Source organism: Tursiops truncatus, chromosome 14 (genome assembly GCF_011762595.2).
Source record: "Tursiops truncatus isolate mTurTru1 chromosome 14, mTurTru1.mat.Y, whole genome shotgun sequence".
Lineage (NCBI taxonomy): Eukaryota > Metazoa > Chordata > Mammalia > Artiodactyla > Delphinidae > Tursiops > Tursiops truncatus.
Window position 1 is genome coordinate 35,363,805 of NC_047047.1, and position 463,643 is coordinate 35,827,447.

At 38.1% G+C, this 463,643-nt stretch overlaps 4 protein-coding genes, 2 long non-coding RNA genes and 1 pseudogene across 24 annotated transcripts; 5 read left to right on the forward strand and 2 right to left on the reverse strand.

Annotated features, from left to right (window-relative positions):
* Positions 1-484: 484 nt before the first annotated feature.
* Positions 485-138,479, forward strand: PELI1 (pellino E3 ubiquitin protein ligase 1). 4 transcript variants are annotated; one of them, XM_073791312.1, is made up of 9 exons: positions 485-654; positions 33,450-33,582; positions 66,028-66,107; positions 126,078-126,217; positions 128,970-129,099; positions 132,679-132,780; positions 135,009-135,206; positions 135,297-135,485; positions 136,063-138,479. In XM_073791312.1, exons 4-9 carry the CDS (start codon positions 126,147-126,149, stop codon positions 136,627-136,629), a joined length of 1,257 nt encoding a protein of 418 aa, XP_073647413.1. In that variant the 5' UTR covers positions 485-654; positions 33,450-33,582; positions 66,028-66,107; positions 126,078-126,146; the 3' UTR covers positions 136,630-138,479. The 4 variants fall into 4 exon arrangements, with proteins under 4 accessions (XP_073647413.1, XP_019798688.1, XP_019798687.1 ...); XM_019943129.3 differs by lacking the exons at positions 485-654; positions 33,450-33,582; positions 66,028-66,107 and adding exons at positions 89,897-90,225; positions 110,007-110,102; XM_019943128.3 differs by lacking the exons at positions 485-654; positions 33,450-33,582; positions 66,028-66,107 and adding exons at positions 89,897-90,225; positions 119,693-119,747.
* Positions 8,404-30,523, reverse strand: LOC117307879 (uncharacterized). The gene is made up of 4 exons (XR_004521779.2): positions 30,445-30,523; positions 21,162-21,297; positions 17,651-17,688; positions 8,404-9,199 (listed from the first exon to the last, which is right to left on the reverse strand). It is a non-coding gene; the product is annotated as an uncharacterized lncRNA (long non-coding RNA).
* Positions 138,480-157,582: 19,103 nt separating the features above from the next.
* Positions 157,583-295,011, forward strand: VPS54 (VPS54 subunit of GARP complex). 11 transcript variants are annotated; one of them, XM_033838452.2, is made up of 26 exons: positions 157,583-157,691; positions 161,118-161,381; positions 188,834-188,945; positions 213,995-214,150; positions 215,505-215,746; positions 224,514-224,592; positions 226,984-227,018; positions 229,079-229,210; positions 232,368-232,753; positions 240,758-240,884; positions 241,862-241,969; positions 244,510-244,565; positions 247,805-247,901; positions 254,208-254,548; positions 260,298-260,427; positions 261,252-261,433; positions 262,031-262,143; positions 264,869-264,932; positions 267,410-267,515; positions 268,416-268,503; positions 269,086-269,207; positions 269,319-269,399; positions 276,212-276,319; positions 278,240-278,334; positions 282,273-282,374; positions 283,714-285,599. In XM_033838452.2, the coding sequence occupies exons 4-26, from the start codon at positions 214,015-214,017 to the stop codon at positions 283,787-283,789; spliced, it is 3,006 nt and encodes a 1,001-aa protein (XP_033694343.1). In that variant the 5' UTR covers positions 157,583-157,691; positions 161,118-161,381; positions 188,834-188,945; positions 213,995-214,014; the 3' UTR covers positions 283,790-285,599. The 11 variants fall into 11 exon arrangements, 9 of the variants coding, with proteins under 9 accessions (XP_033694343.1, XP_073647408.1, XP_019798226.1 ...); XR_004521782.2 differs by lacking the exons at positions 157,583-157,691; positions 161,118-161,381; positions 188,834-188,945 and adding exons at positions 190,749-190,888; positions 293,808-295,011 and having other exon boundaries at positions 283,714-283,892; XM_073791307.1 differs by lacking the exons at positions 157,583-157,691; positions 161,118-161,381; positions 188,834-188,945; positions 283,714-285,599 and adding exons at positions 190,749-190,888; positions 293,808-295,010.
* Positions 284,283-339,392, reverse strand: UGP2 (UDP-glucose pyrophosphorylase 2). Of its 5 annotated transcripts, none has more exons than XM_019942672.3 (10): positions 339,267-339,392; positions 323,656-323,783; positions 322,707-322,814; positions 293,475-293,660; positions 292,033-292,166; positions 291,025-291,322; positions 289,695-289,892; positions 288,905-289,147; positions 285,859-285,963; positions 284,283-284,738 (listed from the first exon to the last, which is right to left on the reverse strand). In XM_019942672.3, exons 1-10 carry the CDS (start codon positions 339,367-339,369, stop codon positions 284,631-284,633), a joined length of 1,611 nt encoding a protein of 536 aa, XP_019798231.3. In that variant the 5' UTR covers positions 339,370-339,392; the 3' UTR covers positions 284,283-284,630. The 5 variants fall into 5 exon arrangements, with proteins under 5 accessions (XP_019798231.3, XP_073647411.1, XP_019798232.1 ...); XM_073791310.1 differs by having other exon boundaries at positions 339,253-339,273; XM_019942673.2 differs by lacking the exon at positions 339,267-339,392 and adding an exon at positions 339,121-339,259.
* On the forward strand, positions 338,379-455,021 carry LOC109551134 (uncharacterized). Of its 2 annotated transcripts, XR_002177828.3 has the most exons (6): positions 338,379-338,489; positions 340,084-340,364; positions 358,036-358,343; positions 361,614-361,684; positions 377,495-377,688; positions 453,538-455,021. It is a non-coding gene; the product is annotated as an uncharacterized lncRNA (long non-coding RNA). The 2 variants fall into 2 exon arrangements; XR_012325682.1 differs by lacking the exon at positions 358,036-358,343.
* LOC101334025 (14 kDa phosphohistidine phosphatase) lies at positions 386,967-387,585 on the forward strand. Its single transcript, XM_019942587.3, is given in 3 exon segments — positions 386,967-387,234; positions 387,236-387,352; positions 387,355-387,585. Coding segments are annotated over 3 exon segments (420 nt in total). The 5' UTR covers positions 386,967-387,018; the 3' UTR covers positions 387,442-387,585.
* On the forward strand, positions 446,033-452,448 carry LOC101326500 (nucleoplasmin-2 pseudogene; annotated as a pseudogene).
* Positions 455,022-463,643: the final 8,622 nt, after the last annotated feature.

A 463,643-nucleotide genomic window follows, 5' to 3' on the forward strand; every position in this document is an offset into this window, starting at 1 on the left:
GAGAGCAGAACTGTATCAGTCTTATTTATCACTGGTTAGCCATTTCAAGGTAGTTGTTCAATAAGGATTTGAATGGATAAATCAATGCATGTGAGTGAAAATAACAGTATCATTTGTATGTTTGTTTACTACTTGTCAGGCTTTCTGCTGAGTATTTCACATGTGAGAATGAATGAGTGAAAGACCTTCAAAAACGAGCACTAAGAACATTAACATCATCTGAATGAATAGTAGATCTCCTCTTAAACAAGTTATGCATGAAATTTTTTGTTTATATAAAATTTAGGGGAAAGTTTCAAAGTCAGTATTACATGATTTACCTAACTTACAAACCAAGGAGAAACTCAAGTTTTATGGGTAAACTGCTAAGAGCAAAGCTTGGGAAATACCATCCAGGATAATGTACTTTTTTTTTTTTTTTTTTTTTGAGGTACGTGGGCCTCTCACTGTTGTGGCCTCTCCCATTGCGGGGCACAGGCTCCGGACGCGCAGGCTCAGCGGCCATGGCTCACGGGCCCAGCCGCTCCGCGGCATGTGGGATCCTCCCAAACCGGGGCACAAACCCGTGTCCCCTGCATCGGCAGGCGGACTCTCAACCACTGCGCCACCAGGGAAGCCCAGAGTAATGTACATTTTACTCAGACATTCAAAGAGGTATGTGGACCCCAAAAGAGTTAAAAATGAATGCTGTGTATACTATTTTGTGAACTGCATTTTTCACTCAGTACATCTTGATCATCTTATTACATCATCAAACTTTCCTCTGCAACATCTTTTCAAGTGGCTATAAGAATTCCATTGCATGCATGTGCCATTGTTTATTTAACTCTTCCTCTAAGATAGGGCAACCTAAATGTTAGGTTACCTCCAATTTTTTGCTATTATCAACTCGTAGCTAAATCTTTGCATATGTCCTTAATTATTTGCTTGGAGTAAATTTAATATTTTGAAGGGATCAAATTATAGGGGCCAATATTTCCGATTGTATTTGAGAAGAACATGGATTCACACATATTTTACCCAGGCCTGAGATCATACCCTTCCTTTAATTCACAGAGCACAAACCTAACAACTTCAAAACATTTAACAGCATTAACAACACTTAGCATTTTAATTTACATTCATTGAGTTGCTTTATTATTTCTTCATCTAGCCTCAATCAAAGCAGCAAAATGTTAGCAATGTTTAATTAAAAGAAATTCTAAAGGAGCCATCTGGGAATGGCAGGACCTTGGCCTATGGTACATTCCTGACAGTGAATATTTAAAATACTTGTCATGATATTTCTTCTAATTCTGGAGAGTTTTTAAATGTATGCAATTGATAATCTTACAAAGCAATCATGAACCCCTCCACTATGTTTCCAAGAAAAATCTCTAGTTTTCTAGACTACTAAGTATTTTAAAAGGTCAAAACTGAATACTTTTGATTTCTTACCTCCTAAAAGGCAAACCAGGCTATTTGATGGCATGTGTGGTCCAAAGAGAAAAGAGCTTCTAAAATTAGTATGAAGCCCATCCTACTGTGACATAATAATGAATAGAATCACTGATTTCATAACTAATACGACTCGGGGTCTATGGGAAAGTCAGCTTGGCTGACATTCCTAGAGGAGTGAAAGTTCCTCCAAAGTTAATGGTAGAAACAAAAGATTAGGAGCCACGATGTTCCCACCTAGAGGAAACCTTATTGTACAGGATGCCTTTCAGCAGTGGCCGTTCTTGAAGGGCAATGCATCTCAGATATTGAAATGCTATGGGATGCAGTAAAAAACAGTACAGCTAATGAACTTCACTGAACAACTTCATCTGTGATAGCTATTTGCGACGTCGCACATTCTGGCATGTCAGTCATTACCTTGAAAAGCTTTTTAAAAAAAGTGATCCCAATCTCAGAAAACACAAATAGATCCCCAATCTGTAAAACCCTCCCTGCTATCTTTAATCTTTCAAACCTACATGTTGTCAGGTAAATTTAATGGGTAAGACAAAGCTCTTAAGATGTATTTGGATCCCCTACAATTGAGATCTGATAATCAAGGGACTGGGAAGAAAAGACCCAACAGACAAGAAATTGTTTCAAAAGTTTTATCCTATTTTCATATTTCTAATAAAATTTGGTTTCCAGAGATGATACCAGAAGAAGTAGAAGAGTGGCTTTAACAGTATTCCTGTGGGTTTAGGGTTTTTTGTTTGCTCGTTTTTGTTGTTGTTGCTTTGAGTTTGGGGTGTTTTGTTTTGTTTTGCTTTGCTTTGCAAGTTTAGGTGTTTAACTGTTGTTATTCTTCCAAAGTAGTAGTTCTTCTCCCTTTAGTCCACTGCTTCAAGTCACTGTACATCATGTTTTGAACAACACCTACCACAAACCAAAAGCTTTATGAAATGGACACTGCTCAAACTTGAGGAAATGGAGCATTAAGACCCACTAGGGAGCTAATGATCCTCCACCAATGCTTTTCAGCAGTTTTGCTCTTGGTCCACAGGGCTGCTCATTCTTCTTAGGATATACTCTTTACATATCTTTGATTATGGTACAGATTCTTTGAAGACCTTCCCCTGGTATTCCTAAGACAACTAAGTTTCTGAGACATTTGCTACATTAATGAATGCCACTCAAACAGTAGAGATTAAATCATCCCAGGCTTCCAGCCAAATGGAGACTCTTCCCTCTGCTAGGTCACCAAAAAAGGAACAGAAGCAAATGTACACACATGTAAAAATACCCATCAATTCCAGAACTGCTCACAACACAGTCCCAGAAGGCTATCTTGTTACTAAAAGATCCCAAATGAAAATATAAGAAAACAGGTTCCCCCCCAAAATAGGGTAAAGTTTCAACCTTTGGAGAGCCGGCTCCAGACAGGGTAAACACGATATTGTATGTGTTCACAGCATGCTGTTATCTCATGGGCTGGCACAGAGACCAAGGAAGATCTGGCTTGGGAATCTCAGGAATGCTGTGTCTCAGGCTCATGGATGCACTTGACAGAGAGCCCAAACACATGAAAGTTCTATTGTCACGATCGTGATCTCACTGTGGGAAGACTCAGTGTTAGGTCAGGTGCCACATTTGAAATAAAAAAAAAGTATGCGTCTCTGAGCTAACAGTGTAGACCTGTATGGACCATGCCACGCTCCAACCCAGAGAATCGAGACCAGTTTAGTAGAGCAGGAAGAGGTCATTTTCCAAACTGGTTGAATTCTAACAGAATTTCCTGAAGGACAAGAAGGAACTATGCTACGTTTCCCTGCAAACAAAGTAGAGTGAGCAAGGATGAAGAAGCACTCAAGAGTGAGTCTTAGCACACAAATTAAAGAAACTTGTAGGTGGAGATAAAGGCATTCTTAGAGGTGGCATGAAGCCTCAAAGGGGTGCAGATGAAGGAAATGTTTAGAATAGCGCATCCACAGGCCAGGCACATCGTGCCTCTACCTACTCTGCAACTCAATAAATGTTTATTGAATTGAATTAATATGATTCTTAGCTCTACAATGTAATCCAGGGCCTAATTAGCTAGTCCATGCAAGCCTTCAGGAAAGATCATTCTTAATATGCCTCCATTTTATATTTGGAGAACCAGAGACATGAAATGGTTAAGTGACATCCTCAGGTCACCCTGTGAGTTAGAGGCAGAGCCAAGACGAGAACCAGATACACAAACACCCACCGGCCACCACTGAGCTGGTCAGCCACTCATGAGGCCACTTGCTGAGGAGGGAGGAATCCAAGATAAATGGAATTTGAGGTCTACACTCAGAGATTTTTCAGTTCCCTCAACAGATGAAGAAACTTGCATTAACTCATCAAACTCTCCCAGGGGCTGGCTCAGGAAATTGGAACTTCCAAGGTCAAGTGATAAGCTATGGAGGAAAAGCTCTAAGATGGCACAAGGAAGACTAACTGAGGAGTGGCAAGGTCCCACAGAAAGGGCATGCGCTCTGGAGGCTCTGAATCCAACTCTACCACTCACCAGCTGTGACCCGAAGCAATTTACTAACCTCGCCAAGACTCAGTTTCCTCATCTATACAAGGAAAATTGTAATGGCCATCTTGTAGAGCTGATGTGGATACTGAAGATGTTATATAAACCCCTAACATAAGGACTAGTCCATAATAGGCACTCAGAGACAAACAAAATGCTAGTTACAGCCATGATTCCACAAAGAACAACAGAGCTACATACATTTAGAGGACGTGAATGTTTCCGCCGACTTGATGAAAGGAAATGTAAAACCATTAATAAACACATGGACAAGACATTCAATCTGCAGATCACAAGGATAATTTTTTCAATGTGGGAGAAATGCTGTCCAGCAGCTTATGAGCAGATGTCACTCTGGAGTGGTGCCCTTGACACAGGGCAGGATGCCTTTCACTGTCTGTTCCCCTCCCCCTCACTCTCTGTTATGGCTTTTAATGTATGATGTTCATCAAATACACCACATACTGCATGGTGGTGTATCCATATACCAAACAGACTGCATTTTTACTACAGACTCCCAAGATTGAGGGCAGATGTAATAGGCACTTAAATTTGCCCAAAGACTTAAGAAAGGGTTAAATTACTTAATGCTGCATCTAATGGTAGGATTTGTGACAAAATTGGCTACTGAAAATGCATTTGGGGGTTCTCACCTTCCAAACCCAAACTGCATTAAACCAGCATGTTGAGCTGCATTTGGAATTTTATTTGACAATATAATGGTTGATATTATCTATACCTCTGTATCAAACAGAAACCACCCCCTTTTCACATGGAACTGATTTCAAAGGGAGTTACACTTCTGAGGGAGAGATACTCCAGAAATCTGGGCCCGGGAGCCTCTGAAACTGCAGATGTTAAATAGCATCTGTGTTGAAAGAACCTCAGTGGTCTGCTGATAGCCTTGATATATGCACCGGTTACACCTCTCTTGACCCATGAAGGTAGTCCAGGTGCCATTTAAAGATCTGCAGTAGGGGCTTCCCTGGTGGCGCAGTGGTTGAGAGTCTGCCTGCCGATGCGGGGGACACGGGTTCGTGCCCCGGTCCGGGAAGATCCCACATGCCGCGGAGTGGCTGGGCCCGTGAGCCATGGCCGCTGAGCCTGCGCGTCCGGAGCCTGTTGCTCCACAACGGGAGAGGCCACAACAGTGAGAGGCCCGTGTACCACACACACACAAAAAAAGGATCTGCAGTAATAGGGTGACCACTTAGAATAATTTTAGAATTATCTGCAATGAGCAATCACATGAAGAAAAACAAAACAAAACAGAGGATAGTGAAAACAATCGACTCCTATAAGCAAGTTTAAAATCTTCGCAACCTTCTCACTCCTTTAGGTTGATCTAAGCCAGAAGACTTCAGGTTGAGGAAAGCCAGGAATATAAAAGCCAGGGTAGGATTTAAATTAAATTTACCAATTTATGGTTTCCTTTAACATGATCAAAGCTAAACTTTCCAAGGGAAGTTTTCTCAGTAATAAAGGCAAAGCCATTCCACCTTCAAAGACTTTTTCATGTCTATCCAACAGCTTTGATTGCACAGTACCCTGTTTTCTTCAGAAATTAAATTTCACATTTGTAAATTTTGATCGACAAACTTGTGCTAGTTGCCCAGATTCATGCTCAACCCTGAATGGCCTAGGGGAACACTGTGAAGTTAGGGAAGTTTGTAAGGGCTCTGCCTTCTCTGCCTTCCCCTAAATGTTGGGGTTTCACTCAGCTCCATCTTCCCATCTTCCACCCTCTTCTTATCTTACTTTTCATATATCCAAATACCTACTGGACATCTCTGCCTGGATATCCTATTCTCAAATTCATCATGCATATTAGGGAGCTCTTCGTCTCTACCAAATGTATTCCTCTTCCTCCTTTTCATTTTCTTTTACTGGTGCCAAGATTCATCCAATCACTCAGGCCAGAAACCTAAGCACAACATAAGAGCACAGAGGAGACTCCAAAGATAATAGCACTTTACTGCAGGGTAGGAAATCAGGGAGGTGTTTCAAGGGGCATAATGTTATTAGAGACACACCAAAATGAGAAAGAGCATAGCATGGGTATGATTTGTCAGGATAGGATGGGATCTGCTGAGATCATAAACTCCATAATCTCAATGGCTTTTCTTCTCATTAAAAAAAATAATCCAATTCCAGTTGGTCCGCGTTCCTGCAACAGAAACTCGGGATCCAGTCTGCTTCCATCTTGCAAACCACTGTCTTAGATTCCTGCACTTCCTGAATTATAGACAAGAGAGGATGACCTCAGATCCCCTCTTACCTTCCTTGAACCAGAAGTGTCATATCCCTCTGCCCACTTTTCTGTTGTTAAGAATTTGCTCATTGTCCTAACCTAACTGGGAAATATCTTCTTAGCTGCCCAGGAAAATGAAATGAAGTAGTGAACACAGCACTGTTTCCAAAACCACATGTTTAGGAAACCATAGGAAGACTGGAATACCTGGAAATCAATGGGGGGTGGTGGGGGTAATACGTCTTGTGGGGAAATAAAAGGGTGGGTGGACAATGTCAGAAGAGATAGGAAGGTAGGTAAAGTCAAAGCCAGCATAACTAGAAGGACTGGGTGGGGTTCAGAGCCTGAGTGCTGTGCTGTGGATAATGGGATTTTAAAGATGAGAATAGTGCAAAGACAGGAAGATGGGGTGGATGGAGAATCCTAGAGCAAAAGCTTCTCAAACTGAGACACCCCAAGGAAAGCGCCAGCTCCTGCTCCTAGGGCCTGCCTGAGGTTCCTGTTGCTTTAAGAGTCAGTGGAGTGCAGACTAGGGTCTGGGACTCAGCCTAAAATCAAACAAAGGAAAGAGCGAGTTGCGGTACTGTGATCATTATTGCTGCACACTGTGCTTCCTCAAGGGGATTGGTTCCCACACTTCCCCACTGGCACCCCCCTTCTCAGCTGCATCCCAGCTCCCACTGCAGGCTGACCTCTCTGTTCCTCCCTGTTCCCTCTGGGTTCAGCCTGACTTTCTTCTTGCCTTGGGTGGATGTGGTTTCTTGCCTCCTTTGCTTCTCATGGAAGTCCGCCTCCAGCAACATGTACTCTAGCTGACTTCCACTGTTTTACACTCAGCTGTCTTCTGCCAGTCCTGTCCAGTCAAAAGACAAAGGAACAACAACAATAACTAACACTTACTGAGTGTTTAATACATGCCTGGAATTGTACAAGCATTTTATATTTATGATCATATATAGTAGATAATGTATGCAACCACTGTACATTAATATATAAGTATATATTATACCCGATTAATATTAGACTATTTTATATTACAGTATCATATTTTATGTATATACATAAATAAATCCAAAAATGAAATTTCATCCTCAGACCGCCATGATGTAGGTGGTATTATTACCTCCTGTTATGATACAGTTGAAGAAACTGAAGCAAAAGCAGTTAACTTGCCACATTCATACAGATTGTAAGTGGTCAAACTGGAATTTTAATTCAGGATGTCTGTTTTTTAACCCCTACTGCTATACTACTACTAAATAAAGATGATGGAGAGGAGGGGAGACAGACAAGATGGCTTGATAATCTTAAAAACAAACACAAAACCAAAACAAAACTGCTGTGAGGAACAGTTGTGATTAGTCCTGAGAAGGCAGAAGAGTCTCCATCAGAGAGAATTGCAAAGGAGGAGGTGCCACCAAAGGATAAAAGCCTCCAGTTATTCACACAAGGGATATTTGTTTTCTTAAAAAGTGACAGACTCCTGGAGAGGATAATGCCTGAATTTTTGTCAATGGAATTTCACAGGCCCTGGCAGGTGGGTGGCAGGGAGATTTGAGCCCCTCCAATGACAGCTCCTAGGCCCTGCCTCAGAGAAGTCCATTCGTCTTGGCAAAGCCCCTCCCACGCACGCACAATGTGCGGTCTCGAGCCGGCGTGAGGCTGGACATCTTGTCAGCCCCCCACACAAAATGAGAACTGTTGCCCCGGCACGCAGCTGGCGCGCCCATTCGGCAGATCCCAGCTGCTTGGAGTCGAGCACGCTGCGGGGCCACGCCCCTAGATGAATATTCATGACCGCCTGCGCTCAGAGACCCGGATTTCAAAGCCTCTAAAGGGATTAGAAGGACGGTGGGGGCTTCCAGATAAGGAGTCAGAAGGAAGGAGGGAGCTGGGCTTAGTCAGGGCTTGCCTTTGAGGACTACAAAGAGGAGAGAGCACATGGAAACTGAAGTCCACGGTTGCTAATCTAGGCGAGGTAAGATTTATAAAGGGAGCTCGCTGCTCCTTGTAGTTTATCGTTTTTCAATGTCCCTCCACACCAACAATGTGCAATTACTAGTGTTTCACAGACAAGCTCTCTTTGTAGCACTGGGAAGCATGAAAACAACCGAGAGTAAGCTTTTATTAAGTGCTTGCGTCCTAACTCTTATCCAGGAAACAGCTCTGTGTTAACACCGGACCCCTCTCACACAGGGTCCTGGCAGGTGTGTTAATTTGCACGGTCTACTGATCTTTTGACGGTTATATGGGTGTCAGGCTATGTCATAGGCTAGAAACTTTAAACTTTCAACATACATATACTCTTAGATCTAGTTGGGACGTAATCAGGGAATTAACCACACCTGTTAATGGAACCAGGTTCGGCTGCCCACTGCTCTTAATATAAGCCACTAATTCAAGAGGCAGGTGTCAATAGAAAGGAAACGTGCTTTAATCAGAAAAGTTGGCAATCTGGGGAGATGGTGGCATGGTGTCCAGAGACCAACTCCGAAGATTCTGCTCAACCATGACAGTTTTTTGTGGTTGTTGTTGTTTTGCGGTACGTGGGCCTCTCACTGTTGTGGCCTCTCCCGTTGCGGAGCACAGGCTCCGGACGCGCAGGCTCAGCGGCCATGGCTCACGGGCCCAGCCGCTCCACGGCATGTGGGATCTTCCCGGACCGGCGTCCCCTGCGTCGGCAGGCGGACTCTCAACCACTGCGCCACCAGGGAAGCCCCATGACAGTTTTTAAAGGGAAAAATGGGGGTGGTGGTGAAGAATCTCAGTGAATCGTCGAGGCAGGAGGTTCCGTTCATTAAACGCAGCATCTTTCTCCCTTTAATGCAGACTGGCTGACTCTCTCTCCAGATGTTATCTTGCCTGAGTGATCTGCCCGCAGGATTGTTTTAGGGGCACTGTTGGGGTAGAAACCTAGTCATTTTTTTTTAAAACTGCTTAATTCTTCATTCGTACTTCTTTTTAATCTGGGAAAAGAATCAATAGGTTAGGCAAGGCATGGTGTGCATTCAGGAGAGCATGGTCAGGAGTTAGGTTAAATTGCCTAGTGATCTCATGCCTATAATTAGGTTCTTTTAAGGTTAGAGGGGTACAGAAATGGGCAAGCAGGAAAGGGGCAAAAGAGCTGCTTTCAATTCCCTACTATCAAACATCATTTCATTTCTGTGGGTTTAGGGCCAAAGATGCATCTTCTGTAACTTCTTCGTGCAGACATAGGGCGCCGTATTCTCAGAGTGGAAGATGTCAACATGGGTCTGTAGCATCTCTTTGCTGACTATTTTAGTTGCCTCCTTACATAGATGGGCAGAGCAAGCTGCAATTATTTTGATGCCCATAAAGATATAGATTACTATAAGCAATAATGTTAATCCTATTCTCTGAAGGCCAGCTCTTGGAATTGTGCTAGCCATAGGTTCAGTACTGCTTAAGTTGGAGCAGCTTATGTCATGGCTTCAGTCTGGTCATCATGCAGTTATCAGCAGTTTTTTTTTTTTTCTTTTTTTGTCCTCTCGTGGCAGTTACAGTATCTGTAAAATGACTCAGGAATGTGCATCAGACACCAAGTCTGTGACTCTGTTGTCTTAATCATCAACTGCTCGGTTTTGTACTTGGGGAGGGCCCTGCAGGGTTCTGCTGGGTTCCTTATCTATTAATACTCATATTTGGCTCTATTATTTTTACTGACGGAGAAGTTTCCCAGCACAGATCATCTGAAAGAGTAGATAGTACCCAAATGCATTTCACTGACTTGTAATACAAGTTGGGCTTTCGGGAAAGTGCACTCACTGTCTTTTGTTATTGTTGGGGCCATAAGAGTTCACTTTAGAATTCACTTAACAGAAATTGCTGGAAACTTTGTTGAGTGCATCTATTCCATTAATCCCTCCATTAAGAGAGAGGCTCTGCTTTTTACCTACAAAGTGGAAGTGGAAAAAATAACAGTATGGAGAAGAAATTTTAAAAAGACAAGGGAATATGGTGTGAAAGTACTTAGCTACTTTAAAGGAGGGCAACCCCCCAACCCCCAACCCCACTTCCATCCCAGAGAACTGGACACATATGCAGATGTAAGGGTAGAATCACTGTGAGCAGCTGTGAGATCTTATGGGAAGTAGGACAGGGACCAGACCAAGGACACAGACAAATGTCCCAGTAATCATGGATTCTGGAAATTATAGACTGATAAACTTGCCATTAATCCCCAGCAAAGTTCCAGACTGGATAGTTAAGCAGGCATCTCATGAACACTTTAAAACAGATGACCACTAGGAACCAACAAGAGTTCACCAGGAACTGGTCAGGAAAAGTTTATTTCCTTTTTATTTATGTATTTAAATGAAGTGCTTGACTGGTATATCAGAATGCCAAAAATAAAGAACATCTTGACAAAAGGACAGCCTATTTATCTCCTCCCACCTTTATTTTTTTTTTTTTCTGTGATGGATTCAGGTTTCAAAATTATCAAATTGAGCATTTGGCAGCCAAAAGAGAATAGACTCTAGAGATAGAAAGAACTGAATTTGAGTGCAGGCTCTGCAACTTACTAGATCTGTAACACTGGGCATCTCTGAGTCTCAGTTTTCACAACTGCTAAATTGGAATGAATATCTACTTCTAGATATGAAAGAAAACACAAATAGAGCATGCAGCACGGTACTCAAGAAAGGGCAGTTATTATTAAGATACAATTTAAAAGGTAAACATTCAAATATGAACTCAGGAAAGAGAAGAACTGAGTGAAGTAATTTATATAAAAATAATTTTTTTTTATATTGACTGTAAGCTCAGTGTGAAATAGCCAAGTAACATGTTTCAGGTGCAAACTAAAGCTTATTAATATAAGGAAGTGTAAGTCAATAAGAGAGTCCCAATTAATTCCAGTTGGTCAGATCCTACCTGGAAGGTAGGACAAAATTCTTTGTCCCTTTCTGATTAGCAAACTTGAAAGGTAGCAAGGAAAAATTAAACAACATCCAGGATGGTGGAGACCCAGAAACCACAATATCTGAAAAATAACTGAAAGAAATGGTGTTTATCTAGGAGAAGAGATCATATAATAGCTATCTTCTCATATTTGAAGAGCTATGATGGGGAATAGGGTATTAATTTGGTCTGTACAGGTCCAAGTAGTAGAATTGGGACAAATGATCGGAAGTTGCAATGATAGAATTTGGACTCAACATGTAAACTGTTCAACAATGCAGTAAGCATTCTTGAAAAATAGCAAGCTCACAGTTACTGAAGATATTCCTGTAATAGACAGAAGCCAGCATTCAAAGATAGTGTAGAAGAGATTATTACACTGGAAAACAGAGTGGCCTAGTCTTAGATCAGAGTTAGTAATATGCCACCACCCCGAACCGTGGCAGGCATGACTAATCAATGAAAGTTGTTTTTCCCCACTGAGCTAAACTCAGCCTGGCAATCCTTTTCAATGCAGTGCTCCAAAACCATCACCACCATTTCATCAGAGTTGACAGCCCACCTAACCCAGATGAATCCTTATAGTCTCTAAAATCCGATAACTTAGAAATTTCCCCTATAGTATAACTACAAAATATGTCTGTAAATTAACTGGAAGGGGAGCCACAGTTAAGTGCAAAAATATTTCCGGATATCTGTGTATGTGTGTGCGTTGATGTCTGTATGTGTACCTTTGTGTGTGGGATATATGTGGGATAGAACATAGATGCTTTGGTCCTACCCTAAAACAGAAATCACATGAGGGAAATAACTCATTATGCACAAGAGCCCTTTAATAGTGAATCCCAGTTGGGACATGCCAGCAGTTAATGACACTGCTTTATGAATACCCACCCCTTTCTTCTGTACAAAATTCAAAACTTTTCTTACCCTTTCCTACCCCTTAAAAAATTTCAAATTCACTTTGTATGTTGTAACTTTTGGGACATCAAGGGCAAGTTGATATTAAAAAAAAAAAAGAGAGAATTTGGAGGGTTGGCAGAGTTAGGGCTGGAGTACCTAGTAAACCCTTAAGAAAAGGGAGAGTTATATTATTAAGCAGAAGTAACCAAAGAGAGGTCAATAAGAGACTAAATTACAATGTCCAAAGATATAGCAAACATAGAGTCCAGGCTAATGAATGGGCAGCAGGAACCTCCTAGAAGGGGCAACAGTTGAAGCCAGGTGGGTGGTAGCTCAAATTTTGGCTCCCAAGCTGGAAATCAAGAGGAACAAAGAACCCAGCCTAACTCCCAAGGAGAGGAATAAAGATGCAAAGACAATCATTTGGTGAAAAGATAATCTTTTCAATAAATCGTGCTGCAATAATTGGTTGTCTGTATGCAAAAAATAAAATCCCTCAATCCATACCTCTGACCATATTTCAAAAATTAACTCAAAATAAATCATAGACCTAAATATAAAACTTAAAACTATAAACCTCCTTGACAAAGTTTTCTCTCTCAAAAAGATTAAGCTATTTAAATTTTAAAAGTGAGTCTGTTTAAAATATATATATAAGTAAATAAGAGTATATATAAGTAAATAAGAATATATACAAGTGGGATGCAAATATGCAAAAATGATGAAGGTGGCATCCACCACTGCCCTTTGTCACACCTCCTCCAAGGGGTGAGGAGGGTAGCCTAGCCCCATCCAGGCAGGGTGGTGGTTAGTGCAGAATTCTAGTCTCAGGAGGAAAGTCGACGTGCAAACTAGGAAACTCTACTGGAACCCTGTCATGTGGGTGTGGGAAATTTTGTTGGAAGAGAGTGAGAGGAAGCTGCTGTCTGCAGCCTAGAACTTCCCAGCTCCCAGGATCTCGAGTCCAGGAGATAGGAACACGAATCCTAAGATGCCACTAGTCAGTGCTCCTGTGGTTACTTTTAAGCAGCCTGGCCTGACAAATTGGGCTCAGCTGGGCAGGCCAGAACCTGAGAAGTAAAGCTATCAATACCTGCAGCTAAGTGAGCTGAGGAAGGCAGGAACTGAGGAAGGTGTGCGCTGCTCATCTCACATCTTAAATTCCTGGACATTAGATTATGACACCAGTTACAACATCTTCCTTTATCAGGATCAAACTCCAATATGTCAAGAATTATAAAACAGGTATGTAACAAATATTGTAAGGGACCTCCCTACCTCACCAATTGATTTTCTAAGAAAGTGACAAAATATTCCTTCTTTACCCATACAATTCTTATAAAGGCAACATGTTGTAAAGCTTAAAAGCATTAGCTGTGGTGTCAAGTTGCCTGGGTTTGAATCCCAGCTCTGTCTCCAATTAGATGTGTAAGCTTGGCCTGGTTTCTTAAACTCTCCAAACCTTAGTTTCTTTTGCAAAATGTAGATTTAAAAAAAAAAAAAAAAACCCTCCCAGAGATAGATGATGGTGCTTCTGAAGGTGTTTGTTTTATGGTGCATTTAACACAGAGTAAGCACTCAGAGTTACAGAGCTGGGAGGGGACTTAAAGATCATCGAAAACCTCTTATCTGCTGCACTCAAAGAGCGAGGCCCAGAGACACTGGTGACCTGCCCAAAATCCCATAGCTAAATTAGGGTGCAGACCTGCTTTTCAAAAATTGAAGTACTGTCATTTTTCATTTCAGTTTCCTTTCCTCCCTTGGTGGTTAGGATCATTTTCCTGGTACCTCCTCTTCTTATGCCAGGCTGAGAACAACTTGCACCATATTTTACTCTGATTTTCCATGCCTTCACTGTGACCCTACATTCTTTTAGCACTCCTACATTGTGAAAACCGAACACCATCTGTCATTTGATCAGTGCACAACAGTCCCTTCAGAACTTAGTAAATGCTTTTTCTATGAAGCATCCTTTCCTTTTAAGCATAATGCAATGTTATAATTTAACTTTCAAGACCCACTCAGGAGAGAAGGGATGATAAAACAGGTCCATACATAAACAGTCTCCCCCTGGGCAGCATGACTATAAATATACCAGGATGTGCCCTTCCTGAGCTAACAACAAATTACCTAATGATCTTCCACTTCCAGGCTTTTAAGAGCCCTTCTCTCAGAAAGAAAAGATGGTGTGTTGGTTTCTACATCATCTCTTCATATAATGGGCATAAGCTGTTATTCCATAAAGATCATCTAGTCACACAAATGAATCCAGTTGGAAACCTCCTTTTCCTTCGATTTTCGCAGTGTCTATAGGGTAGAGTCATAAACTACAGCAGGTTTTACTAATAACAGCTCACCAGAAGGACACGCTATTTGGAAATTAGGTCACATCTTAGGGCTTTCTGCCAGACTCACACACAGGAATAGTAACATCATTGCCAGAAGTATCTTTGAACACAAAGCACAACGACAGATAATGTTGTTCTCCTGGGCGATGCTGAACAGCTAGATTCCTTACAGGGTCTTGGAGCAGAAGTTTCCTGAAAAAATAAAGGAGTTGAGGGGAATGCTTTCAATGTCTGCCTTTCCAAAATAGTCTACTCCTCTGTCCATTTTCTTATTATATTTATATTCCCTGTGCCGAAAATGCCTGGCACGGAGTAGGGGATTAAAACATGTGGAATAGGGAAATGAACCATCTATTTTCTTTCTCTTCCTCTGTTATCCCATCGCCATATTGCTTCAGAGAAACAAATAAGGTCAGGCTTTCCCAGTGAAGAGCTCAGACTCTCCCTCTGGGTTCTGTTCCTGATGTTTGTGGGACATTTGGTCAGGGTGACATGTTATCACGTGGCCTTTGAGTGCTCAGCACACTGTCCTTGTCACACACCACATGTCCTTCCTACCTTGGAGAGGGATGAGTTTAAAATCCCACTCCAGGTAACCCTGGGAGCATGCTAGAACTGTAGAATCTCAGGTCTCACCCCAGAATCAGAATCTGAGCTTTAATGGGGTCCCCAGGAGACTCATGCACACATTCAACTTTGAAACGCACGAGTATAAAGCCTGCTTGAATGATGGATCCTCCAAATACTAACTGCCTGCTGGTCTCTTGAGATGTATAGCCTCAGAGTACATTTTGAGTAGACAGTTGTTTTCAGAAAGGAAAGAAAGACAAGGAGCCCACCAGACTGCTGGTGCTTGCAAATTGACAGCAGTCGTTAGATACATGGCAATGGCAAGGGACGGAGCATCTGCTTCAGGGGACCAAGGCTCACAGTGGGCCCAGGCAAGCAAGCGCTATTCACTTCTGTACATCTCAGCCAGACTTTGAAACTATCCAGGGCCCCTTGCCATTTTTCGTCTGTGTGTTTCATAAAAACTGTTGCCAAAGCATTTCAAAACTTAAAATTACAACTGAGTGCCTAGTTGTCTATTAAAAGAATAAAGCTCCTTGGGGGACACAAATTTCCATTCCAGAAGAAATCAATGGAAAATTTTAATCTGTCAGTGATAAATCATTGTATGTATTGATTTCCATGGCTTTTAGGGCTCTTAGCAGCAACAAGGGAAAGGCTAATCTTTCTGGAATGTGTGTGCACTTGGAGCATAGCCCCAGGGAGCAGGGAGCTTGCCCGTTAGTCAGGAGTGTGTTATAAACAAATTATAGGCAAAAATTCCTTTAACATGATAGAATTCTCCGTTTCACCTACTCTTTAGCATTTATAAGGCAGACAATACCAGGGATGGAACAAATGTTTAACAACCATCTGCTTTGCATGCACAGTTGGACGGAGCAATTCACATGCAGCGTGGTGCTTTAGTCTTTCTTTTAAAATACTGCCAGCAGCATTGTTCATGAAACCCTCTCCTTCAGTGCAAACTTGAAAAAAAACAACCAAAAAACGTGCCATACCACTGTTCTACTGGTTCTGTTTTAAGAGACTGATACACAACTGCTAAAGAATGGGAGAGAATACTGGAAACATCTATGATGTACATTCCTTTGTAGATTGAATTTCACCTCCATATATTCATGGAGTTCCCGCTACCCATATGCTTCCCCCCACCCATCTCCACTGGTTAAAAGCCTACTTATTCCTCATAGAGTTCCTCTGTGTACCCTTCTCAGAGCTTACAAATTAGAGATCTCTTTGCTTCCTTTGTATTCCCATAGCAAGTTATGTGATCTTCTAGTACACCATGGAACTCCTTCTACCTTACATTAGAGTTATTTGACCTGCTTTATCTCTACTGCTACATTGTATGCTTCTTTAGAGCATCTTATTAGATCTTACTAATCTTTGGGGCTTTTCATCTAGCACAAGCCTTGACCCATTGTATGTAGTCCTTAAGTGGATTTTGATTTGAACAAATGAGCGTTCATTGAGTTCTCATTATCCAGTGTCTCATAGACCAGTGTGACCACAGAGAAATCAATATGGAAAAGCAAATATTAGGGGAAAAGCAATGAAACTCCACTAAGGTCTTAATTCTCTTTGTCAACCAGTCAACAAATATTTAACTAGCACCTATTGCATACTTGGAAAGAGGAAATTATAAAACAAGGAGGAGGACGTTGACAATCAGGTTATGAAGACAAAATTTTCAGGGCAAGTAAAAGGCAAAACTGAAGCAGGCAGTTTTATCCATCATCTTTTCTACACCATCTGTCCCCCTCCCTATGATTTCCTACTGTCTTCAATTTCTCATCTTGTTTACTATGTCCCTGTATGTGCATCTAGTGTAATACTTATCGCTCCATATTATCTTTAAGTCAGGAAAGTAAGTTTGAGCCTGGGCCATAGTTGGGGTTCAAGTATGTCTTTCCCACCAATGACCCAAGGACCAGGCCTGAGTTCTTAGAGAAAGGAGCTGAGAGAGAATTTGAAAAAGGCTGTGATCACCAAGGACTTAGAAAGAGAAAGGGCATTAGGACCCAGAAAACAAAACGTAGCACCCAGTGAAGGGCAGGGCATTCTTCCCATTTCTGTGTGGAAGACAGCGGGTAGCAGTGAAATGTGGAATGAAGGACTAACTCTTTTTCGGCTTCATTCATTCATTTTATGTTCATGTATGTCTTGAGCTGCTAGTAAGTGTCTGGCACTGTTGTGGACCCGAAGAATACAATACTGAAGAAAATGGACAAAGCCCCTGCCTTCCTGGAGCTCAGTGCTGCTGTGATGACCAGGAAGCACCATCTGCAGAAATTTATGTTCTTTTAAAATCTGTCCCCAGAAAGGAGGGCAACTGTCTGCGATTGAAAAGAAAATATGTCTCAGCCATTCTCTTGGCCCATTTTCCTCCTGTCTTTTAGCTCTGCATTTGCTTACTGGGTTAAACTTGCCTCTTCCTTTTTGAAGCAGGGCAGTCTGGAAAACAATAAGAATTCTCTACTCTGAACTGTTTTACAGACGCTGGCTGCCAGTCAGGCTACCTACTACAGAGATTTACCCCCTGTTAGGTGGTTTTCTAGAATTTTTTTGAAAACGAAGTTAAAAGCTTTAAACTAGTGTAACATAGTATCATTTTCCTTCACCATTAAAGAAAAGTTTTGAAAGTCAAAAACAAAAACAAAAAAACCCAGGCACCTGACATCTTTGAGGCTTGAAAGCAGCAGAGAGGAGACCTGAAATGGAAACACATAAGTGGTTAGTGTGGGAACCCATGTCAAAAGCCTGGCAGGAGGCTATGTTCCCACATATGTAAGTGGGGCAAAGCTTGTGAAATTCGGGTTATTTGACTTAGGACCATATTTGTACTCATGGACTGGTGAAGCCTGGACAAATTTGGGTTACATAGTAATTTATTTATTTTCTCTCCTTTTAAACTATGAACACACTGATAATAGGGACTTTATCTCACGAGCACCTAGAAGAGTTAAAGGTGCATATTCGGCATAGCTTGGTGCCTAATAATTATGTGAGAGAGGAAAGGGAAAAAGAAAATACTCTATGATTGCAAATATTTAAGATGGATCTACTTTTTTGCAAATGGCAGGAATTCATTCAAAGCCAGACCTGATGACAGTGCGATAGATCTCCATCAACATCAGATATTAAAATAAAGTGGGGAGATTGGATGAATTCCAAAGATGCTTTGAGAAATGGCGGCATTGCTGGAATATAACTTATAGTTGCAACTGCGTTTAACAAACTACATTGGGTGTCTGAGCAGTGGTTATGTGTGCTAAAATCTTTTTTGATACTTTATAGTCACACCCCCTGTGTCAAGGGCTAGACTGTGTGTTATTGATCATAAGGCCTGCAGGAATTCAAAAAAGAGCTCATTATCAGGGAACGTTGTCATCTGCCAGTTTTTAAAAGAATCTGTATTACAATCTTGTCACTGGAATACTGAACTTAAGAAAGGAAGATTCAAAAAGAAGAAATAATATAAAACTGATCAGCATTTTAACCAAAAAAAAAAAAAGAGTAAAATCATTAAAGGAGTACCCAAAATGAAAATCTAAAAAGAACGGTGAAGATGCTTTTGTTTATAAATAACAGAAATAAACCCTGGCTGGTTTCAGTAACAAAGAGGACTTCATAGAGAAATAATAGCAAAGAAATATTTAGCCAGTTCACCCCAAGATGACCGTTGTACATGTTTGTGGTTGGTTGGTGTTTATGCTGTACCCTTTGTTAAATATTTTGGCCATCTGCTCTGGACACTGGAGATTCTCATAGACTCCAAGGGCAAGATGTAGCTGGCCCTCAGAAATGAACTAGGACCTGTGTATCATATATGGTAGTTTGGGCAACAAGTAACAGAAAACTGACTCAAACTGGCTTATAACAGGGGTTGGCAAATGACGGCCTGCAGGTTGGTCACCAGGTGTTTTACTGGAACACATTCAGAGCCATTCATATATGTATTTCCTAAGGCTCATTTAGAGCTACAATGGCAGAGTAGATTCGTCAGGACAAAGACTTTATAGCCTGCAAATCTTAAACTTTTTACTGTTTGGCCCTTTAAGAAAACCTTTGATGACCCCTGACTTCTATAATAGGTCATTTATTATCTAAATATATTTGATTCAGTCCAGGGTGGGCTCAAAAATGCCATCAGGGGCTTCCCCGGTGGTCCAGTGGTAAAGAATCCGCCTTCCAATGCAGGGGAGGTGGGTTTGATCCCTGGTTGGGGAACTAAGATCCCACATGCCACAGGGCAACTAAACCCATGCGCCACAACTACAGAGCTCCGGCGCCTCAACTAGAGCCCGAGTGCCACAAACCGCAGAGCCTATGCACCCTGGAGCCCGCGTGCCACAGCTAGAGAGAGAAAACCTGTGCACCACAACTAGAGAGAAGCCCACGTGCCGCAACAAAGAGCCCATGCCGCAACGAAAGATCCCATGTGCCAGCAACTAAGACCAGACACAGCCCCAAATAATAAATAAATAAATAAATAATTTTAAAAATGCTATCAAAGGCTCACAATTTTTAGAATTCTTCTTGCTGCCATCTTCGTGTTGCCCTCATCCCAGGATGGTCGCCTTCATAGAGGCAAGAGAGCTGACAATGGCAATCAGGACTATGTGCTTCCTTGTTCATCTCCAGCAGGAAACAGAGTAAATTGCCCCCCTAGAAATGGAATATAACTTTTCAATCAGATTGGGCCAATATAAGAGGCATGCCCATCACTGGATCAATAGAGTTGCCAGGGGATTGTCAGGCACATATTTTTTTCAGCCGATCTATAACCCCCTCTAAGGATGGGGGGAGAGGGGGCTTCAGAACATCAGCATTGCTTAGAAAGGAGAAAGTGGAGAGTGGATATTAAGTAAGCAAGTAGCAGTGCTGAGACAACCAGGCCTGAGAGGACTTTGGGGAACCTAGGAATCTTCTCTGCCTCCATCCCTAAATCTCTGCTTCTCTCTCTTTTAATTAATTTTTTGGCTGCATTGGGTGTTCGTTGCTGCACACGGGGCTTTCTCTACTTGCGGCGAGCGGGGGCTACTCTTTGTTGTGGTGCGCCGGCTTCTCATTGCAGTGGCTTCTCTTGTTGCGGAGCACAGGCTCTAGGCGTGCAGGCTCAGTAGTTGAGGCACGTGGGCTCAGTAGTTGTGGCTCGGAGGCTCTAAAGCACAGGCTCAGTAGTTGTGGTGCACGGGGCTTGGTTGCTCCGAGGCATGTGGGATCTTCCTGGACCAGGGCTCGAACCCATGTCCCCTGCACTGGCAGGTGGATTCTTAACCACTGAGCCACCAGGGAAGTCCCTCTGCTTCTCTCTTTGACTCTGATTCATTGTTCTTTCCCACTGTAGCCTGTTTTCTTCTACTTCTCCCAACACCTGCTGGAAAACAAAGCTGCCAGTAGCTCATGTGTTTACTACTATAGTCTTATACTCCAAAGAGACTAATCTCTTTTTTTCCTTTTTATTTTCAAGTTCCTGGGGAAAGCTTTTGATTGGCCCAGGCTGGGTCAGGGGCTTATCCTTCAGTCAAAGGTGAGGTCATGGGGCTTCCCTGGTGGCGCAGTGATTGAGAGTCCGCCTGCCGATGCAGGGGACGCGGGTTCGTGCCCCGGTCCGGGAAGATCCCACATGCCGCAGAGCGGCTGGGCCCGTGAGCCATGGCCACTGAGCCTGCGCGTCCAGAGCCTGTGCTCTGCAAAGGGAGAGGCTACAACAGTGAGAGGCCGCGTACCACAAAAAAAAAAAAAAAAAAAAAAAGGTGAGGTCATGTTCTAGAGCTTGGAAACTCTCACTATAACTAAGTAGATGGTGGCAGAGAGAGGGTCAGTTCTGGAAAATGGTGTCAGGCAGATGAGCCAATAGGTGTCTGCTACAGTATGTTTATTTCTTCATGTGAGATTAAACAGTACATTATTTTCCATTATAGGTGATTGTGTACATGAGGATTAGTTTTCATTTTGAAAAACATAGACCCAAAAGAGCAGTCATTTAAACAGGATAGTTTATCTTTGTTTCATATAAAGCTGCAAAGGTAGGCAAGCTGGTATGACATTTCTGCCCACTCATCTGCCGTGTTGCCCTTGTCTTCATGAGCCAAGATGTCAGTGAGAGCTCCTGCTAGCGTGTCCACAATTGTAGCAGCAGGATGGAGGACGGGACAAAGAAGGGGCAAGAGGTACATACCAACTGTCACTTAAGGAAAGTTCCAGAAGTCGCCATATAAAACTTCCACTCAGTCCTTTGCAAAGGAAACTGGGAAATAGCCTTTTTTTCCCTCTGAACAGCTACATGCTCAGCTAAAGAATCAGGGGTTCTATTACTGTGGAAGAGAGGAGAGCACATATTAAGGGACAAATAGCATAGTGATCATGGTCTCTGTATAGTGATTATTCATTTTTAGAATACACAGGCTTTTAAGCTAAAAAGGTTTGTTTTCAACTCGAAGAAAAAAAAATAGTCCTCATTAAGAAGCATAAAGGAGAGTTTAATAATACAACTCGTGTCTTGTACACCCATAATTGAAATTTAAATGCATTAAAGTAACAGAAAAATATACAAAACACAGCCATTGTTTGCGTTGCATGTATGACCTTTGACTAAAGGCAAAGCTGTGTCCTAGTGAAGAACTATCTCCCAGACTATGACAACCAGTTCATGTCATTTTAGACAAAATTCTGTGGAATTCTGTAACTGTTGTTACAGATTAGCATTCCTTAAATTCAGACTCAAACTTAGAAACATGAAATGCTGAAACGCTATTATTTAAGCCCAGGAAGCTTCTCCCACTGGCTAAGCTATCAAGATGGAAATATCCAAAATGACCAGGTGTATTTCCTCAGCTGAAAAACGGGTTCTCAGTTCTACTTGCTGTGATGACAGCTTGAGACGGCTTCATCAGAAGATTTGTAACTTGCCTTTCAAATTATGATTGATGGACCTACCCTTTTCATAGCCAGTTTCCATGGAAAGGAGATTCAAATCATATTTTCCATGCTGCCATGGTCTGTCCTTAGTGGTGACTGTACAAGCCTGACTCAGTTCACTTAGATTTAGAAAACAAATGAACAAAGCCTATGTCTCTTGCTTGTGAATGAATGGGGAATAGAAAAAGGGATTCTTTTAGTACCTGAAAAGTTCCATCAAAACCAAGCTTCACTGCAGAGGGTGTACCAGCATTCAGGGCAACACCCTTCCTGCAGTCAGGGAGTACAAGAGCATGTACTCAAGTATTATTTGGTAACAAGAATAGAACATTATTCTGAACAATAAAGTGTTATTCAGATTCTACCAAAGTACACAGATGCTGTAACATGGTAATTATTCTAAGAAAGAGTGTTTAATTTAGAAATTACCTAACCTTTTTGGTTTCTATTTTTGATGACATTTGTAATCTAAATTAGCAACAAACCTGTGTCTCTCAGGCTTTTACATCAAACACCAAACCTGATTCGCAATTTTATTTTAGGATCAGCAACCCATTTATTAGGGTTCAGTCTGTCTCAGAGATTTAAGGCCAGTCTAGGCCCAGGTAATCTGCAGATGAAGGGTGGAGAAGCAAAGGAATTAGTGCCCTTATCTTCAAGCAAAGCAGAAGAGTGACCATGTCACCATTGGACTGGCATCCCCCCTGTGCTGCTTCTAGATCTCTGGGCAAAAGAGGAAGTCACAGAATGGCTGATGTTTGCAAAGTGTTGAGACTTTGGCCTCTCCCTGTGAACCAACAAAATACCCATAGTGTAGCACAGGGCCTGGTACAGACAGATGCTTGAAAAATTATTGCCAAAAGAATGAATTAATAAGTGGGTTTGCAGAGGATTTAAAACTTAAGTACAACCAACATCAGACTGATTAGTTTATTGGCTCACAAATGATCATAATGGTTAGATGGAATTACAGGTAGTTTTTTTAATTGTCCAAACTTCCTATAATGTTATCATATTCCTATAACTGTCGTATATTCTTCTAATGCTTTTGTTTAAAAAAAAACAGTAATTTCAAGCCCTAGTGTTAAAAATTGAGTGATGAATTTTGATCTATCCAAACAAAGTTACTTTAAGTAATAGGACTGCCATTATAAATAACAGACAATTGCTTTTTTAAAATATAAATCAATTATTTAATCATAGTAACAGATTCTGTCTATCATATGCATAGCACAGTTATAGCAAATCCACTTAAACCTTCCCTGGAGTGGGGAAAAGAGCATGGGTGAAAACTAGAGAATAAAATAGCATATATTATTTTGGGCCTTCCATTGAGAAAGACTGTGAGATGAATGACCCTATTTTAACCTCTGTACCCACCATGTTGTCATTTATGAAGTACCCACCATGTCGTGGTTAGGTTTACCAGGAAACACTCAAGAGCAACCTCAGAAATTTTGTCATTAGTACATGTAGTCTGCCTCATACTACTGAGAAAAGTACTTCTTGAAATGTCTCAAAAAGGGAAGTATTAATATAAACATGTAACAGCTATGGTGGCCATCAGACCTCGACCAATGGTGTCATTGCTTTTACCCACAAACCAACTTGCTGTCAGAATCCTTCCCACTTTCATCTGAGAAAACAGATCACATGAATTTTAAGGCCCTTCACAGTACCATGAACACTATGAGGCCTGTCCAGATGGGAACTATGAATATTATCGTTCAAAGACAATATAGAATAAATATTGAGGAGCTGTTTTGACCATGAGCCCTGATAAATTCTATCCTTCACCTAAATGCTTTCTGATGTCTTCCCAGCAGTAACACCCAGGTTATTTGAGTATTTAAAAGGAGGCTTACCAAAAAAGAAGGGATAGAAAGACAAGATATTTTATCAAGTTCTTCAAAAGCAACAGTTGAAGTGAACAGACTGTTGTGGGTGCTTTTAATTTGTGAGTTTGTGAAGTTATATGCTCAGTTCTGTCATTAAGAAGTAAGAGACAAAAATCCCTTTTAAAATCACTGAACCAACATGGATAGGGTCTTTACAGACTTTTCTCATACCTGTAATTTCTGTCTCTGAAGATTTGAATTTTCATTCATTTAAAAATATTTACTGATGTCCTACCAGGCAGCTAACACTGATCTGGTGCTTAGAATACATCAGTGAACAAAATAAACAGATCCCTGTCCTAATGGAGACTACATTATAGGTGGGAAGCAGAAAATAAACCATAAATACAGTAAGTGATTTCAATAGACATTAGAAGGCATAAATGTTATGGAAAATGGAAATAGTAAACCAGGGTAAGAGTTCAAGAGTGCTAGATGTGAAGAGGGAAGGAAAGTTCAGTTGAAATAGGTGGCAGGGTGGCCCCATTGAGAAGGTGAAAACCTAGGGAACATGTGAAGAAGGTGAGGGGGCGGGCCATGTGGCCATCTGGGTAAAGCTTTCCAGGCCAAAGGTCTGAGGTGTTTGAGGAACAACAAGAAGACCAGCATGGCTGGAGGGGAATGAGTGAAGGTGAAGTTAGCAGCAGTTGAGGCCAGAAAGGTGATGAGGAAGCAGGTCATCTGGGTTGCATAAGCCTTTGAGGGGACTTGTTTTACTCTGAGTGAAATAGGACACCATTGCGAGGTTTCTGAGCAGAAGAGTAGCATGATCTGACTTTATTTTTGAAGTATCTCTCTGACTGAATTCTTGAGACTAGCCTGTAGTAGAAGCAAGGGGCAAGGGTTAGAAGCAGGGCAACTTGTTAAGAAGTGATGGCAGTTATCCAAGAGAGAGATGACAGTGGCTCAGACCAGGCTAGGAGAGGTGGAGGTGGTGAAAAGTGGTTGGATTCCATATATATTTTGAAGGAGGAGCCAGCAAGACTTGGATGTGAGAAAAAAGACAAAAGAAGAGTCAGGGATGACTGTAAGGTTTTTGTTCAGAACTAATTAAGGATAGAGTCGCCATCCACTGGGGAGGTGTAGACTGTGGATGGGGCAGGCTTTAAAAGGAAGAATGGGAGTTTGAGTCTGGACTTGTTAAGTCTGAGATGTCAAGTCGGCAGTTGCATAAAGGCCTGGAGTTCAGAAGAGGAGTCTGGGCTGGAGATACACTTTTGGCAGCATGTAGATGATATTTAAGGCCATGAAACTGGGTGAGATCACCAAGGGAGGGAGTAAGGAAGAGAAGAGGCCTAAGAAGAAGACCCTGCAGCTCTCCAGGATTATAAGGTCAGGGAGGAGAGGAGGGACCAGCAAAGGAGACTGAGAAGGAATGCCCAGTGAGGAGGAGGAAACCCAAGAGAGGGTGCGTCCTGGAAGCAAAGTGAAGAAACTGTTCCAGAGTAGAGGGAGAAACCAGCTATGTCAAATGCTACTGACACACACCTACGCTGAGGCCTGAGAAATGACAGATGGACCTATAAAAGTACAGTCATTGGCATCTCTGAAAAGAGCAGTTTCAATGAAGCATTCATGGGAGACACATGTTTGGAGCAAGTTTTAAGAGGTGATAAGAAGAGAGACATTAGAGGCAGCAAATATAGATAACTGGTTAAAAAATTTTGCTTAAAAGAGTACAAAGAAATGGAACTATGGCCCTCATTTTTCTGAAATGTTTATTCATGTATTAATATGAAAAATTAATAATTTCCAAATTAATGCCCTGTTTTCTTTCAAGCAGGCAAACGTGTCCTAAACATGGTTATTTACTATGGAGTTATTTAACAAACTATTAATATTACTCCTGGTATAAGGTCATTTCAGAGATTATAAAATAATTTCTGCTATAAAAGACCCTTGATGCGTAAGATCCAGCAATCCCACTCCTAGGCATATGTCTGGAAAAGATGAAAACTCTAATTCGAAAAGATACATGCACTCCAATGTTCAGAGTGACACTATTTACAATAGCCAAGATATGGAAGCAACTTAAATGTCCATCGATAGATGAATGGATAAAGAAGATGGGGTATATATATATATATATATATATATATATATATATATACACACACACACAATAGAATACTACTCAGCCATGAAAAAAAGAATGAAATAATTCTATTTGCAGCAACATGGATGGACCTAGAGATTATCATATTAGGTGAAGTAAGTCAGACAGAGAAAGACAAATATATGATATCACTTATATGTGGAATCTAAAAATAATGATACAAATGAACTAATTTACAAAACAGACTAACAGACATAGAAATAAACTTACGTTTACCAATGGGAAAAGTGGAGGAGGGATAAATTAGGAGTTTGGGATTAACAGATACACACTACTATATGTAAAATAAACAACAAGGACCTACTGTATAGTATGGAGAACTATATTCAATATCTTGTAATAACCTATAATGGAAAAGAATCTGAAAAAGAATGTAAGTAGGTAGGTAGATAGATATAGATATACATAAAACAAAATGAGGAGACAGAGAAATATGTTCCAAATGAAAGAACAAAATAAAACCCTAGAAGAAAAACCCTAATGAAATGAAGATAAGTAATTTACCTGATAAAGCTTTCAAAGAAACAATCATAAAGATGCTCACCGAGTTCAGGAGAAGAATGGAGGAACTTAGGGAGAACTTCAACAAAGACTTAGAAAATATAAGAAACAACAAATCAGAGCTGAATAGTAAAATAACTGAAATAAAAAATATGCTAGAGGGAACCTACAGCAGATTAGATAATACAGAAGAACGAATAAGTGATCTGGAAGATAGAATAATGGAAATCACCCAACCAGAACAGCAAAAAGAAAAAAGAATTTTTTAAATTGAGGAGCATTTAAGGAACCTCTGGGACAACATTAAGCATCATAACATTTGCATTATAGGGATCCCAGAAGGAGAAGAAAGAGAGAATGGGATAGAAGACTTACTTGAAGAAATCATGGCTGAAAACTTCCCTAAACTGGGGAAGGAAACAGACATCCAAGTACAGGAAGTACAGAGAGCTCCAAACAAGATGAACTGAAAGAGATGCACACCAAGACATTAAAATGAAAATGGAAAAGGTAAAGATAAAAAGAGAGTCTTAAAGGCAGCAAGAAAAAAAGCAACTAATCACATATAAGGGAAACCCCATAAGATTGTCAGCTGACTTTTCAGCAGAAACTTTACAGGCCAGAAGGGAGAGGCCGGATATATCTAAAGTGCTAAAAGGAAGAAACTTACAACCTAGAATACTCTGTTTGGCAAGGTTATGATTCAGAATTGAAGGAAAGATAGAGTTTCCCAGATAAGTAAAAACTAAAGGGGTTCATCACACCTAGACAGCCTTACAAGAAATGTTAAAGGGTCTTCTTTAAGCAGAAAAGACCACAACTAGAAATAAGAAAACATATGAAGGAAAATCTCACTCATAAAGGCAAATAAATAGTAAAGGCAGTGGATCAGCCACTAAAAAGCTAGTGTGACAGTTAAAAGACAAAAATAGTACAATCAACTATAGCTACATAGGTAGTTAAGGGACACACAAAATAAAAAGATGTAAAATATGACATCAAAAACATAAAACATGGAAACGGGAATAAAAACGTAGTGCTTTTAGAACGCCTTCAAACTTGAGTGACTATCAGCTTAAAATAGACAGCTATAGATACGGGTTGATATGTATGAACCTCATGGTAATCACAAACAAAAAACCTACAGTGGATACACACACACAAAAAGAAGGGAATCCAAACATAACAATAAAGGAATCCATCAAACCATAAGTGAAGAAATTAATATCAAAAAACCAACAACATGACTAAAAATTAGGCAGAAGATCTGAATAGACGTTTTTCCAAATAAGACAGATGGCCAACAAGAACATGAAAAAGTGCTCAACATCGCTGATCATCAGGGAAATGCAAATCAAAACCACAGCGAGATACCACCTCACACCTGTCAGGATGGCTGTTATCAAAAAGACAGGAAGCAGTAAGTGTTGGTGAGGTTGTGGTAAAACGGGAGCCCTCGTGCGTTTTTTGGTGAAAATGTAGACTGGTGCAGCCACTATGCAAAACAGTATGGAGGTTCCTTAAAAACCTAAAAATAGAACTACATAACATCCAGCAATTTCACTTCTGGGTATTTATCTGAAGAAAATTAATTCAAAAAGAACTCATGCCCTTATGTTCACTGAAGCACTGTTTACAGTAGCCAAGATATGGAAGCAATGTACGTGTCCATCAATAGATGGACAGATAAAAAACGATGTGAGATATATATATACACATATGAAATCTAAAAAACAAAACAAACAAGCAAATTAAAACAGAAACAGACTTATAGGTACAGAGAACAAACTGGTGGTTGCCAGAGGGGAGGAGAGTGGAGGAATGGACAAAATAGGTGAAGGGGATTAAGAGGTACAAACTCATCTATTTAATAAATAAGTCACAAGGATGTAATGTACACATAGGGAATATAGTCAATAATATTGTAACAACTTTGCATGGTAAGAGATGGTAACTGGACTTATTTTGGTGATCATTTCATAATATATAAAAATATTGAATTATGTTGTACACCTGAAACGAATATAATATCTCAATATAAATAAAAAATAAACACATAAATAAGGTTTACTCTCCTCTCCCACAACAAAGCCATAACTAGGAATCAGACAGACCAGTATCTGAGTCCCAGTCTCTCAGATTACTTACTAGGTGGCTTTGGGTCAATCATTAACCTGCCGGGGCCTTGGTTTCCTCACTGGTAAAATAAATGAGAATCATTCTGTCTACCTTCATGGGTGAAGGTCAGGTCCGTTAAGGCAGGTAAATCACTTGGCAACTAGTAAATTCTCAACAGTTGGTAGCTATCAGAGTTCACTATTTGGATGAAGAGGATATGGTCAGGAGCCCTCCTAGGCAGACCCTGGAGAGGAGATGCTGCAGCAAAGTGTGCAGTGGGAAAGGGGTGTCCAAGCCGACCCTTGGGACCTTCCAGGATCTGCCATATCAGTCCTGGTACTGCCCTCCAAACCCTCACCCTCACTCATAACTCCTCTGGTGGAACTGAAAGTATATGGAGAACTTCGCAAATGTCAACTGTGGCTAATAATCTATCCCACTGAGAAACTCATAAAAGAAAACACACACATACCCGTGCACACAGAGACAGTAATCTAGCTTCGGAGCAATCAAGAATGTTATTTTCCCTGGGCCAGAGCAGGGTCAGAGATATTCTGGGACCTGTCCTCAGGGGAATTATTTCTAAGGACCTTGATAAAATGTACAAAGCTAGGACAGAAAATAGCAAGGTGAAAAGCAGCGGTTAGGTAGAGGGTTCTCTAAGAGAAACAACTAATTAATTGGTTCAATTGGAGCTTCTTTTATATATTGATTCCTACTCCCAGGTCAGCAGCATCACTTTCCAGGTGATGTGAAGATGGTGAATATACAGCAAAAGGGCCTGGCAGGTATACAGAGCTAAGCTAACAACTGTCGGTACTGCCCGTAAAATATTTTCACTCCTGGTTTTGGGGGGCTGCTTCTATACAGGATCCTTTCTACTACTCTGCTGGTAATAGCACCTCAAAGATCTATGAAACAAATCTCAAGTTGACACATTTATAGCTGAATGAATATAGGCTTTGGGGTTCCACAAAATTCGAGCTCTCCTAATACCAGCCAGGAAAATGTGGCTAAATTACCTAACATCTCAGAGCCTTGGTTTGCTCATCTGTTAAATGGGCCTTAATAAAGCCTACTTCTCTGGGTTGTTGCCAGGATCAAATGAGAAATGTATGCAACACCCAGCACCATGCATGACACGCAGAAAGCACTCAAGAAGTGGTAGAGTATTACCATTAAGTAAAAGGACTGATGATTCTTTAATGCTTTCTTTTAACAAGAGTTTCCATCCATCCCCAACAAAGGAAAGCTACTCTAATAAACCAGTCATTCATGTGATTTGTGATTTCACTGCCCAACCCAAGTTCCTGTGGAATGTTTAGTGTAATCCAGTTGAACCCTCAGTAAGGTCCCTGGGCCTGATCTTCAAATCCAGTATCACTATGGCAAAGAACCGGAAGAGGAGAGAAGAGTAACATTGTATCAAACATGCCCGCTTTCCTTTTTCCTAAAGCCTGTTTGTCCCCTTCTCCCGATGGCTCTTCAGTTCCCAGAGAGCAGAAACTCCTGGGAAACAGGAAGTAGCAAAGGCCTGTGAGAAAATCCCCAGACGAAGATCAGCAATAAATCTCTCCCAGCAACAGTTTGGTCAGAAGAGGGAAATTCCCCACCAGCCCTCAAAAACAGCCCCTCAAGAAAGCTTAGAGGAGGTTAATTTGGGAAATCCCCTCAGAGGCAACAGAACAGAAACGGAAATCTGCTGCTTAAGAGATGTCTGAAAGGAGTAAGCCAATTAGTGGCTGTCTGGGGAGTGCTCTGTGTTAAGCCCAACTGCTGCTGCTACCCTGCTTCCACCTTTTCATCCTGATCCTGAGGGCAACCCTAAAGGGACCCAGTTGTCAGAGCCACTTGACACCCACTCTTCCCAGATTCCCGTCCCGTGAGGCCCCCCTGTAAACTCTCCATACCTACGGTAGAATATCCAGCCACCGTTGTCATTCTGAGTTTCCTTTAGAGCCAGGAAGCAACAAACCCTGGGGTTTTACTGAGTTCTAATTTGAATGTGGCCTTGGGGTCACGTCTCTTAGCTGCTGCTAAGCTCCTGTCGGGGAGGAATCCTTCCCACAAAGAAGAAAAACAGAATCATAGAAACCTTGTCCCTTTGAAGGGCTTAGAATGGAATGTCCGCTGATGAGTGGGAGAAGAGAAAGTATATAAACACTGTTGGAAAGGGGCCTGGGAGGGAGAGGGACGGGGACTGTCGGCTTATGGCTCACTGATCTCTACGTGCACTTGAGGCCCACGTCCCAGCTCACCACTAAGCATGCCCCTTCCCGCAGGACTTCCACTGGGTGTTTGTTTTTTGTTTTAATTTTTATTTTATACTGGAGTATAGCTGTTAATCAACTATACTCCATTGGGTGTTTTTTTTTGATCTGTGATCTTTTTTTTAATTACTTTATTATTTATTTTTGGGTGCATTGGGTCTTTGTTGCTGCGCGCGGGCTTTCTCTAGTTGCAGCGAGCGGGGGCTACTCATCGTTGTGGTGCATAGGCTTCTCATTGCAGTGGCTTCTCTTGTTGCAGAGCACGAGCTCTAGGTGCGCGGACTTCAGTAGTTGTGGCACACGGGCTTAGTTGCTCCGCGGCATGTGGGATCTTCCCAGACCAGGGTTCAAACCTGTGTCCCCTGCATTGGCAGGTAGATTCTTAACCGCTGCACCACCAGGGAAGCCCCTTGATCTGTGATTTTAAATGACCGTTTCAGGAAGATGACAAAAATGAGATTTTAGTAGAAGAGAGAGGAAAGTAGACTTCATGACAGCTGAAACTTTCTTTACTGTATACTTACCCCAAATAGATACAAAATTTTGGAAAAGAGAAGTTTTTTAAGGAGTAAGTACTCTGTGTTTAAAATCCTTTAAAATATTATGCTCCGCTAGAGTATGTGCCCTTTTATGTAGTCAGGACACACCATTGTATGATTCACAATTACCGGTTCCACTTTAAAATACTTTTTGGCTCCTGGAAAACTACCCTGCCAAAAATCACTTTCCTGGTACTTTCAAACAAACATGGTTCTTATTCACTTCAATTCATGTGGCTTTGTTAAGATTCTTTTTCCAGAAATTGTAAAGATTCTTAGCCACCTACTTTTCTCCATGCTTGGAATAAGCCAGAAAACTCCTTTTTGGGTTTGCATGTTTTGAAGCAATTAGCCTAGTCTTTAAATTCATTCTGTACACAGAAATAATAATTACAGTAGTTCCATTGAAATGATTATCCTACACTTGAAAATTCTAGATAGTCAACATACCCTCAAGAGGTATTATTCCATTTTTTTCATTTGGGAGCCTAGGAGGTATTTAATTCTCACTTTCTAGCAAGGCCAAAGAATATTCCTGATTTCAGGGTAAACTTTTCATCTGTTCTCAGGGCTACTGTAGTTAAGAATGTGAAATCAATTAAATGATGCGCGTCAGCAAAAAACAGCTCTTTAATGCAGGCACAGATGAAACAGATTCCAACATGGGTCTGAGAGTAATAAATAAACTAATAAAAAAGGAAACCAGGGAGCAACTTTGATGGAAGTAAGCTGTTTGCCTTTGCCCTAGAAAGTTTATAGTGTTTTAAACAATTGTAAACATGTCAGTATACATGGATACTGTTTCCATAGCAGCATAGCCACAGTTAAGAGTTTCTCCAAACATACCCAAAAGGAAACTAAAAATAGCTTGTCTTCAATATCAAAATACGTACATATACATATTCAGACAACAGTACACAAAGTAATGTGTAATTAGAAGTTCTGCAGACACCAACCTTTCACAAAAGCACATCGCAGGTGACTTTAAAAACTAATGAGTTCAGTACGTATAGGAATGGGAGAGAGACCAAAGAGTCCAAGAGAGGGAAAGACGCCACCTTGAACTCTGAGATCAGAGGCTCGTGACCCCAAATGCCTCCAATCATTGCTTTTTCTGCTCCACCTGACACTTCCCTGGCCCCCAAGGGCTCCTGTGTCCTATTTACCTTTGGCTCCTATAAAACTGGGGTTGAGTGTATGATACCTATTATTATCTCCATTTATGGCAGGATTCTCTCATCTTCTTAAGTTTTCTAGCCAATATATTTCATCCTCTCAATAGAGATTGAACAGTAGTTGCATTTTAAAGAATAATGTAAGACCAAATGCCACACTTTCGCAATGAACTTACTTCAACTGACATATAGAGACAGGAATAGTGATTCCAAAATGAAGACAGTGTGTCAGTATACTTTTTGCAGCTTTGCGGTTTGTACTTTTTATTTATAGTATATCCAAGAATTACAAGTATTTTAAAAACATCATCTAGTGGGAAATAGTCTTGCTAGGGTATATGCAATTTGTCATCTAAGCTGGGACACTTTTGAGAGTGAAAGAGAGTATTGTTTATAATTACATTGGGGAAACAGGTGTAAACCAAGACTGCCTCAGGCAGGCCCAGACAAATGGTCACACAATATTACACCCAAGAGTATAAGCATCTTGAGGGCAGGGATGAGGTAGGTTTATTTTTGTACTTCAGCACCTATTGCAGTGCTTTATACCTAGAAAGAACTCAATAAATTCTTGTTAAGTGAATGACTTTTGTCATTGGATTATATTCTGTAAAACTTTAAAAAGTATTTTTATACATAACACTAAGCTGGGCATATTTCTTTTTTTTAGTCCACAGTCTATGTGTCAGGGTTAAATAAAATCCAACATAGCTCTGCAGGTGAATCTCTCTTCTCCATCATCCAATCTTCTCCTTGAAAGTAAAGAGGATAAAACTGGAAAAGTAAAATATACCTATGAGTCATAAAAAATAATTCTATCAGTGTGGGATGATTTATGAAAGCACTGAAGGAGGTTTAGAGTATGGATTCAGATAAGAAGCAATTTCATACTCTACAATGGTTACTATCCTGGTTTCCTTTTCTCTGCCAGGAATGTTGGCCACTAGGGAGAAATACAGAACAAGTATCAAATGAGTACACTCCAACTAGGACGGATGCTGTTTGTCTTTCACAATGAGGAGCTGGGAGGAGTACTAGCCATTGGTGAATTCCCAGGAGTAATGGTAAGAGCCTCTTCGCCTTCTGCCAGGATCTCCCAGGAACACAGGGAATGTCTTACACAAGTCACTTTCCACTTGATGGACCCCCAGTTCTTGGCTTATAAGCTGCATGAAAGGATTGCTGTGGAAAATAATCATAATATTCAAGAGAAGCACTTAGCAGTCTTCCTGTGAAAAGCACTGTAAGTCTCCCTACCCCTCCATGGAGAGGCAGCAGAGTTTGGGAGGCGATAGGGCCTATCTTCGGGACCTCAGGATCTCAGACTCTGCAGTCTTACTGTTTGTTTGTGTTTGCAAGCCAGATTATCCTACGGGATGTTGCCTAAACGTTTTGGGCTCCGGTTTCTTCATCTTTCAAAGAAGGAAAATAATAGTTGTACCTTCTTAAAGGGTTGTTTGTGAGGGTTAAACAATATTCATGTAAAATACCTAGAACATAAATGTCAGCTATTGTTTCTATCCAGCTCTATGTTTCTTTGGCCATTTGGCAAGAGTTCTACTGGAAAAAAAATTTAATTAAAGGCACACATTATGCTTTTATGTTTCTAATCCAAAGAAACCCAAATGTGTGTACCTAGTTCCAGAAGGAATCTTCGAGGCCTAGGCCACTTATAGACTCGATCCACATCCTATTCTCATCTCTCTCCCCAGAATTTGCTTGTTAACACCAAGGGGACTTTGTATTTTATTATTATTATTATTATTAACTAAATTCCATCAAACCCAAGCCAGTTTGTATGCTGGACCATAACCAGCCACTCCATTTCAGGGAAAGCTGAAAGCCTGCACCTAAAGAATGATATTTCTTCTTTAATATCTAATTTAGAAGCTAGAAAAACTGCAGAGAAGTGAGCTTCTTTACAGAATTATGTAAGGTTTTATATTTAATGAATTTCTGATGCCTGAGTGGAGGGGTGTGGGAAATGGGCTCTTTATATTAATCAAGCCATGTTATCTATGGAGAGTATGCCAGTTGGTTAAATAGAGCCAAATTCTGTTCTGTCAGATAATTATGGAATTTGACATTCATAGAGGTTCTTTTTTAATTCTGGGAATAAGAAATCTACGAACTCATTAAATTATGAAATGTTTCAACCCTATTATCCTAATACAATTACCCCATGGACTATACTGCCACAGGAAGTCTTTGGGACAGCTTCTGATGTTTAGAAAGACTCAACAATAGGAACTCAATTCATATAAAAACCACCACAGTGTGGTTTAAGAAATGAAATGAACATAAATCCATCTGATTTATAGTTACAGTTAATGATTTTAAGGAAAGATCCTGGTACTCACACTCAGCACAGAGTCTTTTATCCAACAAATCTATACTGGTATTCAGAGTGCAGAAGGGCAGGGAATTCCCTGGCAGTGCAGTGGTTAGGTCTCTGTGCTTTCACTGCCGGGGCCGGGTTTGATCCCTGGTCAGGGATCTAAGATCCCGCAAGCTGAGCAGCACAGCCAAAAAACAAAAATTCCAAGTGAAGAAGGGCAGAGGAAACAGGATCCAAACCTGCTTAAGAATATTTGGGGGCAGGAGAATTGGCCACAATATCTGTCTGTTCCTTTTGAATAGCAATAGCAACAATTCATCTATCTAGCAGTGTTACCATTTATTGCTTCCTTAGCCACATTGAGGGAAATCTAATTATTTCCCACAAAATAGGAGTTTCTAATGAAACTTTTATTTTTCAATGCATTTAATGAAGGTCTATGAAGGTCTAAATAGCACCTAGATTATCTTAGAGTCTTTAGAAACCCTGACTTCTTCATATCCTACCTGAAATGTTCACATGCTAATGAATGGAACCAGCACAGTGGAGTGGAAGTTGTCAGGGCTGGGAGTTGGAGAAATAGAACTCCTGTCACAGTTCTGTGACTTATTAGCTATGAACTTGGGCAAGTCATTTGGTGAATGACTTAGTGAAATAAGTCATTTAGTGAAATATTGTTGGAGAACAGGAAATTGACATAATCTCAGAATGTTACCCCACAGAGTATTTCTTAATACTCTTTAGGAAGAAGGGTGCCTGTACAATGGAGAAATCTGTCAGACACCAGCTTAACCTAAGTGATCAAACTTAACATCTCCAATAATGGGCATTAATGTGCCCATTAATGACATAATGCCCAATTAATGACATTATGTGACCCCATTCCAAGCCCTTAGCAGACATCATTAATGGTTCTCAGCATGGTTTCCCATGAAGCCAGGGCACAGACTCAGAATCTCTCTCAAGACCATTGGCATCATCCTAGAGAAGGTGTTTGAGAACCTAAACAGGGTGCTGATGCTGTCCTGCAAGTACTGGACATAGCATGAAGTGCTACTACCTCTGTAGTATTGGGGACCTCCAGGACATCTCCCAGGTGGCTCTGAGAGCCTCAGTAGATGAAGGATTAAAGATCCTGGGGCCTTGCAAATGGGACAGTCGAGATGTCAGACAGCTCTACCGTCTGGGGAGAAAATTGTGTGTATGTTTGTTTAATCCAAAAGAAAAAAAAGAAAGGGCTGTTATCAGTTGGTCAGGGCTGCCAAGTGAGATACAACTTATTTGCTATCAGATTATTTATGGTAACTGAGGTATCACATTTGAAGCCACTTCTTTGATTAGGGTCACACTTTCATATCCTACAGAAAGAAAATTTGCTGTGGGGAAAGTAGGCTGTGCCCCCACTCAGGCTTCAAAATTGTTCTCCAAAATTAAAATGTATTCATCTGAATACTCCCAATGGTGGCAAGTAGACATCTTTAGAGGCTGAATTTGTGCTTAAATGTCACCTTTCCCATCTAACAAACTGTTTTCTTCTTGTTATTTCTCTAGCTCAGCCCCTTGTTTCCTTTATACCACTTATCCCAAGTGGCAAGTATTTTTAAAATTTGTTTGTTAGCATGTTGCTGTGGGGATGGATGTGGTCTGTCTTCCCTATTATGTCAGCTTCAACAGAGCAGGGACTATTTCTGTCTTGTACATCGCTGAATCCTCAACTTTTAACATGTAGCCTGGCACACAGGACACTGAATGGATATTTACTGATTAAATGAATCAATGGGTAAATGAATAGATTTGTTTTTTTAAAAAATATCCCAAGTTATTTAGAGTTAAGTCTATGGAGAAGCAAAACAAGTAATCAACCTTCCATGTCATGGCTAAAAATTGAGGTGACATGCTAAGTATTTAGTCCTAAGCGGTTCACAAACCCTAACCCTGGCTCTAAAGGCAACACTAAAACAAAAAATTCCAAAATGCTTTGAGCAGTGCTTTGCTAGGATAAGTATGTGTCTTCCAATATGACTCTTTGAAGGATAAAAAGTAATTTGAATGTATAAGTTGTGTCATTTTTTTTAACATCTTAATTGGAGTATAATTGCTTTACAATGGTGTGTTTCTGCTGTATAACAAAGTGAATCAGCTATACATATACATATATCCCCATATTCCCTCCCTCTTCAGCCTCCCTCCCACCCGCCCTTTCCCACCCCTCTAGGTGGTCACAAAGCACCGAGCTGATCTCCCTCTGCTATGCGGCTGCTTCCCACTAGCTAGTTGTGTCATTTTTTAAAACAAGTTTTATTCATTGCCTCAGAGTCCTACATACCTTGAATATCTTACATAACACATGGAAAGGAATGTTCTCTCTATAACCCTTGCTTTAGAGAACTCTCTGGTTGTCAGCTGAAGCTCATGAACAAAGTGTTCTTTCAGTGCTGAGCAAGACCACAGCTGAATAGCAGATCAGATTAACCAACGCCACCATAGCTGTAATGACATCCTTAGAAACTTGAGAGTCCTCGCTGAAAGAACAAAGATCAATATTTAGTTTCTTATATGCCTTCTGGGCATTCCATCACTTTTATGGCCTCCTGTTCTGCCAGTTCTCTCATCTTGAACTTCACTTTGCTCTTCTGGGAAAATAGACTAGAAATAATAGTAATACCAATGTGAAAGCACTTTCAACAAATTATAAAGTTTGAATCACAATGCTTGTGCTTTGTTAACACCAAGATTTGGCTTCTTTAAAAAAATAAATCTTTTCCTGCTATATTTTCAAACCGATGTATTTTTTGGTATGAACCACATAGACTTTACTCTTTACTAACTACGTTTCAGGTGAAAGGAAGAAGCAAAAGTTACCTACTTATTTTATATTCCTTTAATACACTGAAGCCTGTAATACTAAGCAATGCACAGTCTAACTCTTGGTTTCAACTATTCCCAGATATAGATTTTACACACTGTTGCCAAGGCTTCAACTCACACAATACTCCAATCTCCCAATTTTCACACATTTATTTTAATTTTTTAATAAAACAAAGAAGAAATTAAGACTAGTTTTGGAATAATAAGACTAGTTTTGCCCACCAAAATATTTTGGAATTGGAGCTGATGGTGTCATTTGGGAGTGTTGCTGGTGGGGGTAATGTGATATAATACCCTGTGCAGTGAGGATCTAAGCCCAGGCCTAGTCACCGTCCACCTTTTCTTTTTTTTTTTTGGTGGTATGCGGGCCCCTCACTGCTGTGGCCTCTCCCGCTGCGGAGCACAGGCTCTGGACACGCAGGCTCAGCGGCCATGGCTCACGGGCCCAGCCACTCTGCGGCATGTGGGATCCTCCCGGACTGGGGCAGAAACCCGTGTCCCCTGCATCGGCAGGCGGACTCTCAACAACTGCGCCACCAGGGAAGCCCGACAGATTATTTTTCAACCTACTGGAGCATGATTTCATTTTTTTCTTATGACAAAATTCACTTCTATTTTTTTAAATTACTTCTTCTCAGGAGCCTAACCATCATGCTGAGCAAGAGAGATAAGAGTGCCCTGCTGGAGGTGCCTGGGGATTAGCTAGTTGGAGCCCCTGGGCATTTGTATCACTTTGGCTCCATCACAAGCTTTCCTTTCTACCTGTAGTTCCCACATCCCATCCCACATACCCACCCAACATGCCTATCTCCAAGGGCCCTGGAGCTCCTAAATGACCCTACCCTTTTCTTCCAGTACTCCCAAAAGAGTCCAGCCATGTAAAGGGTACAGCCTCATACAAAAATGAGAAGTGGAAATGTTTCTTTGTTTCTACTCTGTCTGCATCCTCCTGGTATCCCTCTCCTGTGGCATTCCATCAGGGAGGAGGGGGCAGGCAGAGGCAAGTGGTTCTAGGGTTGCAGGAACATAGGAATCTTTGTGGGATCACAAAGATTCATCTTTCTTTGGGCCTCAATCCACCTCCCAGCAACAGTTCCATTATGGAAGGAGGATGATGAATTTTGGGTGATCTCGTAACAATTTCAGCCACACAAAATTTCAAACTCCCTAGACCCACTGAAACTGAAATTGGAATGGCCTCAAAATATTCAGGATCTCATGGTTTGGTTTTATTTTTGTTGTTGTTGTTGATACCGATTCTACTGATTCAAATAACAAGCCATCAGCTACTCAGAAGATTGCTATGTTCCTTGTCTGATAGTCTACCCCATCTATCATGTTCCAAAGACCAAGTACGTAATTTTATTTCTTGATAGTTCAGAAGAAAACCATTAGTAATGATTTTCACAGGTTGCCTATTAATTTTCCCTTTTCACCTTGGGGTTATGCAACCACTAACACAGTTGTGTTTGTCTCCAAACCCCTGAATTTGCACATACAGTCATTTAGCTGCTTAACTACTCAAGTGGATAGAACAACAATTAGTCATTTACAAGCACAGATTTGTGAGTGGGAAGAGTGGCCTCACCAAAATTAGGGATGCAAATATATAGATTAAAATTGAAAATTGGCCTCAATTATCACAAATAGCTAGGTAGAAGTATGTAGTTGCTTCTGCAGTCAACTAATAACCTCTTTAGCACCGAATCCCCTAACTGACTGCCACCAACTCCCTAGCACAGGCCTCTACTTCAGCCATCTCTAACCTTCTGATAGTGGCCCAGATGCACAGGATATGGCCAGGAGCCCATTTGCAGCCGTAGCCCAGGGCTCCCAGAGAGTCACAGTCTGTCTTGCACCTTAGTGGTTTGTATACAGTTCTTCTCTCCCCTTCTAGATAATAGATTCCTTGAAAGCAGGATCCATGTCATGCTTTTCTTTCTATTTCCCATAACACTTCCCTGACACATAATCATTGCTTAATGTTTACTTGTTGATTTGAATTGGGTCAAGTCACAGATGAATCTGGGCCCAAACCTGCAACTGAGGCCACATTCAGATGGTGCTTTCACTAATTAAGATGCTGGACACCCACGCTGGATTTGCTAGGTCGGGTGCCTCCAGACTATTAATCCCCTCCCTGTATACCCTCCACTTCTGTCTTCCTTTTCACCAAAGATGCTGATGTCATTGGATCTTGCTTCTACTAGAAGAGGAACTCGAGAAGGAAAGGGAAATCTTTGTCCAGACCTCACCCTTAGCTTCCTTGTTTCCTTTCTTGGTTTCCATGTTGGTCGTGTGGCAACCGTAGGAAAATGTTTTGGAGCTCACTGTGAGGTTCCTGAAAATGTGGGGAAGTTCTCATAAACCTATAGGCCTCCTCTGTAGTCTCTCCTTAACCTCATATTTGGAAGCCAAAAAGGTCACTTTGTTTCCTTCAGTTCTTCAGAAAACTGGAGCCTAAACCCAGACAGACCTGTAAGATTTCTCTACAGTGAGACTTTACAGATCCCAGTAGTATCTGGGAGAAAAACAGAATCTTGAACTTACAGCAAAGGAAGAGGAAGGAACAGTCAGGGCACCCATCTGGATCTCACTCCTCAGTACAGAATAAGCAGGCTCGAGTCGGGTACCTCTAATGTCTTTTCCAGGACAGGAAGTAGGAGTCACTAGTATGGCCCACAGTGGCCATCGTATTGGAGCCACCATCACCAGTTGGCAGAGGTGGGGTTTTCAACCCAAGCTTCTGTGAACTAGAACAATCACATTTAGCTTCAGTTTCACATTATCCACTAATGTTTGTAATTCCCTCTAGTTATTTCTGTCTTTCCATTTAAAAAATCAAAAGTCACGCATTAGAGGGGCTGTGAGGAAGTAAGACTCCTTCACGTCAGCTCCCAGCAGGGGCCACCCAGAGGGAGCAGCTAGAGGCCAGGGATCCCACTGGTTACTTACAGCGGTGAAAGCAAGGGCCCAAGGAGGAGATAAAGGCTTAGGGGTAAGGTGGGGGGAGGGGAGGGTGTTATGGGGACAATTAAGTAGCTGGCAGGAGGCCAGTTCCCTTTGTGGTTGTCAAAGTGTGGTCCCAAGAACAGCAGCACCAGCGTCACTGGGAACTTGTTAGAAAGGCAAATTCTCAGGTCCTACTCCAGACCCAGTGAATCAGAAACTCTGGGGGTGGGGCCCAGCCATCTGTTTTGACAAGCCCTTGAGGTGAGTCTGAAGCTAGTCAAGTTTGAGAGCCCCTAGATGTAGAAAAACTTATGGTTACCAAGGGGGAAAGACGGGGAGGGATAAATTCGGAGATTGGGACTGACTCATACACACTACTATATAGAAAATAGATAACTAATAAGAACCTACTGTATAACACAGGAAACTCGATTCAATACTCTGTAATGACCTATATGGGAAAAGAATCTAAAAAAGAATGGATATATGTATAACTGATTTGCTGTACAGCAGAAACTAACACAACATTGTAAATCAGCTATACTCCAATAAAAATTATTTTTTAAAAAAGTTTGAGGGGTTTCCCTGGTGGCACAGTGGCTGAGAGTCCGCCTGCCGATGCAGGGGACGCGGGTTCGTGCCCCGGTCCGGGAAGATCCCACATGCCGTGGAGCGGCTGGGCCCGTGAGCCATGGCCGCTGAGGCTGCGCGTCCGGAGCCTGTGCTCCTCAACGGGGGAGGCCACGGCAGTGAGAGGCCCGCGTACCGCAAAAAAAAAAAAAAAAAAAAAGTTTGAGAGGGCTTCCCTGGTGGCGCAGTGGTTGAGAACCTGCCTGCTAATGCAGGGCACACGGGTTCGAGCCCTGGTCTGGGAAGATCCCGCATGCCGCGGAGCAACTAGGCCCGTGAGCCACAACTACTGAGCCTGCGCGTCTGGAGCCTGTGCTCCGCAACAAGAGAGGCCACGATAGTGAGAGGCCCGCGCACCGCGATGAAGAGTGGCCCCCGCTTGCCACAACTAGAGAAAGCCCTTGCACAGAAATGAAGACCCAACACAGCAAAAATAAATAAATTAATTAATAAACTCCTACCGCCAACATGTAGAAAAAAAAAAAGTTTGAGAGCCACTGAACTAGAGGCAGGTGACCCAACGGAGTGAGGAGCCACCCTTTGGGTGATACAAGAAAGTACAAAGTGGAGGCTCAATAAATGAAAATTTTCCATGCTCTAGTTTTTAGTCATCTTTAAAATTTTTCTTTTAGATCTTAGTAATATAAACATTGCTCATTTTCACAGGGGAGGAAAACAACTCTGCAGTCAAATTTGCTGAGTACAAAGTGAAAGGGAGTCTGCACCAAGCTGGCTAATTAAGGCCATGTAAGTAATCAAGGCAGGCAAGTCAAGGGCAGTAGGTCTCAGACTTGTCTTGGCTGGTTCTGCTGTCTTCACTGAGCACCTAAACCGAGCAATCAGCAATAACTTTTTTATTTTTCGCTGTGTAGACATTGATGAAATGTTCATAAAGTATTCCTAATTTATACCAGAAAGATTAAGTTATTTACTCAAGGCCATATGTAGGGAAACTAAGTTACCTACCTATTCAGGATTACACCGTCACAAATGGGCAAGATCCAGACTTCAAGGTTCTGACACTAAACTTGAAAGTATCAAGTTCAACTTTTCTTTCTCTTTTAATTCTTTCCCTCCTAATGAATTATGGCAATTTAACTTATAACTTTAATTTTTTCTGCTATGGAGCATTCACAATATTTGTCCTGAAAACACATTACCTTTTAATTAATAAGAAGAAAACTAAGGTTGAATGCAAACAATTTGGTAACAGCCCACTTCAGTTAACCAGTTAACCCATTTTGCTCCTTAGGCCACTGCCAATTGTATGAACTTGCAGAACCCTAGATTAAAACTGAGTTTCCCTATGATGCTTTCCTCAGAGTTAATTTCCGTCAGGGACCTATTAATCATAGACTAATTATAGAAGCCACTATACAATAATGACTTTCCAATAACTCCACTACTAGGTTACACTAGTGTAACTCCCCTAGGTTACACTATGAGGGTAACTCCAGTGAAAATACACCAAAAATTTTCTCCTGACCAGAACTAGCTAAGTCTCTATGAAAATTTGTTTGCTGTAATTTTTTTAAAAATTTAATTGAATTATAGTTGATTTACAATATTATATTAGTTTCAGGTGTACAACATAGTGGTTTGACATTTTTATAAATTATACTCCATATAAAGTTATTGTAAAATATTTGCTGTATTCCCTGTGCTGTACATTATATCCTTAATCTTATTTATTTTATACCTAGTAGCTTATACCTCTTAATCCCCATCACCTATCTTGCCCATCCCTCTCCCCACTGTTTGCTGTGATTTATGTTTTGTATATAATAATTATGCCTCCATGTTATTCTTGTTTTACATCTAAAATGACCTTGTATCAAGTGTTTTGACTCCCTTGGTAAGGTAGGTAGTAAAGATTAACCTAAAAGTTTGTTGATTCCCCCTCACCTCAGGATTTAAATAATAAAATTTAAAAAAATTTTTTTTACATTTTTGTCCCACTTCTCCTCCTGGGCCACCTAGCATAGCACATTTACAATAATTTCTCCCCTGTGTTTGTCAAAAGCACATTCTGGTCTAGATCAGAATTTCAAGTCCTATGAATTCTTGACCATGTCGTTATCTGGAAGCTCATAGCTTCTTTCTTCTTCTCGTGGGCTTTTTTATCAGATCCCGCTGTAAATTGGTACAGAGGTCTGCCTTAAGCCAGCACACTCTCCCAAAGCCTAGATACAGGCTGACCCAAGACCTAATGAAAATGTATTCCTGCAGAAGAAAGGAACTGCTCTCGAGATGTGCACTCTTTTCAGGCTTTGCAACCAAATGTTTTGTGAAGTTCTTTAATTGCCTTTTTTTTTGAACAAGTGAGAGAGAGTGAGCCACTAAGTCTCCTATTATATTACCAAGTGAGGACAGATGTAAGGAAAGCCTTTTTTTTTTCATTCTTTTTGTTAGTTGTAACACTAAATTAGCCAAATAATTCACACCTAGTGGCAGGTGTAATCCTTCTTAAGAACATTTCTTAAAGATCTCCAACCTTTCCCAGCACGGGCGTACGTGAGTTTACTCAAACTGTGAAGTGATACTGAGTGGAAACTCTGTGTTTCAAAATAACCCTGTCTTGGTACAAACTGTAGATCAACTAATCAAACCAAATCATAAAAGCAAGCCTGAGCTACAGATAATAAGAGCTAATGTTTACTGAGCATTCTGAGGCGGGGGCGGGGTGCAGGTGCAAACCAAAATGTTTTCCATGTATTCATCTGCTCTTCTTAACAACCTGATGACATTTTACAAATGAGGACAGTGAGACCCAGGAAAGTTAACTTGCCCAAGGTCACACTGCTGGTGAGTGGCCAGGCCAGTTAACAAGACCTCTAATATGTGGCTTGCAAAGATCTCCGCTCCCTCTTTTATTCCACTGCCTCCCACTCGCCCTCCATCCCACTCCTAACTCCTTGCATTTTATCCTGTGGGGTTAGCCTGGCACTCTGGTTGCCTTCAAGCTCCTTTGTTTCCCCAAACCCTATTTTCTCCATAGCCACATCCCTGCCCCTGGCTGGAGTCATGCAGAAAGCCTGAACATCTGACACGCATTGGTCACGCCTCCTCCCTTTGGGGACTAATTTCACGCTGAGCTTAGTAATGTGTGCAAGAGCATTATCTCCTTCTACAAGCAGCAGCCCCTAGGGTAGAAGTGTATTCTCTGCCCGTGGCTAAACTGGGGGAAAGCAAAACTTAGGGAAACTGAGGCACCCTAACATACAGGAGCAACTTAATTCCTCAAGTGGTTACATTAAAGATGAGACAAGGACAAGATGAACATATTTAGACTTGTGTTTCAATCTGGTGATTCTTCTATCATGCTGCCCACCCCCTTAAGCCTTTCTCCCCGTGAGGACCTCTTAGTAGCGAGTTGCCCAACCTACGTGCAAGCCAAAGCAGACTGGCAGAGCCCTACCAGGGCACCAAGTACCATTTCTAATAAAGACAGGTGGCTACTGCTCCTTTGTCTTTCCCCTTATCTGAGTGGATCGGAAGTCCAGGTGCCCCATAAGATACAGGGTGTCTGACCTTGACGACCCTGCAGTATTAATTTATTATCATTAACTTCCAAAGGCTGCAGGATAAAATAGAAAGAGCCTGTCCACGAATATCAAGCGTACTATCCTCCTCTGCTCCCCACCCCACCAAATACTTGTGTCAAAAGCAACTGGAGGCAGCAATTGTTCTGTTCAACATTTGTCCAGCTGAGACCATCTTGGGGTCTGCTTTATCTCTGCCAGCTTCCAAATCCATGGGGAGTTTTAGGGTGCAACAATACTAGGGCACGTTTAGCTTTGCCACATATGACTTGAACCATATCAAGGTTGTTATCCCAAACTTATCTGAGGAGTGTTTACTATAACATCTGGGAATTTTAGAGCTCACTTAGGGAAAGCTTTAACTGTAAGAATAAGCACAAAGCCAGGCTCCTGGTATAGCTGAACCGTGGCATAAATAATTTCCCTTTATTCCCAAGTCCACACAGATCTATGGCACCTGCCAAGTGCCAGGCCCTGAGCATGCAGAGGTGAGTGCCACAGACAAAGCTCCCGTCCTCGTGAGACTTTACAATGGCTTTTCCTGGGAGATTCTCGGACATCAACTATGTAGTTTCAAAAGATTCAGTGAGAATCATTTTAATTTAAGAAGTACTCATGACAGCCGGTTTGGGGGCAACTTTTCCAAACATGCTGTAACAAAATTGGCAGTTTTAGCTCAATCACACCCTGTTCCTCAGACATTTGACTCAGATTTTTCTTTACTACAGTAAATCTGTGTTCAGAACGTGGAGAGTTGTAGGGAACAGCCACTCCAGCTCAATCTTAAAGATGAATTTTCAAGCTGGACTACATTTCCTAGAAGAAGAAACCCTTTAAATATTTTTATTCAGAGAGGACAGTGTTGACAACCTCTATAGTCAACTTGAATATTTCAAGGGAAGCCTTTCTAGGCTTTTGTACTGGGATAACCAATGGAGCTAATAGACTTAGGAAATGCCAGAACTTCTAATAACGAGAAAGAGAAAAAGAAAATATATACTCTTAGAAGTTTTCATAAGACTTAATTAGGCACTGGACACTGTCTCAGATTCTGAGTGACTTAATATATTAGGTGTTTTATGACTCATGCTTCATGTTATCCAACAAATATCTATTCCGTGTTCATTATATATCATGCACTAAATACTTTACTAGCTTTTTCACTTAAAATCTTCCAAATTTTGTAAATTTTATACATTTTTGATGCTGCTGTTTCTGTTGGTGTCTTACGGAACTTGTGCCTTCAGGTATATTTTTCCGCAACATCGCTAGAATTAGTGTTACAAAAAGACTTTGCATATTATACATCCCTTAAGTAAATATATTAATTTTCTATACAATCACTATTCTTATAAGTGTTTAAAATAAAAGTGAATGTGGTCTTCAAATGTTCATCCTTCCATTATTAACCCTCCCACTTTCAAAAATTCCTAATTATTCAAAGCTGCTTATTTCTCAGGTTCTATTACAGCAGCAATAAGTGGTTAAAAGAAAAGGTATTTTCCTTAAAGTTTTAAGAAAGGCCCTTTTCTATACAAAGTTTCAAAGAAATTTTAATGAAAGAAAGTCAGGCAGCACAATAATTACAAAGAATTCCTCTTTAGCGTCAGAGAGACCCAGGTTTAAATCTCCAAACCCCAGCTCTACCTCTTATTACTTATGTGACCTTGAGCAAGTTACTTAAGTTTCTAGACTTTGGTTTTCTCATCAACAAAATGGAAATATTAACTGTCGTCAAAGTTACTGTGAAGATTAATTAGAATAATACATGTATCCTGCTTAATCCAGGACCAGCATATAGTAAACTCTTAAGTGGTTGCTAATATTATTACCAGTGCATAAGGGCACCAACTATATGACAGGCAGTGCTGGAGATTTCATATATGCTATCCCAGTTAATCCTTCACAATCATGTGAAGCAAGAAAAAAATCCTTCCACTTTTATAGATTAGGAAGGTAAGGGTCGGAGAGGTTAAGTCACTTGCTGAAGGCAGGGCTCTGCGGCCAAGTCTGCCAACTCCAAAGTCCATTTTCTTTCCCTGTGGAAGAAAATTGTCCTTCCCAAATTTCTTTTGTTATTTCATGCAAGATATGGACCGCTGTTTTCAAGTTTGTATTATATTAATGCATAGCTACAAGAAACCACTTCTATCTACATTATCGTAAATAACAAATACATCTTTCACCATATTTAAGTCCTTTATCATCCAATTCAAGGTAAACATATTTTCCCTAAAGATTGTATTGGCGTTTAGAAGAAACTCAGGGTCTCTACTTATGAGTTATAAACAGAAGGAGCAAATCTAAGGTGAAGAAATGTCTGTTTCTTTGATTCCCAGTGCTGGATGTGTATCTATTTTGATCCGAATTTGGATTTTAGTCATTGTAGCCCATCTTTGTACATTTCTTCTTTCATTCAATAAGCATTTATTGAATGCTGGATGAATTAGTCCTAAGTCCTGCCTTCAAGGAACTGAGGGTTCAATAGGAAAGATAGGATGTACAAAAAGACCTATAATACCAGGCAAGACGTGATTGGTGCTAGAAGAAATGTAGAAATAAAATGCTAGGGAGTCTCAAGGATCACGGTTTCTTCCTGCTGGGAAGAGAAGAATCAAAGCCGGCTTTAGGGAAAAAGTGGCCTCCTCTATTAACTGCTCCATCGAAGTGCAAACTATTCATGAATTTGCATCAAAATAATACCAGTGGTAGGGGTGTAGGGGTGTAGATGGAATAAGATTGGCCATGAGTTGGTCACGTGGAAGCTGAGTGATAGGAATACATGGGGCTTCATCACACTAGTGTGCCTCACTTTTGGATATGTTTGAAATTTTGCATTATAAAAAGTTAAAGTATTCCACAAGATTATTTGCTTAGGTTGTAACCTACATGCAAAAGGCTACAACATGTATTATATAATGGTTTGGGCCTGGAGTGATTGGACAGAAAGGCATTAGTGACCACTAGTGAAATGAGCTGAATTCTCCTCCCCAAACCACTACTCCTCCCATCCTCCCCTCTGCACACAGAAGCCCTCTTAACAAGAATTCTTTCCTGTGAAAAACTGCAGGTTAGAAAGACTGGGTGTGGGGTAATAACAACCTAGGGATCCCCTAGTAGCAATGCCTGCCTCTGGGGAGGGAGTGAGCATGTATCCTGATGAAAAGACAGTCGTCGTGGGTTTTATAGAAACTTGAACTCAGCACAATCTAGTTCAGAGGCTTCAGGGTATCTGCGGACTTGAATTACTGAGCAGTGTCCCGTTACTTGTGGAGATCTTACCTGTTGGTTCAGGGAAGAATACATGTTAATATTTGTAGGTGAGAGAAAAGCATTCAACACTGCATTGACCCAAGAGTTCCTAGTGGCTCTAGCCAACACACCCCCAGGAATAGTCCATAGGTGTGTTATGTAGTGATTTCTGTTAATTAAGCACGGGGTAATTTTGCTGTAGGCATGGCTGTAGCCTAAGTCATATGCTCTCAGGCATACCAAGAAAAGGGGTGGGGATGTGTGGAAATAGAGCTCAGCCATCTGGCAGCATTCCACAAAACGAGACAGATTCATGAAATACTGCACCGTGGGAAGTGCGAGATGCACTTTTTACACTCTTTTGAGGATGACAGAGTGTATTTCTCTTAGATATTCTATCTGGATATTTTTTTATCAAGATCAGAATGTTTTGAAGAGGCATTGCCACCCTGACTCTGAACCCCAAATTAAAATTACAGCAGGTAAAATTAGAGACTGTCACATGCTACTTTAATTCTGTGCTGCTGTGCTTTAGTGACTTCTCATTTAAGAGTACATAATTATTTTCAAATTATCATATATCATTTCATGCTTAAATTAGATTACCGGCTAGAAGTTCCAGGGAGATTGGAATTCTACATGCAAACTACATTCTGATGACTATTTTACTCCTTTGGATAGTTTTGTTTCCTGAACCTTCAGATCATCTATTTCACAGATGACCATCCTAGGGTACTGGGACATATTTAGATGGAAGAGATCAGTGCTGTTTCATATGGCATGTTTACAGGAGACGCAGTTTGTCAATATCAGAAACTTAGCTAGTATTCAGTAAGAGTATAGGTTTCCAAGAACATCAAAATATTTCTTTAAGGAAACGTAATTTACCTAACGTCTTACTTCTTAATTATACCCAGGTGTGTGTGTGTGTATGTGTGTGTGTGTGTGTGTGTGTGTGTGTGTGTGTGTGTTTTCTACACCTTATTTCAATAAAAGAGAAAGAAGCACTCAGTAGGGTCTGTACCTTTACATACTGTGAGACAGAATGACTTGGAAACTCCCTGGATATCCTATGATCAACTGCTCTACTTTCAGTTTTGACAGCTTTAATGCTTCTAAGCCACCAAGCTCCTGATATCCTTCTTCTTCTTTCTAAAGAGAAACAGTGATTTTGTTTACATGTGTAGTCAGTCTGATAATTATCTAAATTTGTTTCTACCAACCCTGCTTGATCTCTGTAGTGTCAACTGATAAAATCTGTCCCTTTCAAAGGGCCAAACATCTTTCAGATCCCAGGTCAGAGGTCACTCCCTTGTGGGAAATCAGAAGACTTTAAAGAGGTTGAAAAGCCTGGATTTCCTCACAGAAATCAGCCACATGGAATAATCTTACAACCATCACATTCTCCTAATTCCCACCAGCTGTGTGATTATTTGATTGGTTTTCATCTATTCCATGAGACAATATAAGCTCTGTGAGGGTAGGGCCCCGGTCAGTTTTGCTCATCACATTCTCAGTGCCTGAAACAAAGAAGGTGCTCAAAAAATACTTGTTGAATTAATGAATGTAAAAATATATAAAATGCATGAATAGATGAGTGAACTAAAGAAATTACTCAAAGAGGCTTTATTAGTAACACTTTGGGCGCCTCCCTGGTGGTGCAGTGGTTAAGAATCCACCTGCCAATGCAGGGGACACGGGTTCGAGCCCTGGTCCGGGAAGATCCCACATGCCGCAGAGCAACTAAACCCATGTGCCACAACTAGTGAGCCTGTGCTCTAGAGCCCGCGAGCCACAACTACTGAAGCCCAGACACCACAACTACTGAAGCCTGTGAGCCTAGAGCCCGTGCTCCGCAACAAGAGAAGCCACCACAATGAGAAGCCCGCGCACCCCAAAGAAGAGTAGCCCCTGCTCGCCGCAACTAGAGAAAAGCCTGAGCATGACAACAAAGACCCAAAGCAGCCAAAAATAAATAAATAATAAAAATAAATAAATTAAAAAGAAAACACTTTGGAACTGCACTATCCAACACAATAGCCACTAGACACATGTGGCTAATGTTAATTAATTAATTAAAATTAATTAAATTTAAAATCCAGTTCCTTAGTTGCCTTAGCCACATTTCCAGTGCTTAATAGTTACATATGGCTAATGGCTACCGTATTTGACAGTGCCGATTGTAGAGCATTTCCATCCTTGTAGAAAGTTCTATTGGACAGCACAGTTCAAGTAATCCTAAAATTCTAGCCAAGGAGAATATTATTTCTCCAGGCTCAATCAACTCATTATTATTGCTGCTATTGTTAATATTAACTGTGTGACTTAAACCCCTTTCCTATAAAACTATTCTCTACTCAAGCATTAAACGTAAACTGAATATTTCACCTCTTTTTCTTCCAAAATATCGACAAGTCATTTGGCTGCTTTGATCAGTAAGGGTCCAAGGACCTATTGTTCTGTATACTTTGCTAAGCACCAAAAAGAGTCCTTGAAATTGAGAAAATCCACTGTTCTAAAAGTGCACTTATTGCACAGGCCAGGCTTCTATGCACTATGCTGAGAATAAAAATGGGAAAGATATAATGTGTTCTAGGAGTCATCATTAGTGTATGAGGAATTTGGATTTGTATTAATTTACTTAATTATGTTAAATGCATAATGGCACACATTCTGAAATTACGTCTTAAACTGGTATAGTGTTCCAAATAAATAATACTCAATATGTTTACTGAGATCCTTTCATTTCGACAATCAAGCATTTTTTAAAAACCTAAGACTCTAGTTACCACCATCTTATTCTATGTGGTATAAGCAAATATTTTGCTTTTGAGAGCAGAGATTAGAAAGTTGCCAGGGGTTAGGAGAGCAAAACTATAACATTTATACTTAATTAAAAGTAATAATTTGACTCAAATACCCATTTAAGCAAAAGCATCTTTAGTTATGTAAGTGTTAGAGAGAGGATAAGAGAATGGTAAAGATGATATGGTGCTCAGATTCAGGTACACAAACCTGAAGGACGCCAGGAGAAATTTGCAAATGCAAACCCCTAGGAGGCTTTGTCTCTTGTAATAAAAAGCAAGGTTCTGTGTCTCTTTTTAGCAAGCTAGACTCTATCTAATCCGATTTTTTCCATATCTCTAAAAAAAACAAAAGATTCTATCCAATAAATACTATGGTTACTTTAACTGCACCCACATGTTTTAAGTTACATATCACATACTTTTGTCAATCTGTATCATAAAATACCAAAACCAGCTTTTGAACTAAATACATTTTACAGAACCATCACTTTCATGTCCCACGTTTCAGTGACCATTAATAAAAGTAATGAATACCAGCACTGTTTCTGACAGGTAACCACCTCAATGCCAAACATGCTTGTCAGCATAGCTGAAACATTATCATTTACCATATTTTAGTATCTTCAAGTTTTCATACCACAGGTGTTCCAAACCATAAGAAATCAAATATTTCCCTAATAGCACACTTTAAAACTTCAAGCCCTACCAACTAAAAAGTACACTATTAACCCTTTTTAAGTGCATTTGCAGGGATTGCACCTGTGTGTACTTATGAACATTCTTAGATTTTCTGCTTTACTCTTTCAGTACTTAGCCCTTATATCTCAGGGTTTTTCTTTTACAAAATGCATGTCACATTTGGCAAAGGTGAAATTGTATGATTTCTCCACTTGGCTTTTGAGCAATTCAGATCTTACTTCTTAAAAGGTAAACCTAGGGGGTGTCAGAATGTCACACAGCAAGTTTATCCATAAAGAACTTTAAGGAGTTTGTTGGGTGGTGAGGGACCAAATGAGTAGAAAATAGAATTGGGAAGGTCCATGCGCCTTATCTCTGCTGACTCCTGTGTGGAAATCCAAGACCAGACAATCCCTTTGAAATTTGTGCTCCTAGAGACCATTATCTTGCACGTTTTGGAAGCTCAAATGCCTTGTAGGTCAAGGCATGTAACATCGATGAGTGAAGTAAGGCTGGATGACAGAAAATAGAGAGAGATGAGTGGGAACTGTGATAAGCCCCAACTGAAAACTTTTAAATTTTTGAAAAAAATGAGTACAATCAGTGGAGTTGCAAATTGAGTTTCTGCTTTAGGGGACAGCTTGAGCTTGGGGCAGGTCCGGGAGAGAGTTACTGGCTGGAGTAACAACAAACTTTGCATTCCAGTAAAAGTCACAAGGCCATGCTTTAAAAAGGGCCAGGGAGTCCATTTGGAGCAAGTTTTTCAAGTTTTATATTGCAAAATTATATCTAATTATGAACTAACTTTAACCTTTCTTCAACTTTTCTCCAGCTCCCTCCCCAAATGCCTCAACACATGTTGGCTTGTTCAAGGCTGCTTTGCGCAACACTGCCACTTACTGAGTTCTTTGTGACCACTGGCTTTGTAGTCCAAACCATGGAGAGCAGATTTATAATTCGTCCAAATTTTGTGTGAAACAATAACAACAGAAAAGAAGTTCTAAGATCCTTTGTTAGTTTTGAAGGTGCTGTATTTCTAAAGATGATCTTCCGGGAGGTGGTACTCCCACCCTTAATGAAAACAGTGTTTAAAATGGGCTTACTCCACTCTCAACCGGTACTGTGTCTAAATTGTGTGTAATTTGGGGCAAGTAAATAATCTCTCTACTTAAGTGGCCTGATCATTTACTGTGAATGATGATGATAGCTAGCTCATAGGGTTGTTATTAGCATCATATGTGTTGATGCATACAAAGGTCACCTAGTAAGTACTCAATAAATATCTGTTTTGTTGTTACACTTCCCACATCATTTACTAATTATCCTGAACATTGATGATGCAATGTCAATGACATTGAGAAATTTGGTCATAATGCTTAGGTGTAAGTGTGCAACGTAAGAGGAAGTGGATTGAAAACAAAGAAGAAATGACAGTTAACATTTAGTGGGAGCTTACAATGTGTCAGACACTGTGATAAGTGCTTTCTTTACATGTTTTAAGTCTCATTTACTTTTCACACCTCCATGAGTTATGAACTCCTAGTAACTGCATTTTGAAAATTACTCACGTGGTGGTTTGTACTAAAAACCCTGGTTAAACTAGACCTAGGTTCCCCAGAATCCTCTTCCCTGTATGGTTCTGAGTTTGATTTGGCCAAAAGTGGAATTTGCATGAGATTTGGAAGGCAGAATAAAGCAGCAGCCATTACTCTCTGAAGGTCATCATGGTTAGATGCAGCAATGGACAGACATGAAGGTACCAGTAGGTTCTTGCTGTCTGCTCTCCTCCAGTTCACATCCTGCTGATTGGGGGGACCTCTGGCCCTCCTGATCAGACTCAACACCACCAGATGCTTGAATGCACACCTTTCGAGGCAACAGCTCCCATAGATTTCTCCACCAGCTCTCTACTCAGAGACCCATTCAGACAGTTGGACACACCTGCCTTCTCAGATGAACTGATGGGTGACCCCTCTGATCTTTCAACTACCCCTTCAGACCTCTGCTTCCCCAGTGCCTCCCACACTAGTGGTTCTGCTTCCCTAATTGAACCTTGACTGATACAAGGTAGTGGCGACATGGCAAGATGAAGCAGCTTACCCAGGGTCACTCGGTGCACGGCGGAGCCGGAATTGGAAGCCTTGATCTGCTTCCAGAGCCCATGGTCTTAAGAACCACTGGGCAGCATTGCCTTGAAGAGGGAGACAAGGAAGGAGATTGGGAAAAAAGAAAAGACGCAAGGCTTGAAGGTTATAAATAAGGAGAGAGGAAACGGTGAGAACTAGATGGGGAGAAGGGGAGAAAAGTGAGTAATCAAAGAAAAAGGGGACGGGATAGCGGGTTTTTTGGTTTGTGTTTGTTTGTTTTGGCCACGCTGCACCAGGCTGTTTGTGAATCTTAGCTCCACAACCAGGGATCAAACCCAGGCCCCCCACAGTGAAAGTGCAGAGTCCTAACCACTGGACCGCCAGGGAATTCCCAATACTTCCTTTTTAGCTTAAAGGGGGAATTTTAAGCATTGCTAATATATGCCAGAGGACTGCTGAGTTCCAGTGTTCAATTGTTGAGGAAGCAAATGCCCTTTCGGTTTTACCCTTCTATTAGAAACTGAATCTAAAGTTTCATAAGAGGTTTGTGGTTTTTTTTCAACAGAGAACTTAATAATTTCTTAAATTCTTCACTCTCTTGTTTTAGCCTTTGTTAATCAATTTTTTAGAACCTTGAATAAATCAGTGGTAAATATCGACTTGTAAGCCAGCAACATTTATTACAGATTTTGTTCATGAGTTGAGAAATCAAATATTTTTATGCAACAGAACGATGACTAATCATTTAATTTCAGATCATCATTTTCAACTGGGGTAATTAACAATTTAACTGTGATATTCAACATGAGGGATGTGGCAAACTTTGCACATAATTCCAAAATAGAGGTGTGAAATATCATTTTCCCATGTGACTACTTGATTTACCCTAGATATTTACTATGAATAATATTACAGTTGCCAGGGAGGCATAGAAATTAGTTAAAAATCTTATTGGATTTTCTTTTCCACTTGGAAGCAGCTGAGACTCTGAGTACAGAAAATGCTCTTCAAATGTCCTGATGTTCATGCAGGCGAGAGGACATTGTGCCTGACTCTAAGGAGAAATCATCCCATCTCCACCATCATCCCACATGACTGCCCGTGCACTGCTCTTGACTTGCATTTTAAGCATTGGTCAGAATGTTTTTGGCAAGACTGTGCCAGGATTACGGGTTTTATGAGAGGACAGGGACAGAAGAAGTCCTCTGGCCCCAAACCATCCCTTCTCTCCTTTAGGCCTGGTCCTCCCTCTAAGCTCCATGATGCCTCAGTCCCTAGTCAAGGAGCCAGGCTGCAAAGGGATAAGGGGACACCAGACTTGCTGTGACAACCCATTGCTCTCTTCCTGTCCCAAGATGAGGTTGAGAAGGGCAGGCTCAACTCAATGTATGGTTTAAAATGCAGTTATTTTAAAAGACAACCTCTCTTCTGGATTTCTTTCACTAGATTTTGATGAGTTCTGCCTCTTAAGAGGTTACCATAGGCCTCAGAATGACATCAGAAGGCAAATTTTTGATTTATTATTATTTATGTATATATATGATTATAAATAATATGGTTGCTAATTCTCTTATAATTAATTATCATTATATTATAATAAATAATTGTTCATTATTTACTATCACTGTGGAAAGAAGGGGAAATATCAGTCCCTGGGAGTTTCTGGAGCGAGGCCTGGAAAAGCTCCTTTAGCCCATGAAGCCCAACCCCTTAAACCCAACCCCTCAGCAGCCAGCAGCACAGGTAACTGGCCACATGGAGCCCTAACCTTCAGCCTTTGTCTTATACTCTCTGTATGCCCCCTCTTGTACTTCTTTTCCCTACCAGTTCTCAGCCCTCCCAGAGTCTGGCCTCCTGGGTTATTTTCTTATCTGTAGCCCCAGGCAGGACTCTGCTTACCACCTCCCTGGTGCTGACCTCTGCCTCTCCCTCTGTTCACAATTCCTGGTGAGACCCTGGGCTGCCACTCCTCAGCACAGACCCTCCCAGGTAGCAACTTCCCAGTTCATCCAACACAAAAGAGGACCTGAGCATAAAGGCAGAGAGCCGAGAGACATGGTGTTCCCTAAGTAAGCCTCAATTCTGGGGGCAGCTATTAACAGCTTACTCTCCAGTCCCTGCGTTATGATTCTGGGTGACAATATGGCCATCGTGGTGTCAACATTATGCTTTTGCACTAAGAGTTCCTCCAGATGACTGCGGGCTTTTATCTGGACTCTGAAATGCATGGCAGGACAGCTGGAAACAATGGACAGGAGATGTGACAGAAGATGCAAAACAGAGAGCAGACATTCAAAGATCAAGTGTATTTGCCTTGCCTGGGTCTATCAGCAGATAAGGCGCTCCTATACCATGGAGGCAGCACCCAATAAAGACCCAGATCCACTACTTCATTCATGGCCTTCACTTGGGGCCTTTTATACTTGATTCAACTTGTACTCTGCTTCCACACTTGGTCTTGATCAACTGAAATTCTGAGCTTTTGACTCATCTCCTCAATGGTCTGAGTTGTATCCCTTGGGTTAGGGTTAGATACTGATCCTCTATTACAGGCTTTGATTTGCCTTCTCAGGAACACTTCAAACATGCTTTGTGGAGCACAGGTACCATGCAGCCCAGAACCAGCAATAATCCCTACAATCCCTACACCCACTCCTATATGGGACTCCAGCCCTCAGCATAGCCCAGTTTGCTCCAATCCCCAAGAAAGGGATTAGAACAATTGTCGAGTGAGTATAGTGAGGGAGACGGGGAAGGATTTACTAACATTTCTGAGCACTTTTTATAAGCCAAGTGTTTTTCTGGACGTTTTGTTCATAGTATCACCTTTAATTTTCATGATCCATTAGAATGTAAATTCCTTGAGGTCAGAGACCTTGGCTGTTGTTATCTCCAGTGCCCAGAACAGTGCCAGATGCATAGAAAATGCTAGAAAATATTGGTTGAGCACACCTATCACCGAGATCTTGATTTCTAAATGCCATTCCCCAATCAAAGGAGCCAAGGCTCTTTGGAGAGATGGCTGATTCTAGAGCTGGAGCAGAGAAAATAGAATACGAGCCCAAAGCATGTTGTAGTCCCAGAAAGAAAGTAGTGCTCAGAAAAACAAAAGGATGTAGGTGTGTCAGAGGGCCATAGGAACCAACCTGAAAAAGCTCCCCATGGCCAAAGCTAGAACAATTTGAATAGCAAGATAAATAACATGGCATTAGATATTACCTAAAATATAAAATATACACAAGTCCATATGAATGAATAAATGAATAAGAAACAACTCTTTCTTACCCAAGAACTCCAAATATTACATGTACCGCCCTCCAAGAGGTAGAGCTTAATTCCCTGCTCCACATTCCCACCCTGAGGACTGGCTCCAACCTGTACCCAGCCCTGTTTTCAGGGTTGATCACTCTAGCTAGACATTTACAGCTTGTAATGATCTTTTCCCAGTAGGTGACCCAAGTTAAGACAATTTTAATAACTATTTGCTTGTTTAATATAACCAGGTCAAATCCTGCCCTTAATATACACAATTTATATTAAATTGTTTGAGTATTTTATACAGTTATCCAAGGGCTGAGAAAATATTTTCTTTTGTGTCATATGATTTCAATAATAACTTATATTTATTAAAGGCCTATGAGTAAGCATATATGTTCATTACTGTAATCTCGTATTATTATCACTCATTTTTACAGATGAGGAAACTGAGTCAGTGAGGTTAAATGACTTGCCCACACAACTAGCAAACGATAAAGCCAAAATTTAAACTTACTCTGATTTCTACACCTATATTTTTCCCACTGTGCCGTACTGCCTCACCAAAAATCTAAAAGTCCTATAGATACAGTATTCCATGTGCAAAGCACTATGAAAGCAGGTAGAGCTAAAATTATGCCTACCAATTTGTTTCAGTTTCTAGATGTGTGCTGTGCTTATTGTTTCTTGCCTGATGACTTACTTTCTCTACTTGCCTGACAGAGAAGGTAACAGATGCAGAGTGTGAGAGCAGAAGGAAAACAAAATGTGTCCTGATGCCAAAGTCAAAATTAACTGTAATAAGAGAGAAAAGTTGAAGAAGGCAATATTCTTTGTGATAGAGTTTAGTTTAGATCACCCATGCTTCTACAACATTTTGCAAATCATAGAAGATATTGGAAGTCTACCTTGGTTTGGGTTTTTTTTTTTTTTTAATTGTTTCTTAAACGGAAATGGTTGCAGATTTTTAAAGAATAGTTTGTTTAATGTTCCTCGCTTATTTGCTCACATGCCTTTATTTCCCTGTTGGGTTCAGTGATCCATGGAGATCACCATGTCTTATTTATCACTTTATCCCAGTGCTTGCCAAAAAGTAGGTACCCCAAAAGTAATGATTGAGTGAAGGAACACATGAAGGAAGGAACAACAAGTAAATTATTATCTAATCAACAATGGTACAAAGGAGATGGGGTATCCACGGCTGAAGTCTTTTCTCTCCCAACCAAAGAGTTCATTCCAGTCCCTATCAATCCTCTTGACTTCAATCCTCTTGACTTCAGTTTACAGGGTGCTTAAAAGGCAGATTCAAATTCAGCTCACACCCACTGAGAACCTGCTATGTGTCAGGATCTTTCATGTACAATAATATTCCGTAATGCATCTAATAACTCTGTAGCTATTTTTATCCCCATTGTTCAGATGAGGATTCTTAGGCTCAAAGAAGTGAAACGCTTTGCCCGGGGGTCACACAGCTAATAAGGGGAAGGGTTGGAAGCTGAGCCTGGTCTCAATGAAAGATCAGCACACACTCCACTCCCTCACTGCAGCTTCCCCACAGTGTACCAACATGATGTCTACCATTTACCGTATTTCTGTAGAATTTATGGCACACCTTTTTTACCACTTAACATTCCTGAAATAGGGATGCATTTTATAAATGAGATAGCCTCTTCAATTACTTGAGATGTGGTCATGGTTTCTCAAAAAATAAATCCACCATCCCCCTCCTGTATCATTACCTCTGACCAAGAGCTGGTGTTGGAGCCTCTATTCTGTTTGTAGTGTCAAAAGGAAGCTAAAAGAACCTAACTGCAATAATTTAAAGAACAGTAGGAAGGCATCTCTGATCAAAAAACTTTTCTGCATTGTTTTTATTTTGTCACTTGACTACCAGACATTCTTAATTTATAGTAGTTTAATTGGCTTATTTCCTTTTAATTCCAACTGAGATCACCTCAGAGGCAATAAGGATTTTAATTGGGAATGGACTGAGGGCAGTTAGGGAGTTGAAGCCATTTGAGGGGGTAGTAGAGTATTTTGGGAAAGATAAGAAGGTGCCTCAGGGGAAAGTTAAACAATAGGGGCTGGCTTAAGGAGTGGAGTTTAAAATGGAATAAACATTTTAAGAAGATAAAATACAGTCCAAACAAAGACGACCATACATTAAAAAGAATATTTGTAAGAGACTGTGGCAGGAGGGTGATGTTAAGAGCAGAGGGAAGCTCTTATTTCACATTTACGAATAAGTTAACCAAATGCTCATGGTGAAGTGAAATGGTCCTTAACTTATATTCTGACACTAAAACCATTTAAAAATCACTGATTATTACACTACCCTAAAACAACTGTCACCTTTTGTGTCTTTTATCAACCAAAAAAAATTCTCAAAATTAAATATCTAGTTCTTGATCAATGAGTATCTAGGAGGCCAGAAATCTTGTGCATTTGACCCAGGGTCATTGGATCCACTTTTCCTCTCTCATCTAGGAAGTCTCATCAGCTTAACAAAAATTCTGTCCTGACCCAGAAGTCACAGGTCAATTTCCAGGTCAAGGCCAAGGCACTTGTGCAACTAGTTCTATGCCCAGTGGGCACAGCAGTGGAGTAATAGTCTCTCTCTCACTGACCTGAAAGGTCTGTATCCCAGTTTACTGGGCAAGCCAACATGATGCCTACCATATCAGCAGCACCATCTAACAGTCCTCTAACCTACAGTTCCTGTTGAGGGGATGGTAGGGAGTGTGAAGGTCAGGGGAGATCCCAAGCCTTTCCTTAAACATGGGTGGCCATGTTTTGTATCTCATGAACTAATCCCATGGCTTTTGCTAACTGGACTAGGGAAGGGCATCTGACTCAAGGAAAGCCAATTTGTAGACTACCCAGCAGCCTACAAAGTAATCTGGTACAAGAGCTCTTTCTGATGGTTGTCCAAATTGGACCGAGTTCTATCTCTTTGAAAGACGAATGATACAGAGATGCAAAGACACAATGATGCAAAGAAAGACAACTGGCAATTGGAAGTGGAAGAAGGAGACAGACACAGAAAGGAGCAGATTCAAAGAGAGAAGCTAAGTTGCTTTAGTGGTGGAACAGTAAAGATTGACAAGGACCCTGAATACCCTTCCAGTTCTATTTTCTGAGACAGCTGGCCACGGTTCCTATTTTTCCTGAGATGTTTTGTTTATTCAGATTTATCCTGAGTTTTCTTGAGCTCCAGTGCATTGGTCAGAACTGGCTAAGTTTTGTGGTGGTAACAGGAACACGAACATCTCAGTAGTTTAACACAACAGATTAATTCACTCTTCACAGAATCTGCTCCAGATCTAGGAGAATGTCTAGGGCCTATGTCCTTCAACATTCCAGACTTCTAGCTGAAAACTCATCACTGGCTTTTAAATTCTTCTCCTACATGTGATCTATTACTTCTACTAACAGCCATTGGCCAGAGCTTATCACATTGTCCACTCAACTGCAAGGAAGCTGAGAAATGGGATTTTCCAAGTACTGAGAAGAAAACTGGAAATATGGGTGAATCAGGTACTTAACATATGGGATACCTTGCTACCGTATGTTTAACCTTTTCTTCGTGCCTTATTTTAATCATTTTAGCCCTTCATACACTTCACTGAAACCCATCAGGTAGTGTTACATTCATGTCATTTATTCACTTTGATTCACTCTCAGACACACCCAGCCACACCTCATGCCACTAGCAAATTTGATACCTCATGATAAATAGCAAGACTTATAGCAAGCAGGGACTTGCACTGTTGAGTAGATGCTTTCAGCAGCCCTTTTTTTTTCCTTCTAAAATAAAAATAGTATCAGAGGATGATGGATTTTTGCCATGTGGTAAGGGGGAGGGAGAAGGTAATGAGAGCTAATGAGATCATCTCAGTAGGACCAAACTACTGTAATTTATTTCTTTGCAAATTATTATAAAAAGAGTAAGTTAAATCTGAAAAGAAAAAAAGAGAGTTAAAATTTACTGAGTATCTACTATGTACCATTGCCTCACACAGACATTATCTCATTTATCACCAAGCAATATCTATGGGCTAGATTTACTATTTTCCAGCTGATAAAACCAAGACATGAAGAGGTTATATGATTTTCCCAAAGTCACACAGTTATGATGACTGAGTATTCATTCCAGGTTAATAAATCCAGATCTCCAAATTCATGCTTTAACAATTTCACGAAGCAGAAGCAGCAGCAAGCCTAAAATACATTCTGGGAGAGACATTCCAGATTTTCTGGGGCTATTCCTAGAAGAAGTAAGATTCAGGCAGGATTGAACTGATTTTAGGAAAGCCCCCAAGGGTTTTAAAGATGGTGATCTCATGCATTCATTTATGCATTCGCTTATTCAAAAAGATTTAATGAGTGAGGATAAAAAGGAAGTGAAGATGAAAAGACAAGATTGAAAATCCCTGTTCTCAAGCTGCTCACTATATTTAGGCATAGCCCCACGAGTAAACAGACAATGATGATATCGTGGCATAAGAGCTATGATAGGAATAAGCAAGTGGTGTTGAGAGTCCTAACCTAATGTTACCATTCAGTTCCCTGTGAAACAGACTCTGAGATGGAGATTTATGTGCAGAAGGCTTGTTCTCATGATCAACACCTGTAGGAAGAAGTGAAAGAAGGTGAACCGGCCAGAAGAATAAGTTGGGCTGTGATGCAGTTGCAACAAAGTCCTCTGCCTTTGCAAGAGAGAACTATAGGGCTAGGATGGCCTGCAGCATTGTCCCAGTTGGGGCCACGGGACCAGCCTTTATACTTCTGTATACCTCTGTGACTAATCATTGAGTATGCGCTGCCCTTAGGAAGGAAGGCATGACGTTAAGTAAGTGACTCTTCAACCCAGGGTAATCTCCAAAATGAAATTTAGCAGAGATCTAAACTGCTACCAACACTCTGAGCAGTTAGAAGGATAAGTGTTTTAGTCCTGAGGAGGTAGAGGAATCCAAGCATCATGCCATCGCATCCACTTCACCCACCTTCAGGGAGGGTTTCCTGGACAAGGTGACCCTGGAGCTGAGTCCTAAAGGACAAGCAGGAGTTATCCAGGGGAAGGGCACGTACAAAGACATGACAGCCTGAGGAGAGTGCATTCAGGGTGGTTTGTCACGCCTGTAGGAAGGAGTAACGCCTAAGGGAGAGCAGTAAGCGCTGAGGTTTAGATGCAGAGCATGACGCTCTATGCTAAGGAGTTTGGACTTCTTCCTAAAGGCAATGGGAAGACATTCAAAATTTTTATTCAGAGAGTGATATAATCAGATTTGCTTTGTAGAAAGATCATTCTGGCAACAGGTGGAGAATATATTAGAAGAGGATGAAACTGAGGAAGGGAAGCAGACTCATTAGGACGCTGTGGCAGTGATCCAGAGAGAAGAAGAATACTTGAATTGACAAGTAGCAGTAGCAGTGAGAATGGATATTCCAGGGATTTTCAGTGGACAAAACTGAGAAACTTTGACATCAATTAAATGTTATGGGTAGGGAAAATTAAAAAGTCAAGAATGACTCAGAGGGGACTTCCCTGGTGGCACAGTGGTTAAGAATCCACCTGCCAATGCAGGGGACACGGGTTTGAGCCCTGGTCCGGGAAGATCCCACATGCCGCAGAGCAACTAAGCCCCTGCGCCACAACTACTGAGCCTGTGCTCTAGAGCCCACAAGCCACAACTACTGAAGCCCACGCGCCTACAACCCATGCTCCTCAACAAGAGCAGCCACCGCAATGAGAAGCCTATGCACCGCAACAAAGAGTAGCCCCAGCTTGCCGCAACTAGAGAAAGCCTGCACGCAGCAACGAAGACCCAACGCAGCCTAATTAATTAATTAATTAAAAAAAAATGACTCAGAGGATGGTTCCATCCATTTGTTTATATAAATCTGGAGGGAAATATGCTAAGTTCAGTTTTGAACATGTTGTCCATAGTGCGTTCATGTGGAGGTCTCCAGCTACAGGTGTTTGCCCTCCTTGGGAGCTCAGGAGAGAAATCTAGGTTGGAGACAGAGTCGGAATTCACAGGTGGATGGTAGTAGAAGCCATGGGAATGGGCAAGATCACCCAAGGAGAATGCTCTAGAATGTACATAGACACAAAAGAAAAACAGTATTTAAAGTGGAGGGGAACCCACAAAGAAATGCTAGAAATGTATCAGGAGAGAGGGATGTCTTGGAAGTGAAAAGAGAGGAGAGTATTAAGAAGTGCCAAGTGCAGTTGATGCCACTGAAAAATAAAGATGATTTTCCAGAGGAGTAGATAGGGGATCACTGGTGACCTTGGCAAGGAACATTTCAGTGACGTGGAGAAGACAGGGTGGGAAAATAGAGAATAAAGGAAACAGGGCTGAACCTTGAAGACATTATGCCAAGTGAATATCAGCCACCAAAGGACAAATACTGTATAATTCCCCTTAAATGAGGTACCCAGAGCTCTCAACCTCAGAGACAGCAAGTGCAATGGTGGTTGCCAGGGGCTCTTGGGGTGCGGGGGAGGAGGAATAGAAAGTTATTGTTTAGTGGGTATAGAGTTTTAGTTTGAGAAGATGGAAAAGTTCTGGAAACAGGTAGCAGTGGTGGTGGCATAATAATGTGAATGTACTTAATGCCACGGAGCTGTACACTTGGAAATGGTTAAAATGGCAAGTTTTATGTTATGCATATTTTACTAAAAGGGAAAAAGAGAGATAATAAAGGAGTGAATGAGAGATGAGAAAATGGAGGGACTGAATATAGCCCTCTCTCAGGAAGCTTGAATGGGAAGAGAAAGAGAGAGAGACGGTGAGAGCTAAAAGGACCAGTGCTGTGAGCTGAGCGAGACAGAATGATGGTGAAATAGGGGCCTTGCGAGCTGCTGCTGACTCTCATTCTGGTGAACACTAAGGAAGGTTGAACGACATAACTAGAGAATGAATTTTGACCCTACAGGATGGCGGAAGGTCTTGCTCTGCCCAGAAAATTTAGTAAACCACTGATGCTCTCTTTAAGTTTAAAAAATCAACATCTAGTCTATTGTGACTGTCTATTTTTTGTAATTTATTTTTTATTGAAGTATAGTTGAATTACAGTGCTGAATTAATTACTGCTGTACAACAAAGTTACTCAGTTATATATATGTGTATATATATATATATTCTTTTTTATATTCTTTTCCATTATGGTTTATCACAGGATAGTGAATATAGTTCCCTGTGCTATACAGTAGGACCTTGTTGTGTATCCATTCTATGTACACCAGTTTGCATCTGCTAATCCCAAACTCTCAACCCAACCCTCTCCCACTCCCCTCCCCCTTGGCAACCACCAGTCTATTTTCCATGTCCCTGATTCTGTTTCTGTTTCATAGATAGGTTCATTTGTGTCATATTTTAGATTCTGCATATGAGTGATATCATATGGTATTTGTCTTTCTCTTTCTGACTTACTTCACTTAGAATGATAATCTCTACTTGCATCCATCTTGTTGCTCATTGTGACTCTCTTAAGCAGCTAATAGAGGCCACATGTCACTTCCATATTAAATTGGTCAATCGCATAAAGTAGTAAGTCATATATGATGAATAGACACGATGGTAATATTGTGATACGTTAAGTTTTTATTTTTCAATTACATGTTGGATGTAATGTTTTATTCAAGAAAGGGCAAAACATTTATAAATTTTGAAGCTCACTAAGATTTCAGGAAAGAGTATTGTCTAAATTTCACGAGTGTAGTCTAAAAGTTGCACTCTTAAACATTTCCCTATTTAATTAAATTTGAATTTACTATATGTTATTTTTATAGTGTATTATTTAAAATACCTACAAGAAAAATATATTGAAGTCATGGGTTCCCTTGAGTCATAGGGGGAAAAATAGTTAAGTAAAAGAGCAAATTATTTTCTCCAGAGTGAAAAAGGGAGGGCTTCTGTTTAGAAGCACCACATTTAATTCACATACTTTTAGTTGGTCTAAGTGATCTCTGCAAATTATTATCACACACATCAGAAATAATGCTCAGACATTGCACTGTATTTGTTTCTGTCTAGACATAAGAAGTTTATGAATTACAAAAATAGGAATCTTTAATATATCTATTCATGATTATATACATATGCTCACAAGTGCTTGTGGAAGATTTGGCTGTTGGCCATAATTATGTGAATTCACATCATTTCTTAGTTATGTAAAGACACAGCACCAGGAAATCAAATATAAACAGAAATGTTCTCATTTCCAGTCCCCTGACTTGAATTGAGTCTTGAGCTTTCTGTGGCAGTTTTTAGATGCAATCTATATGAATATGTAGATGGTTTAAGAGCTTCCTTCATTTGTACGTGTGTATGGTCTTGTCTTTAAAAAATACCTTCAGGGTCATACTATGAGTCAGTAATGATGACACTAGTATATAAATTTCTGTGTCTATTATATATATGTATAATTTTTAGGGCACATCTATATGCATTATCTCAAAAAAGAATTAAATTTAAATCTTTATTTGAGATGTAAGAAGTATGTCATAACTGTCACACAAGATATATAATACAAGTATGACACAAAGACAAGTATGTCTTATGAGCCATCAATATCACACCACCTGTGTGTGCATGGGCATTAGGAAATTGAGGACATGCCACATTAAAAATGAAAGATGACACTGACCCCTGAAGTCTAGAACATGTGAACCAATTAAAAGTTGTAAGGAGAAAAAGGAAAGGAAATTAAAAGATTAGTCTTTTCTGAGAAGATGTCAAGCAGGTGGAGATAAGGTTCCCTTTCAACATTTTCCTTAATAAGCAAGAAATAGGTATGTCCTATCTTTATACTTCTGCTAAAATGCTTCCTTTCCTTTAAACGGGAAGAAAACAGGACATAATGTTCTTTTAATGAGTCTACTATCTGAGCCTCTTCTAGGTATGCAAAGTACCATTCTAGGCCAATTACTCAATTGTTGCTTTGATAAGGTCTGTCATACTAATTCAATATTTAAATGATTCCTTAGAAAATATAATGATAGTAAATGTTTTTAAAAGGAGAAATATATTCTCGTACATGTTTGAAATGCTGTCCTAATAATAGATGATGGACTCTTTTTAACTTACAGATTAATCAGTGTATATGCACTATATGAAGACCAAGGCTGGAAGAAAGAACTATCAGAGTATCTTTGGCATAAGAAATTTCGTAAGTAAATCTCTCTGTGTTGTTATAAACTTGGATCATATTTCATAAAATTTCTGAAGTCCATCAGAAGAAAGACCTACTCAAAATCAGTTACTTTTTATTAATTAAATGTTCTAAGTTTCTAAATGAGTGTGGGACCTACCTTTACAAACTCTCTGATGTTCCTAAATATCATTAGGAATCAAAGTAAAAGTAAGATTTTCCTAAAAATATCAATATTAGACTATTACCCTATCTGACGTCCAAACATTTTGAAACAAAAATCAATGCGAATGGCTTAACATGGTTTCAAAACATAATATTAACATTGGAACTGTCTTGGAAATTTTAGAAAAAGTAATTGTAGCTACACATCTTCCACTGTGTGAAAGCTCAGGAAGAAAATGTTTTGCTTTCTCTTATACTTTAAACTACATCCATTTCTTTCTTTTGAAAACCCCCCACAATTAGCAAAAGGGCTTGAACAGAACTTAACCTTTATTTATGATTATGTTTTTGTCATTGACATAAAGCGCCACTTTTGAGTGCACAAATGTATAGGTCTAAATTAAGTAATTATCTCCCACACATAGTTTTCTTGCAACACAGTAAAATGTTAAAGCTATTCAGTAACAAATAGTATTTTTGTTTGTTTGAATTGTCTATGATCATTAACCAACTGAAAAATTCTTAGGAGCTATTTTTACATTATTAAACTTTTTCATTAAAAATACACCAAACACCTAAGCAGGACATGGGACTTTAAAAGAGCATTCAGGTCGATACAACTAATGTGCAATAGATGAAAACATGATTTTCTTGAATTTCTAGGACTACTTTCCATAATTTTTTTTTTTCAAATGCTCCCTTGAATAGGTTGGAGAATAACGTCTTCTAACTAATGATTTGAGTTATCTGAAATCTGTTAGTTAAGCCAGGGGTCCCCAATCCTGGGGCCGCGGACCGGTACCACTCCGCGGCCTGTTACAAACCGGGCAGCACAGCAGGAGAGTGATGGGCGAGCGAGCGAAGCTTCATCTACTGCTCCCCATCGCTCCCCATCGCTCGCATTACCACCTGAAACCCCCCTCATCCATGGACAAATTGTCTTCCATGAAACCGGTCCCCGGTACCAAAAAGGTTGGGGACCGATGAGTTAAGCAATAGTTGGCTAATTTTTTTAAAAGACAGAGACAAATATATTACTCCCAAATTACGTTGACTGTAGTTTTTAGCTTTTTTGCCTTTTTATAGCTCAGAGGGTACATTGTGGGTCATGATTATCATTGAGATACAGCACTCTACATGGGAAAGTGTAGGAAACATAAACACTGAATTTAAGGTATGCCATGTATATTGTTCTTTAATGTAAACCCTTTGTTTACTTGGCACTGAATACCTGAATTTTAAGTTCAGAAGTCTTTGAAAAATACCTGGTGTCCTTTTTTGCTCACGAAAGTATGGTATGGGGGAAATTCAATTATTTTACCTTCCTAATACCTTGAATTCCTGATAAATTATAATCTCTCTTAACTTGTAGAAACACTTTTCAGATGCTGCCTGATTCAGTATTAACACATAATCGAACCTGGTATTAAAGTGTTGGGACTATTTTTGTTGGGCCCTGTGACACAAAATTGTGTTAGCGTTTATTTAATATGCCTATTTGTACTATTTCCCAATATAGAAAACTTTATCTGGTTTCATTAGAAAAGAAATATTCCAAAAAATTTCCAGATACTCGAAGCTCATTTCTTTAAATCCACAAATGTTTTATTTTCACCATGTCTATTTTTAGACTTTTAAAAATATGCCATACGTTTTCTTAGACAGAGAGTAATCAACATAATGTAACTGGTTGTTGATTATTCAGGTCTCGATTTTACACATTCATTATTGTACCATTTTTACATTTAACCATTTTATGCATTATCCAAGGCCCTCACAGGCTGATGTAGTGTGTTCAGGGCTGTTTCCTTTCATGTAGAGTGGTCTAGGCTGAAACGCTGTCTATGAGCCTGTGTTTGAGTAGTGACGTGTAGGAGAAAGAAATTAAGCTTCCAACCACAGGTCCACTGTTGACTAGTTATGCAATTTGGAGAAATTTATTTAACTCTTTACAGCTTCAGTTTCTTTATCAGCAAAGTGCTTATGCTAACTTGCAGAATGGTTGCAAAGAGAGAGTTAAATAATAACTGTAAAGGGTCTGGTACTCGCCAACCCTCAACCTCCTTCCTTGTTCTGCTGTGTGTCAGTTCTTGCTCCTGCCATCTCTCTTCTCTTACATTTCCTTGTCGCTTGTAGACTGTGACAGCAGGAAGCTCCTCAGATCTGTTCATCACTGTATCTCTGCCACGAATACCTGACGGTGTGGTCTCTGGTAAAATACCTGTGTTTGAATCCTGACCCTATCCATGTCTACTGTGTGCTCTTGGGCGAATTTATCAACCTCTCTCCACCTCAGTTTCCTTGTCTGTGAAATGAGGGGACTCATAGTACATACCTCATAGGATCGAATTAGCTATTTCTGTAAATATCCCTCCCACATAGTAAACATACAATAAATATAAGGGTCTGTAATGACTGGAGAAAAAAAACAATTTATTGTTTCTAATCTTCTGTGGCTCCAGAAATGAAATAATCAAGTTTATTTAAATGAGTTTAAGTATTAGACCAATTTCTACTAATAAAGTTTGTGAGCTTTAGTATAGCTTTTTTTTTTTAATAAATTCATTTATTTTTGGTTGCATTGGGTCTTCGTTGCTGCACGCAGGCTATCTCTAGTTGCGGCAAGCGGAGGCTACTCTTCATTGAGGTGGGTGGGCTTCTCATTGCGGTGGCTTCTCTTGTTGCAGAGCACAGGCTCTAGGCACGCGGGCTTCAGTAGTTGTGACGCACAGGCTTAGTTTCTCCATGGCATGTGGGATCTTCCCAGACCAGGTCTTGAACCCATGTCCCCTGCATTGGCAGGTGGATTCTCAACCACTGTGCTACCAGGGAAGCCCTAGTATAGCTTTTATACCTTTTTTTTTTCTTTTCTTTTCCTTTCTTTCTTTTTCTAGCAGCTCAGAAGTTTTATTCTTACCTCTGGGTTAGTGGGCCCTATTTTGATTGCTGAATAAATGATCTCAAGATAATTAGCATTTTTACCATACAGGACTGTGAGATAACCGATGTTTTTTTCTTACTATGTTATTTTAATCCATTTTCCCTGTTTTATTTATAGAGATAGATTTGAAGTTTCTTATAAGCTAACCAGTTTGCCTGTGTTGTCACATATAAATGTTTGCCTTTTATTCACATGGCCAACCGTGTCAATAGCCAAGGCCACAATTCAGCATGTCATCAGTAAAAATTCACAGCAGTTGTATTTCTAAATCTTAACACCAAACACATCTCATAATTGAATAGAACTGTCAGATATTTACATTATGTATTCCATTTCTTTGTGTTTAAGTATCACCTATGTGTCTTCAGTTCTTAGCTCCATCGAATCCTCTAGTTGAATAATCCGTTGGAATTTGGAAATGGAGAGTAAAAAATGAGGGTAGATGGCTATTGTTGAGGAGTGAATAGTAACATTGTTTAGGAGAGCAAAATAATCGCTTAAGTGGTATACACTCGTGGTTCAATTAAATCTAGAAATTGAATAAACAAAAGTTTCAAGTGAACCTCAAGTTATGAAAGGGATTATTTCTTATTTTGTATCAATCTCACTATACCTATAAAACAAGGTTTTTACTGTGTTCCTTCTTATGCTTATCAATCAAGACATAATTCGACTCTTGATCATAATATCAGTATCAATATCAGCAGAATTCTAATGGCAATTTCTTCCCTCTGTGTTAAGAGTTACACATAAGCTCTAAACAGGCACAAGTTATCATCAATGTGATAATTCTCTTCTGTTTCCTGGACATGTTTGGTTACCCATGAGATCGAAGAGACCGCTTGAACCACACACTTGTTAGGTTTGGTTGCCCAGGATCTAGGTGCAGCAGGCTAGAGACTGGAAATTCCAAAACTTTCCCACGGAACAGATGAGAGCTTGAGGGACAGGGTATTCCTGGCAGGATCAGAACATTCCAGAAGGCATTTGGCATTTGCTCAGTGATTGCAACATAGCAGATATTTTTCCAAGGGGGAAGGTGAGAGGCAACAGTGACTGCCAGTGAAGACCATTCCCAAATCTCAGATCTGACTCCAAATTAGTGACAGGGTCACTAATCAGGCCCTTTGTGACTCTCGCAGCTTTACATGAGGATCTGTCTTCAGAGTGATTTGACCTATTCTGATTTTCTTATTACATATCACCTAGTTGTCAGCAACCCCTAGCCCAGTCTAACCCTCCAGTGTATTATCTGTTGGAATTTGGAATTGATGAGGGTCATAGCTATGGTTGAGGAATGGATAGCAAATTGCTTTGGATAGCAAAATAATCTCATAAATGTTATCATAGGGTTCTAACTGAACAATGAAATTTAGAAATGGAGTAAACAAAAGTTCAAACTGAACCTGCAATTACAAAAGGGCTTATTATCTTATTTTATATCAGTCCTACTACTTCATGTGTACAGACAAGGTTTTCACTGATTTTTTTTTACTGAATTTATTCTTCTCAATCAGTAAAACTACTTCTGAGTGACAGAGCTTTCTTGAATTCTAGTCTTCTGGGAGGTAAGAATTACTTTTCACAATTCTCCTAAATATTGTGAAATCTGGCCAGTCAGAAACTAAAATGTAGATGTCTATCATAGTAATGATAATCTCATTAGCCAAGTTGCTTTCTTTAAAAGTATATACTACTGGTGGACTTTTTCAGCACCATTTTCCCCTCTATATCAAGAGATTATTTTTTTCATTTTCCAGATATAGTCTCTGAAATTCTTAAATCCAGGGAGAAACCAGTGAGTGCAAGCAAGATGTCCAATAAACAAAGGGAGACCCAGGCTAACACACCATGACTTAGGACAGGCTATCGTGAGAGTGTGTAAGAGAGGGAATTATAGGAGAGTTTTACGGGAATCCTGGTTGAGGTTGGGAAGGAAACTGGAGTCTCTGATGTAGGGATACAAGTGTTGTGGTCAAGGGTAGTAAGATAGCACTAGAAGTGTCTCTGGGACTTGACTCAAAGAAATGCCTTAGTCTGGATATCTGACCTGGAGGGAAATTTTAAGGATGAGACCAAAGCAAAAGTCTAGTGGTGTATTTTCTTGGAAGTGTTGTCACCTCCCCCCAAAATGGTATTAGTGCGTAGAGGTGGGAAAGGGTAATTGTTATGGTAATGTTTGGAGAATATGCTGTATCCCCTGTAGTATCCTGGGTAATGTTCTTCACTCCAGCATTGGCTTAGTATGTGAAGTAGGAAAAAAAAACATATGACTACAATTTATAGAGGTCTTGGGAGGAATAAAATCTATCTCAACATGTAAATCACAGGCATACAGTTTTATTTATTGTACTAATCTAATGCCACTAAGTTAATCAATCAGATTTATAACAAATCGTTCATGCCCATGTTGAGACAATTTCCTTTACCCATATGCATTCTGCAATCACTTGGTCTATTCTTACTAAAGTTTCCCATACATATACCCTCAAGTCCAAGTCAGAATTGTTTTCCTTTTCATCGACAAGGAAAAGTCTTTTCTGTTTGTGCCCCACCTCTACTTCTAGTAGTAGATCTAGTAGTGATTCTTCTAGTCAGCAGACATCCTCATTAGGTAGTATGTCTCTCATTTCCGCTTCGTTGAAATATCTTAGAACTGGATTTTTTGCCTTAATTAAGTACTCAATTCTCAGTCTTCTCTTTCTTTCAAGTCATATATTTGGCTAGTTTTTTAGACACTTTTATATTTATCTTTCTAGACCTCATGCCATTTCTACCTCTACATATGATATTTTTTTGTCACCTAGATAGGATTCTTTTTTAGTAAAAATGTCAGCATATCTAAAACCCAATATATTTACATCTTCTATCACAGTGAGTCATGATAACCCTTAAATCTACACATATTTGAGGGTGGGACACCAAATCGAGCCCAAGACTCATGGGAATATAGTCCCATCAAGTTTGCTGAAAATAGGAAATTTATTCTTCTTTTTATCTGCCCAAATTCTGGGGATTCGGAATAGATGACAATCCTGTTTTATATATACAGTTGATCCCTATTATTCGTGGAGTACATATTTGTGAATTTGCTTACTCACTAAAATTTACTTGTAACCCCCAATTCAATACTCATAGTGATTTGCAGATCATTCATGAACGTATGAAGAACAGACAAAATTTGAGTCACCTGGTGCTCACATTAGTACCTAAGACTGAGAAAGGCAATGCTCTGCCTTCTTGTTTCAACTCTCACACTGTCAACAGGTGTCCTTTTTGTGGTCCATTTAGTGAAAAACTTTTCACATTTTTATGCTTTTCGTTGGTGATTTCAATGTCTAAAACAGCCCACAAATGTAGTCCTGAGGTGCTGTCTAGTGTTCCTAAGTGCAAGAAAACTGTGATGTTGCCTTTGGAGAAGATATGTGTTAGTACAAGCTTCATTCGGCATGAGTTGTAGTGCTGTTGACTGTGAGTTCAATGTTAATGAATCAACAATACATATTAAATAATGTGTTTTTAAACAGAAGTACACATAAAACATGGTTATGTACTGATCAGTTGACTAAAATGTTGGGACCGGACACTCGCAGGAACTTAACCTTGTATTTCCTCTAAGAGCAATCATTCAGTATTTGCTAGTTCAGTGTTCACAGTGACTTTATCAAACATAACTATTACCAGTAATGAGATTCAATGGTGCATGTGTGTGTGTGTGTGTGTGTGTATTTTTCCATGTAGTAAAATTACTGCAACTGGCTAATACCTCACTAAACAGCATATTATAGTGTATAAGCCCCTGAAAAGTCCTGTAAGTTAAATCTAGCGACGTTTTATATATATATTTATCTTTTGATCCAACAATTGTATTTCTAGAAATCTATCCCAGAGTTACAGTGGCAAATAAAAGAACATCAATCACTACGAATCTTCTAATGGAAGTGCACAGCACCCCCTTTGATAGTCTTGACAAAATTGAACCTGAATCTGATTATGCCTCTAGATCTAACTACTAATTTGCAGAAAATGCAAAGGACAGAGGAATATGTGAAATATATGTGGATGCAATCAGCAGAATCCAGACGAGAGATTCTACTGGACAAATTACCTGGATTCTTTAACAACTAACAACTGCCATACACACACGCGTGCATGCACACACACACACACACAGACACACACAGCTTGGAGCTTAAAAGAGACTTAATAATCACTGGTAGTTTTATACAATAATGTTCTTAGCAGCTTTATTCTCATTAGCCAAAACTTTGCATTAAGCAAATGTCATCAACAGGAGAAAAGATAAACATATGTAATAGTGATAGCAATTATAAGAAACAGATTGATCCAACAACAAGGATGAATTTCACAGGCATTATACTGAGAAGAAGCTGAACATAAAATAGTATAAAGTTCTAGAACAGGCACTAATCTAAGGCTTAAAACAATCAAAGTTGTGATTGCCAGGGAGGAGGTAAGAGGCGCAGGGGAACCATCTAGGGAGAGGGAAATGTCCTGTGTGATGACCGAGGTTTACATACATATATCCATTTGTCAAAACTGTACAACTAGGATTTGTATATTTAAATACATGCACATTTTACCTCAAAAGACTGTAAAAAATAATTGAATGGAAATTGGAGAGTAGTTGGAGGTATAGATGATACAAGAATGACAGACTGTTGATCATTTTTGAAGCTGGGTGTTGAGTACATATATTATACTGCTTACTTTGTATATGTTTGGAAATTTCCATAACACAAAGGTTTTATGTTTTTTTTTTTTAATAGAGAGAAACTTAAGAAATATAACAACCAATGGCATTTACATTCTTTTTTGGATCTCAGTTCATAAAAACTGTCTGGATATTTGAGGATATTAAGGAAATATTCAAGAGAGGGTATTTTTAGGTGTGATAATTGCATTATAGTTATGTTCTTAAAATAAAGAATCCCACTTTTTAAGAGACACATATGGAAATACAGACGAAATTATATGGCATCTGGGATTTGTTTTGAAATAAACCAGTGGGTGTGGTAGAGGTAGAGATGAAACGAGATTGACCAGGAGTTGAAAATTGTTGAAGCTGGATGATGGGTACATGGGGTTCGTTAGACTACTCTCTGTCATTCTGTATATTTGAAATTTTCTGTAATAAAAAGATTTCCGAGTACTACATTTTAAAAAAAGTACTCCCATAAATTGAAAAACTCCAGGCTGGCTAAGTCTAGTCAAATGGATGGAACTGTATCTCTACTAATGTGCAATGCTGATTCTATCTGAGAAGAGACGGGGTAGATTGGGGACAGGAGCCTGGGCTGGTAACACTAGAAGGGGGCGTATGGTGACTCAGGTTGGGAGGCTGGGAGCTTTGCATGGTGACACAGTGGGGTGGGGTTGTGAAGAAACTGAGCTCTGAGAGGTAACTGTGGAGGCAGGACAAGCAGGAGACACAGATGATTAAGGCAGGATGTGAAACTGCATGGGGGAATTATGTGAGAAAATATTAAAGCAGTACCAGTTCAAGAGAGGTAGTTGTGAAGAATCAATCCTCAGAGAGGCAGAACTCAAATAGGAAATTTCTATTGGCAAAGTCCAGGATTCCTGTACTTAAGTTTACAAAGAGATTAAAACAAACAAACACACAAACAGAAACCAAAAAAACTGAGGAGTTTAAGGAGTAACTTGCTACTTTACTTATTAAAGTAACTCAGAGGACTAGAGGAAACAAACATGGAAGATTGGGTTATGGGGCACCTACCTAGCTGGGAGGATGAAATAGGGAGAATTAAAGTGAGTATCGTGAGATTATAGTCTTATAACTTACCAAATTTAAATATGATTCTTTACCCAAAACCCTCTCCCAACCCTACCCTGGCTTCCCAGTATTCCCTAACCATGTAACAAGAGTTTCTATAGTACCACCTGAGACTGTAATGCTTAACAGTCAACGTGGTTTTTTTTTACTTGAATACTAATGAAGTAGTATTTTAGAAAGTTGGATGTGTTCTTAAAAGTAATGGTATAGGGCTTCCCTGGTGGCACAGTGGTTGAGAGTCCGCCTGCCGATGCAGGGGGCACGTGTTCGTGCCCCGGTCCAGGAGGATCCCACATGCCACGGAGTGGCTGGGCCCGTGAGCCATGGCCGCTGAGCCTGCGCGTCCGGAGCCTGTGCTCCGCAACGGGAGAGGCCACAACAGTGAGAGGCCTGCGTACCGCAGGGGGAAAAAAAAAAAAAGTAATGGTATATGGCTAAGTATTTGAAATAGTTTTCAAAAATAATGAAAAATAGGTTCCTCTATCATGGCAGACTGAGCTAATTGGAGCCACCTTTTCTGATACAAATATATAGACATGCTGGGTAAATATAACAACAGAAACAAAAATGAAGCTTGAGAGAAAGAGAAATCCCTGCTGCCAGAAAAAAAAGTGTTGTGTCAGGGGAAAGGGACTCAAAGTCAGAGACCTGAATCTAGGCCTGAGGGGCTGGGGGCCAGGGTTTCAATGCCCACATGGGGACAGGAGATGTGCCCTCCCACCTGCAGAGCAAAGGTTAGAAATGGGACTCCTGCTAATGCCAGGACTTCTAAATAGCTGCACAATCAGTGAAAAGGAGCTAGAAAAGTTTTGTCTACCAGACTAGACAAGTAGCAAGCAGTTTGTTTTCTATTCTGATCTCTGAGTAGAGAAAAAAATTCTCCTTGGAGAAATCTAAACCCAAACCTCCATAATTGGTGACTGTAGGGTCTGGATTTATACTACCTTTGTGATAAGAGACTCTCAAGTTGAGAAACTTTCATAAAAACTAGTCCAGGTAGTAAAAATATTATATACATATATATGTATACAATATACACATATATACATATATATATGATAAAGGACTTGTAACTAGAATATATAAAGAATTTCTATTAATAATAAAAAGAAATTGTAATCGGAAAATGGGCAAGATTTTAACTTAAACTTTTCAAAGAAAGGATTCCCAAATGGCCAATATTCTTACAAAAAGTTGCTCTAACCATCAGGGAAATGGAAATAAAAAAGACAGTGGGATTCTACATACTCACTAGAATAGCTAAAATGAAAGTGACAGAAAATAGAGGTTGGTGAGAATGTAGATACATAAATATAAATAAGCATTTATTGTAAAAAAAATAACAATGACAGCTGACTTTTAGGGAGTTAAGAACAAGGTAGTACTAAAAACAATAATATGGAAGGTGGGGCAGGCAGGGTATGATCAGAATCTTTCTGAATTCCTTGTATTGTTTGGGAGCTGCTTTAAAATGTTGATTAAATAAGTATACCCTATTAAAAATCTAAGGGTAACCATTGGAATGATGGATATGGAATGTATAACCACCTAACCAGTCAATGCGGTTGGCATTTTGAGTAAGACATTTCTCCTTTGTGCAGTAATCCTGGCCCTGCCTGTGAAATGCCAATAGCAGTGCTCAGTCATTGTGAAAAACAAAAAATGACCACACACATTTCTAAATGCCCCCTAAGAGATCGGTGACACCACTAACTGGGAACCATGTTATGAGAAGGATAAAATGGGGGGAAATAAGGAAAACGTGAGCAGATCAATGGAAGCTAGGAAAGGGGTGGTGGAGGAAAAACAGGGAAGAATCAATTAAGGACATTGTCACATCCATTGGTTTTGTTTTGTAAACTCTTAGATTTAGAAAATATCTTAATTTGTTTTAAAGAACACTCATTTACCATCTGTATTTTTGCAAGGGTATTTTGTTTTGCAAAAAGATTCCCATTTCCTCTATCACAGTCAGAGGTACTGTCCTTTTCTATGAAACCTTATCTGCAAAAGATATCTACAACCTTATAGACAAATTTTCCACAGTAATGTATCTATTAAAGTCAATAAATTAATAATGGAATATCTCAAAGATTTAGAATCATATATTAATGATAATCCTTAACTGGTCTGAATATATAAAGCATTGGTTTTTCAACTATAAGTAATTTGTTGGTTAGACTCAGATCTAATCTTTTATTATTATTTTCTTTTATCAGGTTTTTAATCTTGAATAAGAAAATTAAAATTTTTGATAAAATATTTTTAAATTTCTTATATCCTTTCACTGTAAATATTGAAATACTCCAAAAGATACTGCTTTGGAAAAAGACACTAGGGACGTCTTAGCTGCCAAATGCAATGGGTTTTTTCAAACTTCATTTTACCCAACCTCCCCCATTCTAAAACACTTTCCTCCTTTGGAGTCCATGATAATGCATAATGGGTTTCTTCCTACTTCTCTGCTATTCCTTCTGTTTCATTCATGAATCTCTTTCTTCCTCTTGCCAGCCCTTAATGTTGGTATTCCTCAAGATTTTTTCCCTGGTTCTCAAGGATCAAGCTCTGAGCTCAGACAACCTGGATATGAATTCTAGATTCACAATTTTGTATAGTTCAGTAACCTCAGGCCTATAAGCCCTGGTTTATTCAAAGTTAAAGTATTGTATTAGTTAGGGTTCTCCAGAGAAACAGAACCAATAATATACACACACACACACACACACACACACACACACACAAAGATATTTGGCTTGCACAGTTATGGAAGTTGACAAGTCCTAAGATGTGCTGTCAGCAAGGTGGAGACCCAGGAGAGCTTATGATGTAGTTCCAGTCTGAAAGCTGACAGGTTCAAGACCCAGGAAGAGCCAATGTTTCAGTTTGAGTTCGAAGTCAGGGAAAGTTCAATGTCCCTGCTCAAGGCAGACAGGCAGGAGGAAAAGCCTCCTTATTTGCAGAAGGGTCAGCCTTTTTGTTCTATACAAATTGGCCTTCAACTTATTAGATGGGGCCCACACATTAGGGAGGACCCTAATGTAAAGAAGATTAGGGCCTTTACTCAGTCTACCAATTAAAATGTTAATCTGATGCAAAAACACCCTCAAAGACACACCCAGAATAATGTGTGTTTTTTTTGGTGTTTTAAAAAACTAATTTTAATTATAATGGGAAAATAAGAAATAACGATAGAACAACCTAAATGCATATGTAGCTAAACAGTATTAAAAAAACACTACAAAAAATATATATATATATTTTAACATCTTTATTGGAGTATAATTGCTTTACAATGGTGTGTTAGTTTCTGCTTTATAACAAAGTGAATCAGTTATACATATACATACGTTCCCATATCTCTTCCCTCTTGCGTCTCCCTCCCTCCCACCCTCCCTATCCCACCGCTCTAGGTGGTCACAAACCACCAAGCTGATCTCCCTGTGCTATGCGGCTGCTTCCCACTAGCTATCTACTTTATGTTTGGTAGTGTATATATGTCCATGACACTCTCTCACTTTGTCCCAGCTTACCCTTCCCGCTCCCCATATCCTCAAGTCCATGCTCTAGTAGGTCTGTGTCTTTATTCCCGTCTTACCCCTAGGTTCTTCATGACACTTTTTTTTTCTTAGATTCCATATATATGTGTTAGCATACGGTATTTGTTTTTCTCCTTCTGACTTACTTCACTCTGTATGACAGACTCTAGGTCTGTCCATCTCACTACAAAAAACTCAATTTCGTTTCTTTTATGACTGAGTAACATTCCATTGTATATATGTGCCACATCTTCTTTATCCATTCATCTGTTGATGGACACTTAGGTTGCTTCCATGTCCTGGCTATTGTAAATAGAGCTGCAATGAACATTTTGGTACATGACTCTTTTTGAATTATGGTTTTCTCAGAGTATATGCCCAGTAGTGGGATTGCTGGGTCGTATGGTAGTTCTATGTGTAGTTTTTTAAGGAACCTCCATACTGTCCTCCATAGTGGCTGTATCAATTTACATTCCCACCAACAGTGCAAGAGTGTTCCATTTTCTGCACACCCTCTCCAGCATTTATTGTTTCTAGATTTTTTGATGATGGCCATTCTGACCGGTGTGAGATGATATCTCATTGTAGTTTTGATTTGCATTTCTCTAATGATTACTGATGTTGAGCATTCTTTCATGTGTTTGTTGGAGATCTGTATATCTTCTTTGGAGAAATGTCTATTTAGGTCTTCTGCCCATTTTTGGATTGGGTTGTTTGTTTTTTTGTTATTGAGTTGCATGAGCTGCTTGTTAGTTTTGGAGATTAATCCTTTGTCAGTTGCTTCATTTGCAAATATTTTCTCCCATTCTGAGGGTTGTCTTTTGGTCTTGTTTATGGTTTCCTTTGCTGTGCAAAAGCTTTGAAGTTTCATTAGGTCCCATTTGTTTATTTTTGTTTTTATTTCCATTTCTCTAGGAGGTGGGTCAAAAAGGATCTTCCTATGATTTATGTCACAGAGTGTTCTGCCTATGTTTTCCTCTAAGAGTTTGATAGTGTCTGGCCTTACATTTAGGTCTTTAATCCATTTTGAGTTTATTTTTGTGTATGGTGTTAGGGAGTGTCCTAATTTCATTCTTTTACATGTAGCTGTCCAGTTTTCCCAGCACCACTTATTGAAGAGGCTATCTTTTCTCCACTGTATATTCTTGCCTCCTTTATCAAAGATAAGGTGACCATATGTGCGTGGGTTTATCTCTGGGCTTTCTCTCCTGTTCCATTGATCTATATTTCTGTTTTTGTGCCAGTACCATACTGTCTTGATTACTGTAGTTTTGTAGTATAGTCTGAAGTCAGGGAGCCTGATTCCTCCAGCTCCATTTTTCGTTCTCAAAGATTGCTTTGGCTATTCGGGGTCTTTTGTGTTTCCATACAAATTGTGAAATTTTTTGTTCTAGTTCTGTGAAAAATGCCAGTGGTAGTTTGATAAGGATTGCATTGAATCTGTAGATTGCTTTGGGTAGTAGAGTCATTTTCACAATGTTGATTCTTCCAATCCAAGAACATGGTATATCTCTCCAGCTATTTGTATCATCTTTAATTTCTTTCATCAGTGTCTTATAATTTTCTGCATACAGGTCTTTTGTCTCCTTAGGTAGGTTTATTCCTAGATATTTTATTCTTTTTGTTGCAATGGTAAATAAGACTGTTTTCTTAATTTTACTTTCAGATTTTTCATCATTAGTGTATAAGAATACCAGAGATTTCTGTGCATTAATTTTGTATCCTGCTACTTCACCAAATTCATTGATCAGCTCTAGTAGTTTTCTGGTAGCATCTTTAGGATTCTCTATGTATAGTATCATGTCATCTGCAAACAGTGACAGCTTTACTTCTTTTCCAATTTGGATTCCTTTTATTTCTTTTTCTTCTCTGATTGCTATGGCTAGAACTTCCAAAACTATGTTGAATAAGAGTGGTGAGAGTGGGCAACCTTGGCTTGTTCCTGATCTTAGTGGAAATTGTTTCAGTTCTTCACCATTGAGGATGATGTTGGCTGTGGCTTTGTCATAAATGGCCTTTATTATGTTGAGGAAAGTTCCCTCTATGCCTACTTTCTGGAGGGTTTTTATCATAAATGGGTGTTGAATTTTGTCAAAAGCTTTCTCTGCATCTATTGAGATGATCATATGGTTTTTATCCTTCAATTTGTTTATATGGTGTATCACGTTGATTGATTTGTGTATATTGAAGAATCCTTGCATTCCTGGAATATATCCCACTTGATCATGGTGTATGATCCTTTTAATGTGCTGTTGGATTCTGTTTGCTAGTATTTGGTTGAGGATTTTTGCATCTATGTTCCTCAGTGATATTGGCCTGTAGTATTCTTTCTTTGTGACATCTTTGTCTGGTTTTGGTATCAGGGTGATGTTGGCCTCACAGAATGAGTTTGGGAGTCTTCCTCCCTCTGCTATATTTTGGAAGAGTTTGAGAAAGATAGGTGTTAGCTCTTCTCTAAATGTTTGATAGAATACGCCTGTGAAGCCATCTGGTCCTGGGCTTTTGTTTGTTGGAAGATTTTTAATCACAGTTTCAATTTCAGTGCTTGTGATTGGTCTGTTTATATTTTCTATTTCTTCCTGGTTCAGTCTTGGCAGGTTGTGCATTTCTAAGAATTTGTCCATTTCTTCCAGGTTGTCCATTTTATTGGCATAGAGTTGCTTGTAATAATCTCTCATGATCTTTTGTATTTCTGCAGCATCAGTTGTTACTTCTCCTTTTTCATTTCTAATTTTATTGATTTGAGTCTTCTCCCTTTTTTTCTTGTTGAGTCTGGCTAATGGTTTATCAATTTTGTTTATCTTCTCAAAAAACCAGCTTTTAGTTTTATTGATCTTTGCTATCGTTTCCTTCATTTCTTTTTCATTTATTTCTGACCTGATCTTTATGATTTCTTTCCTTCTGCTAAATTTGGGGGCTTTTTGTTCTTCGTTCTCTAATTGCTTTAGGTGCAAGGTTAGGTTGTTTATTTGAGATGTTTCCTGTTTTAAGGTAGGATTGTATTGCTATAAACTTCCCTCTTAGAACTGCTTTTGCTGCATCCCATAGGTTTTGCGTCATCATGTCTCCATTGTCATTTGTTTCTAGGTATGTTTTTATTTCCTCTTTGATTTCTTCAGTGATCTCTTGGTTATTAAGTAGTGTATTGTTTAGCCTCCGTGTGTTTGTATTTTTTACAGATCTTTTCCTGTAATTGATATCTAGTCTCATAGTGTTGTGGTTGGACAAGATCCTTGATACGATTTCAATTTTCTTAAATTTACCAAGGCTTGATTTGTGACCCAAGATATGATCTATCCTGGAGAATGTTCCATGAGCACTTGAGAAAAATGTGTATTCTGTTGTTTTTGTATGGAATGTCCTCTAAATATCAATTAAGTCCATCTTGTTTAATGTATCATTTAAAGCTTGTGTTTCCTTATTTATTTTCATTTTGGATGATCTGTCCATTGGTGAAAGTGGGGTGTTAAAGTCTCCTACTATGATTGTGTTACTGTCGATTTCCCCTTTTATGGCTGTTAGCATTTGCCTTATGTATTGAGGTGCTCCTATGTTGGGTGCATAAATATTTACAATTGTTATATCTTCTTCTTGAATCAATCCCTTGATCATTATATAGCGTCCTTCTTTGTCTCTTGTAATATTGTTTATTTTAAAGTCTATTTTGTCTGATATGAGAATTGCCACTCCAGCTTTCTTTTGATTTCCATTTGCATAGAATATCTTTTTCCATCCCCTCACTTTCAGTCTGTGTGTGTCCCTAAGTCTGAAGTGGGTCTCTTGTAGACAGCATATATATGGGTCTTGTTTTTGTATCCCTTCAGCCAGTCTGTGTCTTTTGGTGGGAGCATTTAATCCATTTACATTTAAGGTAATTATCGATATGTATGTTCCTATTCCCATTTACTTAATTGTTTTGGGTTTGTTATTGTAGGTCTTTTCCTTCTCTTGTGTTTCTTGCCTAGAGAAGTTCCTTTAGCATTTGTTATAAAGCTGGTTTGGTGGTGCTGAACTCTCTCAGCTTTTGCTTGTCTGTAAAGGTTTTAATTTCTCCATCAAATCTGAATGAGATCCTTGCTGGGTAGAGTAATCTTGGTTGTAGATTTTTCTCCGTCATAACTTTAAATATGTCCTGCCACTCCCTTCTGGCTTGCAGAGTTTCTGCTGAAAGATCGGCGAGAATAATGTTTAACCAAATATCTGGACATTCCATTAGCCCAGTGAAGTTGATACATAAAATTAACCATTGCAAGTACTTATCTCATAGGGTGGTAGCAAAGATTAAATGAAATATTATACAGCAGTTGCTTGGCACAAATAAGATCTTAATAATGCAGTAAATATTAAATACTGTCATCATCATTACTCTACACACTCTTCCTGGGTGATCTTATCCACATTCTTGGATTCGGTGATGGGATGAGTCCTAAATATTTATCTTATGTTTACTGATTATCATAGAATTCATTTCAAGCTTACATGTCCAAAATAAAATTCATCATTATCCTTCTCTACAAAGTTGCTTCTCCTCTAGTGTTCACTATACTAATGAATAACTCCAATATGTAATGCCCAGTTACACAACCAGAAACCTCCACATTATTCTTCCCTCCTTTTCCTTTTACCTCCCACATCCAATCAGCCATCAAGTCCTGTTCAGTCTGCCTCTTAAATGTCTTTGGTATCTTTCTCTTCTTTTCATGCTCCACAGCTATTTAGTTTGTCCATCATTTCTCACCTGAATTATTGCATATTCTCTTAACTGATCACCATGCTCAAAGATAAATATGATTTATGTCACTCCTCTGTTTAAAATCTTTCAACAGTTCCTCATTGCCAAACTTCTTGGCATGGCACGGCATGGCATACAATGACTTTTGTGATCTGATGCCAGAAAATTCCCCCAACCTCAACATTCAGGGTGCCCATGTTACACCCTATGATCTGGCCATACTGAACTGCTTGTAGTTCTCTAAATAGGCCCTGCTATTTCATTTTTCCATGTCTATTCTTAAAGTGCTACTTATACTGAAATGTCCTTACTTACCTGATGAACACCTTCTCATTTTTCAGGACTCAGCTCAACCACCAACTCCTCTTAGAAGTGTTTTCTGACTGCATTCTCATGAAAAATTGATTATTCCCCCGTCTACACTCTCACTATTCCCTGAACATCATTCTAGAAAAGTGCCTATAAAATTTTATTGCACTTATCTATTCACTTGATTGTAAGCTTTTTCTGGGTTGGGAACATGGCTAATTAATCTTTGTGTCCGTAGCCTGGCACCATAGTAGATGCCCAATAAGTATGTGGTGAAAGAATGAATGCATGAAATTTGAGGTACAAAAATACAAGTAATTATTCCATGAGTAAATAAATCGATAGGGATGGAAACACAATCTAAATTTTCTCTTCATGAGTTTTCCACTTCTCTCATTATTCAGTATTTTTTAAAGTTCCAAAATAACTGCTGGCACTCATGTTGGTTGGACTAATACTGAGAATATATAGGCTGCATTCTTTGGTGTACAAGCATACTCCTTTAAAACATTAAAATCTTAACTAGCTTGTCTTTGACATTTTCCAAATATATCTAAAATGTCAGAGCCAGCATTTGGGGCCTACAAATCTTTTGAGTGAAAGCCCAGGCCTTCAAATTGTGTGCCATTCACAGGTTTAAAATAGGAATATGTTCCATGTTGGCTATGAGCTATTTGGAGACTTTGAGGACATTAGGAGAGAATAATTTTATTTGGGGGAGGAATGTTGGAAGGTAGGAGTTTTGAGAGAGAACCTATTTATTATCTGAATATTGAAATGAACACACACACATGCACGAGCACACACACACATACTTTATTACTCTCAAATCCAAGAATCTCAGCAAGAGTCCGATATGCAGTCCAAAATGCAGTCTGGGGTTTTTCTGATCCCAAAGGGAAGGCTGCCTGAATTTTTAGCAACAAAAAATAACTTTTAGCATACATGAATTAACAGTATATAATCATTTGTCCATATAAAGTAAGAGAAATTTGGACTAAACATAAAAAGATATGTTCACTTGCAGGAAATTAAAATTTTCCAATAAAAGGAGAAAAACAAGTTTGCAACAGTTTTTTCAACTCATAAGAAAAGTTTGGTGTGTCCAATTTCCTCTGCATCATTTAGATAATGCATTTAGATAAATCTAGTAAATTAGATTTATCACATGATGTTTTAGAGAAAGGTACCAATATTGTGATTTTTCCTTATGTTCATATCCTAAATACCATTTTTATTTGCTTGGGGGAGAGTAGAAACATAGTTTTAGTTGATTTTTACATAGTCATACAGTAGAGGAAATGCTGAAATTTACTGAGCAGCTTCCCAAGATGAAAAACTTTTTAGAATTTAAGGGATAAAAATAATCCAACTTGTTAGTCCCTTAGGATTCACTTTCTTACTGAAATGGCTAGATATCTGAATATACCAAATTTGAAATTGCAGATAACAATAGATTAGCTACTTCAGTCAAGGAAATGAAGGTATTAAACTAGATATGTGGACTGAGTAGATGGTAATCAGAGGTACACTCACTTTCCACGACTGAACTGTCCTCTGTTCAAAGGACTGCAGATTTTGAAGAACTATACAGAACTGTGTGGTGGATACAATTTCAAAAAGAGATTCACAGATTTTAGTATATAAGTGAATGCCACCTTGATTTTCTACACCTAACTTTGGAGCACAAACCCCACCATATGTCTAAAAGGTGGTACATCTATCTTATTTTTGTGGATCTGTTTTAAAGTAACATATATTGACTGAGCATTTACTATATTCCAAGGACTACGCTAAGCAATTTACATGTATCTTCTCCTTCAAGAAAAACTGAAGAATTAATAGTAAGTGATGTTCATACAAAAGATGAACTATCCTTGGAATTATAGTGACAATTATGAACTCCAGAACATGTGTTGAAGTTATTGGCCATGTGGCCAAATTCTGGGCAATGTGCGGGTCTGCCTGATTCTGGGAAATACACTTGATGAAACTACTTTTAGGCCTGTGGCTATTCTGATTAGGTTCAGCTGTACATAGCACAGACTACAAAATAAATATGCCTTTAAACAAGACAGAAGTTTATTTCTCTTTCACTTAAAAGAAGTCAGGATGTGAAAAGTCCAGAGCTGTATGTCAGTTCCATGGTCATTAGGGACACAGATTTCATCTATATTTCTGTTTTTATTAGCTATACCTATTATTATCTATACCTGTTTATTATTAGCTATACCTGATTGTTTTATTTTTGAGGGCTGTTCTAAGGTTTAGAATATGCATTTTTAATTTATCAAAATTTACCTTCAAATAATAGTATAATGTAAATTCTAATGATATAATTCCATTTCCTGCTTCCATCCTTTGAGTTCAAATAGTTATTGTGGTCAAGCATTTTACTTCTACTTATATGTTATAATTTTTGCTTTAAATAGTCAATTATCTTTTAAAAATTTTTTAAATGAGGGGAAAGTCTTTTACATATTAACTCATGTAGTTATCATTTCTGGCACTTTTCATTCTTTAGCATAAATCCAAGTTTCCATGTGGTTTTGGTTTTTTATGCCAAAGAAGTTGCTTTAACATTTCTTGTAATGCAGTTCTGCTGGCAACATTCTCTCAGCTTTTGTTTTCTTTAGCCTTCATTTTTGAAAGATATCTTCTCTAAATATAGGATTCTATGTGACAGACTGTTTTTTCTTTCAGCACTTTAAAAATGCTCTTTCATTGTCTTCTGACTTGCATAGTTTCTAATTAGAAGTTTACTGAATTTTTGTCTTTGTTTCCTTACACATAACCTACCTTTTCTTCCACCAGCTGCTTTTAATCTTTTCTTATCACTAGTTTTCAACAATTTAATGATGTCTTTTGCAGTGGTTTTTGTGAGCATGTGGGAATGTGTGTGTTTATCCTGCTGAGGGTTTACTGAGCTTCTTGAGTCTCTGGGTTTATAATTTTCATCAAATTTGAAAATACTTTCAGCCATATTACTAATAATTTTTCTATCACCCCTCTCACCCTCCTCTCGTCTGGAACTCCAGTTACACCTATATTAGAATATTTGGTATTATCCCACAGATCACCAAGGCTCTCTGGTTTTTTCTTTTTTTCTTTTTGGTTTTTGTTCTTTGTGTGCTTTATTTTGGCTAGATTCCACTGTTATGTCTTCAAGTTTACTCATCTTTTCTTATGAGTGCCTAATCTACTTCTGAGGGTTAATCTGATCCAGTGAAAATTTTATTTCAGAAGTTGCAATTTTAATCTCTAGAAATTCTATTTTTATGTCTTTAATTTCTCTTTCAGTATATAGAACATATTTATAATAATTGTTTTAATATTTTGACTGCTAATGCTACCATCTCTGTCATTTTTGGCTTTGTTTATTGATTTTTTTTCCTGAAAATGTAATAGATTACATTTTCCTACTTTGTAATATGTCCTAGTTCTCTTGCTAGTTCCAACGCATCTTCATGCTCTTCCTGCCTACTCTTTAAGTGCTGATGTTCCCAGCACTTAAGACGTAGGCAGGAAGAGCATGAAGATACCTTGATGCTATTATTGGCTCCTCCTTTTCTGCTATGCATTCTCTCCCTGGCTGATCTCATCTGCTCCCAGAATTTCAGTTACCATCTATATGATGGTATGCTCCGATTATATCTTCTGCTGTCCAGATTTCTCTTCAGAGCACTAGATTCATATGTATAACTGCCCACTCCACTTCTCCACCTAGATTCAGAGCCATCTCAAACTCAGCATATCCAAAATGAACTCGTCAAATTCCCCCTCAAAATCTGCTCAATGTCTTGTATTCCCTAACTCAGTGAATGGCATCACTGGCTCATAATCATACAAGCCAAACATCTGTGAGTCATCATCTTTCTCCTTCCTTGTAGTAGATATTGTGGTTCTCCCCTTCTCAGCCTCCATTCTTCTTTTTCTAGGTAATTACCTCAATTTTCATTGGGATAGCCACACCTTGTCATCACAGCTTTGGACCTAGAGGCAGGGCATATGTCTTTATCCTAAGATAACTAACCTCATGCCATCCCCTGGCCACCATGAATCAATTCTTGAGGCTTCTGGGAAAGTTTTCTCTCCTTTCTAAAAGAGTTTTCATAAATACTCGCTCTTCTTCTCTTCTTGGACCTAGATGGTGAAACTCACAGCCATAAGAATTGTTGGCAACGTAAAGCCAATACTAAGGAAAGAAAAGCAGTGAAACAAGAAAGAAACGTGTCCTTAATGACAACACTGAGCTGTTGAATCATTCAGCCCTGTAGCCCATCTTTTCACTGGACTTTCTATCTAGACAGGTCAATATTGGTTTATTGGTTAAGCCAGTTAGAGTTGAGTTTTTTGCTGCTTGCAACCCAAAGCATCATAATTGATAACTTTCCTTCACCCTTCACCCCCAAACACAGGAAATTTACTCACTAGGTTCTAGTAATTCTATTCCTTAAATAGTGTGTGATTTCCCTCAGTTCTGTCTCTTGCTAGTGCCAGTGCCAGTTCAGGCTCTCTTTTTTTAAATGCATAAAATGCATTTCTAAAGTGTATACCTTACCAAAATTTCATCTGCTTCCAATCCTGGCATGGCTTTCCCTTGCTTCTAGAAAAGACTCTACATTCTTTGTGTATTGTACAAGGTTCTTCATGATCTGTCTCCTTTACCTTCTTGTGTCTCCTTTTGCCACTCCCTTCAATCCCATCCTACCACAGGCAATGCTGAACTCTTTGCTGAACCAAAATACTCTTTGCTCTCACGCCTCTAGCACTTTACTCTCGCTGCCCTAACCGTAACCCTAACCTATGCTCCCAATACTCTCACTCACTTCTCCCTTCTCCTTCCTCCACCAGAGCACACAAACACACTAACGCCTAGTCATCCTCAAGTTTAAATGTTCTTTGAAGCATTTCCTGACCCTGCCTGAGTCTGGGGTAACTGTGTGTTAAGGCACCTAGTGTACTTTCCTACTAAAGTATTTATCACACTGAGTCTGTTTATTTACCTGGCTCCTCCTCTGCACAGTAAGCACTTTGAAAATAATAAATCCTTCTTTTACATTCCTGTATCTCTATTTCTGGGAACTAATAAAGTGCCTGAGACATAGTATACTCAATAAATGTTTTTTGAATGAATAATTATGTGGTCTGCAAACATAAGGATACTTGATCTCGAAACTCTCTATCCGAAAACCTTAACTTTTCCTGTATTCCTGATTTCTAAGCATTAATCTTTTTCTTCCAGAATATGGGGTTCTAGGTAGGCAGAGAAGGAAAACAAAAGAGCTTGGGACAGGCCGCCTATAGTCCTCTGGAGATCCACTAACATGTCCTGCCTTTCACCACTCTCCTCCACCACCTATTCACACCTGGGTGCCCTTTGTGGGTGTCGACTTAGCTGATGAGCCCAACAGCATACTCAGACCTTGCTTCAGATTTCTCTTATTGCCAAATGAAAGCTGGCCAATGTATATACTGTAAACAATGTTCAAATTTCCACTTATCTTTTGAACTTCTACTTTATGAAATTTGTATTTCTTAAAAATTGTAGGCCTTAAAATTTTAGAAATCTGGATTATTTTGCACTGATCAAGTAAGATACAGCGATCTTAATCCCAAGCTTTACCTTTACTGGCCTTAAAGTTAGATGTGACTAATTGAGCGAAGAAATGAACTACCGGAATCTGACAGTGGCAGTGTTCCTAGCCGTTTTGTAACCTAATTAACTGTTATGTTATTGGAAGCAACTACCTTTCTACAAGTCTTAGGTTGAAAAAAACAAAAACAAGCAAAGAAAACCTTGAATTTAAGGCAGAGAGGATTCGCCTGAGGGAAGGGTGGGAACTGGGTATTCGTGATTCCGAATTTATGGGATAAAATTAAGCAGCAGGGAAGACCGAGATATGGTGAGGAAGTCAGATTTCACTGGGCACTTATGAGTGGTGAGGGTAGGAGTTGGAGGTGGAGCGAAGTAAGAAGGACTAGGGAAGAGCGGGATCCCTAACAGCACCATAATACAAGGAGGGCCTTGTTCAGCCAGGAGCAGCACTGAACACGTACCCTTCCTTAGTGTGTCGGTGAGCATAGTAACAGTGGGGCCGAGCCTCTCCCCTCGAGCATGCGTGGTGCAGAGCGAGCCCGGAAACGATCTCAGCAAGGTACACCTTTTTTCTTCAGTCAGAGAACTACAACTCCCAAGAGACCACTCGGCGCTGCAGCGCCGCCTCCCGCTGTGGCCCTGCCCCGTCCCCTCCCTCCGGCCCCGCCCTCCAGCTAGTCCCCTCCCCTCCCTCCGAGCGTGTGTCAGTGACCCAGAGGCGGTGTGAGGCGGAGGAACCGTCGGGGGGCGCCGCCGCCGCCTCCAGCAGCTGCACAAGCCGCGCCGCGCGTTCGGATTTGCCTCGAGCCCTCCGGGAGCGCATCACAAAGCGGACCCCACGGCTTTCCCTCCGCCCGCGGCTTCTCCAGCTCTTGGCTCTGCGGCCAACTTCCTCTCGCCAGGCTCGGCCGGCAGGCGAGGAAGGCTGCGGTGGAACGCTGGGCTGTCTGCTCGTGCTCCTCGCGCACGCACCCTTCACCCCCCTCGCTCCGGGTCTCGGGGCCGTGCTGGGATTCCGGCCACCAGCAATTGTCCGGTGAGTGTGGCCGCGGCGTGCCGTGGGAGGGGTCGCGGCGGGGCCACCGAGGGATGCGGGCCAGGCGGGCGCGCAACTTCCTCGGCGGCTTCCCCCGGCGGCCGGCCGGCTCTCCCCGCCCGCCTGCGCGCCCCCGCGCCGGAGGCAGCCGAGAGAGGAGTTTGCGGCGCCTGCATCCCGCGCTCTCGCAGTAGGAAGCGCCTTTGTCAGGAGCCGGCGGGCGCCCCCTCCCCCTCCGCTCCGCCTGAGTGCGGGCGCGCGGCAGCCAAGTCCGAGCCCCGCGCCCTACGCCCCGCGCCCTACACCCGCGCCGGGCCGCCAGCTGCTGGAGGGGAGCTCCGCGGGGGCGGGGAGCAAGACAGAAAAAAGAGAAACAAAGAGGGTGGTGGGCTTTTGTTTGTGCGAATCTGATAACTTCTTCCTTCCTTACATAACACAGACTCCCGAGTTAGTCATTCTTTTTTTTGTTACGATTATTGCCATCATCTTTGCGTGTCCTTCGCGTTTTCTTTCATCTCTGGATCTCAGAGCACTTAAAAACACTAACTAATTACACCTCCGGGGCCCCTACGAAACACGTTAATAAGCCCGTTTCTGTAAGTGGGTAAACTGAGGTCCAGAAGAGCTCTCTAATTGATGGATACGCTTGCTCTTCCACCGCACCTGGTGTCTGAGGACCTGAAAGCATCTATGAGTAAGAACTCGTTCTTCAGTGCCCCGTGGAAAAGTTAAAGGTGCTCATTTTACTTACAGGCTAACTAAAGTCTAAAAGAAGTAGGGGTGATTGTTAGGTAGTTCAAACAATAACTCTTCTTACATAGTGTTTGAATCTTAAAACCTCAAAAGAGTCTTGAAAAATACTCCGAGTGGGGAAAATACTGTACATCACAAACTCACCTCACCCATCTACTTTTATTTTTGTACATGCAGGTCTCTTACAAGGCGGGAGAGCAGTGATGGGGGATGGGGGTTGGGGGAGGGAGGGCAGAGATTTTTTTAATGGAGGCTTAACAGATTTTAATCACTACACACAAGGAAATGTGTCTTGGTTTTAATAGCACCAACAACCTTCCCATCGTTTAGTCATCAGATAATTGAGTGAGCACTTTATCCATAAGACGCCGGTTGTGCTAAGAACTGACGCTTTAAGTGTACGAAACGGTCATCTATTTGTTTTGGTTCAAAGACTGTGTATTTCTCTTACTCTGCAAAATGTTATTTTGTTTTCTTAGCAGCTGATCTTTTGTTTTAGAACTGGCTTTGTCTTTTTCTACATTGAGTATGTGTTACTTTTGTAGCTGAGCAGAATCGTAACAGTGTTGTTGTTGTTGTTTAGTTTGCATAGTAGCGTGAATTTAAATTTTTGAATTGTGGAGAAGGTTTGGTTTCTCCAGTTCTTCGGTTTCAGTTTATGACGTTTTCTTTATAGCTAACAGAGAAAATGTTTTCTCGGTGTGATCAGATTTATATCTTTCAAAACATTGTCCTTCTTGTACAAATACAGCATATGAATTCCTTATGTTTTTTATTCACATCAAAAACCTCTTCTGGAGGAAAATACATAATTCTGAGGACAAGTTTGTTTATTTTGGTAGTTGAACCAAACTGGAAGGTACTAAAAATTTAAATCAAGCATCATTTCTACTAGTTATTTCCTGAGATGAATAATGATCAGAACTGTAGTAACAGTACTTTCTCTTATCCTAAATTCTCTTGAATTTAATTTTGTATTTTATAGTTGCCCCCAGACTTTAGATTCTGGTGGTCCCATCAGAAAAGGAAAAGGCATTTGTTATTTTAATATTTTTCCCCTAATCCTCTAACCTGTCCCCTTTCTGTAGTATGTTGAAAGAGATCTTGAGTTTAAAAAATTGAAAAATAAGTTGTTTGGAACATACAGTTAAGTGTATGGAAAATTGTATGTAGTGAAGTGGTTATAGTACTTCATCTAATAAATTTAAGACTTTTAAAGAGAAAACTGTCACCTAGGTTTTTATTAATATTATAGAAGTGCTGTAATGTAATAATAGTAGTATTTATTGACTTGAAAAAAAAGTGATCTGGGAATTGTGCCTTAGTGGCGGATTGGGGGGAGGGGGCGGAAATCTGTGCTCTCCTTAAAATTTTCATTTAGGTGACCTTACAGTTGGTTATGTTGAACTTTTTCTGTAGTGTTTACAAACCAAATTTGCCAGAGGCATTTGTACTTTAAGGTAGCTACTAACACAATGTCTGCTCAGTCACTGGAGTCCAAAGGCAGAAGTTAGTGTTGACTGTCAAAGGCTGGCATTGCAGGTTTCCTAGTTTCTTTGGGACCCCTTAAAGGAAATGAGTGAAAAGTACAGGGCAGGAAACTGAGTCTAGTACTGCTGAGCTACAGAGCCAAGTTTCAAGGGAAAGCGTGAGTGTGTTTGCCTTTGTCTTTGTTTCAGCTTCCTTTCTGGTTGTCAAAATGTCACTTATATATGAAGAGTTCTGTCAATTCAGAATATGCCTTATTTTGGTTGTCCAGTAGGTCAGATGATAAGGACTATAGTAGTCCTGCTCTGCGAACAATTGTTTTCAGACAGAAGCTTCTGTAACTGATAGGGATTTTAAGCTGGAGGAGGTAGAATTGAAAACTATCTAACATTCTTGCATACATACATCTTACCATGGCATGTCAATATAGACCTATTCTCATATTTATTAAATCAGAAAGGCTTATATTGATTGTTTTATTTCATCTGTTTTAACTGTGTATATGAAAACATAATGACAAACACATGATGGCACTGAGAGATGGTTCTAGGAGTTTCTTTGGAAAAATCATCTTATTTCATAAAGTTACATTTGTGTCTTTTAATTGAGGAGAATAAAACAAATTTAAAAGCCAGTAGAAAGAAGGAAGAAAATCAGTAGAATGAAGGAAACCTGGTGAAGATGTTTTTATAGAGAACAATATTACAGATTCCTGACAACATTGTATAAGGGACAAAATTGTAGCTAAAGTCTGTAAACAGTGAATTCCACTTAGCATTTTCTGTTTGTAGATCTCTAGCCATCTTTTCATGATTCTCTCTAAATATATCACACAGGAAAAGTAAATAGAAAGCATTCTTTCAAGGCATTTGGGTTGTTGGAGTATTTTTTTACACATGTGGTAGTGGAGGTTTATTGTTTTTCATTAAGTTTGACCTCTGCCAGAGAATTTTCCCCAGACTAATGTGTGGGAACCTCAAAACAAGAAATATTGGACACTGAAAGAACTAGATATAATTTCAAGTTGTACCACTAGCTTGTTTTATGTTCTCTTGAAAGATCCCTTCTAATAGTTGTGCCTTCCAAAGGCTGAAAATAATTGCACTTAGTAGGTCCTACATAGTTTTTGTTTTTGCTGAATGAATTTACAAGTAATAAAGAGAAAGCACAAGATTTCCTGAGTCAGAGAATTTCTGATTTTTTTCTTTTTAAATAGAAGTAACTGATGAACATGTGATTGGAGCCCTTCAATTAGCATAGCTTCCTTCAGAAGTAAACTTAAGAGGAAGAGAGCTTCATCAGGTGATTTAAGAGAACTGAATTGCAAATGAGTCTAAGAACACCTGATTATTTTTTCAGAATGTTGTATATGATGTTTTAGATTTTTTGCCACAATAAACTCCGTTTCAGAGAAGCAGAGTTCTACATGTTACTCCTTGTATCACGCCTATAATGCTTTTATACACCTCAAAATACCATTTACAGAAAAATAGAATATGTTGCTGGTGCCTATGGGAAAATCCTGATGTTTGTCATCCCTCAGTTAATCGTGACCATTCATGTAGTTAAAAGTTTTTAATTGAGTACACATGTAATTTACTTTTCAAAGAATTTATTGCTGATTTTTATTTTATAATGAACCTCTTGGGATGTTGCTAGTTCTAAAAATATGTAGTACCTCCCAGTTTCCCACCATGTTCTGCAGTTTCTTTTTCTATTAATTTTTTGGCTGCAATTTGCTTTTTCCCCTAAATTGTCTAAAATGAGCTCAGAAATGTTTAAATATACTTGACAAGAAATACAGTCAGTAATTTATTATGCTAAGCTTCATCTAAATTTCCAGGTACTAGGTATGTGAATCTGTTTTAGAGATAGAAGTATACTTACTTTGAAGGGGGCTAAAGCAGGGAAATAGCCAATAGATTTCATCTTGGGTATCAAATCTGATTGCCTGGTAGTGACTGCCTGGAGTGTTATGTTTAGAAAATTGGGAGTCCTGGTTCAGACTCAGCAGGAGCGAGTGCTGTGATTAGCAATTTCTGCAGTTGGGTGGGTGGTGGGCTTTTGGTATGAATGCCAGATACTCATTTTGTACTTTTTGGATGCCTTTTATGTGTCAGACACTGGTCTAGATGCTGATATCACACAGACTAAAATCTCTGCCTTATGGTGTTTACATTCTAATAACAAGACACAGACAATAAAAAGGTAAAATATTTTGTGTTTTAATGACAAATGACCTGGTTTCTTTAAAAAATAAATAACAAGAAATGGGGGGGGGGATATAAGATTAAAAGCAACTAAAGGGGGCATATCCACCAAATGTATTGTGTGGACCTTAGATCCTGCTTTGAGCAAACTAACTGTAAAAGGACATTGATGAAAAATTGGACATTGATGGGTATTTAATAAAAAGGAATTGTCAATTTTTTTTAGGGTATAGTAATGTTTTATGGTTTTAAAACAAGAGTCCTTACCTTTTGGGGGTATATTTATGAATTAAATATGATATCTGGGGCTTCCCTGGTGGCGCAGTGGTTGAGAGTCCGCCTGCCGATGCAGGGGACACAGGTTCGTGCCCCGGTCCGGGAAGATCCCACATGCCGCGGAGCGGCTGGGCCTGTGAGCCATGGCCTCTGGGCCTGTGCATCTGGAGCCTGTGCTCCGCAGCGGGAGAGGCCACAGCGGTGAGGGGCCCGCGTACTGCAAAATAAATAAATAAATAAAATCTGATATCTGGATTTTTTTACTTTAAAATAATTTGCAGGGGAGAGGAGCATAGATGAAACAATATTGGCCCTATATCGAAAAAATTTTGAAACTAGATAATGGATACATGAGATTTCTTATATTCTCTCTACTTTTGTGTATGTTTGAAAAATTCCATAATTAACAGTTTTACACACACAAATAAAGCAGAAAGGGGGAAGAGGGAATATGTGGGATGTGAGTATGGGATGGGAGTGAGAAGGTGATAGTTATTTGAGTAAAGACCTGAAGGAGGTGAGGGAGTAAGCCTTGCAGGTAATCTTAGGGCAGGACGTTCCAGGTGGAGGGAACAGTGAGTACAGTGACCCTGAGAATGGAGCTTGATTGGAATGCAAGAAATTACAAGAAAACCAGTGTGTCTGGGTTAGAGTGAGAGAGAATAGCAGGGGATAGTCAGAAATATAAAGGAAGGGTAGAGACCAGATGGTATAGGACTTGGTTGTCCATCCTTCCTTTAAAGTAAAGATATTTATTTTATACACTTATCTAAAATAAGTCTAGTTTAGTCCCCCTGGAAGCTCTACACTTATTTCAACAATACTAGCATTACTCAAATTTTTTTGGTTCTTTTTTTTTTTTTAAATTGCCTTCTAAGCCAGTTTAAGAGCCACTCATGAACAGAGCTCATTACTTTCTATTTCCGCCTTGTTTTTAAGGAAGAGGGAGTTATTAGCCACATGATACCTTATTTATCAGATATGACTCAGAAAGGATTTTGACAGAAAGAAAATAGGAAATAACTTCAGGCTGTTTGTAAATGTCAGATCTACTCTGAGAAGGCCATTGCTGTTTCTGAAAATCAGATCCACCCATAGACTAAAGAGGAATTTTAATAATGTTCTGGACAGTTGTAGCATCATTTAAAGTAAGGCTATAACGAGAGTGACTAATATGGAAAGACTATATTCATTTGGATATTTAAGTTCTGTCTCATACATTAAAACACATAACATATACATACAAGACCATGCATATTTCTTAAGTATTCAAAACAGTCATTGCTGATAAGTTTCATTTGTGTCACGCATCCAAGACTGAAGAGATGGCATTTATCGTTGTAATGAAATTGTATAACTTTCTTGTTGCAATGGCATACACTTGGGAATTGAAAGACTAGCACACGTTTAGTGTTAGGAATCTGGCTTTCAAGTCTTCTTGTATTCATGCTTCAAATCTCAGATTAGTGCTTTTTTCAAGAACATGCTGATTTCTCATAAAGAACTCTTTTTAAATCTTTTTGTTTTTAATAAACTTATTTTATTTTTGGCTGCGTTAGGTCTCTGTTGCTGCGTGCGGGCTTTCTCTGGTTGCGGTGAGTGGGGGCTACTCTTCGTTGCGGTGCGTGGGCTTCTCACTGCAGTGGCTTCTCGTTGCAGAGCACGGGCTCTAGGCTCGCGGGCTTCAGTAGTTGCAGCACGCAGTCTCAGTAGTTGTGGCCCGCAGGCTCACTAGTTGTGGCGCACGGGCTTAGTTGCTCCGCGGCATGTGGGATCTTCCCGGACCAGGGCTCGAACCGGTGTCCCCTGCATTGGCAGGCGGGTTCTTAACCACTGCGCCACCAGGGAAGTCCCTCTTTTTAAATCTTTATTAAAATTATAGAAAAATCAGTCCTCATCCTCCAAATATTTGAAAGCCTCACCCCCAGAAAAAACCTTCCATAAATATGGGTTTTTTAAATCTTCTACTTAAAGGGCAGTATACATGTAGAGATTACTAGTTTTGAATAGTTTGATACTAGTTCATTTTTTTTTTTTTAATAAGAATAAGTTTTCGGGCTTCCCTGGTGGCGCAGTGGTTGAGAGTCCGCCTGCCGATTCAGGGGACACGGGTTCGTGCCCCGGTCCAGGAAGATCCCACGTGCCGTGGAGCGGCTAGGCCCATGAGCCATGGCCGTTGAGCCTGCGCGTCCGGAGCCTGTGCTCCGCAACGGGAGAGGGCACAACAGTGAGAGGCCCGCGTACCGCAAAAAAAAAAGAATAAGTTTTCCAACCTAAGAAACTAAACGTATTTCAGTGGTTTTTACTCTACTGATAACACTGAATAAAGAAAACATCCTTTTTCTAGTTAATTATGCATAACGGGAAGGCACAATATTTTCTTTAACCAATAATGTGTAGAATATAATGGGATTAAATAGAATTTGTGAAATGTTATTATATAATAGATAGCAAAAAGTGACCACTAAGCATATAAGTATATAACTGTATAAGGAATACTTTAACAAAGCTTCCTATTTTTCAGAAAATTGTTAGGAATCTAGTTGTTTAATTCACTCAAGAGTTTTTGTCCCTTTGGTGGATAGGTAGATAGGTATATAGCCAGACCCTTTCTTCATATACTGCACATACCATTAAGATTGAGCTGCTAGGCTGGATTATTTAATGTGTTTTAAACACTAACCTATGAGCATGGAACACAGAGCCCATGTTTAATTTCTGGGCTTTCCACTAACTCTGAAAGTCTTTAAAAAGCTATCTTTGGTTCATCTGTAAAATAAAAGTGGTGGTAGTTTTTCAGAAAGGACTTTGAAATTCTAAGGTGGTGACTGTACTTATGTGTGGCTCGTTTTAGAAATAGCTTTCAGTCTTTTGATTTGGTGGTAGGATTATGAATCTGTTTTTCATTTCCATTTTTGTGGAATAAATAACTTCTGAGGGAGGAGGAAGAGAAAGAGAGAGAGGGGAGGAAGGAAAGAAAAAAATTGGTTCTCACAAAATAGTAAACATGACCATGGATAGATAATTCTTGTAACTTGAATCTGTTTAAGTGTCCATGACCTAATGAGCTAAGACTCAAACTTATAAATGAAGTAGAGAATAGTAATGATAATACACCTTGCATTTTAAGAAAAAAAGTTGCTTTGCAAAAGGGACATGTTATATTTCATGTTGACTTAAACATTATGACCATGATAAAGCCTATACTTCATCTTGGAATTGATGATTATGATGATTAACAGTAGTTAAGAATTATATGGAAATTCAGTCTATTACTTAAGCTCTGTAGATGGTTGCAGCATCAGGTTCTAGGTTATTTCTTTCACGTTGTGCATTGCAAATACTCATATTCCACATCCTTGCCTCTCTCTCTCATGCTCATCTCTCCATCACTCTCACTGGCTCTGTTTATCTTCCTTCGCCAGCTTTAGTAGTGCCCATTGCTCTTATACAGTGTTTTCTACATTTGTCTGCCATTTTTTATATTTATAAAGAGGGCTTGGAATGAATTAAGGGCCTAATAAAAGAAGTGACATGTAGATGGCAAGTATAACACTTTTCCTATTTGTGTCTTATGTACTTAGCTTCTTTTTATCTTGTGCTATTTTTGGTGTGTATTCTGGTGGAGGGATGGTATATTGTATTAGCTGGCACTAACTGACCTATAGGATGGCATACTTTTTGAACTCAGTAATGTAGGAAATAGTAATAAACTCACTGATTTGAAAGCCTCATAAGTTAATCCTGCATCTATCCAGAATCTATACTTAAACTAGCCTAGTGGAATTTCAAAAGCTGTTTTCAGCTCTTGGTGTATGTTGTTGTCTTTTCTGAAAATGTCAAACAATCAGGGACTTCATCATCACTGTAATAATAGTTAATCATAAATGGCCTTGGGGAAAAACTGTGTCTAGACTCATGTTGAGCTGCCTTTTTTTTTTTTTTTTTTTTTTTGCGGTACGCGGGCCTCTCACTGTTGTGGCCTCTCCCATTACGGAGCACAGGCTCCAGACGCGCAGGCTCAGCGGCCATGGCTCACGGGCCCAGCCGCTTTGCGGCATGTGGGATCTTCCCAGACCGGGGCATGAACCCGTGTCCCCTGCAGCGGTAGGCGGACTCTCAACCGCTGCCCCACCAGGGAAGCCCCCAAAATGATTTATTATTGCTATTTTTTAATAAGTATATCAGAAAGGAGAAGCAGTATGATTCAGGATAAGAAAGTCTCTTGATTCAGGAGATCACTTATTATCTCCATATTGCTAAATCCAATGACACTTTTCCAGTATTTATCTTACCTGACCTCTCAGCAACATTTGACATTGTTGCTACTTCCTACTTTTTGAAACATTTTTCTTTGCTTCCAGGACACCATATACCTTACACCAACCCCGTAATGCTGTTGCTTTTTTAATCTCTTTCAGAAGCTGCTGCTGTTCTTGCAGCACCCTAAATTTTTGAATTCCACAAGGCTTGGTCTTTTTTTTTTTTTTAATTTATTTTTTGGCTGCGTTGGGTCTTCGTTGCTGCGTGCGGGCTTTCTCTAGTTGTGGTGAGCGGGGACTATTCATTGTGGTGTGCGGACTTCTCATTGTGGTGGCTTCTCTTGTTGCGGAGCACGGGCTCTAGGCGTGCGGGCTTCAGTAGTTGCAGCACGCGGGCTCAGTAGTTGTGGCTCGTGGGCTCTAGAGTGCAAGCTCAGAAGTTGTGACGCACGGGTTTAGTTGCTTCACGGCATGTGGGATCTTTCCAGACCAGGGCTTGAACCCGTGTCCCCTGCATTGGCAGGTGGATTCTTAACCACTGCGCCACCAGGGAAATCCAAGGGTTTAGTCTTAGGTTCTCTTCTCTTAGTCTGTACTCTTCCTAGGTAATTTCTTTTGTAGAAGATTTCCAGGTTTATATTTCCATCCCAAGCTCCAGACTTGTACGTATAATTGTTTCCCATGGATGTCTCAAAGGTAACTCAGATTCTCAAGTTCAAAATCAAACTAATGGGAATCCCAAGAGTTATTATTATTTATCTCCTAAGAACATTAATATCTCCTAAGAAGGAGTTAAAGAATTAATATGTAAAAGTCTTTGAAAAATGCCTGGCACTTATGATAAGCACTGCATACATGTTAAGATTATTACTTCTTATTATCTCAGGTTTACAGGAGAGGAAACTGACCAAACTGTACAGTTGGTCCAAGTCTCACACCTATTAAATGACAGTGCCAAGAGTCAACATAGACAGTCTGACTCCAGAACTCCCTTAACCACTCTATTTTACTTCATCTCAACTAATAAGAATTTATCTCATCCTTTTGCACACGGACTCCAAATTAATGGTCTCGTCGTGATCCTAAGAGTATTGTAATTCATTCCAGCAAACACACCTGGTGTTTAAAATGTAGAAGATCTAAAATATGCAGGTAACATTTCACTTCAGTAAGATATGAGAAGCACAAGGATATACATCTTAATTCCATTTTATTCCATGTGTATTTTTTGTTTTTTTCCCTTTCTTGTTAGCAGTTAAGTCACGAAAATCCCTAGAAAATGGAAGTACTAATTCTGTATTACTCTTAAGTGACTTCAGTTGTTGTCATTTACTTACTCTGTTAAATCCTCTTTAGCTAAAATTTTCAGAATGACTTGGGGGCTCAATAGCATGTTGTATCCACATAATATGCTTAAAATCAATAATTTTTATGATTTTTTTTTTTTTTTCGGTACGCGGGCCTCTCACTGCTGTGGCCTCTCCCGTTGCAGAGCACAGGCTCCGGACGCGCAGGCCCAGCGGCCATGGCTCACGGGCCCAGCCGCTCCGCGGCATGTGGGATCCTCCCGGACCGGGGCACGAACCCGCGTCCCCTGCATCGGCAGGCGGACTCTCAACCACTGCGCCACCAGGGAAGCCCCAATTTTTATGATTTTGATTAACTGTTACCTCTTTTGAAATTATGTAGTGATTTGTCTGTTTTCAGAAGTCTAAGACATTTCAATTTCCCAAGAAATTTGTCTTTGAATTTTAATTTTATTGGCTGATTTTCAAATAAGAACTTTGATTTTAGCATTATACCTTTGTATTAGATTCTAGATGTAGTTGAATCTGCTTAATTTTATAAGCTTTAGTCTGTGACTCTCATTTAACTGTTTAGTAAAAAGCACATCTGGATATTATTTACAGTTTCTATAGAGGATTTACTACCCCCCTCCCCCCAATTACTTATTTCTTCTTTCCATTGTTGATTTTTTATTCTTATTCCTTTGCGGCAAAAAAAATTTTTTTTTTTATTAAGACAGTATAAAGGCAGAAGATATAAAGTCTTTGATAGTTTTTGAACTTAGCAGGGGGTGGGGGGTTCTTGAGAAGGAGAGTGGATTTTGAAAAGCCAGAATCATCTATGGGGAAGAGTCTGTTCTTACCTTGTTTTTGGAACTGCATTTTATGACCTAGTGTATTTATTATTGGAAAACACTTAAAATAGTTATATCAGCTAAGACTCTATTTTTTACAGAAAACTCCATTCAAACTGGCTTAAGTAGGGGTGAGCCCAGGGGGCGGGGGAAGGAGATTTATAACGGTTTGTGTAAACTGGTCCAGGATAGGTGTGGCGTCAAGAATGGCTCCACCCAAGGCTCAAATAATGTCATCAAGACGCAATTTCTGTATGTTTCTTGGCACTGCTTCCTCAGTGTTAGCTTTGTTCTCCAGCCCTACATAAGCAAAAGATAACTTCAGTCCCTTCAGCCCCTAAATCCTTAGTTATGTATATCTGGAAAGATTAACCATCTTTTTCCTAGAAGTCCCAGCAAAAGTCTCACTGCATCTCATGGGCTCATAGTAGCCCACTTCCCTTGTAGCCAAGGGAATGTGAAGTTTGGATTGTCTGGGACAGAGCCATGTACCCAGCTATCGAGTTTGAGGGTGTAGTCAACTAGACACACATAAACTATATGTATTTACAATAAGGGAATGAAGATATCATTATACCACCAGAAGAGTGAATGTTTTTTGGGCAGTGGAAAATAGATGTATTTTATAGTATCTTTTCCATTTTAAGAGTTAGCATTCAAAGACCAGTTTGATTTTTTTTAATTTAGTATTTAGCGCTAATTTGGAATTTGTATAATTTCACTTCCAAATTACTGTTTAAAGCAGTATGTAAATGGGAATTGCTAGACTTTTCACCTCTGAAGAGCTTTGAGAATGTGTCAAAATTTAAAATTTGGTGCTATGTTCACAAATACCATACTACTAATTTTCCTATTATCTATGGTAATCCAGTTTGTTGATAGCTAGTTCTTGTGATATAGGGCAGTGTCTTTATGGATTAACATCTTTTTCTAGGTTAACACTTCTTTAATGCCTTAAGCAGACTGGGCTCTTGGACCAAGAACTTCATAAAGAACCATAAAATCGAATATTCTGTCCTGGACACTCAGGGCCTTGGTGAGAGGAGGTGGAGTAAGGGGCTATAAGGGACACTAGTAAAGACATTACATATTGATTTCTATGATTGATTTTAGTCTGAAAATGAAAACTTGGTTCTTACTGAAAAAATAAGATACCCATTGTAGGGTTTTTCTTGCTTTTTAACATCAAAAATATGAAATGAAGTGGCAAGTGATATTTACATTTCAGTCTCTAATATAAGCATTTAGCTATCTCCTTCTAGTTCTTATGTTACATTAATATGTATATGAATGAGTACATCCATCCCCATAAGGCTTTAATATTCTATAGTCTCTAGGAAATTTTAGATTTTTTCTTTTAAATTTCTTGACACCCCAGAAATATTTATGCTTTATCCACCAAAATTAAAATGAAGACTCCAAAGGAATCTAATGTAAATGTATATTTAACATCATCTTTTCCTTTATTATTAAGTGCTGCAAAATGAGCACAACACTCTTTCTCTTGGGGGAGTTTTCAGCTTTAATAGGAGAGGTAGCACAAGGTCATACATAACTGTAATGCAAAGCTGGATATAAGGATAAGAGTTTAGGGGATGAGGAAAAATTTCCTGATTGGAGAAGGAATATCAAATGGGTCTTGAAACATTAACAGAATTTTTTTACAGGTAAATAGGGATAACATTAAAAGTTACTGTTTACTGAGCATTTATTATATATTCAGTTTCATTTTTGTCAAAAACGTGTGTTATATATGACATAGAGAAGGACAGCCGCAGCACTTTATACTTGGGAAGAAGTTGGAAAGAATTTGAATTACAGTGGATTTAAAAGACACATGGTTTAAAAATTAAAAATTGAAGTAATGGAGCTTATTGGGGCACATCAACTGGGGAGCTTTCTATTTCAGCCACCACAGTAACTCTTCCTAGTATAAATACTAGTTGAGAATCATTTCTAACAAAAATTACATTGTTTCTCTATAGGTAATCAATGATTTGAATAAAATCTTAATAGTACATACATTGCCTTAGGGGGTGCTAAATTAATGTTCTAACATTAGAGTCATTATTAAAGAAATCCCTGTAACGGTATATGGATAGCAGTATTACCAATTGTAGACTGTATTCTACATCTTCTAGAATCAGCAATATATTTATTTACGTGGTTTTTATATAGGTGTTAGTGCATTTTACAAATCTAGGATGGTTCATTTAAAGTGGATTTTCCACAATACAGTGTGACATTAAATGAGTGGTCTTAGAAAATTTATAAATGGTCTGAATATTTACTGAAGAACATTTTTATAATAAAAAAGGGAATAATATATTTCATGAATTATTAAGAATTTAAGTCTTAAAAAGAGCAATTAGACAAAACCTATTCGAATGATTATAATTGCAGTTTATTGAATTATATGAAAAAGAGCCCAAATTAGTTTAAACAAATAAGATCTGAATCTGTGGTATTGTGTGCCTAGTATTTTTTTTCATTGAATGTCAGGGGTATATTAAAGTGCCTACATTTATGTTTCTCTACAAAGGATTGTTCTGACAATAAGTTGAAGTCATTTTCACCATTTATTGCTGTCTAAAAATTTCCCTTGACTTCACATTTTGTTCTGAATGTCTTGGTTTCTTTCCTCCACCTACACAATATTGAAGGCAAGTGAAGCAAGAGTTGCAATATGAATTTGAGAACCCTGGCTTTCTTTTTTCCGAAACGAAATACACCTTTATTATAAGATTGCTTTTTATTGCTACCAAAAAAAGGGCTTTTTGGCAAGTGTTCAGTAAATGTGTGAATAACCTAATTGATTTAGTGGAATGAATAGAAAGCTTTGCTATTTGTCTTTGTAGATACTTGGCTCAGTAAACACAGTGATAGACCAAATGCTATATAGTCAAAGGTAAAAACAAAACCAAAAAACTCCAAAGGCCCTCCAAACTTACATATCCAAATAGCAATTTCTTGTCTATGTCAGGGCCTTCAAAGAGAAAGAGCAATATGTTAATTAAATCTTATTTCTATTATGAAAAATAATCATGTTAATGCACATAAAACTCAGTGCTTTGACAGATGTTAATATGTGAAAATATTGATAGAGGAGATCCTCTTTAAGAATTGTAAGCTGTATGAAATTCAAAGATATGTGTGGAAATTTAAACATACTATCATATACTCTGCAATAAAACTCCAGTAAAGGCAGGAAGCATAATTAGGACAAACAATTAAAGATAACAATAGAAGCAAATTAAGAATTTTATAAAACTCATTATAGGTGTCATATTAGTTCAACTCAGTCTGTAACTCTGGTTAAAAATGAAAAATTTTAGGTCCTGTAAAAAAAAAAAATTCTGTAGTGGGAGAGGAAAAAAGAAAGAAATGGTGGTGGCAATTAAAATGTATACGGTACTTTTAAAAAGTACATTTACAAATCTGATCGCTTAGTTTTAAAAGCGTAGACGTGTATAGTGTATAACTTTATTTCCTTATAAGACCATTATATGGTTAAAATAGGAAATCTCAGAAGAATTCTAGGGGGAAAAGGTGTTTTCCCTAATTTTAATGACTCCTTTAAGATAAGAATGTTTTTCATTTAATCTTCATATCTATAACTCCTGGCACAGTACCTGACCCATAGTAGGTACTTCATAAATGTTTACAGAACTAACCTTAACTTTAGAAATTTCAGGATAGACAGTGTTATTTTTCTGGCCTTTAAAACTGTACTCTCCCCCAGCCCCCCACCACACACACACACACCTTTGTATGTCAGTTTTGATACAAATAGGTTTTCAGTTTTGAATGTGAAGAAAACATGTTTTTCATCTACCCAATCTTAGCTTGAACTGAAATTACTTAAAAGGGACCTCGAGGGCTTCTCTGGTGGCACGGTGGTTGGGAGTCCGCCTGCCGATGCGGGGGACGCGGGTTCGTGCCCCGGTCCAGGGGGATCCCACGTGCTGCGGAGGGGCTGCGCCCGTGAGCCACGGCCGCTGAGCCTGCGCGTCCGGACCCTGTGATCCGCAGCGGGAGAGGCCACAGCAGTGGGAGGCCCGCGTACCGTAAAAAAAAAAAAAAAGAAGGGAACTCGATTTATCAGCATTCCTTCTTTTCAGGTATCTGGTGTACGAAATATAGATTCTAAACCATAGGGATGGGAAGAATCTGGTTTTAACTGAGCTGACTGATGGGAAAAAAGTCAATAAACTAAGATGGAGAACCAGTTGGAAAAAAGGATCTCTTCCTGTTTAGTGGTCATTCCTAGCAAATGTAATTAGAGGGAAGCTAAATTCTGACTTTCAAATGTTAACTGAGGCAACAACCTAGATTTTCCAGGTTAGTTCCAATTTCAGGTACAAAATTACTTTGACAACAAGGAAAAGAACTATGGTTAGCAAAATTGCAGTTGTTGCAGTCAAGTTCTGGTTGGAAATACAGTTCGAGAAAAACAGTTAAAGCAGCATTAAATGAATATACTTTTAACACGATGAAGTTCCAAAAGGCATCCACTTCCAATTCATCAGTGTTAAAAACCTGAAAGAAACATTGCTGTGATGCTCATAATCTACTAAAGCATAGTCTCCAAACAAACTTATACAGAATCATACTCTGAAAAGTTTTCAAACCAACTTTTAATGGCTTGAAATTGGATGAGTTTTGTGCTTTTGTTCTCCCATGTTTTATTGTTATTGTTTAATAAATATCAGCAAAAGGGTTATGTAACAACCTGGGCTTTTGCAAGTTAATATGCTTTAAGAGAATGTTTTTTCTGGTCTTGGTAGTCTGTCCACTATTGAAAAAATACAGTGTAAAGAGATTTTATCTATTGTCAAGATATAAAGAGGAATCAATAATTGTTGTCATACTTTTTCTTTATGCTGAACTGAATTTTTTTAAACTGAGGTTTTATTGTACAAATATTAAAAATCATAACGGATGAGTGATTTCTTTAGTTTCCTTCCAATCTACCCCACCCAGATTCTCATTCTTACAGGTAAACTGATCCTTGGTCAGGTTTGTCAGTTCTGCTTTGTCAGTTTTTCTGGTTTGTCAGTTTGTCAGTACTGGTTCTCAGTACCTAAAAATATGAAAACCATATCCAACATCAAACAGATTCCTTTTGATCAGTTTGGCCTGGCTAGTTTTAAAAAGTTTAATAAGCATCTTTCAGCTTTATATACAGCTTCGTACTTTATTTACATACTTGCCTTCCAGAAACATGTATGCAACTAATCTCACTTAGGGAGAGAGCCACATTACTAATCTGTTCTTGATCCATCAACCTGTGAAAAAGGAAAGGTACAAATCCATCCCTGTGTGGTGACCCCAAGGGTCTCCTGCCTTCCTTGGGGAAGGAGCTTTACCTCTGGGAGAAATTGAATATTAACATACACAAATGCTGAGGGAGTGCACACCAGCCTTCTGTATTCATCAATATAGATTTTCATAAATAGTAAAAAATTGTGAGGAGAAGCAGTAATTAGAAAAGGAGCCATGCTGCTTGTGTCCTTGTGGGCTTTCTATGGCTTACATCATCCATTTCATCTTAATGAATTGGCATATATTTCCCTCTTCAGATTAACTTCTCTTATATCAGTTTAATCTGTTTGGAAAGATAACTCTTTCTTTGAGATGACTTCCCGAGAATGCCCAAAATGAATTTTATGTGTCTACTACAGCCTATATTTTGGGTCAGACTATCCCAACATTCTACCCAAATTTGGCAAAAACCCATTTTACCATAATGTAGTAATAAGCAGACTAAAAAATTTAATTTGAAATATATAATTATTTTTATCCTAGACATTGTGGCCAGACATCTTTTGGCCCTGTCTTGATTGATTGGTTGACTTTTGCTGTGTAGAATGGTAGACAGGATGTGTGTTTAAACTCAGATGTCAGCTTTTGCCACTTAGTTTCGAAATGACCTTGAGCAAATTATTTTGCCTGATTTCCTCATCTGTCATAAGACAGTTGTAAAGATTGAGTTTAACAAATGTAAAGTTCTTACTATCTACATAGTAGGTAATACAAGTTTGTTTTCTTCCTTTTCTGAAAGCTTTATTTAAAGACTTTGGACTAACTCCAGAGTAAGTTCAATCTCTACCCAGACTCTTAAGGCCCACTATATCAGGCACTTCTTTACCTTTCAGCTCCATCTCATTCAGTACATTTATCAATGCTTGCTAAATACAGTCACTAAGCTTACAGAAGGTTACATGGTCCCTGATTTCCAGGCTTACTGTTTATTGGTCTCCTAACCAAACCCTTCACTCCTGGGAACCTACCCTTTCCTGAGCACACAATACATTTTTTCCGCTTGCCTTTTTTAATCTTGATGCAAGTTGTTTCTCCCACCTGAACTGCCATTTCCCCACTTACCAGAATCTAGACTGTCTCCCAAGGCCCAGCTCAAATACCCCTCTTTCTATGAAGCTTTCCCTGGGTCCTCTTACACCAAAGTGGTAACACTTTTCTTTGAAGTCTTACCTTATCTATTGTCTTTTGTTTTAATTGGGTACCTGTCCTTTACTGATTTGGGTTAGTCTGACTGATTTACACCTTTGTTTTCATAACTATAAGTAAATGAGAGGTAGTGTAGGGAATCATACCTTTTGCATTAGTTTGAATACTATTGCTTCTGGCATTGTAGTGAATGCTCAATAATATGTTGGATTAGTAATTGCATTATTAGACTCTAGATGTGACTCTAGATGTGAAAGTAAGGAGACCACAGGCCTCAGTTTGAAAATTACTCAAACATCTAAGTTGATTAAAGTGCAAGGAAGCCCATAATTGCTGTTGTTAGTAGAAGAAATCATCAATAAGCATTTAATGGAATCTAGAATATTGAGAGAAGGGTGACTCTTCATAATCCTGTTGTAGAGAGATACCATCATCTGGTAACCTAGATATTAATTTTCTAACTGTTTTCAGCTATTTAGCCAAATAAGACTATAAGCTGTTTAATACTTTAAATATTTAAATAATACTTCCCTGTATAGTAAATTGGTAAACGTTAAGTGTTTTCCTGAGTTGTGTGAGCCATTCTAGTAAATTATGGAGCATGAAGAGGTAGTCATGGGAACTCACAATTTATAGCAGAATTAAGGGTTGCCTGGGATTTGCAGCTGGCGTCTGAAATGGGGCCCTTCTGTAGGACTGAGTCCTTTAACTTGTGGGATCTGAGCTTATTCCAGGTAGTGTCAGAATTAAATTGAATTCTTGGACACCCAGTTGGTGTCAGAGAATTGATGAGTTGGTTGGTGTTAGAGGAAACACCCGTCACTCGAACTCGCTGAAGGTGATGTAAGATGTCAGCAAAACCAAACCAAAAAAAAAAAAAGCCAAAAAACCTGTGTCTACAATTAAAGGTAGATTGAAACAGAATGTGAAATTAGAAATTCCAAGCCTAATTGTGAATTTTGAGATTTCTGGTACAAAAAGCAGGTGGTTTGGGAAAGTCTTCAGCTCTGTTTGTGAAAACTTGTATATCTTGTAGAACGTTCAAATGATTGTTTCCCTCAGTTTCTGTGGTTCAGGAAATAGCAAGTTCAAGAGCAGTATTTGAATTCCAGGTGCATGCCAGCTTCCAGTGATCTTGAGTTTATGGCAGGTTTTTTTGTTTTTTTTAATGTGGTAATGCTTTCTTTCTCTCTTTGTCATTATAATAGCTTCATTAAGATGTAATTTATATACCATATGGTTTAACCAACGTAAAATATATACTTCAGTGGTTTTTAGTATAGTCATGGAGTTGTGCAACCATCATCACAGTCAATTTTGGAACATTTTCATCACCTGAAAAAGAAACCCCATAGCATTTAGCCATCACCCCTTCCCAGCCACACCCCCATCCCAGCCCTAGGCAACCACTAATCATACTTTTTGTCTCTGGATTTGACTACTCTGGACATTTCAAATAAATGAAATTGTAATATGTAATCCTTTGTGGTTGCCTTCTTTCTCTTAGCATAATGTTTTAAAAGTTCATCCATGTTGTAGCATGTATTAGTATATTATTCCTTTTTATTGCCAAATAACATTCAGTTGTATGGATGTACCACGTTTTATTTATCCATTCATCAGTTGTTGGACATTTGGGTTGTTTCTATTTCTTGGCTATTAAGAATAATCCTACTGTGAACATTCATGCAGAAGTCTTTGGACATATGTTTTCATTTCTCTTGAATATATACCTAGGAATGGAATTCCTGGGTCATATGATAACCTTGTGTTTAATCTCTTGAGGAATTGCCAGACTGTTTTCCAAAGTGACTGCACTTTTTACTTTCCTACCAGCAGTGATTTTGATTTTGAATTTTCCACATCCTTGACAATATTTCTTTTATGGATGATAGCCATCCTAGTGGGTGTGAAATGGTACCTCATTATGGTTTTGATTTACCTTTCCCTAATGGCTATTGATGTTGAGCATTTTTTTTTTCCTGTAGTTATTGGTCATTTGTATGTCTTTGGAGAAGTCTTTTTTCAGATTCCCTTACCGAATTTTAGTTAGATTATTTATATTTTTATTATTTAATTACGAGAGTTCTTTATATATCTGTACCTGGATATAGATATATACCATTCTGTGGGTTATCTAATGCAGTGCTTTTGATATCTAGATTTCTTTGGTTTGTTTAGGGAGACTTCCAGGTTAGCAAAGCCGACAAAGCGGGAGTGTGACCAGTTCGGGGAGGCATGACCCATCTGGTGAGCAAAAAGAAAGAAATCTCCATGGTATGCACATCATCAAACTTTTATTTGTCTAATTTTCAGCTTTTTCTTTATGGTATAAAGTAACAACACACAGCAAAGAATAGAGCTAAAGGTAAATACTTGGCCATCTCATGTGATAATACTATGGTACAAGGTGTGAGTTACTTGTTAGCTGCCTGCTCTGTTCTTTAGTGTTTGTAGTATTGCCTCCAAAACTAATGAAACAACCTAACAGAAGTCAAAAGATCTATTAGCTGGTCCCACTACTTAGTCCTATGACTTAATCAAATACCTTACCCTCTCTGGCTGTAGATTTTCCTCATCTATAAAATGAGGGAATTGAAAATTGAGTAAGCTGAGAGGATATTCGTTAGGGTTCTTTCCAGCTTTAATAAGTGGTTATATGATACAGTAATACCAGTGACGTTTTTCTTCTTCTTCCTTCCCCTAAACAAGGAAGACATGCCTTGTTGAAAAATCTTAGGCCCCAAATACCTTTTCCTCAAAACGATGAGAGTTAGATGCATTTGGCAAGTAAAAAACTGTAGATATTCAGTAAACGCTTATTGGGGAATAGCCAAGGCCATCTATGTGAATTTGCCTTATGGGTTAGAGGAACATGACATAGCTGTCACCGGTGAGGTGGAACTAAAGGATGAAATAATTTATAAGCCTGCTGTGGGTGTGGCTAGAGGTAAAGGGACTATAGGAGGAATGAGTCCTTGATTGCATCCTCAGAAGTATTCAGAGATCATTAGGGGAGAAGCAAGCTCTCAGAGGTCAGTTGTGTCCAAAGGTAAAATCAAAACCTAAACTACAACACATAAGAAAAATAGGACATGAGAAAAGAAACATCTGAAAAAGGCATAGAAATTGTGAGGTAAGTATACTTTGTTTTGTTTAGTTTTCTTCTGGATTGATTTTTTAAAGTTTTCAGGGTAGTGAAAGTTCTTTGTTGGTCTCTGAGCCCAACTGAGATAAGTGCCAGAAGTTCAGATATTGTAGGTGAGGACAAGGAAGTTTGACACCTGTAAGCCAAGGCAGATATGGAAGAAGAGTGGGGGAAAGGTCATTGAGATTAAGGTCCATCTGCCAGAGTTTGGTAACTTTGATTCCTACCAGCCAACAAAGCTACTTAATGTTTTATTTTTGTATTTGACTGGCTTCCATGATGTTATTTAATCAGACATCATTGTAAATAAATCGCATGTGAAAAGAAAAAAAAACAGGTAACTAGTCAATTCAAATTGGGAAAGAAAAACTTAAAAATTTAATTCTAGCCCTTTTCCCTTATGAATATGGGTCTTTGTCCCATTTAAAAATTGCTCATCATACTCACTTAGTAAATAGGGAGGTTTTGTCCTTAATGTCTTCTTAGAGCGCTTTAAGAAAAATATATTCCTTCAGGAGATTATTTGGTATAAACACAGAGCTTGAAATATGTAAGGAATTTTTATACTCTTAATGCTCTACTTTTAATCATTAAGGTAAGTCATTATGACAGTATATGAGCTATTGATATATTGACTGCCTTAGGAGTTGAGCAAGAAATACAGTCCCAAAATTGAGGTCAATATATTGGTCTAAAGAATGGCAGGTCCTCAGGTTTTGTTGTGGAATCAAGTTTAAGGCATAGTCAATAACAACTACATTCTGTTTAGTGTAAGTATTGGACCTGTCATGTCCGGCTACTTGAGCAGTTTCATCAGCCTAGAAGCACATGACATGGCAGGATCATCAAATAGCAAAATGTTAGAATATGCCCAGATCATTTTTACAAATAGGTTTCCTGAACTGAACATGTATCTACATTGGACAAAAGCAGACTACCTGAGCAGATTTACTTTACAGTAACCTAAGTGGGCCTGCTGCCAGCAGAATGAGCAAAAGAAACAGTATGCAGATTTACACAAGAATAGCTTCAGGGGATGTGACACAGTTATGGAATGCTGGGTAGCAACAGAAGTAGACTTGTAGCTATAAGCTAGAAGAGGGTTCATTTTGTGACAAGATATTATTAGACCTAGGGCTACCAAAAGTATTTTTGTGTAAGAGCATACGCCCCCTAGACTCAAGCTGAACAACAGTTTAGTGGGTGAGGAGTATAGATGGTTTGCATATGCAGCTTATTGAACAGGTATGGAGCAGAATTTGCTCTTGTGACTTAATTTAGCATGCTTAAAAAAACTTAAATGTAATTAAGCACAAAACAGGTTCATCTTTGTGTAGAACCCTTCACCATAAGGAAACACATTTCTTAAGAAAAGGTACAGGGGAATTAGGAGAAGCAGGCAGTAACTCCTCAAATGAAGCTTATGAGTAGGATGATCTAAAAGCAGCTTAAGTCAGTAAGTCAGGTGCCTTCAGTAGCTATTTGGTGAAACTTGTACTATCCCAACTCCCTCTGGATACTGCTATCATTTCTCCATGTTTATGAACACCCAGTGAATCTATTTTAAAGTATAAAGCTGGAAATAGACAAGCATGATCAATTAAAAATATAATTGAATGTTCACCTGTTCTTATGCCTGGGATAATGTAGTTTTTTATAACAAGACCAAAAAAATCTGCTTCATTTGATAGTTCTAAAAGGGTACTCTTTCTTTACATATGAGAGGTATTGATTCTTCAGTTTTTTTTAAATGGAGTGTTTCTTTCTTAACAGATGGAGTATTATACTAAATCTGTTAAAGTAGACTATTACTCTTATCATGAAAACATAGTTCAGTATCTTAGTTATATTTCCGACATTTTTAGAGAGCATTTATGTAGTTAATTCAGTCAGCCTTTTAAGAAATAGAATACTCCCTTTTGAGGTACCTTATTCCATAACTTGAAATTCAGCCAGTGTTAAAAATTGTTCCCTGCTTTCCTCTTACTTCCGTTTCTTCCCTTTTGGGACGCAGACTTCCTTAGGGAGGAGGGAGGAGAAGTGAATTCTCAATTCAGCCAATAGAATCTAAAATTATATAGTGTTTACCTATTTTGCATAACACAGGCCCACCCACATATATTATGAAGGTGCTTAAGTGAAAACACTGAGCAGACTGCTATTCTGTGTGTGATTCCAAGTGTAATTGGAAGGTGCTTTAGTACTATCTGGATTTTATCCTCTGGTGAGAAGGTTGTTTATCTAACTTGTGATAATAGCAATGGAATAAAGAGGTAGGTGTTCTGTGGCTTAATTTTAAGTGTCACATTGTCAGTGCTTGGGTTAGAGGTAGGGTTGTAAAAGGAATGATTTGAATTATCAGATGGTTTATATTTAATTTTTTCACATTTTTTTCACATTCAGTTTTAGAAGTATGTTATGTATAAATTATATTTCCTTCCCTCTTAGCAAAAGGGTTGAATAAATCTCAGGCTCCAAGGGTTTTGTGTTTTTAGGGAGGTTTAGACTATTAATCTTAACCTCTTATTAGTCTTTAAGAAAGCGTAAGGCAAATAACTACAGGGGTTTATTGCCTTTTGACTGTTGGTCAGCAGAAAACTGAAAACTCTTCATTGGCAGTATTTTTCCAATCCAAGCTACAGTATTTAGTTTTTAACATGCTTTGGAACTCAGTGTTGTCCATTGTTTTCTTTTGAATTATTACATTTGAGAATTACGTCGCCCTCTGAAGGAAATCGTTTGGTAGCCAGAATGATGGTGCTGTCATTGTACTTTGGTTAGCTGTTGACAGTTTATTCAGAATCTAGTTTTTTGACCATGAATCTCCTGAGGTCCTCTCAAAGAGATCTAGGCCTTTGAGATAACTACAGTTTACTATTTAAACATTTTTATAAGGTAGGGAAAATTTATAAAGAATTTATGGAAATATTGGGAGTCTTGCTTTATAAGAATTTTAGGTAATGTCTCTACCTGAATGTTTTGTTGTTCTTCTCTGATGTGGTAGGAAGAGATTTAATAATTTTAGATCTGATGATTGATTGGGGGGGGCGCGGCGAGTAAGGCTCTTTCTGCTAGAAGATGAACAGTTATAAGTTCCCAGCAGTGTTCTTTTCTGAAGCATTTTATTTTCATTAAAAGAAAAGGTATAACTAAGATTTTTAAAATCGAAAATTCATGAAAAAACTGAACGTTTGCTAGAATACTGACATGCTGCCCAGTAATATGTGTTCATTTTTTTTTTATCAAATATTCTAATCTGTTCGTGAGGGGGAAGTATTCATTCTTTTGTGTATGTATACAAGTCAGCAACAATAGAAAAGTTGCAAATTAGGAGGAAAATTTGATCGTAAGTTACCTAATCCGGGTATTTGTAATGTGATACTGTAACAATAATCAGAGTGGAAAGAGGAAATTTATAGAAATATCCAAGCTATAGGTATGTATTATTTTCCTGATAAAGAGTTAAATAGGAATACCATACTGAGTGATTTAAAATATTCACTCCGCTAAAAAATAGATGTTCTTAGCCTCCCACACACAATGTCTCTAAATTACTGCTATAAAAATTTATGGGGAAAACATTATGATTTGGTCAAAGAAAGATCAGCTGCTGTTACTTTTGAGAACTTTTCATGAATCAAAGAAAAATTAAAACTCATAACATGAAACTTTTGTTCATTAGTGAGATTATAATAGTTGTCATCTTTTAACAATGACTTCTCTCTATGGGTGGCTGATTTTACTGTTAGAAAAAATACTGGAGATTCATTTGTAATTTGAATTTTCAACTACATTTTTCTTTTCCTACTCCTTTTTAATAGAGCTTATAATGGAATTGTGAAGCTATAAAAGAGTTGAAGTTAACTTCCCTGTAAGAGCAAGAAATACATATACTAAATCTTATTTGATTTAGATGTAGTTTTTTCCACTATTGAGAATCAGTCACTTGTATAGCATTCAACCTTGAAAGTAATTGCAATGATCTTTGAGGCTTTTGATTATATTTCAAGGTCTGTTATATATTATGAGCAGTAGAAAATTAGAACTTTCTACATGGTATCAAAGTTACCTACAAAGAACAGATTATAAACATTTGTTTAGATATTCAGAAATGAAGGTGCATCTCTGAGGAGATAGTTAAATATTAAGTGATGAGGCAGCATCACCATAAGTTAACAGTTATTATCAAGACCAACTTTGTATGCCTAACTTAAATACATTTAACAAATACTTTATTTTTTTTTTTTTTTTTTTTTTTTTGCGATACACGGGCCTCTCACTGTTGTGGCCCCTCCCTCTGCGGAGCACAGGCTCTGGACACGCAGGCCCAGCGGCCATGGCTCACGGGCCTAGCCGCTCCGCAGCATGCGGGATCCTCCCAGACCGGGGCACGAACCCGTGTCCCCTGCATCGGCAAGCGGACTCTCAACCACTGCGCCACCAGGGAAGCCCCTGATTTTTTTTATTTTAACATGGCATTAGAACCTTGAAAATCACTGGTTCAACTCTCACAGTTTTAATAATTTTAAGAGACTCAAAATTCTGTGACTTGGATATTTTGTGAGTGAATCAAGCAGATGACCCAACATACAAATCTCCGTGCAGCTTTGTTGTTCGCATTCAGTTCTAGTGACAAATCATATGAGGTGTGGAAAATATTGCCCCCAGTTTTTAGATGGAAGATTATGTGTTACAGGACTGGTTTGTAGGTTTGAGAATTCGTGAAGGACCATTGATAGAGCCCTTATGACTGTCAAGGGCCAGAGTTCTCAGGGTTGGCCCTAGGCAATCATAGCTTAGTCCTTCACAAGTCTCTCTTTAGTTTGAAGAACGCAGTATCATAATGAAATAATTAGTGAATAATTCAGGAAAGTATTTGACTTTTTATTTCTTGAAAATAAAATTTTCAAAATTTTATTTTAAATGAAATCTGTCAAAATTACCCAGGGCTGATGCTTCCCAACTCTTCTTTCTTCCAGCTCCCCCTTCTGTTCCCTTTTATATACTCTTTAAGACCAGGATTAATGTGTGTAGGTGGCTAGAACTCAAATTCAAATACTGTTAGAGGTTTCAGTGTAGAGCATTAATTCAGAAGCTATGATATAATTCCATATACAAAGTGTTTTCTAATGATGCCACCTAGAGCATTCAATAGTAAATTGCCCTTATATCTTACCTTTTTAGAAAAGAAAAACCTGTGAAGCATGATTCTGCCAAATTCAAATCAGTATGCATCACTTTTGTTCAGGTATCACTCAGTCCAATGAGTGGCCACACTTGTGTAGTAACAACTTTCTTCACCAAAGAGGCTGTGGATGGGGCAGTTTCATTTCAGAGAAAGAACATGAGACCAGACACTGACTTGACAGGGACAGCATAAATGGAAATCTTGAACCTTTAGGTTGTGAGAGGGCTGAAAGGAAGCAAACTTTGAATCATGAATGCATTTTTTTAATTAAATTTTTTGTTTTTAAATTTTTATTAAATTTGGAGGGCTATTTTGTTTTCTATTTTTATTATCTTTTTGTTTTTAATTTTTATTTTGAAATAATTTTAGCCTTACAGAAAAATTGGAAAAATAATGCAGTGAGTTTACATATACCCTTTACTCAGCTTCCTCTAATGTTGACAATCTATATAACCAGAGTATATTTATCAAAACCAGGAAATTAATATTGGTACAATATTGTTCACTAAACGATAGGACATATTCAAATGCCAGTTTTCCACTAATGTCCTTTTTCTGTTCCAGGATCCAATTCCTGATTCCATATCCCATGTTGTTGCATCTCCTTAATCTCCAGTCTGGGACTTTCTTAGTCTTCCCTTGTTTTTCATGACCTTGGCACTTTGAGTACTGATAGTTATTTTGTAGAATGTCTGTTAATTTGGATTCGTCTCATGTGTTCTCCTGATTAGATCCAGGTTATACAATTTTTGGCAGCATAACCACCGAAGTGATGTGGCTTTAGTGCATCATAATCGGGGAATACATGCTATCAAAATGTTTTATTACAGATAATGTTAACCTTGATCAGTTAGTTAAGATGGTGTCTCCCAGGTTGCTCCCACTGTGAAGTTACTATTTTCTCCTTTATAATTAATAAGTACCTTGGGGTAGGTACTTTGAGGCTATTGTTGTTGCCTTTTTAAAATGCGTGTAATTTGGTCAGTGTTTTAATAAAAATAAGGACTAGAGAAAACCCAGATTATTCTAGAGTAACCTAACTGTCCAAAAATAATCATTGCACAGTACTTTTTGTGGAACATGGACTCCATATTCCATTTTTAATTTCATAGGTTGGTATAGATTTAAAGTGGTTGAGAAAAATCCATTTTATTCATTTTTTTCAAATTTAAATTTTATCCAAGGGACTTTTAAACTCAGCTTTAAAATTGAATTACTAAGAAAATTTAAATAGTCAATATTATAGAAGTTTATCCCATATTAGGACTGTAGTATTTATGTAAACTCTCACTCTTTAATACATTATAGTAGGAAAAGAGTTGGGGGATTTTCCTGTTTGTTGTTTAGTTTCCCAATGTAGTTCTTTCCTCCCCACCCCCCATGAAGTTTTCATTTAATTTTATTTAATTTTATTTATTTGGTTGCACTGGGTCTTAGCTGCAACAAGCGGGCTCCTTAGTTGTGGCATGCGAACTCTTAGTTGTGGCATGCCTGTAGGGTCTAGTTCCCTGACCAGGGATCGAACCCAGGCCCCCTGCATTTGGAGCGTGGAGTCTTAACCACTGCCCTTTTTTTTTTTTTTTTTAACTTTTCATTTGAAACTCAGTTGTTTCAGCAGTTCCAGAGTACTAGCTAGAGTTTGAGTTGTAACCTTGGTTTTCTTATCTATTAAACAAGGAATATAATAGTTCCTACCTCATAAGGTTGTTCTGGGATTAAATCAGTTGATACATGTAAAGTATTTAGAACAGTGCTTCGCACAGAGACAAAACCCAGGAAGTGTTGGACACTATGAGAAAAGGGTAGCACAAGCATGAGTTGCCTGCCAGTGTTGGATGCTGACTTTAGAAAACTATAGAATTTCCAATGAGTATATTTTATCAGATGTTTTATGTTCCAAGTAGCTATCTAATCCCACTGAATTGGCTGCATTCTGCAGAATTTTCTTTGAGACTTTAGTGGTTAAATCTAGGGGAATTTTTAGTCTTGCTTTCTGAGAAGTATATTATCATTTTAGGAACTTCGGTAGTCTAAAAGAGTTAAATACAGGCCAAGCATGGGCAGAGACAGTAAAAATGTTTGAGTCCTTAGTTGTGTCTTTTAAAACACATTTTCTAGACGTGGGGAATTAAGTGATCATTTTGGAGTGGGGTGGCAAGGTTGTATTTAAACCCCCTTCCCCAGTCAGGAATACTGCCCTGCGGTTTTCTCTTGGCTGTCACTTTTCTGGGAGTGCATGAAGGCTTCTGTCCATAGGCTATCTGGACTCTCTTCTAATACATGTTTTTTTCTTCCTGGTGGTGCCAGGAATTTGTCTTAGTGTAATACCCTGCTTTTCCCCTTGGGTTCCTTTCTCCCCTCCTCATTTATAAAATAAGCGTGCAAAGTCCACTATTTACTGATGTTTTTATTGTTGGTCACTACCAGGAAACAGGGTTGACAAATACAATGAGCATTGAGGAAGTGACAAAGTTTCAAATCTCAAAAAGCCCTAGTCATAATTGCATAGTTGTGACTAGTGTATGCTGGAGTGCAGCTTGTCTAGAGTTTATTATACTTTTTAGTCTCTCTCCTAAATGGCCCCATAATAGGGTCTCTTGCTCTTATTTAGGAGTCAGCCCCACCCAACCTTGTTTGGGGTGTGATTAGTGGTATCAAAAAACCTGGACTACTTAACTTCTAGGAGTGTCAGTCTTCCCATTTATCAAATGGGGATAAATGATTATACTTGATATAGTTGTGATAGAAATTAAATGAGTTAAATAATGTATGTTTAATTAATATATGGGTTTCAGCTAGCTCTGCCAAATATTACCTGTGTGGCCTTGAACCAGTCATTGGCCCTTCTGACTGACAACTTCTGTTCCCTGTCTGGAAAATGGAGTTAGTAAGACTTTCCTACCTAATTCACATGGCTATTGTGAAGGTCAGATAAAATAATCTTATGAGAAAGCACTTTGCTAATTAACATTCTGTGCAAGTACAAAATAGACCTTAATCTAAGTTTGATTCAAATTGATACGCCTTTTGATTTAAAAGCATTCCCCTGTGCTTTCCAAAGCCTACTTCTAGTTTCTCTAGGTATGGGTCTCCTAGGTCAAGAAGATATTTCCTTATCTGGCCTCCACAGATTAGCCTTTCTCTAAATGTCAGGCTACCCAGCACTGGCATTATAGCTACTTCTTTGGCCACCCCAACTCCAGTCCCTTCAACCACTTGAGAGAGGTTGCTACAATACTAAAATATTTTAAATGCACAGAAATATTAATAATTAATCACCATCAAGGTAAGATGATAGTTCTCCCATTCTCACTCCCAGCCACTCTTTTCAAGTCTAATAAAATACTGAAACTGCAGCTTCACAGCCATTGCCTTCACTATCACAAGGCTTAGTAATAACCTTTTAAGACATCAGTATGATTTTGGTAGTAAGCAAATGTTTATTAAATACCTTGATATGTACCAAGCATTATACCAAAAGTATGGGAAATTCCCCTCTGAAAAAAAAATTGTTATCCTGTTTGTTCTCAGTGGCTCTGAGGGTGAAGAAGAATGGAGAGGAAGTTAGAGGATGGAGTGTGGGAAGGTGAGACATTTTTGATCATTACAACTTAGGGGTGCTGCTGAACTTCTTAAAATGCACAGGCCGGCCCCCTGCCCCCATGTCAAAATGTCAGTAGTGCCAAGGCTGAGAAACCCTAGCTTAGAGGAACAAATACTATCTGTGGGAAAGATGTTCATTGCTTTCCCATCAGGATGAAAATACGTTATCCCTGTAGCTGATAGAATATCAGCATGTCATTTGGCCACCTTAAAAGGGGAGGCTGGGAGTTTGTCCAGGGGATGCCCTGTATCCTGAGAAGGGGAACATGGCCTTCACTTCCTTCAGTGCTATACTCAGAAGCCAGAAGACACCGACAGAAAGTAAAGTAGTAACCTCATACTCCTACAGCTGACACCATTATTTCTCCTATCCCTCCTCTCCTTTTATGGAAAAATGCTGCTTATTAATCCTGCTGGTTGTGAAAGAAGGAAGAAGGTGATTAATTTTTCACTCTTATCAAGCAGCTGCTATAAGTTTACCTCCCTCCAATCATCAGCTAAATTGGTTTCATAAAACGGCTCTACCACAAATATAAGAAAACAGTTTCTTCTGTTTGAGTCATCCTTTTGAAATCAACCACAGGAGAACTCTAGTGTAGATGGAAATCTGTTTCATCAGAGATAATATATGCAATCCACGTTGTATTTTTCACCATAAAGAAGCTTTATAACATTTTCATGTTTTAAAACATTTTCTTTTTTTCCCCAGCACCCCTTATGCCTACTCACTTGCCCGCCAAAATAGGAGTGTTCAAAAAATTATGTAAACATCTTCCTAAGATCTGTTTTGTCCCTTGCTTAGTGTTTGTTTTGCTTCTTTTTATTTTTCAGGACAGGAATCTTGTACTTGTGTTTAGTATTTAGTAAGCAAGCAAAAAGGCTGTGTGCAATGTAAAAAAAAAAAAAAGAAAAGTGTTATGTTGAGGGAGCAATTTGGACAAAGATTGGTTTCCCAGATTTCCTTCTTAAGGTAAAACTGACGATTATGTATTATGGAGAGTCTTTCCTTTGCAAAGACTTGATAAGAAAACAATTGTATTTCACTGGCCTTTAAAGAACAAATGATTAGAATGTTGTATCAGTCAAATTAATGAGACTATTTCTAAGAAATATATTTTTTATGGCTAATTATTCGTATTTTCCTTGCCCACACAAAAAACAACACTATTCCAGAATATATTTCTTTAAAAAATTTGTTTAACTTGGGAAGGTCCCTGCTGATGAGAACAGCATGCTTAGTTTTCAAGCATCAAGCAGAGCTTCAAAGTAATAGATATTATAGAAAACAGCCTTATTAATATCTTAGCAAGGTTTTCTTTATCATTTTTTTCAAGTCTCATGTAGAATTAATGGTGCTATTTCATATTCTTTTGGCTAGATCACCTTGGGGTAGGACTGAATATATGGGGTCAGACCAACTAACTTAATACCAACAGGTGGGGCCTGTGATTGAGGCATTAGAATATAAATACTTTATGTGCATACCCATTTCATGTTCTCAGGAGCATGACTTAAGGAATTGATTTTGAAGAATTCTGTATATTATTCAGATTTCAAAACACAGAGATTATATAAAGAGTGATGCAAGAGCACTATCTAGCTGCTGGGCTTTAGGATTATACATAACCAGTACTACTAAAGTATTTTATTACAGATTTTAGATTATTAGATACAGAAATAGAAGCCAAGTTTGTGTTCCTGTGATAGAAATTTTGATATCACTGATAAAATATACCAAATCAGACCTTCTAAGGGACCTAACCAGAGTAAGAATAATTGGGAATATGTTATTTTTCTTGGCTCATTTGGCCAGCAGTTCTAGAAAGTATAGAATGGTGAGTATACGCCAGCCCTACTCTACTAATTCCTTGTCAAAGCTAAAATTTGTTCCTTTTTCTATAGAGGCAATAGGACTAAATCTATAGTGCCATGTGCACATTACTTGTAAATTCTTATGTTAGGACCAGATGGTCTCTTATATATTTCCACCTCCAAAATTATCTTCATTATACTTTAGTCCCTTCATCTTTAGAGTTGAGGAAACAGATTACTTTGTTCAAAGAGAGAGCTAGAACTGGAACATAGGCTAATACTTGCTAGCCATGCTTTAAACTAATATCAGCCAAATATGGACATTCATGTATCATTTTCAGATTTTTGCCATATATGTGTACTTACTAATCCTATTAATACTATTGAAATTGACTTCTTTAAATAAGTTCTTTTTAAGGAAATGTTTTGCTACTATAAATGAAAACCCCCCACTTCCTAAAAATAGAAAGTAACTCTAAAAAAGAATCTGAATCAAGACAAAGCAGTGTTATTAAAACTTAATTTAAATTTTCAATTTAATTAATTCTTGTTATTAAAATTTTAATTCTTGCTGTTCTTGGTCAGAAGTGTGTCAAAGCAATGTTTTCATGTTTGACAGCAGTACCTTAATTGTCTAAGAAGACCACATTTAAAACCTCTAGTTAAGCTTCTGCTTAGCTTTTTAAAATGGAATCCTTCTTTAGGGGAGAAAAGATATGGATACATGTTCATATATTAAAATATGATGCAGTGTAGATTAGATGGTCTTGTTATATGGAACTAAATTGTTCTTTAGTTAATTTTTCTTAAAACTTTTACATTTTTACATTGAAGGATTTAGTTAGCTTCACATCAGTTTCTTTTTCTAAATGGGGTATTTGATCAGTATAGTTTATTTTACATAAGTGAACATTTCTGCACAAACCTAATGTCTCATAATTATGGTGCTATACCTATATATTGATTTCTGTAAACTTCGAACAATTTAATATATTAAAATCTGGTCATCAAAAGCAAATTCATCTGGGGAGATGAGAAGATTTTATAGCATATTTGAAGGAAATGTTTTTCTTAAAGTAATTCTTTACAAATGTGTCATTTCTTTAATTTAGTAAGCAATTTCAAAATTTACCAACAAAAAAGTTAGTGTGTTTGCCTGGATTGCTGGTCTAAATGTGTATGTCGGTTACAAGGGAATAAAAGGGCATCAAAAAAGCTAAGCCTGTTTTTTACTTGTTCTTACTCATTGGGCTACAAATATTCTTTCTTTCTTTTTTTTTTTCGCGGTACCTGGGCCTCTTACTGTTGTGGCCTTTCCCGTTGCGGAGCACAGGCTCTGGACGCGCAGGCTCAGCGGCCATGGCTCACGGGCCCAGCCGCTCCGCGGCATGTGGGATCTTCCCGGACCGGGGCACGAACCTGTATCCCCTGCATTGGCAGGCGGACTCTCAACCACTGCGCCACTGGGGAAGCCCAAGGGCTGCAAATATTCTGTGTTGCCTTCTCTCCAGAAGTGTTGCTGTACAAGCATATTTTACTGTAATGTAGAAAAAGGCAAGTAGGCATTTTTCATTCATGAGTTGCTTATGAAACCAATTAGTGGAAGGATAAAACCAAGAGACTTTCATGGGTTAGCTAGAAAAGTTTTCTTGTGAAACCTTCATAACAGGGCTATCAGGATGACCAGGGAGAGAATGGATACAGGAAGTACCTGGTCCCATTAAACTTCTGATAAAATAGACATCATAGTATTGTGGGGATTATTTATTGTAGTGACTTTTCTGGCTTACCAGAAGTGCTAGTCTTTTGTTTTTCATACATGTGTCAAATTTATATTTTTAATTAAACTTTTTATTTTGAGGTAATTGTAGATTCACATGCAGTTGTAAGAAAGAGAGAGAGATCCTTTGTACCCTTTACACAGTTCCCACCAATGGTAATAGTTGCAAAACTATATAGTACAATATCACAGCCAGAATATTGACATTGATAAGGATACAGATACATTTCCATCACCACTGTGGTTCTTTCCTGTTGCCTTTTTGTAGCCACGCCCACTTCCCTCCTACTCCCCCCGTCCTTAACCTGTGGCAACGACTTACCTGTTTTCTGTTTCCATAATTTTGTCATTTCAAGAATATTATATAAATGGAATCATATGTAACCTTTTGAGCTTAGATTTTTATACTCAGCATAATTCTCTAGAGAGTTGTCCATGTTGTTTCATATACCAATAGTTTGTTCCTTTTTCTTGCTGAGTACTATTCCATAGTATGGGTGTACCACAGTTTAATCATCCACTCAGTAAAGAACATCTGGGTTGATTCCAGTTTTTGGCTGTTACAAACAAAGCTGCTATAAACATTTATGTACAAGTTTTGTGTGAACATAAGTCTTGATTTCTTTGCAAGAAACGCCCAGGAGTACAATATATGTATTACCTTAAATAATTGGCTTAAATATTTCCTTTACATACATTTGGAACTACATAGGACAGTTAAAATTTTTGCTTTGACCGTCAGACCTAATACAGAAAATTCAAGAAAAGGAAAGCTTATTTACCCATATTTTTACTACCATGTTCTTTCTCTTTTCTGATGTTCCAAGTTTTTTTTTCTTATTTATCTTCTGTCTAGAGAATTCCCTCTAGCCATTCTATTAGAGTAGATCTGCTGGTGACAAATTCTCTTAATTTCCCCTCATCCGAGAATGTCGTGATTTCCCCTCCATTTTTGTTGGGTGTAGGAATCTGGTTGATAGGTATTTCCCTTCAGCACTTGAAAAGGGCCACTTCTTCTGGCCTGTATAGTTTCTGGTGAAAAATTAATTGTCATTCTAATTGTTTTTCCCCCATAGGTAGGGTGTAGTTTTTCTCTGACTGCTTTTAAGAAAATTTCTTTGCCTTTAGTTTTCAAAAGTTTAATTATGATGTGTCTTGGCATAGATTTCTTTAGTTCTATCCTGTGTGGGGTTTGTTCAGCTTCCTGAATCTGTGGTTTTGTTTCTCTTTTCAGATTTGATGAGTTTCAGTCATTATTTTTTAGTACTTTTTCAGCTCCACTCTTTCTCCTTTCATTCTGGACTCTGGTGATAAAAATATTAGATCTTTTGCTGTAGCCCCACAGGTCCATGAGGCTCTGTTTTTTTCTTGTTTTTTGTTTTCCAGTCTATTTTTCTCTCTGTTGTTCACACTGGGTACTTTCTGTCTTCCAGTTCACTGATCCTTTACTACATTCCTTCCATTCTGGGCTGAGCCCATCCAGTGAGCTTTATATATCTTCTGTTTCTTTGCAGAGACTTTCTATTTTGTTTGTTTGTTTGTTTGTCTATCCCAAGCTTGTTTGTAATTGATTACTGAAGCATTTTTATCATGACTGATTTAAAATCTTTGTTAGATAATTCTCACATCTGTGTCATCTAAGTTTTGGCATCTGTTGATTATCTTTTTGCATTGTTTTAATTCTATCTAGTCCTTGATATAATAAGTGGGTTTTCTCTGAAACCTGGACATTTTTGTATTAAGTTCTGACACTGGATATTATCCAGACCTTCTATTTTCACTGGCTTTTCCTCACATTGCTCTGTCAGGGGAAGAGGGGGAGCCTCTTTGTTTTACTGCCAGGTGGACATGGAAGTCCAGGTTCCCTCCTCAGCCTCCATTGACACCTGAGGGAAGGAGATCCTACTGAGTCCAGGATGGAAGTCCAGGCTCCCTGTGGTCTCCACTGACACCACTAGGGCATAGGAGGGGGCATGTTACTAGCCAACAGGCTAGAAGTGCTGGCTTTCTACTTGGCCTGCTCTGACACTACCTGTGGCAGGAGCAGGGCCAGGGCCAGGGGAGGTCAGGCTGCCTCATTATGGCCTCATGAGGTAGAAGTCTGGGCTCCCCACTCAGGCCTTGCCGGTGAAGGTGGTGGTGGGGTCACAGTGTTTTCTGTGGTGTTGGCTGCAGTAGAGCAGTCATTGTCAAAAGTTTTCCGTCTTGCTAAGGCTGCCGTTTTCTTGTTCCTTCGATTAGGGAGGCCAGGCATTTGTCAGGTGTGTGTTTGTTTGTTTTTTCTGTCTGCCAGTTGGTATTTCCAGGTTGCTAGATTCTTCAGCTCCAAGTCTGGGATTATATTAGGCAAAAAGAAAACCCAGAGAACTCGCCACTGAGTCGTTCCTTGAGGCCCAGAGGCCCTAACTATTCTGCCTTCTCTCTACTTCTCGGAGTCTTCTCATGTATTATATATAATGTCCAGGGTTTTTAGTTATAATTAACAGAAATAGTAGGGAAAATAATGTCTACTTCATCTTCCTGGAGCCAGAAGTTGCTAAATTTACATTTTTAATGTATTTAAACGGTTATATCAAATATATAACCATTATTGAGGAAAATGTCACCTACTTTATATATTACGTACATAATATTGTGCTCACAAAGACTGCTAGAAAAGAACATCTTTATTTAAACTGAAATTCATTGTTCAAATTATTAATGAAAACTTTTCCCCTCTAGGAAATAATGCAAAAGGTGTCCCAAGGCTCCTGACCAGTGAACAGAGATTTGAGAAAAACAGCCAAGCTCATGTTTTCTCCTGATCAAGAAAATCATCCATCCAAAGCACCAGTAAAATACGGTGAACTCATTGTCTTAGGGTAAGGTTTCTCCATCTGATGAGCATATAATTGAATGATATATGGTAACTTGAACATCTAGGTTGAAAGTACCTTTTTTAGAATTTATATCCTACCTATTTCCAAAGAGTATTTAAAGCTACAGAATAATATTACCAAATCAAGAAACTCTTTTAATTCTCATTTTAATATCATCTTTTATAAGTACTCAAATGCTACATAAACTCTGCCTCACCCTCACCCCTAGAAAGGACAAACCTTAAAGATGAAGTAAAAGAGGTATTTGTCTAAAGTCACATAGCCAGTCCATTTGTCTTTCCTGTCCCTTTTAGAAAACTTGCCTCAGCTGACTTTACCAGAAATCCCCTCTTTGCTTAGGTGATTTCATGTAGGTTAGTATTTATTTATTCCTTTCCCCTCTGAGGTAGTTGCTGCTTTGTGCTTATAGTCCTGTACTTGAAGAAAAGAGTTGTATAGACATGACGATATGATGATTCTGCAGCCAGGACCTTGCTACTTGTTTACTTCAAAAGTAATCTCATCCATTCAACTCACACAGACATAATCTGTGATTGAGGAATAGATGATTCCATTATTTCAGTTTATTCAATCTAAACTTGCCACTGCTGTCAAAATGGAGACACAGTGTTACTCTGTTTACTAGAGATCTCAGAAACTAGAAATTGTGAAATTTACTTTCCCCCTACTGTTTCTCTCCTGCCTAAAAAGCGGCTCTAGACATTATAACATGTTTTAGAATCAGGTTGGTGCAAATCTTCTTTAAATGAGAATGTGTCCATTGTTTCAGATAAGAAAGTAAGAAAAACTGGGGAGATAATATGGCATTACTGAGCTTGACTAGAAGCCAGGAATCCTGGATTCCAGTGCTTATTCCAACACTGCTAGCTGTATGGCCTTAGGCAAGTCAGTTAACCATTCTGGGCCTTAGTTTACTCTTCTGTAAAATGACAGTTAGACAAGATCATCTAAGGCCCTTTGAGATTAAAAAAAAAAAAAAGCAGTTTTTTTCCCAAAAACAATTTAAAAGATTATAAACAATATAGTAACTACAATATTACAATTTCAAATCACATAGGTTTTGATGTATTAATGACAAACAGCTTTTAACCACCAAAAACTTTTCAAAGTTAAATTCTTCAGGAAATTTGAGTCATTTGAAGACTTAGAATTTAAAATTTAGTATATGGTTTAAACTGGCTTTTAGCCTAGCAGTTTCTCAGTTAATCTTATCAGTAGTAGTTGTCTCTGTACCTGGCACTTGGTATCTTAAAATGCAAATAATGCTTCGTCTCAACCCTCTAGAAGAAGTCAAGCTGCATAAGGTTGTCAGTTTCATGCTGTTGCTCTTTAAAAAATGAGCTCTGAGCTGCTGGAACACAGTGTGGGAATAGAGAGCATATGTCCAGGAGAGGAACAAGGCAGGCTCTGGGTGGACAGTAGTGAGGGGCAGTGAAGAGCCCACAGTAGGTGGGCTGGGGCCAGCACGGCCTAGAATAGCAGACTTCATGCATTAGCTGCCGGCGCCACTCTGAACTTCCAGCAGGGGTTTTCTCCAGTAGAGTCAGAGTGTGTGACATTTTTATAAAGCTTCAGTGTAATTGCTGTATCTGACAGTCTTTGAGTAAACTCCCTTCCCTTCCTTGTCAGACACTAATATAGGCCATTTTACAAGTACATTCTCCTCCACCCTCAAAAGTGTCCCCATTCCTTGCCTCATTTTCCCCCAGATTAACCAACTGTAAATAAGAAACCATCAAACCAAAGATTTTTGTCGGGAGGTGAGGGGATAGTACATGAGGAGAGATTATGATTAAGCTACCGTTCATGCCGCAACGGTGCAGTAAAGAATGAAAAAAGAGTGACAGACACCTGGATTCCAATCCTAGCTTTGCCAGTGTCACTTGTGTGACCTTCAGGAAATAACGTAATTCCTCTGAGCCTCTGAGGAACTTAATTCCTCTGAGGGATAACTTAATTCCTAACCTGTAACAGTGGCTAGTGGTGCCAGTCTCGCAGTTTTTATGAGAATGGATTAAGGGAGGTGATGTGTGGAATAGAACCCACTAGTGCCTAATACATAGTAACACCAAAATGTTTTGAACTTTTTTCCTATTAGTTCAGTCCTTGCTTACTTGCTTAGCTTTAGGGCGTATATATGCTATCATGGAGAAATGGTCATAAGGTCTGAACAACAAAAGTATGTTTAACTGCCACCTAGTTACACTCAGGCAGGTTTTGCTGACATAATGTGAATGTGAGTGTGTACGTGGCAAGTAGCTGAGACTTAAACAAACCTAAAAATTCCTTATTTCAGAAGTTCAGCTATTTATAAAGTGTTTGGTTCATAGTTAAAGGAGATTATATTGTACTTTTAAAGGTTGTATTAGCACATGCAAACATTCACCTTTTTAAAAAAATAGAATGAGTCATAAGAAGTCAGATATGCCATTAATCAGCTCTTGATTATCTTGAATAAAAGAGGGAAGGAAAATATAGATAATTCAAAGCTGTGTGTAATCCAAAAGGTACTTCTCTGTGACTTCGAATGTCACCAGAAGGAATCTCATTTTGTTTCACACTCAGGCAGCTGGTCTGAGGATCAGCAATTGCTAGAAGTTAATTCCAGACACATACAATCTGCTAATACATAATTAATTGGGGACTGATATCCTCTAAGACAGTGTAAAACATTTGTTTTAGAATTGGTGTGGTTCTTACATGAGATCCCCTAAACTTTTTTCTCCTCCATCAGGTATAATGGGTCTCTCCCAAACGGCGATAGAGGAAGGAGGAAAAGTAGGTTTGCTTTGTTTAAAAGACCTAAGGCAAATGGGGTGAAGCCCAGCACTGTGCATATTGCTTGTACTCCTCAGGCTGCAAAGGTAAAAAAAAAAAAAAAAAAAAAAAACACCCAAAAAATAAAAACTAAATGAATTAACTTGGAGAAATTGAAAGACTTGTACTTGCTGTTCATATTCTTCAGCATTCCCTTCACATTCTGTACCAGAAGCTTCCTTTTGTTTGGGTGGGAGACACTTTGGAGATACAATATCTGAAGAACTGCCATCTGGAAGAGCATAGGACCTTTTTTTTTTTTTTATATAACAAACTGGGATCAGTGGGTGGAAATTAGAAGGAAATAATTCCTTTTTCTTATTAAAAAGGTGTGGGTGGGGTGGGGCCAGGGCTTTATGTAGTATTTGGAATTGTGAAACTCCCCTGAGAAGTAGGGTGTCCTGCTGTTACCAGAGAGACCCTGCCTGGGCTGGGCAGGGAATGTGGTTCATAATATTTGTATTCAGGTACTAGAAGCATGTTTGGATGGGGTGATTTTTTTTAACTAAAGATCCTATGGATGCTCTTGTTTTTATTTATTTTTTGTTTTATGATCCTCATGGCTTTTAGCATACTGCCTTGAACACAGTAGACCTGAATAATTATTAAATTGAATCAAAGCTATGAAAGCAAATACCCAATTGTGTCTATAATATAACTTCTCAATCTCCTGGCCTATTTAATGCTTCTCACCCCCTTTTTATTTCCCAACCAAGATCTCAAGAAGCTGGGCCACCATTTCGGGACCCTTGGGCTTTTCCTAGACAACAAGGGGGAATTTTCAGATCTTTACATTTCCTGTGAATTCCTCTACTTCCAATTTTATAACAGACTGAATTTGATACTGTGGTGAGTGAATAAAAATTACAAAGAGTTCTTAGACTTCTGGAAGTATCTATATCTTTAGCTAAGCAGCCCTAGAATGTATGTTAATATTACACCATCTGAGGTACATTTTTGTAGGTTTAATAAACGAGAGAGAAATTGGCATACAGTGCCTTGCTCTAGGTCACAGCTCTGGTCCCTGAAGTCAGTTGGATTTTTGGCTTTGTTTTATATCCAGTGTGGTGTCTAAACAAGAGATGTTATGCCTTGAGTAGTCTCCTCTTTTACTGTTCAAGAACCAGTGAATGTAGAAAAGGGACAATTTCTTTTAGGTGTTTCTTTCTGCTCCTTTGCAGAGAAGGGATGTGCTGATAAATAATAAGCAGGTGGTGGAGTGAAAGGCTTATTGATCCAATCTGAGGAGCTTCTTTCCAGTATTTCCCCACAGAAGTGCTCTTGACATTTTGGGTGTGCCAATTCTTCTTTATGCAGGACTGTCCTACATGTTGTAGGATATTTAATATTCTTGGTCCCCAGCCACTAAATGCCATTTAAGCCCTCAAATCATTGTGACAGCCAAAAAATGCACCTACGTATTTCCAAATTCCCCTTACACAGCTAATATTACCTCTGGTTGAGACCCACTATCAGAAATCTTTCTGATCCTTACTTCTGTAATTTCCTATTCTGTACTTTTCTTCATATTTTTACTGTCATGCTCCTAATGTTTCATTGTTGGCTCCTTTTCATCTTTACTAGGCAACAAGAATCTTAGGGGTCAAAAATTGACATTTTCCTCTTTCAATTTTGGAGGGATGTGGTAATGAGGTCATGAAGAAAACTAATTGTTTAGTCTGGCAGTCATCTGGGATGAGTGGTTAAACCCTGCCTTCCAGTCCAGTGAGAATTTGATGTAGTTCTTATTCTTAATCTAAGAGTAGATCTGATAGTTTAAAAAACAAGCAAACAGCAACAGAAAAAAACCAGGGCTTACAATCTCAAAGTACACAAAACCTTTGTTTTTAAATCCCTTTAGCCATTAAGAATTAACTTCCAGGGCTTCCCTGGTGGCGCAGTGGTTGAGAGTCGGCCTGCCGATGCAGGGGACGCGGGTTCGTACCCCAGTCCGGGAAGATCCCACATGCCGCGGAGCGGCTGGGCCCGTGAGCCATGGCTGCTGAGCCTGCGTGTCCTGAGCCTGTGCTCCGCAACGGGAGAGGCCACAACAGTGAGAGGCCCGCGTACCGCAAAAAAAAAAGAAAAGAAAAGAATTAACTTCCAAAATACTGAGCAATTCTTTCATTGAAAAATCAGCTGCTTAATGCTGAGTTAAAATAATTATAGGTTTTCAAACCTTTAAAACCATTTTGTAATGTTTATGAACACATAAATGTGTAGTAAAACATGTTAAGCACATGCATGGGAGTGACCTACACTGCACTCTTGAGGTTCAGTACCTCCACACAGAGAGGGGAGTAGGGAAGGACATGTAAGCAGCCTTCATTATATCTGCAGCTTAATTTCTTTTAAAAAGTCAGAAGCAGAAATGGCATTAGTAAGAATGATAAAGCTGGGTAGTTAGTACCCAGGTGTTTGTTTATTCTCTTTGTATATTTGAAAATTTCATGATCTTAATTATCTTAAAACTATGGGTTTAAGGCTTTATCTATTACAGATTAGCTACAGATTAAAACCAAGTAAAATTTTATAATGTCAAAGTTCTAATTAAGAAAGTTTTTTCATTTAGCCTCTTTACTGCCTATAGTCATTCTTCTGTGTCTTTCTGTTTTTTCTTTTATGCAACCTGTTTCCACTTCCTTTGTGCAGGTTTTTCCCCCTCTGCTATTATCGTCAACTCATATACATAGAAAACGCCTGAAAACAAAACTGAAAAGTTCTTTTTAGCAATGTTTTTAGTTTGGCATAAGTCAGAAGTACAGTCATAAGCATTGTATCCATTTCCTTTGGTATATTTAATCATTCTGTGAATTTTTCTGTATCTAGCCCAGCATATGGCAAATATTTGTCATCTATAAAGTCACAGAATGGCTAGGAAAACCAATTATCTCTGCTTATTTGTTAACTTTAAACCTCTTTGAGTTACTTTAAAAATAAGATTCCTCTTATCTTGCAAGATTTTGTATTTTCTCCTTATCAGAGCACTACTGAGTACTGCTTTCAGTTTCTACCTGGGATTTGGTTTCGATTACCTTATAATTTAAAATACTTATAATGGAGACTCAGATTGTATAATGTTTTTATACAGTGAACTTATGTTCTTACTCTATAATTGCTTCAGTGTACAGGCATACCTCAGATATATTTGGGGTTCAGTTCTAGACCACCACAATAAAGCAAATCACAACAAATTTTTTTGGTTTCCCAGTGCATATAAAAGTTATGTTTACACTATGCTGTATTCTACCAAGTGTGCAATAATAGTATTGTGTCTAAAAAAATAATGTATATACTTTAATTTAAAACTACTTTATTGCTAAAAAATGCTAACCATCATCTGACAATGCAGAGTTGCCACAAACCTTCAGTTTGTTAAAAAAAATACGCAAAATCTGTGAAGCATAATAAAATGAGGTCTGCCTGAATTCTTCCGCATCCCACTTAACCTAAGAAACCACTGTCACAGCCGAGGTTACGCAAGAATTATTAATCTCTACCCTAAATTTCAGGGGGAAAATATGGTACACACATGATAAATAGATGACCTTTCTTTTTTTATGAAAAGATTATCTATTTTGATTGACCTACCTGCTAATTTTTGCTATTGATCTTTCCTTCCTTAGGCAATAAGCAACAAGGACCAGCATAGCATATCATACACCTTGTCTCGGGCCCAGACGGTGGTGGTTGAATATACTCATGACAGCAACACTGATATGTTTCAGGTATTGTAACATCTACATTTTTTTTTTTAAGTTAAAAACCTGTTGTAAGTGACTTGTGCTGTGGTCTGATTAAGGATTGTCATATTTGAATGCATTTCATTAAAACATATATTGATTTCTAAACCTCATATGTAGAAGTCCATGTAGCATGGTTAAAAGATGGGCTCTGAAATCAGAATTCCTGGTAAACATTACTTAGTTACTCTCTGCCACAGTTTCCTCCTATAAAGTGCAGATAATAGAACTTCCCTCAGGTGACTATTAGGAGGCTTAAATGTGTTAATACCTATAAAGTCCTCAGAACTGTGCCGGGTACCTGGTAAACTTAACTGGTAATATTAGTAGCTATAATAATTATTAGCTATTATTATCTAAAAAAAGGAGCCAAGAGATATTTTGTACACATTTATGATTTCTTTTTTGCTATTACTTGTCTCCTTCCTCTCTAGGCAACTGAAACTACAGGCAGTTTCTAACTGTTCACATCATATATGTGGAGTCAAACTTGCTTCTCAGCACATATTTGGTCAAAGCTATCGGCAATAACAGTTTTTATTTCTCTCATTCTTTGTACCAATCCAGTGCTGATGGTTTTATAAATTGATAGATGATAGAAAAGCTAAACCCAAAGACATAAGCAAAATTCATGATATCTTTTCCCTTAATATTGGGTTTTGTAAGGCCTTGGGCTTTTTTGAAACAAATGGGACATAAAGCACCTAATAATGTTGTTCTTATAATTGTAGTCCCAATGACATTTCAGTTTTTCTTTATTTTAAAGAATTAAATGAATATGAAAAGGCCTGGAGATGTCTTTGCTGTAGTCAGTAACAAAGTATTTCTTTAAAGTCACTATCCCCCACATCCTTTCAATGGAATGCTGAATTTTTTAGAACAGTAGAAATATTTTTAGTTCCAAAGGTCTGAGACCATTTTCTTTGGATATCATATTCTTAAAAATAAAGGGACATCCAATGTTACATTTTTTAACCAAAAAATTTCCCCCTAACACTATCCAAACTAAATAAAGACTTTGTACTTCGTGGCAGGATAAAAACACTGAAGAATTTTATCTAAAAGTGTGCTGATATAAGGAATTCTTAAAGCTCAACTATGCAAAGAATGACTTAAGAGTCATCATCTTTGTAAAGGGTCAATATTTTTTCTTAGTAACGGTATTCTTTAATTTTTATGATACTACTTTATAACAAATACATTAATGAACTGATTTCTAAATGTTTACTTTAAAACTCTGTGACATTTGTCACTTCTGTCATTTCTTCCACTGATTTCCTTTTTTCTTTTCAACATTCATCTTCCAAAATGAAATTAATTTATACTTGCTAGACCTTTGAAGATGTTTAGTTCACTGACACCTCACCCAGCAGAACTTTGTTCTAAGAACCTTGTCTCTCTGAAACATGACCAAGAACGAGGAATAAAACAAAAAGGACATCTAGGCATATAAGATAAATGCCACAAAGTCCATGCACTTTTCCCTGCTCCCTGAAGAATCCCTTAGGCCATCACTAAGAACCTTTTGAAATACTATTCTTTGAAGTTTGGTTATTTGATTTCTCAACCCATGGCAGAATTAGAGTAACTGGTTAGAGGAGGGGTATGCTGCTAGAGACAAATATGCCCAACAGCAAGAAATGATAGCTGACAACCTGACAGAAAAGACACAAGAATCCTGTAAAGTATACATAAGACCTCAAAGCACGGCTTTGTAAGCCTTTAACATAAGGATCAGCGTTCCTCTACACCTTTATAGCACCTGAAGACATCAGGGCAGCTCAGCTCAATATAAAGGTATTCATAGTATAATGTCCTGGAGTCATCATAAAAGATTTACTTTTATGTTCATTGTATTCTGTTAAGGAAACTAGAGTAATACATGGTAGACATATTTCTGTCCAAAGAGGTTAAAATTAAAATCTGCAGCCACCCAGAAATCTCAGCCATCCTAAACTTTTCATTCCCTGAGGTTTCATATATTCTGGGTTGTAAGTTCCTACTTAATTTTATGCTCTAAGTGATTACTACATCAGAGGGAATGTGACAGATTGGTTTTCAAGGGTATAGATGCCCCAGAGTTAAGTATGATAAGTTTGAGCATTAGAAATTTCAGAGGCTTAATGATTTCACCTTACTGTTTGTACCTTTCTTGAGTGGATTTTCCATTGTGTTCCTTTGAATAGGTTTATAGATATTTGTTTTTCCCTTAGATTGGTCGGTCGACTGAAAGTCCCATTGACTTTGTAGTAACTGACACAGTTCCTGGAAGTCAAAGTAATTCTGATACACAGTCAGTGCAAAGCACCATATCAAGATTTGCCTGTAGAATTATATGTGAACGGAATCCCCCATTTACAGCACGGATTTATGCTGCAGGATTTGACTCATCAAAAAACATCTTTCTTGGGGTAAAAAGCTTTTTTCCTAAATGTTGCATTGTATGACCACTTCTATTTCCCAGTTATAAATAAACAGAAGATCACTATTTTTCCTACTAGGAGAAGGCTGCCAAATGGAAGACATCAGATGGACAGATGGATGGCTTGACCACCAATGGCGTTCTTGTTATGCATCCACGCAATGGGTTCACAGAAGACTCCAAGCCTGGAATATGGAGAGAAATATCAGTGTGTGGAAATGTATTCAGCCTGCGTGAAACCAGATCAGCTCAGCAGAGAGGGAAAATGGTAAGTACTGAGATGTAGCTTCTTTTTTAACAACAATAAACTCATAGGGTGAGTTGGACTGAGTGCATTACATATTCCCAAAAACTATTTAATCTTTTGCTGACACAGAGTACCAAGTATGGCTATCAAGTGCTGACAACCAAATACTATACCAGGAGGATAATATCTTAATGTTTCAATTAGAGCACTCTAAAAATTTATTCTTCTTTTATATTATGTTAATATATTTTAAAACCTAAGCTTTCCCAATTTAAACAGCACTCTGTGTATTTTCTACTTGTATCTATATATCTTTGACCAACATATTTACCAAATTGGAAATATTAAACTTACTGATTAGCCAGATGTTTTAATCATAAATTGTCTTTACTATAAAGCTGAAAAGAGATAAGTTACTGCTCAATATTTTATCCTTGATTTTCAAACCCATATTTTTCATGACTACCATTTGAGTTTCTTAAATAAACAACCAGAGGAAATCTTGATTCTTGAGTAAGGAGCACGTAAGACCAAAACTCTTAGGTAAAAATCCAAAACTCAGTGGTCAATGTGTTTTTTTGATTCTTTTTTCCTTTAGGTGGAAATTGAAACCAATCAGTTACAAGATGGCTCATTAATTGACCTCTGTGGTGCAACATTGCTGTGGCGTACTGCAGAAGGCCTTTCCCACACTCCTACCGTGAAGCATTTAGAAGCTTTAAGACAGGAAATCAATGCAGCACGACCTCAGTGCCCTGTAGGGTTCAACACACTAGCATTTCCTAGTATGAAGAGGAAAGATGTTGTTGATGAAAAGCAACCATGGGTGTATCTGAACTGCGGCCATGTGCATGGCTATCATAACTGGGGAAACAAAGAAGAACGTGATGGAAAAGATCGTGAATGTCCTATGTGTAGGTCTGTTGGTCCCTATGTCCCTCTGTGGCTTGGATGTGAAGCTGGATTTTATGTGGACGCCGGCCCTCCAACCCATGCGTTTAGCCCGTGTGGGCATGTGTGTTCAGAAAAGACAACTGCCTACTGGTCCCAGATCCCGCTTCCTCATGGTACTCATACTTTTCATGCAGCCTGTCCCTTTTGTGCACATCAGTTGGCTGGTGAACAAGGCTACATCAGACTTATTTTCCAAGGACCTCTAGACTAACAGACCATTGTCCTCCAGGACTACATTATACATTTATAAGCTAAGTGATTTGGGTTTTCCAACCTGTTGTCCACATCACAGTTTTTCTGCTCTGGTCATTTGCATTAAGATGAAGAATTTTTTTAAACATTTATAATAAATAGTAGCAATTTCTGAGCAAAAATCTGGGAAACTCAAGCAAAGGAATTTCCAAAAGTACCAGACTTCTGAATTCTGAGTTTTGAAAATATATTTTGAGGAGAAAAAGACATAGTCTAATTTGATGCCTTCATTTTAGTGTTTTGAATCACCCATCCTCAGTGCTGAAAAATTGTTTTGTATAACTGAGGGTACTGTTGGTTCAAACTATGTTAGTTTACAGTTTGTTGCAAACATTGTAAAATACAGCAACATGTATATTAACTTTTTTTCTATTTATCTTTATTATAGAAAATATCTTAGAATGTTCTTGGTAGGGTAGCATGGTAACGATGGTCTCACACTCTTGGTGTGAATGGTAGTTTAGCAAGCATAGCTCAAGGATTTGCAAAGTTAAGAAGAAGGACAAGAGAGCCTCTCTCCCCACCCCCATCTAAATATGAAATTTGGTAAATTAGAATACTTTGTAAAACAAAATTCATATTAATTACCATTATGTAAGAGGTGTTTGTTTTTAACCACATTGAAGATAATCGGGAAAGATTTTTTTCCTTAATGTTTCTCGCAAGTGTAGTACTATAACAAAAACTTAATGCTAAGAAACATTTCACATGCTCCTTTGAATATGCAATTTAATCTAGATTATCTATTTTTCTCCCATGATAACTAATCTGTTTTTAGTATCAGCAACATTTGGCAAGTTTATTTTTTAGATATAAACTGTGGTTCATCTGTTCACTGTTTCTAGAAAAAAAATCATTCCCATGAGAAAAAGCATAAATAACAAGAAAGGAGAGTGACTTGATTTGCTTTTAGAAAAAGAAATGCTTAATTAACTATCCTGTATTTGGACTTATTTAGATAGGAAATTTAGAGATATAAAGGGTTGAATGACAACAGTGCTCTTTTTTTTTAATCTAACAGACCAGCCTTAACTGTGGGCTTGAATCCTAAAAGGACAGTTGCCACAGTGTGACTCAAGGAAATGCTTGGTTGGCAAATGAGCACCAGTGACAGCCAAATGGAGGGACATACTTGCATGGTCAGTTTATTCTCTAATTCCAGTAAGTTCTTTGCTTTCAGAAGCAAGAAAACATTTCTTCTCCCCTCCCCTACCCCCCCCCTTTTTTTTTTAACACACCACAAGGAAAGTATAGACAGTTGCACTACATCAAACTCTTTGTGACACTTGTAGAAATCAGTACACTTTTAGATTAGACAGAATCATTTTTTTAATCTTTTGTTTTCCTTTAGTTCGAAAAGTTGTATTATACTTAATTGACTCTAGCAAAATTTTGTATGTGGTAGCACAGCTTTAATTTATCCTATTACAGTGCTGTTCTGAATTTTCTTTTGGTTTTTAAAAAACAAAACCTGTTGCTTAGAAGCCATGAACTATTTTACTTTACTTCAACTTGTCAAAATTTCCTTGTTTTAAAAAATCATTTGGGTTCACTCAGGAAATGCATGTCAGGAAACTTTGTATTATAAGTTGACTAGTTGTGATGTATCAGTAACTGCTGTTACTCCTTTTTCAAAGAAATATAATTGATTTTGAAGTTTTCTAGATTGTCACATGCTTTGTGACTAATGCAAGGAAATCAAGTCCTGTGTTGTATTTGTTCTAGTCATTTCTATTCAGGCTATATATTGTAGCTGATTTTTATTTGCAATTAATTTATTCAAACTGAGTAAATACTTTTCAAAATAGATATTTGAATTTGCCTTTGTGAGTTCATTTTTGCATAACTGAGAATGGGAAACCAGAAGTGAAAACTTGTGGACAAATCTAGTCCACACTCCAAAGATATTCACTTGAAATAGATGAGGAGTTTGCATTTAATGTAACACTTTAAATCTCTGGTTCTCTTGGGAAAGCGTCTCTTACTTATCAATAGAGGAACTTCTTTAGTGGTTGAATAATTGAGGCCTTTCTCTAAGTCAAGCCCTGCTGGAGAGATGGCCTGTAGCAAGTTGCGTACTAGACCATCTAATAGTGCCTCAGTGATCATAAAAGGTTCATGTTCTTCCCAAGGTGCCTGAATTTCCTCCTACCAAGTAAGAAAAATCTGGTTCACTTTCTATCAAATTTAAGTTTTGAAAACTCAGGTAATTTAAATCTTTAGTCATACTTTTTCTGTTCAAGCATTTTAATTATTAGTTCTGTCATTTTGCCAATGCCTAACAGAATACTTTTACTTATTCAGTTGTATTAAGGGAATGTCAGTATTCTGGCCAAAGAGAAGAAGTTGTATTTAGGTCTCCTAAATACACTCTCAAGAAAGACAATCTTTATGACTCAATTCTTTTATCAAAGTGATCTTAATATCTAAATGTTCCTTACTTTGTACAGTGAATTAAATTTCCCTTCAACTAAAATGTTAGGGTCATGAAGCAAGACAGGGTAGATATCTAGAAAGAGGAGTCTTTCATCACGTTATCTTCTCGAAGCTGTGTTTGCTTACTTTCATGATATAAAAATCTTCTAGTACGTGTGAAACAGGATAGGAATAAATAATCATGTAAATATATAATTATATCTAACATGAGTACTCCCACTCCAGTCTTCCTTCAGAAGAGTGCCCCAAGAACCATGTGTGATGCGTGACCTTCTGACACATAGACTGAGTGAGGGCACCAGTGAAAGTCCATCCATTATTTCTTTAACTTTATAAAAAAAAATATAATTCCAACATGTTGACCCCTCATCCTAAGCGATCATCTTATGCTACCCCACTTTATAGACCACTGGCTGAAAGATCTGTGATCCATTCTTTGGTTTTTGTGTTCTAAGCATTAACCATGTAGCAAATCAGATCACCAAAATACTACATAACTGAACTGTATTACTCTATCTCCCACTCCCACTTTCAGAATTACTCCTATATAAGTATACTCTAAGGCCATGCCCTCAGAATTTTACCCACACATTCTTACAACGGATATTTGAATATCCACTGTGCAGACAAGCCCTGTTCTAACACTGGGTGATGTAGCAGGAAACAAAACAAAACAAAACCCTGCCTTCATGGGGTTACATTCTAGTGGGGAAGATGGAAATGAACATGAAAAGGGAAAGACATATAGTAAGATAGTGAGCAGTTCTGAGGGACCGATAAAGCAGAAAAAGGAGATACAGAACGTCACGTGTGATGGGTGTGGGTGTGCGGAGTGTTTGCAGTATTAAATAGAGCAACAGAAAGCCCCGCTGGAAAGGTGGTATTTGAGTAAAGATCTGAAGGGAGTGGCTACTTAGGAGAAGAGCATTTAGGCAGAGGGAACACCAATTGCAAGGGTCCTGACGCTTGGAACATTTCTGTAACAGCCAAGAGGCCAGTGTGGCCATGTGATGTGAAGCGAGAGGAGGAGCAGGTTAGGTCAAAGAGGTAAAGAGACAGAAGAAGTGGGGCATGGGGGTGGAACTAGATCTCAGAGAGCCTCCTGAGACTTTTGGCTTTTATTCTGAATGAGTGGGGGGCCTTAGGAGGATTTTGAACAGGGGAATGATGTGCTCAGACTTCGATTTTAATAGGATCCAAATAGGCTGAAGTGGAGCAGGGAGACCAGTTAGGAGACTGTTGCAGTAATCCTGGAGGAAAATGATGGCGACTTAGGTCAAAGCGTGGGGGCAGTGGAGCTGGTTTGAAAAGTAACCAGAATCTGGGTATGCTTTGAAGGCAGAGTTGATGATATTTGCAGCAGATCAGATATGGGGTGTGAAAGAACGAAGAGGAGTCAAGGATGACTTGGTTATTAGCCTGAATAACTAACTAGAAGGATCGAATTGTCATTTAGTGAAGTAGAGAACAGTTTGTGGAAGAGGGTGTACTGACTCTGGAACTTAGATTGAGACTCCTCTTAGATGAGGTATTTACCGAAAACTGTCTCTGCTTTTTTCTTTTCTTTGACTACTGTCAAAGTTCTTAATTATTATCATCAGTGTTCCCCATGTATCCTATGCTAGCTTAGAAACAAAAAAGTATTCCTCCTGATTAAGGGCCAGCTTCCTTTCATTGAAATAGAGAGTCAGGATACTTCTCATGTTTCTCCCTTTGCTTTGGCTGCCCTCTGAGGAAATGAAGTTCTGTTTTCAACTACAGTAACTTCCTTTAGCCAACTTGTTCTGATACAGTTTTTCTCCCATCTCGCTCATATACACCTTTTTCCTTAGCTCTTGCTTTTAAAAAAAATTCTCAGTTTTATTGAAGCTTAATATTTTGTTGCTTCAAATCCTTTCTGGCAGTGGCAGAGCACAGTTGTGTTTGTTTTAATTTTAATATTTAAATGTTAACGGAAAACAAAACTCTTAAACCTATTTTGTAAGTCCAGATTTTAATATCCAGCTTCCCTTAAGGAAATATGCCTGTCTTTGATAATATTGTCAGCAGAAAATGCAGTAAAGAAGATCAAAAGAGTTCTTCTAGTAATCATTGTAAAATATCAGGTCCAAACATTCTGTTACATGATATGATGGGAATGCTGGTTTGTTTAGACTGACATTAGATTGTAAACCCAGCTATGTATGCTAAACTACAGCATAAAAATTCCTCACAGCTAACATTTGAGCGTTTGCTATGTGCCAAGCACTGTTTTAAATGTATCATTCTAAGTATATTACTGATTTTATTTAAAACTCAAAACAACCCTTTGAGAGAGGAACTATTATCTCCATTTTATTTATTTTTTAATTTTTATTGGACTATAGTTGATTTACAATGCTGTGTTAGTTTCTGCTGTACAGCAAAGTGAATCAGTTAAATGTATATATATATGTGTGTGTGTATATATGTGTGTGTGTATATATGTGTGTGTGTGTGTGTGTGTATATATATATATATATATATATATATATATATATATATATATATATGTATGTATGTATCTCCACTCTTTTTAGTTTCTTTCCCCATATAGGTCATTACAAAGTATTGAGTAGAGTTCCCTGTGCTCTACAGTAGGTACTTATTAGTTATCTGTTTTGTATGTAGTAGTATGTATATGTCAATCCCAATATCCCAGTTTGTCCCTCCCCCACCTTACCCTCTGGTAACCATAAGTTTGTTTTCTATATCTGTATGTCTCCATTTACAATAGAAACCAGACACAGCAGTGTCTAGTAACTTACCCAAGGTCCACATGGCTCGTCACTAGAGGAGTCAAAATTTGAACCTCGGAAGTCTTGCTCCATACCTGTGTACACAGGCGCTACATTTTACTGTCCGCCCCCCACCCTTAATGGAATTTGAAGTCTTTTTTAAAATCAATTTTAAACAATTTTTCAAAAATGATTTAAGGTGGCTTATAAAAATTATAATTAAGAACGTTAAACATCAATAGTAAAAATTTTGGGAAGAACAAAAGTAAAAGAATTTGGTATTATAACAAAGTAAGATAGAATCAGCATTGGCATGAGTACACAAGTAGATTTAATGAAGGCCTGTAAACTTGCTAAAGGTGAGTCACAAATCGATTTAGTGCCAAGGTGTTTAGTAGGTTATTCAATAGGGGAACATGATCAGTTACAAGATCCAGGCAGCTGCCTGGAAGGTAGCAACACATCCACTGCTACAGAAACTTGTAATCATTTCTGGTCCTGCAAGCAGAGAAATTCACATTCAGGAAGCAGTGCCATTCCTTCATATAAGTAGATTCATGCAGTATTTTTCTTCCTGTGACTCACTTATTTCATTTAGCATAATGTCCTGAAGGTTCATCCATGTTGTTGCATATTGCAGAATTTACTTCTTTTTTAAGGCTGAATAGTATTCCAGACTATGTGTGTGTGTGTGTGTGTGTGTATTTATTTACTTTATCCATTTATCTGTCAGACATACAGTTTGTTCCACTTCCTGACTCTTGTGAATAGTGCTGCAGTGAACAGGGAGTGCTAATATCTCTTCAAGATTCTGATTTCAGTTCTTCTGGTTAAATACCCAGAAATGGGATTGCTGGATCATATGGTAGTTTTGCTTTCCGTAGAGGCTGCACCATTTTACATTCCCACCAACAGTGGGCAGAGGTTCCAGTTTCTCCAACTCCTCGCCAATACTTTGTCATCTTTTGTTTTTTGATAATAGCAACCTGACAGGTGTGAAGTGATATCTTTTTGTGGTTTTGATTTGCATTTCCCTGATGATTAGTGGCATTGAGCATTTTTTCCTATACTTGTTGGCCATCTGTATGTCGTCTTTAGAGAAATGGCTATTCAAGTGCTTAGTCCATTTTTTAATCAGGTTATTAGTTTATTTTACTATTGAGTTATAAGAGTTTCTTATATACATGGTTTGCAAATATTTTCTCCTATTCCATAGGAGAAAATTTTTCATTCTGTTGTTTCCTTTGCTGTGTAGAAGCTTCTTAGTATGTCCCACTTGTGTATTTTTGTTTTTGTTGCCTGTGCTTTTGGTGTCATATCTGCTGCTTCCGCACTTTAATGATGGAACACATTGAAAGAATTCTTTCCCAGGTTGATAAAGGGCTGTCATGGTACCTGGCACATGTAGATGCTCAAAAACTATTTCTTATATAATTATAGAAAACTGTTAGAACTCTGAACTGTTAAGCTATCCAAACAGTCTGAGTAGAAGCATTAACAAAAACAGTCAAAAGAATGAAGGTTACAGAAGCTGTTTATTTAATCAGAAAATGTGTTTTCATTGGTCAAAAAGACAAAAATGGAAAAGGTGGAGGTATGGCAAAAAGTAACAATTACTAGAAGGTTGACAGGGCAACAAGGAGAAAACCCATGGGTGGTGTCAGAAGACAACAAAAAATATTATCCTGGAGAAGAGAGAAGAAATATCAATTATAGCCCAAAAGTATGTCATCCAGAAATTCAAGGTTTTGAGCCTTTTATTGGTTGGGGAAGACACAGAAAACAGCCAAGATTGAAAGGGAAAGTTAAGATCTACCCACCTTAGAATTTCCTAAAGTTTTACTATATCATATTCCTGTATAACTATTAATAAAAATATAGAATATAAACTAGAAGGGATCTTGGCAATTAAGTTACAGGTGAGAAACCAAGGCCTTGTTAGGTAGTAGCTACCAACTGATAAATCCGGCACTAGAAGCTCGGTCCCCTGTGTCCCCTAACAGTCTAAATTATCATGAACTTGAGTCACCAAGATTCAGTTAAATTCCCATGTTTTGTTTGTTGAAGCAGAGATTAAGTACATGCACTTTAATCATTTTTCTTTTTAAATTCAAAGTGTCAGCAGAGTTAAAACATCAACTCTCATTGTCATGTAAACAATGGCTCCCAAATGTAGGGGATGGTCTGTTTCAGAATTCTTTTCCTTAAAAGGTTATCTAGTTTGGAAATGAAAGATAAGAGTAGGGAAAGAAAATCAAGAGTTGTTCAGTAGTGTCGCTTATAGCCATTTGGCCTGTATGTGAAACATTCAGCCAACAAGAGCGCTCACTCAGTGACAGGGCACTTATTTTACTTTTCTATTTATTGTGAAGTTAGCACAGTTGTTTTGCATACCGCACCTGTGCAGGAATGCAACACATTCTGATACCCTTCACTTTCAGTAGGCTTCTTTTTCAGTTGACCTTTGGAAAAATAAGTTATTTGAAGTGGTGATTGTAATGTCTCATTAAAATGTTAAAATTACTGTATTGTCAAGCAACTCAGAATTTTTCTTGGTCCACAATGTAATTGAATAATAATAGCAACCGAAACCCTAAGTGCTCATAAAGTTATCTTAATCTTGAATCATGAGGGGCAAATCTTTAGGTGGAGAGAGAGGAGTTAAATTGGGCTAGGTGTACAGACACAAGAAAAGGAACTTCCACAAGAAAGGCTGTCAGAGACCTGTAGGTGGTAGGAGCTCCCAAAGAAGGGATGGGCTCTGGTGACAGCTGAGAGGGGTAATGGGAGGAATTCCCCACTGTGGGTCTTGGTAACATGTTAGGATCCTAAGGCAGTTACTTCCAAAGTTGAGTTTGCACAGGGATTGGGGGTGGGAAGTTAGAGAACTTGTGGCCCCCAACAGAGAAAGCATAGTAATTATCCTGATGTCCAGGTGTGGAAATTATGGGCAGGAATCATTACATCCAGAGACAGGCAATTTCTTGGATTCCCCCTTCACCACCACTGCCTCTCTCTCAATCAGTTTCTCTCTCTCCCTCTCTCCTTACCCCCCTCCCCACACCCCGAACACCTGCTCCCAATTTTGGAATAAGTATAGCTCCTCATGATGACTTTTTGAAAGAAACAGTGTTCACTTGAGTGTGTAAATTCTGACAAGTTTGTTAGTGTAATTTCTATATTAGTCACATAGAATGAATGCAAATGTTAGTTGTATTTTTGATTGATTTTATTCAGAGCACTCAACCGTGGCAAGAAGCCCTGAGTCAGGTGTACTATGCACAGTTGGTATTTAGTTGTAGAGGTAACGTAATATAACTATGACGTGATACTTGTGAGGTGATGAAATGAAAGTCAAAGATACTACTATTGGGATGTGGCCTTTCGCAGAGAAGCCCTAAAAGAACGTTTACTGCTTTGGTACGTGTTATAGGATTTTTAAAGTTTGAAAGTTAACAATCAAGAGTTTGTTTGAAGATGCTTTTATGGTTTCATTATTGCTACTGACTTCAAATATGGCCATATTTATTTACCAAAGTGTTTTAATTCCTTTTTAAATACAAAAGAGCCATTGAAAATGTCTGGGTGGAATTTCACAAAAACAAGGAATTCTTCAGACAAGGCACGAGTCCAAGCCTTAATCCAGTCTGGCCTCGGATACCAGTCCTCAGATGTTCCTTTATCAGAGTCAGTAACAATGGGCAGTTATTCACTGTAAATAAACTAGAGCCTAAGTGAGTGAGGGGAGTGAGAAAATATCAAGCTATACAGTCGCTTTGGAGAGGATCTAATTATACTAAAGCCAGTATTTCCTGTAATTTTGTAACATACTTTTATGTTTAACTCCTTGGCTCTATCTGTAGTCATGAATCTTATTACCTGATATCTATCTGTGGTCATGAATCTTGTTACCTGATATCCTATGGGAAAAGAAAATCCAACCCTTTGACATCAGTTAATTAATACTCGTTCTACCTCATCTTAGTTCCTAAGGACTTTGGTGCTGGTCCTATGTGTGGAACTAGACTTGTAAGAGCAGATGGTCCCAGGCTAAGAAATTTATGGGTCTCTTCAGTTGGGGAGCTCAGCAGCTTCTTTGATATACAACAAAGTCAAAGAATTTTAAATGAATTATAAAGCTATCTTCAGGGCTTCCCTGGTGGCGCAGTGGTTGAGAGTCCGCCTGCCGATGCAGGGGACACGGGTTCGTGCCCCAGTCCGGGAAGATCCCACATGCCGCGGAGCGGCTGTGCCCATGAGCCATGGCCACTGAGCCTGCGCATCCTGAGCCATTGTCCGCAATGGGAGAGGCCACAACAGTGAGAGGCCCGCGTACCGGGAAAAAAAAAAAAAAAAAAAAAAAAGCTATCTTCAGTGACCTTTTTAATCATTCAATGGCTAAAGGAAAGGATATTCCAAATTATTCATAGCCAAAACATCCCTGAAAGGGTATAGTTTGGGGGACAGTTCAGAGCAGTGACCCAACATGTCAAATTCCCTAACATCAAATTCCAAGGAACTTGTCTCTATGAGCCTTTGTTGGAATTTAATTATATGTTGACCTGTGACACCAGTTTGAACATCTTTTTGATCTGCAAATGTGCTTGGTTGTAATGGAAATTCAAATAGAAAGTCGATCTTAACCTTTTGATGCATTCCTTCATTATGAATTACATCTGCTTACCAGTGAAATATTCTACAAAATGGGAGAGACGTGAGTGAAAGAATTGATATAACATGTAGTAGTTTAAATTTTTAGCCTGAGAATATTACATTAATTTAACTTTTGTCATGTTCATTGCTCATTATGGCTGACACTTTGAGCTACCAACTAACCTTCTGGGTTCCCAAATACCCCTGGTCTGATTTGTAAGTACACTTGTAACCATAAGACCCAGCATTCACTAGAGAAGATTTACACACAACGGGAAGCTCACATCTCGTTGAGTGAGAACATTTCCAGAAAATCTGTTTTGTGGCTTTTTTTTTTAAGTTTCTCTTTTATGTGGAAAGGTGATAGAAGTCTTCATTTATTCGGAGAACTTGGTATAAGTAAACAAAATGGAATCTTATGCAGTGACAACTTCATCTTCCTGATTGGCAAGAACACACTGACTTTAAGACCCTCTTTCATTTGCTTCCGTTTGCTTCCATTTTCATGGTTCATTTCCAGCCAACACAGCATTTCTGAAATGCCAGCATTTGCTTTGTATTTTCTGGCATTGTATCTAAGCAAACTAAACTTAGATGGGTGCCAACAAGGTAATGCCATGCTTTTCTGAAATTCCAGAGATCAGTTCTTTAAATGAAATTGGAGATAGTGGAGTTGGTTTGCTGTTTGATCCAAAATTTGATCTCCTTTCTGGACCAATTATTTTCTCATGGAGAAAAACTATTCTATGACCAGCAAACAGGTACCAGAGGCTAATATATACTGGAATTAATGGATAAGAAAGAGTAAGTAGTGCAATGCATCATGATCAATGTGATTAGAAAAGTAGCTCAGAGCAAAATTCTTTTTGGTGTCTTAAATGAGTGATGTGATTTGGACCTGTATGGCTGGGACAGAAACTATTTATCTGATTTCATTCTGCTTCTTAAAAGCTAGAGGGCCTTTGGCAATAGAGTACAGGCTGCCCTCTTGAAGGGAAGTCTGTGCAAGAGAATAAAATACTTGCAGGAGACAAAGTTTAATCCTTCATAAAACTTGAAGAGAGTGTGACAAATAAGAGGGTGTCTTGTATAGAGTCAGCCTTCAGTTAAATATTCATTGAATATTTGAGCAGAACTGGACCCTTCATCATGAAAGATGAAGAGTTATTTTTAATTTTCTAGCAACCTTGAGATCACAAGATAGGAGAGAGGAACTTCATTCTTGAGTGGAGAGGGAAGTAATGAGAATCTTTGCTGACAGTTGTGATATACCTTTCTCTCCTTGTTCTGTGGGAGTCATGGGGAAACCTCAAAGAAGAAAGCCTGTTGACAACTTAAACTGGAAAGCAAGAGCTGATTTTTTTTTTTTTTTTTTTTTTTTTTAGCGGTTCGCGGGCCTCTCACTGTTGTGGCCTCTCCCGTTGCGGAGCACAGGCTCTGGACGCGCAGGCTCAGTGGCCATGCCTCACGGGCCCAGCCGCTCCGCGGCATGTGGGATCTTCCCAGACTGGGGCACGAACCCATGTCCCCTGCGTCGGCAGGCAGACTCTCAACCGCTGCACCACCAGGGAAGCTCCAAGGGCTGATATTAATTTGGTCTTTTTCTCCACATGAACATCACAATTTACAGTGCTCTATTAAACTCAGTGGGTTTTTTTTTTTCAACATTAAATAAGATATCTGGAGAGGGATTCTTCTGTTTCCCTCACCCTGAGAGCGGTTGTTTCATTGAATACCTTCTAATTACCTGACTAGTCAGACGTGTTTATCCACTGGGAAGGGAAGCATGTATTGAATACCTACTTTGGGTTCATTTAGTCAACAAAAATATATTGAGCATCTAGTAAGTGAGAGGCACTGAAACTACAAAGAATAAAACAGACATGGTCCCTACCCTCACAATGCTGAAAATCTAGTCAAAGGGAACGAGTAAGTAAGCAATTACAATATGTGTAAGTGCCATGACAGAAATAAAGATCGTTTAAGAGCACATAGGAGGGGCACTGAACCAGACTTGGGAGGTCAGAGAAGCCTGACTTGAAGGAAGAGGACAGGGGAAGGTGGCAGTGGAGGCAGTGGGAAGAGGATTCCTAGCGAGGGACGAGCTTGTGCAGAGGCTCAGCACCAGTAGAGAGCAGTGCATATTTGAGGAACTGAAACTGAATGTAGCTAAGTGGAAAGTATAAAAAAGGGGAGGAAAAGATACAGGCGGGAGACACATCAGACAGGGCTTTTGTAAGAAAAGCCAAGGTGTCCTTGAGCTCAATCCTGATAGCCATAGGGAGACGGGGAATGATGAGATCAGATCTGCACTTTTGAAAGGTCACTCTGACTGCTGTGAAGAACAGGTATGCAAGACTGGATGCAGAGAGACAAAAAGTTGCAGAATAGCCCAAGTGAGAGATGATGGGGAACTGCATACAGGAAGTAGCGGTGGGAATGGAGAGAGGCAGATGCATCTTAAACATTTAATGTATTTAAAAGACTTGGCAGGACTTTATGACTGACCAGATGAAAGAGGAGCCATGACTCTGGCTTGGGCAACTAGATAGATGGTAGTTCATTCCCTGTATAGTATAACAGAAGAGCAGGTTTATAGGGAAGGGGAGGAGGATGAATGTAGTTTGAGATCACTATAAACTATCCATGATGCTGTTCTGTTGGCAGTTGAATGTATGATTCTGAAACCGAAAATAAGATCCACCTTGGAGATATGGATTTGGAGAGTATCAGCCTGAGGTCCTATGAGTAAGACCTCCCAGGAAGCTGTGACCCAACCAGATGGAACATTAACATGAAGGGGTAGGGTGGAAGAAGAGAAACCCATAGGAAAGACTGAGAGATGTCAGAGGAAAAAAAAAAGAAAACCAGAAGAGATCGCTGATGTGGAAGTCAAGAGAAGAGAACCCATTAAGAGGGCTGGTCTCAGTGTCAAATTACTGAGGAGCAAAGTAAGTCAAGGGTTGAGCAATATTCATTGGATTTAGCTACAAGGAAGGTGTCTGTGACCTTGACAACTGCATTTTCAAGGAGTGAGAGAAGTAGAAGCCAAGCTTCAGAGGTTTGAGGATGAAGAAGTGGAGACCTGGAAAAGTCAAATAGTTTGGTTATGGAGGGGAGGAGATGGAGAGGGAGAAGCCAAGGGGAGAAGGGAGGGAAGGGAGTAAATAGGGAATAGAGGAGAGGCAAGAAGGGGAGAGGAGGAGAAGGGAGAAAACTGGACAGAGATGCAAGGTTGAAGGAAAGATTTTTGTGTGTTTGCTTTGCAGATTAGAGCTACTTAAGGATGTTTGAAGGCTGAAAGGAAGGAGCCTTTGGAGGAGGGGAGGAGGATAATGGATAGAGCATAGGATGGAGGAGATTGGATCCGTAGCACATGGGAAGAATTAGCCTGAGACAGGCTAATTTCATTGTAACTGGAGAAAAGGGGAAAAAACCAACGGTGTGGATATAAGCAATGCTGGAGGTGGGCAACTGAGGGGGGAAGTTCTTATCTAATGGTTTCTTGTATCTTCCCTCTGAAATAAGCAGAGAGGGAAATAGGAGAAGAAAGAATGAAAATTTGAGGAGCATGAAGGAGGTTTGAAGTGGCTACTGGAGAGAATTGGAGACACTGCTGGGCAGCACTGAGGACCCAGGTGAGGGTGGAGAATATACCAGATATTGGCAGCGATCTGCTTAGTCATGTGATTTGACTGACCATCAGCATTTGAACCCCCAGTATTGATGTGGGGAGGCAGTTATTGGTCCAATATTGTTACATAGTTATGTTTGGTTGCAAGTGACAGAAAAAAAAAACATGAAAGAAGTCAATTGCCCTCTTACATAAAAATCCAGGTAGACTAATAAGGCTAGAATAGAGCACCAGTGTGTCAGGAATCAAAATTCCTTTGAGTGCCTTACTTTGCCATCAGGGTTTGGCTTCCATGTCATGTTCTAACATGGTTACTCCAGCTCCATCCATTTTGTTTGCGTTTTGGTCAGCAGGAAGAAGGCAGGACCAGCAGAAGGGCATATGCCACTTCTACCTAAATCCATTGACCATAGCTTGGTCCTTTGACAAATCTAGCTGCAAGGAGGCCGAAAATTTTAGTCTTTATTATGGATGGTCATGTGACCAGTTACATTTTAAATTTAAAAATTAGAGCCCAGACCTTGGGAGATACTAAGAATCACTGCCACAATAGGGTTTACCTGGGTAGGTACAACAGAATGGGGCTAGGAAGTAACTGATATTGTCAAGAGGGATTTAAGTAGACAGAAGGGAGCCAATAAAGGTGAGGAAGGAGCTGAGTGATCTGGTCATTTTTGTTCAGGTATCTCTTCACCCTAGTGTGGTTTATGTATTTTCACATTTCAGAGGAAAGTAAACCCCCAACTTCAGGGTGATGTGCCCTGATTGTCTCAGCCAGTATGTCTTGGCGGGGCACTATTGGCATTTGAGGCAGGCCAATTCTTCATTGTACAGGACTGTCCTGTACATTGCAAGACATTCGAAGCTCCTAGCTCCCACCCACTAAATGCCAATGATACCCCAGTCATAACAACATGTTTCAATAATCTTAAGGAGGTATTACTGCTCACAGTTGAGGACCATTGGTCTAAATTAATCATGGTAATCCCCTCTCCCTTGATTGGCTCAAGGGTGGACAATTTAAACCTTAGTGAAGTAGCACATGGCTATCTCCTAGTCACCATGATTGGTTCATGCTATTCCAATTAATGGAAGGTTAAGATTTTTGTTTGATGCTTATAGACTCACTCCCTCTCAGTCCCTCTGGACATAATGAGGAAGTATGTGGGCCCAACTGCTGCTGACATCCAGCCTAAAAACACTAGGGGAGTCAGTCTCAGAATAAAGCAACGCTGAGGGTTGGTTGAGTGGAGAGATGGAAAGAAACAGAGACCATAGTAATTCTGAACTGCCGCCAACCCAAGGCCCTTGCCACTGATGAATTTTCAGCCCCTTGAGTCAATAAATGCCCTTAATGTTCAAACCAGTTAGACTTGAGCTGCCTGTTACTTGCAAATGAAAACACATTTAATAAAAGAAGGAAGTAGAGGAAGATTGGGTCACGGGAGTAAAAGTATAGGGAAGGATGTAAATGAGAGTAAAGGATGTGATAGATGAATGGAGGGGCTTAGGCCTTGGGTAGAAACCAAGGAAAACAGGGAGAAGAGGCACGCTGAGTTTGGCTGGATGTAAGATTTTATCAAAATTAATCTCTCTTCTCTTGGACTGGGGATTGAGGGTAATCAGAACAGTTCTAGCATTGTGCTAGGTTGACCCAATGAGGCTTATATTAACTCTAATGTGTAGAAGAAGAAACTCAAGACTCACCCAAGGACCTAAAGCTAGTAGCTGAAAGAGGGAAGTCCTAGTGAGATTGACTCCAGTACTCAAGTCCTTTCCGCTAATTCCCCACTGCTACTTGATGCCAAAGAGGTGGAAACAACCAGATCTACCCCTCATTAATCCTTTCCACACCTCAATCCAGGATGGCAGGTAAGACTGACTGGGTCAGTAGGACTGTTTTCCCCTGGATAATGGACGGTCTACCCACAGGATGTACTGTGTTTGGGGTACAAAGCACAGATGGGTCATGGGCAAGCTGGAGTGGCAAGAGAGCTTACAAAACCAACACCAGCACAAATGAAAGGAATAAACCCAGGGTGCACCAAGAAGGAGAAATGGCTCAGAGGTTCCTGGTGAGATGAAAAGTATTGAATGTTAACTGTCGAGCATCGAATATTAGATTCTGTGCATCTGCATTTTTTTCATTTCAGAAACTTATTTTTTTCCCATTTTACTTTATTGTTTGACTAGTTAATGCTTACACATGGTACAAATACAAAAGTTACAAAAGGTATACAGTGAAAAATAAGTCTTTCTCCTCTGTCCTGGAGCTACTGTCCCTGGAGGCAACCAGTGTTGACAGAATCAAGCCCTGCCCTCTCCCTCACCCCTCCCCTCCTCCGTCATAGGATGAGGTACATAAGCTGAGTTCTGTTCATTCAGTAAAGATACAGACCTTCCTAATGTAGGAGCCTTGAAATGGACACACTAAATAAATCAGATTTACAAAAATATATATGGTAACTTTATTGTCTATAACGACTTCTTGCTAAAAAGCCCCCATTGCTGATGTAGGTGGAAAACACTTGATCTTGCAAATAAAATATATCTCCTTTAGGTTTAAACCAGTCTCCCTTGGGAAATCACTCAGTCTTTCGGGGTTTCTCCCTCATCGCAGGGTTCTTCTCTCCCTGTTCCCTCTCCAAAAATATTGCCCAGGTGAAAGGCACGCTACAGGGGAGGTGCAGGGGAAGTCTGCCAACCGCCAGGCCTTCCTGACCACGAGGCCATGGTGAGGAAATTGTTTTCTCTGGCCTTTGGGCTACAGTGATTCCAGCTACTGACAGCCACGGTCCCCACCACGGCCCTCAGTGGTAATGGCCGCACACCTTGTACCTTCTTGGCCCAAGGCCAGGCCTCCTCCAGCCCCTTCATCCTGTCAGCCTTCGTCATTCTCCCACGGGCTCTGCTGCAGACCATGCACAGGCCCGGGAACTGGGAGCACTTCTCAAGGCCCCTCGTTGCCCAACCGTAGCATTTCCGCTTCTCTGTAGTTGGCCTAGTTCCAAAGAGAAAAGCAGGGTACACATCCCTCCTGCCGTAGGGCCCCTCCACCCCTCATCTGGGGCAGCCCTGTGCGCACACCCTCTGACTCTCACAACTTCCTGCCTGCTGCTTTAACGTTTATCTTCCTTTCCAGTCATGGGAAAACGGCTCTGACATCACATCCTGTGTTCTTCCTGGCACTGTCTGTGACCTCCTCAGGGGCAGCCCTCCAAGCTCTGCCTCATCTGTGTATGCAAATACATTCTTTTTTCTTTCAACAAAGTCTGGCTTTTACGAATCAAAGGCAGTTAATTTCAAACTATTGTCTTGCTATGAATTTTTTTTTCAATCCTATTTTGAAACTCAAAGTAAATGATGACTTACCCATTCTTGGCTGGGCTTTTTCCTCCCCGTGACTCAAAGCATGTCATTGACTCATTGGGTGGAGGATCCATGGGGACTGGGTTTACCGGGAAACACGCTGGTTGAATATCTCACAATGTTAACTCCATGACATCAGCATAAGGCTTCCAGTGCTGCGGGGAAGCCAGTGTCAGTGTGGTAAATGTTACTAAGTTTTCAGCTGTGACTTGCGTAAACCCACTTGATGCAAAAACTTCATGGTCCTCAAAGTGAACAGAAACCTGATTCTACCGTTACCCACCCAATTAGGCAGTGCAAGCCTGAGTCATTCTGGATTCCTCTCTTTTCTTCACACTCCATATATCACCCATCTGCTATTCAGAACCACCAAAGGGAATGGGAGACTTTTTCTAATTGTCACAAAAGCACTGTGTGGGCCAGCTGTGGCCTTGCTGCTGAAACCCTCAGCCTGGCTGCCAGCATCTGTCATTGGACTTCTGCCATTGTCTCCTCCGTGGTCTCCCGCTTCTATGTCCGACCTCCTACAATCTATTCTCCACAAAGCAGCCAGACTTTTCTTTTTAAAATATAAATTAGATCCGATCACTTCCCAGCTTCCCTGCTTTAAATCCTCCAATAGCTTCCTATCACTCTGACCTGACGCCGCCTCCCTCTTCAGCCTCATCTTCCAAGCCTTCCCTCTTACTCTACTAGAGCCACACTGCCCACCTTTCTGCTCTCAAATACACCAGGCTCATTTCAACCCCAGGTCCTTTGCACTTACTGTTTCTTTGCTAGCAGAGCTCTTCCCTAGATTGTCGCACTACTGCCTCCTTCTCAGCCTTCAGATCTCAACTCAGATGTCACCACGCGGCCACATCCCACCCCAGGTACCATCGACCATATTACCCTATTTTGTCTTCTTCATAGCCCTTAGTTCCTGAAATTGTATTATTTGTTTGTTTAAATGTTTGTTACCTCTCTCCTCCTTACTTGGAGGGCAACCACCTTGGACAGGGACTTGGTTTGCCTTCTTCAGCCCTGTATTTTTGCATTAAACAGTGCCTGGCACATAATAAGCAGTAAATATGTGTGGACCAAAGCCAACTAAGTTCATGCAGAGGGGAAAAGGAGAAAGACAATATTTTTAAACTTGACAAGCACTCATGGATACCTTTTTATTAGTTTACAATTTAGAAGAAATCATTTCTACTAGTTTCTTTGTAAGGGAATCATAAGATTAATGTGGCTTTCCAGTGAGAAACTTGGCTGCAAGACAGAACTAGCATCTATATTTATGCCACAGAAAAGCAGCTTTTTCAAATAATCAAGTCAGATCAAGGTATAAATTGTTAGCCTCATTTGCCAGGTACAAAATTTGAATGATTGCATGTGTGTTGCTGTGTGCTTAACCTGCTACAGATCACCTGCAATTTTAAGGTTCCCTGATTGCTAAAAGTTGTTTACTTGATTTCTTTCATTTAAGTATAGCTGAAGCTGCAGGGCTGATCAGAGGCAAGATGTAAAAAGAGAGGTAACATTAGTGATTTTTCAGGCACACTATAAGACAATTACCCACAATCTTTAGGTATTTCTTATACTTTCAAAACTAAACGCTAAGCTCTCCTTGACTTGGGCTAAATTTTTTTTGAATAACTGATACCCTGGAAAGTCCTGAACAGTTGCACAAACACTGAAGCAGGGACTTTAAAACTCAGCCCTGTGTGACATGTTTTAGAACAAAGATGTAGGAAAATTAGGCCTCATCTTCTTCAGAATAGATGAGGTCAAACATACTTCCCCATTCCTGGTGTCGCAGAGTCTGACATTTCTGTCATTAGAGCTTCATTTTTTTGTCCTGGAGTTCTCTTTTAAAATGCATATTTTCCTGGAAATATATTAGACTAATTCATGAAGATATTGAAACTAATTAGGTCCATTTTTCCTTTCGGTGGGAGAGATTACCAGCAAGAGAGCCCTGAACAAGAAGGAAAGAGATGAATTGGGAGAGACTAGAATCCCCAGCTCTGGCTTTTCTGAACCTAGACTTGGCCCAGTACAGTACAGTAGTTGTTGAAGTACTTTGGATAATAATATTGTGGGGCAAATGATTTTAAGAGTGAGTATTGTGATGTGTTACTTAATCTAAGAAAATGGATTTTTTAAACTTCAAGTGTTGCTATGCAATACGAATTTTGATGAATTTTTTCCAGTTAGGGTCCCAACAGGAAACAGATGGTACACTTAAATTAGGATAAGTTGAGAAGAGCTTCTTTTCAAAGAGACTGTTTGTAAAGAGGTTGTTGGGGGTGTAATGTAAACCCAAGGGACAGTCTGGGAACTAGGGGTTAAAAGAAACAGAGTGGTTGACACCCTGGGACCCTAAGGGAGTGATTATCAGCATCTGGAAAGGGAGTGTTATTTGGAGCAGACCACAGTAAGAGGAGCAGTGACCTTGACCCAAGCCAACCAAAGGCAGTCTCACTAGGAAAAAGCCAAGGGATGAATACCTTGACCTTCTCTGGTCTTCTGCAAGGGCTCCCCATTGGCCAAAGCCAACTGGAAGCCAAAGAGAAAGAGAACATATTCATGCAGGGCCAGCCTCCTGGGCAGAGAGGAAGGTAGAAAACGGTGGAGAGTGGATCTCAGGAACAGTGTAATGATATTTCCATTTGCTTGACAAGAAGGCTTGAGGAAGAGCCATCCAATATCCCTCCGCCTTCCCACTGCATGCTTTCAGAGTGAAGATGTCTTGGGCTTGCGGAGAGGAAAAGGTGTGTTCTTAACATCAGCTTTGGAGTTTTGATTAATATCTTACCCTTATCTAATTTCTGTATCAAGACTGTTTATAACTGAAGTTGAAAGTCTATGATGCCAGAGTGGCCAGAAAATTTAAGGGCCTGCCACAATTTTCAGCCTAGGGCAGAGAAAGATGACCTCTCTTCCCCCTCACAATCTGACCTTATATATCTGTAAAGGAACAGTGGGGGCAAAAATAAATATATAAGGTTGCTTTTCGATTAGGTCAGAGAATTGTGCTTATTCAACATACCACTTATGTAATCTTTACCAACTTTCTCACATTACAAGTAATGAAACTAAATTCCAGAGAGCTTGATTCACATGCCCTGTTTTAGGAGGCCATTTCACGCCCAAATCTAAACTAGAAGTATGAATTGAGACATCTATATGATATGCAGCTATAGGCTTACATAAGCAATTAGCACTGGGGCAAATTTCAAACAAGGCCAAGGACATTGACTAGCTATCTTTGCTCTGTCCCTTGGCTGCACAGATTACCTTTAGGTAGCTCAGTATATGGTGAGTGGGGAAGTCTCACTGGACAACCTAGGCTTCCACGGTACAGTGATTTGTACATCTGCTCTGCTCTACATCACAGGTTTAGACCTTTGATTTGTGATTCAGAAACTCAATTTCATCTGTTCACCCAAGAAGAATCAGGTCCTGATGAACTGATAGATTTATCAGCCTCACAACAGATTTACTGGTAAATCAAAATGTTCATTGAATTACCCTGAGAAATGTTACTATCAAAAAGACAAGATTGGTGTCAGCTGGTCAACAGTCTGTGGCTGAATTGTTTAGAGAAAGAATATAGACAAATCAGACACTCACATTCATTCTCAAGAAAATAACTCAAAGTATAAATCTCACTGACAGCGGGCCAAAGACATAAACATCACATGTAAATGGCAACACATAACATTAATAAATTGCTTTACTGATGGTATGCTCTGCATTTTTGCAAATTCCTAGATGTTTTTGATGTGTATATATCACAGTGTGGTGAGTTGGCATTGTAAAGCTTTGATTAGCCAGAACTTAATTAGAACCTTAAATTTAAAAGAATTTCTTTTGATGCATGTTCCAGTTACCAGTTTATTTCTTCTCAGCTCAAATCCACCCTTTACTACCCTGCTTTGTGATGCTGGAGTTGGACCCTGTAAATATTTCTCCTTTGCAGCTGGCATGATGCCTTGTCAGTAAAGAGCACGGGAGGGCCACTGCAGGAGGAAAGTACTGCTCTTCATTGTTCTGATGTGGTTTTCCTTCTCCTGTAGTGCATGGCAGCCAGTGGGTACCAGAATCCCGACCACACTCAACCACCCAGCACGTCTCACAGGCACTCCACGAGGTGATTTCTTCCCCATCCTGACTTGCAGCACCTCAGTGAGTTTCTCTACCACCCAATGGATGACAGCTACACCCTCTTCAGTGAGATCAGAATCTCAGCCTTGAGGGGAGAAAGGGTTCTTCCAAATATGTCCCTTCCTTGGGTGTTCGGCCTTAGTCCTAGGGCAAGCGTTCTCAGTGGGGGTAAAAACTGGTTCTTGGGGGGGGAGGTGTGAAATAATCTTAAGTATTACAATGGTTTATGGCCCTGAAAAAGGCCACAGCACATAAACAGATACACAGTATATCTGCAGTGTTAAAATTTCATGGAGGGGAGCATTAAGGGGGGAAAATGTCTAAAAAAGCTCCTTAGGGGAGCAATAATGAAAAAAGTTCAGTAACACTGCCTTAGAAAGTACTGCTCCCCATATAGACTATTCCTGTATTCTTTAGAGTTCTGTTTACTCCTTAGTAGTTAATCCCACTTTCAGTTAATATACTTTATATTAAACTTCCCCTGTTCAGATTACTTTGTGGTATAGGGACCACTGCAATGGAATTATACAGTAAGGGAGATAGACTGGGCTCAACTCCAAATAGAGTATGGGTAAGTGAGCAGGGGTGGAGGGGTCAGTGAATGGAAAATTATTAAGAGGAAAATCAGCAGTAAGCGGCATTCTGGCTAAATCAAACTAACAAGATTTTTGCTGAAGATAGACCTGGGTGATCAGACATCACCTGAGGGATGGTAGAGGATGAGGAACCTGATCAGATATCAAGGGTGATCAGATATCGAGGGTGGAGGGTTCTGGTTAAACTGACTTAGCGGGGTTCTTGCTAAAGCTGGATTTCACAAGGAAGTGCAGAGAAGAGATGGGCCTAGGAGAAGGTTCAGGAGCCTGACTAAAGTTTGGTGAAGTAAAGAATCTTTGTCAAAACATTGACAAATGAACTATCTATGAAACAGAAACAGACTCACAGACATAGAGAACAGACTTGTGGTTGCCAAGGGGGAGGGGAGATGGGGGAAGGAAGGATTGGGAGTTTGGGATTGGTAAATGCGAACTATTATATATAGACTAGATAAACAACAAGGTCCTAATGTATAGCACAGGGAACTATGTTCAATATCCTGTGATAAACCATAATGGAAAAGAATATGTATATGAATAACTGAGTCACTTTGCTATACAGCAGAAATTAATACAACATTGTAAATCAACTATACTTCAATAAAATAAAATACAAAAGATCTGGACTGAGAAAAAAAAAAACATTGACAAAGAGTAAAAATAGCCATTTCTCACAAGTAGAAACCCAAATGGCTAAGAAGGGTTAAAGAGAAGTTCAGTGTCACCAGTAAACACAGAAATGCATATTAAGACTTTTTAAGATACCACCTACACACAGATTTGTAAAAATTAGAAAGCTGGAAAATGATTTGGCATTCTCAGCAAAGAGAAAACAAGGACCCTCGTGTGCTGCTGGTGGGATGGTAAATAGATACAGGTATTCTAGAGAGCACTCTGGCAGTATTTAATTTGTGTGTGTCTGTGTGTGTGTGCTTGCACACATTCACATGTACACATGGAACCTATGACTGGGGAATTCCTCTCTGCACAGGTTCATAAGGAGATGTGTATAAAGATGTTTATCACAGGGTTGTCTGCGATACAAGGGAGTTAGAGGCAGTCCAGGTGTCCTGTCACTAGGGGGATGGACATATTAAAGGTATCTGACACACGCTATGGAACCTTATGTAGCAGTTCAAAGAAATTAGCTACATGTGCATAAAGGAACATGGAAAGAACTTAAAAACAGCACTGCATTAAAAAATATCAATAAACAGAAATGATCCATTGAACAATACAGAATTAAAACACATTCATAAAACAATATTATATTAAAAACTTGGGGGTCCGTGCATATCCAAGCACATATTAAATATATCAGAGTGGCTGCTGATGCTGGAGATGAAAGGGCAAAATAATAAAGTAGAGGAAGAAAATGATAAAATGAAACAAGAAAAGACCTTGCATGGATGAATGATCATGTACCATCATGAACTGAGGAGGGTGATTAACTCAAGTCTTTGCACTTAAAGTCCAAAAGAAAAAAAAAAGGAAAGATGTAAACCCTGTCATTCCTGAAGTTTTTTCATTCCACAAATGAGATGTGATGCCTGCCTTTTGAGATAATCCATGTAAAGCGCTGTGTGAGTAGCTCATGCATTTAACCACACTTGAGCAAAGCACACAACAGTGGAAAGCCAGAGGATGGGAATAAAATAGAGTGGAGGATACACCTGTAAACTGAACTCTGTAAACCAAAGCCTAAATGCAGCCTTCTTTGTGAAACCAGAAGTGCAGTGTGGAACCAAGAATGAACATATCGTTCTGTGGTATCAGATCAGTGACCCTAGCCTTGTTACTTCATAAGCAAAAAGAAAAATTATTTGAAATAATATCTTACTATGAAAATCAGAATAGAGGAGACAAACAGGTAGCTCCAAGACATCTGCAAAGACAATTTAGTTGGCAGAGGTGGATTGTTTGGCATCCATCAGGCAGTATAAAATGCATGGTATTCATATGTTTATATACATGATTTTTTTAAGTGAATTGATCTCAGGATTCTGTTTTTTTTCAAAATGCCTTCAAACAGGAAACACAAAAGAGCCTGGTCCGATTCCAGGACTCTTCCTTTTTAAGGCTGCCAGGTCTATCCTCTTGCAGGGAATGAGAGCGGACAAGGCTGAATATTTCTCTGTGTTTCTGAAAAGCGCTTGGCTCACCGAGTCCTTGCAGCTGCGTACACCACCTGTGGAATGAATCTGTTACCCTTTTTCAGTTCATTGTTTCTTATCTCCAACTGCCTGCTTAGACAGATGATTGCTGGGAATTCACATGTCTTTTGTTTTTCCTTAGCTTTAAACCTATAGCCACCTAACTTAAATTACACTCTAAAGTTAGCAGTAATGCTTTTAAATGGAAGCCTCAGAGGTGGGGAAGTGAGAGAATAAGGAGTAAATTCTTGATTCTCTGCTGCTACATTATCACTTGATCCTCTAAATTATCTTTTATACTTAAAAATTTTTTTATTAGGCCATTAAAGTGAATGATCTATAAACTGTATTCAATCAGAATTCTTAGATATTTGAAAACGTTTTTGGCTACCATTTCATTTGGCTATTATTTCACAGTAGACTCACACTACGGTTTAACTAAAAGTGTAAAGCTATCCTTTAGCAGCATACCAAATTTCATTAAAGAAAATTAAAATGCATACACACTTAAAAGAACACCACTTTTTTTTTAAACATGTTTATTGGAGTATAATTGCTTTACAATGGTATGTTAAAAGTGGGTAAAGACATGCTTTCAAAGTAAAACTATCACAAAGTCTGAATTTTATTGGAGAAAAGAACTATAGCAAGTACGGGCCAGTTCTCAACCTCTTTTTTCCCCTTTGCCTTCCCTGCAGTTTCAGCACTCCTACATAATGAGCCTCACCTGGGAAGGACAGACATCTATGCCATAGTCTGAAAAGATCCCTTTTCTCTTCCTCACACCACGTTTATTAGTTTTCAAAGACCATATGGTGCTAATTGATGATAAAAGTAACAGCGTGAATCACAGACTGTTTTATGCACCAGTCCCTACTTCATCTTGAACGGGATGACATAAAGCAGGCATCCATGGGGCCACTGACATAAAACAACCCCAAGTCCCCACCTGCAGAGAGGCAGTGAGTACCCAAACAATGTTTATTGATGTTTTTAACCTTATAATTAAATTCCATGCTTCCTCGGCTATTGGTTAAATTATTATTTATCATTCAATTTAAAGTTTTTTATTGGCTAGTATTAAAGTATTTGCTATATTATCAAAAGCTCAAAATATTGTTAACCAATTAACCAGTTTCATGATGTAGTATCTGGATTTGATTTTGTTAAATGTTATTACACATTCATGTAGAAAAGTTACAAAATAGAGCAAACATTTTGAAGAAAAAGGAGAAAAGGGCAAAAAGAGGAAATATTTTTCATAATTGTACCAACCTAGAGAAAACAGCATTTTCCCATATATACTTCCAGTCTTAAATAAGAATATTTTTGTCTTAAACAAGAATATCTTACTTCAAAATTTTCACCCAAATAGGCTTGATTTCTACAAAGGTGAGCTTCTGAGAAACCAACTTACTTTGTGCAGACAGCCGATTCTGCTTTGGGGGGCGGGGAGGAGGAGGAAATGGCTCACATCCTGACAAACAGGGCATCATTGTTACTCTATCAGAATTGGCATAAAAGCCTTCTTCAGCCAGAAAGACAAGTATGTGACAGAGAATCCAAAGAGTTGGCCCAGTTTAAGGGGAAAGTGGCTTAAAAGCAGATTTTATTCACATACAGAGTGTGCTAGGCATTTCCCACGTCTTCTCTCTAATTATTACAACCCAGAAAAACATGGGTTTGAGTTCCAGCTGTTCCTTACAAGCCAGGTAACCACAGATAAGTTAGAAGTCACCGTTTTTTTGGCAAAGACCAATGAGTTATTACAACAGAGCCCTTAGTGCCTGGCCAGCATTAAGGTTTCCATAAATGTAGGCTGCAGTGTTGTTATGGTCGTGGATTGCCTTCAGAATTATATGAAATACTCTATTTGAAACTCCTACTGAACTGAGGTATTATGATTACAATACTTAGTATTACAAGGAGGGCTTGTTCTTAACCGCATGCCTTTTCACTTGGCGGCACTCCCCAGTTTTTTCCTCTAGTCCAGTGCTGACTAGTTGGACTTTCTATGACCATGGGATTGGTCAATAATCTGTGCTATCCAATATGGTAGCCATTAGCCAGAGATGGCTATTGAGCTCTTGAAATGTGGCTAGTGCAGCTGAGGAATTGAATTTTTGCTTTAATTTTAATTAATTTAAATAGTCACAGCTAGTTTCTTGATATCTGAATGTTCCTACCGCATCTCATCACAGTAATTACCTTTAGTCACAAAGCAGATCCATTTGTAAGTACTTTAGTAAATGTCTCCTTATTCACACTGTTTTGAATAACATCATTTGACATAAAACCTTTTTAAATTGAAATATAGTTGACATAGTTCCTTCCTGATAAATGATAAAATACAATCATACCATTAAGAAAGTAGAAACGAACTGGATATATATCCAGCATCAAGCTTCTCAGCCAAGTCTGGCTCTCCACTAAGCACTTTGCAAACTTGAAGGAGACTAACTTAATAACCGTTTCAAAAAAACATTTGGCAGTTTAGATGTTTCTTTACAGATCTGGAATGAAAAAGGAATACTTCTGCTATCAAACGCCCTTCCTCACTGTATAGAGCAGAGTCTTCTTGATCTGCTCTGATACCATGCCTTTAGGTCAGCTCTTTACCTCCCTGTGGCCTCTTGCTCAGAGCCCCTTTCTGAGCCTCAGGCTGATGCCTTCACCCACACCTGTTGGTGTGGAGTCTGAACTTGACCAGGCTCCCCAAGGGCAGCCACTGAGTAACTCAGAGTCAGTGACTAAGCGGCTGGGTCCTGGAAGTGAGCCCACATCCCCTTTTCTGGGTTCCAGGATTCCTGCACCTCTTCCCTCTGTTATAAAGCCAGTCTTAACTTCAGGCCCTAGATGAATCACCTTACACTTATATCAAAGAAAAGCTATAAAACCAAAAACAGTTTTGCCTTAGGTAAGACTAGCTCTTCCTTCTCTCCCAGGGAAAGGCTGCCACCTGCTGTAATACATTAGCACTGGGATTTTCCAAGGTCTCTGAACAACCACTTGCACGTACAAAATAATGCAAAACCCCACCTGCCTTCACCTCTGTGTGTCAGGAGTGTAAATAGGAGGGCAAACCAGGAGGCATTCCTCTTAATTCCTTGACATAGGGCAAAGAAGCAAACCTATCCATATGAATGGTGCCCAGAAGGAATTGGCATCACTCTGACTCTGAATATGAGAGCATCCTTTCTTCACCATTCAGCAACACTGTTTTTCAAATTAGCTCATAGTAAGCTTCATAAAATCTCTGCTGTTAAAAGGCTTATCACTTACTCAGTCCTTCTAGTTCTGTGTATATTTATCTATTCTTCACAGCCCTGGCAAGTCTTTGGTAGGTGAAAGGATGAGAGAAGAATAAAAATTGTTAGTTTGCAGGACAGCATCCCTGAGCCTTGCACTCTCTCTGCAAAAAAAATCCCCAAGCTCCCTTTCCCCCACTCCCACCCCAACGCCATTCATCACCCACTAGCTGTGGTAGTCTACCTAAACACACACACACACACACACACACACACACACACACACACACACACACCCCTCCCACTCCCCTCCCTAAATTATGCCTTTGTACCTGGGAACTTACCAAACTTAAAGAATTACATAGGGATTCCAACACTGAGTAAACTCAAATATAAACAAGATGATATTTACAACTAAAAACCCAATATCCATAAAGTTTGCAATATGAGAAAAATAGAACCCCAAACGAATAACTTTTAAGCAAAAATAGCTGAAAGAAAAATACCTTGGTGCCTGGGTTTAGCTTTGTAGAATCCATGTCATTGATAACACTGATACGGATGTAAAATGTCTGCATAACATTTGCCAACCTCTTCAGGAAACCGTTATTTTCCTCACTGTAAATCGGGAGAGCTCTAGATTACCTCCTCGACATCTCCTGCCTGCATTTACAGACAGGAAGAAGCAGGCTATGGAGACAGGAAAGGACAGAAATGTTTTTGTTGGTGTAAGAGAAGGCTTTTTAAAAGTTGCATCAAAGAAATGAACCTTTATAGTATTTGATGCTGCTACAAGTGTGTGTGTGTGTGTGTGTGTGAGTGTGTGTGTAGTTTTTTAATAAGCTTTTTACGGCAACATTTTATTTACGGTACTATTATAACAATACACCTCCCTAGCTTTTATTTCAGTTTTTTGCTTCTACAGTTTTTTAATCCTCTTTTAAATTCCTTTTGCACACAATTTTGTGATCTACACAGCATTTTTAATGTCTTGAACTATTACTTTGAGTTGTTATATCAAAATGTACATAATTATTCCCCAGTTGTTGAAGATTTAGTTTCCAAGTTTTTCGTTTTAGTTAATACTGAAATAAATATCTTTGCAGAAAGTGCTTTTTTCCTTCTTTTAAGTTAATTCACCTCTATTACAGGGAGGGGCATGTAGTAAATGCTCGGCAAATCTTTGTTGTATAAGTAAATTATTTGTAATATGTTATCAGGAATGAGAATATGAGATCAAATATCGAAACAGTGCTGGTGTAAACAAACTTAATGTCTCTTGGTATAGATTAAGTAAATTTCCAAAAGAATTTTTACTTAGTTTCAATGTCATCAGATAAGTTGATCAGCACATCATTTTCATCGATCCATCTTTTAAAATCTTGTTAATTAACAAGAGGTCAAGACATGACAATAATACTGCTGAAATCAAAGGATATGGAGAGTCTGAATCAATATGGAGCGTGAGTCACGTTTTTAATTGTTTTTAAAGTCTATGCTTAATATAGTTTAATTCTTTAAGTCCTCATTCTAACTTGCAAAGCAGAACATGTAATGGGATCAGTTAACCTCCCAGATTTTAACATCTTAGGCAGTTTGGGTTTATTGACTTTAACCCAAAGGAGCAAAATGGAACAGAATTTGTTATAAGGTGAAGTATGAGCTACAGGGGAAGGACAAGAGGCCATGGATCTTGGCTACTCAGACTGTGGTTCCCAGACCAGCTGCATCAGCATCACCTGGGATGTTAGAAATACAGAAGATGTTAGTAATGCATCACTTGTTAGAAATGCAGAAGCCCAGACCAAATCAGCATTTTAACAAGAGCTCCAGGTGATTCTTATGCATGTGAAGTGGAGAAGCAGTACTCTTTTTTTTTTTTAACATTTTTATTGGGGTATAATTGCTTTACAATGGTGTGTTAGTTTCTGCTTTATAACAAACTGAATCAGCTATACATATACATATATCCTCATATCTCCTCCCTCTTGAGTCTCCCTCCCATCCTGCCTATCCCACCCCTCTAGGTGGTCACAAAGCACCGAGCTGATCTCCCTGTGCTATGTGGCTGCTTCCCACTAGCTATCTATTTTACATTTGGTAGTATATATATGTCCATGCCACTCTCTCACTTTGTCCCAGCTTACCCTTCCCATTCCCCGCGTCCTCAAGTCCATTCTCTATGTCTGTGTCTTTATTCCTGTCCTGCCCCTAGGTTCTTCATAACTTTTTTTTTTTTAGATTCCATATATATGTGTTAGCATACGGTATTTGTTTTTCTCTTTCTCACTTACTTCACTCTGTATGACAGACTCTAGGTCCACCCAGCTCACTACAAATAACTAAATTTTGTTTCTTTTATGGCTGAGTAATATTCCATTGTATATATGTGCCACATCTTCTTTATCCATTCATCTGTCGATGGACACTTAGGTTGCTTCCATGTCCCGGCTATTGTAAATAGAGCTGCAATGAACACTGTGGTGCATGTCTCTTTTTGAATTATGGTTTTCTCAGGGTATATGCCCAGTAGTGGGATTGCTGGGTCATATGGTAGTTCTGTTTTTAGTTTTTTAAGGAACCTCCATACTGTTCTTCATAGTGGCTGTATCAATTTACATTTCTACCAACCGTGCAAGAGGGTTCCCTTTTCTCCACACCCTTTCCAGTATTTATTGTTTGTAGAATTTTTGATGATGGCCTTTCTGACCGGTGTGAGGTGATACCTCATTGTAGTTTTGATTTGCATTTCTCTAATGATTAGTGATGTTGAGCATCTTTTCATGTGTTTGTTGGCAATCTGTATATCTTCTTTGGAGAAATGTCTATTTAGGTCTTCTGCCCATATTTGGATTGGGTTGTTTGTTTTCTTGATATTGAGCTGCTCATAAATTTTGGAGATTAATCCTTTGTCAGTTGCTTCATTTGCAAATATTTTCTCCCATTCTGAGGGTTGTCTTTTCATCTTGTTTATGGTTTCCTTTGCTGTGCAAAAGCTTTGAAGTTTCATTAGGTCCCATTTGTTTATTTTTGTTTTTATTTCCATTTCTCTAGGAGGTGGGTCAAAAAGGATCTTGCTGTGATTTATGTCATAGAGTGTTCTGCTTATGTTTTCCTCTAAGAGTTTTATAGTGTCTGGCCTTACATTTAGGTCTTTAATCCATTTTGAGTTTATTTTTGTGTATGGTATTACGGAGTGTTCTAATTTCATTCTTCTACATGTAGCTGTCCAGTTTTCCCAGCACCACTTATTGAAGATGCTGTCTTGGAGAAGCAGTACTCTTGACAGTGAAAATTGCTGCTGCTAGTTGTCTCTGGGCTTTAGCAGAAAGGAGAACCCATCATGAATATTAAGAACATGAACCTAAAGACAGCAAAGAGCCGCTGTAATTTTAGGTTGGGTGCTTCTTTTGAAAACATTCTCAATAGTATAGCCTGGCTTTTAAAAAAGTCAAATGTATTATGGAGAGCTTGAAATATAAGCTTATTTAGTGTCTCACAGTAATTCAGACCCATTTATTTTTCAAGTACAGATTTATTTGTCATACTAGCAGATAATGAATTATCTGATTTCTAAAATCCTGTAGAGATGATTTTCAACATTTTTTGCTAAAATTCCTCCTGCCACCAATTAAAATAAATTGCTCTCTATGAGATTTGAGTTCCTTGTAAGCAAGAAACTTGGTTTACTTATATCAGAGATTGTCAGAGTTACCTCTTTGGTTGAGTTGTATCTACCCATCTCTCGGGTGACTTAAGAAATCCAAAGATTTGGGCCTTAACTCAGTTCTCTGAATCAGACTCTGTGGGTTTGGAGCTTAAGAATCTGCATCTACAAGTTGATTCTAATGCACAACAAAGTTGGAGCAACACTGTCTTTCAAGTTTTAGCAGAAAGCTGAACACCTGAGCAGTGGTTCTTAACTTTAGATGAACAATGGAACCACCTGGAAAACCTTAAAGAAACACTGATGTCTGAGTCCCACTCCCAGAGATTTTTATTTAATTGGCCTGAGGTATATAGCCTGGGCATGGAGAACCACTGACAAGGTGCTTTTATAAACAATTATCTCACTGTACTCATCATCTACTTTGTGTGGAAAGAGAAGCAGCCGGAGGTTAGAATATGCATAGAGTCATGATCAGTGACAAAGCATTGGCCAGCTGGTCAGGGCCTGGAAGAAGAAAGATTGGGAGATCAGGGAGGAAGAAGTCTGGGGTGGGATGGCCATGTAGGAGCGGGGATAAAGTGGATATGAAGATTGCATGTGAACACCCACCGAGAGCATCTACCACAGAAGAGGCACTAAACACCAGGAGACAAAATGACTCAGCTGGCTGATTCACTCAGCCTCTATCATCAGCTCCTATGCTGATCTAATAGACATATAAACAGAGCAGCCATGGTGGCAGGGCGGGGACTATTGTAATGGCCCCAAAACTTGATTCTCTGTGGGGTCAGTTGAGTCACTGGTTGAAACTGCATCACAGTCCAACTCCTCCCTCTGTCCAGGCCTGCTGACTCCCTTTCCCTTCTGCAGGTGTTGATCCCAATAAACTCCTTGCTTGAGCATCTCCTTCTCAGAGTCTACTTCCCAGGGAACTCAGCTTGTAACGACTGACAATGCCAAGTGTTGATGACCACGTGGAACAGTTGTAATTCTCATACACTGCTTGTGGGACTGTAACTTGGTACAAACATTTTAGAAAACTGAAAGTATCTACTGAAACTGAACATAAGCATACCCTAACATCCAGTGATGGTACTCCGAGGTATATACACAAGAGAAATGCAGACATATGTGCAGCAAGACTTGTACAAGAATGATCATAGCAGCACTTTTTGCGATAGCCCAAAATTGGAATTACCCCCAATATCCATTAATATAATGAATGGTTAAAAACCTATGAAATTTTCATACAATGAAATACTATTTTAAACTGAAGGAGTTGAAAAAACAGCAGAGCAAGAAGGTCTCTCCCACCTTCCCCTACTCACCCCCCTTCCTACCCTTCTCCTCTGAAACAGGTCATAAAACTCTCATGTGAGAGGTGCCCTCACTATAGCTGGAGTAAAGGTGCATCCTAATTTTGGAAGACAAAGGGACACCAAGAAGCATCCTAACAAACAGGCCTTGTGAATTTCCCCTAGTTTATACTACATTATCTCATATTCCTTAACCTAGCCTCTTCCTCCATCACTGTCCACTCTTCATCAAACCTAGTGTAAAATACACAGCTCTGTTTCTTTGTGTCTTCACTTTCATATGAAGGCTCCCATGTCAAGTAACATTTATTTTAAAATTGTATGCTCTTCTCCTGTTAACCTGTCTCTGTCAGTTTAATTGTCAGACCCATCCAGGGGCCCTAAGAGGGTCAAAGAAAACTTTTTTCTTCCCTACAGTAATAACCTGGAGAAGACAGAAAGGGGGCTTCTGGAGTATTGGTAATGTTCTCTTTCTTGATATGAGATGAAGTTACATGAGTGTTTTCATTTTATGAAAGTTAATTGAGCCATACATTTTAATGTCTATATGTTATACATCAGTTAAAACTCCTTACCTGTTAGGGAAACTTACTAAATTATTCATGAGTGAAATAATACAGTATCCGAGATTTTATTTTAGAAGACTTCAGAAAAATAATTAGGCATGGGATAAGTGAAACAAAATATAGAATGTTAATAATTTTTAAGCTGTGTGATAGATACCAGAAAGTTCGTTATTCTGTTCTCTCTACTTTTGTGTATTTCAATGGTTTTATAATAAAAAGTTATAAAAAATGAGTAAAATTTTAATCTTAGGGTAGAGAAGGACATAAAACCCAACAGTCATATATGAGAAAAATGACGATGGCTTCAACATCCATTCCAGCCCCCTTCCTCCCTGCCTTGCACTGTAAAGGCTGTATAGTGAAATGCTGGCATTGTGAGCCCCCTGCCTCTGAGCCTGTCTATGTGACCTAATGTTGGTTACTGAGATGTAGGCAGAAATTATACATTTTAGCTACATACATAAGAAGTACAAATCAAAATAACAATGAGGTATCATCTATTTTTCACCTATTAGATTGATAAAGATCAAAAAGTTTAGTACCAAGTGTTGACAGTTCAAGGACAGAGTTGTTCTCCTACACTATTGGTGGAAATATAAGTTCATATAAAATCTTTTGGAAGGGAAATTTGGAAATATCTATCAAAATTCTTCTGAAAGCAAAAGCAACATTTGAGTGGTAAGAGGGGATAAAAAGGAAACAAGTATAAGAGTCTATGTAGAGTCAAAGTTGATTCATTAGATGACTGACTAAATATGGAGGAAAGGGTCCAGAATTACGAGGGTCTTAAATAGAAGTAGGAAAGTCAGGAAGAGGTACTTGCTTGGGAAAGCAGATCAATAATTCTGTTTGAGATATGTTTTCTGTTACTTCACAGTTAAGGCAATTTTTGCAGTCTGTCTAGCTCTAGGTCTGGATGTTAAGACATATACTCATATAGAAGATTAGCAATTTCATCAAGTAGCAATCCAGGAATTTAACAGGAAGCAAACTGACAGAATGCCACTTAGCCTCAACTGTAAGTAGGACCCATTAAAGAAAATGTATTTCAAATAATGGTTAGAAACTTTTTCCCCCCTATCCAACTGGCAAAGATTTGAAAAAAAATAATATAGATTGGCAAAGAGGTAGGGAAATGGATACTAGTTATACATGCTGGTGGCAATAAAACTGATAACTTCTAGAAGACAATTTTACAGTATATAGCAAATACCTAAAAAGTGTAAGGCCTTTTGAAACATCAACTCCAATTCTGTCTGAAGAGTGTATGCAAATATTTTTACTTAATTTTTGTGTTTTTTTCATCAAAGTAATATGTGCACATGGTTCTAAAAAAATAAATTATGCTAGAAGACTTATGTGGGGATACAGTTGGACCTCTGCTCCATCTCTTATCCATACTGCTCTTGAGAGGCTGCCACTTTCAATTTCTAACTATTTTATCTATTATTTACCTCTTTGTGTTTAAGTACTTTGCTCATTCAGCTATTTCTCAATTTCTCAGTTTAAGACATTGTCTATTGACATCCTGTTATGGTGGTTGAGGATTTAGCCCTTTTACTCCACCTCCACCTCCACTTCCCTTCCCCACCTCCTCCCACTATAGATTTATCATAATCTTTAAATGTCATATGGCAAGACTTTTTGGCAAAAATGTCACAAGGCAAAAATGTTTTAAGCCAGTAGTCAGAACTTACATAATTACGACTATATATAAAGATTTTCAAGGCTCAAAAGGCTAGAAATATTATTTTTCCAAGCCTCCAAACACAGAACCATTAATCTATCAGCTCCACTTTTATTCTCAAAAAAAAAAAAAAAAAAATCTCTGTCTTCTTGATCTAATCAGGACTGAATGAGCCCTAGGCTTTGGGACATGGTTGTCATTCTAGCATTCTAGGACTTCTCTCACCATCCTCTGGGTTAGCTCTCCTATTTCCTGGGCTCCTTGTCATCTTTCTTGGTTGATTGTCTTATATTTCTGAAATAGTAATTTCCCTAGAAAGAATACATAAGACATAAATTTTTGAGATCTTGAATCTCTGAAAATGTCTTTATTCTACCCTCACACTGTATTGGTTGGATATAAAATTCTTAGCTAAACATAATTTCACTTCAGAATGTTGAAGATAATATTCCATTGTCTTCTAGAATTGAGTGATGTTATTGAGAAGGCTGAAGTTATTGTTTCTTCTTTTTTTTTTTTTTCTGTGGTACGTGGGCCTCTCACTGTTGTGGCCTCTCCCATTGCGGAGCGCAGGCTCAGTGGCCATGGCTCACGGGCCCGGCCGCTCTGCGGCATGTGGGATCCTCCCAGACGGGGGCACAAACCCGCATCCCCTGCATCGGCAGGTGGACTCTCAACCACTGCACCACCAGGGAAGCCCTCTTCTTCCTTTTGATACAATCATCTTTCCCCTCTTTAGAAGGTCTTATGATCTTTATGTTCAGTGTACTAATATTTTATCATCATGTCCTTGTTATAGGCCTTTTTTCAATCATTGGGCTGGGTATTTCACCTGGCGATTATGTTCTTTACATCAGATAAAGTTTCTAGGATTTCGTTTATAATTTTTTCTCCTTCATTTTTGTCCTGTGCTCTCTGGAACTCTAACTAGCTAAACAATGGAATTTCTGTTTGATTTTTAAAGTCTCTTACATTTTTCCCCTACTTTCTATCTCCTTGTCTTCTTCGTCTTCAATATTCTCCTCTTGATCTCCTTTGGGACTTTTTATTTCAGTGATCATATTTTTACTTTTCAAATACTTTTTTTTTTTTTTTTTTGGTTGTGCTTCATGGCTCATGGGATCTTAGTTCCCTGACCAGGGATTGAACCCAGGTCCTTGGCAGTGAAAGCACGGAGTCCTAACCAGTGGACCACCAGGGAATTCCCTCAAGTACTTTTTTTTAAAAAAGGTGTTTTTTTGTTTTTTCGTTTTTTTTCCTGCATCCTGCATCATCTTTGTTTCCTCTGAGTTCCTTTTTTCTTTGTTACCTCTGATGTTGTGGACTTGTTTTTAAATTTTTATTTTATATTGGAGTATAGTTGATTTACAATGTTGTGTTAGCTTCAGGTGTACAGCAAAGTGATTTAGTTATACATATACATATTTTTATTCTTTTTCAGATTCTTTTCCTGTATAGGTTATTACAGAATATTGAGTAGAGTTCCCTGTGCTATACAGTAGGTCCTTGTTGATTATCTGTTTTATGTATAGTAGTGTGTATATGTTAATCCCAACCTCCCCCCACCTTTCCCTTTGGTAACCATAAGTTTGTTTTCTAAGTCTAGGTCAGTTTCTGTTTTGTAAATAAGTTCATTTGTATCATTTTTTAGATTCTACATATAAGTGATATCATATAATATTTGTCTTTCTCTGTCTGACTTACTTAGTATGATAATCCCTAGGTCCATCCATGTTGCTGCAAATGGCATTATTTCATTCTTTTTTATGGCTGAGTAATGTTCCAAGGCTTTTCTTAATTTTCGGGTGACTCTTGGGTCTCTGTTCTTTTTCTAAGTGACAGATATCAACTAAAAAAGTAAATTGAAAGCACTTGCTGGGGTGAAGGGAACAGATCAAATGATGGGCTTCTCTTAGGGTGATCAGTTGGTATAACAGCCTTCTTATTGGCCAATTACCTAAAGCCAGTATGTGAAAATATCTTTTTCTAAGGCTATTTAGTTTCTCCATTGAAGAATCCTCCATTCTTCTATCTTAAGCATTTTGTGAGCAAGGCATAGAAAGGACTTGAGTTATACTTGACTTATTACTACTTGCTGACCTCATTTATATATTTAGGCTGGTGCAACCAAGGAAATTTAGGGTAAACCCACATTAAGAAAATAGATGGGAAGTACATATACAATATTTAAAAATAGTTATCACCTATTGTGGATTCATGGGTGATTTTAATTCTCTTCTTTTTCTACAAAGTTATGTGATTTTAAAAAAATATTTAAGTAAAGGCAAGCCATATGAAATAAACAACCCAATTTTTTAATGGAAAAAAAGATTTCAACAGATATTTTAACCAAAGAGGATGGATAGCAAGTAAGTACATGAAAAGATGCACAACATCTTTGGTTATTAGGGAAATACAAATTAAAACTACAATGAGATACCACTACACACTCATTAGAATGGTTTCTAAAAACAAAACTTAAAATACCAAGTGCTGGTTAGGGTGTAGAGCAATTCTCATATATTGTTGATGGGGATGCAAAATTCTGCAGAAACTTTGGAAAACAATTTGGCAGTTTTCATGAAGTTACACATTTACCATGTGACCAAATAATCCCACTCCTAGGTATTTACCCAAGAGAAAAGAATATAGTTCACACAAAGACTTGTATATGAGTATTTATAATAGATATATTCATAGCAGCCAAAACCTGGAAATAACTCAAATATCCTTCAACTGTAATACCTCTGTACCATGGAATATAACTTAGCAATTAAAAGAAATAAATTATTGATATGCCAACAATATGGATGAATCTCAAATGCATTATGCTAAGCGAGAGAAGCCAGACTCAAGAGGCTATATATTATCTGATTCAATTTATATGACATTCTGGAAAAGGCAAAACTATAGGGACAGAGAACAGGTCAGTGGTTGTCAAGGGTTTGTGGTGAGGGGATGGACTAACAAGGGGACAGCATCAGGAAACTTTTTGAGTGATGGCACTGTCCTGTGTCTTAATTATGTGACTCTATGCGTTTGTCAAAACTTATAATGCTAGGCATCAAAAAAGTGACTTTTATTGTACATAAATATTTTTTTAAATAAAAAACTATCTCCATGCATTAAAATTACAGCAAAATACTTAGGAGGAGCTAAGTATTTCAAAAGGATCCTATACATGGTTTCTCTAAATAGCAAAACCCCTCTGGCATTAAAATATAATTAAATTTATAAAGTTAATTCACACAAAGATTCTAAAACATGTGTATCATATGTTGTCTTAATACTGATAATCCTTAGCCCATGAAGTCATAAGAACTGCATCTTTAGCCTTTGAAAAGATGAGACATTGGTCAAAGAGAATCTGGATAAGACAAAGTTACATCAGTGCAACTCCATCTCTACTATTCCATTCACTAAACACAAATTTATAATTATTTACAAATATTTGTTGGTTGCTTTCTATACATAAGAAAGAAGTGATAAGGTAGAGAATACAGAGATAAATCATGAATCTTATGCTTAAGGTCTAGTATGGGAAACAAGCCCCATTATACGTATCCATATTATAAGGCAGAAAATGACTAGTACCTCACAAGAGGTGTGGAGGAGGGATAAAGAGAAGAGACTTGCTTTTTCCTAGTAGTGAGCGCAGAAATCACTTTCTGGAATAAACTGCATTTTTAAAAGTTTGTTCGAAGAAGAGGTAGAATTTGGATATGCAGAGTTGGGGGTGGGGCAGGTAGGAAGAGGTGCAGGGAAGGTAATCCAAGAAATGGAGAAAAACAAAAAGAAACTCAGGGACATTTTTTTTTCAAATAATGGGGAAGTAGCTGTGAACACGCCAGTTCTCCTCATCGTCACCATCATCTGAAGATCTGATGTACTGGCCACTTTGCTCACCATGCTAATTTGCCTCCAACCTTACAATGGCTATTGTTGTGTTCTTCCAGCAGCGTCTTCAGGGTTAGCCCACCAAGTTCTTGGGTTCTAATCACCTGAAATTTGACACTGTTGACTGTCATCAAATGCTAATATGTGTGATTACTCAGTTAAAAATATATCTTATTTTAGCCTTTTTCTCCATGTCCCCCTTTGCCATTATAAATACTATGCCTTTAAAAATGTCTCCAGAAATCTTAGTTGCTTCTTTAGTATTTCCATTAATATTAAACTTTATTTTAAATGTTCTTGTCCATGTATTGTTCAACCAGATTAAAAGGAGGAACAGATCAAGTTTCATGTGCCCTCTTTAATTGCAATTTTCAGTACCTCAGTCGTGTTCCTTTACACTCTTCTCTTTTGCAAGCTAAGTAATCACTTTGAGTCAGTTGCTGCAGTAAAACTTGAAACCTGATCATTGAAGGAGCCTGCAATTTAGCAGAAAACAAGGCACTCCAGAATCTTCTGCTCCAGCTGTACCTTGAGGATTCTGGTTTCATTTTGAAAATGGCTTACATTTCTAGTTAGCTGAGTTGCTATAATTCTTGAACAAGTTTGCAAAGTTGTTTTTTTTTTTAAGGAATTACACTTGCCCACAACTCCTAGGCAGCTCACTATAGTCTTAAGATATAACACTGCTTAACCACAATTTGTGGGAAATAACATGTGCTGATTAAATGAATTTTCTGGTAAACCCTTCTATCTTTCTATCACGTTGCATGATTCAGAAGTTTGAGTTGTTTCCCTTCTGTAAACGATGTTTTGAGAGAGGAGGGCACATGCTGCTAGTGGTTGTTTTGAGTGCACCTGATAATATTGTGTTGTTCTTGTCATTTGTTTCTTCTAAGGGCAAATCCTCTCTCTTTCTCTCTCCCTCTTCTGCGCGCGCGCATGTGTGTGTGTGTGTGTGTGTGTGTGTGTGTGTTTGTGTCATTGGAGGTGCCAATTACTGCTAGTTAATTGGGTTCTGGTTAACTTCAGGTTTTACTATTAACAGACCAAATTACCTCAGCTCTAGAAACACCTAGAATAAACTCCCTTATTTTTTTTCCTCTCACAGTCACTAGGCCTTCTAAACTAAAAAAAAAAAAAAAAAAAAAAAAGATATTATTCACAAAGCCATGTCACCAAACTATTTGTGAAACCACGTTGTTGACAGCTTAAAAAACCCCTTCTATACTTCAATTTTCCAACTTAAGAGCTGGTGGTTCTGAATGCAGAAGATCCCTTTGAGTCCCAAGAGAGCACAGACTATGGAATATGAGGAGGATATGAGATATGAGGCAGATTTAACAATGATTTGCACAGTCATAATCCCTAGACAGGGAGGGAGATGGGTGGCATACCAAAAAGTCACCATTGCCACCATTAATTCATCCAGCATTTTTAAAGTCTACCATGTGCAAGTCACTGTATGAGGGGCCATAGAGGGACAGGCCATGGAGCAATAGTCTAATATGGAAACTAAGAGGTCTGCTAATAGCTTGAACAGGACACTAGTGTGTCATAAATGCCATGTCCATGGCTCAGGAAATAAAGGATATGAAAATTGAGAAGAGGAGGATGTCACTTCTGGCTAAATGATAAGGGAACATTTCATCAAAGAGATGACATCTGAGCTGATCCTTGAAGAAGGAATAAGATTAGTAGGCAGAGTTGGCAGAGCCTAGCAAAAACAGAGGCAGGAAAACCCAAGTCTGTTCAGGGGCTGTGAGGAAAGATATGTGAAGGTGAATGACAGAAAGGCTTAGAAAGGCAGATAGGATCCAATTATGGACAACTTTTGCAAGCTAGAGTTTGAACCTTATTCCAAATAAATGAAGATTTTTGACCAAGACAGTAGCCAAGAGCCCAGACTTTGGCATCAGATAGATCCAAGCTCAAATCCTGACTCCACTTACCTGTGTGTGATTTGGGGCAAGTCACCTACCTTACCCCTCCAAGCCTCAGGCTAATAATCTCTATCTCACAGGCTGTTACCAGAATTAAATGCAAGTGGGATATGAAGCACTCATTCATTCAGAAAATATTTATTGACCCTCCGTCGTGTATGTCCCAGACAGTGAGCTTTGTACTGGTGATACAGCGATATAGGCCAAAGCCTGTCCTCAAGGAACATATGAGGCAATGGGTAAGACAGATAAGAAAACAGGAAATTACAGTACAGTGTAAGCAAGCAGTCAGAGGAGCTGAGTAACTCAGATCAGGGAAGGAGATGGTAAAGAAAGCTTACCAGAGAAGGTATCCCCTGAGGCACCTGAAAGGAGCCTCTGAAGGTGAGCGGAAATAGAACTTATTTTCCAAGGTCTGATTATTTTTATTAACCATTGTAGTCTCTAGCAGACACAGATATTTAAAACTCTAAACGGATTTTTGTTGTTAATTTTTGTTTGGTTGATTGTTTTCAGCTTGTCTCAAAGCCATAGAAACAGGGAGTACCCTACTTCTCAGCTAATGAAAGGGAAGAAAAGAGTCTATTTGCAATCATGTTAGTAGTGGAAGAAGTAAGCAAAACAAATCCCTGAAACATGTGTGGTAAATGAAAGAGATTAAAGGGAAGTTGACCTAATATGAATTGGCAAATCTGGTTTTTCACTTGCAGGAGACCCATGGTACACGCTTCCTGGGTTTTCAGCCCACATTTATTTCCTTTTCTGAAATGCGGCCCCAGTTTTGTTTTTTGTTTTGTTTCGTTTTTCTTTTTTTGGAGAACCACATCTTTCCTCATTCTTATTTTATGTGTTCTGGTGAAGTTGACCCTATTTCATTCTGGTTTCAGGTTGACTGTGATTCAGGCTTCCCAGTTAAGAACCTCACACTGGCCTCAGTGACTGGGATCAGAGCATCCCTCAATCAGGGCCAGAGAGGGGCAACCTGGAACTTTTGCTGAGCCTGTAAGACTCAGCAGAGAAGCCTACCTTGGCTTCTGGTTTGAATGTGGGAAGTTGTAGATGAGGAGCTGCTGGGAGCTATCTTCCTACTTCTTCCCACCACTTGAAGCCTGACATCGAAGCCACCAACACAGAGGAGCGTAGGGATCCTCACAGGAGAATATAAAGTCCATGAGGGGAGGAAGCTTGGCACTCTTTTAACTTTTTATTGATACATCATTCACATACAGAAGAAAACACACAAAACTAATTTGAGTAAAAAATTATTACAAAGTGAATACACATATTTAACTACCACCCAGATCAAGAAATAGAACATTACCCGCCTCATACTCCTCCCAGTCACTACCTGCTCTCTCCTCTTGACTATTAACACCGTAGTTTTGAGTTTTCCAACTTTGTGTAAATAGAAGTATAGTATTCATTCTTGTGTGTCTGGCTTCTGTTACTCAACATTATTATAAATGCCTTTGATGAACATATACACGCATTTTTATCAGATATATTCCTAAGAATAGAATTGCTGGGTCATAGAGTGTACATGAGTGTACATATGTTCAACTTTAGAAGATGTTGCCAAATTACATTCCAAAATGATCGTACCATAAAAAATTTTTTTTAATTAAAAGAACAAAGTGATCACACGAATTCACCCTGTTATGTACCTGTTCCTGCACATCCTCGGCCACATTTGGTATTTTCAGTCTTTTAAGTGTGGATGTGTAGTATAGTATATCATATTACATTTTCCTCGTGACTAATGAGTTTAAATACCTTTTCATGTGGCCATTTGGATATCCTTTTCCATGACGTGCCTGTTCAACTGCCTGGCCCATTTTTCTACTGAGTTACTTGTCTTTTATTTTTTGATTTGTAAGAGGTTTAAGAATTTTTTATCTTTAGTTGCTACCTTAATACCATGCCATATTACATTGTGGTTTTATAGTAAACCTTGGTAACTGGTAGAGTATGTCCTCCTATCTTACTCTTCTTCTTAAGAGTGTTTTGGCTATTCTTGGCTTTTAGCATTTCCATATACATTTTAGAGTCAGGTTGCTATTTTCCACAAATAAATCTGTTAGGATTTTCATTGGGATTGCATTGAATCTATAAATTAATTTAGAGAGATTGACATATTTACAACATTGAAATTCGAATCCATGAACAATGCACATATTTCCATTTATTTAGGTTATCTTCAGTTTCCCTCCATAAGTTCTATAGTTTTCTGTGTAGATAAGTCTTGCATTCTTTAATTAGATTTATTCCTAGGTATTTGATACTTCTGTGCAATTATAAATGGTAACAATTTAATTTTTTTTTCTGTTTGTTGCTGTTATATAGAAAAATAATTGAATTTTGCATGTTGACCTTCTATATTGGTTTTCCATAGTTGCATAACAAATGATCACAAACCTAGCATCTTAAAAAATAAAGTTATTCTGTCACTGTTTTCATGAGTCAGTAGTCTGGATATGAGTTAGCTAGGTCATCTGCTCAAAGTCTCACTAGGCTGAAATCAAGGTGTCAGCCATGCCTATGATCTCACCTCAGGCTGAGAGTCCTCTTCCAAGCTCACTGATTATTGCTGCAATTCAGTTCCTTGCAGTTGTAGGACTGAGGTTCCTCTTTTATGCTGGCTGTCATTTAGCAGCCACTCTTAGTTCCTAGAGGACACTGCAGTTTCCTGTCATGTAGTCCTCTCTGGAGTATGACATTCTGTTTCTTCAAGGCCTGCAGGATACCATTTCTCTTGTTTCAAATATATCTGATTTCTGACATCTTTGACCTCTAAGCTCTTTTAAAAGGGCTCACCTGATTAGGTAGGGCCACTATGATGATCTCCCTTTTGATTACCCCAAGTTCAACTGGTCTTAATTACATCTTCAAAATTTCTTCACCTTTGCCATACACAATAAACTAATCATGTGAGTGAAATCTCATTCACAGGTCCACCCACACTTTAGGGGAGGGAATGTCATAGGGTATGTACACCAGGGGACCAGAATCTTGAGGGACAACTTAGAATTCTACCTCCCACACCTTGTATCCAGCAACCTTACTGGCTAATTAATTCAAGTAATATATCTGTAGATTCACTGAGATTTCCTAAATACACAGTTATATTACATAAATATAATAACAATTTTATTTATTCCCATAAATAATACTGTTATTTGTTATACTGTTAAAACTTCTTTTTCTTAACTTACTGCACTGGCTAGAACCTCCAGTTAAATGCTGAAAAGAAGTAGTGAAAGTGGGTTTGTTTTTTGTATCATTGTATCTCAAGTGTTTAAAATAGACATAGTAGCTTTTCAATGAATATTTTCAAATGAATAAATGAATGACAGTAAAGCTGAGAGATGGGGAAAATTGGTTCCTGCTTGAGCATCTAAATATCACCATGTCCTAAGTCATCCCCAACCATGGACTTTTTAATTACATAAGGTGATAAATTTCCCCCCCCCCCAATTTTTAGCTTAAGCCAGATTTTTTTTGTCAAGTTCAATCAAAAGTTTTAAGTGATATTAGATCTCCTGACCCACAGAATAACATGAGTGAAAAATATTTGGGAGAAAATTAATTATTATGCCCAATGGAGTTAGTTTTTGTTTTTTTTTTTTTTTGAAGAGAACTTCTGGGAATTCAAACATGTTCAAATATGTACCATATTAAGAAAATCCTCCCTTACATTCACCTACCACTCCATTGGTCCCTCCCCCTACTCCACTTTTTTTTTTTTTATAACTAAGCTTTTAGAAACAGTTTACTCATTCTTTGTTCTTTTCATATAACGGTCCTCAGCTCATGATAATCTGCTTCTAATTCTACCAACTACCAAACTTTTCTTGGTAGGATCAGTTGTGACCTTCAGGCTGCTGAATCTAATGGACAACACATCTTATTTGCCATAGTTGACCACTCCCATCTTCTTCCAAAAAAATTGCTTCCTTGTCTTCTGTGACCCCATGGTCTCCTGGCTTTTCTATTATTTCTCTGGTTCCTCTTTCTAGTCTCCCCTGGTTGCTTTTCCTCCTCTTAGGACCTAGTCCTTTAACCAGAGGGATATGCTAAACCACCTGGAATCAAAGCAATACTCACTAACACACATAAGCGAGCCAGTTTAATCATAAAGACAAAGCCATTTATATAAATGTTTTTTTGTTCATTGATTTGATATATGTTGATGTATGCTTGTTGTATGGATCTGTGGTCAGTCGTAGGCCCTCTTCCCTTCTTTTCTCTTCCCTTCCTTTCCCTCCTCTTCTCTTCTTATCTCTCTGTACTCTCTCAGGAATCTCATACACATCCATCCTTTCAATTATTAAATGCATGTTGACAACTTCTGAATTTATATCTTCATTCAGGTCTCTCTTAGTTCCAGACCCATATATCTGACTGCCTCCTTAGTATTTCCAGATAGCTAGTACATAGACATCCAAAATTGGACATGTCTATTACTGAACTTATGGTGCCAAATCTTTTCCTCCTCCAGTGTTTCCTACCTTATTAAATAGTCCCACCATCCTCCTAGTTGCTCTTGTCAGGAACCTAGGAATCAGCAACCTAGGAATCATCCTTTACATCTACCTATTTCTTAGCCCCTTTGTCCAACCAGTCACCAAGTACTGTCAATTCTGTCTCCAAGGATACTTCTCAATCTGTCTACTGCTCTTTGTCTTTATCACTACCACCTTAGCCCAGCACCTGGACCACTCAGACACTGTGTTAGTTAGCTCCGGCTGCTATAACAAAATACCGTAGACTGTGTCACTTAAACAACAGACAAATATTTCTAGCAGTTATGAGATCCAAGATCCAAGAAGTCCAAGATCAAGGTGCTGGCAGATTCAGTTCCTGGTGAGAGCCCTCTTCCTGGCTTGCAGAGAGCCACCTTCTCACCGTGTCTCACTGTGACAGTGATATCTCTCACTCTTCCTCTTCTAATAAGGACACTAATCCCACCATAGGGGCGTCACCCTCATGACCTCATTCAAACCTAATTACCACCCAAAGTTCCCACCTCCAAATACCATCACCTTGGGGATGAAGGCTTCAACATATGAATTTGGGTATGGGGGGCACAAACATTCAGTCCATAACAGATACCTTTCTAGCTGCTAGTGCCATACATTTTCTTGGTTATCTCCACTAACTCATTCTCCACAGAGTGGTCAAACTGATCCTTTAAAAACATGCTTGTGTCATCTCTTTCCCCAGAGCCCTCTAAAAACTTATAATAAAGTCCAAACTCTACCATGACCTGTACTCCCTGAATGGTCTGGCTTAGGCCTTCTTCAGCCTTTTCTCTCTTCCCTCTGCTTACCTAGCTCCTTCATATCTCAGAGTTTCTTTCTGCTGACTCTTTCCACTGCCTGGGACTCTTCACCACCACTATTCCCCTTCCCTGGCCAATTCCTATTCATTTCTCAGTTTAAATGCTGCTTCCATGGGCAAGGATTCCCTGTTCACCTACATTAAGTTACACTCACCTTTACAAGCTCTCATAGCTTCTTTTACTTTTCCATGACATGTATCCCAACTGTTGAACATTTTCTATAATATTTGTTGAATGTCTCTTTTCTGTACTCCCTCTCCAAACCACCCCCAGATTGTGAGTGCTATGAGAGCATGAACTGAATCAATCTTGCTTACTGCTAGCATCTAGGACCCAGAAACATCTTTGATAAATATCCACTGAGTGTGAACGGATGTTTGGATGTCTACTGGAGAATGAGGATGACGGTAGGGGGTTAGGGAGTGTTGGTGTAGGAACATTTTCCCTACCTCTTCATTCTAATAAGAGATTTAGAATCAGAATATTTCTTCCACCATTAAGAGGAGTCATGATTTTGACAAAAAATTAACCTCATTCTGGGGACAAGTAGTGAGTAACTGAGGTAGCCTCTAACATACTGGGGCAAAAGGCAGGCAGCTCAGGCAGGCAGTAAAGAATCAGACAGCCAGAGAGGAGAGCCATTTCCCTCTGGATGCCATTAACTAGAGGGATATGCTGACCACCTGGAATCAAAGCAGCACTCCCTGGCACGCATCAGTGAGCCAGTTTAATCATAAAGACAAAGCCATTTATACAGGCTTTTTGTTTGCTCACTGGTTTGATATACGCTTGTTGTAGGGATCTGTGGAAAAAAACTGTCACTAGTCTGACCTTCAATTTTTGTGTATTAGACACAAAAATACTTACATTTTGTAAATGTGTCCTGTATGCTTTCTTTATCATTTCTTTTGCTGGGCATATTGAGCTGTAAAATAAAGTTAGGGTAAACTTAGAAGAATGGAAATAGGCTTTTGCATATTTATAAAGGAGGAACACACAAAAATAAGCTATACATTTTCTAAAATACTGCATTCTTGCAACCAAGTATAGGAACTGTCTCTTGGATTTGTGAACTGGTAAAGAATACCTGAAATAATAAATTAATCTAATTGATTATTTACTAAGTTATTAAAGACTTATTTCCAAGCAAAATCTTCCCTACAAGATGTCTTTTTCTTATAAGTATTGAGAACCTTCAAATTCCATACTTTTCGAGAAAGCCTTAACTTTTCTTTGGAGAAGAAGGAGAATCTGACATTTTTTGGATTCAAATAATAAGTAATTCCACTTAACATAATTCTTCTCTTTTTCAGTAATTTCTTGGTGTGGCATTCCCACAATATAGTGTGGGACAAACAGCATGGGACCGGAAGCCCTTAAACCTGGCTTCTGATTAGAAATCGGCTGCCACTGCTAAAATGTTATCTGTCTCAGCCCTTTGGACCTCCATTTCCTCATGTGCAAGTGAAAAACCTCTTCCATTCCAAAAGTCTTTGATTTCAAAGATGTTTTCTTTCTTTTGAGTTTTTCATTATTTTTATTTATATAGATCCTTAAAAGTTAATAAATAATAGTATGGAAGGGGAAAATACTGTTTTAAATCAAGGCTAGATTTTCAGAAATAAGACTTCTAGATTGAAATCAAATTCTGACTGAGAACTTGTTTTTATTAATGCTCAGGAATTCACAGAAGTAAAGAGAATAGGGCAAGAAAACACAGATAGTTTACTTCCTGGTAGAATCGGAATCAAAATGACCAGACAGTGGCATGAGAATTAAATGGCCTTTCTGATGCATTTTGGTATCCAACGAAAGTCCATTATATAATTGCAATCCATTGTTATACTAATCTTTTACTCTGGATTATGTTGTGAAATTGTCCTGTTTTCATGATACCACTGTTTGTTGTTTTTGTCTCTGTTTTGCTTCTAAAATATTTCCTGTTTTATTTTTTTCTCTATTTAAAAATATTACATAGCGGTATAAGAATTTGTATTCCTGCTGCTTAGGGGGTTCTTTCTGTGTGATGGTTGGTGTTGAGTCACGTACCCAGTTGATGTAGAGGGTGGTTCTTGAGGAAAATCCCTGAGAGGCCACCCACGGCTTCTGTTTCTCTGAAAATATATGGTTTCTAAATTGCCCATAATTTTCCTAGAAAAGTTTAAATGAAATTTCTCCTTAACCTAGAGAAGTTTTAAATTAAATTTTTTTTCTAATAGATGTTTAACCATTGTCTTTTCATTATAGAATAGCGTACTTAAAAAATAATTCCATATAGTTATTACTTAAAATACTCCAATTGTAAAATAAGCCAAGACTATCATTATCTAATAAATTAATAGTGACTTAACAAAAATCTTGAGCCCTATAACATATCAGTGGCAAGTCTTGAAAAAACATTAGACTAATTGGTTACTCATTCTGCTTAATGTGTGGAAGAAAGTGGTTTATGTTTATAAGCACTAGTTTGTCTTTATCTTTCATTCATTATTCAACAAGTATTTACGGAGCTCTCAGCTCACACCAGGCATTGTTCCAGGTACTGGCTGGGTAAAGTGGTAAACAAAACAGACAAAACTCTCTGTCCTCATGAAGCTTACATTCCTGTGGGGGAAAGACAGATAATAAGTAAAACATATGGGGGCTTAGGTGATAATAAAGTCTAAGGAGAAAAATAAAGTGGAAAAACACATAGGACATGGTGTTACAATGAGAAATATGGGTGTCATGGAATGTCTCACTGAGAAGGTAAGATCTGAATAAAGACCTGAAGAAGGTGAAGGAGTTAGCCATTAGGATATGTGGGGGAAAAGCATTCCAGGCAGAGGGAAGAGCAAGTGCAAATACTCTGAGGCAGGAGCATGCCTGGATTTAGGAACAGTGAGGAGCCCAATATGACTACAGCAGTGAGAAATGGGGGGACTAGGAAGAGATAAAGATAGAGAGGTAAGAGTGGGATGAGATCAACTAGGGCCTTGCCAGGACTTTATCTTCTACTGTGAATGAGATAGAGCCACTGGAGTGTTCTAAGCAGAGGAATGACATGACATGACCTGACTTAAGTTTCATCAAGATCAAGCTGATTATTGGGTTGAGAATAAGCTGGTGGGGGACAAAGGCTAGGAGACTTTTGCAGTAATCCAGGCAAGTAGGATCATTGCACTATACAACTCCAAGAAGCATCATTCACCCTGCAGTGTCTGAGAATGGTGCTTCCCATAATGAGCAGTGTATAGCCCAGCAGCTGTAGTTAGCAGCTCTGTAGGCAAGATGGCTTGGACCAGGGTGGATGCAATGTGAGTGGTGAGAAGTGTTTAGTCAAGATATACTTTGAAGGTATATCTAGAACTAATAGGTAGAACTAATAGGATTTTCTGACATGGTAGATGTGGAATATGAAAGAGTCAAGTATGATTTCAAGGTCATCCATTAATTTCATGAATTATTACTATTCATTATACCAAATACCATTTACTAAGTGGGAGTAATTCATATTTATTTTTTAATTCAACAAGCATTTATTGAAAGTCTACTATGTAGTACATTGTTCCAGATTCTGTAGGACATTTTAAAAAGTACAATAGCAGCAACAACAGAAAATCCTGTCCTGGAAATACTTATAACTTAGTTTGTTAGACAAAGCCTTCATAGATAAAGGAACCAATACTGTAAAAAGCGACATAAGAAAAAATATGATAATCGGACCGATTAAATGGTATAACTACTTCTCTAGGGAAATGGTCCAATTTGAAAATAATTTTACATTTGTCAGGATATGCCCATATTTCTGATTGCTATACTCTCCTAATCTATTCAACAATTTATTCACTATTTTCCAATAGTAACAGGACTCAGTGTTTCCTGTTCCAAATGCAACTAGATATGCCATATGGTTGACTCCTGCTCCAGGAGGAACTATATAAAAGACTTCATGTCTGAGGTAGGAATTACCTGTTTTATGTGACCTTCTCTTTTTTTTTTTTTTTTTTTTGCGTTACGTGGGCCTCTCACTGTCGTGGCCTCTCCCGCTGTGGAGCACGGGCTCCGGATGCACGGGCCCAGCCCCTCCGCGGCATGCGGGATCCCCCCGGACCGGGGCACGAACCCGTGTCCCCTGCATCGGCAGGTGGACTCTCAACCACTGCGCCACCAGGGAAGCCCTATGTGACCTTCTCTTGCTGATGTCTTAGGTTGCATTACTCACAGTTTGGTTGAGAATTCACAATTTTACCTTGGCCCCTAGTTCCTACTTGTCCAACTTCTGACTTGCAAATTTTCATACTTCTGACCATTTATCTTACTTGCAGCCCTTTGGTTTACGAGAACTTTTGAGATTTTGTGACTTCTCATGCCTCACTTCACCCACCTCATTCATAGCCATGTCTTGCTGCTTCCTGTTCTGTACTTTTCATTAACACAGCTTTCCTAATAATAATGAGATAGTAAAGATTATAATAATGAGTATGATATCTAACATTTTAAAGTACTGACTATGAGCTAGGCAGTAAGTGATGCTATTTAAGTATACTTTAAATGTAATCCTTATAGAAGGTCTGTGAAGTGGGTGCTATCATTATTCCTACAAGGAACTGAGCTTTAGAGAGCTGAACATGCCTGAGGTTACTCAGCTAGAAAGTGGCAGGTCTAGGATGCAAACCCAGAGTCCATGAAGACTACTATGCAATAACATGTCTTTTGTACCATATGCATATTAAACATGATTCTGAGGGAGGAAAAAATGTCAATCCCAACAAACTTCTCTAAACTCTCAAAGCCTCTATGTTTAATAATTATCCTTCTAATGTTATGGGTTTATCAGTTTTTAATTTTCCTAGTTGAAGTTAGAGATAACATTTGCAATACAGTCCTATTTTTAAAGGTATTGATAGTAGAGTTGGGTTTGCATGGCCCTAAACACAGGTACACACATATGCGTACTCTGCACACAGGCTACCAAAGTAGCCATTGAAAGTAGAAATGACAGTGGGGACTTCTAGGAGACCAAGATCAAAATAAAAAAGAGAGGAGGGGGCTTCCCTGGTGGCGCAGTGGTTGAGAGTCCGCCTGCCGATGCAGGGGACACGGGTTCGTGCCCCGGTCCGGGAAGATCCCACATGCCTCGGAGCGGCTGGGCCCGTGAGCCACGGCCGCTGAGACTGTGCGTCCGGAGCCTGTGCTCCACAACGGGAGAGGCCACAACAGTGAGAGGCCTGCGTACTGCAAACAAAACAAAACAAAACAAAACAAAACAAAAAAAGAGAGGAGGGAAAAGGAAGAAAACTAACAAGTGTTTATTGAGCCTCCCATGTTATCAGTTACTGTGCTAAAATGCTCATTTAATCCTTACAACAAATTTATCATTACCCTCACTTTACATTGGAGAAAAATAAACTGTGAAGGGGATATTACTCCTATTTGACAGATGAAGAAACAAAGGATTAGAAATTGGGATCAAAATCACAGAGTTAGTGTCAAAGCAGGTTGAAAAACCCAAAATTAGCTGAATTCCAAAGCCTGTGGAATTAATCATTGCAGGTGGTAGACAGACTCTCTAGGGTAGCCCCCATGATTCCCACTTCCTGGTATTCAAAACTTTGTGTAATTCCTTCTTCTTAAGTGTGAGTAAAATTTGTGACTTGCTTCTAAACCATAGAACATGGTGAAGATAGAATATCATTCTGTATTGCTAGATGACTCACTTTAGAGAGTTTAGAGACACGCCTTGCTGGTTTGATGAAATAAGCAGCCATAGTGAGAAAACCTATATGGCAAGGAACTGCAGGAGGCCTCTAGGAGCTGAGGGCAGCCCCCAGACAGCAAGAAGCTAGGGTTCTCAGTCCTACAATCACAAGAAAGGGAATTCTGCTAACAACATGAATGACTCTGGAAGCAAATTCTTCCCCAGTCAAGCCTCCAAATGAGAACACAGCATAACTGATGTATTGATTGCAGCCTTATGAGATCCTGAGCAGAAGACCAAGCTAAACTGTGCCAAGACTCCTGACTCACAAAATTATAACATCATAAATATGTGTTATTTTAAACTACTAAGTTTTGATAATTTGTACATAGCAATAGAAAACTAATACACCATGCTACCTTGGTTTTCCCTATCTTGGAGCACAGTAAATTATTAGTAAATGGTAGTTGCTATTATGGTAATCAAATGAAAATGTGGAATATCAGTGTCAAAGAGAAATGTAACAGGGCAATCTAACAGAGTTAAATAATTGTTTCCAAAGTAATCAAGCAGCTGATTTAGAAGATGCAAACATCTTCTAACACTAGAAATGTTATAATATTTCACGTGATAATAATATACTCAGTAATTGTTGGGAGTAATATACAAGTTTTCAGTATTCCATCATTTTTTTTAACTTTATTTTTTATACAGCAGGTTCTTATTAGTTATCAATTTTATACACATCAGTGTATACATGTCAATCCCAATCGCCCGATTCATCACACCACCATTGGCTTTTCTTTTTAATACTGAAATGATTCAAGGGATAACAAGTGAACATATTAATTAATTTGAAATTTATCTACTTCTAAATTACTTGTCCAGTTAACAGTTTTTTGTTTTGTTTTATTTTTGGCAAACCTGATCATTACCATTTACTTTTACATTTAGATTCATGATTATGAACTGTTCTGTGGAAAAGTAAAAATAAAATCATGCTGGATCCCTGAAAGAACTAAGTGCAATACTCAGTGTGTATTTTCTTCCTATGGTATGTTATCTACAGGTGGATGAGGAAAGCAAACCAGTCTGTCTTCTTCTAGTGTCTGGGAGATACTTCGTGGCTATTGTCTAACCCAAGTGCCAACTACAGCAACTTGGAATCTTTTTGAAACAAGGTGGGGTATAATATAAATGCAAATATTTTTTAAAAGGCCAAACTGCCAGGTTTAAGGCAGCTTTTGAACTATTGTTGATTTCCTGATGTTCCAAAATATAGGAACCTGCTATATTTCTTAGTATAATCTGTGAACTGATTCCAGATTTAAAGTGAATTATTCTCCTTTCTGGCCTTTGATGAAATTTGGTGAGTCTTTCCTTGATATGTTCATAATGTAAACTCATCTGGTTTTATATGAGATTGGGGATTTAGGAGGATTTCTTATTTTAAAGTTAAATTTAGTTCATATTGGAGACTGATATTCTCATTCTCCTTATTACAAAACTGTAGAGGATTGAATTTGAAAAACATACTGTAAGAATTTCCTCTCAGCTATTTTTGTTGCTTCCTTCTCTTTTGTCCTTCCCTTCCCCCCAACTTTAGCTCCTTAGTGTGTAAATTATTATTTCACAAAGAGTTATGTTTGCAGTTTTCAAAGTGACTTCTTAGAAGTGAAATTTGAATCATTTTTTTTCAATCCCCAAAGGTAAGACTTATATTTTCACTTTTGATTTAAGTGTCTTATAAATGCCTGAAACTTTGATATTTTTAGGCAAAGAAATAATTTCAAAATTGAAAGAAATCTTCCTAAAATTAAGACGTAAGCACTCAAATGGCCCTTTCCTCTCTTTTAAAAAATATCCTAAGACATCCCCTTTCTTGTGGATTGTATTTTATTGGATTAAGATCACCAGCCCTCTGAAACCCGGCTAAATTGGATTACCGTTGAGAATCACAGGGAGGAGGTATTAATAATATACACACACTTCAAGCATCTCAGTCAAATAGCAGGAATAACTGATTTCAGTGCCAGAGAAGTTTGATAGGTGCCTGGAAGGAAGGCCTGGAACTAGGGGAAAACTTAGAAGAACTTGGTGAGGGAAGGCCTCGAGAGAGAGACAATGCAGTTTCCAGAGTCCAGTGGATTGTTGGGGAGGGGTCACCTTAAACCTTTAAAAGGACGCTTAACTGGGAAATTCTGAGCAGCCTTCACTTTGAAGGGGGTGAAAGGAGAGGTGGAATGTTGTGGAAGTATCTTCTTAATAGGCGCTGGGTGGTTGAGAGATGCTTGGAGTCAGTTGGTCTGGGGGGTGGGCGAAGGCCACCCTGAGGGTTCGCGGACCGTCCCTCAGAAGGCGGCAGACGGCACCTGGCTGCCGCCGAGAGCACATCGGGGTGGGGGAAGGGTCGTGGGGAAAAGTCGAGTTCAGCGTGGGTTTCTCTCTTTGCCTGGAGGACTATTAGAATAGATTAGAGGAGGCGCCGAGCAGCCGCGCGGGGTATTCCCCGCTCCGGGGGAACGCCGGCGGCGCCAGCGCCGGCCCCGGCCTTCTCCTGAGGCGGCGAGAGCTACCCCCGGTCCGGGCCGCGGCCTCCCGCCCCGGCGGAGCCGCGCGGTGGATTGTGGGCTGGGGGCTGCGGCGGCCTCACTGCGGCCTCGGACACTGTCTCCCCGGACCTAGCCGGGCCGAGGCAGGCGGGCGGAGTGAGGGGAACCAGTGGAGCAGGGAGCAGAAGCGCTAGAGTAGTGGTCGCGGCGCGGCGGCGGCGGCGGCGGCTCCTCTGGAGGCCGGGGATGTGGGAGAGGCGGTGGCAGGAGCGGCGGAGGCGGCGCTGCGGACCCGGGGGAAACTGCTGGCTGACAGGACACCCGGGAGAGACGTGAGGGAGCTGCCGCTGCCGCCTCTCACCCCCGAGCGGAGCTGGGCTCGAGAGGGCGGCCCTGTGCTCCGCCAGCCGACTAGCCAGCCGGCGCGGGGCGGGGGCGGGAAGCCGGGCTCGGGCCCAGCCGGGTTCCGGGCGGCGGCGGCCGCGGAGCAGCAGCCTCGGCGCGACGTGGAGGGTTGGAGGCGGCGGCGATGCACTAGGCCTCGCTCTGGGGCTGCTGCCCGGGACCCGCAGGTAGGTGTCGGGCCGGCCGCACGCGGCCCCCAGCGCTTCGCGGCCCACCCTCACCCCGACCTCCTGTAGAGGGAGGACCGAGACCCCACCCCCTCTGTCTCCTCCCCTGCCGGAGCCGGCAGAGTTTCGGTCACAACTGACCAGCGCCGAAGCTTCCATTCCTCCCGGCCACCACCACCTCCTCTTCCTTCTTACTCTCCCTCCGGGATCGGGGCCGGCAGCTGTGCTCCTCGCTTCCAGCCCGCGGCCGCTATGCCGTTCTCGCCCCTGTCTCCCCTCGGGGATCCGGGCTGTGGAACCGCCACCACCCGCCTTAGACGCTGCCCCCAAACTTTCCCTTTCTTTTTCTAGCCGGGCCCTTACCCCTTTTTGATCCTACTGGAATAATTTAAATTAAAAAAGTCATTTTTTCCCCCTGCCGAAAGCCAACCCAGAAAATAACTCGGTGTTTTGCAGTTTGGCAATTTAGCTCGCAAGCATTTGTTCAATAATTAATTTTTCTTCAGTTATGTGTCTTTCCATCTCTGCATTGGTACAAAGGCAGGCCTTCCCTGCCCTCCTGTCGTTGACAAGGGAACTTTTGCCTGCCCATTATAATTAACACTTGGTCTGTCCGTGTACTGAGTTCGGGATGGTATTTTTAGAATTTTGGTTGACCCGGGTTGCAATTTTTTTTAAAGTTCCCCTTTCACCAGCTTTATTTTGGTCTTTATTGGGGCTCTCCTTACTTTCGAAGAATTAAATTGGAATGTTTTTGTGTTTTGCTTTTAATTGGTTCTATATCTGATTTGTCAAACCCCAGGGCAATCTTAAGAGTAAACGCTTACAAGGCAAGTGATGTCATGATAGTATACTGAGATATGTGTTATTGTGGTAACTTAAACTGCAGATTTTGATGGACAGTCAGGTTGACTTTTATATCTGATGAAGTGTTCTAGTTGGAAAAGTACCTTCAGAGCCTTAATGACTTCTAAGCAGTTATGATAGAACAGATGGAATGATGGGATTTGTTTGTTTGACTGTATTTGTATTGCAGTCAGAGTCTAATTTCCTAGAAATAGGTATTACTTGATTGTTCATAGTGGTCATCATTGCTAATGATAGGTTTTGGTAAAAATGATCAATGCGTGCAAATTTTGGGCGATTGATAGTTGTGGTTTGAGGGATTAGATGTTTGAGATTTTATTGTGATTTGGCTGTTTTAAAATTATGCTTGTTAATTTCAGAATTATTGCACTATCAGGACAGACATTACAATCTGAGGGTCACTTTTAAAAGAAATAAATGTTTTATGGTTTTCTTTATAAAGAATGCATGCCAAACTATAAAGGCTGTTCACATTTTCTTGTTGTTGATGATATTAATATATTTTGGTCTTGGAGAGGTATTGTTACTCTAACACTGGGCTTTCTGAAGTGTTTTCCGTTGCTTTTAAATTATCCAAAGTTTACTAAGAAAAGATGATTAAATTTGCATATGTTTGTTTTCTGGAAAAGTTAAGGTTTATTTCTGAATAGGTATTAAGTTTTTATGTCAGAATTAAAATCAAATCTTACATAACTCTTGAAATGGCAAACTGCAGAATTTGCTCTTAATCACATTCCTTTCCTATCAGTAAAAGTTGATTAAAATTCTTTTCCTGCTTTTAGCTTTTTACATACTTTATTGAGTAAAAGTACACTTATTTAAAGTGTTAAATTCATCCATATTTAGTATATTTACATAATTGTGTAACCATCACCATAATCTAATTTTAGAATATTTTCATCACCCCAAAAAGAAACTCCCCTTACTCCCCACCCCAGCCCCAGACCTAGGCAACCACTAATATACTTTCTATCTCAATGAGTGAATTGTAGTTCACTCATAAATAGTATCAGCTCCCTGAAAAATTTTTCTTTTAAGATTAATTTCCATGTTTAAAATAGTTCTGGACAGGAAATAATCAACTGATCACTGGTATTAATAAGTGATGTTTTAAACAGTTGATATACTGTTTGGTTGTATTCCTCATGGATTGCTATAAAGAGTGGAGAAAGAAAAAAGTTAGGATTAATGACTTAAGTGATCTCAGGAGGTGGTTTAGTCAGCTGGAAGTCAGTAAGTAAAAGTTGAAGGAGTATTTTTGCCATAGGATATTAGGGCTGGAAAAGATCTTAAAGGTCATCAGCTTACTTCCTGCTTGCTTCGCAAATAAATGGCAGAAACCAGATGAGGAAATCTGAAGAGTGGAAGGTTGAATCTCTAGAATGCATGGCTCAAGAACCACAATGAGACAATGTAAGGCAAGAGATGGGGATTTGCAAGTTAGAACTGTTTAGATCCTATGTATATATAAGTATGTATGTATATATGTATGTAAGTATTTGACATTTTACTAGCAGAGTAGGGAGAGAACTGGACATTCCCCAACTTTGGGATGGAGGGGAAGAGGTGACAGTAGATGCGATTCATGTTACAAAATCCTCTAAAATGCTTTAACCTAAAGGAGGATGGCATATATATTATTTAGCTATCTTCTTGTACTATTACCATCTTATTTTTAAAAATCCAAATTTTAAAAACAAAATTAATTTTTAAAAATTATACAGGGCTGGTTGGAGACCTCCTTTTTCAAAGACCCAGGACCCTAACATCTAAACCAATGGTACTAAAATAAGGGCAGTTTTGCCCTCTAAGGAACGTTTGGCAGTGTCCGAAGACATTTTTCATTGTCACAACTGAGGGTGCGGTGCTATTGCTAAATATCCTAGGATGCGCAGGACATGTCCTACTCCATCCTACCCCCCACACACAACAAAGAATTATCTGACCCTACATATCAGTAATGTTCTAATCCTGTAGTTTGTGTTATTCTGGTAAGGTCCTGAGCAAATGTGCTTGACTCCCACCAGATTGGAAAATATTTTCAGTGGGCATTGTTTGGTGGGTTACATAAAACTTTAGGTCCTCTAGCAATTCTCTCTCTTTGCAGGGGGAGGCGGTTGAGGGAAAATTAAAAGGAAATCTGTGACATAATGCAGATATTCTTTAGTCTGTTTAGTTGTCTTCAAATCTAGGGTAAAAAAATTTTTTCCTGAAAATGGCAGCCTTACTTTACTGCAGATTTGAACTATTATGTTTTGAATTGTTTGTTACTGGTGCATAGGTTTTTGAAATTGGAAATAGATAAATAGTATTTTCTCTATCTAGATTTCTTTTCCTGGTAGCTTCAACTGCGAAGAAAGGAGAGAAAGTAAGCTAAAGTGTTTTAATTAATTGTGTATGTTGTGATGAAGAAAAATTCAAAGCTTGTACATGAATCTCATCTTTTTTTTTTCTTATGGGCCCCTTTTGACTCTAATTTCTTTATAACAACCTTAATTTGGTGAAAGAAGAAGAAAAGATTGAAAAGTTGGAATCACTTTTGCTATTTACCAGCCTTATGACTTTAGATAAATTACTCAATCTTTCTGAGCCTCAGTTTTCTCATCTATAAAGTAGGAATAGTGATAATTCCTGCATTATAAACTTATTGTGAGAATTAAATGAGGTAATGTGTGTTAAGATGCTATGTCAACTGTAAAATACTATATGAGTTAGTTAATGTACCTGAAACTAATATAATGTTATATGTCAATTATACCTCAGTTAATAAAAAAAGAGTTACTTGTTTCAGAAGAATCAAATTAGATGGTGCCAAAGCAGGAATATAGAAAGCTAGGCAGAGAATAGTAACTGCTGTCAACCTCTCTAGGGAGAAGAGAGAAGTTCTAAGAATATATTGCTAACAAACTAGTAAAAGAACTAGTATTATTGCCATAATCTGGAGCTCTTCCAACTAGGGGCAGACTGACTTCCTTCAGTAGCACCTGAGGGTATCACTATTACAACACAGTATAAAACTGATTATTGGGCTTCCCTGGTGGCACAGTGGTTGAGAGTCCGCCTGCCGATGCAGGGGACACGGGTTCGTGCCCTGGTCTGGGAAGATCCCACATGCCGCGGAGCGGCTGGGCCTGTGAGCCATGGCCGCTGAGCCTGTGCTCCGCAACGGAGAAGCCACAACAGTGAGAGGCCCGCGTATCGCGAAAAACAAAACAAAACAAAAAAACTGATTATTAAAATGGTGAAATTAAGTTATAAAGAATAGGTTACCTTGTTTTCAAAATATGCTCTTTGAAAAGTCATAAAAATGTATAATTTAAGAATTAAAAATTTCAACAGTGCCTTATACAAAAAGTTTTAGCCTTATCAAGAGTAAGCTATAGTTATCTGCATCAGTTACCTTGCTGGGAATAATTCCTTCTGTCTTCATTTACTATTCATGCCTTTCTTCATATTTTAAGGGTTGTATATGAATATTGTGGTAATTCATCATATTTTATGATGTTTTTCTCATGAGGAGTGAATAAAGTAAAATTTTGAAATCATAATTGTTATGTCAAGAAAGTTTGTGCCCTTGTTTGTTTTGTTTTGTTTTTATTTTGTTTTGTTTTTCAATTTGGCTAAGTAAAATCCTAAACTATAGCAGTGTCAGTTGGGATGGAGAGCAAGGGATGGATTTGTGATGAATTTTAAAGGTAGAATCCATAGGACAGTTCAAGTTGGTATAGACTTTGAAGAATGTGGAGAGGTCAGGGAGTTAAGTTGGCTCTAGTGTTTCTAGCTTGGTAAACTACATAGATGGTGTTGTTAACTGAGCTAGAGAAGGAATAACGTTTTTGGCAGGTAAGAGAGGGTGGATAAAGATGGTAGATAATGAATTTAAGTTTTGGATATATTGAATTTTAGGTATCTCTGAGACTTGTAGGTGAGGATGCCCAGTAGGCAGTTACAAATTTGGATATGGAATACTGAAAAGAGTATATCTTGAATCTATCCAGTTTTCTCCATCTCCTCTACCATTATCTGAGTTCAGGCTACTGTCATCTCTCACCTACAAGTTTCCTGTTTGGTCTCTTCTAGTATTAGTCTTCTCCAATCTGTTTTCAGTACTATAATCAGTGATTTTTCTTAAGGACAAATTTGATTATATCATTCCTCAGCTGAAATTATTTCTGTGACTTTCCTCATGATGAAACCCACATTCCTTATTCCTTTAACAGATTTATAAATTCATTTAAGTTCTTTTCCCAACTTATCTCTCTAGCCTAATGACTCTCCACAACTCCCTGTTCCCCTAAAATAGACAGATTGAATTACTTGTGGTTTCTGGCAATAAGCTCTCTCTTCCCTCCAAGCCTTTGCACTACTGTTCACTATTCCTGAAGGGTTCTCCTTATCACACCCTTTCTCCCCTTCATCTATCTGACTCATTTCTACTTATGTTCAGTTCTTAGTAAGCCTTCATTTGTGCATTATTATTATTATTGAAAAATTTTAAACCCACAGAAAAGTCAAAAGAATAGTAGAACGAACACACACACACCACACACACACACACACACACACACACACACACACACACACACACACACACACACACCCCCACACACCCCTTTGCCAAACCTGAAAACAGGATGTAGGTATTATGATGCTTCATTCCTAATACTTAAGCATGCATCTCCCAGTTACAGGGACATTCTCTCACGTAACCACAATACCATTATGATACCTAAGAATGTCAACAATTACTCAATAACATTATTCAACATATAGTCCATACTTAAATTTTCCCATTTGTCCCAAAATTATAGCTTTTTTTCTCCCTTTAATGCAAGATTCAGTCAAGATTCATACATTGCATTTGGCTTGTATGTCTCTTTAGTCTCTCCCAATCTGGACTAGTCCCACTGTCTCCCTTTCTTCTTGGATTTATCTTTTGAAAAGTAGAGGCATTTGTCCTCAGGTATCTTCCATATTCTGAATTAGTCTGTTTCTTTATGATTCGATTCTGGTAGAATATTTCTGGCAAGAATATCACAAAGATGATATATATACCCACCACTTTATCACATCAGGAGACACATAATGTCAGGCTGTCCCCTGTTGGTGATTCCAGCTTGATCACTTGGTAAAGGTGAGAACTGACAGATCTCTACTATTTAATACATAATTGATAGCGTGATACTTCATTGCCATGTAAATATCCTGTTCCTAACAATCTTTTAAACTAACGGTTTTAGCATCCATTAATGATCCTTGTTTGAATCAGTCATTGCATTGGAGGGTTACAAAGGGTGATTTTTCTAATTCTTTCATTCCATCTACATTTATTACCTTCATTGATTTTTGAGAGCAGTGAGGTCAGGTTAGATGAAAACTGAATATAAGCAATTGAATTTAGAAATCAGGTCATTCTTCACCTTTTCCAGAGCCAAGTGAGTGGTGAAGATGGAAGATGGATAACTAAGGAGGTAGACCAGAGAGAAAATAGAGGTTTGCCAGTGAAGGGGAGGCAAGAAGAAGTAGCTTGAATAGATAGAGTTGAAGGAAAGAACTCTAATTTAGTACTTGAACATTTTTTTTGATGGATTGATGAGATTGACAATAGGAGAGTCAGGAGAGTCAGGGAATAATTAATAGGACAAGGTCTCAGATGAAGTGCAGAAAGATGAGATCAAGAACAGCAGGTTGGGGGATTAACTCTGGAAAAGAGTAGACACCTATACTGTACCTCAGAAAGTTAGGAGTTGTGTATAGGTGAGAATTAGGTACGTTTGGATATGGATGGAAGAAGTCATATCTGAGGACTTTTTTTTATTGCTATGTGGTAGACATTTACTTTTTGAGCGTGAGATTGATGGAGGTAAGCTAGGGGACATGAGAGTAATGAAAATTTGTTATGAATACTGTGGGGATTGGGAAAGAGAAGTGCTTGAGGATAAATAAGTGAAAGGACTGCTAAGCAGAGCCTCATCTGAGATTGGAACTCATAAATGTATAATCTACTTGTTTTACATAAATTTTCTCTGGCAGTGTTCTGCAGCCAGGAACAAAGCAAAGACAGATTGTATTGAAGATGGATGAGGGAAGGGAGAATTGAACATCCAAGGGAGACTGTTGAAGTAATTGACCATGAGATCCAAGCTAAGTGGAGAAGCTTGTGAGGCAGAACTGGGCTAAGAGACCCAAACAGTGGGGAGAGGAGGTATAGAGGTAATCAAGCAGTAATTAATTAAAATGCTAATTTATTGTTGGTTTGGGGTTATAGTACTAATAAACTTTATAGTTATTTACTTTATACCTCAAACTAACATTTAATATTTTCATTCTTGAACCACTTACTGACTCACTGAAGGTGAGTTTCTAGCTATTTTGCTTTATTTTCTCTAAAAACAATTTCTTGAATGCATCATCTTTATTATTACTTAACATTTATAGAGTACATACTTGTTTAGATTATTTGAAGACCGTTCTCTTCAAGGATCTAAATACAAAATGTATTTTATTTACAAAGATAGACTTAACACTAGATTGTTTTTACTCTAGAAAGAAGCAAGGCAGGGATAACCCAAAGCAGTGGATAAATCCTAGTGTCATTTTTGTCTTTCTTAGGAAAACATTAATATATAATTTTCTCTTAGCAACTATTTTCAAGGTAGGGTCGATTATACAGATTTTCTTTTAAATTTACTCTTTTTGTAGAAATGTTAATAAGTATCTACTGGTTTGCATATTTAAGACATTTGTACTCTCCAATAACTTTGAGCGATTTTAGGATTTATTTGTTAATCTTTGGTCAAGACACCAAGAACAGAATACCAGTGTTCTCATCTGATTTACTCTGACAAAAATTTCACTAGTAATACAGTAATATCAATGCCCTAACGGAGTATAATAAAGCATCCAAGTTATATTTTGATTTCATTCAATTTTTTACATGCTAGAGACAGATTTTTTTCACAATACAGTTTTATCATTCAGTTCCAGGCCTGTGAACCCTTCATTAATTTCAACGGTTGCTATAGTATGTTATTTTAGTGTATTAAGTCTCTGATGAGTGCTGGGGAAAAAAGACATTGTTTTTAATTTTAATAACATCTAGATTTAAAAAATATATTTATGTTGTTTTTTGAGGATATTTGTGATTTTATTCCTGATAAGAATGTCACACGTGAAATAGTACTTATAGCCATTTAAAAATACGTAAATTTAATATTACAAATATTTATACTTTTTATCCTTCTGGCCAAATTTCTCTCTTACTGTTCCTTCTTGTCACTAAATCAAAGTAAATAAGGAACTTCAGGAAACACCTGTATTCAGAGTTTCCTACAAGGCCCAGGGTCTCATACATGTCAAATGGGAATGTAAGGAAAAAGCAAATTAGATTAGCACAACTTTGTTCTTATTTTCTGTTCCTTTAGCTTCAACTTGATTTCCCCCAATTTAGAAATACTGATATATGCAAGAAAAAAAACACCACACTGTAATGTCCAACTGAAGATCGATGTGATGGAAGTTAGTAGAGATTATTTTTTAATCATAGTAATTTAAAATATCTCAAATATGTCATATTTTAAGAAGCACTTGCTTGACATAAATCACAGCAAGATCTTTTTTGATCCACCTCCTAGAGTAATGGAAATAAAAACAAAAATAAACAAATGGGACCTAATGAAACTTCAAAGCTTTTGCACAGCAAAGGAAACCATAAACAAGATCAAAAGACAACCCTCAGAATGGGAGAAAATATTTGCAAATGAAGCAACTGACAAAGGATTAATCTCCAAAATATATAAACAGCTCATGCAGCTCAATATTAAAAAAACAAACAACCCAATCCAAAAATGGGCATAAGACCTAAATAGACATTTCTCCAAAGAAGACATACAGATGGCCAAGAAGCACATGAAAAGCTGCTCAACATCACTAATTATTAGAGAAATGCAAATCAAAACTACAATGAGGTATCACCTCACACCAGTTAGAATGGGCATCATCAGAAAATCTACAAACAACAAATGCTGGAGAGGGTGTGGAGAAAAGGGAACCCTCTTGCACTGTTGGTGGGAATGTAAATTGATACAGTCACTATGGAGAACAGTGTGGCGGTTCCTTAAAAAACTAAAAATAGAATTACCATATGACTCAGCAATCCCACTACTGGCCATATACCCAGAGAAAACCATAATTCAAAAAGACACATGAACCCCAATATTCATTGCAGCACTATTTATAATAGCCAGGTCATGGAAGAAACCTAAATGCCCATTGACAGATGAATGGATAAAGAAGATGTGGTCCATATATAGAATGGAATATTACTCAGCCATAAAAAGGAATGAAATTGAGTCATCTGTTGAGACTGGATGGATCTAGAGACTGTCATACAGAGTGAAGTAAGTCAGAAAGCGAAAAACAAATATCGTATATTAACGCATATATGTGGAACCTAGAAAAATGGTACAGATGAACTGGTTTGCAGGACAGAAATTGAGACACAGATGTAGAGAACAAACGTATGGACACCAAGTGGGGAAAGTGGCAGCGGGTGGTGGTGGTGATGTGATAAATTGGGAGGTTGGGATTGACATGTATACACTGATGTGTATAAAATTGATGACTAATAAGAACCTGCTGTATATATATAAAAAAAAAATCAAGTCATCCAATGATGGAATGACCTAGTTGATTGTATGACTGACTTGACCAATAACAGAGTGATGTGAGTAACAAAGAGATCTGTAAGTCATTTTATTTATAGGAAATTTTTAAATTCTAAGAGCTATTCTGAAGACTCATCATGAAGTTATCTTGCTTACTTGGTGAATTTTAGATCAATTTTTCACAAATCACAAACATGTATAGTGTTAGTACACATCCTGAGGGCTTTAAAAAGATCTTTCTTATGTGATTATTTAGGTGATTTTTCCCTTTACTTATTGAATGTATGTGCATCTGTATGTGAGCATGCACATGTGTTGGGAAATATAAGTTAAAAAAAAAAAAAAGCACTTGCCACAACATTTTTGGAATTTTAAGAGCCAATTTCTGGTAAATGGTATAGTTAAGCTTCTTTCATACAGCTAAGACACAAATAATAAACTTCTCTACTATATAAGATTTATCATCTGACAGAATCTAGTTTAATCGTAATTTTTAAAGTACTTAAAATGTTAAAAAATTGTATATCATATACATTATTGCTCACAGTTATCTTAATACTGAAGCTAAAATTTAAACCTAAAGATTTGGGCTTTCAAGAAATACTAACAAATTAATGCTATCATATAAATAAGTATTTGTCTTCTCATCTTGATAGCCCATAGTAGCGTATTTGTCCCTCATTGCAGCTCAGGAATTATCCTTTTGTTAACAAAAGTAGTAAATTATACTGATGAAAAGTGTCTTTTTCCTTGAGTAATAATTTTCTAGCAGTCCCAGTCTTATAAAATTATTTGAGCCTAAAACTGCCCTAAAAAATAGTCTTTAAAAAATGATCACAATCAGATGTTAATTATTGCTATCATTTATTTTTAGTACAAGATGGACATAGAGGACTTCCCTGGCAGTTCAGTGGTTAAAACTTCATCTTTCAACACAGGGGGTGCAGGTTCGATCCCTGGTTGGGGAGCTAAGATCCCACATGCCTCACGGCCAAAAAACCAAAACAGAAGCGATATTGTAACAAATTCAATAAAGACTTTAAAAGAAATGGTCCACATCAAAAAAACCTTAAAAAAAAACCCCAACAAGATGGACTTGTTCTTCTAAATAATTGTTATTGGATCAGTAATTGATCTGATAAGGAGAAAAAGAAGACAGAAAAGTAGAGCACTGGGTGCCTGAAATGGATGGGAGGCAGTAGTGAAAAACATAGGTTTTTGGGGTTTTTTTTCTCTCTCCGGAGAGGCAGTGTGGTTTGGTGACAGTGACATGGAATTTTGAATCAGAAGATCTGAATGCAAGTCGCATCTTCACAACTAAGTAGCTAAATGGTTTGAAGCCAAGTTACTCTTGAACCTGTTTCTCTATCCACATAATAGGGATCAATGATTCATTCATTCACAGATTCACTCAGAAATGTTTTTCTTGCTAGGTTGTTAGGAAGACCAACAAAATAATCTGAATGAAAGCAAGCAATTATGAACCGTGTAGTGTTTAGTCAAATATTAGTAATGATGTAATTCATCTTATTGTCTTTCTGTTGCTTCCCTCTCCTCTGCCATCCTTCCTTATTTCATAGATAACGTATTTTCATTGCACTCTTAATCTTAGGACTTAAGAGAATTTTCAGAACTAGTGGTAGGAGTGAGGCAATCCAGGTTCACCCAAGTCCCAGCTGATCTGCCTGCCCATCATGGATAAGGGCATTAGGCAGAAGAGTAGGATGGAAGGCAACTTTTCTGGATCAGCTTGTTCATTTTCTTACTGCTGCCTGACAAAGTCCTGTTTTTCTCAAGGTGGGGCATAGCCCAATGTGCCTCATAGTCTCTGGGTATGATTATTCTTTATCTTTTTTTCTGCTTCCTCCTCTCCACCCCATCCCATTCCCATGAGTATCTAACTCTTCTTTCTCTCTCATCTCCTTTCTCCACCACTTTTTCTTGTTTCTTTTAATCTCACCCTTCAGTTGATTTCTTGCTGTTTGCCTATAAATGTGCTCCAGCCTCCCATGGCCTAAATAATTCTTGCTCAACTCTAATCGCTTTTTTTTCATCACCAAAAATATGTTGATATTGTTGCTTTTGTTACTTCATCACTTACTTAACCTCTTGTGGTATGGCGTCTGTCCCAAACACTGTCCTAAGACTGTTCTAATCCAGTATCCTTTCTGAAGTTAATAACCTTCTTGACCTCTCTGTCTGCAGCATGTTGACACTACTTTTCACACTTTCTTCCTGGACACTTCTCCCTTGGCTTCTGTAGGATGGTTTTTCTGATTGCTTTCTTCCTTACCTCTTACATGTATTGGCCCCACCCCTTGCTCTGAGCTCTCATTGGCCCTCTTTTTCTGCACTTTCTTCCTTTGTAATATTACTTTCCTGCGACTAGAATTATTTACACTAATATTTCTGTAATGTAATTGAACTAGGAACGGTGATGCAAAGTTCAGGGAGGCAGAATTCTGTTTACTACAAGACATAATTTTTTTCCTAAAACAATTATAGTTGTTTTGTAGTAATAATCTGCTTTTGAAGTAGTCAGTTCTCTATTACTGTATGTTTTCAAGTGGAGGTAGAAAGACCCCTTGTAGAAAGGATTCATATATTCGGTAGAAAGTTGAGCCAGATGATCTCTGAAAGTCCCATCCAACTCAGAGATTGTAACATTTATATCATCCACTCTACTCCCATGGATTGAATTTTGACCTTTATTCAAATGTCTTCCAAAGCATTATTTCTAGCTTCTCTGCCTCATCATCCCTCTTCTCTCTCACAGTTTTTATCAAAAATTGCTTCTGTTTTAGGCTACTGTTTATTCTAGCTTCATCATCATTTTCCACTACTCTTTTTTCTTTCCTTTTACTGGCATGGCTTTGAGGACCACTGTTCTATGCTTTGACTACTTTTCTGACAGTAAATTATATCTGCCCATATTGGTTTGCTTCCCCCCACCCAACCCAAACTAGGCGCACTCAAGCAAGGGACACGAATAGAGGAGGCTTAGAAGCCTAAAGTTTAAATTTATTTTAAAACTTTGTATGGCACAGTCCAAATGTTAAGGCTTAAGATGTTTATAATGGTAAATAGTAGTAGTTGCAATTATTTATTGAATGTCTACTATGTGCCAAGTACATAGATTATGTAAATTGTATTTCATTTAAATGTTACAACATTCCTATGAGGAAGACACTGTTGCTGTCCCATTTTATAAACGAGGAAACTGAGAGGAATGTAAGAAAGTTGTCAGAGGTCACACAACTATTAAATGACAGAGATCTAACTCACTTTATGGCTAGTTTTCTTAACCAATATATTATACTGTGTTACAGGAAAGGTAGAAATCTAGAATCAAATATTAGAAAGTTAGGTAATGTTATACAAACAAGGTAGCGTATTCTCGACTTAGGTTTTTAGATTGTTTTGAATACACGTGAACTTATATGAGATATTGTTAGTGGCTTGTGTGTGCTTACCTCCTTTTCCATGAGAGTCATTCATTTATTCATTCATTCATCCAACATTCATCTGTGCTGGGTGTGGTATAGGAAGATGAATGAAACAAATATAATTTTATGATGTAGAGAGAGAGACAGGAAATAAGCAGGTAAATAAATAGTTATAATTTGAGAAAGTACTATAAAGTACACAAACCATAATGCTACTAGTAGAGAATAACAGGGATATGTGTGTTGGATGGGGGATAGAGTAAGGGGAGGATGTGCTTAGATACTGTGGTCAGGAAAAGCCTATTATATAACCACCGTTAACATTTTGTCATATACCTTTTTATACATTATATATAGCTATATAAAGTTTTTATACCAAAATGAGATTGTACTATATATTCTGTTTTGTAATCTCATAATTGAGTCTCTTGAAACAATAGCCATTGTGTGTTAATTTCCTTACCTAGTTCACTCTAACCTCTGCATTCTGCTTCTACCCCCTGTATTGGACTTGATATCGCTTCCCAATGTGATGTGGTCACTTCCTAATTTCCAAATCTAAAGGAGGTTTTTGCCTTAGTGTTTTATTTGCCAATTCTGAGCTGATTTTTCTTCCCTGGTTTTTCTCCCACCTTCTTGGATGTTCCTTCTTGTCTTTATCACAAGCTGTTCTTTATATCTTTCTTTCACTTCTTTCTTCAGAAATGTTGGAGTCCTCCTAGGTTCTATACTTGGCCCTCCTCACTAATACTCTCCTAGAGTGATCTATTCAACACTCGTGTCTTAAGTCTATAATGACTCACTACAGTCTTGTGGATTAAGTCTAAACTCCTTTGTAAGATTCCACCCAGCTTAAGGAATATTCAGTTTTTATCTAAAGAAAAAAGAAATGAACCTGTACTAATATTTATTATGAGGATTGATACCAGCATCTTCAATCCATCTGTATGTTTATCAGATAGTCAAGTTACAGATAAGTGAGTAAGCTCAAGGGATTAAGAGTGGTATCCTTCACTTAGTTCATCCTTGTCATGTAATAGCCTTACATGAATAGTTAATTGGGTTTACAAATTATGCTATCTAGTTTTAACTAAACCAACTCTTATAAAATGTTTAATTAACCTAAAATGATTCCTGAAGAGAAGTCACATCTTGGATGAATACTAACAATGGAACCACAAATAAACAAAGCACAGAGTTGGATTCTCCTATTCTTAGTACAAGCTCTTCCATACATAAAAGTACTCAAAATAGCCGTCAAACTTAAGACTATGTTATGTATGTTTTGTGTTTTTTTTAATAAGAAAAAGCATTCCAAATTTGCTGATCTTTTCAGAAATGGCATGTGACTGTCAGTAATATTTAACCAAACAGATAGTGAAACACACAGACACAAAACACAGACAGACGCACACATTAAATCTGTTTCCACAGGGTGTTTTTGTTTGTTTTTATTTTTAAATAATGAATAAGAAAATGTATAATAGTAGTTGATCTTCTAGAAACACTCAAGCTATGGTAAATCTGTTTTGAAAACAGATGTTTGGAAATATTCCATCATTATGTTATTTTGTTAAATGATGAACTCGTTAAAAACCCAGACTGGAGTTTTCTACCCTGTTTTAAAAATCTCAAAATAGAGAGTTTAGGAAGTGTGATCAGTGATTTCTTCCATTTGGTTCTACATATATTCGTGAGTATCTTTTTAAATTTTCTATAATAGGCATTAAAAGCCAGGTATAAAAATAAATTGAACTTAGAGCCAAACCTTTGAATCACCATTTCATAAAGTTTAAATCAAGATTTTTAATAATAATGAGGTATAGTGCAATCACATTGCTATTGATTAAAAATAGAGTAAAAAGTACTTTTTGCCATTAATTAATAAACTAGATTATTTTTAAAAGTGTTTTCTCTCTATCTTTAAAAAAGTTCCATTTAGCACAATTTTATATAACCTGCATTAATATACAGTTGTACCCTATATAATCTGTAAACGGTGATTGCTTAAAATTTTTTTAACTGTTGGGATACAGGATCAAAAAAGTTTGTAAATTGCTGATATAGATCGTTAAGTATTCCAACTTCAAAGGAAAGCTAGTTTTCTGAGGGTTATAGTCATTAGAAAGATTCATAGTGGAGGTAGGTATAAGGCTGAAACTGAACTTTTGTAATAGCATCGTTCCTGATTAATAAAGTGTCATAGTTAATCTTATGTATCAACTTGGCTAGACTAAGGGATGCCCACTAGTGATGGTAAAACATTATTTCTAAGTGTGTCTTTGAGGGTGTTTCTGGATGAAATTAGCATTTAATTCAGTAGACTGAGTAAAGAGATCTGCCCTTGCCAGTGTGAGCAGGCATCATCATCATCTAATCCTTTGAAGACCTGAATAAAACAGAAAAAGCAAAGGAAGGGTGAATTTGTTCTCTCCTCTTGAGCTGGGACATTCGAATTATCTGGCCCTCATACATCAGAGCTCTTGGTTCTAGGCCTTTGGACTCCGGGTCTTAATAGCAGCAGCCGCCTGTATTTCAGGCCTTTGGCCTCAGACTGAATTATACCATTGGCTTTCCTGGTTCTCCAGCTTGCAGAAGGCAGATTGTAGAACTTCTTGGCCTCCACAACTGGGTGGTGAGCCAATTCCTTGAATAACTCTCTTATAAATATCCTATTGGGTCTGTTTCTCTGGAGAACCCTGACTAATAAATATAAAGTAATAAGTTTTCATAGGAAAACATTTGGAAAATTCAAAAAAAGCACAAACAAATAAAAATTTCTTATAATTTTGTCATTTGACAGTAACCATTGTTAATATTGTGGTATATGTCCGTGCAATTTTTTTTGGAAATATGTATGCTTATTTTAAATTAGAAAATTGGGATCATACTGGCATACTACTTTGAAAACTGTTTCCACTTAACAATATATGTTAAACATTTTTGTGTTATTAAATATTTTGCAATTGTATTTCAAAAAAATTTTAATTGTGGTAAAAAATATGTATAACATAATGTTTATCATCTTAACCATTTTTAAGTATGCAGTTCAGTAGTGTTAAGTGTATTCACATTGTTGTGCAGCCAATCTCCAGAACTTTTTCATCTTGCAAAACTGAAACACTATAATCCATTAAACAACTCCCTGTTTTCCCTTCCCTGGCCCCTGCCAACCACATTCTACTTTCTGTCTCAGTGAATTTCACTGCTTATGTATCTCATGTAAGTGGAATCATACAGTATTTGTCTTTTTGTGATTGGCTTATTTCACTTAGCATAATGTCGTCAAGGTTCATCCATGCTATAGCAAATGTCAGAATTTCCTTCGTTTTTTAAGGCTGAATATAATACTCCATTGTGCATATATACCACATTTGTTTATCCATTCATCCGTTAGTGAACACTTGGGTTGCTTCTACCTCTTGACTATTATGAATAATGTTACTATTACATGGATGTACAAATGACTCCTCAAGACCCTGCTTTCGGTTCTTTTGGGTATATACACAGAAGTGGAATTGCTGCATCATATGGTAGTTCTAGTTTTACTTTTTTGAGGAATTGCCATGCTGTTTTCTGAAATGGCTGCACCATTTTACTTCCCACCAACAGTGCATAAGGCTTCTAGTACCTCCACATCCTTGTCAACACTTTTTGTTGTTGTTGATGATGTTTGGTTGGTTGGTTTTGTTTTTTTGGATAGTAACCATCCTAGTGGATGTGAAGTCTGCAATCCTATTTTTAATGACAGTGTAATCCATTGGCTATACTATAGTTTATTAAATAACCGATTCCTTCTTATTTAGAAGTTTGTTTCAGCTTTTTCACTCTTAAAAATAATGCTGAGGTTATTTTTGTTCATATTTTAGAGTGTTTGTATATTTGTTTTCTTAATATATGTTATCTAGAAATGAAATTTGAAATGACCTTTGACGGAAGAAGAGGCATTGGATAGGTAGAAGGATGATATGAATATTCTAGGAAGGACACAGCCTTAACAAAGACAAGGAAGCCTTGATAGTGTGATGGATTAGAGGGACAATTAGACTACCGTATCCAGAATAGAGATTATCAATGGGTAATAGGAAATCAGGCTAGAAAGGAAGGTAAACATCAGATTGTAGAAATCCTTGAGTACCAGCTTGTAAAACTTGGCACTTGTTTGGAAAGTAATGAATAACTTTCCAAATGAAAGCAAAGGTTTTTGAGCTGAAGTATGACAGAATGAAAACATTCTAGAAGATTAATCCTAAAGCAATGTGCAGAATGGTCTAGACTGAAAGCAGAGACCAGTTAGAGGACCACAGTGTGATAGAAGGCCGATAGAGGGCAGGCAAGTTTAGGTTTTATAAAGTAGGGTATATTATAAAGTAGGGTATCACTTCTGAAGAATAGAAGGGAAGTAAAATGATTAGTTAGTATATCTCTGTTAACCACTTTGGTAGAGGGGGGAAAAAAGACTTTTGCTATTACTTTACCTGTAATAGGCAATTTCATAGATAGTTCAGAGTTGGCTGTAAATGATTTTGTAATATCATTGTTCTCTGTAAGCAGCTAATATTATAGTGTGGAAGCAAGGGAAGAGATTTTTACACAGTATCTGGGTAATGCCTGTGGTAAATGGTTGTCCATCTCAGCTGCCTTCTCATTCAGCTTCTAAGGAATTCGTTTCTATATATGGTATTATTCTTCTGCAGCATTAAAACTTGACTGAAATTTATTGATTTTCTTTCCTCCATATTTGAAGTTGTACAAGAATGCCATCTTCAGGCAGATTAACAGTTACAAATTTAATGTTTTTCCTTCTTTCTGATATTTTGCATTATTTATCTATTTAATGTTTGAAAAATATAGTTTCTTTCCCCCAACTTTTTATTGTGAAGACTACAAAACATACAGAAAAGTGAAAGAATAGAACATGTTAGTCATATGTACTTGACTTAGATAAACCATTTTTAACATTTTGCCATATTTGTTTATCTGTGTGTATTTTTTGCTGAATCATTTGAAAGTAAGTTGTAGGTGGCATCATGTTTCATTCCTGAATACTTTATTGTTCATGTCCTGAGTATAAGGACATTTTCCCATAATCTCAATACCATCAATCCACTTAAGAAAATTAATAATAATTCCAAAATCTCATATAACATCCAATCCATATTCAGAATTTCCCAATTGTTCCAAGAGTGTATTAGAGGCATTTTTTTTTCTTTTTTAACCAGCATCCCGTCAAGGCTTGTATATTGCCTTTAGTTGTTGTCTCTTTATTTATTTTAATATAGAATAGTTCCCCAGCTTTTAAAAATGACATTCATCTAAGTGTCCAGGCCAGTTTTCTTGTAGAGTGTCTCATATTCTCAGTTTATTTGTTTCCCCATGTTGTGGTTTAAATCTCACTATCCTACTCCCCTCTGTTTTCTTAGACTGGAAGGTAGGTCTAGAGCAAAGGTACTTAACTCAGTTCACATACTCTGTAGGGTCTGTGGATAGAATACAGGGAGTCGGAACTTTGGATGGGGAAAAAATTACATCTTTATTTTAATTCAGTGGTTCTCAACTGAGGTGATTTTTGTCCTCTCTCCTCTCTTCCCCCGCATAGGGATGTTTGGCTTTGCCTGAAGACATTTTTGGTTATCACAACTGGGTGCGAGGCTGCTATTGGCATCAAGTGGATAGAGGCTAAGGATGCATCTAAGGATCCTACAATGTACAAGGAAAGAATTATCTAGATCAGAATGTCAATGTCAGTGGTGCCATGATTGAGCAGCCATACCTTAACTGAATTTTAGCATTTCCTTTAATTGTGAATGTAAGAAACCTTTCACAGGGGTATTAGCACTACCTGTAACTTTGTCACCAAGAGAAATTTCAGATGTTTTCATATCATATTAAATTTATCTCAAAATATTTATGCTCATTTATTGCTTATTAATTAGGATAAATTTGCATAATCAAGCAAAAATATTACTGTATTAAAATTTAAGAAGATAGTTTGACAGCTATATTTCAGTATAATTGTCCATTGTAATCTTATGTATTTTATGCATTATAAACATTATTCTGGCAAGGGTTCTGTAGACTTTACCAGACTGCCAAAGGAATCCACAGGACAAAAGGCTTAACCCTTGGTCTAGAGGCTTGATTAGATTGTGTTAAACATTTTTGGTGAGAATGCTTCATAGGCGATGATGTTTATTTCATATTATTATTTCATGAATCACATAATATCAAGTTGTCTTATTATTCTGAATGATGCCAAATTTGATGACTTAGTTAATTAAGGTGGTGACAGCCAGATCTTTCCATTTTAGAGATACATTTTCCCCTTTGCCTTGCAAAGTAGTCTGTGAGGTAATACTTTAGCACTAGGTGAATTTTCTGTTTCTGAACAGCCTTTCACCTAGTAGCTTTAGCATATATTGATGATTTTTGCCTAAATTGATTTTTACATTGGGGGTTACAAAATGGTGATTTTCTATTTCAGTCATTCACATTTACTGGCATTCTTCTATAAATAAGAGATTTCCTTTCCCCTCTCCCACTCCACACCCTTTTCCTCATCCCCCTCCCCCCAAGTAACACTATAGATTCATTATTTTGTATTTGTTCAATATGTTACACTCGGGGTTTTTTTTTGAGCGCTCAACTTGTCCTAAATGTGGTCAGTGGGAGCCCTTTAACTTGGTCCTTGTTCCTTTTGATAGATCCTACTGGTCTTAGAGCATTTCCTTGCTTTCTGACACAAGTGTTCTCATGATCAAATTGTTCTTTCTGTGCTTCAGGTTTGGAGTCAACTATTTCTTTAAAGAGCCATTGTTTCTTTGTGGGGAATGGTATTTAGAAACCAGGGTCTGAGCACTTGGTGTGGTCATTGCTTCTGGAGTGACAGTGCTTCTAGACCTTTTAAATAGAAGCTCTTAACTGAACTTTTAGCATAAAAAGATATTTTGAGCTACAAGAAAGAAAAATCAAATGTTTCTGATTTACACATCCTTGCAGTTTTTTTCTTTTGGAACGAATGAGTCTGTTTATTCCTTTCTTTATCAGTCCAGACCCATGCTTCTGTCTACTCACTCAAGGATTATTGGTAGTTGTCTAACTAATGTTTCTCTCTTCTCTGTTCTATATACTACCCATTTCATTCATCTATAGAATATAATATATTTTCTGTGTGCCAGGAACTGTGTTAGGCATATAGACTACACAGGAAAATGGAAACATCAAGAAGTTCACAGTCTAATAGGAAAGACCTGTATGAAAACCAAAATTTCAGTATGATTGGTACAAAAATAGAAATAAACAGCGACTAAGTGTAAGAAACCAAAGAAGACTTCAAGAGAAAATATTTGAGTATGGTAATGATATAATTATGAGAAGGTTACCATGTGAAGAAGGGTGGATCTATTTATAGATTCTCATTATTGGTGACCACTGGTCAAATGCCCAATTTGTATCTAGATGGTAGTTACAAGTGGAAGTGTTAAAAATCGAGGGTTGCCTACATTTAGTGCTGAGAGCTTTCCTTTTTCCTGTATTCTGTTTTTTTGTTTGTTTTTTTTTTCTGGATAGACAAACTATTCTTCACTTACACTAAAACTTTCTTATGAAAGATTATTTCTTTGTTGAAATTGTTTGGTTTAGAGGCCATGTAGATTTGCTTATTTGTTTATACATCCATGCTTTGTGAATAAATCTCCCATGTTTTATTACCAGTGATTGCACTTACCAAGTATCTGTGTCATACATGTTATGTGGTTATTAATACAAAGTTTGGTTCTTACTGTGGGGAGATCATCTTAAACACAGGATGGTGAGAGGATCTGAGAGTCAGATGGATAGAAATTGGGGCTCACCCATGTAGGCAGTACCCTAATTGTACATAATCCCTTTATAGCTAGAGATTGTCCCTCTTTTCATAAGAATTAGGAGGGGTGTGGAAAAAAAACAGAAAACTTGTGCATGTTTCCCAATTCAGAATCTTTAAGGAGTAAATAAGCCATTTTTATTTCCCCACCCAGATATAGAAGTAACTTATAGGAGTCTAGAAATGTTTTTCCACAAGTCCTCATCTCCTCAAGTATTTCTAGGTTCCTAAGATGTCAATTAGGCTTTCTTTTTGCTGTTAAAACAACATGATGGTAAATAGAATACATTGAAATTGTAGTGTGCTATTGTCGGAATCAATATTTAATTTATCTGACATCAAGCAATGGGTGTTCGACATAAACACATTTTCCATATATTTGTAGCCTACTTCTTTAAGTGTCAAAATGTGTTTATTTTAGCCATTTTATTTGATGAAATTAACAAAAAAGTTAAACAGACTTAATGTCACATGTAGAATTGTCTTTACCAAGCACTGAATGTACAGGCTTCTGTGTTATCAGTGTTTCCTATCCTTAGGAAACATTCTTGAATGTTTCTTCTTCTTAAATATGCAAATGCTTTTATACAGAAACAACTGTACACTTAATATATATGGATATAAATGCAATGGGCCAGTGATGGCTTTCAAACCAATACTCTGATTAATTTTCCCGGATATTTTCATCATAGTACTCTTTTCCCCCAAACCTCTACTGGCTCCTGTAGTTTGACCATACTGTCTGTGTGTGTGTGTGTGTGTGTGTGTAAATATGATTTATTTGTCAGTACTTTTGTCAGCATTTTTTTCAGCAAACATTTCACTCCAGCCAAGTCAGTTTCCGCATAGTCTTATGATTATTCTATGTCCCTTAACCTTTGTTCATGCTGTTTTTTGCTTTTTCCGGAACTTTGAGGAAGTTATTTATCTTTGTTCTTTTCTTAGCAGCTTGTTTCTTATGGTCTCAGTGAATGGTGTAATTGGATGTGTTTCCTTTGTGTTAGAAGGACTGAGACAGGTATACAAGAAGTCTGGGAAATGTAATTTTTAGCTTTCCATCAAACTATAGAGGAGCTAGAGGGGATGACTTTTTTTGTCACGAGTCCTAGCCTTATATCTCTCCTTTTATTTCTTACTCTTACTTTTCTATTCACCAGGTTTCCTAAATTGGCTTTTTAAAAAACTTGTTAAAGCACATGTATCTTTGTAAACCACCTAATCCTTTTGGGCCTTGTCATACTTATCGCTAGTATCAGGGAACTTAGACTAGGTGATCTCTAAGTTCCTTTTCAACTATAAGCTTCTGTTTATGTTCATTTATTTATTCCTTCATTAAAAAGTATTTATTGAATGTCTGCTGTTTGGTTGATATGATCAGCAATATGAGTTTCTACCCTCCGATAGTAAAATAATACATGTTCTTCATTATCCAGGTTATGTACTGCTTCATTTGTAAAGTGTTAGCTGACATTGTAGCCTTTATTATGTTGTCTTGGCCCCACAAATTCTTTTCTTACTTGTTAAAAAGTGTAGACATAGATTAACTTGTGTTTTGTTTAGGGTTTTGATTTTTTTGATTACCTAATGTAATTGCAAGTACTTTGAAGAATGATACTTCTTTTATAAACATTTAATATAGTGACAGTCACATAGTAATTGTAAACATAATGATAACTAGTGTTCATTTATGAACACTAACTTTGAGGCAGGCATTGTTTTAAATGCTTTACATATATCCATTCCTTTAATTCTTACAAAATGTTTATGAGATGGGATCTTTTTTCATCTCCATTTTTACACATGAAGTAAAACACACAAAGATTAAGTAAATTTCCTCAAGGTTATATTGCTAGTAAGTGAAGCTGGGGTATGAACCCAGACAGTCAGATTTCAAAAACCCATGCACTTAACCCACTTTGCTATAATGTATAATTATTATATACTTGCTGAATGAATGGAATTTTTAATATATATTGGTTACAGTTTTGGTATCTATTTTCACTTTGGATAAAAGACTAAATAAGGATATTTCACTTTGAGGAGAATACTTTTTAAACAAGGACAAATAACTTTCTTAGCAAACTAAATATAGTGAATGACTCCCACAATTGATAGTGAGTATTCAAATTATGTACTTACACCTTGAGGGATTTTAAATAATGTGTCTGTTTTTGAAAGAAAATTTTTGTGACATGTATAGTACTTACAGATGAGTTTTGATTTGTATTAAGTATCTTGATGATTATTTGTTGCTCATTTTCAGTTGAGTGGTGATTTTATGCAATGGCTTCAAGCCACAGTTCTTCACCAGTGCCTCAACGAAGCAGCAGTGATGTTTTCTTTAAAAAAGAGGTAGACCCGACAAAACACATTCGACCTGTGCAGTCACTGCCAGATGTGTGTCCCAAGGAACCCACAGGTAATACCTTTTTTTCCGTTTTTTGAGGAATTTTATTGAGGATTTGTTTTATCTTTAAGTGAAGTCAGATATCATATACTTAACTCAAAAGAGTAAATTTTACGATATGAAAACTAAAGACATAATTTGGAAATAAGTTGATTAAGAAATTGAAATATAGTTCTTTTCATACATTTCCATAAACGAAGTCACTTATATAAACTGAAAGAAAAGTTTTGAAAATGAGGGTACAGATTGAAAGCTCTTCAGTTAAACATAGTACAGTCAGTCCTCATTACTTGCCGATTCTATATTTGCAAATTTGCTTAATTCCTAAAATTTAGTTGTAACGCCTAAATCAATACTTGTGGCACATTTGTGGTCATTTGTAGACAAGCACAGAGGAGTGAAAAATTTGAATCGCCTGATATGCACGTTCCCACCTGAGGTTGAACTAAGCAACACTTTGCCTTCTTTCAGCTTTCATGCTGTAAACACATGTCCCTTTTGTGGTCTATTTAGTGCCACATTTTTTTGTATTTTTGTTGATGATTTTGCTGTTCAAAATGGTTTCCAAATGTTGTACTGAAGTGCTTTCTAGTGTTTCTAAGCACAGGAAGGCTATATTGTGTCTTATGAGGAGAATACGTATGTTGCATAAGCTTCATTCAGGTGTGAGTTATAGTGGTGTTAGCCGTGAGTTCAATGTTAATGAATGAACAATATATATTAAATAAGATATCTTTAAACAGAAACACACACAAAACAAGATTATATATTGATTGGATGATGAAAGTTGCAAAGATTTGCAGGAACGTAACCCTGTATTTCCCATAGGAGCAAAGGTTCAGTATTTGCTTATTAAATGTTCCAGTGACTTTATAGAACAAAACTGTGAATAACGAGAACCGACTGTATATTTTTCTCTCCTCTATGGTTAATGTCACAGCAGCATTTTGGTTATCTAATTATAAGCTGAAAAAAAGGATATTGGAACCAGGTGTGTCTGCCATAAAACAATAGAAAAAAGGCCTACCTGTGGAAAAAACCTGGAGTATTAAAGGATAGAAGACATACAGTAGAAGGTAGAAGAGTTTTGATGTTGAAAAAAAGATAAATTGTACATTAAGGAAAGAAATTAATGAAAGACTTTCTTCCCCCACCCTTCAACTACAACCCTCAAATTCTGCATATCCTTTATCTTGTACATGTTTTTCCTCCCCTTGGCAGTTGATGCTGACAGCTGAAGGTTAAAGCATTTGCTATAGAAGGGAGAGTTTAGTTGCTTTGTATAATCTAAGCATTTTTATTTTTCTAGAATGTGCTTTCAAACATAAAACTTACTTTACAGAGTTCTCTTGTTTACTTTTTGCAGGTGATTCAAATAGTTTATGTGTTGCCCCATCTCTAGTTACAGATCAACATAGATGGACTATATATCATTCCAAAGTAAATCTCCCAGCAGCATTAAATGATCCTAGATTAGCAAAAAGAGAATCTGACTTCTTCACAAAAACATGGGGATTGGACTTTGTGGACACTGAAGTCATACCTTCATTCTACCTCCCACAGATCAACAAGGAACATTTTACAGTATATCAACAGGAAATCTCTCAGGTAATATCTGATCTTGATATTAGTTATAGTCAGGTTAAAAGTAAAAGAAATACTTCTAGTTTGATTTATTATAGATTTCTGACCAATAATCTTTGATGAGCCTATGGTATTCTTTTCTTTTCATATACATTCTATTGTCCTGGGTTGTATTTAATTCTTTGCTTAGATATATGTAAATATATTTCTCTTACAGTAGTGATTTTTCAGAATTATACATTCCTAATAGTTCTAAGAATCAATGTGAAACACACCAATAAGAAACAAACAACCCAATTAAAAATTGGGCACAGGACTTGCATAGACATTTCTCTGAAGGAGATATACAAATGACCAATAAGCACATGAAAAGATGGTCAACGTTACTAATGTTTCATTTTTTATTTTGTAATTACAAAAAAAGTTAGTTAATGTACAATAGTATGTTAGTTTCAGGTGTACTGTATAATGATTTGACATTTGCATATGTTATGAAATGATCACCACAGTAAGTCAAGTAACTGTCTGTCCCCATACAAAATTATTACAGTATGATTGACAATATTCCTTATGCTGTGTATTACATACCCATGACTTATTTATATTATAACCGGAGGCTTGTGCCTCTTAATCCCCTTCACCTATTTTGTCAACCCCCCAACTCCCCTCCTCTCTGACAACCATTTGTTTATTCTCTGTGAGTCTGTTTTCCTTTTGCTTTGTTTGTTTGTTTTGTTTTACAGATTCCACATGTTAAGTTGGAGCATACAGTATTTGTCTTTGTCGGACTTATTTCACTTATCATAATACCTTCGAGATCCATCGATGTTGCAGATAGCAAGATTTCATTTTTTTTTAATGGCTGAGTCATATTCCATTGTGTATATATACCACATCTTATTTAGCCATTAATCTATTGATAGACACTTAGGTTGCTTCCTTATCTTGGCTGTTGTAAATAATGCTGCAGTGAATATTGGTGTGCATATATCTTTTAGAATTAGTGTTTTTGTTTTCTTCAGGTAAATACCTAGAAGTGGAATTGCTGGATTCTGTGGCAGTTCTATTTTTACTTTTTTGAGGAACCTCCATACTGTTTCCATAGTGGCTGTACCAATTTATCTCAGCAGCAGTTCACCAGGGTTCCCTTTTGTCCACATTCTGACCAAGACTTTTAATTTGCTATTTGTTGTCTTTTTAGTAGCAGCCATTCTGACAGGTGTGAGGTGGTATCTCAACTGTGATTTTAATTTGCATTTCCCTGATAATTAGTGATCATCTTTTCATGTGTCTGTTGACCATCTGTATGTCTTCTTTGGAAAAATGTCTCTTCAGGTCCTCTGCCCATTTTTGAATTGAGTTGTTTGTTTTTTTGATGTTGAGTTGTATGAGTTCTTTGTGTATTTTGGATATTAACCATTTATTGGTTATATTATTTGCAAATATCTTCTCCTATTTAGAAGGCTGCCTTTTGGTTTTATTGATAGTTTCTTTGCTGTGAAAAAGCTTTCTAGTTTGATGTAATCCCATTGGTTTATTTTTGCTTTTGTTCCCTTGCCTGAGGAGACAGATCCAAAAAAAAAAAAAAAATTTGCTAAGATCCATGTCAAAGAGGTTACTGCCTATATTTCTTCTAGGAGTTTTATGGCCTCAGGTCTTACATTTAAGTCTCTAATCCATTTTGAGTTTATTTTTGTATATGGTATGAGAAAATAGTCCAGTTAGATTCTTTTGCATGTAGTTGTCCATTTTTCCCAGCACCACTTATTGAAGGGGCTCTTTTCCCTATTGTATATTTTTGCCTCCTTTGTCATAGATTATTTGACCATGTAAGCATGGGTTTATTTCTGGGCTCTCTATTCTGTTTCATTGATCTATGTGTCTGTTTTTGTGCCAGTACCATTTCTGTTTTGATTACTATAGTTTTATAGTATAGTTTGAAATCAGGGAGCATGATACTTCCAGCTTTGGTTTTCTTTCTCAAGATTGTTTTGGCTATTTGGGGTCTTTTGTATTTCCATACAAATTTTAGAATTATTTGCTCTAGTTCTGTGAAAAATGCCATTGGTATTTTGATAGGGATGGCACTGAATCTGTAGATCACCTTCGTAGTATGGTCACTTTAACTATTAATTCTCCCAATCCATGAGTACAGTATATCTTTCCATTTGTTTGTGTCATCTTCAGTTTCTTTCATCAGTACCTTATAGTTTCCCAAGTACAAGGCTTTTACCTCCTTGGTTAGATTTATTTCTAGGTATTTTATTCTTTTTGATGCAGTTGCAAATGGGATTGTTTTCTTCATTTCTCTTTCTGATGGTTCATTGTTAGTGTACAGAAACACAATAGACTCTGTTTATTAATTTTGTATCCTGTAATTTTACTGAATCATTTACTAGTTCTGATAGTTTCTTGGTAGCTTCTTTAGGATTTTCTATATATAGTATCATGTATTCTGCCAATAGTGACAGTTTTACTTTTTCTTTTCCAGTTTGGATTTCTTTTATTTCTATTTCTTGTCTGATTGCTGTGGCTAGGACTTCCAGTATTATGTGGAATAAAAGTGGCAAGAATGGACATCCTTGTCTTGTTCCTGATCTTAAGGAAATGCTTTCAGCTTTTCACTGTTGAGTATGATGTTGGCTGTAGATTTGTCATATATGGCTTTATTATGTTGAGGTATTTTCCCATTATATCAACTTTGTTGATAGTTTTTCTCATAAATGTATGTTGAATTTTGTCAAAGCTTTTTCTGCATCTATTGAGATGATCATATGATTTTTATTCTTCAATTTGTTATTGTGGTCTATCATATTGATTGATTTGCGGATATTGATCCATCCTTGCACCCTTGGGTTAAATCCCACTTGATCATATTTTATGATCCTTTTAATGTATTATTGAATTCGGTTTGTTAATATTTTGTTGAGGATTCATGCATCTATGTTCATCAGGAGTACTGGCCTGTAATTTTCTTTTTTGTCGTGTCTTTGATTTTGATATCAAGGTAATGCTGGCTTTGCAGAATGAGTCTGGAAGCATCCCTTTTGGAGTAGTTTGAGAAGGATAGGTGTTAACTCTTCTTTAGATGTTTGACACAATTCACCTGTGAATCCATCTGGTCCTAGACTTTTGTATGTTGGGAGTTTTTTTTTTTTTAATTACTGATTTGATTTCATTACTGGTAATCAGTCTTTTCATATTTTCTGTTTCCTCCTGTTTCCGTTTTGAGAGATTGTATGTTTCTAGGAATTTATCCATTTCTTCTGGGTTGTCCACTTTATTGGTGTATAATTGTTTGTAGTAATCTTTTATCCTTTGTATCTGTGGTGTCAGTTGTAACTTCTCTTTCATTTCCGATTTTATTTATTTGGGTCCTCTTTTTCTTGATGAGTCTGGCTACAGCTTTATCAATTTTATTTATCTTTTGAAATAACCAGCTCTTAGTTTCATTGATCTTTTCAATTGTTTTTTAAGTCTCTGTTTTATTTATTTCCGCTCTGATCTTTATTATTTCTTGCCTTCTACTAAGTTTGGGTTTTGCTTTTTCTTCTTTTTCTAGTTACTTTAGGTGGAACTTTAGCTTATTTATTTGAGATTTTTCTGTTTACTGAGGTAGGCTTGTATTGCTATAAACTTCCCTCTTAGAATTGTTTTTACTGCATCTCATAGATCTTGGATTGTTATGTTTATGTTTTTATTTGTTTCTAGGTATTTCTTAAATTTCTTCTTTCATTTCTTCAGTGACCCATTGGTTGTCTAGTAGCATGTTGTTTGGACTCCACCTGTTTGTGTTTTTGAATTTTTTCTTCTTGGAGTTGATTTCTAGTCACATAGTCTTGTGGTTGGAAAAGATGCTTGATATGATTTCAATCTTCTTAAATTTATTGAGACTTTTTAATAAATTTATTTAATTATTTTTGGCTGCATTGGGTCTTTGTTGCTGCGTGTGGGCTTTGTCTAGTTGTGACGAGTGGAGGCTCTTCTTTGTTGCGGTGCAGTGGCTTCTCCTGCTGCCGAGCACGGGTTCTAGGCACACGGGCTTCAGTAGTTGTGGCACATGAGCTCAGTACTTGTGGCTTGTGGGCTCTAGAGTGCAGGCTCAGTAGTTGTGGAACACGGGCTTAATTGCTCCATGGCATGTGGGAATCTTCCTGAGCCAGGGCTTGAACCCGTGTCCCCTGCATTGGCAGGCGGATTCTTAACCACTGCGCCACCAGGGTAGTCCATTTTGAGACTTATTTTGTGGCCTAGCATATGATCTGTCCTGCAGAATGTTCCGTGTGCATTTAAAAGAATGCGTATTTTGCTGCTTTTGGATGAAATGTTTTTACATATCTGTTAGTTCCATCTGGTCTAATGTGACATTTAAGACCATTGATTGTCTATCTGAATGACCTATCCAACCATGTAAGTGGGGTGTTAAAGTCCCCTACTTTCATTGTATAACCAGTTTTTCTCATTAATATTTGCTTTACGTATTTAGGTGCTCCTATGTTGGGTGCATATGTATTTACAACTGTTATATCTTCTTCTTGGACTGATCCCTTGATCATTATGTAATGTCCTTCGTTGTCTCTTGTTACAGTCTTTGTGTTAAAGTCACTTTGTCTGATATAAGCATTGCTACCCAGCTTTTTTTTTCTTTTCTTTCCTTTTTTTTTTTGGTTTCCATTTGCATGGAAAACCTTTTTCCATCCCTCACTTTCAGTCTGTGTGTGGCTAGGTCTGAAGTGAGTCTCTTGTAGGCAACATATATATGGGTTTTGTTTTTATATTCATTCAGCCATTCTATGTCTTTGGATTGGAGGATTTAGTCCATTTACTTTTAAAGTAATTATTGATAGGTATGTCCTTATTGCCATATTGTTAATCATTTTCTGGTTTTTTGTTTTGTTTTGTTTTTTGGGTTTTTTTGTGGTACGTGGGCCTCTCACCGCTGTGGCCTCTCCTGTTGCGGAGCACAGGCTCCGGATGCGCAGGCTCAGCGGCCATGGCTCACGGGCCCAGCCGCTCCGTGGCATGTGGGATCCTCCCAGACCAGGGCATGAACCCGTGTCCCCAGCATCGGCAGGCGGACTCTCAACCACTGCGCCACCAGGGAAGCCCCTTGTTTTTTTTGTAGGTTTTTTTTTTTCCTCCTCTTCTTTTGCTCTCTTCCCTTTTGATTTGATGACTATCTTTAGTGTTATGTTTGTTTGAGTTTTAGTTTTTTTTCCTGACGTGGACCATTTTTTTTTTAAGTCTCTATTGAATTTGCCACAACACCGCCTCCGTTCTGTGCCTTGGCCCCTTGGCCACAGGCATGTGGGATCCCAGCCCCCCAACCAGGGATTGAACCTGAAGTCCCAACCACTGGACCACCAGGGAAGTCCCTAGTGTTATGTTTGGATTCCTTTCTCTTTTTTGTATGTGTATGTATTGTAGGTTTTTTGGTTATCTTTGATTAGTTAGTGTGAATGTATTTGTATTTTTTGGTTACCATGAGTTTTAAATATCACACACACACACACACACACACACACACACACTGATTAAGTTGATGCTCTTAAGTTTGAACGTATTCTAACCACCCTACATTTTTACACCCCACCCCCACATTTAATGCTTTTGACGTCATATTTTACATATTATTGTTTTGTGTAACTCTTAACTACTTATTGTGGATATAGATGATTTTACTACTATTGTCTTTCAACCTTCCTACTAGCTTTATAAGTGGTTGATCTACTACCTTTACTGTATATTTGCCTTTACCAGTGAGTTTTTTTTAATACTTTTCTTTTTTTAATTTAAATTTTTAATTGAAGTATAGTTGATTTACAATATTATGTCAATTTCTGCTGTTCAGCAAAGCAATTCAGTTATACATATGTGTATGTGTGTATATATACATTCTTTTAAAAATATTCTTTTCCATTACGGTTTATCATAGGATATGCTTTTCATATTTCTAGTTGTGGCCTTTTCTTTTCAACTTAGAGAAGTCCCTTTAATATTTCTTGTAAAGCTGGTTTAGTGGTGCAGGACTCTTAGCTTTTAGCTTTTGCTTGTCTGTTAAACTCTTTATCTCTCCTTCAGGTTTGTGATAACCTTGCTGGGTTGAGTATTCTTGGCTGTAGGTTATTTCCTTTCATTATTTTGAGTGTATCCTGCCAATCCCTTCCGGCATGTAAAATTTCTGCTGAAAAGTCAGCTGATAGTCTTATGGGAGTTCCCTCATACATACTTAGTTGCTTTTCTCTTGCTGCTTTTATGATTCTGTATTTATAATATTTTTTTTTTTTTTTTTTTTTTTTGTTTACCATTTTCATTTTAATGTGTCTTGGTGTGGACCTCTTTGGGTCATCTTGCTTGGGACTCTCTGTGCTTCCTGGACCTGGATATACGTTTCTTTCCCCAGGTTAGGGAAGTTTCCAGCTATTATTTTTCCAAACAAGTTGTCTGCCATTTTTTTCTCTCTCTTCTCCTTCTGGGACCCCTATAATGTGAATGTTAGTATGCTTAATGTTGTCCCAGAGGTCTCAAACTACTTTTTTTTATTCTTTTTTTCTTTTTTCTGTTCAGCTTCTGTGATTCCCACTACTTCCTCTTCGAGACTGCTGAAGAGATCTGTATCATCTAATCTACTGTTGATTCCTTCTAGTTTCAGTTATTGTATTCTTCAGCTCTGTTTGGTTCTTTATATTTTCTAACTCTTTGTTGAAATTTTCACAGTTTTCATTCATTCTCCTCCTGAGTTTGGTGAGTATCTTTATTATTACCTTGACTTTTTAGTGGAGGTGATTGCTTATCTCCACTTGGTTTAGTTCTTTTTTTGAGGTTATGTCTTGTTCCTCTGTTTGGAACATATACCTCCGTCTCCTTATTTTGCCCAATTCTCTGTGTTTATTTCTGTGTGTTAGGTCAGTTATATTTCCTGATCGTGGAGAAATGGTCTTAAGTAGGATATGTCCTGTGGGGCACAGCAACATGCTCCCCTCTGGTTACCAGAGCTATATCCTATAGGGGTAGCCCCTATGTGGGGCTGCATGTGCCCTACTTTGTGGGGGGGCCAACTACTGTGGGTGCACTGGTAGGCATGGCTGGCCTCCGGCCTGATTGGCTTTGAGGCTGTGCCTCATGCAGTGGCCATGGGCCTTCTGGAGGGTGGGGCTGGGGCCCCATGTGGCTATCTCTTCAGCCTCGGGTGGGTTCAGGGCTGGTGCTGGCCTGCTGGTGGGCAGGGCTGGGTTCCCAGTGCTAATAGACTAGAGGGAGGATTCCAAAATGGTGCTGGTGTTATTGGTGTCACCAGCACTGGTGTTATTGCAGTGCAACAAGCTCCCAAAATGGCTGCTCCCATCATCTCTATTCCCTGGAGAGGTCCCAGTTGCCTCCTGCCTCTTTCAGAGGCTCTTCAACATTGTCCAGTGGGTCTGCCCCAAGCTCCTTTCAAACAACTGCCTCTGGCTCGGACTCAGAGCATGTGAGATTTTGCATGCACCCTTTAAGAGCAGAGACTCTGTTTCCTATAGCTCTCCAGCTCTCCTGAACATAAGATCCACTAGTTTGCAAAGTCACACATGCTGGAGTCTCATCTTCCCAGCACAGGACCCTGGACTGGGGAGCCTGATGTGGGGCTCAGACCCCTTGCTCCTTGGGGAGGACCTCTATAATTGTGATATTTCTCCCATTTGTGGGTCCCTGACCCAGGTGAGTGGGTCATACCTCTACCCCTCCTACCTGTCTTGCTGTAGTTTCTTCTCTGTGTCTTTAGTTGTGAAAAATCTTTTCTGCTATTCTTCAGGTTCTCATTGATAGTTGCTCTGTAAATAGTTATAATTTTGGTGTGTCTGTGGGAGGAAGTGAGTTCAAGGTCTTCCTACTCCACTGTCTTGGCCACCTCCACCAGTGGTTTTAACTGGTAAATTTCATGTTGTGTATATTTCACCACAAAAAATGGACAAGGGATCTGAACAGGCATTTCACCAAAGAAAAGATACAGATGGCTAGTAAGCATATGAAAAATTGCCTGACATCATATGTCTATAGGGAATTGCAAATTAAAACAAGGTGCCACTACACGTCCTTTAGAATGACGAAAATCCAAAATGCTGTCAAGACCAAATGCTGGCAAGGATGTGGCTAATAGGAACTCTTATTCATTGTGCACAGGAATGCAGAATAGTACAGCCACTTTGGAGACAGTCCTGTAGTTTCTGATAGAACTGCTCTCAGAATGCTGCAGGGATAATACTATTAGCCCAGGGTTTTTTCCTTACCACACTCCACTTTCCCATATGTCCTGTGTATGGTATCTCAAAAGATAACAGTGTTGTTAGTGGTCATCTAACCTGAACTCAGAGTGGGGTTTCTTTCTGTCTTTCCTTTTTTCTTTTTGGACTCAGAGGAAGTATTAACTACTAATCTGTCTTTCAATCTTAGGTATATAGGTTTAAAATTTTCTTGCTTATTTTTAAAAAGTTATTTTCTTAATTGATTTCTGTTATAAGAATAAGGATTTTTTATTTGCTTTCCCACTTCATTCTAAGTTTATGGAGATTTTACTATAATTGTATAAAATGGGATGAGTATAAGTATATAGACATTCACACACCTCAGTGGTATTTGGTTTATTAAGCATACTTGTTACTTGTATTTAAGTTCAAGAGGCTAGTGATTTCATATTAGAAAAATTTAGAACTTATTTGGTATATTCTTATATTCTGTTTTGTTAAATATTTTAATGCTTTGAATACTCATATTGCCACACAGCATTGATCACATTATTTATTTGTCTTTTTATTAGAGAGAGAAGATTCATGAGAGATGCAAGAAAATTTGTCCTCCTAAAGATACCTTTGACAGGACTCTCTTACATACTCATGGTATGAATATGTGCTCTTTGTAGCATAGCATAAATATTAATGAACAAAATCTTAATTTTAGGACCTTGTTGACTATCATATCTAATTTTTATTTCTAGTGAAATTTCTATAGCCTGCAATCATAATCTTTTCTAAAAGGTTTAAAGAGAAAAATCATGGATCTGATGGTAGTGTTATCCTTCAGTTCAACAAATAGTTATTTAATATTCAGGTGCTTTGTACTTTGCTTGTTGCCTAAAAATAAATGAATAAGAAATAGTCCCTGTCCTCAAGAAGCTGATGGTCTCCTGAGCAAGGTTAAACAAACCAACACTGTATATCAGGCAGTAAGTTCAGCATGGTAATATTGTAAAGAGTTCCTAACTTAGCTTTATAAAAACTGGAGTTGATGAGGATTATCTGTGTTTTAAACTAACTATCAAGAAATATTTATGTGCAAAAAGGCATTTCAGGAAAGGGGACAGTTTATGCAAAGCCATAGAGTCAAGAGGGAAATTAGCATGTTCTGGGACCTGCAAGAGTTCAGTGTGCTGGCTCCACTGGGAGCAAGAAATGAGGCTGAAGAAGTAGGTAGGAGTCAGATCATGAAGAGCCTTGTATATCATGCTAAGACATTTTTCTTTTCTAAAAGCAGTATAGAGTTACAAAATATTTTAAACCAGACATGATCAGAGTTATGATTATATATTTCACTGTGAAAGAAGTTGTGGGTAGTAAATTTATAGATGATGATAAAACTGGAGGCAAGAATACAGTAGAAGCCTATTGCAGTAATACAAGTGAGAAATCATGTGTTCCTTATAGCAGTTATAATGAGGATAGAGAGGAAATTAGGTCTTTAAGAGATGCCTCAGAAATGGAGGCACAGGTTTTGGTGGTCAGTCATTTGTTAGTAATGGAGCAAGATGATTCAAGGATGATTCCCACATTTCTTGCTTGGGCAGCTGGCTAGGTGAGAGAGGTAGAATTGGAGAAGGAAGTTTGGAGGAGATAGAGGCTGGTTTAATTGAAGTTTTGCATAGAAGGAGGAGTCTGGTATGCAACCCAGAGCTCAGGAAAGAGATCTAGGCTGGAAATACAAGTATGATAGACATTATCATAGACAGTATGCTAGACAATAGCATGGTAGTTGAATCCAAGGGCACAGGTGGGATCACCCGGGAGGATGTGAGTAGTAAGGAGAAGAGAACTGATGATAGAACACTAGGAGGCTGTCACATTTAAGAAGGAGTAGAAAATGTACCTGTGAAGGAGACTAAAGAGAAGTAGTCAGAGAGATAGGAGAGTCAACCAAGAGAGAGTTGCACCTTAGAGATGGAAGGTAGTTAGAATTTCAAAGAAGTGTGAATAATTAGTCTACAGTGTCAGAATACTTCAGGGATAGATCAGGTTTGCACTCTGAGAAATCTCTGTGGATTTGGCAATTTGGGAGATCTTAGGGAGAACATTTAGACTGGAGTAGTAGTTAGAGAAATTTCAATACTATGTATTAAGGAGTGAGTACAAGAGTAGGAAGTGGAGACTGCCAATATGGATGTGACTTGAAGATTTGAAATGTTAAGGTATTGACTAGAGGGAACAGAATCCCTCTAGTTTGTTTCTACTAGCAGTTGTGCTAGAAGAATGTTTTTGCATGGCCAGGATTAGATGAGGCAAGAGAGGTATCTGCATAATACTGAGACGAGTGCTTCCTTAAATTTTGCACCTGAGGTTCTCCCTTGCCTCAACCTACTCTAGGCCCTGAGTTTTATCTTTCTTCTTCTTCTTCTTCTTTTTTAATCGAAGAGAACTGAGCATGTTTATATGCAGAGAGAAAAGAGCTATTAAAATGTTAAAGATATGGAGAGGCAGGGTAATTGATGTGAGCTCAGAGAAGAGGCAGGAGAGGATGGAGTCTGAGTACAGAAAGCTTAGTTTTGGAAAGGAGGGTACCTTGTCTGAAATCTGATTGGTGAGACGAAGATAAAGGAGGTTCATTTGCAAGAAGTTTGTAGAGGATACAAACTAAGATGTCTAAGAAGAAAACTACTATGGCATTAAAAATTTTTTTGATCATAGGAAATACTGGATGGGATGGTGGATCTTTTGAACAATAAAAATAGCATTTCTATAAGATAGCACCAAGCTTTCTGTGTCCATTTAAAAAAGACTTGAATACATTTAGTTGTTTTATTGCTACTAAACAATTGATTAAAATTATTTGAAACATACTCACTGCTTTGCCTACTCCTAGGTATACAGAAGGTGTTTGATATTTGTTGAAGAAAGAAACTTAAATCGTTATTTAATTGTGACCTAGTATAGTATTGAATCTGTCAAAATATATTTTATGGAAATAAAATGAAAACAAGTTTTAAAAAATCATATTTTCCCTTTTCCATTTTAAAATAGATAAATCCAGGACAGATCTGGAGCAAGTACCTAAGGTAACAAAACCTAAAAAATGAGAATACAGCTTTTTAATATTTGATCTTTAATTTTGCCTTGTAAGAAGCTTTCACTGGGCTGTTTTCTGATGCTTTGACCACTTTGCCTCTTCTGGGACTTTCTTACTTTTCTTCTCTCTCTTTTGCATGATCAATCTCTTCTTTATCACCAAAACCTACAAATATGTTTAAGTGTTTTCATTTTAAAATATAATTTTATTGGTTTTATTACCCCTCCAAATTATTAGGGATATTTTCTTTGTATGAAGAATTTTGTAGAGATGTGTGATAGATGAGTGTTTTTTTTTTTTTTTTTTTTTTTCTGGGGAAGGAGTCCATTGCATTCATCATATTCTCAAAGAGGTCTGTGATAATTGCTCTTTAGGGTGCAAAGAGACAGAAGGATGAAAGACAGAAACAAAAAGGAAAGGGCAGTCATTTTTAAAGTTCTTTGATTCCTACAAAATAAAATTCAAACTGCAATTTAAGGCCCTTAATTATTCACTTCCATCATAGGCACACTCTTAACTTTTGCCTACTAATCTTTACACATTCTTTACTTCAGCCAGACTTTTTTGCTGGCTCCATGCTTTACTTGCAGTGTTCCTTAGCCTGGAAGACTTTTCTCTTATCTCCCCATATCTAATCCTTTATAGTTTTTGCTTAAATGACAACTTTACATGAATACATTTCCTCCAAATGAAGATCATTGGCCCCTTTGCCAAACTGCCATAGCATTTTATCTAGACCCCTGCCTTCCCTTTTAAGGCATTTGTCGCTCTTTCCCTTATAAAATATTTATGTATATATTTTATCACATCCCTTGGGCTAAAGATCCTTGAGATTAGGACCTCTGGAATAATTTAGCTTTGTTTCCACCTTAGTGCCTAGCATAAGAGTAAAATCATAGATAGTTAACATTTATTGAATTAATCAATACTTTCAGTTATACTAGAGGGACTAGAAAATATACTCATGTCCCTAGTTATATTTCCCTATCACATTCATACCAATTTTTGGATATGGGTCATATGAATCAGTGAATATAATAAAATATAACATAGAAATTAATTGATTAAACCATGTTTCAGGCCTTATGCTACGTGCTGGAATAGAAAGATTAATAATCTATAAATCCAGTCTTATAGGAACATATGGTCTGGGGGAGATATACATATTAAGTAAAAATATTTATGAAATATGAGATAAGTATACATGGTATACTTGTGTTTAGAGATGGGGTTAAATAAATTTTGTGAAGTATGAGATAAATAAAACTCTTAATGCCATTCTAAGAGAGTTTGGTCTGTCAGTCATGGGAATCCATTGAGAGATTTAAAAAGAGAAGTTAATTCAGTTATAATTGCATTTTAAAGATATATGGAGGATAGATTAGGGAAGGACATCAGTAAGTAGACATTTACTGTAATCCAGAGATAATGAGGAGCTGCAGAAATACTGTGGAGATAGAGTAGAGAGGAGATTCAAGTGATAATGAGGAAATATTAATGGTAGTACTTGGTGCGCAGATGGATGTGGTATACAAGGGAAAGGAGCAGTCTCTTCATAAAATTGAATTTGTTTTGGTTTTAAAATTTAGTGTATGTCTAATCTAAAAAAGAAAGTTTGAAAGAATTTTGAGCAAGAGAAAATAGAAATATAAGTATAGAGATATTGATATTTGACATTTTTTAAAAACCACTATCAGTGGGAAATAATACAGAAATTTTAGGATAAGTATGATATCTCCCTTTTGTATGTGCCCAGTGGGACTGCATTCGTGAGTTTGACCAGGTAGTAATGGAATGACCATCTCTGTTGGTAAAGGCAAAAAAAACATTTTTCTGTCTTTCATGAGCATTTTTAGCTTGATGAAACATTATTTATATATTTTTCTTCTACAGATTTTTGTATAAATAACTCAACTTATTATCACTTGCTTTTTCTGTATATGCCTGAGATTCAAGTTAATTATTGTTTAATGGTCTTATGATGTTAGAAGGGATAATGGATGTAAAGAAAATGTTTATCTAATTGAGGGAAATGCATTTTTTTAATAGATTTTTATGAAACCAGATTTTGCCTTGGACGATTCCTTAACTTTTAATTCAGTTTTACCATGGTCTCATTTTAATACTGCTGGTGGAAAAGGAAATCGTGATGCAGCTTCCTCAAAGTTGCTACAAGAAAAGGTAGTTTCTTTTTTACTTTTCCCATGTAGAAAACTATTTTAATTAAATGGTACTGTTTGTGTGAGTTCAGAGTTAGTTATTTAGTAGGCACTAATTCCTTTAATTTCATCTTTATTGTTACTGATAATTAGAACCCTTCAGATCTTAACTGATAAAGTAATAGCACTTTGTGTCAATGCAATACAAGTTGTGCTGTTGAAAAAGGAAAAGGTTATTGTTTGAGTGCTTCTTATCTGAAACAGCAGTTGATAGCAATCTCAATTGAAAGGATGTATTAGATAACACAATTAATTGTTTTACATTTATTCCAAACAGTATATTGGCTAATTTTATATTCTTTATGACTTAAAGCACAGAAAATTAACTTTTCCTGAGGTACTATTTTTCCTCATTTACACATAGTAATGATGATTATTTTGAAGCAAAAATAGCATAGTTAAAAAATGCCTTGTTCCTTTAGCTTTGCAAAGTGTAGCCTTTTGCGTGTTATTAGTCAGCAGTTTTTCAAAATTTTACAGTGTTCTATATTTCAGAAGTCAACATCTTGAAAGTCATTTAAAATGTAAAACTTTAAACATAACTCATAGATCAAGAATCTTTTAAAACTGGAATAGGAAGTAAAGACCTTTGATCTCTGTTCTTTCTTAGCATTCAGTTTAGAGCTTTTCTAAAACTGACTGTGGTTCCTAAACTGAGATGAAAGCATTTCATTTTAGTCAGGCGACAGCTCTTGGCAGTCTGAAAGCTTGCCTCAGGTAGACTATTCAATAAGTTGGGTCCAGTCCTCAGCAACTGAAGAAAGGGCTACTTAGGGAGGAGAGGAGAAGAAATGTGGGGAAAGAATCGTGAGTATTCCGTTTCTCACAGTTGAAAATGAAAATGAATTCACTTTTTTTTTTTTTTGGCAACATTTTCATCTATAAAGGTTTTCCTTGAGTAAGAATAAATTCACAAATCTTATGAAAACAATGGGTATATAGACACAGACTCACTCCCAGACTACGTTTTCACATTCCAAGTATATCCCCTGGTAGAATACCTTAAAAGAGAAAAACAACAAAAGCCAATAAAAATTTCACCAATCTATACAGATACTTTTAGGAATACTTTAAAAACTGTTCCCTTTATAGAATTTTACTCGGAAATGAATTATGAAAATATTATGCCTTTGAAAAGAATAGATCAATGGAGTATTGATAAATTGCAGAAATATTTGAAATTCAAATGAAACAATTTTCTCATGCTAAATGTTTAAAGTGACTAAAGTAATGGAAATTTTTTTTTTTTGGTAAGTTGCAGAATCAGCTTTATTACATTTACATTTTGTCTCCTCATTCTGCTCTGTTCTTAGAAAAGGAATGGAAGACAGGATTCCAAGACAGGATTCAAACTCACTGTATGATTGACAGCACCCATTTTATCTTGCTAGTTTTAAAGAGGGAATGCTACAACCAGGATTAGGGAAATTTTTGTCCTATTGTAGTACTGCTACCCAAAGTGCTGGTCTGCGATGAGGCAATGAGTTTGCTCTAGAACGTACATCATTTCACTGCTTCCTTCATTAAGAAAGTCTTTCTATGAAAAAGCAATACCGTGGGCTTAGTGATGTAGTTGATTTAATTTCCAGCAGAGTTCCTCATTTCATCATGGACCTGTTAAACAGTTCACAAACTGGCAGCAGCATATAAACTGCATTCTGAGTACCCCTGTCCTACAGGAGTTACTTTTTCTCCATTTTCTGAAGATTGAGTCTACTTTAGCTTGTGATGTACCTAAGTACCTTCATCCCCATATTGCTTTTTAGGTAAATAAATGAACAGCTGTTGAAGGTAAAAAGAACAACAGCAAAAGAGTATAAATGCAACAGATTTAAACTATAGAAGAATGTCTTGTTTGTAACCTATTATATATTATAATAGATTATTGAAGGAGCTGTATTGAAGATATGCATGATCCTGCATGGTTTTAATGAGACAGGCTTGGTGATCAAATAATCCTCTAATTTTATGAGTCCTAAATGTTGAAAGCCCATTAACCCTTTAACACTACAAATTCTCCTGAGATGCTCAGAGATAATTCTTAAAGTTTGAGCTATAGGAAGAATAGGAAGAATCTAGAAGTAAAAAAGTGGGAGAGAAATGGAAAAATAATATAGCCAAAGAAGGCATATGCAGTTATGAAGGAAGAAAAGACAACTCAAGTTTTAGAAGTCCATATTTGAAATTAGAAAGCATTCTTAATACATGTTATTCCAGGAATTAATTTTGGTAGTATTACAAATAAGATATATATGAACTAATTGTTTCAGTCAACTGTTTAAGAGGAAAACACATTGGAAATAAACTGAGTTTTATAAATTGATAAAAGAATAATTGTTGAAATGTGAAATTAACAGCTTAAAAAAAAAGATCCAGGTGAATTCTAGTACTCTCTGTAATTTGTGGCTGGATCACCAATCTGTCTTTCATGAATTCTCCAACGTTTTGAGGCAGCATGGTACAGTAGAAAGAACTTCACTTTTTGAGTTAGACAAACCTGGGTTCGAATTTCAATTTTTCTACTTACTAATCATATGACTTTATTCAAGTTATTTAATGTTTCTGAGCCTCATTGTCCTCAACTGTAAAATAAAATAATAATCATACCTGTATTCCAAGATTGTTAAAATTAGAAGATGATGTATATAAAATACCAGTGCCTGGTACATAGAAAGCCAGTAAATGGTAACTATAATCATCTTTCAGTCAGATAAATGATACATTATATTGGTGATGGCAGTGATGTGTGGAGGTTAAGGAACTCAATCATTCTGTCTCAGATCTTGGAACTTCTAAAACTAGATTATAATCTGAGATGACTGTGGGCTACTTTTACTCTCTAGAAAGTAGTTGGTGTCTGGAGGACAGTAATGGCAGGAGCAGAGGAAGAAGGTAAATCACCTTCTATGCTTTTGTCTTACATTTATTAATTTTGGGCTCTACCTTTCATCTCCCTTCTATTTTGTATGCCTAGTATCAAGCATCACATAATCAAACAGTTCACACAGTGGGATTTAAAATGCATGTAGAAATATTGTATCGTTTTCAGAAAGTATTTGGGTAGTTAAGGTATACTTATAATATGCTGTGATTTTTTTTTCTTTTCCTTTCCTCTTAAGCTGAGCCATTATCTGGATATTGTGGAAGTAAACATTGCTCACCAGATCTCTCTACGTTCAGAAGCATTTTTTCATGCAATGACCTCTCAACACGAATTGCAGGACTACCTCAAGAAAACTTCCCAGGCTGTAAAAATGCTTCGAGATAAAATTGCACAGATTGATAAAGTAATGTGTGAAGGATCACTACACATTTTAAGACTGGCACTTACCAGAAATAATTGTGTTAAAGTATACAATAAACTGAAATTAATGGCCACTGTACACCAGACTCAGCCTACAGTACAGGTGTTGTTATCTACTTCTGAATTTGTCGGAGCATTGGACTTAATAGCAACAACTCAAGAGGTTCTACAGCAGGAACTTCAGGGCATTCACAGCTTCCGGTATGTCCATTAAGTAAGCCATTAGAAATAATGTTAGAACTTTCTAAAGGATAAATTTTAGTATGTAACGTTAGCTGAAAATCTATGAATGTGTTAGAGTTACAAGGGTATTTTTTTCTTCCAGATTGATCTGTTTAATAATGTTATCATTCTGATATTTTAGTCTTACTAAAACAAACAAAAATCATAAGGACCAATATTTACAGAGACATTTGGATAAAGAAGTAAAATTAAATTTTCTAGCAGATGAAATCAATGAAGGGCCAGTCACAGCTTTGAAAATTATATTTTGAAAATGTTGAAGTAGTTTTGTGTCAAGATAATAGATAAAGGTGGAAAAAGGAATACTAGTATAGCTGAAATTAAGTTCATTTTAAAAGCCATTGAATAAGTTTTAAATTAGATAATTATTAAAATTCATTTCTCATTTACAGTCTATCACATTGCAAAAAATTCCACACGATGATGGAAAAGACCCAATTTCTTCCAAGTTTTTATTTTGAAAATACCTTTAAGATTAGGGTTTTAGTTATTTTATGTGAGATCATGTCATATGTTTAATTTACAGATTACACCAATTGTAAGCCATCAAAATTTCATTCAGTTAAGCAGGCTTGCAGTTTCCTTGTTGAAGTTCCTATCTGCTGGGAAACATTATACTACTGAGTGACTACAAAGAAGTTTTATGGGAGATGTGCTCTGTAACTTAATATATTCTGGAAAGGTTATCTTTAATATAAGTTTATTTTAATTGAATTATAAGTTCTTATTGACTAAGGATATGTAATTGGAATATTTATTTTGAAAGCACTTTTAAAAAGTTGGCCCAATTTTAATTATGCAAGTGAATGATTGATTCATTTATTCAAGAAATGGTTATTGATTACATGACAGACACCAGGCAGAATACTGGGAATATAGCCATGAACAAAGCAGAGATGCTTTCTGCTCTGTTTCTACAATTTATTTGATAGGAGGGAGACAGAAATTACTGGGTAGTTATTATACAGTACAGTACAGTACGATGATGAAGTACAGATTACTATGGATCCTAACCTTAGGGGAAGAACCTTATCCAGACTTGGATGTTTACAGAAAAAGTTTGGATCACAAACCTCTTTGAGAATCTATTGAAAGCTGTGGATGGACCTTCTTTCCATAAAAATATACCTGTACATAAAATTTTGCAATCAATTTTGGGTGGTTTGTAGTCCTTTGAGGCCTACTTTGGATTTCTCAGCATGGGAACCCAGGGTGACTAAATGATTTTTAGTTTCCCCTTTACCTCTGAAAATTCAAATATTTCTCTTTTTTGAATGTGTATATGGCATATATTTTTAAAATAAATAATATTAATTTTGTCAGTATTTTAGCAAAATGGACTTCTGTAATGACAGAAGCTGTGTTTTTTCTTGTCACCACTATATTATATGAATTTGATGAATATTGGGAGCTGTTTCTAGAAAGTAGAGTGCTTTATCCTCTGAATAGAGCAATAGAAGCAAAGATTAAATGCTTGCCTGCTAAACACAAATTCTGAAACTGTTCTCATTTTTACTCCAAAGGTCATGCAGTTTATTTTATTTCATTTTCCTGACTCATAAGTTTATGCCTAATAATACTGATGAAAAATTTAGTTCTCCAAAGCTATCTGGAAAATATTTAAGAACAGGGTTGGATATTTATTCCCAGTAGATTATGATTTATCAGAAGGCAGAATGAAAATTTTATAATCTTTTAATTATCTTGAGCTCAAGAAAGAGTTTACCTTTATTTTCATCCTTACTTTTTTTGTTTGTACCTTAACTCAAAGGACAAAATATTCTTCATAAAAAAGTGTATATGATTTTTTAAAAGACTTTCAAATATTCTGATTATCTATGTTTTGTTTTTTTGTTTTTCTTTGTTGTTTTTTTTTTTTTTGCGGTATGTGGGCCTCTCACTGTTGTGGCCTCTCCCGTCGCGGAGCACAGGCTCCAGACGCGCAGGCTCAGCGGCCATGGCTCATGGGCCCAGGCGCTCCGCGGCATGTGGGATCTTCCCGGACTGGGGCACGAACCCGTGTCCTCTGCATCGGCAGGCGGACTCTCAACCTCTGCGCTACCAGGGAAGCCCCTGATTATCTATGTTTTACTCAAATATCTACTATTATTTTTTTTAGCACCTGCACATTTGTAAAGAGTGTTTATTCTTCATATAAAATATAATATATATGAAAATATATTTGAACCTTGATATCTTGCAGGTTTCGTATAGAAAAGATTCAGTTACCTTGAAATTCAGGGATATAATGTTGTTATTTTCTGTTTCTTACTGTAAAGGTTTATGTAGAAACTTCAGTTTTCACCACTGTTAATTTTTTTTTCTTTATTACTTACTACCACCATTACTGTACTACTGCCACCACTACAAAACCTAAGAACGTTTTTTGAATACTTTGATATTCTGTACCAGTGCTAAGAATATTGCATATATTATTTGATCCCCCTCCCCACTCCAAAAAAACCCTTCTATGAGATAGATAGTTTTATCCCCATTTTAATAGATAAGGAAACTAGAGCATTGAAAATCTTAGATAACTTGCTCCAAGTCATACAGCAAGTTATAAAACAGTAGAGTCAAGATTCAACCCAGATCTCATCGGACCCAAGAGTTATGTATACTTTTTAATATATTTGATTGAGGTTTTGTAGGACCTCAAATAGATCACTCTGAACATCAGTGCTAATTTTCTAGTGCAATAGATGTTAAACTGTGGGCAACTGAGTTGGAGATTTGCTGAGCTAGGAATCTACCATAGTAATAGATTTTAGGATAAAAATTAATGAAACTAGTTTTTCTACTCGTACGTCGTCGTCGTCTCCTTCTTCTCCTTCTTCTTCTCCTCCTCCTCCTCCTCCCTCTCCCCCCTCCCCCTCCTCCTCCTCCTCTTCTTCTTCTTCCTTCTTCATTTCTTCTCCTTCTTCTCCTTCTCCTCCTTCTTCTTCTCCTTCTCCTCCTCCTCTCCCCCTCCCTCTTCTCCTTCTCCTCCTTCTCCTCCTTCTCCTCCTTCTCCTCCTTCTCCTCCTTCTCCTCCTTCTCCTCCTTCTCCTTCTCCTTCTTCTCCTCCTTCTCCCCTCCCCCTCCTCCTCCTCCTCCCCCTCCTCCTCCTCCTTCTCCTCCCCTCCCCCTCCTCCTCCTCCTCCCCCTCCTCCTCCCCTCCCCCTCCTTCTCCCTCTTCTCCTTCTTCTCCTCCTTCTCCTCCTTTTCCTCCTTCTCCTCCTCCTTCTCCTCCTTCTTCTCCTCCCCTCCTCCTCTCCCCCTCCCCCTCCCCCTCTCCCCCTCCCCCTCCTCCTCCCTCTTCTTCTTCTTCTTCTTCTTCTTGAAAGAAAAGGTGGAAAACATTCAGAGTTAATTATAGGTTCTAGCTTATTATGATTTCATTGATCAGAGGCCACCTTGGGATTCCACTTAAGGGATTTTTAGTAGTAGGATTGGAAGTAGTATTTTTAGTAGTAGGATTGGAAGTAGTAAAAGGTATTTAACATCTTCTTTACTCCTATATAATCTCCCATAATTTAGATCTTGAAAACATTATGTTATGAAAACATCCACATTGTGTGCTCTGAGGTGAAGCCAAAACAACAGATTTTCTGCTATTTGATGAAACTAGTATTACTGTAGGGTTTATTGATATGTAAGTTTCTGTGATAAAAGCAACACAAAGGTCATTGTAGTGAACCCACAGCTTAGTAGAAGTTCTGAATTCATGTACAAATTGAGGCATATTAAAGTAGAAAGTATTAGAATTGCTCCAATTTGTTTAGCTGGATATATAAGCCTATGTACTTTTTCAGAAAGTGATTTTTAGTTACTTGTCTGTCATTTCAGGAGATTTCTTTCACCACTGTAAAGTATTATATGTGATTATTAGGATACATACTTTTAAAATGAACTGTTAGCAGATTTATCTATTAAATATTTTTGGTAAGTTTAATAATAATATACAGGCCAGTATAATTGCATCTATTGTTAAAGTAGTCTAAAATATTTTAAAAACAGCAAGGATGAATAGGTGAATCCTATAAAACACTAATTCTAGAAATTTTATTTAGGGATTTGCTTAGACAAATCTTTTTATATATGTTATCATATACCTGTGAGTACATAATAAATACTATTTGATGTTAGTATTGAGATTCATATCTGCTCTTCTTTATTATATTTGTCAGACTTTAAAATTACTCAAGATGTGTAAAAATGAAGCTACTCAGTTATTTTTGACAATATCTGACATTAAATAGAACGTCACATTTAAGTTATTAGGCTGAAATGATAGAGTTTTATTACTTTGATGCCCAAACATCAGTAGATACAGTCCTATGGACTTCCTACCATAATTCTTTGTTGGGATTTGCTGAAGACTATTTGTACCTGAAGGTAACACATACTTGGGTGTTAACCTCTAGTCTGCATTTAAAAGGAATTTTTGATCTTTATAAAAATCAATTGAGAACGAAGCAATGTTAAATTTATGTGTGGATTCATATCCTACCCTATTACTGCTTTTTAAAACTTATTGAAAACTGAAACATACACAAAAATAGAGGAAATTATATGAAGAGAGTTATATGAAGCTGGATAAATTGCATATGACCTGTGAGTTATTAACTCATAGCCAACTTGGTTTTCTCTATATGCCTCCCCCTACTCCTGGATTATTTTGAAACAAATCCAAAACATGATTTCATTTCATCCATAAGTATTTCATTATGTATCTCTGAAAGATAAAGATCTTTAAAAACATAACTCGAATATCATTCATAGTTTCAAATAGCTAGTCAGTGTTCAGATTTTCCTATTTCTCTCAAAATTCTTTTCACAGTGTATTTGTTGAAACAGGATCCAAATAATAACAACTGTATATTACAATTGGTTGATATATTTCAAATGTCTTTTGATATATAGTTCTCCATTCTCATTTTCTCCCTTTCAAAATATTTATTGAAGAAATTGAGTTGTCTTTGTAGTGCTTCTCACAGTCTGGATTTTGCCAACTGCATCCCCATGTTTAGTGTGTTTTCCTTTTACTTGTATTTTCTATAAACTGGTAGTTAGATTTAAAGCCTTGATCAGATTTAAGTTTTTCTTTTTGGTAAGAGTACCTAATAGGTGTATTTCAGCCAAGAGGCATATATCTGGTTGTCTCTTTTTTCGTGAAATTAGCAGCCATTTGGTGATCATTGCCTAGATTTATCATCTCATTATGGGTTGCAAATCATGATATTCTAATTCTAAACTTCCTTATTCATTTGTTAATGGAATATTTCTATAAAGCCATATTTCTCCATAACAATTACTTGGTAATTCTGAAGGACAGTTCTTACAAGGATAGGCAAGATAAAGTCTAGGTTCTTTTCCTTTATTTAGCAGTTTTTAAAATAATGAATTGAAAAATGTAGCATCTTCCAAATGTTTTATAAGCACATGGATTTATATATATTTGAAGTATTAAGGTTTTTTTTAATCAATGTTCATATTGTCCTATCTTTTGTAGGAACCTCCTCAAGTCCTTTTGATTCTATGAGTAGTCATTAATGGTTTTCTTCATGTTATGACAGGATATTCATATTATACATTTTCTGCTCCATATTTGTAAACTGCCATTTCTCTAAGGAGCCCTAGTTTCTTTTAGTAGGAAATGGTATTTAGAAATTACAATCTAGGTATCAGAGGTGTTCCTTGCTACTGGATTGGTCATGATCTCTAGGCCTTTTTAGTGGGAAGAGCTAGAAAATAATTTTCCCTCTTTTTCTTAAGGTATATCCCTTGTGGTATGAATGGATAAATTACTGTGTTTTAAAGTCACTTGAAATAATTCCTCTTTGTGTAGATTTGCCTGTACTTTGATACATAGTTAAGTTCATTTATTTCATTTGCTTTTGATATTCAAGGATTGCTGTTTTTAAATGTACTATTGTTTTACAACTATGTTAAGTAGTTACATAGTTCCAAAGTCAAATCTATAAAACAAAAAAATATTCAGAGAAATTTAACTTCTATCTTGGTTCTCTTCCTCTGTACCTACTCCTACAAGTCATTTAAAAAAGTTTTAGTTTATGTTTATTTATCCATCTCTCTGTCTGTCCCTCATCTTAGATAAGCATTAGCATACTGTACATACTTTCCTCCACCGTGGGGTTTTTATCTTACAGTATATACCCTGTAGATCATGCTACAGTATGCATTCTCAATGGGGGATATCACCCAAAGGGGGGAAAAGTTTGTTCTTGAAGGGTGAAAAAAACTCTTGGATTTTACAATGGTTTGTGGCCCTCCAAAGACCACAGTACATAAACGGATTTACAGTATATCTGTGATATTAAAACTTCATGGGGAGTGATTAGAAATAAAAATGTCTGAAAAGACTTTTTAAGGGGGCAGTAGTTGAGAAACTGCTCTGTAGCAGTATATAGTATATTAATTGGTATTCCTCGATTCTTTTAAAAGTGTTATAGGGTCTATTATGATATATTTAACTAGCCTTCTGTTGGTCAGCATTTGGGTTGTTTCCATTCCTTTGCAATTACCAACAGTGCTGCAATGAATGTATGTTCTTTTGTCATTTACCAGTGTATCTTTGAGATGGATTCTGAGAAGTCAGATTCCTAGGTCAAAGGCTAATTGCCTATGTAATTTTGCAAGACACTGCCAAATTCCTTTTATGGCAGTGTTTTAGTTTGTAAGAGTGGATATGTTATAAATTAGTTTATTGTGAGATGTTGTCACCATTTATGAGAACCTTATCAGACTTCTAATTAGCTGTGAGAAATATAATTTTCATATTGCAAAAAGCACATTTATGTTATTTCACTTATCAGATTTTTTCTAAAAGTATCACTGCACTACTTACCATATTGTTGTTGTTCATAAAAGAAGAACAACGGATCTGTCTAAAAGGTCACATGCTTTAATTTTTTTTAATGTGCTATATCTGGTCATAGTAAAGACAGTTGCTAACATTAAGGGCTTGTTTTTCAAGTAAATGTAGCATAAACTTTTAAAATGTTTTTATAATTAATTATAAATGTTTACATTTAAGATAAATTTCACTTAATTTTTGAAATGCCTTGGACCAACTAGATTACCTAGGTTTCTTCAACCCATTGTTTTTATGAAACTATTAGATTGTGTGGCAAAAATCCCTTTGGATATGACGGTATTCATCCTTAGTGCCCTTCAGAGCAGGGATTAACTACCTGGGACCACTCTTGTCACTTGGACAGTACTTACTTTTTCTAGGGAGAAGGTTCCAAATCTCTTTAGTAATACTTGCCCTCACCACCCCTACAACTCTGCCAAAATTAGAGTCCTGCTCACTTTAACCCTAGCCAGGATCTGCAGGTACTGAAGAGGTGGACTAAAAAGGAACATCATACTTCATGAGAAGAAGTTCCATGGATAGATTATAGCTCAGTGACTTTAGATCTTCACTCATGTGTTCTAATGACTTTAATGGCCTGAGGGATATTGCACAGTAACTCAAACTGATTCTGACGGAGGTTGAGCTGAGTCAGTCTCGCCTATAGTCCTTCAAATATTTATAGGTACCCAGAACAGGGCCTGGTGCATAGTAAGCGCTTGTATTTATTGCATACGTGAATGGCTGGGGAGCTACTGACATTTATATTCAGTAAGTGGTTAATGAGGAAAGGACTTAGAATATCTGAATATTTTGTCTGTGAAAAGCAGACTAAAAAGCAGTCATGAAGTTTTCTAGAACCAAGTTTCCTATAGTATATTTAACTGTTTGGAGGTTAAGATATACAGAGAAAAATAGAATTTGGGAGATGATGTGAAACTGTCGCAGTTATTTTTGTTAAGTTAAAAGACTGTATTTTACTAAAACATCACCTTGTTGCACAAGTACTGTCAGCTAGAAAAGTTTTGCTGACGGGTTCCCTTGATCGTGGAGTAAATCTGGGTTTTTAATAAATGAGGTAACATTTCCCTCTTCCTTTGTAGGCATTTGGGATCACAGCTTTGTGAATTAGAAAAACTGATAGATAAAATGATGATTGCAGAATTTTCTACTTATTCTCACAGTGACTTAAATAGACCATTGGAAGATGACTGTCAAATTTTAGAAGAGGTATGTCTTTTGAACTGTAGAATGAAATTGATGTCATTGCTTAGTGTTATTTCCTAACAGCCTTAGTTTAGAACACATTCTCCTCAGGTTATAGTGAGCAAAATTATCTTCAATATCAAGCCTGTGAGATCTATGAAATCTTTCACTAAGTATGTGACTTTAGGAAGCACACAGTTGTTTATTATCCTGTGAAATTAGAGAATAAATAATTTTGTAGCTTAATTAGAAATGGGAGTTAAAATGAAGTCTTTATATGGCTTACTACCCAAGTTCCAAATATAGATATAGGATGTAGATATAGAATGAATTAACTTATATCCATGTATATGCATGTATTGGAGTGTGTCTTTTATAAAAAGTGATCATTATTATATGGTAACTTATCAGTCATTCACATTCACTGAGCACCTATTATGAACATGTTTTATGCATATGCATGTACAAATATATCATATTTGGTAACTTATCTAGTAACTTCTCAATGCTGATTATTGCCAAGAATTTGTAAAGAACCCAGAAAGCCCTGATAGCAACCTAAGTAGTTAAAGAGATTTTTGTAAATGTTAGCAGTTAATGCTCCACTAATAATCCAGGTCATCATTCCAGTCTTCTAGACCACTAATTAGAAAGCACCGGGCTCATAGAGTATTTATTGGTCATCAGGGTTTCAGAATAATACTTTCTAGCTACTTACTGAAACTAGACCAAAATATACTCATATTGTTTTGTCCCCAAACCAGCTTCATTTGATCCACTATAGTAGGATAGGATTTACCTGTTTTAGAATAATGACTCCAAAAATCTGATGACAAGATTGCTATGGAAAGGGGTTTTTAAGCCTTTTAGAAAATACCAAAAGGAGGATAGAGATTTGAGGGTCAAACAATAAAACCCTTGACGTTGATTATTTCTACCTCTAAGTGAGATTATTTTGTATTTGAATTTTGACATTGTATACCCTTCTTTTATTTTAACAGGAAAGACTAGTATCTCTTGTATTTGGACTTTTAAAACAAAGAAAACTTAATTTTTTAGAAATATATAGTGAAGAAATGATTATTACAGCAAAGAATATCATTAAACAGGTAATTATACTTTTTTATTTGATATATTTTCATCTAGAATCTTTTGTGAAGTTTATTTTTACATGATCCTGTAATAATACATGCAGTATCATAGTAATATTTTGTCATTTATTAAAAAATTTTAAATATAGAAGAAAGAAAAACATAACCCTACCAGTCAAAAAGATTATCACTTTAAGAATATTTCTAGGGCTTCCCTGGTGGCGCAGTGGTTGGGAGTCCACCTGCCGATGCAGGGGACACAGGTTCGTGCCCCCATCCGGGAAGATCCCACATGCCGTGGAGCAGCTGGGCCCGTGAGCCATGGCTGCTGGGCCTGTGCGTCCGGAGCCTGTGCACTGCAGCGGGAGAGGCCACAGCAGTGAGAGAGCCCCGTACCGAAAAAAAAAAAAAAAAGAATATTTCTAAGCATAAGTTGTTACTGGTGTTTATCATTGGTGCTCTCATACTGTATATATAATTTTGAATTGTATTATATATTTCTGTTTGAATCATAACATAAGCATTTGCTCATAAGCCTTCAGAAATATCACTTTTAATGGTTGTATAAAATTCCATCAACATTATGTTAGTTAAACCTATTTAAACTTTCCTCTGTGTTAAATATTTAGGTCATTTTCATTTCGGTACTATAAAGAGCACTGTGACAAACATCTTTGGTATGCTTTGGTATAAAGTCTTGTTTGTTTGGTTTCTCATATTTAAGACTATTTTTCTTATAACTGATTCCTGAAGTGGAACTATTGGTCAGAGAGTGAAATGTATTTTTAAATTGTTTGATACATAGAGCTGAATTGCTTTTTTTCTAAAAACGTTTTACCAATAGTATATACTTTCACCAGCGTTTCTTCTTACTCTGATCTCTAAGAAATTATAATTGTAAACTAAAATCTATTTGTTTTTTTTTAGTCTTCCCTGATTTTTTTCCCAAGCTAATTGGTATTTATTACAACACAATTGGCATAAAGTGATAAAGTGGAATTGTCAGACATTTTACATCTGCATTACTTTTAGAAATTAAAAGAAAAAGCTTACCATCTACAATGCTATCAAAGTTTCAGTATTTGTCATCTACTCATTAGAAAGTAGATACACATTTTAAGGTTATTTCAGTTTTAAAGATGTGAAATTCAAGTTGCCGCTATATTTCATGAGATACAATTTTTTTCCATAAGCAGTTTTTTTTTTTACATCTTTATTGGAGTACAATTGCTTTACAATGTTGTGTTAGTTTCCTCTGTACAACAAAGTGAATCAGCTATATGTATACACTTCCCTGATTTTTGTTTTGACTTTCTATTCAGATAAATCTCATTCTCTGAACTTTAGTTTTTCTGTGTGTGAAAAAGAACAATTTTGAATGAATTTCTTAGGCTTAATTGATCATCATCATTAGGTTGAATGTACATTTCTTAGTTTTTAATGTTTAAATAAAACAAGCAAGAAAAATGTTACAATCGCCCCATCTTTTACCTCTTTCAAACATTGACTAAAACACCATATTTTAAAATTATCACTACCACTTCCAAAAATTGTTGATAACTACCACTAAATATACATGTATATTATAGCTTAGCAATTCTACTTCTAGGTAATTTACCCAACAGAAATTCATACCTAGGCTCACCAAAGACAACACAAGCATTCCATGGCAGCATATTTGTAATAAAAAACCGGAAACACTCAAATTTTATCATCAGTAAAAAAGATAAATAGAATTGTAGCATATTTACATCATTGAATACTATACAGCAATGAGAATGAATAAACTACATGGAACAACATGGATATTCACATACATAAGGTGGAGCCAAAGAAGCCAGACACGGAAGAGTACACACTGTATGATTCCACTTACGTAAAATTCAAACACGGGCAAAATTAATCTGTGGTGTTAGAAATCAGGATAGTAATGTCTTTTGGGAGGAAGTAGTGACCAGGAGGGGAGCAGGAGGGGCTTACTGGTAATATTCAATTTCATAATCTGAGCTCTGGTTAAATAGGTGCACTCCATTTATAAAAAAAATATTGAGCTATAAACATAATTTGTACAGTTTTCTGTATGTATATTATACTTTTAAACAGTTTTTAAAAACTGCTCTGTTTTAATTCCTAGACTTCTAAAGTCTGAGCATTTATTTTTTAAAACCTTAAACTGTTGCACGTGTTGCAAGGAAGTGTGACCTCCAAAATGAATTTCTTTTGGAATTTTAGTATGGGGCTTATACCATGTCCTAAGTATTAATAGTTCTATGGGGGTTTTGTGTGTGTGCGTGTGTGTTTGTGTGTGTTGTGTGTGTATTTGTGTGTGAACAGTTTTAAATAGTAGGAAATTGTGATTAATACAGTTCAAGCATACCCTGGAATAATTATTTAATAGGGTAAAGGTAATGCTGCAGTTTTTTTAAACACCTTGAGGTGTAAGAGGAGAAGTTTGGTCAAATAATTATAGTCATTGAGGCCCTTATTAATATACAAATGAACATGTAGTACTTAAAGTTCTAAAGACATTAATCAAATTTTTTTCTTAAATTTTGCAGTGTGTGATTAATAAAGTTTCACAAATAGAAGACATAGACACAGATGTTGTTTTGAAGTAAGTATAAATATTAAGTTGGGGTTACCAGTCAGGGAAAAGATAACGCATTAGAATAATCTAAGGAGGATTTAGTTCAGGAATTATTTGCTAAGGTGTGGGCAGAGTGTAGGAAAATCACAAGTGATAGTGAAGTACCTTTAAGGGACAAAGAAAGAGAGCAGTTAATGGAATTCAGGAGAAGAAGATGTAAGTAGCTGAAAAAAAAAAGTCTTTTAGTAGTTGAAGTGATCTTCAGTGGAGGGAGGCAGTCATCCTGAGGTAACCCCTCAGGGATGGAGATGGACTATTAGCACCTTTCCTCCTTTCAGTCTTTTGTAAGGGCTCCTCACTGGCCAAGCCCAGCAGGTCAGCCTCCCAGGGCAGAGAGAGGGTGGAGAGGATACAACGTCATATGGAGGGTGGAAATTGAAGAGGAGTAGCGGTGTTAAATTTAAATTATTTAGCTATATAATTAAAACCCAGTTAGCTTTGAGAAGTTTGAGTACATGATTTTGAATTGCCCATGTCTATAATTTTTTGTTTTCCCCTTGAAATAACTATTCTTATTTTAAGGAGAACAGTGATAAATATTTTATGACTATGAATTTCTTGTTCATATAGGTATCTAAACTTTATTAACTGGTCTAAGATATGAATAGTAATATGGATAACTGTAAAACTTCTCTGGGCCAGACTCATAGAATGAGGATTGTGGAGTTTTAATTTCCACACTATTACCTAGTGAAAGCTCAGTTTCAGAATCAGTTGAAGCAATCCTAATAATGCAGGGATCACTAGTAGCTGGAAAAATTAAGTTACTGGACCTTTGCTAAAAGCCCTATATACATGGAGAGTCAGTTATTTTTAATATTTTTCTTCCCTAGGGAATTTTCTCAACTTAGAGAACATTCTATATCTCAAGTGTATAGGAGTATCTTTTGAGAATAAAGTCCTAGGTGTAGCAGCATTAATTAAAAATTTGGAGTAATAAGTCATTGTAGTACTCTAAAATATCTTTATGGATTTCTATTTTTTTATTAATTTTTAATCTTAAAGTTGATTGATGTCAGTTATAAAAATATTGGCTGTACTATTATGTATTGTAATATTTAGTATATATATAATATATATGTAACTAATACAATATTGGCTAATATTTACATAGCACTGTGCATTGTTCTGAGTACTTCGTATTAACTCAGTTTATATTCACAGCTACCATATAAGGTAGGTTCTACCTATTTAAAATGAGAAAATTAGATCATGGAGGAGTTAAGTCATTTGTCCAGAGTCACACAACTAGTAAGTGGCAGGGCTGGAACTTGAACCAAGGCATTGTGTCTTAAGAGCCCATGCTCTTAGCCACCATGCCACATGATATACGGAAGAGCACTTTTTAGTCTGTAGTTAGAAAAGTAGGTTATTAAGTTTATTAGGGGAGATGTTATGTTTCTATTTTTATTTTTTTTAACATTTTTATTGGAGTATAATTGCCTTATAATGGTGTGTTAGTTTCTGCTTTATAACAAAGTAAATCAGTTATACATATACATATATCCCCATATCTCTTCCCTCTTGCATCTCCCTCCCTCCCACCCTCCCTCTCCCACCCTTCTAGCTGGTCACAAAGCACCTAGCTGATCTCCCTGTGCTATGCGACTGCTTCCCACTATCTATTTTACATTTGGTAGTGTATATATGTCCATATATACACTACCACTCTCTCACTTTGTCTCAGCTTACCCTTCCCCCTCCTTGTGTCCTCAAGTCCATTCTCTAGTAGGTCTGTGTCTTTATTCCCGTCTTGCCCCTCGGTTCTTCATGACCATTTTTTTTTTTTTTTTTTTTAGATTCCATATATATGTGTTAGCATACGGTATTTGTTTTTCTCTTTCTGACTTACTTCACTCTGTATGACAGACTCTAGGTCCATCCACCTCACTACAAATAACTCAATTTCGTTTCTTTTTATGGCTGAGTAATATTCCATTGTATACATGTGCCACATCTTCTTTATCTGTTCATCTGTCGATGGACACTTAGGTTGCTTCCGTGTCCTGACTATTGTAAATAGAGCTGCAATGAACATTGTGGTACATGACTGTTTTTGAATTATGGTTTTCTCAGGGTATATGTCCAATAGTGGGATTGCTGGGTCGTATGGTAGTTCTATGTGTAGTTTTTTAAGGAACCTCCATACTGGCTGATTTTAAGGAATCTCCATAGTGGCTGTATCAATTTACATTCCCACCAACAGTGTATGAGGGTTCCCTTTTCTCCACACCCTCTCCAGCATTTATTGTTTGTAGATTTTTTGATGATGGCCATTCTGACCGGTGTGAAATGATATCGCATTGTAGTTTTGATCTGCATTTCTCTAATGATTAATGATGTTGAGCATTCTTTCATGTGTTTGTTGGCAATCTGTATATCTTCTTTGGAGAAATGTCTGTTTAGGTCTTCTGCCCATTTTTGTATTGGGTTGTTTGCTTTTTGATATTGAGCTGCATGAGCTGCTTGTAAATTTCGGAGATTAATACTTCGTCAGTTGCTTCATTTGCAAATATTTTCTCCCATTCTGAGGGCTGTCTTTTCGTCTTGTTTATGGTTTCCTTTGCTGTGCAAAAGCTTTTAAGTTTCATTAGGTCCCATTTGTTTATTTTTATTTCCATTTCTCTAGGAGGTGGGTCATAAAGGATCTTGCTGTTATTTATGTCATAGAGTGTTCTTCCTAAGTTTTCCTCTAAGAGTTTGATAGTGTCTGGCCTTACATTTAGGTCTTTAATCCATTTTGAGTTTATTTTTGTGTATGGTATTATGGAGTGTTCTAATTTCATTCTTTTACATGTAGCTGTCCAGTTTTCCCAGCACCACTTATTGAAGAGGCTCATTTATTAAGGGAGATGTTATGTTTCTATTTTTATTCCAGAATATATCTTTTCCATATTTAACCAAAATTAGTTTATTTCTCTATGCTTTTTCATTGAATGGTCACGAAGCATGTTCACATGGAATTACTACATGATAAGATTCATAAGTCAGTGTACTTGACTAGTCTTAGAGATGTTTAAACAAGGAGAAGTTGCTTAGTAATTGACATCTTCATCTCAGTTTTACAATTTTAGCTAGGTATCTAGATTAAATTGTGTTTTATTATTCTTTTGTTGCTAGTATTTAGTGTAGTTTCCTCCAATTTGTAGATAACACCATGTTGGCCTGAAGACAGTCATTATTTTTGTTTGAATTTTCTTTTCTAGGCTTGCAGATCAGATGAGAATGTTGAATTTTCTTCAGTGGTTTGATCTGCTAAAGGATATTTTCTCTAAGTTTACAATTTTCCTACAGAGAGTTAAGGTAAGCTTATGTGTTTATCAGTTTGTCCAGAATATCCCTAAAGTTAAGTCATCTTTCTAGATATGAAAATTAGAATAAAACAAAATTTCTTTGTTTCTGTAATTTTTCTAAAGGGTTTTAAATTAGATTTGAAGTTCTTCAGAGTATTTTGGTACCTTTTTATAATTTTGGATGATATGTTTTATTTTAAAAGAAATATGATGCTAACTTGGCATTAAATATTATACAGTAATATTTCCTTTTGTGATGCTTGAATCTCTGTAGATTACCTAGAATTACAATATTGTGAAACACTCAAAAATCTATCCCAAACCACTTAATTTTTCTAGGAATTTAATGTTGATATAATGGTATTTTTAAACATATGGTTCATATTTAAAATGCTCTACTGATGTTCTTTATTGCAGGGTTTTTTTTCATTTTTCAATCTGGAATCCATTCATGTATCATGCATTGCATTTAATTACTTTGTCCCTTTGATCAAACAACTTAATTTGAATCCAGTCATTATAAGGAAAAGAACACATGCCACACAGCATTTTTCAGAAGAAAAAATGTCACAGACTCTAATACATGTTGGTTGGGATTACCAACATGTCATAACTGTGTTTTAATAAGACAGTCATTAGGAATTACTGAGTATAACAGACTGTTTGTGAAATGTGATATTCTTTGAATTATCAGGTGTCAGTATTGTATTTATGTCCTAGTTAACATCCCTGGCATCTCCTGAGTTTCATGTTAAAAATGATCTGAGGGACTTTGGTACTTATCTGCGATATGACTTCCTTATTGACATTGACATGCTCTAAGTCACATACATAAGCTTTCCAGTCAGAGTGGGAAAAGTTTTATAAAATGTGATTCACTATACTTAATTCAGACTCCTACCAAAATGTTGATCCTATCCATTGATAGTGATAGATAGCAAACCTTTATCTGTGGATTGCACAGTAATGAGGGCTTGTTTTCACTTTTTCTTATATTCCTACCATGACCTTATCACACACAGGTCTGGTTATATAGAACTCCTACATTGCATAGTTAGAACTGGCCAACTTTTTGCCAGTTATTTTTAAGTAGCTATCTTTTAGGTTCTATATCAGTTAAACTAAGCCACATTATTATTTGATGTATGTACAATATGGGAACAGTGATCTGTCCTAATTGTAGCTTCTTATTTTCACATTTAGGCCACTTAAACTAATACTGTTGTAAAACATCTTTGAAAATGATGTTTAATCTTTAAATATAGTACTTTTTTCTTTGAAAAAGTTTGTGGTTCCTTGAGGGCATGATTTTGCTGAAAAATAATGTTAATTACAGCTGTTCATTTTTAATGAAGAATTTTTAAATAACTACAAATTGGAAAGAACCATGATGTCTAACAATAGAGGAATGGTAAAATAAGTTATGCCTGGTATATTCACTATCATGGAATATCATGCAGGCAAGGATTTTTAATGATTGAAGAAAATGCATGCATTATAACGTTAAGTTAAAAAGCAAGACAGAGACCTACTTAAATATATAGTCTGCTCTTAGCTGTGTTAGAAAGATTTTTTTACCTCTTCATCTCCATAGACCAAAGAGACAGCTTGTCTTTTTAGTGGTTATCTTTAGGTGGTAGTATTATGTATAATTTAAATTTGTGATTCATTCTTTTCTGTTTTTCCTAAGTTTTCTACAAAAAGAGGTATTACTTTTTTTTAATTGAACTATGGTTGATTTACAATGTTGTGTTAGTTTCTGGTATACAGCAAAGTGATTCAGTTATACATATATATATTCTTTTTCATATTCTTTTCCATTATAGTTTATTACAGGATATTGAATATAGTTCCCTGTACTATACAGTAGGACCGCTGTTTATCTATTTTATATATAGTAGTTTGTATTTGCTAACCCCCAAATCCTAATTTATCCCCCCGCCTGCCGCACCACCACCACCCCCTCAGCTCTTTCCCCTTTGGTAACCATAAGTTTGTTTTCTATGTCTGTGAGTCTGTTTCTGTTTTGTAAATAAGTTCATTTGTATCAGTTTTTTTAGATTCTACATATAAGTGATATCATGTGGTATGTGGTATTTGTCTTTCTCTTTCTGGCTTACTTCACTTAGTATGATAATCTTTAGGTCCATCCATGTTGCTGCAAATGACATTATTTCATTCTTTCCTACGGCTGAATAATATTCCATTGTATATATGTACCACATCTTCTTTATCCATTCATCTGTCGATGGACGTTTAGGTTGCTTCCATGTCTTGGCTATTGTAAATAGTACTGCTATGAACATTGGGTTGCATGTATCTCTTTGAATTAGAGTTTTCTCTGGATATATGCCCAGGAGTGAGACTGCTGGATTATATGGTAACTCTATTTTTAGTTTTTTAAGGAACTTCCATACTGTTCTCCATAGTGGCTGCACCAATTTACATTCCCACCGACAGTGTAGGAGGGTACCTTTTGCTCCACACTCTCTCCAGCATTTACTATTTGTAGACTTTTTGATGATGGCCACCCTGACTGGTGTAAAGTGATACCTCATTGGGGTTTTGGTTTGTATTTCTCTAATAATTAGTGATATTGAACATCTTTTCTGGTGCCTGTTGGCCATCTGTATGTCTTCTTTGGAGAAAATGTCTATTTAGATCTTCTGCCCATTTTTTAATTGGGTTGTTTGGGTTTTTTTTTTTTTTTTTTTGGATATTGACCTGTGTGAGCTGTTTGTATATTATGGAAATTAATCCCTTGTCAGTTGCATCATTTGCAAATATTTTCTCCCAGTCCATAGGTTGTCATTTCACTTTGTTTATGGTTTCCTTTGCTGTGCAAAAACTTTTAAGTTTAATTAGGTCCCATTTGTTTATTTTTGTTTTTATTTCCATTACTCTAGGAGACAGGTCCCCAAAAATATTGCTGTGATTTACAACATGTCAAAGACTGTTCTGCCTATGTTTTCTTCTAGGAGTTTTACAGTATCTGGTCCTACATTTAGTTCTTTAATCCATTTTTAGGTTTTTTTTTTATATGGTGTTAGAGAGTGTTCTCGTTTCATTCTTTTACATGTAGCTATCTAGTTTTCCCAGCACCGCTTGTTGAAGAGACTGTCTTTACTCCATTGTATATTCTTGCTGTATTTTGCCCTTTGTTGTAGATTAATTGACCATGAGTGCATGGGTTTATTTCTGGGCATTAATTGTATTTTGTATTTTTATTAGAATTCTTGTTTATTGTTTATATCCCATAGTGTAAGATGATTTGTATAGCTAAAAAAGAAAATAATCCTTAAATGCAAGCTTACATTCTTTTTTAAGAAATTTTTAACTTTTAAGTTTTCAATTTGTTATGTGGACAAATAATTCTGGACTATCATTTTAAAGACTTATGAATATGGTTACCAGATTATTTCATTCATTATTCTCAAGACTGGAAAAATTTATTTTAGCGGTTCTGGTCTTTGAACATGAACTTGACTGTAAACTGCTGCAATATGAAAGTTCAGAGAATAAATCGCGTACCTACTGTTGAATCTACTATGTATTGTAAAATCTTCTGGAAAAAAATAATCAGCAAACCTTTAAAACTGTAGGTATGGTGAAAACAGTGAAGAAGAACCCTTAAGAGAACACCTGATACACTGTATATGGAAAGTTTATTGTATTAGCTAAGATGTTATCAGTTAAAAGGGACAAAGTATTCAAATGAAACTAATTTAAACAATAAAAGAAATGCATTGGCTTGGGGAACTTAAAATAGTCCAAAACGAGGATAGGCTTCAGTTATGATGTGGTCATGGTTTTCTCCCTTAGTTTCTCTGTTTTAATTCACTTCTACCTCCTCTTTGTTGGCTTCACCTTCAAAGTAACCAACCTAATTATAGCAAAATGTCTATGTATAACAGTTTTAGGTCTTCCACATTTGTATACTCTACTTCCTAAAACAAGATTTTTTCTTCTTCAATCATCAAAGTCCTTGGTTTTAATCCACTGGGCTGATTTAGGTTACTGTGGTCAGGACAATGCTGTGCACTGCTTGCTTTGGGTCTGGATTTTCTTCTCACTTCTGAACTAATCCTGTGGCAAGGAGGTTGGGAGTATACTGTGTGGGATACGTAGGACTAACACCTGAAGCCAGAAGGTGGACTCAGTTTTGCATAGCTGTATTCCTATGGGGGAGGTATAGAATAGTTGTTGGGGAGAAAAAGACTATGTCCAAAGACCGTGACCATTTTTTATAAAAAAATTTTTTAAGAAAGAAAATCATCAAGAGAGAAGAGATAAGGAAGAAGAAAGGCAAAATGAAGATGGGGGAGAAAGCACATCAAGATTAAGACGAGACAGTAGTGAGGATTAAAAGCAGCAATGGAGGAGTGTAGCAAGGAGCAAGCTTGTGACAATAGAGAAGTGATTAATGGAGAAAGAAAATATGCAGTGTCCACAGACACTCGAAGGCTCAGAATCTCTCATATACTGTATGGAATATTGTATCACTTAGAGTGCGTTTAGTTCCAAATAACAGGAAACACAGAGTGTTTTAAACAATTAAGGGGGTTTATTAGTTCATATAACTGAAAAATAACCATAGGTAGGTCAGCCTTTAGGTGCTTGATAGAGAGGTTGATGATGTTATCAAGCCTTGGTTTTGTTTCTCTGTGTTTCTCTCAGTCTGTCTTCTGTGTATCTTCTTAGCTTTAAGCTCAGGTGGTTCCATTAGTTGATTGGACTAGCTTAGACCCTTATCCTATCTTTGGAGACTTAAAGTTGGAGTCTGCTTGCCTAGAACCATGTAGATCCTAAAAAAGAAATCAAGAGTTTTAAGAAAGGAGCAACAAATTACAAGAACGCAACCATGAACGTTAAAGTAGGAATGCAGCCCCTGTTTCTTAGTAGTCCATGAAGACATTGACTTACATAAATTTACTCTTAATTCATCTAGCTTTCAGTATTTGTTAAGTACCTCCTATGTGCCCAGTACTTACTATTCTAGGCAGTAGGATATAATATCTCATGGAGCTAACATTGTAGTGGAAAGAGACCTAGAATTAAAAAAATAAAAAGATAGTGGTAACTGTTATTTTAAAAAAACTGGTTAATGAGATAGGGTTGCTGGAAGGAGTCATAGGAGGCTTTTTTTGTTGTTTTTGATTCAGTTTTATTTATTTATTTATTTATTTTATTTTTTTGCCGTGCGGCATGAGGGATCTTAGTTCCCCTACCAGGGATCGAACCCTTGCCCCCTGCATCGGGAGCACGGAGTCTTAACCACTGGACCACCAGGGACGTCCCGGAGGCTTCTTGAGGAAGTGACAGTCGTGCAGGAACCTGAGTGATGAGAAGGAAACATGTATGCAAACATCAAGGTGAAGAACATTCCAGGCAGAGGAAACAACAAAGGCACTGAGATGGGAACAGTGGAATTTAGAAGAATAGGAAGAGAACCAGAATGTCTGGAGAGCAGTGAATGAGTGAGAAAAAGGTGTAAGATGAGGAGAGAGAGATGGATTTAAGGGTAGGTACGGTAAGGAATACGGATTGTTTTTTCCTTTTAAGAAAGCACAGCAGGACTTCCCTGGTGGTGCAGTGGTTAAGAATCCGCCTGCCAACGTAGGGGACATGGGTTTGATCCCTGGTCCGGGAAGATCCCACACATTGCGGTGCAACTAACCCCGTGCTCCACAACTACTGAGCCTGTGCTCTAGAGCCCGCGAGCCACAGCTACTGAAGCCCATGCGCCTAGAGCCCGTGCTCCTCAACAAGAGAAGCCACTGCAACGAGAAGCCCGTGCACCACAACAAAGAGTAGCCCCCGCTCGCCGCAACTAGAGAAAGCCCGTGCACAGCAGTGAAGACCCAATGCAGCCAAATCAATTAATTAATTAAAAAAGAAACCCAGTGAATATTTGTTGCATAGATGATTGGATACTGGTTGCTCTGTTCCAAACACCCCCCTTTAAAAAAAATAGAAAAGAAAGCACATCAATCAACGAATATGATCCTCTGACAGGCAAGTTTTGTTTAGTGTAACCTATTTAAGAAGTTAGAGAAATATGCAGTATATTTTAGGGAGATTTCCATTTACAAAATTAATTTGTAAATGGAGCCCTATGTCTAAGCTTTAGGGAAACATCTCTGTTGAGCAATTCTTTTTCACAATTCACCTTTACTGTGTAATAAAAGAAATTCTGATATGCATGACCTTGACTCATTTGTAAGATGTTCAAAAGTACATACACAGAGTTCACTTTTGGAACCTTTAGGTACAAAATATTTTAAATCCTTTAAAAATGTACCCTGTTTTCTTGTAGGCAACGTTAAATATCATTCACAGTGTTGTTCTCTCAGTTCTTGACAAAAACCAAAGGACTAGAGAATTGGAGGAGATTTCGCAGCAGAAGAATGCTGCAAAAGACAATTCACTGGACACAGAGGTGGCTTATTTAATCCATGAAGGCATGTTTATAAGCGATGCATTCAGTGAGAGTGAATTAACACCTATAGCAATTGACGCTACCTCTCAAAGAAATGCATCTCCAAATAGTGAGCCTTGCAGCAGTGATTCGGTATCCGAACCAGAATGTACTACTGATTCTTCATCCAGCAAAGAGCAGACATCATCCTCTGTTACTCCAGGAGCTGTGGATATTATGTGAGTATGGTGACTGCTGCCAAGTTAACAAGATTCTGAGTCATCTTATTAATGGTTCCAATAAGATTGGTTATTCAGTTTATTGAGAAACCGTGTACACTTTGGTCTTTTGGAATTTAATTTAACAAAAATAAATTAATTTTCTGAAACATGTATCTTTTTGAAAATGTATGCAAGGTAAGGAGGTGAGCATTGGAAGTAATTGAGAATTGTAGAATTTTAAGGCTGGGAAGGAACCATTTAATTAAATGCCCTCAATTTGGAGAGTTTAGATGACTTATTTAGAGTCATTAGTGGCAGAACCTGTCCTGGAACTCAGGTCAGTATTTCCTTGGTTATGTTTCTTTCTTTTACTATGTCACCTTTGTATTTTGTATATAGTGAAAATCTGTTTGAGTTACAATTTTCAGTTTTTCAGACATGAATTTCCAAGTGGGTCACACTATCTTTTTTAAACTTATTTTGAAATAATTTCAAATTTACAGAAAAGTTGTCAGCATTGTACAAAAAACTCTCATATATCCTTCACCTTGCTTCCCCAGTTAATGGTTTACCACACTGCCCTCTTTCTCCCTTCCTCTCTCTTTCTCACTCTCTTTTCGTCTCTCCTTTCTTTGTCTCTCATGTTAAAATTTTTTCTCAATCGTATGACAGTAGGTTGCAGACTTGATGTTCCAAATACTTCAGTGTATATTTCCTAAATACAATAACACTCTCTTAAATAACTACAGTATACCAATTAAAATCAAGAAAACATTGCTGCATTATTACCATCTAATGCACAGACCCCATTCAAAGTTCACCAGTTGTCCCAATAATGTTCTGAATAGGAAGAACAAAAATAAAATAGCCATTAAAATCTTTCTGGTCCAAGAACATTGTTTGTATTTTGTTATTACTAAGAATAATAAGAATTCAGTACTTTTGTTCATTTTGATGTAAGTTGGCTTATAGCCCAGGAGCTTATAAAGGTTGCAGTTATAGTGTAAAGTCAGCTATAATACCTCCCCCTCCCCACCATAAATCAATCAATCAAACCCTGAACTACATATTAATAAATTTTTTTCTTCTCTGTTCTGGCTTATATTTTCACATTTATTAGTTAGGGTTCAGTCTAAAACTGCTGTTAAAAGAGATGTAAAAACATCTGTAGCTTAAACAATATAGAATTTTGTTTCTCTCCTGTAACAATTCAGAGGTAGGAGGTCCAGAGCTGAGAAGGTAGCTCTACCATCTCATTGTGTAGCTTCCCTCTGTGTCTTAGGAGGTTTTATCATCTCATTTCAATCTGTAGCAGCAGGAAGGAGAGGACAAAGGCTGGTACTCTCCTTACTTTTTTGTTTTGTTTTAACCTTTTAATTGGAATGTGATGCACATATAGGGAAATGGACCAGTTGTAAGTGTTCAGTTCAATTTATTGTAACAAAATGAACACCCTGGTGTAATCACCAAGGTTAAGAGATAGAACATTACCAGCTCTCTAGAAGCCCCCCCTGCCACTATGCTTTCACTTTTTCCCCAAAAAAAACATTAAAACTATTGGTTTTTGCAGGTTTTAAACTTTATATAAATGGAACCATAAATGGAATCATGTTCTTTAGTCTTTAATTTCTTTCATTCCACGTTATATTTGTGATATTTTTCTAAGTAGTTGCATGCAGCAGTAGTTTATTTGTGCATAAATATTCCACTTCTGACTACACCACAATGTATTTATCATTCTGTTGTTGATGAAATTTGGATTATTTTCAGTTTGATTGTTGTGAACATTCTTGTAGATGTCTTCAGTGTACATGACGTAAGTATTTCTGTTGAATATATACCTAGGAATGAATAAGTATTGTGAATAGCCAATTTAACTACTGCCAAACAATTTCCCAAAGGATTGTACTCCTTTACAATCCTATCAGCTGTGTGGAAGCATTCCTATCACTCCACATCTTCATTCACTCTTGGTATTGTCAGTCTTTTACATTTTAGACATTTTGGTGGATATGTCACAGGTATAGTAGTTTAAATTTTTATTTCCCTGATGATTGGTAAGAGGGCACTTTTCATATATTTATTGGCTGTTTGGATATCCTCTTCTGTGAAGGCCCTATTCAAATCCTTTGCCCACTTCTCTATTGGTTTGCCTTTTATTTCTTATTGATTTATGGGAGTTCTTTATGTAGTCCCAACACAGCCCTTTGTCAGTTGTCCATACTGCAGATATCTTCTCCCACTCTGTGGGTTGACTTTTCACTCTCTTATTGGGGTCTTTGGTGAATAAAAGTTCTTAATTTTAATATCTTATGATTCAATCTTTCCTTTTATGGTTTGTGCTTTTTTTGTGTGTCCTATTTAAGAAATCTTTCCCTAACCTAAGACTTTGATGATATTCTCTTATGTTTTTTTCTGGAAGCTTTGTTGCTGTCCCTTTCACATTTAGATCCACAATCCATCTGGAATTGATTTTTGTGTATAGTGTGAGGTTGTTGTCTTTTTCCTCATGTGGATATCTTTTTAACTTCACACCATTTATTGAAAAGACTGTCTTACCCGTTGCTCTATAGTGCCACTCTTGTCTTAAATTAAATATTCATATATGTATGAGTCTGTTTCTAGATTCTGTTTTGTTCACTTGTCTGCTTTGCACCGGTACCATTAAGTAAAATTGTATTAGTTATGATCGCTTTTTTTTTTTTTTTTTGGCGGTATGCGGGCCTCTCACTGTTGCGGCCTCTCCCGTTGCGGAGCACAGGCTCCGGACGCGCAGGCTCAGCGGCCATGGCTTACGGGCCCAGCTGCTCCGTGGCATGTGGGATCCTCCCTGACCGGGGCACGAACCCGCGTCCCCTGCATCGGCAGGCGGACTCTCAACCACTGCGCCACCACGGAAACCCTATGATCGCTTTTTAATTAGTCTTAATATCTGGTCATTTCTCCTACCTTTTATTCTTCTTCCAGTATGCCCTATTTATGTTGCAAATCCATATACATTTTAGATTTGTTAGTTCCCTGTTGCTTTCACATAAATTTGTTCATGTTTTATCCTTTCTTTCTTTTTAAGAGCACAGTTCAGAATTTGCAGTCCCACATCCTAGTGGCTAGAATATTATCACATGTCTATATCTAGCTGTAAGAGAGGCTTGAGAAATAGTCTATAGCTTGTTGGCTATTTGATAGCTAAAACTATTATGGCAGAAGTGAGAAACGATATTAAAAGATAGCTAGAAATCTGCTGTACTATTTGAGATTCCTTTAAATCAAATGCAGCCTCATAGTTTTTATCCCTCCCCTCCCACCTCCACTGTGGCTTACTATACAGTCTGGAGCTTCTCTGGCTTTCCACAATGGCATGCTCCCATAGCATGATACCAGAGGTTCTGTAGGTGGTTTCTTCTGTGTTTCATAGGCACATAAATGTCTGGGAACTACCCACCCCCAAGGGGCAATGGATTGATTGAGTATATTTATACACGTGACCCTAACTAGTTCTTTCTTGTATCAAGTGTTTTTGCAGTATGTAATTGTGTCATAGATGCAGTACATGCAGAAATGATGTCTGATTTTTTATCTATGTTAGTGGTAGATTTTCCATATTTTCTTACATTATCAAAATAATCTACAACTTTGTAAGTTTATTCCAATGCAGACATGGGCACAAAAGAGTAAATAATTTCCCATGCAGGAAATGGGAAAGGAAAAATAATGGAAAGGATTAGAAAGTTTTGTAGGTTTTTAAAATTTTTTATTTTAAATTAAATTGTGGTTAAAATAAAAACATAAAAAGTTTACCTTCTTAGCCATTTCTAAGTGCACAGTCCAGTAGTGGTAAATATATTCACACTGTTGTACAACCAATCTCCAGATCTTTTTCTTCTTGCAAATGTGAAATCCTATGCACATTAAGCAACAACTCCCCATTTCCTTCCCTACCAATCCCCTGGCAACCACTCTTCTACTTTCTGTCTCCATGAGTTCAACTACTCTAGGTACTTCATATAAGTGGAATCATACAGTATTTGTCCTTTTGTTTAGCATATTGTGTTTAAGGTTCATCTATGTTGTAGTATGTGTCAGAATTTCCTTCTTTTTATAGGCTTAGTAATATTCCATTGTATGTATATACCACATTTTATCTATCTGTCAGTGGACTCTTGGATTGTTTCCATCTCTTGGCTGTTATGAATAGTGCTACTGTGAACATGGGTGTGCAAATATATCTCTTTGAGATCCTGCTTTCAGTTCGTGTGTGTACATAGCCAGAAGTAGAATTACTGGATCATGTTTGTGAGGTTTTGTTTTTTGCTTTTCCCTAGTAACGTGAAAGAGATCCATTAGACTTAAATTTTTAAAAATCTTTTTAAAAAGCAAAATTACAAACAAATAAATGATTTTTTTAGAAAACCAAACGTCCCAGGTTTTTGGATTGTCACCCTACTTTCTTAAAGACTTAAGTTGGTTTTTTTTTTTTTGCTATTTCCTGTTTATATCTTTGTGAATTGGTGGCGTATTGGTAAGAGTTCCAAATTCTTAATCATTCCCTTACTTAGGGGCAAATTTTAGAAATCCTTCAGAAAATCGAATTTACAATTGAAATAAAATTTTAACTTTGAAATTTAAGCAAACAGTTTTATGGGAGCTGGAATTGAAATAGCACTTGGACTGTTTATATAGAAGGAAATGTTGCAGTAGAAGAAGCTTATCAGATTAGAAATAGAATTAGACTAATTCTGGGTTCTAGTCCCACCCTCTTAACCTTGTGACCTTGAGTAGATCACTTAAACTTTCAAGATTCAGTATCCTCATCTGTAAAGTAGAAATTTATCTATCTTCTTCAGAGTGTGAGAACCAAGCAAGGTACTGTATCTGAGAGTGTTTTAAAAATATTTATCCATCCATTATTTTAAAGCACTGGTAAGTAAATTTAATGATATAACTTTAAAGGATAGCAGGTAATAACTTTCTTTAATACCTTAACCCAGTGAGAGTGGTGGTTTGCCTCAAATTAATATACATCAGATCCTCTTTGAAATATCTTTGAAAGTTATTTTAATTCAACTGAAACGGAGAAAAATTATACTAAGGTACTTCACTTGGTTCATGATAACACTAAACTGACTTGTTGGCACAGAATCAGTGGTCTTTATACATGCCCTGGGGAAAAATGTATAAAAAACAGGAAGTCTTACATTTCTTCCTCAAAACTGGAATAGATGCATTACATATTATAAATACTCCTATTTAATTGTAAGTTTCTTGAGAACAGTATTCCCTCCAGTGCATAGTAGTTAAGCACAGTAAATACTCAGGAAATATTAGTTTAGTTGATCTATTAATAGTCATTCATAATTATAAGTAAAAAGAGGGCCTGTTTGTTCCTTCTTTCCATTCCTTTCCTCTTGCTTCCACCATGTCATCCTAAGCACCTGTGCACAACCTGCCACAGCTACGCCCTTGTACCTAATGAGAATTTCTTTTGCTGTAGTTTTTGCAGAATTTCCAGTCAGAGTCTGAACTAAGTATTAAAAATACTACAGCAGAGAGAGAAAATTATTCTTATATAATATTAGGGTAAAATATATTTGTGTTATCTGAGCTTGTTTATGTGATACTCTACCACAAAAATAAAAGTATATGATACATCACAGAATTTTCCCTCAAATGTAAATTTTACAGCTTTTTGTTTTTTATTGGTATGTCATCTATGGTGAACAGTGTGTTCACAACTTTCCTTGACTTAATCTCTTTCTGTCATTTTCAGGGTCAATGAAGACATGAAATTAACTGACTTAGAGCTGGGAAAGCTGGCAAATAATGTCCAGGAGTTATTATATAGTGCCTCAGATATATGCCATGATCGAGCTGTCAAATTTCTCATGTCAAGAGCAAAGGTTAGTTGTTTTAATAAAATTTAGATACTTTATACATAGTAACATTATTTTGAAGATCTGAAATATATCCTTGCTTGTGTCCCTATTCCACATAATGCATATTTTGAACACTTAATAAGGTACTGGTGTGGTCTATTAAGGAGATGTTGAAATGCAAAATAATCCAAATAAAAGAAATAGAAAAAATTAAGGGCTTCCCTGGTGGCGCAGTGGTTGAGCGTCTGCCTGCCAATGTAGGGGATACGGGTTCGTGCCCCCGTCCGGGAGGATCCCACATGCCGCGAAGCGGCTGGGCCCGTGAGCCATGGCCGCTGAGCCTTCGCGTCCGGAGCCTGTGCTCTGCAACGGGAGAGGCCACAACAGTGAGAGGCCCGCGTACCCCAAAAAAAAAAAAAAAAAAAAAAAAAAAAAAATTAAGCATGCTTTTCAAATAAATGATTAAAAGACTTATTTTGAAATATAATACCTTAATAATTAATTTGAAATTAATGTTTTTATACACATATATGTGTATACCTAGCCAAATAATTTATTAAGAAAATTAGTTGTACTCCAATAGTATGAAAATTGTATAGTATGATCTGAATTTATCTGAGCTACTGTATTACAAAGGGATCAGAATAAAATTTAGACATCTTAAACTTTTTATGCTTGATTTCTGGGACTAAAGTATTGGGAAATTTCATTTAAAATTGTTTTAAAATAATTTTTAGGAATTAATACAACTATTATAAAAACAATATTTGTTTAAGTTGGTTTTATAGCTCATCCATATTTGGTGTTATACTAACTCTCATGATTTTTGTGTTATCTTTAAAATTTAGGATGGTTTTCTTGAGAAGCTAAATTCCACAGAATTCATAACACTTTCCAGATTAATGGAAACATTCATTTTAGAAACTGAACAGATCTGTGGAAGAAAAAGCATGTCATTACTTGGAGCACTTCAGAGCCAAGCTAATAAATTTGTAAACAGGTTTCATGAAGAGAGAAAAACCAAGCTCAGGTATTATTACCATGTCCATTCTGTTCTTCATTTTTTTCCCCTTTTCTTTACAAAACACAATTATATTTAAAAGAGGAAACTTCATTAATTGGCCAGTTAAAACCCCTGACAGATTTTTTTCTTTTTAATTAAAGACAGATTGTGGAATTAAAATCACATTTCTTAGCTTTTGAAAGTGTAGTTAGAATGTTTAGTTCCATTAAAGTACTTACCAGGAAGATCCTAATAGACTGACTTTTCCTTTCCCACTCAAAGTGAAGTTAATTATGTTTTACCACTCTTCCTGACTAGGCTAAGAGACATAAAAAGAGAAACATTTTCTGAAACTATTCATACTGTTTATGAATGATTTCAGTTTATTAAGGTGTTCAGCACTTTTTAAAGTCTTACGTACTAACAGGTAATGGCCATTATTATTTAAAAACTCAGTGCCTTGTATTGCATGGGCTCTACTTGAATTTAACTAAGATACATGTAGTCTTAAATATATAACAAAAGTCTTATGTACTCACTCAGCTCTTCCTTTTCTTTTCACCCAAGGAGATGGTGTTGAAATATTATTAAAGTTTATCTTCCTTTCTTTTTACTTTTGAATAGCCTCCTCTTAGACAATGAACGCTGGAAGCAAGCTGATGTTCCCGCAGAATTTCAGGATCTTGTTGATTCTATAGCAGATGGAAAGATTGCTTTACCTGAAAAAAAATCAGGGGGTATGTGTACTCTTTCACACACTCTCTTTCAATTTTATATTGTTTGTTCATTTTTTAGGAGTGCTTAATATTTCTTTAATTGATAGTGCCTCTTGGGAAGCTTAGAACTAACACTCCCAGCTTAGTAAGTAGTTGATTGGAAAAGTATGTGGTAATTTTTAATAATAATTTCCGATATTTATTGAGTATTAACCATATCCAGACACTGGACCAAGTGCTTTACATGCATTACTCCAGTTTACCCTGACAACAACCTATAATAAAGATACTATTGTTACCTTGTTTAATAGTGAGGAGGCATGAGGCTTCCAGGGGTTAAGGAATTGGGTACAAATAAAGATCTGGGATTTGAAACCAACTTTATATAATTTCATAGTTATGTTCTTAACCACTGTACTGTATTGTTTAGAGACATGTATTCTTTTATTGGACACTAGTATGCTTCTACTATGTGTCAAATGTTGAGACATAGGTAAGAGGTATAATTTTACTTTAAAAGGTCTAAGTCTGATGAAAAATGTATTTATTATCAATCACAAGTAATGTAGTAGTGATATGATAGAGAAAACCAAAATATAAAGAACTGTAGAATAAGAAAACTATGAAGGAGACTACAAAGGAAGGGCAGAGAGGTAGGACAATCCAGAAAAACACAGAAGTTAAAAAATTAGAGTTTCAAGAAGATTTTCATTTGTATCAAATGTCAATTGGGTCTCTTATGAAAGACATGCAGTGGCTAGAGATATTTTTGTATATCAGTTAAAGTGGAGTTGTCATGGGTTAATAATATAAACTTGGGCTTCCCTGGTGGCGCAGTGGTTGAGAGTCCGCCTGCCAATGCAGAGGACATGTGTTCGTGCCCCGGTCCGGGAAGATCCCACATGCTGTGGAGCGGCTGGGCCCGTGAGCCATGGCCGCTGAGCCTGCGTGTCCAGAGCCTGTGCTCCGCAACAGGAGAGGCCACAACAGTGAGAGGCCCGCGTACTGCCAAAAATAAATAAATAAAATAATAATAATAATATAAACTTATGTACAACTCATCCTGTAATGCCAGATTTGAAATTATGAAGTTTTGAATAATTTTTAAAGTGTTTTTTGTTGTTGTTTTTAATAAATTTTTATTTATTTATTTATTTATTTATGGCTGTGTTGGGTCTTCGTTGCTGAGCACAGGCTTTCTCTAGTTGCAGCAAGTGGGGGCTACTCTTCATTGTGGTGTGCAGGCATCTCATTGTGGTAGCTTCTCTTGTTGCAGAGCACTAGCTCTAGGCACGTGGGCTTCAGTAGTTGTGGCTCGCGGGCTCTAGAGAGCAGGCTCAGTAGCTGTGGTGCACAGGCTTAGTTGCTCCGCGGCATGTGGGATCTTCCTGGACTAGTGCTCCAACCAGTGTCCCCTGCAATGGCAGGTGGATTCTTAACCAATGTACCATCAGGGTAGTCCATATACCCTGCTTTTGTCTTTTGTTTTCCTCTGAGAAAGAAGAAAGGATATGCTATTAGAAATCCATTAACATTTTACTAGTTCATGCAGAGTTAAGGATCCTTGGTTATTATTCATGCATCCATCATCTATTTATTGAGTTACTAGCTACTTAGCTACGCATTGGGGAGATGAAGTTTCATGGATAGCAGTTAATATTAATTTGGTGCTTACCTGATACTAGACAGTTTTTTCTAAGCACTTTACATTGTTATCTCATTTACAGATCCATGAGCTAGACACTGTTAGTATTCCCATTTAAAAAATATGGCAACTGAGGCACAAAGAGGTTAAGCAACATGCCTAAGGTTACCTGGCTAGGAAGTGGTAGAGCTGGGATCCAACTGCAGGCAGACTGACTTTAGGGCCCTTCCTCTTAACTACTGTGCTAAGCCATTTCTCTGCAGTATTGAGAATTGGTTAAGACACAACCCCTGTCCTCAAAAAACTCAATCTGACATACAGAGTGAATTGTGATTAGAAATTATATCACACTGAATTTCTTTCCTTGAAAGAGATGAGGAAGTAGATATTTAATGTCTTAGAACAAAAGGATTTGAAGCTTAGGGAAGCATGATGACTTACTTGCGCATGGTAATCTGTTTAATTTGGCTGATTCAGGGCAGTAATCCAGTCCACTGTTCTTTTCACCTCAATATGCTGAATTTTGTTTTTTAATGATAAGAAATACCACATGCTGAAAATAAAGTAACTTTTGGATTAAAATCTTGAAAAGTAATACATAATCTCTCCATTGAATTTAGGAATTAAATTGTACTCTAAGGGTTATAATAAAGAAAAGATAACCAGTTGAAATGCTAGTTCTGCCTTTCCCAACTAATAACATTCTTTTTCCTTTACTTCTTATCGATCATCTGCCATGTGCCAGACCTAGAGGGTAGCCAGTTAATAAGCATTATCTCTTTCAGTAACAACACTGAAAGGTAGATATTGTTGTCCATGTCTAATGGATACAGATATTGAGATTCAAAAGAAGTAATTGGCCTAGTCTTGCATCCAGTAATTGGCAGTACTGGAATTCAAATCCAGATTTCTCTGATTCCAAATGCAGTATACTTTATTTACTTTGTGCTGAATTGTTTCCCAAGAAGTAGATTTATTTGCAGAAATGAGATAGTTTCAGGCCCTGAATAGGAACTTTTTCAGTTTTTTCCAGTTTAAATTTTTTATCCAATATTTTGTTTCATCTTTTACCCATGTCTCTTTATTCGCTTTACTCTCTAGCTACAGAAGAAAGGAAACCAGCTGAAGTTCTCATTGTCGAGGGACAACAGTATGCTGTTGTTGGGTGAGTGACACGTTTTTCTTCATTAGTTGAATCAAGTATTTAAAACATAGGTCTTTTAGCTACCCCTTGATGTGAATTGGAAATTTTGGATTAACAATTGTAAATCTTACAAAGAATTTTAAAGAAATTTTATGGATTCCTTTTTATTTTTCTATATTTTGTAGTATTCTGTATCCATTAGGACTACACTGGCTTAACAAAAAAAGGGGTTGGTTGATTTTTCTCATGTAACAAGAACCTAGAGGTACATAATCCAAGGGTGCTATAGTGGCTCCATGATGTTATAAGTGTCTCAAGCTCTTTCATTTTTTCCTGCAACTTTTTTAGTGTGTAGTATACAGCATAGTAGTTGAAGTTGTGAGTCAGACTGCTTAGGTTTGAGTCCCAGCAGCTCTGTTACTTTGTGGCCTTAGGCAAGTTACTCTGTGCGCCTCAGTTTCCTTATTTATAAAACAAAATGTGGACAATAGTACTGTACTTAGAATTATTGTGAAATTAAACAGGTAATTCATGTAAAGAATCTAGCACAGTTCTAGTACCTAACAAGAAGTTGATAGTTGTTGGTAGTTATTTCCATTATCATCATTTGTCATTAGGTCTTTTACCAAAAACAGTATTTCAAATTCAAGTTAACTAAGAAAAATATAAATTCCAGTGTTGTTTGTCTAGTACTATATGCCTTTTATTAAATAGGTAGTTAAGATAATATCTTCACATACTTTAATTTTAATAACACTTCATAGTTTAAATATTTTCATATATATGATCTCATTTGATCTCTACAACCATGTTGTACAATAGACATTTCAGGCATTATTGTTCCCTTTCTACAGTTAAGAGAATTGGAGCTTAGAAGTTTAAGTAGTTAATATAAAATTACCCAAATGGAGCCAGAATTAGAATAAAAATCTAGCTCCCAATATCTATACCAGAATTCTTTTTCACTTCTTTGTTTCTTGTCACTAAGTAAGTCTTTTCTGAAACAGCCATCCCTTCCAGGAAGAATGAATGATCCTCTCTTTGTAACTCTCTGTGCCTCTCTCATGGCACTTTCTGGTTAGTCTCTGAATTCCTCAAAGATGGGGATCATATCTTACCACTTTAATTTTTCTTAGCACCTAATAAGCACTCAAATAGTGTGTATAGAATTTATGCTTTTTCTCAACCTGTATATTATCCAAAACTCTGAAGTGCACCCATTGTAAGGTAAAGCTTCCATTCCTTTCTTCTCTGGAGTTCTTTTCCATTTCTGGTGGGACAGAGCTTTTTTCAACCTCCCTATAATCTTAGTCCTTCAATCTAATCATGATTTCTTTCCTTAATTACCCGTTGCAGTTAACCCTCTATATCCATGGGTTCCACATCCAACCAACCAGGGTGCAGAACCCGTGGATATAGAGGGAAGACTTTACTACGCCATTTTATATAAAGGACTTGAGCATGCATGGTTTTTGGTATCCACGTGATGTCCTGGAACCAATCCCCTGTGGATACTGAGGAAGGACTGTGTCTTATTACTCTTCCCTTGCTTGATGGAAATGGTCCCCTCTAGCTATCTGGCTTTCTTGCTCTTTAGGCAAAGAGGCTTCTGCCAAAAAATGGAACTTCCTGGCTAAAGATGGAGTATTATATCTTCAGAGAGAAAATTACAAAAGATAAGCAATGGACTCCTGCCCAGTAAAGCAGACTCTAGAACTATGCATTGGAGAGTAATATATGGTCTGACAATTAAGCTGTTATAAAGGCTAGATACTCTTCTTCTTGAATCACTGCTCTGTTCAGACTTTCATAAAACATTAGTTTACATGGATCACTCATTTCTGAGGATCTCATTGAATTTAGATGTGCTGTAATGAATGGCTCTTTCTCCCTTAGTTTCAACCTTATTTAACCTCCCAGTAGTGCCTCTTTTCAGCTTATGACATGTCCTGATAATGAGCTGATAACTTTCTCATCTTTGGAGAAGCTTTTGAGATTTACCAATAAACTTCTTAGAAGGTATATTGTTCTTAGAAGCCACAGTTTATCTTTCATCTCACTAAGAAAATCTAGACTAGGTTCCCTTCATTAATTCAACATTTATGAGGACCTACTACATAATCAGAAACACTGGTTAAGCTTTTTTCAGTGTTTCTAAATTGGCCAAGGAATGGGATACCTGCCTTATGGAAGAGACTTATCTTAGTATGACTGTCACACAGAGAGTGATGTGCTCACAACACAAAATTTAAGGAGGTACCCTTTCTCAGTGTCATGCAAGTGATTACCTTGCAATTGCACAACCCTGAAATTGAGTGCCTCCTTAATTTTACACTCTAGGATTTTCTGTTGCCTTACCCTAAGTCCCTACTCTGTTGCACTTATAGGTAAAATACATAATTTAACAGTTACCAAGATCAATATTGATTTTTATATGCCAAATCAGTTTGATTTTTCTTGTTTTGAGTGTCTACTGGGTCATCTTTCTTTTTTTGTAGAACCGTATTGCTGTTGATAAGAATTATCCTTGAATATTGCCAGTGTGTGGATAATATCCCATCTGTTACTACTGACATGCTCACTCGTCTATCAGATTTATTGAAGGTGTGTATGATTTCACTCCTATGGAAAAAATAGTTGGAAGAAGTAATTCATTAGGGCGTGAGTAGTCTTCCAACTCTAAGACATTTCGAGGTTAAGCTATCTTTAAGACATTAATTTTGTGACATTTGATTGTGGTTGAACACAACATGTTATTTGAAGGAGGCCACCTGCTTCCTTCTCACTCCACATTTAGTGATTCCTCATTACACCCATAGAGTTGTTAATGATATCGGAGACAGGAGATGATTTGTTCGTTAGGTGCTGAACATGACTGAGGCCACTTAGGTCAAAAAACCTGGACTGTTTTCAAATGTGCATGGAAGGAATTCACTGAACTTTACAAAATTCATCTCACTAAGGTTAGAGATTTTTCTTAAATCATTATTTCAGAACCATTGATGTAAAATGAAACTGTGGTGATACTGTTATTCAGCCATTTCATATTAACAGATATTTTAAACTGCTAGCCTAGAGAAAAGGCTTTATTTTTTTCAAATACCTAATCTATCAATTAATTCTGTCCCAAAATTAAGTTGTCATATTTTAGTCCAGAAAGATTTTGTTACCCTTTCGAAAGTAGGACTATCCAATTAGAATGACCAAAACAACTAGTTTTGTGAATGCCAATTAAAGATTAATTTCTGAACAACTGATTTTTAGAATTTTTCAACTTTTTCCCTACCAGACTGTAAATATTATCATTTGGGAACACCCTTTGCCTTTTTTTTTTTTTTTTTTTTTTGTCATTACATAAACAGATCCTAATTGCTCCTAGTAGAAAAACTCATTTGGTCCTTCAATGAGAGGAAAGAGGAATGTATTTTTAGAATTAACACATTGCCAGCATATAAAGAATAGTTTTTAGTAAATTGTTGGGTTTTTTTTTTCTTCCTTTGTTAGTACTTCAATTCAAGAAGTTGCCAGTTAGTTCTTGGAGCTGGTGCACTGCAAGTTGTTGGACTAAAAACAATAACTACAAAAAATTTGGGTATGGATTTTTGCATTTAATTCACATGCTGAGGCATTACAGTGATGTCACTATACTTATGTTTCATTATACCTGATGTTTTTATGCCTCTAACTAAAGCCTCTAAAAGTAGCAATGTCACTTTCTTATGTATTGCCATAACTGAAAAGTAACTTCTGGAGAAATGTTATGAGGAATTTTCACTCCAATAAATATAAGTTACTAGAAAGTTGCACTACTGCAAAAAAAATGTTAAAATGTAATATGTATGAAGTACGTATGTATATATGGGGTGAAAGGTATCTGAATGTCAGAAGAGAATCAGTTGTCCCATTAGCTTCCTCATGCCAGTACTACGCACAACTTGAGTCCATTGGAAAAGCAGCATAATTCATTACATCATTCAGTACCAACTGATTTTCTTAAACAAAAAATATGAAATATGTTGCTTTCTGTTACTGTGTTCTTCATTTATGTAATTAAACTGGGGTCTGTATAAAATTAATTGATACCTTTTACATAATTTGATAGGTAATTAAATACCTTAAATATCAGCTAATACCTTTTTTTTCTCCACGATATGTCTACCTCCCGGATCTTCAGCTCTTTCTTCACGCTGTTTGCAGTTAATCGTGCACTACATTCCTGTGATCAGGGCTCATTTTGAAGCTCGACTGCAGCCTAAGCAGTATAGTATGCTTAGGCATTTTGATCATATCACTAAGGTACCTTTCCATGTATTTTCTACTGGAGTTTCATAAATTTAACTCCATAATTGTTAAGTATTTTAGATGTGTCCCAGGGACTTTAAAATATAACGTTATTTCTCATTACAGGACTACCATGACCACATAGCTGAAATATCAGCTAAGCTTGTAGCGATAATGGATAGCTTATTTGACAAGCTGTTATCTAAGGTAATAATTTACGGAAATTATTAGGCTTTGCTTGAAAGCGTTGTGACTTTTCACAGTTGTCTAACAAATCAAAATTGTTCCGGGTTTAGGGAAAAACTCAAATGTTCAGATCACCCAAATAGGTGATATTCATTTCCTAAGGAACTTGGGGGTAGGGGTGGGGGAAGATGATTTCAAGGATGATAGAAACCCTATATAGAAGTAATTTTATATTAGCTGCATTGAAAATTATGTATCTTCAAAGCGTATTTTAGTCTGAAAGCCTTCCAGAGACAGAATTGAGAAAATAAACATTAAATTATTTGTAGTAAAGTGTTATTTTATTTTCCAGGCCAAGAAGGCAGAGCCTGAGGTGCTCTCTTATTTCCGTCATAGATATTCAATTTCAGTACTTGTTTCTTATTTGCTTCCCATTCCACATAGGTCATTAAAAGGAGAACTGTTTTCCAAAAAATTCTTAATTGCACTGGGAGGGTATCTTCAGAAAAATGTCACTTAATCAGCCCTAGTCACTTTTGCCCTATCCCTCACTCTTTCCTTTCCCTAAATTATTCAGTACATGTCTTAGAGAGAAAGCAGAAATCTCATACCTTGAAAGTTTGAAGGTTTATTTAGTTTATACTTTTGCCCCAGAGTATTTTTAGAGTAATCTTATAAAGCAAGACCCTTTGATATGCTTTTCCTTCTACTTGGATCCTTCAGATTCTGAGATGGCAAGAGCAGCAGGCACATAAAAATTATAAAAAGGCAAGATAAAGTGGTGCCCATTCACACCCAAATCTTTGAAGTTGACAGTGAGAAGGAGTGATTGGAAAATAAGATTGCATTTGTTTAATGTTAAGTTCTCAAACATTTTGATCATAGGACCCCCTTTACATTCTTAAGAATAATTGAGGACCCCAAAGAGCTTTTTTTATGCAAATATACTTATCAGTAAGTACCATATTAGAAATTAAAACTAAAAAAAAATTTAAAACACAAGAATACATAAACACACATTTGATTAGCCTTCAGAATGACATCACAGGTCATCTAAAAATCCCCACCATTCAATCATGAGAGACTGCAAGTGAATAATACTAATCTTATTATTATTATGAAAATGGTTTTTACCTCACATATTCCCTGAAAGAGCCTCTGACTCCCAGGTGTTCCCACACCACACTTTGAGAACCTCTGACGTAGTTAGTTTATAGTATAGATGTTTTATGCTTTTCTTTTAAGAAGCTTAAGGAATTTATAGTTATGTGCAAACATACCTATGTTATGTTATGCCTTCTAAGTTTCTAGTTTTGGATGGAGAAAAATTATTGGTTAGAAATTCTCTTTTTTCTTCATGGTTGCCAAGTACAAGCTAAATGCAAAAGCAGTTCTATTCCACCAGTTTCCTTTTTGATACATGACATTCTTCTGTGTACCAAAAGTCAATGAATACTGCACTGTGACCCTCAAGAAGTTTATCATCTAACAAGGCAGAGGACTTAACACCTAATAATGTAGAGTAAGGTAAATGTTAAATAGTGAAACTAGAAATAAGCTGGGGAATAGAATGAAGCAAAACCAAAAAAGTGCTGGTACTCTTAAAACCTTGACTTTTTTCTATCATGTTGGTCATCCAAAGTCTATGAACAAGAATTGGGACTATGGCTAGACTTTTTCCTGTGACAATTCATTGCATTCTTTTTTCTCTCTTTCTTTCTTTTTGGTAAAGAAAAATAAAGAAAATTATTTAATGAGCTTCCCATATATTTATCACCTATATTTAACAGTCATTAACATTTTTCTTTTTTTGCTAAAATATTTTATAGTTAATTTGAGGCACTGTAATATTTCATCCCTAAATACTTGGGTGTATATTTCTAAAAACTAGGGAGGGATACTTCTTTATATAATCACACTACTATATCACACCTAACAAAATTACATATTGCATTTGGTTATTATGTCTCTTAACTCTTTTATAAATTTCAAACACCTCCCTCCCCATTTTTTATGTCATTTTTTTAATGTCAAGAGTGTGCCTAGACATTTGCAACTTAGCGTTTTCTCTGCTACCTTCCTCACTGATGACTTTTCCTGTTACCCTGACATGTTACATTTTCCCTGTATTATCAAGTCTCTCTTTACCACTCCCTGCCCTACTTGCTTCCATGGGTTGCCCAGGAGTTTGGCCCTGTTTTTAATTTACACCAAAATAACAGACAGTGTTTGATTTGGGTTAGTCTCTCAATTTTTAGCTTTTCATTTTCTTATCAGGAATTTTAATTTGGGGAAAGAAGAATAACACAGTAATAAAATATATGCTGATTATAAGAAGCTAATAAACAAGGGTACCTTTCCTTGGGTAGAGTGAAACATTAACATCTAATTGTACTACTGGCTAGACTAATGTCCAGCCACCATTCATTCATTCATTGAGTTAAATCGTGTTAGGTTAACAGTGATACACAAGGGTGAAGAAGCCTTTGATCTTGTCCTCATATAGTAAAATATCTAGTAGGATAATTATATCAATAACTATAACAGGAGGTAGATTAAAGTATCATAAGTAGGGAATCGGTTCAGTGCTATTGGAGCTTTTAATGTTTTGAAAGAGATGGTTGTTAGCTGGGGAGGGAGATCTGGGAAAGCTTTATGGATGAGGCATGCATATAAGTTTTGATTTTAAAGATAGATACAATTAGAGCAAATGAAGTTGAGGCGAAGAGATACTCTGAGTTAACAGCATGAACAGACATGTTGGTAGGAATCCTAAGAAGGAAGTTTAGTGTTGGGTTTTGGAGTCAGGTAGACCTAAATTCAAATTCCATTGTTTGTCACACATTAGTCACTGAAGAACCTTGGGCAAATTATTAATCTCCTTAAGCCTCGGTTCCTATCTCTAAATGAGGATAATAATAAAGCCTCATAAACTTGTAGTGAAGATTTATGAGATAATATATGTGGAGCACTTTTCTTTTATCATGTATCTGACTATAGCCAGTTCCAATAAATGTTGACTGCTAATGCTTTTGCTGTTGTTATTAATAATAACAAAGGTAAGTAATTCCATTTAGCTAATGTATTAGGGTGGGTAAACCCAGGAGTGGGAGATATGTTGGAAAGATAGTGGAAAGCTTTGACTATCAGTGGAAAGCTAAGCAATTTAAGGCAAGTTTATGGAGGTATAATTTACATTCAGTAAAATTCATCCTTTCTAAGTATATAATTTGATGGATGTTAACATGTGTATGTAGTAGAACTACCACAATCAAGATATAGAACAATTCCATCACTGTTGGCATTTTTGCAGTTAATCCTTTTCCCGACATCCCCAAACCATGACAACCACTGATCTGATTTTCTTCCATATAGTTTTGCCTTTTCCAGAATATCCTATAAATGGAATTATACAGAATGTAACCTTTTGTCCTAGGTTCCTTTCATTTAGCCCAACGCTTTTGAAATTCATGGATGTTATAGCAGGTGTTAATGGCTTGTTCATTGTTATTATAGAGTGATATCGATTGTATGGATGTACTACTATTTGTTTATCCATTCATCAATTGATAGATGTTTGGGTTTTCTCCAGTTTCTGGCTGTTATGAATAATGCCACTATATACATTCATGGGCACATCTTTGTGTGGACATGTGTTTTCATTTCTTTTGTGTAAATACCTTGGAATATATTGATGGTGGCATGGAAATGTAAGACTGCCAAATTATTTTCCAAAGTGACTATACAATTTTATATTCTACTTGTGATGTACAAGAGCTCTAGGTACTCTTTATCTTCACCAGCACTTTCTATTGTCTCTCTGTTTTTTAATGTTAGTCTTCTAGTAGGTCTGTATTGAGTGATATCTCATTGTGGTTTTAATTTATATAATGACGAACATGTTGAGTATCTTTTCATGTGTTAGTTTGCCATCCATACTTTTTCTCTGGAAAAATGTTCAAATTTTTTTTGCTCATTTTAAAAATTGGGTTATCTTCTTATTGAGTTTTAAGAGTTCTTTAAGAAAAGAGTTCTTTATATATCCTAGATACAAGTCCTTTATCAAGTAAGTATTTTCTCCCAGTCTATGGCTTACCTTTTCATTTTCTTAAGTGTCTTAAAAAGAGCAATTTTTAACTTTGGTGAACTCCGGTTTATCAGTTTTTTCTTTTATTATTCATGCTTCTTGTGTCTTATCCCAATAACTTTTTGTCACCCAAGTTACAAAGATAATTTCCAGTGTTTTCTTCTAGAAGCACTATTGTTTTAGGTTTTATATATAAGTCCATGATCCATTTTTAGTTGATTTTTTTATATAGTGTGGAATAAAGAAGTACAGTATCAAGTTTAAGTGATTGAAGAAACGTGTGGTGAAGGTCAGATGGAAAGGATAGTATCTTGAGGGAAAGCAGTGATGAAGGAAGGTTTTGGGGGTGTGCTAGTTTCCTGGGGCTGCCATAACAGATTCCCACAGACTGAGTGGCTTATAACACAAAAATTTATTCTCTTGTAGTTCTGGAGGATAGAGTGTCCCTAGACCATGCTCCCTCTGAAGGCTCTAAGAATCCTTCCCTGCCCCTTTCTAGCTTCAGGTGCTTGCTATCAGTTGTTGGCATTACTTGGCTTGTAGATGCATCACTTCAATCTCTGCCTCTGTCTTCACGTGGTCATCTTCCCTCTGTGTGTCTCTGTGTCTAAATTTCCCTCTTTCCCTCCTTTCTTTTATAAAAACACCAGTCAGTGGATTTAGGACCCACTCTAATCCACTATAACCTTATGAAGCTCTAAGTGAACATGAATTTGGAGAAGATATTATTCAACCCAGGACAGGGGGACAGTTAAGATAAGGGGATATTACCACAGTAGGATACTAAAATAAAAAAGACAATAACAAGTGTTGGTGAGGATATGGAGAAATTGGAACCCTTATAGGCTGCTGGGTGGGATTGTAAAGTGGTACAGCCACTGTGGAAAACATTTTGACATTTCCTCAAAAGGTTGAACATGGAGTTACCATATGATCCAGTAATTCCACTTCTGGGTATACACCCAAGAGAATTGATAACATTTGTCTACACAGAAATCTGTACATGAATGTTCATGGCATTATTATTCATAATAGCCAAAAAGTGGAAATAACCCAAATGTCCGTTAATTGCTGATTGGATAAACTATGGTATATTCATGCAATCATCATGCAGCCATAAAAAAGATGAGGTACTGACACATGCTGCAACATGGATGAACCTTGAAAGCATGCTAAGTGAAAGAAGCCAGTCACAAAAAGCCACAGATTGTATGATTCCATTTCTAGAGAGTAGTAGTTGCCAGGGGCTGAGGGGAGGGGGGAACGGGGTGTGCCTGCTAATGGGTATGGGGTTTCTTCTTGGGGTGATGAAAATGTTTGGGAATTAGTTGTGATGGTTGTATAAGAGTTTACTAAAAAAAGTTAATTGTACACTTTAAAGGGGTGAATTTTATGGTATGTGAATTATATCTTAAAGCTGTTATTAATAAAAAAGATAAGGGGATGTTTGATATAACTCTAAGCTGAAGAGAGACACACCCTTGAGTGGTCACGACTTTGCTTGGTCCAGTCACACGGTGACTTCCACATGGTTCTGCTGCAGCAGTATATTGGAACTCATCATTTTAATAAACTATATAAGATTAGTGCATCTAAAATATAATTATTTAGCCCAAATTTGTCTTATAAATGAAAATGATATATAATTTAAGCTGTGAATTCTAAAATGTGGGCTAAAAGGTGATTATCTAAATCATATCAGTATACTGTTCCAGACGTAAGAACAGTAAGTGAATTTACCTAATTTAAAGTTTTCCGTATAGATCATTGAAAAAGTCTTCTCTTTATTATTATTATTACTATTTTAAATTTATTTATTTTATTTATTATTTTTGGCTACATTGGGTCTTCATTGCTACGCTCAGGCTTTCTCTAGTTGTGGCGAGCAGGGGCTACTCTTCGTTGCGGTGCACGGGCTTCTCATTGTGGTGGCTCCTCTTATTGCCGGGCATGGGCTCTAGGCGTGCGGGCTTCAGTAGTTGTGGCTCATGGACTCTAGAGCGCAGGCTCAGTAGTTGTGGTGCACAGGCTGCTCCATGGCATGTGGGATCTTCCCGGACCAGGGCTCGAACCTGTGTCCCCTGCATTGGCAGGCGGAGTCTTAACCAGTGTGCCACCAGGGAAGCCTGAAAAAGTCTTCTCTTAACCTTAGGGTAAATATGATTACTATATTGGCCCACCTACCAAGAAAAAGAACATTTTAATTCTACCAGTTATATTGATTTCAGATATGATCATGTTGAACACATTCTTAAAATCATGTTTAAAAAATAATCTGTTAATTTGGAGGGCCTACTTTAATGATTCATTATCGTATATTAAGCCACAATAGTAGCTAACATTTTTTGAGTACCTACTTGGTATCAAGCACTGGTTTGAGTTCTTATGAGCCATCTTTTAAAATCCTCCCAGCATGCCCTTTGAGATATAGAGAAATATCTCACCCAATATAGAGAAGTAACTCACCCCATCTCACATAGCTAAGAATTTTAAGAGTTGGGATTTGAACCCAAGCAGTCCATCTTAAGAAGGGAAGCCACGTATGTTCTTAGCCACTATATTATGCTGGTTCTCTCAAAATAGATTAAGCTTTTTAATGAAAAGTTTTTGAGATTTGCATGAGTAGCACAGATCACAGTTGAAGAGTTAGATGTGTAGGGGCAGAAAATATATGTTTTAGGGAACAGTGGGGACAATATGCAATCCAGAGGACATGAATATAATTCTCATTATTTTTCCCTGCCAGTATGAAGTGAAAGCTCCCGTTCCTTCTGCCTGTTTCAGGAATATTTGTAAGCAAATGGCAAAAATGCATGAAGCTATATTTGATCTCCTTCCAGAAGAACAAACACAAGTAAGTAGTAATTCCTAAAACTATTATATATAACATAATATGCATGCAGAATTGGAGTGTTTTTATTATGTACTTTTGGCACAGTTAAGCTTAGTTTGTATTCCAGTATGATTATTGTTATTTTTTCCAGTTGTTATATTGACTTGATTTCAAAGTGCTCCTTGCCCTGACAGGCCAGAGCAATAGTAGCTTTGCTGTGTAGTCAGCCATTCTAAAAAGCAGATTTTCATTTGTTCATTGGGTCATCAGAGGTCCCAGATTCTACTGACATCATTTATTACATTATTAGTTTGAAAATCAGGATTAGCATTTATCAGTGAATAGTAGAATATGTTACTCACTGTGATTATAATCCAAATTGGATAGGGGAGGAATTAGTGATGGACTTAATAATGAGATGACATATAAAGTAACTCAATCAATATGCCTTAACATTAATATTTGTTAGATCAGCATAAGTGATGTGTAGTAGGCACAGATCAGGAAAAATAGCAAAATGGGTAGTCTTTGGCACCTCTTACTTTTGAAGTATCCACCCTCTGTCTCTACTGTCTTCCCTACACTATTACCAGAGTTCTCTTCACTTTTCGGTGACATTCCTACCCGTGACTTCCCTCGATTCCCTCGCCTAGTACTTTAAAGTTTCCAGTACTTCTTTTCTTCTGGTCTTCTTTACCCACCTTAGTTTGTTCCCTTTATACCAGGTGATCTCATTCAAGTCTAATTGTAGAATGATATGTTATAATTAGTACAAAACTAGTTGTTACATGACTAATGATCTTAGTTTTCACTGGGATTTTTGCTATTTAGACAAGTTTCTTATCAATATTTCAGTTTGTCTTGAATTGGTTGAGTGCTTGGAAATGGTATTTGGGAGCAGAGAGTAGCTTTTTCAGTGTCTCTTCCCTGCTCTTGCGCCTGCTGGTCTCCTTTCCCATGCCACCTCAGACTTCCATACTATACTAGCTATTACCATTTTTTCATGTTTCCCTAAGTTTTCATTAATCATACCATCTTTATGATTAAATATCATCCAGTGCCTTTGGGGCTCTCTGAGGACTGAGGAGGAGGCTTGAGATGTGGAGCACCCACTAGGGTCTCTTCTTCCTTTCTCAGTCTTCCTAGCCAAGCCATCCTTTTCATTCCACATGTAAGATCCCCCACCTCTGACATTCTGACCTTCTGGATTTGCCATTTGAGTTCTAATTCTAGAACAAGGCTTAGCCAGGTCCAGGAGCTGGGTATATAGGTATTTCATGTATTTTGATCTGCATCATCATTTAAAGGGAACTCTTGTCAAGCTGGGCACAAATTATAGATTTATGTCATTATTGTCACTTGAGTACGAGTAATTCCATAAAACTTTTCCATAGATGACTTTATATATTTTTTCCCATGGGAAATATATTTCACAAAATTGTTTCCATAGATTAATTGTATAATTTCAGGTCAGGCATTTCCCAAAGAAGTATTGCATTAAAAATCTGCATGTGAAGCAATAAAATACTTCCAAGTAATTGGGAAGGATAACGGTAGCCTTGCCTTTACCATTGTGACTTTTTTCTCTATCAAGTTCCTAGTTAATATCGATACATTGCAGAATTCTCCGTCTCTTTTTATTCTTTTCACCTGTATGGTTGATCCCATTTACACATGCCAGAGGATTTCTACTAAGGGGCAAAAGGCAGTGATAAGTCATATCACTAAAATAAGTACTACTGAAAAGAGCAAAAAGAGCTTTTATCCAACTAAGGAGACAAACTATACTGAAATAGCAATTAAATACTTTCAGAGGAGCATTTTAAAAGTATATGCCAAAGCAAAAGGTTTTTAAAATTTTTCTGCAAATAATAGTGATTACTTACTTACGTCTTCTATGTCAATAGAGCTTTAAGAAACTGAGTTTTATTTCTTTTCCAGATGTTATTTTTAAGAATTAATGCAAGTTACAAACTCCACTTGAAAAAGCAATTGTCTCACTTAAATGTGATAAATGATGGAGGACCTCAAAATGGGTATGTTTTCAATATGTTTTTACCCCGTACTCCCATATTGAACTGTTTGATTGGTTTTTATTCATTATGCTGTCCTTTTCCACTATAATCTTGCCAGGGCCCCAGACTGTAAAATCAGCAGACTTTTGCCTTTTTTTCCCTCTGTGGAGGTGATGTATATCTATATCTATATCTATATCTATCTATCTGTGTTAAAGTGTTTTATAGATGGTGAATTAGTTAACTGACCTTATATGTCCATTTTGAGGCAGTGTACATTAGTAGCACCTCCTTAAGTCACCCAGTAGTCTTCACCTATCCAGACAGAACTCAGAGTCCTACTTTGTATGACTGTGAGAAAGTCACTTAACCTTTGTGCCTTATTTATCAAATGAGAACCATAAAATCTGCCTTAATTCCTTCACAGGGTTACAAAAAATAAGTGTATACATATTTTATTGTAAGCCGTTGAACAAATTATATGTATTATTGGCGGAATAGATTTAGAATCAGAAAACGGGTTAAGTTCTGCCACTTACTAGCTCTATAACTGGGCAAATCACTTACCCTGGGTCTTAATATTCTTAGATTTTAAAATAGGGATGATAAAAAGTCCTGTCACAGAATTTTTGTTAAGAGCAATGTAGATAAAGATATGGATTTAAAGATTATACAAAGTGCAAAGTGCTGATCATGTAGGTACACCTTTATATGATTTCTGTAGTGTGTTACCTATTCCATGGATTTTTAAGAGTAGAATATTTTGTTCCCTTTTAAAGGAATTTTAGGCTTAAGTTTCAAACTTATAGGAACAAATATAAAAAACATCTTTTGGAGTCAGAAGTTGGCCCTACCCTTAAAAAGAAAAGAAGTACAGCTGGCCCTTGAGCAAGAGGGGGATGGGGTGGGGGTTGGAGGTGCCGACCCTCCAGCAGTTGACAATCTGAGTATAACTTAGGGAGCTGGCCCTCCATATACAGGGCTCCTCTGTATCAACAATTCCACATCCACAGATTCAACGAGCTGCAGATCATGTAATGCTCTAGTATTTACTGTTTTTAAAAATCTGCGTATAAGTGAACCCACGCAGTTCAAACCTGTGTTGTTGGAGAGTACAATGAATTGATTTTGCACAAAACAATTTGGAAGCTTCAAACTGCTGAATTTGTCAGCCAGGCTGAATTTAAGAGTTTTATGCAAAAATCTGATTCTCTGTTGATTATTACCTGGTTCTTTTTTTTTTTTTTTAAAGATTTATTTTCAGAAATTTCAAAGCCACAGAAAAGTTCAAAGACAGTATAACAAATATCAAATACCTCTCAGAAACTATTCATAAAAAGCTAATTAAAGGCCCATTACACTCATACTTTTCTACTTTTATTCACGTAACTAAATCTCGCAGGTTGGTTTTTCTCAGACCAGTAGTTCTGAAGCATCCAAGTTAATTCATCACCTATTATTTTCTTTGTTAATAAAGCTATTTGGGGGTTGGTACCACCTTAGAGATCTTTGTTGTCACATACTTTTAAAGACACTAATACTGTGTAAGTCAAACTATGTCTTTGAGCGATCACTTGAAAGATAGAATTCCCTGAAAATTTCTCTCTAGACTCTAGCCAAAGACATAATAAACTACCTGCTTAAAAGGAACTTTTGTTCCTGAAATGGCTCTAAAATTTTACCTTTTTTTTTTTCGAGGTGAAATTCACATAACATAAAATCAACCATTTTATAGTTAACCATTCAGTGGTCCTTAGTGCCTTCGCAGCCACCACCTGGGTGCAACTGCCAGCCCTGTCTAGTTCCAAACATTTTACTACCACAAGAGGAAATCCCAGACCCATTAAGCAGTTGCTCCCTATTCCTTCTTCTCCCCCGTCCTGCACTTTTTTTTAATGTGATTTTTTTCTCTATTTTAAGATATTTTTAAAATAGAGAGACATATGGAGAATATTTATATTCCTGTTACTTAGAATTGATCATTATTAACATTTGTCATTTTCACTTGGAAAAAAAAATGTTCATCATTTTTTTTAAAAATGGCATTCCAAATGGAGCTTAAGTACCCCTTGACCCCATCTCCAGTCCTTTTCTCTTTCCTCCAGCCCTTAGGCAATGTTTCTAGTAAATCTGATCTATATCCTTTAAGTCCTTCTCATTTATTGTCTCTTTATCTAAAAAAAAAAATGTGGAGCTGTTTTATGAATTTAATTTACTTACATGGTATATTGTACATATGCTGCTTGCTTTTTCCCACTCAACATTGTTTATGTTGATATATAGAAATTGTCCATTTTTGATTGCTTTATTGCATTCTCCCACATGAATCAACCATATTTAATGTTTCCATTTCACCTGGTGATCGATTTTAGGTCATTACTTTCTTCCATTACAATCATGCCACAGTGAAGATCTTTCCTTATACATGTGTAATGGTGTGATCATTTCTTTAGGGTAGGTACATAGAAGTGGATCACATGTACATTTTCACTCTACTAGGTTTTGCCAGAATTTTCTCCAAAGTGGCTATACCAAGTTTATATGCCCACCTTTATTCCACATCTTGCCAACATTTGCTGTTAGATTTTTTAAATTGTTGCCAGTCTAATGGGATACAGTGGTATTTTGTTTTGATTTGCATTTCCTAATGTTTGTCATCTTTTCACGTATTTGTCATTCAGGTGTTCTCATCTGTGACTTTTCATATTCTTCACCCATTTTTTATCTTGGGTATTATCTTTTTCTTGCTGATTTTAGATTTTTGCATATGACCTCAAACTGATCCTTCATTGGTTATATATATTGCAAATATCTGCTTTTCTTTTACGTTCTTTTATCAAATATTTTCAACTTTGATGTAAAATATATATTTTCTATGTACTGTCTTGTATAGACTGTAAATAGTTGACTTGATATTTTAAAATGGAGATTTCTGTTAATTTCGTTTAATTTTTCATGTGGGAGTCTTGCCTTAAGACTTTGTTCTTTTTTGAGCCATTGCTGTCAGTTTCAGCATACTTACTAATTTAGACTTTTTATGGATTTTAAAGCACCTTGACCCAGATGAGTTTCAAACAAAAATATGACCCTTACTGAATTCTGCCATGTGACAAAAGCTGAAACATTAAGTACATAAGTATGAATGTATTTATAAATTAGACTCATACATATATTAAGGGTGCTTAAAATACCTTTGCCCCCTTGTGGTCCAGCAATCCAGAACTTACATGCTCTTTAAAGTATCAAAGCTGCATTTCCTCTTCTTTTACAAACTACTAAATCAAGATCTCCTATTTGTTTCTCCATGGGCCAAATCTGTCAACGTACACGTCTAATCAGACCAGTCCCTACTTTTTGTGTGTGGAGCTTTGGTATCTGTTTATCATCTGAGCATTCTTTCCAGGAGTGTTTTTTCAAGGATAGGGATTAATGTGACAGCTAAATACTTAAAAGTATAATTCTTTTTGTCAAGTATTGTTACATCGTCAATAGCAAGTTTTGTATCCAGCAGTACTTAACACATGAGTCCCAGCCTTCATTTAACTTCTTAGGATGGCATTCAGGAAACCTTGTCTGTCTTTTCCTTGAGTTCAACAGTCATATACATGTATACTCTATTCTAGTGACAGCTGATCAAAAAAAAAAAAGTTTAACTTGTTATTTTTCTCTATTTCATACTGTTCTAAGATAAATTTATTTTATTGGGCAGAATTAATTATGAAACAGTCCAACCTGCATTGGTTTATTCCTTTTCAAAACAACACTGTTGAAAGAGAGAACATTAAATGATCTAACTATAAGATAGTAGGAATCATGCTGAGAGAAATATATTGACATTTGGTCCAAATTTTAAATCATAGTCTAGCAGCTAGGATAGGACTCAGATTACTCTGTGAGCATTGCTACTTCATTTGAAAAGAAAACATGAGATTAAAAATAATTTTCTTTCCAATGTTTAGGTTGGTCACAGCAGATGTAGCTTTTTACACTGGAAATCTTCAAGCCTTAAAAGGCCTTAAAGATTTGGACCTAAATATGGCCGAGATCTGGGAACAGAAAAGGTGATGACATACTGGAAAACTGGGTAGTTCATTTTACCATGGGATGTGTATGTTTGTGATGAAAATATGGATGCCTGTGATTCAAGAACTGAACCTGGAACCCAAAGTGAACTGGGGTTGGGGAAGGGGAAAGGGAAAGTATCAGTGTTGGGAAACTGGGATTCACTGGGATCTACAAGGAATGCCATTTGTGTGCTTCCTTCAGTGAGGAGTAACTGATCAGGTGTCTATAATATTTTTCATTCTCTCTGGCAACAGACTCAGGTTTCTTTGGACCAAATCCAAAAGAACACATAGCTGTAACACAGCTGTAGTTGACTAGAATGCTCTGTATACTTTATATTAAAAAATGCTTTGCATTTCTTCCAGTGCAATGAAATTCATATGGTGTCCCACCTTATTTAATGATGGTACAATTTAAAATATTAAAATCTTACTCAACCTCTGTAGAAAGTTTTCTCTATGAAAGTAAAGCTGTTTGAAAAATTATTTTTTTACAGATCTTTCTATAAAAATAAACATCTTTTGATTGCTTGGATTTAGGAATTCAGTTTTTGTTTTAGTGACCAATGTCAAGTTTCAGGCTTTGTGTGTCACATATTTAATCTATCATCATCACCACTGTATGTCAACTGCTTAAAGCCTTCCAGAATAGTCTAAATACTTGAAAGACTGATCATAAGTAATAATTAAAGAGTAAGATTTTGGTGTTCATTTATGCAACTACTAATTTAAATACTTTTCAGATGTGGTGTATGAAAGCCTGCAGTTTAACAGCTGTATTTTTATAAAAGTATCTATGCAGGGTTGGGGTGTTTTTCCTTTTTATTTCTAGCAGAGGTAAGAATACATTTTCTTATATTCTGCCTACTTATCTAAATGTTAAAATGAGATCTCCTCATAACATTGAAGTATGTCCCCTGCCTTGGGTTCTTATTTGTAAGTAACTTTCAATGTGTATATGAACAAAGACCAGGGAGAAACAGAACTGTTAAAATATAGGCTGCTGTGTTGGGGCCAGAAATATAAGGTGATGAGTAAGTTATTTAAAAAGACTTTTATAACACCTACCTTCAAAATTAGAATCAGCAGCACTCTATAAATGAAAGTGCCTGTGCCTCACTTCACACCAGGAATCTTGCCTAACCCTGTCAGAGTGCCTAACCTTGTGGTGATTATGTACAATGAAATAGTCTTATTTTGTGCTCTTTGTTTTCCTAAGAGGAATTCTTTCCTTTATCATTATTACAGAGGTATGTCATTGGTTCTTAAACTGTCTGTCTAAAATAAAGCTGTAAAGAATTACCAGACTTTAAAAGACAACTTTTTTTTTTTATAGTAACAGTAAACTTATTAAACAGGCAGCTTACTCAAAAACACGTATGGAAGAATTGGAAAATGTAATTGATTCTTAGAGAAAAGCTGAAATTCAAACTACCAGCAGACCTGATTTGGGTTATTCAAGAACATTTTTCAGTAACAACAAGCAAGCTTCAACAAGTGAAGCTTCAAGGAAAGGTAACTTTTTATAACGTTATACCCCACCCCGCTATACTAGAGAACAAGGATGTGAAAGAAATGCCCTACCTCTACCCACCCCACCCCCTTCAGCTGGGAAAAGAAACACCACTTTGTTTCAATAAATGGAGAGTCTATGGAGAGCATGGCAGGCATCCCAGCTTTAGAACTGGATGAAAGATATTAAATACCTTCAAGTTTAATTCCTGTGGAAATAATGATGTGGTTAAGATTCTCAGAAATGCAAAAACTGGATTTGTTAGGTAACTGGCTAGTGAGTACTTCAGTGTTCCAAGAGCGTCTTCCAACTGACAGAGTAACTGTTTAGCAAGAGTAAACCATTTTTCTTCACCATTTCATAAAGTTAGCATTGAAAAGTATAAGTGTATACATGATTGCTTCACAGCTTTATTTTTAAAACCACAAACAGTTCAAAGTGACCATCACTGAGGCCTCTGTTAAAAGATTTTCCAGCAGAGCTACCCCAGTTTTAAGATTAAACAATATTGCACTTTAAGATGAATTTAACTTTCAGGATCTTCTTCAAAAAGAAAAGTACTGCTTCCACCTGTGCTTTTCACAGACTAAAAGCATACCGCAGAAAACTCAACTTAAAAATTAACACTGCATGATACAGTAACATAGTAAAGTACCTGCCTATTTTATAATCCTAGAGAACATTTCATTGTAAGAAACTGTTTAACCCATAATTAGTATAAAGTGCACAATATTTTTCATTCAGTGGTCCAAGATACGAAGGTTCCCAGATACAATCTTGTTCTCTAATACTGCTCCAGGTGGGATGTCAATTCGGTCACCATGATTTGCGATGATGATAACCGTTCCCTAAGTGACAGGAAAAACAAAAAACAAGAGTATACTTGCAAGTGCAGCTGAAAATGCAATTGATTTTCTTACAATTATCAAGTTTATGTAGAACTTCACCTACAATGGAGTAAGTGTATTTATAAACAATATTACACATGAAAAGCAAATAACACATTAAGGAAAACTGTAATGTGTCCTGTCACAATACTGGCGGTAGCTGTGGTACCATCTCTGATAAGGAGGCAAGGAATCTAGCAGTGGGAAGCAGGCCAGCGCCACAGAATAGCGGGCCCTTTCCAAGAACTACTTGCAAGGCCACCAGCATTATCTACCTTCGTAAACTGAAAGGTGCTTGGTTTATATTTACATACAGGTGTGGGTTTTTTTGTTTTTTGGTTTTTTTTGAGAACAGTTCAATGATTTATATTTCATGTCTTAAGTAAAACTGTTTAGATGAAGCAGTATCAGCAATAATTATATATATGTTGTTTTGTTTTTTTCCCAAGATCTGTAAGTAGCTTTAATAGGAAGAACACCTGAAATCTAGGTATGGAAGTTTTAAAAAATATTTGATTAGGAAAAAACTGTTGAATCTTTGGTTCTGAGCTTTAATACTCATACCCATAGTCCTTCCTATTTCTTATGCTAGGCTGGAATGATACTCATCAAAGTATCCAAGCACTACAGTAATGTGAATGAACATCATACTGATAACAACAGATTAACAAGAATAGATTATAATCAGTATAAATGAAGCTGTCATTTTTTTCTACTTTCATTCAGATTCAAATAGTCATCTTTTAGTTAACTAATGCTAATTTATCAGTGATTCTATTTTAAATATTGTCATATTTCAATAAAATAGTACCAATTCAATTATTTAATAGTGTTTGCTTTCCATTTGAATGCTATACTCCACAAAATGCCTATACACAATTGTATTTTAACTATGTTGTATATTTATGGAAAACAGTATTAATACTAAATATTGTAGTAAGCTATTTCATTTTTAAAATGCATATCTTATAAACAATCTGGTACAACCTAGGAAGTATTCCTTAAAGGTAAATTTAGGACTAGAAAATGAAACCTGTCTTGTAAAGCTATAAGAACTGTAATTTTCATCGTAACCACACACCTTTAATGAAACATTCTTGCCAAATGTTACATCTCCTGAAACTGTGAGGTGATCCAATTCAAGCATATCTGGTATACTTTCAAATCTCCTTAGATAATCCTGAACCTGAAGGAAAAATGTAAACATAAAAACTGTTTCAAAAATGGGTTAACAGAAAAACAGGGATTAAATTAACAAGATAGTTTGCTTGAACTGTAAAACATTCTATTTATGTCCAAGCTCAGGCCTTCTACGGGAGGAACCCTGTTTATTAAGCACTCACTGTGCGTGCAGTGAGAATTTACATATCCTGTGCAGGAGAGACCAGGAGATATGAACATTGTCCCTACAATCAAGCAATTTACACTACAGCTGAGTAGATCAGACATTTAAAATAACAGTAATTAAATAAAAAGATAAACAACCAACACGCTAAGAGCCAGATGAGTGGTTCACATAATCTGGAGTTAGTTGCAAAAAAAGAGAGAGATCATCATGGTTCGAAGCAAGCTAGACTGGAGCTGGGTTTTATGGGATGGGTAGGATTGAGAAGAAGGAATATAGTTCAGGAAGAGCAACAGCACAAATTATCATTATAAATGATCACTATCTTTGCCTCTTATTATTTCCTTAGATTTACCGGCACTAGAAATAGCCCTCTATGGCCTTGTTTCCTATTTTGCTGAGAAAAACAGAAGCAACAGGAAAACTTCCACTGGCTTCTACCACCACCACCCACTTGCCCTCTAGCCCATTACCGTGTCCCTCCTAGTACTGGGGTTGGACTATTTCTATTCCAACTTAAGGCTAACTCTTCTTATGGCTACTGCCCGAGGATACTGTCCAGCAATTCCTTCTCCCTCTTCAATGTTCCTTCCCTCTTGATTGTATCAACTCCCATCAATGTATAAGACATGCTATAAATTCTCTCAACTTAAAAAAAACCCTGTAAAATCTTACATCCCTTTCTACCTATAGCTCCATTTTTGTTTTTCTTTAAAGCAAAACTCTTGAATAAGTTTTCTACACTCATATCTCCAATTTCTCTTCTATTCTCTTTTAAATCCATTCCAGTCAGGCTCCAAAACCTCTCAACTGTTATATCTAATGGTAAGTTCTCATTCATCTTACTTGAATCGGCAGCAGCACTTGACTGCAAATGATTAGCCCCTCTTTTCTTGAAACATTTTCTTCATTTGGCTTTCAGGCCACACACATTCATGATTTTCTGCCCAGTTCTTCATCTGCAACTCCTCAGTCATCTTTGCTGCTTCCTCCACCTCATCCCCACCCTCTAAGCCTTCCAGTCCCGCAAGGCTCAGTCCTTGGACTCCCCACCCCCCTTTCACTCCCTAGGTGATCCTTATCTCATGGCTTTAATTACCAGCTATAAAGTGACAACCCTCAAATTTACCTCTTTTCTAGAGCTCTCCTCCACACTCATACATTCAGCTTCTCCATTTGAAGGTCCAAGTACAGTATCTCCAAAATTTAACTCCCCATTCTGCTCCCCCTAAACCTACTCTACCCAAGCCTTCCTGTGTCTCAGTAAATGGCAATTCCATGTTGCCAGTTGCACAGGCCAAAACCTCAGAGCCATCCTTACCGTTCTCTCTCTCTCACCCTCCTACCTAGTCCAACAGCAAGTTGTAGGTACAACTTTCAAAATATAATGTCAACATTTTTTCACTATTTCCCCTACAAAAACCCCTGGTCCAAGCCAGGATTCCAGCAACAGCCTATTCCCTCGTTTCCCTGATTCTACCCTTGCCCACCAGATTGGTCAACTTGACCCCTCAGCTCACACTCTCCAATGGCTTCTCATCCCCCAGAAAAAAAAAAAAAAAAAGCCACACTCCCAATATTCAATTACAAGGTTCTACACAATCTGGCCTGTCATCTCTCTGACCAACTATCTCCCACCCCCATCCCTCACTTGCTCACTGTGCTCTAGTGTCCGTAAGACATGTTCTTCCTCAGAGCAAGTAGCCATTGCCCACTCAGCCCCTGTTCTCAAATTGAGGCAGCTAAAGTTCTTATCTCCTGCAGGGTATGGAAGAGGCTAGAAAGAGTAGGAAGGGAAGATGAGGTTAGGTGGAAAATGATTAGGAATCTTACCTCAGGATGTGGGCAGATGGTGGGTCCTTGTAGCACCAGGATTTTCCCAGCCCAACCCGGCAGATGAGGGAGGCACGAAAGACCAGGGAGACTTCTAAAATGCCTGATGCTATCTTGGAAATTCTAGCCCAGCCACAAGACCCAGAATGATAGCCCCGAACATATAAGGGCAAGTACACACATCCACACCAGGTGACACTAAACCACAACCAGGACTAGAATAGACTTGCATAGCAGGACTCTATAGGCCAGCCACAAAAGCTCACCCTGTCACTTCATTAACCTCACAGCATTTTATGTGATTAAATTTTTTGGAGTCCACTTATCATGTTAGGGTCGGTTTTACTATACTTGCTATTCCTCCTGCCTAGAATGCTTTTTGCCCCAGATAATGGTGTACTCAATTTCTCAGTGAGGCCCTCTGGCTACCCAATGTAAAATGACACCACCACTGCCACACCCACACATTCCCTACTCCTGCTTTATTTAGCATTTTCCATCATTCAACGTACTATACATTTGTCTTACTTGCTTATTATCATCCTTCCCCACTAGAATATCCAGGAAGGCAAAGATTTTAGTCTGTTTCATTTACTGCTAAATACCTGGCACCTAGAACACTGCCTTACACATGGTAGAGGCTCAATACATTTTGTGAAACTAGAATTAACATTCTCTCACTGATGAAAACAGTAATGGTCTTAAACGAGACATAAGATAAAATGTCTTAAAATGTAAACATTCTTTTCTACTCTATAGCAGTTGGTTAAAAAATGAGTTACATTTTCACCTTCTATGATTGATTCCCTTTAAAAGACAATAGAGAGGAATATGACAGATCAGCAGCAAAGACTGTAATTAGATTCCAATTCACACGTGTATCGTATCTTTATAATTACACATTTAAGAAATACAAATCTACACGTATATCATCTTTATAATTACGTACCTTTGTAAAAGAACTGCCTAATTTAACCAAGGGCACTGTAGGAAATTCCCGCTTTTCACTCATTGTCAGAGATCCTGCATTAAGGCTGTAGAGGTTTGACATCACAAGCAAGAGATCTGATGTGGTTTTGACAGGCAGAAAACGGCTCCTAGGAACATTAATACCTAGAGAGTTCTCAAAACTTTTAATGGCAGCCCCTACTGCAGTTTCCAACTGAATGACATTCAGGCCTCCATCCAAAGTCTGTAAGAAAGGGAGCAGGAGAGAGAAACAGATTTCAGCAACTTAGTTCCACATGGGCTAGCTAATACTTGGGGAGTGGTTTCAGAGATCCATTGAAGAAAACAGAATTTTGAGAACTGACATTTCTCAAGCCCCTACCATACGCCAGATGCTTATATATATGTGATCTTTTTCAGCTTCATAACTCTTCTCAGTAACATTTCTATTTTATGAGAAAGAACCGAAGGTTCAGAAAACCCACACAGATGCCTGTGACCAAAAGGCCTATCAGTACCAGAGCAACAGGACTGAGGTGGGCCCTTTACTTTTGGGCCCAGTGCTCTTGCCACTGCCACAGCCCAGGGTCAAGTAAGGGCACCATGGCTTGTCTGGCACACTAAAGAGATGGGTGTCGACTCTGAAAGACAGGGCCAGGAACTGAAGAAACTAACTAGGCGAAAAGCAGTGACCCATGGAATAGATGGGCCAGAGGGAGTGGGCAGTGGGTCTGTGTGTAGCATGCTGTGATCAGAACCAGGGAGTCTGATGGCCTGCAACTTTGGCTTACCTTTGGATTTACAATGATTTCCATGTCAATAGCATTCTGCTCCTGCAGTCTTTTAACTGCTGCAAGAGAGATCCATAGGTTGTTTGTATTAAATATTTTGAATTTTGATACAGATTTGAACTCATCAACATGTGCTTTTGGCACTTGAGCAATTTCCACCAGTCTCAATTTGCCTTCATACTGAGTGAGTGTCCCACCCTAGAAAGGCAGAGAAGAGTGAGTGCCTCCACATCTCTCCCAGTTACAGCCGTACTACATTGTTTACAGTCTACGAAAGATATAGAAAAGACACTCGTGACAAAATGCCCCAGAAATAAAAAGCATTGGCAGTGATTTGATCTGTGATACAAAGCAACACATGTATTAAAGTAGAACCAAAGAAAATAATTCAGGTTGTCTGTCATCTTATACTGTATACACACCCTCTTGTCCACAATAAAAGCCCTGGGAGTACATCAGAGTCTTCCTCACTTTCCAAAGATCTCCTACAAGAACAGACATTCCTCTTATTCTCAAACCACGGACCATTACCAAACAACCGATCCTACCACCTCACAACCCTGCTCTGACTACCTCTAAGATAAGGGGAGTAAAGTCAAGACAGGCACAAGTGGAGGGGAAGGTACCTCTGAGTGGCCTTAGCCTAGAGGCCATGGCAGTGTGGGAAGAGGGAAGGGACGTCTACTCATGTGTGAAGGGGTCATTTGCAAGAGGCATAGAACCCAGCCCCGGGACCAACCATATTAGTATTCACACATTGCCCACTTTTCTTACTCCCTGAGGGTGAGGAGAAAACCTTGTGTACCATTCCATCAAAGGCCAAGTGTCATCACCACTAAACATGCAAAGTGAAAAAAACAAATTTTTGCTTTGTATCAAACTGCTTTCTTTTTTTACAACAACAGATATTACAGTGATTAAAAAAATATACAGAGAGAAATACATATTATAGAAATAGTAAATTTTCATTAAAGGAATAATTAAATAAAAAACACTAAGCACCAAACTAGAAGAATATTAATGGTTTGAACAAAGTTACTGAAAGTGTTTTCACATATGTTTCAGATTATCCTATAAATATATGTGGAATTGTTTTCAGTTAAAATTGCCCATACAGATTATTCAAAAAGTAAAGATGATTTTACTACTATTAAACCTGAATTTATATACACACTTATATCAGATGGAACTTAGGGTACTCTAGAGTACTATCCCACTTTGGCTTACAATGATGTTATCAAGTTTCTAAACACAGAAACTTTCCAATAAAAAGTTTGAACTATGAAATGTGAAGATGTGAATCCCCAAACTGCTTCCTCTCAGTATTTACCTTTACATCTGCACGTGTTTTATTTGTGACTTCCATGACAAATTCACAAGGTTTTCCATTGGGTGGGTTCATTAGATGATTAAGAATATAAAGATCCACGGTGGCACCCAGATTATCTATGTTGGACACAAAAATATACTCTTTGCCTTCTCCTATAAAGGTATCGAGCAAACCAGAGTTGTAGAAACTGGCGTAAATATCTCCATGACCCGGAGGGTACCAGGCTTCTGTATTTTCCCCTGAGAACGATACATTCTTTGCTACAGGTAGTAAAGATTCTTTATTAATCCTCGGGTACCTTAAAAAGAAAAAGTTCTTTTTCAGTATCAACTCTTTAGAGCATTCCAGACCTTCAAGTAAAATAATGCATTTAAAGTTAAATAAAACTTCCCTCCCTTTCAGTCTATCAGTAGTAATTTAATCATAAGTGAATCCATTTAAGAAAATCTCTCATTATCTGTGTTGACCCAAAAAATCAGCTTCCTAGATAGTAATATTTGCTGCAAAAAGAAAAGTATTCCATGGTCATGCAGATGGGAGGACACCCCATATTTTTAAGACATTAATATGTTTTATGACTTCTTAAGAGAGGAGAGACATATTAAGTAAATTTTCTCAAACTTATTTGGTGGTGGGATTGTTCTTTTCCCTGAAAACCTATTTGGGAAATGGTGTCCATTCTTACCAACAGATATATTCAGAAAATCAATAGCAGGTTAGTACTTTCGCAGAAAATCAACAGCAGGTTAGTACTCAGGGATGTCTGCTTCCTACCACTGGCGAGAACCAGAATCTCAGGCAGATTCTCTTTTAAGAAGTCCAAGTTACATAACCAGAGTGATTGCAACTATCACATATCTATTAACAAATGTTCAGCTTTTAAAGGCATTAAACACTTGCAGTCTTTGGCACTTGTACATCTTGAGGCTGCTCTGTTTAAACAAAACAAAGAAGTCCTTCTTTCCCAGGAATAACATCCCCCAGAGTTAATTCTTTTACTCCTTGTACCTGCTTTGATTAAAAGTGTAGATTTTCACACGACAGTGATTATACTTCTGTAGTATTTTTTTTGTATCTTCATCCGTGTTAAAAGAGTTCATTAGAACAAGAGGAACATCTGTATTGTAGGTTTTGTTCAAATGCTAGGGAAGAAAACGACAATCAGACTACCCAGACTTACTTTTCTTTTGCTTCAAAGTGTAAAATTAACTCTCCGTGGTTAATCACAAGATGTCCAAAATATCATCTATAAGTAGTAAAATATATAGATTTGCAATAAAATGTAACTATTTAGCATAAGACATTTTGCTAATCAATTCACCATGTACTTGCTCATTAAGTCACAACCCTATGAGATAGAAACTACTGTCTGCATTTTATGGATGGCTAAACTGAGGCCCAGAGAGGTGGCAGGTCGGTGGCAGAACAAGGACACCGCCCCCCTCACCCCCGCAGTCTGACTCTGCAGCTGTGTGCCCAGCCACAATGCCCTATGGCCTTGCTGGATGGGCAAACACAGACTAAGCATTTACTCTGTGTCCAAAGCACTGTGGAGATGAAAATACAAATGTTACAAAGACACGTCTCCCTATTCTCAGGATTCATGTTAAGAACTGTAATTTCACCCCAACTGAAATCTTTTCCATCTCTAGAAAGAGCTAAGAGGCAACAGAGTGAGAAGAAAATAGGATATTAGAAGTCAGACTGTCCTATGTTCAGAGTTTGATTCTGCACTTACTAACTAGCTAGGGAAACTTGGGCAAGTAAATCAACCTCTCTGTGTCTTGGTTTCCTCATCTGTAAAATGGGGATGATAATAGTGCTTATTTCACAGAGTTGTGGAGAGGAACAAATGAGTCAATTCATGTAAAGAGCTCAGAATAACACTTGGTGTACAGTAAGTGCTGGATAAACGTTAGCCACTATTATTGTGGTTGATGGCACCGTATGAGACACTAGGGATAAAGAGATGAAAAAGATAGGGCCACTGCCCCTGAAGAGCTTATGGTCTATGATTAATGACTTTATGGACTATGATCAAGAGAGACGCCAACAACAGTTCTTAGCATCCACGGTGCCCAACCAGATACATGAAATTTTCCCCAGCCTCCCAAAAGAGGTTAATAAAGCCAGATCATCCCAGCTGTGATGAAGGCTACCAGAAGACAGACAGCGGAGAGAGAGGTGGGGAAATGAAAGGAGAATCCGAAGAGATCCAGAGATTTCAGCGCCACAAATGCTATTTAAAGATCAAAAGCTTTTACATCACCCTAAGGCTTTGCTCTTAGAACACCAAACCTTTTCTATACACTAATAAAGAGACTAAAGGTAGCAAGCTCCTTGACTAGTTCAAATCTACGTCTGTTATTTTATAAGGTAACATTTACAATACCCTAAAAACTAAAAATGATTTTGTTAGCTCGTGAGAAAGGCTAACAGCTACTACTCACTTCGATTTGCTGAACGGTCAGATCCAGAAAGGTATTCTCATTCCTCACACCAATCAGACTCTTCGGGCCTTTGCAGCCCATGCTGGTTCCCAAACCACCATTGAGTTTCACCACCACCAGCTTGTTCAGCACAGAAGATATGTTATCAGGTAAGCCCCTGGCCTTTATCTTCTCATAGGGTTGAATCTGAAATTAAAAAAAAAAAATTATAGAATAATTCAAACAGCTTTATAAAAGGTTAAACCAAATCAATACCAAGGTTATTTCCATGCTTCCTTAAAGAGGTCTGCTTTCTCTGTAGAAAGTTTCAACTACATTTCCTTTAATGTCCAGGGCCCTTCTGGTTCAAAATCAAGTTCTCATCGGCAACTTCCCTTGCACAGAGAAGTAGTTCAGCAGTTCATTTACAGTACAATGGAGTACAAGAGGGGGAAAAGTTACAGTCTACAAATATTTGTCTGGCTGGTGAGAACACCCAAGTCTCGTGGACTACCTTCAAAAACTCAGAATTCTCAATTTGCATCAACATAGCAAATAGGGTGCACAAAACTCATCAAATCTGTGACTATTTCTGGTACACTATGAATCTACTTCAGTTCTGGAGAAGTATGTATACGATCACACAGTTCTTGGTAATATATTCATGCTATTCCTGGAGACAGTGCCAAATACTCAAAACAAGCTAACAGTACCTGCTCTATTATGGTTCACAAGGGTGTGATTGTTGCAATCTGAAAGTCTTTTTTTTTAAATTTTTTTTAACAAAAGCAAGTTTGCCTGAAAGAAAATGAGTTGTGTAAACAGTAAAACAAGTTCGAAATGAGCATAGAACCTTCACCTTCGATTCATCCCTCACAGGGAAGGAACAATGACACAGTGGAAGCTCAAATTCTTCTGTTTAAAGAAGAGGCACAAGCAAGTCTAAACATCTTGTAACAAGAATGAAAGTTTTTAAAAAGATCACAGTATATTTTCTATCCATTTACAGAAGAACATTTGTTGTTATTTTTCTTTAATGAAATAAGTCATCAAATGTACTCTTTGGTTACATGATGGTGGAGGATAGATAACACTTGAGGGGACTGAAAAAATAAAACCCTATCATACACTTTGCTGTTTTCATGTTCTACTACATGTAGGTGTGTGTGATGGTGTGTGTGTATGATGAATAAAGTCTATGATTGGAAAAGGAGTTGATGGGCTCACATTTCAGTGATTAGGCTGTGAAGGCAAAAATCCCTTTATACTTGGTCAAAAATACAAACATGTCAAATGTGGATTCCTGGCCACACACTTCAAGTATCTATTATTGAGAATTTTTTAGGCACATTATATCTACTCAAAAGAGTCATTAGCGGGTTTCCCTGGTGGCGCAGTGGTTGGGAGTCCGCCTGCCAATGCAGGGAACACGGGTTCGTGCCCCAGTCCGGGACGATCCCACATACCGCGGAGCGGCTGGGCCCGTGAGCCATGGCCGCTGAGCCTGCACGTCTGGAGCCTGTGCTCAGCAACGGGAGAGGCCACAACAGTGAGAGGCCCGCGTACCGCAAAAAAAAAAAAAAAAGTTGTTAGCAAATGGGACCAAGCCAATTATTTTCCAATTATCTTTTAAAAGCCAAGAATTTCCATTTCCATTTAGCAGTTTTTTTGTTTTTTTGTTTTTTTAATTGGCTGTGTTGGGTCTTCGTTGCTGCGCGTGGGCCTTCTCTAGTTGCGGCGAGTGGGGGCTACTCTTCGTTGCAGTGCACGGGCTTCTCATCGCAGTGGCTTCTCTTGTGAAGCATGGGCTTTAGGCACACAGGCTTCAGTAGTTGCAGCACGTGGGCTCAGTAGTTGCAGTGCACGGGGCTCAGTAGCTGTGGCTCAAGGACTCTAAAGCATAGGCTCAGTAGTTGTGGCGCACAGGCTTAGTTGCTCCGCGGCATGTGCGATCCTCCCGGACCAGGGCTCGAACCCATGTCCCCTGCATTGGCAGGCGGATTCTTAACCACTGCGCCACGAGGCAAGTCCCTAGCGGTTACTTCTGACTTCCCAGAAAAGAGTCTGATATTTACAGAAGCCTCACAAGGGTGTGAAAATCAATTTAACTGAAAACCCCTAGTTCATGTATTCATTTTAGGTAAAACTGTTTTAGTACGGAAATATTTTTACCTATTTAATGTTTCTTTGAATACACTTTAAAAAGAAAACAGAATACACAGAGCAAATTTTTTTTCTACATATGGTGAGACAGGCCTATGTTTTCCAATTTCACCTAAAAATACTTTGATTGTGAAATATCACACATACAAAAGTTTATAAAATACACATACAGGGTAGAAAGAATAACCTAAATTTAAAAAGAATACTGCCATAGCGTAGAAGCCTGCATGCATCTGTCCCTGATCATATTCCTCTTCCACCCCTAGTGGTAACAACCACCTTGACTTTGGCTCCCTGTAGTTTTACCACCTATGTATGCATTCGTAATGATAACAATATTTTACTTAATTTTATTTGTCTCTAAACTTTTAAATAAGTTGAATCATACTATAAAATATCCTCGTGACTTGCTTCTTTAATTCAATGTTATGTTTTAAGAATTATTCACATTAATGCATGTAGCTATAATATATTCACTTTTCACTGCCATGTAGTATTCAGTTTACGTATCCACTGAGAGACAAAATTGTCATTATTCACAGATGATATGATTTTACATGTAGAAAAATCCAAAGACCTCACAAATAAATTGTTAGGATAATGTAAGCATAGCAACATTGAAGATACATGGTCAGTATTAAAAAAAACAACAAAAAACACTGCTTTTAGGGACTTCCCTGGTCAAGCATTTGTTAAGAATCTGCCTGCCAATGCAGGGGATATGGGTTCGAGCCCTGGTCCAGGAAGATCCCACATGCCGCCAAGCAACTAAGCCCGTGCGCCACAACTACTGAAGCCTGCGCGCCTAGAGCCTGTGCTCCACAACAAGAGAAGCCACCGCAATGAGAAGCCCGCGCACCGCAACAAAGAGTAGCCCTGACTCGCCGCAACTAGAGAAAGCCCGCGCACAGCAACAAAGATCCAACGCAGCCAAAAATTAAAAAAAAAAAAAGCCACTGCTTTTGGAGCCCTTGTGCACTGTTGGTGGGAATGTAAAATGGTGCACCTGTTAAGGAAAAAAATATGGTGGTTCCCAAGAAATTAAAAATAGAATTATCATATGATCCAGCAATTCCACTTCTGGGTATATCCCCAAAGAATTGAAGGCAGACTCTCAAGAGATGTTTGTATACTCACCTTCTTAGCAGCAGTATTCACAATAGCCAAAAATGGAAGCAACTCAAATGTCCATCAACAGATGAATGGATTAAAAAAAATGTGGTATATACACACATGGAATACTTTTCAGCCTTAAAAAGTTAGGAAGTTCTGATACATACCACAACATGGATGAACCTTGAAGACATTATATTAAGTGAAAAAAGCCAGTCACAAAAAGACAAATACTTGTATGATTCTACTTACATGAGGCACCTAAAACAGTCAGATTCAGAGACAGAAAGTAGCAGGATGGTTAACAGGAACAGGGAGTTGCTGTTTAATGGGTTGAGAGTTTTAGTTTTGCAAGACCAAAGAGTTACGGAGGTTGGTTGCACAACAATATGAATGCACTTAACAATACTGAATTGTATGCTTTAAAATGTTTAAAGGTGGTAAAAAATTAACTGCTTCTATATGTAAAAAAATTACAAAATAAAATTGATTTAAAGTGTCTTTTATAATAAAACCATCAAAAATAGCAAATAGCAAATATCTAGCAGTAAATCTAACAAAAGATACGTAAGATTATACACAGAACACATTTTTGAGAAAAATTAAAAGACTTAACTAAATTCAGGGATTTATTTATCATGTTTGTAAATTAGAAGACTTGCTAATGTAAAGATGTTAATTCTCCCCAAACTGATCAATGCAATCCTAATAAAAATCTCAAGAGTTTTTTGTGTGGTAACTGACAAGCCAATTTAATGTATGTATGAAAACACAAAGGGCCAGGAAGAGCCAAGACACTCTCAAAGAAAACCTTAAGTCGGAGAACCAGCTTTATAATTTATAACATTCTTTTTTTTAAAACTGTAGTAAATATGTATAGCATAAAATTTGCCATCTTAACCATTTTTCAGTGTACAGTTGAGTAGTATTGAGTACATTCACATTATTGTGCAGCCAATCTCCAGAACTCTTTCATCTTGCAAAACTGGAGCTATACTCATTAGAAGACAACTCCCCACTCCCTCCTTTCCCCAGCCCCTGGTGATCACCCTTCTACTTTCTGTCTCCATGAGTTTGATTACTCTGGGTGCCTCAGACAAGTAGAATCATACAATATTTGTCTTTTTGTGACTGACTTATTTCACTTAGCACAATGTCCTCAAGGTTTATTTAGCATTCTTTTTTTAAAGTGGCTTATACGTTTGAGAAGATTCCAAATTAATGCAGGTTTTTCCAGAAACATGTTTTTATTTAATAAAGTTGATGTGTGTGTATGCAACAGATCTGACAGAAGGCAGGATTGATATGAAGAACTGGAATACAGGTACAGGTTGGCAAATTCTATGGCAAATTGAGCCTTATATAAGTTATTTATTCCCTTTGCAGGTATTAAAACTGGAATAGAATACATGTTCTGAAGTCTTAGTTTAGTAAATCAGAAAATGGATTCTCTTTATTTGAATTTAATGAACGTAACAATACTCTCTTAACTTTGAATTAAAAGAATGAAAACTACAGGTGTACCACAGTTCTAAAAGTATAAATCTAAGAAAATGCTGATCTTTCGGATACATATGAAAACAGGACAGAATGGCAGGGCTTGGGATTTCAGACACTGCTCAACACCTGAGTTGTGAATTTACTAGTATCTCTGAGGGATAGGCAGCCTGTCATTTCAAGGCAAAAACTTTACAAAAATGTAAACAATGTAAAAAGAAATTTAAGTATGTAGTTAAAAGATCAATAGTATGGCATTTTTTTCACTGTCACTCTCCAGACAGTGCTAAATGCAGCTGAGGAACTGAAGTTTTTATTTAATATTAAATGTAAATCAACACACATGGCTAGTGGCATGTGCAGTTCTAGATGGTCTGTTAAAAAAAAATCAACTGAGGGATGAGAATTATGTTTCAATTCGTTTTAATAAAACTCTGCCAAAATCCTTCTTTGTTCAATACAATCTTTTTTCTTTCACTTTAATGACACTGACATCACATCACAAGACATTCAACCAAACACATAAACACAACGTTTGAGTATATTAGATATCTTTAGGAAGAATATAATTTCCTTTTTGAGCCAACAAATGTTTACACAAATTTAAATAATAATATCAGGCAGAATAATGTAAACTGGATTATATCTTAATTCTACTCTTTGAAGAACTGTTTGGTATACTAACACTCACAGCATTAAACAAAGTGAGGTTTAGGAACCATTTTTAGAAAAAGTACTAATAGGGATTTTTCACCTCCTGTGCAGATGAATTAAAAACCAAATGTCAACCTTGTTGCCTTAAAGTTTCACCAAGAGAAAAAAACCCTCCAAAGTCATGTATGTTCATGATAAAACATCTTTGATCCACATACCATAAAGAATATAAAGTATTTCGAGAAAAAATACGTTTTGTTCCCACTAAACAATCTTCAAAACATGCATTTTACTAGAATGCTTTAAGAAGACAATTCCTTATGACTGAGTCTATGGAGGCTAAACAAATTTTTTCTCGTATCCCCCAAATTTATTCTATAATGGTGATAAATAAAAGATCTCAGCCTCATAATGATTTTAACACTAGGCCACTTGGCCTTCAGCCAAAAGGTATATTAAGTATACTTTTAGTTTTAATTCAAATCTTCCCAAGACTGGTATCTTAACTTGAGTTTAAATTTAAAATGTACTTCTGAATTACTTTTCAAATATTTGGAGTGAAATAAAACAAGCTGATCCAAGCATAACACTAAATTCCAAAACCGAGCTAATGAAGACTTTTGGGTACAGGCCCAGGCAACTCACAAGTAGAAAGACTTGTTTACCATTCAGGTTAGGGCCCAGAATTCTCTGTGAAGTGCCATATTTAGAACCTTGTACCCCAAGTTAAGTGGGCAGGGAGTCACCCTACAAATGTCAAGGAACCATGGTTCTTTAGATGGTGCTTTTAGTAACACCTACTTGCCTTGCTATATCTAATTCTTAAAAGCAGCTAGCTAATTAAATACCAGTACCACTGAGGAATTGACTGTTAACAAGAAAAGGACTATGGAGAGAAAGGGAAGAAGTCACAAGGTGTGAAGTAACAAGGTACAGCCAGGGGAAAGATGTCCAGAGTCATCAAGTTAGTGTTGCTGTTCGAAGGCTCCACTTTTACTTAGGTTTCGACTTACACCCACAACACTCCCACACGCAGACACAGACACACAGAAAGGCACCAATTGTGTGAGTCCAGGAAGCCAGGACACTTTTGGTCTACAGCTTATTACAGGTTAAATTAGGTGGTAAGCTCAGCTTCCCATCACACAAATCACCCTACATGCCAACACAAGTTCTCTCTGTTGGTGATGCTATCCACACCCTCCACCAGGGACCTCACCAAGCAATCCCACAGAGCTCGGTTTATTTCCACAAGCCAAGGGGACCTGTGTTAGAAGGTTGCTTGGTAACAGCTGAAGTTTTGCTGGACACACCTAGTCACAGAAACATTATTAGACCTGTGCTCCACTTTCTCCTCCTCAGCTCTCCCAGGAGAATGCACAAAGACATCCACTCAGGCAAAGATGGAAGGTGTTGGGAGACAACAGGGAGTACCATGCACTGCCGGATGTGGCCTTGATATTACTCTGATTGAATCACTTTAGTCAGTGACTAGTGCTATCTTTGTGCTTTCAATCCTGATCACCCTGTTTCTCTTTCATGTCTCTATTCAGACATGAATAGAATTCAGTATTCTAAGAAGACCTCTGCTGCACGTAAATATACAGCAGGGCAACCCCTACAGGTGAGGTGGGGCAAACCGCATGAGACTCCCTCAAAATACGCAGCGGAGACGAGGCCACTCATGTTCTCTTCTCACTGGGAGAAAAGCATGGGTCAAACACCCAACTTCCTCTGGGGAATGAACAAAAGAAAGTAGTTGGCAATCTATGAAAGAACATACTTTAAACAACATTCTTCCCTCTAGGATGTCAATCTAGTTTTTCTGCAGAAACAAAGATTTTTAAAAAGATCATTTAAAAACTGTCTAACGTGATCTGTATCTTGCCAAGTCTGCTCACAACTTACTTTCCAGTTATCAGAAAAGCTGAATTCCTCACACCGTCATGGAGACATGTTCCCATTAGCAACAGTATAACCTGGTTCTTGGTAGCATATTCGTGCTATTCCTGGAGACGGTGCCAGACAAGCTAACAGTGCTGCCCTGTTACGGTTCACAAGGGTGTGATTATTGCAATTCGAAATTTTTTTTTTTCAACAGAAGCAAGTTTGCCTGAAAGAAAAGAGCTGTGTAACAGTAAAAAAGAGTTTGAAATGACGCTCCATATGTACAGGAAGTGTTCCAAGAACATCAGCTTATTCACCAAACCCTCACTGCACAGCCTTTGTGTACCAAGGCTCACATTGTCTCTTTACTTCACATTTCTAAAGGTAATGACCAAAATCTGGGTCATTTGAAAGCTCCTACCAATTAATTTAATGACAGAAAAATCATACCTAATCCAGAGATTTGTTTTCTCATTCAGGAAAAGCCGGCAAATCATGTACATTATCACATACTCCACCAACACACTTGCCAACACCCCCTCGGCCACCAAGATACGCTCAACTGCTATTCATAGAGCAAATAAAGCCATCCTCTATGGGGAATGCCCTCAACCTTCTGCCACCAGATCAGATCCTCGGGACCTCCCTGCATCTCCACCTCTGCTGCTTCCCCTTCCTTCTCGTCACAGGAAGAGCTGTCCCCCACCCTAAGGCAATCTCTCTGCCAGTGCCCATCTCAAGATCCCCGTTTCATCAATCTTCCAGTCTCAGCATCAACCTCTCCTTCTCTATTCCTTTCCATCAGCATGAACAAATTCAAATATTTGACATCTAAAAAGTAAAGAAAACAGCAATGCATACACTCACTCATCCCTTTCCATACTCACATCCCTCTTTTCTCCATCTTCTTAAAGGCAAAGCTTCTTGAAAAAGTTGCTGCACTCACCTCTACTTCCTCACCTCCCTTTCACTCGCTCACCTGCTGCAATCTGGTTTTCTCCATAGTTCAATGAACTGCTCTTACCAAGGTCATCAACATCCTTCTAATTGCTAAATCCTATCCATAACATCAGTACTTCTCTAACCGTGCTCTCAGCTGCATTTGACACAATTGACCACTCCCTAGATCTTGAAATGCTCTATCCTCCTTGACTTCTGAAACATCGCATTCTATTTTCCTCCTCTTTCTTCCTGTTCCTTTTCAAGCCCCTTCTCAGTAGACCTCCTCTTTCCAGCAATCTGCTCCTGTCTCTACGGCACCAAGACACACCCAACTGCCAAGCCAAGAGCTTGCTTACATCTGATCAATGATCGAGTCCTGTCAGCCTCAGGAAACTGTCTCTGTTGTCACAGCTGGCATCCCACCCACCTCTCACCTATGTTACTGCAGTGGTCTCTACGGTCTCCTTACCTCCCTCCAACCCACCCTCTACCTTGCAGGTGGTGATCTTCTGGAAAATAAAATTTGAAGATGTTTCTCTCCTGATTACGTCATTCACAAAGCAAAGCAATGACATGGCATGGCAGAGATCATTAGCTGCCTACCCCAACATCATTTTTCCCCTTCTGTTTCAGAACCCTGATTGTCAGCTGGGCACATCATCACCCCCCAAAAAAGACCACATTTCCAGCTTCCCTTGCAGCAGGTATTTGTGCCAAAGTGCTGGTCACTGTGATTAACTGGAAGTGAGTTGAAAGATTTCCAGAAAGTCTCTGTGAAAGGGCAGAGGTTGTGCCCTTCTTCCCCCTTCCTGCTGTTTGGAACGAAGACACGATGACTAGAGTTCATTCAGGTGGCCACCGGGGACCATAAGGAGATATGGTGAAAATAGCAGAGTGGCAAGACAGAGAAGCGCAGGCTCCTGATAACCACCAGGTTGCCATACTAGCTCTGGATTGTGTCTCTCTACATTTACTCTATTATTTTGAGTTTCACTACTAAATGTAGCTGAATTGAATCCCAAACAGAAGACGTGGTATACAAGGTCCATAATGATTTGGCCCTTTTTTCCTCTGCTCTCCTACTCTCCCTACACACTGTTCTCCACGGACATGCAGCGTTGGGCTCTCTAATGTGCCACATCTCTTGCTTGCAAGTCTCTGCACTTTCCCCCTCATGCAAACTCACTTCACCAAATGCCTTTTCTTCATCTTCCACATCTCAGTTCAGAGCAGTGATTCTCAGGCTTTATGAGCTATCAGTCACTTGTGAAAATCAGATGTTAATGGACTCTCAGGAAAGTGCAATGCCATCCCCCCAAAAAAACAAAACTTCACTACTGTGGAAATTTCACAGCATATAAAAATAATCTTTATAAGAGATGCTGTTTATTTCCCAGTGAAAGTTAACATGCAAATAAAGCAAAAAATAAACTAACTCTCCAAACTGAATTTCAATGAAAAGGCTTCTGTTTGGCTTGAATTAGAAGTTGACACTGTAGATGGACTTTGAGATGCCTGCCATCTTTAACTGCCATTCAATTTTGACTTTCTTTTTTGATGATCTTGAGTACTAAAAACCTCAACTCTCTCCAAGGCAAGCTCTCACAGCTTGCTCTGTCAGTTGAATGCAGGCTTATGCTACGAACACCAGAATTCTCCAAGACTTCGAGAACTCAATGGCTCGTACATTTTCTGTATCTTCAAAAGTCAGTAAGGTCATCTTCGGTGAAGTCTGCCTTACTCATGCAGGATTGCACCATCTTTGATGCAACGCTCACAGATGCAGAAGAGGATGAATGCCAGTGTATGTGGTGCTTACTCTCCTCTGCAGTAGCAGGTCCAGAAGTGCTGGCTGGCATCACAGATACTACTGTGTACACAGCACCAAGACTTTTCTTCCAGCACAAGTTTTGTTTGGCTTGGAAACTTTATCATTTTAAAAACATTTCCAGAAGAGGTTCATAAATAACAATTCCTCTTTGAGGGCACCAGCAGGCACATAATGGATGAAAAACAGTACTCTGGCTGCCCTGAGAAATGTCTGAAATTGCAAGGACATGCTAAAGGGAAATGATGTAGCTGCTGTTTCCTCCATGACCTGATTCAAATCATTTTAATAAACTACATCAATTCCAGCATGAATTTTATCATTTGACAAAAAGATTGCTCCAGAACTGAATGAGGCAGGATAGTAAAGTAGCTGAGAGCACAGGCTTTTAGCCAGGCTGCCTGGGTTTGGATCCTAGGTTCCACTGCTTATTATGGCAAATTATTTTTCTGTTCAAAGTCTTTTTCATCTACTTCATTGATCTGTTATGAGGATAAATGAGACAATATGTGTGAAGTGCTAAGCAAAATGTGTGGCCCACAGTAAGAACACAGGTGCTGGCTGTGCTGTCACTACATCACTGATCCAGACACACTCTCCACCCCACCCCACACTTGAACATTTCTGAAACCAGGATGCATCATACAACCAATGGGATCTGAAAATTAATGGGTTGCACTTTTTTTCTTTCTTAGTTTTACATAAAAGGTACAACTTATAATCAATGGCACAAATTTGATAAAATATGGCAAAAAAAATTTGATAAAACTGAATTTCTCTCTCTGCTCCGGGTCACAAACCAGCTCAGTGATCTCCCAGGTATGGGTTCCACCCCGTCTCTCTCCAGTTATGTGTAGCTTGAGGATAGTTTAAGACAGAGGCCAAACAAACTATAGCCTGTGGGATAGTCAGACCTGCCACCTGTTTTCACAGGGTGTTGCTGGAACACAGCCGCTCTCGCTAATTTACATGTCGTCTATGGCTGCTTTTATGCTACCATGGCTGAGGTGAGCTATCGTGACAGAGACTACACAGCCTACAAAGCCTAAAATATTCGTCATCTGACCCTTTACAGAAAAGGTCTGCCAAACCCTGGTTTAAGACGGTCCTCTATGGTTTTGATAATATCTCTGCCTTTCCAAACTTTGCTCCTCCTAACCTGGCTCCATGCTGCCTGATGACTTCTCAGGATGGCCAGAGAGCAGGCGCTCCCTCAGGCCGTGTCAGCTTGCGGTTCCGCTGGCAACAATGCTGCCACAGAACAATCCCCCAGGCTTTTGTATCCCCGCTTATTCATCCAAGAAAGCAAAACCAAGGATGTGTAGTTGGTAGCAGAACTCAGCAATTTTCAAAACAACAGAAGGAAAACCTAAGATTAAAAAGTCTTTTATCTACTCATATGAGGTACCTAGAGTAGTCAAATTCATAGCGACAGAAAGCAGAATGGTGGTTGCCACGAGCTTGGGGAAGAGGGAAATGGGAGTTGTTGTTTAATGGGTATAGAGTTTTGGTTTTGCAAGATGAAAAAGTTCTGGAGATTGGTTGCACAACAATGGGAATATATTTAACCCTACTGAAGTGTACACTTAAAAATGGTCAAGATGGTAGATTTTATGTTATGTGTATTTTACCACAATTAAAAGAATTTTTTAAAAAGTTAGTCTTTTGTGTGGGTGTATATGTGCAGGTACACATATACACCCTGTCAAGGTGTCAGAGAACCACATAGCAAAATCGCTTTCTGTGACACTCATATGACCAGGAGGGAGTCTGACAAAGCCCCCACTTCCTGCTTCAGGTACTACCAGCTTCTATCAGTAATTATTACACTGTCTCCAAATTGTCTGTTCAGTGCTCCGTATCTCCAGGAAGGCAGTAACTGCCATATGGTACTCCCCCTACCGTATCTATCACCTTTAATTACGTGTCATGCTCATTAGCGGCACTCACATATTTGTTGAGTAAATAAGTGAATAAATGAATGGAACAAACAGCTATTAATAAATGAAATCCATTCTCTGGAACTTATTTCTTGTCTTATTAAATACTAAGTTTCAAACAAAAGTGGTGTCATCACTAATTAGAAACCTGATTACAAACATCATTATTTTAATTTTAAAAAAAGTACTGAATTAGCCAACACTATATACAATTCTGATAAAGAAAACCTAAATCTAAGACTTTGCGCTGCATAAAAAATCATTTTTACAGGCCATAATATCAGTGTAGTAATTATAAAATGATCCCTCTGTGATAGGAAACAAACAGAACGATCACATACTAAACATTATGAGCTAAGCCTGGAAAAGTACATTTCCTAAGAAAGTTCTTTCGTCTTCTTTCACTTAAGAAATTATAAGAACACAAGACAAACTATCAAATCAAGTACACATTTTAATTGTGCCAGCTATTGATATTAACTCCCACATCTTTGTTTCTTTTTAAATTAATTTTAATTATTCTAAATTACATGTCAACTAGACCTTACAGACAGGAAAACTGGGTAATTTTTCCAGTAGTGGAGGAAATCAACTGTCCTTTTCATACACTGAGTCCACACATGTCCAAAAGCAAAAATTTGTAAGACGGAGTAAGTAAACAGGTCCTTTCAAAGAAAAAGTCAGAAATCTTGGCAACAACACTGCTTTCTAAACAATTACACTCATCAGCACCAACCCAATAACTCATGCACAATATCCTTCACTACAATCTGCTACCTCAGTTACTAAAGTCAACCTTAATAAAAATCTCAGAAAGAACCATTACCAGGAGCTAGAATCATAAAAATCACTTATTTTCATCTTAAGTCTCATATTGCCCTCTCAGGGGAGCCAAACTTGAATACTGTGCCTTTTTGTTACATAAAGGTAAGGATCATAGCAATTCAAAGTCCAACGACCAATTATTACAAATAAAAGGATGGCTCCATATTAAATTAATACAAACAACTAACATAATGCAAATAAGCCAAAGAAAAAATTCAACCTAATAATCAAATAAAAATTTTAAAATTTTTCATCTCAACTGGCAAATATTTTTTAAAACAATAATACTCAATGCTTTAATAAATGTAGCAAGACTGACAATAGACTGTAGGTCTCTACTCAATGCTAATTCAGAGAGGTCTTTCCTTTCTCTGCCTACCCTCTCTAAAATATTACCTCTACTCCCTCATTCCCTATATCCTTACCTTTGTTTTTTTTCATGTCACTTATCACTACTTGAAATTACATTACATATCTTTTACTGTCCACACCTCCACTAGATTATAAACTAAAAACTAGATGAGGGTAGGGCTTTATCAGTATGGTTCTCTACTAATATACAGTTAGCACTCAAAATATAGCTGTTGCTCCAATAAATTAATGTGACTAGGACTGCAAACCGGTATACTTTCTGGAAAGGAATTTGAAATGTCTAATAAGAAACTTTAAAAACTTTATATCCTCCGAACACAACACCATTTCTGAATATTTATTCTTAGAAATAATTCTGAGATGCAAGGATTTATATATAAGTATATTCATTACAGGGTTTTTATAATAGGAAAAAAATAAGAGTCAACCTACATGCCCAACTACAGGAGACTTTCCAGAAGTAACACACACTGATACACTTGTCCAAACTCCCAACTCTCACACTTCTGTCAACTGTTTTTACTACTATATTTCCTTCAAGTGATGAGTTAGATTCATTATCTTATCTCCTACCATCAAAAAATTAAGAAAAACCATTTGAATTCCCAACTTTTGCCACGCCCAATGACAGATGATCAAAGAATCTTATAATGGTCATCCATCAACCTTCCTACAATTTCACCTGAGCTTTAACGATCCAATGCCAAGAACGCTCTGCAAAACTTCCCCTGCTCACTAAACCTGACACCCCACAACGAACACACAAATCCTTTAAATACCTAAATGTCCACACAAAATGAGAATGGGTGCCCAATTCTTTTAATAGCTAAGATAGTCCTCTGAAACAAGGCTTCACATCTATCTTGAGTTTAGTAGATAAAAAAATCTATAAACATGGTTGGAGTTGCTGGTTAAAGACAATCTACATACACCACCCTGGAGCTTTCACTACGTGGATCTTCAATAAAACTCGTAAAACAGTACAGCTAATCATTTTCATAACAGAGAACATTATGTTGCTTATCCTCACTGGTCTTACAGCTACTAAGGAGCACAGACTTCCTGTAATCCAGAAAGTTAAAGAATTTCCTAGAATTTATCTCTGCAATCAGAAAAAATCACTAGAGATAGATGAGCTTTATCTATTACAGCAAAAATTGCAAACTACCAACACATTTGATACAAGAGAATTACAGGGATGTAAAGTATGGCTCACCTACTTGGTGGAATATTTTACAAAAAATAAGATACATAGAAAGAATTAAAGTATTCATGACCATAAATGAAATAGATATCAAATTAAATATACTGATAACAAATAAATATATATTCATAACCAAAGACAAAGAATATTTAAATAAGAAAAGTTACAGAACTTAAAAAAGAAATAACATCTGTAACCTTAATACAATTCTGTTGTTTTCACTGTGTCCAGGATAGCACCTGACATCTAAGAGGTACTTAGTAAATATTTGTTGAACGTATAACAACAATAATAAACATTTACTGAGCCTTTATCAGAGTGCCTGGCACATAGTAAATGCTTTATATGCATTCTCAATAATACTCATTAAAATCTTACTTTTATTATGTCTACTTTTTATGAGTGAGGAGACTGGGATTAAAGCAGTTAAATAACCTGCCGAATGTTACGTGGCTAAGAAGTAATGAAGCTGGGATTTAAAACTCTGGAGTGTGTATTCTTGACCTCACTGCCATTACAGGTAAACTGGAAAAAAAAAAACCTGTTAAGTACACTGAAGGCAGAATGAATTCAGTATACATAGGGAGGTGGTTTTGTAATGGTGGAATATATTAATGATTGACACTGAGCATGAGGTAGTTTCTCACATACCTGTTGAACAAGTATATGATTAAGAATATTATAGCTCAATATCATGAGATCAGAGATTTTAAACTATAAAAAATTGCTCAATACACATCATTAGTGTATAGAAGCTAAACTGCAAGAAGTCAGCTAGCCCTGATAAAGGGTGTTGAAAAAAGAAAAACAAAACAGGAAAAATTAAAAGTAGCCATTTCTTCAGTGGGAACCAAGAACTATAAGAAATCGGAATTTCCGGGCTACCCTGGTGGCGCAGTGGTTGAGAGTCCGCCTGCCGATGCAGGGGACACGGGTTCGTGCCCCGGTCCGGGAAGATCCAACATGCCGCGGAGCAGCTGGGCCCGTGAGCCATGGCCGCTGAGCCTGCGCGTCCGGAGCCTGTGCTCCACAGCGGGAGAGGCCACAGCAGTGGGAGGCCCGCATACCGCAAAAACAAACAAACAAACAAACAAAACAAACAAATTGTAATTTCCTATGTAACTCAGAGTGAGAGAGCCACTCCTCCACTTACCTCCTAAAAACACATTCCAACTAGCCTGCTATATAAAGCCTGCTATATAACCTCTCATCTCCTATATTTTCCAGCATCTTCTTAGTTCAGCCAAATGGATCCCTCCAAATCGACAATGAACTGCAGACACGGTCCCTACTTACCTTGTGTAGACTCAGTTCTAATGTCACCTCTTCATCCCTAACTTGCTTAGGACTTTCCAACTCCCCAACTGCTCTTTCCTGCTATACTTGCTACGTGTACCAGAAACCCACTTATCTAAAACGTTCTAGATAGGTAGACAGTAGATTTAAAAAACAAGTTCAAACACAGAACAATGAAAAAGTTTTAGATACATAAAATATTTCAACTTTTGTACAATCGTTCACAGAGATCTTTTCTTTTGGTATGGTATGGATCTGCCGACCAGAGTTCTGTCAACTTATGTAAACCACACCAATAAGATACCATCTGTGATTTTCCAGTTTCGTTTCTTCAAAGTGGACCAAGATCTTGTGCTGAAGATTCATACTTATCTTGCCCTCACCTAATTTAACAATACTTTTTTTCTTTTTGGCTACTCATCTTTATCCAACTTTCTCAAAGGATTCAACTCAATTTTCATGGAAATAAATTTTTTAAGCCCATTTCATTCATAAAATTTAATTTCATTATGTCATTACAAAACTATAACTAGTATGAACAGGTTTGGGAACAAACACTATTAAGTTTTGGTGAACAAACCACTCCACTTAGTAAGAGAAGAACTTAGGATGATTAAGAGTAGACCCAAGCATTCAAAGAAAACGGAGAACACCAGTTAATCGCTCTAGGATGGAAGTGCGTTAGTGAACTGTCTCTGAAACTACCTTCATAGCTATTATCCCATTGTACTATAAATGTAACTTTGTGTAAACATCTCCCCACTAAACCAAAAATTCAAAATTGGTTTGCTATTGCATGCTTGTGTTGTTTATTCCTTTAGCCCTCTAGGCAGCTACACAGACCCTGAGGCGGCCAAAGCCCTCCTCCCAGCTTTAAACAACCTCTTGTATTTACCCCATTCATTTTCTGTGTATGTTATTACATGGGAAAGGTTGGGAAGCATTGCACAAAGTTGTAAGGTGTTTAAGAGCAGTGATTGTCTTTATTTTTGCATTCCCAATAATTAAAATAGTGGATATTTGATAAATTTGTAGAGTAAAAGTAATGAGGAAAGGAGACCCTTGTCTTCAGCCAGGGAGAGAGATGTGACTGCTGAGGTAAACCTGGGCCAGCACAGCAGCAATGGGAAATGAGTCTTTTAAAATAATCTTATTTCTTTACACATTTATGTTTTCTCTCTTCTATCAGAATGAAGCTCCACTGAGTGTCAGGCCCTTGTCTATCTTGTTCACTTGTATTCTGATGCCTAGATAAATGCTTACCCCACAGTACCCATTTAATAAATATTTGTTAAATGTGTTGCTGTTAGAACTTCAAAGTCAAGTAAGAATATCTGAAGCTCTGTGGGAAGGAGTGGAGCCTACTCAACAGTTCTACTCAAAGAAAGGTGGAGAAATGATGGAAAAGCCACGCTTTAAGGACTTTCAAGTTCCTTTCACACATGGATGGCAACTGGTGATTGCTCTATAACATACCAGAGTGGTTAAGAGCCTGGTCTCAGGCAGATCTGGGCCTAAATTCTGGTTCTGCCACTTACTTAATAGTTAAGTAAACCACTCAGTCTCAGAGCTTTCAATTGTGAAACAGAGAAAACAGCGAGCTCCTAGACTCATCTAAGGATCATGTAAGGAAATGCATGTGAAAGCTGAGAACATGCTTGGCACATCAGCGCAGAATAAATGTCTGCTGTTATTGCTCTTACTACTGTTGCTGATAAGCACATAAAGTAGGCCCCATTCTGTGCACTAGAGATGAAAATAGGGCTGTACTCCTTGAAGAGCTCCATTATTGTTACTAAAGGATATGAAAGAAACAGGTCTTTGGAGCCTGCCACCTGGTTCATACCAGGGCTCTTCCTTTTAGATGACTTACTAACTGAACTTCAGCTTCCTCTTTTTAAAATGAGCATAATAATAGCACCTATCTTCCAGGTCTGTTGTGAATATTAAATAAGATAACAAACACAAAGGATTCAGTACATCTGACATAAGCACCCCAACATTGAAAATAAGCATTAACTACAGAATACAGAGCTGCACATACACAGGTGTTTTTTTTTGCGGTACGCAGGCCTCTCACCACTGCGGCCTCTCCCGTTGCGGAGCACAGGCTCCGGACGCGCAGGCTCAGTGGCCATGGCTCACGGGCCCAGCCGCTCCGCGGCATGTGGGATCCTCCCAGACCGGGGCACGAACCCGCGTCCCCTGCATCGGCAGGTGGACTCTCAACCAATGCGCCACCAAGGAAGCCCCATACCCAGGTTTTCATGAAATTTTTAAATGAAAAATCCTTAATGCTTTGCTTCATTAAAAAACAAAAAATTTTGGAATAGTGTTTGTTTCATGCTCTTTTGAAATAATAGAAAACTTTCCAATCTCCCAAGGGCTTTAGGACTATATACAATGAAAACACTTGTCTTTCACAAGCCTTTCTATAAAAAGAAATCTTTGTTTAATGGCTTACTTCCGCCTTTTTCCATATTTAGTCTAGTTATAGGTACCCCTCTGGCATTTCTATGTTTCTTCTCAGCTATCTTTTTTTTTTCTGAGCATGGAAGAAACATTCCATAAGCATTTTTAGCAATTATTTTGTGCTTCCTTTGACTCAGCAGGAAGTTTAAAAATGAATACGTGTAACAAAAATCAGTTTAGATAGCTTGATAATGTTTCTAGTTAAAAACACAGTGAATCTCTGCAACTTTTCTAAAAATCGAACTATTCTAAAATTAAAAGCTTATTTAAACACATATTGTAAATTGTTAACTTATTCAATTCTCATGTGTTTACCTACCTATAGCATTTTGTTTCTTACCCTTAATATTTTTGCCTCTCAAGGTCCCATACTTACTGCCCTCCCAATTAAAACTTGTAGCAACTTCCAGGACTTCCTTGGTGGTCCAGTGGTAAAGAATCTGCCTTCCAATGCAGTGTACGCGGGTTCGATCCCTGGTCAGGGAACTAAGATTCCACATGCCGTGGGGCAACTAAGCCCTTGAGCCGCAACTACTGAGCTTGTGCACCTCAAGGAGAGAGCCCGTGTGCCACAAACTACAGAGCCCAGAAGCCCTGGAGCCCACGCGCTCTGGAGCCTGCGCATCACAACTAGAGAGAGAAAACCGGCACGCCACAACGAGAGAGAAGCCCACGCACCGCAACGAAGAGCCGGCATGCCTCAACAAAGATCTGCAACTAAGACCAAATGCAGCCAAAAAATAATAATAAAATAAATAAATTAAGAAAAAAATTGTAGCAACTTCCAAATTGCTGAAGAGATTTAAAATCATAATAGTCTTATTACAACTGTATACTTTAAACCTGATAAACTAGAGAAGACAGTAAAAGAACTGACAGAAAACCTAAATGACAAAAACAAGAAACAGAGTGATTACAGATGGCAAATGATCCTACAAAGTAGGTGGTAACTGAAGAGACGTGCCAACTGCTCCCTAACCCTTACAATAATTGAGAATTTTTTTATACACACTCCAGGAAGTTCAAAGACTTTTCGATATTTTTTTTAACTGTTAAAGTCAAAAGTAATATATACAAATGGTAAAAAAAAAAAAATTCAAATACTACAAACAGGTACATGTTCATCACCCCTTTATAGAAGTGAGCTAAAATCATAAAATTAGTCAACCTTGTGAGACATTTGGCCCATATCCTTATCAGCTAGGGTGGTAGTTTTCAAAGAACATTCCACTTCAGTATGGATTAGAAAGGACAAAGGGTGATGACCAGAGTTGGAAAGGAATTCTAACAGAAGAGATAGGAAGTCCAAAAGCCAATCTGCTTATGTGACTAGGACTAGCTCTTCACTAAAATCACCGTAAATTTCCCCTATAAGTCAACCCTCCTGTTAGTCTAACTGTGGACAAAAGATGCTTCAAAATAACTGTGACAATCCTAAATTTCCTAAAAAATAACACTGAAGCCTCTAACATCAAATCCTATTTATGCTGCATACTAGCTTTAAACTCTAAGATACTAAATAGCAGTGTGATTAAAGTGATTAAAGCAGTGTACATTGTTAGTTTAATTATATAATTCACACTGTTGGAGCAGCCCTGGAGAAATGAAGGTGGGGCAGGGGGGAAAGGCCAGAGGCTATTAAAAAAAAGTTTTACGGAAGATTAAAGAGCAGGTGGAGGGAGCTTCCCTGGTGGCGCAGTGGTTGAGAGTCCGCCTGCCGATGCAGGAGACACGGGTTCATGCCCCGGTCCGGGAAGATCCCACATGCCGCGGAGCGGCTGGGCCCGTGAGCCATGGCCGCTGAGCCTGCGCGTCCGGAGCCTGTGCTCCGCAACGGGAGAGGCCACAACAGTGAGAGACCCGCGTACCGAAAAAAAAAAAAAAAAAGGAGCAGGTGGAGGAAAACAAAGGCTAAAAGAAAGGCCAGATATAAAATTGAGGAGGAGATATGGGGATATATGTATACATATAGCTGATTCACTTTAATATACAGCAGAAACTAACACAACATTGTAAAGCAATTATATTCCAATAAAGATGTTTAAAAAAAAAAAACTGAGGGTAGAGGCTAGACTGACCTCTTCTTTGGAGAACTCTGAATGAAGGAAAAGGCAATACTTTAGAAAGATACGTATTTGCTTAGCTTGTGTGTTTAAGGAAAGAAGTAAAGTGGGAATCAAGCCCTACAGCTGCACAAGGAAACTGTTGGGGATAATGGAAAAGTTCTATATCTTGATTATGATGGTAGTTACACAGCTGTATGCGTTTCTGAACTCAGAAAACTTACACTAAAAAGAATAAATTTTACTGTATGTAAATTATAACTTAATCAACCTAACATTAAAAAAAAGCTATTAACAGCTAAAATGCTGATTAACCTTATAAAGTTTATCACAAGTGAAGAAACAAAAACAAGAATAAGCATCTTTTTTTTACCTTGAACTTATTTTTTTTAATTGTAGTTGATTTACAATGTTGTGTTGGTTTCAGGTGTACAGCAAAGTGATTCAATCACATGTACACACACACACACACACACACACACACACACACACATATACGCATGCACTTTTTCAGTTTCTTTTCCATTAAAGGTTATTATAAGGTACTGAATATAGTTCCCTGCGATATTACAGCAGGACTTTGTTTTTACCTATTTTACATATAGTAGTGTGTATCTGTTAATCCCAAACTCCTAATTTATCCCTCTCTCCCATCTTTTCCCCTTTGGTAACCATGTTTGTTTTCTATGTCTGTGAATCTATTTCTGTTTTGTAAATAAGTGCCTTTGTATTTTTTTAGATCCCACATATAAGTGATATCATATGATATGTGCCTTTCTCTGTCTGACTTACTTCACTTAGTATGATAATCTCTAGGTCCATTCATGTTGCTGCAAATGGCATTATTTCATTCATTTTTATGGCTGAGTAATATTCCTCTGTGTGTGTGTGTGTGTGTGTGTGTACACCACATCTTCTTTATCCATTCCTCTGTCGATGGACACTTAGGCTGTTCCCATGTCTTGGCTATTATGAATAGTGCTGCTATGAACATTGGGGTGCATGTTGTCTTTTCAAATTATAGTTTTCTCTGGATATATGTCCAGGAATGGGACTGCTGGATCATATGGTAACTCTATTTTTAGTTTTTTAAGGAAACTCCATGCTGTTTTCCATAGCAGCTGCACCAAATTACATTCCCACCAACAGTGTAGGACGGTTCCCTTTCTTTACACCCTCTCCAGCATTAATTATTTGTAGATTTTTTGATGATGGTCATTCTGACCAGAGTGAGGTTATATCTCAATGTAGTTTTGATTTACATTTCTCTAATAATTAGCAATGTTGAGCATCTTTTCATGTGCCTGTTGGTTATCTGTATGTCTTCCTTGGAGAAACGTCTCTTTAGGTCTTCTGCTCATTTTTTGACTGGGTCTTTTTTTTTTTTATATATAGAGCCATATGAGCTGTTTGTATATTTTGGAGATTAATCCCTTGTCGGTCACACTGTTTGCAACTATTTTCTCCCATTCTGTAGGTTGTCTTTTTGTTTTGTTGATGGTTTCCTTTGCTGTGCAAAAGCTCTTAAGTTTAACTAGGTCCCATTTGTTCATTTTTGCTTTTAAGAATAGCATCTTTTAACTATTTGGGTTGATGTTTTACAATGTTGAAGAATCTAAGCAAACTGTTTGAGGTATATAATGAAGCATGGTTTTTAAATTCTGTTCCCATCTTCCACCGTTAGTGTCTCTCTTAAATGGAAACTGTAGTTTCTGACATTTTTCCCGTGTAACCCACTGGCTGAGGTTTTCAGCCAGCAACAGGAGCTGCAATGTCAGGCAAAGAGACTCAGCACCTGGCTCTCTCAGGGCCTTTCTTCTGGCTCTAGACATAGAGAAGCAGACACATCTACCATATGCTCTACAACCAGAGAACAAGCTAAATGCTATAAACCTCTTTATTTCTAGACTCCTATTATGTTCAAAGCTTTTTTCTCTTTGATTTTCCTCCCATCCTCAGAGAAGTCTTGCCTCAAGGTTACCCCAAGAGTCTACCTTAATGCCAAGAAGTCTTTCCAGAGCCCCCATGCCAGTTAGATGCTTCCATAGCACCCTATGGATTGCTTCTCACACTATTCCATAGGTAGCTGTTTCTGGATCCATTTCCTCTAAAACTCAAGGCCAAAATGCTGAAGAAGGGCCAAGACTTATTATTTTGTAGTCCCAGAATGCAGCTAGTTCCTGACAGAGAGGAAGCACCCAATAAAAGTTTCTTGAATGATATTCTAAAAAAGTACTTCTGTCCACTCTGAGAAAATGTACATTTATACAGTTTTACCTATAAGTTCAAAAAATGTACCTAGGGCCTACAATCCCTGCAGAGACTTCCTGGTTCAGATGCCTAGTGTAAACTTATTCCAGTTTCATCTTGGCTATACAATGGGATGAGCAGAGGGTCAGTTGTCCACATCTGATCTAGAATAAGGAAAAGGAATTAGTAAAATGTCCCCAAGGAATTACAGGGCATAAAGGATTATAGGTAGGTATGGGCCACCCACTCTTTTTTTTTTTTTTTTAATTCTTCCAGTGCCAATCTTGCAGGTTCAGGGTTGTCCTGTAGTAAATAAAAATAATGGAAATTCCCTCACAGTTGTACCACAGATGAAGATGTGGGATAGGAGAACTTCACAGATGTATTGTTCTTATCTGATTATAAGACACAAAATGCCTACATAAAATATACACTTGGAGAGTATAATAATAAATTGATCTATATTAGGCCTTGCAACACATGGGCCAAGGTCCAAAAAGGTTCTCTATATGGTGGGGGTTGAGGAGGGGGGAATGGTAATGTTCAGAGGAGTGGTACTACTACCTATATCCATGCTATAATTTTCCCAAGGAACTCGATTCTGTGGGATTGGACCATCCCCAACTCTAGACACAGGGGGTGTGGTTAGAGACCCTGGTCTAACACTATTACCTAGAGTCTCTCAGAGTCAACCATGGGATTGATGTTAAAGTGGCCATATATTTACTATTTCTAAAGTGAAATAATAAATAAGTAACCAGAACAGAAGTAAGACTCATAGGCCTGTGGTCAGCCCCCTTAGTCACATCCCCTTCCTGAAATAAGTTTCCTGTATATAAAGGCATGTGAAGGAAGGTAGTCCTGGAGAAAATTAAAGACTGTTCAATTCATCATGGAATCAAAAGGCAGGGAATGAGTTTTAGCAATATTTGCCAAATTAGTATTAGTATTTTTGATTATATTAGTAATTCTACATATTACCATTTTAAAATTTTACTTCAAGGAAAAGATGAGGCTCTCTGGTATCCACCCATGTCCCCAGGACCATTTCCTTAAATGCTACTACCTATTTCCTTTTTGTGGAATACTTTTACATTCAGGATCTAATGTTATCTTTTTTTTTTAATTAAAAAAAAATTTTTTTTATACAGTAGGTTCTTATTAGTTATCCATTTTATACATATTAGTGTATATATGTCAATCCCAATCTCCCAATTCATCCCACCACCACCATCACCCCCACCCTGCTTTCCCCCCTTGGTGTCCACATGTTTGTTCTCTACATCTGTGTCTCTATTTCTGCCTTGCAAACCAGTTCATCTGTACCATTTTTCTAGATTCCACATATATGTGTTAATATACGATATTTGTTTTTCTCTTTCTGACTTACTTCACTCTGTATGACAGTCTCTAGGTTCATCCATACCTCTACAAATGACCCAATTTCATTCCTTTTATGGCTGAGTAATATTCCATTGTATATATGTACCACATCTTCTTTACAGGATCTAATGTTATCTCTACACACACGCAAAACAAGTCTCTAATGGCTTTGCCATTAGCTGCTGACTACAGTTGGGAAATCTTCATCATGCTCAAAGCAAACCATCCTGTGTCATATCACAGCAGATCCTTGGCCAAATTGCCTCCAGTAAGTCTTTCAAAAAAGATGTGCAAACATTAGCTGCACAATATATTATAATTCACCTTCCAAAAGACAAATTAAAAAAATCTGTATTTTTACTCTGTACACGTATACTGTAACTTTCTCAGAATGCTTTATTATTATATTTAAACACGCTTTAATGTTTTTATACTGATAAGACTAAGAGTAAGAAAAGTTCTCAGTTATTTTGTGGAACAAAACAAAAAAATCTGTTGAAGCTAAATACCACATTGATATGATATTTTTCATGCCAATTCTCTATCTCAATCAAACAAACAAAAAGAGTTGACCCTATATAACTCCTCCCCATTCACAAATACACCCTCACCCTTTTGAGGACTATAAAACAAGAATGACAATCATAAATCAACCAGGGACTTTGTGTTCCTATCTAAATGAAAAATTTAGAGAATATTTTTCATATAATTTTCATATAAATGATAATGTACTTTATTGTCATCAGAGGTCATGGCCAGCCAGGTGATAACAGGTTTTAAGTTAGGGCTCAAAAGAGCCCGTCAGTCCCAATACCTTCTTGAGTAGGCTCTGTATCTTCCCATATCTTTTATCTATTTCCCATCCCTCTCCATCCTCAACACTTAAGCTCAAACATTAAGCTTGGCGAGGAACAAGACACTCTTACGGCCTCTCTAGAAAGCAATTAAATGGTCCAATGAAGCTGTACATGCTGACTGGTCCCTCCTTGCTAGTCAAAAACATTAACCTTATTTTTTTAAAAACTTTCCTTAAGTAGCTAAATATCAAGATAACTAAATGAATGTAATGATCAAGATTAACACTCACAAAATGGGGGCAAAGCATTATCCATGGCATAACTCCATAAATTGCGTTCTTCTTCTAAGCATAATTCAATAAAATATGGGCTCAATAGGCTTTTCAAAAACAAAACACGTATGTCAGAGAACAGACTGGTGGTTGCCAAAGGGGAGGAGGAAGTGAAATGTGTGATGAGGATCCAGAAGCACAAACTTTCAGTTATAAAATAAATAAGTCATGGGGATGTAAAGTAAAACATGGAGAGTACAGTCAATAACATTGTATTAACTCTGTATGGTGACAGATGGTAACTAGACTTACAGTGGTGATCATTTAGCAGTGCATACAAATGTTAAATTAAATCACTATGTTGTACATCTGAAAGTAATAAAATGTTGTATGTTAGTTATACCTCAATAAAAAATATATATAAAAAAATATATATATATGTGCTCACTGACAGAGCTAAAATGAAGTATTCAACACAGTAGGCAAGAATGAGTAAGTAAAACTTGACAACATAAAATTTCAATGTCTCTCTATAAGTATATCCTCCAATCTAGTATTTACAAAAAAATAGTTTTACCTAAAATGTAATCATCTGAATTGAAAAAGGCATTTGAGGTCAGTTTTCTGGGAACCAAAGAAGTAAACTACTGAAGATCTTCTAAAAATAAATACACTAAAATGGGGTCAACAAACTTTTTCCATAAAGGTCCAGAAAGGAAGTATTTCGGGTTTTGTAAGCCGTATAGTCTTCATCACAACTATTCAACTCTGCCATTGTAGTATCACAGCATTGTAACAGCTATAGACAATATGTAAATGAGTAAGTGTGGTTGTGTTCTGAAAACTTTATTTACAAAACAAGGTGGCCAACTCCTACACAAAAATATAGATCCTCTGTCATAACAATGTTTATATGCAAGGATGACATGAGAAATGTCACTCTAAATGGCTATTCTCTGACAATAATTTCTTTTTAGTTAAGAGGGTACAGTATCACCTGCATTTAAAAAATAAAAACCTATGTTCAGGCTTCCCTGGTGGCACAGTGGTTAAGAATCTGCCTGCCAACACAGGGGACACGGGTTCGAGCCTTCGTCTGGGAAGATCGCACATGCTGCAGAGCAACTAAGCCCATGTGCCACAACTAATGAGCCTGTGCTCTAGAGCCCTCGAGCCACAACTACTGAGCCGCGTGCCACAACTACTGAAGCCCGCGCGCCTAGAGCCCGTGCTCCGCAACAAGAAAAGCCACCGCAATGACAAGCCCGCGCACTGCAACGAACAGTAGCCCCCGGTTGCTACAACTAGAGAAATCCCGCACGCAGCAACGAAGACCCAACACAGCCAAAAACAAATAAATTTTTTAAAATGCTTAAAAAAAAAAAAAAAGAACCTATGTTCACTAAATAATGTGTTTTGAAAGGAAAACTAACCTCTATATAACCTCTATGACCAGAGAGTAAAAAGCCTGGGAGTGGGGAGGAGAGGGAGGGAGCCGGAGGAGTGTAGGGGAAGCAAGGTGAATGAATATTAACCTATAATTTGTATTCTCAGAACTACTTGCCAAAGCTAATAGTTAACAGAGTATGTAAGACACATTTGTGCCCTCAAGAAGCTCATAACATAGTTAAAAGAGCAAACTTATTTTTTCCCTCTGCATTTCAAAACCCTCAACATTAAGGGCACATGGGATTATAAGAACATTTTTTAAAAGATGCTCACAACCTAGGCTTTAAAATAAAGACATATATATATATATATATTTTGTTTGTTTGTTTGTTTTTTGTTTTGTTTTGTTTTTTTGCGGTACGCGGGCCTCTCACTGTTGTGGCCTCTCGCGTTGCGGAGCACAGGCTCCGGACGCGCAGGCTCAGCGGCCATGGCTCACGGGCCCAGCCGCTCTGCGGCATGTAGGATCTTCCCGGACCGGGGCACGAACCCGTGTCCCCTGCATCGGCAGGCGGACTCTCAACCACTGTGCCACCAGGGAAGCCCCCAAAGACATATTTTTAATGGAGACTTACATTTTTATAAACAGAAAGAGAAAAGACTTCATGAAATCATATTACATCCAGAATTCTATATTTCTTTCTTTTTATTTTTCTATATCAATTCAGCATTCCTATCAGTAACTACAGCTCACTGCAGGGGCACAGCCTCCTGAAAGGATTTGTCAAGACCTTGTTTGGAATGGTGGCGCTGAACTGGAAAAATCCCTAGGTGGTTCTGATCCCTCTACTTGCTTCCTCCCCCCAACTCCAATCCCCATGCCAAGAAACCCTACTATGTATCATAATCTTCTCTCAAAATACACAAAGGCAGATTTCTCCATTGCGAAAGCGGAATCCTGAATCATAAAATATACTGAAAGTAATCAATTTTTGTGCCTTCCTTCAAGGTAGGCTCTATCATCAAAAGGTTAAGTTTGTGTAACGAGAAAAAAAATTCCCAAGTCTGCAAGAATTAAGAAGAAAACCTTTATCCCCAGGTCTGTCATTAATCAGAAAAGTAAAGTCATTTCAACTAAGAATAAATTCCTAGCAAAAATATTAAGTATTTAAAGTGGGAAAATACATAATGTATAAATTTTTTATTATAATTTTAGGCCTACTCCCAAACATTCTTTTTTTAATCTGACTGAATTTACAACTAGTTCCTTTTTAAAATTATATACCTATCCAGAAGATTGCTCTAAATAATTTTTCAGGAGAAAATATCATTAATTCTACCACTTAAAAGCAGAAAAATAAATCACAGTACATCACTAGAGCGAAGGAAATCAAAGACTAAAATAGAAGACCCTAAAGAAAAAAAAAATATATATATATGCACACTGTAATTGGCAAGCACTACAGACAAGAGGAATTTTAACTTCAACATCAAAAATGAGAGTCCTCAAGGTGAATGCTTAGGTGGGATTTTTTTTTTTTTGCTTTGTTTTCTTTTTTTACCATGAACATGTAATTTATAATTTTTAAGTTTTATAACTGAAAGACAATTTTGACATATAGGAAAAAAAGTACTCTTCACCAGGAACTACATTTAAGATTTTCTCATTAGAAGAAATATGAGGGACTCCACTAGCTTAAGCCACCAGATATGGTATACAAATGAATGCATGCAGTTATGTCCCAATAAAACTTTACAAAAGACAAGCAGTGGTGCAGCCCTCAGACAGTAGTTTGCCAAACTCCTGCTTAAAACAGCCCTGTTTTTAAACCAATATTAGATTATTTAAGATTACAGATACATAAGAGATAAACTATCTACATGCAATTATTCCACTCCATCAAGTCTTTTCTACCTTCAGTGAAAAATGCCACAAGCAGCAGTGGTCAAAACTGCTGACAGGAAAGGAAAGAAAGGCCACTGTGTTAACCAAACCTGTCCCTGAAACAATCACTTAATTTAGATCAATCATTCAACTCAGGATACATGGTCTCCTAGCCTCAAAGACTAGTAAGAAGACAACACATGCATACAAACAACTGCTACTAATTAGGCTGGCTTACTACCTCAGCATGATAGAAATAACCACGAACATCTGCAAAATGTTTCATGGTTTAACATGTTTCCATATGTTTCTTAAGAGAGTCTCATAACAACCCTGTGAAGTACAGAAAGCACTTGGTATCATTCTCATTTTACACAAAGCTCAAAAGCATTAGAGCTAGGATTTGAACCTCCGATACTACCGCATTACACCTCTTCAGTGCAGCTTTCTGCTAGGAGCTGACAACAGAGGTGGAGGCATTTAGACTGAGCCTCAAAGAATGAGCAGGATTTTGATAGGTGAAGAGCCCATAGCATTCCAAGGAAACAACATACACAGAAGTCTAGAAGCAGGGAAATACTATGTGTGTGAAGGGAATGCTGGGTTGGTTCAAGAAAGGCAGGCAAGGGAAATACAGCTAGAAAGATGGGTTGAAAGCATAGGGAGAGCTTTAAGTACCTGACAGTGACTGTACATGACCCTATAGGCAATGAGAAATCAGATGGTTTGGAGATGGAAGAAAACATAATGAAGCTCTTACCATGTGTTTAAACAAAAGAACTGCCTCATATTCAAGGATGTTAAGTTATGAGGTAGTGTTATAGGGAGATTAGACTTTCATAAGTGCTCTGCAGGACTGGATAGATGGGTCTAAAAGAAAGGAAAGTAGTAGCAGGCTATCTCTGTAGTTTCAATGTCTGAATTGATGGTTCCTACAGGTACCCTATAGTATCCCACCCCCAAAAGTTAAACCAGTGTCTGAAATTACCTTAAATTTTCCTACATTTTATCCAAAACTTACCGAATCTTCTGGAGGTTTCTGGATTTTTCCCCAATCCACAGAAGGTCCCTTTTCTTGCAAAAATCTATGAAATAGCTTCCGAAATCCATCAAGGTCTTTTTTAGTGTGCTATGAGAATAGAAGTCGTTGTTATAACTAGCAGAATGCTTAATATTTAATAAAAACAGACATATATTGTACATTTAAAATACCTTTCAGTGAAATTCTTATACGTTTAAAACATGGAGTACAGCAGAGACTTTTTTACACCCCAATTTAAAACTAAAGAGGAAAAAAAGCTAATAGGAACCACACTTAAAGGAATACAAGTACACTCGCCATCTCCCACCTGTATCATGTAATCTGAACACCATTTGGCCTGTGGGAATTCCAACTGGTTCTCTACATTTACTCACCAATGTATTTCTCTACTTCTTTTAAGTGACAATTAATCTTCACCAAAAGAACAAGAAGGAACAAAAATCAGCTAACCTCAAAACATTAAGTATAAATTGAAATTTGAAAATGAAAAGGATAATCTATTGATTTATAAGTAGAAAAGTAAACACCTGCCTATTCTGGGAAACCTCTATCATAGCTGTCAGAGTAGCATAGTTCTGTTAGAACTGGCTCTTTGGAAAAGGCATGCAGGATATAAGGTTGATCAATTAACTTCTCACAATTTTAACACTGGTATCCATTTTTCCATCCAATGATACCAAAACACAGATCACATAAATTGTAATTTTGTTCTGATTATTTCAAACTTTAGAAACTTACCAGAATTTAAAAAATAAAAAAGACAATGGTTTTATAATGGGCAAATATTGAAAATCCTTAATTATTGAGCAATCCTAATTTTTTAAATATATCACTACATCTTGTGCTTATTTCAAGCTAGATGATCAGTAGCAGCAATAGCAACTCAGTATGTAGATGGATGAAAGCAAAAACAGTGTAGGGTCCTTACTTCAAACTCATGTGATGGTGCTGTGGTGAGTATCTTTTCTAGTTCCTTCTTCACAGATAATTCTAGTTCTTGTCGAATGACTTCTTGGAACTGAGAAGCGCCATCTTGAGACATTGCTTTGCTGAGATCTTAAAACAAAAATATAAAAACCACAGACTGAGAACTCAGACAGCCATTCAAACAGCTGGTAAACCACAACCAATTTATTTCTGGTGTGCCAGCAAATGAAAAGGGCTCAATCTTCTGGTCCCATCAATCTCCAGGAGGATTTTAGCATTGTCAACTAGTTATGACTCAATAATCATATGCACTCAAATTTGACTGTTTGGTACATCTATATGCTTTACAGGTGTATCTAAAATACTAAACACTTTGGGGGAGATGAAGCAGGTGGAAGTAAAATGATTAATCTTCATTTGAGCATATAGTTCCATCTCCGCTGATGTTTTTCCGTCCTAGCTGTCAAAGCTGGAAAAAAATGAGAACGCCTGGAATAACATTAATAAGGGCATATTTTATAGAACCTGTCCTTATGGAACTGCTGCCTCATAAGAGAACTGAAGGGTTTGGCAACTGAAGCCAAATTGACTCCTTCCTCCTCCAGGACAGATGAAAATTTTAAGGAATCCTTTCCATTTTAGAAGGGGAGCCACTCTAGTTCATATTCCTCCCTAAAGAAGAACCTCTTGAGAGATACTGGCTATTCCAAAGTGCCTCTACTTTCCTGGCATCAAAATTTTCATTTTAAAAGGAGAAGGGCACAGGGCTGCCTCCCTGTTTCTGGTTCCTAATTTCAGCCAAACTTTTCAATGCTCATGTGTGTTGGACAAGACTATCAGGACTTCTGGCATAGCTGGGCACCTCTATGACAGATGGATCTCACTAAAGGTGACAGAAATGCCCCTTAGATGAAAACAAACAAAGAAAAACGCAGAAAAAGAAAACATCCCAGGCCCAAGTACCTTAGGAGAAAAATGCCAACAAGGTTGTTTTACATACTTCATTATCTAGACAGAAATTACCCTGTCTACTTCTTGTAAAATAAGGAACAATCGGATTATTGTTCACCCCCTCTTTATCCTCAATACCTAACTCAATCTTATTTTATAAATGTATTTTTGAAGCTTATGTTCAAACATTTCTTTTGATAGCTAGTTAGTTCTACAAATGTTGGTTAATTTAGCAAAACCATATTTCAATATACCTAAAAACACTCCCACATACCATAAATTCCTTCATTTGTTATCTGGGCAGAAGGAAGCATATAGACAGAATTAAAGGCAACATAATCAATATTTTAAAGATAGTTTTAAGAGCAGAAATTAGTAAATTACTATTAAAAATTAGTAAATATGTAAGTCCTGACGTAATTTAATGTAGACAGCCTTTCCCAAACACCGAAAAATGTTAACAAATGAGTTATTTATCATAGCTCTTCAAAATAAAAAGTATATACACAATTTCCAACACATTAAAATTAAAAAAATACAAGGGAGTTTGGTGAAAGCACACAACCTAATCCTAAAATAGTGTTTTCTAAATGTGCTTTTCTTAAAGGCTTAAGTTTATGGACTCCAGTAAAACTACCAAAATGACCCACACTGTAGTTCATAAATAACTTCTTTGTGAGCTAAGAAACATCATAAGAAACACACACCTGTATGTTCCATAAACAACATAAAGATATGTTTCAACTCGTAAGTAGCAATTTGATTATAATATGTAAAAAATGATGATAATGGATGAACACGTTAGCATAACTTTTTTTTGCACATAAAGGGTTTACTTTAAATTTTTTAAGGATAGGATAGAGTTACATAATTATAAAATTACAGAATTAACAGACTTATATTGTTTATACTTATAAATGCAGAGAACAGGTAACTGTCTACACATTGTATGAAATAAAATTAAAAATGAATTCAAGCTTGAAAGTTGAGGTCATTTACCTAATTTTAAAATGCAAATACGAAGACCTCTGAACTATATACATTCACTTAAACTGCACTAATGATGGAAAACACAAAAAGCACAGCATTCCCAAGGAACCACAGACATTTCGACCATAATTATTTTCTGTTATAATAATTGTTCCTATTTTGTCTTCCGAGAACTTTTTTTTTTTTTTTTAAGACAATCACCTCAAGAATGTTTTTAGACAGTACAATTTGTGACAATCAAAACACAGTCTTCTAGGGCTTCCCTGCTGGTGCAGTGGTTGAGAGTCTGCCTGCCGATGCAGGGGACACGGGTCCATGCCCCAGTCCGGGAGGATCCCAGATGCCGCGGAGCAGCTAGGCCCGTGAGCCACAACTACTGAGCCTGTGCTCTAGAGCCCGCGAGCCACAACTATTGAGCCCTCGCGGCTAGAGCCCGTGCTGTGCAACAAGAGAAGCCACCGCAATGAGAAGCCCGCGCACCTCAACAAAGAGTAGCCCCCTCTCGCAGCAACTAGAGAAAGCCCGCGCGCAGCAACAAAGACCCAACGCAGCCAAAAAAAAAAAAAAAAAAAAAAAAACTCGAGTTGTGACAAATATCCCTAACTTTGATTGGTTTGATATAGCACCAAATGCAGATGAAGAACAATTTGTATTCCTTCTACCCCTCTACAAATCTTAACAGCTTTTACAACAAAGAACGTTATAAGCCTATTACCTCTTCCACCTCATTCCACTGCTGTTTCTTTCCCCTTCCCCTGGGCAAAGTGCTACTATGAAGTTCTGATTTTAAGTGATTAAAGAATAAGGGCTTTTAAGGAATAAAGAATTTTCAATCTTAAGCAGCTGGCACAGACTAGGAAGCATGGAGCTAGAAACCATTTCCCTTTGCAGTGACCTCTTTTATCCATCCTGAATTTTTAAAGAAAGGTCTGGAATTTCTGGTAGGAAAAGAAGTATAGAACTCAGAAGCTTTCTTGGACTTAACATTCTCAGGTTACACTTCTGGCAATGGCAGCTGTGTTTCTAATGGAAGGTCAATTAAAGAATCCACTGAATAATGCAAGCTTTCTAACCTCCTAAGATGTTTTGTACCACCTCACTTCCTAGCAATAGAGAATTGATCCCCCTCCACTTTAGACAGAGCGTTTTAGGAATCAAACATTTCATTACCTCAATCATAAATCAAAACATTTTTAGACACGAGATGGAGCATTTAATCTACCCTCAACATTTTACAGATGAGGAAACTGAGGGTGAAAAGTTAAATGACCTACCCAAAGTCACAGGGCAGGCTAATGCTGGAAGCAAAGCCAATTTATTCTGAGCCCAATTCCACCACAGTGAGGTAGAAATATCCTGCTCATTTTTTCCCTCCTAGTCTGGCTCTTTTTAATCTTTGGCACAAAATCCCCAAATAACACTCTCCTCTGAAAGCATGTCTATCAGAATGTCTTCTTATGCCCAGTTGGAACAGATGGGAAACTCCCTACCACATGAACCTGGGTTTACTAGAATTGTCTTAGTTGACTTAATGACAATTTAGTAAATTGGGGATAGAACAAGCAGTAGGCCTTTCGAAACTTTTCCCGTACCTCAATTTCCTAATTCTTTCCTGTTTACGAGAACTAAGATTTCAACACCATCGACTTTCCCCTATCCAACTGGAGCCAAAAAAAGAGGGAGGGGAAGAGAAGAGGAGGAGGAAAGGAATAGAATTGAGAAGTAGGAGACTAGCAAGTGATTGTTTTCATTTCTTAATTCAGGTATTTCATTTTATCCATTTCAGCAACTAAGAAGTGTACATAATACCCTTCCCTGACATCCTGATATTGGCAAACAAAACAACTTCACATTCCAAAGCAGAAAGCTAGCTTCACAAGGAGCAGGCCAGAGATAACACCTAGAGCAACGAAGAAGGTGAGGAGCCCTCCCTCCCAGGCCACCTCCCACCACTCGTTAGATCTGATTAGTCCCAACCTTCCTTGGAAACCCACAATGAAAGGTACCCAAAGTCATAGAATTGGCAAGCTCACTTAATCTTAAACCAGGAAATGACCTGTGAGCCAAATAAGTACGAAACTCTAAGAACGTAATGGCAACTGAAAATAACCATGAATAAAGCCGAGGACATATGCTGAGTAGACTTATGACTTATTAAACCTAAACAGCCTCTCCCGGGCTCTTACTGCAGTCCTTTAAACCAGTTGTTTGCAAATATTCCTCTAGAAAAGCTCTTATTCTTTGGATTCAGCTACCCAGTATTATCTTACATCTTCTCCTACCTCTCTAACCATGCCTCAGTTTCCATAACTGGCTCCTTCTTTCTTCTCCTACTTCCTGGGTTTCCTAAGATTCTGTCCTCAGACCATTTCCCCCCTCAATTATTTCCTTATCGATCTCCTTACTGATAACTCCCAAATACATCCTGATCTTTTTTTCCTGAGCTCCAGGCTCATTCCCTACTGCCTTCTAGACCTTTTGCACCTGGATAACCAGCTGGGTACCTCAAGCTCAACATGTCCAAAACAAAACTCATCATCTAAACTAAATTCATCTCCCTGCCTCCACCCCTCCCGCCCCGGCACCCCATGGCATTAACATTCTCCTAGTCACTCCGAGGTGACCTAGAAATCTCAGTCACAGTTGGCTCTTCCCTCCTTTCCCCTCACATTACATCCAATCCAATACCAAACTTCCTAACTGAACTGCCACCATTCCATTCATTGCTTTCCATTCCCACTACTGCTACTTTAATTTCACTCTCCTGGTCATGATGACAACAGCTTTCTAACTAGTCTACCCATCTGTCACTCTAATCTGGTGGTACCAGGCAGAATGGATTTGTTCCCTTAAACTGCAACTCTAATCATGTCACTTCTCCATTTGATGGGATTTTCATTTGATGGGAAAGAAATACAAATTCCTTAGCCAGACATACCTTAAAAGCCAAGCTGAAGTACTTTTCTGAGTAGCCAAAGAAAGTGCTCAAGCAGAATGCCTAAAGGCTCCAAGTTCCTGTCTCAATAGTACTTCTAAAACTTTAATATGCATGCAGATCACCTGGAGGGCTTGTTAAAACACACGATTCCTGGGCAAGCTCCCAGAGATCCTGCCTCTGGGTCTGGAGGAGAATATGCATTTCAAATAACTGAATGCAGCCAGTATTGCCTTGAGTAGCTCTGATATAGACTCTACTCCATTTATTTGAACATGTTTGTATCAGCCATGCATATCAATCATCTTCCTACCCCATTGCTATTCTGGTCACCTATTCTCTGCTCCAAGGCCTTCAGAAATGGCACCAGGCCCAGACTGGTCTAAAGCCTTCCCAGGGACTGGTTTAAATGTGAAACATAAAATGATTCTGGCCAGTGAGCAACAAAGATATAGTTTGCAAAGACCTTTGGATAAAGGCGTTCCTCACTGAAAAAAGAGACACCTGAGAAAAAATAGTACCTTTTCCATCCCTGGCCACAATGAGTACATGTCCACCCCTCACCTTCAGTTTCTTCTGCCATTTAGTGACTTTGAAGAAAGCTGACCCAATAACGAGACAAATATACTTAAGAGAAGGAAGAAAAGACTGATGCAGTCTTTGCACGGAATCAACCAACCCTGGAACATCCTACTTCAAGATTCATGTGATGTAAGTAAGTCCCTCATTTTTTAAGCCAACTGAGTTGGTATTTTTCTGCTCTATGAAATTAAAACCATCCTATTATAAGACTGTTCCAAAACACAGGAGAGAAAAATAGAAATTAAAGGCCCAGTTGTAAATTCCAAAGTCATGAGAATCATCCCAACACCCGGGAAACTCCCTGATCCCTCAGCCCCCAAAAGCTCAAACTCTGTGAGTTGAATAGCATCTACTATTGTGGAGGTGGCATTCCTTGTGTTCTAGGTGGTGGCTTCTGAACGTTCAAAGAGGCCTTCCTTTCTACCACAACTCGGCTATGTGGAGGTTTTAATCTGCGCTGTATCAGACACATATCAAATACCCCCAAAACTTTAATTCTTTGCTGAGATGTCTGTCTGTATCACCTTACGGGCACAAGCCATATAGTGTTATTCAACTTTTTTTCCTATACCTACCTCAACACCTGGCACAGTACAGGCACCTGATTTGGAGATCAAGACTTAACTTCTCATGTTAGTGGTTTGAACAGCCAGGAATATATTATTTGTGTGTCCAATTTAAATGTAATCTCTTCCTAGAAATCTTTCTAAACTAAGCACAGTTGCCCATTACATGCTCATATGGTAGATCCTTGAACTTCCCCTTTGACATCATACTTTCTAAAATTTATTCAATGTATATCTTACCCAACAATATCCAAGAATATATTGTGTCTATTTTGTTCACCACTGTATACCCAATGTATTCATAAAACAGAGCTTGAAACATAGTACTCAAGTAATGTTTATTAATTAATGAGTTAAGCCTATTAATTAATGAGTAAGAGCCTATTATGATACTGCAATGTGCTGGGTATAAAGAAGGTAGAGTCCTGTCCAGTGGAGGTTGTACCCGGTAAGGCCAAAGAGAAAGTGTTCAAGAGCTATGATTTCCAGTCATGGAGAAATGGGGCTAAGAAAAGTATGGTCCGTGTCTTGAGTACCTGAAGTACCTAAAGCTTCTCAAGCAGAGGCTGATTTAACAGTCAAGTATCATGGATGTGGTCAAAGAAATTCCAAACTTGTAGGCAGTTTAGACAAAATGACCTCTAAATTTCCTTTCAATTTTTATTACTATGTATAAATGTCACCATAATGTTTTCACTAACTTTAGAAATTAAACAAAATTGGGCAATTTATATATTCAAATTTAGCTTCATTTAGGAAAAACACAGAAAAATAAAGTTCGTGTCATTCAATCATAAAGAAAAATCAATTAGTTGGTCTTATACAATTTTATATGATCTTTCAGTATTAAAGTCAATATTATTTTAGCTTATAAACTATAGTATGACTGTTTACATTTACATAGATTTTTAAATGACTCAGCCATGTACATCCTAACACTTGCATGGGTCACAGCCATATGAATGCTTAATAAATGATTTTTGATTAACAAAAATTAAAAGGTACCAGGCTTTTGAGAACTGTTCCAGCACTGAACATGCAGAGCTACTTAATAATCAAGATTTTTGCTAATCATGCATTGCTTGCTTAAAAAATATTTTTAACTGTTAGAATTTATACAGAAACCAGACTTCTCATTAATAATTAACCTTGCTCTCATACAACAGACTAGCTCTTAAAACAAAAACAACAAAAACCAAAAAAACAGAAAATATCACTTCTGGAAAACAGAACATTCAGGAGAGATGTGCCAACTAGTTAAATAATATCACTCTGCAACAAGTTTAATGGATGGTAAGGGGCCTATCACACCCATTTCCCATTTGTTGAGAGGAGAGAAAAGGGTTACAACATAAAATCACCATCAAGGACCAAAAAATGATTTGACAGGCCTGCCGTGTAATTTGATACATGTGCATTTAGATAAAATTTTTAACCTTGTAAAGGCTTTAAGGTCAGTGAGTCTAATTCCCTTATCTTGGAGATGAAACAGAGCCTAGAGATGCTGACTTGCCTAAGGTCACAGTGGCAGCCAAGCAAGAATCCCAACCCTGCTGCGTGGCGCCCTGCCTCTTCTTCCTGGAGGAAGTTCTCCCTTTCTCTGTTACAGTGGTGCATTACGTAGTTTACCACCTCCAGGCTGTATGCCACCAAATCTGAATGAAAACTGCAAAAACTCAAATATGTCTATCAAGTGAAGTTACTGCGTGAAGTGAAAACTACATATCAGAATAAGCATTCTCTTGTGCGCTTCAACTTTTCCTTCTATATTGTTTATTTTCTGGGCAATGAAAAATTGAAGAAAGCTTTTATGTACTCTATAAATATTTTATTACCAGGCCTAAGCATTTTACCATCGGCGTAAATGAACCCACAACAGTGCAGAACTGTGTTATTTGGTTTTCCTACACTCTTTGGAAGCTTTAAAATTCTAGTCAGGGTTATAACATAAATGAAAAATCACATCAGTCTTTGCCAGGGCAGCAACCAGAGAAAAACACAAACTTCAATTACCTTTGCAGCCAAAGAGCAAGTGGAACTATTGTTAAAAGGAGTGTCCCCTAGAATAGTCTAACAATTAAAAAGCAGACTAAGCATAACATGACTATTTCATGTACATGAATATAACGAATAGTGGGGTTTTTTTTTAAAGATACAAGTAAAGATCACAGAGAAACAGGGAACTTTCTTGATTTACATAAAAAAACTAACAAATATCTAGCAATGGTTTGGAAAACAAAACATTTTGTTGTTTATATAAGTTAACTAAGACAACATAGCCAATTTCTCCATGGCTCTCAAAAACAATTCTTAATTGTCAAAATGGTTTGGGGGCACAACGGATTTCATTTGGCAATGATGGAGAAAAGTAAACAATGGGACTGTTGGCAGAGGCAGAATTTGAATCCTAGACAATTACTTTGCAACGAACTGAAGGAGATGCTTGCTTACCAGTTAAGAGAACTGGAAAACAGCTTTCAAATGGAGTACTATCCCCTTTCTCACACATAAACCCAACCAAAACACACATAAAGTTTAATTTTCTTTCAATAACTTAGCAAGCCAACTTGCAAAGAATTTAGTAAGTTATTAATAGGAAGATGCATGCCTGGTAGTACAATTTTAGAGACCTAAGACATATGGTTTCAATTAATAGTCACTGTGCCTGGGACAATCCATCAAATTATCCAAGACCAAAATGTCCACAATTCAAACACTATTACACCAAGTTCAAAACATGACAGTTTAGAAAAGAAACTGTAGGCTGTGTAAAAAGGACACCAGTCTAGAAAACCAAGCTTCTAAAGAGATCCCAAGCAATCAAAAGGGTGGTAAGTGAATCATATTTCCACATTCACTAAATCCCAAACCTTCAGAGGATCTCCCCCACAATTTTATTCTAATATTGCTGGGATTTTCTCCACCGGCATAAATGCTGGGTATCAGGATGAATCATATTACATAAAGTTAATAGAGTCAACTCTTAATTATTTATTTTTACAGATAATCCAGAGTTAGTTTAACTTTTAAATATTTGTTTATATTAACTTTTCAGTAATGGATATATCTGACTTTTTGGGAACTCCTAATACCTGCACTTCCACAAAAAGTACCAAATTCAACATGGTGGAAACTGGAAAATTACAATATATTATTCTTTGACCCAGAATATTTTCATTATTAGGCCAACTAATTTTCCTCACACAAATTAAGTATCCCATTCTTTTGATTAAAGTCACTACAATTCATAAAGTTACTACAATTTTCTATGAAGAAAAATAAATACACAGAGAATGTGAAGTGAATGTTAACTGATATTACAACACCTACTGTCCAAAATTAACATCAATTTCCTTTTTTCAATTTATCTTCAGAATATTAAAACGGCACTTCCAAGAAGTGTACCAATTAATATTTCTTATTTCTCTAATGTCTAATTTCTTTTTTCCCTGAGTGGGCTTTCACAAATGAAAATCATCCATTTTACTAGAAGACCCAGTTATGAAGAACAAAGACAATTTAACCAAAGAGATTACAAGATCCATGTTGGAAAACAAAGTTTTCATCAGCTCAACTCTTTGAATTTCTTTTAATTTTCCATTTATAACTGTGACTCTGAATTTAACTAAATCCCTGTCTCTCTAGCAACATAGTGAATCCTAAGCTACATCTTTAAAAAATGAGAAGTGTGCCTTAGTCATTGCTTTGCCACCTCTAGTCCTGCCTCAAATCCATGCCACAACCTTCCTGGGCTGAAAACATCCTAGTCATCTAAATAATCAGCAACAGGCTAAATTTAGTCTTAGGATTTGAGAACAACCAGGCCTAGGCCTGACCTCTACAACCAGGCCCCAGAATGCTTCTCACCCCTGTATTCATATGAGACCCCTCCCGTTACAATTAGTTCAGCTAATCTTCCCTGGCTACGTTCCACTGACCAAACAAGAATCACCAAAAAAAAAAAGTCACTAAAAGAGAATTCCAACAAATGGAAAATCTGAAATACTTTTTAAGTGACACAGAGGTACTCAAACGGCTTCCCTTGTAATATAAGAAAGTACCTCAATTTAAGAATATTAAGGGACATTTTTATATAATTTAAGTAGACAAACAGTTTTTTAAAAAGTTCCTCCAGAGACATTCCTGGCGGTCCAGTGGTTAAGGCTCCATGCTTCCAATGCACGGGGGCGTGGGTTCAATCACTGGTGGGGAACTAAGATCCTGCATACCATGTAGCCAAAAATAATTTTTTTAATAAATAAATAAATAATTTCTAAAAGTTCTTCTAAATTACAGTATAAGTACATAACACAGCCTTAGCTGTCTAGATGACAGCAGGCCCAGTGCCATTTATAAATTTCAAATCATGTAGGGAGATTGCTCCATAGCTCTCACAACTTTTGAAAAGCCAAATTCCAAATGGCACTGACTAACATACCTGGCAAAAGTCACAGCTGCTGATGACCCAGCAGGGTCACAGGAGGAGGTGTCACCTCCAACTGTGACAAGGGGCCCTTTCTCATTTAAGTAGTAGTCACATTTATTTAGAAAAATTGTGGGCCCTGCAACAACCCCTGGGATGGAGAAAACTAGCAAATGGAGATGTAATTTCACAGGCAGACAGAAGGTGACCTGAGGGCAGAATACACCAGCAAGGGAATTAAGCCAGAGATCCAGTAAAGAGTCCTCCTATGAGAAGTAATTCTAAGTAATTCTAACACAGACTTGGGAGATGCCCAAAGCCAGTTGAACCTTCTTTTGGCCAAGGAATACATACTGGGAATTCTCCTGCCTATTGACATTAACTATTTTTATTAATTAAACATTTCTACCTAATAACTTACAAAGTGCTTGAGAATGGACATGCCTAGCTTTCCTGTAAAGCAGGGGTCCCCAACCCTGTTAGGAACCGGGCGCACAGCAGGAGGTGAACGGCAGGCTAGGGAGCAAAGATTCATCTGCTGCTCCCCATTGCTCACATCACCCCCTGAACCATCCCCCCGCCCCCATCCGTGGAAAAACTGTTTTCCACAAAACCTGTCCCTGGTGCCAAAAAGGTTGGGGACCGCTGCTATAAAGCACATTGCCTAGATTTGAGGGAAGAGATTCAAGCCGAGAATAGCAACCCCAGGTTCCAGGACATTCAAACACGTGTACACAACACACAGGTATAATACACAGATCTGAATTTCAAGTGCCAACCATAAGGGATACAGGAGAAATCCCAATACAGTACATTGCGTATTGTAAGAGCTCATAATTTTAGTTGTTGATTGGACTGAAACAAAAACTGTCACCAATTATGTATTCACATCACTGTTCAAGCTTTCCCCTCCAACCCCATACTTTAAAAATATATATATATCAACTCCCAAGTTGCTGGAGGCCTGAACACCAAACCTAGAATAGGAAAATAAAGAACTGTCATAGGTGCATTGTTTGTTTGTGACATGTGGTTATACTCATAGTGGCAATTCTATCCAAAAAGCTACCATCATTTTAAGAAAGGAAAGTAAAATTTACTGGCCATCTAAATGCATTCACGTAATTAATCTCATTTCAGCTTCTCAAAACCCTTTGGCATAAGTACTAATACCCAATGTTTATATAAATAGAAACGGAGGTTCAGAAAAGTTGTCTATGATCACCTGTTAGTAACAGGATTCAAGCCTAGGTCCATCCCTTTTATCTTTCTCAACATTTATGTTAGAGGTGTTAATAAACTACAACCAAAAATGTAGGCTAGGAGCTTCCCTGGTGGCACAGTGGTTGAGAGTCCGCCTGCCAATGCAGGGGACACGGGTTCGTGCCCTGGGTCCGGAAAGATCCCACATGCTGCGGAGTGGCTGGGCCCATGAGCCTGCGCATCCGGAGCCTGTGCTCCACGGCGGGAGAGGCCACAACAGTGAGAGGCCCGCGTACCGCAAAAAAAAAAAAAAAAAAAGTAGGCTAAACTACTAAAAAGTACATGGAAAGTCTGCATTTCTCATTTGTCATCCATGACAGATTCTTTCAGAGCATCCACCACTTCAAGACACTGTATTTCCCTCAGGAATATAATATTATCTTTGCCCACAGGGAACTGATAGTCTAGCTGGAGAAAGAAGCCATTGTTCCTGATAACAGTCAGGACTGGCTAAACCCACCTGCCTTTCCTCAGCCCTCTCAGTTCCCCTTCCCGTCCGCACCCAGAGTTACCTTGACTTCGACCCGGAAAAGAGAACAGGGATTAATCAGCAGCCTGATAAGTTTTTTAACATAAGAGGCAATAAAAGGTACTGGAAAGGACAAGGGTTTAAGACACATTTATATATGAATTTCAGTGCTTACTAGCTGTGAACTTTGGATAAGATACTTAAATTTTCTCACCTGTAAGGTCATGATTAAAATCTACTACCTCTTAGGGCTCTTGTGAAGCTTAAATGAGACAACATATGAAAACAGTTTAGAGGCCTAATATTTGTTCAATCTTTTCCTTATGAAGTGGCACAAGCTAAGTGTCAATGAGTGGAAATATCAATAAATGCTACAGCAAAGATCAAACAATTTGATCTTTGCTACCAAAAAAAATTCAAAAACAAAAATCCCAACGCTTACACTTAAAAACTGATCTGTGGAGACAGCAGAATCATTACCCAATAAAGTTTATCAATGATCAATGCAGCAGAGTTAATTAAACATACAGAGAGTTTACACTTGAAGTACAAATTTAAACAATGATAAACAGGAGCAAAATCGTGTTAAAAAAATTTTGGAGGGGAGAGGTGTCATCTTTTTGTGCAAAATTGCCAATTTAAAAAGAAAACTACCACTTAGAGCAAACTGGATGGCAATTAAATGCAATGTTGGATTGAATAATGGAAAAGTAGTCTAGGTCTGTAGCTTAGTTAATAGTAAGGTACTTGTGATAATTTCTTAGTTTTGACATATGTGCAACTTTTCTAAAAATCTCAAGATAAAAAGCTGATTTTTTTAAAAAAGTGGATGACAAGGGAAAGGAATAACAACATACACAGGTATTGCCACTTTATTTAGAATCTCCTGAAAACAATTAGCCGTTAACAAACAGCAAAGGATATGACATTAGTCAACATGCACCATCTCTGTAGGCTGCACTAAAGCATAACAACGAGGAACACCTGGAGTTTAATATTATTTTTAACTTTTAAAGAGAAGTGACTTGTCCACTTTTCTCTAGCATATTATTGCAATACTGGCTTGCTGGTAATTAAATATTGTTGTTACAAAGTCCAGCAAACTTCTGACAGTTACCTCTACTTTCTATTCTTGACTAAGACATTTATTCAACCTAAACAGAAGCATCTCTTACCACATACAAGGCATAACATGAATTTAAAAGTCTAATGACAAGTGACATTTCTGAGCTTAGTGCTAAAGGCAGACATAAGTGTCCCATCTGTTTTCATAATAATGCAGGCAAATTCTCTTACTTTATTATACAAAACTCAAAGAAGAGTTAATAAAGTGATATAAAACCTACTAGGGCATTTTTATGCGCAGGGCCAAATGATGGCCATTACTGACACAATTTTTTTAAGTACATTACATTTATTGAGAGCCACATTAAGTGGTTGTGAACTTTATACTAGCTGTGTGTTCAGCAAGATGGCCGAAGCTTTCACACTCTGGGGTCTGCAAGAAAAGGGTTTACTTTTACCAGAAGGCAAATCCTATGCTACAAATTGATGACAGAGGTTTAAAGTAGCACCAATTTCAATGTGTACACGTTACACACACACATACACACAATGTTACTGCTTAACTCAGTTGACAGGCATTCCCTAAACCTTTTTTAACACACATATAGAACTTAGAGAACAATTTTCTAATTTGAAAGAAACCTTAATAATATTTACAGATTTCAAAGAAGGGGAAAAAATAAACACAGCAATGCAGCAAAGTCATTTCTCCTGCTGAAATGACCTCCAGCTTCTACGAGCTATTCCCGGTTTCGCAATAAATGAATCTGAGACTCAGACCACGTACACACAAACGGAGAAGCTGAGAACGCTAAAGCTTCCCCAATAGTCCTGGCTAAACCCACCTGCCTTTCCTCAGCCCTCTCAGTTCCCCTTCCCGTCCGCACCCAGAGTTACCTTGACTTCGACCCGGAAAAGAGAACAGGGATTAATCAGCAGCCAAAGTCCTGTTTTATCATCATTTACAGCCCCTATCCCAGGGAGCCAGAGTGCTACTAACCTGATTTCAGGGAGGCAGAACTAAATGCAGCAGAGTACAGGGGTATAAATTATATGTATCTGAAACGCCAACCCAGCAGCTCAAGACAGCTCAAATGTCAATTTAACGAAAAGGGTTTCGCAAATTGTATCTCAAATGAACATTTCCACTTCCAAACCACCCACCAACCTCTCGACTGCCAGTACCCAAATTCGGTACAGCTAAAGCAACCCGGGAGAAAAAAGAAGCGTGTCTTACCTTGTACAAATCTCGACATTTTAGTGATTTATTAAAATACTCTGGCCTATATATATATGTGTGTGTATATATATTCAAATGCCTAGAGGAGTCACGCTATGGGCAGGTCTCTCTTCCACCCCTGCTTTAACAACCGACGAGTTCCTTCTCCTCTTCCTATGTTTTGCCACTTAAGGGAGTATTCAAAGCGGCTAAAACTGCCTCAAAAAAAAAAAAGAAAGAAAAAAAAAACACCCAGGAAAACCTTCCGCACTTCCAAAAGACAGAAACTTGGTGCGACCGAGTCGGCTCGGAACTCCAGGCTACACTAAACCCTTGACGCAAATGAGGGCCAGCTGGAGGCTCCCGGAAAAGGTAATATCACACGAACTTAAATGTCATCAATGAAAGAGGCGTATCTAGAGCGGCTACTTCACTGCCCTCCGGAGCTGCACGGCCGCAGGCACAGGCGGGCCGCACCCCCTATTCCTCCTCCCCTCTCTGCCGTCCGGCCTCTGGACAGTTCCCCGGGAAACTCTGGCCAACGGCGGTCCCCGCCCTGCAGGGATCGCGAAGCGGGGAAGGCAGGCAGAGGGGAGCGATTCAACCCTTTCTACCGGCCCATCAACGTCCCGGGACTAAGAGGCGCTCGGCGCGCGGGCGGGCGGGGGCCTCCAGACCAACGCCTCGCTGCTGGGAGCGGCGGCAAGCTTGCCGCGGCTTTTTTCCGGGAGGGGCCGAAGGCTACCCGCCCTCCCCCGCAGCGGACGCTGGGGGGCCACCCATGAGGGGAGAGGCGACTCCGAGGGACAGGAGCCCGGCAGGGAGGGCCCGCCCCGACCCTCACACATTCTAGTTCCTCCTGGTCGAACCCCAAATTGGGCCTCCGGGGCCAAAGCGGGGTCAGGCAGAGGGGCTCTACACGCCTCAGAGAGGGAAACACACTCGCCCAAGGGGTGGTGGGAAGCCCGCCCCGGCCCCTCCCCAAACCGCCACAGAGACCCACCTTCCTCCTCTTCCTTTAGTAGCTGGGAAATTGGGGGCGTTTATGGCGCGCCTGGAAGAAGGCTCGCAGGTTGAGAGAATGTCACCTCTGAGGCAACCTTTTCTCTCCCCCTCTCCCCTCACACATGCACACCTTGAACCCCTCACCAGTGGTCGCAGCCCAGCTTCTGACCTCCTTCGTCCAGCGGGCTGCGGGATCCCGCAACCCAAAGCCCCCACTTTCTCCTAAACACCTCCCCTCCCCCTCCATTTGGAGCAGCCCCCCTCACGGCGGAAATGTCCCCACTGCGCAGACAGACAGGAGCAGCCGCCAGTCAGGAGCCGAGGCGGATTCAGGGCCTGGCCAATGAGGCGCGCGGGAGTGGCAGGGGGCGGGGCGTATGCGTCCAGAGGGAGACTGGCGGAGGTGGGCTCTGAGCCGGAGCCGCGGCCCGAGCCCGATCCCGAGCCCGAGCCCGAACTCGGATGCCGCGCGTTGGGGCTGCGCCTCCAGCGGCTGGGCCAGGGATATTTCACCAGTAGAACTCCCAGTCTTCCACAGATACTTCAGCAAGGGAGACAACCTGAAGCACGAGTGGTTATTTTTGTCGTGCTTAAAAATGTTTCCGCTTACCAGAGACTGAAGCTAGATATCTATCGGGCGAGTAGAGCCAGAGCACCCCGCGCAACTACCCCGAGAGAGCCCAGGCCCTATCTCGGTAGACACAAACTCTACCCACACATCTGGTCTCCAAAGGGTGAAGATGCGTTAAAGAGTAAGAGTAAGCAGTTGGATGTGTGGGACTTAACTAACAGGAGGAGGAATTTAGGGCATTGAAGAAAACGCCAAGCGAAGGCTCTCACACCAGAACCACCACCCCGGTTCCTATTCCTGTAGAGATTTCCGCAGTGTTAGGCGTTTACTTTTCTGATACAAGGGAAAATGACTTAAGTTACCCCTCAAGAGGTGCTTTCCTTTTAATAGATTTTTGAAGCCCTCAAGGAAAGAGGATGTTAAAAGAACGTTTGCAGTGAGTCGGGAACTACAAGAGGGCCAGCGCAGCGCCCGCTAAATCACACCTGATGTTGCCAACCCCACCTACCTGTATGACCCAGTGCGCCTGTCACTGGGTGTATCTCAGACTTTACAATTCAGGACTAAGGCACCTGCGTCAGGACAAATGAATTGTCAGCGCTCTGTTTAGGTGCTGGAGGTAAACCATGTCATTCTAGAAGAGTTTGAGGCCTTGGACAACACTAATCAAGGTAAAGTGAGAATTTTTAAATGAATCATTCTGTAAACAAATTATTTTTTTAGTGCTGTGTATTCGTATGGAAATGTTGTTGAAGTAACACAGAAAAGGCCAGTGATTCATTTGTCATGCTGGAGAATGATAACCCTTGGTACTATATTTCTTATGTGAAATCCAAAAGGATCACACCCAAAAACCGCTCAGCGATAAAACTGATTTCCCCAAAGAAGTGTGTAAAATCCAAATGTCTACATTTTAATAGCAGCATTTGGAGACTGAAGATCTTGATCAGAATCTCTACATTCTTTGTGTACAGTAGAGAAATTGTTCCAGCACTGAATAAGCAGTATTTATCCATCCATCAGCGTTAACACCAAAATAAAATACTACCAAAAGATTTGAGCCCCATAGGGTTGCTTAGCCTACAAATGATAAAGCTGAAGAGCAGTGAAGAGTCTTTAATTATACAAGGTTTAAGAAGGATGATCAGTTATTTCCTACCTACACAAAAGATTAAGGGGGAGGAAGTAAGTTTTAATTGCAGCAAGAGTATTTGGTAAAACCTAAGAATGACATCTTGATTTATGAGCGATTATATATTGAGATAGAGTACCAAAGGATGTTGTACATTTGCTGCCTCAAGAAATCTCCAAAAAGTAACTACCTGTCTTCAGTGGTTAGGTCTATATCAGTTCAGAGGCTGGCTCTTAGAGAAGTAGCACTCTAGAAGCTATATTCTCAAATATTATTTCAAATGGTGCCCTGTAAAGTGGAATTTCTTTACATAGTGATTTACATTTAAATTCTGAACCCCCAAACATTTTGTAAAAGAACCTCCCACTATCTCAGAGCCACTAGAAACAATCTCACTTGGCAGATCACGTGGGATTAAGGAGGAAAGATCATGGCCGTGGAGAAGTTTCAAGTGTGCTTAAAAGGCTGTTGTCTATTTCTGAAATATATTTACACATTTTAATATCTGAAAAATCACTTTGTGTGTGTGTGTGTGTGTGTGATCCCTTTTTTTCATAATACACTACAGTGGAATTTTCCTTCAAGGTGCATGAAGTTGATATCTGTATCATTAGAAATTTGTAATGTGGATAGATAGATTTACAGATGAAACTTTTGCAGAAACCTGCGGGGGGACAGAATCTAAAGGAAGATGAAATGGGGGCCTGGGAAGGAATGTGTGTACAGTTATGAGTTGGAATGAGATGGATTGTAAACTAAAAAGAAGCCTGAAAGCCAGTTTTTCGCTGGTACTATATATTACCATCCAAGGATGATATAATTCTGCCTATAATTTTCTCATTCCTTCTTTATACTTCCCAATAGAAACATGAGAAAATTCAGTTTAAGTTAACCAGTTCCATGTCCTGGGATGTATAACAACCTTGCCATATCTTTTTCTTTAGATAGGAACATTCTATTAGTCAGAAGTTGCCAGTTACTGACTAGACCTAACAATAGGACATTTTATTTGAATCAGAAGGTAACCAAACCGGGTTAACTGGAAAAAGATATCAAGTAATATCTGTGAGACAGACTAATAATGAATATAATAATTCATAATAATGAATGAGTAGTCTAAAAAGTGAATGATGTTTCCAAATACTTGAGAAAGAGAAAGACTTCATTCTTTCTTGTTGCCAACACTCTGTTGTTAATGAATCAGGAAGTTTTCCGAAACAAGTGAATTTCAGTTATTTCAATTATATCCTTCCATTTATTCACAGTATGATTTTTTTAAATTACATTTGAAGGTTATTTAAGTTTATATCAAAACAGTAGCAATTATTTCAAATAAGGTGTTTTAAAAAACAGGGTTGTCTCACATTACAGATAATTGTCTAATGAGTTGATAAACCAATCTTCTGAGTAGTCTTAAAAGTCATTAGGCTCACAAAAATGCAGTTTAACCACATGTGTTATCTTGTTCATGCTTATCAATAATTTCCCTGTGGGTTCTCCTTTGAAAGTTGCATAGAAGGCAGGTCTTTACTATGTTGTGTCCTGTTACTCTTGTTCTGCACTTGCCCAGAGGAGAATGTTGGTCACAAATGGTGATGCCCATAAATTGTTGTATGTCAGTCACATGCCAAACTACATCTACAGACCCCCCCCCCGCCCTGATTATAGAGGCAGAGTGAGTAGGCCTAGGAATAACCATAAAGAAACAGTCTGTATTCCCTCAGAGTTTCTAATAAACATAGATCATTAAGTAATCATAATTTGGAAAAACAAAAAAAACTCACTGTGAAATAATACATCTCTTGCGAAACTCATAAGATAGAATAAATATTATACTGCTTTTCTAAGGTGACATATGCATAGATGATGAAGTTACTTATTCTTAGTGACTTTGAAATCCTCATAGAGAAGAGCTGTTAAATAGAAAAGTATTCAGTTTAATCCTTTTTTTTCTTCCTCTTTCAACCATATTAAAGATTCCCTGTTGTGCATTCCATCAAACATCTTTTGATGGTTTTCCAAACATCTCTGCTTGGGTCTAGCTTATTAAATTTCCTGCCAGTGCCACCACTGGGAAGGAAGGAATAAAGAACTTCTGTTCCCTAACTTAGTCTCAGGAAATTTATTTTAAGCACTTCATACCCACCACCCTAACTAAATATTAAAGAGAAGATCCTCAAGATTATTCTTTGGATGAAGCCTAAATAACTGGGTAATTATAGGTCATTAAAATGGGTAATATGATTAGCAAATAAAAAATAACTGTTTTTTTCCTCCTTAGAATGAAAAGGAGGAGGAATGTCATATTAGAGAAAAGACCAAAGGAAAAAATGTGGTATATTGCTGTTAAGTTCTGATACCCTTTTTAATTGAACTTTAAAACAAAAATTTCAATAATGATGCACATTGTTAAAAAAAAATCTAGCAAATACCAAAATGCCCATAATGAATAATAGTTCTCTCCTGTTCTGCCCCTCTTTATTCCAGCCCTGTACCCCAGAGGCAACCATTTTTCTTCTGACAGTTACCTCAGTTATACCTGATTGTTATTTCTAAATGCTTATTTTGTTATTTCTTTGGTTTCTGGATTTTAGGCATTGTATGTTTTGACTTCCTGTTACAATAGATATGGACTTAGCTCACTTACACCACCGGCATTCTTTCCTCCATTGTATTAGTTTCCTAAACTTTGTAGAGCTATATTTCCCAACCTTTTCCTCATCATGACACAGAGAAAAGAAGATAATATTTGTATGGCATCCTGGGGTAACGTGGAGGGAATTTGTAGACCTCTATATTGGACTTGGTGAAAAATTAGCTGCTTTTTAAATATATATAAAGTAATGAAAATAAAAATAAATGCAAAGTAATATGGGAAATATTAAACATTGAATTTGTATAAAACTCTGAGATGATGGGGTTTCCCTGGTGGCGCAGTGGTTGAGAGTCCACCTGCCGATGCAGGGGACACGGGTTCATGCCCCGGTCCGGGAAGATCCCACATGCCGCGGAAAGGCTGGGCCCATGAGCCATGGCCGCTGAGCCTGCGCGTCCGGAGCCTGTGCTCCGCAACGGGAGAGACCACAGCAGTGAGAGGCCTGCGTACCGCAAAAAAAAAAAAAACTCTGAGATGAAATCTTTTCAAATTTTTGAGTCAGAAATTTGAACTTGCCTGCATGAACACATTTTTTTTTAATCAGGTTTTATGCTTGAAATAGCTATACATAGTTTCTGATCAAGACTGTCAACTGATAATCTCTTCAGATTCTTGATAGTCACTGTGGTAGGCTGGGTAATGCCCCCCAACAATATCCAGTTCTTAATCCCCAGGACCAGTGAGTGTTATCCTGTATGGTATAACAGGATAACTTCAAAAATATGACTAAATAAGGATTTTCAAGTAGAGAGATTATCCTAGTTTATGTGGGTAGCCCTAAATGTAATCACAGGTGTCCTTAATTAAATGTAGACAGAGAGATTTGAAAACAGAGAAGAAAAAAGCATGTGATGATGGAAATGGAGAAAAGGTGATGATTCAAATCCATGAGCCAAGGAATGAAGAGCCACCAGAAGCTGGAAATGGTTGTCCCTTAGAGCCTCCAAAGGCTGCGTGGCCCCACTAACATCTTGATTTCAGCCCAGAGAAATCCATTTGGACTTCCAGAACTGTAAGAGAATAAATATATGTTGTTATAGACCACCCAGTTTGTGGTAATTTGTTTCAGCAGCCATAGGAAACTAATAGAGTCACCATTCATGAGGAACATTGCATAAATAGGTGATAAAAATTATTTTAAACTATTTCTTTTGCAACCATTCAAAAATGTATAATGGTTGATATTCTATTCAAAGAATCTAACAGCTCTTTTTATTGACAAACACAATGATGAAACATGACATGATAAGGCAAATGGATTTTGAATCCAGCTGAACTTTTTTCTACCAAGTATTTTAAAATAATGATGAAGCTTTAATTTGTAAAACACATGTGCATTGTTGGATCAATCAGACCAAAACTACTTTGGATGCCATTAAAGAGCACATCAGCTGCAAACAATCAGAAGTATCTGATGTCTGTGAAGTCAGAGTTTCAGAGCCATCAGAGCTGCACCATCCAGGAGCTCCATGCTGGCTGCAGTGTGCTGAGCACAGCCAAGGATGTATTCTACCATCTGGACATCTACTTCAGCAGCCAACTGCCGAGCATACTACTATGCTTGGATAAGAGGCCTGTGGAACTACTGGACATTATTCATCATCCATTCCACCTGTAGAGACTGTTCATCTTGGGCCATCCTCTGACAAAGCCTGCAAGAAGCTGGAGGCAACCAGCGGAGGGAGTCCCAACTGCCTGCCCCAGGCCTGAAAGGCTTAATATCATGCTTCACAGCTGTAAGCCATTCGAAGCATAGAATTAGAAAATTCTGGTCTATATTACCACCCCACCGCTGCTGGGCAGCACACCAAGAAAATGAGACTTTGGAGCAGAGAGCAGTGCTGGGAGGAAGAGAGAGGCTATTCTCAATTATCAATGACTTATGAAAAGAATTTTACAGAGAAAACGTTAGAGGTTGACAAACCTACTGAAGTTCTGGCTTTGCATGGATCTGTTCAGTAACAAATTAAAAACTAAGATTATTCAAATAATAGAAATAAATTTATTGACGACTACTGTCTGAATTTTGAGCATCACAGACAGATTCAGAGACTTTAAGTTGTTTGTTATGTAAGCCTTTCTAACACAGACCAGCATGGGATGGAGACCGGATAAAGGCACAAATGGAGTAACAGGATAAGCAAAGAAAGAAGGATCCAGATAGACCAAAACTTTCCTTAAACCATGTTAACTTGAGGGTTTTACCATTTTCCTAGTGAGAAGGAATAAAACAACACTATTTGAAATTTTTGTGTGTATGTGTGTGTGCATATATATGTATATGTACACGTATATACATATATATGTGGGTATACATTACATATGTCCATGTTTATTTATAATTTATATCCTTTCTTATTCCAAAAAGAATTTGAGGCCAAGACATGTATATTCTTGATTAAGTTAATTGCTTAGTAAATTGCATAATGTATAATTCATTCTTTAGTGGAAATTCAGTTTTGTCATTTTCATCTAATCCTTTTTGTTGTCTGTAGATAGTCATGTTAAAGAACCGCTATAGGCATTATTTATTTATTTATTTTTAATTTTTAGCCTTTTATTTTTTTTTAACATCTTTATCGGAGTATAATTGCTTTACAATGTTGTGTTAGTTTCTGCTTTATAACAAAGTGAATCAGTTATACATATACATATGTCCACATATCTCCTCCCTCTTGTGTCTCCCTCCCACCCTCCCTATCCCACCCCTCTAGGTGGTCACAGAGCCCCAAGCTGATCTCCCTGTGCTATGCTGCTGCTCCCCACTAGCTATTTTACATTTGGTAGTGTATATATGTCCATAGGCATTATTTTTTAAATGGCTTTTTCTCAATATAGTGAACCCAAATGATAACAGTCTAGATTCTAGGGTCCAGAGAGATTTAGGAAGTAAGCAGAATTCCTTGTTGTATAGGTAGGTATACTAGATTAGGTATGTTATACATTACAGTTGAGCCTTGAACAACAGGGTGGTAGCAGGGGAAGGGGCGCTCACCCCACCTGCGCAGTGGAAAATCTGACTACTGCTATTTCTGCTCCAAAAACAAAGGAGTAGGAAGCTGAAACAATTTAGATAGAATCAGGACTGAAACCCTAGTTCTTAAGATTCTACCTATTATGATCTCTAATTGAACACAAACTCTTCCCCCACACTTAAAGATCTGTAGAATGAAAATAAAGTTACTATATTTATTGAAAAAAATCTATACAAATGGGCCCCTCCAATTCAAACCCCTGTTCAAGGATCAACTGTACAACATCAGTCTCTAAAGCTGTAAATACTGAAGTCCCTTCAGAAGAATCCCTACAAAATATGTACCATCATCCAAGGATTTTTCTGTTTGTTTTAATTTATTGGTGTTTTTTTTCTGTTTCAGGTTCTCATAACAGTATTGGTTTCTAGGGAGGCAGAAGAGTATATTGGAAAAAGCAGACTTTAGAAAACAGCCTGGTTTTTTATTTTGAGTTCTGCCACTTAGAACCTGAAAACCCTGGATAAGTTACTTGGTTAACTTTATGAGCCTTAGTTTCCTCACTTAAAGATGCGAATAACTAATATCCTGTCTTGCCTCCTACAGAGTTATCATAAAGATCATCTCACTCAGTGTTGGCAGGGTATGAGTGATGATGATGATTTCAACTGATGGTTTCCTGTATTGCCTTGCCATAACATTAATCTCGTTAGTGTTATTACTTGATTGTAATTACTTATTAAACATCTGTTGTTGCTCCACAGACTGTAAGCTCTTTGAGGGCAAGGACTGTGTCTATCTTGCATCCCCAGAGCATATCACAGTGTTTGGCACATAACAGGCAATCAAAAGAAACTAGTTGAATGAATTATCAGGTGAGATATTTATGAATGAACTTTAAAAGCTGTAGAGTGCTATATTGGTCTATATTAGAGTTTTCCCATTATTTCTTCAGGAAACATGTTTGGGATGGCAAATAGTTGACTTATAAATTTACTTTTAGAACACTAAAGGAGGCATTTCAAAACAAGTTTGTTGTGATAGAGTGTTTGCAAAGATGGCCACAATTCTTCCCACCCCTGTGCCCTGATCCTTTGCAACGTCACTTTGTCACTCCTCCCATTAAGAGGTGAGTCTTTTCCCCCACACCTTAAATCTGGGTTGGTCTGGTGACTTTCTTTGACTGATAGAATGTGGCAGAAATGATGTTGTGTGATGTCTAAGCCTTAGCCTTAGGAAGCTTTTCAGCCTTTAGTCTCCCCTGTTGGAATGCTGCCCTGAGACCACCATATGAAGAATCCCTTCTAACTTACTAGAAAACGACAGCCCACCTGAAGTAGAAACAAATTTTTCCAGTTGAGATCCCCTAGACCACCAGCATTAACTGCCAGACATGCGTTGGAGCCCAATGAGTCAAACTGGCCATATGAGTGACCCAGATAAGACCAGTAGAAGAATTGCCCAGCTAAGCTATATCCAATACATGTATTGTTACACAGTACAATATAACTGATAGACCCATAAATGTAGTGTCAAGGAAAAATTAAACCATGCTCATTTACTCTTTGTTTAGCCCCAGAACCGCCCTTAATCTTTTCACACTGGGACTGTGTTTTTCAGCCCACTCATTTGTCACCTCTAAACTCTATTCTACAAATCCTGAGAAGAGATTTCCTTTGATCACTTTTCTTTTTTTTTTTTTTTAACATCTTTATTGGAGTATAATTGCTTTACAATGGTGTGTTAGTTTCTGCTTTATAAGAAAGTGAATCAGTTATACATATACATATGTTCCCATCTCTTCCCTCTTGCGTCTCCCTCCCTCCCACCCTCCCTATTCCACCCCTCTAGGTGGTCACAAAGCACTGAGCTGATCTCCTTGTGCCATGCGGCTGCTTCCCACTAGCTATCTATTTTACGTTTGGTATTGTATATATGTCCATGCCACTCTCTCACTTTGTCACAGCTTACCCTTCCCCCTCCCCATATCCTCAAGTCCATTCTCTAGTAGGTCTGTGTCTTTGTTCCTGTCTTACGCCTAGGTTCTTCATGACCTTTTTTTTTTTTCCTTAGGTTCCATATATATGTGTTAGCATATGGTATTTGATTTTCTCTTTCTGACTTACTTCACTCTGTATGACAGACTCTAGGTCCATCCACCTCACTACAAATAACTCAATTTCATTTCTTTTTATGGCTGAGTAATATTCCATTGTATATATGTGCCACATCTTCTTTATCCATTCATCCAATGATGGACACTTAGGTGGCTTCCATCTCCTGGCTATTGTAAATAGAGCTGCAATGAACATTTTGGTACATGACTCTTTTTGAATTATGGTTTTCCCAGGGTATATACCCAGTAGTGGAATTGCTGTGTCGTATGGTAGTCCTATGTGTAGTTTTTTAAGGAACCTCCATACTGTTTTCCATAGTGGTTGTATCAATTTACATTCCCACCAGCAGTGCAAGTGTGTTCCCTTTTCTCCACACCCTCTCCAGCATTTATTGTTTCTAGATTTTTTGATGATGGCCATTCTGACTGGTATGAGATGATATCTCATTGTAGTTTTGATTTGCATTTCTCTAATGATTAATGATGTTGAGCATTCCTTCATGTGTTTGTTGCCAATCTGTATATCTTCTTTGGAGAAATGTCTGTTTAGGTCTTCTGCCCATTTTTGGATTGGGTTGTTTGTTTTTTTGATATTGAGCTGCATGAGCTGCTTGTAAATTTTGGAGATTAATCCCTTGTCAGTTGCTTCATTTGCAAATATTTTCTCCCATTCTGAGGGTTGTCTTTTGATCTTGTTTATGGTTTCCTTTGCTGTGCAAAAGCTTTTGAGTTTCATTAGGTCCCATTTGTTTATTTTCGTTTTTATTTCCATTTCTCTAGGAGGTGGGTCAAAAAGGATCTTGCTGTGATTTATGTCATGGAGTGTTCTGCCTATGTTTTCCTCTAAGAGTTTGATAGTTTCTGGCCTTACATTTAGGTCTTTAATCCATTTTGAGTTTATTTTTGTGTATGGTGTTAGGGAGTGTTCTAATTTCATTCTTTTACATGTAGCTGTCCAGTTTTCCCAGCACCACTTATTGAAGAGGCTGTCTTTTCTCCAGTGTATATTCTTGCCTCCTTTATCAAAAATAAGGTGACCATAGGTGCATGGGGTTATCTCTGGGCTTTCTATCCTGTTCCATTGATCTATATTTCTGTTTTTCTGCCAGTACCATACTGTCTTGATTACTGTAGCTTTGTAGTATAGTCTGAAGTCAGGGAGCCTGTTTTCTCCAGCTCCATTTTTTGTCCTCAAGACTGCTTTGGCTATTTGGAGTCTTTAGTGTTTCCATACAAATTGTGAAATTTTTTGTTCTAGTCACTTTTCTTGTTAAACCAGTGTCCCTATGCTTAGAGATCTGCCTTACAGCTAGAGCTTTTGAGATTCTTTAAGTGGAAAAAGATAGGTTTGGGTCTTAAAATATATTTTTAAACATAATTTTATATATATTGCTTTGAAGATTCATGGTGTATACAAGGGTATTTCTTGCAGTGTCTTAATAGTAAAAATGAAGATACAACTCAAATGGACTAATAGAAGAGTAGTTAAATTATAATAGATATGTTTAAAATCAATATAAAAGGATACTGTCAGTCATTAAAAGATGTGGTCGTTGTACTGATATATATGTTGACATGAAAAAAAATTCCTTTTATCTTAAGTGAGGGAAAAAAATCCAATTTCATATCCCAATTAAATCTCTTTTTCCCTGCACCCATTACTTTTTCTCAGTCTTTACTTGAGATTCCAGGAACCTGCAGTGGAGGGGGAGGTATGGTCTGCATTTTCATTCATCTTTCCTTTCCTTCTGGTGGTAGTTCCCCAGGAGTTGGGAGACTGGAGGAAAAATGGGGAAGAGTGATAAATACCTCTTTAGTTCACTGGGTTTGCAGTTATAGTTCTTTGTTGGTTTTTACTGCTTTACTTCCATATGGCAGAGATGCAAATGCCAGCTTTCTATTGTGGCATTTATATGATTTGTGGGGACAGGAGGGTGCTTGCAAAGCCTTCCAGCCATGCAGTTCCCCGACCCGGGAGATCTGGTGCAAACTTGACTTCTTTCACCCTACCTCAGCGCTTATAACTGGTAATACAACCCACAGACTCTTGCTACAAGCATCCCCTTACCCAAAGATTGCTCACTTAGATGCAACTTTAGCAAAATGATTTAAACTCTGCTACCTTCCAAGGAGTCTATTGGCTAATGAGAATATCCTACTTCCTTGCCACACCGCATAGTCTGATAACATACTTCTCCTCTGCTTCCTACTTTCCACCTTGCCATCTCTTTCGTTTCTCCTTTCTCCACTTAAAGTAGTACTGGGCAGATCAACAAGAAGGCTACCTAAAAAATATCCAACAGTTGAGGTTGATGTTGGTCTTCCCTTCTTATGAGAAGTGATTTTCGGTCTTCATACCCCACCTAGTTTGGGAGGTAGGAAATCCACTTCCCTGCTCCCCATGGAAAAGGTGCTGTACTCTGGCCTACAGTGATGCTGACAATTTCTGTTTTCAGCATCGTTCCTCAATCTTCTAGTCATAGACACTGGGGATAGGTGGGGAAGGGCTGGGGTTGGAAGTGGCAAAGCTCCAATTATTGAAGCTTTCTCTTTGAAATGAAAGATACTTAACACCTCTTTGTGCTCAGCTTGACATATCACCAACTCCCGAGCAATGCCATAAATCCCACTCAAATCCTATGATATTTGAAAAAAAGGTTTCAGGAAACAGAAAAATTCAAGGGGTGGAAATAATTAAATAGTAAAATAAAATGTGAAGGAAAATGAGTTTTCAGATGAAATGTGTTTATGAAAAACAGAACTGGATGACTTAAGCCATTTTATTTTTCACATTCATATGAAATTTCAGAGCCCAGTTTCATTCATTTATTCATTCAACAAATATTCATTGAACACCTACATGAACCAGGCACTAGTAGGCCGTGGGTTTATGATAGTGAAGTTGATAGAGAAGTTCCTGACCTAAGTGGGGGTGACAGTAAGTAAGTAAATAAAATAATAATTAGTTAAATATTGCGGGTTGAATGAAAAGCTATGAAGAAAATAAACAGAGTGCTGTGATCCAGAATACGAGGGAGCATTAATATAGTAAGGTGGTCAAGAAAAGCCCTCTGAGAGGTGGCATTTACACTGCTGCCTGTGGGGGCTAATCCAACCCACATGGTGCTCTCCAGAAGGGTACCTTTTCCTAATTCACTTAGAAGCCATGTGTGGGTTAACATGGAGGCTCTGAACATTTAAGCCAAAACCTGAAGGATAAAAAGGAGTCAGCCATATAAAGACCTGAGGAGAAATACACCAGATAGATAGAATAGCAATTATAGAGGCTCTGAGATAAAAAGAGCACTGTGTGTTCTAGGAGATGACAGGAAGCTGGAGGGAGGAAATAAGTGAGTGAAGAGTGGCAAGAGGCAAGAGATGAGTCTGTAGAATTAGGAAGGAATCAGACCTGCAGGGCTGGCTGTATAGGTTTTGGATTTTATCCTATCCTTCATTTAAAGCAGGGAACTGACAGGATCTGATTTACATTTTTTATAGAGTATAGCTCTATATTTTGAAGGTAGAAATAACAGGAATTGGTGATGAACTGGATGAAGGGAGAATCGAATGAGGAGGGAGGAGTCATGAGGAGTGAATTAAAAGGGAAGAGTCAAGGGCAGCAGTTCATCATATCACCAGTCACTGAGATGGTCAAGGCTGGGGGAATCCAGATTTAGAGAGAGAAAATTCATTTTGGTCATGTTCAGCTTGAAATGCCTAGGAAACATACAAGAGGATGTCAAGCAGATGTTTAAAGATGTGAATCTGGAGCTCAAAAAGAAGTCTAGCCTACCAATATAAATTTAGGAATTGTCAGCAGATAGTTTTTAAAGCACGAGGACTGATATAGGGAGAAGGCATAGAGAATAGAAAAGAGGGTATAGGAACTCCAATATTTAGAGGTCACGTAGAAAAAGGAAAAACATGTGAAGGAGAATGAGCAAGAGTAGCCAATTATTTAAGAAAACCAGCATAGTTTGCGGTATAGAGCCCAGGAAAGAGAGTATCAGAAATGGCTAGTTATGAGAGTTTAATTAAACAGCACAGAAGAGACAGAGTCAGCCAAATAGAAGTTGTCAATTACCTTTACAGGAGTGATAGGGAGGTTGAAATAGATTGAAGTTTGCTATTTATCTTAGCAACACTGATTATAAGAAGGCAGTAGAACTTCAGAGTTCTGAGAGAAAATTAATTCTGAACCTAGAATTCTATAGACAGACAAAGCATTCAAGGATGAGGGCAAATTAGGGAATTTTTCACTTTTTTTGACTTCTTATGTACCTTTTCAGGAAAAAAAAAAGCTTAAGTAAATGTTCTAGCAAAATGAAAAGAGAACTCAAGAAGGAAACATGGGAAGCCAGTAATAGAATCTGCTCTAGGAATGCAATCAAAAGATATTTCAGCACAAATATTTAGACATTCAAGGTGATCAATAGTAATAATAACGGAAAGTTAGAAGGGTATCAGAAGAACATCTTTAAGAAAAAAGTAGATTCATTTTTATGAAATAGTATGATTAAAAACCTTAATAATCTTAATTGTAGGGTGACATATGCTTTTCTCCTGTCATCAACCAAAAAAAGACAATTAGAATCTTTAGTAAAGGCAAAAAAATTGTATAACCCATGGTCCAAAGATGAAACAAATATGTGTCATTATTATGAGTAATCAATGGACATATGAAAAAAGAGAATCCATTTGACATTGACACCTAGAACATGTTCCTTCAAAAAGCATAGATTTAGTAACATGGTTTATATTTCTCTTTTACAAGTTCACTTATACTATTCAGCAGTGAATAAGGTTTATTAAATTGTAATACTGAAAAAATCACTTTTCAAAATAAATTTAAAGACAAAATGCAAAAGTCAGTTATTCTAACAGTGTAAATATTATAAGTATTGACTGTGTAAAAGTACTGGTACAGCTAATAAAGTTGGGAAATGGAGGGAAGTGAAAGGATGCAAATGTATTAAACTTACATAATGGAGGAGTCAAGAGACATTTTCTAAAGTGTGGATGGACACTTTCTAATGGTAGATCAAGAAATAGAGGTTTAAGTATATTTAAAGCAATTAAGTAACAAATAGAACTTAATGTATTATAATAAAAATTGCATAGAAGAGACTAGGGGAAGAAAAATGGAGGCTAATGTAATTAAGCCAAATTCTTACTGTTCTTTTTCAAAGTGTGGAGGCAATTTTACAAATGTCAGGAGTTGAACCAAAATGTGGCAGTATGTGTGTATTATTTTCAAGTATGGAGGTAACTATCAGAAGTACTAAAAACAATTTGATGTAGCTACCTTTAGGGCAGTGTTTTTCAAACTGTGAGACTGAAATCAAGTTAGTGGGTTACCATCTACATTAGAAGGGAGAAGATGAAGAAAAAGTATGATTAAGTATAAAATTGGTGAAACTTTTATCAGATGTGTGTGTGTGTGTGTGTGTGTCTCTGTGTGTGTGTGTGTGTGTGTGTGTGTGTGTGTGTGTGTGTGTAAAATGTATTTCCTACTTGGGTCCTGGTCAAAAAAATGCTCTAGGAAGTAGAACTAGGTTGTGGACAATAGTTGGGCTGTATTTTTCTCTTTTATTTTTCTGCTCATCTGTTTGAATTTTTAACTTATGCATGTATTATTTTTATCATAATAATTTAAAATATGTATCTGTTTTTTAATACCTTAAAAATACAAATTTATAAGCTTCCATACCATAATGTGGCATATTTCCTAACAAAAGCAAATATTAGGCAATTTTTCTAAAGAAACAAAATGACAAGCAATCTTACCATCACTTAGCAAGAAAGGAAAAATTAACAGTAAGTTTTAAAGATTACTCAAGGCTCAAGAGAGGGAAGGCTGGGGCAGGGCCAAGAATTTAAGACTTTAGGAGTCCAGGCAATGGATTAAGTAAGAAGAAGATAAAGCAAGAGAAATCAAACAGTTTAAATATCACTGTCACAATGTAAACCAATGCTAAGAATGATCTTGAATCAACAAATCATTTTACCTTATTGTCTCTGTGTGATGTTTCACCTATCAGTGAACACTATAATTGCTTGCATTTCTATGGTGACTTTCAAGTTAACTCGGTTTGCCCTTACAGCAAATATGAGACAATTCTTGAGTACCTTCTTGCCCAGATCCTCCCTTTTCTAAAAGCTTCTACTCCATTGGGGTGAGACCTCTGTGGCCACATGCACTTTGTGACCCTACTTTGACCAGGGAAAGACTACTGACCCAATTTGTACTGGTCAGACTTTCTCTCCTAGGAATTTAGAATTAGAACTCAGAAATGCTGGTCATTTTATATTGGTCACTTGGGGGAAAAGGGTATCATTCTGGGGCAGCCATATTTGGCCCATAGATACACAGAAAAGAATTCATCTTCCTAAAAAGGAAAGAATAAAGCACAGAGGAAAGGCTATTAATTCATTAAGTCAACAAATACTTATGAAGAACCTAGTGTTCTAGGTACTATTCTAGGTACTAGGGATACAGCAGTGAATAAAACCGAGTCTGTGCCCTTGTGGGTATATATTCTTGGAAGAGGGAGGCAGATGATGAACAAATAAATATTTACGAAAATGTCAAGTAGTATATAAAAGGTTCTATGAAGAAAAATAAAGGGTAAGGGAAGAAAGTTTGACATTGGGGTCAGGGAAGACCTCTCTCAGGAAGTAATTGAGCAGAGACTTGAACCAGTTGGGGAAGCAAGCCAAAAATATATCTGGAGGAATTGCTTTCCAGGCTGCAGTTCTAGGACATGCAAAAACTTTGAGTTGGGAACATTCTTGGGACGTTCAGGAGACATAGTGGCAAGAAGACAGAAAAAAAAATCTACACCTAGATAAAGAAGAGATCTTAAAAACATCCAGAGAGAAAAGATAAATTGCCCAATTATTAAATAAATAGGTTAAAGATGGCCTCTGTATATTGGTTCCTATGTTGTTTACTTATTCACAACAGGCTAGGACCATTAGATCAAAACCCACCAGCACCAAAGTCAAATTTTTATACATCCAATTGTTTTAAGCGTAGCCCAAATAAGCAGATTTCTAGCCACTTAGATACTACCTATTTGACATATCCCACAAAACTGTACCCAAACTCTTCTAGCTATAGATAAGACTAACCTTGTAGCTATAAAAGACCCCAAACTGGGCTGCCCTTCAGAGATCTCTGACCCAGAGATTCACCACCTTACCACTGAGTGACATATCCTAGACATGTAGCCCCCTCTCTGATTCCTGTCTCCTTGGAAGTTCCATTGCCCTTTTCCTCTTCTGAGTGGTGGCCCCATGCTGCTGTCTCTGGAAAAATCTCTTGCTGTGAGTGACTTTTCCTTTCATGCAGTTCTGTCCAAGTGCCACCTAATAAGCATTATTATGCAATACTGCCATCTCATTGTTCTGTCTTTTCCTTGATCTCTAGAAATCCTTGAACTCACCACACCAATAGAATACAATTAGATTGAAATTGACTTTTCAGTTGTAACAATATAAGTCAGAAGACAACGGCATAATATATTCCAAGTAACAAGAGCAAATAAATGTCAGCCTAAAATTTTATACCCAGCTAAACTATAACTTGAGAGACCAAAAATTGAGACTCCCTACTAAAGGATATAGTTCATAATTAAATAAATCATACCACAAGGAAGGAATGAGAGACCCTTCTCAAAAGAAAAGAATAGCAGAGGGCAATGGGAGCAGGTAAATATATGCGGAATATCTAAACGGGTATTATTCATATAAAACAATGATAATAATAATGACTCATCAGGGAGTACAAAAATAAGATGAAGCCAAAATACTAATGGTAATAACATGAACAATGGGGTAGAGTGAACACAGGAAAACTATTCCAGGCCCTTGTTTTATTCATGATCAAGGTAGATATATTTAGCAATTCCAGACTCTAAATGTTTATATTAAGGATATAACTAAAGAATATATGTAGAATGTACTATTTCAAAATACAATAGTGAGGTAACTAAATTTTATTTAATGCAGTAGATAGCAGCAAGAGAAAAGAACAGATTTTTTAAAGTAAAAAGATGTTTTTTAATTTTTAAAGAGAAAAGTATGAGATAAAATGATAAGAAATAAATCCAAATATATCAGTAAATGGACCCAACTCACCAATTGAAAAATAGACATTATCAGGTAAGAAAAAAAAAACATACAAAAATATACCTGAATTGAATTTACAGGAACTATAATATGAGAACATAGAAATACTTAAGTAAAAGAAGAAGTTCTGCAATAAGAGAAAAAAAAGTTAAAGGATTGGAAGGAAATGAATAAAACCATCATTATTTTCAGGTGATATGATTTTCTACATAGAAAAATCCAAGGGTCTGCTGACAAATCATTAGACTTAAAGAATTTGTCAAAATGTCTGATACAAGATTTATATACAAAATTTAAATGCATTTTATATGCAATTAGGAAAATAATATTTTAAGAAATAATTTTTATGATAGCAAGAAAAAAGTATAACATCCTTTGGATATTAGGCAAGGCCTTACAGAGAAAATTATAAAACTTTAATGAAAACAGACATATAGGGACTTCCCTGGCTGTCCAGTGGTTAAAACTTCGCCCTCCAATGTAGGGGGTGCAGGTTTGATCCCTGGTTGGGGAGCTGGGATCCCACATGCCTCGTGGCCAAAAAACCAAAATATAAAAGTAACAGGGCTTCCCTGGTGGTGCAGTGATTGAGAGTCTGCCTGCTGATGCAGGGGACACGGGTTCGTGCCCCGGTCCGGGAAGATCCCACATGCCGCGGAGTGGCTAGGCCCGTGAGCCATGGCTGCTGAACCCGCGCATCCAGAGCCTGTGCTCCACAACGGGAGAGGCCACAACAGTGAGAGGCCCGCGTACCCCCCCAAAGAAAAAAGAAATAGAAGTAACAAATTCAATAAAGACATTAAAAATGGTCCACATCAAAAGAAAAAATATCTTTAAAAAAATATATATTGAGAAATATAATCACAGTGTTGGCTAGAAAGACAATATTATAAAGAAGACACATCTTTCAAAATTGATCTATCCAAATTAATTTCGATTGAAATCTTAGATGGATTTCTTTAACTTGCCAAGCTTGACAGAATTTATATGGAAAATCCAAGACTCAAAAATAGCCAAGATACTACTCAAGAACTGGGGAAGATTTGCTGTATCACATATCAAGACTTCTTATAAATATATATTAAGTAAAACATATTGACAATGGCCCAGCAATAAAAAATTGACCAGTGGAAACAGAATAGAGTCAAAAAACTGATCCATACATATACAGTAACTTGATTTATGCCAGATGGGTATTATAGATGACCGAAAAAGGATGAACTTCAATAAATGGCACTAGCCTTTGAACTGCTTACCTTCAATTTTCTTGTTAAATGAGATCATAAATGTCTACATTGTTTAAACTACTGTTAGATTTTTCTGTTACTTGCAGCCCAAAGAATTCCTGATACAGACCCTAGTATCCCTTGGCCAAGGACATGTGAATAAAATGGTCCAATCAAAGTGGATCCTGGGACTTGTTAAGGAACAACAGGGAAGAGACAATGCCTATTCTATAAATTTGAATCTGAGTGAATATGTGCCTGAAGTTTCTGGGGACTACCACATGGAACCTGAGAGTGAAGACAACGCAGGGGAAGACAGAGTGAAGGATGCAGAGTAACTAAATCTTGGTGACAGAGTTTGAACCTTTAAAATGAGACCCTCCTTCTCCTGTCTACACATGGACTTTTCAATTATGTAAGCCAATAAATTCCTTTTTATTTATTTAAGCCATTTTAAGTTGAATTGCCTGTTTTATGCAACTGAAATGATCTGACTAGAAATGGTAAACTCAGCTCACTTTCTCAAAGAGTTTATCATAGAAACCATGAACATTCTACTGAATTTTTTAAATGTTGCTGGCTGAAGATGGATGTGACTAATAAAGCCAGTGTACAACCAATATATAGATGAGACCACAAGAGCAGCAACTGGTTTGATTGAACATTTGGGTCATGCTAATATTTATATCTTTTGAAAATTCTAAGAAAAACAAAAAGACTCTTTCACCATGTTTTATTCAATAAAACCGAAGCTGAGGGGTTGAGAAGGAGCAATCATATAAGGTCAGGAGGGCTTAATTTTGTTAGCCAAGTAGTAAGCATGCATGGGATTGTAGAAAATAAATTCTTGCCTCATTCTCTAGATTTATGGAAAAATTTTTTTACAAATACACAGTGTAAACTGCTTTTAAAATTCTGGTATTTTGTTAACTAGGGAGTCTTGCTAGGATGGCTAACAAAGCAGAGACTGAAGAAAGTCTGAAAGTCATGAGACACAAGAGACCACATTTGCATTTTTAGAAGATTTTTCAAAATAAAAGAGATCTAAAAGTCAGATAAATACGAAATGGATTCATGACAAAGAAAGTGATCTACAGAAGTAGTTCTCAAAATTAATTTTAGCATTGGAACTTTTTTGCAAATGAAATTTTAGAGAGAATTACAATATGTAAATTAGACAAATGTATTTGTTAGTATAGATTTGTTTTTTAATTTAACTATATAACATTTGCTTATTAAGGAGTAAAGGAAGGATGCTACTTTGTTGAACACACTAAGATTTTAAAATCAAGCATTATGGCATGTGGGATCTTTTTTTAGTTGCAGCATGTGGGATCTTCCTACAACTAAAAGGTCCCAACTAAGACCCGGTGCAGCTAAATAAATAAATAAATAAATTTAAAGAAGAGTTATGGATGACAGTTCCTGTCTTTTATTATCATTGGCATTTAATTAATTTATTTATTTTAGCTATACAGGAGTAAGATAAATATTTGCAAATAGTAATTTCAGGGTACTTTTAAATTAAGCTGACTCAGAAGCCTGAGAAAGGAGTAGTAGATTTTCAAAAATTTTATTTCAAGGTTAAACCATTAAGCATATCTATTAGTAGAACTAATTATCTTAAATATAAAGGTTAGAGAAGAAGGAACTAAAAGTTACAAGGATTGCTTAAAATACTTATAATAGGATACAGTATTATGACACCACACTTACTTGTTAGTCTGTTGTTTTTGTTGCATAATCGGCTACAATATAATTTTGCCTCAACAGAGAATTTGCCAAATTGATGCATCTGAACATTTAACTGGTTTTTAACTGAGCATGATGCATGTGTGTTGTGGATTTGTGCTCATTTGTACAATTTTATGTCGGTAAATGTGCTGACATGTCTTAATTTCTAAAAATTAAAAAAAGAAAAAATGCAGGACCATAATTTTCAATTTAATCTTCATTTATGAGACGTTCAAGTGAGCATGCAAACATTATGATGAAGAAATCACAAGGACTGTTCACAGATATTTCGGTTCTCTTCCTGGATATGGGTAGGATTGCTCTTCCTGGCCCACTTTGGAGTTGGCTGTGGCCATGTGCCTTGCTTTGGCAGGTGAAATGTGAGCACCAGTAATACATATCAGTTCTGGGCAGATGTTTTAAGTGCCCCTACACAGTTCTCCATGTTTCCTTACCTCTGCCACAGTTATCAAAGAAGCACACTAATGAGGAATCTCCATCAGCCTGGATTCCTGAGTGATGATGAACAGAATCCCCTGCTAACCTGCACTGAATATGTGTAAAGTCACAAACTATGGATAAACCGAAGCAGCCAGTTAGCAGAAAGGGGAGAGGGGACAGACTTGCAGAGAGTATCTGAGATACCATGAGAGAATGATGAGAGACAGCGGCCAATCCCTAGAATTTCTTTGGTTCCAGGTGCTTTCCAGGTCCCATGGGTTCTAACACTAAAAACCCCACATTGTCCTATGGAGCTTGAACAGGACTCCTGATACTTGAACAACAACAAGCTAAATAAAACATGTATTTCCACTTAACAAGGTGTCCCCAAAATGCATATGCTAAATCAAAAGTTACAGGCATTTTAATATATAATGCCAAATGTCACACACTAGCAAGGAAGAGTGTGCCCCTTTCACAATACAGTAGTCTTCATAATACTGGGTGTGCACTTTACAAAACAAAACAAAGTGGGGGAAAAAGCTTTGCTAATAGGCAAAAAAAAAGTTAAATCTATTAATCAGCATTTCTTAATTAGTGAGGCTGACTGTTTTTCAAATGTTTTTAAGTCATTCCTTTTGTAATTAAAAAAATTAATTTCTCTTGCCAATTCATTTATTAGAATCTTAAAGGTTTCTTATGGGTATATACGTGCTTTCCATACTGCAATACTTATCACAAATATTTGCCCAGGTTGGTTTAGCTTTCAGATTTTTATTATGTTGGTGGTTTATGTCAATTTTTAACCTTTGTGTAGTCAAACATATATTTTCCTTTATCGAGTGACATATTGCCCAGTACTTTGTTAGCATCTCCTATGACTGTTTATTGTATAAAATTATTATTCTAACCACTTTTGTGTGCTTTGTAGATTGACATCTTTTATACATAACTATTAATATCATTTCCCGTATTTTTCCTTTTAAAGATCAAACTGATTGATTTGCAAACCCCAACTCTTTTTTCGACTTTCTTTAATAAAATATGTAATTGTTCCACTGCATATACTAGCAATCATACCTCCTCTGCCCTCACACAAAGATGGTTCAAATTTTAATCTTATGTTATTTATTAAGCTGCTGAAAATGATTTTACTGACCACCAAAGAAATATACCTATCTTTACCCCTGAACTTCCATATCTAATGTGTGTGTGTGTGTGTGTGTGTGTGTGTGTGTGTGTGTTTCTGAAATCCTTTGATATCCTCGATTTTACACTTTTATTTTGAACTTTAGGCCAATGGGCCTTCAGTTTTAATTCATTTTCAGCAATTGTTCCACTTTGTATAATATAACAGTTAAAAATAGTTTAAGGTTACTGTCAAATCAAACATTTGGAAACAACAGTAGACAGCATTCTGCTTCCTGAGGGCTGTTGTGACCTAATCCTAACATGACTTTTTGTCCAGATAGTTCACTATGGTTCACTCTCTTTCCTGTTGACCCTACAGTTGTTGCCAGGACACAAACCTGATCTAACTCTGCTGCTTAAGAAGATTCCATGGCTCCCAGTCACCTACAGGTAAAATCAAAACTCCTTAGAACAGAAATCTTTTTTTTTTACCATCTGGCCCCCCTAAATTTTTACCTTCATTTGCACACCTCTTAAAATGAGCACAGGAGCTGCAGCCACACAGAGGTGCTTGTCAGTCTCAACAAATTATTTCCCACATCAGTGCTTTTGCGCTTGTTGTCCCATTTAGAATGTCCTGCACTTCTCTCCCCGCTTCCCAACCCCAATTCTTAGTATCCTTCAAATGCCAACTCAAACTTCACTTCTGCAGTGACAGCTCCAAGTTCAGACTGTCTGGCAGTCAGTCACCTCCTCCTCTAGGGACTAGACAGTCATATTCAAGTGGGGGAAAGAGACATAGAAAGAAATAATCAAACACATGGTCAAAAAGACCATGAACTCTTTAAGGACAAAGACCTCATCATTTACTCACCTCTGTGTCCCCTGCACCTACCAGTCAAATAAGTGTTGAATTGAATTTAACTGAATCATGCGGAATGAGTTTAATAATTGTATTTCACTTTTAAGAATATCAACTATGTGGATTTTCTAGTTATAGTTTCATAATTTGACCTTAAAAAATAAACTACAAAATGGTTGCTAAAATTTTACAAATGTTTGTATTATCAGTTAAATTTATTTATTGCATTTTAAAAAATTATGTAGTGTTGTTTTTTACTTTAATGGGGTCTGTATAATTCATAGAATCTATGTTAATGTCTCAGGGTAATTTGAAAGCATGTAAAGCATAGAAATAATATTGGAATGGATAGCTGAGATACAAATATTAAAGTATAGGAATGTGCCAAAAAGAAACTCCTGCCTGAAAAGAACACTTGTTTCTTGCAGAGGGCAAAACCCTGACATCTTTAATAAGGTATTGCAAAATCTGCTCACTCACCCACCCTACCCATGGAAGGCAAAGTCAACGTTCAGACTGAGCTTAGTTTAGAAACTTTGGAACCATGTGTTTAAAGAATGAGAGAAGTTTGTCAAGACTTTCTGCCAAAGCACATCACAAATTTAACATGTGCTTACTGCCTGCTCTTAAAACCTAGTTTCCATGAGCCAACCAGCTGCTGGCATTTGGGATACCTTCTAACTAGTTATGTCTCAAACCCAGCCACATCTTCATTTCCCAAAGGAAGCTCCAGAAACTTTCTGCTGTCTCCTCTGTCTCTCATATGACTTGTTAACTCTGTTTTATAAAATTCCTCAATTTTAACCTTAGAGCCATGATATTAAATTTATAAACATGAAAATACAGATATTAAAATGTTGGTAATGAAGTTAATCACCTTCCTGATAAACCTGCTCATCCTGTATACTCTTATGATGCAACCATCTTTGCAAACATCCACCTGAAAAAAGTTAAAGTCATAACAATAACAGCTAACACTTATTGAGTGCTCTTAATGGCCTAGGTGTTATGCTTTTTTATCTCCTTTAATTCTCACAGGAGTGAGATGACTTGAACATATGTTCCTGACCCCCTGCCCCTTTCTTCCTTTCCTCCCCCTAATTCCTTACTGGAGCAGCAAACCCTTGTTGATAATGTGTGTTTCTGAGGATGTCCATAGGAGAGGGTATATACTGGACATATGAGGTCTGTAACTGTGGAAAGCCAACTCTCTTTGGGAAAAATAGTGCTGCACAAGTGGATGGAATCATTCTCCTTCCTAGTGTCTGAGTAAAGTGTTTCTCTCCCTTGTATTTGGAGAGCCTGCGAATAAAGTATAGAATACTAGAGTAGTGGTTCTCAAAAGGTTGTCCCTGGACTTGTAGTAATGACATCATCTGGGAACTTATTAGCACTTGTTAGAAATGCAAATTCTCCGGCCTCACTACAGGCCTATGAGACCCAAGAAGCTGTGTTTTGTTTGTTTGTTTGTTTGTTTTGCGGTACACGGGCCTCTCACTGCTGTGGCCTCTCCCGTTGCGGAGCACAGGCTCCGGATGCGCAGGCTCAGTGGCCATGGCTCACAGGCCCAGCCGCTCCGCGGCATGTGGGATCTTCCCGGACCGGGGCACGAACCCGTGTCCCCTGCATCGGCAGGCGGACTCTCAACCACTGCGCCACCAGGGAAGCCCAGAAGCTGTGTTTTAATAAGACCTCCAGGAGATTGTGATACATGTCTAAGTTTGAGAACAGGACTATAAGAGCAGACGGCTTAATATCCTCCATCTGCTGGAAACAGCCAGCTGACCTGTAAAGGTGCTGAGGAACTCCTATCCATTATAGGGCATAGGAAATCACAATGCATTTAATAAACTCAGTAATTTGAGGGAGATTTACCCAGACCAACCAGAGGGGGTGACTCCTCGAAGACAGAAGATAACTTTAATGTTAGTAGCAGTCCTGTTAGCTCCCTTAGTAGGAATCAAGGCTTAGAGAGGTTAAATAACTGTTCAAGGTCACACCACTAGTGAGTAACAGAACCAAGATTTGAACCCAGGTCCCCTCCTTACCTTCCGTATATAAATTCCAATTCTGTCTATCTCAACTGTTTCTGTAGGATTCATACTTTTTTAAACTTTGTTTTAAATCGTGATATAACATGCATACAATATGGCTCTCTTCCCTCTGGTGGTAACTACTATCTTGGCTTGTTATTTTTTCTTTATTAAACGTCTTTCTTTATTAAGCGTCCATAAGCATTCTTAAACAACATAGTTTGGTTTTTTCCTGTCTTGAACTTCTTATAAAAAGAATCATACTGTTTATATCCTTATGTGTCCTGCTTATTTTGCTCAACAGCATGTTTGGGGCATTCAACCATGTTGTCTTATGTAGCCATAGTTTATTTTCATTGCTATATAGTGTTTCATTGGGTGAATAATATTTTATTCATCCTGGAATCCATCATTTCTTCATTCCCACTGTCACTCTACTTCAGACATTCATTAAATGATTCCTTATTATTTAAGTTATCCCAGTGGACCTTAACTATTCTTATTTCCAGGCTTTCCCCAACTGCTGCCAAAGGATTCTTCTAAAAGTCAGCATTGATCATGTACCTCCTGTTACAAGAAGTTGTAGGAGGGGAGGAAGAAGAAAGGCTGGGAGGCAGGCAGCAACACTTTTTTGGTTTTTATTCTAAGGTCAATGCAAAGCCCTATCTGGCTAATAGTTTTGACTTTTTTTTTTTTTTTTTTTTTGGCCACACCGTGTGGCATGTGGGATCTTAGTTCCCTGACAGGGTATTGAACCTGTGCCCCCTGCAGTGGAAGCACAGAGTCCTAATCACTGGACCGCCAGGGAATTCCCTAAATTTCTGTTGTTATATATATATAAAAGCAATGGACATTTATTCCTCACATCTCTGAAGGCCACAAGCCCCAAATCAAGGTGTTTTCAGGGCCATGCTCCTTCTCTCTAAAGACTCTAGGGGATAATCCTTCCTTGCTTCTTCCAGCTTCTGGTGGCCCAGGTGTTCTTTGGCTTGTGGCAGCCTAACTCCAACCTCTGCCCCTGTCTTCACATGGCCTTTTCCTCTGTGTCTTTCTTCTCTTCTGTCTCTTGTACGGACAGTGTCATTGGATTTAGTGCCTACCCTAATTGAGGATGATCTCATCTCAAGATCCTTAATTATATCTGCAAATATCCTTTTTTCCAAATAAGGTCACATTCACAGGTTCCAGGTGGACATATATTTTTGGGAGACACTATTCAACCCACACAATGTCACATTTTTCTTTATCTAGTTACCTAGTAATAGACACTTGAATTCTTTATTTGTTTCTTTCTTTCTTTTGGCTATTATGAATAAAACTGCTATGAATATTCCTATACAAGGCTTTTTGTGGATACGTTTTCAGCTTCACAGTTTTGAATTCCAATTCTAATTATCTTAATATAAGATGTGATTAATTTTAAGTGGTAATTACCCATAGTGACATTTTTAATTCTGGCAGGAACTTTTGTAAGAATTGATCAGCATCTATATACCTGATCTAAATATGTTGTATAAGTGAAAACATAATACTGCCAAGAGACAAGATATGGAATTCTAATAAGTATATTTATTTTTGTTTCTCAAGATACTATCAAGAAACAAACAAGTTTCAAATCAGGAAACATTGACTTTAACTCCTTAAAATAACAGAAATACCTGATTAAAGTTAACCCCTTAAAATAACAGCAATACTTGGTTAAAGTAAAAAACAAAAACACAGCTTGACTCCATTCTGTCAGTTCTTTGTTTTGTTATGATACTTTGCATTCCCGTGCTTAAAGCCATCACCATGGCTAAATTTGATACATTTATCTCATTATGGGGCTGACTAACATGGACCATTCCACTGGAATGGATTTAAATGCAGTTCCTTAACAAACAAAGCCATCCATCTGGGATATTCTACCCTTAGATTCTGGTAGGTCCATCGTTAATAGAACTACTGGGATGTGGTTTGGAGGCTTTCTCCCGTGTGTCTGGCTTCTAGTCTACAATGAAAGCGTCTTAGAGGAGAGGAGCTCTGTCTTCTTCACCTGTGTATCCTCCAACTCCAGGCCCATCTCAGTGCTTTCTTAGCCTTATAAGTGTTTCCTGACTAAATAGTGCTCGTGAATAAAAAATAAGAAGGAAGATGCTGATAACTGTACTCTTCATAGTAGAGTAATTCCAATAATACAGAGCAGTTCTTGTTGATGAAATTTCTTAGAAATTATTTTAATAAATGATTCCTTTTTAATCTATTGGAAAGCCTCCCAGATTATTACTTACACTGGTAGTTTCTTATTGACTATTTGCTTCATTTATTCAACAATACTGGGAACTGGTGATTGGCTACAGTATTCATTTATAAGAGCAATTTAAAACACTACTCAGAAACAAACAAACAAACAAAAAACACTACTCAGGCCCTGATGAAACTTGACAAGTGTAACAGAGAAAAATATAGAGTTCTCATTATACTTTTTAGACAACTTAAAAATGGTCCTGTAAAATGGTTTGCAGTTTTAAAGATAGGAACAAACTTATGTAATGTGCTCTGTCATTACCACCCCAGTCTTTTGCAATGTGTGTAAATCAAAAAGCTTACTTAAGTTTTTTGAAAAGTGTAGATACAGTGCCACTATTTTGGAGTATAATTACTTTGAAACTTTTGGGTGGATAAACTTGGAATTTTCACTAATCATAATTTTTCATTTTTACTTTATTCTGTCCCTTTAATTTTAATTTTAATAGACCTTTCTCTGAAATCAGAGAAACAAATATACTCTATTGAAATCATGACTTCTTCATTTTGACAGTTATCCACAGGATGAGGTTTAACAGAAGAGACAGTGAAGACTATGACAACATAGTCAAACGTGAGATGGTGTAACTTATGATACATATTTTTAAAAGATATGTAGATGCTACTTTCAAAACCACAATTTCAAAATCAAATTAGGCATTTTGAGGGCATTTCATATGTAGCGTTTTTTACCAGATTGTATTATTATCCAGACTTTTAAACCTTCTCTACTTGTTTGGGAATATTTTCAACTACAAATAACAGACTAATAGATCTTAAGCAAGAGGGGCTTATTTGTCTAACATAACAAGAAATCCAGAATAGGTGCTTGCTGACATTTTTAGCAGCTTAATGTAGGGGGTTCAGGTTGGTAGCTCTGTGATTCCTTTTGCCTTCTCTTCTTAGTCACAAGATGGATGCAAAAGCTCCAAGCATCAGAACCATTTTCAAAGGCAGGAAGCAGGGGACACTACTAGAACTTTCTACTTGCCTCTTTTTTTTAACTAGAAAAGACATATCTTTCTCAAATCATCTATCCAATAGTTTTCTCCTTGCATTTCATTGACCATAATGGTGTCACAAGATTATCTCTAGCTGTAAAGGGAGCTCAGGAAATGACTGTCTGCCTCACCTCTGTAATGAGAGGGAGGCAAGGGAGAAGGGGTTAGGAATGACTTTTCGGTAGCAGTCACATCTTGCATATAGTATGTTCGGTAATGAATTAACAAGTGATCCACAATGTTCAACAGAACTAAAGTTCAGCTATACACCCATTATCTCTCCTACTAAATTTACATTTTCTTTTCCTCATTTGTTCAGAAACATTAGGAGAAGTTGTACTGTTTATCAGCAAACATTTGTTAAGCATGCGGAATACACTAGTACTTGCTCTGTGACTGGGTAGAGAATTAAGAATGGCTAATTCCAAGACTTTCATCCATTTACTCAGGAAGTATTTATTGAGTGCCTACTACCTGCTAGACATTATTTTGGAGTTTTGCGATATATCTGTGAACAAAACAAAAAGTTCTGTCCTTGAGGAAGCTTACATACTAACAAAGCATATTGATATTTTAATTGGATTTTAAGAAGTGAATTGGATTTTCATAAATATGCACAACTGGGAAATGCATTTCATTCAGAGGGAACAATATGAGCAAAGACATGGAAATGTGAATATGTGTGTTCTATTTGGGGAGCATCAGATAGCTCCATGAAGCATAGAATACATGGTGAGGGCTGAAAAGGCAGGTTACTGTCAGGTTGTGATGGTATGTCCAGGACAAGGTGACCTTTGCCAGATCCAAACTAGCATTTCTCACAGTTAGTACCAAAGCTTACTGTCTTCACTTAGAGGTTCTACAGACACCTTGAACTATTGTGTCCCAAATGGTCTCATTATATTCCTCCTGAAACCTGCTCTTATTCCTATATTTTCTGACTTGATTCAGACCCTCACCATTTCTCACCTGGGCTATTGCCATTATCTCCTACCTTAATCTTCCTTTCCACCCTTCTAATTCATCTTTTCAACTACTTTAGAAATGATTTTTCCAAACTTTATATAACCCAGAGTTCATATTAAAGCCACAGATTAGGAAATAGCTGTCATTTTGGTGAAGAGGGAGACTGAGGAGGGGGTTTGTTACATCTGTATTAGTTTTCTACTGTATAACAAATTACCACAAATTTTGAGGCTTAAGACAATCCACATTTGTTGTTTCACTGTATCAGAAGTCTGGCACAGTTTAGCTGGGTCTTCTACTTAGGGTCTTACAAGACTACAGAGTGTTGGCGGGGCTGTGTTCTCAACTGAAGGCTTGACTGGGGAAGTATCTACTTTCAAACTTGCTCAAGTTGTGGGCAGAATGCATTTGTTTGTAGTTAAACAGCTCAAAGTCCCACTTTGTTCTGGCTGTTGGCTGAAGCCTGTCCTCAGCTCCTAGAGACCACCCACAGTTCCTTGCCATGTGGACTTTCCCCATCATGGCTACTTATTTCATCAAACCAGCAAGGAGAGTCTCTAGAGTGAGTCATTGCTAGCAATACAGAACAGTGTGATCATGGGAGTGACAGTCTTTGCTATATTATATTTATTATAAGCAAGTTACAGGTCCTGCTCACACTCACTGGGCCATGAACACCAGAGATGTGAACACCAAGAGGTAAAGATCCCACATGCCATAGAGCAACTGAGCCCATGCGCCACAACTACTGAGCCCACATGCCACAACTACTGAAGCCCGCACGTCTAGAGCCTGTGCTCCACAACAAGAGAAGCCACCGCAATGAGAAGCCCATGCACTGCAACGAGGACTGACCCCCACTTGCCACAACTAGAGAAAGCCCTCGCACAGCAACAAAGACCCAACACAGCCAAAAATAAATAAATAAATGAATAAATAAATTTATTTAAAATAAAAAGTACCCAGAAAAATAATTTTAAACATACAGGAAAATAAAGAGATGGGGTTACAGCAGATGGTAAATGCTGGCAAATTATTTAACTCACTACCCAAAGTTACTTAAGCAAAGAACCAAATTTTTCAACTTTTAGTTTATTCTAATTTTATATTGCTCAACAACATATTATGAAAAGATGATACTTTTCTGGTTTACACTATACCAATTCTGCCAGAAAGATATACCATACTATTTTTAAAAGCAAAAATTTGTAAATTTATTGCAGGCAATAAATCTGATGACCAAATTGATTATTTTTTTCTGTATTAAATCAGAAACTCTTTTTCCTTGTATGTTTGAAATTCATAGGTCACACACATTTTTGTCTGCTCTCAGGGCTGGTGTCTCTGCTAAGGAATGAATGTCAGAGTGAAAATGTTAGAATCTCATGAGACATAATTCCATATAGAAGCTTAGTGATAAGTTTCTAATGACAATAATAAACATCAATAAGTTTTAAAATTTATTTTATTGAAGTATAGTTGATTTACAATGTTGTGTTAATTTCTACTATACAGCAGTGATTCCGTTATATATATATATATATATACACATATATATGTTCTTTTTCATATTCTTTTCCATTATGGCTTATCACAGGATATTGAATATAGTTCCCGCATGCTATACAGTGGAGCCTTGTTTATCCATTCTCTATATAATAGTTTGCATCTCTAATCCCAAACTCCCAGTCCATCCCTCCCCCATCCCCCATCCCCCATCCCCCTTGGCAACCACAAATCTGTTCTCTGTGTCTGTGTGTCTGTTTCTGTTTTTTAGATAGGTTCATTTGTGTCATATTTTAGATTCCACATATAAGTGATATCATATGGTATTTGTCTTTCTCTTTCTGACTTACTTCCCTTAGTATGATAATCTCTAGGTCCATCCATGTTGTTGCAAATGGCATTATTCCATTCTTTTTTATGACTGAGTAGTATTCCATTGTAAATATGTACCATATCTTCTTTATCCATTCATCTGTTAATGGACATTTACGTTGCTTCCACATTTTGGCTATTGTAAATAGTGCTTCAGTGAACATTGGGGTGCATGTGTCTTTTCAAATTATAGTTTTCTCTGGATATATGTGCAGGAGTGGCATTGCTGGATTATATGCCAACTCTATTTTTATTTTTTTGAGGAAACTCCATACTGTTTTCCATAGTGGCTGCACCAATTTACGTTCCTACCAACAGCAAACATCAATAATTTTAAAAGTAAATGCTGGTGGGCAGGCACCATCTCTTCTGACCATTCTTCTCAAGTGTCTGTGTTACTCCCTGTATAGATAGCTTTCAAGGTATGGGCCTTTGAAATGTCAGGGTCTCTAGAAATGCTATAAAGCATCTAACTACAGAGAGAAAACCTTGAGCTTTTTGTGTTATGACTATGTGAATTGTTTCACCTTCCTGAACAGATATAAGTATGAAATCTGGTGTTTCATTTGGTTAGAGTTTGGGTAAAATGCTCTATGCTCAGAACAATGTCCTAAGCTACTTCCAATAATTGGTTAAGAATGTCCTAAAGAAATCTAAGAATTAGAATTTTTCAGAACTCTTGTTCCTTCTCTTTTAGGTGCAAGAAACAATACATTTCCTTGTTTTTTTAAGCTGTATAGGCTAAGGATAATATAGAGAATTTTCTGATATACATTTGCAGGACTAGGTATAATGCAGCAAAATTCTTAAGTGAGAAGTTGTGTATACTGTACATTTAAAAAAAATCATCCTTTGTAGGAAATGTTCCTCTAAGAAACTCAGTCCAATATTTTCCACAATTCTTTACCTTCAGGCAGAGCTAAAGTTCAGCAAGGCAGTTCTTTGGGACATTAACTTAGGACATCTATAAACCTCATTGTGAGACTAAAATATCACTGAAAATATTATTATATGGAGAAAAATGTGTAAATGGTGTTTGATATTCATGGGTTAAAAGAAATATTTGGGTAAACTACTTGGGGCTGATGGGTGGATCCTCCTTCCCAAAGGGCATGCTGAGAACACTAAACCATCTTTAACGGTGATGATAGGGTATGCAAGTTTGAGATTAAAATTGAATTGTTCAGAACAATAGAGGAGAGGCAGTGTACTTGTTCCTTGTTATTTTTGGTGATTTGAAGATATATATACAAATTCTTTGATGCTCCTCCTTTGAAGAGGTGGTACTTACCATCTTCCCTCTTCTGTCTCCTTGAGTGTTGGCTGGACTTTGTGACTTGCTTCTTATGAATAGGCTATGGCATAAATGACAATGTGTGACTTCTGAGACTAGGTAACAAAAGACATTGTGACTTCCTTCTTGCACTTTCTCTTGGATCACTTGCTGTGGAGGAAGCTAGCTGCCGTGTCAAGAGGACATTCAAATAACGTTATGGAGCGGCCCACATGGCGAGGAACCGAGTCCTCTTTTGAGTGAGCCATCTTGGAAGTAGATCCTCCAACCCAGTCAAACCTTTATCTGATGACTGCCCCAACTGACAGCTTAACTACAAAGTCATGAGAGACCCTGAGCTAGAACCACCTAGTTAAACCTCTCCTCAATTCCTGACCCAAAGAAATTTTCAGACAATAAACACTGTTGTTTTAATCTGCTGAGTAATGTGTTATGCAGCAATCAATAACTAATACACTCTTCTGCCATTAAACACTTAGCCTTACCTCTAGGTAAGTGTTGAACATATATTTTTTTGGATATTGCTTTGGAAAGATGCCAAATTGTTAGTCCATCTGGAATACACACATATTTCAGCCCTAACTGTTCCCCAAATTTCTCTAAATTCGTATCTGCTAAGGGCCATAATCCTGCCAGCGTCCTTCTGAACTTCTGATCATTTTATTTTGCTTATTTATTCAATCAGAAAAAATATAGTTCTCATGACTGTGCTTGATGCTGTGGGAAGATAAAAATATGGGCAAAACATGGTCTCTCTTCATATGTGACACTATACCAGTAGAGATAGGTCTTGAGAAAGGCTATTTCCGTTATGTAAGAACCAGAAGTGCAACTGTACTGAACTCATAACTCACTGGGCAAAGTAACATTCTGTCATCCAAATAAAGGGAACATAAGATCTTTTCAGATGTCTCTGAAGTAATTGCCAGACTTCAATTGGGGTTTCTTAAGATTAAGTTATGTGTATTCAGTTGTATATGCCACTTGGATATACTCTAAGAGCCTAAAATGCTTTATTTAGGAGCAGGGAATATCCACAAGTACTCTTTTAGACTTTGGGGTTTCAGGTATCAATAATATATATAATTATTAATTATGGGGACTTAGGTAACTAATTTTTTTCTTTTTAACTGAGATCATAAAAAACAAACAAAAACTATATCATCATTATTCCATTATTCCATAAACATTTTAATGCTTTTCTCTCTCCCAAAATTGAGGAAGGACATGAATTCAGAACAGAGGGCATTTCTTTAAACTGAATGAATTTAGCTCACTACATTACCTTATTTTTTTATTTTGCTCTGGGTCAATAAAAAGTGTGCTGACCAACACTCTCTGACCTGTAACACAGATTAGCAAACTACTGGCCCAGGGGCCAAATTTAGCCTTAAGCCTTTAACTGGGGCTTGAGCTAATAATGATTTTTACTTCTGTAAATGGTTACAATAAAAAAAGAAAAATGAGACAAAGACTGGTTGTTGTCCACAAGGCCTAAAATATTTACTATCTGGCCCTTACAGAAAAAGATGGCAAACCTCTTATCTATATCAGCCCGTAATTAGATCGCTTTAGAAAAGACTCTGATGCTGCTACAAACCATTGAGATTACTATGGAGTGGTTATCACCACTGGGCTAGTGTCAAGGAAAGATTAGACTTGAGGCTACTTTGGTGTATTCCTTAAACTTCCACTGTCTCTGAAACCTTGGGCAAGTCACTGAATCTCAGTGAGCCCGTTACCTCATTTATAACTTGATAATGGTTGAGGTCACTTCCAAATCTAAAATTCTACTTCTAAGATACCACCAACCTTCTATGGTTTACCTTCCTTTAAATTCTGTTTCTCCTCTTCTTTTTTTTTAACCTATTTTATTGCAGGTTTTTTTCCCCAATTTTATTGAGATTTAATTGACATATAGCACTCTTTAAGTTTAAGGTGTATAGCATAATGATTTGACTTATATGCATCATGAAATGATTACACTAGTAAGTTTAGTGAACATCCAACATCTCATATTGATACAAAATTAAAGAAATAGAAAAAAAATATTTTCTTCTTGTGATGAGAACTCTTAGGATATATTCTCTTAACTTTCATATATAACATATAGCAGAGTTAATTTATTATGTTGTACATTATATCCCTAATACTTGTTTATCTTATAACTGGAAGTTTGTACCTTTCGACTGCCTTCATCCAATCCCCCCTCTCTCTACCCCCCACCTCTGGTAACCACAAATCTGATCTCTTTTTCTATGAGTTGGTTGGTTGGTTGGTTGGTTGGTTTTTGAAGTATAATTGACCTACAACATTATGTTATTTCCTGTCATACAACATACTGATCCACTATTTCTACATGTTACAAAATGATCACTATGGTAAGTCTAGATGCCATCTGTCACTACACAAAGATATTACGTAATTATTGACTATATTCCCCTCTCTGTACATTTCATATGCATGATATTTATTTTGCAACTGGAAGTTTGTACCTCTTAATCTCTCTTACCTCTTTCTGTCCTCCCCACAACTCCCTCCCCTCTGATAGCCACCTGTTTGTTCGCTGAATCTGTGACTCTGTTTCTGTTTTATGTTTATTCACTTGTTTTGTTTTTAGAGTCCACGTATAAGTAAAATCATACAGTATTTGTCTTTCTCTGCCTGACATATTTCACTTAGCATAATACCCTTTAGGTTCATACATGTTGTTGTAGATGGCAAGATTCCATTCTTTTTTAATGCCTGAGTAATATTCCATTGTATATATATACCACATCTTCTTTATCCATTCATCTATTGTTGGGTATTTAGGTTGCTTCCATATCTTGGCCATTGTAAATAATGCTTCAATGAACATAGGGGTGCATATATCTTTACAAATTGATGTTTTTGTCTTCTTGGGATAAATTACCCAGGAGTAGAATTGCTGGATCATATGGTGGTTCTATTTTTAATTTTTTGAGAAACCTCCATACTGTTTTCCATAGTGGCTGCACTAATTTCCATTCCCACCAACAGTGCATGAGAGTTCTCTTTTCTCCACATCTTTACCAATGCTTGTTATTTGTTGTATTTTGATAATAGCCATTTGGACAAGTGTGAGGATTATCTCATTGTGGTTTTGATTTGCATTTCCCTGATGATTAGTGATGTTGAGCATCTTTTCATATGCCTGTTGGCCATCTGTGTGTCTTCTTTAGAAAGATGTCTATATAGGTCCTCTGCCCATTTTTTAATTGGGTTGTTTGTTTTTTTGATGTTGAATTGTATGAGTTCTTTGTGTATTTTTGGATATTAACCACTTATAGGATATAACACTTGCACATATTGTTTCTTATTCAGTAAGTGGCCTTCACTATACTGAAGCTTTTTAGTTGGATGTAGTTTTATTTGTTTATTTTTGCTTTCGATTCACTTCTGAGGAGACACATCTAAAAAACAATTACTAATACTGATGGCAAAGAGATTATTGCCTGTGTTTTCTACCAGAACTTTCATCACTTCAGGTCTTACATTTAAGTTTTCAATCCATTTTTAATTTATTTTTGTGCATGCTGTGAGAGAGTAGGCCAGTTGATTCTTTTGCATGTAGCTATCCAGTTTTCCCGACACCATTTATTGAATAGACTGTCTTTTTCTCCACTGTATACTCTTTTTTTTTTTTTACTTTTTGGCCACACCACGCGGCATGTGGGATCTTAGTTCCCTGACCAGGGATCGAACCCACACCTCCTGCAGTGGAAGCGTGGAGTCTTAACTGCCAGACCACCAGGGAAGTCCCTCCATTGTATATTTTTGCCTCCTTCATTGTGTTAATTGACCATACAAGGATAGGTTCAGTTCTGGGCTCTCTATTCTGTTCCATTGATCTAAGTGTCTGTTTTTGTGCCATTACCATACTGCTTTGATTACTGTAGCTTTGTAGTGTAATTTGAAATCAGGGCACATGATACCTCCAGCTTAATTAAGATTATTTTGACTATTTGAGGTCTTTAGTGTTTCCATACAAATTTTAGAATTATTTGTTTTAGTTCTATGAAAACTGCCACTGTTATTTTGATAAGGATTGCACTGAATCTGTAGGTTGCTTTGGGTAGTATGGTCATTTTAACAATATTAATTCTTTCAATCCATGAGCATGATATATTTTCCATCTGTGTCATCTTCAGTTTCTTTCATCAGTATCTTACAGTTTTCTGAGTGCAGGTCTTTTACCTTCTTAGATAGATTTATTCTTAGGTATTTTATTCTTTTTGATGCAGTTGTAAATGGGATTGCTTTCTTCATTTCTCTTTGTGATAGTTCATTGTTACTGTATAGAAATGCAACAGATTTCTGTATATTAGTTTTGTATCCTGCAACTTTACCAAATTCATTAGTGTGTACTAGTAGTTTTTTGGTGATCTCTTTAGGATTTTTCTGTATATACTATCATGTCATCTGCAAATAGTGTCAGTTTTATTTTTCCTTTTCAATTTGTATTCCTTTTATTTCATTTTCTTGTCTGATTGCTGTGGCTAGACTTCCAATATCAAGTCTAATAAAAGTGGAGAGGGCTTCCCTGGTGGTGCAGTGGTTGAGGGTCCGCCTGCTGATGCAGGGGACACGGGTTCGTGCCCCGGTCCGGGAGGATCCCACATGCCGCGGAGCGGCTGGGCCCATGAGCCATGGCCGCTGAGCCTGTGCATCCGGAGCCTGTGCTCCGCAACGGGAGAGGCCACAACAGTGAGAGGCCTGTGTACTGCAAAAAAAAAAAGTGAAGAGAGTGAGCATCTTTGTCTTGTTCCTGATCATAGAGGAAATACTTTTCAACTTTTCACCAATGAATATGATGTTAGCTGTAGGCTTGTCATATATGGATTTTATTAGATTGAGCTATGTTCCCTCTATACCCACTTTGTTGAGAAATTTTATCGTAAATGAATGTTGAATTTTGTCAGAAGCCTTTTCTGCATCTATTGAGATGGTTATGTAATTTTTATGCTTCAATTTGTTAAGGTGGTATATTACATTAGTTGATTTGTAGATATGAAACATCCTTGCATACCTAGGGTAAATCCAGCTTGATTATGGTGTATGATCCTTTTACTGTATGGTTGAGGATTTTTGCATCTATGTTCATGAGTGATATTGGCCTGTAATTGGCCTGTAATTTTCATTTTTTGTGTTATCTTTGTCTGATTTTGGTATCAGGGTGATGCTGGCTTTGTAGAATGAGTTTGGAAGCATTCCTTCCTCTGCAGTTTTTGGGAATATTTTGAAAGGGATGGGTGTTAACTCTTTTCTAAATATTTGGAAGAATTCACCTGTGAGGCCATCTGGTCCTGGACTTTTGTTTGTTGGGAGTTTTTAAAATTACTGACTAAATTGCATTACTGATAATTAGTCTGGTCATATTTCCTATTTCTTCCTGAATCTGTTTTGGGAGATTGTATATTTCTATGAATTTGTCCATTTCTTCTAGGGTTGTCCTTTTTATAGGCGTATAATTGCTCATAATAATCCCTTATGATTGTTTATAATTCTGTGGTGTTGGTTGTAACTTCTTCATTTCTGATTTTATTGATTTGAGTGTTCTCTCTTTTTTTCTTAATGAATCTGGCTAAAGGTTTATTGACTTTATCATTTAAAAAATACAGCTTAGTTTCATTGATCTTTTCCATTTTTTTTAGCCTCTATTTCATTTATTTTTGCTCTGATCTTTATGAGTTCTTTTTCCTTCTACTAAGTTTGGGTTTTGTTTGTTCTTCTCTTTCTAATTCCTTTAGGTGAAAGGTTAAGTTTTTTATTTGAGTTTTTTTTCCTGTTTCCTGAGGTAGGCTTGTATCACTGTAAACTTCCCTTTGAGAACTGATTTTGCTGTGTCCCATAGATTTTGGATCATTGTGTTTTTGTTTTCATTTGTTTTCATGATTTTTTTTTTTTTTTTTTTTGCAGTACATGGGCGTCTCACTGTCGTGGCCTCTCCCATTGTGGAGCACAGGCTCCGGATGCACAGGCTCAGTGGCCATGGCTCTTGGGCCCAGCCGCTCCGCAGCATGTGGGATCTTCCTGGACCGGGGCACGAACCCACATCCCCTGTATCGGCAGGCGGACTCCCAACCACTGCGCCACCAGGATAGCCCCTTCAGGTTAGTTTTAAAATTTTCTTTTTTGGTTTCTTCAGTGATTCATTGGTTGTTTAGTAGTGTATTGTTTAGCTTCCATGTGTTTATTGTTTTTGTGTTTTTTGTTTTCTTGTAGTTGATTTCTAGTCTCAGAGCCTTGTGGTTGGAAAAGATGCTTGATATAATTTCAGTTTTCTTAAATTCATTGGTATTTGTTTTGTGGCCTAGCATGTGATCTATCCTGGAGAATGTTCCATGTGCACTTGAAAGAATGTGTATTCTGCTGCTTTTGGATGGAATGCTCTCTACATATACATAAGTCCATCTGATCTAATGTGTCACTTAAGGCTAGTGTTTACTTATTATTTTCTCTCTGGATGATCTACCTATTGATGTAAGTGTGGTGTTAAAGTCCCTTACTATTATTGTGTTACTGTCAATTTCTCCCTTTGTGTCTGTTAATATCTGCTTTATATATTTAGGTGCTCCTATGTTGGGTGCATATATATTTACCATCATTATATCTTCTTCTTGGATTGATCCCTTGATCATTATGCAATGTCTTTCTTTGTCTCTTGCTACAGTCTGTTTTAAAGTCTATTTTGTCTGATATACTTAGTACTTTCCTTTTTTGTCCATTTGCATGGAATACCTTTTTCCATCCCCCTACTTTTAGTCTGTGTGCATCTGTAGATCTGAAGTGAGTCTCTTGTAGGCAATGTATATATGGGTCTTGTTTTTGTATCCATTCAGCCACTCTCTATCTTTTGATTGGAGCATTTAGTTCATTTACATTTAAAGTAATTATTGACATATAGGTACTTATTGCTATTTTGTTAATTGAGAATTATTTTTGTAGTTCTTTTCTGTTCCTTTCTTCTCTTCCCTTGTGACTTAATGACTAACTTTAGTGTTATGTTTGGATTTCTTTCTCTTTTGTATGTGTATATCTATTATAGATTTTTGGTTTGTAATTACCATGAGGTTTATATATAGTAATATATATGATAATTTTATATGCATATATAAAAAATATATATATGATTATTTTAGGTTGCTGATCTCTTTAGTTCAAACATATTTTAACAACCCTGCATTTTTACTCACCACCCCCACCCACATTTACTGTTTTTGACACCATATTTTACATCTTTTTGTTTTACATACCCTTAACTGCTTATTGTAGATATAGATGATTTTAGTACTTTTATCTTTTAAACTTTCTACTGGCTTTATAAGTGGTCATGTTACTACCTTTACTGTATAAATACCTTTACCAATGAGATTTTTCCTTTCATAATTTTCATAATTCTAGTTGTGACCTTTTTTTTGTCTTAAAGAAGTCCCTTTAACATTCTTGTACAGCTGGTTTGGTGTTGCTGAACTCTTTTAGCTTTTGCTTGTCTATAAAACTTTTGATCTTTCCTTCAAATCTGAATGAAAGCCTTGCTGGGTAGAGTAGTCTGATTGTAGGTTTTTCCCTTTCATCACTTTAAACATATTATGACATTCCCTTCCGGCCTGCTGCAGGGTTTCTGCTAAAAAGTCGGCTGATGGCCTTATGGGAATTTCTTATACGTAACTTGTTGCTTTTCCCTTACTGCTTTTAAGATTCTCTCTTTATCTTTAATTTTTGCCATTTTAATTACAGTGTGCCCTGGCATCTTCCTCTTTGGTTGATCCTGCTTGGGCCACTGTGATTCCTGGACCTGGATGTCTGTTTCCTTTCCCAGGTTAGGGAAGTTTTCAGCTATTATGTTTTCAAATATGTTCTCTGCCACTTTCTCTCTCTCTTCTTCTTCTTCTGGGTCCTTTATAATGCAAATGTTAGTACACTTGATGTTGTCCTACAGGTATCTTAAACTATACTCATTTTTAAAAATTGTTTTCTTTTTTCTGTTCAGCTTGAGTGATTTCCATCATTCTGTCTTCCAGCTTGCTGATTTGTTCTTCTGTATTATCTAATGTTGATTCCTTTGATTGTATTTTTTATTTCAGTTATTTTATTCTTCAGCTCTGTTTCATTCTTTTTTATATTTTCTAACTCTTGTTAAAGTTCTTACTGTGTTCATCCATTCTTCTACCAAGATCTTAGAGCATCTTTATGATCATTACCTTGAACTCTTTATCAGGTAGATTGCCTATCTCTACTTCACTTAGTTCTTCTGGGGTTTTATCTTGTTCCTTTGTTTGGAACATATTTCTCTGTAGCCTCATTTTGCCTAACTCACTGTTTTTATTTCTGTGTTTCTGGTAGGTTGGTTATGTTTCCCAATCTTGGAGAAGTGGTCTTTTGTAGGAGACTGCCCTCTGGTTACTAGAGCTATATGCCCTAGGGGTGCCCCCAGTGTGGGTTGAGTGAGCCCTTCTATTGTAGCAGGCTGGCTATTGTGGGCAGTCTGGTAGGCCTGGATGGCCCCCAGTTCAGTTGGTTTCCAGGCCCTGCCTTATGTGGAGGCTGCCAGCTGCTGGTGGACAGGGCAGGGTCCTAAGGCTGCTGGGTGTAGAGCTCCTGGGGATCCCAGGGCTAGTGCTGGCCCTCTAGTGGGCAGAGCCAGGTCCCAGGGTGGCTGACTCTGGGGCTTGCAGTGCCTGATCTAGTGTCAGCTTGCTGGGGGCAGGGCCAGTTCCTGACTTTACTGGCTGCAGGTTCTGGGGTGTCCCAAAGGTGGTGCTGGCCTGCTGGTGAGTGGGGCTAGATCCCAGAGCAGCTGGCTGAGGGGCCTAAGCTGTCTAGTTGTCAGCCTGCTGGTGGGCAGGGCTGGGGCCCAGGGAATCCCAGGGCTGGTACTGGCTCACTGGTGGGTGCAGCTAGTCCTGGGGTCTCTGGCTGCAGGACTCTAGGGGTCCAGGTGTTGGTGTTGGCCCACTAATGGGTGGTCCTGGGGCCCATGGGTCTCAAGGCTGGCGCCAGCCTGCAAATGAATGGGCTGGGTCCTGACACTGTAGGTTGCAGGGCTGCATTGGTCCTGGAGCTGGTGTTGACCTCTGGTGGGCAGGGCTGGGACCCAGGGCATCCCAGGGCTAGTGCCCTCTTACTGGTGGACAGGTTCAGATCCTGGGCCTAGTGCTGGCCCACTGATGGGCAGAACTGGGTTCTGACATCTCTAGCTGCAGGGCCGCAGGGGTCCTGGAGCTGCTGTTGGCCCACTGGTAGGTGGAACCAGGACCTGAGGTCACTGGCTGCAGTTCCCAGGGGTCCCTGAGATGGTGGGTGAGGTTGATCCTAGATCTAGTACTGGCAGTACAGGGCATCTGGGGGTTTAAGGGGTCCTAAGGAAGCCAGCCTGCTGGTGGTGGGGGCAGGGCAGAGTCCTGAGGCTAATAGGCTAGAGGGAGGATTCCAAAATGGCACTTGCCAGCACCAGTTTCCACGTGGTAGAACCAGCTCCCCAAAATGGCTTCCACCAGTGTCTGTATCCCCAGGGTGAGCTCCAGTTGCCTCCTGCCTCTCTGGGAGCCTCTCCAAGATCAGCAAGCGGGTCTGACCCAGGATCCTTTCCAATGCCTGCTTCTGCCCTGGGTCTTGGAGCATGTGAGATTTTGTGTGCACCCTTTGAGAATGGAATTTCTTTTCTATAGCCCTCTGGCTTTCCTGAAATAAGCCCTGATGGCCTTTCAAAGCCAAATGTTCTAGGGGTTCATCTTCCCAGTGCAGGTCCCAGTGCAGGACCCCAGTGCAGAGCCCAATGTGAGGCTCAGTCCCCTCGTTCTTTGGGGACAACCTCTGCAGTTGTAATTATCCTCCCATTTGTGGGTTGCCTACCCCAGGGCTCTGGGTCTTTATACCACATCTCCATCCTTCCTACTTATCTCAATGTGGTTTCTTCTTTATATCTTTAATTATAGAAGATCTTTTCTGCTCATCTTCAGGTCTGTCTCATCAATAGTTGCTCTGCAATTTTATAATTTTGGTGTGCCTTTGGAAGGAGGTGAGATCAGGTGCCATCTTGGACACCAGAATCTTAGTCACAAGAAGGCTGTCAGAAGCAATGTGATTACAGGCTTCCTTGGCATATCCAAAAGGAGAGAGATTTTCAGTTTCTCCTCTTAAAATCAACAACTAATAAGATATTGACAAGCTTTCTTAGTTAATTTCCTCACAGGCTAAATTTCTTGGACATCTCTGTTCACTTGGACCAAAATAGCTCTTCAGAATGCAGTTGATTTACATAATAGGAAAATTCCAGAAACAGAAAACTATTATTTGCATTGGTAGACTCTAAGTGTAAAATATTCTTGGTAGGTGTGGTAATTAAGCAAAAGTAAGAAGTACCCATTTGTTCACTTCTAAAACATTTCAGATCATGGATAGATCTTAGATCTAGAACACTGATGACCTTCCAAAATTCAAAATAAGTAATTCTAAGGTTGGTATTATTTCAACTGAAAAATATAACCTTTTAGAGATATTAAGTATAGAATTATTACCCTGTTTGGTCAGAAGAAAGATACCTTAGACTTCAATTCAACATCTAATTATGATAGATGCAGCCTAATTTCAAGCTAAAATAAAGATATTTATTCTTGCTTAATTCTCCTAACCATAAATTTCTTCTGGAATAAAAGAAACATTTGAACATTAAAATGGTACTTTTAATATTTATCTTTTTTTTTTTTTACAAAGAACCTTAACTTTACATGAAAGCATCAAAAATAGCATACTCATCTAAGGTCAAATATGTTATTTACTTATCAATTTGGTTTCTTTAAAAAATTCAGTTGTTAAAGAATTATGGCTTCCTGCAAGTAGTTAATAGGTTATAATATGTAGACAAACTTAGAACAGTTCAGGATAGAATGATTTTAAATAAAATTTAATACCTTATTGTCCTATGACCACTTATTTCTTTGGTAACACTTGCACTTTTTTTTCTGAAAAGGTGTCTGGAATTGACTGGACTAAAAGAATTTTATAGCTTGCCACACTTTGCCCCAAGGCAAGTTGGCAGGGAGCAGAGACTGGCTGTTAAGTCTCAGTAACCAGAGGAGCCTGGTGTTTACTTGGCAAAGTAAATGTGGACCTAATTTCTGGCTCTAAGCAGGGAAGAGAAATAGAACAATGACCAATGATGGCTGTATGAATTTTCCTCTCCTTTAAAACTCCTTTTATAAAAAGTTACAAAAGTTTTCTACATAGAAAGACTAGTGCTAGCTAGTCCCTTCCTTGTGCTAGCTTTCTTTCTTCACTTAGATTTTCTTTTCCCTATATCTTACTTTGTAAGTATAATTATATCTTTTTTCATTGCCTTGGTATTCTATTAGATTATATAAGTGAGAACAGGACCACATTTTTAATATTTTTTTACTACCCCTCTTCCTTTATAATCTCCACATCCTAGGAACTTTATTTTATTTTATTTTATTTTTTGTGGTACGCGGGCCTCTCACTGTTGTGACCTCTCCCGTTGCGGAGCACAGGCTCTGGACGCGTAGGCTCAGCGGCCATGGCTCACAGGCCCAGCTGCTCCGCGGCATGTGGGATCTTCCCGGACCGGGGCACGAACCCGTGTCCCCTGCATCGGCAGGTGGACTCTCAACCACTGCACCACCAGGGAAGCCCCCTAGGAACTTTATTGATAGTCTTGAGCAACTTTTAAAAAATTATTCATTGCAAATCATTTGGGTAAACCTTCACCAATTAAGACTGATTATATAATTCAATCTGAATTAATTATGAAATAATTAATACAATTTTATTCCTCTCATGAATATAACATTATTTATCATGAACATTAATGAGAGAAATCTGCTTAAATGTACACATAAGAGTGATCTGCATTGGCTTATGGCTTGTTGAAATAGTTTCTTCTAAAGTGTTTGAGCATAACTCTTCTCTTAATTAGTTTAAATGCGAACACAGCTACTTTACTGAGCTCTTTGAGAACAAGAAGTGAGTACTTATCTCTGTGAACCTATCACTTAACAAGTCCTGGGATATAGTAGTTACTCAATAAATGCTTGTCAAATTAAATTTTATATGTAACTGAGTGACTAGCATTTGTTAAGAAAGAAAAACTTCTTCCTCATTCCTAGGAGAAATGGCACAGAGACTGTATTAGTTTGCTAGGGCTGCTGTAACAAAGTACCACAAACTGAGTGGCTTAAACAACAGAAATGTATTGTCTCACAGTCCCATAGGCTAGAAGTCTGAGATCGAGATATTGGCAAAGTTGGTTCCTTCTGCAATCTGTGAGGGAAGGATATATTCCTCTCCTTGGCTTGTAGATTGACTCTGTTCTCTATGTCTCTTCACATTATTTTCTATCTCTCTGTGTCTGTGTCCAAATATCCTCTTCTTCTAAGTGCTCTGGTCACAATGGATTAGGACCCACCCTACTGACTTCATTTTAACTTGATTAGCTCTGTAAAGACCCTATCTCCAAATAAGGTATTCTGAGGGACTAGGAGTTAGAACTTCAACATATAAATTTTAGGGGGTCACAATTCAATTCATAAGAAACACTGAAAGACTAGGGTCTGAATTAGTATTTGTATGGCATAACTGAATAAATGTGTTCATGCTCCAAAAAATACACTGGAATATAGTATCTAGGTCAGTGTCCAGTCTCTACCTTCAATAAGGTGCCTCTAGGGAAGTTTGCATTACAAAATATTAATCAGGTGAAAACAGCACTCAAAGGGTGAAACAGAGATATATCAGTGAGGATGCTTTGAACTGTGAGTAAAAGACATCTTCAATTTAAATAGACTTAAGCCATAAGGATATTTACTATTATACATGACAAGAAATCCTGAGGTAGACAGTCTATAAGACTATTTAATTCAGTGTCTGAAGGACCCTGTTTCTTTCCATTGTTTTCCTTGCCTAAGCATGTCAGCTTTGTACATAGCAAAAAGCTCTGCTAATGTTTACCAGATGGCTGCAGCAGGCCCGTACATTGTAACCCGACATGACAAAATAAAGGGCACAGAGGGAAGCTGTGATTTCCTTGTGTATTTTTTTAAAAAGTAGGAAAATATTTACCAGAAGTCTTCTAGCAAACTTTTCCTCATATGTCATTGCTCAGTACACCCATGTCTAAAACAGTTACCAGCAAGGAGAACAGAAAAATCATGACTGGCCTAGACTAGTCAGGATTTACCTCATGGGAATGGGCATGAGACCAATGTCTCCTGATGCACATGGACATGTAGAAAGGGGTGGGTACCTGAACAAAAGTAGGGCTCTTTCAATAAGAAGGGAAAACGGATATGGAGTAGACAGCCAACACTATCACATAAGTCAAACTTTGTACCTCCTTTTTCCCACACACAATCTAAAATAATATCCATACCTACTTGAGACACATTCATTATCTCTCCAGTGGGAGACATCCCAAAGTCTCAGCCAGCAACCACATCCAGTACCGAGGCCAAGAGCTCTCTGTCAGGTCTGGACATGGTTCCTTGTGAACCCATGGCTTAAAGTTTTCCACCTCAAACATTTTCAATATGAAATAATAGAGAAGGAACAAGATAAATATAATTGAAACTCTTATTTGGAAAGGAGAGAATGGAAATGACATTCAGTGGATATTGGCCCATAGCCCATATCATATCCTATTAGAAAGAAGAGAGGACTGCCCACCCTAGCAGTGATGAGTCCCTTGGTCGGCCAATATGGTAGTCTCTGATTCTGTTTTTTGGGATAACCCATTGCCTTCCATTGCCCTTAGTTCTGTTCTTTTGGGAACATCTTCCTTGTTCATTGTCTTCTATGGCTACATTTGAAACAGGTATTAGATAGTTTAGCATTTTTGTTAGTGTGAGTTTGGGGTGCTGGGAGGGTGCCTAAGGAATTGAACTATCACAGAATTGCTCATTGCTGTGGATTGGCCAGGCTTAGAATTTCTTTGATAGTCAATTCCCTAAGAGACTTAGTGGATTCTGATTTCTTTTGGCTAATTCTACAAATCAGTAAATACGGTCAGAGAGTCCAACTAGACATAGTCTTTGGGTCTGAGCACTTCAGTCTTCTAGCCATAAACATCTCTCTGAGATCTGCCCATTCTCCTAGTTCACATTTTGATGACCTTTGTTGCTAGTGTAATTGAAAACAATGAATGTAGATAGAGAAGCCCCTTCTGTAAACCTATATTTGACATAAAACTAGGTGCCTTTGTCCAATGTAAGTTATTTAGCAGGACATCTGTAGGAGAAACTTTGGCAACTAAGTTTATCTCCTACTACTGCCTCCCACGTCCTTCTCTGTTTTCAGCCTAAGCTTCCATTTTTGTTATACGTTTTTAGTGAAAACCATAAGACGTAGTCAACATTTACTGACATTCTCATTCTTACTACCATTTCTCCTAATACTAGACACTACTACAATACTTCAGTTGTTTTCAAATTCAAACAACAGAATATCCCAACTCAGATTATCTTAAACAGTGAGAATATTTGTTATTCAGATAATAAGAAGGCTGAAAATAGTGTTCCATCAGTTAAATGACATTATCAAGGCCTCGGATTTTTTTCCATTTTTCTGTTTTGTCATTTTAAGCATATCAACTTTGTTTTCAGGCTAGCTTCTCCCGTGGCTGCACCAGGTTCATGCAACCTATCCTACATAATGTCCAGTGGAAGAAGCTAGGCTCAGGTATTGGGTAGACAACTAAAATGTTCACTATAAATGTCTAGATAGAAGAGTGCTGATGGTTAACGCTAAGAAAGATAGCCAATGGGTACATCAGGTTAGAAACAAAGGTGGTAGGCAAAAGTGGTAGAGAATTGCATCTTTTAGAATACATTCAGCTGCAAATAACAGAAACCCAATTGAAAGTGGTGGCTTAAACAGTAGGAAAATTTACTGGTTCAGACAACTGGAAGTCCAGACATAGACTGGGCTTCAGATATGGTTAAAACTCAGTTCAACAACATCACCAAGGACCCAGGATAACATCAGTTCTATCCTAAAGTGGTTTTCTCATATTCGTAGGGTGGTAGTAACAGTTGAAGCTACATGCTTCTTTGTTTAAAAAAAAAAAAGCCATCTCTTCTAATGACTCACTTATAAGCGAGGAAACTTTTCCTAGAAGCCTCCAAACAATCTTCTTAGCATGTCTTGTTGGCCTAGGAACAGTCATGTGCCTATTCCTAAACCAGTCTGTTTCTAAAGGAATGCCATGTGCTGATTGGTTTAAGCATTAGGTCCTAGACCAATTGTAGGCCAAAAAGGATCAGATTGTATTGATTGAGGCAGACTTATCAGGGCCTGCCTCACATGTCTAGGTCAGTTCCTTACACCAAATGGCTGATGCACGGTGTCAGGAGGTGGGATAGATGTTGAAGAGATTACCTCATTGTCTACTACACAAGTGGAAGCCAACATTAAGGGATACCCCAGGTCGCATGGGGAAGGGATGCGGGCCACAGGGGCGAGCACACTCTGGGAACATGGCAGCAGTGAACCTCGCCCAGATCATTGACGTGGACATCGACTGCGACCGCGTCTTCAAGTATGTGCTGATTCGAGTCCATGCGGTGCTGCCCTCCGGGGCCCTGGCCAGGGAGAGCAAAGAGATCATGAGCGGCTACAAGTGGGCGGAGTACCACTCCGACATCTACAGACGAGGTATCAGGCGAGATGCAGAAGGGCTATGACTGCGAGTGCCTGGGACGTGGGTGCATCTCCCACCAGAGCCAGGGCAAGAAGGTCCACATGTACGGCTACTCCATGGGTTACACGGTCGCGCCCAGCACTCCATCTCCACTGAGAAGATCAAAGCCAGGTACCCTGACTACGAGGTTACCTGGGCCGACGACGGCTACTGAGGCCCACCCAAGGCTGGCCGTCTCCAGCAGCCCACTGGAACTCTGCCCTCAAGGCCACCTCCCAAGGGGTTGGGCTGCACCCCCTAGCACCTTGCCGCCCTGGCCAAGCCTCAGTGCCTGGGGTTACCTCTCTAGGGAGAATTAAAAGCATCATCACCTCCACTGGTCCCTGAAAAAAAAAGAAAAAAAAAAAATTAAGGGACAAAAGATAGATGGCAAAGTACAAGAATGAAACAGGGCAATTCAGAGCAGGGTGCTGGCTGGAGCATGTCTTTTCTATATGATCTGTCTGGACAGTTTGACCACATAAGAAATAGAGGCTTCAATAACCAATATCTGACATTTTTATCTAATATTTCATTGTATGTATGATACAGCAGATACCTTTAATTATAATTCAGTTCATTAAATTCTTTTATAATTTCTCAAAAATTAAATTTCCTGTCAGCATCCTAAAAATGGCAATGTGACATATATGTGAGGAAGTACTAAAGTATTTTACAAAATTGAGAATTTTAAGATTTTATAATTTAAATTGTCAGTAACATTTATAGAGTTCAGTGTAAACATAGCTCTACACTAATCCCTGGAAGACTAAGCATTTTACATTACATAAAATTTTTATTTATTAAGTCATTTTCAGTCAGACCTGTGATTACTAGGGGTGCATGTAGTGTTAAGACCATAGATGCAGAGCATGTGTAGGGATTCTAGAATTTCATTTTAATCATCTTTGAAGATGTATAATTTTGTTTTTTAAGAAGTCAAGAAGCCCACAATAAAAGACATTTTATGTTTAAAATGTTTTTTTCATTACCCCAGCACCGTTGGGATTATTTCAGCATGACATTTATGTTACAGAATTAAGAAGAGGGGAGCATACTTCTTGAGTAAAACATGGGCTTCTACTATGGTGGTTCTGCCTTTGTTTTCAGTGTTATTTAAATCCAGGACGATGGAAGTGCTTTGGAGTGATTTTTCTAAAACTTAAATCTGCTCATGTTGCTCCGCTGCTTCAAACTCATCAGCAGCCACTCACAGCCCTCATGTTGGATCCCAGACTCCTTAGTTCAGCCACAAAGGCCATCAGGAGAGACCCCTACTTACCTTTCTATTTCCTTCTCTGACTCATCTCCCTAGTCCCAGTCCATATTCCAACTATACTGATGAACTATTTGCAGTTTCCCAAATCACCAAACTCTTCCATGCTTCTGCCAGGAGCACCTTTCATCCTCCTTTCCTCCTAATCAGCTCTCTTCTTTAGGATGCTCATCCAGGATCATCACTTCCCTCCTAGGAATACACATGTCTCCCTGGGCTGATGTCTGCCATTGCACTACCTACAACATATTCTGTTGAGGATGTTTATTCTTTTTCCCCATTAGAAGACCATGTCACCTTTGCCTTTTTACCTCCCTCCAGAGCTTAATAAAATATTTGGCAGTTAATAGGCACTTAATAAGCATTTTTGGACTGGATGAATTTACTTTTTCTTACATTTGCTCGTAATTAAAATAGCTATCATTTGTTAAAAAGCTTTTACATGCAAGCACTGTAGTAGATGCTTTACATTTTTTATCTCGTTTAATTTTCACAGTTGTCATGTGAGTGGGAATCACTATCCTCGTTTTAATGGATGAGGAAATAGGCTTAGAGAAGTTCAGTAATTTATCTAAAATTAAGTAAGAGAGCTGGGATCAACCTCAAGTCTGTCAGGTTCCAGAACTCTGCTTTTTTTCTCCATGCAGCACATTATGGAGATCCTCCCTAATACCTAAGGATGAGAGGGTGCCAATCTCACAGTTATTCCAAGCAGATATACAGACCGTAAGCAGTGTTCCAAGATAAGCAGGCATCATTCCCATGGCTTAGAGTTATCATCACCTTAAGAAAAGAATACTAATCAGAAGCTGGAAGTATAGGAAATAGGATTCCGATTTTCAGGAATCCAGATCCAGAGATAAATCACTCTCCAGACAAGTGAACTGGGTCTCAGTGTAAGGCTCCATCCCAGCAAGGAATTGGAATACTAAGGGGGGGGGGGGGGGAATTGAAGCCCAGAGATTGAAATGTAACCACGTTGACAGGGTTAGGGACTAACATATGGCCACCCAGGGATCACCAGATACCAAGTCTATGACAACAAGGCTAATTCTTAAGTCCCACTTAAAATATGGTGAATCTTTTAGTATATTTTCCACCCTAGACCCATGAATTGAGCAATGATATGAGAGATATCAGCACAACCTATCTCCCTGGAGAGTCAGGCAATGAGTCAAAGGAAAAAAATGTGCTGAGCAGCTTCCTAGATGAGAATTTCTGTCAAACAGTTGCTAAATCAGTGTTTAGGAAGAGAAAAATAATTTCTAACTTGATCCTTCCTGAACTTAAAAAAATAAAGAGTCCTTAATTATAGTCTGTATTGACTTTTTTTTTTTAGTTTTTTATTTATTTTTTAGCTGCGTTGGGTCTTTGTTGCCGTGCGCGGCCTTCTCATTGCAGTGGCTTCTCTTGTTGTGGAGCACAGGCTTTAGGCGCACAGGCTTCAGTAGTTGTGGCATGCAGGCTCAGTAGTTGTGGCTTGTGGGCTCTAGAGTGCAGGCTCAGTAGTTGTGGCACATGGGCTTAGTTGCTCCGCGGCATGTGGGATCTTCCCGGACCAGGGCTCGAACCTGTGTTCCCTGCATTGGCAGGCAGACTCTTAACCACTGCGCCACCAGGGAAGTCCTGCTTCTCTTTTTTTTTCTTTGCGGCACGCAGGCCTCTCACTGTTGTGGCCTCTCCCGTTGCGGAGCACAGGCCCCGGACGCGCAGGCTCAGCAGCCATGGCTCATGGGCCTAGCTGCTCATGGGCCTAGCCGCTCCGCGGCATGTGGGATCCTCCCGGACCCGGGGCACGAACCCGTGTCCCATGCATCGGCAGGTGGACTCTTAACCACTGCGCCACCAGGGAAGCCCCCGCTTTTCTTGATGGACTACTTTTCCTTTGTTTCTGCATTCCCTCACTTCTCTAATTGTTAACTTCTTGGGCCTGCTCTTTGGAACTTGGGGAAGGCTTAGGAGACTAAGGCTTTTTTTCTACAAATAATAAATGGGGGACACAGAGGGACATTTGTACCCAGGAAGGCCCCACAGAGTTTTTCTTGGTTTCAATACCCGCCTTTCTTTGATACTCCTCAATCCTGAGGGGAATGGGGCGGGACATGAAAGGGAATAAAGTTTGGACAGAGAGGTTAGTTATAAACTCAGTAGAGGAACTCAGTTTTAGGTGGATTCAGTTTCAACCTTTGTTGCTAGTCTAGCTCTGACTATTTGCTCAAGTTCTGATTACAAGTCTCTGTCTGATTTTCTAAGACCTGTTTGTGCTTCAGCTTGGTTAACTGAGTTTCTGTCTTGCTTCCTTGTGGCTGGTATCTGACTTAGTATCCTCAACAGAATCCTGTTTTATTATCCATCTCTACTATCAACCCTTTTCAGGGACTGGAGTCTGTCCCTGCACACCAGCCAGGTGGCTAAAGTTACTTGCTGATGAGCATCCCTGATGCAAACTCTCTGCCTACTAGAACTTCCAAACTTCTTTCCTCTGGGTGCCCTATTTTCTCCCTTTTAGGGTACCCTACTCTGAGTATCAGAACCCAAATGATACCAACTATTTGAATTTATCTATTGCTATAGCCTGTAGATATCATGCTGCTCTATACTTTACCCCAGCACCTTGAGAGAGGACTATGTACTCCCAACCTCTCCTGTCAGGCTGTACCTCATCTGGTGGATAGTTCTAATTCTAGGAGCTGGTGACTCAGAGGCGGCTCCATTAAGAAGCAGTTAAACTCTGTATCTAGAATTTACTTTGTCTTTAGTTAATGGAGCTTCCTAGACTTCTAGCACTTGATGGAAATGAAGCAGTCTAGAAATTTTGAGGTTAAGCATTATTTTAGAGTGGAAATATTATCGAGTGGGAACATGAATAGAACAGCAATATCAGGTCACGTTATGCATTTTTTGAAGTAATTTTAAAAAAATTTTAAAATTGGGACTCTATGTGGAAGACTTCAGTTGCTTCCAAACGTTAATATCTTGGGACTTGATGTAATCCTATTCACATATGATTCACATTATTCAGTTTAAAGGGAAGGAAGAGTAACCATTTTCTTCAAATGAGAAACATAACTCAAAGGAAAAAATTTCCAAACACATGAAAATTAATTTGCATATTCTTTGGAGATAGGAAGAATTTATTTTAATTAATTTCAGCATCCTTCAACAATGAACACACAAGGAAAAATATTCTTTCTTGACTGTGAAACAATATGACAGGCTCCAGCCTCATTTTCTCTGCCTCTGCCACCTTGGCTTCCTACCAGCTGGGTTCAGGTTTTCTACTGGCAGGTGTGGTCCCATCATATCCCAGAGTGCTCAAGCAGCAGGCTGGATATTCTAAAGAACCTCAGCATACAATGGCCTCTCCTTCACTAAGCTCAGTGTCATATCACCACCCTTGGGCCAATAGCCCTTCCTGCATATTCTTCCAACAAACATCTAATATGCCAGGTTCTGAGCCAGGCACTGGGCAGAGGCAGATCCATGTTTTGTGTGATCTGAAGCTTATATAATTTGGAGACCCTCTTTAAGAAAAAGAGAATTAAATTACAAACCAAAAGCAGGTATGAAAATGAATAGAGAAAGGAAATCATGACAAATTTAAGTTTTTAAAAGCTGATAAATTCCACGAAAATCACAAAATCTATAAAAACAGTATTTTTTAACTTATTGTCTGACAAAACTCTCTAATACTTTCCCCCTATTTTTGTCTGTACAATCCTTGATAATTTCTTCATATAACAATAATTTTTGTGAAAATTATTTCTATAGAAATACATTTTTCTATAGAAATAATGGAGAGACCTCTTGCATGGTTGATCAAAAATAATTTTTTAAATTAAAAGTTTAGAAAAATTTCTTTCAGTCTCACTACTTATTATTAGTAATGTCATGTAAGTTTTTAAGATTTAGGAAAACTTCTATCAAGTTTTCTTCATATCTAAGCAGTAAGACTTGAGGAATTTCAACTCTTCTAGTACAGGGGCTAATCTTAATACTCTGAAGTGTCATTGATGTCCTCATTGTAGTGGTGTCTTATGAGTTTTTTTTTTAATTAAAGTATAGTTGATGTACAATATTATGTAAGTTACAGGTGTACAATATAGTGATTCACAGTTTTTAAAGGTTATATACTACATTTATAGTTATTATAAAATATTGTCTATATTCCCCATGTTGTATAATATATCCTTATAGCTTATTTTATACCTAATATTTTGTACCTGTTAAACCCCTAACCTTATGGTACCCCTCCCCCCTCCCTCTCCCCACTGGTAACCACTAGTTTGTTCTCTATATCTGTGACGCTGCTTCTTTTTTGTTATATTCACTAGCTTGTTGTATTTTTAAATTCCACATATAAGTGATATCATACAGTATTTGTCTTTCTCTGCCTGACTTATTTCACTTAGCATAATGCCCTCCAAGTTCATCCATGCTGCTGCAAATGGAAAAATTTCATATATATCATATATATATATTCATCTGTTGATGGACACTTAGGTTGCTTCCATATCTCGGCAGTTGTAAATAATGCTGCTATGAACATTGGATTGCATATATCTTTTCTTTTCTTTCTTTCTTTTTTTTTTTTTTTTGCGGTACGCGGGCCTCTCACTGTTGTGGCCTCTCCCGTTGCGGAGCACAGGCTCCGGACGCGCAGGCTCAGCGGCCATGGCTCACGGGCCTAGCCGCTCTGCGGCATGTGGGATCTTCCCGGACCGGGACACGAACCCATGTCCCCTGCATCGGCAGGCGGACTCTCGACCACTGCACCACCAAGGAAGCCCTACATATATCTTTTCGAATTAGTGTTTTGGGGGTTTTTTTTTGGATATATACCCAGGGATGGAATTTCTGGGTCATATGGTAGTTCTATTTTTAGTTTTTAATAAACCGCCATACTGCTTTCCACAGTGTCTGCACCAAATTACATTCCTACCAACAGTGTACAAGGGTCCCCTTTTCTCCACATCCTCACCAACATCTGTTATTTGTGTTCTTTTTGATGATAGTCACTCTGACAGGTGTGAGGTGATATCTCATTGTGATTTTGATTTGCATTTCCCTGATGATAGCGTTGTTGAGCATCTTTTCATGTGCCTGTTGGCGATATGCATTTCCTCTTTGGAAAAATGTCTATATAGTTATTCTGTCCATTTTTTAATTGAGTTGTTTGTTTTTTTGATGTTGAGTTATATGAGCTGTTTGTATATGTTGGATATTAACCCCTTATCGGCCATATCACTTGCAAATATTTCCTCCCATCTTATGAGTTTTATAGTATCTTTACTGATTCAGTATTTTATATCAAATCAGCAAACAATTTAAATCTTTTGTCAGTGTATTTATGTGCTAATACTTTGAGATACATAAAATACTGCATAGCAATTTGTGGGACTTCCCTGGCAGTCCAGTGGTTAAGACTTCACCTTCCAATGCAGGGGGTACGGGTTCGATCCCTGGTCAGGGAGCTAAGATCCCACATGCCTTGCAGCCAAAAAACCAAAACATCAAACAGAAGCAATGTTGTAACAAATTCAGTAAAAACTTTAAAAATAGTCCACATCAAAAAAAAAAATACTGCATAACAATTTGTAATACTGCTACAGGTTTCTTCCCCATGAACACAGGGATAATGATAAATTCTATTTCGCCTGATTCTCTTTAAAATGGGAGAAAGTGTATAGTGTAGACACAGACCTGCTGGAGAATGGACTTGAGGACACGGGGAGGGGAAAGGGCAAGCTGGGACAAAGTGAGAGAGTGGCATGGACATATATACACTACCAAATGTAAAACCGATAGCTAGTGGAAAGCAACTGCATAGCACAGGGAGATCAGCTAGGTGCTTTGTCACCACCTAGAGGGGTGGGATAGGGAGGGTGGGAGGGAGGGAGATGCAAGAGGGAAGAGATATGGGGATATAGGTATATGTATAGCTGATTCACTTTATAAAGCAGAAACTAACACACCATTGTAAAGCAATTATACTCCATTAAAGATGTTAAAAAATAATAATAAGTATACAAGTGACATTGTCAAGTTCATTTGTACAGAAGAGAACTTCTATTTTGTTTAACATTGATTAGAATTAAATCCTCTACTTGTAATTATACACATTTAATGACTATAAGAATTCCCCCAGACTAGTTTCTGTTTTCATATATTTCAAATCTAGTTTCACCTCCACTATCTGTATACCTCTGTGCTGACCACTTTGGGACCTGTTCACATCATGATACAACCTCTGGCCCCTTCACCTTAGGGCCATGACACACCTTAGGGCCATGATGTCATGGATGAGTTAGGGATATTCCTGGGAGCCACTCCTACATTGAGATGGCTAGCAAAATCTTAACTGTACTCAGAAGTGACTATAAACCACGTGAACATTCCCATTAAACCCAGCCAGATGTATTTCCAATTCACCTTTCCCTTAGTTGAATCTACTTGCAGCTACTCCAGCACTATACCATAAGAGAAAGTATGAGAAGCTCTGGTGGGGGTACTTCTACTTTGGTTGTAATTGCAGGTAGAATACCTTACTTTTGCAAAGTTTGCAAAAGTATTTGACCATGTGAGCACATTGCTAGAGCCCTCCTAGGCCTCTATAAGTAAAGGGTCCCAAAGCTTAAACTTCATTAGCTTCACAGAGAATTTACTGCTGTCAGTAGAGAAAAAACTGTTAAACAGTCCTGTCCCATTTTTTTTCTGGGGGTAGAGGGATGCATGAGATAATACAGACAAGGATATAAGCTTCCATATTCTGTGATTTGTCCTTGCATCAACCCTAATGGGACACAGTGTCCCAATGCCAACTGCTGGGCTCCTGTATCATACCCAGATTGGCACTTCTTTCCCACCACATCCTCTCTCCCCCACCTCCACCCTGTGCTCTTTGTTTTTATTTTGTTATTTTTTTTTTGTCTTTGCTTTATTTGTCTATTTTTTGTGGTGGTTCTTGTCTGAAGATGTGTGTTTAGGATCTGAGTGGCCAGAATTACAGGCACACTCTACAGACAGATGTGTGTGATACTGAAATCTGGCAATGTCAGGAGCAGAAGGCATACGGCTGGATAGGCAAAGAAAGAAATGAGATTTGAAAATGTGAGGGTAGCCAAGGCAGGTAAAATTTGTATATACCGTAATTATCATTTTTGAAAACCATTTGCAGAATTAGTATAACAAAAAGTAATAACAAAAAGAAAGCAGGGTATTTCTTTTCTTTTTTAAAAAAATTAGTTGCACAACTGAACTGTGCAGTTTGTTTCTCTTGGTAAAAATAGAAATGTCCTTCTGATAATATTCATGCTGATCATAATGAATAATGACACAAGTGAATAAAATAGGACTATATCTGTATTTAGCATTAGAAAAAAGGGAGTCCTTAAGAGAGCTCCGGGAGAAACCCTGAAGATGTAGTCCAAGTTGTGGCTGCAAGCAGTTTTCACAGGCCTCCCACTACTGCTAAGTCTGTTAAGTACAGAACCATATGTTTCTCTAAAGTGTAAAAGTATAAGTTGGAAATTTTACTGAGGAAATTCTCCTGTTTCCCATGACATGTGTTGATCAGACTTCTTATTGGAAAGTGCATTGGCTAATGTCCTGCAAGTCCTACCCATTAATGATGTATTGCTCATTTCTGCTTTTTGTAATACTTGCCTGTACTGGAACATCATGGTCCAACTTGTTTGTACATGTGTCTGGAAGGGCTGTGTAATTATTCTGGTTATAAAGTGTTGCAACAAACATCTGCAGATATGCTAGATATTATGATTTCTATCTAAGGTTAAAAGAGAAAGAGCTAATGATATTGGCCCCCAAGTGTACTAATCATATTGACTTAGTATTTTGGTTCCATAGTCTGGAATTACTTATATTTACCATCATTTTAATTGACAGAAGTTGGATCATGGTTGGTCCTCAAGTTTACCTCCAATTTTAGGTAATGCTGCTCTGATGTATTATTGTTATAAATATATCTTTTAAAGAAGTCTGTTGTGTAACGGCCAATGAAAATAAGTCACACATTTGATTTTCACAATTTCAGTGCCCTTTATTAAGGTGATCTTTTAAAATAAGTCAAAATTACTTTGGTCTAAGATAAAAACAAATCCTCTCCAATCAAGACGTTTTTCATTTTTTTTTTTTTTGTCCAGTTGTTTTACCAATAGGAATAGGTAGAAGAACTTCTCATTCTATTTTTCTACTCTACTTGCTTAAACACACTTTGCTAGTGGTGTGAGAATCCAGGTGACCCTGAGCAATATTACAAAGTAGGTAATGTTTGTCTTGGATGCCTGCCTCTGTTCCTGAAGTCACCCTTGCCCTTAGGGCCCCATCTCAGGCACTCTATTCTAAAATTTCCCTTTCAGTTCCTAGTATCTCTTTCTGTAAGATCATGGGTATCATATTTTCTTTCCCTCATTTAGATTTACCTGTTCTGTGTTGATTTTCCTTAAGATCCCAGGATACACTAGTTCGTGTAATTTCTTAAAAAGTCACTGCAGATGTACTCAAAGGAGAGAGCTAGAGTAATCGTGAATCAAGAAACATAAGAATCTACTAGAAATGATGCCCTTTCTTCATTTATATTGTGTTGATCGTTCACTCATTTGACACACATATTGAGCACTTATTATGTGCCAGAAATTGTTCTAGGCACCTGAAATACATCAAGTACCAAAAGATAAAATTCCCTGTGCTTATGTGCTCACATTTGTACAGTTTTATATCTCTTGAGAGTATGAATCATGCCTTTTCATATGGTAAGTCATAACAGCAGTGCATGCAATTTGGATTTTTTTCATACTGTTTCCTCTGATCATGCTTTATGTCATGTCTGTATTACTTGATGAAACACAATTCACTGTCTTAGATGTGGTCATTGAAGTGGCTGATCAGTGACAGACTTGTTTCTCACCTTATTGAAAACAAAGTGAGGGGCTGACAGGTTAAAGTTCACCATTTTCATAGAAGAGAGGATGCAGATCAGGGTCTAATGAGGCTGTACTCAACACATACATTTGGTACCAGCCATATCAAGAGCAAATCCTAGCCATTAAAATTCCTGGCTTAAATTTTCCTGAAGGTTTGGATTAAAATGCTTACATAGGTGCCTTCTTCAAAACTGTATAGAGCCATCAACCTAAATACAGTCCATAATGGGACTGAATTTTTTAATTCAAATATTCATTTTCTGCTTAACTGATTATCACATAGAGAAAAACATGAAATGGGAACATAAAAATTTAGAATAAGGGATTTGTCTGTGGAAAACATATACCTTTTAAAAAAGCATTTAGCTAAAGCCAGGTCAGTGTGATTAATCTTGCTTTCAGAACGTGAAGCTGTGCTACCAAATGTGTGCTCTGTTTTTCCTAATCAAAATGTATATGTTGTTACCATGATAATTCTGTCTTGATGTATTTTTTAAATGACTTTGGCTTGCTACACAATCATATAAAACTCAACTCCCCCCCTAAAAAAAACAACCCAGTGTTAAACAGTTCAAGTTTCTCCCTATGACCTAAATTAAAACCTGTAAGGTTCAAATTAGGAGACAGGAAATGAATCAAAGAAGATACCATGGTGTTTTTGCGTCAGTTAAGTCGAAGTGTGCTTGCATCTGGAAGATGCCTAACTTTAAGCTTAAAAAAAAAGGAGAACAGAGGAATATGATAAACCTTTCCTAAAATATAGCACTCTAAGAAAAAAAATTCTCTGCAGGAGTGTTGCATTAAGAACTTTATAAATATTGAAATAGAAGAGTAAATGTATATAATGTAATATTTATGGATTCTTAATTTAAATGCCAGTTTAGTATCCTTTCAAAATACTGACTAAAAAATGGCCCTCTACCCTTCTTCAATAATGAATGAGCTTAACTCTCCACACAAGTGAGATGGAGGCAATGAATGTGGACTCAAGCCAAGTAGTCAGCCTAGGTGTGTACAAAAAGCAGAGGGGGAGAAAAGGAGGAAGGAGAAAATAATTCCTCTGGTACAGGAAAGAACCTGTGAGGGAAAAGAGAGAAATTCTCTCCTCTGTGGCTAAGAAACACATTTTTGCTAACTTTGAATAGGAAAAATAAGAATATATTTAAATATTCTTCTTATGAATGAGAAAAAACCCAACTCAGTGAAATTGAAGAGCAAATCTGATGGAGAAATAGTTTTTTAAGAACTATTTTTAAATGTTTAAAGGGGATAGTTTCATTTACTTCACAATAATTAGCACTTATTGAACCTCATATGCTAAGCACAGCCAAAATCTTTTTATACGCTGTCTCCTTTCATCTTTACAACTTTGTGAGGTAGCATAATTATGTTCATGGTCTATATTAAGAAACTCAGGCTTTCAGGGGTGAAGAAACCCATCCAAAGCATCAGGATTCACACATAGGTTTGCTTATTTTAAAGCCTATATCCTAAACACATCAGTTCCTTGTACAATTTCAGTACTGAGATTTAATTCAGGTACTGAAATACGGTTGTATTCATGACTCGTGATTTTCAGTTTATAAGAATATAAGAATCTTAAAATATCTGTTTGCTAATAACATTTATGTTGAGTGAAATGGGTCTGACTTTTGAGTTACTTGTTATTTCACTGTCTTTCCTTATTGCAGCAAGATCTTTCTCTGGGCTTCCCTCTAGAAGCTGCATATTTTTTAAAAAGATAGTTTTTGTTCATAAGTTCAGAGTTTTAAAAAATCATCTTTCAAGAGTCATCTTTCACATGTTCATCACTTACATTTTCAATCTATACAATTAGTATTATAGAAAGAATCAGAACTTTTTTGAACCCACATTTTCTTATGCCCAAATTCTGCTATCAAATGCAGGTACATTTCATAATTGTCAAAAGGAATTTCATATACCAGCTGACCTAAGACATTATTTAATCCTGAGCCAAAGTTTGTCTTTGGAAAACCTCCATCTTTCTTTGAGTGCCTTTCTACTTGCTTCGGAGATCCTTTCCTGGGACCTTGCTGCTGACCCCTGGCTGCTCAGAGCACCTTGGTGACAACCCACTCTGCCTTGATGCTTCCTCACTTCAGCCTTGAAGGATGAATTAATATCCAGAAGAGGGCAAGAAAACTTTGTGGGCTAACTACCCAGTTCTGTCTGCATTCCCCAGGCATCTTTTTGCTCAGGCGCGTGTGCGCGTGCACACACACTCACACATACACACACACCATGCCGTAGGTTGCGTGTGGATTATTGACTGCTTTGGGTTCATTGCTAAAGTGGATCAGGGTATGCCATCTTAAAAATATGCTACTTTGGTATAAAGATTATTTTGAGCTGAAGATATTTGAGATTCGACAAATGCGGGGGTGGGGGGAACCTTCTTGGAGCTTCCCTTATCTTAATACAAGCAGCAATTTCTGGGAAATAGGCTGCCATAAATTCCTCTTCAGGGTGGATCTACTCCCATGAGGGAGAATATGAATTAAACCATCTCCAAGGGAGTTTTGTGGCTCTCTAGGAGCAGGAAAGACCATTCATACTCCTATAGATAAACATCACAAACTCTCTTATCTCCTGTTTTTTCTCCTAAAAACCCATTTACCTTTCAAAACAATAATTTGTTTTTTCCCCTCTCCCCTTCGCCTATTAAGGAAGTATATAAGCCCCAAATTCTAACTACCCTACTGAGTTCCTCATCACGGAGAATTCCCATGTGTGTGAGTGTTACACACATAAATAAACTCTGGGTTTTTCCTCCTGTTGTCTATTGTCAGTTTAATTTGCAGGGCCCAGAGACTAAACAAGAGGGTAGAGGAAGAGTTTCTTCCTCCCTTACAGTGCCCACCTTTAGTCCCAAGAGCTGTGCCTGAGGGAAGGAGGGCAGGATCCCGAGGCCGACTTGCAGTGTCTCCTCAACAGGATATGGGTAATGGCAGTTTCACTTACCAGAACCATAATTCATGTCAAGGACCTGCCACTGGTCCCAAGAAGGTTCCCTAGTTCCCCCAAGTGGAGCAGTTGCTCCCTCCTCCATTCCCCTGTTTTATCTTATACCTACGTCCACTGTTATACTTTCCCCACAGATTGTTTTGTTCCTGTTGTTTACATGTCTGTCTGCCTCCCAAGAAGGCTATGTTTGTCTCTTAAGGACAGAGACTGTCTTACTTACTGCTGTTTTCCTAGAACCTACCATAGTAATTGTGCAGTGCCTAGAGTGAGCACTCAATAATAATGCTGAATGAATGAGTGAGTGAAATGACAGACTACCACCAGAGTACCTTTCAAACATGAATGAAGTAGGGACTTCCCTGGCAGTCCAGCAAATAAGACCCCATGCTTCCATTGCAGGGGGTGTGGGTTCAATCCCTGGTCGCGGAACTAAGATCCCGCATGCCCCAGGGTGTGGTCAAAAATTTTTTAAAAAAATGAATGAAATAAGCTCAAAATAGATTAAAGACCTAAATGTAAGGCCAGAAACTATCAAGCTCTTAGACGAAAACATAGGCAGAACACTCTATGACATAAATCACAGCAAGATCCTTTTTGACCCACCTCCTAGAGAAATGGAAATAAAAACAAAAATAAACAAATGGGACCTAATGAAACTTCAAAGCTTTTGCACAGCAAAGGAAACCATAAACAAGACCCTAAAACATAAGACCCTAAACCATAAACAAAACCATAAAAGACAACCCTCAGAATGGGAGAAAATATTTGCAAATGAAGCAACTGACAAAGGATTAATCTCCAAAATTTACAAGCAGCTCATGCAGCTCAATAACAAAAAAAACAAACAACCCAATCCAAAAATGAGCAGAAGACCTAAATAGACATTTCTCCAAAGAAGACATACAGACTGCCAACAAACACATGAAAGAATGCTCAACATCATTAATCATTAGAGAAATGCAAATCAAAACTACAATGAGATATCATCTCACACCAGTCAGAATGGCCATCATCAAAAAATCTAGAAACAATAAATGCCGGAGAGGGTGTGGAGAAAAGGGAACACTCTTGCACTGCTGGTGGGAATGTGAATTGATACAGCCACTATGGAGAACAGTATGGAGGTTCCTTAAAAAACTACAAATAGAACTACCATATGACTCAGCAATCCCACTACTGGGCATATACCCCGAGAAAACCATAATTCAAAAAGAGTCATGTACCAAAATGTTCATTGCAGCTCTATTTACAATAGCCAGGAGATGGAAACAACCTAAGTGTCCATCATCGGATGAATGGATAAAGAAGATGTGGCACATATATACAATGAATATTACTCAGCCATAAAAAGAAACGAAATTGAGCTATTTGTAATGAGGTGGATGGACCTAGAGTCTGTCATACAGAGTGAAGTAAGTCAGAAAGAGAAAGACAAATACCGTATGCTAACACATATATATGGAATTTAAGGGAAAAAAATGTCATGAAGAACCTAGAGGTAAGACAGGAATAAAGACACAGACCTACTAGAGAATGGACTTGAGGATATGGGGAGGGGGAAGGGTAAGCTGTGACAAAGTGAGAGAGTGGCATGGACATATATACCCTACCAAATGTAAAATAGATAGCTAGTGGGAAACAGCTGCATGGCACAGGGAGATCAGCTCGGTGCTTTGTGACCACGTAGAGGGGTGGGATAGGGAGGGTGGGAGGGAGGGAGACACAAGAGGGAAGAGATATGGGAACATATGTACACGTATAACTGATTCACTTTGTTATAAAGCAGAAACTAACACACTATTGTAAAGCAATTATACTCCAATAAAGATGTAAAAAAAAAATGAATGAAATAAACAACAAGAGGGTTTCTACTACTACAGGGGAAAGTTAAAGATACCATCCCCTTGGACATTGCGTTATCTTCTCTCCACCACTTGGGCATGCCTGGGATCAATTGGCATGGTGATACTTGCAGCATGATGCCATTAGTAGTAACACTACCCCTATTAAATGGAAAATCTTGGGTGGGAAGGAAGAGGAGATTGGCCAGCTTTTGGCTAATGAGTAAAGTATCTTGCAGAGTACTTGGCATATAGTAGGCCGTTAAATGTACCTTTCTATCCCTTCCTTCTCTTTGTCTTCCCAAGTCACCCCACATCTGTCCCATTCCAACATTTCTGGGTTCACATCTTTGGCCTATGTGACATATGCAGCATGGACAGGCATGTGTGATGGTGAATATGCCCAGCAAATACCAACTTGGCACTTTAAGCATGGAAATGATGTAGGAAAGAAACAGTGGGCTCTTACCGTGCTCCTCAGGGGTGTAGCTTTGAAGTAATAATACAGGGGGCAAATAGCACTAAGTAAGCTGAACAGCTTAAAGAGCAATAAACTTTTTTCAAACTAATTCTACAACAGACCTGATTCTTCAATTTTTCATTGTTGGCTCAATTCCAGCTGTGAGTAGAGAGCCCATCTTTTTCTGAAGTGGTTTTCTTTGTGGAGGAAAAAAATGTAAGATGACTACTTGGCCTAGTTTTCAGGTACCACATGTTGTTTGGGTTTTGTTTTGTTTTATTTTGTTCTTTTTTTAGAGCCTAAAAGGCTCCATTATACTGGAGTCTAACTACATATTTATTTTCTTTATCACTTCTATTCTGCCTGAAGTTAGTTACCATAATAAATGTTGTTCTCCCTGTGCATATATTAGCCATAAGTGCTAGGAAACAAAGAAAGATGTGTTGTCCTGAGAAGATTGCTATTGTTACACAAAGCAGCAGGTGTCTTGAATTAGACCTTGTGGGCTGATTAAAACACTGTGATTCTCATTCTGAAGTTGCCTTTCATTTGTTACACTTCAGTCCCTACTTCTGATTAGGCCAAGTATGTCCTTGGGGGTTCTATGCTTAGAAGGAAAAACGTGTAACAGGAAAAATATCTACTTCTCTATAATTGAGGATAATAATGTTCAGCAGGGTATCCTGGCGAAGAGCAGAATATCCTTCTGTCTGTTCTTTCCAGATTGTATTCTGGCCAATATAGTCTCCCATGACCCACAAGAGAACACTTTCCACTAGCTTTTTTTTTTTAATGGTGATTGGAAGTTTCTCACAGGGTAGAGAGACACAATATTCATATATTAAACATAAATGTGTTGAGCCAGGCCTCCTATGAGCCAGGTACTGTACCCAGGATTGGAAAGATCATTGACTGCCAGTCACTCTGACAGAACACATTTTCAATTTATGCAAGACAAAAGCAAACAGCTGTGCATAACTGAAAACCTGAATGCAGGGCATGGGGCTGGAAATAAGAATAAAAGACAAAGTTCCCTTTATTGTTTGGCACCTAAAAAACAGCTATGGGAGTATTATAGGTAGTTGTGGGAAAGATTGTGAACAACATGAAGGCAGGAACTGTGTTTTTCATCTTTGTATACCTAGAACCCTAACTAAGGAAACAAGTCATTAAGAAAATATGTCAAAGATTAGGACAGGGCTTCTCTGGTGGCGCGGTGGTTGAGAGTCTGCCTGCCAATGCAAGGGACACGGGTTCGAGCCCTGTTCTGGGAGGATCCCACATGCCGTGGAGCAACTAGGCCCGTGAGCCACAACTACTGAGCCTGCGCATCTGGAGCTTGTGCTCCGCAACAGGAGAGGCCGCGACAGTGAGAGGCCCACGCACCGCGATGAAGAGTGGCCCCCGCTCGCCGCAACTAGAGAAAGCCCACGCACAGAAACAAACACCCAACACAGTCAAAAATAAATAAATAAATAAATTAATTAATTTAAAAAAGATTAGGACAGTGTCTTGATTCTAAGAACTTGTTCTTGGAATCATTTTGGAAAAAGAAATGAAAGGATAATTCATATATACTGATCTTATTTATCGTGAAACCATACTAAGCTTTAAAGTCCCATGCTCACACAGTGGATTAGAAGTTGAAGCTGAATAAAGTTTTTTCAACAGTGTTTTTTGTCCATCTGAGAAAGTGATTTGAAAGACTCTCTTGTAAAACTGCCTCCCGTTTTTCCACTGAAGAATGGAAAGCATTTACTATTTATTCCTCACAAGGCACTCAATCAACATCAAGGCCCATTCTCTGCCCCAAGGAAATACACACTTGCAGAGAGATCGTGGTTTATCCTCAGGCAGGAGGTATGGATGCCCCTCCCTGACAGACAGGGGCTGAACTGGCCCGCTTAAGCACAGCTGCAGTGTGTTGCCTCTGAGGCTCCTGCAAAATCAGAAGATGCCAGGACAAGCATATGCCTTATTTCTCAGAAACTTTATTTTGGCTCCTTCTCAACTTAAAAAAATATTATTACCTAAGCACTCTAAGAGCCTACCTTTTACTACAGGAATGGAAGTGAGATTCTAACATCTATTATTCCCCGAGTCTCCTCCAAAACATGTTGTTTGTTTGTTTGTTTTCAAAAGTATGTTTTATGATTGGAAGCCAGAGCAATTCATCCTACCATAATGTAGTGTTCATTTATACAACAGGTTACACATTTTGGAAAACAGTTCTAGTATTTTAATAGTTTCTAATGGTCTTCCAAATTCTTGGGAGGATGCCTGCTTGATCCTGGTGATTTACCTATATGTATTTTGAACCTTCTTATGAATTTTACTATTATGTATCCTAATAGTCTCTCTCTACCCCTAATCAATTCAATTAGATTTTACAAACCTTCACTGAGATATACTGTGTGTCCAACATTGGGATTCAAAGAAGGAAAAGATATATTCCTCTTCCTTAGTGTGATGTTTGTTGAGTGGAAGAGAGAGGAATGTATGTCAGAACCTCCAGGGTAGCGAGAGGGAAGGGAAAACGTGTATAACTTGAAAAAAGTATATTCACTATGACAATATCATTTTTTATTTGGAAAACAAAAATATATTATTTCATTAGATGAACAACAGAAAGTAAAGCTTGAACAACAATTTGGGACTGGTAGTAATATGCAGGAGGTACTAAGAGTCTCAGAATTAAGGATGGCTTTGAGGGTTAAAGTCCTGATGTTTATCAGAAGAGAACACAGATTTTTAAAAAGCTGAGAAATGCTGCTCAGGCTGGTTACAGATCCTAAAGTTTACAGAAAATGTAGAATTATTGCACTGTAAGTTTGAAAATAGTGGTACTTAAATACAAAGAGTAAATGGAGCATCATAGGACACAGGGACTAAGGACAGGTAGGGGGAGTTTGGAGGATATCCCAGAAGTAGGGACATTTTAGCTGACTTTTGAAGAATAGGCAGAAATTCAACGAGTGGAAAAGGGAAGATGACCTACAGGCAGAGGAAACACCATGTCCAAAGGCTCAGAGACATGAAGGAGAAGGCATACTCAAAAGGTATAAGTAGCACAGGATGGACTGGGTAGAGTTGAAGGAAGTAGGATAGAAAGATTGTGAAGGCATTAAATGGCATACTAGGAGTTCACTTTTTATCCTGAAGACCAGTGGTTCTCAATCTTAGCTCCTCATCAGAACCATTTGTACAGTTTAAAAAAAAAATCTTATTGAGGTATAATTGCATACAATAAATTGCACTTAGATTATATAATTTGATAGGTTTTGACATATGTATACATCCATGATATCATCACCATAGTCAAGATAATGAATGTCTCTATCACCCCCCAAGTTTCCTTATGCCCCTTTGTAATTCCTCCCCTTCAAGCCTACTTACTCCCTCCATCTCTAGGCAACCACTCATCTGCCTCTGTCACTATAGACTAGTTTGTGTAGATTAGAATTTTATATAAATGGAATCATAAAAGGGTACAAAGCAGGTACCCATTTTATGTCTGGCTTCTTTTACTCAACATTAATTATTTTGAGATTCATTTATAATGTAGTGTGTATCAGTAGATTAGTTCTTTTATTACGAAGTGATACTCTATTTTATGGAAGTATCATAATTTGTCTATTCATTTACCCGTTGATGGACATTTGGGTTATTTCTGGTTTTGGCTTTTACTAATAAAACTGCTGTGAACATTCAACTACAAGTCATTGTATGGCTATATGCCTTTGATATGGTAAATGTATGTTTAACACTTTAACAAATTGCCAAACTGTCTTCCAAAATGGCTGTAATATTTTACATTCCCAAAAGCAGTGTATAACAGTTCCAGTTACTCCACATCCTCACCAATACCTGGTATTGTCAGTTTTTAAATTTTAGACATTCTAATATGGTTTTAATTTGCACTGTTTTTTTTTAACATCTTTATTGGAGTATAATTGCTTTACAGTCGTGTGTTAGTTTCTGCTTTATAACAAAGTGAATCAGCTATACATATACATATATCCCCATAACTCTTCCCTCTTGAGTCTTCCTCCCTCCCACCCCCATCCCACCCCTCTAGGTGGTCACAGAGCACTGAGCTGATCTCCCTGTGCTATGTGGCTGCTTCCCACTAGCTATCAATTTTACAGTTGGTAGTGTATATATGTTCATGCCACTCTCTCACTTTGTCCCAGCTTACCCTTCCCCCTCCCCGTGTCTTCAAGTCCATTCTCTAGTAGGACTGCGACTTTATTCCCGTCGTGCCCCGAGGTTCTTCAGAACCATTTTTTTTTTTTTTTTTAGATCCCATATATGGGTGTTAGCATATGGTATTTGTTTTTCTCTTTCTGAATTACTTCCCATTACTATGACAGACTCTAGGTCCATCCACCTCACTACAAATAACTCAATTTCATTTCTTTTTATGGCTGAGTAATATTCCATTGTATCTATGTGCCACATCTTTACCCATTCATCTGTCAATGGACACTTAGGTTGCTTCCATATCCTGGCTATTGTAAATAGAGCTGCAAGGAACACTGTGGTACATGACTCTTTTTGAATTATGTTTTTCTCAGGGTATATGCCCAGTATTGGGATCGCTGGGTCATATGGTAGTTCTTTTTGTAGTTTTTTAAGGAACCTCCATACTGTTCTCCATGGTGGCTCTATCAATTTACATTCCCACCAACAGTGCAAGAGGGTTCCTTTTCCTCCACACCCTGTCCAGCATTTATTGTTTGTAGATTTTTTGATGATGGCCATTCTGACTGGTGTGGGCTGATACCTCATTGTAGTTTTTTCTCTTTTTTTTTTTGTGGTACGCGGGCCTCTCACTGCTGTGGCCTCTCCCGTTGCGGAGCACAGGCTCTGGATGCGCATGCTCAGTGGCCATGGCTTACGGGCCCAGCCGCTCCGCGGCATGTGGTATCCCCCCGGACCAGGGCACGAACCCATGTCCCCTGCATCGGCAGGCGGACTCTCAACCACTGTGCCACCAGGGAAGCCCCTCATTATAGTTTTGATTTGCATTTCTCTAATGATTAATGATGTTGAGCATTCTTTCATGTGTTTGTTGGCAATCTGTATGTCTTCTCTGGAGAAATGTCTATTTAGGTCTTCTGCCCATTTTTGTATTGGGTTGTTTGTTTTTTTTGATATTGAGCTGCATTAGCTACTTGTATATTTTGGAGATTACTCCTTTGTCAGTTGCTTCATTTGAAAATATTTTCTCCCATTCTGAGGGTTGTTTTTTCGTCTTGTTTATGGTTTCCTTTGCTGTGCAAAAGCTTTTGAGTTTCATTAGGTCCCATTTGTTTATTTTTGTTTTTATTTCCATTTCTCTAGGAGGTGGGTCAAAAAGGATCTTGCTGTGATTTATGTCATAGAGTGTTCTGCCTATGTTTTCCTCTAAGAGTTTGATAGTTTCTGGCCTTACATTTAGGTCTTTAATCCATTTTGAGTTTATTTTTCTGTATGATGTTAGGGAGTGTTCTAATTTCATTCTTTTACATGTAGCTGTCCAGTTTTCCCAGCACCACTTATTGAAGAGGCTGTCTTTTCTCCAGTGTATATTCTTGCCTCCTTTATCAAAAATAAGGTGACCATAGGTGCATGGGGTTATCTCTGGGCTTTCTATCCTGTTCCATTGATCTATATTTCTGTTTTTGTGCCAGTACCATACTGTCTTGATTACTGTAGCTTTGTAGTATAGTCTTAAGTCCAGGAGCCTGATTCCTCCAGCTCTGTTTTTCTTTCTCAAGATTGCTTTGGCTTTTCGGGGTCTTTTGTGCTTCCATACAAATTGTGAAATTTTTTGTTCTAGTTCTGTGAAGAATGCCAGTGGTAGTTTGATAGGGATTTCATTGAAGTTGTAGATTGCTTTGGGTAGTATAGTAATTTTTACAATGTTGATTCTTCCAATCCGAGAACATGGTATATCTCTCCATCTGTTGGTATCATCTTTAATTTCTTTCAACAGTGTCTTACAGTTTTCTGCATACAGGTCTTTTGTCTCTTTAGGTAGGTTTATTCCTAGGTATTTTATTCTTTTTGTTGCAGTGGTAAATGGGAGTTTTTCCTTAATTTCTCTTTCATATTTTTCATCATTAGTGTATAGGAATGCAAGAGATTTCTGTGCATTAATTTTGTATCCTGCTACTTTACCAAATTCATTGATTAGCTCTAGTAGTTTTCTGGTAGACTCTTTAGAACTCTGTATGTATAGTATCATATTATCTGCAAACAGTGACAGCTTTACTTGTTTTTTTTCTGATTTGGATTCCTTTTATTTCTTTTTCTTCTCTGATTGCTGTGGCTAAAACTTCCAAAACTATGTTTAATAATAGTGGTGAGAGTGGGCAACCTTGTCTTCTTCCTGATATTGTGGAAATGGTTTCAGTTTTTCACCATTGAGAATGATGTTGGCTGTGGGTTGTCATATATGGCCTTTATCATGTTGAGGTAAGTTCCCTCTGTGCCTACTTTCTGGAGGGTTTTTATCATAAATGGGTGTTGAATTTTGTCAAAAGCTTTTTCTGTATCTATTGAGATGATCATATGGTTTTTATCCTTCAATTTGTTAATATGGTGTATCACATTGATTGATTTGTGTATATTGAAGAATCCTTGCATTCCTGGGATAAACCCCACTTGATCATGGTGTATGATCCTTGTAATGTGCTGTTGGATTCTGTTTACTAGTATTTTGTTGAGAATTTTTGCATCTATGTTAATCAGTGATATTGGCCTGTAGTTTTCTTTCTTTGTGACATCTTTGTCTGGTTTTGGTATCAGGGTGATGGTGGCCTCATAGAATGAGTTTGGGAGTGTTCCTCCCTCTGCTATATTTTGGAAGAGTTTGAGGAAGATAGGTGTTAGCTCCTCTCTAAGTGTTTGATAGAATTCGCCTGTGAAGCCATCTGGTCCTGGGCTTTTGTTTGTTGGAAGATTTTAGTCACAGTCTCAATTTAAGTGCTTGTGCTTGGTCTGTTCATATTTTCTATTTCTTCCTGGTTCAGTCTTAGCAGATTGTGCTTTTCTAAGAATTTGTCCATTTCTTCCACGTTTCCATTTTATTGGCATATAGTTGCTTGTATGATCCTTTGTATTTCTGCAGTGTCAGTTGTTACTTCTCCTTTTTCATTTCTAATTCTATTGATTTGAGCCTTCTCCGTTTTTTTCTTGATGAGTCTGGCTAATGGTTTATCAATTTTGTTTATCTTCTCAAAGAACCAGCTTTTAGTTTTATTGACTTTGCTATTGTTTCCTTCATTTCTTTTTCATTTATTTCTGATCTGATCTTTATGATTTCTTTCCTTCTGCTAACTTTGGCCTTTTTTTGTTCTTCTTTCTCTAATTGCTTTAGGTGAAAGGTTAGGTTGTTTATTTGAGATGTTTCTTGTTTCTTGAGGTAGGACTGTATTGCTATAAACTTCCCTCTTAGAACTGCTTTTGCTGCATCCCATAGGTTTTGGGTCATCGTGTTTTCATTGTCCTTTGTTTCTAGGTATGTTTTTATTTCCTCTTTGATTTCTTCAGTGATCTCTTGGTTATTAAGTAGTGTATTGTTTAGCCTCCATGTGTTTGTATTTTTTACAGATTTTTTCCTGTAATTGATATCTAGTCTCATAGTGTTGTGGTTGAAAAAGATACTTGATATGATTTCAGTTTTCTTAAATTTACCAAGGCTTGATTTGTGACCCAAGATATCGTCTATCCTGGAGAATGTTCCATGAGCACTTGAGAAGAAAGTGTATTCTTTTGTTTTGGGATGGAATGTCCTCTAAATATCAATTAAGTCCATCTTGTTTAATGTATCATTTAAAGCTTGTGTTTCCTTATTTATTTTCATTTTGGATGATCTGTCCATTTGTGAAAGTGGGATGTTAAAGTCCCCTGCTATGATTGTGTTACTGTCGATATCCCCTTTTATGGCCATTAGCATTTGCCTTATGTATTGAGGTGCTCCTATGTTGGGTGCATAAATATTTATGATCGTTATATCTTCTTCTTGGATTGATCCCTTGATCATTATGTAGTGTCCTTTTTGTCTCTTGTAATAGTCTTTATTTTAAAATCTATTTTGTCTGATATGAGAATTGCTACTCCAGCTTTCTTTTGATTTCCATTTGCATGGAGTATCTTTTTCCTTCCCCTAACTTTCAGTCTGTATGTGTCCCTAAGTCTGAAGTGGGTCTCTTGTAGACAGCATATATACAGGTCTTGTTTTTGTATCCATTCAGCCAGTCTATGTGTTTTGGTTGGAGCATTTAATCCATTTACATTTAAGGTAATTACCAATATGTATGTTCCTACTACCATTTTCTTAATTGTTTTGGGTTTGTTGTTGTAGGTCTTTTCCTTCTCTTGTGTTTCCTGCCTAGAGAAGTTCCTTTGGCATTTGTTGTAAAGCTAGTTTTGGTGGTGCTGAATTCTCTTAGCTTTTTCTTGTCTGTAAAGTTTTTAATTTCTCCATCGAATCTGAATGAGATCCTTGCTGGGTAATCTTTGTTGTAGCTTTTTCCCTTTCATCACTTTAAATATTTCCTGCCCTTGCTTCTGGCTTGCAGAGTTTCTGCTGAAAGAATCGCTGTTAACCTTATGGGGATTGCCTTGTATGTTATTTTTCCCTTGCTGCTTTTAATATTTTCTTTGTATTTAATTTTTGACAGTGTGATTAATATGTGTCTTGCGTGTTTCTCCTTGGATTTATCCTGTATGGGACTCTGCACTTCCTGGACTTGATTAACTATTTCCTTTCCCATATTAGGGAAGTTTTCAAGTATAATCTCTTCAAATATTTTCTCAGTCCCTTTCTTTTTCTCTTCTCCTTCTGGGACCCCTATAATTCGAATGTTGGTGTGTTTAATGTTGTCCCAGAGGTCTCTGAGACTGTCCTCAATTCTTTTCATTCTTTTTTCTTTATTCTGCTCTTCAGTAGTTATTTCCACTATTTTATCTTCCAGGTCACTTATCCGTTCTTCTGCCTCAGTTATTCTGCTATTGATTTCTTCTAGAGAATTTTTAATTTCATTTATTGTGCTGTTCATCATTGTTTGTTTGCTCTTTAGTTCTTCTAGTTCCTTGTTAAACGTTTCTTGTATTTTCTCCATTCTATTTCCAAGATTTTGGATCATCTTTACTATCATTACTCTGAATTCTTTTTCAGGTAGACTGCCTATTTCCTCTTCCTTTGTTTGGTCTGGTGGGTTTTTACCTTGCTCCTTGATCTGCTGTGTGTTTCTCTGTCTTCTCATTTGCTTAACTTACTGTGTTTTGGGTCTCCTTTTTGCAGGCTGCAAGTTCGTAGTTCCCGTTGTTTTTGGTGTCTGTCCCCAGTGGCTAAGGTTGTTTCAGTGGGTTGTGTAGGTTTCCTGGTGGAGGGGACTAGTGCCTGTGTTCTGGTGGATGAGGCTGGATCTTGTCTTTCTTGTGGGCAGGACCACATCCGGTGGTGTGTTTTCGGGTGTCTGTGGCCTTATTATGATTTTAGGCAGCCTCTCTGCTAATGGGTGGGGTTGTGTTCCTGTCTTGCTAGTTGTTTGGCATAGGGTGTCCAGCAGTGGAGCTTGCTGGTCGTTGAGTGGAGTTTGGCATAGGGTGTCCAGCAGTGTAGCTTGTTGTTTGGCATAGGGTGTCCATCAGTGTAGCTTGCTGGTCGTTGAGTGGAGCTGGGTCTTAGTGTTGAGATGGAGATCTCAGGGAGAGCTTTCACCGTTTGATATTACGTGGAGCCAGGAGATCTCTGGTGGACCAATGTCCTGAATTTGGTTCTCTCACCTCAGAGGCGCAAGCCTGACACCTGGCCAGAGCACCAAGACCCTGTCAGCCACACGGCTCAGAAGAAACGGGAGAAAAGAAGAAAGAAAGAAAGAATGAATGAATGAATAAATAAATAAATAAATAAAAGTTATTAAAATAAAAAATAATTATTAAAAATAAAAAAATTAAACAGTAATTAAAAAAAGAAAGAAGAGAGCAACAAAACCGAAAAACAAATCCACCAATAATAACAAGCACTAAAAACTTTACAAAAAAAAAAAAAATGACAGACCCCTAGGACAAATGGTAAAAGCAAAGCTATACAGACAAAATCACATAAAGAAGCATACACATACACACTCACAAAATGAAAAAGGAAAAAAATGTATATATCATTGCTCCCAAAGTCCACCACCTCAATTTTGGGATATTTCGTTGTCTATTCAGGTATTCCACAGATGCAGGGTACATCAAGATGATTGTGGGGATTTAATCCGCTGCTCCTGAGGCTACTGGGAGAAATTTCCCTTTCTCTTCTTTGTTCTCACAGCTCCAGGGGTTCGGCTTTGGATTTGGCCCCTCCTCTGTGTGTAGGTCGCCTGAGGGCGTCTGTTCTCCGCCCAGACAAGATGGGGTTAAAAGTAGCAGCTGATTAGGGGGCTCTGGCTCATTCAGGCTGGGGGAAGGGAGGGGTACGGATGCCGGGGCGAGCCTGTGGAGGCAGAGGCCAGCATGACGTTGCAACAGCCTGAGGCACGCCGTGCGTTCTCCCGGGGAAGTTGTCCCTGGATCACGGGACCCTGGCAGTGGCGGGCTGCACAGTCTCCCGGGAGGAGAGGTGTGGATAGTGACCTGTGCTTGCACACAGGCTTCTTGGTTGCAGCAGCAGCAGCCTTAGCATTTCATTCCCATCTCTGGTGTCCGAGCTGATAGCCGCGGCTTGCGCCCGTCTCTGGAGCTCCTTTATGCAGCGCTCTTAATCCCCTCTCCTCCCGCACCAGGAAACAATGCTCTCTTGCGTCTTAGGCAGGTCCAGACTTTTTCCGGACTCCCTCCTGGCTAGCTGTGGTGCACCAGCCCCCTTCAGGCTGCATTCACGCAGCCACCCCCATTCCTCCCCCTGGGATCCGACCTCCTTAGCCCAAGCCTCAGCTCCCAGCCCCCACCCCTCCTGGCAGGTGAGCAGACAAGCCTCTCGGGCTGGTGAGTGCTGGTCAGCACCGTTCCTCTGTGCGGGAATCTCTCCGCTTTGCCCTCCGCACCCCTGTTGCTGCACTCTCCTACGTGGCTCTGAAGCTCCTCCCTCCGCCACCCGCAGTCTCCGCCTGCGAAGGGGCTTCCTAGTGTCTGGAAACCTTTCCTCTTTCACAGCTCCCTCCCACTGGTGCAGGTCCCGTCCCTATTCTTTTGTCTCTGTTTTTTCTTTTGCCCTATCCAGGTACGTGGGGAGTTTCTTGCCTTTTGGGAGGTCTGAGGTCTTCTGCCAGTGTTCAGTAGGTGTTCTGTAGGAGTTGTTCCACGTGTAGATGTATTTCTGATGTATTTGTGGGGAGGAAGGTGACTTCCACGTTTTTCTCTTCCGCCATCTTGAAGGTCCCCTAAACTATGTTCACATTTTTAAAAGTTTTTATTGGAGTATAGTTGATTTACAATGTTGTGTTAGTTTCTGCTGTATAGCAAAGTGAATCAGTTATACACATACATATATCCACTCTTTTTTAGATTCTTTTCCCATATAAGTCATTAAGGGGTTTTGAGTAGAATTCCCTGTGCTATACAATTGGTCCTTATTATTTATTTGTTTTATATATAGTAGTGTGTATATGTCAACCCCAATCTCCCAACTTATCCTTGAACAATGCTCACATTTTAATCAAAGTTTCTAACACTAAAAATGATATGATTTTTTAAGTTTTTTCTCTTTCATAATAATGTTGAGTTGAATTGTATAATTGTATTATGATCACTCTTTTGGCACAGTTTGATTTATCTCAAAAATATTTTTGCATCAGTCCTGGAATTTCTCTAAGCCTTCTTAGTCATCATTCATTTGCCTGTACATGTGAAAAGATCTCTCTTCTTCAGTATCTTGTACAAATACCTTTATGAATTATTTTACTGAAGTATAATATATATACAGAAAAGTACAAAATTCTTTTTTTTTAAATAAATTTATTTATTTATTTTTGGCTGCCTTGGGTCTTCGCTGCTGAGCGTGGGCTTTCTCTAATTGCAGTGAGCGGGGGCTACTCTTTGTTGCTGCACACGAGTTTGTCATTGCAGTGGCTTGTCTTGTTGCAGAGCACCAGCTCTAGGTGCGCGGGCTTCAGTAGGTGTTGCACACGGGCTCAGTAGTTGTGGCTCATGGGCTGTAGAGCGCAGGCTCAGTAATTGTGGCACACAGGCTTAGTTGCTCCACAGCATGTGGGATCATCCCGGACCAGGGCTCAAACCCATGTCCCCTGCATTGGCAGGCAGATTCTTAACCACTATGCCACGAGGAAAGTCCGAAAAGTACAGAATTCTTAAGTGCTCAAAATTCTTGATGAATATTTTACTCAATGAATGTATCCATGTCATCTCCACTTAGATCAAGAAATAAAGCACTACTAGCACCTAAGAAGTCCCCACCTTGTACCCTTCCTAGTTTCTCTTCCTGCTTTCTAAATGCAGTTACTCCTCTGGCTTTTAACCCAATAAATTAGTTTTGCCTTTTCTGAGTGTCATATAAATGTTACCCTACAACATATACTTCTTGCTTCTGGCTTCTTTCATTTAACATAATGCATGTTGTTGCATCTGTCATTGGTTTGTGTCTTTTTGTTGCCACATAGTATTCCATTGTATGAATATATCTCAATTTATTTTTCCATTTTACTGTTGATGGACATTTGGATTGTTTCTAGTTTCTGAATATTGCAAATAATGCTGCTGTAAACATTGTAAATGTCTTTTGGTGCACACATGTACACATTTTATTGGCTACATGTGCAGGGGTGAAATTATATAAAGAAATGCAATGCTAATGGTTTCTCTGAAGATTCTTTTGGATTTTATAAATATGCATCATATTATCTTTGAATAATATGATAGTCTTATCATTTTTTCTTCATTCTAATATTTATGCCTATTTTATGTTTTTTCTTGGCTTGCTGCTCTGGCTTCAGAAAAATAATGAATAACAGAGGTGACAGTGGGCATACTTGCCACATTCTCAATCTCAGGGAAAAGCTTTCCGTATCTCAAATTAAGTATGATGTTTGCAGTAGGTATTTTGTAACTATCATTTATCAAGTTAATGAAGTTCCCTTCTATACCTAATTTGTTAAGAGGTGGTTGTTTTATCTTTATATCATGAGTAATTGTTGAATTTTTTAAATTGTTGATGCTTTTTCTGTATAAATTGAATTGACCATATAATGGATATCCTTTATTCCATTAATGTCATGAATTACATTGATTGATTTTTAAATATCAATATTAAACCAACATTGCATTCTTTTTTTTGGCTGCATTGGGTCTTCTTTGCTGTGCACGGGCTTTCTCTAGTTGCAGCGAGTAGGGGCTACTCTTCATCACGGTGTGTGGTCTTCTCATTGTGGTGGCTTCTCTTGTTGCTGAGCACGGGCTCTAGTTGCACGGGCTTCAGTAGTTGTGACATGCAGGCTTCAGTAGTTGTGGCATGCAGGCTCAGTAGCTGTGACACGTGGGCTTAGTTGCTCTGTGATATGTGGGATCATCCCAAACCAGGGATCAAACTCGTGTCCCCTGCATTGGCAGGCAGATTCTTAACGACTGTACCACCAGGGAAGTCCAACATTGCATTCTTGGAATAAACTCAACTTGATTGTGATGTATTATCCTATTGGTTGTGATGTATTATCCTATTATGAATCACTGGATTAAATTTGCTAATACTTTGTTTAGGAATTTTGCATCTGTCATGAAAGAGAGCCTGTGATGTTCCTTTCTTGTATCATCCCCATGAAGTTTTAGCACCAAATTATGTTTGTCTCATTAAATAAGTTGGCCATGCGCTCTACAGCCCACGAGCCACAGCTACTGAGCCCACATGCCACAACTATTGAAGTCCGCACACCCTAGGGCCCACATGCCACAACTACTGAGCCTGTGTGTTGCAACTGCTGAAGCCCACGCGCCTAGAGCCTGTGCTTCACAACAAGAGAAGCCACCGCAATAAGAAGCCTGTACACCACAACAAAGAGTAGCCCCCACTCGCCGCAACTAGAGAAAGCCCACATGCAGCAATGAAGACCCAACTCAGCCAAAAAAATAAAAAAAATAAAAAGTTGGCAAGTGTCCCTTTTTAGTCCATTCTCTTGAAGATTTAATTAAGATTGGTGTTATTTCTTCTTTAATTGTTTGGTAGAATTCACCAGCAAAGTCATCAGGTCTAGATGGGGTTTTGTATATGGCAGAGGGAGGTTTTAAATTAGAGCTTAAATATTTAAATAAATATGGAACTATTCATACTTTCTACTTCTTTTTGCATCGATTTTAGTAAGCTATGTTTTCTAGGAATTTGCCAATTCATTAAAATTTCAAACGAGTTAATGTAACAGTGTTTGTAATATCTTATTATCTTTTTCATGTCTGTAGGGCATATAGTCATATCTCTTTTTTATTTCTTATCATAGAGATTCATGCCTTCTTTTTTACTTTTTTCTTGACCGACCTCATCAGTGGCAAATCAATTTTATTAGTCCAGTGATACTCAGGATCCTTTACACTCTTAAAAATTATTGAGGACCTTAAGGAACTTTTGCATTATCTATATGTATCAATATTTATCATATTAGAAATTTAAATTGTGACAATTTAAAGATATTTATTTATTAATTCATTAAAAACCCATTACATTTTAACAAGTAACATCATTTTATTAAAAGATCTGTTTAAATGAAAATAGCAATATTTTTTAAAACAAAAATTTATTGACAAGAATGACATTGTTTCAGATTTCAAATTTCTTTTAATATCAGATTTAATAGAAGACAGCTGGATTCTCTTATCTACTTTTAGTTTCAATCTGTTGCAATACTATGTGTCATGTAACCACTGGAAAACTTTACTATATACTTGTGAGATAATGAGGATGAAAAAGGAAAATAATATATGAGGAGGAGGAGGAGGAGGAGGAGTGGGAGAGCAAGGAGGTAAATAATTTTGACCTTTTTGACCTGTGGACCCCTCGGACTCAGGGACATCCAATAGTCCTGAGACTACATTTCTAGAACCTCTGTATTAGTCTTCATAAAAACCAACTTTAGTTTTGATTCTCACTGTTATAACTTTATTTCCTGTTCCATTATAACTTAAGTTCTGCTTTCTATTGTTTCCTTCCTTCTATGAGGTTGAACAAAGTGAAATTGCTGTTTGTAAAGGTAAAAAATTGTTGAATACAGATAATTTCATATGACTCACTCTAACACTTCCTTTAGGTTTAAGGTGGTATTATTTTCCTAACTTCTTAAAATGATTTTCAGACTTTCTTCTTTTCTAATATATACACTTACAGCTACAAATATGACTCTGAGCACAACTTAAGTTGCACCTTAGTTTTAATATGTTTCATAATATGAAACAAAATATTCCTTTTAGTTCAAAATAGTTTCCAATATTAAATGTGGTTTCTTCTTAGAACCATAGGTTATTTCGAAGTGTATTACTTTATTTCCAAATACTTAGCAATTTTCTAATTATTTTTTATTATTGATTTCCTAGCTTAATTCCACTGTAATCAGAGAACATGCTCTATATAGTGTCAATCATTTGCATGTTTTTAGACTCTATGGCCCAAAATATCAGTTATTGTCACCATTCCATGTGCACTAAAAAAAACTAATTATATTTTTGAATCTGTCAAATATTTTAGCAGCTACTTTATCTCCATATAAATTTTACAGCACAATATCATTGCCCTGCTCTTGCAGTCAACAGGGTAGATTCATTCCTCCGAAGTTTCATCATTCTGAGCTTTCTTTTCTCAGTAAGATTGCTTTATTATTACCATTTCTGTCTCTCCCATATAATGCTATATGCCCCTGTGTATTCTAATCCCTTACACAGAACTAGTTACCCGTAAGTAACATATTTTACTTTTTCCCCAACAACTTTGAGATATAACTTATAACAAAGACTACACTAATAGCCTTTTCATGAAAAATTCATGAAAATTATTAAAGAAATACTTTATAGAATCAGAAACTCACAGTGGTTAGCGAAACCATTCTTCCAAGAACTCTTCTGATGCTGAAAAGCCTCTGCAGCTTTTCTGTTAGTAAGTAGTAGGGGCATGGCAAATGCTGTCCCACCAAACAGTTATCCAGCCTATAGGACTGCAGCAGTCTCCTTTCCCAGAAAGACCATTGTTTCTGAGGACATCACTGACTGTTAGAAAGCACCTTCTTGGGCTGCAATGATATCTGATTCTCTAAACTTTCTGTCTCTTGGATTAGAAACAATCTAATTCCTCACCTACATGGTAGCCCTTCAAGTCCATGTGTCCTTGAAAGTTTTTCTGTAAAGCTCAGCATCACTAGTTCCTTCAATCATTCCTTGTGTTATTCAACGTGGCTTATTCCCCTTTGGGAGCATTAAATGGGCAGAACCCCACTAAGAGAGATGCCAGGGCTCACTGTTTACCAACCTGGCTGCACATTAAAATCACCTGAGAAATTTCTCAGAAAATAATGATACCCATATCCCATGCCCAGAGATTTTGATTCAGTTGGTCTGGAGTAGCCAGGCATCAGTATTTTTTAAACACCCAAGTGATTGAAGACTTGATATTTTAAAGATGTCATTTCTCTCTAAATTGATCTATACATTCAAATGCAAACTCAATCAAAATCTTAGCAGACATTTTTTTTAGGAATTGACAAGTTGATTCCAAAATTCGTATGGAAGCACAGAGAATCTAGAATAGCCAAAACAATTTTGAAAAAAAAAAAGAACAAAGTTGGAGGACTTACACTACATGACTTAAAGACTTAAAGATATTGGTGTCAAAATAGCCAAGCAGTTCAATGGAATAGAATAGAGAATTCAGAAATAGGTCTACACATATATGGTTCATAGATTTTCAACAAAGCAATTCAGTGAAGAAAGTATAGTGTTTTGTTTTTTTAAACAAATTGTGTTGGAACAGTGGGATATTTATATGCAAAAACAAATGAACTTCACATCTCTTATCATATAAAAACATTAACTCAAAATGGATCATGGTCCAAAATACAAAACCTAAAACTGTGAAACTTTTATAAGTAAATACAGAAAAAAATCTTGGTGACTTTGGGTTAGGCAAAGATTCCTTAGATGTCACAACCAAAAGTGTTATCCATTTTAAAGTTTTGATAAATTATACTTCATCAAATTAAGAACTACTCTTCGAAAGACACTGTGAAGAGAATGAAAAGACAAGCCACAGGCCGGGAGAAAATATTTGCAAATCACATATCAGATAAAGGCCTTGTATACAGAATACATAAAGAACTCTTAATGCTCAATAAGAACACACTTACAAAAATATGGACAAAAGATATGAACAGACATTTCACCAAAGAAGATATTCAGATGGGAAATAAGCACATGAAAAGATCCTCAAAATCATTAATCATTAGGGAAATGATTAGGCAAATTAAAACCACAGCGATATGCCTATATGTCCACTGGAATGTTTAAAATACAAAAGGCTAACCATACCAAAAGCCAGAGAGGAAACTGGGACTCTCATACAGTGCTGGTGGGAATGCAAAATGGTACAGCCATTTTGGAAAACAGTTTGGCAGCTTCTTAAAAAGTTAAGCCATATGCCTACCTAGGAATTTACACTCAAATCCTGGGAATTAACCCAAGATAAATGAAAACATACATCCACACAAAGGCTTGAACATAAATGTTTATAGCAGCTTCATTTGTAGTAACTAAAAATTAGAAACAACCCAAATGTCCATCAACAGGCAAATGGATAAATATATTACATGTATGTACAATGCAATAATACTCAGCAATAAAAAGAATGAACTACTGATACAAACAGCATGAATGAATTTCAAAATAATTATGTTGAGTGAAAAAATCCAGGCAGAAAGAATATATACTTTATCATCCCATTTATATAAAATTCTGGAGAACCCAAACTAATCTATGGTGATAGGAAACAGATTACTTGTTGCCTGGGGATGGGGTAGAGATGGGACAGAGGATAGTATTACAAAGACATGCAAGGAAACTTTGGGGGGTGATCCATATGCTCATTATCTTGATTGTGGTGATGGTTTCACAGGTGTATTCATATGTTAAAACTTATATTGACACTTTAAACATATGCAGTTTATTGTATGCCAATTATACCTCACTAAAGCTCTTGTTTTTCTTTAACATTCCTACCTTGGAATGCAGAAGTACCACAGAGTAAGAAACAACTCTATATGATCTCACTATCAAAAGGTTAATATTTGGGCATATGTACTTCCAGCCTAATTTCTTTATAAGTATACTTTAAAAAACATACCCAAAATAAAATTGTATATGCATTTAAAAAAAATTTCCAAAATGTGCAGGCAGGGATGAGAATCACTGCTATAGCTGCTGTTTTCTCACATCTCTAAGAGCAGAGAATGCTAATCTTTTGGGTTAGCTGGGAACTGCTTTGGCAGAACTGTCTGCCCTGTGCTGAGCTTCCACTCGTTCATTACAAAGGTATTTACTGACTCCCTGCCACACAGTATGCACTGTGCCAGGTGCTGGGATACTGCTTCAAACAAGAAGGACAACTTTCCTGGCCTCTTAGAGCAAAGGGTGGCTGGAGGTTCTGTCCCCATTCATAGTAGTTCTACCCAAATATCTGATGGGAAGCCTGGCCCTGATATAACTGAAAGATTTATGACTCTTCAGGCTGCTCATTCCTGGTGAAGGAGTGATGCTAGGAGAAACACAAACATAGCCATACCCTTCCTACAAGAGAGGAGTTTAATGTTGTGAGGGGTTTCTCATGCAGATTTATGCATGAGAAATGTGCCCCCGGTTTGAGCCAGAAATGTTAACCAGGAAGGACACTGGTCCTGCCAGCACCCCGTGCCTTAGTTTTGGCTCCTGGTATGAGACTTGATCCAGATTCTGGAATAATCCTGGACTTTCTTGGAAGAGATTGAATCCACATCTTTGAAACAATGTCACATAGACACCTGAGGCATGTGACAGGCCAAATTAATGACCTAATGCATTTTGCTGGAGCAGAAACGGGACACCTGACGAACCTTTTACCAAGCCCTTCAAGGCCCTAGTTCAGGTCACACCCCGCAGCCTTACAACAGGGAAGGACTCTCTGCCCTGCCTGGGTCCAGGTGTGTTTGCTAGCAGAACATTCTCCTTCATAAGCTGTGTCCTGCGGCTTCTCCCTCCAGCCCCTGTACTTGGCCCCACTGGCCTCAAACTCAAGCTCCTCCCACCTCAAAAAAACGTTTACACACCCTTCCCAACTCCTTATCCTTCAGGTTTCAGCTGAAGCCACTGTTTCCTCAGAAAAGCCTTCCCTATCCTTCCCAACCATGGTAGTTTCCCTGTTCAATAATTGGGATTTATGTAGTCCTATTTTAAATATCTACCTCCTATAAAATTCTTGTGGAAAGGGACTATATCTGTCTTATTTACCATTATATCATCCTTGTCTAACAAACGCCCAACACTTAGTTCTTCCCAAACGTATTTGTTGAATGGATGAGATGCCTTAGTCTAGTTCAGTACTCCTCCTTTTTAGCTATGCAGCTCTTTCGATTTTCCATTTTTTACTTACCATGTCCCACACCCTACCCCACCCCAACTTGAGCCCCAAGAGAAATCTGGGCTAGGAGAGGAATCTTGACAAATGTAGCGCTGGAATCAGAGAAACCATGCCCTTCTGGTGACTCAACCTTTGTTTCTGGCCCAAACTTTTCCTCCAGGCTCTTCTTTTAGGACAGAGTTTCTCTCTGAGAGGCCTCTTGGTCCTTCCCCTAAATACATGAGTCCCTTCCCCAGCACACATTCTCCATCAGTGGAGTCAAAGTTGTAAAGAGGCCATTTCTGGAGGCTGTTAGTGTAGTGTTTGTGGCTTTCTTCACTTTCCAGCCCATTTATAAACTTTGAATCCACACTCTTCTTTTTAACCACTTACTAAATCTCCTGATTGCCTGGTTGTTGATAATTCAAAATCACTTAAGTCTGAAAACCTTAAATATTCTTCAAAACTCAGTTGACACTTTGGTCTTCTAGGATCACCCAGGTAGCTTTGTCAGAGGCTGTAAAGTCTGTGCAGAGATATTACTGCTGCCCCTCTGGAAGGCAGACCATACCCACGTGTTCAGAGTCAGAGGTCAGGAAGGCGTCACCCTTGGAATCACAGACTGGCCCCTGGCTGGCCCTGCAAATCCTATTATTAAATAACTATTTTTATACTTTTGGCAGGAAAATAATTTTCGTGTTATTCCTCTATAACAGAGCTGATAGGATTAATGCTTATTACCTGGAGCCAAATATTAAATAATTCCCAGGGTTACTGCTTAATATGTATGGGGTTTCCTTCTGGGATGATGAAAATGGTTTGGAACTCAGTACAGGTTTATGTTATATGAATTTTACCTCAATAAAAAAAATAACAAGAATTCTCAGGAACATAGAATTTCTTGCACAAGAAAAGTCTAGGAATTTCAGTCGGTCATCACTGAGGTCACAGAATTCCCTGGAGATGTGGCCATCTGGGTCCCCTTCCCCCCACCACATCTTCCCCTGTAGTATTTGAAGCCAGCTGGATTTAATCTACTACAAAGATTCCATTTAAAAAAACAACTTCGAGCAGCAAATTGTTGGCACAGAGCAACAGCCATAATGGAAGCAAACAAAAATAACTCCTGACTGATCTCTGAATATATCCTTTATAAGAATGTTTTCTATATAACTTCATTAATCCAAATACTTTTTTGGTGTCACACTTCAGAATATATGAGATGGATTTTGGTTTCATGAAGTTTTAGTCACACTAAATTAACAATATGTGCATTTTGGATGGATTTCAAGAGCTATACTATTCTCACTACAAATGAATCCACTTAGTCAACAAATAATTTTTGAGAACCTTCTAGGTGTCAGTCAGGGTATTAGGTACTAGGAATACAGAGATGAATAAGACATACACCTACTCAAAAATTTATGGTCAAATAATCACATTATTTATATAGATGATCATGTTTCAAATATAGAAAGCTATTACAGAGGACAAAGATGAGCTTCAGGGCATCAAGAGTCATTGTCATGGTCACTGCTGTATCCCCAGAACACATAATGGGTCTGGCACATCAAAGAAACTCATCAAATATTTTTTGATAAGTGGACAAAGCTTTCCACAATTATACACTATTTTCACTGTTTTATGTGGTTCTTATATAGTCCAGGATGACTCAAACCAGAAATGACTAATTTATTGGCTATAATCTGAAAAGGGTAATTAATGCATTCTTTCTCACCATTCTCAGTGTGCAAATATCATTTTCATGTCAAATCTTCAGATTGTCTGCTTTTAATTCACTTATCCTGCTCACATAAGTGGGCTGAGGGCCACAGGAAAACCCCTACGGTAAAAAAGCATCCATCCTCCTCTGCAACCTCTTTACTCCCCTCAGTCTGTGTCTGAAGATTCTGAGGTCCACACCAGTCTCTATTCTCTACCCGCGCACTTGGACTTAGTGGTTTAGTTTTGGGCTGATTGCCCCAATTTGGTTCATAATGCTCCCAGTTGAGGCAACTTGCATCTCAAGCCTGCCCTGAACCTTGGCTAGAAAGAGGTGGCGATCTTGCAATGGTCCTGAAGAACCAAGTTAAGACTTTTACTAATATCCCTATTTATTGACGCATGTGTTTTTTAAAAAAGGTTATTATTGCCCAGGACTTAGCAACTAGGGCCCAGTCCAAAACAAAATGAGTCTATACCATACATTGTAAGACAGCTATCAACAATGGGGACAACACCCCTTTTCCAAGATTCCTAAAACAGACCAAAACCAACTGATTTATCCTGGATCGTTGCCTCACCCACCCATCCCACACTTGGACTATGTATTAAAAAGAGACTAGAAGGAGGAAGAATTTCAGGCTTGTGGGTCATCTTCCCTTGGGGGAGAGCTGGGGTGGCACCTCCCACTTCAAGGATTCCTACAGTGGGAAGGCCTTGCCTCTGAAGAACTCCACATGCACCCTACAAGGTGGGCAGAATTGGACTGTCACACAGAAGGCATCTTCAGAACCACAGTGTTAACCAGAGAGAAGCAACAACCCACTGAGAGAAGAAGAGATCCTTGTCCCAGTCACTTGCCTGTCCTGCCCAACACTGTGAAGTTCAACTTTGGAAGAGGGAAGGAGGAGACATCTCAGAACCAGGCTCTTTAATAATCAGGGCCCCAGCTCAGTTCTGCCCTGGGAGAAGGGGAAATGAGATTTCAATTGACAATGAGACTAAAGTCTTTAAATAGACAGAGTTTTAATGATCAAATGGATAACTGTGGAATCTGACAGCTAAGAATCTTAACTTCCCTAGAACTTCTATAAGTTGTTAGGAGTAGGAAGGGGAGATTCCATAGAGCTCTGTTGAAAGTAAGGATTGGAAAAAAATAAATCCTTTTCATGTCTAAATCTTCTAAGTTGAGACATAATCAAGCCCTCCTGGAACAGAGTTGTAGTAGTTGATATGTAATAATGGATATTAGCTTCAACTCTGGCTGGCACATCAAACTCTCAAGCAGGACCACCTTCATGGGTACAGCCTCCCAGGGGCTCCATGCTCAGTGTTTAATGTTCTGTGGTCACCATCTTGAAGTTCTTCATACTTTTATCTTCAAATTTGTGTTTTGTAAATGCAGTCTGATGGGGCAGTGAAACATGTGCCTGGGGATTGGAGCCTCAGCTCGTGCACAGTCCCACCTCCCACCACCTCTCTTGATGGGTTCTCCACTGCCCACTACCCTGTTCTCTGATTCCCAGGGACCCACCCAGCCTCCCCGCTCACTGCTTCAACCCGGTAGTGGCTGTTGCCCTTTCCCCCCTGTGGGAACCTGGGTGTGGGCATAGGGAGGTCGGGGTCAGGCAGGCATGGGAAGTGCCATCCCTACCCTGGGCTGATAGCACCACAGCATGTTGATCAGGGACTTGGCAGAATGAGCCTCTAGCCCACCCATGATCCAAGAATGTAGTGCATCCAGGGGTCTCTTGTCCACTGTGGGTTGGGGCAGTAGGCTGGAGGGAAGGGGAGACTTCCTCACCCCTGACCAGGAAGCAGTACATTGGTCTAGTGGCTAGTGGCGGGGATTGGACCCAGCAGTTGGTGGGTCACATGGGGCCACCTCTCCACTGCTTGAGAGGTTCTACATTCACCACAAGAGGATCCCCATGCCTGAGGGAGCACTACATTCAATAGCAAATTTAGGGACTTCCCTGGTGGTCCAGTGGTTAAGACTCTGCGCCTCCAATGCAGGGAGCCCAGGTTTGATCCCTGATTGGGGAACTAAGATCCCACATGCCGCGGAGTGCGGCCAAAAAGTAAAAACAAAAAAGAAAGAAAGAACCTCATTAAATAGCAAATTTAAAACTCTGTGACATGTTGAGAGAGAGAAAGTAGAAGAAAGGAAAAAGATTTATATTTTGGTCCCTTTAACAAAACACGTTTCCTGCTTTTTGAACAAAGAGCCCTATATTTTCATTTTGTCCCAGGCCCTGCAATTTTGTAGCTGGTCCTGCTCTCATGTCTCCTTTCCCCAGGGAAGGGTTAATTTCCTATTTCTGTGTATCCTGTACCTGACCCACAACACCTGAAAATGTGACAATGCTTTCTAGCCAGCTTGCTACCTCCATACAGAAGCAGATGTAAGTTCAGAGGCCTGAAGCTTTTATGATATAGGGGGCAATCCTTTAAAAAATTATAAATACAGAATTACTACATCCCTTCCTAGGACCTTGGAGGAGACCTGTGCAAGGGAGGAGTCCTGAAACACACGCTTCATTAGCTTTACGATCACTCCACCCTGCATTCATAGCATGCCCTCTACCCACTCATGGTTCTGCTTTAAGAATCTAGAGTTTTCTTGAAAATTACAGAAACTCTTTTGCTTACCCTGAAACCCACAAATCACAAGCTAAGCAGTCATATTTTTTTTGACAGGGGAAAGAGTGAACTTTTGTTGAGGCCCCATGACTGCAGTATTTTTCTTCCACTCTGCTTTTCTGACACACAGGGGTCACTGTGGCCTCCTTGGGAGGCCTTTTGTGCTGAACTATTCCTAGACTCCTTTCTTTATGGAAACTCTTGTCAATTAAATGATGCTGGGCTGCTGAGTTCTTCTTATATTTATATTCTACAAGGAAGAATAAAACTCCTCTTCCTTCAAGTATTGCAGTCTCTCCTTAATCGATTTTATCCCTATTTGAGAAGCTACATGGTTGTAAAAAACTGAAAACACAAATAAATGTAATAATCCCTTTAAAAAATAATAAAGATTAAAAAGATTATATGGAAATATAATACAATATACTTTACACACACACATATATCTAAAATAACTGAAATAAGAACATCCTAGGTCTTCCCTGGCGGCTCAGTGGTTAAGAATCCGCCTGCCAATGCAGGGGACACGGACAGATTCGAGCCCTGGTCCGGGAAGATCCCACATACCACAGAACAACTAAGCCCGTGCGCCACAACTACTGAGCCTGTGCTCTAGAGCCCGCGAGCCACAAATACTGAGCCCGTGTGCCACAACTACTGAAGCCTGCACACATAGAGCCCATGCTCTGCAAGAAGAGAAGCCACTGCAACGAGAAGTCAGAGCACCGCAACGGAGAGTAGCCCCTGCTCACCGCAACTAGAGAAAGCCCGCGCGCAGTAATGAAGACTCAACACAGCCAAAAATGAATGAATTAATTAATTTAAAAAAGAAAATAAAAAGAACATCCTCTATCTTTATAAAATTCCGTTGGAGACTCACTCACTCCCCGACAACCAGTTGTTTGTTCCTACTGACTTTTCCTAGAAAGGTAAAACACAATAAAAACTGCAGCTGCTATCTTGGGATAAGTGAAGGGAGAACAAAATTTTGCTGCATTGTGGGAAAATGTTATCCATGCTAGTCATCTAACCTGACAAAATTCACCAGATAATTGCCTTTCATTTCACATTATATGGCACAAATTGTTGCCTAACTCTATAACGAAATGGCCGAGCATAGATGGTTGGAGATTAGTTTGTTGGTTCTATCAATGACAGAACTTTCTGGCAAACAGTTTCACCTACTATTGGGAAATACAATTTATTAGGTTAGTTTAAAAAAGAAAACTTTATCTCAGGTTGGTTGAAATTGCTCTTACTTGTGAAGTTCCTTTGTGAAGGAAGTGGTCTCAATGAATTAGGGAATTTTGTGCTGCCTTTTATTATAGTAACAAACAACCCCCTTATCGCAGAGCCTTGATCACAACAAATATTTATTTCTTGCTCACTCTACCTGCAGAATCCAGGTCAACAAGAGGGTCTGTTCATCATGGTGACTTAGGGACCAAATCTCAACATGTGCTTCTGTGATCACTACAGTAAGAGAGAAGAGAAACATGTGAATAATGCACTGGCTCTCAAAGGGTTTTCCTGTGACACATATCCTTTATGCTCACATTGCACTAGCCAATGTAAATTATCTGTCTATATCTAGTGTCAAAAGGCAGGGAAATACAATCCTATCATGTCTCTGGAAGAACAACTGGAATATATAGAACAGCCCTAATGGCTAATCCCCTTTTGGTCACCAAATACTTAACTCACTCCATTTCTGACATGCAAAATATACTCATCCACTCCCTAAGGAAGAAAGCCTCAAAATCCCATGCAATCTGAGACCTCTGGGTAAGATATGTCAGTTTCAAATCATGATGCTGCTTCTACCTGTACCTGTGAAATTTAAAAAAAAAAAGAAAAAAACAAAACAAAAAACCCCCCAAATACCTATGTCCTCCCATCCAGTATATAATGGTAGTACAGGAACAAGATAATTGTAATAAATACTCTCCTTGGGGAAAATGGCAAATACACAGCAAAGAGGGGTCTGTGGGAATTCTGAAATCCTGCTGGGGAGAACTTTCGAGGGCCCCCTACCTGTGGTTACTTGATTAAGGAATGCTATCTGATTAAGCCTTGATTTTGAGAAGCTCCTTTTGCTCACTGTTCTTTGTGGTACCTGGCTATGCCTTCTGGAAGATTCTTCCTTTTTCATTTTCCTCTTTGGCTGAATCTGAAACAGACATTGAGGAATATGCCTCTTTCAGGACTGAGCAGCGTTCTCAGCCCGGTTTCTGATGGTGGACAATGAGAAGACCAACGTTTGTTTTAAATCTCAAAAAGTCACAGTCTCTTTTGGTCTAGGTGGGTGGCTCAAATACAGCTCTCTTAAAAATTTAGTAGAGTTTTTAATCTGTTTGATTCTTGTCTGCTCCACTTGCCAGTGACCATGCTATAGTTCTTTTTTTTTTTTATAGTTCTTTTTGAGATATGGTTCTACGACGCTTTTTATGCTTCCTTGTTGCCATCTCTCTCTCTCTCTTAATTGTAAATGTGTGTACTTTGAGCTTACTAGACTTTGCTGAGAGAATCACACTTCATCTCTTTTCCCTGAGCCATATTGACCAATTGAAAAGATTTGCTGGGTGCCTGTCATTTAATCGGGCCTTTTACTCTGAGACACCTTATCAAATTCAGAGGTTTGGTTATCTTCTGAGAGTATGAAAACACAGGCCAGAAATTCCTGAACAGGGGCAAGGAGTTAATCCTTTAGGCCAATGATTCTCAAAATGTGGTTTCTAACCAGCAAAAATCAACTCCCTGGGAACCTGTTAGAAATGCAAATTATCAGACCCCACCCTTGACCTGCTGACAAAAACAGAACCTCTGGGTGTTAAACCCAGCAAATGGTGGAGACTTCATCAGCCCGGATACCCCAAGTTAGGACATGGAGCTGATTCCCCCAGGCAACCTACAACGTAGCATGAGTGAAAAATAAACTCTGTTGTTTTAAGGCACTGAAATATGTATGTTTGTTGCCATAGCATAATCTACACTGATACAGTATAGGTATTGATGCAGAAATTGGTACCTGGAGTGAGGTGCTGTCATAATAAAAAAAAAAAATCTAAAGTTAGTATATATAACAAAAATAAATCTAAAATTGGTAATATATAATTTTTATATAATATATATAATTTCTTTCTATATATATAAAATTTGGAACTTATCTTTTCCTCTATGTGCTGAACTAGGCACAAAACAGTCCACATGATACTACCCCCAACACTTAGCACACGTATGTATCCAGTTAGGTCTCATACCCATCCTGCTGTAACTAACTGATGTATAGGCCCCCTGCAAGAGACTTTGGGGTGAGCATAGTAGTGGTAAGTACACTAGAGAATGTTCTTGAATATATGGTCTTAGACACATCACTTGACTTCTCTGTCTGAATTTTCTTTTCTGAAATTCTATTACAGACCAAACCGTTATGTACTGCGTAAGTGTTTGCTAAGTGCCCTCACATTGTTTTCCTTCCTTTAATCCACAGAAACCTTAGAGAGGACACTGTTAGTATTCCTGTTTTAGATGAGGAAACCAGAACTCAAAGAGATTAAATGACTTGTCTAATATTTCCCAGCTAATGACCCAAGTCAGGGTTCCCAATTTTATTTCCCTGTGTGTTCTATTCCCACCGTGGCTGCTTCTTGTTTCAGGGTAAAAATTTTTAAGTTCTACAGAAAATGTATAATGTATATTTGTATCGTTTTTTATCGTAAACCAAATTGTCACAGAGTGATGGTAATCCATGACAAGAATTTTGTCATCTGATTTACATAATTCTCCATTATTAAAGGACTAACAGACCCTGAAACGAGCCTGTGTTCTCCTTAAATTGTTGCAGTAACAAGGCAGCAGGCAACAATTCAGAGAATATAGAATTTGTACAAGTGCTTCTTCTATCATTCCAACCAAATAGAGTCAAATAAACTTACTTTAAAAAGAATTTCTCCTATCCTCAGGAGAAATATGAGCAAAACCAGTTTTGAGCTGTTAAATGTTTAGGACAAATCAATAACATTCTGAATTCCAATTCTTTGATGCAGAATATGGCTCACAGCCAAATTAGGAAGAAAAATTTCCCCCACTTGAGGTTCATGTTACAACTAAGAGATTATCTCTTCCTCATTAAGTTAACATAAATGAAAATATCTTTCAGTTAAATACTTATGTCTTTTATCTGAGGTTTTACTGTTTTCAGAGGAAATGGAATGAGAATTACCTGGTCTATGACCTAAGTCAGTGCATAGGAAACATTTTTCCAAGGGAGATTCTCAAAGGAGGGGTGGGCTGTTTTGCTCTTAAATTCCTAGTTTTCTATATAGTGAGTGTGTAGACAAATTACATTTTCTCTGTTGTGTATGTCTTGGGTTTCACTAATAGACATTAGTATTTTTTGCACTGTTTTTTAAATGTCAGTTACTTAAAATAAATTGAAAACATTTGTTAAAGCCAAGACTAGGATGTTGGCTTTTCAAACAACCTATTGGAATTTCAAAGCTTTTGCCTGTGAGATGCTGTTGGCAAGAACAATTTCATGAAGTCAGAAAGAAAATTTTAAACATTATGTTGGCATGGATACACATATTTGGAAATTTGCTCACTAAGATCAACTTTTGTTGTTTTTATTTTAGTTACTCATCTCTTGAATATTTTCTCTTCCTGATTCATTTTCCCAATTGTAGCAGAGTCTTCCAGATGTGCATCTAAATACTGCCCCACCCCCTTCTCCCACTATAATAAAATACACATGGCTGGACAGCTATTTTGCATGTCCTTGCTTTTCTTGCCATTAGATGTGGTCATGTGATAAATTTACTTAAATGGAATTTGAGTAGTCTTGGCTTGTAAATACCTTCCACAGTGCTTCTCCAGGATGGTAGCCCACCTCTGAGATGGCTCTCAATGATTCTTGACTCCTGGTATTTATGTCCCTATGTAATCCTCTCCTCCACTGAATACGGCTTACCTATATATTGCAGAAATGACAGAATGTGATTTCCAAGTCTAGGTCATAAAAGATATTGTGACTTTCATCTGGACCTTTTAGATCACTTTCTCTGAGGGAAGCCAGCTGCCACAGGCTGGCAGGACAGCTGAGGACATTTCAAATAGCCCTATAGAGAGAGGCCTGTGTAACAAGGAACTGAGGCCACCTGCCCACAACCAGCATTAACTGAGCCACATTGAAAGCCCTAGTTGACTGTAGCTGATATCTGACTGTTAGCTTATGAAAGACCTTGAGTCAGAACCATTACAACAGATATCTGACTGTAAACTTATGAAAAACCTTAAGTCAGAACCATTCACCTAAGCCACTTCCAAATTTCTGACCTGCAGAAACTATGAGATAGGAAATATTAAAGTGGTGATTTAAGCTTCTGAGTTTGTTATGCAGCAGTAGATGACTGATACATCAAGTCAGCTGGATCGCAATGCTCGTGACAATCTTAGAAGCCACAAGAAGGGTTCAGAGCTGTAATCAGCTCAGGTTCCTGGATGACCTTGTAGGGGAGAGCCTTCTCCTCTAGTTTCTCAACTCCCTACATCAACCTGGACTATTGAGAGAGAACGAAACTTCTTTAGAGCCATTACATTTTGTGGTCTAAATTTTACAATAGTTCAGCCTGTCCTAACTAATACACCAACTTTGTATTCTATTTCTTTCTTACTTTAACCCTTATGTATATATGAGGATATTATTCCTCTGAGCAAGGATTACTATTGGAATAGCTCTTTAAACACTATCAAAAACATTGTTTAAAAGGCATGTGATTAAATATTCAAAGCACATTTTCCACCTGCAAATTCTATTTTATTTGACTAGCACAGTTGCAGGTGATACTGTAGTACCCCCCGGCTCCTGTGAGAGGTGGCTTGTAATAGTTTACAGCTAGCCCTCTTCTCCAGACAATTTCCATCAACCAATGGGAACCTACTCATTCAGGAAATTATGCCCTCTCCATAGATGATCCATACCAATGATCAAATAAGATGATGGTATAAAAGTCCAGCCCTGTTGCCACAAAGGATGACAGGTCTGTGGTGCTGTTTATATACAGAGCCCTCCCCTGTGTAAATTTGGCCAAGGCTATACTTTACCTAATACCAGATCCTTGCCTGGCAGCTCTTTTGCTTCCCTATCATGATCCTTTCCCCACTTTACAAGTTTTTCCCAAAGAGTGTTCCCTCAATAAACCATATGCACCCAAATCCCTATCTTAGATTCTGCTTCTGGGGAATTTGATCTAAGACTACCTACTTCCATGAAACTGAACAGGAGAGGTGAGATCGTCTCAGTTATTTACATTACTGATATATTGGATTTAGTGAAGAAAATGTATTCTCAGTCTGTAAAAAGTTAGTAAACAGAAACCTCAATTAAATAGAGTCAGAAGACCAGAAGAGGGAGCTCTCATGCCCTGCGACAATAGCAGAACCCAACAGGAAGAAGAAAGACTCCTCTTCTTTCCTGGCAAAGACTCAACCAATGAAAAGCCCTCTGTTTACTATACCCCTTCCAACTTCTTTCCCCAGCTATAAAAGAGTTCTCCTCTTGCCATGCAGAACTTGCACATAGCTCTCCATGGTTGCAGACCCTGAATTACAATTCTCTGCTCATCCCAAATAAACCTATCTTTGCTGGAGAAACGTCTTGGCAGTCTGTTTGTCTTAGGTCACAAGACAACAAGTTCAAAACCTTGGGAAAGACTTAAAAACAGAAAAACAAGAGAGAAAAATTAAGAAAGCCAAAAGCTGATAATGGTGATAATCTGGAGGTATCAACAAAATTCATAAATTCTAAAATTGATCAAGAAAAAGATGCAACATAAGTCTCCGATATAAGAAATAAAAGAGAAGTTATCACTGTAAATCCTACAGACATTAAAAGGATAATAAGATAATATTACAAAAATCTGTATGAAAAAATCTGACAACTTACAGTGGGTAAATTTCTTGAAAAATGCAATTTACCAAAGTCAACACAGATTAAGTGGAAAATACTAATAGACCTATATCTATTAAAGAAATTAAATATATTGTCAAAAACTTGTCATAACAGAGAACTCTAGATCCAGATGGTTTCACTGGTGGATTCTATCAAACAATCATTGAAGAAATAACACTAACCTTACAAAAAATGTTATAGGAAATAGAGAAGAAGGGAATAACTTCCTACTTGCTTGTGAGATCATCATAACCCTGATCTTAAAACCTGACAAAACATTACAAGAAAAGGAAGTTATCTACCAACACCTTTCATGAACACAGAGTCAGAATACTTGAAAAATTGGTTATTGACTCTGACAATATATAACAGGAATAAAATACCATGACCATCCAAGAAGGGTCTAGCCCAAGAATGCAAGGTTGGTTTAAGACTCAAAAGTCAATCACTATAACCACATTAACAGAATAAAGGAGACAAAAAAAAAGTCATTTCCATATATGAATAAAAAACATTTGTCAAAGTGCATCACCCATTTATTAAAACACCTTTAGCAAACTAGGAATAGGAAGGAATTTCCTCAATTTCATAAAAGACAGCTACGAAAACGTACAACTGATACCACACTTAATGATCATGTTACCAAGTCCAAGCTCATACTGCTCACTGCATGACAGGCCAATAAATTGAGAGAAGTATTGGGGCAAGGAATAGTGACTTTCTTTGGAAAGCCAGCAGACCAAGAAGATGGCAGACTAGTGTCCCAGAGAACCATCTTATCCGAGTTAGAATTCAGGCTTTTTTCGTACTAAAAGGGTAGAGGGTATGGCTGGTTGTTTAAAACTTCTTGGTGCTGGTCAGACCCCAGAGGGGTTGTGATAAACCTTTGTTCTTGCAGCTGTCCATGTAAGTCTGGTCACAATATTCCTGTAAACCTCCAGCAAGGCATGTTATTCTCTGTTATGCAACTTTTTAATCTCTATATGAATGGCTTTGAGAATGGGATATCATATATATTTCAGGCCATAGGCAACATTCTTTTACAAAAGTGCAGAGCCAGCATGACTAAGCACAGGCAACAGAGCACAAAGATTAGTCAGGTTTGTTCTTCTCTGTTACAGTCACACATTGAATGCTTTCCTCCTAAAATTGGGAATAAGAAGTTCCCACCTTTCCAACTTCTATTCAAATTGTAATGGAGGTCCTAGCTATTGCAGTAAGGCAAGGAAAAAAAAAAAATTGGGAAGAAAGAAGTAAAACTGTCTCTGCATATATTTTTTAAAATTATGCTTTCCAATTTATTTTACCAGGGTTGTGAGTAAAATAAATGGAATTGTTTAAAAGTTCTTGAGTTCGAATGAACTTTCCCTTTGAGTTAGAGTTTTTAGTTTCTTAGGAGTTATGTGATAGGTTATTCTAATTACAGTTGTATAACTAAACCTAGGCAAAATTGTGAGATAATAGACATTTATTTTAGTGCCTTTCTATCTTTTAGAGCTTTAAGCATATCTTTCATCCATTCTAATACCTCCTTGTGTGTCCTAACCACCTAGCGTCCAGAGGCAGTACACCCTCCTAGTCGCTCTTCAATAATATCGAACTCTTCAAAATCAATTTCTGGGAGAAATAAAGAACAAAGAGAGACAAAATTAAAGCCTTTGAAAGATAATACAGGAAAACATCTTCAAGGCAACAGAGTATAGAAGGACTTCTTAAAGCATAAAACGTCAAACACAGAGAAAAAAGTTGAAATGTAAACTACATTAAAATTAAGGTTTTTTTTTTTTTTTTTTTTTTTTTTTTTTGCGGTACGCGGGCCTCTCACTGCTGTGGCCTCTCCCGTTGCGGAGCACAGACTCCGGACGCGCAGGCTCAGCGGCCATGGCTCACGGGCCCAGCCGCTCCGCGGCATGTGGGATCTTCCCAGACCGGGGCACGAATCTGTGCCCCCTGCATCGGCAGGCGGACTCTCAACCACTGCGCAACCAGGGAAGCCCGAAAATTAAGGATTTTTGATCATCAAAAGATATCATAGAGTACAAAGACAAGCGACAAACTAGAAGATATTTGTAGCATGTTACTAAGATCTAATGTGTAGAATATATAAGAGCAGCAACAAATCAGTAAGAAAATGGCAAAATATTCAATAGATAAAAGGGCAAGAGACTTGACCAAATCTTTCACAAAAGAAGAAACTTAAATGGCCCATAAACACATGAAAACATGTTCAACCTAATCAGTTATCAAGAAAATGCAACTGTAATGAGATACCATTTCATACCCATCAGACAAAAATTTAAAAATTGACAATACAGTATGTTGAGCATTTGTATTACTAGGAACTCAGCTGTGCTGGTGAGAGTATAAATGAGCACAAAAACTTTGAAAAACAGTTTGCCATTACCTGATAAAGATGGAACACTTTACAGCCCAGGAATTACACTCCTAGTTATATACCCCAGTAACTCTTCCTCATGTTCATCAGGAGATATACAGAGAGCATTCATGGAAGTATTGTTAGTAATAGCCCTTGTATTAGTCAAGAGCAACAGAACTAATAGGAGATACATATATACATATATATGTGTGTGTGTGTGTGTGTATATGTATATATATACATATACACACACACACACAGATGTATTTTAAGTAATTGGCTCATGCCATTGTGGAGGCTTGGCAAGTCCAAAATCTGATGGGGGAGCCAGCATGCTGGAGACTCAGGAAATAGCTGCAATTTGAGTCCAAAGACAGTCTTTTGGCGAACCAGGAAGAGCCAATGTTGCAGATCAAGTGCAATCTGCTGGCAGATTTCCCTCTTGCTCAGAGGAGGTCAGTCTTTTGTTCTATTCAGGCTTTCAACTGATTGAATGAGATCTACTCATATTATGAAGGGCACTCTGCTTTACTCAAAGTCCAGCAATTTAAATTTAAATCTCATCCAAAAACACCCACACAGAAACATCTAAATATCTGGGCACAATGGCCCAGCCAAGTTAACACAGAAAATTAACCATCACAGCCCCAAACTAGAAACAATCTAGATGTTCATCAGTGGTAGACTAGATGAATAAATTATGGCTTACACATACAATAAATACTAAATTACTATTATGGTAAGCAGAATTCTAAGTTGGCCCCCCCATAATCTCTACCCCTGATGTTATACTCTGTATAATCTCTACTTGAATGCAGGCAGAATATATGACTTGCTTCTAAGAAATAGAACATGACTAAGGTCATGGGATGTTCCTCTCTTGATTAGATTATGTTGTATGGCAAGGTAATGGAATATCACCCCCATGATTGCTGGCCTTGGAGAAGCAAGCTGCCGTGAGTTCTAAGGCAAGGAAATGAATTCTGTCAACAACCTGAATGAGGTTGAAAGTAGATCCTTCCCCAGTTAAGCCTCCAGATGAGAATGAAGCCTGGCTGACACTTTGACTGCAACCTGTAAGACCCTGAGGAAAGGACCGAGTTAAGTCACACCTAGACTCTTGACCCTGTGGAAACTGAGATAATAAATGATGTTTTAAGCCACTAAATTTGTAGCAATTTGTTACACAGCATATAAAACTATTGCAACTGTACAGAAATAAAAGTCAACAAATTACAGCTATATGTATCAAGATAGATTAATCTTATAAACATAATGCTGAGCCATGAAGAATACAGACAGTATAATTCCATTTGCATGATGTTTGAAAACAGATAAAACCCAACCAATGTGTAATTTAGGAAGGCATACATAAAGGGTAAAATTATAAAGAAAAGCATAGGAAAAAACTCACAGAAGTGGGAGAGTAGGTTATGTAGGTTACTTCTGGATGAGAGTACAGGATCCACACAGAGCTTCTAAAATATTATCAATGTTCTATTTCATAACAAGAGCTCACTTTATAATTACATATACACTTTTCTGTATGTATACTATATGTTTAAAAATGAAGCTAGTATAATATTAAAAACAATTTAGTCTATAAAATATACAAAGAACATTCCTATATTTATGGCCAGCTCCCCTCCAGCCCTCCAGCCCAATTCCCTCTCCTTATGGTGGAGTGATTTGAGGTCAGAAAAACCTAAATTCAAATCTTAATTTTGTCACTTCCTTGCTGTATGATCTTAATGCAGAGCCGTAAGATCAATATCCAGACTCCAGACTTTCCAGATGAAAGGGCTATAAGAGAACAATAATTGAAAAATCATTACCTTGTTTAAGGAAAAAATAAATATAAAATCAGCAATTATGAGTTCTAGCTATATACATAAACACTATGTGTATATTTTTAATTAAAAAAAATTAGTGATCAACCAACAGTGTAGAGAGACTGGTACTCATATGTTGCCAACAGCATTATAAATTGATACAGTCTTTCAGTGGATTAGGTTTAACCATGTTAGAAAAATGAAATGAGATACTAAAATATTGCCATTCTTTGACTCTGGATTTCTACTTTGGGAAATTTAAGGTTATTTAAGAAAATAATCTCAAAAAGTCAGAATCAAGCCAATGTGTACAGTAATGTTTAAGGTAGAAATATTTATGAAAACAAAACTTAAAGCAATTCAAATTCCTTATTCATTGTACATTATCAAAGTAGAACGCACTGACAATAAGAATAATATGATAAATATATGCCTTGTATTGGTATATGGATATTTTATTTTATTTTTCTAATGCATCTTTATTGGAGTATAATTGCTTCACAATGCTGTGTTAGTTTCTGTTGTACAACAAAGTGAATCAGCCATATGCATACACATGTCCCCATATCCCCTCCCTCTTTTTTTTTTTTTTAACATCTTTATTGGGGTATAATTGCTTTACAGTGGTGTGTTAGTTTCTGCTTTATAACAAAGTGAATCAGTTATACATATACATATGTTCCCATATCTCTTCCCTCTTGCGTCTCCCTCCCTCCCACCCTCCCTATCCCACCCCTCCAGGCGATCACAAAGCACCGAGCTGATCTCCCTGTGCTATGCGGCTGCTTCCCACTAGCTATCTACCTTACATTTGGTAGTGTATATATGTCCATGACTCTCTCTCGCTTTGTCACAGCTCACCCTTCCCCCTCCCCATATCCTCAAGTCCGTTCTCCAGTAGGTCTGTGTCCTCCCACCCTCCCTATCCCAACCCCTCTAGGTGGTCACAAAGCACCGAGCTGATCTCCCTGTGCTATGCTGCTGCTTCCCACTAGCTATCTATTTTACATTTGGTAGTGTATATATGTCAGTGCCACTCTCTCACTTCGTCCCAGCTTCCCCCTCCCCCGCTGTGTCCTCAAGTCCATTCTCTATGTCTACATCTTTATTCCTGCCCTGCCACTAGGTTCATCAGCACCATTTTATTTATTTTTTTAGATTCCAAGTATATGGATATTTTAAACACCATCAAATGAACAAAGAACTAAACATACATTTACATACTGTATATGATTTAAAATATCGCAGAAGCACTGAAAGTATCAGAGATAGTTAAAACAATATAAATAGTTGTGTTAGGTTGATGGGAAAGTTGAAGTGATTATGATTTTAACAATAAGTGGGTAATGTAATCCGAGGAATACATGTAATGATGGAATTTCAGGCAGTGTTATAGACAGATGGTGAAGCTATTTGTGCAGGAGGTGGGGGTGGTAGGGGAAAGGGGGACCTAAAATTTCACCACATGGAAAGTTTCTATAATCAGAGGGTTTTCTCTGGGTTGTGCAGGCGGTGGCCCCAAAAGGGGAGAATCATACAGAAGATTTCTCAAAGGGAAAAAACTGGAAGAACCATACTTAGAAAAATGTGATTGTAAGTTAATTTCTCTTTAGGGTGTAAACTGTTTTCTTTTCCTTTGGTTCTTTTACTTATTTTTTTCTAAAGCAATTGCAACTTAATAATTTACTTCAGTGTATGAGAGACTCACAGCTTTCCAAGGTGAGTCTGAATCCTGTGTGCCTTGGTCTGGCTAATTTGTTTCATTTCAACACTGAGAGATGTCTGAAAAGTGTATCAGTGGAAGAACATAATCAGTCATTCATAGACTGGTACTTTATGACAGCCACATAAAGGTGCTTCTGTTGTGAGTCTTATCTCAATAAGTAATTTTAGTAAATTTAGTAGTTTAGTAAATTAAAGCCAAAAAACAGATGAAGTGCCATTCCCAACCACAGGCATAAAAGAAGGCCAGGGAGCCAGAGGAGAGGGTTTCATGGCTATTGCAGCTTTCAAATTAGAGCAGATTAGAAATGAGGAAGAAGGCACCGCCTCCTTGATCTGAATCAATAAAGTATAGGTGTTCTGCTTAGAGAGAAAGTGACTGCAGATAAAAGTATTATAAATCCAAGAGCTTTATGACTTCAACACTTCTCTCAGTTTCTCCAGTTATAAAATAAAATGAGAAATAGCTCCCTCTCTCTGCCATCCCTCTGTACCTGCACCATTCATACATCTGGAACATATTGTGACTGTAGGTTAGAGAAATCAATGATTTTTTTTTTCTTCAGAGCACTATGTACAGAAGTTGTCCCTGCCGTCAAGTGGCTTATTACACTTTAATCAAGAATACCCTCTGTTCCTTAGGAGTCATGTGCTTTCTACCCAAGTATTTTTAGAGAGATTTTTAAATCACAAAGAGTGATAAAACAGTGAATGCATTTTTAAACTTAATTTTCCATGGTATTAAAATTGTAAGACGTATAAATATATCCCAGAGACCATCAGTTTTTACCTTTAAGCAGCTCATGACTTTAAAAAAAAATGCTTTTAATATCACAAGGTCTATGATGTAATCTCCCTAATAAGATCACTTAATATCAAGTTGCTCAAATGTGCACATGACCTTTTAAATAGAATTCCATCTCTTAATACCATGAACTGTTAGGATTAAATTTCATATACATTATCTGAGAAGTCTACATACTACTAACAAAATAATTTTCAAAAAAAACTTATTCTTTTGTTTCCAGATATATCTTGATATATTTTTTCTTAAATTGCAGTTATCTACAAAGCCCTTTAGAATCTAAAGTTTAGATAATGTCACAAACTATACAAAGGAATTAGTAAGTCTTTCCAGCAGCTGTTCTTCCATTTCCCTTGGCAGCATCAGGTGGCAGGCACAGTCAGTAGCCAAATCCATTTAATGTTAGGTGTGACTCTGAGAGAACACTGACGACCTTACTGGAGCAGTGGGTCTGATGTTCTGAGGAATGATCAGGTAGCAGAGCCATATAGAGGCTGCATATACCATCCTTGCACCAAGCTTTATTTGATGTATGGTTTGAAATTTCTTTGGATAACAACTTGCAGGAAGGGAGAGCAGCTCAGGAAAAAAGTCCTAACATTGGACAGATCTAGATTCACATTCTCGCTCATCACAACATCAACCCCTCCAAGCCCTGTTTACTCATCTGTAACATGAAAATACAAGCAATACCAATTCCACAGCGTTGTTTGAGGATGAAAAGGATATAAATAACCTATCTGACTTAAAATAGAAGCTCAAGAAATGTTAGTTCCTTTCTTCCCATTTGTCTGGGTCATGCTGGTCTTAATAAATTTTCAGTTCATTTTCTTTTTTATAAATTTACTTATTTGTTTTTGGCTGTGTTGGGTCTTCGTTGCTGTGTGCGGGCTTTCTCTAGTTGCGGCGAGTGGGGGCTACTCTTCACTGTGGTGCGTGGGCTTCTCGTGCAGTGGCTTCTCTTGTTGCAGAGCATGGTCTCTAGGCACGCAAGCTTCAGTGGTTGTGGCACACAGGCTCAGTAGTTGTGGCTCGTGGGCTCTAGAGCACAGGTTCAGTAGTTGTGGCGCACGGGCTTAGTTGCTCTGCGGCATGTGGGATCTTCCCGGACCAGCTGGAACCCGTGTCCCCTGCATTGACAGGCAGATTCTTAACCATTGTGCCACCAGGGAAGTCCCTCAGTTCATTTTCAATTATAGTCTTCTTAGATTCTTTACAGTCTAGTTTATGTGATGCAATTGATAGCATTGTGCTCTGTGTCCTTAATGCAGGGACTGAGTATACAGTTTCCCTGGTGCTGCTTGGTACATTACCCAGACATTCTACAAGTTCATGGTTGTGTCATTGTGGAGAGCATACGATACACAATCCATCAACATTTTTATGTCTTCTTGTACGTTTTTTTTTTGTTGTTAGTTACCACTGCTCTGGGGTTTTGTGCTGATGAACTAAAGCTAATCTCATTAGAATTTTGTAGGTTAAAATAGAAGCCTCATAGCAATAACAGGCTGCATAAAATAGATTGAACAAGACTAGACTTTTAGTGCAGCCTCCTTCCACAGTGAGAGGATATAGATCAGGCAGGGTACCATAAACTCTGATGTGACCATACCATAATGGTCCTTTGGACCTGTTCCATAATGAAGCCCAGACCTATTTAACAAAACACTGGTTCTCCCTATAATGCTCAGAAAGCATCATCTACAATTTACATGGCACTTTAATTAAGAAGACCACTACAAGGATGAACTGGAATATAGACATTGAAATATAAACTTTCATTCCTCTCCTCCTTCCTTCCTTCCTTCCTTTTCTTCTTCCCCTTCTTCATTTCTTTCTTTACATTTTATCTTTTAACAGAAAGAATAACAGGCTACTGACAAAGACACACATGACAATAAGACGAACTATTAGAGATTGAGGAGGCTAATATCACTGGATATGCAGTCAAGAAATTCCTCTAGGTTTAGCCAAGTGTTAGAGATCAGGACCGAGGCAAGCCCAATCTCTAAGATATGCCTGAAATGTGATGAAAAATTTATGTGAAGTTCAGCTATTTCATATCATTCAGTTTGCTTTTCTTTTGTTAAATTTAACTCTAATATTTTTTATTAACCAATAACTGTTGTGTGATCCAATTTTAATAACATCTTTATCTTCTTTTATACGTATATAGGCATAGAGAGATGTCTAGAATAACATTCACTGAAGGTTAGCAATGGTTAATTTCTGAGTGGTAAGAGGGAGTAATTTTTTTGCTTTACTTGTTATACTTTTCTTAACTGCTTGAATTTTTAAAATGAGCATGTATCTTTTTAAAAAAAAATCAAAATCATTATACTTAAAAAAAAGAAAATCATCGAAAACAATGATTTTCTGCTTATCCAGCTTTCGGTTAAAAGTGACAAATATGGAATGAGAGTTTACATTGTTAAGCTGTTAAATATTAAGAGAAGAAAAGTGTAAATATTGTACTTACCCAGGTGAAACAACAAAATTTAAGATGCAATGTATCAAAGTCAGAAATCAAATTAGACAAGAAAAGGAAAGAAATAAATATTAAGCGTGTGAAATACGAAATACCTTAGTTCTGCTAAGGCCATTTCCTGCTCAATTAAACAATTAAATAAAACATTTACTGTATTATAACACTTGATTACCAGAGATTCTTGGGAGAAAACCAGCCTAGAAAAAAAAAGAAGGTCCCAGGGGCCTAAGACTGGTTCCCCAGCTAGTCCTTGACAGCAACACAAATGATGTCTTTATTTGTGCTTTATCTCAGTGTTTTTGAAGGAGCCACTTACAGCAGAGTGAGAGGAGTTGCATAACATTAGAAATTTTGTTACTGATCATTAGAGTCAACCTTTGGCCAGAAACTGTCAATGTTATTCCCTGTGGGCAGGCATCCAGAAATCTCTGACTTCCTAGAGTGAGGTCTTGAACCTGAACTTCTTACTGCATTATTGAAATTGTGGTTCTAAAAGAGCATCACTTGCAGGAAGAGTTTCTACAAACAACAGCAGCCAGTCACCAAATGCAAAGTACTCATGGTTACACCTTTAGATTAGAGCTGTAAACACAGAGAACGATCATATCTTCCCATATAGAATATTCTTTGTGGCTTAAAAACAAACAGTAGATAATACATGGCAGAAGGAAAATTCACTTAGGTAGCAAATTCACTAATTTAAGGTATCTATTTACAAATTTGTTGTGAAACCCAATCATTTATTAAAGACAGATTCATGCCTCTATTTCTTGAAAGTGATAGAAGTTTTACAGTAAACTTAAAACGTATGAAAATCAAATGAAGACACCGATGACTTAAATCCAGGCAAGCCTATCTGTCTTTAAAGTGTAAGTGAAATCCAAAGTGTTGGTGAGAATGTAGAGAAATTGGAACTTTCATACACTTTTAGTGGGTGTATGAATTGGTAAGACCACTTTGGAAAACTGGCAGTATCTCCTAAAGCTGACTGTACACATGCCCTATGACCCAGCCATTCTACTCCTAGGTATGCACTCAACAGAAATGCAGCGAATGACATATGAACATATTTGTAGAAGCACTTTTTCTAATGACCTCAAGGTGTAAATGACCCAAATGCTCATCAACAGTAGAATGAATAAACAGTAGTATGGTCACACAGTGGAATACTGTACAGCAGAGAATGAACAAACTCTATACACCATTGTGAGTGAATCTCATAATGTTGATCAAAAGAAGCCAGATACAATGTAGTACATACTGTGATTCCATTTGTATAAATTGCGAAAACAGGCAAGACAAATCTATGACGTTAGAAGTCAGGATGGTGGTTATCCTTGGGTTTAAAATTGTGAAAGGGGTGAGGGAGATTTCTGGGAGCTGGTGATGTTCTATTTCTTGCTCTGGGTGCTGGTTAGATACGTGTATTCAATTTGTGAAAATTCAATGACCTGTACACTTAAGATATATGTACTATTCTGTTTATCTGTTGTATTTTAATAGAAAGTTAAAAAACAAAAATGTAAAAATATTTATTCTTTATGACAGATTTAAATTGCCCTCACTTATTACTATGTCTATAGCTATGAATATAATCAGTATTTGTTGTTCAGGCAATATTTGGTCTTTGATCAAGGTACAGATTAAAAAATTCAAATATACATATGCTTGAAAAATCACCATTTATTTTTAAAAGTGATAGGATTGAACATAAATAGACAAAAATTGAATTGCTTTCTCATTTGTCACAAACAGCCCAGCCTTTTTCATTTCCCACTTCTAGATTTAGCTGATATCAGGCAAATCTATGTGCATGGGGGAAAAGGTGGTGGTAATCTCATGAATAATCAATTGTCAATAGTAGCCATAATGAAAAATAAGGACCTGAGTATTAGAAACACCATTTACCGAACACTTTGTTGTAATATTATAGATAAACCAAGTATTATAAGTGAAACAAAGTGAGTAATACAGTCATCTCCCTGAATCAGGCTGAAGAAGGATTTTCACCTGAAATACTGAGACTCAGCTTTCAAATTCAAAAGCCAGACAGTTAACTAGAATAAGTAAAATAGGCCAGATGAAATACAGTGGGGTCTGGTGATGGGGTTTGGGAAAACCATAGAACCCGCAAAAAGTGGTTCTCAGAGTCTGTCCCCAGACCAGAAACGCATCAGGAACTAGGTAGAAATTCAAATTATCAGACCCCAACCAAGATCAACTGAATCAGAGACTGGGGGTGGAGCCCAGCAATCTGAGTTTTAATAAGCTTGATTCTGACACATGTTCATGTATGAGAACTATTGATTTAGATGTATTCTGATTCAAATATTTTAAAAAATCATGTGGGTTTAAAAAAAATCATCTGGCCAGATTTGGCCACAGGCTACCAGTTCATAACTTCTGATGAGAATCATATAAAAAACATAAACTTGAATTTTGTATGTCAATTCTGTAATTCCCTTTTATAAGATAAAGAGAGATAGTATGTGGTAATGCTTGAACCTAAGTTTTCTCCTCCCTAGTATTCAGGCATATCTGGGCATTCCTGGGGTCTGGTGGAGGTGGGCCCTCTGGAATTCTATTTATAAGACAACTCAAGTTGCTTCCAAGGAAGAACTAACCCAGTAGAAGAAAGAACCAAATTACAGAGGTTGCATTAAGGGCAGCAGGTGGAGTTGAATATATCTGAGTACATCATGGTGTCTGCCACTCAGATTGTTTGCAGCCCAGCCTGGTGGACTCATTCATTCTTTCAACAAATAGCTATTGAACAGTCTGTCCCTGAGTCCTGTGACCCCAGCACAGCTGTAATATAAGATCTAGTAAGAGCTAATGGAGCTGTTTGTTTTGTTTTGTTTTTTTTTTTTTTTTTTTTTTTTGCGGTACGCAGGCCTCTCACTGTTGTGGCCTCTCCCGTTGCGGAGCACAGGCTCCGGACGTGCAGGTTCAGCGGCCATGGCTCACAGGCCCAGCCGCTCCGCGGCATGTGGGATCTTCCCGGACCGGGGCACGAACCCGTGTCCCCTGCATCGGCAGGCGGACTCTCAACCACTGCGCCACCAGGGAAGCCCTGTTTTGTTTTGTTTTGCTAATCTTAGGACACAGGGAGTGCAGCTTATCAGTGGTATGACTGTTGGTGCCAGGACTGTCAACACTTCCGATGCCTTGTCCGATGATGTCCGATGGACATCAGCCTTGCAGACCTCCTAGCATACAGTGGCAGTGCCTTTGGTGAGCAGCGATGACATAGCTTGGAAGTTGGCAGCAGCTGTTTTTAACAGGCAAGGAGAACTCTGAATACCATTTGGCAGCCTATTCTTGGAGCGCACATGCGACATCCCTGGGTACCCTGATTTAGGGGCAGTGGAGGATGAACCCTCTAGCAGAGGTAAAGAAATGCTATTTTGTAGCTATGGTTCTTACTATGTGTAACATAAGTTACACATGGAAAAACACTGAGTCCTCAATGGAATCTATGACTTTTTTTTTTCTTTTTTGACTTGGCAGCATTTAAAGAAACTACATGTTGCTTTTTGTGATAAGGTTAAAGTATGTGCTTGCAGTGAACAAGGTAGACTTAAAGATCAAATCTCAAACATTTGGTTTCCTTTTTTAAAATAAAACGCGGTGAGATTATTGTAGGCTTTGGGACATGAGGTTTGAAAAATCACAGCACACATTACTAATTTTTTTCTCTCTCTCAAAACATCCCTAAAAAATGAAACAATATTGCTGATGAGCTGTTTTTTGGCACCAACAAGCAGCTTACTGCAAAGGAAAAAGACCTTTGGAAACAGCCACTCCTTTCCTGCCAGAATTTTGAGAGATTGATGACCTTTTCCGTCATTTCTGCAATGCCTATAGGCTGCAGATTTTCAGTAACTTCCTGAAATCCCAAATTGAATTCTATTAAAAACATATTTGTTATTCTACACAAAAAAAATGTTTGGAGTTTGGAGACCACAAATCTCTGTAAGACCTATGGAATTCCTCAAAGTAACCAGAATTTTCCAGAAAGAGTCAAGTAGTTGCTACACTACATTTAACTCAGTGTTTTATGACACCTAATGAGCAAGGTGTGTGGTATGTCAATATTCCAACTAGGTCGCAATACCTTGCTATTGATTTATGTAATATATATACACATATATATATATATCTTGCAGATTTCCAATTTTCTGGTAGAGCCATATTTTTTTTCTTGATTGCTATTTGTTTGAAACCCATTTTTTTAAGCCCAAGCAAATTGAGTTATTTTATTTTGATACTTCACTTCTAGCCAACCCAGAGTATCCACAGTGGAATGTGAGTTAGGAGATGGGGGCAGGGATCAGGAGATTTGAGTTCTAACCAGCCAAGTTTCCCTGGACAGGTCAGTTCCCGCTTTGATGCTCAGTTTCACTCTTGGTAAAGTTGGAGGTGGGACAAATTGACCCAGAGTTCTGTGATTAGTCCAAAGTTCTGTGACTAGGGTTCCACATTCCTTAACCTCTGGATTATGAGAGCTCTCCCTGAAGAATCCTAATGACGGATTCAGTATTTGAAGGAGAAAAATTCACCTTGAGAGGACTTTCAGAAGCTATTGATATTACATATTTTTTTTTTTTTTAGAGAGAGAGCTGGGGTAATTTTCTGTGTACATTTGGGCATAAGTGACTGGTGTTGTTAGCAATCAATCAAAGGCTTATTTCTATATTAACTTAATAGAATTTAGTTTCCTGGAATGCAAATCAGTAACAGGAATATGAAACATTTATTTGATTCTGTTTTTATAATGTTTATTTCCTCCATGCCCTCTCCTTCCAACTCTCACCTGGCCTCTTCTCCCTAACCCTTTTTACACATGATTTTATACTTGGGTTATCAGCTTAATCTCAAATTCAGCTCTTCTCGCGTTACTTTCCTGCTCAAAACCTTAATACCTTTCTGTTTACTGCATTGTAAAATACAAACTCCTCATGGCACACAGAGTCCTGTACCATCTGACACAGTGCAGCGTCCCACCATTGTGGCCCATTACTCCTTTTACCTTAGCCTTTCAAGTTCCCTGCTCTTTATTTCCATGCCCAGAATTTTTCTGGCTCTCTGCCTTTGTCGCATTGATTCTTGCTTCCTGTTTTCACTTGTTCAGATTCTACCTATTCTTAAAATTTAAGGCCAAGGTTCTGCTACCAGCTTTTCTTGATCTCTCCTAAATGTAGGCAACCTCTTTTTTCCTGAGCTCCCATGGCAACTTACCTGCATTTCTCTCATAGCAGTTATCACTTTCTACTCTATATTTCTACTCTACTCTATAAATATATTACAGATATTTATGTTCATATCAATCTTCCTCACTAGATAATCAGCTTTATGAAGTCAGAAGCAATGTCTGTTCCATATTTGTAGCCCTCGAAGTACCTGGCATGTAGCAGTTCCTCCACAAATGTTTGTTCGATGAATAAAAAATATCAGAGCAGGGCTTCCCTGGTGGCGCAGTGGTTAAGAATCTGCCTGCCAATGCAGGGGACACAGGTTTAAGCCCTGGTCTGGGAAGATCCCACATGCCACAGAGCAACTAAGCCCGTGTGCCACAACTACTGAGCCTGTGCTCTAGAGCCCACGAGCCACAACTACTGAAGCCCGAGGGCCTAGAGCCCGTGCTCCGCAACAAGAGAAGCCACTGCAATGAGAAGCCCGTGCACTGCAACGAAGAGTAGCCCCCACTCGTCGCAACTAGAGAAAGCTGCTCGCAGCAACAAAGACCCAAAGCAGCCAAAATTTAATTAATTAATTTTAAAAAAATCAGAGTTACCATGGGAAATTTCTCCATTTATCTATTATCTATCTGGCTATCTATCTATCCTATAATTTTTCAGCCTATTTCTGGTTTCAGTGAGGAAAATCAGGAAAAAAAGAAAAATGAGAAAGGTACAATAACTTAAACCACTGGTTTAGCATGTAATTAATATCTAGTTCCCCTCCTTCAAGCATTGTGCTGTAGTCAGCTTTCAAAAGTGATTTAGGTTCACATGAGTTTGTGTACTGTGATGTTCAAATGTTTGTTAAAACTGATGCAACTCTATGAAAAAGATCAACACTAACTCTGCAGATGCGTCATACAAATTTTAATCTGGTGAGGTGAAGAATTCACTTGAGGCATTGCTACATGTGGGGCACTGAAAAAAGTTGTGGCCTTTTTTTCTTTCTTTGCGGGGGTGGGGCAAAGAACAGCCATTCAATGGAAAACAGACGGATGACTGACCATAGGGCTCATGATAGATATAGATATATATACACACATATATATTAAAGTGGTTATATAATTATATATATATAATGCTATATATTAATTACATAATATTTATATAGTATATACAATATATAAATGTATATTTGTATATATAAAAAAGACTTTATTCATTTCTATACCTTTTGTGATATTTACCAAGTTTTGGACAAATTCTTTATCTTAAAATTAATCTTGGGACTTCCCTGGTGGTCAAGTAGTAAAAAATCCACCTTACAACGCAGGGGATGTGGGTTTGATCCCTGGTCAGGGAACTAAGATCCCACATGCCATGGGGCAACTAAGCCTGTGTGCCACAACTACTGAGCTAGCGCTCCTCAGTTAGAGAGCCCACATGCCACAAACTACAGAGCCCATGCGCCCTGGAGCCTGTGTGCCACAACTAGAGAGAGAGAAGAAAAAAACCCCGCACGCCACAACTAGAGAGATACCCGTAAAGATCCCACTGCCTCAGTGAAGATCCCGCATGCCACAACTAAGACCCGATGCAGCCAAAAAAAAAATTAAGTAAATAATAAATCTTAAAATAATAAAATTAATCTTAAGAGCCTCACATCACATACTTGAAATAAAAGCTTTTATTTGTATATTGGCTTATAATTTTTCAAGCACTTCCATCCTTATTAACTCATTTGATTCTCATGTTTTATTTCCAGACATATATTTTATACCTATTTATAATTGTTCATCCATCATGAAAATGGAAAAATTCCATTTCTTATAAATGCAGTGGATTTGTCTGCTGGTCCTTTATTTGCTTCACTCTTCTCTTTCTAATATATTTTATCCATATAGCAACAGTTTTCCTGACTTTCTACATCTGTAGTTCTTCCTGTTTCTGATTTCCCACTCTTTATTTTTAAGATGCTGATTTGTTCTTCATCTTTCTCCTTCCTCTGAGAAAGACCCATAAGTTTTTTCTTTGGAACTGTAATTCAACTCTTCCTTCCCCTTAATCTTTTTTTTTAAGGCAATGCCAATTTTTTTTTTTTAATTTATTTTTGGCTGTGTTGGGTCTTCGTTTCTGTGCGAGGGCTTTCTCCAGTTGTGGCAAGTGGGGGCCACTCTTCATCGCAGTGCGCAGGCCTCTCACTATCGCGGCCGCTCTTGTTGTGGAGCACAAGCTCCAGACGCGCAGGCTCAGTAATTGTGGCTCACGGGCCTAGTTGCTCCGCGGCATGTGGGGTCCTCCCAGACCAGGGCTCGAACCCACGTACGCTGCATTGACAGGCAGATTCTCAACCACTGCGCCACCAGGGAAGCCCCCTTCCCCTTAATCTTGACTGACTCCAAAGATATTTAGTTGTAACCCATGCAGTGGTGGTTGCTGCCCCTTAACTTGAACATTTTTATTGGAGAATCATTGTTTGCTAAAACATTTAGTAAGATATTTTTGTTTTATATTATATTTAATACAAACCATATTTATTAATTTGTTCTCGTATTTTCTATAGCTTCAAAGATTGTTTTAATACTCAGATTTATTGTTTATTCTTTTATAAATATACATCTCCTTTAAGAGTTCTTTGATAATTTCCTATCACACTTTTTAGGTCCTCAGTCTTTACATTCCATTGATAATCCTTCATCATACTTCTGGAAAGACATCTGTCTTCTATATTTACAAATCTTTCTTTAGCAGGATTTGCTGCTTCATCTTGGGCAGGGTGGAATTTGAAGCTTGATCTCTAATTGTTGCATTTTCTTCCCTTTCAGAGTGAATGCCCATTCTTTTTTTTTCAGCCACACCACGCAGTGTGTGGGATCTTAGTTCCCTAAGCAGGGATCGAACCTGCACTCCCTTCATTGGAAGCACAGAGTCTTAACCACTGGACCGCCAGGGAAGTCCCGATGCCCATTCTATACTTTACAGATTTAGTGCTATCAGATTCCTCTTTATGTCCCATTGTTTTATTATTATTGGCATCCATACCTGTTTTGTTTTTTTTTTTTTGCGGTACGCAGGCCTCTCACTGTTGTGGCCTCTCCCGTTGCGGAGCACAGGCTCCGGACGCGCAGGCTCAGCGGCCATGGCTCACAAGCCCAGCCGCTCCGCGGCATGTGGGATGTTCCCGGACCGGGTCACGAACCCATGTCCCCTGCATCGGCAGGCGGACTCCCAACCACTGCGCCACCAGGGAAGCCCCATACCTGTTTATATTGCTTATTCTTTATATGTTTTAAATGCTCACATTCCTTTTTTTTTTTTTTTTGGCCAAATGATGCCATTTAGCTATCACTGCATAACAACACCTCCTTTTCATATCTTCCCCTGAAGTTTCTTGGACTTGGCTGGCACTTTCTTGTGAGAGGGTCTACACACCATAACACCAGAAAGACCTATGGTCACATGAAGCTTTAACTAGCTCCCTTCTTTCCTCATTTTTTCCTGGAGAGTGGGGATTGGGTTCATGTGCCAATGTAACATCCTTACCTATTTTAGCAGTTTAACTGACACTTTCCGGCTCTTCGTAGGAGAAAATCATCATTGGTCCATGCCCAAAACTTTTCTTTATCTAAACAAAACAAGTAGTCTTCTTCTGGCCTTCCTTTGGTGTTTTAACCCCTCTCTCTCTAGTCCCTTTTCTTTTGCTTACCTTGTACCATTTGATTATACATCTGAATCCTTCAATGGACTGCAAACTCTTTTGAAGACAAAAGCTAGATTGTATTTTTGCTACCTTCCACATCCTAATGCTGCAGCACAGCTGAAAAGGCAATAACAGTCATGATCTGGAGCTGTGAGCTAAACCAGTAGAAGCAGACTTGAACCTTTGTACCCCAGAAGCAGGGGAAGCAGGACTGTAAGCTGTTGTCTAGTACGATTTGCTTGGGGAAAAAAAGCCAAAGAGAAAATGAACCTTGTGGAGATTCTGCCCCCAGCAAGCCAGGAGGACAAGAAGACAAAACCCATCACGTCACCACCATCCTACCCATGTCTCCATGATGGGATTGGAGCTTTCTCCTCCAGTCACTTTTCAGCTCCAGGCTGGCTCTGGACCTGTGTTTCTCAGGCCAGGAATGTTATGATGCTTCAGACTGTCCTTCAGACAGGAGCCCTGAGAGGAGGAGTAAGTGGAGGAGTAGGAAAAGGAGGAAGAGGAGGAACATAATGATGATGTAGATGTATCCCTAGAGGAGGAGACCCCTGTCAAACAAGTCAAGAGGCTAGTACCCCAGAAACAGACGAACATTACTGAGGAAGAAAAGGTGGAAAAAGAAGAGAAGCAGTGAGAACCAGTCTTAAAGACAAGAGCCCTGTGAGAAGGGCCAAACCTGAAAAGTTGGGATCCAAGAAATGAGGAACCAGGAATGGCTTAGCTGCAGTGACTGAGAGAGGGTCTGCAAGTGGGCCTTCCTTGGAGTGTGCTGCAAACTTAGGGTGCCCCCCCAGTCCCCCTCCATTTGAGTCTGAAGGTGATGGAGGTGTTGTGGAAGGTGCAATACAAGAGCCGTCACCCCCAGCTATCTAGTTTCAGCGGCACCTGGAGAGAAGAGCCCTGACCTCAGCGCTACAGTAAAGTTTGCTTTGCTAGGGAATTTTTTTTTAAGTATCCAACACTTAGCACAGTACATTATACATTATAATGTTTTTTTTAACATCTTTATTGGAGTATAATTGCTTTACAATGGTGTGTTAGTTTCTGCTTTACAACAAAATGAATCAGTTATATATATACATATGTTCCCATATCTCCCTCTTTCATCTCCCTCCCTCCCACCCTCCCTATCCCACCCCTCCAGGCGATCACAAAGCACCGAGCTGATCTCCCTGTGCTATGCGGCTGCTTCCCACTAGCTATCTACCTTACGTTTGGCAGTGTATATATGTCCATGCTTCTCTCTCGCTTTGTCACAGTTTACCCTTCCCACAGTACATTATACATTATAATGTTTCAGCAAAATATTTGTTAAATAAGTTTTTTTTGTTGTTTATCTTAAGTTCATCAGGTAGCTACTTCTCACTTTTTGCCATACCACTGGAACTTTTGTCTTACTTTCTTCTCTTTTGCCAGTTTTCTAACAGTATTTCTGCAAAACTGCATTACTGTGGGTACAGGGTTGCCTTTTGGATGATGAAAATGTCTTGGATCTAGTTAGAAGTGATGATTGCTCAATACAGTGAAATGTGCTAAATGCAACTGAATAGTACACCTTTTAAAATGTTAATGGTTAATTTATGTTATATGAATTTCACCTCAATTAAAAAAAACTGCATTACTTGAGTTAGTAAGTTACAAAGTTACTTAGTTACAAAGTTACAAAGTTACAAAGTTACTTGAGTTACAAAGAACCACCACTTTGTAAACAGTCTCATTCTTGTCTTTTTTTTTTTAATCTTTTTTTTATTATTCTTATCTTTTAAAATGCTGCTAATACTTCTCTTGCAGGGACCTGGCTCTTTCACCTTTCTCCCACATGCCACTGAAAACAACAGCGAAAGGTGGGTCCGGGCGACCATCTAAAGGCTTTGTGGGACTCAGCAGTGAGGTCATCAGCATTTGGTCACAATTTATTCGTTAGCTATCATTAATACGGTAAGTCATTTTTGCTCATTTAATGACACTCCCTATTCGTGCCCATTCTTTCTCTTCCTTCTTCTCAGTATCTTTTCTGGCTCTTGAATCAGTTCCTTAAAGAATGCTGTCACCTATCTCTTGGAGACTTTTTAAGAAGGTACTACTCCTAGAGGACTTCAGTCCTTATGGGATTACTTGTTCCTGATACAGATCTGACCATTTCTACTCCTTTTTATTTTTGTTGGGGAGGGGTAGAAAATCAATCTCTGGAAACAGAAGGGAGAAAAATTTTCCTTCCTGTGGGTGTTTGGAGTCAGACAGCCTCAGGTCAGATCCTTGTGCTGTCACATACTAGCTGTGTGATCTTGAGTCTGTCATTTGGGCAAGTCAATTTCCTCATGTGAAAACTGGGTAAAAGCTTCCTCCTAAGGTCCTTGTGGAGATTGAATCTGATAATGCATATAAGTGTCCCTTGAGGGCGCACACGTGCATGTGTATGGGTGTCTGTGTGCAAACTTAATTTACTTTCTAATTCTCTCCTAGTATCAGAAGCTACTCCACCTTCCTTATTACAAACACTGAGTGACAATTGCTTTTATCTGCTCCCTGCCTGGGGCATTGTCTCTTTCTTCCGTCCCCACTATGCATAAACAAATGCCAGTCAAGGAAGCACCCAGGTGGAAAACTGAGCATGGACTGTATTTGATTAGCATTATAAGAAAAAACCACAGGAGTAGGTATCAGACACAGGAAGAAAAGGAAAAGCAACCTCTGTGTGATAAAACTTATAATTCCTCTTTGTAATCTTTATTGTTTGGTAGGAAGTGTTTTTCATTGCACAAAAATAGCATATAGAACTTAAATATTGTGCAGAAATTTGGTTATAATGGCTGTATCCCTTTAATCTAGGGAGGAGGAGGAGGGAAAGCCTTGAACTGTAGATGAAAGTTATTCCACGTGTTAAATAAGGAAATAGAAATTTGAGTTGTGCAATATTTCCGATTTGTTTTTAGCATGAAGGGGAAATTGCCTGATGTGTTATCAGGAGGCAGAAAGGTTCAGGGAAAGGGCTCTGGATTGAGGATCAGGAGATGCAGGGCCTGGCCCTGCCACTAACTGAGTGACCTTGACAGGCCACTTCTAGCTGGACCTATTTATTCATCTGGAAAATGCAAGCACTGAGTCAAACCTCTCCCCCTGCCCCCACCTGTTTTAACTCAAGAACTGCTTTTTACAGAACAACTCCACTCTCCAGGAATTTTTAAAATCTTTTATTGTTTTGTGTGGTATATTATGAAATGCTTACAGGTTAAAAAAGCATTTTAGAATAGTGTTTTAATAAAAATATATTAATATAATTTTAATAAAACCACTAATATATAACCAGAATATATTTCCTTTTTTTTTTTAACTTGTTTATTTATTTATTTGTCTGCGTTGGGTCTTCGTTGCTGCACGCAGGCCTTCTCTAGTTGCAGCGATCAGGGGCTACTCTTCATTGTGGTGGCGTCTCTTGTTGAGGAGCACGGGCTCTAGGCGTGCAGGCTTCAGTAGTTGTGGCTCGTGGGCTCTAGAGCACAGGCTCAGTAGTTGTGGCGCATGGGCTTAGTTGTTCTGTGGCATGTGGGATCTTCCCGGACCAGGGATCAAACCCGTGTCCCCTGCATTGGTAGGTGGATTTTTAACCACTGTGCCACCAGGGAAGTCCCTATTTCCTTTTATGACAACATTGAATTAGAAAACACTGAGTCATATTATCTCCATGTCAGTGTTTTATTTAGAATACATTTCTTCAAAGAAAAATTTTATTTAGTAAAATATGGCACTATAATTGATTTTTACTTTGACCCTGATATTGTAGGGAATATCATGATTTTGGATAATATGGAGTGGACTCTTTGGGAGTATAACTGTCTTTTGTTCAAAAGCTGTACAGAATATGTCAATGTATATTCTTACAAAATATAGATTAAGGATTTTTTTGGGTGAAATATGTAATTCTTGGTGCTGGTTATAAATAGAGATTGGATGAATAGTTAGGTGGAGTGTAAGTTTATTGTAACTTCCAAATTATTTTCAGTCTGTGTTCCTGAGACCATGTATTGAAAATTGCCTTGATACCTGCTGGAAGGCATCCCCTTGGAATTCAGAGATAAGCTGTTCTGAGTGGCATATGAGAGGGGTGTTGAGTGGAAGAATGCCAGTGCCACATTCAAGTCTAAATACCCTGCTTGCTGGTGGAGTAACTGGGTAAATCACTTAACCTTGAGCCTCAGTTTCCTCATCTGTAAAATGAGGGTAATTGTATATCTATTGATACTTCCTGGGGTTGTCATAAGTCTTAAATAAAATAAAGTATACAGCATTACTTTGAAAAAGCATCACATGAATGTTGTTATCATGTAGCATTTGGCAGGGCCCAGACCAGGGGGAGGTGAGTAAGGTGCCGGGGCTCAACTTTTAAGGAGGCCCTCGCTCTCAGATCTGACCCTGCGCTTGACCCATCCTGAGAGTGCGTACCTCCTTAAATGTAGGGCCAGCAGGCTTCTCACTCATCTTGCCCTAGTCCAGGCCCTGGTGTTTGGCCAAGCACAGTTCCTGTGAATAGGAGCTATACAGCTTTAGATGTGGGTCTGGTTTCTGAAAGACTTTTTTTTTTTTTTTTTTGCGGTACGCGGGCCTCTCACTGTTGTGGCCTCTCCTGTTGCGGAGCACAGGCTCCGGATGCGCAGGCTCAGTGGCCATGGCTCACGGGCCCAGCCGCTCTGCGGCACGTGGGATCTTCCCGGACCGGGGCACAAACCCGTGTCCCCTGCATCGGCAGGCGGACTCTCAACCACTGCGCCACCAGGGAAGCCCTGAAAGACTATTTTTGTTGTTGTTTCTTACATTGAGGTAGGTTAGGAGCAGCTGTTCCTTCTCCCTCAAAGCTATAAAGCTGCTGCTTGGATAAAACAATCCTCTAACTTCCTTTTTTTTTCTTTTTCTTTCTTTCTGTTCCCTTATTATGTTACTCATATACCTGTGCATGGTTAGATGTTACAAGATATATTCATTTTATCTTCAGATATTCTTCTGGAGATAGTGTTACATTATGATGGACTGCTAAAAAATACCATGTCTGCATGATTGTCTTCTGGAATTTGCAGTACTGGGAGATCTTTTAACTTCATCTTCTTTAAATCGCTTGCTTTCAAGGTAGAAGCAATTTACTTGTCAAGTAAAAAGATGTTGCAAGGTTATCATAAAAAATTCCAGAGGTGAATGGGTATGAAAACATTCTTCTAGGCTCAGGGCCAGTCCTAGAAACAAAAATGAATGCCCCTCTGCACAAAAAGATTTTTCAAGATCTGTTCACATGCCCACATGTGTCTGACTGAGGTGGGCTTTTCTGGGTAACCACTCAGTGACAAACCTCTCATTGAGTTCTTTAAACAAGGGAGGCTAGTGTTAATGGTTAGTTTTAGAACTTTTAAATTTGCTCACTAGGAGAGTTTTACAGTTTGTTGCCCATACTTCCTTTGAGTTTCCTCATGCTGCTGTTAAAAGGTTTGACCCACTCTTAAATTTTGCCCCACAATGCCCTATACTTACCTTCTAAATCTTTGCAGATACCCAGATATGATTAATGATATTTTGAAGCTAAATCTGTCACAGAGGAATTATGATTTTTTTTAATATGAAAATATAGTCAGGCTCAATGATTAGCAAAATCTGAAAAGACAAGAGAAAAGAGAGAGATTCCCCAGGAATATGACCTACAGTAAAATTATTGATGAGGTTCTTTCAAAGAGTGCATTTTTTGCCCTTTAGTAGTTAAGAAGAAGAAAAAAGGCATAAGATCATTTTTTAAGTCTATTGATTTAATGGAAAATTAGAACATAGATTAAATGTGGCCCTTTTAGACCATTTTTTTTCCCTATTGTGGAAGGTAAATACATGTATGGGCAAGAATTTCAGAATAGCAATAAACAACTACATCAAACTATTGGGTTGGCCAAAAAGTTCGTTCGGGTTTTTCCATAACATCTTATGGATGGAAGATGCATCATTCAGGTGTTTTTCCTTTATTACTCAGCAATGTGTATTTCGGGGGGTTATAATTTATCTCTCATAGGACTTTCTCAAACTGGGCAGGACATAATAAGCCATGTGCTAGTTGTGTGAGTTGTTAATTGAGGATAAAGGAATTTCAAATTAAAGCACAGGTAGCAAATCTGGTAAAATGCCACACAAATTTACTAGAGGTTTAAAATGGACACTATGCTAGACATTGAAGTTATGGGGGATTTTTTTCTCCTTTTTTTATGTTTTTGAACTTTGCCAAGTTTTCTTAGTGAGCACATTACTTTTATAATAAAAAAAAGTAGAGGAAAAATAAAAATATTTTCATATAACAGTACAGCTCACCAGTAGTTCAAGTAAGGGGGTGGTGGAAGGTATACTTGGGTAGAGTCCAAACTGGTATTAATATGCCTTCACTCATCCATAATTCAGCAACTATTTATAGAATGTCAACTACTGTGCAAAGCACTGTGTGTGGGCTGGGCAGCTAATGATGAACTCCAGCGTGGAGCTTCTGCTCTAGGAGAGTTCTTCAATTAGCATTATGATAAGGACTACAAAGAAATAAGATTCTTTTTTTTTAAATAAATTTATTTATTTATTTAATTTTGGCTGTGTTGGGTCTTCGTTGCCCTCACGGGCTTTCTCTAGTTGCGGCGAGTGCGGGCTACTCTTCCTTGAAGTGCGCGGGCTCCTCATTGCGGTGGCTTCTCTTGTTGCAGAGCACGGGCTCTGGGCATGCGGGCTTCAATAGATGTGGCATGTGGGCTCAGTAGTTGTGGCTCACGGGCTCTAGAGCGCAGGCTCAGTAGTTGTGACGCACAGGCTTAGCTGCTCCGTGGCATGTGGGATCTTCCTGGACCAGGGCTCGAACCCATGTCCCCTGCATTGGCAGGCGGATTCTTAACCACTGTGCCACCAGGGAAACCCACAAAATAAGATTCTAAGAGTTTATAATAGCAGAACCTGACCAGGTCAGAGGGTAGGGAGGTCGAGGAAGGTGGCTGTGAGGAAGTTTCCATTCTGAAGGGTGAGCAGGAATTAGCCAAGTAGGAGGGGTGGGGAAAAGGAAGCATTCTAAGTGGAGGGAATGGTTTCTGGGAAGGCCCAGAAATTGGAAAAGCATTTCAAGAAACTGCAAATCCGTCATGGCTGGAGCCAGGAGAGTGAGGGAGTTACTGATTGTGAAATTTTTTTTTTTAGGACTTACATTTTTAAAAGAACATTCTGGCTGTTCTGTAGATTGCGGACTAGAAGGTGCAAAAGGGGATACAGGGAACCCTGGAGAAGGCTATTACAGTGATCCAGCTGAGAGATCATGGTGGCCTGGCATCCGGCTTGGGGCATAATAGACAAATTCCAGAGACAATACAGGAGGCAGAATTGTAAAGAGTTGCTGCTTGGTTGGTTACGGGAGACAGGAAGTTGTCAAGAATGACTCTCAAAATTTCTGACTTTAAAAACTAGGTAGATGGTGGTGTTACTGAAGTAGAGGACATGGGAAGTTTAGAAGGGAAGGACGTGAGTTCTGTTTGGACCATAGTGGATTTTAAGGTAGCTCTGAGATATTCCAGTGGAGGTGTCAAATAGTGAGATATAAAGATCTGGAAATCACAAGAATATAGTAGCAGCAGCCTCAGACAATACTCATTGTCAGGAAGGTGAAATCATCTTAATTCCCAGGAGGTCAAGCCAGTTAGTTGCTATGTGGGGCTACTGGTAAGTAGCCCCTTAGAAGTGTGGGTAGAAGCACATTTACAAAGTGTCCCATATATCCCTGTGTACTCTCTAAGGAAGGGATATCTTCATAGTTTGTGAATGAGGAAACTGAAGCTAAGAGGAGTTACATGATCTGTCTGAGGCCATTCATCTCATCAGTAGTGAAGAGGGGCATATCAGTCTGGGTCTCAACCAGAAACGGGTGGCAAACTTGAAGGAAGATAATTCAAGGAGGGGATGTTTGTTTTCCAAAGGATTACCAAATAAGGATGCAAAGTGGGGGACCATGAGAAATAGTTCAGTAAACTGGGGCTAGTAGCAGCTGAGCTGTTGTGAACACCCCTAGGATCGAAGTATCAAGAGGAGAGAGTTGCTCCCAGACCCTGCGAGGAGAAAGTTGTGTGAAGCTACTTTGAAAGGAACAGTGATCCTCAGTTCAAGGACACAGTCAGTTGACGCCACCTCATTCAACTCTCTATTTCTCCCACGTGTCTCCTATCAGGGCCCCCATTGGCCAAACCCAACGGGAAGCCAGAGGGCAGAGAGCTAGGAGGAAAGGGGTAGAGGGTGTGATCAAAAGGGAGCAAATAGAGAATAGCAGGACATTGAGGCTTCCATCTGGGTCCATCCGCACTCCAAAACCCAGAGCGCGATCAAGAAGGGGTTGCTCAGCGTAAGGCCCTGACCTGATGGAGTACACACGGAGACCTGAGGAGAAGCTCAGTGAGCTCTCAAATCCTGGACCCCAGGTGAGAGTTAGAGCAAAGCTGAAGTTAGCTCACTGAGGAGCTCTGCCCAGGCCCATCAGATACCTGCGAGCACACCACCTCTGATCCCATCTGGTAGCGTGGAGCCGACTTTAACAGCCAGGATGACTCCTCTCATGACACCCCTTTGAAGGGAGCAGATAGGGAACATTCACTGTCATTTTATAAATTTGAAAATGAATAAATCATGGAATTGAGTGGCAGCTCCATTTACACAGTCATGCCAGTTCTCCTCAACTCATGTATCTGAACCCCGTGTTTGAATTATAAAAGCAGGGATCGTCAGTGTAGACTCTCAGATAAAGAAGCCCGTTAAAGAGCTGTTTGCTTCGGGGCTTTCTATTCAGATGTCCCTATTATCACTTGAAATGTCAGATGAGAAATTATTTTGCTATTGACATTTCAGGTTCTGGGTTAGTGACTGTCTGTCAGGTATGAGCATGCTCAGAGAAGTGTTAACTGTTTCTGACTAGGGGGAATGCAGCTTAAAAATGTATAAGGTAATTTAGGTGTCCCATTCTTGACATCCATTTCGATGGGCTGTGTTAATATTTACTTTCTTGTCCTGATTATTTTATATGTCCTCCATATTGTTTCTGTTTGACTGCTCTATAAATTACTACCTTCTCAAGCAGGAATTCTCAAAGAACAGTACAGCATATAATGTTCAGGAGCTCTGCTTTTATTTTTTCAGAAATCACCTCAACTTAAGGTCAATGGAAAGAGACACACTGAATTATAATATTGTTTGCTATGTAGGAAAAAACAAATGAGGGAGGGTAAGTGGAAATTTGGCATAACCTAGGATAAGCCATAGCAGCTATTCATCTTGCTTAAGATCCTACATGCTACAAAACTACCTTGGGAAACTGCCTTGAAAATGGAGTTAAAAAAAAAAAAAAACTGAGGTTAACGTATCTCAATTCTATTCAGCATTTTTTAACTAGTATTTTTTTAAGTAATGATAAAAATAGAATAAGATTCAGAATCAAAAAAAAAAAAAGGTAAATTACTCTCCCACCGCACAGGCAAACACTATTAATGGTTTCTTGGGTGTCCAGATGTATTCTGTGCATATGTAAGTAGAGGTAGATTATTTTATGCAGATATTAGTATAAAATAGATAATGCTTCACATCTTATTCTTTTCAGTTAGAAATATATCTTGAAGGTCATTTCATATTAGCACATACAAGTCTATCTTTTAAGGCTGATTTCCAACTGAATTACATTATGTTCTATGTAATATCAATTCTTTAGCATTTGATCCTCTGTGACCTAGTATGGTAAACTTTTATAAATATTCCATATGCTCAGAAAGAATGTATACTCTCTGTTGGCAGCAGGCTCTCTCTCTCTCTACACACACATGCACATCTGTCAAATCAAGCTTGCTAATTGTATTGTGAGGTCTTCTACATCTAACTCTTGGTCACCCGGTCTATCAGTTTCTGATAAAGTGATGTTAAAATTTCTCACTATGATTATTGTGCTGATTATTCTCCATTTGCCCTATGATTTATAGATGCTCATAAAGAAAGACCTGCTAGTATCAAATGATAAATTCCTTTTAAAAATCTATTCTTAGCCCTCTGCCCTACTCTCTTGCCCTTTGGTTTCCTGTTAGGTTTGGTCAGTGGGTTTGGCCCATCTCCTTGCCCCACAGAGGTCTGCCTTCCTCCAGGGCAGGAACTCATTCTGGGCAGCCCCTTCTTCACAGCTCTATCTCTCCGTGGGCTCTAGTAATTCTGTTCCCTCCCTTTGTTCCTTCAGGCCTAGAGGAGTAATGGCTTCCCACTGTTGTTAGTTCTTTGGTGCCTCACCATCCCCTCTTGTCCTTTCAACCCTGTATGCACCTGTGTAAACAATCCATTCATTCAGTTCTCTTCAGGTAAACTCTCCTGAACACTATATCTGCAACTCTCCTGAATACAATATCTGCTTCTGTCGAGACTCTGAATTTTCCATTCTTCTTATAATTCAGTTTTTGCTTTATTAATTTCAAGGCTATCTTGTCAAGTGTACATAAACTTGTGGTTGATGGATCTCTTTGGTAGATTGTTCCTTTTATATATTAATGGGTTTTGTTTAAGTATTATTTTGTCTGATAGTAACTGATAAACCAGTCTTCTTTTAGTTTGTATTTATACGGTACAATTTTTTTTCTTGCCATCTCCTGTTTTTCAACCTTTCTGTGTTGTTTTGTTTTGAAGTGTATATCTTTAAGAAAGTTTATACTTTGATTTTTAACTCAATCTGATAAATTAACAGGTAAATTTTATCCATTCACATTTATTGTGATTACTGATATATTTGAACTTATTTTTGCCATATTACTTTCAGTTTTCTGTTTACTCCCTCTTCTAGTTTTGACACAGATTGTATTCTTACTCTTTAAGTTATAATATCCTTAACTATTATTTTCCCTAAAGTATGAAATTGTTGATATCTCTGTCCTCTTCCCTGAGAAAAAATGGACCTTAGCACATTTTAACTCCCCAATGAACACCTATCCCTGTCTTCCTTATCATTATAGAGAATTTTAATTCCACCTTTTTTAGCATAAAAATAGATTTCTTCTTATAGTCAGTGGTTAAAATGCATTTGCCAACATGTTTTATCAGTTCTGTGGTGGCAGCTCAGTGTCCTGTGCTGTGGTGATGTGAAGGTACCACAAATCTAGTCCCTGAATAAGCTGGTGATTGGGCAGGTCCTTGCTGCAAAACTCTGTCTGTTTCCTATTGCCTTCTTAGATAAGCAGCTTCTTATAAGCTGTGACCCCAGACAGCAACCATGGTGGCAACTTCATGGCTGGGAGAGCCTCATTCCTGCCCTGTCCCTGCCCTCAATCCTGAGCGGCTCTGCCCACTTTGGACATGGAGTGACCACTTCGTATTTCTAGTCTATTTCTGAAATGTGGAAACATTTACCATATTTTGATGATAACTGTATATTCAAATTGTTCTCTTTTTATATTGTAACTGTTATTGCCATGTATTGTTTTAGTGTGCCTCAAAGTGTAAATTTATGATGCTATCTGGTTTGGAAGTTGAATCCCAAAGTTTGTATTGAGCGCCTACAGTATGCCTTGCCCTATGTGGCAGAAAACACCCACAAAAGTGTCTCTCTCTTTAAGAAGCTTATAATTTCCTAAGTGAAAGAAGATATATACATACATGAAACAATTTTAAAAATATAAGGCAGAATGATATTCAGGTGTCAAAATCTGTGATATTTTCCCCAGGTATAGAAAGCAAGGTGAGTGCCACAATAGTTGCAGTGGCTGGGGATGACTGTTTTGTTGCTCCTAGTTTATTTGGAGGGAAAGCGGCACAAGAAGATGCCTATACATGTGTTAAATATCACCTAGGCTGGTGCATACATCCACACATATGAAAGGACATTTTATTAAGTATTATATGTTATA

Coding starts and splice junctions, on each gene's coding strand:
- VPS54 (XM_033838452.2), top strand. CDS start 214,015: ATGGCTTCAAGCCACAGTTCTTCACCAGTGCCTCAACGAAGCAGCAGT. Junction 214,151..215,504: donor GTGTCCCAAGGAACCCACAG/GTAATACCTTTT, acceptor TACTTTTTGCAG/GTGATTCAAATAGTTTATGT. Junction 254,549..260,297: donor CCAGGAGCTGTGGATATTAT/GTGAGTATGGTG, acceptor TGTCATTTTCAG/GGTCAATGAAGACATGAAAT.
- PELI1 (XM_073791312.1), top strand. CDS start 126,147: ATGTTTTCTCCTGATCAAGAAAATCATCCATCCAAAGCACCAGTAAAA. Junction 126,218..128,969: donor GGTGAACTCATTGTCTTAGG/GTAAGGTTTCTC, acceptor CTCCTCCATCAG/GTATAATGGGTCTCTCCCAA. Junction 135,207..135,296: donor CAAAAAACATCTTTCTTGGG/GTAAAAAGCTTT, acceptor TTTTCCTACTAG/GAGAAGGCTGCCAAATGGAA.
- UGP2 (XM_019942672.3), bottom strand. CDS start 339,369: ATGGAGGGGGAGGGGAGGTGTTTAGGAGAAAGTGGGGGCTTTGGGTTG. Junction 323,784..339,266: donor AAGCTGGGCTGCGACCACTG/GTGAGGGGTTCA, acceptor TTTTGTTTTAAG/ATCTCAGCAAAGCAATGTCT. Junction 291,323..292,032: donor TACACTTTTAATCAAAGCAG/GTACAAGGAGTA, acceptor TTTCTTTTTAAG/GTACCCGAGGATTAATAAAG.